This window comes from Drosophila simulans, chromosome X, assembly GCF_016746395.2.
Source record: "Drosophila simulans strain w501 chromosome X, Prin_Dsim_3.1, whole genome shotgun sequence".
Taxonomy (NCBI): domain Eukaryota; kingdom Metazoa; phylum Arthropoda; class Insecta; order Diptera; family Drosophilidae; genus Drosophila; species Drosophila simulans.
Genome location: NC_052525.2, coordinates 330,132 through 843,089, shown reverse-complemented (window position 1 = coordinate 843,089; position 512,958 = coordinate 330,132). Strand labels below are relative to the sequence as shown.

At 46.0% G+C, this 512,958-nt stretch overlaps 66 protein-coding genes and 1 long non-coding RNA gene across 115 annotated transcripts; 32 read left to right on the top strand and 35 right to left on the bottom strand.

Annotated features, from left to right (window-relative positions):
* Nucleotides 1-8,361: 8,361 nt before the first annotated feature.
* LOC6724834 lies at nt 8,362-9,549 on the bottom strand. Its single transcript, XM_002105838.4, has one exon. It carries the CDS (start codon nt 8,987-8,989, stop codon nt 8,624-8,626), a length of 366 nt encoding a protein of 121 aa, XP_002105874.1. The 5' UTR covers nt 8,990-9,549; the 3' UTR covers nt 8,362-8,623.
* Nucleotides 9,550-48,878: 39,329 nt separating this feature from the next.
* On the top strand, nt 48,879-51,881 carry LOC6724830 (synaptic vesicle glycoprotein 2B). Its single transcript, XM_016173157.3, has 8 exons — nt 48,879-49,367; nt 49,431-49,609; nt 49,992-50,173; nt 50,232-50,467; nt 50,581-50,873; nt 50,939-51,098; nt 51,159-51,286; nt 51,345-51,881. Exons 1-8 carry the CDS (start codon nt 48,928-48,930, stop codon nt 51,398-51,400), a joined length of 1,674 nt encoding a protein of 557 aa, XP_016037613.1. The 5' UTR covers nt 48,879-48,927; the 3' UTR covers nt 51,401-51,881.
* A 1,420-nt stretch (nt 51,882-53,301) lies between these two features.
* On the top strand, nt 53,302-54,169 carry LOC6724829 (3-oxoacyl-[acyl-carrier-protein] reductase FabG). Its single transcript, XM_002105834.4, has one exon. It carries the CDS (start codon nt 53,332-53,334, stop codon nt 54,085-54,087), a length of 756 nt encoding a protein of 251 aa, XP_002105870.1. The 5' UTR covers nt 53,302-53,331; the 3' UTR covers nt 54,088-54,169.
* An 889-nt stretch (nt 54,170-55,058) lies between these two features.
* Nucleotides 55,059-58,284, top strand: LOC6724828 (RUN domain-containing protein 1). Its single transcript, XM_016173158.3, has 3 exons — nt 55,059-56,442; nt 56,674-57,468; nt 57,954-58,284. Exons 1-3 carry the CDS (start codon nt 55,292-55,294, stop codon nt 58,141-58,143), a joined length of 2,136 nt encoding a protein of 711 aa, XP_016037612.1. The 5' UTR covers nt 55,059-55,291; the 3' UTR covers nt 58,144-58,284.
* Nucleotides 57,537-59,763, bottom strand: LOC6724826 (crossover junction endonuclease MUS81). The gene has a single exon (XM_002105831.4). It carries the CDS (start codon nt 59,554-59,556, stop codon nt 58,276-58,278), a length of 1,281 nt encoding a protein of 426 aa, XP_002105867.1. The 5' UTR covers nt 59,557-59,763; the 3' UTR covers nt 57,537-58,275.
* Nucleotides 59,764-59,929: 166 nt separating this feature from the next.
* Nucleotides 59,930-61,649, top strand: LOC6724825 (GPN-loop GTPase 1). Its single transcript, XM_016173160.3, has 3 exons — nt 59,930-60,594; nt 60,660-61,013; nt 61,070-61,649. The coding sequence occupies exons 1-3, from the start codon at nt 60,013-60,015 to the stop codon at nt 61,280-61,282; spliced, it is 1,149 nt and encodes a 382-aa protein (XP_016037611.1). The 5' UTR covers nt 59,930-60,012; the 3' UTR covers nt 61,283-61,649.
* Nucleotides 61,650-61,937: 288 nt separating this feature from the next.
* Nucleotides 61,938-67,586, bottom strand: LOC6726143 (mucin-5AC). Its single transcript, XM_016172480.3, has 4 exons — nt 67,366-67,586; nt 66,233-67,279; nt 66,024-66,164; nt 61,938-62,757 (listed from the first exon to the last, which is right to left on the bottom strand). The coding sequence occupies exons 2-4, from the start codon at nt 67,166-67,168 to the stop codon at nt 62,686-62,688; spliced, it is 1,149 nt and encodes a 382-aa protein (XP_016037609.1). The 5' UTR covers nt 67,169-67,279; nt 67,366-67,586; the 3' UTR covers nt 61,938-62,685.
* Nucleotides 62,884-65,250, bottom strand: LOC6724824 (translocating chain-associated membrane protein 1). The gene is made up of 2 exons (XM_016173282.3): nt 64,994-65,250; nt 62,884-64,378 (listed from the first exon to the last, which is right to left on the bottom strand). The coding sequence occupies exon 2, from the start codon at nt 64,357-64,359 to the stop codon at nt 63,256-63,258; it is 1,104 nt and encodes a 367-aa protein (XP_016037610.1). The 5' UTR covers nt 64,360-64,378; nt 64,994-65,250; the 3' UTR covers nt 62,884-63,255.
* A 112-nt stretch (nt 67,587-67,698) lies between the features above and the next one.
* LOC27207894 lies at nt 67,699-69,799 on the top strand. The gene has a single exon (XM_016183528.3). It carries the CDS (start codon nt 68,363-68,365, stop codon nt 69,701-69,703), a length of 1,341 nt encoding a protein of 446 aa, XP_016037608.2. The 5' UTR covers nt 67,699-68,362; the 3' UTR covers nt 69,704-69,799.
* A 795-nt stretch (nt 69,800-70,594) lies between these two features.
* On the top strand, nt 70,595-71,902 carry LOC6740749 (nucleosome assembly protein 1-like 1). The gene has a single exon (XM_002077504.4). It carries the CDS (start codon nt 70,715-70,717, stop codon nt 71,801-71,803), a length of 1,089 nt encoding a protein of 362 aa, XP_002077540.3. The 5' UTR covers nt 70,595-70,714; the 3' UTR covers nt 71,804-71,902.
* Nucleotides 71,844-72,598, bottom strand: LOC6740748 (mediator of RNA polymerase II transcription subunit 22). Its single transcript, XM_016178585.3, has 3 exons — nt 72,378-72,598; nt 72,221-72,322; nt 71,844-72,147 (listed from the first exon to the last, which is right to left on the bottom strand). The coding sequence occupies exons 1-3, from the start codon at nt 72,487-72,489 to the stop codon at nt 71,930-71,932; spliced, it is 432 nt and encodes a 143-aa protein (XP_016037607.1). The 5' UTR covers nt 72,490-72,598; the 3' UTR covers nt 71,844-71,929.
* A 930-nt stretch (nt 72,599-73,528) lies between these two features.
* LOC6724823 (leucine-zipper-like transcriptional regulator 1 homolog) lies at nt 73,529-78,316 on the top strand. The gene is made up of 6 exons (XM_016173161.3): nt 73,529-74,448; nt 74,511-75,926; nt 75,996-76,171; nt 76,228-76,406; nt 76,505-77,538; nt 77,599-78,316. Exons 1-5 carry the CDS (start codon nt 73,700-73,702, stop codon nt 76,907-76,909), a joined length of 2,925 nt encoding a protein of 974 aa, XP_016037606.2. The 5' UTR covers nt 73,529-73,699; the 3' UTR covers nt 76,910-77,538; nt 77,599-78,316.
* Nucleotides 78,317-80,980: 2,664 nt separating this feature from the next.
* Nucleotides 80,981-82,010, bottom strand: LOC6724822 (nucleoplasmin-like protein ANO39). The gene has a single exon (XM_002105827.4). It carries the CDS (start codon nt 81,590-81,592, stop codon nt 81,041-81,043), a length of 552 nt encoding a protein of 183 aa, XP_002105863.1. The 5' UTR covers nt 81,593-82,010; the 3' UTR covers nt 80,981-81,040.
* An 11,559-nt stretch (nt 82,011-93,569) lies between these two features.
* On the top strand, nt 93,570-178,579 carry LOC6724819 (uncharacterized protein CG43867). Its single transcript, XM_016173162.3, is given in 14 exon segments — nt 93,570-94,064; nt 106,683-107,064; nt 107,067-107,528; nt 107,681-107,773; nt 156,886-156,948; nt 170,431-171,895; nt 172,327-172,718; nt 172,778-173,200; nt 173,273-173,555; nt 173,614-173,726; nt 173,791-174,000; nt 175,132-175,227; nt 175,455-175,796; nt 175,866-178,579. Coding segments are annotated over 13 exon segments (5,571 nt in total). The 5' UTR covers nt 93,570-94,064; nt 106,683-106,695; the 3' UTR covers nt 177,126-178,579.
* LOC6740597 lies at nt 105,823-106,541 on the bottom strand. 2 transcript variants are annotated; one of them, XM_016175136.3, is made up of 2 exons: nt 106,456-106,541; nt 105,823-106,375 (listed from the first exon to the last, which is right to left on the bottom strand). In XM_016175136.3, exon 2 carries the CDS (start codon nt 106,370-106,372, stop codon nt 105,944-105,946), a length of 429 nt encoding a protein of 142 aa, XP_016037604.1. In that variant the 5' UTR covers nt 106,373-106,375; nt 106,456-106,541; the 3' UTR covers nt 105,823-105,943. The 2 variants fall into 2 exon arrangements, with proteins under 2 accessions (XP_016037604.1, XP_016037605.1); XM_016175137.3 differs by having other exon boundaries at nt 105,831-106,388; nt 106,456-106,527.
* LOC27208385 (seminase) lies at nt 123,445-124,443 on the bottom strand. The gene is made up of 2 exons (XM_016183968.3): nt 123,674-124,443; nt 123,445-123,605 (listed from the first exon to the last, which is right to left on the bottom strand). Exon 1 carries the CDS (start codon nt 124,441-124,443, stop codon nt 123,679-123,681), a length of 765 nt encoding a protein of 254 aa, XP_016037601.2. The 3' UTR covers nt 123,445-123,605; nt 123,674-123,678.
* Nucleotides 136,827-137,437, bottom strand: LOC27207984. The gene has a single exon (XM_039297132.2). The coding sequence runs from the start codon at nt 137,228-137,230 to the stop codon at nt 136,904-136,906; it is 327 nt and encodes a 108-aa protein (XP_039153066.1). The 5' UTR covers nt 137,231-137,437; the 3' UTR covers nt 136,827-136,903.
* Nucleotides 152,820-153,826, top strand: LOC27206372. Its single transcript, XM_016173163.3, has one exon. It carries the CDS (start codon nt 152,892-152,894, stop codon nt 153,150-153,152), a length of 261 nt encoding a protein of 86 aa, XP_016037599.1. The 5' UTR covers nt 152,820-152,891; the 3' UTR covers nt 153,153-153,826.
* Nucleotides 154,679-155,144, bottom strand: LOC6724817. The gene has a single exon (XM_002105822.4). It carries the CDS (start codon nt 155,132-155,134, stop codon nt 154,775-154,777), a length of 360 nt encoding a protein of 119 aa, XP_002105858.1. The 5' UTR covers nt 155,135-155,144; the 3' UTR covers nt 154,679-154,774.
* Nucleotides 178,580-178,586: 7 nt separating the features above from the next.
* Nucleotides 178,587-180,688, bottom strand: LOC6724815 (vesicle-trafficking protein SEC22b-B). The gene is made up of 4 exons (XM_002105820.4): nt 180,234-180,688; nt 180,046-180,155; nt 179,518-179,819; nt 178,587-179,421 (listed from the first exon to the last, which is right to left on the bottom strand). The coding sequence occupies exons 1-4, from the start codon at nt 180,306-180,308 to the stop codon at nt 179,273-179,275; spliced, it is 636 nt and encodes a 211-aa protein (XP_002105856.1). The 5' UTR covers nt 180,309-180,688; the 3' UTR covers nt 178,587-179,272.
* Nucleotides 180,689-181,867: 1,179 nt separating this feature from the next.
* Nucleotides 181,868-183,069, top strand: LOC27208159 (WAS/WASL-interacting protein family member 3). Its single transcript, XM_016183776.3, has 2 exons — nt 181,868-182,717; nt 182,789-183,069. The coding sequence occupies exons 1-2, from the start codon at nt 181,894-181,896 to the stop codon at nt 182,868-182,870; spliced, it is 906 nt and encodes a 301-aa protein (XP_016037597.1). The 5' UTR covers nt 181,868-181,893; the 3' UTR covers nt 182,871-183,069.
* A 146-nt stretch (nt 183,070-183,215) lies between these two features.
* On the top strand, nt 183,216-185,025 carry LOC6724813. The gene has a single exon (XM_016173164.3). The coding sequence runs from the start codon at nt 183,413-183,415 to the stop codon at nt 184,883-184,885; it is 1,473 nt and encodes a 490-aa protein (XP_016037595.1). The 5' UTR covers nt 183,216-183,412; the 3' UTR covers nt 184,886-185,025.
* A 139-nt stretch (nt 185,026-185,164) lies between these two features.
* LOC6724812 (retinoblastoma family protein) lies at nt 185,165-189,700 on the top strand. The gene is made up of 8 exons (XM_002105817.4): nt 185,165-186,241; nt 186,321-186,460; nt 186,522-186,710; nt 186,773-187,127; nt 187,191-187,522; nt 187,769-188,504; nt 188,660-189,040; nt 189,109-189,700. Exons 1-8 carry the CDS (start codon nt 186,053-186,055, stop codon nt 189,322-189,324), a joined length of 2,538 nt encoding a protein of 845 aa, XP_002105853.1. The 5' UTR covers nt 185,165-186,052; the 3' UTR covers nt 189,325-189,700.
* A 716-nt stretch (nt 189,701-190,416) lies between these two features.
* Nucleotides 190,417-193,729, bottom strand: LOC27208313 (HEAT repeat-containing protein 6). Its single transcript, XM_016183913.3, has one exon. It carries the CDS (start codon nt 193,635-193,637, stop codon nt 190,488-190,490), a length of 3,150 nt encoding a protein of 1,049 aa, XP_016037594.1. The 5' UTR covers nt 193,638-193,729; the 3' UTR covers nt 190,417-190,487.
* Nucleotides 193,730-196,696: 2,967 nt separating this feature from the next.
* Nucleotides 196,697-198,892, top strand: LOC6724811. Its single transcript, XM_016173165.3, has 3 exons — nt 196,697-197,356; nt 197,904-198,215; nt 198,280-198,892. Exons 1-3 carry the CDS (start codon nt 196,814-196,816, stop codon nt 198,688-198,690), a joined length of 1,266 nt encoding a protein of 421 aa, XP_016037593.1. The 5' UTR covers nt 196,697-196,813; the 3' UTR covers nt 198,691-198,892.
* Nucleotides 198,738-202,149, bottom strand: LOC6724810 (protein O-mannosyl-transferase 2). The gene is made up of 10 exons (XM_016173280.3): nt 201,825-202,149; nt 201,674-201,757; nt 201,529-201,613; nt 201,355-201,459; nt 201,192-201,300; nt 200,349-201,130; nt 200,037-200,277; nt 199,820-199,968; nt 199,313-199,751; nt 198,738-199,178 (listed from the first exon to the last, which is right to left on the bottom strand). The coding sequence occupies exons 1-10, from the start codon at nt 201,932-201,934 to the stop codon at nt 198,985-198,987; spliced, it is 2,298 nt and encodes a 765-aa protein (XP_016037591.1). The 5' UTR covers nt 201,935-202,149; the 3' UTR covers nt 198,738-198,984.
* Nucleotides 202,150-203,520: 1,371 nt separating this feature from the next.
* Nucleotides 203,521-216,985, bottom strand: LOC6724809 (frizzled-3). The gene is made up of 2 exons (XM_016173279.3): nt 216,521-216,985; nt 203,521-205,335 (listed from the first exon to the last, which is right to left on the bottom strand). The coding sequence occupies exons 1-2, from the start codon at nt 216,743-216,745 to the stop codon at nt 203,809-203,811; spliced, it is 1,752 nt and encodes a 583-aa protein (XP_016037590.1). The 5' UTR covers nt 216,746-216,985; the 3' UTR covers nt 203,521-203,808.
* Nucleotides 208,300-209,150, bottom strand: LOC6724808. Its single transcript, XM_002105813.4, has one exon. The coding sequence runs from the start codon at nt 209,032-209,034 to the stop codon at nt 208,546-208,548; it is 489 nt and encodes a 162-aa protein (XP_002105849.1). The 5' UTR covers nt 209,035-209,150; the 3' UTR covers nt 208,300-208,545.
* A 5,011-nt stretch (nt 216,986-221,996) lies between the features above and the next one.
* Nucleotides 221,997-224,701, top strand: LOC27206864 (60S ribosomal protein L22). The gene is made up of 3 exons (XM_039297116.2): nt 221,997-222,152; nt 222,317-222,934; nt 224,269-224,701. The coding sequence occupies exons 1-3, from the start codon at nt 222,018-222,020 to the stop codon at nt 224,533-224,535; spliced, it is 1,020 nt and encodes a 339-aa protein (XP_039153050.1). The 5' UTR covers nt 221,997-222,017; the 3' UTR covers nt 224,536-224,701.
* A 631-nt stretch (nt 224,702-225,332) lies between these two features.
* LOC27206378 (nascent polypeptide-associated complex subunit alpha, muscle-specific form) lies at nt 225,333-227,760 on the bottom strand. The gene is made up of 3 exons (XM_016173278.3): nt 227,603-227,760; nt 226,759-227,532; nt 225,333-226,602 (listed from the first exon to the last, which is right to left on the bottom strand). The coding sequence occupies exons 2-3, from the start codon at nt 227,486-227,488 to the stop codon at nt 225,914-225,916; spliced, it is 1,419 nt and encodes a 472-aa protein (XP_016037588.1). The 5' UTR covers nt 227,489-227,532; nt 227,603-227,760; the 3' UTR covers nt 225,333-225,913.
* Nucleotides 227,761-228,544: 784 nt separating this feature from the next.
* On the bottom strand, nt 228,545-236,499 carry LOC6724806 (mitochondrial 2-oxodicarboxylate carrier). Of its 2 annotated transcripts, none has more exons than XM_039297124.2 (2): nt 236,463-236,499; nt 228,545-229,446 (listed from the first exon to the last, which is right to left on the bottom strand). In XM_039297124.2, exon 2 carries the CDS (start codon nt 229,408-229,410, stop codon nt 228,697-228,699), a length of 714 nt encoding a protein of 237 aa, XP_039153058.1. In that variant the 5' UTR covers nt 229,411-229,446; nt 236,463-236,499; the 3' UTR covers nt 228,545-228,696. The 2 variants fall into 2 exon arrangements, with proteins under 2 accessions (XP_039153058.1, XP_039153057.1); XM_039297123.2 differs by lacking the exon at nt 236,463-236,499 and adding an exon at nt 230,779-231,161.
* Nucleotides 231,302-235,550, top strand: LOC6724805. The gene is made up of 2 exons (XM_002105810.4): nt 231,302-235,008; nt 235,085-235,550. Exons 1-2 carry the CDS (start codon nt 233,678-233,680, stop codon nt 235,179-235,181), a joined length of 1,428 nt encoding a protein of 475 aa, XP_002105846.2. The 5' UTR covers nt 231,302-233,677; the 3' UTR covers nt 235,182-235,550.
* Nucleotides 235,992-238,729, top strand: LOC6724804 (uncharacterized protein PB18E9.04c). Its single transcript, XM_002105809.4, has 3 exons — nt 235,992-236,167; nt 236,484-236,545; nt 236,604-238,729. Exons 1-3 carry the CDS (start codon nt 236,150-236,152, stop codon nt 237,487-237,489), a joined length of 966 nt encoding a protein of 321 aa, XP_002105845.1. The 5' UTR covers nt 235,992-236,149; the 3' UTR covers nt 237,490-238,729.
* Nucleotides 237,821-301,117, bottom strand: LOC6724803 (protein sidekick). 12 transcript variants are annotated; one of them, XM_039297088.1, is made up of 18 exons: nt 300,851-301,117; nt 300,072-300,359; nt 264,983-265,117; nt 258,631-258,807; nt 256,352-257,105; nt 256,153-256,280; nt 255,582-255,704; nt 250,102-250,221; nt 249,717-249,872; nt 246,482-246,913; nt 245,466-245,663; nt 244,977-244,994; nt 241,578-244,811; nt 241,230-241,511; nt 241,042-241,065; nt 240,500-240,820; nt 240,099-240,433; nt 237,821-239,938 (listed from the first exon to the last, which is right to left on the bottom strand). In XM_039297088.1, the coding sequence occupies exons 2-18, from the start codon at nt 300,229-300,231 to the stop codon at nt 239,696-239,698; spliced, it is 6,840 nt and encodes a 2,279-aa protein (XP_039153022.1). In that variant the 5' UTR covers nt 300,232-300,359; nt 300,851-301,117; the 3' UTR covers nt 237,821-239,695. The 12 variants fall into 12 exon arrangements, with proteins under 12 accessions (XP_039153022.1, XP_039153024.1, XP_039153023.1 ...); XM_039297090.1 differs by having other exon boundaries at nt 245,466-245,651; XM_039297089.2 differs by lacking the exon at nt 300,851-301,117 and adding an exon at nt 300,804-300,822.
* On the top strand, nt 265,641-266,435 carry LOC120285312. Its single transcript, XM_039297129.2, has 2 exons — nt 265,641-266,130; nt 266,192-266,435. The coding sequence occupies exons 1-2, from the start codon at nt 265,720-265,722 to the stop codon at nt 266,225-266,227; spliced, it is 447 nt and encodes a 148-aa protein (XP_039153063.1). The 5' UTR covers nt 265,641-265,719; the 3' UTR covers nt 266,228-266,435.
* Nucleotides 301,118-306,826: 5,709 nt separating the features above from the next.
* Nucleotides 306,827-307,605, top strand: LOC27206373. Its single transcript, XM_016173166.3, has 2 exons — nt 306,827-306,954; nt 307,012-307,605. Exon 2 carries the CDS (start codon nt 307,013-307,015, stop codon nt 307,451-307,453), a length of 441 nt encoding a protein of 146 aa, XP_016037585.1. The 5' UTR covers nt 306,827-306,954; nt 307,012; the 3' UTR covers nt 307,454-307,605.
* Nucleotides 307,606-314,194: 6,589 nt separating this feature from the next.
* LOC6724800 (RNA-binding protein 28) lies at nt 314,195-315,086 on the top strand. The gene has a single exon (XM_002105806.4). The coding sequence runs from the start codon at nt 314,308-314,310 to the stop codon at nt 314,860-314,862; it is 555 nt and encodes a 184-aa protein (XP_002105842.1). The 5' UTR covers nt 314,195-314,307; the 3' UTR covers nt 314,863-315,086.
* A 16,692-nt stretch (nt 315,087-331,778) lies between these two features.
* Nucleotides 331,779-333,452, bottom strand: LOC6726641 (S-phase kinase-associated protein 1). 3 transcript variants are annotated; one of them, XM_016173271.3, is made up of 2 exons: nt 333,302-333,452; nt 331,779-332,587 (listed from the first exon to the last, which is right to left on the bottom strand). In XM_016173271.3, exon 2 carries the CDS (start codon nt 332,561-332,563, stop codon nt 332,075-332,077), a length of 489 nt encoding a protein of 162 aa, XP_016037584.1. In that variant the 5' UTR covers nt 332,564-332,587; nt 333,302-333,452; the 3' UTR covers nt 331,779-332,074. The 3 variants fall into 3 exon arrangements, with proteins under 3 accessions (XP_016037584.1, XP_016037583.1, XP_016037582.1); XM_016173270.3 differs by having other exon boundaries at nt 333,212-333,362; XM_016173269.3 differs by having other exon boundaries at nt 333,093-333,340.
* A 176-nt stretch (nt 333,453-333,628) lies between these two features.
* Nucleotides 333,629-341,183, top strand: LOC6724798 (histone-lysine N-methyltransferase Suv4-20). 5 transcript variants are annotated; one of them, XM_016173168.3, is made up of 4 exons: nt 333,629-334,324; nt 335,611-336,331; nt 336,452-338,078; nt 340,114-341,183. In XM_016173168.3, the coding sequence occupies exons 2-4, from the start codon at nt 335,624-335,626 to the stop codon at nt 340,308-340,310; spliced, it is 2,532 nt and encodes an 843-aa protein (XP_016037579.1). In that variant the 5' UTR covers nt 333,629-334,324; nt 335,611-335,623; the 3' UTR covers nt 340,311-341,183. The 5 variants fall into 5 exon arrangements, with proteins under 5 accessions (XP_016037579.1, XP_039153039.1, XP_016037580.1 ...); XM_039297105.2 differs by lacking the exon at nt 340,114-341,183 and adding an exon at nt 338,134-338,472; XM_016173169.3 differs by having other exon boundaries at nt 336,452-340,175.
* A 349-nt stretch (nt 341,184-341,532) lies between these two features.
* Nucleotides 341,533-342,495, bottom strand: LOC6724797 (RING-box protein 1A). The gene is made up of 3 exons (XM_002105802.2): nt 342,206-342,495; nt 342,094-342,121; nt 341,533-342,024 (listed from the first exon to the last, which is right to left on the bottom strand). Exons 1-3 carry the CDS (start codon nt 342,281-342,283, stop codon nt 341,804-341,806), a joined length of 327 nt encoding a protein of 108 aa, XP_002105838.1. The 5' UTR covers nt 342,284-342,495; the 3' UTR covers nt 341,533-341,803.
* On the top strand, nt 342,464-342,895 carry LOC120285313. 2 transcript variants are annotated; one of them, XR_005544588.2, is made up of 3 exons: nt 342,464-342,556; nt 342,657-342,671; nt 342,777-342,895. It is a non-coding gene; the product is annotated as an uncharacterized LOC120285313 (long non-coding RNA). The 2 variants fall into 2 exon arrangements; XR_005544587.2 differs by lacking the exon at nt 342,464-342,556 and having other exon boundaries at nt 342,600-342,725.
* Nucleotides 342,896-343,382: 487 nt separating this feature from the next.
* LOC6724796 (GATA zinc finger domain-containing protein 1) lies at nt 343,383-345,038 on the bottom strand. The gene is made up of 2 exons (XM_002105801.4): nt 343,848-345,038; nt 343,383-343,771 (listed from the first exon to the last, which is right to left on the bottom strand). The coding sequence occupies exons 1-2, from the start codon at nt 344,878-344,880 to the stop codon at nt 343,563-343,565; spliced, it is 1,242 nt and encodes a 413-aa protein (XP_002105837.1). The 5' UTR covers nt 344,881-345,038; the 3' UTR covers nt 343,383-343,562.
* Nucleotides 345,039-345,449: 411 nt separating this feature from the next.
* Nucleotides 345,450-353,160, bottom strand: LOC27207378 (protein suppressor of sable). 3 transcript variants are annotated; one of them, XM_016183071.2, is made up of 6 exons: nt 352,710-353,160; nt 350,433-350,812; nt 350,137-350,372; nt 348,182-349,467; nt 347,997-348,121; nt 345,450-347,902 (listed from the first exon to the last, which is right to left on the bottom strand). In XM_016183071.2, exons 2-6 carry the CDS (start codon nt 350,707-350,709, stop codon nt 345,870-345,872), a joined length of 3,957 nt encoding a protein of 1,318 aa, XP_016037576.1. In that variant the 5' UTR covers nt 350,710-350,812; nt 352,710-353,160; the 3' UTR covers nt 345,450-345,869. The 3 variants fall into 3 exon arrangements, with proteins under 3 accessions (XP_016037576.1, XP_016037575.1, XP_039153038.1); XM_016183070.2 differs by having other exon boundaries at nt 352,755-353,160; XM_039297104.2 differs by lacking the exon at nt 352,710-353,160 and adding an exon at nt 352,010-352,155.
* Nucleotides 353,161-353,267: 107 nt separating this feature from the next.
* LOC6724795 (caspase-8) lies at nt 353,268-355,481 on the top strand. 2 transcript variants are annotated; one of them, XM_016173171.3, is made up of 5 exons: nt 353,268-353,623; nt 353,715-354,464; nt 354,522-354,884; nt 354,951-355,105; nt 355,169-355,481. In XM_016173171.3, exons 1-5 carry the CDS (start codon nt 353,534-353,536, stop codon nt 355,299-355,301), a joined length of 1,491 nt encoding a protein of 496 aa, XP_016037573.1. In that variant the 5' UTR covers nt 353,268-353,533; the 3' UTR covers nt 355,302-355,481. The 2 variants fall into 2 exon arrangements, with proteins under 2 accessions (XP_016037573.1, XP_016037574.1); XM_016173172.3 differs by having other exon boundaries at nt 353,282-353,623; nt 353,696-354,464.
* Nucleotides 355,367-359,249, bottom strand: LOC6724794 (myb-binding protein 1A). Its single transcript, XM_016173268.3, has 4 exons — nt 358,784-359,249; nt 358,349-358,720; nt 357,010-358,290; nt 355,367-356,954 (listed from the first exon to the last, which is right to left on the bottom strand). The coding sequence occupies exons 1-4, from the start codon at nt 359,105-359,107 to the stop codon at nt 355,533-355,535; spliced, it is 3,399 nt and encodes a 1,132-aa protein (XP_016037572.1). The 5' UTR covers nt 359,108-359,249; the 3' UTR covers nt 355,367-355,532.
* A 232-nt stretch (nt 359,250-359,481) lies between these two features.
* Nucleotides 359,482-360,756, top strand: LOC6724793 (60S ribosomal protein L36). Its single transcript, XM_016173176.3, has 3 exons — nt 359,482-359,625; nt 360,223-360,350; nt 360,410-360,756. Exons 2-3 carry the CDS (start codon nt 360,228-360,230, stop codon nt 360,632-360,634), a joined length of 348 nt encoding a protein of 115 aa, XP_016037571.1. The 5' UTR covers nt 359,482-359,625; nt 360,223-360,227; the 3' UTR covers nt 360,635-360,756.
* Nucleotides 360,757-361,096: 340 nt separating this feature from the next.
* LOC6724792 (histone H4 transcription factor) lies at nt 361,097-363,530 on the bottom strand. The gene is made up of 3 exons (XM_016173267.3): nt 362,704-363,530; nt 362,258-362,574; nt 361,097-362,194 (listed from the first exon to the last, which is right to left on the bottom strand). Exons 1-3 carry the CDS (start codon nt 363,395-363,397, stop codon nt 361,802-361,804), a joined length of 1,404 nt encoding a protein of 467 aa, XP_016037567.1. The 5' UTR covers nt 363,398-363,530; the 3' UTR covers nt 361,097-361,801.
* Nucleotides 363,531-363,790: 260 nt separating this feature from the next.
* On the top strand, nt 363,791-364,329 carry LOC27206374 (translation machinery-associated protein 7 homolog). The gene is made up of 2 exons (XM_016173177.3): nt 363,791-363,923; nt 363,984-364,329. The coding sequence occupies exon 2, from the start codon at nt 363,999-364,001 to the stop codon at nt 364,191-364,193; it is 195 nt and encodes a 64-aa protein (XP_016037566.1). The 5' UTR covers nt 363,791-363,923; nt 363,984-363,998; the 3' UTR covers nt 364,194-364,329.
* Nucleotides 364,322-365,624, bottom strand: LOC6724790 (ribokinase). The gene is made up of 3 exons (XM_002105796.4): nt 365,349-365,624; nt 364,742-365,290; nt 364,322-364,682 (listed from the first exon to the last, which is right to left on the bottom strand). Exons 1-3 carry the CDS (start codon nt 365,399-365,401, stop codon nt 364,370-364,372), a joined length of 915 nt encoding a protein of 304 aa, XP_002105832.2. The 5' UTR covers nt 365,402-365,624; the 3' UTR covers nt 364,322-364,369.
* A 417-nt stretch (nt 365,625-366,041) lies between these two features.
* On the bottom strand, nt 366,042-367,553 carry LOC6724789 (vacuolar protein sorting-associated protein 37A). 2 transcript variants are annotated; one of them, XM_016173265.3, is made up of 4 exons: nt 367,265-367,553; nt 366,917-367,210; nt 366,705-366,856; nt 366,042-366,636 (listed from the first exon to the last, which is right to left on the bottom strand). In XM_016173265.3, exons 2-4 carry the CDS (start codon nt 367,170-367,172, stop codon nt 366,442-366,444), a joined length of 603 nt encoding a protein of 200 aa, XP_016037564.1. In that variant the 5' UTR covers nt 367,173-367,210; nt 367,265-367,553; the 3' UTR covers nt 366,042-366,441. The 2 variants fall into 2 exon arrangements, with proteins under 2 accessions (XP_016037564.1, XP_016037565.1); XM_016173266.3 differs by having other exon boundaries at nt 366,917-367,221; nt 367,265-367,551.
* A 299-nt stretch (nt 367,554-367,852) lies between these two features.
* On the top strand, nt 367,853-368,542 carry LOC6724788. The gene is made up of 2 exons (XM_016173178.3): nt 367,853-368,348; nt 368,407-368,542. Exon 1 carries the CDS (start codon nt 367,958-367,960, stop codon nt 368,300-368,302), a length of 345 nt encoding a protein of 114 aa, XP_016037563.1. The 5' UTR covers nt 367,853-367,957; the 3' UTR covers nt 368,303-368,348; nt 368,407-368,542.
* A 2,562-nt stretch (nt 368,543-371,104) lies between these two features.
* LOC6724787 (cytospin-A) lies at nt 371,105-380,347 on the top strand. 4 transcript variants are annotated; one of them, XM_039297107.2, is made up of 10 exons: nt 371,105-371,278; nt 372,926-373,994; nt 374,056-374,196; nt 374,741-374,917; nt 374,990-376,268; nt 376,337-376,488; nt 376,548-376,667; nt 376,742-377,024; nt 377,090-377,364; nt 377,434-378,211. In XM_039297107.2, exons 2-10 carry the CDS (start codon nt 373,200-373,202, stop codon nt 377,521-377,523), a joined length of 3,312 nt encoding a protein of 1,103 aa, XP_039153041.1. In that variant the 5' UTR covers nt 371,105-371,278; nt 372,926-373,199; the 3' UTR covers nt 377,524-378,211. The 4 variants fall into 4 exon arrangements, with proteins under 4 accessions (XP_039153041.1, XP_002105829.1, XP_016037562.2 ...); XM_002105793.4 differs by having other exon boundaries at nt 371,105-371,338; XM_016173182.3 differs by lacking the exons at nt 371,105-371,278; nt 377,434-378,211 and adding an exon at nt 380,273-380,347 and having other exon boundaries at nt 372,952-373,994.
* A 10,231-nt stretch (nt 380,348-390,578) lies between these two features.
* On the bottom strand, nt 390,579-406,540 carry LOC6724786 (homeobox protein vnd). 2 transcript variants are annotated; one of them, XM_016173264.3, is made up of 3 exons: nt 405,488-406,540; nt 394,430-395,088; nt 390,579-392,372 (listed from the first exon to the last, which is right to left on the bottom strand). In XM_016173264.3, the coding sequence occupies exons 1-3, from the start codon at nt 405,604-405,606 to the stop codon at nt 391,417-391,419; spliced, it is 1,734 nt and encodes a 577-aa protein (XP_016037558.1). In that variant the 5' UTR covers nt 405,607-406,540; the 3' UTR covers nt 390,579-391,416. The 2 variants fall into 2 exon arrangements, with proteins under 2 accessions (XP_016037558.1, XP_002105828.1); XM_002105792.4 differs by lacking the exon at nt 405,488-406,540 and adding an exon at nt 396,651-397,914.
* A 2,893-nt stretch (nt 406,541-409,433) lies between these two features.
* LOC6724785 (amyloid-beta-like protein) lies at nt 409,434-450,366 on the bottom strand. Of its 13 annotated transcripts, none has more exons than XM_016173252.3 (12): nt 450,146-450,366; nt 448,820-449,060; nt 426,094-426,264; nt 417,493-417,631; nt 417,141-417,362; nt 416,397-417,046; nt 416,178-416,330; nt 414,449-414,598; nt 413,574-414,256; nt 413,363-413,510; nt 413,090-413,284; nt 409,434-412,997 (listed from the first exon to the last, which is right to left on the bottom strand). In XM_016173252.3, exons 1-12 carry the CDS (start codon nt 450,349-450,351, stop codon nt 412,890-412,892), a joined length of 3,066 nt encoding a protein of 1,021 aa, XP_016037545.2. In that variant the 5' UTR covers nt 450,352-450,366; the 3' UTR covers nt 409,434-412,889. The 13 variants fall into 13 exon arrangements, with proteins under 13 accessions (XP_016037545.2, XP_016037553.2, XP_016037547.2 ...); XM_016173260.3 differs by having other exon boundaries at nt 413,102-413,284; XM_016173254.3 differs by having other exon boundaries at nt 413,363-413,507.
* LOC27206943 lies at nt 417,639-424,050 on the bottom strand. Its single transcript, XM_016182715.2, has 2 exons — nt 422,067-424,050; nt 417,639-422,025 (listed from the first exon to the last, which is right to left on the bottom strand). The coding sequence occupies exons 1-2, from the start codon at nt 422,123-422,125 to the stop codon at nt 421,746-421,748; spliced, it is 339 nt and encodes a 112-aa protein (XP_016037557.1). The 5' UTR covers nt 422,126-424,050; the 3' UTR covers nt 417,639-421,745.
* Nucleotides 450,367-450,777: 411 nt separating the features above from the next.
* Nucleotides 450,778-452,734, top strand: LOC6724783 (endoplasmic reticulum-Golgi intermediate compartment protein 2). The gene is made up of 3 exons (XM_002105789.4): nt 450,778-451,260; nt 451,319-452,125; nt 452,187-452,734. Exons 1-3 carry the CDS (start codon nt 451,140-451,142, stop codon nt 452,582-452,584), a joined length of 1,326 nt encoding a protein of 441 aa, XP_002105825.1. The 5' UTR covers nt 450,778-451,139; the 3' UTR covers nt 452,585-452,734.
* On the bottom strand, nt 452,630-471,536 carry LOC6724781 (arginase-1). Of its 2 annotated transcripts, XM_002105787.4 has the most exons (5): nt 471,209-471,536; nt 470,750-470,953; nt 470,502-470,688; nt 454,031-454,130; nt 452,630-453,112 (listed from the first exon to the last, which is right to left on the bottom strand). In XM_002105787.4, exons 1-5 carry the CDS (start codon nt 471,411-471,413, stop codon nt 452,753-452,755), a joined length of 1,056 nt encoding a protein of 351 aa, XP_002105823.1. In that variant the 5' UTR covers nt 471,414-471,536; the 3' UTR covers nt 452,630-452,752. The 2 variants fall into 2 exon arrangements, with proteins under 2 accessions (XP_002105823.1, XP_044779461.1); XM_044923526.1 differs by lacking the exons at nt 470,502-470,688; nt 470,750-470,953; nt 471,209-471,536 and adding an exon at nt 456,427-456,659.
* LOC27206375 (protein elav) lies at nt 457,474-470,256 on the top strand. Of its 5 annotated transcripts, none has more exons than XM_016173184.3 (3): nt 457,474-457,745; nt 459,053-459,314; nt 461,534-470,256. In XM_016173184.3, coding segments are annotated over exons 2-3 (1,452 nt in total). In that variant the 5' UTR covers nt 457,474-457,745; nt 459,053-459,313; the 3' UTR covers nt 462,985-470,256. The 5 variants fall into 5 exon arrangements, with proteins under 5 accessions (XP_016037541.1, XP_016037540.1, XP_016037543.1 ...); XM_016173183.3 differs by having other exon boundaries at nt 461,475-470,256; XM_016173186.3 differs by lacking the exon at nt 459,053-459,314.
* Nucleotides 471,537-471,995: 459 nt separating the features above from the next.
* On the bottom strand, nt 471,996-484,954 carry LOC6724780 (carboxypeptidase D). Of its 2 annotated transcripts, none has more exons than XM_016173250.3 (9): nt 484,004-484,954; nt 478,963-479,198; nt 478,417-478,896; nt 478,247-478,347; nt 476,391-476,508; nt 474,841-476,167; nt 474,553-474,776; nt 473,278-474,485; nt 471,996-473,215 (listed from the first exon to the last, which is right to left on the bottom strand). In XM_016173250.3, exons 1-9 carry the CDS (start codon nt 484,451-484,453, stop codon nt 473,046-473,048), a joined length of 4,314 nt encoding a protein of 1,437 aa, XP_016037539.1. In that variant the 5' UTR covers nt 484,454-484,954; the 3' UTR covers nt 471,996-473,045. The 2 variants fall into 2 exon arrangements, with proteins under 2 accessions (XP_016037539.1, XP_002105822.2); XM_002105786.4 differs by lacking the exon at nt 484,004-484,954 and adding an exon at nt 480,687-481,338.
* Nucleotides 484,955-485,046: 92 nt separating this feature from the next.
* Nucleotides 485,047-487,504, bottom strand: LOC27207973. Its single transcript, XM_016183598.3, has 2 exons — nt 486,310-487,504; nt 485,047-485,936 (listed from the first exon to the last, which is right to left on the bottom strand). The coding sequence occupies exons 1-2, from the start codon at nt 486,355-486,357 to the stop codon at nt 485,601-485,603; spliced, it is 384 nt and encodes a 127-aa protein (XP_016037537.1). The 5' UTR covers nt 486,358-487,504; the 3' UTR covers nt 485,047-485,600.
* Nucleotides 487,505-487,836: 332 nt separating this feature from the next.
* LOC6724779 (probable methylmalonate-semialdehyde dehydrogenase [acylating], mitochondrial) lies at nt 487,837-490,545 on the top strand. Its single transcript, XM_016173187.3, has 2 exons — nt 487,837-487,992; nt 488,796-490,545. The coding sequence occupies exons 1-2, from the start codon at nt 487,867-487,869 to the stop codon at nt 490,326-490,328; spliced, it is 1,659 nt and encodes a 552-aa protein (XP_016037536.2). The 5' UTR covers nt 487,837-487,866; the 3' UTR covers nt 490,329-490,545.
* A 129-nt stretch (nt 490,546-490,674) lies between these two features.
* LOC6724778 (ATP-binding cassette sub-family B member 10, mitochondrial) lies at nt 490,675-493,621 on the bottom strand. The gene is made up of 6 exons (XM_002105784.4): nt 493,008-493,621; nt 492,742-492,948; nt 492,336-492,538; nt 491,988-492,269; nt 491,184-491,927; nt 490,675-491,110 (listed from the first exon to the last, which is right to left on the bottom strand). Exons 1-6 carry the CDS (start codon nt 493,378-493,380, stop codon nt 490,841-490,843), a joined length of 2,079 nt encoding a protein of 692 aa, XP_002105820.2. The 5' UTR covers nt 493,381-493,621; the 3' UTR covers nt 490,675-490,840.
* Nucleotides 493,622-493,746: 125 nt separating this feature from the next.
* On the top strand, nt 493,747-500,443 carry LOC6724776. 2 transcript variants are annotated; one of them, XM_016173188.3, is made up of 6 exons: nt 493,748-493,897; nt 493,962-496,337; nt 496,400-497,043; nt 497,107-497,469; nt 497,525-498,085; nt 498,311-498,556. In XM_016173188.3, exons 1-6 carry the CDS (start codon nt 493,882-493,884, stop codon nt 498,470-498,472), a joined length of 4,122 nt encoding a protein of 1,373 aa, XP_016037533.1. In that variant the 5' UTR covers nt 493,748-493,881; the 3' UTR covers nt 498,473-498,556. The 2 variants fall into 2 exon arrangements, with proteins under 2 accessions (XP_039153036.1, XP_016037533.1); XM_039297102.2 differs by lacking the exons at nt 497,525-498,085; nt 498,311-498,556 and adding an exon at nt 499,894-500,443 and having other exon boundaries at nt 493,747-493,897; nt 497,107-497,190.
* On the bottom strand, nt 498,838-499,721 carry LOC6724773. Its single transcript, XM_016173246.3, has 3 exons — nt 499,567-499,721; nt 499,127-499,445; nt 498,838-499,042 (listed from the first exon to the last, which is right to left on the bottom strand). The coding sequence occupies exons 2-3, from the start codon at nt 499,429-499,431 to the stop codon at nt 498,979-498,981; spliced, it is 369 nt and encodes a 122-aa protein (XP_016037532.1). The 5' UTR covers nt 499,432-499,445; nt 499,567-499,721; the 3' UTR covers nt 498,838-498,978.
* On the bottom strand, nt 500,374-501,531 carry LOC6724771. The gene is made up of 3 exons (XM_002105778.3): nt 501,387-501,531; nt 500,642-500,966; nt 500,374-500,576 (listed from the first exon to the last, which is right to left on the bottom strand). The coding sequence occupies exons 1-3, from the start codon at nt 501,529-501,531 to the stop codon at nt 500,513-500,515; spliced, it is 534 nt and encodes a 177-aa protein (XP_002105814.1). The 3' UTR covers nt 500,374-500,512.
* Nucleotides 501,532-502,154: 623 nt separating this feature from the next.
* LOC27208217 (exportin-6) lies at nt 502,155-507,745 on the top strand. 2 transcript variants are annotated; one of them, XM_016183828.2, is made up of 11 exons: nt 502,155-502,369; nt 502,470-502,993; nt 503,469-503,624; nt 503,707-504,089; nt 504,305-504,501; nt 504,611-505,047; nt 505,106-505,655; nt 505,721-505,890; nt 505,959-506,168; nt 506,250-506,685; nt 506,895-507,745. In XM_016183828.2, exons 1-11 carry the CDS (start codon nt 502,367-502,369, stop codon nt 506,970-506,972), a joined length of 3,144 nt encoding a protein of 1,047 aa, XP_016037531.1. In that variant the 5' UTR covers nt 502,155-502,366; the 3' UTR covers nt 506,973-507,745. The 2 variants fall into 2 exon arrangements, with proteins under 2 accessions (XP_016037531.1, XP_016037530.1); XM_016183827.2 differs by having other exon boundaries at nt 504,593-505,047.
* Nucleotides 507,746-509,416: 1,671 nt separating this feature from the next.
* LOC6739898 (cytochrome P450 4g1) lies at nt 509,417-511,661 on the top strand. Its single transcript, XM_002076751.4, has one exon. It carries the CDS (start codon nt 509,530-509,532, stop codon nt 511,198-511,200), a length of 1,671 nt encoding a protein of 556 aa, XP_002076787.1. The 5' UTR covers nt 509,417-509,529; the 3' UTR covers nt 511,201-511,661.
* Nucleotides 511,662-512,958: the final 1,297 nt, after the last annotated feature.

Below are 512,958 nucleotides of genomic sequence, written 5' to 3'. Positions count from 1 at the left end.
GCCAAGTCGTCAGATGGGCGGGCATAAAACTGGGCTTGACCTCTGACCCCTGACCCCCCTACATGCATGTTAAATGCCTTTCCAAAAGGAGAAAAGGCTCCGTGCAATGGCATGCGAAAATGCGTTCAATTGAAACTGGGTTACGAACTATGGGCTGCGGGATACGGGCAACGGGCAACGGGCTACGGATTTTGGGGTACGGATTGCTGGTTATGGCTTATGGGCTATATGGCTAATGGGGCAGATTGGGTTTTTCGGGGCTGCGAATGCGATGACGATGCGACGATAGCCTGGATTTCGGGCAGAGGTCGCAGTTCGAAATTCAGAGGTCGGAAGACCGGGCTGATTGAAATCGATGAGCATGTCCAAGCAGCATTACATTGAAAGAAATATCACCATTGAAAAGCAATGCAAGGCAAAAAGATGTTGCCTCTTAGAGTTTTAAGTTAAAAATAGTTGCATACTACTTAACGAGATATCTGACACTAGGCTTAATGAACACTTTCTGACTAATATACTTTTTGTTTTGTGAAACGTTTTCGGCTGAGTGCAGCTCCAGCTTTCCTTCGTCCTGCAGTTGATGATGAGGACGCCGTATTTGGTGGAGAGCATGGGGATTGACTAATTGATGCCCATGACATCGAGGGGATCCGGATGAGGAGAAGGATGCAGGCAACTTAAACTAAGGCTGCGATTGGTGACATTTTGATTGATGGCCAAATAATTTTAATTGGCTTTGGTTTCGGCCAGACCGCGCGATTGAGTGAGCCCTTGATTGATTCGATAATTGAATTGTTTATTCGATTGCGAATACAATTGGCCAGCGATGCAAGTTGATGACGACACGGAGCTATGACATGATTCCTATGACGCAATAAAGGGGAACCTTGATAATCGGACATATGTAAGTAGAAAGCACTTAAGGGATTTACATATAAATAAAAAGCAAAGTCCCTAACCACATTTAACAAACGTGGAAACTGATTTGTGCAGTGCTTTGGACTACCAACGGGAAATGTTGGAGACTTACAACATAGAATTCGTAATACAAATTCATACAATGAGTATACGTACGGAATATGCTCCAGTCGACACTGAACATACACAACCTAATCTCTCCTTGAGAGGATATTATCCGCTTTATGGGATCTCCTCTAGGAGATTGATTAATGACGAGGAATGTCTTGCACACATATGAAGAGAGCCGCAGGTGGCAGCCGTAGAGCCATCCTTTCTGGGCGACGGATGATGATGGATCCGTGATTGATTCGCATTCCCCAAATGCCTACAAGCGAACTGGCCACGCAGCCATTATCACTTTCTCCCAGTCCCTGCACTGCGCCCTTTCCGTTTCACATTTCGCACTGATAATTGCCTAATGACTAACTGCGGCCAGGAAAGTGCACATGAAAAGTGCACAGTGACGTAGTCATAGTTTTGAACGACAGAAGGAAATATTGCCATTTCCTAAATTTCCAAGCTCAACATTTCCATTTATTTCACAGTGTTGGAAATACAGTGTATTTCACAAGTAGGGTCATCAGCGGTTGACGCTTTTCGTGGGAGAAAATTCGGGGGAAAACAGCAGCAATCCGTTCGATGCCTGCAACCGACTCGGCTGGATAAACAACATTATCTGCATGCCAACCCACCGCAAAAACTAAACAAAACCGATGCTCTGTTTAATCACAAACAAATGCGTCCGGCGCAAGGCAGTAAAAATAAAGCGGAAAGCCCCAAAAAACCCATGAAAACCGATGAAAAGCCATGAAAACAGCAACAGAAACAACAACAGCTCCCGGGGCGAGAACAATGCAGGGATTTCGATCCCGAACAAACCCACTCAACCCACAAGGAACCCTTTCAATTTACCCGGAGCGCTGCAACCCACGACTCTGGACAATGACAAAACGTTACATACTTTGGCCGCTATTAATTTTCGAAAAATAACCAAAAAACGAATACGAATTAAGGCGCAGTGTTGGAGAGCAAACTTTGAAGTACTTTGGCCTGCGCAATTTTCAGTGAAATAATTTGGCATTGTGGTGTGGAAGGGGGGGTGGCAGGTTTGGTGGAAAATGGCAGCCTAAAATGTGTATCTCGCCCACAAAAATAACGGGTGGATGTGGCTCGTCTGTGTGCTTAGCTGTTGAAGTTTTCAATAAAAAGTTTTCCAGATACAACAATCGAATGTAATGGGATTTTGCCATTCTTTTTTTTTTTTATTTTTAACAAATAATCCAGCGAGCAAGACATTTCTGTCCAGGACCTTTAATTGTTGTTTGGACAAGGCCAAAACGTTGTTCTGTTCCTCAAATCTGGCTAATCTTACATGTCATTTGAATTAATTAGAAAGTGTGGCAAGGTCCTGATTATCATTATAATACCCTTGAAAGGTTGGGAAAAAGGGGTAAAAAGGAATGTAGCATATATGTATGTATTTTCAATGCACATTGTAAGCGGTGGAAAAGCTGCGCACCGCCAGCCAAACAATGGGGCATAACTTTGCGGCTATACAAATATTGGGCGGTGGAGGGCGTGTCAGCGTTGGGGGCGGTGTGCGGTGGGCGTGGCAGAGGTTCTTTTTGCAATTTTGCACACACAAATAATTAGTTGCAACAACGGGCGCACGGCATCACTAACTTACAACACGGTTACCGTTAAACCGAAACCGAGAGTCGCCTTCCATTGGATTTTCCGCCCATCCGCAGAGCATCCGTCCGCCCCTCGATTTTCCACCCGCTGTGGCCACAGGCATTTAACTGATTTGCGCTGCTGCGATGATTTCATTTTCATTTTGCACCGGCACGCTGTTGTTGCTGCTGCTGAAAGCGCATAAAAAGCATAAGCGCGTAAATAAAGTCAACCTCATTTATTTTGAATATAAACTACATTTTTTACGACTGCCAGCCGCAGTAGCAGCGCGTCCCCACTCGAAGAAGAAGCAAAAGTCAAAGCGCTTTTCCAGTGCGGAAAAGTTCAGCAAAGGAAAGGAAAGCCGGGGAAAAGTCAGCAGCTTGGCGACAACAACAGCGTGGCATTCGCTGCGACTCGGCGGAGCACTTAAGCTGGAGCACTGTGAGAAATAGAAATCACTAATGTACATCATTTTTTATGGACTGTTACATAAAATCAAATATTCGAACATTTCGAGCATTCTTTATGCCCAGCTTTTCTAAGCGAGTAGTTTCGAATCGGGGTACCGTTGCCTAAAAGCGGCGTATACTAATTGTTGCAACTGTATTCCAGAATAGGGAATCCTGTCCATTTTGTACGCATAAAATCAGTTACTTTTCCCTTTCGCGAGGAGAAAAGTTTAATGATTTGGGAAGTTTCCGAGTCATCGACGGCGACTGCGGGTGGAACTCTTTGATTGTCCAGACACCATAAAGATGCCCATCGAGGGATAAGAGTCCGCAAAAGCAAATGCAAATCACTTGCCCTGTCGTTTTTTTGGCAGACTTTGAGGTTTTGCTGCTCCTCTGTGCACAAACAGTGCCTATTTCCAAATCCATCCGATGTTTCAGAACCTTGCGCCTTTACTTTTCGTGACACTTTCGTAAAATACAAAATAATTACTTTTCTACCTATTGGTGATCTTGTTTGACAACTATTCCGAGGGCATTTGGTCGTCTGCTTTTGCGATGAAACGAGGAGTCAGAGAAAAGTTATTGTTTCTTGCTTTTTCAAGCATGCTTGTTGGTTTTATTACGCATTGTTGTCATCCCGTTCGCCAATTTCCAACCCACCGTCCTTGCTTCTGCCACTTTATTTATCCTTGCTCCTTTTCGCCTTTCCTCGGCTGTCTCTTCAAAAAGGTAAGCAGTTTTTATTGAGGTCTCGACATTAAAGACAAAAGGTGGCATATGGCCAAAAGCATTCAGTGTGCGGCATGGGCGTGGCAGGCTAGGAAGTTTGGGTTTGGGTCCGGGTTCGGGTTATAGTTCATTGCCGCGTGTCGCTTGTTTGCCTGCGAAATCTGCGACCGAGATAAAATTAACCAGCTGGAGAGAAGAAATAAAGAGAATGCATTTGTCATGACCTCGAAACGGAAACAATTGAAAAAAGCTTTTCCTATCGCGCCAACGACAACGACAACGACAACGAATTCGGTGTGTCGTCCGTTCGGTGGGTTGAAGCGGCGGGTGCGGGGGCGACCCCGGCTTTTCTGGGGGTCGTCGGTGTCATAGAGCACCTCAATCTCCGCCCCGACCTCCGACATGGCCCGCTGCCGCCCGCCCCTCATCACAACTGTAGCACACACCGAAATGCAGCTGACATAGAAAAACGGCTTTTTATGTGCACCCAGCACATATCTGTGTAAAAGTATATAGGTATATACATGTACCGCTGGGTGGACCCATGCAAAAGCAAACCGTTAGGAGTTCTAGAAATATATTGACAATGCCCATCGCAAATTAGTTCCTCTTTTATGGACTATCCTTATGTCCTAGCACCTGTGTACGTCCAACCGAATAGATGTGCTCCCTTGTGAAGGGTATTTCCGAGACTTGAGTTGTGCGGACTCCTGCTGCAGTTGGTCCACCCTAACTCGCCCAGCACATACCGGACACAGTATATAGTCAGACTTTCTCTTAGTTGCTGTATGAAGTCGCCCGGCTCTTCTTTTTTGTGCTCACACAATGCAGTGGACCCCGTCCGGCAGCAAAAACATTCAACTTACTGCCAAGAAAATTCCTTTCCTCTGTGCTTTTCCTCGTTCCTGCTGTTTGTTTGGCATTGAGCAAAGTAAGTCAACTGGTCCAAAAAAGAGTCGAAAGAGGTTGGCAGGGGGCGTCGAAGGGGACTGAGATTTAAACGGGTTATAGCCTCTGTCCGAACAGTTTGACATCCCACACGCACCGTCGAGCCAGGTGAAAAGCACCGGTTACCCCGGAAAAGCGCAGAAAATTGGCCTAATCCGCTTGCCAAAAGTCGGCTTGCTGGGGAAACTTTGCACTCACTGGGCAAATAATCTTGTTTTCATTGGAGCTGTAAAAGTGTTGTTCAAGTTTTGGCAAACCTTTCGACGTTTATTGTTCTTCAAAAATTATATATGAATCCGCTAAATAAAAATATTTCTGCTTTTCTAGATGAGCATAATTGAGTGGTTTTTTTTTTTTTGCAAAAAATTTGGGTTTCGATTAAAAATTCAAAATAAAGATGGTCAAATTTCGGTTACGAAACGAAATGGAATTCCTTGAAATTTATTTCAAGAGCAGTTTGCTGATTCCACAAAGTCAAAGTCAAAAGTTTATAATGTGGCAAGAATGATGCCAAATAAATCAATAATTTGCAGATTTGCAACAAATTTCAACAATCTTATTTATGATGTAGCAGTAACAATTGATACACTTCCCCCTTCACCAATGTGAATTGTGTGAAAATGCATTTATGATCTCATCAATAATGCATATTAAAATTATGAAATTTATGTATATAAAGCCATGTTTAGTGTTCAGTTCTCACCAATTTTGCGCAAAAACGGAGGACCACAATAAATCGCACTGCGTTGCACATAAATCTTGGTTTAATGCGAGCAAGCTAATAAAAACTGAAAACGTTTAATTTAATTGATTGAGCTGACCATCGTCAAATACAACTAATTTGATTGCAAACCGAAATGGGTTTAATTTCGAGCATTAGACAAGTGCAAATAGCTTTAAGCGGTGCGACTATTTGTAAATTCCCTTGCACAGAAGAGGGCTTCACAACTAAGTTATGCATGAAAACTAAATACATCCATGAATTATCCATCTAACGTTGGTCCTGTTTGAAGCCCTTTAGCAGAAGTGCCCCAGGATGTTGGCCTTAAATGTGTGAACCAGTTCCGGGGGGATCTTGAACCCGTTTTGGCCGAGCACAGCACAAGCTGAAAATTAATTACGCTTCAACTTCATTATTTTGCATGCCTGAACATATTTGCTTTGCCGCTGCACCCACTCAAACTTCACTTCAACTCCTCCGGCGAAAGCTTTTCTTTTTAGTTTCAGTTTGGGCCTGGCTGACACCATTTTGCGCATGGTCAATATTTCAAACAGATTAGAGAGGCAACAAAATGCGCCTTAATTGAATGGCTCGGGCTCAGGACCTCGCCAGGCAGCTGCTCCGTACAAGACATCCATATTTAATGAGCCACCAACACGTCGCGACGCACTTCTAGCCGCATCCTTCGAGGCAGCTCCAGCCAGCTCCGCCGCCTGATGTCGGGCCATCAGTGCCTTCCTTTCCATGCCCTTCGCCCATCCTCCGCGGCGCGGCACGCATCTCCCATTTATCGTTTATGCGGCGAAAACTACCGGAACTACCCACGCCGCATCGCTAACGAATTACCGATGTATGAAGTTGCAGTTTGCTACAATCACCTTTCCCAATGACAGATAATTAAACATTTAATTTAATCCGCAGAAAGTAAGCACGCCAAAAATCGAGCAATGAATGAATGAAACTCAAATTCAATTTAAGATTTACGCACATCCTCGCCATACATCATCGCATATGTACATACAAATGTATATATTTGCAGCAGGATATGGTTTCAGGATAAGTCGGCTTCGAGCAATTTAATTGAGGAGTGGCAAGTCGCAGTTGCTGCTAACCCATGAACTCGGCATTCCGCTTGGGGCATCGTTAGCGGCACCTTCGAGGCGTCACGCACTCACTTACACCTACACACTGCCACACTTCCACACACACACGCTCACACACACAAGCACACACTCGGGGACGCCTAGTTATACGTAAGCCGAAACATAAATTTCGTTAATCATTGAACTGGAAATTTAATAGCCAAGCCCAACCACACACATACAATGTATGTGCGCGCACTCATAAAAAAGAGAGTGTTATTTAATTTATTTTTTTATTTTTTTTATTTGTCTAGCCTAATTTATGCAATATTTAAAAGCATCTCGCTATCAAACAGATCAGTCCATTGCGGTCCCAGAATGACCCCTGGTTTGTAGGATCTATGGTCACCATAAGGTAGCACCCCTTTTCGCTCCGTGCAGCTAAGCTTTCATTGAGCGCGAAATAAAGTAATGCGAAATAACGCAGGGAGCAAAACAGAAATATCCATTGCACAGAGCACGTAGCAATCGCTTTGGAGCGGACTTAAGTTATACGGAGCAGGGCTTCCCAGTTTCACTTAAGACTACGTCAAAATATATAATCATCATTTTGCTCGGAGCGGCTTTCCCCATTTTTCCGCATTCCCTCTTCTGTCAATGCAATTGGGCTGTGGGCCACGTAAAATCTCCATAATTATGTGACCGTTATTAAGCGTATAATGCGAGTTGGCCCAAAAGTTGAAAGCCAAATAAAACGGAAAGTCGCCGGCGGGCAATGCGAGTCCAGTCCAATCCAATCCAATCCTCGCCATAGATCAGGGAAGATAGCATCTGGTCCGCGGAGCACAGAGGAGATATCCATCGCCCGTTCGCCATTTTCGAGGGCAGTGGTAATGTCTTAAACAAAAATTCCGACTCGAGGGCAAAGTTTTAAGAATTATTATTATTTGAATTTCTATTACTATGTGAATTTGCCGAAACTATCTTCTAAATGAACTTCAATGATCCCACGACACCTACGCAGGTAAAAAAATAATGGGGAAGAACTGACAGTACATAACTGGGTTACACCAAAGACACTAGAATAACAAGATGCGTAACGGCCATACATTGGTTTGGCACTACGCAGCCACTTTTTTGGTGAATGTGTATTTTGCAAATATTAAAAATCAGTTTAATTAAAAATTTAATTTCCCGAAGTCCGAGGCACGAAGTGCGGACACAAGCACTCAACAATCACTGCCTTATTAATTTTTCTCACTTCGAAAACTGAATACCCTAATGACAAGTATTCTAATATAAAGTCATTTTCGAAATTTATTTTGTGATGTACATAGATTCGGCTATTACTATTTCTAAGCTATATTTGAATAATAATAACGTTAAGGCAATGCAAAACAAGAATTTTTCGCATGGTGCCAATTGGAAAAAAAATAATATAGTTTTAAAGTCAACGAACTTCTAAGGTGAAGGGCATATTTTGTCAAATTCACAATGCATGAGCATACGTGTGCTCACATACAGTTGTCTGCTATCACTGTATGCGTAGAAAAGAGCAGTTTGCTGTAGCGCTCTCCGCTCTTTCTCTCTCGAACAAAAACTCGAGAGAGCCTGGAGCCACCTCTAGAGCCACGGCCCGAAAATCGCGTGCCAAAAAATTGTATGGCGCTACGCATCTTGTTATTCTAGTGTCTTTGGTTAGACTTAATTGAAAAGTGCTCATAGAAATTAGCATGATATAATATTAGCATTTTTCCCTTGTTGCCAACACCCCAAGAAAAACTACTTCGAATATTTTGACCAGGAAATGCTTCCAGTTTATTTCAGAGCATATTTCGGACGTGTATAAGTATAGGAGTTGAAATATGTTGGTGTGTTGTTTCTTCTGTTCTTCTTGTGCTCTTCGTGTAGAGATTCTTCTTCTTCCAGTGTTGTTTGGTTGTTTGGCACGTGTTCGGACTCTTCACCTTTTACTTCGTGTTTTTGCCGTTCGTATGTCTCTTCCTCTTGCGTGTGCACAATTCCTGCATGGTACCCCGGCCGTCATTGTCATCCTAGGAGTCATCCTCATAGTACTCATTCTCGCTCTGCTGTACGTAGTCATCTTCATCCTCATCAGACCCAATTTGCACCTGACTCCTTTCGATGGAACGAAAACTGGCGTTCGAGACCTGGAGAATCTTCGATTTGAAGACAATTTGGTCGAGCGCGTTTATGGCGCGCGTGGCCTCGCTCTCCTTAGAAAACTGGATAAATCCTTGCTTATTGACGATCAGCGAGCCAAGGATTTGGCCAAAGGGCACGCAGAGGTAAGCCAGCTCATGGCGAGTGCAATCTGGTAGGTTTCGCACAATGATCCTGCTCTTCAGGCCAGTCGGTCCGCTGGTGAGTTCGATTCCCGCGATATCGTTTCTAAACATTTTATTTTTTTCTTTTACCTTTGAGCAAAAATCAGCTGAATGATTATCCAGAATTTTCCTTTTTCAAAGTGTTCCTTTTTTCTTGCTTTTGAGGATGACTGTCCAAAACTTGACCTTTGCAAGTGATACCAGATAACACAAAGAAGAAAACTACTCGAATAGTGGGGTAGTCTATGGCTGGTGTCTAATTCTCACAGGCCCCAGGAATAATATTTGGTGACAACTCTAGCCAGTCTTAAATGATGTCCTCCATCTTCGGTTCTATTTGAAATATTTTCAAGACAATTAGAAACAAAACCGTTCAGCTTTCAAGACTTTTACATATTGGGTTTATCCAGAAGGGTAACAATCGAAAAGTATCTGTAGCTTTCGAATCGGCTTGTGCATTCTCACAGAAACTGTTTCTTGACCAGTGCTCTAGATCGGGTTTAAGGGTCAAATCGCCTTACATTCATTTTTGAGAGGTGAATGGGTTCAGGGCACTAGAAGTGCAGCTATTAATAATTGTATACTTAACTGCATCTGACGGCGAGGACTGGGCGAGGAGCGAAGTGCCCGCCGAGAGCCGTTTCAGCTTAAGCATTGCATTTCAGATCCAATCCAATCCGATTCACCATCGCTATCGCCTCGGCGTCTTGGGCCACGGCACTCGCGTTAACTATTGCACTGGGAAATAATTGCAGTGGCATCCGAATCAGGCAGTAACAGGCTTTTCGTAAAAGTATTTTCAGACAAAATATTGTTTTTCGAACTATGGGCATCAGTTGTTGTTAGAGGAGAAAAGCCCGCAGAGGGCGCAGTGATTTAGCTGTGAGTGATTCAAGCCGAAGGAGTTTTAATCTGCACTCGCTTTTTCTCTCCGTGCAGCAGCGACAGCGGATAAGGCAGAAACCTGACTCCGGCAGTCAACTGGCGTGCCATAAAGCGAACTGCGTTAAGTCCGCCAACAATCGCTGGAGCAGCTTGTGCTGCAGTCAAAGTGGCCAGGACTGCGGCAACTCCTTTCGATCCTCGCCCCCAGTTTGCGTACTTGGTCCATTGTTGCACAAAGCTTTTTCCAGAGCAGTCACACCATAAATGCCAAGCACCCATTCAGCGCTGCACTGAGCGAAAATATGGCTGCTAGGCACCTAACGAACTAGGGCTCTGCCCTCCGTTTAGAGTCATTTTTCAAAGTGCTCAGCGAGGCAAGCATTCGATTGCCGCACTGCAGAACAATTTCGCGTTGAAATTAGCAGAAACAATTAACCTAACGGACCTTATTCGTGGAAATATTCTAATCAATTTGAATCCATTTCAGGCCGGATGTTTTATAAAATGGTTCGTTTTAGAGATTTCGCCGCGTGCACTCGGCTTTCAACACTCGACTGGGCGGGCGATGATGTGGACTGTCTTTTTCCTGGACGGCGGATTTCCCTTGGTGTTCCTGGACTTTTCGAGCTGCTTGTGGCAGTTGTGTCTTATTAGTATAACTCAACTCTTCCGCCTGACATCTCCATGATGCAGATCCGCGCTCCGACTCCTCGGGCCTTGTCAAATGGTGGCGATGATGGTGCTGTCTTAGAAAATTGCCAGCATACGTATGGGGAGTAACAAAGCATACGCACACACGCATGTAAACAAGCTTTGTAAACAGGAACCAAAACGGGAAAAGCCAAAAAATGGTAAATATTTCATACTTTCAGAAAACACTGTAACTGGTCCAGCGACCAGTGAGTAAGTAATTGCCTGCGGGAGTATTTGGTTTTGGTTTGTGGTTAGTGCATCAGTTTCTGTTTGGCACTTCATTTTTATTGTCCCAGTGGCGTATCGATTGAAGTACAATACTCCAGAATAAGTTACTCCAGTTATGATAGCTGCCACGATTTTTCGAGTGCAGGGCCGAGGTCCTGCGATGGGCTGGGAGCGAGGAGCCTTAGAACAGAGAGCTCAGCGGCGGAACGAAACAAGAACGCTTAACAGAATGGCTGGCTCCCTTCTTATTTGTGGAGCACTCCACGGACTTGATGTGCGCGGCGGTGTGTGCCTAGCTAGTTAGTTATATACAAATATGTGAACAAGAGGGTCCACAGAGGCTTCGCTTCGGTTAGTTAGTCCCATCCACTAACTCACGCCCGCACAAAGTCGGTCATTCACTTTGGCAGCCAGACAATCAATGGGATGTGATAAAGAGTTGCTTTAACATGGAATGGCCAGCTAAGATCAAAGCACTTTCACCGATACCGTGTGTTTCGGGGCCCACAACTAGATTTTTCGCTGCAAACAGGTCGAGGAAAATCGTACAATCAATCGTATTCTTGAGTTTTTTCTGCCTTATCGAGTGGGCGACTTTTGCGAGGAATCTTTAAGGTGTGACACTTTTCGGAGCTCGTTTGCCGTTTCCTATTTCTGGCCACTCTGGTCTTGTTTAATAATTTCTCAGAGGCCTCCCCATTTTTCCTAGTTTTTCTGCTTTAATTTCTGTGTGTGTGTGTTTTCCATCGCCCACATTTAATTCGATTCCCCTGCTCTGCACACACTGTTTCATTTGCTTTTCAAATTTAACTTCCATTGTGGCATCTCTCCCAGCAGTACGCTTCCTGTGGCTTTTTGACTTTATTAAAACTAATTTTATTTTTATCTCTCCATTTTGTGATACATTTTTTCTATTCAGTTTCGAGTTGTTCATTTTGCGTCCTCCCGCAGCCCCACCATCTGTAAAACGAAGGATCCCTGGTCTAGCTGCCAAGCGATTTTCATTCCGAGTGCCGCTTTTTACGGCCCCACTCGCTTTATAGGCCAGAATGCACGAAATAATTTTCATAAAAGGAGCAAAACAAAGCGGCCGTATAAAAACAAAGCGCAAGATGGAGCAGCGCAGACAAACGGACGGACAGATGGACTTGCGGACACTCGACGGAACCATGGCATTCTTGAAAAAAGGACCCGACGAAGAGGAGAGACTGGAGAATAGCTTCAAAAATAAACATGCTAGATATACGAGTATATTCTTTAATGTTTTAATTAAACCAAAACAGGAAATAATAATTCTGTCATTTTTTGCTGCCGAAAAAGAGGTCTAAAGAGGAACAAAACCCAAAGGGAGTCTCGAATTTCGCGAGTGTTTTAAAGCAACGGCATTCAACCTCCAATGCGAATATGGGAACTGAATTGTTTGCCCTTCTGTCGCCAAAACAAATATGCAGTCGGCGCCATGAGCGGATTTTGGTGGCTTATATGCTGGTCACTCCCATTTTGTGGTACCCTGTAAATGGCCCACAAATGTATTGCGGCATTTTATTTGCATACTTTTGTGGTCGCACACAAAATGATTTAAAATGATAATTCAGGCGAGAGTCTATCCCAGGCTAGTCCGGCATGCATACATATAGAAATTCATAGATATGCCTGCTGGTTTTTGGGGCGGCGCGTAATTTCGCCTTTTCGTAATTTCAATTAAAATTATTCCACGAGCGGGGGATAACGAGGGGCGCCAGAGAAAGCCGGCGAAAGGAAAAAAACGTACATTTCTAGTCCTTGCGGGGAGGGGGGCGAGGGCAAACAATCGAGAGGCAAGTTAACAGGCTACATAAGTAATACGCACTCGCCTAATGGGCTGCTGTTTCTTCCCGTGGAGCTGGGGATGAGGGACGGCGCGATGCCGGGCACAATCCCTCCGTGCCACTCCGCCCCCTTTCCCTACCCCTCCCTTGACAGTCCATCAGTCCAACCGTCGACGTCCCAGAGCGCCATTACCGCAAAAACTTTAACGCCGAGTAGGAGTAGTAGGAGTACGCTCAGCAAAAATGTTCTTAAAATTGCCAGAAAATTGCCAAGCTAACTTGTAGGCTAAAGAGTTTTTCAAAGCGGTTCCGCACCGAATATTCTAACCTAAGGCAGGCAACTTGGGGCATCCATCAGTGGGCAGTGAAGTCTTAGATGTGATGCGAGCGAATATGGAAACCATCTTCGATTGCAATGAGCCTCGAAGTGCTGGTCACTTATAGGATGTCAAAGAGAACTCCGATGCACATTTCGGCCATTTTGTGTTTCAAAGAGGCGCATTTTTGCCTGCGCTGAGGAACTTATGAAAAATGTTGAGCGGTAAAAACTTTTGTGCTAATAATGGAAGGTATTTATCTTCGAGAAGTAAAGGAATTTTCCCTTTTTCTAAGTGCAAAGAAACAGAAGCAGCAGCAAACGAACTTAGAAACACAAACACGCGCCACACAGACACACTCGCTGGCACGCACACAAAGCCACATTTAAACGAACACCCCACACACACACACAGACCCCCCAACCCCCGCACACACACTCACACCCACACAAGACACAAACGCACACACCGCTGCTTACAATTGTCATGTCCGTGTGCCAGTGGGCGACCATTTAAGGGTTAGGGGACAAGGCAAAGACAACTCGGATCATCCCCCGCTGGAGTCCAAATCCGAACCAAAACCAAGTGGAGAAGTCATGCAGACGCAGCTTAAAATATCGAAAACGTAAGGAAATTACAAAGTGTCTAAGAATGGCTGAAATATCTTCAGAAACTGTTGTGGCACCGAAAGTCGCCTACCCGAAAACGATAACTAAGATGACTAACTAAAAGAGCACTGTACTATGAAGGACTTGGTTTTGAAATAAACTGTTCAGCTGGGTTTTTAATTTATTAAAACCATATCGGGAAATATTAATGTTAGTTGCATATCCTAAAGGAACCACTGAACTTGAAAACATGGTTTCAGGTTTGATTGATAGCTGTAATGGCACCGCTTTAGGCCCGGCTTGAAGCTTCGCATCCTTTTCTGGCCAGAGGAACTCACCACAGAGTCCTTGCAGCGAAGCTTTCACTCATTGCTCCTTGCTGCTGCACACTCGCGTTATCCTGGCGATGAGTGGCAGGAAAGCCGAGGACCTTCGGTTGACCGTCGTGTTTGGTCCTCGTCTGCTGGCCTTTATTTCATCTGGTCGTCGGTTCATCTCCTGCTGATGCCTTTGGCTTTGTGTAGCGCAACTCTTCCATTTGATTTCTTTGGGGGCTTCATCCGTCCTTTCTACTGGCGACGTTCTGCCTTAGCCAAAGACCAGAAAGTGGGTCACTTCAACGAGCAGGACTCGAATTCTTTGGCTCCATCTGAGACTGCAACTCAAGCCGACTGAGTCCTGACTTCTGAGTCCTGTTCCTGTTAAGCAAACCATGCTGGGGTCTGTGTCTCAGCACACAGAGGAAAATAATACAAATAATGCGTACTTTTAAATGCTTACACTTCTTTTTTTTTTAAATTTTGAACATTTCATGAATAGGTGACAACTCTGGTTACGCTTAGCCATTTTTCGTGTGTCTTTTCTTTCCTAATCTCTGGTCACACTATAGTTTACATTTGGGAAGCTTAAAAAAAAAACAAAACCATGGTGATTCGCGAATTGCTTGCTTTTTACCAATAAGGGGCCCAATCTATGCGATAATTCCTGGGAAATTTGCCACAATGTATTCCCAAAGAGGTAGCCGAAATTTCAACATCATTTTGGGATCATTGATCAACGGAAACCACGACGTTAGACTCGACAACGTAATCACAATTGCAAACGCCGCTACTATTGATCAACAATGGATTCCAAGCGAGGGCGTGATTTCAGGTAATACGAATTTATATAAATCCAGAGAAACTAACTAAGCGCTTCTTCCAGTGTAGCTGTACGTAGTCTTCAGAGTCCAACTGCACTTGAGGGGTTTTAATTTGCAACTTAAGGAAATGTAATATAATGGCGAACTTTAAATTTTTGATAATGCCAGCAACAGAGTCAACTGCTTGGCAACCACCAAAGGATAAGTTTGAGCAGCAGCCAGAAACAGGCTCATTCGTCCTTCGCGTGACATGCGTGTGCGGGCACATACCTTGGTTCCTTCTCATCCTTTCGGCGCTTCCACACGAAGTGCTGTCTACATCCTAGAATTAACTATCTTGTATTATTTGCTAATGCCACTTTCCCATTTTCCACAGATGACATCGAATAATTGAAGATACATCTCCAACTACAGCCGTGGAATTTCTTCTCTAAGGATCTGGTGATAATTATGAATTTGCCTTGCGAATTCATAAAAACCCTGCTCTGCGTTCCAAATTAGTCAGCTAAAAAGCGAGAATCGCCCCATTTAGCCTAAGAATATGCATTAAAGGTAAGCGCACTGGCATTTCACTTGCTGCAAGTCCTAAAATCTCTCATCTTGCTTCTGTCGTCGTCTTCCAGCTAAACTTCATCCGCATCTCCAACTTTGGCTCCATCTTCAGCTCCATCGTCGTCGCCTTGAATTTTGCGTAGTTGTTTTGGCAAGTGCAAACGAGCAGTTTGAAGTGCTTAAATATTTGATATTGGTTTTTTCCTTGGCTCTGCAGCCCCAAACCACCAACGCCCAGCCTTTTAACCCCTTAATGCCTCCTTTGGCCGCCTTTTACTTGAGTTGTGTGCAACATTTTAATGAAATTGTCGAATCTTCTCGAGCAATGAGTGGAGGTCGGCGAAGAAGTTGCAACTGGCACTGAATTCGATTTGAGGAATCGCTGAAATCTATTACATAAATTTTAGGCAAACGCATTTGCAAATGTACGCATTTGTATAAGTGCAGTTGAATACAAATGTATCTAGTGCACTTAGTTACAGATAAAAATGTCTTGTACATTGTCAAAATAAATGTTCATATACTTCATTTCAAATGCTACCTCTCCCAAAGATTCGATTACTAACATTACAATTGAAAATAACAAGAGGAACGATATTTTTCATTCAAATTCATAAAATTCCTTACATATTCTACTGTACATTACCAAAAATTTTTCTGCATGTGTAATTGGGAAAGAGATGCAAGCGTTTAGCTGTTAATTCAAATGATTTCGAATCGAATATCTGGGCAAATTTTGTAATACCAAAAACAATTAGATAATTGTTTGCACTTGTATGAACACATGTGCGCTTGTCGGAGGACTGCTGGTGCTTAGCATAATTGTTAAACTGTCGAACACGGAATGCTGAAGATTCAATTCCAAGCCAGACGCACCCACCACCGTCCGTTCACTTGAATGGCCTCATGGATGCCTCATGCCCCATTCCGCATGCCCCAATCCTCCTGGACTTCGGTTCGCTCGACTCCTCCCAGGCAGCAGATTAAAGGGGCAATAAATAGGCATTAAGTGGGGCAGACAAGTGCGGCAGGGATCCGGCGCTGGAGGATCTGGAGCACTGGCAACCGACATCAGGCAGCTCGGAGGAGCCTCAAAGAAATGTAAGTAAGTCGCATGGAAATGCTTTTTGCAATTTGTTGTGGTTTGATGCCGATGCGAGCCATTCTTGAGCCACATAGAGCGAAAAAGGCGGCAAGTACTGATGGTCGTTTTAAAAAATACCTTAAAAACGGCAACAATATAAGGTATCCAATTACTAGTAATAATAAATAGTTGCCAAGGACCGAAGGGGTTGGAGGAATTCCCCGTATGTCCTTTTCTGTAAATCGTTGTTTCGAATTAGACGTGATTATATTTGACTGATATTAATATTTAGCTGATAAAGACTCGATGATAATGGTGATGCAAACCATTTTTCGCAGCGACCTGCTGCTGATGTTGTCCCTGATCAGCACCAAGAAGCAGAAGACGAGGACCTCGAGGAGAACCAAGGACAACACAGAGATGCGTACAAGGATGAAGACGCATCATCAGCCCCAGAATCAGCAGGAGCAGACGAAAGATTGTGGCATCCTTCAAGTGGATTGCTGCTAGACAAGCTGAAATGAAATCGAATGAAAGGCCAACGAGGGGGCGGTGCGTGGGTGGAATGTGGGTGGAATGCGAGCGGTGTGAGGCGATCCAGGTGGTGGCGCCACTGGCGAAGGAGGCGGCTCGCCACCGCAAATGGGGCCAGGCCAGATGGAATGGTGGGGGCAGCCTTGGCTTGCGATGGAGATAAGCGCAGGAAAGTTGAAGAAGCAACCGTAAAGAAGTTCATCCAGATACAATGAAAAGCGTGGAGGGAGGCAGGGAAAATCAGCTGCACGGGTGACGGGAATGGGGGATCAGGAGTCGGGGTAACTGGGGGTGGGATTTAAAGTAAGACATTTTATATGAGAAACGAATTAAAATGGAATGAACGAAACTATCAGTGATGAAGGAGCAGATTAAAGACCATCGAAGAGGAAAGCGGCGAAAGGGTAAAAATGCCAAGAAGAACGCGAGCGAAGGCGGGTAATAAATAGAGATAAATGGAATAGATAGGACAGATTACAGATGGAATTTATGTATGAGAGGATGCCAAAAAAAATGAGAAAGCACTGCTCTCGGCAGAAAGAGTGCAAAAGAAAGCAATGGCAATAAGATGATGGGAAATTAAACGGAAAAGAAAGCTAAAGAAATGCTATGGTGTAGTTCGTACTCTTCGTACTCTTTGTACGAATAGATTGAAACTTAAGGAAATGACCCAGAGATATAAAACAGAGGATAAAATGAAGATGACAGTTGGAATGAAGAGAAGAAAGCGGCTCGAGAGGAAATTATGACAGAAAGAAACCAAAGAAATGCAATTAAAGCGGTTAAGAAAAAATCTAGCTTTTAATATGAAACAGTGTGCGCATATTTGTGCCTTTGTAGATACACGGGAAAAAGCAAACAAGTTTTTTCTCTCGAACATATTCCACAGAATTATATTTTCCTTTATAAAACGAAGTGCCAGAATAAAGGAGAATAGAGCTTGCAGAAGGGAAAAGTTGGTTGGCAATAGCTAGGATTGCCAGGGAATTCTTCGCACTCTCTTCTCCTCGCATTCTCCAAGCCTCTCTCTCTTTTCTTTCTCATCTGCAGCCAAACTCGACTCACTTTTGTTGCCCAAAAGAATTTGCTCATTAGAACTTGGCGCAGCTGGCAAACTTTTGCCAAACAGCACACAGCCTATTCCTGCCTGCCACGCCCATTTTGGACCAAGACCGCCCCCCACCCCTTTTTCCGTGCACCCAATGGATTTCCCATGTTCTGTGTTAGTTAGCAAAAGTGAAGAGCATCGCGCAATTGCATGTTGACTACCGTAAAACTCATCGCGATGCATGGCGCACTCTTAAACGCACCAAAGTGTTCGATGTACAGCACCCGTCAACTAACTAGGAGCGCCTGCCTGCATCGGCTTCTGATATACAAGGTATTGACAAGAAATTTAGCTGCATTTCTTGTTTTCATCAGTTAGAGGGACGTGCTTTTTGCAGTTAGAGGAAAAAGGACCTATTTGCTTGAACGCTGCAATGCAGCCACCCTGGAACCCCCCTGCCGCCGCCCCTGCTCGACAAACTATGCGGTCTGAGAAGTGTGCGTCAAGCATGTGGCCCCAAACGCAAAAGTTGAGCAAACTTTTACGGCGATCTCCGAAGGCGGAAGAATGGAGGGGGGCGGAGTGGAATGGAGGCAAATGAAGCGTGTGAAAAGAATGCACACACACACACACACACACACACATACGGTGGATAGAAAACCAATACATTTAATTAAAGTTGAAGATGAGTTGCAGGGTACAAAGAGCAGTGAGCAGTGTGCAGTGTGCAGCTGCAACCTGCAACCTGCAACACGCTGCTCACCACCTCAAACTACTTGAAAAAGTGTTGTCGGTGTTGTTAAGGGGGCGGGCGAGTCCAGGGGGTCTCACTATGGACAGTCAAGGTGACTGAGAGCAAACTCTCGAATTTAATTAAAATTATATTTCCAACAATATCATAGAAATGCAAAACTTTAAAGCGTAAATTATCCCCAACCTTCTCTATCGTCCTCTATCCTCTTTTGCCCTTTCTATCTGATCCCAAAGCGCTGTCTCTGTCGCTCTTGACCAGCAGGTATTTACGGGACTGCTCACTCCCATCGGAGGCCCCATTAAAATGTATCTGTGCGATAAAATACACTCGAAGAAATCACGCATGTGTACGTAGATGCTCATGTCTGGGGATTTTAAGTGCATTTTAAGTGACTTCGACACTATGGTGGGCTCTGGTTAAACGTTTTGTCATAATCTGTTTTCGTTACCAACTCAGTTGTTTCTTTCTCAGTGCATAACTCTTAGCCCAAGAATTGTTGTCGCTTCGTCCTCTTGCGTGCCGGTCTTTCCTCAGCCCTTCTGCCCTGCTCCCCTGACTGTTGTTAAACAACGCTCGACGCTATCAGCTTGATGAATAAAACTTTCTGCGCAGTCACAGTCACGTCACAAGTCCCTGCCACGCCCCCTAACAAGTTGCCAGTTACCAGCCCGCCGACCCCAAATCCCCTCTAAGCCCCATATAGCTGCAGGGCAGACTCCCCCGCCCCCGTTTAGTTGCCCTCTCTCGCCATCGCCCGCGGCATGATTGTCAAGTCATGTTTTAAAATGTTGGCCAACCAAATTGGGCAAACATTTCGAAGTGCATTCGAAATTAGCAAATTGCCACTGCTAGGGCGGGGGCGTGGCCTGTGGGCGTGGTCATGGCCATGGCTGTGGCTAGGGCTATGGCTATGGCATCGGTATTTATATGGCATTGCGGGTCCGGAATCACCCGAAATCATTTGAAATTCAAAGTGCGCCTTGCGTTGATTCCAGTCGCGTCTTGTGCCCATCCTCGGGCCGCAGGACATGGTTTGCAAAAGGGGATTGAGTCCTTTTTGGGGCAACACCTAGTGAGCAGGGGAGTTATGCGTAATGAAAGTGCAGTCGCTGCCGGAGCTGCAGCGGCTGGCGGCAACAGTTCGCAGCGCAAAATGCGATTTCCGACTGCCGGCAGCCGTTTCCTATGCTCACTTCATTGCCAGAGTCGCAAGTCGGGTAGGTAGGGTGGAGAAGCAGAGTTCAGATCGTTTGGGCAGGCTTTAATGAACATATTTCAGCATTAAATTAAGTACTCGGCGAGCCACAGAATCCACCTCGTTCATGCAGCCCAGCCTGCTTCTTTCTCGGGACCAAACTTCCCGGAATATTTGTAGTGCAGGGTAGTTTGCACGTCGGCTTTCGCTGCAGCCATAACTGGAGGTGCAGAAATAATCGAGTTCGTGAATGACCAGCGAAAAGGGAAGCTCGCGAGTGGAGGATGTCGCGCTCGACAACAATAAATGCTAATTTCCTTCGCTGCACGCAAAACATTCTTAATTGAAAACGCTGACGTAAATGGCCGGGCGTCTGCAGGCATCCCGCAGATGGTAAATGGGGAAAACGAGTGAGTGCCGCATCAAAATTGACAGCTGCTTATGTTGGGCCCATGCCAAGCGCCAAGCCTCCCGAGGAGTTAAAACCGCCGAGACAAGCCACGCACAGCAAACAAGCAAATAAACAAATAAACAAACACAAAATGCGACACTAGGACTCACTCACTCTAACACACGGAGGACACACGCCGAAAGACACGCAAGTCAAGAAAACGAGGCAGACAGATAAAGAACAAGGAAACGGTGGCAGTGCAGAGTAGGAACTTCACCAAAAGATTGGCCTTTGAATACCCTAAATATTAATAATAAATGTCAGCTCTTGTATTAAAATATTACGACCTCAAGATAATCAACGAAGGAATTAGTCAAACACACAGCAGTTGCAGTCATTACGACATACAGGTCGTATACTTAATTTTTTCACATAAAATAACGTATACGTCACGTGGGCTTGTAAAATGACATAAAAATGTTCATACGTTATATGAGGATTTCATTTCTTGATTCAAAGGATGACACTCTTCAAAAAGAGTATTAAAACAAATGGAGAAAGTTTGGAAAGGAAGCGGGATCAAGAAAAAGACTAAACGAGGGAAAGGACGAGAGAGACAGCACAATATGAATATAATGAATAAATTGGCATATGTAATGCGTTTGCCGCCTTAGCGGGTGGGAGTAAGCCCGCGGGGTGGGCGTGGCACCTGGAGATTTGCGCTGAATGTGGCACTGATTATATGCCATGAGATTTTCATGAATGTGCGTAGGGCGCGCAGCCGAACACAAATGCTAGCTCACTGGTTGGGGGCCACATTCCCCCCGAGTCCTTATGGAAGGCGGAACGAAGTGCTCGTGACAAGGGGTCGACGACCAGCCTTCAACTTTGACATTTGACATTTATCTCCTTCACTGAATGCTTTACTATATCGCTGATTTTTTGAATTATAGCTATCGATTATAGCTAGCGATAAATGCGACAGCTTATCATTCGATTCATCACAATCTCAGACGTGTTCACATCATACCTTTGATCTGTAAGCTCATCTGTGGGGTTGATGGATTACCATTAGATTAGAATCCAGGTGAGGGAAAGCTTGGACAAATATGTAATTCACAAATTATTAGGCACGGATCCCATTCGATGTGTCACCAATTTACCAATTGCTTTTGGCCCTTCATTACCTGGAAACCGATTTTAAAAGCCTGCGATATCTCAATGGTCTTGGTCTTCAAACAATGTTATATTCTCCCATCTTTATTGGCATTTCCCATCTACCAAAATAAGCATATTCATCTTCCCATTTAAAGAGACTTGCGTTCTTAAAATTACAATCATGTGCCAGAAGATTGCAAATTGGCTTTCCGTCCGTCGATTGCTGATATTGATGAGTAATGTTTTGCGTGCTTTGCCATTAGTTCATGAATTGTTGGCAAATGCTGACGTTGTTTATGCCCTTCTCCAATCGGATGAGTGTGCTCCCCCTACATCATGTCCACATTTTCCATCGATTTCCCCTGCCGATGCAGTTCTTCAAATAATTTTAAGCTCCCGAGCATTTGACTGGTTTATGCGTGTAATTACAGACGGTTCTCTGCAGAACCACCGCCGCTGCAGCGCCCAAAACCACCCAAAGCCACCCAACCACCCACCACTTGGCATACGTCCTCAAATGTGTCCTACCCACCGAGAACCCACCGAGAACCCCCTTTGGATCCCTAATGCCGCTCCTTGTGCACACAAAATTACACGACATTAGCATAATGTGATTTTGTAAGTATCTGATTTGCACACACACACAGATATGATATGCGAATGTGTTTCCCTATGTGTGTGTGAGAGAACGGTCAGAGTGGTCGTGAGCTCAACTTGTTGACTTCATTTCGCCACGAACACTGAGAAAAAGACTCGCCTATCAATTACCATATTACCACATACATATTACCAAATAGCCCGCTATATAGTATGATCAAATTCGGTAGGGTTTTTATTGCGAGACCCGAAATAAATCACACAACGTCAATCTGACATTTAAGTAGACATTTAAAATCATTTAAATTCCCGTAGGTTTCTCTGGCACAACCAATGCGTATCTGTAAACTGAGGCCATAAATTTCGAATGGAGCGTATTTCTCTGTGTGTGCACACACTCCCGCAACGGAGAAGCTCTGCTTCCTGCCACTTTAGTCCTAAACGCTGCAAATGAGCAAGTGTCGCATGTCGGATCGCCTGCCCCCCTCGATTTCCACCACGACTGCATTGATTTCATGTCCTGCATCCTGCATCCATGCATCCGTGCATCCTTGCGTCCTCGCGTCCTCGCCACCTTGCATCCCCGAATCCCCTGGTGCCGCATCCTGCGACTGTCATTGATGCAGTCATTCATTTTTATCAGGCCAACCGAACGCGAATGCAATAAAGGCAAAAAGAAGCAGTGGCACTCGCTGCGAAATCAACTCTCGATGCAATTTCACGCGATTTGAGTGGGGCAGGCGGGCGGGGAAAATCAAGGGGGGGAAACGCGGAAACCGGGTATCGGGTATCGGAGTGAGGTAGTGGAATTGAAGTGTCTGCCACCCCATGCACACCGTTGGTCCGATGTTCATTCCGCCGTAAAACTTTGCAATCGAGGTACCAACTCGTTTTGCTAAACATACCCTTTCCGAAGATGCAATCAGGTGGAGACTGGAAGCTCACCGCCCTTCCATCATGTAAATGCATGCCACAATTGGTACAAATATTGCTGGTATGTTTGGCTGTGTCTCTTGAAACGTTCTTAAGTAACTCGAATCTGTTCCATTCTTAGCGATCGCAGTGATATGCAAGCGTATTTAATGATTGCTCTTGGATGGCTTCCATTGCTCATGCTCCTTCTCCTGCTCCTGCTCTTTTCCTGTTACCCTCGTTGAACCCCTTTAGGACCCCCTTCGAACCCGTTTCACTTGTTTCTACTCCAAATAAACCTCACCAGGAGATTGCAGTTGCTTGGCGAAAACACACATGCCACAAGCTGAGATTCATTTGGCATTTTGAACGGCGTTTTTCGTCAATTTCGATTTCGAATTTGAGGAAACTCGTGCCTCTACCTTTTTCCCCATCACTCCTCGGATGCCCTGTCTTCCGGTTTTCCCCACTTTTCCACCTATACCCATATAACCAGCTTGTTTTGAATGCACATCGGGAGTGGAGTTGAACCAACGTATGTGCAAGCATAGCTAAAGCCTCTTTGGTTACCCCTTTTCATTGCCGGATTGCACACGCCGTTTTTTCTTTTCTTCTGCTTTTCAGTTGTAGGGGGTTGCACCGGAAGAAATGAGATTATTGAAGGGACACAGATCCAATCGAATCTGTTTAAATGCATATTAGGTAATAGACTGATGCACTTGGTGTAACGTGCCGTAACGATGTTTTAAAATCTTAATAAATTAGATTCGAGTTGGTAAACACTTCTCATTATCAGAAGATACTTCCATTCCAAACTATTGAATGGAATCGAGATTTTTCCCGTGTGAATGCAGTACGCTTTGCAATCTATCTCCATCTATGCGATTGTCTATCCGCTTCTCTTCTCGATTTGTCTGCACAACCGTATCGACTCGCTCGTTTTCCGCCCACCCACCGTTTTCCATTTCCACCCACTAGCATTCCAGTTGTTCATCTGCTGCTTTGTTCTGGGTAGACTGCTGCATAATTTACCGTTCGAGTCAATAGTGTTTTCCCAACTTTAATTAAATTTGCGCTCCTCAGGGTGCCCACCCACACGTGCGAGTGTGTCTCCCTGCTCGCTAGCAGGTGGCAACCCTACTGACTGCTGACCACCATGGAGCAAGTGCCTGAAAATGTCTCTCACCCACGGCGTCAAAAAAGCCACCGAGCACAACAAAAGTCAAGTAGCAAATCGAATAAATAAATGCCTGAAGGGGCTCCTCCATCGCATAATTGTCAGGTGGCAAAGTGGATTGAGCGTCTGATGGGGTGATTTGCTATATTTCTAATTAGCGCAATTTCCCCTCTAATCATTGTTAACCGTGTGTGGCTTTATATGCAATTGCTCTTGACATGTTTATGGGATTCGCTCACTGAGCTCAATTCGTTTGAAATGGGCTGGTGAAACATAAATGGGGGGTCAACTGATTTGTTGATGTGCCGCTTGTTGAATCTCGGACTTCCAGCGAAGTGAACTTATTTCCTGTTTTGAACAAGACCTTGCTTCACCTTGCTTCGGACTATGTAATAGTATGCAACACCACTGTGGACACATTTAAATTCGCTCGCTTCGATTCGATTCGATGCCATTGTAAGGCCAAATGGGCGGATGGGCGTTGAGTACTTCGGTTCGGCAGCAAGTTGCTTTAAGCATTACCATCAGCTGCGTGTCGATTTCTATCTATCTACCGCTGGTACATGTGAACTGAACCACGGCCCCCACACGTCCTTCTGCACGCATTCCCCCGCCGTATAGCACTCAATGAATTTGGTATTTGTGTGCGTAGTTCCATCAATCGCATCGAGTTCAATGCGTCGAGTTTACATTCGCCCAGTGCCATTCTACGGAGGGCGAGGCCCACATGCACGACGCACATACAATAACATTCCATGGGGGTTCTGAACCTGGAAGCCTTCTGCTTCGCCTCCTGCAAGTCCTGGCCACATACGGGGCCCGTCCGCCTCCGTGCGGCACACTGATCCCCGCCCCCTGTTTGCCTCTCCTGATTTGCTTGCACATTTAAACGACATTTAATCAATGCTGCCAGCCGTTGCAGAAACCGCACGCAAAAGCCTCCAAACTATTTACCCACACGGAGAGACAAACAGACACACACTCGAAGAAAATAAACCGCCCCAGGGAGTCGTGCCGAGATCGTTTGCCAGCAAATCAATTCAATCAACGCTCTTCAGTTTCAGTTCCTGTTCCGCCCAAATGGATTAGTTAGAAATGAGTGCTTCCTATCGTTTTCAAAAATCACAATTCGCACCGCACTTTCGCAGTGCATTTGCACGCCCACATCCACAGACACGAAGACAATCCAACTGTTGCACAAACGACGGTTGAGCCACAGGAATGGACTAATTGATAACCTCAACGGAAGCGAATCGGCCAGGAATGTTGGCTGCTCAGGTCAGAGCAGCGTCATAATCACTGGAGTAATTTGTCTAACAGTTTTGGCACCGAAATTCGGGCATTGTTTTGGGCCAAACAAAACGTAAATACGTGCCGAGAATGGCTTCTTGTTAAATGGACTAATGGAAATTATTTATTATTGTTGGCAAGGTGGATTTACAAATTGTTGCTGACACAATATTCCCGCAGGTAAACTAACAATTTACACCTTGATTAATTGCATTCTCTTCAAACAAAAAACAATACATCAATTATTCACAAGTTTTCAGCAGTTTGATTTGAGCTATTCAAACAGAGAGTGTGCGAACGCAATTTGAAGTTGAGAAAGACGAATTAATGCGACCTTTTTGCGGTCCTTTGGGCCAGCATTTTGTTGATATTTAGAAGAAGATGCGCAATTCTAAAGATATCGAAACTTTAGAAAGACGCACGAAAAGGGTGTCAATATTTTTCCGTGCATGGAGACGATAATTCAATTGCATAACCCAAAGCACTCGCAAAAGTTGAAAAAGTACCCAGCACTGATGCGGTGGGTGGACCTGGACGTATGTAAACAACCCTCTGCACAATTTGATCCAATAATCACAAGCAGCTCGACTCCCAAAGCACCTCTCGTTTCCCCATCCACCATCCGTTCTCCCATTGCCCATGGGCGGTTTTCAGGCCCCCGCGGTGATTTTGGGGGCACAAGCTGCTGAAAGGTGAATCGGTTGGCAAGGGGGAAGGATGGAAGATGGGGGATTGTGGATAGGGGATGTAGGATGGAGGATGGAGAGCGGAAGGGCAACCCGCAGCTGAGGCCCAGGCAAGCGTAAGCAATGCAATTAATTATAAAAGAAATGAAAACAAAAGCAGGAGCGCCAAATTGATTCATACACACTTGCGCACACACACACACACGCACACAAAGGCAGTCAACGCACACAACTCAAACACACGCTGGGCCACCAAGTGTAAAGAAGTGTTGCATGCTTTTAGGCAGCGCTCACTCATAAATTGGCACAGCTTCGTACACCTCGTACACCGCACCACACACACCGCCGCCCCTCCCATGCGCATTTACCGCCCCTAAGAAGCCCCACATGCCACGCCCTCCGCCTCCCGGTCGCGTCCTGTTGGCTTTACGATCTCTGAAAGGGATTTTTTGTGGTGCAGAGAAAAAAAATGACGAATCCCTTTCTTGTGCCGCGCTGGCGCCTTTATCGTTTTCATTGCCGGAAGTCCTTGACAATGTATATTACACCTCCTATGCAAATCATTTAATCTCATAATTGATTGTATACCTTCCGCAGATCAGCTCGTTTCGTGTTTTGTTCCATTTGCTCCCATCAACGGACCGCATTCACAGAGTCCTAATTACCTAGACAGAGTTTTGCAAACAGAATTTGATTTAGTTAGCTCGTATTTGGATGACGAATGGCTGGCCAAGTCGGTGTGATTTTCTCGCAGTGAGCGGAAAAGCGGCGAAATGTTATGTAATGGGGAGGTGCGTAGGTAGGCACACACATACGCGCATATGTGTGCTTTGAGTGTGTGCGTGCTCGTGTAAGCGTGCTGCCATCATTATGAGAGGTTATGTTTATTTAATGAACTGTTTCCCCTTCAGGGCGAATAAACAGTAGACAAGGTCAGAGTCGCCCATCCACCCACCGTCATAAATAACAATCAGCCACTCGAAAATATAATCAAACATATTTTTACCGAACAGCCAAGCCAGGGCCTTGATGGCATTTTTTCATAAATCAGCTAAACGGAAGCTATAATCGAGCCATTTTAAAGACAGATTTCGGCGCAGAGCGAAACAAAGAGAAATCTCTACGGAAAACAAGGCACTCGCAAAGTTTTTCTTATTGATTGGTCGTTAAAACTGTTAAAAAGGGCAGGAAAACACATAAGAACACCAATTGAATTGAATGCAGGTAAATTTATGGCACTTCGCCATAAGCCAGCCAACGAAACCGAACCGCGTTCATCCCGACTCCTGCCCCAGACTGCCAGTCATTAAAGCCGGTTAACTGCCTCAGCCTTAACCCATTGCAGAGAACAGGTAGTCCGAATTCAACTGGAGTGGAGTACGTCAATCATAAAACTTTTATTGCCCTGCTTCATTCAATAAGTTACTTGAATTTCCCCCGCACAGACATCAATTATTAAGGGCACAAATAACGAGCTACACAATGTTGACACAAGGCACTTTTAAACCTGAGATACATTTGTATTAAACATCCTTCAAGCCTCTTTGCTCTCGAATGCATTCAACAATTACATTACGAGGAATACGTTCACAAGACTCCATTCAAAGCGGATTAAGCCTCTTATTAATTTCAAGAAACATTCCCCAAAGATCAGTTTACCACCGAACCGAAGCTTCGTTTCGTTCCATTCTTTCAATTTGCATTTTTGCGTCGAAATGAGTTTCCCCGCCCTTTCATTTCCTGGTTAAATCTGATCCTGCAACTGTATGCGAGTCTTAGCCGAGTCTCGCACATCATCATTTGGCGGACATCTTCTGTGGCAGTTTAATTAAATTTGTCGCACGCCTCGTCCTGAGCCTCATTAATAATGCAGAGGACATGTTCCGAGGACCCCGCTCCCGCCCATTATCCTTTTTGCTCGATGTGCCACGAGTGTGTTCCACTGGACCGATTCTCCAGACTTTCTCGGGCAGCCTGTGTTTGCCCTTCTGAGGGAACTTGGGAGCTTGGGAACTGGGGAACTGGGGAACTAAGGCGAACTGTTTACTTCCCAAATGGCGCTGTTTGTACGGCTAACTTGCCATGAGATTGCTCGTTTGTAAATACTTTTTGTCATCTGGCCAAGTGGCTGGATTCGCCGCCAGGAGGCGATACGATGTATCGATGTAATTAGCGGGCAAGCGTGGACGAACCGAGTAACGAGAAAAAGCAGCGTTTTCCAGGCTGAATTGGCATGGGGAACTACACGAGAATCGAGAACCTAAGCCCCCCCTGCACAGCGCCACCCACTTAATGGGCTGACTGCAAATGTAATGACATTTATAATCGAAATCTTTCATTAAATTAAGAACATTGTTTGTGGCCGCCACTGGTCGGAGAATGTGGAGCGGGAAAGAGAGAGAGGAGCGGGAAAGGCGATAGAGACGGCGATAGTGCCACTTATACACACATTAACATACATAATTACAAATTAATTAGCGAACATAAATTGCAAGGTCGCAGCGAAAACAAAAGCACACTAAACGACAAAAAGTTTGTCAATGCCTTAAATTTCCGTTGAAAATTCAGGATACTAAAGGGGAGGAACGAATGAGTTCCCAAGTCGTCGAGTCTAAATAAAGTTTTCAGATATGCAAAAAAACTGATTTATTATGCAGGTATGCCGCCAAAGCATTTGCGAAAGGCTTCGGGTCAAACAATTATTTATGCCTCTGTAGCCAATTAACCGGGAATAGAATAGAATCAAAACTGATTAATTGTAAAGCAACAATTTCTAGTGTATAAAAAGTAATCATGTTGTGCTCATAAATACATAAAATGATGTATATATTAAAAATGCTTTGAAACGGAAACCGAGTGTCGTAATTTCCATTCAATTCGAAAAAATCAGTTTTTCCCAGTGCAAAAAAGTGAACCGGACCACAGGACCACAGGACCACGCCTTTTCGAAGCTCATAGGATTCGGAATCCGATTCCGCTTCGCCTTTCCGTTCCAAATGGCGACAATGTCGAGGCGGCTGGCGTTTCCGGCGTAATTCGCAAACTTTTCCCTCATTACGCACACTCACAATCACACTCGCACTCGCACACACAACGCACAACTGCCGTACGTGGCGAACAGATAATATAATGTATGTGAAAACGGGAAGAGCAGGCCGAAGGACTCGACCATAAGTTACCCTGTTGAAATTTCAATGTCTATGCAGTGAATTTATTTTTAAGTTGTGGCAAAAAATGATTATTTGATGAGCGAAATTCGGAAAAACGGCTTTTGCCAAAAGTCTGATACTTATTTTTTTCATAACTTCGGTAAAAATTGTCATATAGAAGAAAGAATAACTGTTTTGAGCAGCTATTTACCAGTGCTAATTATCCCTTTCACTTTTTGAAGGATTTAGGGAAATTAATTTTTGTGTCAATTTTCGCATTTTTTAAAATCATAAAAATTAGCAAAAAATGTCCAAAAAATAGAATTCCAATTTTTGAAAACAATTCGATTGGGAATTTAAATACGAGCTCAGCGAGGTATGGCATTCCATATTTGGACCATTATTTAGAAAGTTCTGAAAAAACGATTTTCACACAAAAGGCACAGGATCGATTTCTTAAAAAAGTCATATAAAGTCCGTGCTTAGTCTGTTACATCCTTTCCATCGGGTCGAGAACATCCTTGGCTTTTGAAGTTACAGCTAGGGAAGCATAAAAAACAGCGGCGAGCGAGGGAGAGGCAAGATAAAAATATTATGTTGTTCAAGTGAAATGTGACACTCTCATGTATTCGCAATTATTTTCGCTATTCAAGCAGGACGCCCGAGGAGTGCCTGAAAACGACATTCAGGCAGGACACTGAGCACAGGACACTCAGGGAGCGGCTGTTGCCGTGACAGAAACGCCCAACGCCCAGCGTCTATGCAACTGGGTTGCCAGGGGACAAACGAAAAGCGACAAGGTTCGCATCTTTGGCAATTCAAGCGGAAAACTGGCCGCTTTTTCTTCGCGTGTAAGCCGGAAATTGGCCCTCCACGCACTCAGTTGTCACCTGGCGAAGGCACTATTCATATCCCCGTCACCGTTCTGACTTTGATGCGTTCATTGATAGGGAGTCACAAACCCACATCACACTGAATTGGATGAAGTGGGATTAACGCTCTTAGGTATTTAAATAAGCACTCATTTGCCTGAGTTTGCGTTTCGAAATGAAGGGAACGATCCCTTTCACTGCCCGCAACTTGTGGCTCCAATTAAAACGAGCAACGGGTGCATGGGTGCACACTTTCATCTGTTGCACACAGGCCTCACTGTACATGCAGTGATGTCATCCGGTGACAGGCGGCTGCCTGCCGCATTTTCGAATTTCGTTCCCTTTTTCGCCTCATTCCTTGCCCCGAAGTGCGAGAAAAATTAATTTTTCTCATTCTGCGAATATTATTTTTGTTCCATTTCGTTTAATTCGAGCAGGAGCAGGCTGCCCTGCTCCACTTGGCCTGGTTATTAAAATATGGAACGGAAAACGAGCGATGAGAATGGCAGGAATCCGCTTAAACAGCAATTTTTCCATTCTCAGTTACGATCTGCTCTTGACATTCCCGCAGACTGCCGAAAAAGTGGCGTAATATTTGTCATAAAACTTTATGATGCACAAAATTAGTTTTACAGCACTGAAACCCCGTTGGCCCCGCATTTCCAGCATTTTTGTTGCCAATCGATTTTGTAGCGACTTTAACTCGATTTATCCGCACTCCCGAGGGCGGGGACTTAGGGACATGGAGACATGGACACATGGAGACGCGGATCCCCGTTTTCGCAAAGGACAACGGCTGGTCGCTCCAGTCCTTGTGTGCACCCCATCTCGCTTGCACTCGGCTCACGCAGCCAAAACCAATATATTTATTTAGAAATTGTATGCCATTTAAGCGCGTAATTGTTTTTGCATGGCAGGCGAATCGCAAAAATTGCATTTATACTCGTATAAAGCGAAAAAGAGTGATGTGGGCAAAGAGAGCGGAAAAGTAGACAACGGAAAATGAGAGCAAGTCGAAATGGGCCATAGGAAGTTGACAGTTTTTGAATGGCGACCGTTGAATATCCTGTTAAGGGAAATGACAAGTCGAATTTGCACATAGCTGACCGAAATATTGAGTAGCTTTGCACATTTCATTTCATACCAAGAAATGTTATCAAATCGGCACAACGAAAAAGTGCCACAGGACATGTGTTCTTCACCAAATACTTGAAATCCTTGCCCCTTCTTAGCGCTGATCCTTAACGATTCACTTTAGACGTCAGACACATGAATGTTGTTTGATTAGGTATTTGGCTAATATTAGCCCCAGAGATCTGTCTTGTATGCCAACAGCCCTTCGTTGCCTGGCATTCCTGCTTCATTTTTCATACCTTCCCCTCCTGCGACGGGGGACTTGGAAGTGGATAGGTTGGCAAAGAAATGTATGGAATTCCCGGCATATTCCGGAGCAACTTAATCAGCAGAAAATTTGCGAGGGATTTATTTATGCATGCTGTTACAACTATTTTAAGCCGGCTTGCAGTTGCAACTTTTCAGACAGCAAAATCTAAGGCGATTAAGAAAAACCGAATTCAATTTGTGCACTCTTCTGCAAAAGAAAAACCCAGAAGAAATCGGACTCAATCGAAATCTCCAGTTGGCTGGTTGGCTGCCTGGTTGACTGGTTTTAAGCCCTATTGATTTCGTTTATTTTTCGGGGGCATAACTAATTAGCGATTTCCTTGCGGCTGCTTTACATAATGGATTTACGTCGACACCTGCGCGGCATGAACAAAAAGCTTAATGCTGGCCAAAGATAACTTGACCCTTAATCCGATCGCCAACTGACCCCCTGTGTCCACATACCCGATAAACTTCCTGTTGGCTCCGTAGAAAGCGAGAGGCGGGAGATGGAGAAGGAGAAGTGACGGAGAGTGGTAATATAAATTATTAAATAAACATTTATAAATGGTTATTATTGATTTCACTGTGCTCTTATTTCGCCGCTGCAGTGCTGTTGTTGATGTTGTTTCAGGCCTCTCCCTTTGTTTTCCCCTTATATTTCCGTATATTCTGTATTCTGCATTCTGCATTCTGCATTCTGTATATTCTGATTTGTGTGTCGCTGAAGGCTTCATTTTGTTTGCATTTTATGGCGTGGAAACTATTGAAAATTATTTGCTGTTGGCCGAGCAGCATGCATTTCATTATGGCATTTTGTTGCCGTTGTATCGAGTGCTATTATTCCGCATTCATTATTGTTATTATATATATATTTCCTTTTTTTTTTTCACTCGCGCAGCGTGTTATGCGTGAGTGTGATTTTGTCTACTTAAGCATATTAAGCGAGTATTGAAAGCAATCTACATAATTCACTGCAATTTCACGGCCTTAGATGTCTTCCGAAAAACAAACAACAAGCCGCAATTAAAATCTCAGCATACATACGAGCTAAAGCCAATGGAAGCAGTGCATCATAGGCGTGGTAATCACGGGACAATGCGTCGTATACGTGATATATGCATTTGAAAAGCCGCTGTTCGTTTGGTCTCATGTCAGCAAATTCCAAGGCGTTGAGCTCACTTATGCTAATAAATGAATTACACGTTTAAGCACCTTCTGTTTGCCCGGAATTGCGGAGCGGAAATAAAAACTACGCTATTCAGGGGATAAAACTAAACCGAGCTGAAGTCGGATGGAAACCGTGAGACACAAATACGAATTCAATTTAACTGAACAATTGTTGACCTCATTGATAAGTCAGTCAGCAGACGTAAAGTAAACCCAACCGCAAGAACAGTGTAAATCTCAATTTCTGCAGGCCGCCTGGAAAACTTTGCTCCCTTTCGGGCCACTCGACAAACTTTGGTGGGATGCTCCATCACCTTTTTGCGAGCTACTTGCGAACGCCATACATTTAACTTGAGCTCTTCTCGAGTTTTCCCCTCAGAACTGAATCCCCTCCCTGCTCGCTTTCCTCTCGTTTTCACATGACAAATCATCGAGGAGTGGAAAATTGAAGGGCTGGCTGCCTTTCAGTTTTCCCACTTTTTGACAAAGACATCGGCGATGAATCTGTGAACCAAAGAATGGCGAATGGAAGTTAACAGTTATTCCATTCCGCACTCTGTCAATACGAATTTATGCAAGCTGTTGTCGCTGTCGCTTTTCCCCGTTCTCCCCGCTATTCCCCGCATTTCCTCGCTTCCTCCCCACTCGTCTCCCCCAAGCGCAAACATATGCGGGCTCCTGCTTTGCTTTTAGCCTTCTTATGCCGTCGGCGAGCACGAAATGCCCTCTAATGCGGCTGGGTATATTGGTTTAGTAGGATAGGAGAGGATAGCACTGCTTCTAGACCTGTTTCTAAATTGAAATGACGTTGATTCCTCTCATTCAATGGATAGTGATGTGAGACTAGGAAATATTTAATACATCACTTCTATAGAACGGCTTCACCTCTTACAGGGTATCCATCGATGGAAGTTGACTCTGAGGATTATCTAGACGCTTGGGCTAAATCGCTCTTTCAGAGCCAGTGCGTTTTGTTTGGGCAAGAAATACTCCCAACATACGCCCTGGTAATATAATCCACACACACACTCGCACACACACAATCCCCACCGTACACCCAAAACCTACATGCTTGGGTAATATCTGGCCATTGTGTAGTTGTATTTCAAGTGTAGTTACATAATTTGCTGCTCGGCTGCTGTTGCTTCTGCTGCTGACACACAAATTACAGCCAAGGCCATAACATTCATGTGCCGGCTCCCAAAAATATGCAATAAAATGAAACTAAACTCCCAGCATCAGCTGCCCCGAAAGCGAGGGATATCCTAGACTTTCCCACCGTTTTCGTGGGCAACGGCTTGGTGTGGAGGGTGTGGCTCGAGGATAATCAGCGCTCCATACAAAACGAAAATGGGAATACACATGGACGTGGGAAGTGGGCGGTGGGAGCTGGGAGCTGGGAGTGGGAGCGTAAGAGTGGAAGAGCGAAAACTGCAAAGCAATCAACAAGCAAATCCAATACTACCCAAGGGATCGCTAACTAACACACACTCACGGGCTTATCCTGGCGCACCCACACACGCACGCCCCTCGCTCATAAAGAATACAAATCGTATTGCCACTTAAACTGAAAATGGCTTACTACATATGTCCCTCGGTGTCCTCGTATGCATATGACCCCATCTATCAGGAGGAATCTGTGCCGCCTTTCCAAAGATGACAACGTGAGTCCGCCGACGGGCCACGTATTGGTTGCCTATTATATCGGAATATCAAATTCTGGCGAGAGTCACTCGACTATGTTTGGTAATACCAGTTCCCCAGGGGCAAGTAACTATCCGTTGCACTTAACAAGAGTCTTCTCTTGTACATTGTTATGCTTTATGTTTTTCCATGTTTAAATTGATAGTGCTCCTCGACAAATCACCGGATTAAGATCGCCCTCAGCTCCCATCCCTAGCGCGATGGTGATGTGCTTTCAATTATGGCTGATACTGAGCTGCCATCCAGTCCGAAACTGAAGTGTTTGAATACATTGCCATTTAGGGAACCCTGGGCGGGATGGTTGGGCGGTTGGGCGGTTGGGTGGGTGGTCGTTTGGGTAGATGGGTTGGTGTCTGGGTCGTCAGGGCGTGGCACCGCATATATATCACTTTGGAGTGCGACAGAAAGCGTAAATCAAATGATATGCGAGTGCAAGTATGACAAGTATGTATTATGTTGGTAACTATGTGTTATCAGCATCAACATTTTGTCCCCTGTGGGGCTCCAAGGTCCTCTCCCCCGCCACCCCGTCTCCCCGCTTCGCCGCCCAAAAGGACCCCCGCCGAGCTGAAAGGCCAGGACAGACATGTTTATCGCCATATTCTCCCAGCCATGACTAAAGATGCACAGGGCATAAATACTCCCTTGAAAAGCAGGCGACAAAGCGGCTCAAAATGGCACCACACTTGGCTCTTGGCTCTTGTATCTGGAGCTTTAGAGAAGAACCCCCACCCGGAACCCCCAAAGCCACCCAGAGCGTAGGCCTCCCCTTGGCGGTCACAAAAGCCCAAGGCAATCGCACTCCTACGATGACGATGACGATGACAATGACAATGGCACAATGCCCCCAATTGCCTCGATAATTGAATGAAAACTCAGCGATTGTCGACTGACATTTATGCTTAGGCCTGGAAAATTGCGCAATTATCGATAAGCGTTATTATTGTCCCAGACAAGTGTCGAGTAATTAGGACCAGAATAATGCAATAGTATTTCGCAATAACTGTCAATTAATGATACTCAAGGTTGCTATTTTTCTTAATTTGAGGCGGTCAGTTGAAGGACCTATAAGCTCATCTTTCGACTGAAGTATCTTGGCCAACCTTTAAATTCGATTATGTAATCTAACTGAAATGCATGAAACACTTTAATACCAACATTTCTATTGGCAACAGAACCAAAGTAAGTACTGCACCCAACTTCCCCACTCATCGATAGCACGCTTAGTGGCGCTCTAGCCAGATCAGCCAGTTCTGCGCAATTTTTCACATTTCCACAGTCTTTCCAGCCCCAAACGAATGATAAACTATCCCACACATTGCGACAGCTGTCCGTCCGAGGGCCATGGCCCTTAGCCCCTATTCCACATCCCCACTTATGGAGAGGCGATAGTGGCCTGGTCCAACACCATCATCCATCTGCATAACATCCATCATCCTAGGACCAGAAAAAAGAACAGCCAGATACAATTATGGCGGGCGAGGCGGGGCTTTTCCAAAGAAAACCCCCATTTGCAAATATACGAACGAGTATGTATACACAGAGTGGAACCGATATTATTGGTTATTTTTCCATCAAATTTTCCTATTTTCACTTTTTTTAGGAGCTCTTGTCATCAGCACATACATACACTCGATTCGCTTCAAGCCAATATCAAAGTCCATTCTACGTTCTCACTTCATTTCGCACATCGAACATTTTCTCGCTGTGTAGTATATCCCTCACCGTGTCACCAAATCGAGGCAGTGACTCTCGATTGGCATTCCCATGGTGCAGTATTGCCTGGGGCAACTCCGGATGGCCGGGAAAAAGAAGGCCGCTCGGGGGGGGTGTAATCCCCCGCTGTCAGGCGTAAAGAAAATAAAAACAAGAAAGTGATGAAGAGCTTTGGGGAAGAGAGCCCCCAAATACCCTTAAGTACCTATAAAGCATTTTATACTTTTCAATTTGAAAATTTTCGGTACGACGCGGTTGTGATGGAGTTTAGGTTTTTTTAAATTAAGGATTGTGTTCCCCACATGATTGTTCCCTTTAGCAATACGAATTCGGGTCAACATAACAGGTATTGCAATACATTAGTATGTCATTGTGAATTTGGCCTCATGCCAAAGTCTTAACTCCCGGCAAAGGCAGCGTATCGACAGAAAAAAGCGTTATAGAGATGTCAGCTGTGAAAATTTGCGTTGCCCAACGACGATCTCGGTTCAGTTCGGTTGGATTCTCTTGGGTCCGGACTACGGACTACGGACTACGGAGTCCCCTACTCCACGACTTTCGAATCCCCTCTCCGTTTGTCACCAATCGAGTGTGCGAGTGTGTGGGTGTGTGGGTGTGTGTGGTGAGCCAATATATATCGTGTTTAAGCCAACACCCAGAAACAAACAGCAGGGAATGTGGAAGGCCAAACACATGGAGATCGAGTGGTGGCAGGCAAATCGAGGGGCACATCTAGGGCCTCCATTGTGTGGCCAACTGTGTGTAACTGTGCGAAGGCGTTGAAGCATAAATAGTTTTTGACATTGTCAGGCCAAGACACATGCTAATGCCACACTGACTGAACGCCGAGGGTGCGGGGCACGATGGCACTATGGCAGTACAGTACTCCTTCCAGCTGGCATACATCCCAAACGAGGGTCAGAGCAGCTTGTACGGAGTACAGGAATCCTCTGATCCTAACCATCATATCGGTTTACAGCCGAATTTCTTTCGAGTGTACGGCTCGGATGTGCGTACTGCTGAGTAAGAGACCAGGAATGGGAATGTGTTTATCGTCGAGCACGCGACGAAACAACTGATCCCAGTTTTGAAACGTCTTTAAACAAAACTAGTTATACCTTAGGTCAGTGTGGATCAATCCATCGGTAAAACTATCTTTCAAATACTGACGTACTTAGAGTCGCAAATTAAACAAGATTCAAACTCGATATAAACTCATTTGACCAAAAGACTTCAATAAGAAAATCTGTCGCTTATCGGCAAACAATATACAATAAATACAGACAGTTAGAAAAACATGAATTCAGGCTAAAATGCCTGCAAACATGAGTAGCCACTCACTATGTGTGAAACAGCCAATAAACACCCAATAAAAGCCTCAATAAATGCCGAATAAAAGGGTAGAAAACAGGCAGAGCCCAGTTTAAATGCCCTCATTGTACCTGTCAAAAATGTTTAGCCACACTTTTCATCTATGCCCTCTGAACCTTGCGGCCATTCGCATTCTCTGCCAGCCTTCCAAGTGGGCATTTTCTGGTAGTGTAGGGCCTTTACTTACATATGTGGTTGTTGCCAAACCCAGTCAGCCGTAAACGTTATCTTTCGCTCCATGCCCCAAACCTGCTCCTCGTTGTCCTGCCTCTTTCAGCAAAATGCAACTTGGTTGTACCTACCTACGTACATGTACATGTACATATACATATGCATATATAAGCCTCATATCTATAGAGCCGCATAACCGTACTATATCTTTTGGCTTTTATAGCTCTCACCGAGATTCACGTTTTTAGGGTCCCGGCCTTTGGACTTTATGGACTCATTTGGTGACTGGACGTGATGTGAAAGTTGTGCCACAAAAACACAAACGCAAACACAAACACACGCACAAACACACTCACTCTCACACACACATACATGTGTTGTGGGTAAACCGATTTGTCATTATTATTGAAGACCATAAAGTTAACCGGACTGCCACGATTCGGAATATGACGGCAAGCAGAAACGTTTACGCAGCGCTTAAAAAGCAAACATCGCAGTTCAAGGACGAATGGATCAGGTATCATGCATCATCGCCGCTATTAAATTGTGGCACAATTGCGCATCCAGCGGCAGCTTAAGACGGGAAAAGTTAAAAAAAAAACCGGACAAAGATTTTGGGCAGACTTGGTCCAAGGTTTGGATAGCTGGATTATAGAACATGGCTTAAGTATCAACTATCAAGTTTCAAGTTAACACAAATGGTGAATGTTTGGGTAATAAAAAAAATAAGAGGAAACTAGCGGATACCACTTTTAAGAGTCTTAAGGATAGCGAAACTAGTTGTTACTGCAAGTGATGGGAATGGAAAAAGTTTCAAGAGCAAACCGTCGGCCAAAAAGCGTACGAAAAGCAATTGACGTGCAATAAATTTCATATTTCACTCTCTAAATTCAATTTTCAAAGCACTGAGTGTTGTTATTAATTCAACAAATTGCAGCAAGCCCCGGGTGTCCCTTTTTTGCTGGACAAGACAGCCAGGACAGCCCAGGACAAAGCAGGAAGGGAAAGGGAAGGCAGTACCGTGGAGATTTCGCTTTGAGAACTCTCTCATTTCTCCACCAAATGAAGGTGTGAAGTGTCGGTGGCAGAGAAAAAAGGGATGAAAAATCCGAGATGCAGTTCCAGATGCTGCTGCTGCTGATGATGCTGATGCTGATGCTGCTGCAGATGCAGATGACCCCGTCTCGCATTTGTGGGACAGCCGGCACTACATTATGGAATTTCCTTTGTACTTCATTCCAATCAGGAAAAGTGAAGTGTCCCCCGAGGAGACGGTGCGGCTGAAAATGGGTGAAATTTTGTTGTGCTGCAACCGAATGCTGCGAATGGGAATGAGAATGGGAATGCAACACTTTGTGGCAACTTTCAGCTTCCTGCGAGGGCCCTTTTCCGTGTCGCCCCCTCTCCCATTTTGGCCCACCAATGTTTGCTTAACCAAATTAAAGTTTTTGGCCAGAGCAGAGCAGAGGAACATGGAACAGAGGAGCGTGTGGCCTCGGTCGGTCGGGTGGTTTTCGTACTGGTTTTTCGCCATTTTCCCCAGCCGAAAAAGCCTTCTGCTTAATTAGTTGTAAGCGAATTTGTATTCAATTTGTTGGCTCTGTCGGTGGTTGGGGCATTTCGGCAGCCCTTCCTGCCCCGCTTCCCTGGTCTGTTTTCCGCTCCTGTTCCGCTTCCTGTTCGTAGAGCAACCGAGTCCAAGTCCACCTCCATCACATAACTTGGTCTGGCAGGCCATAAATTATGTTGCCTACGACTTGGCAATTAAGCCAGCAGAACAAGGAGCATGGAGGAGTATGGATGCACAAAAAAGCGGCTAGTGGCGCGTGCCGAACCGGCAAAAATATAGTTTCGAGCCCCCGAAGTGGGATCTCTTCTCCGCCGAGCCCATCAAATTTACACCTAACAAACTTCATAACAAAGTCATAAAACCCACACACAACCGGGCCCATAAAAATGTTAAGGCCAAGAGCAACGAGGCCAAGAAGAGAGGTCGGTCCAGGCAAGGTGTCGAGCGTAGAGCACACCCTCTACTCCACACCGAAAACAAATATTTACTGAATATCTTCTGGTGCAATGCACACTCTCATTATTAGCATATTTGCCTGATGTGTGAAGGCATCCGGAAGATTGCTCATTAGGCCACACCTCCTTTAAATTGCTCATCCTTTAAAACGAATCCAATTTTTCGCCTGTTCCTCTGCTGTGTTAGTTTTTGATTTAAAAACCATACGAAAATATGTCGGATATATTTTTTGTCGTGTGTAAAACCGCAGGCAAAATTGAAACTGAAACTGCAAAAATTTCAACCAGTAAAAGACGAGAGCTGTGCAAAAGCAACAGTGGAAAAGGGGGAGGGGGAGGGGGAGGGGGAGCGGGAGCGGTGGCGGTGCCGGTGGTTGCCGGGCAAAGGGGCGTGGTAGCAGAACACTTAAAGTGGCTCTTTAAACAGCCTCCTTCTTCACATTTTTCCCCCGCTCAACCAGCCAAGCCAGGGCCAGAAAATTGCTCACTTTTGGGAAGCGCCAGCTGAAAATATGCATATGAATATAAAACCATGCGAGCCTTATGTGTGTTTACGGCTGACTGTGCGTGTGTCTGTCTGTCTGTGTGTGTGTGTGAGTGTGTGCTGAAAGTTTGGCCACCATCCTTGACCCGACCCCCTTTTCGGGCAGACAGACAGTTTGTGTTTGCATGTCACTGAGCCTGTAATGTATTCTAATTGAATGTTGAACTTGACCATCTCCGCATATGCGACTAACTGAAAGCGGAAAGGACCTCACACGCACTCACACACACACACACACTAACACGCTCACAAGCACACAGGAAGCGCACACGTACAGCACACACGGAAAAGCAGAGAGGAAGGAAGGCAACCAGGACAACTGAGGCTCAAAATTCTCTAGAAGAGCAACCGAATTGAAGGAAATACTAGTTAGCCAGTGATATCCGATTCAGGGATTCGGTGTGCAGACTTTCGGACTTTCCTGCACCTTAACGAGCGCAAAAACAAGGACATCCCCGGAAAACGACAGGCGTCAGTTCGTCAGTTTTCCATAATTAATTTGTTCCAGTTGCTTCCCTATATACATTTTGTCGCAGCAAATTCAAATCTGTTCTTCAACGCATTTCTTGTGCGAGATCAGCAAAAAACGCGTGTTCTTCATTATACATTTTAAAAACATGGATGGACAATTGGCCAATATCACATGGTAGTTCAGTAGAATTGAAAGGCAGTGACACCGCTTGGCTGGTAATCGTCAATTATAAATGAACAATTATTTTGTGCAGTTCTTCGGAACTCGGAAACCAGAATGATTGTCATTTATTCCAGCCAATGGAGCAGTTTCATTGAAAAAATACAGATACACACATATAGTACGAGTGTATCTGTTATTTTCTGACCTCAAAATAAATACAACATTTTCGTGGAGGAAGAGCCAGTTTTTTTTCTGATGCACTGCATTGCCGGGCCATAAAGTTAACAACTAACATTTCCAATTGAAATGCGGCAATGATTTGCATGAAATCAAAATTCGAGCTCCCCGAAATGCCAAAATGCACAAATGTTTAACCAAATGGGAACCATGCTCTGTAATTTTATTAAAAATCATTGGCCACGCCCCCACTCCACGCTGATTGCATTTGTTCATGGCAAAAAACATAAAAGGCAACAATCAAACCGAGATACCCCATATCCGATAGATAGAGATAGATATAGCTATGGCTATTTCTATATCTGTAGAGTTGACCAAACAAAAAATTCAACGAATATATCTATATATGTATACGTATATGAATATGTATATTTATATGTATATGCGCGTATGTGTGTTCGCACACATGCCAAATGCAATTTCCATAACAAATCAAATATTTTATGGCCCCAGCCGAATGGCAACCGAAAAATGTTGTTGGCTTTAAAACGAGCAGGGGCACATTCACATCTTCTCCCATTGTTGCAAGGAAAGTGGTTGGGGCAGGTCCCTAAATCACTAGAGCACACACACATACATATCATCTAAATACATATGTGGGTTGCTGGTCTGCGGTTGCTCCGCTGGGGAAGCAGAAAAGGCAACAATTAGTTGGGCATTTGCTTTAAATAATATTTGCCCAATGTCCCAAGCAAAATCGTCATAAACGAAGTTGGATGTACCCTGGATGAAAACTAGAGCTCCACTATTTCCAATTTACAGAATGCCAATCAAAAGGGTTCTTGGCTGCATTGCCAGTACTGGTCACTTCTCTGGAATACTTTTGCAGGTTTCCATTATAGGGCATACTAACTTGTAGCAGACTAAGCTCCCTTTTGGCTTTTAGCTATATATGTACATTTATTAGTGGGACATCAGAAGAATTCCCAACGGAAATGGTCAATGGAAGATAAGGAAAGAAAGTATGTATGAATTTAAGGAGCTGTTGGCCAGGATTAAAGTGCTAGGCTTGCAAACGGCCCACAACAAATGATGATTTATTGGAATTGTATTTTATTTCCGTATACAACAAGAAACAGATGAAATCAGGAAAACCATAAATGTACACAATCTATAAACAAAGGCAAGGCATTTCTTTACAATGATCACAAACCTATGTTCCAGTTCGCTATTTGAATTGTTTCAATGTTTCAATACTTAAATATTTTACACAAAATTCGAAGCATACGTTGGTTTGCATTGCCCAAAAATGTATTATTAAGCTGTATTATTGCACTATCTATCTTGAAGTCTAAAATATAACGTCTTCCTCCCTCCCGTTCGTTAGATTTGTTTTCCATTTGGCAAAGAGCTCTGAAAGCTTCCAGTGCGTTGCAATGCTTAACTTTTAACCCACACAAGTGTCAAGTGCATTATGCTTGTGTGGATGTTTTCGAAAATAAATCAGTTCACTGAAAAAAAATCGCATCTCTCACGGCGAACACTACATTCAAGTGATTCTGGATTTCTACAGCAGCCTATTGTTATTTTGTCATGCCATGGCCATGGCCTTGATAGAACGGCACAGTATGGGCAAAATTATTCAAATTCCAAGCGATTCGATACCCATCTATTTTTCTGTCTGTGTGTGTGCTGTGCGGCAAAATGCGGAAAATGTGGCAAGAACATTTACACAAAGCCCGCCGGCGACAGCAGCACCAAAAACCAAACTAAACTGCAGCAATTAACTGCCAGAGCAGGCAACTCGGCCAGCGGGCAGTAGAGGGTTAAGGGTGGCAGGTGGACGGTAGGTGGCAGGTGGCAGGTGGGTGCTCTCGGGGTTGTGGTGTTTTGGGGGCTTAGGGGCTTAGGGTGCAAAACAAATCAGGCGGGGCTAAAACTTTGATGCACTTGTTTTGAACATCCAAAGAAGCGAAAAATCGTTTAAGTAAGCGGGATTGCAAAAACCACAAATCGCTTCCAGGAAGTGGAAGTGTTCCCGATGCTGCGGCTCCAAATGGTCCCAAAGTTGTTTTAAGCCTACGCAACAACCTCGCCCACGAGGGAACCCATCTCCACAGCCCCTTCTACGATGGTGGCCGGGTGGATGGGTGCATGGGTACATGGCTGGATGTCCAGATGGCCAAATGGATAGCTGGCGGGATGAGGCCGATGAGGCTGATGCGGCATCAGTGGCCGTGCACTGGATGGTCACTTCAACCACCCAGCCAGCCCCGGCAACGGGCCGTTTGGGGAGCGGGGAATGCAACAAAAACAAAACGTTAAACCACCAAACACCAAATGCTGTCGCTGTCAGACGGTCGCATGTGGCGTCGGAGGAGGAGGACTGGGGGTCCGGAAGGAAAACGGGAGCCGTGGGTGTGGGTTTGGGTGGGCGGTAGAATGGCGGAACTGCAGGGCGGAGCAGTCGGTAGCCGTTGGCTGGCAGCTGCTAAGCTTCACACGCACACTCGGAAAATGCAGAGCCCAGTTGCGGTCCATTTTAGGTCCATCTTTTCCATTTTCGGTCCATCTTTTCCACAACTAAAGTGAATATTGTATGACCTTTGCCTTGGTTTTTCTGCCAGTGTTCCGGTGAATGGAGACCAAAGACCCAGTTACCGCCGAGCCCCCGTGACCCCGCAGCCCGCGCCCTGTTCATTTGCGCATCTAATGAAGCTCAGCGCTGCAAATGTGCGTGGGCGGTTAAGGCTGCGGGAAAGCGGAAAAGCGGAAGAGGAGCGTCGTCAGCTGCTGCCATCAACAACGCATTTCGGTGGAAAAAGTTTTCCCGAGCGGGGAGAGCGGCGGCATAACATAACGTTTCATTAGAGATGAGCTGATAAACATGCAGGAGCAGCGGTAACAAGGGTTAAGGTCCCACAAAAGTTTCAGAAGCCCCAAATTTGGATTGAAATGACTGCGAATTTAGAAGTTAGTAAAATGTCTTTTTTTGGCCTTTTTGGTTATGCGCGATTTCCACTCGATCCCATGTGATTTCCATGCACGCAGCTCCTTTTGCAATTCGACGCGTTTGTCGCCTGTTCGTTCTGGCCACACATGGAGCTTTGTTTTTCCGGCTGATGTTTCCATTTTTATTTTGGATATTGTGCTCCCTTACTGTCGTTGTTGTTGTGTTTTTTTTTTTTTTGTTGTTATTGGTTTTGCCCTTTGTTTTCGGTGGCCCTAAAAAATTGCACAGTTTCTTGTTCAGCCGGCCTCGGCGGTGTGGCGGGGGCCACGGGACAAAGGGTCAGAGGGCAGGGTTCTGGTGGAATGTCTCGTGTGGTTGGGGGCACGACAACAACAGCGCTGAAATTTGAGTGACCGCCAGAGGGGGTGGGAGCGAGCGGCCTGGTGGGGAAAAAGAGACGGAGACAGAGGTATTTGGCACGCCAATGCAATAACAAATTAAAGACACAAAGGATTTAGATCCTGCGGTTAACCCCCTCGTTCGCGCTCTATTTTCTGCACTGCAAGAAATCATTGCATACCCCCAGGGATTCGCATCTCCCAAATGCGGAGTATTACATATGGCAGGATTTTACTCGAATCCATGAAATACACATGTAAATATGTATGTATCACTTCGATTACTGATTTGCTGACAAAATTGGACCATCATCGCATCAAGACTCCTTTTTTTCGTCAGTGTGCGAGTGTGCGTGCAAACTGCGTGGGAAAGCGAGAAGAAAACTGAAAATGCAAATGGGGGATGAAAATGAGAATGAAAACGAATGGGGGGGGGGGGGGGGTTGGTTGCAGGGGTGGAGCAAAGGAGCTAAGCCTTGAGCGCACATTACCGGCGATTACCCCGTTAGCGTGCACCGTTACCGTTGCCGTTACCGTTAGTTGCTGCTCGAAACAAGCTTTTGCGAATGCGAATGCGGATGCGGAGGCGGGGATCCTCTTAAGCTCATCAAAGGACCAGAAACAAGAGCAGGAGCAGCTCCAAAACACAACGAAGTGTTGACCGACCGCCCCACTGCGCCTCAGATAAAGGATACACTGGTCGAAAAGCGGCTTAACAAAGCGCCATTTCCGTTTCACTCTCACCACACAAATGAGAGCAATGCGCTAGGATCATGGTCGCTTGGTCGCATTTTCTTGCAGTGCGGCCGAACATGAGAATGGCAATGCCGTGAGCACGGGAGCGTACGGAAATCGGAGGGGGGGGGAGTAAAGTTTGATTATAGGACTTTGATAAAGTTATCACACAATCGAAGGCGAGCTGCCGTTTAAGTGCTTAAGTGGGCAAGTTTTCGCAACCATCCAATTACGCGGCAGTCAACTGGGCGGCTTGATTGCATGATTGATTGATTGACTGCTTGATTGACGCTCTGACACGGCGACAGGTGCGATGAAGGATGGCTTCCAGCCCTCAAGACATCCTGCCGGCAACAGGTGTCGGCAAAGTGGTTCGCTGTAACACGCGACGGCACCTGCATAGAATAGGCTAATAGTCGACACAGTAATTCGCTTCCCCTTTGAAAACCCCACCCCCGTTTTCCCCGATCCACGCCTTCTCCCATTGGCATTGTGTTCTTCCGGGCGCACTACTCAAAATCCCACTCAGCCGCACACCTGGCGGATTGTCGCATGCTGGGGAAAAGCGTTGAATGCAATAACTTGCGTAAAACTGTGCACCTACTTCTAAGGCGCGGCAGCCAGCAGGGATGAGGGCGTGACACGCGATCACGACGAGCGAGCTGTTCCAGGACCTCTTTTCTTTTGGAGAGAGCGAATGAACTGGGCGCAGTATGCTTAGAGCGATGCGCTGGGTGGGTGGTGGGGTCAAGCCCGTGTACTACAACCAGTACAGAGCCAGCACTTACTACTGACCGACTACTCATCCCTAGCGCCCGCCCAATAACCCACTGGCAACAGCGTAACATGCTGAAAATGGGTGGCTATACATAAACTTTAAGCGCCAATGAGGGACATTACATTATTGAGTTGGCGATGGCCGTCGATGGTTTGCGGTAGAATGGTCGGGCCAAAGTCGGTGAGACGGGGCATCGGGGATTTGGGGATTGGGGGAATCGGGCCAGGTGCTGATGGAGATGGAAGTGCAGATGGTGGGTTCGTGGCTTGGCATCCTGGCTCCTGCGGTGCGGAGCTTGGGCATTAGTTTGACATTTACTTGGGCACGTCGTTAGCAGCTGAGTGCCACATGCACCCATGCCTGTGTCTGTGTGTGTGTGTGTGTGTGTGTGAGTGTGATTGTGGGCACTGCAAAAAGTACTCGGTAGTCAGGTCGCAACATCGTTTAAAACTTCTATCGATTATCTGGTATCTAGTAATAAGGTTTAATATACAATTTATCGCATTCCTTGGACATGCCATTATTCTGCGTTTGTATACTATATCTAGAGATTCAGATACCGAACAGGAAACTTCGCTCAGTGTACTTGGGGACCGTGTGTGTGCGTAAACGGCACTCTAATGCTCTTGCCATGGCTCGGCAATTCAAATAGTTGAAATTGTTTGAGCTTGATTTAGGCAGACACACCTCAGCACATACACACATGCACACACCTTGGACACAGCGACAAGTTATGTGAAGCACTTTAGCCATCCCAACACCCACCACCCACCACCCACCAGCCAGCAGCCAGCAGCCATCAATCCCCCGAAAGCCACCCACTGAAAGCAGCCCTCCGCACTCTCTCATAATGTTTCCTCAGCCAGACCGAAAGCACAACAAATTAAGCCTTTTAACAAACACAAACAAAAGTCCAATTTGTTGCCAAGTTGTGACGCTGTCCAACATGCAAAGCCGTTAACTACAGCAGTGCACCAAGAGAAATGAGTCGAGCCCCTTCCGAAAAGCAAATTCAATTAAAGCAATATTGCTGGCAGTATACCTTAGATATCATATCTCATCAGTCTGAAGATGAGGCAGCAAAAAAGCAAGTAGTACAACTACTTTATGTCAAATGCAAAGTTCTTGGAGCTGATTTCTTTCGGTGCACGCCCCACTCCGAGCCCACTTCGCACACCCTTGACACTGTGCCCCGATCGTCGGAGGTGAAAAAGTTTTGGCGCTCACTCGCCTCGCCAGCTTCTGTTTGACTTAGATAATAGCGCAAAGAAATTTGCGTGCCCCCGCAATCCGCAGGCCCCACGAATCCGTTTCGCCTTTTCGCATCCGCAGCTGGAGCTGATGAAATTAAACAAATTGTAGCGTGGAAAAATTTTAAGTCTTGGCAGATTTCGTCATGTCTTTTATGGCCACTGGGCATGGTCATGGAGAGTTCTCCCTCAGTGGAGAACAGTGGGCGGAGTTGCTGAGGAAAGTGCTCAGAAGCAGGCGATGCGGTTAATGGGAAAGGCAAGGGCAAGGGCAAGGGTTTCTTTTGGGACCTTAAACACGGCTCCTGCATGGCAAATTCTTGTTTATCTTAATTAAAATGTACTGAGCACCATGAATGAATGAATCATGTTGTGCAAGTGCAAGATAATCTGGATTTTACAAACGCACTTCAGCCAGAGGTCCCTGGCATGCGAATTTACAATTCCTAATAAAAATGAGGACGCACCAGAACAAAGCATCGACACACACACACACACACACACTTCACGAGGTAAATTGTCGAAAGAAATGGTGTTTTAGGTTCAAACGATGGTCCATCATTACTAAAACATTGCCTTCTTTTGCAAACTCGATTAAATTGTAGTCGAGTGTCGGAAGGTCATGGGCGGGGTTTCTTGGAATTTGTTGCTACCATCTCATCGGCCATTAATTCTCACGACCCAGACCAAAGCCCATTCCTCTCAAGAAACTTTGACGAGGTCCGACACTGGTCGGCACTAAACCGATACCATATCCTTTAAGTTGCCACCTAAGCTCCCGCTGGGGAGTAAGCTCCGCTCTATTGCTTGCTCCTCCGCCCGAAGGCCGCTTAATTAATATCAAATCCTGATCTATGCCACATGAGACCGACGGGCGGGCCCCCACTGTGCCGGCCAGATTCAGATTCTGTGAAAACAAATCGCAGCACACGCCAAACCAGGAGCAGAGCAGCCCCGACCGAACCAGACCACAGCACTAAGCCCCTACATGAGTAATCGTAATCCCGAAAAGTTTTCAGGGAAACCAACTCATAACCCGTAATCATCGCAATTAGTTTAGCCCGATGACGACGCAACGGTTGCCAAGCCGGCAAAACTGGAAAATGGAAATGGAAACGGGGAGCCCACGTAAATCAGCGAGGCGCTGCCGTGTCGTCATAGGAGCCGTAATCAGAACAGGTGCGAAGACGACACCTACGGATGGCGACTGCGGATTACCACTAAAAACTTGTCGATGTTAAAAAAATGTTAATAAACGGAGTCTTTGGCCCGGTATTCCGCCTTTTTGTATCGAAGTTGTACTATCAGTGCTAGGTGCTGAACACTGGTCAGATACTTTCGGTGTTTAATCAACGCTTCTTTTTAGAAAACAAGCTTTCCAACGAAACAATATACCCCTGCGACAAGCGTACATTACAGGGAATCTACAAATCAGTAAACCGAATCACGGTGGCAATAAAGCCTTCCATTCACATGGACAGTCGCAGGCAGAGTGATCACATATACGTGGAGGGGCCAGATACCGTTGATGATGCGGATGATGGGGGCCCATAAACCGCTGAGTAAACAGGGAGGCGTTTAATTGTTTTCATGCCTGTCCGAGAATGGAAGGAAGTTAATGGATTAAAGGGTTAGTTCGCGGGGTCACCACCGCGAAAATTCTTTAGTCAAACAAACGTGGAGCTTGCACACCAGAGCTCATGCTCATGCTCACAGAATCCCACACTACTACCACCTGGAGCACCCCAAGTAGGGTGATCCTTAGTCGCTAGATTAGCGCAATTGGCATAAGCATCGCTTTGTTTTCTCTCGACTATAGGCAAACAAAGATGATTTGAGGCCCCAGCGCCGTCTGGAAGATATAACGTATCCGCCCAACGGCCCAGCTTCAGTTAGCAGAGGCGACCCAAACAATACGCACGATGAGCGAGCCCAGAGAATCCGGCGATCCGAAGCCTCCCAAGACTGCCGAGCACCAAAAAGATCCTCCCCAAAAAGAGGCAGCAGCTGATTTCGAGGCAGCCATCGATGCCGCTGGCTTTGGAATGTTCAACATTCTCCTGCTGGTGGCCGCCGTGCCAGCGGCCATGGGCACCGTCTACGAGACCTCCACGATGTCCTACATCCTGCCCAGCGCCGAGTGTGATCTTAAGCTGAGCCTCCTGGACAAGGGCATCCTGAATGCCATCACCTATGCGGGCATGATCAGCTCGGCGGTGCTGTGGGGCTACTTGGCCGACACCAAGGGCAGAAGGAACCTCCTGATTGTGGGCTATGCCGCCGATACGATATGCGTTTTGGGCGGAGCATTCAGCCAAAGTAGGATCCAGCTGATGGTTTTTAAATACCTTGGAGGCTTTTGGTAAGTAACCAACCTCTCCCAGTAGCAAATAACCCTCCTGCAGCATCTGTGTTAATAATGCAGTATGAGTGGCCCCTTTGCCGTTCTTATGACCTATCTGACGGAACTCCATGGACGGAAGCATCGACAGCGTATCATGATGATTGTGGGCATCATGTTTTCCATTGCAACGCTAACGCTACCGGGACTGGCCATGGTGATATTGCCCGAGACGTGGAACATTCGTATCTGGACTTTGTCGTGTAAGTCCCGAGGGTGTGTTATGTGTTTGGCTGTGTTATTGTCTTATTATCAGTGGTTGTTAGGAGTGATATGAAGATAGCAGATAGCCGGATAAGTAACCGTAGAACAGTTGATAATGCCGGAGGCCCCATCCCCCTTGGGAACAATCATCAAAAAATATATGAACTCCACGCGCCACTAACGCTACCTAAACACGGAGACAGCTTAACAGATTTCATTGAGAGCAAATACGAGTACAGCAGTAGTGTAGCAAATTAATAACAAGAAACCCCTGATAAAAACAAGTGATCTTAAACGATTTAAGATTAAGCTATCAAATCAAGGCCCAATTTAATCGATAGAACAAATAACTTTTCTAATTGCAACATCGAACCCTTTCAGTGACATCCTGGCAGTTTTTCGTCGCCATCACCGCACTTCCCAGTCTTCTGAGCTTTGTGCTTTTCTTTTTCTTCCCGGAGAGTCCCAAGTTTCTCATGTCCAAGGGGCGCAATAGGGAAGCGCTGGATGCCTTCAAGTTCATGTATCACCTGAACTCGAGGAAGCCAAAGGACTCGTTTCCAGTATGTATACTTGACCCTGATGAAATATTTTATCATCAATACATGTATTCTAAAACAGATCAAATTGCTGGCCAATGAAGTTATCGTTCCGGTGAAAAAGCACGCGAAGAAGGAAACAATTCCGACTGAGGTTAAGCTTCCGACGGAGGGTGTCGAAGTTCAGGATCCAGAGAATCAGGATTCGAAAAAGAGCTCTCTGCGTTCGGGTTTCACGCAGCTTCGTCCCCTTTTCACCAAACCCTACTTGGGCCTGTCCCTTTGGGTGTATCTCCTCAACTTCTGCGTGCTCTTGGGGTAAGTCTTCTAAATACAACGAAGATACGTTTATATTGCAGCGATATAGGGCCTTGATCATGAAGTAATACTGCGATATTATCTTGGATTAATATATGTCGTATCGTTATTAGACAAAACACCATGCGATTGTGGCTGCCACAACTGTTTGCATCCATTAACGAGTACGAAAACTTGATGAGCGGAGAATCCCAATCGACGAGCATCTGCAACATCTTGGAGTACAGTGTTAATCGTACCCAAATCCAGCTGGAGGCAGTAAGTCTGAATGATCCCACGGTTGAGTGCCGTGTGAATATAACAGCCTCCACCTACACCAACAATCTGATTGTGGCCGGTGCGGGCTTAGTGGCATACATGCTGGCTGGGTTCCTCGTAAACTTGGTTGGCGTCAAGCTTATTATGAGTAAGTACTTCCAATACCAATCGGTGGAACAAATGAATGGGTTTCTAACTTTCTCTAAACTCTAGCCAGTGGACTCCTTGTAGCGGGCGGCTGTTCCATTGGGATGTACTGGTCCAGCTCAGCAGCATCCACGGTCGCACTTGCTTCGCTTTTTGTGACCATGGGCAGCATATCGGCCACTTCAGTGATCAGCGCCTCAGTCAGCCTCTTTCCCACCTCACTCAGGTGCGCTTTTGAGCACTTCAGAATGTGATTCTGGGAATAACTGATTTACAATCTCTTTAGGACGATGATTGTCTCGCTGGAAATGATGTTCGGCCGTCTGGGATCTCTGTTAGGCAACATTTTCTTCCCGGCTTTGATGGGACTGGGCTGTGTTCCGCCGTTCCTCATGATCAGTGCATTCATGCTGGGTAAGTTGATCGAAGTCTTAGCCAAAATCGGTTCTAATCCCTGTTCCTTGTTGCACAGCTGGGTGCTTTATGGCCGCATTCCTGCCGCTGAAGAACAAGGCTGCTCTCAAGTGAGCTCCTTTGGACTGGACCGCCAGAGGATTCCAGTTCGGTTCCATTCCACCGCTGTACATAGTGTATTTAACTTATTTCTTAGCTTAGTTGATTGCTAACGCGGAATAAGCGTCCTTCGCCAGAAACCTTCATTTTCAACTCAAGTTAATCAATGCAATCTGCAAGGTTATTAAAGTTGAGTTTCGTCTGCTACTATTTTCCATTTTCCTATTTTTTTTTTGTTTTTTTTTCGATTTTGTTTTGTTTGTTGTGTCCTTCTTCTTTGGTTTAATTAAAAGTTAATTTATTTTAGATTGCAAGTTCCTAGGTTTAAGCAATTTGTATGCAATTTCGTTTCACTTGTCAATTACATGAATTCCTCTCCATCAATTTCCATAAACCGCTGTCACTTATCAATGCATCCTTGAGCTGGGACGAGGACTTCTGTTCTCCGTTTCGTTCCATTCCGTTTTCCGAGTCCTGCCACTGGCGTCAAAAGTGACTGCTGGCCAAGAAGTCAAGCAAGTAATTCAGGCGGGGATCGGTGGAATTGGCAGCCAGGACTTACCACGTTTGCCAGTACAACATTGTGGCACTCCACCCAGAACAAATTGAGTTGCGTCGAAGGACTTGAAAGTGCAGAGCAGTGTGGCTGGAGTATCCTTATTTCATCGAAGGCGATGAAGCCTCCGTTCGCATACAAGCCCGTACAATGTTATTGATTAAAATCATTAAAATCGCAAAACAAATCATTTCCATCTTAGCACTTAAAGAAATCTGAATCGAATCCGCCAGTTTAGCTGGCGGAAATGATGAGCGTGGAAACGAGATTGGAGAAATAAAATGCATTTGCTGCCTCCTGCCTACAATGCTCCGCTATTTTAATTAATTAATCCACTCAGTCATAGATTTTGAGTAATTGCCGAGCCAGAGAGAATCGCTTAGCAAGGAAAACGATTAGTGCCAAATACACCATCAAAAGCACAGACCTTTTTGGGCCGAATCGTACACAAGTACAGTGCGACCTTGTCAACGAAACGCCGTCCTGGGTCGGCACGTCGACACGTCTTTAAGTGGATATAAAGGAAGTGAGCAACGGGTCGCTCCTATCTTGACATTCTGTTCATTCATTCCCATTCATCTTGGCCAAATGGCGGTTTGAGATACTGGGCCTCCACTGTACCATAATCGCTCGCAATGTCCTCCAGCTGGAGACCCCTGGCGTCTTATCTACGCGAGGAGGCGTTGATATACGAGTGCGCACTCAAGCCAAATGGAAATGCTAATTATCTGACAACGGAGGCGCTCAACTCGAAGTTCCGCGGCAGCGGGCAGCAGGGGCGTCTTTGGAGGCCCGTCTTCTAGGCGATATGCCTTGATTTCACTAATGCTTGAAATCAGACAAGACCCACGGAAAGTTTTAATTAAAAACTTTCGGCTCTGACTTTTAAAACCCGAGTCGAGGCATCGCGGCTGCTAATGCGATGCTAGAGCATCGATAAAGACCCTCGGAGACCCAAGGTGAACCTCTACAGGTTGTTTTTCCGGAGAGAGCAACGAGCGATTCACGTCACGTCCGCACTGCGAAAAAATGCTTGGAGCTTCCAGCTGATTCCAAAGTTCAGATAAAGCACAACTGGCTTTAAGAGAAGCCACTGATTATAGAACATTGGAAAATCGTAATTCCGATTTTTATGTAATTTACCTTTGCAAGGTCAAAAGCATCCACTTATGTACATATGTATGTATACAATGAATTAACGAAATAGTAGCTAGCTAACAAGCAAATGATGCCATAAATTACAACCACTTTTCGGAAGGCGGAGTTGAGTTGTTTGCCTCTTCTTTTCCCAGATAATTTTTTGTGAAGTGCAGCACTAATCTTATCGGAGGCAGAAGAGAGCACGCCCATAAATTCCGCCGCCAGGCCACTCCGACTCCAGTGTTTCAAGATGAGTCTCAGCAACAAGGTGGTGATCGTGACGGGAGCTAGCAGCGGAATTGGTGCCGCCATCGCCCAAGTTCTGGCTCGCGAAGGTGCCACTTTGGCGCTGGTGGGTCGCAATGTGGCCAATCTGGAGGCCACGAAGAAGAGCCTGAAGGGCACGCAGGCGGAAATCGTGGTGGCCGATGTGACCAAGGATGCGGACGCGATTGTCCAGCAAACGTTGGCCAAGTTCGGACGCATCGACGTGCTTGTCAACAATGCCGGCATTCTGGGCAAGGGTGGCCTCATCGATTTGGACATCGAGGAATTCGACGCGGTGCTCAATACCAATCTGCGTGGTGTCATTCTGTTGACCAAGGCGGTCCTCCCGCACCTCCTGAAGACCAAGGGAGCCGTGGTCAACGTAAGCAGCTGTGCCGGCATTCGTCCCTTTGCCGGAGCACTGAGCTATGGAGTTTCAAAGGCCGCCCTCGATCAGTTCACCAAGATTGTGGCCCTCGAAATGGCGCCTCAGGGTGTGCGCGTGAACTCGGTGAATCCCGGCTTCGTGGTGACCAACATCCATCGGAACATTGGCATCGTCGACGAGGAGTACAACGGAATGCTCCAGCGGGCCATCAATTCGCATCCCATGGGCCGTGTGGGAGACGTCACCGAAGTGGCCGAGGCAGTGGCCTTTTTGGCCAGCTCCAAGGCGAGTTTCACCACCGGCGCCCTCTTCCCCATCGATGGTGGCAAGCACAATCTGACGCCTCGTTAAGCGTGCTCCCCGTAATTACGTTTCCTCCATCATTTTTTCCCATCCTTTTTTTTTTCAATAAATAAGTAGTGACCACAATGAACAAAAAATGTGTTTTTACCACATCGAAATAGGAAAAGTTGGTTAGACAGAACAGAATTAAGCTGAATTAAATCATCTAACGCGGCCAGATTGCATGTAGAATACACATATGTAAGTACAAAACATCATTTCTGGGTATCGTATCATTCATCTTGTTTGCGGGGGTGACCCCAAAACGACCGCCATGGTTGCTGTGTCAGACACTCAACAGACTTATCAGGCCCATCATCAGCCGGTAGTTGATAAGGTGCCTTGTCAGCGTCAGGAGACGTAGACCACAGAACCGATTGCTGCGGTTTAATCTCCGCCAGCTTCTTATCACGAAGCACTCAAAGATAACTGCGGATTTCACTGTTTATTTGCAGGTGGCAGGGGGTAACCGCGTGTTCCCCGATGCGGTCAACGCTTTATGTGCTGGTAATGTAGGTCATAATGGACATTGATTCATGAGTCCACGCCCCTCAAATCCGGTAAACAGTTCGGGAAATTAGGACAACTTTGGGACTATCATCTAGGGGACAATTGAGGTGAGAAGCTCCTCAGCTCAGCCTAAGGATGCAAACCGAAAAGCTTTTACGCCGGACACAGCTTTTGGAAGCATAAGCCTTGGCAGGAATGGTAGCTTTTGGTAAAAACTGTAAATAACCGAATGCAAGCTTGATGAGAGCTTTTTTATTAAGTAAAGTCTTGAATAGAACGAATATCCTGCGGAAACTTTTACCATTTAAAATGTTACTTGGCTAAAAGACCGGATCAGTTTCAATGCTTTCCCAGTTAGCAAAGGCAATAACCTAACGAAATTCGTTAGCGATAGCTTAAAGCTAAACTTTCATCCCCAAACGGCAAGGAAACCCCACTGAGAAAAGCCCACAATGTTCTGGACTTTCGGAGAAATTGTCAGTGCGTCAGAAACCGTGGCCGCGCGCTCGTCGTTTTATCCACACATCCCCCTGGCACACAAACTTCTCGAAAGCCAGCGAAAGAGCAGGAGAGAGCAAGGGAGCTGGGCCAGCTGGCACAGAAAGCGGAACAAGCCACCGATTGATTTTTCTCGAGCGTAGGAAACACAACAACAGTGGAAACAAGCGACGCTGGGTAAGGCAATCCCCTGCAACATTTCCATATGGAAATAAAAATGGCAGAGGCCCAGGAAACCAAGGACTCTTGCTCGACGATCAAAGGCCAGCTGCCAGCTGGACCTGTTCGTGCTGAAGATGAGGAGGAAGAAGTGGAGGTCGAACAGGAGCAGCAGGAGTTGCTAAGCGAACGGTGGTCGCCGTTGGGAGCCAACTACGATGACGCGAATAGCGCCAGTTCTGGCGTGGATTGCGAACTAGAACAAGGACTGGAAAAGTCAGAAGCGCGACGTGGAAGCAGTGGCAGCGAACTGGCCCGTCTGCGAAGCATCGAGGAGGAGCAGGAGCTTCTGACGAGTTCTCTGCTGGCTTTGACCTCCCACTTTGCTCACGTTCAGCTTAGAGTCCGCCAAATTGTTGAGGCGCCAGCGGAGGAGCGGGATCAACTTCTACGCGACCTCGAGGACTTCGCCTTCCAAGGAATTCCAGAGGCAGTCCAGTCCAAGGAATGCCATCCAGATAAGCCCGCAAGCGAGGGCGAAAAGGACCATGGTCCTGATAGCCAGCTCATCGAACAACTGAAGACCCAGCTGACTGAGCTGGAACAAATAGCCTACGAGGCTGGAGAACCTGGCATTCTGCCGCAGCACGTATTGCTCGAGAAACAAAAGTTTATCCTGGACGAGCTGCGCTCCAAGCTCAATCTCCAGGTAGAGCAGCACGAACTGCCGGCCCTCAGCACGGAACAACTGCGCCACCAGGTCGACAATGCCATCGGCGAGTTTGTGGGCCCTCTGAAAATGAAGGAGCAACTGGTGGCCCAACTCAAGACGCAAATAACTGACTTGGAGCGCTTTATTGCCTTCCTTCAGTGCGATGCCGTTGAGGGATCCGTTGGGGATCGACTGAAGCTTCTATCCGGTGCGTACAACAGCTACGCTGCAAAGCAGACAGCACGGAGTTCACAGGCAAGTTACGTTGCCCCAAACGCTCCCGCTACGACAGCTACTACCCCGCCATCCTCTGGATTGGGTCCCCATTCTTCCGGCGAGAGCTTGCACAGCAAGGCACACGGCCTGCTGGACAAGGCTTCGGTCCTCATGCAAATGTTCGCCAGCACGCATCTGGTGAAAACACGAAGTCACGACGAATTCCAGCAGAACTCGCTCAAGAAAACGAACAAGGGCAACCACTGGGGGTAAGATCCATTTGCTCACGGCCCAATCACTAGCTTTCGATATACGTTTTATTCACCTTTGTCCTTTGTACCCCCACTTATTAATCAGCCACAAATCATTACCCAAATGTTTCGGTTCCCGAGAGTATTTTTGTTATTTAAAGATAAACTTATGATTTCAAGTTTAGACATCGTAAGCACCAACACCAAAGTAAAGAACACCAACCTGATTTGATCATTCACCCAATTTAGGGATCTGCGTGCCCAGCTTGAGGTGGACATCCAGGAAGTAGCTGCACTGGCCGCCACTTTGAGCTGCGACCGCGAGAAGTTGGCCAACATCAAGAGGGCTTTGCGCAAACAGCAACAACAGGCGGATTCAACCGCTTTCAGCGACACTGACAATCCGGTTATTAACTCCCAAAACGGAGCACTGACTCTGCCGCCTCGTTGCCGGCGAGCAGTGCCAACTGGTCACGAACTGGCTCCATATGCGTCCGGCGGCGCCATATCCTCCGACTCCGACGAGGACATTAGCTACTCCAACTTTGAGTGGGAAAAGGAGAGCAAGAGCCGGCGGACGACGCATGCACGCGGTGACTCCATTGCCACAATTGGCAGGGAATTGACTACGGTTGTGCGGAAGAACTTTGCCCGCACATTGCAGCAGCTTATACAACATGGACTTCGCATACCAGCGGAATCGGCTGCCTCCAGTTTGATGGTTCCCTTCATGAGGTGCCTGCACCCTGGACCTCCGGTAGTGCCGCCCGCCGTCGGAGGAGACTCGCAGTTCCTCGGCTTGGGCAGGGCCATGCACGCCTGGGAACTAGTACTGGCCTATTATAGGTTGAAGCACGGCGAGGAGTACAACAACACGCCTGCCAGAAAGTTGTCGCAGAGCTTCCAGCTGGACATCGTGGACGCGCAGGCTGTGACCGCCAAGCAAAGTTTGCTTAGTGCCGTGGGCATGATTGTGGCAATGCATCGTCCTTATAAACGCAGCAACAACGCGCACTTTAAGGCCTTCGTCTGCGCCGGACTCAAGTGAGTTATTAACACGGGCTAAACGCTGGGAAATCGAAGGAATGTTAGTTAAGATGAAGCCGCAAAACTTCAGTTTTAGGCCCTAGCCTTATACATCTCTTCAAATCTTCATTTGATAGTTATTTTCCAGGCAAAGAGGAATCTTAAACAAAGCAAGAGACACACAAACTTTTTATAATTACAAGAGTCCAAAATCAAAATATTCTTACTGCAATTATCAGCAATTCTGCGCTAATGTCAATTCTCTACTGTCTTAAACTTATGTATCAATGAAGTGCTTAATCCATTTATTACTTTAACGTGTAAATGAAATATTAACCTATTTAATTAGGTGCAGGCAGCTTTTGACTTTGCAGTCCGCCGAATCAATTCAAGCTAAAATTTACTTACACCTGGCATGCATAAGGCTAACAAGGACGCGGGGATAGACCTTTACCTTTATCACACTTTTTTTAATCGAAAAGCTTTCCTCTTCCTTCAAACAGCTCCCATTTGCTGGTGGAGTGGCTGAACCTGATCCTCAGCTGCCATGAACTGGTAGACACGTACTACTCGACAGACAGCTACGTGGCCCGCACAGGATTCCGCGACTCACTGCGCTCCATCGATGCTCTTTCTCGATTTGACTTCGACTTGCCGGTGGACCTGGCCATCCGGCACTTCCGCAACATCTAAGGGCGGCTGACTTGTAAATTTTTTGGCTTAGACTAGATCACACTATTCAATGTCCAACGTATTCTCTCTCTCACTTATGTAAAAACTCGTGTATATAACCCTAGATATGTCCCATTAAATCAATTGCTAATCCTAACGAAAGTGAGTGCTGTAGAATTCGTGTAGGCACTGGCTGATTTTGTCGCCCAGTGGACGTTCCAGGGGTCCACATGGGATGCTGGCGAGGAGTAGCCTGGCCTGCTTTTGGTCTGCACATTCAGCGTATGCGTCCAGCAGGCAGCGTGGGGTGGGGTATAGTTCCACAATAGCCATGGCTCGTTCGAGGGAGAGGGAATGCAGCTGTAGCAACTGTTGCACGAAAACCTCGCGCACTGTGAGCTGGGCATTCTTGGCGGAATCCTCATAGAGGGCCCGAAACTTGAGCAACCCCAGGTCGGAATTCGTGAGCAGGCAGGTGGATTGGTCGAGGGCCCCGCGATCCACGCTGTGCAACTTCTTGCCGGCGAATATCTGGCCAAGGGAGCGACTCATTCCGGCTAAATAGCTCATGGATCGGTAATGATTCGCCGTGCGCACTACTCGGACACCAGTTTGAACTTTGGCATTGGTCAGAGCCTGCTGCAAAGAATCCAGTGGCAGACCCAGCTGCTCGTTGTCGCCATAATCCTCGACCAGGTAGATGATGTGCTGCAGGCCGCAGTGCTGCAGCCTGTGCTTCTGTTCGTGGAAGCGACCATCCCGTATGCTCGATGCCAGGTCATCCATCCTCTTGCGCTCCACAATGTAGGGTAAAACCAGTTCATTGCCCTCTTGATCCTGGGCCACCCAAAGGAAATCGCCGATTGTTAGGCGACGCACTTCATGACGGGCTTCCAAGGAATCCAAGTAGCTCCTCGTCTGGTCCAAAACTTTCTTGTTTTTGCCACTGGTTTCCTGAGTATCCACCAAAAGGAGCAACTGAAATTGACCCGGTTTCATTTCCACGACGCGCTCCCGCTCTTCGTGGGCTGCCAGCTCCGCCAGATCTTTTTTGGTTGGCTTCCTGGGCCTGTCGCTTTTCTTCTGGCGTTTCTGGTGTTCCAGCTGCTTCTCCTGAACCTTGCGTACGACCGCCTGGACCTGCTGCTCGTAGCGCTCCTGAAACACGGCCTCCTGGGGCAGCAATCGGAGGCCTCTGTGATGGCGAAGTTCCTCGTCGATTAGCTGGCAGAGGGTGCCCCCAAAGCCGCGCAGAATGGAGCAGTCTCGTCCGCTGGCCAATGGCAGCGGGTAGCTTTTTAGGGACTCCAGCGCCTGGCGCAGGCTAAACTGGGACTTCTGTTCTCGGCGCTCCGCTTCGCGCAGCCAGCGCTCCAGCCAACGGGTGAACAATGGATTCGGCTGCCGCAAGCGCACTTCCAGCCGGGTCTCCATTGCTTCACAACTTTAATTAGGTAAAACAATGCCAAAAAACAAAACTAATTCACTGCAAATAAACGCGCTTCAATTGCCGGTTTCTGGTGGTGACACTTTTATAACTGTACAACTAGTTTAAAGCTTATTACAGCTATCGATATGTACGGTATATTCGAAACTCTTCGGTATTTTTTTTTAACGTGTAATGGCGGGCAAACAAAAACTGAACTGGCAAAACTGGAGATTTGTAAATCCACGAAGGCTGCTGCGATTAAGGAGTGTGGTAACTATGTAATGGCCGACATGTTTCCACATAGGGTAAAAAGCAGCCACAACAGCTGATATTTGTTGGTATCTGAAGCGAATTCAGGCGGCGCTAAGAGCACGGTTTCCGCAGGACGGTCACACTACCTCTGCACGTTTGTTTTTGCGCCTCCTGCTTTTGTTTTGATTTGTGGTGAAGCCGTGAGGGAAATGGCCGAGGGAGTGGAGAGCATCAATCTGGAGGCGCTGTCGCTGAGCGAGGGAATCCGGGAGTCGCCCGTGTGCATACTGGTGCTGGGAATGGCCGGCAGCGGTAAGACCACGTTCACACAGAAGCTCATCCAGCACGCCCAGGAGAAGTTCAATCCCTACGTGGTGAATCTGGACCCGGCGTGCAGGGAAGTGCCGTACGCGGCGCACGTGGACATACGGGACACGGTCAACTACCGGGAGGTGATGAAGCAGTACCAACTGGGTCCGAACGGCGGCATTGTGACCGCGCTCAACATGTTCACCACGAAAATGGCGCAGTTTGCGGAGCTAGTGCGTCGCGCCGGCGAGCGCGGACACAAGTGGTGTGTGATCGACACGCCCGGACAGATCGAGGTATTCACCTGGTCGGCTTCCGGGAGCATCATCACCGAGGGACTGGCCACCATGTTTCCCACCATTGTGATCTATGTAATGGATGTGGAGCGCAGTGCTTGCCCTACCACCTTCATGTCCAACATGCTGTACGCCTGCTCCATCCTGTACAAGACCCGCTTGCCCTTCCTTGTGGCGCTGAACAAGGTAACGACTTTCCCGGCAGCCCAGATATCAACATGTATAGCCAACTTCTTTTCCGCTTCAAACAGATCGACCTGAAGGACTGCGGATTTGTGATGGACTGGATGACAGACTTCGAGGCCTTCCAGGAGGCCCAGGAGGAGGAGCACAGCTTCGTGAGCAACCTCACGCGCACCATGTCGCTCACCCTGGACACCTTCTACGAGAATCTAAGAACTTGCGGCGTCTCGGCCAAGACAGGCGTGGGTTTCGCCCAGCTATTGGCGAAGATTCTCGAAAGCGTGGACGAGTACGAGACGGACTTCAAGCCTGTTTACGAAAAGAAGCGTCAAGAGCGACTGGCGCAGAGTGCAACGGGTCCAAAGCCAGTGGATCATGTGGAAGAGGACGGCGTTGCCGTTCCCCTGGGATTGTCGCTTCAGGTAGACACAGTTCTTTGGCTATTTGTGCACCTACTGCAGGGCCCTAACTATTTCAGGACCCACCGCCGCTCACTGGAAACAGCATTTTCTTAATGGCACCTAGTCTGGTGCCCCAGTCGGCGGAGAACGAAGACGAAGAGGAGATGGAGGAGGACGCGAAAGGCACCGCCGAAGACCAGAACTTCCACAGCTTCGTGCAGAACCACCTGACTGCCCAGCAGAGCAAGCGGGACAAGCTGCAGCTGGAACAGGAACAGGCTCAGCAGTAAATGGGCGGAATGGGATCCTCGATGGCGAGGTGGTCGTGATTTCGAGTTTTCATCTTTATTATTTACTTTAACAAGCAAAAACATTCAATATAGTGTGTGTTCGTCACTTGCACCTCCGATATTTGGTTTGTATATATGGACTTAGTTTAGCTTTGCAAATTAGTGATAACATATACATATGGAGGATATATCCCGCTCGTAAATGTAAATGCAAGCCTCATACTTTGCGTAACTTACTCTGTATATATATATATGTATGCAGATATATATATATTTACATTTATGCTGTATGTATCATGTGTGTGTGTACTGCGTTGAGCAAATAAATTGTGTGTCGCGTGTGTTGGCTGCTGCGCCCGATATCTTACGCTTTATAGTTGCTTCTCTGGATTTGGTTGTCTCGTTATTGGCTGTCGCTTTAAATATTACGCTTACAAAAATACAGATCATCTCAAATACTTGTCAATGCCTCACAGTTATACACAGTTTTATAGACGAACAGTAGTCCCCCGCTACGGTTTCTCGTCGCCCTACTGCTCACTGCCCAACTGCCCCATCTGAATCGAATTGAATCGAATCGCCAAGCGTTTTGGGCCAAGACGGACCCGCATCCCCATCCCCATCCCCGCCTGCCTGTGTTGCAAATTAGGTGTAGTCGCTTGCGAAAAAATATTCATATCTCTGGACGTTTCATTTGATTTAAGTGCGATTTCCGAGGGCTGTGCCTCGGTGCTTTTGTGCCCCGGTGCTCCCTATTCCGCGATGCATCCACCAATTGGCTTCAGAGCAGCAGGAGCAGCAGACTCAAAAGGTGGATTGTGTTTAAAAAGCTCACTTAGTTTGGAAAGTACTTTGGATGAGATCGAACATGGTCACATGGAGGGGCTGTTGCCAGCGTGGACACCACCACATCCCTCGCACCTCAAGTTATCAAGCTAGCTTGTGCATTTATGCATATTTATAAGTAAGGGGTATCTTTGGGATCACACACACACACTATCAGCACACACACGCACACAGTTTTGTGAGGATGGGTAAAGGCTAGGGGAGGGGAAGGGCGGTGCGGGGCGAAGACGAGCATTGGAAAAATTTGGGGATAGCTAAACAGTGGTTTTAGAAACAGTCTTCTTCGTGCTTGGATTTCTCTTTGCTCCGCCTACCGCCCGCCTCTTGGCCAGAAGCGGAGGGGAAGATGGGGATCGGGATCGGGATCGGGATTAGCATACTGGATCAGCTGGCGTGGAGGCATCTCCGCAGGTCCGGGTGTCTGGGTAATCGTGTGTGTCTCAAACGGATGGGCGAAGTGGGCGATGGCCCAGCCAGCGACATTGGATCGCTCAAGCAGGCTGAAAATCAAAAGCTTGAACCGAGGGCGAACGGGGAATCATCTGGACTAGCTCCAATTAGTCGTCGTCCGACAGGTTGGTGGTGGTCAGCAGGGTGGCGTTGTCCTCGGCGCCCTGTTCCTCGATGTCCTGCAAGAGAGGGAAGTTACTCAGGCTGCGGATCACCATATGGATCACCTGGAGTATCACCTTGGGGTGATCACCAGGACAATGGGAAGTTGCAGGAGGAGGAGGAGCAATTGAAAACACGCACTGTGGGCTTTGCTTTTCTCTTTTGTTGTATTTGTTTCTTTTTTTCATTTTTTGTGTATGTATAAAAATAAAAAAAATTTGTTTTAAAAATGACGTAAACTTAAATGAAACAAAACATTTAGGCTAAGAAATAGTTCGTTCTTTTGTGTGTCGAGGAAGTAAATGCAGCAGAAATGTTGCAGTGGTAGTTTTGAGCCAACGAGATTACATCAAACAGGGAGCCAAGTAGCCAGTGCTCAGTGGCCAAGTGGCCAGTGGCAAGTGTCCACCATCCAACCTGGGCTCCTGTCCATGGTGCTGCTCTCTCTATCTCTCATTCGTTTTGAATTGGAAGTGTGCGGAAGATTTTGTTGCTCTGCTCGGTCGGGGCGGCCCTCACTTGAGCTTCTGCTTGATGGGACTGGGCGAGGTCTGGTCCGCCTCGGGCAGGTCGCTCTCCTTCTTGCGCTTCACCTTGTCCTTGGGCGTCTTGGCGGGCTTTTTGGTCAGCGCCAGCTTGGCTTCCCGCTTGGCCTCCTTCTTGGCCTCGCGCTTGGCGCGCAGCTGCTCCGTGATGAAGGAGAAGACCAGGTAGCCCTGCAGGGCGATCAGGCCGCCCAAGGCTAGCAGGGATCGCACACCCCCAATGCCGTAGTACAGCGTGAGCACACCGATCACGGACGTAGCGAAGCGGATCAGGAAGAAGACGGCATTGTTCACCACCCGCAGCTTGGCCAGACGCTCCTCGCGGTCGAAGACGCCGATCAGCTGGAAGACGTGCGACAGCAGCTCGCTGAAGTAGTGCAGCGTGAGCAGCACAAGGGCCAGGCGTTGGAAGCTCAGCGTGTAGGCCAGGACGATCAGGGTGAAGCCGCTGATCGAGTGCACGATCTTGGGCTGCTGCTCCTCCTTGGTCTTGATCTTCTGGAAGTAGAGCTCCGGCAGCATGTGCAGGTAGTAGGCCAGCTGCACCACAAAGTAGAACTTGTGCAGGAAGCTCATGGGATGGTCGGGGAAGCCCTCCCACAGCTGGGCCACCTGGCCGAGGTAGCCCTCCTTCAGCAGCACGTGGGCGCCCCAGACAAAGGAAAGCAGGTAGAAGGCCACCAGTTGGCCGGACTCGTTAAAGCGGGCCAGCTTGAACTTGGACAGGTGCAGCTTTTTGCTGATCTTGTCCAGCACGAACTCCTGGATGATCGCGTGCATGATGATGCAGGTCAGCGTGTAGAAGAATATCGCGCAGTAGTCCTTGATGCCGGCGATGTAGGTGTACGCCTTGCCATATGGCTGCTCCCGGCTGGGGTCCTCGCCGCTGACGTTGTGGTGTAGGGATATGAACGCGCTGGCGAACGCCGCCGTCGACTCGTTCATCAGGCCGACCACGAAGACCATGGCCACGCAGGAGATGATGTCCGCGTGGTTCTGGATCACGAACTCGTGGCTCAGGATCGGCGGGTTCTTGTTGCTGGTCTTGCGACCGAGTCCCGGTTTAATGGCCATTGCTCTGGTTCAGGGGGTTCTGAAATGGTTTATGAGTTGGTTATTCAAGTTCTGCTGGCTGTGCGCCCTCCCCTCCGTGACTTCCTGCCCTTGTTGTTTCGGGGGAGCATCTGTAGTAGCCTCGCATATGTGACACGTCGCCCTTTCAGCTTGGACGTCTGTTGCATCGGAGGAAGAGGGGCATTGCTGCCCGGACTGGCTTCTAGCAACGAACACCCATTGAGTAGCAGTGCGCTCCATTGGTGCTACTCCGCATCCCGTCTCCAATCTGCCAGCCACAAGTGCCCACAAGTGCGGTCCGGCACAACTGATAGCTGCGCGCTCGCCTGGCATATTCCGCGTCTCTGCCCACTTTCCATGAATGGAAACCTCTGCACACAGCTCCCGAATGGTGTCGTGCTCGGGCAAATCCCCTTTGAGCGCCTCCTGGCGCTCCGAGGAGTGACTACTATGCTCAAGATGCTCCCCAACAACAAACACATATTTTGCCTTGTTGGCACTGCTCACCGACGCTCGCACACAACCACACACGCACACGGCTGCGCGCTCCCACTCACTCACACGCACGCACACTGGGAGACTCCAAGAGACACGCTGGCAAAACTGTTGTTGCACGCTTGCCATTTTTACTCACAGGATTTTCGCCAATCTTCCGGCCAACTGGTGACTTGCAGCGTGATTTTGCTGACGTAGACGTTGCCTTTCGTTCTGTTCCGTTGCGTTGCGGCTGGCACACACTGGCGGCTCCGATTCGGGTTGTGATCTGGAACTGAATCTGAATCTCAATCGGCACAATCGACGCAAACTGAAGTATCTGCTTTGGGCGCTCTGCCTCTGCCGCTGCCTATGTCGCTGCTGCTGTCGACTGCGCTGCTGGTGCTCACCTGTGTGCCGCCTGCGCGTGTGTGTGTGTGTGTGTGTGCGTGTTTACACCAGGGATGGGACATCGCGCACTTCTCACTTTTTGTTTGCTTACTCTTTTCACTTTCAAGCCGATTTGTTCACCCAACTATTTATTCTCGTCACACTCAGCTTGCAATTTTCGAAGGTTTTTTTTCGCTGGTTCCAATTTGTGTGCTGCCCAGCCCTGGCAATAGTGCCACGCACCTCTCTGTGCGACTGCCGTCTCGCTCGCACCCGCGCCGACGCCGTCTTCGCTGTGGTGGTTTTGGTATTTTTAGGTCCTTGTTGCCATGGCGATCTTCGTGCGATGATTTTCAGCACTGCCATCGCTCACGACCAGGGCTGCAGTTCGATTTGGCGCCAAATATTTTCAATCAGACTTTTTGTTTTTCGCACACTACTATTTAAGATTTTCACTATTTTCACACTTCACCCAACACCTTCAAGGTTAATACAAGAACGCACCACCTCTTTCACCGTTTTAAACGAACAGCGCGCAGCTCGAATCAGTCGGTTAAGTTTGGAGCTCAATGCAGTGCCAGTGCATCACTTTTGGAACACCTAGCCATGCAGACTTAATGCCAGGATTCCGTGACTCAATCGCGATGACGAACAACAACAACAAAAACAACAACTAAGGCTGGAAAACGGGCTCAAGGACGCGCCACCTCCCACGCCACCGCTCACGCGCCGCCCACCAAGCGAACACCCAACCGCCCACTTCCGGTTCGTTGGTCAAGCCAAATGCACAGTGTACTCACATTGCGATTCCGCTTGCGGACGGAGGACACAATAGTGCGCTTGTTGCGTGCCACCAGGCAGACCGTGATGATCAAAATCACTCCAATGAGGGCGAAGCCCAGCAGAGCGGGCAGCAGCACGCTATCCTCGTCCTTGTAGCCCTGCAATGGGAGTGGAGGCGGAGTTAGAGGCGGCCAATGGGGCAGCTAAGTTGTGGCGTGCGACTTACGCTCCATTGGAAGTACGTCGAGGGATCGATGTAGGCCCAGTGCGTCTTTATCCAGGCACCGTTGCTCTTCTGCCCTCCGCCCTCCGATTCCGATGCCAATTTCGATAGCGACTCGTGTTCCGTGCCCGCCTGTGCCTGTGCCTGCAGCCTGGAGTTTTGACCTGCTCCGGTCTGGATTTGCGGCCCCTGGGCCTTGGCAAGCACTGGCGGCATTATGGGCTTCTTGGCGGCGGACTTGAGTAGGGGCACCTGGATGATGCGGGTGGTGATCGTGGTGGCCGGCGGAGGCGGCGGCGGGGCCGGGTACCTCGGAGTGGTCACCGGAGGCGCCTTGGTTGTCGTGGTGGTGGTGCTTGTGCTTGTGGGAGCTGGAACGGTTGTCGTCGTCGTTGTGGTGGAGGTGCTGCTGCTGCTGCTGGAACTGGTGGCCACGGTGCTGGGGCCAGTGGTGGTGCTACTGGTGGTGCTAGCACTCGGATTGGTTTTGTTCACGCGTATCACGAACTGCTCAATGCCATTCCGGTTCACAATCTGCACATTTCGGCCCACGTTCTGCTGCAGCAAGGGCGATCCTGTGGCCAGTGTGGAGGAAGTGCCAATCGAATCTCCACCGCCTGGCTGCGGACTGTGGATCAGGGCGGCCTTGGTCTTCAAGAACCATTCCGCGGGGTTCGGAAGACATTCGGCGGACACCAGGAAGGGTATGAGTACGGCGCCAATGATCACGGTGCACACGAAGATCAAGCCCAAGTAGGCGAAGAAGGATCGCCGGCGTCGCTGGCCCTTGGCCTTGACGGAGGCGGTGGAGGTGGCTCCCCCGCCGGCGGAGCCCGCTCGTCCCGAGCCCGAGAGCTTGCCCTCGATGCGGAAATCGTCGTTCTGGGGCAGAATCGTGTACTGCAGGCTGTTCTCCCCGTGCCTGATGGTCTTGTACATCTTGTCCTGTTCTTCGTATGCGCTTGGGATGCTTCCGCGGCTGCCTCGCTCTGGAGCTCTCTTTCCTGGACCTTACTGGTTCACCTGGCTGCTCAGAGCCTCAGATGGGCCCTGGTCAAAAGAGGTTTGGTTATTCGAGTCACAACCGCCTCCACTTCAGACCCCCCTCCCCCTCTCACACTTTTCCCAGCTCTTACCTTTGCGACAGCAAATCCTCAATGTTCGCTTTTGAGAGCTGCAGACCTGTTAGCTGCGTATCCTTTGTCCTCGATGCTGCTGCCAATCCAATGTGCCCTTCTCGGCCTCAACGGAAGGTGCTGTGCGTTCTGTTGGCGTCCTTCGGGAATATTGTTTTTGTCCTGTTCCTGTTCCTGCTGCTGATGCTGATGCTCCTTGCGCACTAAATTTTATGTTTTTATTGATTAGGCGCTTGTTGTTTTTCGGCGCAGGCGCGATTTCCGAGTGTTGGCAAGTCCTCTACGCGTTCCTTAAGGATACTTTCTAGTGTTGGCAAGGGGAGTCTGGCACTTGAACCACTTAAATCGAATTCTAACGGCTAGGTTTCAGCACTCCAGCTAGTTTTCACATCCTTCGACTTGGAAAATCTCTCTTTTGGCGAGATTTTCAGACAAGCTCAGCTGGAATTATCCGCAGCTCCCGGTACATCCAGTGGGGTCACATCCAAGAACCCACGAACACATTCGCTGAAGCACTCAGTCTATGGAATTTTTTATCTTGGCCAATCGTTGTGGAACTTTGCTTCCACGCAAGCAGACTTTGCACTAGAAGATAACCTGCAACACGGGTATCTGGAGCTGGCTATCGGCCGCTCCTGGCGACGATGACGATGACGAGTCCAGCTAATGGTGATCCATTATCAGAAATCGGGAGCGCAGACAGATCCAGATTTGCGAGCTAGTCATGCACCGCCGCAAAGCCCGTCGATTCCAACCCGATAAGCCCAGTCCGAGGGGGTGGGGCCGAAAGTGGGTTTAAACGGTGGGCGGCTTATCGGGTGGCGATAAGCGGGACACAAGACCCACTTCCCCACACATTGTGCAGTGCAGGCCTCGCAGTCGCGTCCAAATGGCCAAGCGGGTCGGTTAACGAAACGTTTCTGACCAGGATCGACATTTCGCGGAACTCCAAAGGGGATTTAATTTTGAGCAGACTTTGAGCATCTTGGGACACAACATGGTACTCCTCGCAGTGTGTGGGCTGATCTTCGGCATTCTGATGGCCTTGGTGGGCGTGTCACTCAAGCTACTTGGCCTGAAGCCGCCACTAATCTTCGATAAGTACCCACTGAAAGGCATCTTTTACCGGGTGAAGTTCTGGATCGCCCTGCTGGTCCTTCGCCGCCTGAGGTACCGCATCTACCGCCGGAACGAGGAGCTGCTCGGCTCCGAGGAGCACCTGGCCAAGGTCGACAGGCCGCAGCAGCTCAGCAACGACCCGAAGAGCTACGATGTGGTCAGCTTCATGGCGGCCAACAAGGAGGGCCAGAAACTGATGGTCACCTTGGAGCGAAGGAGGCGCGGAGTCCTCAAGGCGGCCCTGTACCTGTGGCTTCCCGAAAGCGGCCTGTTCTGTTCGCCGAATCTGCCCGATATGGTATACTTCACCACCGCGGATGGAGCGGAGAGCAGCGCGTTCCAGGGTGGAGGTTTCCACGTCTATCAGGAGGCATCCATGCGTGTGTGGCGGCTCAAGTACTCCGGAGTGCTGAAGACTCAAGGGTCGGACGTGCAGGACGTAGCCGTGGACTTGGACCTCCGTTTCGAAAGCTCCTCCACCGAGCACTTCGACTATAACAGGGATCTGAGCAGCGCCCTGATAGCCGACTCCATAGCCAGAGAGGCTTGGAACGAAAAGTTTTACAGCCTGCTGCGCAGCGTCAACCACATCGTAGAGAAGCGCACCCACTACGAACAGAACGGAGAACTGGCCGGCCGGGTCACGTTCGATGGCAGGGAACTGACGCTGAAAATGGTGGGCTTCCGGGACCACAGCTTCGGCACCGAGCGATGCCTGAGCTCCATCAACCGGTACGTGTACTTCGCCCTCTTCATGGACGACGGCAGCAGCATGGTGGTGGGCAGCCTCAGCCAGCCGTCCTTCTTCCTGTCCTCCCTGAAGGTTGGCTACGTGTGCAGCTCCGCGGGTCAGTATCAGCCGCTGACCGGGAGCAACTTCGAGCTGTACTCGTACGGCGAGAAGGGAACGCCGCCGCAGCACCAGAACTTCATTGTGCGCACCGAGGAGCGGGAGTACCTTGTGCAGATCCAGGTGGAGGCCTCCGCGCTGCGCTACGTGGGCGGCGACTGGGAGTCGAAGGTGTTCAACCAGTTTGTGGCCTGCACGGTCAACGGAGTTCCCGGCCAGGGCCACGCCGAGTTCCTGTACCGCCACAAGGGCGGCAGGCCGGAGGACATATCGTCCGGGGACCCCGGCTGGTACCAGGACATGAAACGCTTCGAGAGGAGCCTTTCGTTGCTGGAAGAGGAGGGGCAGGACGGAGACTTCATATTCTAGGTGGCCGCCGGAATCGTTTTTGTTTTCAGTTTAAGCTAGCTTGTACAAGTATGGGGGGACCCATCCTATCAAAATAAAGGTATTTTTTTAATGGCATTCGAGATTCTGAAGTGGTTGGCCGGGCTGATGGCATCAGTAAGTCCAAACTAATTCAGTTAACCAACAATCCAGCAGCATTATCAACTGGAGGCCATCGGGTGCAGCTGCAATCTGGTGGACTCGGGACGATAAGGCAGATTACCGAATCGCTGCTGGAGGAGTTGGACCCCCCGTGAGGATTAGTCGCCCATAAATTAGCATGCGGCGGACGAACGGATTAGATTGGACAGCTACTTCGGTTTTTCTCCCAATAAATATTGGCGATTCGGGCCATCGGTTTATGGCACCCAGAAGACAACGGGCCCAACTTATCGCTCCGTCGCGCTAATAAAACCCAAGACCAGGCACCAAGATTGGGCCCAAGTGCCCAGGTGTCGCAGATAGGAGGCGAGCGGCGGGGCAGATAGCTTCAATTGAACACAATAAACCCTGCCCGGGATCTGAATGGAGCATTATGCTGCCGCCCGGTTCCGACCTGCCGCAATGTCAGCTCATGGTGCGCCGATAAGTGCCGGGCATGACCCTCCATATCTAGGCTCATGGGCAGGTAGCTCCGATAAGGCTGCCGCCGACAGATATTGGCCACCGATTTGCCCGGAATTCGGCATATCATGCACTGTTTCTGGAATTCGACTTCATTAGTTATGCACGTAACTCTGAAGTGGTCTTCCTCGTAGCGAAATTATTTGTTAGATTACGCAGTTATTGGAATCGAAAATGCGATTGCTTCTGGGCAAATCCAAGGAGTCATCAGCCGAATTTTCGTGCCCAGTAGTAGGCCAGTTTCTGTGGAATTCAAGGAACAGCTTTGATCTAGCATAGTAGTTTCCTAGTGTCCAGTCGCAGAGCTGGAATATACATGTATTTATATATACAAACCCAAATTTCGAAGTTATTGCACCGAATTGCACAATGATTGGGATGGCTGACAGCGCGGAGGAGGTTACCCAGGGGGACAGCCACCCGGATTCGAGGGCAGACGGCATGAGCGGGTCATTGCGCTCCCTGGGCACCTATGCACCGGAGTCCACAGAGCCGGCTTTGAGTCCGGCGGACCTTCCCGCCCGCAGCCGGAAGGCCTTTCTGCGGCACATGATCGGCCAGCTGGCGGAGCCCGTCCAGAACCGCATACGGGCACTGCGGCACAATCAGCTGCAACAGGTACGCATTTCGGAGCAGTTCTTCCGGGAAGTCTACGAGCTGGAGCGACGTTTCTACGGCCAGAGCTGCGCGCTATTCGATGCGAGGCGGGATATTTTGGAGGGTTCGGTGGAGCCACCGATCCAAACGGAGAAGACCTGGCCTGAGGACCCGCAGGATGCACTGTACCTGGACTTCGGGAACAACGAGGAGCTGCGCCAGCTAAGGCAAAAACTGGCTCCGGTTTCGCCGACTACGCTGGGTGTTCCACGCTTTTGGCTGACCGTTTTCCAGAACGTGCCCCTGCTCTCGGAGCTTGTACAGGATCACGACGAGCCGCTGCTGGAGTGCCTAATGGACGTACGCCTGGCTTACGACCAGGACAGCTACACGGTCATCTTTCAGTTTCGGCCCAACAGCTTTCTGCACGACTCCTCTCTGCTGCTAACGAAGCGCTACTTTCTGCAGCACTCGGCGGACCCGGAGTATCCCTTTCTGTTCGAAGGTCCCGAAATAGTTCGCTGCGAAGGCTGCCACATCTACTGGCGCGATGGCTCCAATCTCACGCTCCAAACGGTGGAGAGCAGGCGAAGGAACAGAGCACACCGAGTCACCAAGGTCATGCCTCGGGAGTCCTTCTTTCGCTTTTTTGCTCCACCACAGGCCTTGGACCTGTCGCTCGCGGATGAAAAGACCAAGCTGATCCTGGGCAACGATTTCGAAGTGGGCTTTCTGCTACGCACCCAAATCGTCCCGAAGGCTGTGCTCTTCTACACAGGCGACCTAGTTGACAGCATGAGCGCGGCCTCTCCGGACAGTCGCTCCTTGTCCTCGGAGGCGGAACAGGAGCAGGCCTTGTGAGTGCCGCGCGACTTGCTGTTTGCGAATCAAAAATTACAAGTGAATGTGGTAGTGTTTTGTTATTAAATTCTACAGTTCGGCCAAAGCCAGTTCATCAGATATAAGGTGAACCTTCCCCACTTAGCGCTACTTAAAAATGCTGGTGTAGTACTCCTCCTCCAGGTCGTACAGGTCCATGGCCATTTCGTCCCTCAGTTTCATGAGCTTCTTGTCGCACTCGCTCTGCGTGTTCCTGAACAGCTGCGAATTGTTCGTGATGGCCTCGTTGACCGAGTGAAAGTCGTTGAGGATTAGGTACTGCTTCAGGTCGGCCACCAGCTTCATCAGGGACTCGCCGGCACGGACTATTAAAAAGGGATACATGGATGCATAAAAGAAATGGCTCGAATCTGGTTTTCAGGGAGTGGATTTACTCACCCATGTTGGCCGCGCGGACCTGCATTTCCAGGGCATCCTGTTCGCACTGCGTGGTCTTCGAAATCTGGCTGTGGCTCTCACGGCGCGCCAGCTTCAGGATTTCTGAGGAGAACACGGTATAACAATCTATTGCCGGTGCTCCACTTGCCGCACTTACCTTCAAAATTCTCCAGCATGCTGCGAACGTCATCCTTGAGGCGCGCATTGTAGGACTTTAGAAGCGCCTCCTTCGACTGGGGCAAAATGGTTGCTCTGGATCCGCTGGCCATTGTCCTAATTCTACCTTAACTTAGTTTAACAATCTACTTTAGACAAACCCGCTTCTAGCCGTTTTTATGTGTGCAGTGTGACCACGTCTTTCCCGACCATAAATACCGCCCGTTCATTTGGCACTTTGGTTCTTGCATATATACAAATGTGCGTCAAGCTAGTGAGTTAGCCGACATGAGGAAGTTTCTTATTATTAATTTTTTTAATTTTTGTGGTAGAATTGTAAAAGATAAAAATGCAAAAATGTTAAGAAAAGAAAATGAAACAAAATGTTGCAGTCTTAATGTCTTATCGAAATATCGATATAATGGTATTTTAAAAATGGAAAATGTTTGCGCTACGTGTAGAAACAGAAAAATGCCATCTCCTCGACAACTGTGGATCAAATTGTAATGAAACTTGTTGCATAAGTTATTAATATAATTACGAAACTTTTAAGATACCGTGCAACGTGAAACACGCTCTGTGAGCTGAGTTATTTATATTTAAAGCACAGAGCTCTTATTGTTAATAAAGCGGTTCACCCCATGGATTGGCTGTGGTACTTGTACTAAAGAAGGCGGCATTTTTAAATGCTTTTAACTCACCGACGCTAACTTGACGCATATTAATTTGACGCAGATTATATACCAAAGACATGCCGCCCGCCAACTGGAAGGCGTTACTAAAAATTCAGTTTTCTGGTTCAATCTAAAATCGTAATAATCGCGTTTGTGCCTATAAATCCTACGTTCGATGGCGTCTTTAAATGCAAGCCAACAAAATGAACTACGAAGTCAGCGACGAAATTCTCGTCGGCCGCCAATGCAATAAGAACGTGGTGAGTCTGCACACTATACAATTTTTGAAAGAATGCGCCAAAAGACGTGCCTGCCCCACATTGAATTCATTCCAAATGGGCGCCACACTGCAATGCTAAGGACCATTTAGTTTTAAGTTAAATTCGAAGTTCTTTATTGAAAAAGTAAAGTTAACGGTTTCTACCTTATAATGGTTTCGGTTCAGTTAAATCTTCAGTGCGAGAGTGTGTGTGTGTGTGAAATATACCAAATACCGTAGCTATACTGTTGCGTTATCGATAGGCGATAACAGGTACGAGTTAAGCTGCAAATGTATACAATTGCATATAATATCTGGAATTTGTGAAAACCGGAGCGCGATTACCCACAACGAGGACGACGGAGGATCCTTCCGGCGTGTGATGAATTAATGCTAAAGTCGATCAGCGGAGGCGTTGGCGTGGCATCCACGGAAAGAGGCGGTGGCGGAGGAGGCGTCGGAGGAGGTGGAGCAGGAGGAAGCGCCTCTGGGAGCAGGAGTACCAGCGGAAGCGGGCGCGCTAGCTGTGGGCTGGGCTCCAGTTCGATATCCAGTGGATTGAGTGCGGTGTGCGGATTTGTGACCGGAGCTAGTGGCGGAGGTGGATTTGAGCGGGATCGCGACAGGGACAGAGGATTAGCCAACAGCAGCGGTGGCAGCACTCCTGCCGGGATCCTCTATTGCCCCGCCTGTATGGCAGCTGCCAATCAGCAGAGTCCCAGCCAGAATTCGAGTCCGCACCACGAGAGTTTCTTCTTACGCAGCTCCTTCAAGTCGAGCAAACGGAACAAGGCCAGGAAAAGCGCCTCCACCGCCGGCTGCTTAGACGCCCAGCACATACGGGCAAATCTCCGAATGTCCATGTCCAGTTCAATGAGAGGCTCTAGAGGGAATAGCGGTGCTGGAGCGGCCTCTTCGCATCCTCCGGGCAGCAGCTGCAGCAGCGGACCAGGAGGATCGGGATGCAGTATGGCATATGACGCGGCAAGCAATGCCAGCAGTGGAAGTGGCAGTGGAAGCGGAAAGGCCACTTCCCCGGGCAGCTACAGCTGCAATGCCCTGAACGTGGACTTCACCTCCTACACGGCCACGCATCAGTGGACCAGGATGCTCGAATGCGCCGAGTTCGTGGGCGCCAAGTGAGTGGTGAAGCCATATAGCTGAAAATATCTATATTCCCTATCCATTTCTTTCCGCTCAGGCGAAGCAAGCACACCGTGGTGGCCTACAAGGATGCGATGTTTGTATTCGGAGGCGACAACGGCAAGAACATGCTGAACGACCTGATTCGCTTCGGCGTTAAGGACAAGTCATGGGGCCGCGCATGTGCAACAGGAACTCCACCTGCTCCGCGATACCACCACTCGGCGGTGGTGGCCGGCAGCTCAATGTTCATCTTTGGGGGCTACACCGGCGACATTCACTCCAACTCAAACTTGACCAACAAGAACGATCTGTTCGAATACAAGTTCCAGAGCGCCATGTGGGTGGAATGGAAGTTCTCCGGACGCCAGCCGGTTCCTCGATCCGCTCACGGAGCAGCCGTATATGACAACAAAATGTGGATCTATGCGGGCTACGATGGCAATGCTCGGCTGAATGACATGTGGACGCTAAACCTCACCGATGAAAATCAGTGGGAGGAGGTGGATCAGCTGGGCGATCGTCCGCCCACCTGCTGCAATTTCCCGGTGGCTGTGGCCAGGGACGCCATGTACGTCTTTTCGGGGCAGAGTGGCTTGCAGATAACGAACTCGCTCTTTGAGTTCCACTTCAAAACGCGCACTTGGCGACGCATTTCCAATGAGCCCGTCTTGCGAGGCGCTACCTCAGCTCCGCCCTCGCGACGCTATGGCCACACGATGGTGCATCACGATCGGTTCCTGTATGTCTTCGGGGGATCGGCGGACTCAACGCTGCCCAACGATCTACACTGCTACGACCTAGACTCGCAGGTCTGGTCCGTCATCTTGCCGGAACAGAATTCGGATGTGCCTTCGGGTAGGGTGTTCCACGCCTCGGCCGTCATCTGCGATGCCATGTATATATTTGGCGGAACCGTGGACAATAGTGTGAGAAGGGGCGACACCTATCGCTTCCAGTTCTCGTCGTACCCGAAGTGCACGCTGCGCGATGACTTCGGAAAATTCTTCCAGGACAAACAGTTCTGCGATATTCAGTTTATTGTCGGAGCGGAGGAGATTCGCATACTAGCACACATCGCCTTTGTGGCGGCACGCTCGAAGTATCTGAGGAACAAAATTTTGGCTGCCCGGGAGGCACGCCAGCAGCAGATGGAGAAGGTCTACGGGGTGGGCCAGGTAGATGCATTGGCTCTGAATGCGGGCGCGGGCGGGGACCGCGGGCCCATGTTGGAGGTGCGACTGGCCAACGCCTCCCCCGAGGCCTTTGAAATCATATTGAATTACATTTACACCGATCGCATTGACTTGAAGGACACGTACAGCAAGAACATCATCATTCTGATCACAGATATTTACCAACTTGCCGGTTTGTTCACCATGCCGCGGCTGGCCCACGGCTGTATCCAGTATTTGGACTACAAGATTAACAAGCTCAACGTGCTGGAGGCGCTCTACAATGCGGATAAGAGCAAGTGAGAGCAGATATAGCCTTTGGATCATATTTAAATGAAATTAATTTATGTAAACACTCCCCAACACAGCATTAAGATCATTAAGGATCACTGCATGCAGTTCATCATCAAGGAGGAGAACTTCACAGACGTGGTCATGTCTAGTGAGTTTAGCGATTTGGACAAGCCTCTGCTGGTCGAGATCATCCGCAAGCGCCTATATCCCAGCAAGCTGGTGATAGATACCAGCTATGAAGGCAATATAGGTACGGTTCGTCGATAGTTGATGGTATAATTAGCTGATGGTATATTTTTTGAGTAGGAACCACTTTGGAGATCGATCTGTGTGCCTTTTTGGAGTCCACTGGTAACGATTTCTGCGACATTAGCCTTGTGCTGGAAGATCACGTGATACCAGCCCACAAATCTGTGTTGTCATCGCGCTGCACCTACTTTCAGGGCATGTTCCGATCCTTTATGCCACCGGACAACACAGTCAATGTAAGAAATCGCTGCTTGATAAGTGATAATAGTATACACATTTAAATTGTTGAAGCCAGCATTGTTCCTGAGTAACATTATATTTCGCTTTCACCCAGATCCAAATTGGCGAGATTTCTCCCTCGCTTGAGGCGTTCCACTCCCTGCTGCGCTACATCTACTACGGCGAGACGAAGATGCCGCCGCAGGATGCACTTTATCTCTTCCAGGCGCCGTGCTTCTATGGTCTTGCCAACAATCGGCTCCACGCATTCTGCAAATACTCTCTTGAGCACAACATTACGTTCGAGAACGTGCTGCAGACGCTGGAGGCTTCGGACATCACAAAGATCTATGATATTAAGGAGTACGCTCTCAAGCTGATCGTCAAGGACTTTGCGAAGGTCGCAAGGCTGCCGAAAATAGCCGGCTTGTCGCGCGAACTGTTGCTGGAGATCATACGCGCTGTGGCCGATTCGCACGGCGAGTTTCTCACGCGGATCAATATCAATACAGATATCTGAAAACTGGTGCTGCTCCAGCCGGCATTGCAGTTGTTGCTCGCCTGGTTGCAAATCGGACGTAGCACGTAATGCGGCAGTAGCGGTTGGCAGCGCCGAATCACATCCATTTATCATTAACCGATCCATCTCCCATCGATCGTCGCACCCATGCATCTGGTCAGATATGCATTGAGATATTGCATCAGAAAGAGAGAGACGAAGCGATCGCGACTCATGCAGAACGGATGTATTGCTATTGTTCTTAAATGGGACGAGCGATGGACGAGCCACTAGCAGGCGCGCTTTGAGTGAATTACTGCAGAGTTTGCATCGCGCATGCTGCCTCATATATATAAACCCCCTATATGCACACAGTATTAACCAAGAATGCACCTCCAATCGGTTCAAATGATATCGCATTGGGCTTCTCTGTCTCGAAACTATAGGTTTTGTTAAAACACTTGATCTTTAAACCTTATAGCTACACTTTACCAATTGGATACCAATTTTCCCTCCTAAGCATCTAGAAGTGAACTTTGCAATCAGACCCAGAACAAACGCGAGCAACAAAACAATATAATTGCAGTCAGGGAGGTACACCGTCTTTGCTCCGAGAGGTTTAAGGGCCGAATGGACCTTAAGTCACGAAGGTGAGTGTGGGAACACTTTGAAAGTACAAAACCTCCACTTATATATATTTTTTTTTTCAGATTGAACACACCCCTGCTTTAACCTGATGAATCCGACTAAGTCCGTACAAAGTTGTATATGTTGCAAATATACAAATTTGAATACCCTTGCGAAACTAGCATGTGCTAAACTGTTTGTAGTCGAAAACCGAATGTCTAAACTCTTTATAATACTAACATTTGGTATGCAGATAACTTATTTTGCAAGGGTCATAGGCTAATAGTCTCCGAAGTCCGAAGGTCTTCCCTTCATGTTATACTAATACCCAAGTACAACTTACTAGTTGATATAGATCTTAATCTACTCGTTTTAATTCGTATTTAACTATATACATATATATATATACATACATATATATATATGAAAGCAGTAAACTGAATGTTATAAGCTAAGGAACCATTAAAGCATCTGACACATCATCCACGTGAAAAATCACCCCTAGAAAGGAACTCAAAGTTAACGTATTTGCCAAATTTGGATACGATTGTTTGAATTTACTATAGCGTTGTGTTTTTACTGATTTGCCGAAAGTTCTTTCGCCTTCGAATATATATTTTAATTCTTATTTCCGAAATTGTGATAAATCAGTTTATTTATGATTGCATTGTGACTATTTTTAAGCAATATTTAAAAATCTTGGGTTCATTTCGAATATTTCCGTTATATTTTCGTCTTTCGTTTTAGTTGCTGTGTTCGCTATATGTCGAGAATTCAGAATAAACAATATTATTATACACATACGCTAGCACTCTTGATCTGTGTTGAATGGCAAATCTTTGTGGGCTTACCACAAAAACGTGGCTAAATAATGGAATTCAAGACAAACAAACTGAGCCAATTGTTTCGGGCTGCGTTTTTCCCAGCTGGTTTGGCATAGATAAATGTATTTCAATGGAATTAAAACAAAACAAAGGCTGCAGTCGCAAGTTGAAGCTGTCGTGCGGGGGTGGCAAGAACCCGGAAAGCCAGCCGAAACTGTAGCCAAGGCCAGGACAATGACAAGGACTTCACTTTGGGGGTTAGTCCTGCTCAGAGCCGCTTATCAAATGCAAATTACAAAATCAAATATGCCAACGGCACCAGGCTGGAAGGATCTTCTCTTCGAGATGGAAATGCCACTTACAGATACAACTGACAGTAAGCCGAATTGAATTGAATTGCCATGGAGTCAGGGAAAATTATTTGGCCAAGTCCTGCCTCTCAGGTGGAGTTCAGCCTGCTTCGTGTTGCATATTTATGAGGCCATTAGTGCCCGACGTCCGACTGCGAGTCCTTCGCATCCATCGCATCCATCGCATCCTTGGCAGCATTGCAATGGTCAAGGTTTTTCTGCAGATTATTGCAGCTCGATGGGGGAATTCGTTGTGAATAATCGATTAGCTTATCCAGCATTAGCATATTTAACATAACTGGGCGTAGTCGATCGCTTTGAATGATTACTTTGAGTATGTACTTTGGGTACTTCTAAGCCTAAACAATACTTATTGGCTGCTTAAAATAACGTTGTTGGTTTGTGTTCGATATATTAATATAATCGTATATGTTCAGAAAACAAAGTCTTAAGCTATCGTTGCCAAAGGCCCCTCAGTGAGCTGTCGCTTACAGTTTTCCAAACAGCATACCAATTATCCGGTCGAGAACAGAGGATTTGCGTCCGGCTGCTTTGGAACCCGTGCCAAGAGTCCAGCTGAAATAAACCCACCTAAGCTAGACAGCCGGACAAACCCAGAGTTTAGAAACGAGGCGCACGAGCTCGAGCATTCCGCTGCCCGCTGCCAATTTATAAGCTCATATTTAGGCCGCCAACACAGATCAGAGTCAATCAGCTACATACATATTACATAGTCAATACGGATGTGGAGGGTTAGGATGGGCTCGTTTCATGCTTTTTAATATCCGTTTCATGTGGATTTATGCGCATCAAGTTCACGCTGAGCGACGGCACATAAATTTCATGGCAATTGAAGCAGTCAAGACGAAAAAATAAAGTAATCTTCCGAAGACCATATGATGGACTTCATGGTACCTATTGCAGACTATATGTGCCAGGTTATTCCTCACTTGATCGGATTATTTAGTTTTCGAGGCGTGAAATGGAAAATTTCCGCCAAACGATTGCTTTCCTATAGCTTTGGATTTTTGGATGGCGTGCGGGCCTAATACATCCTTTTACGCCTGCAAGTGCTGGGAATGAAACCAAGTAAGGAAGGAACAGCCAAAAGAGAAACATGCGCCCTTCGAAAAGGGTTAACTGAAGTGAATGTCGGCCTGGAAAATGGACTGAATTCAGGGTTAGCCCCGAAATGGACTTTTGGAATTTTTCAAAGTTTTTCTGCATTGCTGGTCACTGATGCCGACCGCTTTACGCCAGCTTCAATTAATTTATAGCGATAAGGATTTGTATCCCAGTCATGACAACTTTGCCACGGTCCACGCCGCTGGATCGGGATTCCCGTGCCACGCATAAAGTGTCATTTCAGCGGCTCCGATGCCTAATTAAAACCATCAATTTCGAAGTGAACGGGATTCGTGTGAAGGGCTGGAGGATTGGCGAAGGATTGGGCAGAGTGCAGCTGCAGCAAAGTTTAATTAAAAAATCTGTATCCCTGGAGCAACCGCCTTTGCCCACACCCCTCAGCAATTGAAGTTTAATTGCTGCACAGACTCACAAAGGTGAAATGGGAGTGAGTATGCAAATAACTGGGTACGCGACTTAATGCTGACTTCATTATCCATGCCAACTGGTTCAATCGTAAGAGCTATTTTTTCTATTGCTGCAACATGGTATAAAACAAAGAAGCACAGTGTTTCGACTGCCGGATACAAATATCCTTTACTTCAACTCACTTTACTTTACTAGCGGCCATAGGAAAAAATAAGAGAGAATGCTATAGTCGAGTTCGCCGACTATCAGATACCCGTTGCTTAGATAGTGGAATTGCGAACGCGAAATATCATAATTTTTATGGGAAAGAAGAAGAAAAATCAAATGACATTTTTCAAAAGTATGGGCACAGTTGCAGTTTTGGGCGTTTGAGTGAGCGTTAGAGTGGGCGTGGCAACATGGGCCAACAAACTTGCGGTGCGTCTTTGTCTCTAGAATCTGTATCTGAACCTTCTAGCCTATATATATATATATTCCTGAGATCTCGACGTTCATACTGACGGACAGACTGACGGATTAACGGGTTCATATGAGGAAGAATTGACTATAAAACTGGATTGAACTTAATGGAAAAGTACTCATAGAAAACTAGAATATTTGCGAATATGTTGACCAACAAATGCTTTCAGTTTATTCCAAGAAGAAGTTATATTATGTTAGTGTTTTCTTTTTAGAGAGAGAGTCGAACAGTTCTTCGTGCAGACAGCTTTTGTGCTTTTATTGTATTAAATTGTGCTCATCTTTAAAGAATTGGTGCTTGTGTGTTTTTCTCCTAGAGATTTGCTATTTCGGACGTATTACTTCTTGTTTTTGCCGCTCTGTTTTCTCTTCCTCTTGCGTGAGCGAGATTTCTGGCCTTCATCCTCATCGTCATCGCTTTCGGAGTCATCCTCTACCACATAGTCTTTATCGTTCTTATCGTCCACATCGCCCTCATCGTCCTCACCGTCCTCACCGTCCTTATCGTCCTCGTCGTCCTCATAGTCAATCCGCTCCACGAGGAGAACATCATCCGCATCAGACCACTCGATCCTCCTCCTTTTCTGGGAAGCAGTGTCAGAAAAAGTGGCCCTGAGGGAACTGATACTGGCGTTCGAAACTTGAAGAACCTTCGATTTGAATAAAAAATGGTCGAGCGATTCTATGGCTCTCTTGGCCTCGGTTGAACTTTCAAACTGGATAAACCCGTAGGTATCGATCACCAGCGAGCCAAGGACTTGGCCAAAGGGAAAGCACAGCAAAGACAGCTCCTCGCGGGTGCAAGGCGGTAGGTTTCTCACACAGATCCTGCTCTTCAGACGCGTCGGTCCACTGACAAGTTCAATTCCCGCGATATTACTTACAGACATTTTATCTTTTTATTTTATTTTTACTTAGTTGAATGATTGTCAAAAATTTTCCTTTTTCGAAGTGCTCCTTTTTCTCTAGCTTTTCCGAACGATAGTTCATAATTTGACTTTTGCAAGTGTTACCAGATAAACCGGAATAGTGGGGGTAGTCTATGGCTGTTATCAAAATTTTACAGGTCCTAGGAATAATAATTGGTGACACCCCTAGCCAATTTCAAATTTCTGTCTTGGTCTTTAGTTAAAATGTTTCCAAGACAATAAGAAACAAAACCGTTCAGCTTTCAGGACTTGTACATATTAAGTTCATCGAAAGGGGTAAGAATCTGAAAGTATATGTAATTTTCGAATCGGCCTATGTAGCACCAGTGCTCTAGATCCGGTTTAAGGGTCAAATCGCTGTACTTCCACGATCCCACGCCAAAAACTGTGCTTTTGAAGCAATGCGGAAAGTGCCTTTGTTGCCACCTAAATGAAAAAAAAAAAAAAAAAACAAAAGAGAATGCTATAGTCGAGGTCCCCTTTCGAGAACACTGTGGCTTTAAATTGCAACAAAGCTGGGCCCCTTTGACCTGTAGTAGGCCTGTAACCTTTAACCTCACCCCTTCTGATATAATCGTCGACGCATAAATCTCAAGACCTGCCCGGCGGCTGCAATTTACGGCACGACCGTAAATTTTTATAAATGTCCTTGTAAATAAACTCGCAAATATGCTGATTTAGCATATTTCTGATATATGTGTGCCCGCATACGCTGTGTGGGCGGCGGGGGCGTGGTTCACGCCTGCGGTTTATGCCATGTGCTATGTGTGTGGCAGTTTTATTGCGAGGCTTTTTGTTCCCGCTTCTCCTGGGTATCCATGAGGAGTATGTGGCCCAACCCTTGGTTGGTCTCAATCTTTGAATTGCTTTTGCTTTCTATCAAGCAGGCTGATAATGTTTTTCCAGACGAGAATGCTGCTCTGTTGCTCATCTAGACATGTTTTCTAGGGTGTTCAACCGGTCGAACTTTGCGTTTGTTTTTTGCTTTATTTTATTCTCCTTTGATTTCGTGGGGAAAGTCTCCCTCAAGGGAGCTCGGAAAAAGTCAAAAACAGAGCCGAACAAAAAAGGGCACAGAGATAAATAAAAAATGAAAATTTTATGTTGCATTAACTTGCGCTGGCATTGTTGTGCCGCATAAAAAGCATATGTGTAATAAAATTTATGCATATAAACAACCGATGGCAGCCCACAAAAACCAGCAACAAGCAGCACCGACAGACAATGAAAAGCGAGTTAAATATTTGATAAAGCAGCCGTGAAGTTCGCCCAATGCCAGTTGTTCTGAATTGCTGTCTAAATTTGTTGTACTGCTTGACTGGCAGACTGGGGGTGTCCTCCATCCTGCGAGTTACGCAGGATGCTGAGCTTTGCGAAGGGACATTTTGCGAGGATGGTCACAATGGAGCAATTATGGAAGGGGTTTGCGGTCATCTCTAACTTCGCGATGAGCACTCGAAACTGCGTGTAATGAAACGTGGATTCAAACGGAGCCTCCGCGAATCCGAAGTTCGTGTTTTGCCATGGCGGTTCCCTGCTCTTCCTCCTCGGATATGTGTGCACTTGACATTTTCAATTTGCCGGCAATCAAGCAGCAAAATATGGATTACATTGTTAACGCTTTCGGACTACGCAAAGTTCCATAGTTTCTGCACAGAGAGAATCCTTTGGTTTGTGCTGCGTTTTCATATTAGCTTGAACCAATTCCGAAGGAAGTTACTCTTATCTATATATTGCAGAAAATACAACGAGCTGTTTCTCCGCGTGAGCCTGTGATATGAAGTCGTTCGCCTTTCTCGCCTCCTTTGCACTCGCTCATTTGTCAAAAGCTGCAGCAGGGTGTTATTAATGGATCCTCGACTGACAGGTACTGCCCCTTCTTCGGGCAACGCCTTTCCTCGGTGCTCTGGCCATGCACAATTGAACAAAATCTCGAAAGAATCAGTGTGCGATTAAAAAACAGTAGCTGGGTGCCAAGCCAAGCGTTGCATATTAAGCGGAACTAGCGAACTGCAGCCCCGAATTGGTTTTCGAAACCTTAAGTTCAAGCTGTGCTTGTTTGTTTTGTGAACATGCGAACGGGGCGTATGCGCAATGTTTACTTATTCATTATTTCTATTCCATTGTTTTCTTTTGGAGACACAGGCCGGCGGGCCGGTGAAACTTTTCCTAGCCACAACATGTGGCAGAGTGGCAGGAGTGGCAGGAGTGGCAGGTGGCAGGTGGCAGGCATTTCCCAGTCTTCTGGCCATCTCTTTCCCCTTGGCCCCACGTTTTGGGCACAGAGATTTCGACGTGGCCGATTTGCAGGATAGCTATTGCAGTTACCTACCCCCTGTTTGTACATCGGTTTTTACGCAGAGGAAGCTGCATTTCCATGCTGCCATTGTTGCTGCACCCTTTTTCTGGCTATTGCAGCTTAAAGCGCAAGACGTGCCAGGAGTTTCCTTCACGTTCCCCCTTTCCCGACTCAGGGAATATAATTTCCCATTAGCGCTCCTGACACCCACACACGCGCACTGAGAGAAAGTGTGGAGTCTCTTGTTCGGTGGGTTCCATCCGCAAGATGCACGCTGTTGGCCACATTAGTAGGGGGTTGGTTAACAGGCTCCCTTGATGGTTAAATGGCTCCCTCCGCCATTTCTCTCTGTGCACGCAGAAAGAAAAACATGAAAACATGCCACTCACCACCCGGCTTGCACTCGCTGCTGCAACTTTCCCGTTTGGCTTTTTCCGAATGCTTTGTGGGATAAAGTTGGAGCGAACATATGGCCGACTTCGACTTTGACTATTCATATTTTCACAGTCCCCGCATAGCACCTCCCACCACATCCCCCGCCTCCCCCAGGGTGTGTGTGTGTTTGCATAACAAAACTAACATTTAACAATAACATTTCCAACATTACGATGTCGACGCCAAAACTGAAAGGATAAACATTTCGCAACTCTGTTGGTGTGCTGCGGCGGAGATGTAGTTGGGCTACAGAACATAGGAAGTGCTGGGTGAATTGCATCCTGGTGTAAGCACTCCATTCCATTGATGCGAAGGCCGCGAATACGGCCCTTAATCGAATACAAACATTCGTAGGTGTTCGCAGTTGAGCGTAGTGATTATTTCATTTCGGTTTGATTTGATTTCTGCCCCAAAAATCAATTTCATATAGAGTTCTCTTCTGTTCCCTTGATTATCATATTTCCTTCCGCGCTTCTGAAATGTTCTCTTTCCTGGCCTGCTGTCTGCTGTTCTAGCATTTCCGACGCTTCCGACATTTTCCTCGTTTCCCATTTTCCGGGTTTTGTGCGCATTTCGAAATGCATTTTTATATTTCATTTGCCCTGCGGCTGCGGCTGCCTGTGAATAAAGTTTAGCGCAACATTTTTATGCATTATGATTGGCTGGCTGCGAAGCCAGGCTGCTCATCGCTTTTGCATGACTGTTTCCATCTGGCTACGGTGGCGTATGCGTAATATGCTTTTGATTGGCTTTGAATGGTGTAAAGCATTATTTGGATTGGCATTCCTCGCATCCGTCTGGGGAATATATTTTTGTTTTCCTTCGAGGCACAAACAATCTTCGATGGGAAAATCAACATTGAGCTGAGCCCTTTGAGTTGTTCCGTGCTTTCCCAGTGGCTTCGCCGGGCGGTGGGGAAATTATCACCCTGATTGAAATAAAATAGAAATCAAACAGCACACATAATCATGCAAGGAGAATGTGCCTCTTCTTTACGTTTTTTACGTTGCTGAGCAGCTCTTTTAAAACTAAGTACACTTCATCGTCGGTCGGAGGAATGGGTTCAGGAAATAACCCTTGCCCTTTCTTCGCTTCGCTTCGCTTGGCTTGGCTTTTTGGTCGTTGAATGATGTCCTGCCAAGGCGAATGTAATCAACAAATATTTTCATGGCGAAAGGACGAGTGGAAGGCGCGGATGGGGGAAGATAAAACTGAGGAAAAAGCGGAAAACTCAGCTGAGGGGGACAGTCATAAAGTGCGCCGTCAACTGTCCACTTTTCGTATGTTTGGTAATTTTTCTGCTTCACTTGGAAAAGGGCAAAAGTGGGAGGGGTGCCATGGTTGGGGTCACCAGCTGCAATAACAAAATGGTTGCGATCCACCCAGACCAGTCCCCTGCGACCATCAACCTTCGGTCATTGTTGTTGTCGTTGGTAATTTATGGAGCAACAAACAACACTGTTGACATTATTGACAAGAGACTCTGTTGCTGCATTTGTGGGGGCGGAGAAGCGCAGGGTGGGCGTGGCACTTTGGCACTTGGAGGGGAATGAAACAATTTGGATTCCTTTTTCTGTATATGTATCTGTATATCTGTATATATACGCGCAATGAAAACACACAGGAAATTCCGGAGAATAATGCATTTCGTTAAGAACAATTACTTGCTGAAAAGTTGCTCACGCTCCAAATATGAAATTATCATAAAATATTCTTCTTCTACTTCTACTGCGGAACTACTGACGTCTAGAAGTGGAGGCTTTGAAGATCCTAGACCTACGAAAATGTGGCAGATATTTGCAAATCCGAATGACACCTGCTACCTAAACGCCCGCCGCAGGCACGATTTTTGGCTGGCGAAAGTTTCGATTGGATTGGCTTGCTACACGGCTGGCGAACATAAAATGTTTATGGCCCGTCTTCTAATTAAAAGCACACCAGGCGCCCAAGGACGAAGAGTCCTGGCGGCCTCGTAAAGAACTCGCAGCGAAATGGCCTCGCGACATATTGAATTAAATATTCAATCATAAGAACAAAAGCCGTGCAAAAGTTCCTAGGCGCCCGATGAGGAGATGCGGAGCACAGGACCTGCCCCCCTTATCCTTAACGTCACCCCCCTCCCCGCCCCCATTCACCTCGCAGCAGAAGTGACACTTTATGGCAACGACGTCAGCTGAACTTGATAGACAATTTCGAGTGCGTCATAAACATTTACCGTTCGACGTGAGCCTCCAGCTCGAGCAGCTCCTTCAGAGCCCTGGAATCCCCGGCTCTCCCGAGAGCTCAACATAAATTAACTACTACATGCCGGGCGGCGGAAAGGGGCGTGGCGTCGTCTTGCATCTGACATCGTCTGCAAGCTGATGGAGTGCCCAAATTAAGATGCCGGATAGGCAGTCAAATAGAGTGCCAATCGGCTTGTTGGTCTGCGCAGTACTTCAGAATGTGGCAGGATGCAGGATGCAGGATGCAGGATACAGGACGCAGGTTACAGGATACTCCGTGGCCGTGATAGAACCGGGAATGCAAGCCAGCCAAATTAAGGGGACTTCTGCAGTTGCACGCAGCATGATGATCTCACAATTGACCCGAAACAAATTCATTGAATAACTTATTCCAACTTATTCCAGATGTCACAAGTTGATTGACGTGCTTAATTAAAGGCGTAGCTCGAGCAGCTGACACAAGCCAGATTCCTTGAGATTGCCTAAATAAACACCGGCTGTACGCTCAAACATGCACTCCATGAAAGGCTCTATATCTACAGGCATACATACATATATCATGTCATGGTCAAAAAGCATAAATATTTACTTAAGCCCATTATGCTGCTGATTGATTTGAAATTCATTTTGCAACCATAACAACGTTAGTGGGTAGGGAAAATCCGCCCGGCATGTGCTTGTGCACATGGACGGTGCGTTTTGAGGGAAAGGCTTAAAGCTCCGTAAACTATAATTTGCAATGCATGTAATTATGTGACGGCCAGAGCTCGCATCAAATATCTCTCTCTCTGTGTGTGCCGGCTAATAAGATTACAAATTATTTCGGCTAATTGCCACCGACATAACATAACTAATAACAGCAGCAGCTGGATGCGAAACGGAGGGATTTGCTCAGGATTTCCTCAGTCTCACGTAGCAAGTTGCATGTGGCTCGGGGCATTTGCATTGCGCCTAATTGTATGCCATAAAATATTAAATTACATGCCATGCAATGCACAACGTGAACGCCTGCCCCTTTCGACCGGATTTCCCCGCTTTTCCCGGGCTTTCCCAGCTGCTCTGCCCAACCCCTTGAGTAAGACTTAAGCCTTCGCCTGCCTGCAGCGCAATTCCCTTTGTGGAAAGCCAGGGAAATAGGATTAGTTCTGGGTTCCTAATGGGGAGCAACGTCTATTTATCAGGGATTTAACTTCGCAGTTGCAGGGGGATAACTTGAGGTCCTGATTCCCACACAGAACGCTTGATCTCTTCCCAGAATGTAATTGGAAATTATCCCAGTTTTTCGACTCAAAGGAAACTTTTGAGTTTGAAGACTTACGTGCGATTTGTGAAAGCAGATACATAACATAAAACTCTCATTTAGATATAGTCAGATAAAGGTTGATTTATATGTATGTATAAAATGAATACGAATCAATTAGCATCCAGCATCCCCGCTGCAAACTAAACAATTATTAAATTCCATTAAATATTTGTGACATAAACCTAAAAGCAAGCGTTTTAGGGAATAATAACCGTACAAATTCAGTTTCATTAGTTCAGCGTTTAAGCCATTATACGCTGACTAAAACCGCAACTGACTAAAAAATGCACCTTCATGGCGCTTAGCCATCGACCCCTCAGTCCCTTGACCACGCGAAATGGCCATTAGCCAACCGCAATTGAATGGCAGACAAATTTTCCATTCGAACTAAAAACATTCGAGTGCTGCAAAGTGACCGCAGAAAGCTGTATGTATCGACAAGGTGTGTTAAAAAAATATTTAAATTTCATTAAAAAAATATGTAGCTACTCTCAGCATTTGAGAAAAGTTCCAAAAAAGATTGAGAACTAATCTTTCAAGTCTTTAGAGGAAGTTGCGAGACCGAAAGGAGGTACAAATACCCGGAAGTACAGTCACGCCTATATTGATTATCGATAACTGCGCCAATGCTGATATTTCGTAGTCAGCAATGTTCAGCTTCAGGTAAATTCCGCCCAGGAAGCAGCTAAATTGGCAAATTTATGGTCTCCCACTCTCGCACTCAAGAACATCGCTGCATTTTGTTGCAATTGCGATTTCTGCACACTTACAATGCTAATTCGTGTTAACTTTTCGTGTAATGCGCAAATTTATGGACCTTCCTCTAGTTGAGACACCAAAAGCGAGAAGTGTACGGTATGCATTCGGAGTGGCAACCTGGCAAACTTTATTTAAAACTCGGCTTAAAAATTACTTTCGAATTAGTACCTATGTGTTTCGAGAAATATAAAACCATATATTTGCTTTAATGCTAGTTTAGCAATATATTGGAAATTCAAATTCGCTTTTCCTGCCCCTTTCGAACAATGTGGCCATAACTTACCCGTGTCTGTCTTGTACCACCAATTGACTAAAACTCCCTGGCCTCTTCCACCTGTGTTGTGCGGCAAGTAGTCGTGTGTGCCGAGTGTCCTTGTCCTTTGGCCAAGAGGACAGATTTATGGCCAAAAGCAAACGGCTCAAGAGGTTAATAAAACTTAATAATTCCGTTCGAGTGTTAACTGCAAGCGACCTTAAGTTGGGCTTTAGTTTCGAGCCGATCCGAAAATCAAGGAGTCGTAAAGCAGGTGCTCCAAAGGTCGTAAACTTCGAGGCGGAAGCCCCGGGGCACATCTATCAAAAATGTATTTTTACAACACACAAAAATTAAATTATATAGTCGGTCGCTCAACTTGATGAATAAGTGGCCATAAAAGGGCAGGAGAAATGGAAATGAGGAGGACGCAGGGAGCCTGGATTGGACGTCAGCATAAAAATCAATCTAATTTCATTAAAGTCAGTCAACATAATAAACGGACATCGTTTTTTGCTGCTCCTTCAAGACAATGAGAAGAGCACGGTGGAAAGAGGACACTTGGGACATCGGGCGGAATTTCATTTTCCAGCAAAAAAGAAAACGCGGAGCAACAGTCAGGGCTGAGACTTCTTTAAAAACGTTCGGAACGGCAGATGGGGGTTTCGGAGTATTTGGTTTTTATTTAAAAGGCAAGCAACCGAAATATATTGAGTTTAATATATCTAACTAAAAACGAAGTCCTCACCAGCGGCCCTAATCCTCAAAAAAGTTAATCAATTACGTCAAATCGATCCTTCGGGTTGGGTTAAAAGGCTTTTGGGTGTGGGCGTCTCTTGAGTTCTTAGCAGGAACAGGTACATTCCTCATGGACGTAATGTAAATCCCGTGTTGGAGCTCTCATATAATTCACGGGCCGAAACACGAGGCAATAAAACATTTTCCATTTTCCACCTAATGACACGCCTCCCCTCCGCCCCCTCCTGCCACCCGCTCACATGTGGAGAAGTGAAAATGCGGAAAAGCCGGGGGTTCATAAATTCAATTCGCTTCGACCGGCAGCTGCAGTTGATTTTCAGTCCCAATTCCGAGTGATTTTCTTAATGTAGTTCAAAGGGAAATTGTGAAAATTCCAGGGATGGGGACGTGTGTGCAAAGGGTTTCCCCGCTTTTCTTAAGTGCTGCGAGATCTAATAAATTTCCACTACGCCAAGACGGCAGGTCGCCCATTTTCGGGGGCGTTACGGATTTTTGAATAATATTTCACCTGCAGGTGGGTTATGCATCATGTGTGTGTGTGTAATTGTCTGAAAAATTACCATGTCTACATGACACGCATCCACGCACGCGCCGCCATTAAATCACATTTTCCCGGGCGAATTTTCCAGAAGAGGTGGGCGGCAAAGTGCTGCAAAGTGGGTGATGGCCCTTTCGTCCTAGCGTAAAATTCACAACCGGGCCAGGCACTTAAACTAATCAAAGTACGGCTTATATGGCAGCCTCCTGCATTCATCAACGAATGATGACTAGAACTCTCGCAACTGCGGAAAACCAAACAAGATTTCACTATAATTTTCACATATTTTCCGGCACGATCCAGCAGGCAACTCGCAAACTATGTAAGCATTCCACGCACCCAGGAAAAGCCATTCCATTTACCCGAATTCCCAATATAGCCGGCAGAACTCCCCAAATAGTTCACACATTTTCACAGGTACAACCAAAATACCTGTCCACCGATTTTGTGCAGTTGTCAGGCGAAAGTCAAGGCAAATCTCGGCGTTTATTTTACGTTTGATTGAAACTCTGATTAATTTCAGCAGCCAAGTCCTCAGCGCCCCTTGTCCTCCCCAAAGCTCCGGTTTCAACACCTGGGCACCTTCGCTCTCGGCTTTCATTTGTAATGAGTGCTGGGCACACGTACGGCGCATTGGTTACACGGCAGGAGACACGGCTCCGGATGCGGACGGATACGCCTGTGAATGGAATGGGTAGTTGGGGCGCAGGAGGAGCAGCAGGGGTGGGGCCCTTTGGGCGGGCATGCACCCCATGTGTTGGGGACAATCTGTCATACACAGGGTTAGGGCAAACGCGCCGGGTATGATCTAAAAGTGATGAGAAAGGTGACTTGGTACAATGCTCGCATTGTGCCCCCGAAAAACTGTTCAAAATCGATGGCGGCGGGTGGGTGTCACAGAGATCACAAGAACTGAACAATTACTTATGATGGTGTAGCAATTTGCACTTTAGTTGCGAAGAGGAAGTGCTATTTGCCAGTTTGTTTCTAACCGAAAAATATTCCTTGAATCAACATTACCTTAGGGTGTTGATGGCATCGTGTTGGCCATGTCGGCCATGTCGGTCCCCAGTTGTATTCCATGATTATCACTTTGCACGTCCTTTATGCTTATAGGTACATATATGTGTGCGGTCCTCTAACCCATCTGCTCCTCTTTATACGTTTTGCGTGATCGCATGTGGAGTCCCCCGTGGATTTAGCTGAGTTGGCTCATAATGTTGGCAACTACCTCGCAAGCCCCGTGGACCTGATGGTCGCCAGGAAGTGCCTGGTGCCAAGATCTAATTGCTGAAATCAGTGTACAACCTACACCCGGCTCGTGTCCTCGCATCCGTCTCATCTCCGGCCGCTGCTGCTATTATCCCTAAAATCCAGCAAGACATTGCCAAGACCGTAAGGAAGTTAAAAGCAGCTAAAATAGACACCTGGGACAGGACTGAGGAAGCAGTTCTGCCAGGTGCAGCTGCAGATGTCCCGGCATCCTGGCTAAGTAAGTACAGCTTAGCCGAGCCCAGCCCAGTTCTTTGGCCGGGATCCCAGTTCCCTCGTTCACCTCCTTCGGGGGCCAATCCAGTGCCACAGAATTTATTGACTTTGTCGCTGTCGTGTCCTCAGCATTTTCTCCTGCTTTTCGCTCTGCAATGGTAGTTGAACCTGGGACTATCACCAGCAGTCATCCTGTGCACCGAAAAAAATAGAAGCAACGCTCATATATATGTACATATGTGCTTTAAGTAATCAAAACCATTGGGTTGTCATTCGAACGTACTTTTAAAGCATCTCCTCAGATGAATCCAAACTGTCAATATTCAAGCCCATTCGGAATTCGCTTCAGTGCAAGCAAAAGCTTCCCGAACAAATTAAACCCGTAGTCCAGGCCATAAATTAACCAGCGCTCGTCGTACACACCCAATCACAGCTGATCATGATGATGATGACAAAAACTGGCAAGACTCCATCCTCCATCTCAGGCGGGCATCCTATCCTGCGATGTCCTGATGCCATGTTTTGTCTCCTGTTTGCCCGACTTTAGCAGCCCAGGGGGTTGCTTTGTTGTTTATGAGCACGTGTAATCACTTTTGCCATGGTCCACTTGATGGCCATCAACTGCGACTGCGTTTCCTGCATCCCGAGCTCCCCCAGAAGGGGTGAGGCGTTGACCATCGCAAGGACCATCGCCAGGAGTCAACTTAATGGGTACCGGAATCCGTATGCAGTCTTTAAATACCCCTCACATAAATTTTTGCCCTATGTAGATGGTTTTATATGTAGATCTATGCGTGTTGGAAATGTATTTCCAACAGCTAGAAGTGAAGTATCAGTGTTGCGATTGGCAGCCAGTATTGCCAAACGGTAGTGTACTCATTATATTGGTTTCGCACCATACACATTGTTGTTTTCGAATGTCCCGCATGTGCCTGTCATCTGAACCCATTTCCGTTCGGTGGAAATCTTTAAAGTGGTCCTCTTTAGCTTGGCTGGATGACTCTTTGATTGCTGCAGCTTTTGCACCTGCTGCCGGACACACGGACTGAAAACCAGATAGCAGGTGGGAAAGCGGGAAAACGGGAAAGGTACAACGTGGATGGCAGACTTTTGAATTGACTCGGCCGAGTGGACAGCAAACGCTAGGAGGGCACAGGCACATGTGTGAGCCAGGCGCATTCCTGTGAATTTTTGTGAATTGAAATTTTTGAAATTTCCCGTCACAGTCTGCACTCTGCAGACGGCCAGACACATTGGAATCCTGTTAATTGCTCCGGTAGGGGGTGTTGCAAGGATTGATGGGGTGGGGCTGCCCAGCCACGCCCCTTGTGTTAGTGGTCTTTTCGAAAAGCCTACCGAAGTTAGCAAAGGATGGTTGTTTTGAGATGATGAGGCCAACGCTAAAGCTCCTCGAAGCAGAATCATTTAAATGAGTTTAACTTCACACACCACTTACATTTTGATTGAATGAATGACCATTCGTAGTATGGTAGACTACCTATAACTTTAGAGACGAATTGAAATTATAGAGGTCTTAGAGTAATTGCTTTGTTTTGTGTTGGGATAAAACTTATACTAGTGAATTGGGATATTTTGTGTTTACTCCCAGATCCTGAATGAGTGCTTTAGCACTTAGTACATGCAATTCTATATTCAAATGCAACGGTTCCGCGGCAACAGTTCGGCTAACAGAGAGGCGAGACAACTGTAGAGCTAGGCGCTGTTGAACCGCTGTAAGGCAACAGTTGTTGCGCACTGTTACCGTTCCACTCCAGTTCTTGCGCACGCTAACAGCGCGAAGCCACTCATGTTAGCCAACAGAAGGCAGAAGCACTGCACTCACTCACTCACTCAAGTTCGACCCGAAAGTTCGCCCGATGTTTGCCCAGCTTAACATGCTGCTAACAGTGTTTTTTTTCCAGCGCCCCCATCGAGTTCGTGTTTACTCCGCGCTGCTCTTTTCGGTTAGCTAGTTTAACTAACTGTGTTTTTTTTTGCCGCGGGTGCAACAACAACAAGTGGAAACAGCTGTTCGAGCTCGCTAAACGGCAGTAAAATGAGCATGGCAAGAGGTGAATAACAAAACAAAGGCCAGTGTTAACAAAAGTGAAAAACAAAAGCAAATAGCATAAAGCAACAACTGCGGACGGGCGAGCAAAGGAAGCGAAAAGAAGAAGAGGAAGAGTTTGCGCAGTCACGTGTGCAGTCGACGTCTGCTGCGGCAGCGGCAGCGGCCGAGGAAAATTCCCATGCGGAAAATTCACATTCGCATTTGCGAACGAAAAAAGCACCAAAGGCGAGACGGCGATGATGGAGCTGACGAAGAGGGAGCGAAAGCCACCAACAACCACTAGCAGCTGTTAGAGAGGGACAGGTGAGTTGTTGTGTTTTCTGGCGCCAGATCCTTGATCGCAGCCTCCGTCCCTTTCGCACACGCAGTGCCTTCGATTAGTATTTCACTTGGATTCAAATTAAGAACAAGTGTGTTGCTCCACACAGCACGGGCCACGCCACTAGGTCTCCTGCATATGTACATATGTATGTACAAAAATGTGCCTGCGAACGCAGGTCAGCAACAGCTGGCAACACTGAGGAATTAGCAGGGGCATATATACAGACAGCCTTCGCTTTGGACACCTGAAATCAAACCAAAAACGCAAACTACACATTTGCAAACGTCGGCCCTATTACTTTGACCACAACTGTATACCAAACAATTCCATTGATTTTTCTTGTGGGAATAGTTGGGAATGCGACACTGTAGACATAGGAAACAACGTACTCCTTTGCAAACGGAACCATCCGCACCCTTGGCACTGTTCCTGCCACCGACCCCACCCCTTCCCCCAATCCCTCCTGCGCTGTGCTCCTTGTTTTTTTATTCCTTGTCCTTTCCTTTTGCGTCTGTCTGCTGTCGTTGAACTTTTTGCAACAATCTTCGACTTCTAGTTGGCCCCCCGCTATTTTCCATTTCCCCTCCCGGCGCCTCCCACAACCTCATGAGATATGTAAGTGGCCAGTTTTGTACCTTTTGTTTCCCCCAACGGAATTTATGTTAATTTGGTGCTACATTCCCGCGCCTGCGAGCCCCTCCTACCTTCTTCCCGTACAGTTGGTTTGATTTGTCCTGCTCCAATGCGGTAGGTTAGGATTCCAGACCCACAGATAGGCCAAGGCAGAAGCTTTCGGCGAATTCCGCACCAAATTGAATTGCCTTGTTCCAGATGATTCAATACTGATCCCTTTGCAAATATGTATTAATCTATAATAGTGATAGTTCACTGCAGTGAAGGCTAGTTGATAATCCTTCCGAATCCAGGACTTTTGCCATCGTGGCACTTAAATTATATGCGGTACACGGAGCAACAAGTTGCAGATGTTGCTCCTTCGGTGCGACACAAGGAATGCATAACCAAATGTAAGCGTTTTAAATATTTTAGAGATCTCCTCTATTTAAAAAGTTTAATAATCAATTTCTTCAAATAAGATATAATACATATACATTTAATGACGAAATTCTTGCGGGTAATAGTTATTCATAGCGGAGGGTATATTCCGCAGATTATACAATCGCAATCGCAATCACAATATTCCTTAGCTAAAAACATGTGATTTCCTTTTTCAACGAGTGTCTGCCGTTCCTGGGACATTTTCCACTGCGCTCGGAGTCCTTTTCTTGCATTTTCCTTGTCCCGGGTGACAAGTAAACTTCGCCATTCAAAGTGCATTTACCGCTGGCGCCCCCAGTGGACCCGCCTTTCCGCCTTTCCGCTTTTCCGCCCCCTGTGCTGCCAACACGTGGATACGTGACTGTGTCGGTTTTCCTGCCGTTTTCACCTACAATGTCCCTACATTAGCCCACTTCCTCCGCCGCCTGCAGCTGCTGTTTTTGTCCCCAGGAGTTTTCGGTATTGTTTTGCTCAATGCGCCCGCTGTGCGCTCCTTGCTCCCTGGAAAAACACTTCAACACTTCCTTGTGGATCCTCCTATTTCTCGGTCCCAATTTGCAGCTTTCGCCAGGAAAAGGCCAAATTCGAAATTGGAAATTTGCAGCGAATAATTGGTTTTGTTTCCTATTGTTCTTCGGTTCCTCGGTCTGTCGCTTGTTTTCGTGAAAATAAGTGTGCAAATCCAGCCAGTTTTCTCACGATATGGGTCAAATTTGGGACTCTCGGAGGAGCAGGGAAAATGCGACGGACAGACCAAACCGTATGCACTTGTACCAAAAACTCGGGCTCGAGTGAAAGAACTTTTTGCACTTTTGCGCGGCTCCTGCTGAATGCAAACCTCAAATAGCAATTCCATGGACAGAGCACGCACGCAACATAAACATAACTTGGACACTCACTAGCAAAAGATGCAGAGACTGTGGCAAAAACACAGCAAAAATTTAGAAAATGGCAAAAGTGCAACTAAGGCGGGTAATACGCTTCAAACAAATCGAGGAAACGGAAGTTAATTGGAACTTAAGACTTGCTTCACTAGCGCCATAAAGCAACTTCAGTGTGTTTTCGATTTGGTCATGTTCAATATAACTTTACTCTTTTGAATGCATGTGCCGCCTATTTATGTAACTCAGCTTCTTTAACTCGTTTCATAACTTACGAGAAAGGCAGTAAGTGTTCGATGCGGAAGGGTATCAGGAAGTAGCTCGAGAATATGAATAGTGCGGCAAAAAGCAGCTCAAGACGATTTCATTTTTGTTTTTCGCTGCCCACTTTCCTCGTCCTCTTGGTCTTGCTCTTGCTCTGGCTATATGCCGGGCCAGACGTGGCCGGAAACTTTAATAAAAACATGTCAAGAGCACTTTTCCCCCCACTTTGCCACCGCAAAACACAACAACTGCACACTGCACGCTCCCAAAACTGAACTGAAAATAGAAAGACAACAACACTAGCCACCTACGACCGCAGTTGGCAGTCGTTCAGTGGTTGTTTTTAGACTTGACCAAGTTTATTGCCTGCCATATGCAATTGCCGTAGATTATTTTGGTGCTCTGCCGGGGACATCGCCCCTTTCTGCGCCCATTGAGTGCACAGATTTGCCACGCCCGCCTGCAACCCTGCAACCCTGCAACCCTGCAACCCGCCCCCACAAAAATGGCTAGCCGGCGAAACCGAAACCAAGGCTGTCGCTGCACCTTGCACCGAAAGAAATCACCAAGTAGCTAGCGGACCATTTTCGTAGCCAACATATCGTTCTACGATAAGATATAGAAACCTTGCAGTTCGAGTTTTCTCACCGTGTGCCTGCAGGATGTGACTGCGACTTGAGGGGTGCTTGGCAAACGGGGCGGCTACGTGATGTTGCCTCACTTGGCCAATTTTGGTCAGCTCATACATTCAGCCAGGCCCAAGTGCTCCGCGGCACGGAACTCTTGAGTTTGGAGCAATTTGCAGGGAGCTTCGGGGAGTTCGCAGTGGGGATATATTGTAGATATCGTTGGCAGCAGGGCTACAGTGCTGCAGCCTTATCCTTGTTGGCTTCTAGTGCGCTGCGCTGGTTTTGTGTTTGGAAACCACAAGCGGAATTAAAGCCGCCAGTCCGTGCATTTATTTTCTCCACTTCTGTGTCGTAAGATCACAGCACTAATAAGTTAATGTTGATTAATTTCCAGCCAAACCTCGTCCAAAGCATGTGCGTAGCTACGGATGGTGGTTAAGTGCTCATGAAACTATTGGCTCAAAACCGTTTCTGACCCTCCTCGTAATCAGTCATTCATTGGCATTCCCCCTAATCGAAGTGCTTTGCTAACTGCCCCAATGAGTCCTTAGAGCGCCTAACTGCGATTGCCACTGGCGCACACACGTGGCACGCTCGCCTCACGTCCTCCGGCGAAGCGGAGCCAGTTTTCCAAAAACTGTTGTACATTTAATTAAATATTTATACACGAAAAGGTAAACGTGCCAGCAGGTTCGGGGGATATAGACAGTCACGGATACGATACGGCTACGAATACGGCCGGTACGCTTACGTTTACGGCGCAGACGGAGCAGACTCGTAACCGTGGCAAACATTTTACGATACATCGTCGCTGTCGACGTCGACATCGGTTTTTGCATAATTGATTAAATGACTGGCCGTATAACGCGGGCGGACGGGCGGGCTCCAAAAGCCGGCGGAGTAAATGGGAAGTTACGGCGGAAAGAAATAAAGCAGCTGCCTGAGACACGGAGATGTGAGTGGTGGCGAGGATGTTGATGGCGGGGGGAAAAGGATGTTAGTTATGGTGTTGGTAAATGTTGTGATTATTGGCCAAATGAAAAATGCAGGCAATGGTTCTGCCAATTGGCCACATCGCCTGTGGTATGGCTTTGGGTTTCTCTCTGAAATGAAAGTACCTGTAGTTGGTGACCTTGGCATCGACGCAAACGAATGGAATGGAAAGTGAAATTTCATGAGCTATCCACGAATACATCTTGTGCTTCTTGTGCTTAGATCTTTGCATCGCCGAATCTGGGGTATATATATATATTTTTTCAGCCGAGCTTCGTTCAAATCTACGGAAAATCACCTATAGGTTTGGTTTCATTTGTCTGGGTCGTTTTTCTTGTGGAGCACTTTGTTTGTTTGTTTTCATTAATGGTCTCGATTTGGCATTTGAACTTTGAACCTTTTGTCAAAGGCAAAATCGCCCTCTTGCCGTTTTCCCGCCCCTCCATATTTCCACCCAGCTGGCTGTGCCAACATGCACCCCACTCCATCCGCTTTGCCCCGGTTTCCCCCATTTACCCATTTTCCGGCCATATGCTAATGGCTCGTGCTGGCATGTGTGTGTGTTTTTGTGTGTATTTGTGTGTGTCAAGTGTATATCCTTTCGGCGTAGCGAGTGCATTTTCTTGTCAACGCTGACATTTCCTGCACTTCGGCCTTGTTTTTCCAACCTCTGCCTCCTTTGACACCCCCACCCACTGAACTCCCCCTCCTCGTTTTCTCATGTCGCTTCTCGTTTAATGAGCATTTCCCTTTTGTTTTCCGTGATGATAAAAGCCAGGAATTATGATTGCTCCACATTCGTGGCGTGTCAGTCAGATTTTGTCGCTAACTCCTGACAATGCACGAAAAACCTAAGGCCACATTAGTATTTTGGATAAAAAGATATGTTATATTTAATTTGTAGAAAAAACGAAAGGTACTGATTAGGTAACACCTAAAATGTTATCAGAAATCACCCTTGAAGTAAAGTCGAAATAGATCTTAGTTCTGGCGAAATGAAAAATTTGTTTCAGTGCCTAGCGATATACATACACACATACAAATAAAGTTGCTGTGGAAGTGGGTTGAAAAGGATTCTGAGTGGGTGGGTGGCGTTATAAAATGTAGCTGCAAGTGAGCTCACAGCTGTATTAATGTACATATATGTACGTCCTCATTTCTCCTTCTTTTGCAACAGCTTTACATGGCATTTGCGATTCGAACGTTGAATGAGGAACGGCATTTAGTTGAACAGCAGGAATTAGTGAATTTTCATAAATGATTATCTATGCGATACAAACGATGTCGCTCTCGTCTGGCTAGAACAATTCAAAGTAATCCACAAATAGCAGATATTTCGTGCTGACACCGCAAGAACAACAAGGTCAGGGTCGTCGTTGCCATCCCCACATTTCGACAGTCTTGGCCGACTGTTTTCCCTCTCCTATCGGCAATTAAGATGCCCCGCGCCCACAGTTTAACTGGTACCAACCCCCCCCAAGCTTTTCCAACGCCGGTCTCATTTCTCCCATTTTGTGAGGGACCAGCCGCCAAGCGCAAAGTGATTCCCATTCTTGTTTAATCGATGGCGTCAATTGCACTCCACTTGAGTCGCTGGCGTTTTTATGGCAGCCCCACCCACTGGCACCCCCACCCCTTCATTCTTAAAACAATTGCATGCTATTTTTACATCAACAAAAAGAGTGGCACATTGCGAGAGGAGCGCATATGAAAATGAAAAAATGAAATAAATTTGCAATAATTCCTTATTGATTCGGCCGCAAGTCGTTAAAACATTTCGTACGTTGCCAGGCAGAAGAGTGAGTGCACTACTCAATATCATGAGTCGGCAAAATACAGTAGAACATCGATGTGCTCGCTTTTCTTTGGCCCCTGCTATTAGAATATTTCGCACGATGCTCCTATTGAAAAACACATACAGCTACTGATGCACTGGGCAGGCTTCACTGTAATGGACGGAGTGAAATGTGAGTGAAATGCTGAGCTCTGTTAACTGTTAACAGCTGACGCTCTCCCATAGTGTAACTGCTGAGAGTAACTGAGAGCAAAGAGAGTTACACTTACATTATTCTCACAAAAAACGAGAATTTTGAGCCGATGTTTTGGCTCTGCAGCAGCTGTTGTGGAAATTTTTCTTGCAGTACGTTGACTTTTTCAACTGTTGTTATTTTTCGCATTATTGCCATTATTGTTGTTTCTCCTGTTGTTTGCTATCCGCAGTTGTCGCAGTGTTATTTTATTGTCGTCGTTATTATGGATTTTCAACTTGGCCCCCCCTCCCCCTCTTCCCATCCGTACGTTTTCTTCATATTTGTGTACATTTGTTCATAAGCATATGCCCATGAGACAAAATCACAGCGATGCAAAATCGAGTCCGTCTCTCCATATCTCGTTGTTTATTTATAGTTATTTTGCATAGATATCACTTATTGCTCATGTCTGTTGTTCTTGCTGCATTTTAATTAAGATAACTTCCCTTCATGACACATCATCATTGTGCACCCCCCTTCCAAAGATCCTATGAGCTGTCACTCAATGTATGTTAATATGTATGTAATTGAAGTGGGGTGGGGTGGCGAAGGGAATGTGGGGCTTACGATTAGCACAATCGATTTCAATTGGATGTGGATCTGGAGTTGGGTCTCGGAAATGGTCATGCCGCATAAAGTTGCAGCATTTATACTCCAAAACATTCCGCCCTTAATCGCAACTCCGATCGTTGCCAAACACCTCCAGTCTGCAAGTTCGTCAGGTTCGGTGGTAATTGGCTTTAATTAAATGCAAGTCGTAAAGTCAACTGAGTAAGGCTCTCCCCCCTGACTGCTGCCCCGCCCACCTCCCCCAGCCTTGCGAATTTAATTAAAGCGAATGCGAATCATAAATATTGCACACGGAAACCAGCGCAGCCAATTGTCAAACACTCGTAACTTCGCTGGCAACGCTTTTGGACTGCTGCGAGCAGCGACCCAAGTGAACGGAAACCTAACGGACGCCAAGCTCAACCGAATTCCCGTGAATGTAGGTCAGTGCGGTGTGGAAGGGAACTGCTCTGCTCTGCTGAGCACCTGAGTCGGACTTAGGTCTTAATCCCTCGAAATCGTTTGTCGTTTTTACACCTTTTAGTGGGGTTATGCCCGACACTGGGATGAGCTGGAGCAGTATCTCTTGTAGAAGTGGTAGATCGAAATGGACGTGGACCCTTCTGCCAAAAGCAAGCGAGACGACGACTCACCCAATGACATTTTCTTCAATGATAGAATTCATGTTCTACCCTCGATGTGGGTATAGGGTATAGCTGCATTCGTTCTGGTCAGCTGCTCAGGTATTTGTGGCCATTGCAATTGCGGGTGTCGACAAGCGTCTAGATTGCCAGCGTGTTTCCACCCATTTGGAGCGGCAGAGACAGAGAAAACTGGTCCATGCGAAGGTCGAAGTGGTTCGTTCTGCTGGGCTTTCTGCTTCTGTTTTCGACTCTGATGCTGAGCTGATTCTTATTCTTATTCTGATCGTGATTCTGATTGTGGGTTCTCTAAAACGGCCAACAACGGTCATGCTTCTTAATTAGCTGCTTATTTTTTGACAGTTTTTGTTCGCTGCTGGTTGTTGTAATGGTTGTTTTGTCGGTCTCATTAGAAGCAACATGTTGTTGTTCTTGCTGCTCGCATGAAGTTTTCGGAGTGGCGGGTGGCGAACCGGTTTGTTTTTCTTCTTTTATTTCCATTTTTATTCGGTTTTTTATAGTTGGTGGGATTGTTTTTGTTTCTGTGCCCGTCTGTCTTGACGGTTAGTATGTGGTATAGAGTTTGTCCAACAGCTAACGGTTTGTTTGGGGAGTCGCAATGTTTTAGTTTTGGTGTTACAGCACAAAGTTATAGTTTGGCCCGCTTGAAGCCGCAATTCGGTTGAAATTTTCGGTGAGCTATATAGTATTAACTATATATAGTATTTTTGAAATCGATCGATAGACCCACTCATTCGATACACATATGACACATGAAGTTGGGCAATATTGCCTGATTACAAACATAATGTAGAACTAGAAATGTTCTTGGTATGGATAGAGTGCAAGAAGACCCAACTCAGCGATAGTGCCATTACTACTTCCAGCTCATCTGGGCGTACACCCTCGCACTCGCACAGTTGTAAGGAAGCGTAATGTATGGGCGAAGATATATCTAGTTGATCTAGACCCAAAGTCGTTAGTCGCCAGTCGGTGCTTTGTTGTAAGTCTCTTTGCTTGTCACGTAGGTCATGGAGGTGCAGCCCTGACCCCCCTGACCCTCCGACACCCGACCCCAACCACCGCAGCTCCCCCCCACCCCCTACAAGTGCTTACCAACTAGCATAAACAACAACTGCAGAATGACAACCGTTTTACAAGGAGAAACCGCAGACAACGAGCAACAGAAAGAGGAGGAAAGACGACCGACGCACCCAAGAGTTAAGGCCCTCGACTCACACTTGCCGGCAATATATACGAGTATAGCATATATGCGGCACTTGTGTGTGGACTGGGCCCACAGTTGCACGGTTTGTCTGGGTCCATAGCCCCCACCCCACTAGAGCCCCCTGGAGCCCCTCTCAGTACTCCCTTTCGGAGTTACTGTGGCAGAGACCAATTAAAATGCGCGACATCACATGTGCGCGAGCATTTATTATAAATTTTTCGTTGGAATTGAGTGAAAAATAGTTGAAAGAAAGAGCGAAAAGAAAGCAAAGGGAAAAATGAATGCGGGAGTGGTTATAAAAAGAGAAAATAGCAGGGCCAATGTGTGGAAGTGGGTAATACCCTGGGTTAGGTGCTCGGAAATTATGTGTGGGGAAACGGGGCAAATATTTGCATACTTCACGGAGGAAGCACATGCAGTGTGGCCGAAGCACATATCATTTTCGCAGTGTGACCAACAGCAGCTCGGAATGCAGCGCTGAGCCACCACAGAGCCATTAAATTGCATTCCGGAGCTTGAAACTTGGTTCCCAGCAGTAACTTCCGCTGTTAATGCAGCAAAGTGAAAAACGAAATAATACGAGTAACAAAGAAACAGCAGGGAAGTGTGTCGGAGTAAACTTGTGGAAAGGTGCGGCGTTACTGTGTCTGCTTATCCTGCCACACCAGTTATTAGTTAGCTCACACCATCACTGAGCTTTCCTCGTTACCCACATGCATTGACAATGTTTTTCAAATTGACGACGCATTACACAGTGCATGGGCAAGGGGGCTCAATGGGTGGTGGAGAGGGGTGGTCCTTGGAGGAGGGTTGTAAAATTATTGTCATGCGAACGATGCAGCCGTGTTTATTAAATTTTTCAAGTGCCCCAACAAAGTGCAGTGCAGTGGGGCCCCACGCTACAAAAATGGTCGGCGGTGTGGAGGATGTGTTGTCATGCTGTGAAATTATTTTGGACTCGATGGGTGTCGGTGTGGTACGTTTGAAATTTTATGTTGTATTAATTTTACAACTTTACATGCTGCAGACAGACTGCATTGCGCGGTATATCATAAAAGTTGTTCGATGAAATTGAGCTTAACAGCTCAGCCGAACTATCCACACATTTACCACTCCTAAACGAATCTGCGTAAAGTCCATTATGTAACGCTCGTGTCAACAGGATACAAGTAATGAAACAATTTAAGGCAAAAGGAGATGCGCGCTTGTTTTGCTTAGAAATTTGTTAGAGGCAGCTCAGTTTTGCTTGCAGTGCTGAAAATACATAAATACATTGTCTAATATTTGGCAAAGCTCCGAGTGGCAACTGAAACTGAAACTGGAAAACTACGTACGAACCGGAACTGCAGTACTGGGAAACCCCAAGAAGGGGAGCTTAACTATCGTCTGGGGTTTTTAGAAATTTGTTTTGCTTCGCTCTGTCTTTGTGGCAGCCCCTTTGCCTTCGCCGCTCTGCACTTCATTGGAGCCGTGAACAAGTTTTGCCAACTATTTGAGTGAGTTTTCCATTCCATGTCGCCATTCTTATATTCGGGCTCCCCCGTATTCCTCCATTAGGGAGCTAAGCTAAGAGCAAGCGTAAGACAATGCAGTTGGATTTGCCAGTCTTGCAAACCCAAACACCCAACCCCCAAGAAAATCCTTTCGCCCGGGGGCGAAACAGTGCACTGCTGCACTTAGCCAAGTTAAGTTAACCCAAAGCTGAGGCGGAGTGTCGGTATCCGACAGTTGTTCAACTGTATCTGAGTTGCAGTATCCGCATCCCCAGGCCCTTTCTATTTCCGTTTGCCGTTCATGTGTTGGCCAAGTTCGTAGTAAGCCGAGTGGTAAACAAAGATATATACTAGCATGCTACCAGTTTGTCAGTTTACCAGTTACCATATGTGTATGCAAAACAAGCTTTGCTAAGCCGCTTACGCTTATGACTTTCAGGCCTGCCAATCTGACCGAGCTTCAGTTCCCGGGCTAATGCCGTGTAATGGGTTCGTTAAACCCGCCAAAATGGCAGTTCTATTATGACGTACAGTCACGCACACGCAGTGTTGCTAAACTTTCTTAAAAACTTCTGTTTCGCACATGCAGTTTTCATTCCAAATCTTCGGTTAACCGGTGTGACCATGTGGTTAATCCACCTTGTAAAGTAATAAATCGATGTGCATGCATATATATACATCTTACATACCGAGTTCCGCAACTTGGATTTGCGAAATCCACTTGGATGCACCATGATAATCATGCACTTCGGTTCAACCTGTCGCCCTGTTGTCGCATTTCACTGGCTAATCGGGTGGCTTGTGGACACTTCCGGCTCCCTTGAAGCGTAGGGTTCCGGAGGAGCCTGTAGCAATGTTGCCAATTTTCACAAAGCCTGAGCAAATTAGAAACAATTTGGTACTGAGTGCACTTAAAATCGAGAGCTGCAAGGAGGAATGAAGTGGCCCAAAGTGGAGAGCAGGACACATTTTGTCAAATCAAAAACTGAATTTGAATTTCAATCAACTCGAATTAAATCAAAATTTGCAAAATGAAGTGAGCGCACACACACAGGGAGCTACACATGTACTTCTCGTTCATGCAGAAGAAAGTACGGTGCCCTGCTCAAAATTGGAATATAATTCTTATGAATGTGTCTGGGTTGGGTCGTGGGTTCTGCGTCCTGCTTCCGGCGTCCTGCGTGCGTCCCTTCGACCACAGCCACAGCTCCAGAGATTTGGCAAAGGAGTTGCAGCAATGGAAATGGACTTCGGACCGGAGAGCTTGCAAGCAAAGGCTTTTAGCCACAAAAATTCACAGCAAAGAAAGTGCCCGAATGCTGCAAAGGAGCAGAGGGGAAGACAGAGGGAAAGGAAAAGCTGGAAAAGCCATCAGCCAGCAGTCCACGGACCACAAAAGATGAAAGGGACGGCACTCCTGCTGCAACTCCAGAATGTCAAGTCTGCTGTCTATAATTTAGTGGCATATTCAATTGCCAACTGCCCTTTTCCATGGACCTTTGTCCCGTTGATTAGACATTGCGCACACGTAGTGGCGATTGATGCCCCAGATTCGCGCACCTGTTGGCCAGTTTTCTCCAGTTTCGTGCTCTCCACCGTCAACCGTCCAGTGTCCAGTGTCCAGTGTCCAGTGCCCACTTTCCACTTTTCCGTCTGCCGGTGTCACTCGTTCTCGTTCTGCTCCATCGATTTTCCCTCACTTTTTCATCTGCTCTCGCATTGATTTCCTCGCTTGGGCACGTAGATAGGTGTAAATGTTGACTGGGATCTGGTAATGCCCAAACCGATTGCCAGATTGGCGGGTTGATGGATAGCGCGCCATTGTTTGTGCAATGTTTGGAACGGGCACTAGTATTCGGTTATCAATTTTGTTGCGATCAAAAAGGGAGCTCTGTGTAATTAAATAAGAGGTTTGGCCCCACAAGCGCTGTAATCCGTGTGTTTACTTATTGGTTTTGTAATAATTTAAAATGTGTATAAATTTTTATTTGAATTAAGAATTTTCGATTTCATGGTATTATCGGTTGAAAAATCTAAAGGACTTCGATCAAGTGCACGGTTTGCTGGGGGATTTTGTTGGCGAGAAGGGGAACCCATCACGAGCCCCATCCGAAGAGCCGCTGTAAGATGCCGCGTCTGTTCTCAGAGGCGCCGACTGCCGCCGATGCGGTTCGCGAGGTAGCCAGATTTTCAGCGGCATTGCGGGTCTCCGACGAACTGTTACCGGTCGGGGTCACCACTGTCGGCGTGGTTGTACGGCGATCGGGCAGGGGTCGAGCAAGGGGGGCAGCTGGAATCGAGGCGGCCACGGCTGCGGCCAAGGCCAGAGTGTCCTCCGAAGGATGCGAGGCCAGCGGCGTGGCGGTGGGTGGGTTCAAATTGGTAGCTGCCACCGGTGCAGGTGTTAGCTGGGTTTGCATCTGCGTCTGCTGCGGCTGCTGCTGATGCGAATTTTGCTGCGACTGCCGGTGTTGGTGTCCTTTGCCCTTGGACTTATTGCCACCGCTCGATTTGGGATTTGCCATTGTCTGGGGGATGGTACTTTTTTAGATATCATAATTGAACTTACAAAAATAAGAGAAAATTCGAGAAAAATTGGGAAACTAACGTAGGATTCCAAAGGTTTGTGTAGGAAGGTGTCTGTGGAGCAACTGAACAAAAGGGGGTAGCAATGGATATGACATTCCGACTCCAGGCACACTTGATCTGGAAAATTTCAAACGCATTCGGCATGGGATGGAAGCTAGTGCTATACGTTGGACTTCGTCTATTTATCTATGCAGAATCGAATGCAACACCACTAATAAAACCATAATTTACCATCTGCACTTTCAGCCACACCGCGTCAATGTCTGACGAAGTGCCTTTGGGTCGCCTATCGCAAATCTTCGATACGCTAACCAACCTTCAGCAGCAGCAGCACTTGCGTTCCCAGGAGCAGCTGCACCCGCAGCAGCATCCGCACTCGCAGCTACAGCCGGAGCCGCAGCAGTCGTCTGCGGAGATCCGAAGGAGATCAGCCTCGTCATCGCCATCGCCTTCGGCCAGTGCCTCTGCCTCGACATCAGGGCGGGCCACGCCTTCTCTGGGTGTGGCCAGCCCTCTGAACTCATTGCAATACTACAGCCACGCCCACAACTATTTGCTACGGCCGCAGGAAGTTGGCGGCAGCGGCTACCTGCACACCTTTCCCTCGCACTTTTACCACCACCAAGTCCACAAGTCCACCACCTGCAACAGCACAGCCAGCCGCCCTCGCTGCCGACCCAATTGGGCGTGGCACGTGGATCACAATCACTGCAGGGATCTCCGCTTTTGGCCAAGAGAGCCACCTCCTTCAGTGGCCAAATACCACTGGCTCAGGGACGTTTCACTGCCGGCGGAACTGCAGCAGCAAGTGGAGCCACTGGACTCCCTGCATCCACACCGAATAGTCCCAGGCTCTTGCCCCGTCGAGCACCACGCCCACCGCCTATTCCGGCCAAGCCGAATCAGGTGAAGGCGGACCAGCAGTCGAAGGATGCGCAGGCTCGGAACTCGACTACCACGACGGTTCAGTCCACCGTGAATCCCGTGCTGGCAGCTCTCGATGCGCCGGATGCCCCATGGCCGCACTTTTCTACGCTCACCGAACATCTGGACGTTCACCAGGTGAACAACTATGGCCAGGCGTTGCCGCAGGTGAGTTTGAATAACCAATTGTGCTGATTCCGATTGCGTAAAGTGCTCAAGTTAGCACATTTCAGCATGTGCTCGTCTATGTCGACACCCATTGTTATAGCTCAGCCCTCTGTTGTGGCCTAAATGACATCGCTTCCTTTCCTTCTCAACAGATCAATTGGCAGGAGCGGTGTCTGGAGCTGCAACTGGAGCTGCACAGGTCCAAGAATCAGGCGGGTCGTATACGCGACATGCTGCGAGAAAAGGTGAGTAAACAGAAATGGGGTAGCGCGATTTCGGGATGTCGAGATGTCGAGGGCCAGACAGCCCCCAAAGTGGGTCGCTGGGGATGTCTAATGATTAGCCCAAATGAGTTAATAAGTAAAAAGCAACACAGACACACACGAACATTAATTACCGAGGGGCTGGGGAGGTGACACTCTCACATCTTCTGCTTAATTATGATTTATGAGAGAGCCACGGCTAAAACATTTTTACGACGACCCTCGCAATTACCATCCGCACACACACACATCGGAGCTTTCATCGAGTGGCCAGAACATTTTCCACCCGCTTTCCTAGAGATAGTGCAGCTGTTTTCCCGGCACATGTTGATGCGGAAAACGAGAGGGAAACCCAGCAGCTCGTGGTCCTTGCTCATTATTAGCCTAATTAAGTCATTAGGCATTTGGCCAAGAGCCGTCTGCTCGTCTGATGCGAAAACTATATGAATTATGTATTAGTCAGATGTGAACTAACTCTCCTGGAAATGCGCAGTTGGGGTGAAGTATTGCTTTCCTCTCAGCCCGACATAACCGTTTGCTTGAATGATTGTTGGTCCATGAATAATGCAGGAAACGCTATTCTCGTGACCTCCGCATCTTGCGGTGGCATCATAGGGTTAAATCAGGGTGTTTTGTCTGTCATTAGATTCCTTCTCCATTGACACAAAACCCTCAAGTTCAGCAAAACATTAAGTTTCATCCAATAGCTTAACGGCGATCAATGAACTTCCAATTCAAAACACACAAATTCGAGCATGGGCTATGCACCATTTGGGAGCCAAAATGTATACTCGATTGTTATTATTAAAATAATTCTGTTTGGCTCTTCAATATTTAATTGCCGGACTCCGAGCATTCGAAACGGCAGCAAAAGGTCAACAAAAAAATTTACCAAATATGGCAAAGTATGGCAAAGAGTGCGCTATGAATATTTTATTCCTGTTTTATGCATTTGCCATTTGCCAGTTGCCATTTCCCATTTGAAATTTTGCTTTGTCGCCCGAGCTTCGGCTTCTTTCTTTGTCCTCCTCCCTTTTTGGTTGACTTTTCAACTTTTTGCCAGCTGCAATTCAAGTGCATCATAAATTTTAAATAAGTTGCACTAAACTTGCAATGGTCCGGACACAACTCTCCTGCCTTTCGACTCCTTCCTCGACTTCCGCGCATCAAAAATGCCAAAGCAAGCGCCTTTAAATATGAAATGATAAGTTATGCTCTTTCGCTCCATCTCCCAATTCCAAGTTGACCTTTTTTGGGCCTGAAGAGCGGAAGTATTCCTAAGATCTTCGGTTCTCGAAAAAATCTGGTGTATTCCCAAATAGTTGGCCCACTTCTCAGCCTAAGCGGAGAATAATGATGAGTTAACCAAAAAATATACATAGTAAGCAATGAGTCCGTCTTTTGATAAAAATCATTTGAAACGGGTCATTAAAATGTTTACTGTTCGAGCTTGTAAAATGCAAATTTTCGGTGCGGCAAAGATGAAGTTTTGGCTTCTTGTTCTTTTGGCATCTCCTTGGCTGCGTAATGTAAAGCTCAAAGGCGGCTTCTTCTTCAGGAGCCAGGATGCGGAAAGAAGAGCCAAAAACAAGGACAAGCGCAATCAGAAGAGACGTTAAGCTCAAACCACAAAATTTCAGTTGGACAGGAGAACCAGAACGGGATAGAGAATAGAAGAGAGGAGAGGAGAAGGTCCTCCGACTTTGGCAACAATGTGCAGGACGTTGAAATTATGGCCAAGCATATTGCAACATTCTTGTTGGACAATAAAATTCAAGTTTATTACCAAGCCATCGGAGAACAACAAGCGGCCGAAGTAAACAAATGGCTCGAAGTGAAAGGCCAATAAGGGTCTGGGCCAACCGGCACTGTTGCCAAATTTCAGCTTAACAAATATTGGCAAATAAACTTTGCTCGAAGGGCGGGAGGGGCGTCGTGAGGGACGCCGAGATGGAAAGCGCTCCTTGCCAATTTTCGGGCATGGAAAGTGACGTATATACGTATTGATTTTAGACCTATTTAACAATTTAAAGTTGTAAGTAATACAATAATATCAGAACAATCGTTCCGGTTGCCATTAGCCAAGCAGCGAAAACTTGCTTTGGAAGTGGTTCAAGGCCCTTTCAGTCAGTCACTCGATCGCATTAAGTGGCTATATCCCACTTCCGCATTTGTGGCTTTCTCTGCTCACTTTGCTATGCATTTTTGTTTGCCAATTTCCGGGGCTCCCGAGAAAGGGGTTTGCTCTTCCGCTGGGAAAACGGCCATGGCGGCCATAAATCTGCGTGAGCCGCTGGCCATGATTGCACATTGGATGGCCGTCAAACGGCAAACACGAACACCAAAAGTGCCCACATTAGAGTGCCGCCATAAGCTGCCACTGTTTGCCCGACGTGCCACGCCCCCTAGCCCCCAGCATCCCCCCCCCCCCCTGTCACTGTTTCGGCGTATTTGCGAAGCGCGTTAACGCGTTGAAAGCGGCGCTTAGAGGGAAATGACCGGCCGCCTTGTCATCCATTTCAATTTCGGTTGCCAAATGCAAAATCGCAAAAAGTAGTCAACCCTAAACGCGCAGATCGAAGTTGGCTATACTCTTGTTAAGGAAAATTGTATAAAAACAAACAAAAAAGAAAGCGTTGGTGTTCAGGACCTAATGATTGGTGATCATAAAGTAGAGAGACATTTAGACTACATTTCCTCCGACATAAAATTGTTGGTGGCAAACTGCAAGGGGAAGTCAAGGAACCTGCTCTTTTTTAAAGCTCCCGCAAATGAGAAACGCTGACAAAAGTTGGCTTGTCGATCCATGTGGAACGCACCTCCCACCTCTCACCCACCACGCAGATACAAGCACCGATGCAAATGGACGGCAACTGTCAGGATGGTGGCACTTCCTGGGAACAATGAAACATCCGGCAGATATTTCAGTCTCAGTTTCAGTTGTATCGGAGCTTACACAACGAGAAAATCCGATACAATTGGTACAACGGAAATGAATTTAAGTGGTTCCGTCGTTTTCGCGTCACATGGCACTTGTGTAATTAGCCTACACTGTGTAGATAAAATATATATTATAATATATAGAAATAGTTTGCTCGAAACGTATAAAAAGTACACATGTGTCTTTTTTGTTAAAAAATAATCCGTTTTTTTATCAGAACATTCAAAATAATGGTCCAAATATGGAATGCCATACCTCGATGAGCTCGTATTAAAATTCCCAATGGATCTGTGTTCACAAATTGGAATTTTTTTTTGATAATTTTTTTTTGCAAATTTTCATGATGTTAAAAAAAAGAAGCGAAATATGACCCAAAAATTAATTTCCCCAAATCCTTCAAAAAGTGAAAGTGATTGTTAGCACTGGTAAATAGCTTCTCAAAAAAGGTATTCTTTCATCTATATGACAATTTTTACCGAAGTTATGAAGATAATTCCGCTTGTAAGTATCAGATTTTTGGCAAAAGCCGTTTTTCCGAATTTCGCTCATCAAATAATCATTTTTTGCCACAACTTTCAAAATAATTGCCTAATTTTGGAATGCCATATCACGTTGAGCTCGTAATTAAATTTCCAATTAAACTGTGTTTAAACATGGGAATTTTATTTTTGGTCATTTTTTTTTTGCTAATTTTGATGATGTTACCCCTTAAAAAAAATGTGAAAATTTGGCCAAAAATTAATTTCACAAAATCTGTTAGAAAGTTATAGGGATGGTTAGTATTGGTAATAAGGACCATAAAATGGTAACTGTTTTTACTGTGTGACCATTTTTAGTTAAGTTATACCCATAAGCCATCCAAAATATTGAATTTTTGAATAGAATCTTTTTCCAAAGTAATACAATAGATAGAACATGTTGTTGAACGTGCTTTTGTGGTGCTCTTGGAATTTAGTAAATTCCTTAAATTATAGAACTTTTTGAGTCGTTGACAAGGGGACACCCCGCCCTTATCCTTTTTATCCCTTTTATCCACACCCCAGAGGAGGATGCCAAATGCTTTGCCTTCGTGTTTAATTAAAATTTTTGACAACTTCGTGCCTCGGCATAAATTGGGCATCGATGCGATGCGATAGAGAACTGCCCAAAGGCTCAAAGACGGGGGTCCAACTTGGTCCAACTATTTGAGCAATTAGAAGAGGAATCCCAACCCTTTTGGGCCACGTCAATTAGTGAAGAAAAAATGAGATGCGTCTGTGGGTGGGTGTGAGTGTGGGTGTGGGTGGTAGGCTTCGTCCAGTTTTTCCTGCGCTGGACTGGAGATTCAAATTGTGTTCTAGTCATGTGCATAGGGCCGAATGGAAACGCACATCGACTGTGGTCCTCAAAACGAATGGCCACCATTCGCCTAATAAATGAGGCATTCCCCTCCAGAACGACTCTTCTGTCCTGGCCACGCCCATTACTTGAATGGGGCGGACCACCATGGACGCCGACGAGGACAAGGCACAAGAAATCGCTTTCTAAAAAGTTTTTCTGTTTGGGGCAATTTCTTTTCGCTCTTTTTTTGGCGGGGGGAGAAGGAAAGGCTGTCGCGACAAACTCATTTTGTGTATGCAGCACACATGTTGGCTACGCTCGTTTATTCATTTGAATTATTCCCAAAAGCGCATTTAATTTTAATTATGCGTGACAATGCCTCATACGCTCTCATTGCCGCCAAGATTACAGGCTGCTGACGGCGAGGACTATAGTTGGGTTCCTTTTCGCCACGTTTTAACGTTCCTGGGCTTAAATATGCAGAAAAATATGCTGCCAGATGAGGAAAGGCACTGCACGAGTGGCGGACCTAAAATGTATCCTTCTAATGTCGCTGCCGTTTGTTCTAAACTCTGTGGTGAAATTCCATTTTTGCACTCTTACTTTTCGGGCTCCGTTTAAAGTCAGCCCAAAAGTAGCGATCCAGGTCTAATCTGAGCTATAAACGTGATAACAACGACTTCTTCAACGAATTTTGATTCGTATTTTGAGTAGTTATGGAACTTGAATTTATTTCCGGCTTTAAAGACTTTCATAAACAACATGCAAAAGGCAAAATATGTGCCACCCTCGACAACAATGAAATCAACGAGCAAAACAAGGCAAAAGCTGAAACAATGCGAAAAAACAGGCCGGAAAGTGAAGGGACTAGGCAGTCAGGATGCGATTTGGGGCAGGCACAAAAAATCAAATAAATATTTTAGCTTTGAAACATTTTCCAGCATTTTCCCCACTCTTCGCTTCTGATATGTATATACATATGAACAATAAATATATGTACATATGTATTTTACAAGCTTCAAATGCCGAGCAACTAAAAGCGAGTGGGAATAGAGGCACAATTTGAATGTGGGACATGCTCGGCGGGCAGTGTGCAAGGATGAATCGAAATGGATGAGCCACTAGGATAGTGACATCCGTGGTAATGGGCATCGAAATGCCGGAGAGGTCAATGCAATACAAAACAACATAGTTGAGTGTATAAAAAGAGAATTATGAATTTTTTCTTCAATGTCCTGAAGTAGTAAATAATTGTACGAGTATATGGAAACTATTTATGCTTGCTCGCTTTTCTGTTTGTTGCTCTGTATTTTTGAAATTCCTTTTATTCAGCTCTCATTCTCTTCCTTTGGCTAAAATACTGGGCTAAGCTCTGGTCATATATTGTTTGTAAGTCTGTTATCGTGCAACGCATAACTCTGGCTTAAGTACATATATGCACACGGTTGCACAACAAATGAAATGGAACCCTCAAAGTAATGCCAAATAATTATTTTAAGCGGATTGCAAGACGGTCAAAAGAGGGGGGATTGTTCACGGGATAATTTATGACAAGAGTGCAAAGTGCGGGCTGACAATGAAGCAATAGAGATGCCAAAAACTAAAAAATGTCAAAGGCAGCTTGATCTCGAACTATTTACAAATGGATAAATAAATCGAAATTTGAAACTCTATTTCTATGGTATAGTATTATCTATTTTCCGATAACTTCATGTTTGTTTTACGATATCTCGGATACTTCGATACTCCGCTCATCCACATTAGGAGCCGTATCCAGGGGAATCGGATGTAGTGAAATGTTTGTGGAGAGCGCAAAAGCAGGGGTAAGAGGGCAATAAAATATATGTATGTGTGCATGGGATTAAAAAGGGTTTTAGCCAGTGGTTCCCTCTGTTTTTCCTGCTGTGCACTGTTGTTGGGCTTTGGCCAAGAATAACAGGAGTTTGTCCTTCCCATCGCCTCCCGAAAACAGGCGACAAACATTCACTTAACAAGGCCAGCACGGGTGTGGATTTTGGGGTTCCAAGGCATACTGCCTGCGGGGTATGTTCAGTATGTGATGAAAGCCAAACAATCGCCGCCAACTGAGGGGGTAATTCAAAAGTGTCGCGAGATGTCATTCCGCACTCACTCATCGTATTAGTCTGCGATGTGTGTGTTTTTTGGGCACCTTTGTTGGACTTCCGCCCCCATAATTCACCTTCTCCGAAATCCAAGATTGTTCCAAGATTCATCTGCAATGCTTTCATTAAGCATTGCCTCCAAAGTAAAGAAAGCACTGAGTGGGGAATCATCCATTGCCTTTTCGTAACATTCACACATAAATATTTATTTGCCAAGTCGTCTGTGCGCAGCTTGAATCCTTAGCCTTTGGATGTCGTACCCTTACCGAATTCAGTTTACACAAATCTATCGAGCTTGTGGGCCTGACATGTTAAGCGTTCGGGCTTAATTGCTCAACAAGTTGGCTTCCTGCTGAGTTGAAGCCACAAATGTTGTAAGGAAACGATTTTAAGCGAAGGGCATTTTTGCATTCCATTTGGTTGCTGTTCTGTACTTCTCTGCGTGTGATTGCGTTTTTGCTACCTGGCAGGATATTTCCCAAATTGACAGCAGTTAAGGAGCAGACTTTGGTCCTGACTTAAAGCTAGCATTATGCTTCTAAATCTATAGAATTATAAGCCTTCATTAAGTCCAGCACATTTGCATTGTGGCTCGGCATCGGCGATCCCAAATCCCACATCCCACGATCCTGGCGGGATTCATTTCCTTCTGCCATTCCGCTTTTGCGGAAAAAAGGTCAGCCGAAAATCAATAGCGACAACTAATGCCCCCTGCCACAAACGCCGCCCGTGGTGGTGAGAGGCTTTCTTTGGTTTGATGTTGACATGTTGTCGTCATCATCATCGCTCGCTGACGACGACGACGTTTAATTTAAAATTCAAATGCAAACATGTTTGGCAACGCGAACCGTGAACGAGGAGCGTAGGCGCGCAGGGCGGGCAAAATCCGGAGGGTCGCGGAAGTGGAGCAGCCGAGCAGTTCCCCTCGACCGGAGTCATTAAAATTCGCAGGCGGCCAAAACATGTGGCCAACTTGGTTTCTTGGCCGCTTTAAGCGAACGAGAGTGCCGCCTCGTTTTTGCTCCATCTTCCTTTTCTTGTGTGTGTGTGTTTTTGTTGGCTTTAATGTACACAATCAGAGCAGGAAAGTATGCTACAGGATGGCGGGCAGCTCCTGACGACGCGGAGTATTTCCTGAGCGGCGGGAGCAGTCAGCAGGCCCGAAGCGCCGAACCCACCATGACAGCAAGAGGGAAAGTCCTCGCGCCGAGAAATACTGGGAAATTCTGCCCCGACTGTTTTGGCGCTCGAAATTAAGTTGGTTTGTGGTCCACAGAAAGCATTACATACTATGTAGCATTCAACTACGTTGCAAACTTATGCTGGTACTAAGTGGACTCCCAATGATAAATCGGGCTTAATTCGTCGTATATTTGTACAGCCCCAATGATACTGTTCCTTCGCTCGAATGTTTGCCCAAGAACGCACGCTCATCGTTCGAAAAAGTCCCACCTGAAGGACCTTGGTCCTTCGAACCGATTTTCCCACTCGGGAAATTGGCGAAAGTCACCACTCGCAAGCGAACGAACTCCCCGCGCGGACACACACACATGCGCATTCCCCGCCAGCTGTTCGGCAGAGCGCGAGTGTGTGTGTGTGCGGCTGTGGCTGTGTAGGTCGGTAAATCACATCCATACATCCGTGGCATGGCACACGGCAATCAGTTTGTCTTTGGCTGCGTAACGCGTTGCGTGGTCCGTGCCGCAGGTCCTGCACTTTCGCTTCCGCTTTCCGGGTTCCGTCGTCCGCTGTGCGTGGAAAAGTTAAATCGGTTGCGCTGCGATTTTTTGTTTTTTTTTTTTCCAGTCAAATTAGCTGGTCAGTGAATCAAACGCCTGCAAAATTGTTGCATTCTCTCTAGTTTGGTTCATACAAATCTAAAATGTTGACGGAAAGAATAACAGAATAACATCAAATGGTCTCTTATTTCGACATCACCCTTGTTTGTGTTTATTTTGAATTATTTTTATCTTATATTATGTTCGGCCTGTCTGTGACAGAATTTCCCCTTTTGAAGCTGTGAAATTGGAACTCAGATTGGGTTTTGTTACTCGTGGTTGGAGCCATTGGATTTTACCCGTAAATATGCTGAGATCTGCTTTCAGTTGCTGTCCCAAGTTACTCCCGTTCAGTGTTCTATTCGCTTGTGAAATCTGAGTGAAATGTAAATCTAATTGTAATTGAACCTAATCAAATTTGTTCACTGCTTTCAAACGCTTTATGCAAATACTTTTCGCTACGAGCGTATCTTTCATGCTGATGTGCTGATTTGAAATATAATTTCGTGTTTATATTATACTATTTGAACAATAGTCCAGATTGCTTAAATAGAAAAATCAGAAAATGAAATTCGAACTTGAACCGAAATTCAATCAAATGGCTGGCCAGTACTACCAGAGCCCCTTTTGCCACCTGACTTGGGCGCCTGGAGGACCTTTTCTGTTGCACAGGCTTTAAATTTCAAGCTCGTGTCATTATTATATGCCTAGGTGTTCTGGTGTGCGTGTGCCGGGGCAATTGCAAGCCTCCTGTCTGCCACCCACTTATACAAGCGCACGGGCCAGGACTCGGCGCACACTTGCACACAGAGGGCATATGTATATTATCTCCAGTGAATTATGGCCTGGCCATATAGATTCCAAAACGGCTTGTCCTTACAAGAACTGCCACATGTCTGGAAGCAGAGCGGAGGAGCGACTGGCCCATATGAGCCGCCCACTGGGGGTCGCCTCCGGCCCCCTCTGCTCCCTAGTATTATACCCCCTTTTCGACCAGTGTATGTATCATCATCATCGTGCAGCGTGTGTGTGTGTGTGTGTGGCACACATTGTTAAATGGACGATACAAAACTTCAGACACCAGTAGTCCGGCAACAAGAGCCCACACACATACACACTTGTGCACTGAGGACATGTCCTGGCCAGGACACCCTGCCAAAACCCCTTGAAAACCAGCGCTCCCTTCATCCCAAATCGCCCTTACATGGCGACTCTTTTGCTGCTGTTGCTTCTGATGCTGTTGCATCGCATTTCTCCGGCAAACTTCACTTAAAATCTGATCTCTGCTGCCAGATACACAAAGAAAAATTTCGAAACCGTCAAAGTTAATAGTTTGCATAGTACTTCTGGCTGGCTTACATTTTTCTTCAGCATATAGCACAAAATGTCTGACAGCTCCCAATAAAGTTAATGCAAATAAACTTCATGGCCAAAATCTTTTTCTGACCGTTTGTCCGCCCTGGGACCCCTTAAACCAGCTTTAAATCATGGCAAAGTCTGGCGCATAATCGAAATAGGTTTAGCCACTAATTAGCTTCAGATGGACCCTCCCCCCATCAACTTCCCTTCGCCGCGCCCCTCTTAATTCGAACTTCACAATCTGTCTCTGCTCCATCTGCCCCTTTCCCGATGGGGGAGACCCCCCATCCATCTCCATCGCTCCCCCTTCACGGAAAATTTATCGATGGCCGGACAGCATTAGCCCCATCGATGGGGTGGGGGCGTTGGAAATTGAGTTATTTATGCTCTGGAATTGATTGCTGCTTGTTGTAAATTGCCAACGCGTCCAACGTCTGGCTCAAGTCAAGCGTGTGTGAAGTCCTGCTCCGCTTCCGAGTCCACTTGCTTGCCGTTGGTCCACCGATTTTGTTTTGAGGAAATTCTAAATGCCCCATCATTTATTTATCAGCGCAAACATACACAAGTACTTGTGCAGATGAGCTGGTTTTAATAACAGTTGGTGTTCTGATATTTTGTTTTTTGTTATCGTTGCTTTTGTGTGTTTTCTTTTGTTATCTTATTTCAAAATGTTTTCATTTAATTAGAGCCTAAATGCAAGGAAGCTACTGCTTGGCCGATACTTTCATGTGGAACTCACCAGGGATCCAATTGCGAAATCGATTTGGCCGTACAAAGTACCAACTCTGGCTCTTTTTTATTCGTCTGGTGGTGTCTGGTGCCGGGAATCAGATTTAATTTATTTATACTTTTGATGGCGATTTCCGTTCGATTCGGATTTCGATTTAGTCCCATCAAATGGCAAATGACAACAATCTGTTTCTGCGGTTAATGTCCGCCCGCGCCTTAACCCTTTCCCGCCCGCCACTGACCAACTCTTAACCCCTGGGGGCCATTAATCATGTGGGGACGCCTACGAGTATGCAGCCTGCAATTAAAAAACAAACAATTGCCAATGGCAACATAAATTTGCATGCCAGACGCGACGAGAGAGAGTGCAACTGCAGCAATTCTTTTGCCACTTGCAGCAGCAGGTTAAAGTGCGATTATCGAGTGTTTAATGTGTGGCACAAACTATGCAATGGACGGCTGCCTCGTGTGACCAGCATGACCAGCATGACCCGCCAGCGGTGAATAGGAATATTCATATGAATATAGAACAACGAACTCCAGCTGATAATTGCGAAGTGGACCCGATGGATGCCACTGGGTCCACCAAACTTCCACACTTGCACAAGCAACGAGAGGCGGCAGATCGTCCCGTTTCCGGATCGGGCGGAGGATCCTCCTCGTTGACTTTGTCTGGTGCTGTCACCACGAGCATGGAGGTCACCGTTAGCACCACTACCACCACCACCATTATCGAATCCTCCAGTTCGACGAACACCACCCTCGAGAAGAACTCCCCCAGTCCAGCAGGGGGCTCATGTTCGTCGGGCAGCGGATCCTTATCGCCGGCCTACTTGCAGCACCACCTGCAGCACCATGGATCACCGCTGCACCACCTGCAGCTGCACCACCACACCGCGCCACCTTCGCCCTTGGCAGCGGTACGCAGTGCCCAAATGGGTTCGTCGGTGGCCAATGGAGCGGGTCCGGCGGCCTCCTGTCTGGCAGTTTGTTGCTCCCCCGGCAGTTCACATCATCATTTGGGCCACGTGGGACACTTGGCCACTGGCCACCCGCTGCCCCACCAATTGCCCCATCCATCGCTCTACCCGCTAATGGCCGCCGCCCAGCTGGGCTATGCCGGCTCCAGCGGACCCAGTTCGCTGGTCAACTCGCCCGCCTTGGGCAGACGGAAGCGGTACACCAGCAACTCTTCCAACTGCTCCAGTCAATTCAACAACAACTACGCCGGCCTGGACGTGGATTCGCTGGACGACATGTTGAGAAAGGTGAGCTGAGGAGTTTAAATCTGCATACTCCTTTAAGATGTGGTAATGAAAAAGATGAATGATTAGAGGATTAATCTTGGGGTTTTAACATACAATACTTCTGTGCCGACTTTAAGTTGGGAGTGGTTTTAGTTGCTTTAGGAATGGACAGGCCTACCCATTGGGTAAATAGGCTTGGACCATGAACTCCTTCCACAGCCGCAAAATCAACGCTCCGCTTTTTTTTGGGTGGAGAGAGTGTTTAGGCTCCTAGTTCCCCGTCGCTTAACTTTGTGGTTTTCTTGAAGTTTCATTGTTCCGGGCAGTTCTTCAAGGGTTTCCCGCCCCTTTTCCAACTTCCTTACTCCGTTTTTCCGGCTGTCTGTCTTCGTTTTCTTTGGCTTTTTGTTTGCCCTTGTCTGCTTCGGCTGTCCGTCCGACTGTCTACTGTCCCTCCGGTTCGTTTGTTCGTTTGTTGGTCTGTCTGCTCCGCCTGTCGCAAAGCCATAAATCTTGAGCCTAGTCCGCAAACACAGCGTGCGGTCTTCCTTTTCGGATCCTGTATTCTGCGCCCCTGCTCCTGCCCCGAAATGTATGCAAAGCTTTTTGCTTTATGGGGCTTCCCCCATAAATAAAATAAATAATATGCGACAAGTTTGGCCGGCCGCATGCGAACAATTTAAATTGTAATGTGCCCCCAAAACCGAGAAAGAAAATGGCAATAGAAAATGCCAATGCAAATGCTCCATATACATAGTTCCACACGGTTCCAAATGGCGTGTGTGTTTTGTAGAGGCGATAATGAACTCGACACACGTGCCAAAGGGGAAAAGCGGAAAAATGCAGTGCTCGATGCGGTTGCGGTTACCTCTTTGCGCTACCTCCCTCTCGCTACCCCTCTCTACGTCTCTCTTTTGCTCTCGCTCACTCGCTGTCTCTGTCTCACTTGCTATTGTCGCATTGCCGTTTGAAAAACTGTGGGGGAAAACTCCACTGCATCGCATTTGTGGCCGCCATAATGGTGGCAAATCGGGGAACGGGCCCCGCGATTACTGGTTGGCTCAATTCGAGGCGAAGGCGAAGCGCGTGCATAATGGCAATTTGAGTAATGGTGCCAAATATGCGGACATTTCATTGTTTGCCAAACCAGCGGGTCGTTGAATTGGGATCATAGGTTAGGTGCGTCAATTTAAGCAAGGTGTCAATTAAGAAGCGGCCATATTGCTTGAAATACAACAAAAATTAGATAAAAATGCAAGCGAAGAACAGAAAGTCCAAGTAATCCTGCAATAGGCAAGAGCGGAACTTTAATCGAATGGATCCCAATCAGAACGGCAAACAAAAACTCCTCTTGTGGTCGTCCAACCAAACTTCTTCGGTTCAAAAACTTTCAAGTGGAACCAGGCAAAAGATTGCCAAAGGTCTCTCAAGGGTACAGTCATGGCTGAAAAATAAGGACGATGTCCTTTCGGCTGAGAGCCAGCACTCGAGCGATCGATTTGGTCGGTTTTCAAGTGGAGTGTCGTACAAAATCGTCATAAGTTAAATTTACCATCACAGTGGTTTTGAAACCCCAAGTCCAGAGTGACCAGAGTGTGACCAGCTAATGCCTGTGTGACCAATGCTGATTTTATTCTGCCTAGCCAAATGTTTGAAAATAATGAAACATGCCCGCATACCAAAAGTTGTCTCCGTGTGGGTTTTAATATGGCCTTCTCTTTTGGACAAGCAGCGTCGGAATAAGATCATTGTATGCCCAAAGTGCTCGTTAGCCAACGTGAAATGCCTGCGTGGCAACAAATAAGCTCAGCCCGCATGGCTTTCCTTCGAGAATTTCCCCCAATTTGCCCTCTTTTCTGCCATTTGCCTCTCCCTTGTGTGCGTGTGAAATAATGTTTTTATAAGTCACCTTTATGTAATGACAATGGGGAATCATTAAATGTCTATTTGAGCATTTTGTGCTCCCTTTCCTCATCCTCCACTTCTACTTTACCGCCATTTCTGGCAGGACATCCTGTGACAGTGTAATTATAAGATAGGGGCCAAGGCCAGAATGTATGCCACGGTTTTTTGATTGAAGGCAAGGCACATGTAGGGGATGTGGAAAGCTGAGAGGAAGGTCGGCCAGAATTTATCTATTCATGCTGGCCCCCCACACTTGCTCTCTCGAGAGATATCCTTAAGTCCCCAGTTCACTTTTTAGCTCCAGCTACGAAAGTGAAACCAAAACTACACAGAAAAGCGACGTAAAGTAGCCAAGAACAGAGAAGACTATTTCCAAACAACAACAGAGAGAGAGAAAAAGGGTTGCCACCCTCACCCCAAGAAAAGTGCGTGTCCGTCAGGGAATTTCCCTTCAATTAGGATTAATACACAAGATACGAAAAGAACGAAAAATACGAGTGGAATAGGGAAAAGCCAGTCAAAAAAAGTAACTAGGGTAATGTGTTTCATATGTGTGGGTGTGTGGCTTTTTATGGTATAGTATGGTATGGTATGGTATGGGAAAGAGTGAACAATCCTTTTTATCCCCGTACCCGGGAATGTAGCACAATTGAGGCATTATTAGTGAAAAAGTTTTACATTTCGGACAGCTAGGGAAATGGGAAAACTCAGAATGGAAGTCTTGGCCAGAAAAGTCAAACCTTTTCGGCCCTTTCCCTTGATTATGATGAGGGGCTGACGCGATCCAGAATTCTCTGTCAGCTTCTGTTTTCCTCGGGCTTAAATTGCTAAAAAGTACAATTTATCACAATCGCCAATTGGATGACTTCTCTCGGGCTTTTTCCGTTTCTCCGACAATAACTTGACCGACTTTCGGACCTCCTACGCCAGTTTTCGCAAATTGCCTCACCTCTGTCGGTCGTCAGGATGACTCTTTCTGTTTATTTTTAGAGATTGGGTCACTGGAAGTGCTCTTTTCGACAGTTTTGTGGTCGAGAATTTTTCGAAAACTTTTGTGCCTGTGTATGTGAGGTCTGTTTGTTTAGTGGGAGTAAGTTGGGCACAATGATGGTTTGGTCGTCCTAGTTACTCTTGTAGCCTGGTTGGTACGTGTTGAGTGCCCATGAATAATCCATCGATGATGGACATAAATAATCGAAAGACATCTTTCAGGGCGTTTTTAGATTTCCTATTTCGACCCTTGTCTATTTTATTTGGCTAGCACATATTTTACAGCTCGCTTTAATTCCTCCAAAACTAAATACATACTGAGCACTTTCGAATGTTAATTCTTGGCACTTTTGCATTTAAAGTGCCGCCTGGCTCCCACTGAGATTGTGAATTTTGAGTGGGTGCTTCCAAATGGGTGTTTCCGCCAGACGTGGTCTGTTATGCAACACCTGTCGCTATCCCGATAACCGATAGCAATGACTCGCACACTTTGTTCCGACACTTGCGAAATATGCAAATTTAATATGATTTTAATTTGGACGAGAAGCTCAGAGTCCTGCGCTTGTCCCTTGATTCTCGAGACTCGAGAACCTTAGAGAACCCAGGCGACAGGACGTCAACATGTCGTCATCGTCATTGTCATCGTCAAACTATTCAAAAAGAAACTGCTATTCCATCCGCTGCCATGGCTCCCCCCTCGGCATCGCCCACGTTCTTTCCCATTTGCGTTGCACACTTTTGTGCTGCGGAACTACCAGGATTCGTGGGACTCGGGTTGTCCTTTTGTGCGGCACCATTTCCTTTCCGCCGCCACGCTGTATATTCATGTTCACGCGTAGATTTTATTAAACATATGAATTCATTAAATGTTCCTGAACAGGCAGGCTTACAGAAAAAGCGAGGGAAAAACGCCGGGAGAATTGTATGTAAATCGTCATCGCCGACCTCCTCGTTTGCCTCACCTGCATTGCTGGAGCGGCGGGTTAATGGGTTATGTGCCGTGATTTTCGAGCGACCAGAAGCAGCCAACCCGCCTTCCAATTCCTCTGCCAAACCTACTCAGACTTGGGACCTTTTGTTGATTTTTTATGTAGAGCGCAAATTGATTTGCCTTCGAAGGCAAACAGTTGTTTGGACCAAGAAGAATACGACAGTCGATAGAATTTATCAATAAGTGTGAGCTGCTGTACTCTGTAAGTTCGATGAAGACTTCAATTTTCTTTTTTGCACAAACAAAGGGTGCCTTAAATGGCAAAAAATATTCAGATGCGTATTGTATATATTGTAAGAGCTCTCTTGCGATACTACACCAAAAAGAAAATTTATTCTGCTCTTGTTCCCTTTCTTTTTCTCGGTTATAATTGAATTTTTCCTCTGTTCTCTTGCAGGTGAGTCTTTTAACCACAAACACACTTTGTTCAGCTGCAATTGGGTATGTTTTACGTGATCTTTTTGGCGTAGTTTTAAGTACAAGTATAATATTAGCTCACCCGTCTCAGCTCCGTGACCTGCTCAGCATTTCCCTGTCCAAGGTTAGCACGGCTTTTGCGATAAAGGCGCGATGGTAGTGAACCTCCGTGAAGAGAGCGGGATACCGCTTATCTCCGCATTTTCGAAAGGCTATTGCCAGACCGCATACTTCTCCTTCGCTGATCAGGGGATCCCCGGAGTCCCCATAGCACAGCCCCTCTCCCTTCGTGGCTGAGGCGCAGGTCACGCCGCCCGAGATCTGGGGAAACCATTGACGACAGTTTTTCTCGGGTTCCACTTGAACACTCATAGATTTAAGGGGCTGGGTGATATGCATCAAATTCCAGCCCACAAGCTCTTGCGGCGGTGCGAACGTATTAAGAGGGGTCAATGGCCGCGAGCACAGGCCGATGTAGTTGATCTTGTGGGAATGCGAAACGGCCGCCTTGACCCTCAGCACGGCGATGTCGTTTCGCAGGGATAGGGGCGAAAACTTCGGGTGGCGCAGGAGTCCCGCCACTGGCTTGCCCCTGAACTCCCAGGCTATCCACCTGTAGCCCGCGCGCACTGACAGCTCCTCCGGCTTGGTATTCTTCTTGAAACAGTGAGCCACCGTTAAGACGTAACGGGCACTGAACAGCGATCCGGCCGCCAGGAACTGTGGACCGTAGATCTGCATCACATAGCCGTAGTTTTGCTGCTGCACCGGGATTCCCCGATGAAGGGCATCACCCCATCTGACTGCGATGGCAAGGAGGATAAGCTGCAGCGACTCCACTACAGCTGCCATCGTACATGAACTGGCCCAGAAGCTGAGCGGATGCGATCGGATATGGGGTAGAAGCGTAGCGATTTCCATTCGATGCGGCTGCTCAAGTTCACTGTGCGAGGCTAATGCTATGCATATAATACGGGGAAAGTTGTGACTGGGTGGCATGAGTCGATACAGCGTGCTTTGGCAGAACTGTCACTATAGTCTGCCGAAATCCTAGTGCGGAATATTCGTACTCGGTGGCAAGGGTCCTTCAACGAGATAACATAATCCTGTCGTGCCTCTTGAACCACAGATCCTGTTAGGCATAAAAAACACAAGTTAATATCGCAGGAGCAACCTTAAGCATGCCATGCTCCAATCACGCCGGCCTGTCAGTCCTCTCTAGCTTCCAGCCACCAGGATCCGCCATTCAGCCTTCAATCACGCCTCGCCCACCACCTCACCTCCTTTCAATCGCAATCCCAGTGCCACACCACTGCCCATGCCCTCTGTTATTGTTGTTCGCACACAATTAACACTCGAAATGTTTAACAGGCTTACTGTGAAGGGCTCAAGTGGCAGGCAGACGACGTCTGTTTGAGTGCGGTGGTTCTGTTTTGGGTGCCTTGGGTGGTAGGGTGGTTGCAAGTTGGTCATGCGTGGCCACATTCCCACATCCTCCCACGCCGAGGCGAACGAGCAACAACATGCCACTTAATTTCATTTCTTTTCATTTGAGCCACACAGTGAGGCGCACAGTGAGGCAAAGCAGCCATCGATGGGTGTATACTCGTCGTGCCTCCTCGACTTTCTTTGCAATCCTGCATCCTGCATTTTGACACAGCTGATTGATGTGGGGCAGGAACTTCACTGCCTTACCAGCTTTTTCTTAGCCAACTTATCGAATGCGTCAATGTCAGGAATGGTTTGAATTCAAACTAAACCTGATTAAAGTTCGATCTAAAGTATTCCTAGATATGCTTTATCTTTGATTTCATCACTTTAAGAACTCGCTTCACTGTGCTTTTCCCTACCTTCGTTGTTTTTGTTTCCCGCCATGTGTTTTCCCTCTTCCGCCGTCTCATTTTTTCCGCTTGTCATAAAGCGGCGTGAATGTAATCAAGGCGGCTATTATTCTTAGATTTAAAGCGCAAATGAAAACGCCCCAGTCGAGAGCTCGCTTGCCTTTCTCTGCTCGGCTTTCTGGGTGCCCCTTGCCCCGCCCTTGCCACCATCGCATCCCTTTGCTCCTTGGGTTCAATACAAACAATGGACCACGTATGTGGCATATGCGTGTCTTCCTCTGTGAGGGCAGCAGGAATAAAAAAGCAAGCGCGTTGTGGCATACAAAAGCCTCATTGTTCGACTCGCCGCCGAAATGCTGCCGAAAAGCTGGCGGAGACGGAGAACGGAGCTGGAACATATATGTATGTAAGTGTCGTGCTTAAATATGCAAGTCTATTGTGTGAAGACCCCCTCGTTTCTCCTTCTTTGGAGCCGCACACATTTTTAAGTAACTTTCAGGCCCGCATTCTACATTCCACAGTCCAGACCCCCCGTTCATATGCGCACTCACAATTCGTTATTCATTCGAGTGAGTGCCCTGATTTGTCATGCAAATTCAATTAGCAGGCCGCCGCTCACAAAGGAAAACCGCAGGCCCGAAAATTATGCAACAGTTAATCAGAAAAAGTGCAGTGCCACGGCTGCACCATCGCTTCCTTTTAAACCATCGCTCCCTTCTACACAGAGCGAAAAAAGTACTTGACACAAAGTACAAAAGTACAATGTCACAGGGGTAAATTATTTCATAGGGTTATCTTTTTCTCCTTTCCAAGTGAATCCCATTGAGTTATGAAACTGGTGAAAACATTTTGACTGCGCTCTTCGCTCAGTGTATGCGTACAGTTCACCTGACCTCCTGCTGTACGCCACGCTACCGAACTTTTTTAATCGATAATGGCCGCGCCACTTGAAAATGACGACGACGATGACGATGACGACGCCAGGCAGTCTGCGAGTCCTGTGCGGCTCTTCGCTCCTCTTTTTGCCACTTCCGGTTGGCGTTCCATCCCATTTCGGTTCGCTTCCTTGCCACATTTGCTTGGCTTCGGTTTGACTTTTGGCCTGTGTGGGTGTTGTTAGGTGGTGGATGTTGGGCAGTGGGCGCTGGTCAGTTGGCGGGACTGAACTGAAACGGAATGGGGCTGCCAAAGGCAAACAATTGCATGGTAATTCGCATGGGCCGTGAATGGTCGGTTGGTTCTCGTGCCGTGGTCACTGCGAAAAGCAGGAGCACGGTTCGTGAAATTGGCGTAATTCGGCTTCTTGGCCTCACATTTGGAAATCGCACCTCGAGTACGGATAATAGGAGTCGCAGGTCAGGGTCCCCAAAAATATTTTAGATACTGGGTATCCCATCCCATACGTTAGCAGCAGCTTTTGTTGCCATGGAAGTGTTACTTTTCTGTCTGTGTCTCCGCCTTAATGCCGCAAAAGCCACTCGAAACATGCTTGCACCGACCGCAGCCCGCGTGCGGCGGTTCCGCGACCCTCTCTTCCCGTGCCCATGGCCCCGGCCAGCTCTTTTTTCGACCACGCACTATTCCCCTCCTGCGCTGCCTGGTTGCCATGTGGGCAAACAGAATTATTGAGGCGCGTCGACCAAAATGTTGCGCCAATGCCGAGCTGAGCTGCTGCGGTTCTGAGTCTTGCATTTCCGGCTTTTTGGTCCTTCCGGTCCGTGCTACTTCATCCCATTTTGTTATTAAAATGGGTATACTATATTCGTTTAAAAGAGTGCAACAGAAAGAAAGAGTTCATCAACCGATTCTAGGGATCTAGTGGGGCTCTTCTGCAACATCGAGTTTCTCTCATTATCTTTTCATCTCAGTAACGGGTATCTAGTAGTCGAGACACTCGACGAAAGCGTGCTCCTGCTGTCAGCTGTTTATATACTATACGGTATACTGCTGTTAAGAAAAACATGTAGTCCTAAGGATTATAATAATGGGAGTAGTCACCTCTCCTTGTAGCACAATCGATAATTTCAAAATTAATTCAATAATTTCCATTGTCATTGCAAGTGAGCCGAAATATCCTTCACTATATGCCAGCTTTTTAAACTTGTTAAAATCTGGATTTTGGCGCTCCTTTGATGGCCATTCGATCTCTATTCGTTGCCTTGGGCGATTTTAGCAGAATGAGCAACTACCAATTTGCCATCCTGCCACTGTCAACAGCCGCATATTGCTTCTGCTGTAGACCGAATTTTTGCCTTTTGCCGCTTTTTCATCGCTGTGAGCAAACTTTTGACTGCTCAAGCAGCAAATCATATTGCTCAACAGCCGTCCCTCACACGCAGACAGGGGAAACTTTGTCAACAATGTTGAATAATTAAAATGCTCCCTCGGCATCAAGTCTGTGCAAAGAACCAGGAGCTTCAGCTCCGGTTTATGCACACGAAGAAAAACTCGGCTAAAGTCTGCTGTAGCTTTTCAATTTGCATTGTTTTTGATCGGCTTAACACAATATGTAGTACGGAATTTGCTAAGCTACTTAGCACACTAAAAGTGATTTCATTTTATAACTTTCCTAGAAGCCAAACTCTATTTCTAGTCTTTCTGAATTTTTAAAATGGATTCATTTCAGGAACAGCCTAGTTTCACCCAGTGCACATCGTTGTGAGCTGACAGCTCGCCGAAAAGCCGAAGCGACCCAGAGTCGTCGAGTCCTCAGCCTGGTGGCAGGGCTCATCAGCAATTCTCAATTGCTATTATAATATTTTTCCCTATGTTCCCGGCCCGCCGTCTTGGCGTTCCCCCACCCTTTGTGTGCGAGCGAGCGAGCCTGGCGAACACCTGATACAATGATAAAAGGGCCAAGAGTCATTGCCCACACTCCCCAGGTCCGCGTCCCAGCCCCTATCCCCTGTCCCCTTATCCTGGCCGAGACTCGGGACTCGCTTAATGCGCAGTCCCCGTGCACCGCTGAAGTTTGTCGGGCTCAAAATTCATCAACTTTGTTGCATAATATTTCAATAAAGAGCATTGGGGCTGGAGGAGGCTGTTGTGCTGGTGTCATAAAATTAAAGCATACTTTGCAGCGCCGCCAGACTGCAAGCTCTTCCAGATCCGAATAGTGCACTGGGGAGTGTTTTAGGTGGCAGGCCAGGCCGGGACGGGCCAAAAAGTGCTCCATAGAAAACATATTGTGGAATTTGTCAACATTCCTGAGGCGAAAGCGCCCCTCTGCTCCACAGGCGGCAAATTGGCTCGTAAATTAAATGAAGCGTTCTTTCGTCCTAATAGAATTTTCCATTTGCATTATAAAGCAGTGCAGCTGGGAGTGGTGGGCCTGTCACGACTGTTGATTAGGAAACTTTTTGGTGCCCTGCCGGAGCGATGGAACGTCAGTTTTAGCGTCCCCGAGGCAACTGTACATTGTGGGGATTGCGATTTTTTCAGGTCGCCCTAGGAGGTCAACTTGTGTAGTACCGGTGTAGTTGTTTAGTAGCCTGGCCGGCTTGACTATGTTTTTATTTCATATGTATATTCAGCTTTAACGAGTTTGATGCAACTTTAATTTTATGTCCTATCGATATCCCGCCATCTCGATCCTGTGGTCCTGCAGCCTGTGCTTTATGGAGATTTCGCGGGCCGTGTCCAGCCAGAGGGAGCTTCTGTATAATTTTGTATAATTTTAATCCAATTAAACTTAATTAACTTGTGTGCAGCTGAACGTAACTGTAAACCAGCCGGCCATTTTGGTGGCGCCCACTGTTATGCCGGGTCGTGGGCCTCGTATCCGGAGTCGTAATTATTACCACTTACGGCTAAATACTCAAGTTTCCTTCTTTTTGCCCCAGCTCATGGGCGAGAAAGTTCAAGGAGTGTGTGTGGCGGCCACACAAATTCCCGTATCATGCAACCGCAGCAACAACGAGAACAACAGGAGTGAAAAGTTTTAGCCAAATTCCGAGGGGTGGATGGATAAACTTTTCGCCTTTATATCACCACCCACCTTGCCTTGCCACTTTGCCTAGCGTTGTTGTTTAGCTTTCGCCGCTTTTGCTTCTGGCTGCGCTGGCTACTTATAGACGCATCAAACTTATGTTTACCTTCTGCCGGGGCATAAATCTTTGTTATGAGCCAAAAAATCGCGCACGGCGGTTCAAAAGAGCTACAAAATCTCATTCGCTTATGCCGCGGCCGCGTAATTATTTCCGACCTTTTTTCCACAACTCGCTCTCTCAACTTCCGCTTTTCTTTTACACTTTTTTAATTTTTTTGGGTTTTCGAAAAGTTGGCCAGGCCTGTGATGTGCATTTCATTTGCTGCTTTTAATTAAGGCCGGTTCCGGACGGAAAGGCCGCCCCTACGTACACTGAAAAAAGGCACCGAGGCACTTGAGTTTGCTTACACGTTTGCCACTCACTTTCCAATCAGTTTACTATTTATGACCCTTGCATGGGCTGTGATTAATCAGGGACTGAGAATAGGGACCGTGTTGTACCAGTTGTATTCCAAGTATATCAATGATTTACCCCTCTTTCGCATCAATCAAACAGCGGCAATTGCCTTGACATTAGCCATAAATTACGTAAATAAAGCGTTCCGGGAATACGAAATCAGAACCTCGGTCTGCAGCCAATGAACCGCATAACAAACTGTAAACGGTTTCCGGTTGCCTCCCCTGCAAATTAAATAATACCGTATCCCGGATCGCAAAAAGGAGTAAAGGATCGGGGCCGGCATGGTAAGGAAATCTAAGCCAAATGCGGTTGTTTTTGCCTTTGGCGGTGTCAGACAGTGAAATATTTGTCGATAACTATTAGCAAGTGGTGCATGAAATGCGATAACATTAATTAGCCGGGCCAACGAACCACAAGTGGTGACCCCGATCCCCCAGTTCCGTCCATTCAACGTGGTTGAATACACGGCATATGAATAGCAATAGAGTCTCGCTTCGGGTATTTAATTGCCAGCCATGGCTTTAGTAATAATAATAACAACGATAGATTCCCGGCCTCCTAATTAATGGCGGGAATATAAGCCTTATAATGTTCCATCCCGATAGGGATAGATGGTGAACATTTCAAGGAAATAAATCCCAAACCCCACATACGTACATACGTATGGATGTTGGGATTTTCATGCAATGCGTAAATGCAGAACAAGCTGGATAGCATATTCAAGTTGGCATAGTCAAAAATCTTCTTTGAGCTTTTCCTTTTTCTCGGGCTTAATATAAAAGCAACAAAATCTTAGGAAAATGCGACTTACGCATACCCACACACACATCTACACACACAAATGTGCGCGAGTGTGAGTGAGTGACACAAATACGAGACGACAGATGCCACTTAGAGGAGCAGAAGCGAGGAAAGGAAGTAAAGTGAGGAGGCGAATAAGAGGACGGCCATGTTGGCAACCATGTCAACACTTATCTTTATGAGTTTCCGCTTTCTGTAAAGTCATTGACATGTATTTTTCCTTTCTTCTCCCGCCTTTTGATACTAAGCAGCCGTTTGGCACTTTGGGCGTACCGCATACAATAATCTGCAGATTCAGATTTGATACCACTTACTCAGCTGCCCAAAAGTACATTTGATACGGAGTCCGCTAAATAAATAGCCATTGTCCTTGTTTCGCCTTCCGATACAAAATCCTAGGCATTCGAGGGTCCCAAATAACGTTTACATTCTGTAGTGAGTATTTCGTAGTCGGTTTACTCGACCAAACCTTATTTTGGATATTTTTTGCTGCGCCTATTTCAACATAAGTAAACTCAAAACTTGAGTACAGCGGGAACGAGGATGAAAGTCATGCCTGAGTGTTTATGTGCTTGCCGTGCTTCTGCGACTCTTGCGCAGTTTTCTACGAGTATCTGGGTCCTCGAAATCATTGGCATCTCTTAGGGCTCAGACTCGCCCCCAAACAAATTGCTGAAATCGCAAGTGTGCTTTTAGGCGTTAAATGCTATAAATTACTTTTCGAACGGCATAAATAAGAGTAAAGTCATTGGAATTGGCCAACTCCCACACACCCACGCCAGATGGCGTCTTCGTCGTATCGTAATCAGCATATTTCGCTGTATGTGAGTGTCTGCGTGTGCATGTGTGCGTGGCTCCATTGCCATGTGTGCGTTTGATCCTGCCCTCGGGAGCCACTAAGTGATGATTTGCTTTGGGGCGTAACCTGAACACAGCACCTAGGGGCGGAATTCGTGGCGGATAAACTTTCATTTTATAGATGGACAACCAACTATACGTTTGCCAGTCGCAGAAGACGTTTCTAAGCTTTTCACTCAGTCTGGACCCTATAGATCTGTGGCCATGTATGCGCAAACTTCCATCTAATCGTAGGTCACCTTTTTTAATGTCCCATTCGTCAATTGTAATTGGTAGTTTAGTTGGCGCAAACCTAACCTTGCCTAGACACTTGAGTCTCAACATGCCACAACAGTTCGCTGAACAGAACGGCATCAACACGATTCAGAGGGGCAGAACTTTCTTTAGCAGCTTTTTGGCGCCCAACGTGGGGCTCTGAATGTATGAATACTCGTAAATATATTTATTTTTATTATTTCGAAAACTCTGGGCGCAGCTGGTGCCCCTGCTTTCGCCTGCCGTTTTTATAGGGTCTGACAGCCTCTCACGCTTTTCACTTTTATTATCCTTCATGTGCGATTTCACACCTTCAATTGCAGAGAAGGCGGCGAGTGCAAGGAAGAACAGCTTGCCACACGTAGCAGCAAATCAAAATCTTGAATTTATTCCACATACGAAGCGCATGAATTTCAAATTACTGTGGGAACACCCACCTACGTCTACAGGAACACTGAGCCAGCTAACGCATACCTCTGACTTTAACCTCCTGCCTCTTTCGTGGACGTGTGCAACACGTTGTGTGGCAGCCACATCGCACAGGGTGCTGCTTCTACTGCTGCCACTCGTTTTCCATTCCATCTTGGCCAGGATAATGACTGCACTGTGGTCGTGCCTCAAAATGTTTAAAGCCCTCCACCTTTTGGTCTTATTTTTCACGAGTCTGAGCCTGAGTCTTAGTATAAGTGTAAAGCAGGAGTTATGGGACTCTTTCAGGGGCAAGAAGTCCAGAACCAAAGTGTGGTATCGAACATGAAAAAAACAAAGATAGCGAGAGAACGGGCCAATGAACGACTCATTTGAAATTCATGCGGCCACTCACTGGGTGCATAAAGCAATCAAATCAACCACATAACACCAACAGCACAAACTCACTCGCACATATACTTGGGGATTTTCATGCTCTCCTCGGAGGATTTTCCCTCTTGCCCGTTTCGACTTTTCCTGCTTTTTTCTTCGCCTTGTAGCATTTTTGTCGGTTTCATACACGTTTCATTCGTGTAAATAATAAATAAGCTAAGCTGACTTTTGTGGCGTGCAAAACGTTTTGCTCTTCCTTCGCGCACCTCCAGAACCCGGAGGATGTAGTGGCCTAAAGAGACGTGGCGAGGCTATCGATTCCAAATCTCAACCGAAGTCAAATACGACAAGCCTAAACAAAAGCGAAAGTTGCCACTTGCTCAACCCTTTGCCAGTTGTTCACCCCCGGCTCTGCCTTCATTTGGAACCCTCCATCCATGATTTATGCATGACCCGGAGGCGCTCGACCCAAGTTGGGGTGTTGTGCCGTGGGGGTGCGGGGATAAAATGGACAAGGGCTGGGGGTTGATCGAAGCTGATTCATGCTTGCATGCGAATTGTCCATGCTGGATTCAATGGGGATGACCTGGAAGTGGGTTAACCAGCATTGCTTTGCATGGATTTCTTTTTTAGCCGTAACAAGTTCAACGTAATTTCTCCTTGTGATGTATCTGCAGTTGATGCTATACCAATTAGCAAACTTGCCACTTTTTACGGGGACCGTGGCGAATATAATCAGTTGCATGTCCAAATTCTCACGAATCCTTTGTCCGTGTCAAACCAATTAGTAAGTGCAACTAATGAAATAAAAACTAAAGAGAGCAGGATTCTGCTTTGGTCAGCTGGGTGGAGAATTGAGTAAAGTGGGGTGGAAAGGGCAGCAGAACCTGCACACAGCAATTTGACTTTTCCATCAATTATTTAGACACAGCAGCGAAAATAATAATGATGACGGAGGAGGGGAAGGCAATGGTCCTGATGGCGATGCAGATGCACGTTGGAGGAGCCGGCTTGGAGGGAAAAACGTGGTGGGTGAAACAACCGCTTCAACTATTGGCAGCTAATTAATTGAATTCTGTTCAATAACGTGTTGCAACTTTTCCCCGCCGAAAAGAAGGGCGAAAATGTGGGGTCAAGTTGCGTAACAAGTTTGGCGCATAAAGTCATTAAAGTTTTCTGATTCGATTTGGCGTCTTATCCCTCTCATCCGTTTCCCATTTTTTAATTCCTGCGCGCAAAACTTTCTAAGCTCCCGAATTAATGACGCCCCAACCAAACGATGTTATCGAAAAGGGGTTGCAAAACTTTGGCCATAATAATATTAATAACCTCGTTATATCTGGAATAGGACGAGCTCCGTAGGCGTTTCGATTCGATTCCTCCGATTGGTTGCAGAAACCACTTGGAAATCGAATACTCAGCGGAAAACATTAAAAACACTGGCCTATTTCCCGAATTTCCCCCAAATGTGTGCTGAGCCAGCGAAAATTCCTCGCATAAGGGGATTGGCAAAGGGTTTGTTTTACGGATGTGGGCTTGTGCCACTCTTATCAGTCAAAAACCAGGAACACTTACACTTACACCGTTAACTCCCACTTAAGGCGAGCAAAAGAAAATGCATAAATCCCGGCCTAGAACTGTTGAACTGAGGGAAAGCGCCATAAACATGTAGGAAATGCACTCTTTATTACTAGATAATTGTGTTGCTTTCAAAGGAACTATACATCTACGCACTTACGTGCGTTTTTGAAATTGTCCATTTTACTGATGTAAGCCAAGTAAATTGGTTTTGAGTTATGTTTGATAGCATTAAAGGGGCAGGGGGTGGAGATACGTGGCGCTGTCACTACAGCTTAAGTTCGCCCCTGCTTCCTCCTGCGCTCCATTAATTTAGCAACAGAAAGAGAAAACCAACGCACACAATCCCGCTTCATCCCCTTTTGATCCCCTTTTCAGTCAGTCCCTGCCACGCCCATTTGATTGGTCACGTGCCTTGCACGCCCCTGCCCCTCTCTCCTTCCGGCTTTTGGCTTCAATTCGTTGTGATTGCTTTGTATCGATTACAAAATGCATTACAACATTTGCCACATGATAAATAACACTCTGCAAACGGGTAGCACTGTTTCGGAAGGCGGTGGTTGGGGTGGGCGTGGTCGCACCTGAAATTAATGCTCTCAATACAGCAAGAGCGTTGTCAAAGGAGCGGTTCTTTAAGCAATAACCATCTAGTAATGCCTTATTTCAATAAGGTGTGGTGGTCACTCCATCCAGAATGTCTCTAGATTAGCTATTTCTGGGTTTCGTATGATTTGCAGTTCTGAGAGATGCGAGCCATGAGTTGCTGTCTGTCTACCCCAGCTGGCTATTCTTCCTTTTGACTTTATGCACTGCAGGTCCAATTACTTTTAATGGCTCTTCCTTGCTTTGATATGCGCAGATCTGGTTCAGTGCGACCATGCGACATTTATAAAATGTGAAACGCAAAAACGCAACTACCCCACCGAGGAGCCCGCTTAACCCCAAGGGGACGTTGCAAGGACATTTCCTCGCACTTGCCTGGCTCGCCCCCTCAATTGCTGTTCCTCGAAGGAAATAAAATGCAATTGCGTGATTATTGAACGATTTGTATCAATTCACAAAGGCAACGGTTTGGGGCCGGCGAAAAACTGCCGTTTCCCTCAAATGTTTATTTATGCATTTCACTTGCTTATGTTATTACAAGTCTTCCCGGGGTTTTGCGGACTAGGGGAATGATTGTTGATATCAGTATCCGTCCATATGTACGAGTATGCGCGTGTATCTATGCGTGTCCCCGTGTTCACCCCCGTCAACTTGCTTTCCCGAATTCGAAGTTGAACTTGTGGGAAGTACAAACCTCACGGGACGATTGCAGCTCAAGACATTTGTCGCAACGTGCGAAAACTTTTGCCGTACAAGTGTCGTTTCCCCCTTTCATAAGCTTGTTAGCTTCTGAAGTTTATTAAAGTGGCATAAAAGTGTCATTGGCGTCTAATGGCCAACGATTAGCTGGAAAGGAACCCAATCCCAAATGCCCCGGAATTACTCGAAAACTGAGCTCAATCCGCACCGAACGGACCCATCTCAATATCTCTTTCGAAAATGTCTTAATTGAAAGAAGGCAACAACTTAAAGAGTCGAATGCCATTACTCGAGCATTTGAGCAATTCTGCTGTTTCAATTTCTGAACACTGTAATCGAGCTCACGCTTTTGTGCAAATGGCATAGGGTCTAGATGCTTTTGTAAAACTGCAGAGCTGCGTTGGGGTTAGAATATCTTATTATGGAAATTGTTTTGCATTAACTTGAATTCCTACAAGCTCTAGCACATGCTCTCCTCCACACTGCAACTTATCGATACTAAACATGCCTTCTTTAATGGGTCGAGAAGAAAAGTTTTCCCGCTCGTCTTGGGGGAAAACTTATTGAAAAGTCATAAAAAGCATAAAATACAAAAATGGCTTGTGGTGTGGAGCAGCCAAGAGTCTAAACCACCGACATGAACTGGAAGAGCCACGAAATTGTTTTTCCCCATTCGCTCCACCGCCCTTTTTGTAAATCATTTAACACGCTCTCGATTTTTATTTTAATGACATCTTGGCAAAGTTACCCCTAATGGCTTAGGTTGAAGCACTTTGCCAAGGACATAATGGAGCCTGCAGACATATTCGGGTCCTTAAACTCCCACCCGAATCGCGCCCGAAGGCTGTGCAAATTTGTTCGCAGGCGTCACATGCTGCTCCTGGACTGCATATCCTGGAAGCTAGCTCTTCTACTGTGTATCCTGTGTGTTAATGATCATCATGAATATTCCGGCATTTGTTTGTTTGCTTCCGCCAGTTTGCTTAGCCAAAATGTTAATGTACGCCCAGCCCAAACGGAATTTAACCCTGCGGCACTCGTACGGGAAAACAGCAAAGAGGTCCTGCTAAATATTTGATTAACTTTCCTATGTTCAGTGTGTGTGCGAAATCAACTTAATTAAAGTTAAACAAGCAGCTAATCAAATTTTTATTACACAGTCTTAACCACAAGAATGCTTTACCTCTGGCTCCCGCAAAACGTGGAGTAATTTCATTTTAAAAATGCATACTCCAAAAGGGGCCACGTGCGACTCGCAGAGGCGGAAAAGGATTGTCTTCTTGTGCTTTTGGTTTGTGTGGCCAGAGAAATCAAATAATATCAATCTTTGTGAGAACTAAAAACAGAGTCGGTAGTTTCATTAAATATGAGAGCTCTTAACGAACATCTTTCTAAGTCGTACATTAATGTAGTGGATCGATACAAAAATCAATTCCTCTGAGATACTATGGATAGGTAATCCTCGATGGAGGCCCTTTTGAGCCACCAGGCTTCCATATCGTACAGATCCACCTCGCCGGCCAAGGAGCTCAAGGTGCTGGACGTGTCAATCTGGTGAGGCAGTGACACTGCACTGGGGCTCATGCTGGGTAGCGATTGCTGGCTGGTGGTCACCTGGTTGAAGTAGCCTGGCTCCTGGGAAATCACGTTCGCCAGGACGTCCGGCTGGTGCTGCACCTGCTGCTGCTTTCCTTTCTTTTGGCAAGGCTTCGATGAGGAGCAGCCGCAGCAGGCAAGTGGGCAGAGAAAGCACATATTTCTGTGGCTAAAAGTGCCGAAGATGCGGAAATGTGCCAGGCTGATTTCATCAGCAGTCAATGCAAGAATTTCCAGGCCTAGGTCAAGTTACCCATCACCTGATGGTTTAGTTCCCACCTGATAGTGCCCTTTTATTTATGTTGTGCCGCCCGCAGCTTTTTGCTGAAAGGAGAGCCTCCCACTGAGGCAGTGCAGCCCAGAGCTTTCTGCTTTTATAGCCGGCGGGTTTGTTGGGGGTACAGTTGTGTTCCTTGGAATTGGGCTAGACTGGCGGCCCCCGAACAATATTTTTCGGAGACCCCCATTATGCAAAATGGTGTCACTTATGTTAATTTCACAAATGCCCCGCACTCTGACCAGTATATAGTGGACGCTATCAGGACTATCGGGTTCCGGCGGTTGGAGGGGGAAAAACGGCAGCCGACGACTACCTATTGTATTACCAATTTGCGAATGCAAATCAGACGCAGAGCGCGAGTTTCACACCAGTTTCGTATTGAATTTAAAGAGTGAGCCATGCGACACAAACATCAAAGCCGATGATGGTGGCTGTGAAACAGGAGATGGACGTGTGACGCGGACATCTTCGAGCACATCTTCGATGGCAATGCCAGCACAATGCCATAAGCCATCCAGCAGCTGGTCCGCCTGAAGGTGTTCATTTGCACGGATGCTGGATCCCATGGTCTGCACCTAGACAAAAATTGGCTGATCCTCATGGCACTGCGCTTGGGTTAGAAGACCAACATCTGCCCAAAGAAAGCATGTTCTACGGTCTCCAGAAGTCCAGGGAACCTTCTATATACGGCCAGCTCCACAGATGAGAGGTTGAGTTTTCGAGGGTCTGCTGGGGCTGCTAGCTTATCCGAGTTTACGACTTTGCAAAAATGCTGCGACCAGCCCACTCCGTCTTTAACAACTTCAATTTCAATTAGCAGTGCATACTTTCCAAGGGTCGACGACCAAAAAGTTTCTGCACTAATGAGTTTTGTAATTATACGAAAGTTGAAACTGAATACAAAAGCCGAAAAGAACAACCCCATCCCCTTTACATTGCTTTACATTTATACTTTTATGAATGATTTACGCGGGCAAAGTATTTGTACGGCGATAACATCCTACGGGGTGCGGGGTAAGTGGTGAAATTGGTGAAAGTGCCGAAAGGGAAAGCAGTTGCCATGATGTCACACAAGTCACTGCGGATTTCCCATTTCACTCACTTCATTCTAAGTGAAGCGATACACATGTTTTTCTAGATTTAAGCCAAATAAATTTAATTTACAGAAAATCCGGTGAAAAAAGTTGCGAATCTCGAATATTAAGGGTACAGCATTTCCAATCTAAATGTTTACTCTACTCACTTCTCCATTTCCCCGAATTCGCGAATATGGCAAACTGGAAAAATATCAATGTCATTTGCAGGCCCATAACCGAAAAACGCAGAATCGGGCTAAAATGGGAAAATAAAGCAGGAGAAAAAAAGCTGGGTGGGGGGAAGTGGGTGTGGAGTCACTGACTGGCATTGTTACCCGTGTAACGCTAAAAGTGATGTGTCTGTTCTGGTGGGAGTTTCGTTTCCATGGTCCTGGGTTTCTAGGACTGTGCATTTGGGCTCGTCCTTCTCACATGGTCAGTCCCATCATTGCGGTTTCAGAACTGCATATTTCGAAGTTCCCATTTGCAGTGTTTGTTTATCTGCGTATGTGTGTGTGTGTTTGGGGAGCTTATGGAGCTGGGACTTCTTCCCACTTGAGATGAACGAAAAAACGTGATCTTTTCCCGAAGCTCGGAAAGAGTTTGCCCAGCTTAAAACTTGAATAGATGGTGGGAGCAAATTCGTTATAGCGAAGAAAGCAGGACCCGGTTAAATCTTTGCTAGAATTTCTTATGAGCAGGGTATCTGCTTGTTCCATAATCTCCTTCCTACCCCCTTTTTTATGTTGCCAACTTTTTTGCATGTTTCGTATGTAGTTGGCTCTGGTTTCATGGTTCGTGACAAGCCAAGCGCATAACCACAAAATAGACGCGTGCAATAGTGGGTGGTGGGTGGATGGCCAGATAGACAGATAGCCAGATAGACAGATAGCCACCCCTGCCCACTCACGCTGTTCCATTTTCATTTTCAATTTGCAGAGCATACTTTGCGGGGCTTTTCGGTTTCTATGCCAATCTGCGATTCTCACTCGCCGCTTCAATCTCCTTTTTTGTGCGGCCTGCTACCCACTTACCACCCACCAGCCCTCCCCCCTTTTTTTTGGTAAGCACCCTGACAACAAGAATCCACCCCCTTTTTGGCCGCCGCCCCTGTATTTTGCTTTGTGGTCATGCCCACTTGATGCGTATTTAATTAACGTTAATTGAAATTGATTTATGTATGCAGCATGCGCACAGCCCCAACCCCATTCACCTCCCCACTGACCACGTTCTCCCTTAAAAATATGCTGCTTGAAATTTAGATGGAATTGGTGGAGGCGGAGAGTGGGGAAATCGAGGGTGGGCTCAATTGACAAATTTTCGGCATATTGAAGCGTGAAAAATTCTGTGTTTTGGGTTCATTAAATTGATTTAACGAAATGCAAACAGACATTTTGCGGACTGTTTGCGCACAGGGAATAAAGTGGTGTGTAGGTGGCAAAAAAATTGAATAATGATTTGGAGTAAATGTTTTCTTCACCGTTAAATTATTTTGTATTCTACTGTTAGTGCAGAAGTTATGCTAGTTCCTTCCTTCGTTGCCATCAAAACATTTCCACAGACACCAAAAGCTATCCAATTAACCAAAGGAAAAGGAATTAAGTATCCGTGAATACACACAAAAACAAAAAACAATGCGAGTATGAGCGAACAACAGACATTCGATGCGTGTTTGCCCAATTTCCACGTCATTAATTTTGTTCCTGCTTTCCAAAGAGCGAATCTACATCTGGTGCTTTTATGTTCATCTAATTAGAGGGAAATCTTTCGTGGCTTTCTTTTCTATGGCTTTTCCGGCTCCTTCGCCCACGGCTTTTATTGCATAATTTTTGGTGTGCAGTGCAAATCGAAAGTGGAGTAGATTGAGTGGGGTGCGGGGCTGCAATCAGCAACACAGCAACACAGCAAACAGCAAACAAAGAACCATAACAATAAAGCAAAAGAAAATAACGAAAATTCATCATAAACAGCCCGGGAAAGCCCCGACCCGTCCCATCCCATCGAAGATCGTAAATTAGAAATGGCATTTTATGCGTGCGCAAATAAAAATGCTGTGTGTGCGGCGCACATTTGGTATTTGGAGGATATCTTTGGGGCTCGGCATAAAAAGTTTCTTTTCGGCCCTCGTAAAATTACTCATACGACTTGTTAACCGTTTCAGCAGCCCACAAAGATACACATTGATTTTCCTGCCTTTGCTCGTCTGCTATTCTGCCATTTTGTGTTTCAGGTGGGTCCTGGGGATCTTTTTGGTACGTTGGTCCGCAAGTCCTCGGAAATGTGAGACGAATGGTATTGGATTCTGTTGATTGGAAACAGGGCTTTCGCCGATATTAAATGTTCGCTTTGATTCAATGGGAGTGTAAACAAATGAGGTTTTCGCTGCAAGACTTAGACTCGCTCAGCGAAAACTTGTTTGTCCATGCACTGCGAAAAAAAAGGTTTAGGTCAGGATATTTTAATACGATTTGGAGTGCAAATACGGCGATTTATCTCCAGTGAACGTGGCCGCCCTTTCCCGTCGGATTTCGCAGCCCCCAATCCAAACAACAAAGGAATTTTCCTAATTATGCGTTCACCTGCACGTACGCAAAAAGCAGTTGGGGCAGCGAAACGATGATGATGGGGGGGTGGCAAAAGCAGTGCAAGTTATTTGCTACCCAACTCATCGCCGTTAGAAGCCACAAGCAAATCGACCGTGAAAACAAAAATCGCACAGCGGCATTTGGAACAACGCGGGTGCAAAAACAAAACAGCAGATGGTGGGCGGGGGATGTTAAACTTTCTGTGATTAACAATTACAAAAGCCAGCTAAAAATCCAATATACCCATGAAAGACGCAGCCTCAACCGAGGCAGAAGCTGAAACGGAGTTCACTCCGCCCACGCCCACCAACCCTCCTCACTTTTGCGCGTTTGTGGGCGGTGGGGTCATGACAGCATTCGCTACGTGAGTTTGCCATAAGCAATTTAGCTAATTTAGCTACACAACGGCAAGGACTCCGAGGTCTAAAGCAAAACAATCGAGGCGGAAGAATGACAACACCGAGGGGATAGGGGAAACCTAGGAATGAAGTAGAAATAGGTCTGTGGATATGGAGTTCAAATAATAGTAAGATTGAAGCGGCAAAAAGAATACAGGATTAACTAAATCTTGCATTTTACTAAAGGTATCTGCTGGGAAGAGAACTCTTTCGGTCAAAGAATCTGTAGATTCGACCACGTCAACTTCTCCACACTGCTGCAGTTGCCGGAAAGGGAAACAAAGGAAGTGCATGAAAATAACAATAAATGTTATACAGTGCCAGCAGAAAGAGCTGCACACTGGCTGTAATAGTAGTAATAGCAATAATAATAATAATCTTCCTAAGGAGGGTGCTTCAGCCCCTGCTCCCTGCTCCCTGCTCCTTGGGCACGGACAGGTCGCCCTAATAACTATTTCTTTTTATGGCCACAACAATGGCTGGGAGGGTGGGGCATGGAGGGCAAATCAAATTTGTCTGATCGGCTATTGTGAGCTCGGCACCCAGCCGCCCCTCCCGCAGTCCTCCGCTCCTTTCAAGAAGAAAAATGCATTTCATTGAATTTTGAATAGTCAACGAAGGCGAAGCAACTGCGGCTGTCCGCAAGTCTGTTCGAAGGACACATAGTAGCAGCACTCCGAATCCGTTCCCTGATTTCCTTTTAGCTTTCCAGCTGTCCAGCTTTCCGTCTACGAATTTGGCCACCTTGAAAATCCAAGTGGAAATGAAATGTAATCTGCATCGGCGAATTCGAGAAGAACCAGATTCGGCAGGAAGACGGCTGCAGCGCCAAGTGACTTGGGACGCAAGCAGCGCCAAAAATTGGCAAAGAGACTCGGTCTTTAAAACATTTTTTTATGGCCAAAATGAGAAACAAAGGTAGAAAATGGCCGAAAGATGCCCGTTTCCCCTCGTCTTGTGTGTGCCTTTGCTGGATTTATCTGTTGCCAGTTTATGGAAATCGTCGCTTTATTCACCGCCGGCAATCACGCGCACTGCCAGCCACGCCCCCCGGTCCGATGGTGGCGTCTTGGCACGCCCACTGCCGTCGCCGGGGGTTGGTATCTCATAATTGCGTAGGCGAGTTTAGTACTCATTAAAAGCGTTAATCGTTTGCCTGCCTTTGTCGATTTCGCTTCGTCTCTCCGCCGGGTTTATCACTGAGGAAAAAGAAGATGTGCATGTTGCTAAGAAAAAACTACTTCACTTCACTTATTTAATTAGACAGTTTCGAAAGTTCTAAATGCCGCAGAATGTATTAACATCAAGTCCTTCCTGCTACCACTTGAACATTTCTCTCAGTGCATCTGCCCGTGAGTGGTGCGTGCTAGCCAGTGTTTCTGCAGTTGGAAACACTTCAATTTTAATTCAGTGGCGGGAGGTGACGGCGGACAAAAAGCGATTTGCATAAATTTCCAACAATGATAGCCGGGATCCGTACCCGTGTCCATGTCCAGAGCTGATGGCAATAGAGTGGCGGATTCTTCGTGTGCCGGAGCGCCTGTCCTGTCATCAGAGCGGCCGAAAAAAGCGAGGAATACGCTTAATTAAAATTTTTATTACACAAATTTTGCTTTTGTGTCGATAATTTTATGCTGATCATCAGCAGGAGCCGCCGAAGCGGGCGGAGCGGGCACTAATTTGCAGCATCAGCTTGGAGTTCCTGCCTCCAGACAGGTGTGTACTGCATAGGTGTGGGCACTCCATCCCCCACTCCTTCGCCTTGGGGCAAACGCATGCAAACGGAAATTAAAAAGGAAGCCAACGCAGCAGAGTCCCTTCATTTCGCCCTTTTCTGGAGTCCTGGAATGGAATGGAATGGTCGTCGTTCGCTTCCGCTTTTGTTTTGTCCCTCGCTTCTCTGCGTCCTTTTGCTGGCTTCTTGCGCTGCGCATCGCGTTTCTCGCGGAAGTTTCAGCTTAATGTGCAGGAAATTTCATTAAAGTCGGCACAACAGCCACCTTCCCCTCACTTTGCCCGCTGAAGATGTCGCCTGATAGTTGGCTTTCATCAATCTCGTCAATTTTTCAACCTCATTTTCTGAAGTTCTTATTCAGCATTTCTGGACACCGCTCTTTACGTTCGGCGATTACGCAATGCATCAAACTGTTTTGAAGCAGGTAAAGTGCCCCTTGGATTGTCATACATACATATTAAACACTACATACGTACGTAGTGCGGAAGATTGTTGCGCTAATCTTCAGGCAGGCCCCGAACCGCAACCAAAACTAATGAGCCCATCGCCGTCCGTTTGAATCCGAAATCGAGAGCAATAGTGCCCCGGATGGGTCGACGTGCCCGTCCTTCCTGCGCCTCCAAACACCTGTCCTCCAATCAATTTAACTGGCTGAGAAGGCCAAATAAGTTTCAATCATGAGAACGACACAATACTACTCGCTCGTCCACCGAGGATGGCAGGGTGGCAGGCGTGAGCTATAAAAAATTTAAGCAATGCGGCATTTGACACCTTTGCCGGATAGCAAGGCCGCAGGAGGAGCACCTTTCGGCGGTCTGGGGTCCTAGCAGCTGAAGGCGAAGGCGATGCCGAAGCTGAAGCTGAGGCCATCAGAATGGCAATCAAAAGCAATGATTGTTGCTCATAAAACGGAACGGTTATGTTTATCTGGCTGGTGCCCAGAAGCGGTTATTCGTACTCGTGTACATACATATACCGCTTACAGCGGGACTACGGCGAAGTTTGCTAATGGAATGCGATGGCAGCGCAGATCTCGACGAGCCTTTGCCTAAGTAAAAGGGAGCACCGAGTAAATATTTAATGACAGAGCCCGCTTCCCGTCTCGCTCACTCCAGAGCAGCTAATGGACAGCGCCACGCCCACTCCGCCCCATGGCCACTCAACGAGCGATTCTGTTGTGCTTACTTTTTGAACAAGTGCAAATGTTTTTCATGACTTTTCATTTTATTTAATTTCACTTTTATTATGATTATATTTCCAGCCGCTTTTGGGCTGCCTCGCTCCGTTCGTTCCCTTGGTTTTGTTTTCCTTCTTCTCTTTTTGGCTAACGATGAAATGACTTAATAAAGAAGTTGTTTTAGACTTTTTGTTAATAGGGTGGGAGTGAGCTCAGCGGAAAATCGGAAATCAGTGCAGTTGAATGAAGTCGGTCACACTGCCCAATTGGCAAATAGTAGGTATGCCACACTGGCACGCAAAATCTCTACTAGTTTTAAAAGAAACTCAGTTTACTGCGTTCCTCATTAAAGGATGCCACAACCGCACCTGAAATCTTCCGCCCCTGGCAGACCGAAAGGAACCCAAAACAAACAAAGCCAAATGCCACGAAAATTGAAAATGAAACGTAACACGCCGGAATCCAAGAAACAAATGGATGCTGATGGCAGGGTTTGGAGTTTTCGGAATGGGTCTTTTAGTTCGGGGTGGGGGCCGGGTGCCTTGCTGATGAGGCTGGGGAACTGGCGTTGTCGGAAAAATGCTTCAGCTCAATGCAATTTGCAGCGGTGGAAAAAGCAGCGAAAACCCGAGAAAAAACGGTTGAAACACAAAAAGCGTAGAAGAAATGAACGTGCAGACATGTGCGGCGCCAGTAAGCGATAGTCAGTTAGTGCTCTCCCACGGGTTGCAACAGGGTTGGATGGGGATAGATGCTGCTCGGGTTTAACTTTGGCAAGCGCTTACGCAACGTTTTGTTTGAGCCAACAGTGGACCACTGTTGGGCGAGAAGCGGGAGGTACTGAGACAAATGGCTGCGCCCGGGTGGCAACTGGCTGACAGGTGAGGAACGTGGCTCAAGCTCCAGCTACAGCTCCTGTTTCTGCTGCTCCTGCTCCTGCTCCAAAGGGGGAGGTCTGTAAAAGCAATGGGAAATAACACTGAAAGCTTGCCGCGGTCCAGAGTGGGGGCACAAATTTACATAAAGCAAATGAAGCCGAAATGGAGAAGTGGGGATGGGCAGCGGCAGCGTGGCATCCTGGCAAAACCCTGACTGCATTGCCTTGACCAAAAGGTAAATACTTAAATTTGCGCAAAATGTTTCCCCACTGAAGCGAAAGATATAAATGGATGTGTGTGCTGAAAAATGTAAGATAAATACACTGGGCCGGGGCCTCGAATATACATACACCCACCACAAATTACAATGTAGGATGGAGAATTGCAGGAGAAAATTTAACCGTTTGGAAAGCATGCAGTGGGTTCGGTGGGCTGCCCTGTTCCCTTGACGAAGCCACCTCGCCTCCATTTTCTCGGCATGATTTAGACCCGTTTGGCCCCGAGTCTGTGGTCCAATGGTGTCTTGTTTGCTTAGTATCCTGCCACACTGTTGCACATCCTTTTCTCTTTGCCTGCCACACGTCAGAGCTCATTGACAGGCCATATGTCAGAAATTGATTCGTTGCAGCCACCTTAGCATCCCAGAATTCAGGCAACCGAACACTCGAGTGCCTTGAGAGTAGAAATTGAGATACCAAAACCAAATTACGTGCGACAATTGTGCGGCAGGACGAAGGATCTGGCAGGATGGGAACGAAACAGAACGGAGAGCAGGGAGGGAGGTTACGGCACCCTGTGATGAAGCACTTCCTCTTCCGCCTGTCCAGCTTTCAAAAGCGATTTGTTTTGGGGTCCCAACTGCATCCGCAAGTTGTTTGTGCTCTCGTGTTTTGACCAATGCATCAGCAGCTAACACATGAAAGGGCTCACCGTCGCATTGCCGAAATGTTTGGGAAATGGTACTCAGAATTGGGTTTTGTCTACTAAAGGTATAACATTTTAAATTAATAAGATAAACGCTTCTAAACGTTTCTCTATAAAATACATATTTGATATTTCTTGAGGTATTTGTGATGGATTTCCCGTTGGTCTCGTATGGCAAAGAACAGAGCCCTGTACTCCCAAAAATGAAGCATCCAATACCCTCCAGCGCTTCATCCACATGGCCACCAACCTTGTCACCTTTCCCGTGGAAACTTCACCTACCTTTCACCTCGCAAATTCTCTTTTATGTACCGCTCAGGCTTTCATTTTTGTGTGGGTCTCATCCAAGTGCTTAAAGTAAATATCCTTTCAAGTTGTATATTGACAGCTGTCACCGGATCCCATCAGATTCCAGTGCCAAGAAAACGAAATTAAGCGAAGCACAAGAGGAATAATAAGAATGAAAGGAACGAAGGAAGAAGCATTTTAATGTGCTTTATTTTTGATATTTTGTTTGCTGTTTTTTTAATTAAAAGAAATTAAAATGTAAATTTCGCCCCATCATTTCCTCGCAGTTTCCCTGCTTATATAAAACTGTTATTAAGAAACACGTAGTGCAGAAGAGGAGGCTGGAAGGGAGGGACTACAAAGTGCTGCAAAATAAACCAAAAGACAAATGTAAACAACAATTAAATGTTCACTAAGCTAACAATAAACAAGAGGAAGAATCCAGGGGAGGAAAATAACCATAGGGAGACATCCTCTTGTGTGGAACGTGGGTTTGCTGGAGGTGCTGGGTTATTAGTAAAAAGGTATTAGAATGGAAGAGCGTCCTCACTGTTCTGCTCGTTCGCCATTTGTTACCAGCACCAGAACAAAGGACTGAAAACTCCATAAGTTTACAAGCCAACATTACCCGTTGGTAAGCACACATTTACTTACATATAAATCGACCCAAATATCGGTAATCTTAAACAAGGAATGGACTGGTTCAAATGCATACGAACGAATCATTTTGTTAACAAGATAGCAAACCATTCCATTAGAATGTTTCCGGGAACTTCTTATCTTGGCATTAGCCAAAACAACTGTCACAACCGATATACGCAACGGCTGAGATCGCAGAGGCGCCTCGAAGCTAAAATGTAGGCAATTAGTAATTACTCGTTGACAGTTTTGGTTAAAAACTGGTCCCTTGCGGCAACAAAAGAAGTTCAACTAAGAAACAGAATCTGGAAAAGTCGAAGGCGAACGGGTGCCAAACTTGAAAATGGGATTGATGCTGACAGCACTTCGAGCCTGTTGTACCTTTAGTGAAGCCGAGTCCTGTCCTGCACCGGCTATTTCGAGCCTCGAAATAAGTCGGCCGCACAGCTTCTCCTCTTCGGAAGAGTCCTCATGTAAACAGCCCATCGAACACAATGGGAGCATTCAGATGAATCCATCGCCATTTGTCTCGCAAATGAGTCTGGACTTTGATCCCTACGACGAGTGCTTTTATTTTGGCGAGAGCTATTAAAATGTGATTACGATTTCCAGCAAACTTAGCTTGAGCAAAGCATTTTCTGTACTCATTTAGCACATTTGGAACTACACCAAATTCGACACGCATTTAACAATATTTTGACTAAGGTCACACTTTGTGTTGCAATTTCACTGCAACAATTGCCCTCGCCTGGTCACACTGGCAATTTGTCCTCGATTGCAGCACGTAGCAAACACAGCAAACGTGGCCGCATCACTGCACAAATCCAATCAGGGGCGTAATTTCGTTGTAACACCGGGAAGACCCGTTTCCTTCGCTTGCGTGTGGGGTTCTTAACTTATTTTGTGGTATCATTAACCTTTAAACTTGGACGCTGGCAAGCAAGCGAACTGTGTGCAGAAATTGTAAACTTTTACACTCGCCAAAGTTTCCCGCAGCCACAAACTTTTGTAGACCGACACGCGGGATAGGAGGATGAAGGCCAGATACACCCAAGTAAAACGTAAAATTTTTAACTTTATTTTCGATTTTCGTTTGCCGCAAAAATCGTATTTGCAGCCCAAAAACTTAATTTGCGCCAACAACCAAAAACGGACGAAGGGAGCGCGCTGCAATGGAAAAGAAAAGGAAAACTTTTGCCGCGCTTCACCCCCACCTTCCTCCGACTATTTCTTTTTAAATGCAATCAAGCGGAAATTGATACGTCACCGCCAGCCAAAGCTGCGCCACCCGCTCCGCTCGCCGCCACACAAAAGTGGTGCCAAATTGTTGCAAATAAAATTGCTGATATGGAAATTTTATGCGAAAGTTCTTCTTGCTTTTTCCAGCCGCGAGACCTCGCAAACAAAGCGAAGACAGAAAGTTCGGTGTTTGCGCAGAGAATGGAAAATAGTCTTTGTTTCCAGTTCCGTTTCCTCGAAAATCTGCCTTGTACTAGGAAACGCCGACAGATCAGAGGTCACAGGTGAATCCCTTGGGCAAGGACGACAAGTCCTTCTGTTTGAGTGCTCCATTTTTAGCTGCATGTCCAAATAATGAATTCCTCATTTGATGGGATATATTTTCTGCTGCATGGAAAGGTCGCAGTTAACTGACGATTTCATGTTGTTACTGCAAACTCGCGCACACTGTTTTCATCTCCAGAGCCTCGGAAGGTCCACCAATCACCTCAGATTAGCTGCCCCATTTCTGCGTGCAACTGCCGAGATTTTGAGCCATAAAAGCTAGCTTATCGGCTTCAGCTGGAAATGGAGTGAAGGCAAAGAAAGGAATGATCAAATTAAAGTTTGGCCATCAATGCGGCTTACTGGCCCGGAGTTCCATCTCATCAGCGCCGGAAAACTATGACCCCCATTTCCGTTTCCGTTGCCTGGCCCACTCAAAACGCACATCAATTTGAAACTTAATCTGGCCGCACAAATAAGCCGCACCAAAAGTTAAGACCCAAAACAAATGGCTGGGCCTTTCAACTAGGCCCCTGCTCCATGCCCCTCCGCTGTCGCCGTATTGTATGCAAACAATTTACGGCGCAAATAGGCGGCAAGCGCACAAGAAGAAGATGAAGTGAAAAGCGAGAAAAATTAGATGGGGATGGAAATGAACAGAGGGGGGGGGGGTCTCGCCTCTTGGGGAAGGAAGGAGGTGGGGGCGCACGGACTGTGAGTGAAAAACTAGGCGGCGTCCCATGCCTAAAACCAAAACTGAAATGCAAGGGATGTCTGGAAATGAGAAAGGGAATGAAAATGCATGCAATAGTTGCTCCAACAAGGATAATTGAAATTCACCACGGAACTGCCGACTAGGACCACTTCGTCTTCTGGAATGGAATGCGTTGGAAACACACACAGTGCTCAGCCGAAAAGAAACGAACCTGAATGCTGAAATTGAAACAAATATTCTGCCAGGAGTGGACCCGCAATGATTCCTCGTTAATCCGCATTTGATAATTTCAAACACAAGAAAAGGTCGATACATTAAATCGGAGTATTCCCATTGCGATCCTGCTCCAGGATGTTTATTCCTTCGGCAGCAATCCAAATATTGTTTTGAAGAAGCATCAATCCTTTGGGGAAAACCGGTTGCCTGCCAGATTGGGCCGTGAACGCATTGAACTTTTGAGTGGCAATTACTTGGAGCGCGGAGTGGAGCCGCAATTAAGTTAATTAGTATGAAGAAGGTAGTCGCAGTCTTTTGTTGTGCTATCTCGAGTCGCTGCCAGCGCAATAAAGTTGATTGCGCCTATAAATATGCAGCACTTGGCTGTGATTATTGCGCGGACTCCTGCTTTTCTCTGCTCTCTTCCTTGTGTACTTTTTTCTTCTGCCAAATGTATGCACTAATTGTTATTCGTCGCCCGGCTTTGTTGTCCTTATCTTGAGTCGCCTGTGAGGCAGACGGAGTTTGGGCTTCGGCTTGGTCCTGATCTAGCCGGAGTCCTTGAGACGCTATCAACTGCTAATAGCTTTGGGATATCTCGCCATTTCTGCTTTTTATGACAATGCTTTGCGGTCATCACACTCCCTTTGCACTCAACTTGAGAGGCGTTTATTTCAAAGCCCGTTGATCAGGGAATTCACTTAGATGGGGGAAAGGAAGATGTTTTTAATGTCTCTATTATGACTCTGAACCAAGCTAGGTATACTTGCCAGCGCCAGCAGCCAACCTGTTCCTCGCATAACGTTAACTAATATCCACGGATACCGCTTCCCCTCAAGTCAGTCTCCTCCAGACTAATCTGGTTTCTGCTACATCTTCGGTGCACTTGCTGTTCGCAATCGGCTTATCTTATCGTACGTTTTCTTCCACTCCATGCTCGCATCCAAGCCAAGCGGATCCAATCCAATCCATTCCATTCATCAGGAGCGTTCTAACTAATAGTGGGCGTGACGTGAGCAAACCTCCATTGCCTGACAGCCGAGGAACCCGCCTTGTCTGTCGCTCTTGTTTGGCATTGTTAATCTTTAACCTGAGTTCTAATCCGTGCGTCATGATTGAAAGCAGCTGCAAAATCGCTGCGTGGCTCCTGTGGCTTCTCCTCAGCTTTTACCTACGGAGCGAAAAAACGAAGTTGTCGGCGAAGGGGAGAGGGCTGGAAAATAAGGTGCACCGGGAAAACACATCGCACATGACGTGATGACGACGACATCGTCTAATCTGATTGCCCTGATGTACTCGCCCTGTGCCAATTTGTGTCAATTTCGATGGCGCCCAGGAACTTTGCCGCTCTAAGCTGAGCTGCCTTCGACTTTGCCTAGCTGCTAATTAGTTCAGCCAGGTGGGGATGCTGCAGGTGCAGGCGCAGGTGCAGCAGTCGCCCTTGGCACATTAGCCGTAATGAGAAGTCGTCGGCAGCAGTGGTAAAACGCCCCTCTAATGACTCCGCAGGCAAAACACTTGCAACGGACGCTAAAAACTGTATTATTATTACTTTCGCGTGCAACCTTGAAACCTTGAAAACAGGCGTGGTGCTACTTGTACTCCCTTTTGGCCTTAAGCTGAGTAATGGGTATCTGATAGTCGGGGAACTCGACTCCAGCATTCTCTCTTGTTCCCTCTTGGAAAATGGGCCTTTTGCTAAGATATTAAGCATACGCCGCAGAGTAACAAAAACATGTAGTCCTTGCCAGACCTGATTTTTCTCAGTGCATGCGTGTGGGGGATAGGTTAAACAGAAAATGGAAATTGCGGGGATGGGAATGGTGAATTGGAGTGGGGAGAGGGGAAACGTGCAGTGCAGTGCCGTGGGGCAAACTCAATGCCGGCCCAGGCCTCCCATGTGTGTTTGTGGCAAGTTAATGACACACCTTAACCCATGTTAACCTAGTTTTTCATGTTGTGGTTATTCTTGTCGTGCTTGTTCTTCTTTCCACTTGACCCAAAGCCCAAAAAAAGTAGAGTGGCGTGGAGAGGACGTCGGTGCGTATGGGCCTGGCCTTCATGCGGTTGACATGAATTTGGCTGTGGCATGATTGGCCTACTTTCTGTCTTTTGCTTGCTCTCTAGGTATTTTTATTTGTGACAAATTTGCATTTTCCGCGCTATATTTCTTAACTGGCACAATAAAAAGTTCGAAAGGCGAATGACGGCAGAATAGGGAGAGTTAAGGCAAAACCCAACATATAAACAAACAATGCTCGAAGGGCAGCATAGATCTATGGAAATATAAGAAAAAAATGAAAAAATGGACCGAGTGCGTTTAATTAGTCACATTCCGACATAATAATACCTTTAATAATGCAAGCAACTTAATATAAACAAATGGGGACCATAAACTGTGAAATGTCGAGCGGGAGTCCTCAAAGGACCTGCGGATGGCGAGCAATGGCCTTCATTTATTTTCCTCAGCCGCAGCTGCTGCTTCTTTCCCAGCTTGTTAAGCATAATTAAAATCACAGAGCGGGATGGAGAGAGGCGCGGAGAGCAGGGAGGAGAGGGACAGAGCTAGTGAGTGAGTGTGATTAAAAGATTGCAAATTTCTCACTCTTATTCATTTTTTCATAAGCTCTTCTTCCTGGCCAAATTGAATTTTTCGTTGCAGTAGACAGCGAGTGAGTGAGTGAGAGTAGGACGGAAATGTGGCGAGAGCGAGACAGAGCAGAAATGCATTGAACTGATCAGCGTAGTAGCAGCACCAAGTAGAATCGAAACTTTTTTCACGTTAGTCCCCAATTATGTTGGTCTAAATAATGCTTAGTATTAAATAGTAGTATTCCCTGCAGAGGGCTCAAAAGTGCTTTTGGAACGGAAGCCACCTCGAATCTCGACTTTAACGAGTGAACAGGGCGTGCGGACGTTATGCAAATGCTTTAGCCCCATTGAATTTGATGGCCGCGCATAAATGTAATTATAATGTGCATTCTATACAGCAACAAACATAAATGCATAAGTGCATAAATGCGCGCGCGTGTGTGTGGACAGTGGATTACGTAATGCCGATGCAGTGAATACGATATAATGTGCTATGCATAATGCATGATCGCACTCCTTAATCAACGCCAAACGAGGGACATTTAATTTTAATTTTAATTAATTTTGTCATTTGCTTTTTACACCGATGACGATGGGTTTACTGGAAAACGAGCGAGTCTGTAATCCATCCATTTGCGAATTCTGCTGTGGACGCAGCTGTGTTGTGGGTTGTGGGGCTTGGGGCGTGGATTTGTGGACGCGTGGATGCCTGGGGCTGTAGAAGTAGGTGGGTAGTATAGTAGTAGGTGGCTCCCCGATATCGTCAGTGCTGCGAAATCAGCTGTCGGGCGAGCACGCATAATCAGAGGTGGGGATGTTTCTGGGCTTCTTGGTGGATCTGCTGTACTGCCGACGCTGCGGGGACGACTGTATGATGGAATTCCCATCGACTCCCGCGAATGAAGAAACAGCGTCGAAAGTGGTAAAGGTCGAACTACCCCCGCAGCCGCCACTGCCGCCACTGACCTTTGAACTCATCCGCAATCCATTGGCTGCCGGGCAGGAGTGCGATAATAGCTTCGAAGGCTTCGTCGATGGTTACGATGATCCCAGGCTGCCGGAAACCATCATCTGATTCAAAAAGAGCTTGCCACTCACTGCCCGCACTCCGCTTCATTTGGTTTAATTAAAACTCTTTTTGCCATAATCCAATTAAGACCAAAGGCAAAAACCAAATGACAACAAATGGCATAATGGCCAGACAACAAAACAGCCGGCAAAAAATAGAAAAACTCGACAAAACTCAAACAAAGTTCCGCACAAAGCAAAAAAACCTGAACAAAACAAAATGCAAACAAACAATGCAATAAAATTCAATTACAACAAAATTTTAATTAACTTTTTGCAATCAAAACACAAACCAAATGAGGAGACAACTGGCATACGAATTGAAAGCCAATAAAAATGGGCGTAATAACCTAACCAATCTACAGGTCATCGATGTACAGGAGAGGGTTAAACGAATCTAACAAAGGCTGTGTACGATAGCTTCAAATGGGATAGGATTACTTGAGTGTATCATGTTATGTGTTTTAAAAATGTATATGCACATATGGTAAATGTTTGGATTCGATTGTGAGCACCAAAGAACCAGGCACAGTTTCCTAAACAATACAAAGAGAGAACACTACTCCTATTCGAGTGTCAACTATCGGATACCTTATAGTCTGTATAAAAGTTTGTTGTTGACTTATTTACTCTACGAGTACCGATGGAATTGAGTATAAATATGAAAATATTGTTGGTAAACTGTTAAAATGTTTTATTTAGCTTTGTGGGGTGGTAGGTCGCATTACGTATACGACGCAGACCACAGAATAATGCGTTTCTAAAGCAAGTTTGCTGTTGCACTGTTCCATTGTTGACCTATCAATTGGGCGCCTTCCGGTCGTAGCATACATCAGTGTGAACTCGTTTTATCCAAAGCAATTCCCAGTCGGATGAAGACTACTGCAGCCCATCAAGATCTCCACCCCTCCTCCTTGCAGCATTGACCACCCACCCTATAAGACCCCCTATATATTCACAACTGTATCGCAATCGCGAGAAAGACAACTTTTAGTGCGACATTCGCTGGAAACTTTCAGCAGAACGGCAAACGACACCTAAACCGACTAATGGGCAAAGTCACCTCCTTTGGCAGTAGGGGCTTCGGGGTTTACTTCACCCATTGTGAGCCATTTGTTTGCTGGAATTGCATTCGTGGCTGCGAAATAACATTTTCCGTTTCCGTTCTTGTTGCGACTGCGTGGCACATTTGTAAACCTTATGTGTGTTTAAGTCTGAAGTGTCTGAAGGAAAGTGGACCCCTCCCCCCCTCCCCCTTTGCCACACCTCCAGCAATTAATGCCAAATGTTTTCTGCTTAATGCCGCCGACTGCTTCATTTCCTTCCAATTAAGTCGCCAATTGGCAGGCCAGAACGCCCTGATTAAACAGGTGTGCGGATGAGGACGGCCAAATCCGGTAAAACCTCGGCAATCTTTCACGCACGCAAGTCGAGCCGAACTTTCTGCCTTTTCAGCTTTATGTTTAATCCAATGCTTTGGGCAAGTTTTGTCGCTGCGCCGAACACACCAGCCAGCCATCGCATGCAAGGAAATTGTCTATATAGTCAATGTATTTATTGTGTTCGGCTTTTAGCGGAATATGGGGATCACATTTTCATATCAATGCCGAAATCCCAAAAAAATTCCGCCTAGAACTGGTCGGGTATATTTCGGACTGAACCAGATGACCTGGCGTCTTGGATAGATCTGCCAAAAATCCGATCGTAGCGCTCCAAGGCTTCGTAGGAGACCCTTGCTGACCGCAAAGAGGGACGAAGGCATCCCGTCAATGGAGATGCAACTGGAGGGGGAAGAACTGGGTACGAATCGTGTCGCTGTGGCACGGAAAGATCGTTCCACTTGCGGGTCGGCACCTGTTGGAGCTGCAGATCGGGCGCCTCATCGTCCAGGTCAGCGATATTCCGCCGATGGGTGGTGCTGGTGGAATCCGCGTCGGAATTTCCCTGGGCCCTAATGCAGGCAAACAAGTCGCCTAAACTAGAGCACATATTTGCTGCTTCTGGGCGAATTTGTCGGTGGTTCCACCCTATTTATAATCGTGCAGCTATGCAGCTGTTTTTGGCAAAGGGAATGGCTCAGCCAATTAGTCCTCTACTTAGTCATTACATGACCAATCGGACTCTTTTTATAGTATTAAAGTGCAGACTAAGCAGCAAGCAAAGAAATAAAAACACTTCCTAACAATGTTGGAGATTTTAGACGGTACTTGTACTTCAAATTCGATTGGATATGCAGTTAGATTCTCCTTTGAGTAGAGAAGTACGAGTATACTCCTTAAACAGCCTAGCAAAGGTTAACTCCGAAGGAAGCGGAGATGTATGAAAGCTTACCATCAAGTCAAGCTGACGCTTCCTGCCACTTCCGCTCCGCCATTCATCATCGGTAGAGGAGGCTCCTTCATATTTCGCACAGCAATTTGACATCCATCAATCAATAGGCTCCACACCCCCCGCCTGCCCCCTTGACTGGGTGGCCACTTGAATGGCATAAAAAGCGGAAATTAATGCACTTAAGACATTCAAAATAGACGGCAGTCAATCTCTTGCGCGATTCAAGTGGAACCCTTAGCGGCGTTTAACCACCTTCCTCTACGTCCTTCCTCCTTTTGGACTCTTGGGTTCCGTAGGCCACTTGGGTGATTAATTGGAAGGGAATTCCTCGAGGGCCATTTCCGCGGCTGGCTTTTCACCTATCTTAAATGGCAAGCCATTGAGTGCTAAACGCGCGAAGCAGGCGACCAAGGGCGAATGTGCGCCGTTTTCCAAAATTATCTTAATACCAGGTAAAAAAAAACAGATCCCAGCTACATGAATTGTATTAGCTAGAGAGCATTATCCCTATTAGCCGCAAATTGTGTGTCATTTCCCATGATTGATTCATTGATGGATAGACCATCCATCGGGTGGGTGGATAGATGATGTGAAAAACTTCCATGCTAAAAAGAACACCCAAAAGCATAAGATGCCGCAAAATAGCCATTCTTCAAGTGCTTAAACTAAATTCACCACATCGAAAAATACTGGGAACTTTTTCTTATTAGGGTAGGTGTCTGCACTAAGGTGAATAATGTGTTCGAGAGTGTATCAGATAAATGCTTACATCGGGTTGTGGAATCAACTATGAAATTACACTGTAAATTTATTTATAGATCCATTGAAAACACGGAGGCTTCGGAATAATTTATTGAAAATATAACCAATTCCCAACTAATCAAGTTAATTAAGTTAATTATTATTAATTAATTAACTTAATTTATCTATGGATTATGGAATAAAACCAAGAAGAAACTATGTGGTCAGATACCTTTTTACTTGGGCAATACATTTTCAGACAAGCCTTCAGATATAGATGGCGCCACGTAATATTTTACATACAGATCTACAAAAGTATTTATCAATTGTATTTTTTCAAAACTTTTACAATATTAGTTTGGTTTTAATAGTTTTCGGCAGAAAAATTTAAATATATATTATATTAATAAGTGCTCCTGCGTCCTGGTAAAAACTCCTGAAAATCTGAAGAGACGATGTATAAATTACAAATATGAAAATGTAAATATATATAAAAAACAAAAACTGCAGGATAAGACATCAATTTTATCCCACAATTGTTAATGCTTAGTCATGTTTAGATCCTGTAATTAACGCCTTTCTCTCAAGATAATAAGATGTTCCTGCTTTGGTTACTGCAACATTAACAATGATGAGTTTTAACCAAGTCCCTTTCTTTCTACTTGCAGCTAACGGAGCTCGAACAGCGCGTCATTGAAGCGGAAGAACGCGCCGAGGAAGCCGAAGATAAGGTAAGCCATTAAATGACTGGCAGCCCCCGCTTCTAATCCTTATCGCTTGGGTGGCAAAATTAAAACGATGGCAAGGGGATATCCTGCACAGAGCCCCCACATTGGAGGACAGCTTAAAGGTGGAGGGTTCCCAGATTTTCATGACAATGCTGTTCTATACAGGGATGGAGAAACTGTAGCTAAAGGGGGTGTTCGTCGAGCAGGGGTCACTAACAGCTGTGGCTAACAACAAAACTGGCCCGCCAACCTAAAAGTTGTCACCAACACATGCGGCAAACAGACCCTGCGCGAAATGAGCGCATAGCACTGTAAAAATTCTAAAATCGCAAGTCTATCTTTATAAGATTCAATGAAAAGAAAGTGGTATGGTAGTCGTACGACTACCTGTGCCTTCTTTTAAATTTATTCGCAGAGGTTTATTACCACCTTTTATTTTGTTGAGTGCCTCTACTTCTGTTAAGGGAGGGGTAACGGGCTCCACAGCGTGGGCTCGGTACACAAGCCTACATCGAATTCCCTTGTCACCCAGAGCTCCCCGGAAATACGCGTTAATGCAGGCCTGCGTTGGAGTTCGTGCTGCTGCAAGCGAAGAGAAGCTTTCCTCCGTGGCACAAAACTACCCCAAAAGGACGAAATACACAGGCTGTATTTGCCCCCTTCCTCGTACTTGTGCTTTCAATATTAAATGCGCATTGTTTACATTAACAAGTCCCCGGAGCCTTTTGGCTTTGCCTAACGCAACACCCCAAAAAACAAGCGAAATGCAAATATTTACACCACCTCCCTCGCGACATTTAGTTCCGCCTCTCCACTGCCCGAAAAAAAGGCAAGCACTGGGAATTTGAGAATTGCCTCTATTGGTGGAAGAAGCGTTGAATACTCTATGCACCCTCAAATCAAACAGGAAATATTCTCTGTTTAAGACAACAACCCATTTCTCTCTGTGCATTACATGCTCCCCCTCCCACATCCAGATCATGGGTAGCTCAGAGAGATAGAGCCACCGTTGCCCGGCGATGTTGCCCGGATCCTTGGCCACCTTCGAATCCCCGGCTTCACCGGCTCTGTGTGCCATTCCCGGAGAGAGCAAGGGAACCCAGTCCCGTCGGACAAACCCCGGATACTCAACAAAGCGGGGCTAACCACTGTGACAAATTGAATTCTTGTTACTTTGTTTGCCCCGAGATTAAATTCATGTACAAGCACGTGGATGCTAACTAGCTAACAGGATGGGCCAGAATACCATAGCCACCCCGATTTCCCAGTTTTCCTCTGATCTTTACTCCCCTTTAAATTGCCGGCAACCCTTCGGTTTTTTGGAGGCCAAACCGTTAACAGCCTCGTTACTTATGCATCAATTAGTCGTGACTATTATGAGGGGAAGTGGAAGTTGGTGGAAAGCATTACGTCCGTTTCCGATTATAGGTGTATAAAAATATGAAATCCCCAGGTATTTAAGGATTAATCGTAAAGTATGAATATAGCTAATCAAATTTTAGAATATGTAAGCTTAGGAAAATTTAAAATGCCTGAACTCGGTCAATTAGGATTTTCTGAGAAAGCTGGGAATCTGTGGGTGCAAGTGGACCGCCATAAAAAAGTGAGGTGACATGAGGCAAGCACATGGCACTTGGCAGTGTTGGAAAGTGTGGAAATCGCATGAAAGTCGGCAAGGAAGACCAAGCAAAACAAACAACAAGAACAACTAGCGGGCTAAACCACTTTCAAACTGTATTTCCAAGAAATGGTGCTCAAACTGTGGTTCTGAGGGGTTGCAAAGCTTGACTAGACAGGCCGCTGAGAGCGGAGGCGAAGCTGAGAGAGAGAGTCGAAAAGAGAAAGCCACCCCTAAAAAAAAAACACCACGGGCGAATAAACCCAAAACCTGAATGGAACACAGAGAACAAAAAGAAACAGCGTAACAAAGCGCAGAGCGTAAAAGTTGTGCAAAAGAAGACTTGTAGCTGCGCGGATCTGTCGAGTTTGTTTTTCAATTGTTGGCCAAAATAAATACTGCCATTTTAGCAAAAATTAATCCAACTTACACTGCGAGTAGTTAACGGTAAACCCGTGGTGAAAAAGGAGGTGAAGTCACCGCAGGGCAAGAGAATTATCGGCACAAAACGCGCGCCCAATGCCCCACATAGCCACACAAAAGAGGGAAAAGTGATTCGCAGTGCGAAGTTAAACGAATGTTTGCTAGGAAATATTCACAACATGAAGGTGGAAACAAGCATTGCAATCCCGAGATTTCGGTTAGTGTGTGCTGACAGAGCAAATTAATGAACGTCCTAGGTTATAAGACATTATAATATCGCATTGTACAACACCAGCGCAAAGAGTTTGCGCACAGAGAAAGAAATAACAGTCTTCTCTCGAATTGCCTCTCGCTCAACGACAGCTGACTGGCGAAGAAGAAGGAGAGCGAAAGCAGAAGGGAAAGCGAAATGGGGAAGAAGCAGCAGCAGCCCAAAAGGACAGACAAAATACAATAAGAGCACGAAGTTAAGTAAACTAAGCTCTCACTTTAAATAAATAACCAACAACTACGAGGAACGATACCAGAACAAACGAGGATTAAAAACACAACAAACACACATATCGAAATTAAGCCAAACAACAACAAAACGTCCATTTACAAAACAGCAACAACCAGGAAAAGAAGATAAGAGGAGGAAACCCAGAAAATCAAAAGAAAGGAACCGAAATTGTTAAATTGAAAGAAATCAGGAAATCGGAAAAGCATAAACCACACGCTGAACATCTAATGCAACAACAGTGGAATGCTGCAACAAAGAAGTTATAGAATAACGCACGAAATATAGAATAACGCGGAGCAGGAATTAAGAGATATCAAAATTCCTAAGCGAAATTCGCTGGTGCCCCCCAAACATGTTGGAAAAGCGTCCTGTAGGAAAGCGTCGTCGCTATTGCGTCTGCTTTCCTCAGAAACAAAGAAAATACCAACAGCAACGACTGCATTAACAGCTGAAGGACTATAACTAACAGTAACAGCATCTTTAGCTGGAGTAACGGTTTAAGTACGAGCAGGAGGCAGGACCATCCAAAAAACGCAACGAATCTCATCAAACAACGAACAAACCCCCTTCTATGAATGGATAACTATAGGAAAAAGGTAAGCTTACGAAATGCAATATATAAGTACGTACTCAAATCCGTACCATGCCAGAATTTATGGCTACTAAAACGCGATGGAAATGCTGCATCAATGACCTCTTGGGCAAAACATTAAGCCAACATACATATATAATTCTAAATTTCATTTGTGAAGAGAAGTGACGACCTCAAGAAAAGATCTTTATGAGTCTGAACTAATTTTAACCCACATGAATTATGACTTTTTAACATATTGAAGATGTCTTGCTTCCGTTTGGGTTTTTCTTGCACCGCCCACCTGGAGTTATCTGAAATATTTCCTTTTAACTGAAATACAGTGGCTATTATTAGAGCGCAGCCCCCAATCATTACACTTTGGAGGGAGAATATGGCTGTATTATTGTGCACATGTCACATGACCCCTTCAACCCACTGCTGGTTGCCGGTAATGCAATTAAACAATTCGCGTTTGAACTTTCAACCTTTTGGTGTGCTGGCGAAATGAAATCGAGAAATGGGTCAGCCTGTTGATTGAATATCTTTTTGTATAAATGTACTTATCACCGAACCCGTCCGTCGTCATCTCTTTGATTGTTGCTTGATGAATGATGCCCCTGCCCATTCCTATTCCTATTCCCATTTCGATTTCTGTTCGTATTCCCACTTTGTGTAGGAGCTGCAGATTCAATTAACTTTCCTGCATCCGTGAGATACATTCGCATCCACTACGATGATGCAGCACGAGAGTAGTTGATTGATTGCCTCGAGACGCCAGGAGATGGAGCTTGGGGCTCTGGCATCTGGGTTCTGAGTTCTGGGCACGTGGATCAGCTGTTAAGCCTTCCACACTGACTATCCATTCATCTCCGGGTGAACATTGATTGGATGCGCCAGCCCCAGTGCCAAGTGGAGACATACGTGGATGCACTTACTCCGCTGGACTGTATGTGGGCCACTCTGTTAATTATATTCGCCAATAATGGCAGACTTGCAACCCAACCGCATCCAGAATTACCCTACCTACCTACATACTGCATTAAGTTTAGTGTTAGTAGTATCCTGATCTAAACATTTTAAAGTCACGTTTACAAATGCTGCAACGGGCCTTCATATCTATCCCCAACATAAAGATCTTTTCGTGTAGGGTATTTGCGGTGCCGTTCTCTCTTCTTCAGTCTTTTCGAGAGGGCACTTTGATTGGGGGAGATGTAAAGCGTTGGCGGACCCCAGTCGCCACCTTCCCCTTCATGCCCCTTGCCCGACAGTTGTTGCTATTTAGTTGTTGAACATTGTTTCAGTTGTATTAATGATGCATGCATCCGTCATCGGAGTGCAGGCTAGCCGCCATCGTCTTGTCTTGGTGGTTGTCTTGGTCTCCGACGATTGCCACTTTCGCTCGAAGCCTCCGCACTTCGCCCACACTGCACACTCCACACCCCACACCCCATACCCCATACCCCATACCCCATACCCCATTCCCCATACTCATATAGCCACATAGCCGTAGTAGACATAGCCGGTGCCTTTCCTGATCCAATGTGCCATCGCCCCAGTCCGCATCTTGCCCTGCTGATGTGCATTTGAAAAATGTAATGCGTTTATGCCTCGCCTCGAGTTCGCTCTCCCTCTTTTATTATCCGTTTTTCGTACCCATTAAAAGCTGATTACACGGAGCATACCGAGTTGACATGCAGTGCATACGCACTATTCCTTTTAAGACCTACGATTTTACATATGGAGAAATTACTGTGCACTACTGTTTAACCAGGTAATATATTTTATTTAAAGTTCAATCTAATTGAAAAGGGCTATGTTGGATTCTTAACCCAAAACGCTCTGTTCCTAAGGCCGTTTCTCGGATTTTTTCCTGCTGGTCTAAGTGGTTTCAACGTTTTGTAGCCACCGAAGGCTGCTTTCTTTATTTTAATCTCGTCTGCAAGTCGACGACATCATTTGGCGGACTGTGGCTTTTGCCGCTAACACACAGCAACTTCTTGGGCAGCCAATGGAGCCACGCACGAGTCAAAAGACATGAGACGAGGGGCCGCATAAATATTTATAAAAATAGCGCGCAGAAGTCGCGACTCCGCCGGCAACTCGAGGCTGTGAATGATGTGATAGATATCCGCAAGATGCTTTTGTATCCATCGAGCGTCTCACGGCTCCATTGGGTCATCAAACTCACGGCACGAGGTGTTACGAAATCAGGGAACCGGGTTAATTTTTTTGGGAAGATGCAGCTTGGTATATTTAGTTCATGTTCTGATTCATCTTTTCTCTCAGTTTCTCATCCTTATTGGTAACAAACATCTCGAATTTTAGTCTTCTTTTTGTTAAGTTATTCTGTTCAGATTCTGACTACTCCCATCCAAATCCAAAGTGTTAGCTTAAATGCCAATTTTGTGGAAAGTACCCAACTGCGCCGCTTCGAGAGGAAAAGTCTTGGAGTGGAAAGTGTCTCCATCGGTTGGCCGCCATCCAGTCTGGAGGTTCTACATATATAACCATATAGCCCGGTTGCTTCGTCTGGCTGGCTGCTGGTTTCTGGCACTCTGATGGATGGCAGCGCCACTGACTCATCAGTATCCCCTTTGTGTGCGATGGCTGTTATAGCCGGCCTTTAATCAGGCAAATTGTTAACACCCACCGCAAACAATCATCCAAAGAGCCAACGCAACATGTTACATTTATTATGTGCAAAAAGAAGCAACAAAGCATATTTGGGCAATGGAAAACTGGCGGAACAGAGATAAATTGCCTGGTGCGACTGCTCCTATTCAACATCAGTTGCGAAGCACTGCGGTATATACACATATAATCTGACAAGTAACGAGCACCTGCCCTCAGCCCCAGTTTCCACTTACGAGGATTCTCCTTAGGGCTGGACCCCACATGGGACGCACTTTCACCCGACTGACATCCCTCTCCAGCTGGATCGCTACTTTCCCGTTGTGGCGGCTGACAGGAGGGTCTTGTCCATACTAGCCTTAGATTTCAAAATCAAATTGAATGGGTTTTTGAACAATATCATATCCTCGTATTTCTAAGTGATCAGTATTTAAAGTTCAGTGATGCAGTATCACTTTACATCCAAATAATTGCTCCAAAAGCCACTAAGCACCAAATGCAAACATATACACATTCAGCGTGGGAAGACGAGGGCTCTATGCTGGCCAGGCCAGGAGTTGAGCATCCGTCGAATACGGGATAGGACATGCGGTGGGATGCAAGAAGTGGTGTATGTGCTTCTGTTCGATGCCACCCCAAAAATAAAACACGCACGCATCGCTAAAACTTCCCTCAGCGAATTTCCCTCTGCCAGCGCTGGCAGCACAATTTCCCCGAGCATTTCCCGCAGTCTTTTCGCTTCACTCGAGTTCAGTTTCGGTTTTAGTTCTTGTTGGCAGCTCGAGTCGTTCACTTCGCTGTTTGGTCTCCGATTACGTGAACAACCACACCGGTTAATTCATAATCTATGTTTTTTTTTTGCCGTGTCAAACCAAAACGTTTTTGCATATTTCTGGTGGAGTGTTTGAAAGTGCTTTAAAACTACGCGCGAAAGGACCAACTACCGATTTCGACTCTCCCTCTCTCCCGGGTTTCAACCATCCAACCATCGCTCGCGATCAGCGGATCCCAAACCGGTTTTCCTCTGCATATCCAACCGACTTCCCCCTCCCTGATGCTTTCGAATGTTTTTGATTCAGAGGGCTCTGTGCCGAAATCAACCCCGAACCCCTAGACCGAAACTTAACCCCTGTGCGCGCGACACTGCCGAGGCGAAGGACCTTTGTACGATCTTATAAGAATAACTGAGTGGACCGCTTGAATCGCAATGAAAATGGCGAAAATTGCACAGTCAGCGGAAAAGGGCCGGCGCACACAATGTCCTCGATGTATGTACTATGTGTAATTTACTATTTTTTTCTTATTCTAAAACTAGTATCCTATTTGATTCCTGCTCCATGTTCTTGACCGGGCGGTCCGCCCAACATTTTATATAAATCCCCGCACGTCAGTGCGAGTGAAGATTAAAAAAACTGGTGAACAATACACTCGTCTTCTTTATGATAAGTATCCCTGCCCTTGTTCGCCCCCCTCGTTGAGTTTTTCCCCTGCATTTTTTCACCGCCGAATGTCTTTGGCTGCTTTTTACGTGTTGGGCCCCAGCTGTGAGCAATCGTAGCGAATGCTTCATAAAAATCTAATATTTATGATTTGTGAAAAAGTGAGAGAATGCGCTGAAAAGTTGTCAAGACCTGAAGGAAAAAACCATTTTATTCCAGAGCAGAAAAGAAAAGTAAACGGAAAATGGGGGAAGCTGGAAAATTTCTTAATTGCTTACAAGTTTCGCTGTTTTTCGCGAGGAGACATTGTTGTCTGTGCTCCCAAATGCTTCACGGTTAATTGGTATGACGACGGGACAGAGAAAAGGTCACTTTATCGAGTTTTGATCGAGGACCAAAGTTTCCCAACATTTTCATTGATTGCATGCCAGAAAAACAAAGATGAAGCACTGCATCCCCCATTTCGCTAGCTATTACACTTGAGTGCCTTATTTGTCATTGACCCGGCAGCGTTTTTTCGCCCACTGTTCCTGCAACAAAGGGATTTTTTCAAAATTTACAAACTGAAAATGGAGTGGGTTAATATAGGGATTTCAATACACTTTTTCAATACCCTCTAACTGGTCATATCGATTGCACAAAATCACCAAATAAATGATACAGCGTGATCCTCAATGAATCCTATATTATGATTTTAGCTCTCGTTTGAATTGTGTTGTATTATAGGGTATGTAAAAAGCCCAGCGACCGCAGTAACCATTTCAACTTTGTGGGCTTCTCCATAATTAAAGCTATCTTTCTTTTTTGGCCCCGGGCAGTCGGTAGTTGCCTAATGAGTTGAGTGGGCCTAAATGAAAGGGAAGGTACATGCATTGTTGCTTGGCTCGATCGGAATGGGAACTGCTAATCCAGTGATGCGGAAAAGGCAGAACTTACACCCCCGAAACAGAAACAGAAAACTCTGAAGGCGCAGGCCGTCGAATAGAATAAAGAATACGTATAATATGAGCCCATTACTTGCTCCGCGACACAAACAGTTGTCGTTGGGGGAATCAAGACTGTGACTGGCTTTTAATTCTTTTTTGGGTTGGGCTCGGGCACGGCACAAATAAAATTGAGCAAAGTTATTGAGAGGCGGTGAAATATAGCAGCGCATTTCCATTATTTTCATTCGGAGCCAGACTTGGCCAGTGCTGCTCCTCCCAGAACCCGCCGCCCTCCTGTTCCTGCAGCGGATGCTTCTCCTGAACGTTGTTTGCCTTTTCGCATGGCTCGAGTGCAGCTCTTGACAATGTCGCAGCCCAGTCGAGCTGAAGAATCGGAGAGAAAGCAGCTGTGAAGCTGGAAAATATTCCTGGAGTTTGGTAGCCTTAGCGACAACTAACACTGCCAGTGGCAGACGACGAGTTTGGCGGGGAGTTTCGGAAGGCAGCTTTGAAGTGCTGCCCAAGTGCTCTTTAAAAGGGGAGCAAGCAAACAGGGCTATGGGCTGTCCAACTGGCTGCTGTACTTTGAAGAACCTTAAAAAACCGTCTGAACGTGTGAGCAGAACGCAGGTTTCTGCGTTAGTTTTGATGCTTCAGTTCAAAATGCCCGACGAAAGGTTTAAAGCTGCAGAGCGCAGCAGCTTCCATAAGTTTCGCTATATTACGGAGACCCCATCAAACGGAGGAAAATGTAAGGGAAAACAGAGCCTGGCTGCAAGTCTCGTCAAAGTTTTATCAGAAGCGCGAAACTTTTGTCTTGCTTTATTGTCTGGCAGATGGCGTGGCAAACTTTGCGTACTTCTTTTTTCAAAACTGATTAGGTTAAGCCGATCTGGAAAAGGGGTGTTCATGGATTCCCCGGGAATGCATCAAACGGTGTCTGCATTATAAATCAGTGTCAGCGGTGAGACGGACGACCTCCTTCCGAATTGACCGCATGTATAATGGGAATAATGCAAGAATAATGCGCTGTTATAATGGATAACCTGGATGGCAGATACATATTTCTTCTGTCGGCCCCCGAGAGGATGTTTCCCTTCTAGGAAGACGCACCAAAGTATGCAGCACATGATTTGTGGAGGAGGGGAGCTAAGAGTGGCTCTTTTAATTAAAACAATGCACAGGCATCGTCATTCGCGGAGCACTTTATGTTTTCGCAAGTCATCATAAGGAGCTTCGGGGTATATGCACGATGTAGCGTTTATGCCTCTGACACAACAGCAATTTCTCTTAATTGCTTTATTGCTTTATTTGGGCATAACAGACACATGTTCAGATTCTTATGTGTTAAGATCATAATGTGAAACTACCGACCACATAGAGCAATGGGTATCTGCACGTCGAGATCACGTACTGAACTGTTCTGAAATTTCTGCTGCATGACGGAGCAGTTGAGAGGTGCTAGATAGAAGGAGCAGGGGCATAAACGTAGCAGCTCCAGAAGGATGCCGGGCTGCATGGAGTTCTCATGTAACTACGTTCCGGGATGTTGTGAATCCTGCGCATTTTTAATTTCAAAGCTGCCAAAACATGACGCAAATATTGACATTGACTGTAATGGAAAAATCATCCGCAGCAGACTTGTCCCCTTTCCAAAGGCAGCCTTACGGGGGAAGGTGGAGCGATTTCCAGCGGCAACGGAGAATTGATCCCCGATGAAGAGACTAACCGTTTGGGGATCAACGCAACGAAGCAGGTTTTGGAGACTAGTTAAAGGGCGTACAGCTTTGCTCAAAGGTTGGGGCACTTAGTTCCGATCAGGTTCACAAGAAAATGGAATCTGGATCTCCATCTTAGCGGCGATGACGAAGAGCGTATTCCCAAAATAGCTCAGTAAAATCGAATCAATTTGTCGTTCGGTTTTTTCGTTTCTCTGTCGGAAATGCCGCCCTGTAGGGCGGGCACTCCATGGCCAAAGTCGATGGCTGGAAGTAAAGATATGGGGAAGCGCTGCAGCTAACGATATCCAGCATATTTTGGGGGAGCTCTTGGAGTGGGTAATACCAGATAGCAGATAGCAGATAAGTGTCAGTTCTGCCAGACTGTGAGACGACTGCAGGAGAAGATGGCGCGTGCCGGGGAAGGGGATGCGAGATGGGTATTTCCATTTTTTCGGGGAACGGGGGCGGCAACAATGTTTTATGAATGTTTTCCTCAAGCGGCTGCCGCTTTGTTGACTATAAATAACAATGGAATCATGACTCCAAATTAAACGTTGCAGGAGGAAAAGGGAGCGGGCCACTGCGATAAGGCCAGGGAGCAGGAGGCTGTTTGCCCAAGAAGTTGAAGTTGAAACGTTAGGAACGGAAAAATAAATGGACATATGTATATACACGAAAAAAAAATGGGATAAAGCAGTAGAGGAAGTGGCCGAAATCCCATAGAAGATGGACTTTGTTTAATCTGTGCCACAATTTTGAGGTGTATTAAGAATTTGAGCGAGAAGGGACTAATGCGATGCCCTGTCGGGGAACGATGGGAACACTTTTGGTCTTCACAAGTCACCGAATTTGCCTGCGTTAGTATATATTAGAATGAGCTCCTGTCCTATACGCATCATATTCAGGACATTATATCTTCATCAGCTAGAGCCTTTCAACAGCAACAGCTTCTTCAGTATAGTCAGATTAATCATCATTACACTATGGGGCTGATAGAGGACACCCCCCACTGGAATGACCCTTTCAGCCAACAAAGTGACTCACTGCCCCCGTACGGTTCGGTCTGGCCATAATGGCGGAGTGTCGTTAGTCATCTGCTGTGTAGCGGCGCAGAAGCCCAGGAAACCCCACTTCGGTCGCCCAGCCAGCCCCACTTAATTGCGTCTGCTCATTTAGTCATAAAACCCGGATGCAAGCTTGGTCAGAGAACAGGGCGATTTGGTTGTTGGGGGAACAGCTGCAATCTGGCCACGGGATGAAGGGAGACTCTCCGCCAGTTTAGCCTGCCCAGCAAATTCAATTCAAATTTTATTCAAATGCTCGCTTTTTCATTCATCTTTTTATCGTCTTCAGCTCAGCTTTCGGAATTTATTTTATTGAGCACATTTTTCTGGCAGCTTCCACGGAACGTATCCGCCATCCACCCTCTCCTAGGCCATTTCGAAGCTCCTTCTCGAAGTCTTCTCCGTTCGGCGTAATCCGATTGTGCGTTGGGGCAAATTATTGTCGGGGATTTCTCTTCTTCTCCTTCATATTATTGCCTTAGAAGGGAACTTACGGCAATATGTGCGATTTATGTTAAGTGGCAGACACTGCACTCACTATTTGTTGGGGGCCATGCTCGGTGCAGCGGGCAATAAAAATGTCATTCTGCAATAGTAAAGAGCCGTTAAATTTGCTTTTGTGACAGCTGCGAGCTTGCCTTTTCAAAATCAGTTGCCTGAATGTCGTTGAGCATGTAAAAGGAACCAATAAACAAGCAATTATTTCAAATAACCTACAGGACCAAAAAACATAAGGAGAAATAAAATATGTATTTCATTTTAAATCAAACTGTGTGGGGTGAAGGTGCTCCACCGCTTTCTGCATTACATAAAACAATCCCAGGCGCCATCCCGCTGCAGATCGCAAATCCTACAACAAAAATGGCCAGGATTTGGCTGTCTGACAGGACACAGATACCCATAGAACCATCGAAAGCAGCTGTGTCTGCGAATCTAGAAAACGCATGTAGATAAAGTCAACTTACTGTCTCAGTGCCCTCGTCCTCGCACTCCCATTTTAGCGACTTCGATTTGTTCTTTGTTTGTTTTTGGGGCTCAAAGTTTCACACGCCTAAATGCAGGCAATTCATTCGATTCATTTTATGGCGAGAAGACGACAAGAAGAGACGAAGGAGCCGAGGAGCAGCCAAGTTTTCCGTGTCTGAACTTTGCTGTTTGGGCCATTAAACAAGGCATTGCCAGCGGTCTTTTGGCCTCGAGATTTCGTCTTAGCGGTTTAGGCGCAGCCCGATTTCATGGCTCAAGTTTCATGAAACTTTCTCGCTTCTCTGTGATTTTCCCCTTTTTATGCGTTTAAGATTTCAGCGCTTTACGAAGTTCAACTTGAGGCGCGGGCGATAGTTTCCTTCCAAGTTTCAGGCCAGGCAGGATTATATTCAGCTTTTTTTTCCGCCACCCGAACTGCCATATACTTTTTCCAGCAGTTCCACTTTGCATGTGCTTAGCTCTTGTCTATTGTACTCTGCTCGAGCTGCTGCACATGGCGTATCCCATTACCAATAAGCAATCTCCTCCCAGATGCTCGCTCGGCTCCCTTCCTGTGAATCCGTCTCGTGGCATGACAGGCATAAACTTTGGCATTATAGATAGACCACAAAAGTTGGGGTTGAGCAAGGGTGCGGAACAGTTTCAGGCGGAGGACTCGCAGGGCTTCGGCCGTTTTTAGAAGCACCCTATTTTTGGCAGTCCATTTACTTTTAACCAAATGGCCACCTAGTGACATGTATCACCGGCTTTTTGTTGCTCATAAGCCCTTAGCCCTCATATTCCAATGAAACAATTGACCCATTTGGGATGCACAAGCTCAACTGGCAACTAAAAATGCATTTGGAGTCGCCACTGAAGTAGTAGGGGGTAACCCTTCTATTAAGGAAGGGAATACATTGTGGATCCTTCCGCTTCAATTGCCTCTGCCCGTGCGCCTTCTGCACATCCTCCTTTCGTATCCCTCATCCGTTGTCCCACTTCTTAGCCCTGTGACCCTTTCCACCCAACCACCTTCTAACCTTATATGCTTTCCGGCTTTGTTTAGTTGTCAGTTTGGTTTCCTGGCGTGCCAAATGAAGTTATTTCTTTCCTGTCTTCCTCTTCTTCTTTCTCGTGTTCTCCGTGGCAGTTGCATTACTTGCAAATTGTTGTGTAACCATAAAAATACTTATTTCCTGGGGCGATGGCATGTGCCGAGCTCATTCCTTGGCCATTTCCACAAATAGTGCCACTGCCACTGCCTCTGCTATTTTCTGTGAAACTGCAGTCGGGTGTTAAATGGTCTCCACCATCTGCCTCTTAATTACGCAAGTTCCTGCCAGAACAAGAGCCCAGCTCAAAGGTGGAATGCAGGATAATCGAACACCCTTTGCAGGTGTCCTAATGGTTTAATGCTGTATATAATATAAGCGTAGAATATCTGTCTTTTTCACTAGCAGCAGCTAATCCCCTGGGCTGCTGCGTATATGTGTAGCTATTAGACTCTGCCCTGAACTTTGTCGAGACTTGGTGTGAATTTAATTTAATTTGGAAAAGTTTGCTCTGTGAGCAGTTTGCAACTCAAGTAACCTTTTGCTTTCTTTCCCTTACCTGTTTATAGGTGCGTGCCATGGAGCAGCGGCTGAGTGAGTGGCCCAAGCCACCGCCCCAGCAAGCTCATCATCCGCACTCACACTCGCATCCGCACCAGCCAATCCCCAGTCATCCGCAGGAACAGCAGGCCAAGAACCATTGTTCTCCCAGCCATCAGGCAGGTGGAGGTTCGGCAGCAGGAGCAGCAGGATCGGGCTTACCGCCCACCCAGGAAACTGAGAAAACCATCACGTCTCTGGAGATCCAAGTGGAGGAACAGCGACAACTGCGACTGCACGACGCGCGACAAATCGAAGCCAAGGCTGCCAAGATCAAGGAGTGGGTAAACAACAAGCTCCGCGATCTCGAGGAGCAGAACCAGCTGCTGCGGGAGCAAAACGTCAAGTGCAATCAACAGTTGGAGTTGCTCAAGAATCACATAGCCAATCAATCCCAGCGGCATAGCATTGTAGGACCAGTGCGGAACAGCCTAAGCCTAGACGTCCAGGATTTCACCGGGTCCGGGTCGAATCCTGAACATCGGAGGAGAAGCGAAAGTCTAGATCCCCAGGAGATCATTGGCCGGCCGTTAACCAGCTCATATCCGCATCACCAGCACAGGAGAAACCTTTCGATGGAGCCCCAGGAACTGGAACGAAATCTGGTGGCAGCGGTAGATGGGTTAACCCTGGCTCCCCTGTCCAGCATCTCCAGCAAAGCACCCGGAGGGGCCCCCACTGAATCTAGGATAGTTACCAGGCCAGACAGCTCAGATACAGATACTGCCCATGATTATGCTGAAATTTACACACCATCCTGCGAAAAGCTTCCCGCCTGGATGAAGAACAACCCGGCTCTCATGGCCAGTGGTGGAAATTCCAGTACTACCACAACCACCACCAGTGAGCTGGGTGTCCCACGGCCTCCGACACCACCTCTGCATCGGTTCCCCAGCTGGGAGGCAAAGATCTACCAGGTGGCGAACGATGGACTGGCAGGAGCTGGAACAGGAACAAGTACCGCGGAAAGCACAGCCAGCCAGGAGCCAGATATCCAAGACGGGATGGGAACCAATCTCTCTAATGGTCGGCGACATGGCCACGGTCATGGATCAGGAACTGGAACCGGAACCGGGGATGGACACGGTACCCTGGGTAGCACGCCGGGAACTCCGCTGCCACCGTCGAGGCAACAACAAACCGCCAGCGGCGGCTTCTGTGATATATCCGTGCCCGTCTACGCAACGGTTAAGGGTAGAGCCTCGCAAATCCGCTCGATGCCATTTACGGGCGATTCGAGCGACGACTCCAGTGACGGGGAGGACCATGCGGTTATGCTCACCCACCACTCGCACAACTCCTCAAGCACGGACAATACGGAGACCTCAACCTCCGGTAGCGCATCGAGCCCCTCAAAGAGCCTGAAGACTTCGTCAAGTTTGAGTCCGGCTAAGCGAAGTGGTTCGGAGAGTCCGAAAAACGCGAAGGCGCGTGGTATGTTCCATTACTATTTATTTCCCTGTCCAACCCTCGTGGGCGATACCCCAGCATAGTGTTGCTCTATTAGAACGTTGCCCTTCATTGGTTTGCGTAAATATTGAACTAACACCAACTCGACGCACCAACACTAACTAACACATACATACCTAATTTATTGACTCGTAACCTCCAAGCTCCTTGCTTCCGAATCCCAAGTACCCTTTGAAGTTTTAGTATAATACAGTTTTCCGTCCCCTTTTGATCTCCCGTATCCCTATCCAGTCTACAACTTGCCTGCTTTCTAGCTATTCCCTAGAAGACATCCCGAAATAATTGAAAAATTGTAATTATGTGTTCTAACAACTTGCGATTCTAACCACTTTTGCCATCAATCAACCATTGCCAACCGAATAACCAAATGACCGCCATTAACCCATCCACCGCAGTCCACATCCATTCACGCACATCCACCACGCCCTCCAGCCACATTAACCAGCATCTCCAACCATCGCAACACCAATACCAACACCACACACTGTCCAACCAAAATCATGGCCAACAGCTGGGGGCCTACACGGTGACGCCTTCGAGTCGACAGTTGAGTCTACCACGTTATCACGCCAATGCCCTTCAGCCCGGCAGCCTTCCCTCCCCTCTCCAGCACATGCGAGGCACAGTAATTTCAGATCTCTCCTTTGAATCAGGCCTCTCGGATGACTATGCTTTGCCCCCCGACGCCGTATCAGAGTCCACATGCATGGATGCCTCGATGCCATCGCTGCTTATGCGACAGTCCTACGTGGATTCGCCCAGCAAGAAGATCGAGTCGCTGGAGAAGGTGAGTGTACTGCTGATCATCTTCAATGTGACATTGTTTGACCGCTGACCGTTTTGTAGATGGGTCACTTGGCGAAGCTAGGTGGCAAGTTGAAGACTTGGCGCAAGCGCTGGTTCGTTTTGAAAAACGGCTCCCTCAACTACTGGAAGAGTCAGCACGACGTGCAGCGAAAGCCACAGGGTCAAATCCAACTAGATGAGGTATGTCGAATCAATCGTGCGGAGGGAGCCTCCACCTTCGAGATAGACACGGGCAAAAAAGTCTACTACCTCACCGCGGACTCGCACGCCACTATGGACGATTGGATCCGGGTGCTCCAGAACGTGCAGCGAAGGAATGCCACTAAGCTGCTGCTCAGTCGCGACGACCAAAAGCCCACAGTGCAGGGCTGGGTGACCAAGGTGAAAAACGGTCATCCCAAGAAGTGTTGGTGTGTGCTGCTGGGCAAGATGTTTCTCTACTTCAAGGCTCCGGCAGAGACGGTAAGTAAACATTCGATAGATATGTACATATGTAAAAAGGTTTAATAACCTTTTTTTACCTACCCCTGACAGAATCCCCTTGGCCAGATTAATATGCGAGATGCCCGAGTTGAGGAGGTTGAACACGTTTCTGACTCTGATTCCGAGGAGCGAGAGGACGCCGCCCAGGATCAGGCTAGACTCACAGTTGCCATCTATCCAGCGCACCAGGGACCAACTTACCTGATACTTTCCGGCAAACCGGAGCGAGATAACTGGCTCTATCACCTAACTGTCGTTTCTGGTGGCGGCCCAAGTGCTGGCACACAGTACGAACAGCTTGTCCAGAAGCTCATGGAGACCGACGGTGATCCTAGTAAGTCTTGAATGCAAAGATGCCAGTCACAAAACATTTAAACCCTCCATATTTGTAGACTGTGTTCTGTGGCGCCATCCCATACTGCTGCACACCAAAGATACCATCACAGCCCCGCTTTCCTCTATGCACACGGAAACCATGCAGCCTGAGGCCATCAAGCTCTTCAAGGTGAGTGCGTCCATCGTAAAGTGAAGCCTTTCTTATCCAATGAATGTTTCCAATACCGGAACAGAGCATTCAGCTGTTTATGTCGGTGGCGGTCAACCAGCCGGGCATCGACTACCATGTGGTGCTCGCCCAGAATGCCCTGCAACATGCGTTGGATATGCCCGAGCTACAGACGGAAATGATCTGCATCCTGATCAAGCAGACCTCCCGCCACTTGGGCCAGAAGCTCAGTGTCGGCGTCCAGGTAAACAAGAAGCTGGGCAAGCAAACGCGCGTAAGTTTTTCAGTTGCAAAGCTTCTTATGTCCTTCAAAACTCTTCCTTACCCGCTCCTGCATCCCCTTGGATATGTTTAGTTGAATGTCCTTGTTTTTTGGTGTAGATATTCCTTCCTAATTCCTCATTAACAACTTGCAATAACAGCCCAAGAGAGTTTCGCACAAGGTGGGAACTGTACCACGGGTACAGTCACCACTAATGCCTCAAATAGGTATATTTTTAACCTAAAGTAGGTATTGCCAGCCAAAAAAGCTTTGCTTCAAGAAACCAGCTTACGAACGGTTTATTCACAATATCATACCTAAGCATACTTAACAATATATCAACATACATAGCAAACACTATCAGCTAACAGTACTTTCTGGATGTGCATGTTAAACTAAACTAAACTAAACTAAACTTAACTAACCTAATCTAACCTCTTACTTTTCAGTAACTCGTTTGGTTTTGAGTTTTCCTTTAGTACCTCAGACAACAAATTTCCCCCATAACTGTCAGAAATGTCTTTGTATGTACATATATATAGCTTTCAGTGCGTTACTGTATAACTTTCTTTATCATCAAGTGCGAAAGAGAACCAAACAGCTCTTTGTATAAAGTATTTGCTGTAAATTTTACAAAATCAAAATATGAATACATGAACCACAAAACTCTTAAACTACTGATCAGGCACAACCACATTAGGCAGCCGCCGTTGAATGCCCTTTATGTTTGCCGGTGTTGGCAATTTAATCTCTGCCTGCTTTTGTGTTTTCCAAACGTTTATAAAGCTGACATCATTATCCTGCTTCTTTCAACCTTCATACTTAGCTTTGAATGTGCTATATGTCTGTGCTTAGTCTCGTTATCCTTCGCATTAAGCTTATTAGAGCAACACCGTTACACAACACTATCAACAGAAAACAACATCAACCACAGAACAAATCAAAATCACACCACCATTTTATGATGAGTAAAAAAAAATTGATCAGAAATGTTCTCTGGCTTCTTCTTTTCTCCATCTTTTTGTTGCCTTGCGTTGCGTTTCGAACGTTGCGTTTCCGTTGAATGTGTTTCGCGTGTAACCGAACCGAATCGAACAAAATGTTTTTCAACACTGTACGAACGACCGACCCCGAAATTTACAGCAACTACTGTTGTGCGCCACCCAAAGCCTATTCACCTGTGATACCCAACAGGCGGGCCATGCTCAAGCCAACGGCAGTTCACCCACCTCCATACAGGTATGCGGGGAAATTTATGGTCTTTCTAACCACTTTACAATACCACCTATCGGTCTACTTGCTGTACTGTAACATTCTTTGTTGTGCGAGTACAGTTGCGTTCAATTTCCGTAGACAATTAGTTATAACTTTCCTAATAACCTCACTTCTACTAACTTCTACGAACTCTAATCGAAACCCTAAAGCTTAATCGTATCCGAACTTATTTCTTAATGATACCCTTTTAGGCCCCTTCCGCCACGCCCATAATCGACTGCAAGAGCAACCCGCCCGTATACAGCTTTGTCCAGGGCTGGCAGCTCCTAGCCCTGGCCGTTTCCCTATTCGTTCCGCGTTCGAGCCGCCTTTTGTGGTACCTCAAGCTTCATCTGTCCCGGAATGCCGATACCAAAACTGAGACGGGCAAGTATGCCGCCTACTGCGAGCGTGCTTTAGAAAGGACCTTAAAGAATGTAGGCCGCGAGACGAAGCCTTCGCGGATGGAAGTGCTGTCGATTCTGCTAAAAAATCCGTATCACCACTCCTTGCCGCACGCTATTCCAGTGCATATGATGAACAGCACGTACCAGGTAAGCTGTTGGTTATTTGAGTATCCAAACAACATCAGTTTCTCACTTTTTTCTATGATAAACACACAGGTTGTCTCCTTCGATGGATCCACCACCATCGAGGAGTTCCAGGCCACTTTGGCTCACGAACTGGGCACAAGGGATGCGACCAATGGGTTTTGCCTGTTCAGCGACGATCCTATCGAGAAGGATTTGGAGCACTACCTGGAACCGCTGGCCAAGCTGTGCGACGTGATCAGCAAGTGGGAGACGGCGCTGCGGGAAAAGGGATCAGGCAAGTTCGAGAACTCTCGGGTGATTCAACTTAGCTACAAGAACCGTCTGTACTGGAAGCATACCATCAAGTGCGAGACAGATAAAGAGCGCTTGCTCCTCTGCTATCAGACCAATTCCCAGATTGTCCAGGGCAGATTCCCTCTATCCAGAGAGCTGGCTTTGGAGCTGGCCTCGCTTATGTCTCAGATCGACATGGGCGATTATTCGCTCGAGAAGTCAAGGGATGTGGGTGTGGGCCTTAAGGGTCTGGACAAGTTCTACCCGTACCGCTATAGAGACGCCCTAGGTGCCGAGCAGCTGAAAGATGTGCAAGAGCTTCTGGTCTCAAAGTGGATGCTCCTTAAGGGCCGCTCGACCTTGGATTGTGTGCGCATTTATCTCACCTGCTGCCGGAAGTGGCCATATTTCGGAGCTTGCTTGTTCCAGGCGAAGCCCAGACAGAGTCCAGAATCCAACACCGCCTCGGGAGCTACCCCGGTAGCTTGGTTGGCTGTCGCAGAAGATGCTCTCAATGTCCTCGAGCTGTCCACAATGGCTCCGGTGGCCAGGTATCCGTATAGCTCCGTTATGACCTTTGGTGGCTGCCAGGACGACTTCATGCTAGTGGTTTCCCACGATGACGGCGGAGGCTGTGAGCAAAAGCTTCTCTTCGCAATGAGCAAGCCGAAAATATTGGAAATCACACTGCTGATAGCAGACTACATGAATGCGCTGGGACACACGGTGCCCGGGACTCCGCAGATGAACTCCCTGACCAGGAATGGGTCGCATCGCTCGCTGAGAACCTCCCAACGGCCGACCTTGGGTGGTGGCTCAGCGGTGGCTACTGGGTTCTCTACAAATGCCACCACAACGGCCCACAATACGCTCAATTCGCATGCGACACACACGCTTAACTCCAACCATTCGCACACGCTGAGCAGCTCCCATCACGCCGGCGGGGGAAGTCAACCGGGCACTCTGAGCTCGGGTCATCATCAGCACCACCATATCCAGCAGCATCACCAGCCTGATATCCTAAAGAGCACGCCGGATCACCAGAGGATTAAATAGAGAAAAGTAGGATTGGAGGATCTCAAGTAGAACGATGGTTCCCTGCACCTTGTGGATTACGGAAAAGATAATCAAAAAAAAAGGGAAATTAGAGAGGATCGAAGAAAGATTAAAGAGGAGCTAAAGGATCACACATTGTACATAAACGGGGAAAATCCCAGCTAAACAGACATATACAACTAACAGATACATATGCACCGGCCTAGTGGCTACAAATATGAAACTAAAGATAGAAAGATATAAAGATAGGCGGATGGATAGCGATAGCGGTAGAAATACGACTTAGCCTAATCGGCCTGGGATGGACCTTCTTCTCCTTGCGCACCACTCACTAAAGTTATTTTCTAAGCTAACGACGGTACCCGTACTCTAAACTTTGTAAACCGCAGCAGCAGGCATATATATATAAATATATACTATATATTATTTTTTTGAGTAGTCCTAAGCCCAGCGTACCCGAAAGTGCATGAGGGTATGCGAAGAAACGAAAACAGAACAAGAATCTCAATATTTAGATTGTTCCTGTCTTATTTATTTACTTTTGTTTTTCTTAGTTTAAACCAACATATAAGCAAAGGCAATGCAAAACACACCTATAGAAATGATTTGTTTGAGTGTTATTGCTCTTCGATGCTTTTTAATGAATCTCAATTTGTAATTGTCCCTCCATGCGCAAAACTGCCTTCTGAATTTGTAGATGTCGGAGCCAAGAACGAGAAAAATATAGTTATACAAAACGAAGCCAAAAAACAAAACAAGCGAACTATAGTAGCATTAGCAGAACCCAATCGAGAAAAGCTAATATTTTTTAAAGAATTTTGAGCCTAGTGCAGGCTATCAACCAAGCATCCCCATCTATATCTAAATAGTTATAGACGCCCCGACCCGCCCCGCCACGCCGGTTTCCGCTTAAACTGGAACTTCGATTTTATAGACCACGTAATTCATTTTCGATCCCACTCACCACCAGAGCTTCAGCAGAACCACAGCCTAGTACACGGAAGCCAGAGGAGACAACAAAATTCGGTAGATCATTGATCTTCTACCCAGTTAATTAATTATTGCAGACCACTTCACACATCCCCACAAAGCATATGCATATGTAGTTATATAGAGAGCGTATATATGTATTCGGATTCGATATTTCACAAAATTATACACACCAAATTACGATATTGCAGTGTATATGGCAACAGCTCATTTTTTTCCTAATTGTAAAGATTTGATATTACAAATTTATATGCGCCGAGACGCAACGAAAACGGACATTTAGCGGGACGAGATGAGACCGGATGGGATCGGGATCGGATCAGATCGAGAAATTCATTGAGAAGAATCGTAAATCGAAGGCTTGCAAGTGGATATAAACTATAAAGGCGAATGTATCACATCACACTCAGTGAATCGAAATATATATAAAGGGAAATTATCGATTAAAACTAAATCAAAAACCAGATGCAGTTGCTATCTTTCGGGCTTGGGTGGTGCATCGAACACAGTTTTTCCTTCTCTTTATTAAACAATGTAAATTTATTTATTTGCCTTAATTGTACACATATAAATTGCCTAAAACTTTTATTGTTTATTTCCCTTTCTTTTCTTTTCCTTTCTTTTCGCTTATCTTTTCTTTTTCTTTGTTTTTTTGCGGTGTTTTTGCAGCTTGTATCAAGCACCCCGCCGGATTTGGATTCGCTATGCAGCGATCCATCTACAATCTAGACATTTATACACACACACACGGAACGACGCTCATAATTTACAGATTTGGGTCGTAGTCAACCGACTTGGCTCAAAGGTCGTCTAAACTAAACCCGATTCGTAATTAAATATTCAGAAAACCTGCGCAACGGGAGCGCACGGCGAAATGAAATGGGAGTTAATAATAAATGGAATCCCAGACCGTAAATAACGCAAAGGTAAGTTAATATTAGAAGTGAAACAAGCCTCGGGAGCGATGCGTATGCTGGTAGGGGTTTCGCTATTCACTTCTCGCCTGTCTATGATTCATAGATATGAATGAATATGGTGTGGTTGGTGGCGTGGAGTACAGGTGCACGCGTAATCTAAATGTCTTTTGGTCTTGCGTCCTTGACGCTTGACGCCAACAAAGAACGCACCGCTCCGAGTGGCCAAGGAACTGCTTGATATTACAGAACCCAGAAATACATGATGAACACTAGAAGTATCATGCCCACGGCCATCGCCTTCACGTACATGGATTTTCGGTTGAGCAGCTTGGCGTCCTTCTTGTACTTCTGTGACATCATCGATAAGTTCTGGGTCTTGGTGTCAAGTTCTGGAAGGGAAAACGGGGTGAACGTCAGTTGGACACTGCTGCGGAGTTCCACAATCAAGCGTAGATAGTCGCGTAGATAGTAGTAGTAGTAGTTACCCGCCAGCACTGTGCCACGTTGGAGCACGTCGTCAATGTTCTGCACCATGATGCGCTGCACATCCTGCAGCTGTGTGTTGATGTTGCTGATGTTGCGTCTGCGGTCCGTCAACTGTTTTTTCGCCTTCTGTATGTACACGTCAAACTCGATGAATGCGTATGGGCGCGTCACAGAGTTTACCCGCCGGCCGTAGTTAGCGTGGAACTCCTGAGCCAGGTCCTCCAGGTAATTGAAGGCCAGTCGCTTTGAGTACATCTTGTCCACCATCACCAGGTAGCAGACGTCGTTCTCGATTAGGTAGCTGCAGGGATAGTGTGGAATCTTTTAACTGGGGCGCCCATTGCATCATCTGGCTTTCGCGAGCAGTGAGCGTTCAATTTAACTTCGTATCATATTACGTGTATACTCTTTGTTCCGGAACTAAATCAACTGGCACTGACTACCCGCGGAGCCGAGAAACCTTTGTACATGGTGTGATTTTAATGGTCTATGCCCTGGCAAAGGTGCCACGATGTGGGGCTACTCACTGAAATAGGTAGGGTCCGGTCTCGATACTGCAACGAGCCGGTGAGTGGGTGCCCAGCTTGCGGAAGAGCATCTTGGCCTGGTTTTGGTAGTCCAGTATGCTTCGTCCGCTCTGAAAGAGAAAGCGACTTAGTTGCGGGAGCGGAACGGAACCTAACTCAACGTATTAGAAAGTGATGCACACGGGTACCTGTTCGTCATCCTGCATGGTCCCCACCAGAGGAAGGCCATCGATGACCCTGGCTATCATGGTCAGCAGTGCCATGGCTTGTGCTGGTCCTGGTTACGATTGCTCGCGGAACTGCGTCTCAAGACTTCTTGGCCACGGCTGCACTCTGCCGCCGCCTCCTCCTCCGCTGGCTGCAATTTATTCCGATGTGGCTCCGCTGTAGTTTGGGTCAGGGCGTCCTAGTCCACTTCTTGGATTTCACAACTCAGCCGATCGGTCGGTGCTTGCCGCAGTGATCCTCCGATGCCCGGGACTTCCAAATGGACTCTGCCTCGAATCGGGAACGTTCGCTGCTACCATGAAAACTGTGTTGCAACGTCGCGGCGGGCGGGTGTCTGGGTTTGGAGTGGATTGGGGGTTTCTGTGGATGTTTGTTGCAATGTAACCACGTCACCGGTATGTCCGTGTAAATATACCGAATGGTGCGAGGCATACCGAATACCGCAGAGTATCTCAGAGTACCCACCAACGGTCACATTAACGGAAGTCCATTATATATACCATTCGTTTCTTCGTTTTTTTTTTAAATGCACGTACATGGAAACATGCTTTCAACTCGTTTTCAAGCCAGCATGCCCCTGAAAATAACGTTTTCGAGTTTCCGGGGTTTCCCGCAAGCTATTTTCCCAAGTCTACAGCTTTCACAGCTTGCGCTCTTGTGTAATGTGTAATGTGCTTGCTTTTTGTATGCGTGTGTTGTACACAGGATGCGGATTAAGGACCCCCAGAAGTTAAGATAGAAGTACAATACTTCGATTCACCCATGAACCTGGCGCCCAGATGCATTGTTCTATAGCTGTTTTTAGTCCCATCCCGACCAAGATGGTCTTTGGTATTTTTATTTTTTATATTTGCAATCGAGTTGCGAATATATTATTACAAACATTTAAGGCGAGCCCATTCCTGTTTGCCATTAAATTATTAACCAACATAAATCGCCGCTTTCGGAGCCTCGCCTGCTCCAGACGGTTACGAAATCCGCTCCAAATCCGATGGCACAGATGCCGGAAGTGGGTTGGAACGCCCAACAGTCGGTGACCAAGCCCAACCGGTTCGCCCGCAAAGACCATCTGCTGCATGGACATCCACATCCATCCCCAGAAGGAAAAGTGGTTCGCCCGCGAAACCGGACTTGGACTAGGGGCAGGGACCCAACTATATGGACTACCTGTGGTACTTGGCGATGGAGGTGCGTGCGCATGTGCGTTTCAAGTGACCACCGAACAAATCTTTGCACTGGGAAAATAATTCACATTGAATGCGACTTATTCATCTATGTATATTATGAATTGAAGCCCTGCAAGCGAATGCGAAGAACCATCCGCATTTCTGCACATACCGAAAAATGCTAATATACACAAGTTTGTAAGCAAAAGGCGAACGCATAACGGATTATTTGAAATGCTTTTACTGTGATCTTAAATCGAATGCATTGCGATTAACTCTGAGCCCCTCGAGGACTGTGGTCAACCTATTTTCTCATCGTGTGGTCGGATCACCCGCCGCAAAATGCGTGCGCTTCCGTTTTGCTCGACTTGGCCTCCTTCCTCGTTCCGTTGAAGGCAGGTATGTATATATAAGCTACTGCTCCACCTAGAGGCTTCACAATACAAAGTCAGTCATGGCCGGGTCAGTTCGTGCGACGCTCCTGGGTCTCCTCATACAGATCCTGTGCAATGGGCTGGCTGGTCAGCAGCTGCTCCTCACACGTCCCCAAAGGAGCCTGTTCGAGGATCCGCTGGGTCACGTAGAGCAAGTGACACAAGTGGAGCACCTGCCCTCTTTGGGCTGGAGTGGTGTTGGCGGTGGACTCGGAGTGGGCGAGTGGCCCTATAGCCCCGTTGGTCTTGGCCACATGAGTAAGGATGAGCTGCTGACCCTGCTGGAAGCCTGGAAGGAGGTGGAGGAGGAATCGGCTACGACAACGACTGCGCCGCCAGCGGATGCCACCACACGTAGACCTCCTCCGCCTCCACTGCCACCACCACCACCTCCTCCCCCCCGACCCATACCCGTCTCGGTTGCAATGCCTGCACCTGCTCTTCCGCCCTCCGGCACTCCCATTACAGTGCGACTCCCAGCCTTTGTGCCTGTGCGTCTGGCTGCCGTGTTTACTCCGCCTGCCAGTGGACAAGCTGGTAGTGCTGCTTCGTCTGCCAACGAAGTCGGAGAGGCTGGAGGAGATGATTTGGCCACCGAGGAAGTGCCAGATGACGGCGTCACTACCCGGCTCTTTCGCTTTTTACCCATGCCAGGAGCTCGAACCAGACCGCAATCCAATTCACAGCCCAGGCAGCAGTTTGTGGTGAGGAACACCCTGGACAGCGTGGATGCAGGCACTGCCCCTGTCAGGCAGCAGGTTAAACCAGAAGTCCAGCCCAAGGCGATTGCTCCGCCTTCCACTCCCAAGTTCCCTGGCTACCCAACTCCCTCCTTTCGTCCCAGGTAAGCAGAAACGAGAGCGCGAGAGGCGGTCATCTGGGCAGCCTGCTCATTCCCCTCCATTTTTGCTCTAGATTTGGTGTGCCACCGAGTCTGGCCAACGCTCGATTCGAGCTGGTGCCCTCTTCCCAAATCATCGGCGACTGGCGGGTGTGAGCCTGTGCAGCACCCGACTGATCACGATTGCACTGACCAAAACGGAGTACCTTCCGGGGAACCAACCAGGATCGAGGTTTCGAAGGAGGCTGTCTGGCTAGGGATCCCACTAACCCTTATGTATTTTATTTTATTGTATAATATTATTTTTTTGTGCCCAAATACAATATGCAATCAGTCATAGATTAGCGACATATAAGACAGACATGTTGAACTGCTTCCGAATTGAAGTAGGCAAGTTTTCTGCTCCAATGGCCATAAGCCATATATGTATGTATGTACATATATTTGATGTCCTCTAAAATGGGCCAGCTTTTAAAGGAAAGAGCAGTCCGAAGAGTACATATATAAATATCTATATAATATATATATAAATATCTATATAAATATCTATCTATATCTATATAAAAATCTATGGTGTTTTTCGAATCCTAAGATCGGAAGATTTAGTTTAATCACATATGTATGTACTTTCCCTTTACACAGTTTTATAAGTTGGCCTAAAGTTTTTGTACAAAAGCAAACAAAATTTATATTTATAAATGAACTGCTCTGCATCTTGTAATGCCCTCTGTGGCGTGGGAACGCCGCGTCCGAACTTGCAGCGGTTAGTTCCCTATGTCGAGCCGCAAGAGGACGACGAGGAGGATATGGTAGTGTGGTGCCGGGCAAATCTGGATTTCGCCTGCTCGCTCAGCGAGATGCGCATACGCTGTGGAGAGGCCGCCACTTATCACCGAACACTGGGGAATGTGGACCTGGCGCCTCACCCGTTGCTTGGCCGGCGAGACAAGCTCATGGACATTTGCCAGAAGGTCTGCTCAGCGTCAGAAGGGAAACCCATCCCCGCTGACCTGGAGGTCGCCTGGCAGAGTCATAGCAGCATTGACTGCCTTGATCTCCGCAAAGTGCGTGCTGAGATGAATTTGGCTGATCAGAAGGCGGCCAAAAATCTTGTGGATCGCGTTGAGGTGCACCACAAGCCTTTGCAGACGGAGGAGGCGGAGCGAATGAAATTGACTATTGTCAAAGCAAACTCCGCAAGAAACTTGACTATTGAAAAGAAAACCTTAGCGGGGAAATGTACTATTGACAAGGCAACCTCCGCGAGGAACTTGACCATTGACAAGGCAACCTCCGCGAGGAAATTGACCTTTGACAAGGAAAACTCCGCGAAGATCTTGATCATTGACAAGGCAACCTCCGCGAGGAATTTGAGCTTTGACAAGGCAAACTCCGCGAGGAACTTGACCATTGACAAGGCAACCTCCGCAAGGAAATTGACTATTGACAAGGCAACCTCCGCCAGGAAATTGACTAATGACAATGCAACCTCCGCGAGGCGTTTCTATATCCCAAAAAGGTATGTCAGCGGGTATATTTCCAAAAGAAAATCGGTCGGGAAAACGGAGTCCTTGTCGCGCGGTGCATACATGCCCGATCTTGAGCTCAACCGCGCGATAGGTCTGTCTGCAAGTCAACCATTCAGAGGACAGCATTGCCTTGTGTTGGAGAAGCTTCCCGACATCAAGATGGAGGAGGACAGAACCCAGATCCCGAACTCCAGAATCAGCGCCAGTGGCCGCAAGTATGACGGCTCTTTAATACCCACTTGGAGAAGTGCTGGAACTGGTGCGGATCAGAATTCGGAGACAAAAAGTTCCGACACCTTCAATTCCTCCAATTCCTTTGAGAGATCCAGTCTGGTCAGCGATTCCCAAGAAAAGGACAGAACTCAGATGCCGAACTTCAGAACCAGCACCAGTGGCCGCAAGTCCGACGGCACATCAACACCCAGTTGGAGAATTGCTAGAACTGGTGCGAATCAGAATACGGAGGCAGAGAGTTCCGACTCCTTCGATTCCTCCAATTCCTTTGAGAGCTCCAGTCTGGTCAGCGATTCCCAAGAAAACCACGAGCTTTCCACGGCGGCAGGTCTGACGGCGGCCTTCATCCGGCGACATATGCTGTTCCACCTCCTGGCCAGTAGGTTCGGAAGACGGTATCTGCGCTAGCTACGTCGTAGCTGGGGTCGTATGTGCTGCCACCTGCGACAACAAATTCTGTAAATTGTATAGTGTATATGTATGTATGATAGTAGCCAAACCGCGAAGAATTCCTGCGATTTTCCATAAAGTTCAAAGCAGTATTTAAATTTGCGACTATCGATTACAACTAGCACTGTCGCCGATGTGCAATGCTCTTGAACGCTAACCAACACTATCAGTTTAGAGCACACATGCAAATGGCATTGTATTGTGCATTTAAAAACAATTTTTATGTGTACGTTTTCACAATTATTTCGTCTTAATTCTTTTTAGAGTCCGCCAATTCAGGTATGTATGCAACACGTCATACTGCTTGCAGTCACTGCATAACTCGCCAAGCACTTTAGTAATACCACCCCACCACGTTTAAACGGACCGAATGCGCGCGTCGGTGTGACCGCATGGCTTAGCTGGCGAAATACCGGCCGCCCAACTAAAAATCCATCAACTTGTATTAACGTGTCAGACTCTGGCTATGCAATCGTAATTGCAAAATCTTAAAGTAGTGGCAATAAATTAGTTTTCCTCCTGCACAAGTCCATCCATACGGCCGCATCGTCCGCGCAGCGCTAGAAGTGGATAGTTCGAACGCGGAGTGGATCACACGCACCTGCCCGCCGCGACCAGTCAAGTTTCCCGCGTTTTCCATGGCGATTAAGTCGGGAAATAGTTATTTTGTTAATGTGTTTTAACCAACAACCGTGGCCGTGGTGTGGTCCTGGCTAATCGCAGCATCCCAGCGCTGTTTGTTTTGTACCCTCGCCTGCTCTTTTGTTGTGTTCCTCAGAAAAGGGTGTATCGCGAACACACACACACGCGACAAACTCTCGCACACAAACACACACGCCCAAGACATTTCGGCGGGAAACTTCATTATTTATGTAATTAAGTGTAAGCTCTCGCAGTTACATGTCCGCGAGGAGCGCAGCGGCAAGCGCAGCATACACCGGCAGCTACTAGGCGCCAGGCCACTAGACGTAAACAGCGGCGCCAGGCCCGAAACGTCCCGGTTAGCCGGCTAGCTCCAATTCAGCCGCCTCTGTCTCCGATTTCCGACTTCAGGCTGTCGCCAGAAGCAGCGACCGCCGCTCCAAGCATTCGCAATCAGCCGGGACAGAGACATCATTCGCAGACATGAGCGAGCCTGACCCGCAGGAACTGGGCGCAGAGGTGGTCAGCGGATTGGTGGCGACCAATGACGACCGCCTGGAGATGATCAACGCCGAGTACACGAACCTGTGCCGGGATCTTAATATGGACCGACAGACTGAGCTGCAGGGCTACGAGACGTACTTAGAGGTGTCCCAGAGGTGCTCCATGGAGGTAAGCTTCGAAGTGGCAGCAGTGGCGTCCAACCTAACGCCCTTTCTTTCATTCTTTCTGTGCATTGCCTGCCTAACAGGGCACAGCCAGCCACTGGATGTGCTGCGCCATTTACACGGCCTGCCGAAGAACCAGCACACCCACGGTGACTGGCCAGAATGCAGTGGTCAAGGGTAATTGTGTGTCCTTGAACAATTTGCTGCGCTGCTGCAAAATGAGGTGGGTTGCCGTTTATGCCTGCAGTTTTACACCTAATCATTTCCACAATCCCCATCCACAGCATTTACGAGTTCAAGACCAAAATTAAGCAGTGGTGCGACATGGCCAACCTGCCGCAGGAGTTTGTCAACGAGATTGAGGATCTGGACCGCAAGTTCAGCATCACATTTATGCTTCACAAACGTTTCCGCATTATTATGGACATGATCTTCTCGTGCCCGCCCAACGAGAAGAAGCACTCCAAGTACATGTGCGTATATCATCATGTCAGCCTGACCCCGTGTATAAATAAAGCTTCCCTCTTTGAAACAGCTCTCTGCATGGCAACCACGCCCACGGAAAGTGCTCGTACATCAAGCTGGACGACATCTGCTGGCGCCTGTTCCTCTGCGCCAAGAACCAGAAGCCGAGCAACACCGTAGACCTGGTGACATCTTTCAATCTGATGATTTGCTGCATAGACCTAATATACAATAATGTGCTGGCCGAGAAGCGCACCGATCTCATCAACCCCAAGTTCGAGGGCCTGCCGAGCAACTGGACGGAGCTGGACTTTCGCCACAATCCGCACTGCATTTTGTCCAACTTCTGTGACATGACCGAGGAGGCTAAAGCCATGAAGGCCACCACCTTCCGCCAGATCATGTCGAGCTTCTTTCAGGCTTCGGTAGGAGTGCCGTTACGCATTTCCATTAAAACAACTAATTTGTTATATTTTCATTCCGATCAGACTATCTACGGAAACAAGGACACTATGCTGGGCCTATTGGCTAACGAAAATTTCGAGCGCAACCTGAAGTCCCTCAACATCAGCTACGAGCAGTACGTCCTGAGCGTGGGCGAATTCGACGAACGCATTCTCAGTGCCTACGATGCTGGGGAACACACTGCCCTCAACGACCAGTCCCTGCGTCCCCCGGTTACTCCGCTTACCCGCAAGCAAGATCTGCCTGCGCAGCCCGCGATGGCCGGCGATAAATTTGAACCCGTCCACAACGCCACCACCAACGTGAAGCAGCTGAGCGCCTTCGGACGGATCACGGAACCTACGGACTTTGTCAAGTGAGTTGCCGGGTGGCCTTGTATCTGTATTGTATTCGAAACCTGTGTATGTAATGGCTGAAAGTAGTTGGCGTCGTGTAAACAAAGCTCTTTTTTATTTGATCGCTGTATAAATCGTAGGAATTCGATAATTTGTTAGCCCAAGCACACATCCATAGAAATTTCTGTTGATTTAAGAATCGATTGGATTGAATCCCAGATTGATTTATGTAGCTCATGTTTTGATATCGCCATGTCTTTATCCAGGCAAGCTGGCGAAGAGGTAATCGCCAAACTGCTAAGCATCATCGAGGAGATCGAGCAGAAATTCCTCGCCAAGTACCCGTCAACGGAGGCGAAGAGTCGCTTCCAACTAGCGAAGTCCTTCTTCTTTTACCTGCTCGACCAGATCCTGCAGGCGGAAATTCGGAACAAGCCCGACATCGATCTCAAGCGACTGCTGGTGCAGAAGGTCTCCCTGGTCATCTTTAACATCACGCTGATGGCCTGCTGCGTGGAGCTGGTGCTGGAGGCCTACAAAACGGAGCTCAAGTTCCCGTGGGTGCTCGACTGTTTCAGTATTAGCGCGTTCGAGTTCCAAAAGATCATCGAGATCGTGGTGCGGCACGGCTCGCACGAGGGCTGTTTGAACCGGTCGCTGATAAAGCACCTTAACTCAATCGAGGAGACGTGTCTGGAGCGGCTGGCCTGGGCGAGGAACTCGACTGTCTGGGATATGATCGCCTCCGCCCAACTGCCGTTGCCCACGTGGCTCATGGTTAACCTCGACCGCGCCGCCGGCGCCCTGCAGATATTCCTGCGCAAGGTGTACCTGCTTGGCTGGCTGCGCATCCAGAAGCTGTGCTCGGAGCTGTCCCTGTGCGAGAAGACGCCTGAGAGCATCTGGCACATCTTTGAGCACTCGATCACCCACGAGACGGACTTGATGAAGGACCGCCACCTCGATCAAAATATTATGTGTGCAATATATATCTACATAAGAGTAAGTAGCAAAACCATGTTCTTCTATCTCTGTCCGATTCGCTAGCATACATTATGAAATGCACATAATCAAATGCATTTGAAACAGCCGACCTCCGCCCGTGTGCAGCTAAAGACCCACTTATAACATCCATGCAACACCATTACAATCCGCAGGTAAAGCGAATGGAGGACCCCAAGTTCAGTGACATTATGCGGGCATATCGCAACCAGCCGCAGGCGGTGAACAGCGTCTACCGCGAGGTGTTCATGGACATCAACGAGGACGGCGAGCCAAAGGTTAATGACATCATTCACTTTTACAACCACGCTTACGTGCCGCTGATGCGGCAGTTCGTCATCGACTACCTGAACGTAACTCCGGACGCGAGTGGCCGGGCTTCGGACCTACAGCTCTCCCCGCATCCGAAGGAACGCGCCGCCCAGCCCAAGAAGGTGACCCAGAGCCACTCGCTGTTCGTGTCGCAGATGTCCAAGAACGAGATACAGCAGTCGCCCAACCAGATGGTCTACAGTTTCTGCCGCAGCCCCGCCAAGGTAAACATTTCGGAGTTGCGTTCACCTCCTCAGCTTTGGCATCGATTATCCACTTGCTATTCCCGCAGGACCTCCAAGCTATGAACGAAAAGGTACGCGGCGGCAAGCGCATGCTGAGCTTTGGTGACGAGCCTGGACTAGGTGGCGTTGTGGAGGCGAAGCGCCAGCTCATCAGCCAGGTCAAGGCCGTCATGGACGACCCGGATCTGCAGTCAGCCGAGCAGCAGCCTGCTGTTACCACGGAGGGTGGCGTAGGGGGCGAAGGAGGAGAACAAGAGACATAGACACGGGGCTTATGGGGGCAGACTAGACTTAAGGTTTAAAATCCGGCGCCGAAGGCCACACACTGGCCCCTCCGGCGCACGTTCGACTATTTTATGATTGTTTTTTTTTAAATATTAACACTTAAATTGACATTTTAACTTAAATTCAACAAACTATTTTAGTGCATCTTTTAATTTTGCTTAACGCCAGCCAACCATTTAATTCATATGCTAACCCAATACTTGGAAATAGTTGTAGTATATACTTGATCACCATACACATCCATCGGTCGCGGCTTCCCGCGATCTAAAAATCACTAACAAAAAAACAAATCAAATTAATGCAATCCACATTATATATAAAAGCTTATATACAAATATACTTTATACAAATTGATATCAATTGTATTTATTTAAGCATTTTCGTAGTCGATCGTCCTACGAAGATGGGAAATGTTCAAAATCGTAGTTTCTCTGGTCGAAATTGCCACCTTTACACGTTTCAGGCACCAGGCGAACAGAAACGGTAACAGGCGCCAGTTCAAATGAACTAAAACAGCTGATCCTTTTCAAGATGGCTGCGTCTTACGCTTTTCCAGTCACCCCATTCGACCAATGGGAAGCCAAAGATGGGGAGAAACCGTTAGTTACTTTGTCATGACCGCCTTATGTGGCAATTTTTGTTTGCCTGGTGTTCAGCCACTGAGAATTCACAAATTTCTGCCAAATTTGACGACGGGCAACATTTTTCCCAGTCAAAATGACAACTTTCGGGTCCCAGACAACTAGGCCAACAGAATCCCTAGCAAACTGAAGCTGCCAGCCCTTTCGATCTTTCCAGTTACCAATTGACCAATAGGAGAGCAGCACAACCGTTACTTCGGAGCAGAGCGCACACCAGTGATGAGCAGCCTAGTTGTTCTTGATGTTCGTGTCACGAATTAGCACGATAGGCACGAAAGTCCCTTGTATTACATGGGTGGGTGCCGAAATTCAGAGGCACGCGGGCATCACTATGGAAGCGCTTATTAGACTGATCAGCTGACTGTTTGGCATGCGGTTATCTTTTTGCGCGCCTGGTTTCTAAGATCGAGAAATGATGCAATAATGTTGTTGCGCTAGATTAAAATGAATTTATTTTTGTGGCTCGTGGGTTATGTAGGTGAGGCTTATGTAGGAGACTTCTATGGGTCCAGGCGGAGTGTGCTCGTGATGAACGCCAAGGCGCAGCGCTGCAGATTGTTGACCTCCCCCTGGAGACGCTGCTCCAGCAGAGGACTGCAGGTGAAGAGCGGATCCGACTGCTCCGGAACAATGCGGAATGCGACGCGCCGCCACGTGGCCCGCACCTCTTCTAGGCGATCCTCCTCTAGGGACTCTCGCATCATCGGCAGATCCGAGCTCCTGGCCAGCAACAGTAGGTGGGCAATGGCCAGGCACAACTGTTGCTGGAGTGCATCCCGGTGGTTGTACTCTTCGAAGCTTTCCAGTAAATTAGAGCGCACCAGAGCGTCCAGGAGCGAACGCCATAGCAGAGGGAAGTGGGCACTGAAGTCCTGACGCTGCTCGACCTGCAGCAGAACTCCGACAGCATTGGTGCGCACCTTGAAGTTGGCGTGCTGCACCACCAACTGACACAGGGTGGGAAATAAGATACCAGCCAGGCGGTTGGTGGCAAAGAAAGCCCTGTGCTTCACTAGGTTTCCGATGGCATAGCATGCATTCCACTTCACCTTTGCGTTGCCTGGCGATGTTACACAGTCCAGCAGCTTAGACATGGCCACTTGCATCAGTTCACCGTTTCCAAATGGCTGGACCTGCAGGATCTGCAAAAGATTTCCCAGGGCACGCACCGCGTTGGCCCTGACCTTGTCGTTATCGGCACAGCTCTTGGTGGCCGCCTGGATGAGGCGTTCCAAAAGTTCGGCGGAAATTCGTTCGGTCTGGTTGGGAATACCGGCCACCAGTGCGTCACTGATGTTCCCCAGGGCCCAGGCGGCCTTGATTCTCGCCAAGAGCTGGGAATCACCTAAGATGCGCAATGTCAGCTCCGCTGCATTCTCCACAAATCCAAGATCCGTCTTCAGCGAGGGATGCAGCACGTAGACGGCCATAGCCCGCAAAGCGGCTACCCTGACCAGTGTTTCCTCATGATCGTCGCTGGCGCAGCCGCTTAGGAAGGCCAACAGCGCGGTCCTTTGACCATCCGGGAGTCTCTCAAAGCTAATAGCTCCCATGTTGGACAGGGCGTCGCAGAGCGCGCACTTCAAGGAGAACCCGGCGGAATCGTAGGCTTGATAGGTGGCCGGCAGCAGGGTAAGCCAAAAGGATATCTGCAGCTCCCGTTCTGCAGGTTCCGGCAACAGTCTGCCTAACTGGTAGCCAACTGAGTCCAAGCAGCGTGCGGCGTACAGCTTTACTTCTCTAGCGGGATCAGTCAGCCCAGCGGATATCACCCTTGACAAACGCACCTGATGTCCTCGCAGCAGGCCTATGTGTGTGGCCATGGCCTGGAGCACCTGGAAACACTCCAAGCGCACGGCGGATGGAATTCTCATGTCCTCCAGAAAGCGGAGTACCTGCCTTAGCAGCCATGAATTGCGCGGAATAGATGGAGACACTGTGTGGACGGGATTCGCCGCATTGTTCTGCAATGGCTGCTGCTGCTGCTGCTCCTCCTCCTCCTCCTCCTCGAGTTCCATCTCCGCATCCGAGTCGCACATCTCCTGGTATGTTTCCGCCGTGCTCGCGTGTTCCATTTGAAGGTTTCTCTGACTAGGAGCCAGTCCTATTGAACTGGCAATCTCCGGTGTAAGATTGGATGTGCCCACCAGCATTTCCATGACCAGTAATGCAGACACGGCGACCGGAGGGTCCCTACTCTTTATCAGTTTTTTTACGTGGCCCACAAACTCGTAGACAAAGCCCATTTCCAACTGATGAAAGGGCGTGGCTTGCACCAAAACGGCCAAACACTTGAGGCACTGGGTCAGGACAGGCGGAGTATACTCTCGCTCGAGGATGGCAATCAAGATGCGATAAGCGGTCAATACAGAGCTGGCCAAGCTGACGGCAAACGGCGTAAAGTTGCTGGGTCCAAGCGAGCATGCTTGGCTGAGGAATGCCTTTGAACCGTACAACAGCTGCGCTCCCACCTGCAGGGCCAGAGCTCGACAACGGAAATTGGTGTCTTTCAGACCAAGGAGCAGTAGGTGGGGAGAACCACCCGCGTCTCCGTCAGGGAACAGGACGTGCCAGTAGCCGTAAAACGAGCGGCGGGGCAGTTGGTTGGTCAAGGTGCTGAGCAAATGTAATGCGGAGATCCTCACCTTGGCCTCTTGCTGCCGATGGTGCTTGCTTTCTGTCTGCTGCTGATCCGAATCGGAGGGCAGCCCGTTCTCGCCCGAGTCTCCAGTTAAGCAGCCGTAGTCCTGGTTACCCATCAGCACCAGACGCTCTCGCGGATTGGGCTCATGGTGTTCATTGACCGCCTGGTTCCGCTGTTTGGCGAGCGAACGCATCTTGCGCACTTTGTTCTTGCGACCGCAAGGGCGGGACATCTGGGCCAGCAACTGGTCTTCCTCTTCCTTCTCCTGCCCATAGGCAGCCGACTGGTGTGCGGGCGGCAACTTCCGGGGCTTTAGGTGGGTTTCTCCTTCAGCTCCATACTGCAGATAGCATTGGACTAGCCCCATCAGTTCGGGGACTCTCTGCGCGGCAAAGTCGGGCAGCATGGTCACCAGCTTCTGTATCAGTTGCAGGCTCTGCGCCAACAGCAGGGGCAACTGCTCCTTGGCGACCAGCCAGTGTCCTTCAAAGTGCATGTCGATGAGGGAGTTGACCAGATCTTGGTTGTGCCCGGCCACCTCCGGCGATTCCTCCAGCTCGGCCAGCACACGGTCTTGGCACTGCAGCAGCAACAGAGCGACGTCCATATCTTTGGCATGAGTTAATGCGCTCAATCTGGGCCAAAACCCAGCCAGGTTCTCCGTCGGGGTCGATTTTAGCACAGTAAGCATCAAGTTGACAGTTTCGGCGGACGGCTTCAACTCTGTTCCTGCCATTAGCTCCTCTATTAGTAGGTGAGACCGTGCCAGAATTATCCTCTTGGCCAAGATTAGCTCGTTGAGCCACAGCTGCCAAAGACGCAACAAGTCGTGATGGCCTCTCGCTCGCACACCCGCGATTAGTTGCTGCAGACGATTTGCCGCCACGCCCACGGGCACGCCAACATTGTGGTCCAATTCTCGGACGAGCTGCAAGTGCGAGTGACGCTCCGCCTCGTCCTGATCCGCTCTAGACTCCGCCTCCAGAAGCTCCCGGCGCAGATCCATTTCTTCTCTATCGAATGTTTACTTCAAGCGATAACGATTACCCGAAAAGTCACTGCGAAAAGTGTGACCAGGCGTCACTAAGTGCATCGATAAAGGCGCCAATCGCATGTATGCCTGTTACTTTTAAACTAAAAGGCTTCTTTGTATTTGTTGGAAAGTAGGGAATCACAGGGAAAGTTCCTCGCAGAGAAGTAAAATGTTGTAGTAAAAGACAGCTCGCGTAAAGCACACTACTCCTGATCAGCTAACTACTTAGATCCGACAGATTTGCCGTGGGAGCCTTTGCCGGTATCCCGATATCTAACGACACAACTAGATGCGGAATCCAGGACATCTGTGCTTTAAATCGTTTTTTTTTTTAGAAAAATGGAAGTATTGTGGTTGTGTTTGATGCAACTTTTTGCGCAGCAGAAAATTTTCGAATAGCCGGACGGACTATCTCATCAGTATTTCTATCGCAATCGCTGACTTTGGTGGCGTGCCGCCATCGCGCCCTCTCTTTCCGACCCCTTACCCTTCCCGCTCTGGCTCTGGCACTGGCTCTGGAACAGAAGCAGATATGGCATGAAAAGCCAAGTAAACACTTTGTTGCTACTTGAGTTTTGACACAATTCGAGGACTGCAAGTGGTTCCGCTCAAGGCGATCGCAAAACTCCCTACGTCTGCTGCGTCAAAGGACTGAGCACTTAAGTCGTAACCATGTCGCATGTCTGTATAGTAAAACCTTTTGCTTTTTAAACACTCTCTAGTCTGTACCGAGTGGGCGGTACCAAATGAGAGCCAACAACTTCTTTGCACGGCTTGTGTTCCTCATGAACGGTGTACACATAGGGAAACAGGCCCAATTATCAAGTTATCAAGCCTCGTAGTGAATGCACCGGTAATCGCAACGTTTATCTATCGAGGTATGTCGAGTTTCGATCTTCAGATAGGATCGGCTGGGAATGGAATCAATGTTTACACAGATTGCTCCTATTGTTTCCACTACATCGTCGTGGTCAGCGAGTTATGCGAGCAGTGGAAGTGTGTGAAGGTTTTGTATTTGCCTGTTTAGGGCTTTGCAAATAAAAGACAGCAGATTGCGATCGCAGCGCCGTAGGTCATACTGTCTGCCATGATTCTTCCAGAAGCTACTCCGGGCGAAGATTGCCTTATGTGTATGCTTGCTGACTTGATAATATCAATGCCTTGGAAGATCTGATGTGTCCGGTTTTTTTTTAAATACTAGTTAATACCAACGCAAATCGAGTGCAGGTTTGTTGGGGATCAAACTACAAGATTGCGATTTAGTCTCCGATCCTAAAGGTCCAATTCCCACAGCTAGCTCAAACGGAATACGTACATATGTACGTACATATATGTACATTCTGGAATATCGATTGAGGATTCCGACTTCCGACGGACGGCAGTCGATGTCCAATTTGATAGCCTGCCGACCCCAATTATTTGGACCGTCGCCGTACGCTCCTCGGAAACCAAATCTGCTATGCAGATAGCGTGGCTTCTGATGCTACACCTCACCATTGTCATGGCCACTTTGTAGCGGAGTGCCTTTAATTTTAGATCGCTCACTCTGTAGTTCAATACGTCATTTGAGATTAGTTCCGAGACGTGGGCACATATACATGCATGTATATGTATGTACAATCGGAAGAGCAAGCGAATTCTGGGGTCAAGGGCGATGTCCAAGTAGTTCGAGCAGACACATGGTGAACTAAATAGACGGCGCCCAGACGCGATTAAAGGCGATATGTGAGTATATCAGTTCCATTGTTGTCAAGTTCAATCCTCTTTCGCACGTATAGTTTCGATCCCTGACTCACCCGACGGCTTGTGCTGATGGCTTCTAGAGCTCGGATCGCATATACCTGGATCTAGATTTGCCCTACATGCGCCTCAAGACCCATATTCAGCCACTTGGCCATGGCTCAAGCCCCGAACATGACGCAATGTCTATATGTATTGCTGATGAGCAAATCAGAACAAAGACATTGCTCTCCACGTTTGTTTTCAAGAATGTGCCATCTAACGATAAATCACATTCGAGGGCGAATGGTCAAGCTTTTTCGACAGAATCCGCTTTCTGGACTTCCACAGATTTAGTGGGAACTTCCCATATGATTCCCGGAATTCGGGATCTGCGTTGGTCTGCGTATGATAGTACGCCCAGTTAAACATACTAGGAGTTGCATACTTTTTGGATTGCTGGCGCTACAAATATGGCCGCACCTGGTAATTAATTGCAATTACAATCGATTAGCACTCCCCGACTAGATTAATATTCAACCACGTGCTGAGCACTGTAATCTGGGTAGTTAGTATTCCACGGATGCCCCAAGCCAGGTGCACCGATCATCAACCGTCCCCTACAATTGTGGCGTACACTTAGAACTCTCTCGAAGTCAGGTTTCGAGATGAGCATTTTACACATCTTGGAGTTTGGTGAAGTACGAGTACCCAAGTCCCTAGATCTGTCTTATCTCAATCTGCTTTGTCGTTATGTGGTATGTGCAATACGGCCGTGGTTATTGTTGGCTAGGTGTCCAGATGTAGGTGTGCGTCCGCTATATATATTGTGTGCGAAGGCATTCGAGGTATGCCGACCACGTCGCTCGCCTAGGTGTGTACAGCATTTTAGAAATGAGAGTCCGAGAGGTTTTCGGATCGGAATGGGATCTAGTCGAGCGACAAGTCCAGAGGCTGTGTGGCCAAAGGGATTGATCAGCCGACAAAAATACTAGGGGGCGCCTAGGATTATAATTCAAGCCAGCACACAGTCATTGAAAGCCGGTGGAATAACCCTGGGAATACAGTTGTGGCCTCACTTTAACTAAAACCAGGTTCTGGAGCTCTATATTGGGTGCTCTTTATTTTACTTCTCGTTACCTGGGAGTGAGCCTGAAGCCTCCCACCCCACTGGAATTGCATCTGTGGAGCACTTGGTCTGGTCTATACTATGTAGTCGTCGATAGAGATATGGTGCGGCGACAAATATCGGTGCGGTCGAAGCCGACTGCGCCGCGGACAGCACCTGTTGCTGATAAGGGCTTAATATATATAAGTGCGCCGGCGGGGCGGCAGTTTCCCAGTCGAAGAAACCGCCGAAGCAGGTGACCCTCCCCCTGAAAACCAGAGATCGTGGTATTATTTCGTAGCCAGAAAGGACAGCTGGATAGATGAAGCTGGACGACAAGCAGAAGCGACTGGGCCACGAGCCTCCCAAGTACCTCAACGAGGACTTCTTCAAGGCGGCGCTTGAAGACGGACTTCGAGACATGCGGGTGGACATCAAGAAGATCATCTTTTCCGAGTCGAGCGGTGGCGGCGGTGAGAACTACTGCAGCAAAATCTATAGGGCCAAGGCCCTCTACCGCAGCAGCAAGAGGCAGCTGGACGAGGAGCTGGCCCTGATTGTCAAGAGTATTGCCATCACGCCGGCCACTCAGTTCCTCGAGGAGCTGGCCGTGTATCTGCGCGAGAAGATCTTCTACTTCGACGTCCTCGGCAAACTGGAGGTCTTGATCGGCGACGGGTCCAAGTTCGGAGCCAAGTGCCTGTACACAACCCGCGAGCCCATCCAAACGATCGTCTTTGACGACCTCACCCAGTACGGCTACAAGCTGGCCAGCAGGCAGAGCGGGCTCAACGAGGAGCACTGCGTGGTCATCCTCAAGAAGCTGGGAAAGTTCCATGCCAGCTCAATGGTGCTGGCCGAGAAGGTGAGTGCCAAGTTGAGAGCTTTAATTGCTTACTTCTATCAATCATATCAAATTGAACAGCCACCGATTGAGAAAAGAAATTAAGAGTAGAACAATTTCGATAAAATCCTTTAGCAACATGAAGATCAAGAGATTATCTCAAGTCCTAGTAACATGGATGTTCCCTCGCCATTGCTATGTTATTCATCCGCAATTAATGCGATTTTCATTTCATTATAGAATTATTAATGGGCATTACCTAATAAAAAAAATCAATGCTCCCTCCCTATCAATGGGATTTTTGCTGATCAAGTGATTACGTCAAATGCAGTCAAATACATTTACAGTGAACCTTTTGTACGTGCATCACATAGTAGAACATGGTTAATAACTATACTTATTTTGCACTTTTCATTTTATAATAGCACATTTAACAATCACACATTTTCACTCTCTCTTTGCCATTTTAAAGCAAATATCAAATCAAAATCAGAAATGGGTAAAAATGGCAGGAATTTCTTAGTTTTTTGATTTCATGTTTATTTTATTGGCTTGGACTCTCTTGCAGGAACCCAGTGTTCGCGAGCACTTCACCACCGGAATGCTGGACGAGAACTACATCAGAACCAACGAGCGATTCATCAACTTCATGACCCTCCAGTGCCGGACTTTGGCCAACGTCGTCTCCAAGTGGGCCGGCTACGAGTTGCTGGCAGAGAAGCTGCACCACCACTGCGACAACATCAAGGAGAACCTCGTGACCACCGGGCGGCCGTTGCCCGGAGAGATCACTGTGCTGAATCATGGCGACCTGTGGGTGAACAACTTCATGTATAAATACGACGACGAGCAGCCCACGAAGCCCATCGATGCCATATTCGTGAGTGTCTTGACTCCATTAATTGTAATTCTGAACACTATCTGTGGGCTCTTTGCAATTCCAGGTGGATTTCCAAAACAGCTTCTTCGGCAGCCCAGGCTGCGACATCAACTTCTTCCTAAACAGCAGCGTCCAACTGGACGTGCTGATCCACCGGCGCGAGTTCCTCATCCAGACGTACTACGCCTCCCTAAGGGACAGCCTGGAGCGGATGCACTCGGCTTTTGTGCCCAGCTACGCGGATATTCAACAGGAGATCCGGGCCAGAGAGCTGTACGGCTTCTTCTCGTCCTACGCCTTTCTGCCGATGGTGACCATGAAGAAGGAGGACTCATACGACATCAGCATCGAGGCGCTGTCGGACCAGGACTTCGCCAAGAAGAAGGTTCAGCTGATGTTCTCTTCCAATCCCCGCACCACGGACACCTTGCGCTACACCCTGCGTCGCTTTGATGAGCTGGGCATATTCGATTGATGGGTAGCGCAGGATCGTGGGACACGGATCCCCAGATCCTTTAACCCTTAGGCTTATCGCGAATTTTGCTACTTTACCAATGTTTTTTTTTTTGTTTTTGTTTGTAAACAGTACGTAGAGTTAAGCGTATTCTATAAATTAATCATTATATCTACTCATAAATAATAAATAATTGCCTATTTGGAGTTTTCATTTTCACAAAGATGCATACGAGTTATGTTCTGGAGCTTTCAAGGATTATTAAAATTAATTATAAAATATTATTTAACCCCAAAATGCTTAAGATTATATTAACTAGAACTCCCAGGTAGAAAGCCACTTGAGATTATGCATTGTAGAGTTGGGCTCGTTGGCTAGAGGACCACTCATTCCGTAAGCAAGTGGCGAGAAGGCGGCAAAACTATAGACCAGGATCGAGAGAACCAGTCCCAGGATAGCGTGGTGAATCCATTTGGGCAGAACTCTCATAATGTAGTTGAACATAACGCCTGTGCGAAATTATTTAAAATCAGTTCAAAATGGCAAACGGTAAAAGGTGTAGTATTGGCAGTATTAGGCACATATATATTATTAATTAGCTTTTAAACAATGTTAAAGTTTGCCACAGCTTCTATCTGCTTACCCGTCAGCAAGGAGTTGAAGATCAAGGCCGGAAAATAGTGGTGGAAGTAGAGCACCCGTCCCATCGCCCAGAAGGGCAGATAGTGGAGCATCCAGCCCAGAAAAAGCCAGGCGGCCGCCCGTAAAGACTGCGCCGGGTTGGGTGCCTCCGGGGACCCACTAGGAACTGCCTTTGGGACTTTCTCCTTCACCGGAGTACAGCAACTGCAGATGTCCATGGTGGAGTGCTCACTCTCCTCTCCCTGGGCCACTGTCTCCGAATCGGGACTTTGGGCTTGATTTTGGGCCGTCGATCGGGCGAAGCCAGCTCTTCTTTGCTGAACGACTGCGTTCCACAGGAAAACAGTGACGAAAAGGGCCAGGAAAACCAGATTGCTCCACCAAATCAACGGGTTTCCCAGCAAGTAGATGCGGTAACTGCTGCCGGAGAAGAACTGGCCCTTGAAAGGAAAGGAAAGGAAAGTGTTACTTCTTCTGACCGAAAATTGTTTTTTTCTGCTATGCACACCCTGTAGTTGATCGGCCACTGCCAGGGTCTGCTGGTGACCTCGCCCTCTTTGGGCTTGAGTCCTGCGTTTCCCTGAAGCATAACGGCGTGGGATTCGAGGAAGCGGGCAAAGAAGCCGGGCGCATACACGCTAAAGCTCACACTGGGCACTGAACGGACGGAAGTAAATTGAAAGTAATTTAATATTAGCCAAAGTATTTTAGTAGTATTTACTTACTCAACTTGTGCTCGTTGTCCTCGACGTTCCACTGCGAGTTCTTGTCGCGCACGTTGGGATTGCAGGACACCTCTTGCTGCTCGAACCCCCATTTCGGTAACTGCTTCCCACTGGAGGTCAGGGCGCAGTTCTGTAGCAGGTGGATGAACTTGAGACGGGTGGTGACCGTGTGTACCGTTTCGTTGACCTTGCCGCCCACAATCAACACGCGCCATGCGTCGTTGGCATCGCCTACGCCCAACTAAAGTTCGTCAGAGGTGTACCACATGAGCTTTCCCAGCCAATTAAAACGTAAAATATGTTGGTGCTCACCTCGCCATAGCCAGTGACCTGTAAATGCTTCTTGGTCATGGGCGCAGGTTCGTTGTGGGAGTGCAGATTTCTCCTGGTCGCCATGTGAGTCAGGCGGACAAGGTCCCCGTGCCGGAGGATCTGGGGCTTGCCCTTTGGTAGACCCTTCTTGTTGTGCGGCCTGATTAGCCACCTATTGTTCTCGTCCTTGTGGGTGTAAGTGGTGACCTGCTGCTGCCTGGCGCCCAATCCCTTGGGATACAGGTGATGATGCGAATGCAGGTAGCCTCCGCCCGTCTTGTGGTTCTTAATGGTCACCAGAGATCCGTAGGCCACATCTCTGGGCATGCTGGCATTATATAGGGAGTTGCCGATCAGCCTGGACTGAAAGGCCGAACTATAGAACCCATCTCCGTTGCCGCTGCGGTTAAGGACACAGAGGTGAATGTAGAAGAACAGGATATAAAGGAGAATGGGCCAGACAATCAGGGTGATGGCCCGGCAGGCCAACTGCTTAACAGTCTCCAGAATGGGCTGCCCCAAATCGCCGAGGATGAGCCACAGTTCAGTGGCTGTATGCAGACCGACCAACAGCACCACAAACAGACCCACGAACTTAACGCTAATCGTGCAGGACAACATGGTCCCGGTGAGGAAGAGCCAGAACCACCAGCGCAGACCGTACGATCCTCCGGAGGCCGTGGACTTCGATACCTTGACCATGCCCCAGACGGAGGCCATCATGAAGAATAGTAAGATAGGGTCCAGCAGGATGTACTGGTTGAGGGTCAAGAGCCCCACATCTAAACGTAGGAAATAGCCGGCAAATAAGAGGGTTAACTTAGCACACGTCTTTACACTAACCGAAAATAAGATAGGCAGCCGCAAGCAAAGCAGCTTCATGGGAACGGGTCAAATCGTAGACAGTATCGAATCCCATGGGCATGATCAGAGCTCCCAGTGTGGTGCAGAACTGTGGGTGAGATCAATTAATAGGACGCAGTTCACAGGGATTGTAATCACGTACATATCGCATGCCCTGGTACCGCGTTTCGTTGTACTTGTCGCCTGGCTTCTCAAACGGAAACGTTCCATTGTAGCCCGTCAAGTAGCCAGAGAGGCCAATGAGCATCTATTTTTTTTAAAACATTTGAAATTGGTTAGCCTGACTTGCTTGAGTATTGTATCATCAGTATCCAACCTTTCCCAGCGGTGGATGGACATCGAAAAAAAAAGTTCTGTTGATGTACCAACTGCCCATCTTGCCAAAATGCGTCTCATCCCAACTGTAAAACAGATAAGTATCTATTAGTCCGGCGAGTCACTTTTAAAAGTGGTTCAGTTACCATATGTGATCCGGTTCGGTGACCTTATAGAAGCGTGTGGCGAAGGTCACCAGGAAGACGGTGGCCAGGAGAAGCCACCAGTTCCTGTTTTTGGGGTTTTTGGGAGGAATTTCAGTAAAATTCTCTTTTGTTTTGATCTCGCCGCGCTTACCAATTGGCCTCTTTGCTAGATGTGGGCCCTGATCTATGTGCGCTTTGGGCCACATCTTTGACAGATCCTCGTCTGGGGCACTTGGGGGTTTTAACAACACTTGCTGCCATTATATAGTTTTGGCCGCTTAAATTGAAACACTTCTTAGAGTGGTGCACACGTCAACAACAACTAACCGATCATGCTTTCTCTTTGGTCGACCGACTCGATCTTTCTTCGTTCTTCTTTCTTGGCCAAAACCGGTCTGCAACTTGGCTTTGGCTGTGCTTTGACCAAACAAATCGGGCTTACAATATCGGGGACCTGCTTTCCCCCGGGCTATCGATAAATCTGGGCCAAGACTGGTCTTTAACCAGTTTGTTACCAGTCTTTCTGTAAAATCTACAGCGAATCTGGTGAATACTGGGGGTACTAAGCAGTAGCATTGCACTTAAAAGTATGCAATATTTTCAAAAGCGAAATGGTAAAAATATATTTGAAGATATCTACATCGCAAAAATGCTGTAAAATATTTCAGATATTACCTACGTATTTTTCGTGGCCTGGATAACAACACTGGCTAAGCTTACCTCTTGAACGTCTGGCTTAAAGGCCTATTAGATGTTTAGGTCCCTTCATTCAGGATTAGGACCCTAAAACTTATTCGTACAATATCTTTTTGTTTTGCCCAGAAAGACGAGAATGGAAAAGACGATACAGCGCCATACCAGGCTTGGAATACCTTTCCCCCATCCAGTCCCGCATCATCTCGTCTGGGTCTTCGTTTCCGTCCCCTGCGCTGCGCTGCTCCAAGTGCCCTGGCCTCCGTCCATTCGTCTGGGAACTTGGAGCCGCATTAATCGCTTTGATCTTGGCGCACAAGAGTTAATTGCACGCTTGCTGCACAGTTGCTGTTGCTATTGTGCCGATGTTGCCGCAGTGTTTCGGCTTGTTGCCTGCCACGACGCCCGGCAATTTGTAGGATGGATTCGTTGTTCGTTGGCGCGGCATGCGGTGTGGCAGATTCAATCAAATTAATTGTCCCTCGGTTGAAACGAATTACCCGTGTTCCGGAGAAGCCCAAACATCCAGAAGGCAGGGAAAGTGGCTGCGCTAAAAAGTCGGGTGTTAGGATCCCATCTAAGTGAAACAATAATCTTAGTTTTTAAGGTAATTTAATCATTTATAAGCATTACCACCATCATGTTTGATAATTTTAGGTCACTATATTTCGCCTATAGTATAATTGGTCCGAATGCAGGTACTTGAATCGCATACAGAAGACCTATACCGTGGAGTGTCCACAAAATGTACAAACCTAAACAGGGGAGAGAACACGCAGAGCGACAGGTGGAGGATTGGGTACAGGTGGTGCGGCGGAGCATATCCAGTCGCCAACGGATGGCAACCACCGTCGAGATCTGTCATTAGGCATTTTCCTTCTACTTGCCACGGCTCGGAGCGCAGACAATAGCATAACTAAATTGGCCATTTTGTTGCAATTAAGCGATCCGTCCGAATTCCTCCCCACCATCCCTTGGATCTTTGCAGCGACAACTTTTGCATCATTAACCCACATATAGTAGACGGGGCTTGCGAAGTGATGAGCCTTTTGGCTGACGGAGATGCCGTGAGAACGCGCAGTGGTTATCTTGCTTATCTTGAAGTCCTAATGCATTTGGAGTCCACTTCGAACGCCATTCATTTTTGATTCATATAATTTATTTACAATTTATTCTACTATGAATAAAACGTTTTACTATTTACAGACTTAGGACTAGCTAGAGAACTATTAATAAAAACTTAAGGTGATGGGTATTTGGGGGAGCGCGATCTATAAAGCTATTAACACATTTCACTTTCTCATTTTCGAGCTTAAAAACTAAGCGTATGTTCATGTTCTCTGACCGGGGCTCATAGCCTTCTATGATGTATGTATATGTTATATGTACAATTGTAGGGTTCGAGATTTTTCTAGAGCCCCTCATGCGGGATCCTTTATCGCCTAAACTCTCGATTGGTTGGGGTTGTAGACGGGCACATTGTGAAAACTAATAGCAGCATATAATGGAGTGATTCCCCCCGTGGGCAGCATGGATTTCCCACTCGTATACAAATGCTTTTTGGGCAGAGCCCCGGCCGCCTTGCTTTGATTCATCAGGGATGAGGTGGGTGTTCCGCTGGCCCCCAGCCGATTTCTGTAGCTCTCGCAGGTCTTGCGCGACCACACCCACAACCCTGTCAACGTTCCCCCCACTAGCTGGAAGAAGATCCGAACCAACGCTGGCCAGGCACTGAGCGGAGTGGGTGAGAGGCAGTCATCGGGAGTGGAGCAGCTGGGCACTGAATCCGCGTACCGCTCGCAAAGAGCCGCCACGACGCCGGCGGTCGTGGGCACGAAGTACAGCAGGGAGAAGAGCACGAAGCGCTTCCGGATCTGCCCGAATCGGTGGTGGGCCAGGGTGGGCTGCAACTGCAGCTGCAGGAAGAGCAGGGACCTGGAGGCTCTCAGGGTGAAGTACAGCCCAAGCAGGAGGAGGACCAGTGCTGGCAGCTCCACGAATCCCGGTGCGTAGCACATTCCCGTCAGCTCACTCGGACGCACCTTCTCCAGCAGCAGGGCGGCAATGGGGGGCGCCAGCGGTGGCACCCAGGCCAGGACGTGGAACAGCCCGGACCTCTTCTCCAGCGCCTCGCTGGACCACTTTTTGTGCGAGGACAGGTAGAAGCACAGGGCGAATATCAGCCACCAGCTGGCCGCACACAGGCTTAAATAGGAGGTGGTTATGTAGGAGGCCAGGCAAGGGGGCGTCAGCAAGCAGCCCGGTCGCATCAGCCGCCCTTGCAGCTCGACGTCATGCATCCTTGCTTGGTTGTGGAACACGATTCGCTCCAGATAGCACACGCTAAAGAGGTTGTAGCACAGGCACAGGAAGAGTACTGGTCTCTCGGGGTAGCCAAACCTGGTGGGCTCCGCCCAGAAGGTCACCAAGGCGAACAGTGTCAGGACGAAGCAGACGGCCGAGAGGCCCAGGATGAGGGTTTCAGACGTCTTCTTCTGAGAGCTCGTGTGGAAGGCGTCCCGCTGACACTGGGGCACGCACTCCTCCGGATTAAAGGGACTGCCGCTAAAGTTCTGCGGGCACAGGACGCCACCCAAGTCAGAGGCGGGCGGTGCTCCGCTCTTCCAAAAGCGGTACGTCTGCGGGTGATCCTCGACGCCGGGTAAACCAGTGGTGGGCGGACCACTTGGACTCCCGCCTGGAACAACCACCTCCTGTGGAATCTGCATGCACAACTCGTGCTTCTCCGGCTGCGGCAGTCCGTCGCAGTTAAGGAACGAAGGCCACAGCTCCATCAGTTCCGGCGGAGCGTTTTCCATACACTCGCCCCTAACGGTCTCGCACAGCAATTTGCAGGCGGCAACGGGGCGTGGCACATCCGGCGTGCACAGCGGAAACAGAGACGAGCAAAGCAAAAAGCGGGCGCGACGCGAGCAACCGGATTCTATTAGTGGCACCAGCTTGGCAATCTGCAAAAAATGGAATGAGATATAATAATGAGTAATGTGATTCTGAAAAATAAATGAAAAAATATTCTGAAGAACTCTTAGCTATTCCCTTAAATACAAAAAAAATTGTCTGTAAACAGAAGATAAGTTCGATTCTAAACAATTCTATTATCTATAAGTTTATCTAATAAAAATCCAATAAAAACCCAGCCTTCCATTGATGTTTGCCGACACACCATTCTAACGTTCTAACAAATGTTTGCTATTAGCAAAATTACACAATTGCAGTTTGCCTACACTGGCTAATGTATAGTATTAAATTAGCTAAAATTGCCAAATTAGATTGTGTAATGGTAATGATTCTGGATTAACTGCTTTGTTGTCCGATCTGGAAAACAAGTTGGTGGTGGGAATTATTTTGCTAATTATGTTAGCAAAGTATTTGGAAAAAAAAGTTCTCTATGCCTGGAAAAATTCGATGATTTGTTTTATCACACAAACTTTAAGGTGTAATTTTTGTATGCGGATGATATTTAAATCATTTCTTGTTTATTTTCCATTACTAATCTCACAAGTTGCTTTGTTGGGTGTGAAAACTTGCGTCAGACTTCACACATGGCTTGTGAGTTGCGAGCTCATTCCATTTCCATTTGCAGCTGTCGATGGCAATTAATTGTCAATTACCAGCCATTCAATCTAATAACTTCATAGGAAGCCACGTTTCCTCCTCTTGACTTGACTCCAACTAATCCGAAAACTTTCCAGCCGAACCACTCTAAAGTGTGTTTATTGTTATTTGCACGCGAAAACTCTTACGCCGTAACTAAAATGTTCCTTTTAATTTAAGTAGATCATTGCGTCGCATTTGTGCGATGAACGAGTTTATGCAATGTTAAATGTCAACGACGGGTATCAGGTAGTCGAGGCCCTTGACACAGCGCTCCTTCGTCTTCTTTCTTCGTCCATTGTCTATCAGGGAGAAATGCCGACTTTGATGACGATGACGAACCAGACGGATCAACATTTATGAATTTGTGGAATTTTAGACAAGTCAGCGCGGCAGGAAAAAACGAGAACCAGTTCCCCAAGACAAATGGGGCAGACGGAAAAGAAAAAACTCAGGAAATCTGGAGAGAAAAAGGTGCATTAAATTATCGAGCTGCGTTTTCTCAAGAAAGAGACTCAGAGCCGGTGAACCGATCACCGATCACCGACCACCGATCATGGGGGACTGGGACTCTTGACAAGGATTTGATGGCCCGTTCGCCGAGCTCTTTGTTTGCTGCCAAGCATTAACCATATTGTTGTTGTATAATTAAGCCACATTAGGCCAAAAAACTAAGAAGAGGTAGGAAGGAAGGATGGAAAGATGGACAGAAAGAAACAGACCGGCGTCCAAGAACCGGCGGGCATCTCGAATGGAGCATTAGACACGCGATTTACAATTTTTTAGGCTTTTGCAGCTCTCTGGAAAATGGCTGCCCGCAATAATAATTTAATGATGCAGCCGGCTAGTGAACCACATCATCGCCTTCGCCATAATCATCTTCTTGCCCGAAAGCCAGTCGAACCAACAAAAAACGAAGCGGCAATCAGCCTAATAGACCTGCTCAGCTACACGAGTGGGAGTGAGAGAGCAGGACTCGGAGCGAGAGAGACGCGCAGACCATGTAATGATGGCAAGACAGGTGAGGAACGAACAGTGGTCTCGAATTCGAAATAAGTGCAACTAATAGTATTCATCAAGATATGGGTAAGACAAGTTTTAACTGAACTGGAAAACATATAAGCTGTCTGTTCTTATGCATGTTAAAACAAATTTGAAGATTATCCAATTCATGTATTATTAGGTAGGTAAGTGCAAATATGTATACTGGTTAGTATAAGCTGGACACTATGAGCAATCTTCGGAAATAGTTTTTACCTCACGTTCCTAAAACATCGTCTCCCCAACCAATGTGTCTAAAAGCTGGCCAAGTGTCTAAAATGTATTATTAATGCGAAAGGGCACTGCCTGCCTCTTCACCCCCCTCGGTCATGATGCTCCCCACATCTCCTCCGACTCTCCAGTCTGCGAAGCGAATGCAATCTGCAACGCTTTGGGCATTTTTGCCTCTTTTTCGGAGCTGTTCGGTATTCTGTTTTCTTTTCGGCGACGCTAAAGTCATCGAAATGTTGGCGATTCGCAGCGGTTCTCGTCCGTCCACCCGACGAAAATTACAAATTACAAACTTAGGCTTAAGAGAGACTTTGAAAACCGGACTTTGAATAATGTAATTTTTGTCGGCTGTATAGGATCCACAAATATAATTTTGTTAATTCACTTAAAAAACTTAAAATTTGGGGTTTTCTTTCGCTCCCCCTTAAGTTTCTTACTGCCTTTCGATTCGCGGCTATTTCCTTTCATTTTGGTTTCTTCTTTTTATCTCTTTTGGCTTTGTTCGCAGCGTGCTTCACACTTTTTCAGTGAAGTCTGTCAGTCCCAAAAACAATTCGATATCCCCTGATACCGCCCCCTTTTCAAAATTCAATTACAAGGCACAGAACAGCAACAACAATGGTGAGGTTGACACCTCACAACCTAAACGCAAACGTAATGATTGTTTGATTTTGATTAATGATTGCGTTGCAAAAAAATAAAAGCAGACCAAAATGGCTCAGCGGCTCTTTGACTTGAATACGTGCTTTTTTGTAGGGAATTGCCGGCATTAGGAGGTATAGAAACATTTATAAAAACATTTTATATTGAAAGGCAAAAGAAACGACAAACATCTGTATTACTAGTAGGTACACATATATACAATTGGAAACAAGAGAGAATGCAAAAGTCGAGTTCCCCGATTTCATAATTTTTTGGGATATCGATAGATATGCGAAAATATTTAAAAATTGTTCAAAAAGGTGGCGTTTTGTAGGTTTAGAGAGAGGCGTGGCAAAAGTTTTTTTTGGGTATACCAGTAGAAAGTGGCTAGACAAACAAAAATATGAAGGATGAATGCTTCCATTTTATTTCAGAGCGAATTTCGGACGAATATAGGAGATGAATTATGTTGATGTGCCCGTGCAGGACACAGTTGGTGCTTTCTTCTTGTAGAGGTTCGAACTGTTCTTCTTGAAGGCAGCTTTTGTGCTCTTGTAGAAAGTTTGTGCGCTGTTTTTTACAAGAGTTGGTGTATGTGTGTTCTTTTTCTACAGATTTGCCTCTTCGGACGCACTCTGACTATTCTTCTTTTACTTCGTGTTTTTGAGGTTCGTATATCGTTTCCTCTTGTGTGTGCACGATTCGTGCTTGTCACCCTGGCCTTTTTCGTTATCGCTTTCGTAGTCATCCTCGTCTTCATCGTCCTCATCTTCGTTCCGCTCCACGACGACAACGTCATCGGCATCAGACCACTCGACCATCCTCTTCTTTTTCTGGGGAGCATAGACACAGCAACTGGCTTTGACGGAACGGAAGCTGGCGTTCGAGACAAGGATAACTTTCGATTTGAAGGTAGAATGGTCGAGCTCCTCAATGGCGCGGGTGGCCTCGCTCTCCGTAGCAAACTGGATAAACCCGTGGTTATCGATCACCAGCGAGCCAAGGATTGTGCCGAGGGAATAGCAGAGGAAAGACAGCTCCTCACGGGTGCAAGGGGGTAGGTTTCTCACAAGGATCCTGCTCCTCAGACTCGTCGGTCCACTGGTAAGTTTAATTCCCGCGATATCGCTTCCAGACATTTTACTTTTTTACTTTATTTTTACTCTGTTGCATGATTGTCTAAAATTTTCCTATTTCAAAGTGTTCCTTTTTCTCTAGCTTTTCCGGATGATTGTACCAAATTTGACAAATTGTTCCAAACCCTAGGAATAAGATGTATGATCAATCTCAATCTTTTAGCTTTTATAGTTCCCGCTATTTCGAGGTTCATACTGACGGACCGATTAAGAATATATACAAATACTTTATATGGTCGGAAACGCTTCTTTCTGCCTGTTACATACTTTTCAACGATTCTAGAATACCCTTTTGCTCTACGAGTAACGGGTATAAAAATAGAGAGCAGTAAAGATTCGGATTTCTTTCATTCCATCTTTAGCCCCCCCTGCAGCCAACCCCTTTTAATGACCGCCGCCACTTGGGGAACCCCCCTCCCGGATGAGTGAGCGATATCTGTATCTGCCAGATGCATCTAGTTTTGGCTTTCGACTTGCCAGCGGATTGGAGGCCTCAAACAATTTGCCGGCTGTCAGTGTGACAAGTGTTGCGAAATGCCGCTGAAAAGGCCGCACACACGACAAAGACTCATGGATAGTTGAACAGACAGTGAGATCTCCCCTTGACGCACCTCTTGACGTCTTAAATTCAAGTTTGGTCAGTTCATTCGCTGCGGATATACCACATCTTAGAGATAAGTCGCTGAATTAAAAGGGGTGTATCTTTCGACCGAATGTAGTTTAATACGTAAATAGGTGTCCAAAGCGCTCGGTTATCTTAAGTTTTTTTGGATTGCTTATTTGGTTTGGGCTATATTTTATTTAGATGCCGTTTGGCTGCTCGTTGGCGGACTTGAGCGGTTTGATGCGAATTGACAGCTGTTTGCCAGATGCCTGAGGTTGGTGGGGCGTTCAGAGGTGACTGTCAGCCAGACTCACTGGCGGCACAACTTCAAAGTCGACTGATTTAATACGCTACGAAAGCGTTTGCAATTAGCGAACGGTGATCACAGCTAGCGACTTAATTTCATGACTGGGCGTTCAAAAAACGCAGAAAAGTTGGCAGGGGACTGTGAATTGTATAAAGTAGTATGCTGCTAAGTAGATTCATAACTCCAGATCGGTGACTTCATTTGCGGTGCTTATTTGCCAACGATGCAAAGTTCGGTAAAACACCCCAAACTATTGATGTTCTCCTGAGCCATCAGGACCGGCATATGCAGATAGGCATACTATGGATCTGTCATTCTTCATTAGCCCTAGCTTAGATTGTCCTTACTCCAAAGATACGGATCGATTGTTTTGTAGCTAGTCGTGTTAGCCGACTTTTTCGTTCCCCTCGCAACGTGATCGCTGCCAGAACTGTCAAGAGATGCCGACGACGTACGGCTGTCGTCTCACAATTAATTGACATTTTGACTGCAGTGGATTGTCATTCAAAGGCAGACTTCGTCGAGCGGAATGCACCAAAGGAGCTCCTCGCCAATTGCCTGAAGATATTGAGGCATCCGCCGAACACCGAAAGGCACACCATTAACTACTTTTTTTTGACTTAGGAATTGAATGTTTGGTTTGAAATGTGAATTGTCCGAAAAATGTAACAGACTCTTTTAAATGCATCACAGATTTCATTTGCCGTAACATATTTTTAGATACTATTCCGAATACTTTTTATCATTGACCGAACATATTTTTCAAAGATATTTTGAGGGGGTAAGAATACTATACTTAATTTATTCCGTGCTGTATTCACCGCACATAATGCTTTTAAGTCGCTGACTATGGCTGTTTCGTTCCGTTGCCAAGCTAGATAATCTGCGGCAGCAATCTGCGGGCCGGGGGCTCTTTAAGGCCCAAAGGCACTTCAGCTGTCCCAGATCTCTGGGGCTCAGTGAGGTTCTGCGGCTACGTAGGCAATACAATTGGCACATGTTTGACCAGTCCTGTCCTCGTCTAAAGATACTTCGACGGTCTCTGGAGGGATTTAGAGCTTGGCGATCGGGAACCGGGAACAGGGAGACCTGACAGGCCGTGGAATTGTATTGGCTTTGCGGAAGGTAATGTATACGCTGCCGTCTGCTGATCTGACATTTTGTCAGGCGGCATTACCGAAATAAGCTGCACTTTGCCGACTCTACATGCAACGTGCCGTCTGTTTTTACTTATTTCCCTTTCTTTTTTATTGTTTAGATTCGAAGAAAGAGATCACAGAGTTGGACGGCGAGAGAAGGAAGCGTTCGGGTCAATTCACACGAGCGCAGGGGCGCAGTTCCATTAAGTTAATTGCCATGTAATTACGAGGAACAACAAGAACAGCAACAGTGCGTAATACCACGCCAGAAACAACCACATCCCAACGTCATCTCCAACATCCTGCTGCGCTGCATAAAAGCGAAACAAAAGACTTAGGACACAAACCTGCCTTTGAGGTTCGTCGCTTAGTGGACGCTTTTTCTATTGGCACCTTTTAGATACCCTTTCGAATTTAATGGCTCAAATATTAGTTTGTATCAATTTAAGTGAGTATTTAGCTAAAGTTAAATACTAAACTAAAGTTAAGTTTGGCTTTTTTATATTCAGCAGGACAGTGTGTATTCGATAGATAGCATATTCTCCACTAATCTTCCACTTCCCCAGTGACTCTGACATTCCAGTTGGCTAGCCTGCTGCTTTTTCTTCTTTCGTTCCTCGCCATCAACTCACTCCTTCTCCTCCTGCTTCCCACTTTCGCTTCTCATTCGCTGAGTGGCTGGGAAGGCATTTGAAAAACGTTGCCGCATTTTTTGCGTGTGCCAGCAGCCGAAGCAGCAGAAAATAAAAAATAACGCATAAGCCGCCACTGCTGGAATGAACTAATTGTTTTTGGGTTTTTTTTTCATGTATATATTTTCTGTGTGTTTATCTGGGCTTCGTCTGATTTTCAGCCCTGTCAAATTGTTTTCGCCAACATTGCAACTGCCCTACCCATCATTATGGGAATGGAATAAGGACAGGTCCCAAGTTCCAGCGAAAAGATCAATTCGCATGAACAACAATCACTTCAAAAACTATTTGGATATATGTTTACATCATCCGTCCATCAATTTTAAAGTATTCTTTATGTTTATATGTCTTGATAGCGCGCAAGCCTTTGGTTGAGTGTTGTGTGTATTCTCGCCAAGCGCCGGACTTCAAAGTCACTGAGCGCTGAGCAGGAACAACAAAAGTAATGGCAGCAGCTTTCTGCATTTAGTTTGACACTATCAGCGTTAAGTCGTTTTCAATACCGCCCTGATGGATTCCTCACGCCTCTGCACCCCTTGCCATAATTACAATGCAAACAAAGCAGAGCGGTCTACCGTCCCGCTCTCACTGCGTGCTATCTCGCTTTAGGGGACGGACGTAAGCCAGGTAGCTGAAATAGCAACAACAACAACCTGGCGCTTGACGTTTGCAGACTGTGTTCCGATAAGAACGTTCGCTAGGTTGCTTTTCTTATCAGAAACGTCCGGCGGATTAACTCTGTGGATTCCATATTTTCTTCGAGCACATTTTTATGATTTTTCCAGCCGATAGAAAAAGCTGATAGCCAGACAAATGCAAACATATTAGTTGTGGTTTCTATTTATCGGAAGAACAGCGAAGAAACGGGAATTTATAATGCTAGCTATTATGACAGTTGCGAGATAAACGCTAGATGACACGTAAGCCGCCTTTTCGGATTTAGAAGCAGTCACTGCGGCCCATTTAACTGGCAAGGCGGTGGGAAATACGTAGGAAGATCTATGAACTAAGCCTGGAGTCTCATTTTCCGGTAGGTAAGTTCTTGGGGTGGGATGGATGCTTACGAAATGGCCTTTTTACTTAATTTCTTTAATCAAATTAATATCGGTTAGATATTGATAGTGTGGTATCGGCTTAATATGTGTACTTTGCCCTGCTAAGGTTAAGTCATACGGCCTAAATATATGCGGCTGATACGGGCCTTTAGCGAGCGATAAGCCATAGGCAATTCTCATAAAAGGTAAGGTTTACGGCATTCTTGTGGGCACCGCACTGTTCTCGATATCAAAAGCCCCCTTTGAAACCCCGTTTCACCTGGGATTGGTGGCTGAGCATTCTTAATGGGTTTTGATTTTCAAAATCAAACAATTTTATTGTCGCCATCGTCGGTGTTGCTGTTGTTGCTTTATAGCTGCCATGTATTTGGTTGCGGCCTTGTTGAAGTTTTGTTTTCGCTTTGTTTTTCCACAGGGAACTCTCGCTCGTCAGATAATTCCTTGCTCAAATATTTACAATTACTTTACATAAAATGCTGTTTTGTTCAGTGGGAAGTGGGTTACCACGGCACAAATTTCATTGGGCTTTATGAATGTAGTAGCGAAGAATGCGACGTACTCTTCGCAGGTGTTCAACGCTATGAAAGTTGTTTTATATTATTGGAAATTTTATTAATTAACATTATGAAACCCACGAGATTGGTGAGCTTTTTTTCCCCGTTCATAGTTGAGGCAACGCTGGCAGCCGCAAGATGGTTATCTATGGAACCAACTCAGTGCGAAGACGCACCTTCAATTAATTCACTTGTAATTAACGCTCGACAAGCACTTTGTTGGCACTTGATTGCAACGCCCACTCGCAAACAGGCACACAGACAGACAAACAAACAAACTCACCGCCCAACTAACAAAAGATAAACTGAAAAACTGGCAAAGGAGAAGTACACTCTTGGTCTTGGACACGGACGGAAAAATTGGAATTACAACCGACCTTCTCGGTCTGCTCTCCATTTGCACCCAAAATACCATTATTCGAATTTCATTTCACGTGGCATGCCGCCGTCTTACGGTGAATATGTGTGTTTTTCCAATTGCCGACTGATAAGAATCATATTTGTGTATGTATTGCAGTTCCACTTCAGCTTTCCTTAACACCTCACCAAGTCGAAACATTGAACAGGGATCTCGGGATCTACGCATATGTAAACTTCCATATCCAAATTCGTCTCACCTTTGCCTCTCATTTCGTCCATGCGATCTGCAGTACTTTGTTATTGAGTCCGAGCATTTGTGTAAATACGCCCCTGTATGTACAAACGTATCCTCTGAAGCTTTTGATGATTTTTATTGCCGCTTGGTGGGGTGGCCGTAGGAATCTCTTTGATTTCTGTGTTTTATATGGCTTCCAGATGCTTCGATCAGTTTAACATGGTTCCCATTCAAATCATTCGGTGTGTTTGTAATTTCTTCAGATCCAGGATGGCTGCTTAATTGCCCCTTGAGATTTGGCCGCGATTCGTTCACTGCCCTCTCTCGTCTGGACAACAAAGAAGAAGCCAAAGAAAACCGAGAAAACCACGAAAACCATGGAAGCCCACTCCCAGATCGGACAATGCCTTTTACTTTCCTCTTTTCAGCGCCACGATGAAACAAAGTAGGCGGCAACGCGCACCACTGAGCCCCTTAAAAATACAAAAAAAAAAAAACAAAGAGGAAATATTCAGACCTGCAGCCAGATAGAAATCAGTGAAGAGCGAATGACCAGCAAGCAGCTTCTGTAGCCTGGAGAAGCATCTCGCACTGACCCACAGTTAAAAATAGTTGAATTGATTTAATGTATACATATATTTGAGAACTGAAGTATAGCCACTCAGCCCCCAAAAGAATCGAGATTGGTCTGCTTCATGCACCTTGCATCGACATCGGAGCCAGAGCAAAAGTGGCAGCACGACGTAACCGATATCGACATTTGACTTTCTTCGTCCAAAAGAGGGCATGGGCATAAAGTGCTAGATACGCTCAAAGAAACCGAAGTCCGGATTAAAGGTGTTAATGGATCTGACTGCGCACACATAGATACATAGATACAGCCGCTATCCGAGCTAAGCCCAAAAGGAGCCGATGCCGAACCGATGATAATGCGCTAGTGTACACGGCGAAAAAAAGGGATAGTATCGCGTTAGCACCGGCAGGTCAGTACTAATATTGTTCAACTACTAATGTATGTGATTTGTTAATGATTGGTGAATAGGCATAGTCGTGTGAGAGTTGTTTTCAAAATTGATAAAGCGAGTCCCGAGCTCTCGAAGCAATAGTGATTGAAATATATTCGATAATCATTTCTTTCAGTGCTGGCGTGCAGCACAGTTTTCCTCAGCGGCAGCTCTTTGTTCGTGTCCATTTGTAATGTCGGCACAATCGCTCAGGTCTCCCCAATCCACTAGCGTGTTCTGTGCCTGTTCTTCGAGATTTCCACCAAATGGCCTGCCGATTCTGCCGGCTTTTCCTCCGCCGCTCATTCCACGCACTCTGCAAAGCGGCAATTTTCATGGGCCATTTTCACGGTTAATTACGAAGCGAGAGCGAGATGATCTCAAACCTTGGGTCGCAATTGACTTGGACATGCAGTAGCAGAGAATTATTCCAGAACTACAAAGGCTTTTCCCAAAAGCCAGATCACTCACTTTGATGGTTTATTGCACCATTTACTCAAAGACGACATTATTGAACGTCAATTAGGGGTCGCCCTTTGACTTGTTTTAGTGATAATGGCTCTTTTGCGTCTGCTTGGGGTCTCTTTTCCACTAGTATCTAAACAACTTTCGAGTCGAAGAACCTTCTCCTTGTTTTTGCCGCTTTGTCTTGTTCCCCAGAGCGTTGCTAATGGAAATGAAACCCCGAAAGATACAGATACAGAAAATACAATCAGAGCAGCGGGGGGCGTACGATGACGGGACACCACGGTTTCTATGGGCGTTTCGGATCTGTGGCTTATGAATGCGAACTATATATTAAAATGGTCTCATGCAGACCCCCAAAAACCCGCAAAATGACTTCTATCTTCCATATTGGTGTGCCTTTCAAAATTTTTGTTTATTATTTACTCTACCTCCACGGCAGTGCGTTTTTCCAACATCTCTGCTGCGACAGTAAAACTAGTGATACTGAAAAGCCAAAAAACAGTGGGAGTGTGGGCTGTCTGTCGGTTCCTCTTTGATGCGCTGCCGCCCTCCACAAGCCCGTCACTCACAATTCCGAATGTTTGGCAAAGAGTTTGGACTCTTAAACAACATTGTATCATTTGCTGCGATTGCTGTCCTTACTTTTATAGGGTATTCTACACAAGTATTTAGTTTTGGCCAAAAGCTGTCTGCCTAGACTACAAGCAACTATAGACCTCAGTATAACTAATTATGCTAACTAAGTATGCTAATATAGTATGTGTTCCGCTACAGTTTATCAGCAGTTTGGTTCAAATGCTTATAGTGCTCCTTAAAGTATGGGATCTAGAAGGACTTTCATTGCTTTCTGCCTGATGTTTTGAGACTGGAGTTTGCTAACAATTTACCTGCCTGGCATAAGGCTTATTGGCCATTGCTTATTTTATTTTTAGACGCTGTTTAAGCTTTTGTTTTCGCACGTAAGCGACGGAATCACTTTCAGGGGCCACACCACAGCCGACCTATCAAGAACGTGGGATCGCGAGGGTCCGGGACGTGCCTGCCTTCAGCCACGGTCGTGGCTCTTCTTACCTGGAGCTCAGCCTCCAGCTGATTGGTGTGACCTGCCAGGTTGGGCAGTGCGGTCATGTTGTAGCCGAGGCCTTGGCAGGCGGACACGGCGATGGGCTGGCACTGCAATCCGTTAGGCCCTGCTCCGGCTGCCACCGGGCCATTCTGGCCGGCACTGCTGGCCGCCATCGTGGCCACGGCCCAAGTCAGGTGCAGGAGTAGGATCAGGATCGGGGCGGCGTACATTGCGATGCTAAGTGGGTTTCAGGAGGTCATGTTTGCCACTCCAGGGCTTTCTGTTCAAACGTCACTCGCGGCACGTCAAAAAAAATGTTTGTGTTTATATTTCTGTGCGACTCTCAGTGGTTTACGTATTTCTCCGGTTTGTAAAGTCTCCACTTCAAGAACTGCGAAACGCAACCACCACTCTTCACTGTTTCCAACAAACTGAACCACCGACGACACTCAACGAACGCTATGCTATGCGGTGGCCGATAGGTGGATCGGCAGCTTATCGATAGAGCAGCCAGGTATCGATATACATGCATGGGCGGGCAGTAACACAATTACATTTAGATCTTTTTAATTCGAGAGTTCAAGTTTTGCGACTTGTTCGCATAATATTTGCGCATTTCAAAGCTGCGCATTTCAAAGTGTTACCTGCCAACTTCGACACTTTGAGGTCTAATTTAGCCATGGCCTTTTCTTCGAGTGTAAGGCGAGGAAACTCGATCGGTCGGTAGTCGACCAACCGCATCAGCAACATCAAACAAAACTGAGTGACTGCGGGAGTGTGGCTGTGGGCTGGAGGCTGTGGACGGAGGGGTGGAGGGCTGCCAGCGTAAGGCAGGGCAGGAAGGATAAGGGGGGTGATGGCGGCTGCGAGGGGACGGTGGATGCAATTGAACACCGGGACCTCCACACGTTGCAAACGGCGGCGTCGGCGCTCTTTGATGTGTGCTTTGATTTCCGGCAGCCAGATAAGATTTTTGCCCCTCCTGAGTGCCGCGCCTTTTGGCCCTCTTTTGTTGCTTTTCCCGTGTGCCGCTTAGAAAATCGCAGATCGAAACGGGTTTTGCAAATATTGTTGTTTGCTGCGGATCCTTGATCTTGTGGAGCCAGGGCCCTATCTGTGGCATTAGATCGGATAGGTAACCACCACCTGTTCGGATTCACTTCTTCAAATTCGAACAAACCGCTTTTGCATTATAATGATCAAAACACGGTTTAAATGTGTTCTTATGTAAGTGGGACGTCTTGGGAACCACTAATGAGTGATATCGATATCCTTTGCTAACATATGCGATGCCAGAGACAAGCTTTTGCACGTTGAGATGTTGCCTTTTAGAGTCTGGAGCTAATATTCCAGGGTACACCACACACAAGAACACTATCACTACAACCACTTAGCGTTTAGTGCCGGCCCGATCCCCCTCTCCGATCCCCGATCCCAGATCTTCAGATCTCTCAATTGTCATCGCAGCTAATCCCCGATGTAAGTACCCCCGAATCGAGGAACAAAACCGGAGACGAGCAGGTCGCTTTGTTTGTTTGTTTTTGTGCGGCTGGTGCTCGAGATCCGCCAGTTGTTTGAACTTGGATGCGCACGTTAAAGCATCATCAAAGAAATCGATCTGAACGCGGAATGGGAGTGGGAATCGAGCGGACTGGATGGCGCATAATAGCTAATGTAAGCACTTGCACTTGGTCTTCCGCCGCCGCTCTCGAAGAAGAGGCAGCCTCTTTTGTTTACCCACTCATTCCACATTGGGTTCTATGTTTTTGTTTGCTGCTCGAGCGGGTCTCTGTTAAGTGCCTGATCCCCTCTGCTGTAGATTGGTCCAGTGGTGGTGATAGGGTGCTCTTTGTTGGCGGCAAATAGTCCGTCATCCATCCATTCGGGCCATTTGGCCGGATATCGGAAGTCGTGGTGATCAAGTGTCTAGGCCCAACCGAATAGGTCCAGTGCAATGAGGGGTAAATGTCCTATTATTCCTTCCATGGTTAGGCCTTTATAGCCATTTGCTTTCGTGTCACCACATGAGTCACCTCCCACTTCCACTCCCCATCCACCCCACCCAACTCCCAGCAGGCACATGCGTATCCGACATTTACGCGAGTATGTGGCTCTCTTTCGGCTTGAAGAGCATTCCATTAACTAGTTTTCTGGTCGGCCGAGTTCAAAAGCGCTTATTAATCTGCGGTACTTGTGTTTAGTACTTTTAAATAAGTTTTGAGTACTTTATTCAGTTCGCTTGATGTTTCGCCGCCGCTCCAAGTCACGATGTTTGCTCTGCTCGTTTCCCTTTCCGCTCCTCCGCTCCTCCCATGCTGTTTGCCGTTGCTTTTGGCTTTCCTCTTGCGAATTGGACGCGCGTCAATATTTATTTTATTTATCTCCTTGCTCGCTCAGCTTGCGGATACTCGAGGGCGGACGGGGGGCCAGACACAAACAAATCGAAAGATGGCCATGGAGGTACTGATTTCTTCCCGTGGATCAAAATACCAGGAGAAGGGGGGCCTGGCGCCCGCCTGCAACTCAATCCGCGCGGCGTCACCCAGCGGACTTCTCTTGGCCAACTCTTTCGCTCTTTCTTTGCAGAAGCCATACGAGTAATGCGATAATTACAATGCCAGGAATCATTCGTCAGTTGGCCACTCCGTGTGAATTACCGCGGCTCAGACTAAAGCAATCTAAAGTTACTCCCCGCTCGAAGGGAGGGGAGAAGCCTGCACTGCCTGCCAAGAGCGTTACATGGGATTATCCCCTGTCTCCTGTTACACCAGCCAAATAAATCTTCAGCTGGCGGGTACGTAAGCACCTGATTCCCAGCTCATTCAGCACATTTGCCTAGGCTCCCGGGCAAAACACACAAACACAAAGGCATTCGCGGATCTCTTAATCCAATTAGGTCTCGTTTATATGCACAAATCGTTCATCAGGCCCAATCGAAGGAGCTGCAAGCCCGAATTCAGCCATGGGAAGTTCAGCCGATGCGAAGCCAAGCAACCATAGGGAAGAGCCCGCACAACAAAAACCCCAAACCCAAAGACTTAAAATAATCTAACAATCTGTGGCACTCCACAGTGACAAAGCCCTCGATCTGCCCTCTGCGAGGGCGTGCCCTACAGCGAACTGTTCGCGGCGGAGGGCGCTTCAGATATAATTTGCCATATCCTGGTGGAAGGAGGGGGAGATAGGCCCGCGCGGAGTCGGCGAAGATGTGAGCCGCGCCGGTTGCTAATAAAGTTGCCCGCCAAGAAATTAAGAGCTTGGGGGGAGCTCAATAGGCACTTCCCCTGGCCATTTTCTGCGGCCCGTCTAGGTGCTAATTTCGCGACCTGACAGAGATACAAATCCGCTTGCGAACGCGAGGGGTTCCACAGAATTTCCATTTTCAACCGAAGCGAACCGCAGATAAGGGACTAAATGTCAAAATTATCTGCACACTCGCTCCTCACATTAACCCATGGCGTACGCACTGTCGTGCAACTGACCAAACCCAAGGTGGAGGAAGGCAATCCTCAAGGTCGTGGAAGAAACGTATTTCAAGTGCCTAAGTTATGATAGAGCATTCATTAGCGTTTGCTCTTTTGGCACCCACATCTGCGAAGGAGTAGTTCATTTTTTCTATATAATATTTCGCATTGTATGCTGGAGTTCCCATGGGTTAAGCTTCGGGCATGTCCACTGAAGACTGTGGAGCGAGCGAGGATGGGCAGGCAGAGGAGCCGCGGACAAGAAGCGAAGCACATGGGAGGGACAAAGTGCAAATATATGTTGTCAGACCACAAAGCCGGTCCCAAATTCAAAAGCCGAAGGAGGCGGCAGAACCACAGGAAAAATGGCAAAAAACGATGAGCCTTCCCTCGATATGCCAAAGTGCATCAGGCACTAAAATGCAGAAAATTGAAACGGGCTTTTAATGAAACGAAAGCGCCGCCAGAGATGAGATGCGCGACTGGCTCGGATGACTGGCTATCTAGCTGGAAGCGGATATCTGGCTCAGACGTCCACTCAAATGGAGATGGAGGCAGCCTGGGCAAGTGAGCGCTCACAGGCGAAAAAAGGCGAACACAAAGAGTCAATTAATTAGTAGATGGATTCACGATTGGCGCTGCATATATTGACACTGCGCTGCAGTCGAAGGCGCAGTTGGGATCACTGTGAAAAATACTTTCGGTTTTCTAGGTCTTTGAAATTCCCTTCCTGCTCTTGCAGGGCGCCCGGCGCACCTTTCTGCAACATGTTGCCCGTCTTCAGGTAGGAGACTGCAGATGCAATCTGTAGTTTCTCCCAGTGTCGAAACTATGGCCGAGAGTGGACCTCCTTTTACTCGAGATAAGAACGGGGATTGGGAATAGAAGCTGGGCGTTCATTAAATGATAAGCGAGCGACGGACGGGTCCGCGTGATAAGGGCCTCTGACCCATCAGGATGGGCAAGGTAAGAAGACTCCATCTCCGACTCCATCACATCGGAGTGAAGGGCGCACAGAGATCAGGGCTCGGGTGCCCAGCCAAACTGGGCAGTTAGAGAGAGGCAACCACGGGTCGGAAACAGAAGCTGCAGCGAAAAAGATGACTTGAATGCACGCAATCCCCAGGGCGCCACAAGGATCAAAATGAATTGTTAATACGAAATGGGGAATTCATGATTACTGGAAATAGAAGATGGCCCATCCACGAGCAGCTTCTGCCTCGCAATAAGTCCTAAAAATAAAGCCAATTAAGGTAGTGCAGATTATTCGTAAGTGCTAGCCGAAAACGGGGCGTGGTGGGGGAACTGGATTGAGATTGGAAGTGGTAGAGGGGAGGAAGAGGGGGCAACACGTGGATGGGCGCAGGACGCAACCAATCGGTTTCCTCTTCAGCAGAATGCTCATTACCACCAATTTGTGGGGGCCACCGAGGTGCGGTGGAAAATCAGATCTGCACTGAGAACAATACGATGTCGATCTCCGTGATTCGGGATTGGTTACTAAATCAAGGCAAGCCAGTTGGCCAGCCCGCACGGATTTCATGCCGTGCAAATGACGCTGTGATCATGGTTCCAGCTAAAAATTAAATGCACGTCCCGCGGCTCCTTCTTCTCATCATTCTCTTCCTCTCCTCTTCATCGTCTTTGCTCCTTCTCTTTCGCTGCTCATCCTCGTCTTGCCCCTCGCCATAGTTTTATGATATATGGTCACAGGGGCGGGCCAATTTCGAGGCACTTACAACGTTCGGGGTGTTGGTAATTATAGGACTTTATGTCTGGAAGTTTCTTTATGATGGCTTTTACTTTCAAGCGCATTTCAAGGCACGTTAGCGTTGCTGCGGCATCGCAAGGCGGCCGGACAGGTAGACATCTTGTTCGCATATTGACCATAGGTTTTAGTATTCGCTGTACGAAAGGCTGTCTGAATAATGAGAAATCATCATTTTTTAAGCAGAGTATTCCTCTTAAGGAATCTGTTTTTTTTCTGAACGCTGGGATTGGAACGCGACTACGGGGCAGCGGAGTCCCAAACCCAGGGATGCATTTGCAGCGTGGCTTTTCGGAATACGGCGTTGACGCGCTGCGGCCACACCAGCCATCTCTTCTTCTTGCCGTCGCTTCCGCTTTCTGTTCTTTTTCCTCGTGGTTTTCAACTGACAAGATGGCTCCTACCGTAAGTGCTCCGAAATATGAGTTTCGCGACTGGCTACCGGCGCCCGGGAGCTCCAAGTTGTGTAACTCTGCAGCGCAATGCCCTGGGCGGTGGCCAGCAGCGAAATATTTCATTTGTCGAATGCGTGTGTGATTTTTGTTGCTTTTTTTTCGGTGGGCGTGCAGGCCAAGACCAACAAGGGTGATACCAAGACCGCTGCTGCCAAGCCAGCGGAGAAGAAGGCCGCTCCCGCAGCCGCCGCCGCCAAGGGCAAGGTGGAGAAGCCGAAGGCTGAGGCCGCCAAGCCCGCGGCCGCCGCGGCCAAGAACGTGAAGAAGGCGCCCGAGGCGGCCAAGGATGTGAAGGCAGCCGCCGCTGCTGCCAAGCCCGCGGCAGCTAAGCCCGCAGCTGCCAAGCCCACCGCCGCTGCCAAAGATGCCGGAAAGAAGGCTCCCGTTGCTGCTCCCAAGAAGGACGCCAAGGCTGCCGCTGCTCCGGCTGCCGCCAAGGCTGCTCCGGCCAAGAAGGCTGCCTCTACTCCTGCTGCCGCTCCCCCAGCAAAGAAGGCTGCTCCCGCTAAGGCCGCAGCCCCGGCTGCTGCTGCTCCCGCTCCGGCTGCAGCTGCTCCTGCTGTCGCTAAGCCTGCGCCTAAGCCGAAGGCCAAGGCTGCCCCAGCTCCCAGCAAGGTAGTCAAGAAGAACGTGCTGCGTGGCAAGGGACAGAAGAAGAAGAAGGTCTCGCTGCGCTTCACCATCGACTGCACCAACATTGCTGAGGATAGCATCATGGATGTGGCCGACTTCGTAAGTACCTGGGGTACACAGATGATCACAAATCTCACCGCTCAGTATCAAGCACTGGTTACAATCTGTCGTTGCTTTCAAGATGTTATGGGGGATGTATTGCCCATTAGTATTGTTCACTTTCTATGGTAAAAGTGGATCTCCACCATTTGAAAACATCCAAGACACGTCTGTGCCGTCCATAAGAACAATTTATTTCTCCCAAAACATCTGAACGCATTAACCAGATGACCATCGAAATCAGTATAGTCTTACCGCACCAAGCTTTCCACTGCCCTCCAAGTTAACCAGGGGCTCTGGATAAAAAGTGTGGTTATAGTGAATTGACTCCATTTGGCGATAAACTGCCAGCGGACTTTCCCGTGCCGCCGGCGGTTAACAACTTCTGGAACAACGCTAGTCATAGAAAGGGTAGGTAGGTGTCCGTTCCGTTTTAAACCAAGTCGAATTTTTCGCTGCCTCATGCGGGCACACGCGTTTCTTCGCAGCGCCTCCCAATCGCGCTTGTAGTCAAGGGGCTCTGGGCACTGCACAACGGGGTAGCCACTGACCGCCAGTGACCTGGCACTGGCCAGTGGTGCAACCGTCTGTGAACAGCGTCAAGCCGTGCTATGTGTACCGCCACGTGGTGGGCCCTGGGTTGAGTGCGACCACATCCGTGGCGCCTCAGGCCAAAATTCATAGTGCGCCCTGCTCACAGTGCCCGCTTTTTCGTGGCACTGCAGGTTTTCCCTACTAGTAGCAGTTAGCATTAGGTGTTTCTTTCATATGCCAAGTGATAAGCCAACCGACTAAGTACCCGCTAGTGGGCAAAACGAGTGCGCTAAACGCGCGTCTCAGCAGGGCGCTGACTAGTTCAAGTGTCGCCTACGTCACAGGATCAGGTAACTACAATCTAATGCTGCATTCACAAACGGGTAAAGGAACCACTGGGGGAAAGGTACATGGTCGCATGCTTTCGACTGAGTCATTTGACTGGAAAACCCCTTAAGGAGATTCCTTTACTGGCACGCCGTTCGATCAGTACCGCACCTATTGGTTCCATGACCCCCTTCATTGGTCATCTATCACCTAGATAAATCTATTTTACAGGCCACGCCGATTTGCCGTCAGAGAGTGAGCTTTATGCGTCGCTCTGATGGCAGTGTACTCAGTGGCAGAGCAAAAAATTGGTCACTCTTCTTTATTTGGGCTCTCTGTTCTACACACTCGACTCTTAGCCTTAACAAAGAAAGAGACATTTAGCCCAGCTTACCGCTAGCAGGAGCTGCCCCAAAGATCCAGCCCAGTCCAAGCTGAACTAACCAGGAATACCCTCTCTATTCCGCCCGCAGGAGAAGTACATCAAGGCCCGCCTTAAGGTCAACGGCAAGGTGAACAACCTGGGCAACAACGTCACCTTCGAGCGCTCCAAGCTGAAGCTCATTGTCAGCTCCGACGTGCACTTCTCCAAGGCATACCTTAAGTACTTGACCAAGAAGTACCTGAAGAAGAACAGCCTGCGCGACTGGATCCGCGTGGTGGCCAACGAAAAGGACTCGTACGAGCTGCGCTACTTCAGAATCAGCTCCAACGACGATGAGGACGACGATGCCGAGTAAAGATGTAGCCGATCCATTCAGTGGAATCACTAGGTTTACATTGGTTTTTATTATACATTTCACGTCCTCAAGCGGCGTGTTTTTATAAGCTAACAGCAAGATGTGAACTCATGAAAAAAAGAAAACTTCGGGCTAGCCTCAATAAAACAATTGTGTGTGAACCTTACGACCCCAAGTCATTTTTATTGGTAGTACAAATCCATCTGGGAGAAAGAGCCTATTCAATGGCGATTTATTTCGCTTGAAAAGATTCGGCTAAAATCATTGAAAAAGCTTTGCCTTTAAAGACATTTAGTTGTGGGCATGTAATGTAGTCATATATTTAGACATGTCGCCAACAAATGCGATATCCCCGTCTCGCTTTTTTCCGTGATCGGTTGCTGCTCTTTGTTGAAAGAGTGATGAATACTATGTGCATCATTTAATTGTTTATAGTATCTTGTCATGCACTTAGTGAACACTACTTAGAAAGACGGACAGTATATTTATGTAAAGCCAGTCAGGTAGATTGTATCCAATCGAATTAGAAGTCTATAGACCATTAATAAAGATGTGTGGATGGGTGCTCTTGTCAGCTGCCTACTTTCAGGGCATCCGAGAGTTTACAAATTTAACTAGCTGCAAAGCGCAGTACGTTAGTCCGTCTGTGGTTACGAAAGCATGGGGTCTAGAATAGTCCGGACCACTGGTGTGCTCATCGTTATGCAAGCGAACCATTAACTAGTCAGCTTCCCATTCCGTTTAGGCGTGTGCATCGTGGGCACCGGCCAGGCGAAATGAAACTCATACGTGGCGGGTGCTGTGGGTGTAGGCGAAAGCTTTTATTTTATTCAACAATTGGGGAGTGCAACAAATACGTTTGCTCACAGCAATACAAAAACAAGCAACAATTACGCTAACAAGTCTAGAAAAATACACACTTTTAGTGGGAACTTACATTCAGGTTGTCTTTCTTCAGAAGGCTTTTGAGTTGGGTTTGCACATAGGGCTATATAAATATGTATATATATGTATGTATGTAGTTGCCGAGATATTCGAGCGTTTGCTTTGATTTCGATTACACTGGGATGGGTCCGGGATCGGTTACGGGAGCCCATGCACACAGCAATAACAATCACAATTGAAGGCCAAATTGGAAAAGGGGGACTATTTATGGGGAAGCCGAGCTGGGAACCCAGCTTGTTTATGCACGAATACTGTAGTCGGAGATGGTACGGCATAATTCAAGAGTTTTCGTCCAATTAGCGCCTGGAATTATCGGTGTCGGCCAGCGCAAATAAACCATGCGCGCCAAGGCCACAACAGCTGGGGAGGAAGGTACAGTAGGTAGTAGGGTAATTGAGTTGGTGCACAGTGGAACGTTCCAGAAGCATGGTCTCTAGAAGCCAGCGAGCCGCTTGGCCACCATTCCGCTCATAAGCACGAGCAGAATGCTCCGCATGGTCAATCCTCCCAAGGCCCGAGCTCCGCCGGTGTGGGAGCGAACGGATGCCTGGATTGGAGCAGCGACATCCTGCGCCTGCTGCACTTGCTGCACCTGCTGCGATCCTGGTTGATCAGCGGCCATGGGCGCCAGTGGTGCTGGACCCTCGCCGGCGGAAGCAGCTGGTGGCGGGGGTGCCGGGTAGCAGGCAATCTTTTCCACCTCTATCATCTTGGTGGTGTCAGCCGGATCCGTTTCGTTTACCTTTGTGGGCACACAAATAATGCCGCCAGGCGGTGGGGGTGCAGCTGCGTCCGGTGCGGTCATGTTGGAGGTCTCTGGATTAAAGGGCATTGCGGGAATTGGTGCCATGGGTACGGATGGCTGTTGGGCATCTTGGGTCGCGTTGGAAGGGGGAACTGGGGCCGCTGGAACTGCTCCCGGAGCAGCAGCCACACCTGCTGCGTTTATCACAGTGGTGCCATCGCTGGCATTCACTGGCACGCCGTTGTTAATGATGATTATGCGATCCTGACCAGCAGCTGGAGCTGCGGCAACCGGCTGCGAGGAGGAACTGCCTCCCGAGGGCGTGAGGGCGTGACCCAGCAGAGCACCGCCCAAGCCGCCAGCAAGCAGTCCAGTTCCTGCGAAGAAATTAAACATTGAAGCTCAAAAACAGGTATGTGACTAAAACATCAAGCGTGTACACGATTTAGGTGAACACCTAAAGCAAACATGACTCAGCATGGAGCAGGGGATCGTGATACACTGCGTGTTAGACGTCTGTTTAGTTATCTTACCGAAGCCCAAGCCAGAGGAGGACTGTTGTGGTGGTGCAGAATAATAGGTGGCTCCGGGCGGCAAAGCAGATCCCGCCTGGTAGTAGGTGGCCCCCGGAGGCGGAGCAGCAGCTGGGTGATAGCCACCGCCCATGGGGACATGGCCGGCGGACGGGTAGTACGTAGCTCCAGCGGGGATATTGGGGGAATAGCCACTGCCGTGTCCTGCAGCCGGGTAGTAGGTGGCTCCAGCTGGCACTCCCGAATACTGCGGCTGATGGACATTCGATCCGGTGGCGGCTCCATAGTTGGGAGGAGCTGCTCCGTAGTTGGGGGCATGGTAGGCTGGCGGCGGCTCGTGCATGTTAGGTCGGGCTCCTCCGGCGGGGTTGGAAGCGGAGTAGGCGGGCGGCGGACCCTGCGGCACATTCCAACCTGGCTGAGGGGCGGAGGCTGGGGACCCTGATGATCCCGCGGCCATTGGTCGATTCGGCTGCGAGTTGTAGTTGGGGTAACTCAGTTTGGCGACATCTGCATGAGAGTTTCCGGCGGCGTGGCCATTTGTGTTGTAGCTGGGCTGCGTCACGTGACCGTAGTTGGAGGAGCTGGACGAGGAGGAGGTCTTCCGCTGGTTGCCCTGGTTACGCCGGGCGTCCACAACATTGTCGCCGCCGTGCGTCAATAACAAGGCAAACACCGCCCAGGCCACAAAGGCGAAATGGGAACAGGCGCCACCGCTGGAGGCCATCATGTGATCCGGATTAGTGCTTCACCCTTAGACGAGTGGAGACGAGACTGCAGAAATGTCAAACACGGCAAATACGTCAAGCGCAGATCATCGGTCACTGATGTGCATGCTAATTACCGAAACCCGTTTTGGATGCTTCTGCTCGTTTTCAGCTGCTTGCGTAGCTTGTCCGCAAAACAAGTTTTTTAATTGGTAAAAACTGTTATTTGATTTCACTTTTTGTTGTGTGACCAGGCTGGGGAAGGTGCAAAATACTAGCCGGTATGTGTCTTCACTAGACATTTAGCGAATACATGCACCGTCCACGGCATTTTCGGGCTGCAAAGTGACAGCATTTTTCAGTGTCCAATTGCCAAGTTTCCTGGTTTCAGACACCAGGCGAATAGAAACCGTAGCAAGTGCCAGATGGCCGGTCAAATTTAAGTAACGACATACGTTTTCCAGTCACCCCATTCCACCAATAGGAAGCCAGCGATGGGGAAAAACCGTTAGATCTTTCATGATGACTGCCCTATGCGCCTTTCCAGTCAGCAGCAACACCATGTCAGCCTGCCACGTACGGAAATTTTTGTTCGCCTGGTGTTTAGCCACTGAGAATTCACAAATTTCTGATGAGGCCAGGCAACATTTTTCCCAGTCAAGTGACAACTTTCGGTTCCCAGCCACTAGGCCAACAGAATCCCTAGCAAGCTGGCAGCCCTTTGGATCTTTCCAGCTACCAATTACTCAATAGGAAAACAGCACAACCGTTACTTCGGAACGGAGCGCACACCAGTGATGAGCAGCCTAGTTGTTCTTAATGTTCGTGTCACGATAGGCACGAAAGTCCCCTGTATTACATGGGTGGGGGTGCCGAAATTAAGAGGCACGCGGGCATCACTATGAAAGCGCTTATTAGACTGATCAGCTGACTGTTTGGCATGCGGTAATCTTTTTGCGCGCCTGGTGCCGTAAATCAAAAACTTTTGCAATTTGATTGCACGGGAAAGATCGTCATTCCGTCTGCTGCAGCATAAATATACATTTTAAGTTTATATAAATTAAAATAATTTCTAAAAATATCATTGATTATTTATTTTTAACACAAAGTAAAAATAGCATTAAAAGTTTTTACATTTACATTGCTTCTTTGATCGCGACTAATCGACTAACTAAATAGTATATTATAAAAAAAAAACAAATTAGGCGCTTGCCACTTGAGGATTTAAGGACTAGGAGTAGTTGTGCAGCAGGTAATCGTAGGAGTACTCGAAGACCAGCAGAAGAATAGCTCCACCTGGGCCCAAACGCATAATCTTGGGAACGAGTCCTTTGTACAGCGCCCGGAATCCTTCCTCGCGGTAGACGATGCCCATAGAGCTGAAGGTTCCTCGGTATTTTATCTGTCCGGGGACTGGTTGCGGTCCCTGGATGCGTGACTTGGCCACGTCGAAGGGGATGTTGACGAAGCAGGCCAGAGTGCCGGCCAGGAAGCCGATGGCCACCTTGCGCAGAAACTCCAAATGGCTCTCCTTGTACTCGGGCACCACGTTCTTCACGCTATGGTAGAACCCGAAGTACACCATGTTGAAGACTCCATTGCGTCCCATGGTGGCGGTGATGCCCTTGTTGAGGCCGCTGAAGCCCAATCCGTCCCGCTGTATGATACCCTTGGCTACGGCGAATGTGCTGAGCATCTTTTTCTGGCGATCAGCCTGCTGCGCCACCTTGACCACCTCGAAGGGATTCACGGCGATGGCCTCCAGTGTGCCGGCTGTCAGTCCAGCCAGAGAAAAGGTTAGCGGCGTGGGAGTAGGCGAGCCGAATTGAAAGAGCGGCTTCGTCTGCTCAAACACCAGGAACTTGATGGCCCGCTTGGGCGTCTCGGCCAGGATTGGCGGCATAATGCCCTTCCAGTAGGAGGAGATGCCCTCGTGGCGGTACATCTTGGCGAAGCAATCGAAGACGCCATTGTAGTGCAGCTAGAAATTGGGAATATATGCAGAAGATAAATATAAGTGGAATATGAAAACGGGACTGCAAACAGCTTGACCGTCATAAGTTATTTACTACTAATATTAAAAACACTGATTGGCACAACACCTACTCGAAACCACTCAAGTCTCCACTGGACTGCAAGTATTTATTTGTGTTCGTTCGCAAAACTGGAAGTGTGTTAACTGTGTGCTTTGTTCCACTTTGTGCTATTTTCCCTCTTGTCGCCAGCTAGTCCCCCCATCCCCCACCACCCCCTTCCCACACTTTCTTCGACTATTTGCTTTCATTTGCACTCGTAAATTTGCTAAATCATCATGTCTCGACGACCAGAAGATGCAGAAGAAAATGAAAATGTTTTGTGATATTATTTTGCTGGGGTCTTCACACCAAATGTTTTTAGGAATCGTGTATCGTCCCACAACTGGGCAGCACTAGATCTTTCCTTCTTTCCTCTTGTTTGGTAATTTCTTTGAGCCACCATATACATTTTCCCAAAAATGATTCTTTGTCTTATCTTAAGGTGTTCTAAGCACAAGCCCAAAGATCTCCGAAAGCAGCAGCCAACACCCGAAATCCAGATTAGATAGGTTGTGGAGCTGGTCTAGCTTAGCAGCTAAAACCACCGAAATGAAGTTGTAACTAGGCTCCCTGCAGCTAGCCCCACGTTAGTATCCCTCACACGTGCCGAGTGTCTGCTATCGGCGCATAATTTTGATGGCGATTGGGGATGTATGTATGGCCTGTCATGTATTTATACATATATATATGTACGTAAATATGTTCTTCACTCGACTGATAAGCTTATTACGAGAGAGCGGCGATTTGCTTCGACTGCTGATAAATGTGGATGGTGGTTCGCCCCTTTCCTTCGCAAGAGAAATGTAAACACAGAGGGAGCCAGTGGAAACAATAGAGAAATTGGAGAGAGCTTGTCTGTGACCTTGCTTTGCCCTTATCCAAAAAGAAGGCCCCAGCGCAAAAGAAAACAAAAACAAGCCACAGCTGATGGACGAAGAAATAGATATCATTTGTCTATATCTTTGTGGTAACCGCTTAAGATCTTGTTGTGAGTAGCAGCTATAGAGGAACCCACCTCACTTAGATTGTGTGATGTGTCATTTGATGCAAGGCAATAAGATTTAAAATAATTCCATGAGGCTTAGAAATACGACCATGTGTGAATAGAACACACATATGTACATACATAAGCTAATTGAGCCTAATTTATAATTTCGGGCATGTCAGTTTTGGTTTGTTTTTAACTTCATAGCATTCGCAACTATCTGGCAAACTTATTTGCCTCTCTGAACACTCACCTCACCAAGAGCCGCGGCATTCGGCGCCGGAGTGGCCTGGATCTGGATGCGGGTCTTGACTACATCGAGTGGTTGCATGATGCAGACCTCGAGGAATCCGGCCGAGCCGCCGGCTAAAACCTGAAAGGCGGCGCGCTTGGCGTGCGAAATATCGTTCTGCTGTCCGGCCATCCTTGCGACGCTACTGCTACTACTGGATCCAAGCACCCCACCCACACTGGAAAACTGCTGCCCAGAACAATCGAGTGCTGGAACTTCAGTCAGAGCCTATTGCGACGGGTAAAAAAGGCGTAAAAAAATTGGGCACAGCTAGAACACTACGGGTCAACAACCGCCACCGCTCGCTTCGAGAACGCAATTCGCACTGAGCTCGAGGTTGAGGCAGCTGCTTGTGTTCCAGAAGAAAAAGCCACACTGAAAAAAGCATGTACATCATTTCGATGTTAGGAAAAAGTTCTTTCTTTCTCGTTGATTATAAAATCTGTAAGCAGTATTGGCGGTGTAGGAGTGGTGTTGAGTAAAGTCAGTCACTCTATAGTACTATTTATTTCCAGTGCAGTGAGGGAGGGGCCGAACCAGGGGACGCGGCTAAGCTTTCGCTGGTTATGTATTGAATGGGATTACGAGTCCCAGAGAGCCACGCGTGCTGGAAAGACTCCATAGCTGAGTTTGCTCGTTCAGATCATGAGATCGCTTAGGAGCTTTACGTCGTGCGTGCTCGCCTTCGCAGATTTGCGATCTCAGCCAGCAGAAAGCTCAAAAAATCGGATACAATAAACAAAGCTCTTTTCAGCCTATGTAGAATAAAGATGAGCGATATAAGATTCAATCGAGTTCTCTATCGTTCAATATTCATCAGAGAAATTGTACTTGCATTTGGCACTAGAATTGAAAACGGTTTCTAGACGCTACGAATCGGAAGCGCCGGAAAATACATACATATATTGCTGAAAGATTCAATTACTTAACATTGTGGCTAAATAGTATTTCTCAGTGTCCACTTGTGCCAAGTAGAACATGTACTATTTAATTGCAGCTGTTCTAAGCCCATGTTTGCAGACTCAGAGAAGGGATTTTATGCTTTAAATAGAAACGAACTTACATAGCTACGGTAAAACCAAACTAGAGACTCTAGCACAACCATTAGGTTGTTACCTGTGCATCACATTAATGATGTCCCTCGCCCATGTTAAATGCGCTCCAAAGAGAAGGAGCCTCACAATGGACAAACAAATCGTTTGACATCTTGTGCCTCTTGATTGGTTTATTGTTCATAGCTCACGGCACACCGTACATCAATCAGAGATACAAGATACGACCTCCAGATTGAGGACAACTTTCATTTACATAAAATGCATTCTATGCCGAAACTGATAGAACAAATTGCCGGTGTCAAAAATAATTCTCCCGTCTCCAAATCTTTGTGATTTAGATGGTTTTCCTCTGCGTCTGTGGCTTTGTCTGTCTGCTTTTTTATGATTGTCCAAATATTTCTGACTGTTAATTATGGGCACGAGTTGGCGTGATGTACAGCCTGGGTGGATAGACCGGGGATGTGTGGAATTTATAACATACGAGAAAAAATTTCAAAATTTTAGAGGCCATTAAAAGCGAATTAATCCGGGCCAGAAATCGTACTGGAAACTGCCCCAATTCTGACCCAATAATGCTTTCAAGTCACGCAAGCAGGATCATCATGAATGGATCGATCGAAAAACTATTTTCGATTCACTACGCCCGGAAAACTTCTCGCCTTTCCACCCGGCTGGAGATCACACACAGTTCTTATAGGGTACCCTTACCGCCTCGAAAACAAAGCTTCTCTCCGACCGCAATTAGTACTAGTTTTACAGGCGCAACATGTAGAATGCCACATGCAAGCGCCGATTGATCGATCAAAGCCGCGATATACGCGGCTAATCAATCATTTTTCCATTTCCCATTTTCATTTTAAGACGGCTGCAGCTCCAAAGTGAGAACTCACGACCGCCTGCAGCTGTCCGTTCGGCAAAGGCTATTAACCCCGTTTCTTACTCAGAATGTTCCACTTGTTGCACACTTGTGGCCCTTGAGAAACAAGAACAAGTTGGCCCAGAATAGGCAACGGTCAAAACAAAACCTGAGCTCTGCACGGGAAAAAAATTGATATGATATTATCAAAATGAATTTCGATATTCGGGAAATTTGTGTTTTTCGTAACACCGAAAGCTTTCAGATATCTCCAATATAATTTCACTTGATCCTTAGCATTTTTATCCGTGTGGAGCCCCGCGAAGGCAAGGTCTTCTCTGCTAGCCCAGAAGAATACCCGAAAAAGCACTTCCACTGCGATGCTCTTTCCGAGACCCGGAGCATGCAGGCCGCCACAACAATGGGAATCGGCTAAGAGTGTTTTGATTAATGCCAGTTTTGACAGCTGATAGGACATGATGGTGGAGATGGAAAATAGCTGGCTCCATTGATGCTGAAGCCCAGCTGGCAGCTGTCTAACCAGACTCTCAAGGGCTTGACAAGTGATCAGACTATTGAGAAAGTCTGTTCCTCCTAGAGTAAAAGCGTGTTCCTTTCGACTAACGCCCACAAACACCTAGAATGCTAAAAACTATCTGACGCCATAATGCTTAAAGATTTTGTAAATATTATTATATTATATTATGTTAGTATGTTATTATATTATTATGTACATAGTACTTGATTATATTTTGGGCCTACATTAAGTGACCCACAACATGCTCGGCTTACTTAGTGGCCCACTCAGAACGAGTTGTGCGATTTTCGCCCAAAACGAAAGTTAGTTACACAATCGGCGCAACCCGATTCCAAGAGCCCAACATCAACACTATAAAGTGACGGATTTGGAGTGGCTAGCTGACCATTTCACAGTCACATTTCGTACTAAATGGAGGTGCCTTGGATTATTGTTTCTCTTTGGACTAGAGCTGTCTGGGGACAAAATTATTTGGCGGGCGAGCATCGTCCACTTTGGATCCTGGAGGATGGGCTAGCCAAAAGGCACAGACAGAATCGCCCAGAAGCCGACTATGAAACCACCACTAGGATTCCTGCTGCGCTGATGGTCAGAAGGCAGGGAAGAGGTGGTGGTCAGGAGGAATCCGGCTCCATTACTTTTCTTGTTAGACATGACGATCGGGATGCTCCTTCTGCGCCGCCCCCAATACTGCCCTCCTTACCTAAGCGACGCTTTATGATGCCCCACCGTCTCCAGCTGCCCCATCGGTACGTACAACCCGTTCAAAAAACCAGAAGCCAGCGGCGGGGAGAACGTCGCCAGCTGCCCGTTTTCGATAATGGGCCCGGGGAGAATTCCCTGCAACTGGGTATGGGCAACTACCCCGTTTTCGTGTACAATGGAACCAGGGGAGAACTGATTCTCAACACCATGCTAAGCAGAAGGCGTTATCCCATGCAGGAACCAGTTCCAGGCCAAGTTCTCTATCCACCATCGACCCCCATGTTTCGTCCAAAACCGATTGTAGAGCGATTCCGCTTCCCAGGACAACGGGAGATCAAGAACCTGACTTTAATTCCCTTTTATGCGCAAGAGGCCATCAGTGATCCAACCCTAACTAGCACATCCACTCAAGCACCCACCACCTCCACCACGCCCATGCCATCACCCTACGAGACACAGCTGCCCAGAATCGAGGGAATGCTAACGCTGGGAAAGCGAAAGAGAAAGAAGGCCAAGCAATATGAGGCCTTTCATTCCCCTCAAGATGTGATGCAATGGCAGACAGTCCTGCGACGATCCACTGGTCACAACGACAATCATCGGCATCACTCCAGTCAGGAAGTGGAGCCGGAGGAGCAGAAGGAGTTGGGAGATCTAAGCGATGGTGTGGAAGAGGAGCTCGATGAACAAGACTGGCTAACATCACAGGAAGCCGAACCAGAGGTGGAACTACCTCCCGAGCCAACAGAAACGTCTACCGCCAGCAGCAGTGAGCCCTTCCAGATCGTCTACATCGATGAGAGTCTGGAACGACCAACCGTCGAAACTCTGAGTCCCACTACGCCGCCAACGCCATTGCGACATAGCTCTCGATATGCCCTCAAAAATAAGTACTATGCATTTCCAGTATATACCCTAGGTAAACTGCTCCAGCCACAAACACAGAATCCATCCAAGAATCTACTAGAGAAAAGCGATCGCTCGGCAAGAAGCTCCTTGGAAAGAGAGCCTAGTACCTGGTTTATACTGAATTCACGGTTAGTTGAGACTCGCTGCTTCCTCTTAAATATTCAATTTATATTTTTTACTTATTTTATCCCTCTTGAATTTCAGCTACAAGGGACCATACCATCGATCACATGGAACAGACAATCAGACCAAATACTACACATCCAAGTACATAGAGAACGGCTTTAGACCTCGCAGATAGTACAAATAATTAGATGTTAATAACTGATAACTATCAAGAATAGTTTTTGGGGTGACAAAGAAGACACCCCAGAGATTACAGAACACAGTGCTCCGAAATGATCATTAACGCCTCTATCCATAAATAAAGCCTTCAGAAAAAGCCATGAGACAATTTAGATTGTAATGCCTAGATTGTTGCCTGGTGGAACCGTTTTACGACCGATAAAGGGCAGTCATTCATGTTTGGGGTCAAAAGAGATCCCGAGCTCTGAAAAGGCGGTCGTAAATTGGAAAGTGAATAATAGGGACCACTTTATTGAGCGACCTATAGTTGCATAACCCAACGTGCGAATCGGACGGGTGAGCTAAAGCCATTGCCTGACCCAAATTCCAGAATCCAATACACGGAAAATAAGAAAGGAAAACAAAATTTGAATGTGTTAAAAAGCAAGGCAGGCAAAGAAGAAAAGTCATCAACAAATGTTTATGGCCAATGGAATAGATGCGGCTCTTTCAAAAACGCAGCCCTCCTTTCCACTTCGGTGGATCCATCATTCATTCAATCACTTTATCAATGATGTACCTCTCCAGGTTGTTCGCCCCGTCATTATTATTATAGATTTCCCAGCTTAGTTTTCGCTTTGCAGACTGCAATTAATTTTCTCGTTGTTCTACAAGGGGTCCCCACTTCTCACTCCGAACTCAGAGCTCCCCATCCCCCCGTTTTCTTGACTGGGGAAAAACCTGCTCGATGTCGGCGTTTCTGTTCTGACCAGCATTGCCATGGGCCACACAATCGATCCCAACCGATTCTCCAATCTGTTTTGGGCTATAAAAGCTCGGACCGTCACTCTTTTTGGGCTTAGAACAAAGGCGACTGCGCACGCGAGTGGTTTATATAAGTTTGCTCAATCCTTCATAAATTTGTTCATTCCTTCCCAAGGATAAAGGGAAATTTCCTCATAAAATCGTATTTTGCACATAGCTATGAGGCTAAGTTTTGTGGTATGTGAAAAAAGGATTTACTTGCCTACATCGAAATTTTAATACAAGATTAAATGTTTAATCTCAAAAATTATTTTAAAATTTTTTTTATATACAAGTGAATGTTATCGGTGATAAATGCAATAAAATATTATATGGTCAATTTTGAAAAAATAATTTTATGGACGAAGATAGTACAATATATGAACATATGAATCTCAACAACTTGAGTAAATCTAACTTTGACTTTGAAACAAATATTATTTGAATTGTAATACCTAGCCAATGGCATTTAATAAGGAATTAAAAAACTCACCCATTCTCCTTTTCCCGTTAGATTACTCTTATCCTGGCAGGTTCCCGACTGTCCAACGCTTTCTGGTGGCCAAAGACAACAACGTAAGTAAATTAAGCTGTCGAATTGCCCAATTAAATCTCACCTGCATCGTATCCATAGGGAAACCAGGGAACCGAGTGGCGGCCAAATTCTCCAGCAAATTCCGCTTACCTATTTCCGCACATACACTTATCAGCCATTGGCTCCTGGGTTCTATGGATTTGGAGCTGCTCAGACGCCTTTGCTGCCTGGTGCTCAGTATGATCCATATGGGATGACCAGTTACGCTGCTGCCAGACGACATGACTCTGTTTCCAGGCAAGAAGTGACTGCTCCGGTGGAGTTGAACAACGCGCCGAGTAGCTCTCGGACCACCAGCACCACACCCGCGCCAACGACCACAACTACGACCACCACCACAACCACCACTCCGGCACCAACAACAAAAGCTAGTACTACTACCACCAGCACAACCCCACCACCAGTACCACCTCCGCCCCAGTCCACCAGTAGTAGTTTCTCCGAAGGATCCACTTCCAGCTTGCTGCGCTTCGGTGAATATCCCGCGTACAATCGCCGGGTAAGCAACCTCTACAACGCCAGGCCCCAATATCCATATCCGGACTACTTCAACTATCAGCCGCAGCAGCAGACCGTAGTATCGGAGCAAGGGGTCTCCAGTAACAGTCGCATCCAATTTGTTCCCTGCATGTGCCCCGTCAGTATGCCCAGTTTCGTGGCATCCTCGACAGCGTCCACATTGCCTCCGCAGCTGTCCACTTCCTCCACATCGTTCGTGTCCCAGCCGGCGGCTCGTCACATCGAGGGACAGGAATTGGAAGCGGAAGCTGATGGCGAGACAGATAATGAGGGAGAGGAAGAGGACGAGGATGATGAACAGGGGCAGGAACAGGAGCAGGGCCAGAGCCAGAGTCACGGTCTGGAAGACGGTGCCACCAAGGCGCAGACAGAAGGACAGGATATAACTTCAGACAGTCCTATCTAGTTCAATTGGATGGTGCAGCAACAGCCTTCCTTGTACAAAGGCTAATTTACGACTGACTTGTCACTAAAGGGGTGCCCTAGAGATCTTAAAACAAATATTAAAAACAAATGAAAAAACGATTAAAAATAATATTTAGAAAGAATGCCAATTCAGGGATACTACAGCACATAAAAGTAAGCGTCTGCTGAAAATATTTTTTTTTTCAATATTTAATAAATATAATAATAAAGAAAATATTAAATAAATGTAGCAATAAATATCGAGAGCTTGTAAGAAAGTAAGTAATCTTAATTAGAGTAAGGTATTGCAAAAAATAACGCCGATAATGGGATTCCATGGATTTCATGTTCTTTTATTGATTCATATTCGGATGCTCGATCAATTAAATTTACACATTTAAATTGTATTTATCAATATTTTAATACTTTGCGCTTGCTGCACGAATTTCAACTAGCAACGAGCGAAGATCCCTAAGCTCCACCTTTTTCATCTCCAAAGCTCCTCCACATCAAACGTGCCTCTCAATTAGTGGAGAACTATCCTTTAATCATCAATTCAACAATTACAAATACATTTACTTAACTAGATGAACTTGTGCTTCGAGTCTTTGAAGTTGAAATTAGCTTGCGATTTGGGGAAAACGTTTTCCACTCCGTTTTCATTTCAACGGGCGCCAAAGTGCAAAAGTGGTCTTAGCGTAGTTAATGCGTAGGTTTACAAAAAAGGAGTTAAGTATACAATTAATCAGGGGAAAATATATAATCAGTCGTTTAAGTTTTTAGATATACATGTATACATCGATATATAAATATAGTCATAAATATAAACCGCGTTCAAATACAAACACGAGTACAATTACCTCTAAGCGTCGGGGATTAAACAATCGAAAATTACGAGCTAGAGTATCAGGGCGAAGTCTCTCCGTAGAGACTGGCCCCCAACTAACAAAAAAAATGCATCTTACCTCTAGAAGATCGTACTTAATGCTAAATCTGCTACGCATGCGCTCTGACCGAATCGATTCTTCGATTCTTTGTGTGCTATGCAGCTTTTGAATGCTTGCATGTTTGCTCGTTTGTTTGTTTGTTGTTTGTTTCTTTGCTTTGTGTTACTTTTGCTTGCGTTTGTGGACTTATGTGGTAGGGAAATTGCAATAATATGGCCTATCAATATATCCAAAGCCATCTTCCTCAGATATTCTTCTCATGATCATGGCTATAGCCTTTCTCCGATGCCTTTCCAAAAAAATACACTTATCTTTTCTTATAAGAGAAAGATTTTCGTTTACTGCGTATTATTTTTTTCGCGTGTTTCATGAACTCGTTTTCTTCGAATCTTAGCCCACCGATTGCATCGGTGTTTTGTCCTTGTCTTCATACTTGTAGATTTTCTAGGTTTTCTCGCACAAAAAAATAAACATAAAACATAACCTTTTGTCATTTTATATATAATGAGATTGCGCAGACGAAGCGCGTACGTCACTCACACTCACAGTCACTTAAAAGACCAGACTACCTGCCACGCGCTGAACACACTTGGAAATCATTTGAAAAACTTATTAGGGCACGAGGAAATCGTTTTATCACAGGATTTGGATTCGATTTTTCGCGCCCTATTCCATAAATGCCACCTCTGGAGGCGTGGCAGGCAGCATCGCACTCACACTGTACATCCAAAAATAAATACTATAAAATAGGAGCAGTCATGCTGGGAAACTGGCGCTGAAAATAATGTGCTTCTTACACTAGGTTATGCATATTCAAAAATATTACTTCAATTAATGCTTGCGATACTTGGCCTGTTGGTCATATTTATACGTTTCACGAGTATAGGGAGTACTGGGCATAAAACATTTTTAGTTAAACGGAAAACATTAAGACGCGCAAGTGCACAACCCAACGTAAAAAGCACATATTTAAGAACTCAAACTAAAAGCATACAAGATAATCTTACTGAATGTCTGGTATTAAGTAATATGTATATCCCTGTAGCAGCGTATCGTCGTGGAGCTGGAGGGGCTGAGGGCAGGAGGGCCTGTCTGATATGTGGGTGTGGGTGTCGTCCTCCAACGGGTTCGAGTGGCCCCAGCCAACCCCCCAGCTCCGGGTTCCTTCTCCAGACCCTCCTCGTTCTCAGCCTAGACGAAGGTCTCGCGGATGACGGTGCCGTTGCTACTGGTGCTTAGATCTTAGAACTCAGTTGATTGTCAGACGAATGACGAGAAGCCGGGCAGTGGTGCCCTCGACCTGGCCATATTATTGACGATAATCTGGCCACCATTGAGGCTCATCACTGCACTGCCCTCCGGCTCCGAATCGGTGTAGCTGGAGTAGTTTCGCACCGGCTTGGTCTTCTTCCACGACTGTCGCAGTGAGTCATTCACGTTGGCATAGTGATTCACAAAGGAGTGGGGGTCGCTGCGCACGCTCTCATTTTCGCTCTCCGAATGCTAGAAAATGAAATCATACTTTTCAAATTGCCCTTATAGAAACATAAATGCATGAGGGGAACACATGTATTCATCATGTTTTCTCTCCAATAATGAACTTGAACATAAACATTGGTCAACCCAAATACGCCCCTTGGCGACTGTTTTTCCGCCAACTCACCTGCGATGCCTCCGAGCTGCTCACCTCCGAGGGCTTCTCGGTCACGCTGCTGTCGTCCGGATTTTCGTCGTAGCACTTCAAGCTCTCCTCGTCGCTGTGATACGCCACCGAGGCGGGCGATGGGCGTGGCGGACTCTTGCCGAGATGGACACCCGGCGGCGGTCGACTTGTAGACTTTCTGCCCAGAGTCCCCAAGGTGCCGCTTCGCAGAGTGCCTACACTGTTCAGGGTACCAGTTCCAACTCCGTGGCGAGAGCGATACAGCTCCAGAGCCAACTCTTGTCGCTCGTCAATTGACATGGCCATAGATTCCTCGAGAGTCTTTTGTGCCTCTTCTGCAAGTGAAAACGTTTTAGCTAACTAAGCCGAATTTAATTTGAAATAAAATACTGAATAATTACGTTTATATTTGTAGCTCTTGCTCTTGACACACAACACAGCAATAACCATCACGATGATCACAATCGAAGTTGCCGCCAGCGAAACCATAAACCAGGTTTGCCGATAAAAGGGCTTGTGCTGCAGGTAACCATACTCGAGATGGAGTTTGGAAGGCGTCAGGATCGAGTCCTTGGAGTACACGGGGAACGAAATGCCGTAACGGTTATACGCAATCACACGGAATGTGTACGCAGTGGAGGGCATCAGTATGTGATAGCTGACCGTAAAATCCTGCATCATGCCCTTTCTGGTCTGCTCGATTTTTGTCCACCGCGAGTCGTCTATAGTTTACAGAAGATAAAAGTTATGTTAAGAGCTCAAAATACAAAAATACATATAGCATATATTGTTACGGGTCTCAAAAGATGAAAATAAATAGTTAATCTTTGAAAGAAATATGCATTTTTTTAAATGAGACAAAATGAGACTACTTTGAAAATATTGAGACATACGAGATGTACATTAGCTTACATTCTAATTTCTACGGGACAGATATACTTACAAACAAATGACGGCTCTCCTTTTTCTACGTAAGTATTTCAAAAGAGTATTTGGGAAAGAATTTGTCATTTAGAACCAAGACACCAAAGAGGCATTGAATGCAAAATAGGAGAGATATGCGGAGAGATCATTTAGTAAGTGCAAGTCCAAAACCAGTCCTACAATTCCAAGCAGAAAACCCCGACTTACCTCGCTTCTTCGCCTCGATAAGATAGCCCAGAATGGGTCCCCTCCCGGAAGGACCATTTATCCAATGCATTTCTACGCTGGATAGCGTCTTGGTCAGGATGAGATCACGCGGCGCAACTGGGGACCCATCTTGAGGCCCTGTTGTCACATTCTCACTTATACCCGGCCCGTAATCGACGGACGTTTGAGCACGGACAGTGAATGTATAGGTGACCTCTTCCTCGAGATTTTGAACACGCAGTGTTGTATTAGATACCTTTTGTTTCACTTGCTTGCTGAACTCTGTGGGATTAAAAAGAAAGAGAGTAAGACAAATGATGACAGTCAGATATGAATATTGCAACCTACTTTCATTCTCCTCGGTGGTTTCGTAGGTAACCAAGTACCCCAAGATCTCACCGTTGAGGAACTTCGGTGGATCCCAGGTAACCTCCAAGCTCTGCATGGTGATATCTGAAAATCTAAGGTGAAGTGGAGCACTTGGTACTCCTGGCAGTGTTTTCACGGTAATTGGGGCGGATCGTGGTCCATCTCCCGCCGGATTGAAGGCCAGCAGTTGGATTCGATACTCGGTGAACTTATCAAGGAACACGAGACTGTGGGAAGTTGCCGTGGCCGAAACAACCTCGATTTCCTCCTCCCATTTGCGACCTGGTTCCAACGCTTGCGGTGAATAAGTGACCAGGTAGTAGATCTTATATCCTAAAATATCTCCATTCTGCATGCTCTGCTTTGGTGGCTTCCACAGTAATCGCACTTCCGTGCTGGAAATGGGTGCTGCATCTACGGCTCTCGGTTCCCCAGTCGGCACCGCTTCGCCAACATAGACCGCTGCGGGGGGTGTGGCTGGCCCAGGGCCCTGGGAATTAAATGGTAGCACCACAATTTCATAGTTGCGATCCTGTTGAAGATCCGACAGAACCACACTGTTCTCATTGATGCCGTGCACATCCGTTTTGGGTGTAGACTGCAGGGCGGTGGGGAAATCGGAGAGTTGTTGATATAAAATCCTGTAGCCACCAGTTGAGGCATCACCATTCCACAATGCAGTCTCCAGAGCACTCCACTGCACCCTCACCGAAGTTGTGGTTATGGGAACTACCTTGAGACCTCCAACTCCCACTGCCGGAGCAGCGGGTAAGGTTCTCACGATAACACTTTCTCGACTAAAAGCGGACGGTCCCAGGTCATTGGTGGCCTGTATGCGGAATTGATATGTCATATAGGGTCTCAGACCAACTGCTGTAAAGGAACTAAGAGATGGATCCACCCTTTCTGGAAGTGGTTGCCACCTGCCCTCGTTTTCACGCATTTCCACTGTGTAGTAGCGAAGTGGCGCAAAGCCATCTCTTCCTGGTGTCCAACTGAAGGTGATTTGATGGGCCTGAATCTGACTGCGTGATATTTGCGGAACCGAAGGTGCCTGAGGTCTCTCCCTGTTGTTGGTAGTGTACACGAGAGCAGTAGCTATTTTTCCCCATCCCAGTCGCGTTTGAGCCGTACAACTAAAGCTGTAATACTTTCCGGGAAGTAATTCTGTCGCCCGGAATGTTCGATCGGAAGGCGGAAACTCTCGGCTGTAGTTCAGCATGGCACTACCATTTAATGTGTACGTGACCTGATAAGCCAAGATCTTGCCATTAGGATCCACAGGCACATCCCAAATTATGCGAGCCATGGTCAAGGAGACATCGGGAAAACTAACGTTCGATGGCACTCCAGGGGTATCCTCAAAGGTCTGAACTCTAATGGGTGGAGTGCTTAGAGCACCATTACCCAATCTGGTGTAGGCCAGAACCTGAACATGGTAAACCACGTATTTTTTCAGTTCTGTCAAGGTAGTGGTAAATGTGGCATTATTGGGTATCGTCTTGTGCAGCACCTGTTGTCCCCGATCTGCGGCGGCATAAAACACCTTGTAGCCATCTATCTGACCATTCCTGTGTTGTCGGGGAACCTCACCCCATTGCACAACCACTGTGGTGGATGATGTGGCATTCGCCTGGACATCCAGGGGTCCATAGCTAGGAACAGCTTCGCGAGTTCTCTCCACGGCAGTGTCACTCTCTTTTGAACATCCCACATCGTTGCAGGCATTCATTTTCACCTCATACAGTGTCCACTCCTCCAGACTATCTAACACGTGGGAGTTGGCTGTGTGATCTTCGATCACCACTGACCGGGGTACGTATTTAATGGTCCCGGGAGTTTTGACCAGCTGCTTGTAGGATATATTATAGCCCCGGGGATTTCCATACCATTCGGTTTGTTGCAGTGGAATCCAGCGAACCCGCAGTTGTTGAGCACTCATTGCCCGCACGGTTACGTTGAACGGTGGATGTTTGGGCCTGGCTTGAATCGTCTGGAAATCCTTGGTTGCCTCCGAGGGCTTCGAGCTGCCAACCACATTGCTAGCACTCAATCTCAGCCTGTACTGGGTAAACGGCACCAAGCCAGTGACGGTCAAGGTCTCTGCATCGGGATCATTTATCTCGCAAATGGTAAACCAAGTCATATTTCTGGCCGTTTGTCCCTCCACTTTCCATTTGGTAATGCTGGAGTTGCCATCAAAGCCCGGAGTGAACTGCAGAACAACAGAGAATGCTTCGATATTGGATAATGCCAGAGCAGTGGGTGCATGTGGGAGAACTGGTTCTACGCCGGACTGAATGGTGGCTGTTTTCGGAATTCCACTGCCCACACGCGTCCACGCGAAAATCTCAAACCAATAGTGCGTGGTGGCCTGCAATTGGTTCACCGTCAACTCTGTATCATCCGCTGTCAGATTAAAGGATTTCAGGGTATCCGGGCGATCCTTGACTTGGTAGCGAACCGTATAGCCCGTTAGGATACCGTTCGAAGCGCGCGGTGGCGCCCAGAGAACTTTAACGGATCTATCGGAGACGTCATCGAAATGCAATCCGGTCACCTCGTCGGGTACGTCATCCATGGTCATCACTGCCACTTGAATACTGGCCACACCATCGCCAGGGTCCGTGAAGCATAGCACACTGATATTGTACTCGGTAAACTTTTCAAGTCCTCCGAGGATAGCTGTCTGTTCCGCCAGTGGATCAATCAGACTAGGGGGCACTGTTTTCATGCGTCGTTCAATGTCCCTCCACTCGCCATCTATCAACCGACGTTGCCATGCCTGGATCTTATAGCCCTGGTTGATGCCATTAATCTGCTGCGGATTGGGTGGAGTCCACCGGCACCTGGCTGCCGTCGAGTTGATAGCTTCTACTTTTACATTCGTGGGGGGTGCTTCTGGGACTCCTTCCTTGGTTTTTATTTTGGAGCCCTCGGTGTAGACACCCACGCCCATGTTGTTGTATGCTGCGATCTGCACGATGTAATCCTTCCAGGTGATCAGTTCTTGAATCAGGAAGTTGCGCTGCGCTTCGTTGGTAATATTCTGGTAGGACCAAGGCACATTGTTGTAACCGAATAGGCGGTACCGGAGAATGTATCCCAGGATCTGGCCATTGCGATGCTCCTCCAACGGTGGCTGCCATTGCGTGATGATCTCTGACATCGAGCGGGCGGATCCAACAAATCCCACCGGTGGACCCGAAGGAGCTAGAGTTGGGGTATTGAAATATTCATGTATTAGAGCAAAATTCTTCAAAGCGCTTTGGTCCACTTAACGGAGAGTCTGTAGTTCTCTCTGTGTTTTTAATTGTTTGTTTAGCTGTGTATGTGATTTGTGTGAGGGGCTTAAAGGGGCGTGAATTTTGTATATACCTCGGTGAAGCGGAAACTCTACGCGCAGGCGGGCGACCAACGGCGATTTGAAATTTCATTTTCGTGATGACAACGATAGCAGGTAAAAGTACAATACGTATACAGGGTATTCAGCATTAGTTTTGTACACTATACATGGTTTATACGGGCACTAAATATGTATATATAACCATTTCAAATAAAATCAAATTTTATGAAACGAAATTGAAAACACAACACTTGTTAAGGAGAACTTTACCTCCTGCAGTTTTACAAACTAACCAATTTTTACAGGGATGCTAAAACGAAAACTTTTGAATGCATAGATTCAATTTAAAAATTATATAATAATATACATTTTTCATAGTCACAACATTCACAAACAAAATCAACTCAGGGAAAGCAACACAGCAAACGGATAAAAACGTTACGACACTAGTACGAGATGCACAAAATGCGGATCGAAATCCTTGAACCTGGGATCACGTGGGGGAACTGTGTGGTACTCACCTTCCTGGGGCAGCTCGACGACGTTACTGGGTTCCGATGGCGAACCCTCGCCCACCCGATTGACAGCACTAACCCTAAACTGATAAACGGTGGCCGCTTTGAGGTTCTCGAGCAGGATCCAACGTTGGTCCGCCGAGACATTGCTCAGCTCGGTAATCCAGTTGAGCAGAGGGTCTGGAACTGGACCTACGAATTTTTCTGTGATGTTAATGTGTTTGGAAAACAGCAGGCGAGGATTATGGTGCAGCGGGTAAGTTGTGAGTGTGAATGGTATAAGTGCGATTGGTGTTATGGCATCATTGGTGGGCAATTTAGTGGGTGTATTACAAGTGGCATATATGTTTGGTTAAAAGTGAGTAGATTACAGCGAGATCCATGTGGTGATGTTGTTGTTGATGTTGATGTGAACGCGGTCAAAACAAGGTGCAAATCAACAAAATTATACAACGATTATTTGCAAAAGTTTTCATAGATAAACACAGTATAAAATACATGTGAAATCAATTTACAGTTCATAAAGTTTCGGTTGTTCCAGTTATGGTGGTGTTCAAAACAAAGTCAATGGAAGAAAAGAGAGAACAGAAATAAACAGATGAAAATCTTGGCTTCCTTTGTGTTGTCTGTAATGAGTTCCTAAATCAGGTTTGTGGCTTGTGGTTCCTCATGAGATTAAGCTTAATAAGCGGTTGCCACTTATTAGTCTATACAGGTTGTAAGTAACTTGAATGTTTTCAGTCTTGTCTTGTGCTCTGTATAACTTGCATTTCTAAACATTAACTGTTTCGAAATAGTGGATGTAATTTTTTTAAAAATTGTTACAAACTTTGAGACTTCTTTCCTATAAAATGACGTGGATACCTTTTTTGTCAAAGGCTTGGTTTATAAATGGCAACCGTGTGTACTACCTCAACCTCTCCGCCTTATAAATCATAAATCCAATACTAACCACAACCAACGCAACCAACAAACGCTACGCTACCGAAAAAATAAAGATAAAAGTATCCAACGAAACTTACCTAATTCGGAGACCTCACGTCGCTGGATAATAAATTTGGATATTGGACTGTTGCCATCGAATCCCGGAGTCCAGGACACGTTGATGCTGCGCTGTTGCGGTTCCGGTAGTCGTTCCACCTTCACATTGCTGGGTGGGAACGGGAGTTCGATGACGCTGAGGCGGGCGGCCCGCGTCTCGTTTCCCCCGGGAGAAGTGACCACACAGGCATAACTCCCGACGTCGCTCGCCCGCACCGCCTGGATCTCCAGTTGACCGTCCGCCTGGACACCAATGCGCTGCGAATTACTGATGGGCGTCGACGACTGACCCTCGCGATACCAGTCGATGTTGTACGGGACACTGGGATCACTGGACACCTTGCACTGCAAGGTGGCCGTTAAGCCAAGTAGCACCGTTGTGTCCACAGGCGGTTGGATGATTTGCGTCCGCACTGCGGAAAAAGAGGAAAGCGGGAAAAAAGTAAGTGCAAGTCCTGGCCAGCAAGAGGGATGGAACACATTAACAACACGGCAATGCAGATTAAACGACCGCAAGTTGTGTGGCAAATGACACGTCGCGACAGCCCCGCCCACTTTTATTGACCTCCCACCGGCACCGACCTCTTCTTCGTTATTCAACTGACCCCCCCCCCCCCCCCCCCCCTTCTTTGGCTTATCCCTGAACCCGGAGAGAATCCTGGATCCCAAAAGATGGGGAAAATTAAGTTTAAAGACCACACAACTTCCACGCGATGACCGAATGGCCAATGCCCCGCATTTTGCCTACTATTGGGTGCACCTACTGGCTTTAAAAATCTTTTAACAACAGCTGAGATATTGGTATTAGTTTAGTATTGGTGAGTTATTATTTGCCCTGAATAGAAACGAGTAAATAATTATTTATTTAGTGAACAGTGGTTCCGCCAGATTGTATCCCCAACTCATTCGTATTAGAGGGTATCGCGTTGTTTCGAGCTCACAATTGCAGGCCTTGCCCCGACTTTCGTTGCCTTTTTGTAGGTTTCTCTCCTTTGATTTTATTTATTTTATGTTTTTTGTTCCCCTCTCTTTGCTCTCGCCGAGTATTTCTTTTTTAGCCCTTTTCAGTCACTTGCTGGCCCGCATGCATCAAAAGTTCAACGCGCCCCGTGGCCCAGGCATTGTTGGTTCTACTGGCACTGCTGCTAGACTGCAGCTGGTACTGTATGGTGGTTCCGTCGATGGTGTTATAGTTGTTGGGCTCGTTCTGTTTGCCCCCCATATGGGACGAGATAAACTGCTCTGAATGTCAGGAGCAGAGAGCCCCATACGAACCTGGGTCTATACCCTAAACGCCGTGTATTATGCCATATGTCCAAAGCCATTGGAGCCATTGGCTTTCGAATAATGATTTTCCAAAATAATTAGAGCAATTTCTAAATTCCGTATGTCTCAGTCGATTAAATTAACATTTGCCCCACCCGTGGGCGCCACAAGGTGGTAATCACACATTTCTCTTCTGGAGAGTGTATTCATTTTAAACCTATGACGGACTTCTCCATGTCTTTTATTCTTGTTTCCTTGTCCGAATTGGGAGCCCTGCTTTATGCAACAAATAAAGCCAGATGGCGACTCTTGGGTGGTTAACGGGGTGATAGAAATCTGCCATCAGCGCGGTGGCCACAGTCCACGGAGTCCGCTGGCCGCATTCCGGCATTCCGCCAATTAGCCGCACATTGATGCTGCCTTTTAGGACCACACACACACACGCACACGGGCCCAAAACACACAAAATACGCACAACACACTTGGTGGCGCGGGACCCAAAATATTGCATGTGCAAATCAACTTTAATTACACAAACAACACAATGGACAGAGGGCAGGCAGTGGCGGAAAGCAGAAGGCAGCACAAACGCTCAAAAAATCATTCCAAGCTTTTGGCCATTCTGGCTTGGCTGGTGCTCCAGCGCAAAGGCAAAGCCATAGGCCCAGTTAGCACAGGAACATGTGTGGAAGTGAAGGGCTGGGCTTCGCCGTATTATCCAAAAGCATTTGGCGCTGTCCAGGAGGGAGCAGTTAATTGGGACCAGCCCATCGCTGTAGCTGCATTGCTGTAGGCATCGCTTTGGTTGTTGGCATTATTATTATTCCTTGTTATTGCTGTGGCTGCTGCGGCTTTGATGACATACATTATTATTATTGGACCGAACATTTTAGTTGATTTGATGCGATGCTAGCTTCATTTCAACACATACTCGTACACGGTAAAAAAAAAGCCGCGGGAGCGGACAAAACATAGAAAAAAAATAACAGAGAAATGAGTTGTATCATTTAATAGCCTTGTAACAGCCAACGAAAAACAATCGATTCGGATAGCATCAGCAAAGACAAAATATATTTTTCAACTTTTATGACTACTTTACGAAATGAACGAGTTTTTAGCTGTGTCTAACCATTTCAAATTGAAATATTTCTGTGTTCCACCACAATGTCATTGGCAACCCCACGGTGATGGTGGGAGGGTGGGCAATATGTATATTTACATACACATAAAGAGTGAGAGGAGCCAAACGGGTGCTCATCCTGTTTGTTTAATGGAGAACATTTTGGCGAGTAAACTCGATTTGAATCTCTTTTGTGGTTACAAAAGTGTTTTGCTGAGCGGATAACAGGTTTTCGAAAACACTCGCAGGATATTCCCACCTCAAAGCAAAGCCATTACACAATCGAAACTGATGGGAAAGTAGCAGGAAGCACGGGATTATTTTGCTTAAGATAGACGCCCAAGCAAGCAGTGCCGAAAATTGAATTCTATTGAACGGGTTTCAATGCGTTAATACTACATAAAAAGCTATTCTGGCCATGAAAATCCTCTAAGTACGGATTTATTTAAGCTAACGCAGTTTCAACTGCATAATGCATACAACTTCAACAACATCTAGAGTAACATTTGATTGAGAATGTTATTTAGACATTAATTCGATACAGGTAACGTCTTAGTTTAATATATATATAAGCGCTTTGCATGCAGTTGGACAAGCGTATATATCTGAAGTGCGTTTACTAACTAAAGGTTCAATATCTGATCCTGGGTTGGTCCTATCAAGGATTCAAGCCCCGACAGTTCCGCTAGCTAAATCGCTAAAAGCCAAAAGCACCCGACTAGACAGATGCACTTCAAAATAACAGGCGGACTGAGGCGCGGCAGGCAATTAAATTTGCGGGGCAGCGGATCCCGGATGCTGGCAAATGGGGACCAGGGACAGGAACTCACCCAAAACACTCAAATAGGCCTCGCCCTTGACGCTGCCCGCCTCGTTGGCTCGTACGCAGATATAGAGGCCGGCGTCCACAGATCGGATGTTCGAGATGAGCAGGTCACCCGACTCGAGTATCTGCACCCGGCTGGATATATCTACCAGTTGGGTCTCTGGAGTTCAGGCATTGTTTCGGGCAGGTTACATTGCAGGTTGGTAGGTTGGCACGATGCGAGTTCGGTTACGGGTTCCGCAGCAAGCAGTTAAGTTAGCAATACAATTGGTTGATTGGTTGGTTAGCGGGCAAACGGGTAAAAAATAAAGAGAACGACAGCACAATTAGCATCATCATCATTAGTGGGACTTAGGCCATGCTCTAGAGACTACATTCGCCAAACTCACCATTGTATATCCAGGTTATGTTGGGATTGGGCGATCCAACTGCCCGGCAGGAAATAGTTGCGTCCTTGCCATCCAAGGCGGTCACATTTTGGGGCGGCAGCTCCATAATTGGAGCCGATGCTGCGGAAATACAAACAGACTCGGTTACAATTGATCCTTAACTAGTTTGAACGGTGGGTTTAAGGCTAATAACAACGCATTTAGTGGCTAAGTAGGGGGTGTATAGTATGTGGTGTGGTTTTTCAGCTTGTACGAAAACTTTGCGACGCTGAAACAAAAATTAATTGAATTAAAGGTTAAATACAGGCGATATTTAATACAATACATAATACGATACATAATACAATGCACAAAAACAGTATAATTGCATAGCAAATGAAGGTATGTGCATGACAAAAAAAGGCTTGTCCAAAAATTAATATAAAATATTAATCCTATTAATAGTATTAAATATTAACATTACATGTTCTTGCAGTCGATCTATTAATTATAGAATAATATTAAAGTGCAGTACATAAATTTTTTTTAGTTTTTTGCCACCTTTTTTCCATTGATTGGCAAAAAGGGATATTTTCCGTTTCATCACAAAGAAACTAGTAGTCATCAAGACCTACATCCGCTTAGCCCTCTTCCCTATTGATTGTAATTGATTCTCTCCCCTTGATTAACTGCTCCAATGATGTTAATCCACCTTCCACTCGCTCCAAATTATAGGCTGCTGGCCAATTAATCATGCTGCCATCTCGGCGGCATCTGGTGAAAGGATGCCCTATGTGTACATATACATATAGACTCGTATTCCCGCCTTTTTTGCATTCCCCAGAACGTTTGGTTCCATTTGCCGCCCTTTAACTTTCTGTTGGTTAATGTAAATTATTTATTGGATTTTGAGTGGCACGATGGCTGGCTGTTTCTGAGCTTTTGCTGTTTTCATTGTTTCGGCCAGATGCCTTGCGCTTGAAGGGCGAAACTGAGGCTGCTTTTAACGGCTTTGCAACTGGTAGTCGGCGAGCGAAAATGTAATAATATTCGTAATAATTTCGCATGATGAAGCATTCCCGTTAACTACGCTTATGTAAATAGGTGCATAAAAATACAATAAAAGCACCCAGGCTCCTTTCAACATTAAGATATTAAGTGCTCGCTCTTGCAGTTGCAATTGCAATTGTTGGCGAAATCATAAAGATATCAACTCTGCTTAATACCACTGGCACAACAAGAATCACAGAAATCACAGAAAAATAAACAAATTTAAGGAAATAAAGCCCAGGTGTGGCGAAATTCAGGCAGACCAACCAAATGCGGGCTCAAAATAATTAAGCAGGTTTTCGTGGTCCAGATATGGACAACGGACAACTAAGATGCCCTGGATATATTATGTCGCATCGAAACTAATTTTGACACGAGAAAATTAGAGGCGTAATTTATAAAATATAACTCCTTCGGCCGGGCCACGTGTTAAGTGTGATTAAGCTGCGGCGACCGTCAGAAGCCAGTCCTTTTTTATTTTCCAGGTCTTTGGCCCGCTTTTTATGAGTCTCATAAGCCGCATATCTAAGGCACGGAAAGGACCGTCTAAGAGGAGAAACAATTTGTGGCAGGACTCGCCAAAGAGACCTTTAAGAAACGTGCATAAAGCGACAACGTGGCGTATACGCAATGCATCTGAGCACACAAAGGAAAATGAATTCATGGTTGATCTTAGAATTTAATAATTCATTAGCTTAAAGTGAATCTACGATGCCAATCGTACATTTCGGGATATTTCGCCTTATGTACGGGCATCAGGCCACTTCCCTCCGAACCTCGTCCGAAGAGTAAGCTGTAATTAATTTCGAGTTGACCCACTAAAGAGGCCGCGCCATCAACTTGAAGTCGTAATAAAACGCTACTCAGCCGGACAAGTGGGAAAAGTAGGTGGTGGTGCGGAAAACTGTGGGGCAGTGGCGTGCGATGGTAATAATTGGAATTACTTGGCTATTCCAGCGACCACCCGTTCCAGAGTCCACTATTAGCATACGAATTGTTTCTGGCCGTCGTGCCGTCTACAGGCGGAGGGTTTCAGGCTTTTAAAGTTTCGCCCACCCCATTTGGCACCGCTTAAATGCTTTTTCCACTAAGTCTTCCTTTAGGCAGCGCCATTTTCTTATACAAATAAGTAAATCAAAGTTGTAAATTTTGTATGCATATTTTCCGACTCATCGAAAATCACTCTTTAACAGCCAATTGTAGACCTTTCCGAACTGGGTGATTGTGTATAAATGACAATTAAGCCATTTTGTACATATATGTTCGAATTATTGTTGGCTCCAATTGCGACTGTGCCATTAATACTGTGCTTAACTTGGAGCTAAAATGGCTATAAAAAACCCCCCAATTTGTGTGGTCCTAGCATGTTGGAGGCCAATCAACTCAATTCTTTAACTCCCACGGCAATCAATCACTGGGCGGTATGGGCTTAAGCAGCGCTGACCTCTGACCTCCAACCTACCTACCTGTTGGCGGGCCATAAAAACCAGAAAGAAAACTGTCGACTGAGCAATCAAAAGGAATTCCTACAAATTCGCACAGTGGCGATCGCAGTGAGCCATCAGCCGAAAGAAAGGAAAACAGGCACGCCCCCAAAGACGCCTAATTACTCCTGCACACATCTACAAACAAACAAACAAATAATGGGGTTGGGCGGTGGTTGTTAGGTGCAGGAACTTTGGAAATGGCAGGAAGCAGCGATTAAAATCACTTTTGCGTTTCGGGAAATTACGAAATTATGTTACTCGAGAGTTGAGGCAGCCGGGAAAAGCTCAGGCAGCCGGAAAATGCGATGTGGAAAGCTCTGACTGTGGCAGGTGCAGGGCGAGTGGTTGTTGGATTGTTGGGTTCTTGGGTTCTTGGGCCACGAATGCCGACTAGCGCCAACTTAACAAAAATGAAGTGAAGAGGGCGCGCTGCTCTAGAGAAGAGGGCAACACAGAAAGATGCAAAACTTTGACAAACACTGGGCGGCGGCAGGAGGTGCAATTAAAATGCAGCCAGGTCTTAGGATCCAAGAACATCCGAGATATCTCCCTGTACGCGAAAGGCTGGAAAATAATTTCCCAACTCATCCTCTTCGCACATCTTTGTGAAAAGTGCTCCAGCATTGCACTCCTCAGTGGCCTTCCAAGCGGAGATTAGCGGAGGCTGCTGGCTTGTGGGCAAACTGAGGGAAATCAGCAACCCAAATGCCAAACACTTGTTGCCATTGCGAGGAGCTGCGGTGTGAGAGGGGGAAGTCGGCGGAAACGGAGGATCATCCTTACCAGCAGCAGATAAACGAGCGCACAAACAATAAACGAAAGGAATTGCAAAATGAAATCAAGCGAGTCTCAAGAGAGGCTCCTCGCAAAGCGCGGGATTAATATGCAGTACTGGAGAGAAGTGAAGTTAAAAGCACACCGAGTGGACTTGGATAGCAATCTCAAGCGGTTAGCGGATGGCTGTCATAATATCATTCCAATCGATGTTACTCTCATAATCCCTTATTTCGCGTTGCTGAGTGAATTTGCTCAGTGTAGCTGTTGGACCGGACCCAGTAGCAAGTGGCCAAAGGTGTTCATAATCGGATCCTGATCCTGATCTGGATTATCTTAGCATAGACCCATTACGCGCCTGCTCAATGCTGTGCAAAAGGTCAGGCATGGCATGGCACATACTCCCATCTCTCGTCTCTGATTTCCCATCCAGAAACAAAGCCGATTAGGCCGGCAGCCCCTTCATCATGTTGGCCAGGACGAAATGCAGTGAGACAGCAGTAACAGGCAATAAAACGAATCCCCGAGACAGGGAGCTTGCCCAGACGAGTAGAGTGCTGGAGGGACTAAATGATTGCCCTTTCCCTGAATCGTAAAATTCCTTGGCGCAGACAAACAAATTGGCTCGAATTAGTCTAGGCAAATAAAATTAAATGAGCCGCAACGATTGGTTACCATTCAGTCATGCTGGGCAATCCTGGCCGGGGCGAAGGAGCAAAATATTTCACAAACTTGCTTTACTCATCTATAAAAGCTGAAAAGTTTTTCAATAAACCGCTGACGACAAAATCGCTTAACTAGTTGAAACCAAATACAATGCAGCAGGACTGCAAAAAAAGATGACAAAAATGGATGGAATGGAGAAGTAAAGGAGGGCGACATGCTGCAACGTAAGAATAACTCAGCAAAATATGCATGCAAATTTCAATTTACATGAAAATCCCAGCTTTGGCCATAAAAATTTAAGAGATGGAGGGCAGCACAAACTTTGTTTAAAGTCCCATCAAGAAAGGCACAGGGAAGAATCTTGGCAAAAGACCATCGAAACAATATGTCCTTCGCCCCGTGAAAAGACTCGAGCCTCAACTCTATCTGTCAAATATCTAAAGCGCCAGCGAAGTCATCCGGTTTCTTTTGGGCCGGAGTTGGGCTCATGAATGAGGAATTTTCTCTGGCCAGTCAGGAACTTCAAACTCGCAGCTCAAACAAAAGGAGCAAAACCAAAAAGGAGGAAACCCTACGATGCCATGTCAGCATGACAATACTCCCTGGCCCCCAGAACGACTTGTGCGACTTGTGTGTCAGTCTTAATTTTCGCATTATGAAATTCATTAAAATGCAAAATTTCCCCATACCAGCTCATATTCCAGTGGGTGTGTTTTTGGGTGGCTGGCAACCCTAAGGCAGCCATTTGACCCGGCCCTTAACGGTACTTTGGAGCGCTGGAAGGTGAAGTCCTAACTTCTCTACATACATACACATATTACCCGTCACTCAATGTCAAATTCATATTATCGCTTTCAAGGGTTGTATTAAATGGTGTACCAACATAATATTTTAGTAAGAGATAAAGCTATCTGCCCACCCCATCCATCCTTAGAACTCGATTGTGCAAAAACAAATATTCAATATTATTTTAACTAAATGGCTTAAAAAAGTATTTTAGGGTGATGTTTTCATCCAACGTTAGGTTCACCACCTTTGTCGAGACTAATCAACTTGAACGGAAAATTCTTCTGCTTTTGACAAATTTGATAACCAAGGCAATACAGAATAGAACAGATGAAATTCCTGCTGCTTCTGTTGGCCAAAGGCGCTTGGCTAAGAATGCAAAAGGAAGCTGCTCTAGAGCCGCAGGCAGAAAAACAAAAAAGGAATGGTCCGCGGCACAAAAAGAAGATGAAACACAAATCCAGGGAGTCACAGAATACTTGCACATAATATTTAAGCCCAGAATTAGTACGCCAAAGGCTGTAAATAACAGCAAGCCAAGCCAATAAAATAACAAACTAAGAAAACAATCAAAAGAGCTACATTCTACGGGGTATGATATCATAAAGGGTTCAAAAGGGTGCTTATTTCTCAGGTGATTTTCTTTTGTAAGTGCAACCCTAGGGGTGCAAGAAGGTGTGCGTGCTGTGGGTGTAAGTGGGTGTTGTTTTTGTGTGGCATTTAGCTGTATGCCCATACCAAAGCGAAACTCCTTGCGTCTATCAGAGGAACCAGATTCCGATCCCAAGCCAGCATGCGAAGCTCTTACCCTCAGGATTCGCGGCTGGGCCAAGCGCTTCACGCGGTTCTTGGCCGTTTTTGCTATTAATTCGTTTGTTAATAATGGGTTAAAAGGTCAAAATGCGAAAATCGTTAGGGGTATATTTCAGAGGGTAGAGATGTATAGATGGATGTTGGTTTGGCGCGGAGGCATAGGTAGATGCACGTATAATTTAGCGATGTAACAGGCATTCAGGCATTTCCTTGGACTGATATCATTTGATCTTACACTGTGTGACACTGGTTAACGGATCAATCGAAGAAAAGTTCTGATTTACTTTTACAATTTACAATTTGAAGTTTTCATAAGCTCTTTCAGTTGAATATATATCAGCTAAACAATTAACCAACGTTTCGCTTGAATTAAAAGTGTTCATTTGCTACTTTAAGCGTTGCTTGACCGAAATTCAATAAAGACTATGAACATTGCAGCTCCTACATTTACAACCATTGTCACACAGGCACCGAAATAAACCAGCTCTTGACTTACTTTTTACGCGCAGCCAGGTGCTCGCCGAATTCTCCCCCGCTTCGTTGATGGCCAAACACTGAAACATGGCAGCATCATCCAGGATTAGTTTCTTAATTACCAGCGTATTATCCGTGTTCAACGTGTATCTGCGATGCGATTTTAAAATAGGAGAAAACTGAGCGTTAACAGAAAATCGATTTGGCCTATAACCACCCACCTTCCACTCTCAATGTGTGCATCCACCGATTCTGCGTTCCTGAACCACTTGACCTGGGGCGTGGGTTCGCCGACCACATCGCAGGTTAGCTGCACCTGTCCCCCGAATTCGCCAAAGGTTTCCGCCCGCATGGGTGTGAAAAAGAGTGGCGGCTCGAGGATTTGGAGGCGAGCCGAAGCACTGACGGCCGGGTAGCCACCACTGCGCAATCGCACCTGGCAGGTGTATTCCCCGGAATGTGAGCTGTTCGCCTGCAGCAGGGCCAACGTTCGATTCCATGGATCGTTGAGAGTGTGCCTCACTCCGGCAGTTTCTACGGCGAGACCGTCTTTCAGCCAAAGCGTCTCCAGTTCGTGCAAGGGCCTGGCATTCGCAATGCACTGCAGCTCAACCACTCCGGTACCCACTTTGACCTTCACGTCCTGCGGGCGCACTATGATTTCGGGCGCCACCTCTATGTACGGATCTCCACTGACGTTCAGGTGCACAAAGGCGCTGCTCTCCTCTTTGCCCAACTGCGTGTTGATGGCCTTAGCCCGGTATCCCTTGCGATCGTTTTCATCAGCACTTAAAATAATCAACTGGTTGGCGTGAGTGAAGGCGTACTTGATGTCGTAATTCAGAGGTCCATCCTCCGATTGCCACATAACCGACGGCACGGGCACAGATTCAATGGGGGGCATATCGAATATAGCAGGGTGACCACTGACCACCGTCAGACGACCCTCTGTGGTGTTCTCAAAGATGCCCATGTCTGCAGAGAAAAGGAAAAGAGAATGGTTTTTAATATCTACTGTAATAAATGAACAAGAATATAGTTTGGCTATCTTGTAGCTCATCCAGGAACTAACTTATTCTATCAGTATTCATGTGAGCAAATGTTTCCATCTTTGAACATACGCCAGATTAACTATTATATTTTGTCCTACCATCTACTAAGAGTAACCGGTAGTCTTTGTCTTTTCCAAAGGAATCCCCATTTAGCTCACACACAAATCAAATAAGCCCCAATTCCATGGAAACCCAAGAGAAGGGCTTTATACCTTCCTGTGGTGTCATTCACTAATTGAAGGCAACGCGCGGGCTGGCTGCGTGCAAGGCTATTTAACCTCTGACCCCGCTCTTAAGCATGTCCCCACCCCGCCAAAGCACTCAGATGGGCTTTAAAGGTTATTAGTTCAGTTTAAGCTCGCCCTCCTCGCCTCTCGACTCGGTCCCACAATTAATTAAGTGCTCAAGACGGCGCTGCTGCTCCACGTCAACCAGTCGCCTATTCATTGATTCAGTCACGAAAAGAAGGTCACGGGAGAGGAGGCCTGTTGCCAGTGGTGCGGAGTACCAAGATAATTGTGCCAAATACGGCGAGTTCCTACTGTTTCGAATTACCCGAGGAAGATGTGAGCACTGGGTATGTGTGCGTCCCTACTCTTTTGCAACAAATGACATCAGATAGGGTACTTTTGCCGTTAGCCCCAGCTTGGTTCGCAAATGGAGTACCTATCCCATCACTACGTTTAGGCGTCGGCATAATGGAGGTCGTTCTCATGTCGAGAGCTCGATTTATTAGGTTCAAGTAGTGGCACACACTCACGCATTCAGAGTGCAGGGCTTAAGTGTCACTCACACTTACTTGTCTAATTGTTCGTTGCATCCACACCTAACCCGGCGACCTTAACTCCCAACCCTCCTCCGTCTCCTCATTACGTTGCTGTTGTAATTAAGTTCGCATTAAATAAAAATTAGCAGCTAAATGATTATCACCACCAGGCGTGACAGCCGTTTGATTTGTGCTCCACCTCCACCTAGGAATCCACTTCCACACCAGTGGGTCCTTCTCCTTCTTACTCGTAAGTAAGGTAAGATGGTTCTGAAAGAACGTGAAATAAATTGACTTTCCGATCAAATATAAATAGCTTCCATTAACCGGATGACCAGGGCTCATAGCTTGACATGATTAGGTACGACTTCGACCATAATAATAAGCCAGTTAATACGGAATAAAGATCTTCAATAAGCCAGCATTGAATTTCGTTAATTTCTCGTTTAATTGGTAACTCAATCCCTTCAAATGCCTAACCCACTTAATAAACAACGGCATCATTCGGGATTATCTCAAATTTCCAAACCTCCAACTCGTCTTTTTTCCAATTTTTCACTTCTGTTGATGATGTGCCGTAATTGACGTATGGGGATGTAAGAATGTGCCCCACAGGATTCCGAACCCCCCCCCCCCCACCCCCCCCCCCCCACACCACCATTTCGGTGGAGTATGAACTTACAGGCCACGACAACGTCGCTCTTTTCGCTGAATATGGATCCGGCATCATTTCTGGCAATGCACTGATAGCTGCCCGCATCCTCCCGCCGTGTGCTGTGGAATCGGTAGAACTGGCTGGATGAGAAGTCGCCCACGGGGACGCCGTCCTTTAGCCATCGGTATGTGGGCTGCGGGTATCCTGGAGATGCACGAAATGTGGAAAGAGAAGAGGGAGAAGCTTTAATAAATATTATTCTCAAGGGTATACCATATGTATGTATCACTAAGCCGTAGCTTTATATCCTTTCCGCTGACTGAAGCACCGCCCATTTGTCGGCATAATGAATATGTATGTATTGAATAATATTTAAAGCCAGTCAATAAAAACGAAGTATGTGCATATTGCATATTACCCACCCATACATATATGTATAATTGTGTTTGTTCAGAGTGTCTAATTGTTTGTTTATTATTAGTTTTCTGCGGCCGTTATTTGCAAGCTCAGGAGAGATCCCACACACTGTTTTAAATTGCATATACTTGTGAAGATTTTCTGTCATGATGGCAGCTGGAGTGCAAAGAAAATAAAGGGAAATATAAAGGCCAAGACGCCAAAGCTGCAGAAATGGAGCGATGCATACAGGAGTACATATGTATAGAGGGCCAGCCACTCTGATTTCAGTGCTGCAGCAGGGCATTTAAATTAAAGTTGATTTATATGGCCTGCCTCCTGACCCCTTAGTCCACCCAAACTCCCTTTGCGAAATGGAATTGCAATTGGAATGGCTAAACAAAAATTACATGTGACCGACCCAAGGGGCGGGGATGAGGGGCCGGCTGAACTAAATGAAAGTCTGAATAAAATATGCGATTCGCCTAACTGACCAGGATGCAACACATCACAGGATGGAGGCAACCGAACGGGAGCAGACGGATTGGATTGGATTGCCGGAGGCCGAAATCCTAGAACGAGAAGTCACCCCAGCCTCAGCCATCCCCCCCATCCACAGACCAAAATCCTGGCGGGGCCATCAACGCCTTTGCAAAGAGTTTATGTTGGGGACCTGGACTCATGAAGGAATTGGGATGAATGGATGGATGTAATACCGCATACCCTGTGCTGAAAGCTCTCTGAATCGGAAAAATTCGGATAAATCCTTAGCACCCTTCTTTTTCAGTGCATTTGGTTGGCAATCTTGACTTATTTGTAATTTACTTCGACTACTGGGATTTCAGAATATTTGACATTTTAAAGAACTTTCTGGCATGATGACTGCGTCATACCAAGATACCCCGGCTATTTATGGCTACTAACAGGGTAGCCAAACGTGGCCAATGGCAATGCAATTCACTTCATTCAGTTTGCAGACAAAATCGAATTGAGCCGAGTTAGAAGCGAAACTGGAAACTACCAGTTGAGAACGGGAATCAACTTGAGAATAGGGCATATAAGGGTGGAAGAAAGCCGAGAGTGCGGAGAAGGCTAGAAAAGAAGGGAGAAGACAGTGGAAAGTTTCCCAAGTGTTGGCCAAAAAAATAGGGGAAATTCCAAAGCGTAAGAAAGCTTACGAACGAAAGAGGGAAGAAAAAAGTTACATGGACGGACAAAAAGGCAAAAGTCTGTTTGAGCATTTTGGGCAATGACGCTGCTATAAAATTACAATTTGGGGAATTGTAAACCAAATGCACACATATGGTCGCAAGGACGAACACTCATACACATATACTCGCACACACTCACACACATCCGAGTGAAGTTGATCAACATTAAAAAAGCCAAGGAAACGAAATGTGTCAGCGCTAAGTCGAAGGGAAGGGCCAAAAGACGGTGGCAAGGGGGGATTGGTCATTGAGCGGCGTTGCTTCACATGTGTGTGTAATGAGTTTTAAATAACTAAACTAACACAAATCCTTTAAGCCCAAGCTATTTCCAGCTTCTGTCACCACCAAAAAATCGCCATAAAGCACAAGGAAAGCAAATACTCTACGCAGATCAAAGAAACAGGCAAAGGAAAAAGGAAGCCAAAGATGAAGAAATTTACATTCTCTTGGGATAGTCAGACAGTCAAATTGGAAAAAGGCTCTTGTAAACCGAATGGGAAATGGAATTGACAGACCGCAAATTCATTAAAAAGAATGCAAATTTCATTTGCTAGCCGCAGAAACACAGACTAGGCCAAGTTTGTCAAAGGAGTAGAAGAAATTATTGGAAAAGGGATGCCTACATCCAATCGCTTAAACGAAGCATTTTTTTATCGTTTTACTTCGTATTTCCATAAAATAGCTATTTTCTTTGCAACCCATAAAAGTGTCGTGCACTTTATTTTACCCTCGGAAAAAATGTCAACAAGTCATCAGCATATTTCCGTGGCTTTTCCTCGTGGTTGCAACACACCAGCCGAATGCCATTCACTCAGTCGGCCAACCAACCAGCCAGTCAGTCAATCAGTTAGGCAATCAATCAATCAGTCAGTTAGTGTGTCTAAGCGAGCCCAACTGCATACAAATAAATTTAATAAACAGGCAACGCAATGAAACAAATTGCATTTGTATGTGAAAAGGGGAATTCCCGTTCCGCAAAGCGGAAATTGTTTGATTTGTGGCCAGGGCAAATCCGTCGAAAGGCCCACGAAATCAATTTCGTTTAAGAATAGTGCACTGGCAGTTGTTCTGGGTGGAGGATTCAGGGTGCAGGATGCAGAGTGCAGGATGCAGGATGCAGGATATAGGAAAGCGGAAGAGCAGCCCAGTCCAGTGGCACGGGCAATCATAACTCCAGTTTCAGAGCCCGGACCATCGGCATTTGCCTAGCGCACTCCTTGCTGGGCGGTCAAAAGTCAATTCGCCAAACCATCGAGCTAAACTCTCGGCCCCAGGGACCTCGAATCGGCTCATCCTGGCCTAAACTCCAAAAACACAAAAAACCCAAGCTCCATGTGGATCTTTTTGTATTTCAGCCAATATCCACTGGATTTTATTTCGCATTGAACCAGACATTTATCTTTAAAGAGTGATTCTAACAAAAATGTATTGACGTATGATCAATAACGAAATATTTGGAAATTAATTACATTACGTTTGTTTTTTCTGAGTGCTGCTAAGGTCTTGAGAATGTGTAGAAGTTTCCAAAGTTATTGTTGTGGCACTTGAAGCAAACAAAGTAAACATAAAGTGTCTAAAAGGTTTTTTACCTTTAGCTTGCCTGTCGCTGCTGCACTTTTCCCTTTGATACATTTTTTACCCTTGCTCACATATTTCGTCAGACATTTTTGTTTACTGCTCACACCGCAAAAGAACAAGAATAACACACGACCAAATTGGTTGATTAAAGAAATTTATCTTGCGTGCTCCTATTTTAGTAGTTAATCCTTTACTTTGACCCTGTTCCAAATACAAGTAGTTACGCCACTTTTCATTATCTGATTACAGCAATTTTGCGCTGCTTTTCGTCTTTAAGCATACACTATTGTGTATTCTTGATGTTTCCTATCAGTTCGCGTCAATTTTTTCTCGACTTTTTCCTGGTCCTCGATTCCAGGAATATTTTATGTGCGGATGCCTGTTTTACATATGTACATATGTACATGCATGGCATTCCTGCAGCACAACACATTAGGCAAAGCCATCCACTTCAGCCTAAATGACGACACGAGTTGCATATCGCTCATTCTTTCTCTAGGCCCCAAGCTTCTGCTTCTTCTTCTCCTGGGAGGGAGTAAACAACGGGGCTTACGGAGAAATGAGGTATAAATAAAAATTGCGACAAAAAGCTGCTAGCAAAAACAATAGTTTGCAATTTTTCAGTTTACATCCTTCTTCTGCATCTCAAGTTTTTTCTCTCACTTTCCTTTGCACAAAAGAAGAGTGAAGATGTTGGGGAGAAGTGCACCGAAAGAAATGCATATATTCTTTATTATATTATATTATATGTATTCGAGTTTCGAGCGTGATTCCGTCACGGATTCGGATCAGTTTCTCTGACGAAAGATCGCGCCTAGGAAGACTAATCAGAAATCTTGTCTGGTTTTCCCTGTACAGGAATTAAAGGGAAACCCTTGGCCACGCACGTTTTGGCCGAGTGTTTCTTTGAAATGCTCTTCAATCCCTCTCCTCTCCTGTGCTTTGCTTTCTTCTACAAATGCGTTTCTTTTTGTCTCTTTCCTTTTCGCTGTTTCTCCTTGTTCAACACATGTTGGACCTGCAGCACTGCCACTAAAAACAACTTTGGCGGCTTTTGTTGTTGCTGGGGAAGTCTTTGTTGCAAGTGAATGCGCTACATTTGCGAGGCAGCCAGAGAAGACGAGAAGAAGCCGAAGAAGAAGCCACATTCTCCATTCTCCATTCAACTCGATGTTTATTTTTCTAGCCAGCTCTCTCGCTCTACCCAGTGCCTCATCGCATTTCATTTTGTTGGCCAGAAACAATTCCACACACATTTAGCTTAGCTCTTACACTACCATTATACCCTGAACTGCTTTCAATTGGGGTATATTAGTTGGGTACGAAATATACGTAAGCGATATGGGCGTTTTTAAATCCCTAGTTTCTGCTGTAGCCCCCCTTGTCATTCATGATGTTCCGACTCTACTCTCCTCCTTTACAGGGTATTCGTGGGGTTTCAATTCAAGGGACCTAGTTCCTGGCTCCTGGTCTATTCTTGTGTTGTTTTCACGATTGCCGCCGCACAAAACGCGAACAAACGTAAGACTTAGCCAAGATGAGATGGCAACGGGGACAACGACGGATGCAGGACGACGGGGGGAACGGAGAAGAAAGGAGATGGAGAACTTGTTTTGCTCGAGGGTCCCTCCATGGCTACGAAAAAACATGCAACCAAAACACTGAAAAGGTGGGAGGCAAACTTCTTCATAGGCATAATACAACCAAAACCCCAACCCCCCTCCCACCCTATTATATATATCACCGCATAAACTATCACGGGGAGTGGTGTGTTGTGTGTTGAGGGGGGAGGGAGGAGTGTGCCACAGGGATAGAGTCAGGGACTGAGATGACAGCTAAAACCGCCAAAGTGACTGAAAGCGCGAACGTTGCGGCATGTGTGACAACGCCAAGGAGCAGCTAAAGTGATTTGCATTTGTTTTTATGCTCCTTCTTTTTTTTTATCCTTTTTTTGGGTGCCCACTTGCAGCTTATGCAAAGTGCACGGCTCTCGGGAGTCGCTGCATACATAGATCCCCATAAATGCGCACAACAACACAGACGCTGTAGCATGCGTCTGTTTGTGTGTTGTGTGTTTTCCGCTCAAATGTGCATCAAAATGCTGACGACAGCTCAGAGCATTCGGGAGCCCTCTCAAAAGGCCAAAAAAGCAACTACGATTGTCTCCGTCTTCACCGCACTTCCACAAGCAGAGTAACAGTAACAGCGGGGTATCCGATAGTCGAGGCACTCGGATGTAGCGTTTGTCAATTTTCGTACAACAAACTATCATTCCCCGCGGGTTTTCTGACTATTCCGATTAATTTTAAGCATATACCCACTATTATACAAAGCAAGTTAGGTATAGTGTGGTATAGCACATCATAAAAATAAATAAAAAATAAAAAAAATAATAATAAAAAAAAGACAGCTCTCACGTGGTCAGACATTCAGCAAGAGCATTAAACACAAGAACGAGGAAGTTAGACTAGGCAGGCTATTCTGGCGGTCAGCCTAATGTGAGGCCATAACACATTTTTCCGCTCATATTCGGGGAGGAGCAATGTGAAACCGATACTCCTACCTGTCAAATGCAGGAGGCGTTACGGGAGGAAGCATTACGTGAGCCTGGGAGCTTGGGACCCTGGACTTTGGGCACGTCCCAAAGCGCTCAAAGGATTACACGACGGCCGCCTGGGAACGAGAGTGGGTGTGGCACCTGGGTTGGGACTGACTGCGAGTTTCGCGCAAAAGAAAAAGAGCCTCAGTGGGGAGGAAACCTGATAAAAGTTATTGTTTTTCTACTTCATTATCTTTGAAAAGCGCGTGCGAGAGCAGGACACAAGAAATGTTTTCGTTTATGGTTTCGTTTTACACTTTCTTGGCTTTTAGCTTAGCTGTCAGGCGATTCGAGGCACAAGTGTTGTGTGTTGCCGGCCGAAGGAGCAACGAAAGCGGGTGATAGTGTGGGGTATTTGGGGTATTATCATTCCGCTTACATTGGGCATTTTGTTTGGCACGCCTAGACGATGACACCCCGCCAACTGCGACTCTATTCATGTGTATCATAGTTTGTTCAATAAACAATTAGCTGATTTTCGTTTATCCACGCTCATAATCGCTCAGTTAAAAATATTAGGTTTCTGGTTACTTCCCTTCTCGACTGGTATAACACTTCTTCATTAATATTATATATATTATGGTTCTTTACTTACCCAGCGCATGGCACTGAAGTATCTTGGTGCTGCCCTCGCTGACAATCGATCCCGAAGACGATGGATGCGTGGTGAACCGAGGAGCCTGGAGTTGCTGCTGCTGGACGATTGAATTCTGCTGCTGTAGATTGGCATCTGCAATTGGGGAAATGCGAAAGGTAGAGTCTTTAGCATTGATGTTTTCAAAAGTAGAAGTTATGAAATAAATATTTAACCGGGTTTTTTTTTAAAGCATCACAGCCCAAAACATTTTACGGGTCCAACTTTTAGGGCTTTAGGATCCAACCGAAAGGCTTCAAGTTCCCCAACGCGAACGCGTAATTTCATCATTTTTCTGGGATATCGATAGATATTAGGGAATAAAATGAGACAAAATTTAAAAAATATCAACACATTTTTCAAAAGTGTGCGCCTGGCAGTTTTGTGCGTTAGAGTGGGCGTGGCAATATGGGTCAACAAACTTGCGCTGCTAGCTTTTATAGTTCCTGAGATCTCGACGTTCATACGGAAGGACAAACAGACGGATTAACGCGTATCATGGGGGGTATCAATGGGGAAGGATTGAATATATAGCTGGATTACACGTAATTGAAAAGTACTCATAGAAAACTAGAATATAATATTTGCATTTTTCCCTTCTGGCCAACACCCCAAGTTATTCATAAGGAACACTACTCCGAATATTTTGACTTCCAGTTTATTTCACACCAAATTTCAGACGAAGTTGAATTTGAATTATGTTTCTGGTCTTCATCGTCATCGTCATCGCTTTCGTAGTCATCCTCTACCACATAGTTCTCACCGTTCTCATACTAAATTCGCTCCACGACATGAACTTCATCCGCATCAGACCATTGGACCCTCCTCCTTTTCGGGTTTATGGCGTTAGTTTTTCTCTTCCGCTTGCGTGTGCGAGATTTCTGGCCTTCATCGTCATCGCTTTCGGAGTCATTCTCTACCTCATCGCTATCATCGTCATCATCGTTTTCATCGTCTTCATACCTAATCCGGTCCACGAGGATAACTTCATCCGCATCAGAAAACTCGATCCTCCTCCTATTCGGGCGAGCAATGCCAGAAAAATTGGCCTTGAGGGAACTGATGCTGGCGTTCGAGACTCGGAGAGCCTTCGATTTGAATATAAAAAGGTTGAGCGATTCTATGGCTCTCTTGGCCTCGGTTGAACTATTAAACTGGATATATCCGTAGGTATCGATCACCAGCGAGCCAACGATTCGGCCATAGGGCGCGCAGAGCAAAGACAGCTCCTGGCGGGTGCAAGGCGGTAGGTTTCTCACTAGGATCCTGCTCTTCAGATGAGTCGGTCCACAGGTAAGTTCAATTCCCGCGATATCAATTCCAGACATTTTATCTTTTTATTTTATTTTTACTTAGTTGAATAATTTTCAAAAATTTCCCAATTTCTTTCTCTAGCTTTTCCGGATGTAAAATTTCCAATTTTGACAGTAATAATAAGTTTGCTTAATCTCAATCTTTTAGCTTTTATAGTTCCTGCGATCTCGGGTAACGGGTATAAAAATGTTTTATTTATGGTGGCGAGTCAAAAAATCTGAGCGGAAAATACGGACCAACCTGAACCCGGATAACCTGAAAATAAGCAATGTATGGGCAAGTTCGATTGCACTTGAATGAATATATTTTGAGTTGGGTTTCGACAAAACTAAGGTTGCAGCAGAAGCAATATGGCAAGGCCAAAACAACAATATATGGCATATTTAATAAATAAACGCATTTAAATATATATATTTTTTGCATATAAGGTATCAAAACACGTTTCCCATAAACTCTGTTTTTATTTAATTTGCCCACATAATCGAACCCAAAACTAAAATCGAGAAGCTTAGTCCATGAAAGTTAAACAAAACAAAAGAACTGGAATATATGGATTTATCGAATGGCTGACCGCCTTCAGCCAGAAATTTTAATATGTTCTCCTAAAACAACAGAAATTAATAGTTCATCACTGTTTGCTCCGAAGCCCTCCACTTCCGTTCATCTTGCAATATTTATATAATCACCGATTGAAGTTATAGAAGCTATTATATATGGGGTAAAAGTGACATAAAAGTCGGTATCAAACCTGCACTCATCGAGGCCCAAGACGATGAAAGGAAAACTCTGATTGGTGGTGGTACATTTTTCTGGATATAGAATGACACATGCATGAGTAACTGTCTTCATTCGATTTCAGCTGCCAATAAACAATGTAAATTGCATGCGTTCACATTCCACAGACAAAACATCAAAGCACTGTTCCACTTTATGGCCACTGTTCCCCTTTGGGTATTCACATACACACTGTTTGCACTGCCGAAATTGTTAAAAACCTGGGTAATTAGTGACAATCGAATGAAATTGATGGTTTAATAAAGCTTTATGTACATCAAATCCAGAGAAACGTGCACTATTACCATAACTTTGAGAAGTAAATATTGAAGTAAAGATTGTTCAGTACAAATAGAGCCAATTTACAAGAGGCATATGTGATACAAACATATTGTCAGCATGAGGACATGGACATACCCGTACTCCTACACACATTCTGATTCACTTGATTGTGTTCTCAAGCAAAGCTGTTCTCCTAATTCTACTGAAAACACGCTGACAGCGCCTGAAGAACCATCTCTAAACCGCTAAGGATACCAATCAATTGGTCAGTTTCAGCTTTTTGCACCCGCAAAGCTTCTTGATCTTTGTCGTTGATTTCTATGGCGATGATGACGATGGTGATGATTTGTCCGTCGTTTGCAACTGGGTACTGGTGGTGTGTGTGTGTTTTGCCACTTCACTGTTTACTGTTGCCCTGTTGTTCTTATCGTGGAGCCCTTGTTTGGTTTCAGACCGAGTCAATGACGCTCTTGCCACAGGCCGCAGATGCCCCATTGGCGTTGACGTGATGACCAACCTTCTAGGGAACACTGAGCCGAATTGAGGATCGAATCAGAATCAGATCAAAATGCACTCGGTACATACCCATTGGACATTGGACTATTGGATTACAAATACATTTTTGCACACTTTTATAGAACTCTTTTAAGTGATTATATTTTTGTGCATATTTGTTAATCCGTAAAGTGAATATCCTTGGTGCTAGTGTGTGCATGTGTGTAATGTTATAAGCGTTTTTATGTCAATATTAATACCAAATGCATACAAATTGCCAACTGTTTACTTGCAACCGCAACGTTCTCTCGGTGCTTCAATGGCAGTTGCCCCAATGTAAGTTGGCCAGCTATCAAACTAAGCAGGCGTTAAATTGCCATCATCCAGGGGGCGGTGGTTGGTGGACATGCACATCGAAATGGAAATGACAAAGGTGTTTGGGTGGGAGAGGGTCGGTTGATGATTTGCAGAAGCAGGTGGTAGGTGGTAGGTGGCAGGTGGCAGGTGGGGAACAAAGCGAGGTACATTGGCGGCTGTGGAATCTGCACGTGGCTGTCTCATGCACGCCCTTTGCTGAATGGGTTTCCTTTGCCTCGGTCACAATTGGGGTATATGGATATTACCTGCCCCAAACATTCCCCCTTCCCTTTGCCTTTTGCGGTTTTCTGCGCCTGCGCAGCCCACAGGGAATTCCATTTTGCATGGCTTCTTCGCATATCGGACATTTGATATGCTGGCGTGCAGTCGGGCAGCCTTCCTCGTGCTGCAGCTTCTTATGTACATAATCCCTGCTGCTATAACTATAGGTGCACAAAAGAAATTATCAAGATGCAAGGACCGTTCCTTTTAATCAATACACAACTAGATTCAATTGATTTGTAAACGCCTTGAACACATGTGTCGTATTTATATCGAAAGTAAGGTCGCAAATAATTTGCGTTGCTTATTGCAGTTTTTGTTTCGCTTTCCTGTCAGCTGGCTCTTATTAGTGATTCGTTTAATTTGCAACACGCACTAAAGTGCTGCAGGTTGGCAGGAAACTGTGTCAGTCCCCGACTCACATCAACACGCAGCTTGCAACACATGCTGCATACAGCAATGGCAGCCACTAAAGCGAACCCGCAGCAGCAGCCTCGGCTTTTGTTGCTGCAATTGTGTGCCCAATGATGCAAAACACACACTTTCACACAGCCAAGCGACTGGAATCCGGCCCAACCCTCACAGGACACCCAAGTAACTTCCTCATGCGGCAACTCAAGTTAATGATAAAACAGACACATGCTGCTTATGCTATGCTGGCTATAGCTATCGGGTTCAAGAGGGCGCGTTTCTGGGTGGTCTCCTCGGGGTCAGGTCACCTCTTCAGAGGCGAAAAAGACCCTAAAACACATGCACACACCGAACTTAAATCTGATATCATTTCTGCTCAAGCATACAAGCGACGTAGGAAAAGCGTAATATTTTAAGAAGTTTTCGGGGGAACGTTCACATGCACAGCTCTGTGTTCATTGAATTTCTTTTGGATATGGATAGATATTGATATGGAGGGATATTGATATCTTTTAGCTTTTATAGTTCCTTACATTTCCAGATCGACTCGGCTATTGATCCTGATCAATAATATATAAAAATACCTTATATGGTCGGAACAGCTTCCTTCTGTCTGTTACATACATTTCAACGAATCGAGTATACCCCTTTACTCTACGTGTAACGAGTAAGTAATCCAAACTGAAACAACTCCACTTTCTACTTCAAAGGGATTAATTTCAAGTGTAGCCGTAGCTAGTCCAAAATATCGATATTGATCAAGTTACAAAGCAGTTTGTTTCAGCTTCAGTTTATAAATATGCTTTTCGTTGTTTGTTCCTTAAATCGTGATCGGAATGCCCAGCTCGTTTTCCCTACCGTCAATCATTCCGCTCCTTCTATTTGACCAGGGAATTTATCCAAATTCCTATTTCAGTCTGCATTCAACTTCCAGAGTCTCTCACCTAATTTTGATGTTGTCTACACGCGGGGCACGGCACATCAATCAAACTTTAGCCCGCACAAACAATTCAACTTGAGTTCGCTGCATGAGCGTTAAACATCCCCCACACCCCCCTTCTTTCTGACACCTTTTTAACCACATACCAGAAAAATGTTTGTAAAAAGGTAAACTTACGAGTATAAATGAATTTAGCAAGGCGGATTCTTTTGCTAAACACTTGGCGGCTTTCGTACCGGAAAATCTGTATAAATATGTGAGACTTCATGTTACGAAATTTGCATTTCCCTACAGTATAAAATAATACCAACTTATGTTAAATAAAACATAAACTTAAGTATTGTCACATTCCACTTCTCGGAAACTATAAAGCCCTTATTTGTGGCATGCCACGCATGTATGTACATGGTAACAATCTCATAACAAATTAACGAAGGGGCAGAGGATTACTGGTCCCCAGATAAATGGGCAACAAATTTTCAATAATAATAGAAACCATCACCCCAAAATAGTTTCAAGAGATGGGAACATTTTCGGTAATTATTGACTTCAACTAAAGTGCGGGTGTGGTCGTAGTCAAGAAGCGAATAATTTATTCAAAAAGTATTCTGTTGGGAATTCCAGAGAACCACCCGGCTAAAACCACATGTGACTTTAAATTACTATAAGGCGTATTGTGGGAAAGAACGAGAGGATATATACAGAGGTATTTTTTATATATGTATTCCCGGAGTGGAATATATATACATAAAATTGGGAAAATACTAAGATTTGATGAGCTTCTTTCTTTGAAAGTGAAAGTGACTCCAGTGATATCTTACTCATGCCGTTTTAAAATCATCCTTACATTGAACAGCTGGCTGCAATTAAACTCTCATACTGTTTTCATCTAATTTTAAGGTATTTTGTTCTGTCCAGCTGACGTTTTAGTCGTTTATCAAAAGGAGTCACTCCAAACACCCCACAAATAGTTCCCTATTCCACGCAATAGTTCTATCTTTGCCATAGTTCTCCCCGTTTTCATCGTATTTTCCCAACATACCCTTAGTTCCTGTAGCCAGCAGACGTCGTTGACACGTCTCATAAATTTCATTGCTGTCGCTGGTCCGCCATCTAATCCGCGTTATCTCTCTCTCTTTCACTCTCTCTCATTCGCCTACGACGAGTCGTCCCTTTCTTCCGTGTCACGTGGAAAATTGCACTTATCACTTGTTGTCCGGTGCTGTTTGGTCCCGTTTTTCGCCTTCTCATTCCCGAATGAATTCCTTAAATTCACTCCGTGATTTTCCCTTTAATCCTTAGCGAGCGCGTTTACGCACGTAACACCGTACAAGGGCTTAAAAGTGGCTAGGGGAGCGGCAGGGGTTAATAGGGATGCAAGGGTTAAGTGGTAGCAGTCCCAGGGAATTAAGACAAAACCTAAACACTAATTCTCCAATCTAACTGACTTTGCACTGGTGTCTGGATGAAAAAACCATTCAGAAATCAATGAAGCCTGCAACCAAAAGACGATCAACTTTGAAGCTCCCCGGGGGCGTCGGCGGTTGAAAATTGGGAGCGGACTTATCTGTGCAAAAGTTTGGAGTGCGACAAATGGGCCAACTGAAAAGGCCTAAACAACAACGGTCGTCGTGAAGGGAGTGTGGCAGCAAAACTATTAAACTGACATCCTGGCAAACTCTTGGCACTTCAAGGGAGAGTCCGAGGCGAAAAGAAAGGAAAGAGAAAGAAAGAAGGGGTTTCTGGCTGCACATATATGTAAGTCCAAATGTTTGCCAAAAGTTGTTGCACTCGACTAAAAAAGCATAAACTCAATGGAATTCGTACATTAAAAAGCTGAGAGAATTATTGCACTTAATTGTTTAACTTCAATCTGATTAAGTCATTACTATTAGTTTATTATTATACTATTACTGAAATGTAATGATTTGATCCCAAATACTTGCCACACAGCTCGCACGATCTATGTATATCTATGTCCATATATCTCCGCTGCAAGACATACATACATAGTTATTTGCTTGTGTGCCGCTGAACTGCCCGAACACTTGAGTAAGAGAGTTCAAAAAACTTAAGTTCAAAGATTATTGATTTTCACGATGTTTTCCCTATTTTTTATTATTACTAGTGTGCGCCCTTTCTATACTTATTCCCCTTGACTGCGATGCTGGAATTTAGTTTGTCATCGGACAGGAAAGTTTGGAGAAAGGAAACTCCGGGGTCACAGTTGGAAAAACATTTTTTGCGCTCTGGCATTGTTGCTGACCAAACGCCAAATGACCAATGGCCATCGATATAGTCGTTGGGTTTTCTTGAGCAAAAGTGCCTTTTAAAAGATGTTTATTTGCTGTCTTGATTCATAATAAGTTCGAGTCAAGTTCACATCTAATGTTCGATGACGATTATATTCCGACCCATTACATATCTATACTCTTTTCTGTCCGTATGAAACTACATATGCAGTGCTTATATATCTCAACCAGGTAATCATTATTTTCCCATGTGCTTCAGATTTTTCACTCAATGCGACCACGATGCGCCTCTTTCGCCACCGTATATGCATGTTGCACTTTGAGGCAGCTTGGTGCCGTGCCGCCATCCTTCCTCTCACAGATTTGCATTCAAGCGATAATCACTTGTGAGATGCAATTAAAACAAAAGTGAACTTTCCCAAGCTGCCGGTACATTTAGACAAGATATATTTTGTGCACCGAACCAGTTCGGTCATATGCAACTCCGCCCCGCCGTAATTTCTCATCTCTGGCTGAATTTTCACACAGGAAAACCCGTTTTCGGTTGGCTCTTTTCCCCTTTATGGTCTGTGCAGAGAAAGAAAAACATTTGCTATGACGGTCAATTGACTGCATTTCCAAATAATCGGCTATCCCGTCACACAAAGCACATTGGTTTCGTAGTGTATTAATTCACTCTCGAAATAGTTTCCAAATAGTATCGAAACAGCAAGGTAGATTCTTTAAGTCCAGTGTCTGTGCTCCACGAAAAATAGGATGCCATGCAATATTCTCTTAGTAGACTTTAGCACACGGCCACTCTGCTCGAGCTTAGCTGCCTCGGCTGTCAAGCTGCTTTATCAGCGGCCGCTGCAGCTTCTGTAGCTTCAGTAGTGGCTCCTCCTCGGCCCCTTTCCCTACTCCCCAGCCCCTTCTCCATCCTGTGCTTTAAACTTTTTCTGGCAAAGACTCTCACTGCCGGGCTCATTATGACCCACGGTGGCGGTGGCGGTGGCAACAATGCACCTGCCTGCTGGAAAGAAATATAAAGAAAAATATGTGGAACAGCACTGAAAATCCGCTAAGGAAAAGCAGCACAATTTGTGCCAAGCAACAACGGTGGCAACAACGGAAATCATTTGAGCGTGAAGGACACACTCTGTATATGGATCGTATCTTCAAATTGCGCTAGGAAGCTCTTTCAGTTCACATTTTTCGGTACATTTCACTAATTTGAGGCCCCCGGAATATGCCGGCCTCATCCTTTCTAAATAGGAGCTTAGAAAATGTGCGATTTATAAACTGATTTAAAATCTTTCCCACATTTCCCTATTGAAAGTTTATTCACTGCGGCATGTAGTTACTAAGACTCATCCAGGTGAACCTCACAAAATTTATGGGTACTTTGATGCGACTTAATAAACCCAGACCCAGCGGTGAATCGTTCGGGATTTCGGAGGAAACAATGAAGGGAAGGAGTGGGTGGTGCGTGTCAAGAATAGAGGCAACTTTCCAAGAAAAGGAAGTTGCTCCTGTTCTTGTTTTTTATGCTGCTGTGTTGTTTATTGCGCTTTTATTTTAATGTGATTTCCCAGCAATTGTCATTGTCTGTTCGCTGTTGTTTGCCAGTGTTTTCACTCCCTGCTTCCCCACTTGTCCCTGTATTTCCTCTTGCTTTTCCCAGACCCAGACCCAGACAACCTCTCAAAAAGCTGTCAGTGTTTCTTCGCTGGCAACACATGGAGCAACCTTTGCCATATTATTGGGAGTTACTCGGACTTGGACACGGCATCTTGGCAACACGACACAGGGCCGGTGGAGGCGACTCATTTGGACGCTTGGAGTCTTTCCGAGCTTGTACCTTAAGTAGTTCACTTTGAGTCGGTAGCTTCTCGGAATTATATGTTAGATAAAAATAAGTTTTTACTTCATTGCCGTTTGCTGTCTACTGTCTCTTCGTTTTTTTTTTTCAGTTTTTTTTTCAGTCTGTAGTATCATTAATCAGGTTGGCAATTCTGGACCCTTTTCAGCTGGTCTACCATGTGTTGCTTCTCACGTTACGCAGCATACAGCAAAAGTCATATCAGTTGGGATTGTAATATTCATAATAAAATGGTTGACTTAACCTTTCCCAATTTGCTATCATTATTTAAATGGATTTTATTTGGATTCCACTCGCTGGCACTCCACACTCTCATTGAACTCCACACCGCTTTTATATGTGACAATAATTATCAGGAAAACTTTTGTTTCTCATTTTGTTGCACTTGTTCGCTTCCCGTTGACATTTTTATATTTTCACAACCTCGAAACTTTGCTCACTCATTGTTCTGCCGAGCACCTTCTTCTCGGCTTCCGCAATCGCAATCAAGGTCGCAGAAGGGGTTACAAGAGGATCCAAATGCAATGCGAGAGAGCGCCCGACCAACAACAGTGGCAAGAACAACATAATTAGCGCATTTCCTTGCTCTGTCAGCGACAGCTGCTGCATAGGAAGGGGACAATGAGGGGCTCCTCATCCGTGACTGAGGAGCGTGCATCCACCCCCAGTCCCCACCATGCAATAAAGCCCCTGACTCTGCCCTGGTCCATACCCTTTCGGCACTTGAGAATGTCTGGCGCTTCAAACACGCACTCGTTTAAAGTGGAGAAACTTCCGCGGGAAGAAGAGAGATAGCCAGACCATCCGAAGCACTAAAGTATTGGTAATGGCATCGTGAGGTTACAGCAGTTATAGTATCGATATCGATAGTTTAGTTTAGGAGTCAGCGAGCAGAATTCTAAGAATGATGTGACTAAAGTGTATTATTATACGCTATACGAATTATTTTCCGATTTTATGATTTGGCACATCTCTAGCTAAACGACCCGATTATTGCCTCACTGAACTACAATCGTACGGATACCCGCATGAAATTTATGTAAATCCATCCTCTTTTTATTTTATGGCGCCTTTTCGTGTGTAAAGTTGTTCTCTTGGTGCCTGACTATTATAATTAGGTTCGCTGTCACCGCTGAAGCGTAACACACACACCCAAGGGGTGGGGGGTGGTGGCAAAGCTGATAGCTGTTGGCTGACTGACAATTTAGAGCTCGATTAAACCCCACAATTTGAGACGCTCTCGTTCGACTCAGATTTCGCAGCCAAGATGGAAGCCCAAATTAGGGGAGGTGGGGTGCTGTTGGGTTGTGGGGCTGTGGGGTCACCTGGCTAATCAAACAAATTGAAGTGAGCGAGAGGCAACTAGGCACACACAAGCATACATATACAACCAATGGCCCATCGCCATCAAGCCGCAGCAGGGCTCCAATCCGACCCCGAGCCCCGGAAAATGAGTGCCCCTAAATTGAAAAGAATTCAGCTTGGAGAGTCTCTCCTTAAGGCAATTGAGAAATGCAATAATGGTCAAGAGGGTTAGATAAATGAACGGGGGAAAACCGCTAATTGAGCAAAGCAATTTATTTTTACAAAACCCCCGAAGCAATCTTCTTGCTCACGCCCCTATTGACATCATCCCCCATTCCACTTGCTCACGAAACTTGAGGATTAGCGAAGGGGGGAAATGTCTAGTTTGGCAAATATTTATTTAAGTAATTGATTTAGGGCAATACTCGTAATGTTTGATTTCAAATGTTGGCACATTTCTAAAACATTACACATGAATATATTTCCCAACTTTTTCAGTCACTTGGTTGTCGAATTCAAATCATTTCGCTATCGCATTAGCCCATTTTGCGAAATGCATCGTTTTTAAGACCACAATTTTTTTTACTCTTTTGCTCTGCAATCGACATTAAGCACGATGGCGATTGCTCTGGATTTACAAAAAGTTTTTTTAATTGCATTATTGAAAACGCCAAGTCAAGCAAAGTTTATCAGTTCTATGGGGGATATGGGTAATATTGGGACTGAGGGAGGTGGTGTTGCATCCGTTAATTTCATTCTCCTCACTTCTCACCTCCCTCCACAGCCTTCTTTTGATGCTTGCAGCCTGCTTCTGCTGATGATGATGAAATCGTCTAAAAATGTTTTTGTTTATTCCTCTATTTTGGTTGCAACGAGGTTTTTTATTGGGCGTGGGGAATTTGGATGAAGATGATGCCACAACTGCAGCAGCGGACTTCACAAGTACAACAAGAAAGAAAGGTATAGTCCAGTGAGGCTCGACTCTCGGATACCCGATGCCTGATCAAACTCTTTTCAAAAGAACGACATCTGTTGGTAATTTGCATTACAAACGTAAAGGCGGCGTAATTAAAACCAAACACATATAGTGTACCTGTTACAAACTTCGCCATGAATCTAGCATGCCATTCCATCCTACGATCAAGGAGTATAAAAGACTCAAAAGAAAAAGAATCCAAGGAGAAAAGAGCCAAACGTGGAGAACGAGTAAATCAGGTTTTCCAGCCGTCAAAGTATTAACCTTTTGTTGGAGCAACCGTCATAGCTGCTGCTGAAATATTTCAGGCATTTTAAAAGTATATATAAATATGTATATATATATATGTATCCCACAAAAGAGCGAATCGAAGGAAAGTCAAAAGGAAGGAGACCAGCTGGAGTCCTTTAGCTGCAGAAACAGAACAAAACCTGCACCAGCCTGGCCCATAGCCCAGGTGTGTCAAAATGTGCAGTGTGGCAGCAGTGGCAAGTGGCGCGCACGATTACTCACATGTTCGAACCCCCCCACCGCTCAGACCCCACGCAACTGGCTTTTGAGGTCACTTCAAGTGGCTTATTTCCGCCTTTATGCATGCTGCTTTTGGCTGAGAAGTTCCCCCGATTGCCTTCTTTCTGAAAAGGCCCCCTACCCCTAGTGTATGGGTCAGTTCTGCAATATGCTGCAGTTAACATCAGAGACACAAATGGTAAAGTAAAGCAAAAAAAACTAAGTGATCGCTGTTCCAAAGAAATTATAAATAAAGGAAAACGTACGGTTTTTTGTGCAACGTGGAACAAACACGAGATGAACACAAGTTTTCAGGTCCTGACTAACTAACCAATCATTTTGAATCAACGAAACTTTGCTAGATTTAATTACTTCAATAGGACATATACATATATGCATATAATATACATATACATATATGCAAATAACTCCCCAAAATTTAAAAAAAAAAGTAATATTCATTGTATGGTAAGCAGATTAAGTTTGAAACAGCAACATTTTCGTATGTGGCAACATGAGTAAACAAACATGCGCTGCGTCTATGACTCTACAATCTGTAGGCTTAACCTCAACCTTCTAGCATTTAAAGTTCCTGCGATCTCGTCGTTCATACCGACAGACGGACAGGCGGACTCGGCTATAGATCCTGATCAAGAATATATACAAATACTTTATATGGTCGGAAACGCTTCCTTCTGCCGGTTACATACTTTTCAACGAATCTAAATATTGAATATCAACTACATTCAGCCAGCACTGAAAAATGTAAAAGTAAATCAGTAATGAACGCTGCTGATTTTATGGCACACGATATTCAGTCGCAAAAGGAATATATTTCATACCCTCTCACTCTTGGTTTACAGGGTATCGCTGGCTCTCCGGGCGGAAAAGTGGAACACGCTTGCACACAAAGGCAATCAAAAGCCAATAGTGGACGCTGCAACAAATCGCCAAGTGTCGATAGCACAAAAAAAATGAAATGTGGTTGCAGAGCACACTTAACAAATGCATATGCACACATATGTACATACATACTCGTATGTGGCTGAAAAGGTGAAGGAAGCACAGTGAAGGCAGTGAACTGCATTTTGTTCAATTTGGCTTTTTGTTTTGCTTTTTTATTTCGCTTCTTTTGTTGCTGCGCCATTGACTTTTTCCTTTTTAGGCCTCTTTTGCTGTGGCTTTTGTGCTTTGTTACCCCGCTCGCCAATCATTTTAACCCAAATGGCGGCTCTTTTTGTTGGTTGCGCAGCTCTAGAATTGCAACAGCTCCAAAAGCGTAGCATGCAACGCAAAAAGAAGCACACACCCCGAAGAAAGTGAAAAGCTGCAACGGAAGGTAACTCAGTTTCGTTTATTTGTTAATTTAAATTTTAATATTCCAGTTGAGCGGCTCGTGCAGGAGGAAGGAAGGAGAGGATCGAACTGGAGGGGGTCTACTAGTTAGTACCCGGTACAATTAAAACAGAAACAGGAAGCCATGTTTGGGTGCTTCGGGGGTAGGTGGTTCCACTTCAGTGGCATTTAAAGGGAGTGTTTGAACTGTACGTGGACGGCAGATGTTGCAAGAGATGTTCGGGCGATAACAAATATTAAAAGTAGTACCTACTAGAGTACGTAGTAGAATTAGCAGTGGTAGCAGAATCAGTAGTAGTAGAATTAGCAGCCGTAATAGTAGTAAAGGTAGTAGAAATAGTATGAAAAATGGTTCATTGATGAATCAGTCGCGTAACTTTTTCGTTCTAATTCATTTAAGCCAACTTGTCAACGCACCAGAAACTCAAACGTAATCTCCCAGAAAAAAATGTTTACGTTCCACTTTTATCGCTGCGCTCACAGATAACAAAAGTAAACTGACGACAAGTAGGTCACAAATTGTGTTCCAAAATATTCGGAAATAACTACAGATCTTGGTCATGTAAATTGATACAGTGCAGTGCAGATAAGGTGTGTAGATTAACGGGATGATAAAATCCCGTGAGCTTAATACTCTTGTTGTCATTTACAACACTCAAAACAATTATGCTGTCATACAGCAATACAGCCCCAATAGTTAATATGACATTGGACACTCAATGCCCCCGCGTTATCATCTCTTTTGGAAGTGTTCCAGCTACTCAACCACTCTGTTCACTTGCAACTTGTGCAACCTCACCCCGCCCCTTCGCATCACTTTCTCTGTCTGCTAAATTGATGATGTTGATGACGTCTGGCAGCGACAATCAGAGCAATCAGGCAATTCAATCAGTCGAGACTAGCTTTCTATATTAGCTCCATCGTTCATCGTTCCACATCGAATACATACATCCCCGTGCTCCTTTATAACCAGAATTAGGCACTTCCAAGGCACACAAAAAAAAAAAAAAAAAAAAAACACGAAAACGAAAACTAAAACTAAAATATTCCAATACAAATTGAAGGGAAATAGCTTCTGTGAGGCCAATCGTTCGAAAAGATACACAATTTCGTCCGTGCACACTAAATTGATGATAAATTTAAGCACTTTTTTTCTGTGTTCTAAGCTATAGTTTCGCTTAAAACATGAACCAAAACTTTTACCGGGAAACAAGTTGTTGACAACGAGAGTAGAATGAATCACGAGCTGCAGAGATGGCACAAAATGCGACTGAAGGACGCACAAAGACCAAGTTCCGCATAATTTCTAAATAAGTGCAGTCGAAACCTTCCTCCCCAAGCCCATGGAAAACAGAGACACTCCAAGAGGGCAGTCAACTTGTGTTGTTATCGCCTGTCAGACAGCAGTCAAGAATAAGAAGTTTTATTTTCGGGAAGCCCCCGCTTGGCCCCGCTCCAGAATATTTATAGTCTAGCGTTCCTTAGCCATTTCCTTGTTGGCGGCTCCAACGATAAGGAGCTCCCAGCTGCCTTTTCCAGTTTAATCTATTTTCCTCTTTTTTCCTATTTAATTTTAATTAACGCTCAAAATGAAACGTCTGGGGTCACAGAGATTGAGGAGGCCAAAAAGAAAGAGGGGCGGATTTGTATTCAAGGAGGGAGGAGTGTGTGCGCATAGAGAAATTGTTCATCCAGCTTGGAAGCAATCTTGTCTGCAGACTCGGATCAGTTGACGGTTGCACTACATTTAAATACAGTGCTTGAGTTAAGAGTTTTGATCGTCTAATTTCTGTCATCGCATTGTCATTAATACGCATTCGATTACGAGCGTCATTATATCCCCACCATATCCCCACGTGACTAGCAAAAGCAACTAGCAAGCAAGTTCACAAATGTGAATAATAATGCGGAAGATGATAAAAATGAATCACTAGTCCGGAATTTAATTGAATAATTGAAGTCGAGAAGAACCATATAAATGGCGAGAGAAGCGCAGTGTAAAGATTACAGAACATGATATGGGGCTGTTTTAAGCTTTTCTTTCACTCAATTACTTACTCGTCTGTAGAAAATCGCTGCTGCAGGCATCTACTTAGCGCTGTTGATATGAGAATAAGGAGGTGAGAGCATTGTAAACACGTGGAGAAATGTAATCACGCACACAAATAATTAAATTGGACGCTTGAGCCACATTATTGATTGACAAAAATGCGTTCATGCTCGTATTATATGCATGGGCTTAGCTCGGCTTATTTGCTGTCTGCCAAAGTCGAGGAGCCAATGAGGAATTCCTGTGAATTGCCGTTTAACTCCTAGGAACCCCTCTTTGCATACGAAGTCCAAAGCCATTGGGCAAATAATGGTCGGATAGGTTGGCCTGGGGCAAAACTGGCAGATTACATGAATTTTTGTTGTTGGGCAATCTTAGGAAGATAATCAAATCTGCTCTTTGTAGTTCTGTTTCACCAGCAAAAACCCATAATTATCTCTAATGCTATGGGAATGCCAAAAACCCTTCTTCTTTGGATATAAAAGGGTTGAACATAGTTGTACGTAGGTTTTACATTTTTGATTTGTGCAAAAGAAATGCAAATGTTTTTGCTATCTGCATCATCTGCATACTAAGTATAAACCATTATGTACAATACTGGTCTGAAAATCAAATAATTTAATTTTCTATTATATTTAAAAGATGGCATGTGGGCTTGTCTCCAACAAGTTGTCAGCGAAATCAACTCATGCCGGAAAATATTGGCACATTGGATGTGGAAAGCTCGGAGAATGAAAAGAAAAAACACAAGCCGCAAGGAACAAAGAAGCTAAAACAATTGACTTGTGCAATGGGGAACTTTTCCTCATGCAATGCAAATGCAAATGAAAATCAGAATGAAAATGATTTCAGCAAATCAACACGTTTTTGTTAGGCCGCCGTACTTCCCATGTGCCTGTGTGTGTACTCTCGTAACAACACTCAGCAAAACTAGCCAGTTACATATATCCCTTTTAAAGCACATTTAAACCTCCATGCAACATTTATGATTCTTAAGCTGGTTTCAATCGTCCAAATTTTCATATTGAAATTTTCAACTATTTCGATATTGTTCCCTCTGCAAGTTTTATACATTTTCTCTTTTCTTTCGCTGCCCAAATGTTGCAAACTTTTAAACGAGCATCTAATGGTATGTGTGTGAAGAAGCTGTACGTACGGAATTATAATGAAAACTTCTCACGCACTCACACACAAATTTGAAGGTGCTAGTGGTTTTCCCCAGGACTCGAGGCAGAATGGGCCCATTGAAATACCACATGGAAAAGGGGTAAGCCAGATGGGCGGAGAACTAGGGAAAACTGAGGAAAAGTGAAAGGTGGTCCACGTAGCGTCATTGACTTTGAAAATTAGTTTATGCCATGTTGTTCTTGGCATTGCCACCTCCAAAGCAAAACCTAATTAGTCGCGGACACTCAGTGCTGGCAGATGAAATGTAACTTGGCCCACTGGCCAAATGTGTTTACACACATTTGTTGAAATTTGTACCGAAAATAGTGGCCTAAATAAATGATTTACGAATAACGCAATAACATGTAATCGAGCTTTGATTATCAGCAGAGTTATCCAACTTAAATGGGTTGAAACCAAATAAAAGTATATTTAATCTGCTTGTAATTATTCCATGTAAACAAATCCGCTTCACATGAAACACGAACGTGAGCACCCAGCCTTTTGTGACTTTACTTCCGATTTCCTGCTTCCCCTGCTCGTTACCTCCCCACCCTTTTTTTTCAGGAGCCAGACGCCAATAAGTAGACAAGACAAAAGGCCAACAAACAAGCCATTCCACCCATTATGTGTGTAGTAAATTCTGTATGATATTTAAGCGGTGGGCTGGCTGGCTACACATAATTTTGCGCTCGCGGCTGACATCTTGACGATACCAACGAGACGAAAAGGACGAAAAGGTTGGAAATAAACGAGGCGGCGAAGCTCCTTTCGTGACCTCCAGTCCGCCAACTCTTAACCCATTTTCGACTGCAGGGAAGTTTGTTTATGGACAAGAAAACGGAAAATATTTAATTAAATTCCATCGATTTTGGCCCCCCAAAAACGTACCAGATGGGGCGGCCTTTTTGGAATCTATCAATTACTTAATTAAAAATAGACAAAAAATAAATAAATTATGGTTTATTAAAATGGAATAATTTCCTGGGCGGCAGAGAAACGAAATGTATTCGAGTGAATTATGAACGACGACGAGAACGAGTGAAAGAGAGCAAAAGGGACTGGAAGCAGGGCACAAATTGTCAACCATAAAATTTGAATGCGATTTATATACATTTTTTAATTGTGAATGTGCGTGTGCATGTGCATGTGCAGCATGCACAAAACGTCTGACAAGAGAGCAAGTGCAATAAAATACAATCTGAGAAGAAGCCAGCCAGCGGCAACTGGAAGTTATTCTCCGCAAGCCCAAATGAACTCTGAGCTGCGGACTTAAAAACGCCCTTAAAGTGGATATATAAATTTGATTTTACTTTTACTCTACGAGTAACGGGTGTAAAAATACCCTAGGAAATAAAAGGATAAAGAATGTTGGTTTTTATTCTGCTCGTGTAAATCACATCGTAAGGTACGTACGTGGAGTCTATTGTATTTCGATTCCAACTCAAATTGAGTAAAACTGGAATGCAATTACCACTAGTCTCTATTCTATCGTTTATCTGTCATAGTTGAGTTTCGCATTGTTTTAAGTAGATTACCAGCCAAATGTTTACTTTAAGGATATTTCCATGTCCATCTGACATGCTGAAATGAATTATCTTCAATGAGACGAGAGACTCACCTGAAACGAAAGAAAGCGAAAAAGAACCAATTAATATTCGTAAAGTTAAAACTATGGAATTGGGTAATGTGTTGCTTGCGATGGGGGTTTGGAGTTGGATTAAGATTCTGAATTGCAATGGGAATGGGGTCGCTCAAAGCCGCATACGAAAGGGCAAAAGACGCAGCTGCCATGTGGCCATCCTGACAGTTGATTTGGGCAAATTTAAAGGCCTTCATCTGCCTGATTCCATCTCCTGCCCACTGGCGTATGCCTTTCTCTGTTTCGGTGTCCCAGTTATGTGCGACATAAACAATAACAAGGTCTTCTGGCTTGGATGAACTCGTGGCGCGTTATCTGCCCAATTAAATGCCGATGAGAAGCGACCAAGCAAACATGGAAAGGAGGTGGAGTGAAGTGGAGTGGAGCTAAGACAGTGGGATGGATGGATGGACTCTTGGAGGAGCTGTTCTTTAGCTCCAACGACAAATTGACCATCGGCATACTATATTCAAGAGAAGAATGGAAGGGAAATGTCGGGTGTTAGGAAGGGGTTAGGGACGGATTACACTTCACTGCTGACGAGGGTATTACCGCCTAGGCATGGCACGGAAATTATGAAACAACGAGCAAAACTGGGTCTCTTTGTAGGCTAGGCCCTTGTCCAAGCCTCCAAGCAAAAGGATCATAATGCAACTTAAGACTGAGGCAATGAAACAGTATGGCTGACAATGCTGTCAATGGGACTTCAAAATAAAAACCATGCCAGTTCGATACGTGATATTGTCCTTTGCAAATACACACAAATCAGTTAGTACTGTATTTCACTGCATCGCAGTTAGCTGAACTCACACACTTGTTGTGCCCTGTATGTTTACCGCTCAACTCGAGTGTGTGCCAAAAAGCCAAACACGACACACAACAAAAACAATAAACTGCAATTTTGTTAGGATGAGTGAAAAGCCATGAACAACATTCGGTGGCAGGAATAAATAAATAAATAAATAAATAAATAAATAAATCAAATCAAATCAAATTCGAGGGAACGGCAGAGCAACAACAAGCGTCTAGCTCACAAACGTCTGTGAGAAAAGCATTTTGGCAACATTGGCGCAATGGGGATTCCCCCAGTTCCCCTCTCTTCTTCATCGGAAGAATATTCGGAAATTGAAAGAAGAATTTCAGAAACCTGGGAAGAACACACCTCGAGGAACTCAAAAGGATAGTTAATACAATATTTTCCTCCGAATAATTTCCATATTTAATTATCTGCTAAAAATGCTCTTCAAAATATCTATCTTCTCTATGTAATCTTTTGCCTATGTAACGTACATTTTAAACAGGCAAAAACGCGTAGCAAGCCACTCGATTCGACCATAGTTCGCCTTTATTCGTTATTATTCAGCGTTCCACCTTTTATATCGTTGAGCTTGGCGCATGTTCGTTTGTTTGTGGCTGCGTGAGTTGCACACATTTGTTTGAAGTTTCTGGCGACCAGAGGAGGACCAGAAGTGCCACGGCATTCAGACAAACGGCCTGTACTCCGGACTTCGAGACGGGCTCAGAATTTAAAACTGCTTCTGGCCTCTTGTGCCTGCAACTACGACGCGGCACGCTAATGGACATAATTACGCCGACAGGCAATGAGTGACGGGTGGGGGGCGGACTTGGGGATGTGGAAATGTGGGGAAGCCATAAACCAAGGACTTAACTAATGACAGTGAACGATAGATATAGAGCCCGGAGGAGGAGAACTTGGCCAACTGATCACACCAAAACAGGAGCGGAGAATCACCAAGGGTATTAAATAAAGCAAAAACAGAATAGAGCCACTGAGTGGAGGAGAGCGAGAATGCTATGGGGGAACTTCTTCTGGATATGGCTGCAAAATGTGGATGGAAGCCTGCAACTAATGACTTTTAAATGCGTTTAAACCACAACCCCAGCAAACCTAGCGGAAAGCGACAAACAACAAATCAAGAACAAGAACATAAACGTATACGTAAAACGAAAGAAAGGATCTAAGAACAAAAATTCACGGTGATCATAAAAATGTTAGGAATGTTTCATTATATCAACAACTTTGTATAGATACTCCTAAATATATACCGATCTTCAATCCTAAAGTTGGCCAGTCCATCTCAGTAATACCTTCGTTCTTCGGTGACACGTAAGATGTCAGATGTCAGTTAAATTCATATTAATGTCGCGAATGAAAAGCAAATATAAAGTAGGAAAATGGACGAAGTCAAAGGTCATGATGCTAATTGACTAAATATTCTGGCCTGTGCGTCCATCTCCACCGACGAGTTTTCCTCTTATTTTTAATTTTGTTTGTCTTGTGTGTTGTGCGTGACTGACTGTCTCTCGTCTCCGGTTTTTTATTTTAAATACGAACTTCCTGCTGGAACAGACAAACTGTTTGTGCGCGTTCTTTTTTGGTTGGGTTTCGAGGGATCATCATCGGCTAGTCCGAGCAGAGAGTTCCGATGAATTATGATCTCAATTAAAGAGCTGAGTCGCAGCTTCTGTTTCCCGGCTCTCGACTCCCCTACATGTTTCTGTGTTTCTGTTTCTGTTTCTGTTTGGGCTCCCGCCACATACACTGCTTCCCATTTCCAGCTGCTCTATTTATGGACATTTACCATTTTAATTACTACAGCAAACAGCATAAAAACCAAAGTTTAACTCCGGGTCGGATAGTCGGCTAGTCTGAGGAGATGCGGGAAAACACAAACAGTTTGAAAACACGTTCCGAAATGGGCGCGGAACACTTGAAAACGGCTTAGAAGCAATGCAACAAGAAGTCCAGTTCACATTCTGCAATGTGGCACAGAGCAGCAGAAGCAGAATGGGAAATATATGAGCCCGAGCCCAAGCCCAAGTAAAGGCAACAAATAATTTGACAAGCGGAAAGTGCGGAAAAATTTCTGCAAAATAGTTGCAGAAAGCCAGCCAACAGCAACAGCAAATATGATGGAAAATGATCGGGGTCTCAGGGGGAGGGATGGCTGGAAAAATATCTGCCACGTCCCAAGCAAACAAACATTGTGGAGCGATGATGAGATGGGAAGACATGAGATGGAATATAATACAATGGTTTGGAACACGATCGAATGGGATTAATTGATTGAAAATCGTTGATTCTGGTACATCATTTAAAATACCATATACAACTATTGATAACTAACCAACTTTAAAAACCACAAGGTATGTATGTAACAATTTTTGTCGCTATACTTAATATGCACGGTATTCACTGGCTGGTGCCATTTCCATACTCGCTTCTTGGTCGCTTTTCTTCGTTCTTTTCATTAACAAACAGAGGCAGGCACAAAAGCTACACCACTAGGAGGGGGATTTAGATAGAAATTGGGTTTGAGGTGAAAAGGGGGTGGGCGTGCAAGAAAGCAACGTGCGCCCATTCAGGAAGTGCGCCACATGGCACACACACACACACGAGTAGATGGAGAGGCAGACAGGACGCTCGCGGGCATAGCATTCCCTCACTTTTTGAGGTTGGGATGCGCTTCGGATCTGCGGGATACAACACCGAGAGATGAAAGAAGATAGCTAGATACAAACATCAGATCTGCCGAGACTCAGGCGACCTGTGTATTTCGCAAAAGGCCACATACCTCGTCAACTTTGCCCCCAAAAGCTTGACTTTACCATTTTTTCTTGTCGCCATGCCTGTCACCCATTGCTCATGAAACCATTTTAAGAAAATGGTAGTTAGATGCTTACCTAAGGTTATTAAAAATTTGACTTTCCCCATTTAGTTATCAATTACCACACCTCACCTCTTAACACCCAACTACAGCATATCAATTTCTTTCCACACTGCGCTGTAGATTTAGCAGCTTCAAATTACGAGCTCCAGCTGAGTAATTCCTGCCCTTCCGCTAAGCTTTTCCTCTTCATTGCATTTCACGGGCTTTTCGCATCTGTGTCATACATGTGTTGCTCATAGAGCCCAGAACCAGCCCAGAACCCTCAGTGACAGCATCGTACACCCTGAAAACCCTGCTCCCGCTGTTTTCTGGATGGTGTACATCCTTTAATTACAAGCGGAGCTCGAAAAAAGGGGTGGAGTGAAAAAGATTTGATTTATATGCACGGACTTGGCATTAATGTTCGCTGGAATTATTTTAATTTGGCCATGGCAGGGGCAGAAATAAAGAGAGAGCAAGTCGAAAAACTCTTTAATCTAATTACAGAGTCCGCAGAGTCCCACAGGCGACCAAAGGTTGTAGGTCAACCAAAAAACTCCATTCCGGAAAACTTGACTCCATGTGTAATTTGTTTGTGTCGCTGTCAATCAGCAAACATAATTTCAATATAGTCTCGTAAATCGATAAAGGTTCTTTTGACTTTAACTGCTTTTCAGCAGATGTTCTTTTAGGTAGATAATACTGATTGTTTAATTTGAAGTTCACTGCTACGCTATTCTGCATTATTGAAATGCAAAAACTTGAGGAGTATCCAAGTCCCACATACATATGGAGAAGTGACAAATTGGGTTGAAAGATGAAGTCAAACTGGAGATCCACTCTTATCAGAAAATATGAAGAAAAGCAGTGCGACAAACATACTTTCATTGCTGGTTCTGCGCTTTATCTGTTTTCCTTTGGTATTACTTTGTTCCTCTTCTGTTTCATATCTTCTTTCACTGGTTTTATTTTTCTTAAACGTATATTTAATGAGGCGAGACATTTTTAATTGATGCTCAATTAAGCAGCAGCGACAGAGACGCCTGGGTCTGCTGACCGAAGTCGGGGAGAGATGGTGAAGGAGGGCACAGTGTCAACAGTTGTATCAGAGAGCGATTTAAATCGCTACTGAATATAGGACAGCTAGTAATTCCAAACTAAATTTGTAAATTTGTATTTCCTCATACGTAACAGATATGCATGTTACGTATATACATATTTATATGGAAGAGATTTCACGCCTACGCTTTCTCCACTGCACTACGCCCACAAAACCCGTGTGTCGTCACAGTTGATATTTGTTTTAAGTAAAACCAAATTAAATGAAGCGTAGACCACTGAAAACGAAGAAAATTGACAAAGGCAACACAGAAATGTGGCCAACTTGTTATACCCGTTGCTTATTGAGTAAAATGATATTATAGTTTCGGCATAAAACAGCTGGGAAAATGCTCTCCGAGCTCAAAAGTTCCATGCCCATGTCCGTCCGTCTCCCTGTCCGTATAAACTTAGGTTCAATTTATTTATATTATATTAAATATACCGAAATTGTATTGATCCTTAATGTGCTATATCGGCTAAGTACACAAATACGCCAAAACAGAGTAGAGGGTATCGGACAGACGAGGCACTCGACATAGCGTTCCTCCTTTCTTCTGCCCACATACGAGTGGGTGGTTAGAGGGCGTGACATGTGGTTAGACTGGCCTGTCAAACTGTTAAAGTTGCTCCAATCAAAAGAGCTTTTTTACGAATTTTTTAAACGATGAGGCAGGAAAATTATTTCACAATCGGGTAGGAATTTTTTTTTTAGGAATCCAATAGCCACTTAGCATCAAGTGTAAGAATTAGAAGTCCAAAAGAGGCATAACGCAGACTTATTAATAAATATAATGGAGTAAAACAAATTTAAAATATATGAGGCGAAAGTCATTAGGCAAGTATGTACGAGTATGTGCGGAAAACGAGTGGTAAATCAAAACCGAATAGAAATTAAATTCTGTAGCAGAAAGCAAGAAACAGAAACAACAAACGAATTCTGAGCCAAGCAAAAGCAAACAAACAAAACAATTATAATAAGCGACCGCGGGGCAAAAAACAAGGCGTGACAGCCAAAAGGAGAAGTTCTGAGCAACAGCTGGTATCAAATTTTGCGACTTTTAAGTATTTTTCGCCACTCGCAGTGCAGGGGAAATTAAATTCGCATAGCACTCATAAAACCTCCACACCTTTTTGCTGCAGAACGACCAATGGCCCCGATACAATGAGATGAACTTTATTTATTAACCAAGTGGTAGGTAATGCAACCCACATTTATATTGTTTCACTTGTAAACCCCCCCCCCCCCCTCGCGACACCACTGCCTTTTGGCTTTCCAATTCATTAACTTAATTTTCTTTGCCAGCAGCTGAAAAAAATCACATTGGGCCAGGGCCATAAAGCAATTTTCAATTTCAGCTTTTAATAGGCAAAATATTTACTTTTTGCTTCTTGCCTCCTATAAGAGACAAACCTCCCCCTTTTTCGCTTTCGGACGCCGAAATTAAAAATTGAAATCGGCAGAAGAAAAAGGCGGAAGGCAAATAAAAAAAAGGGAACATTTAGTGAAGTTTGTTTTGGTCTCTGGTCTTCTATTACGATTAATGACTAAGAGAAATAAGCGAAAGTTGTGGCAAGAAAATTAAGAAAAGTACAGGGATAAGCTTTCAAAATCGAGAAGACTCCACTGAGTCATCCACTTCATCTCGTTGACCCTATGAATACATAAGTTTCACAATATACATATGTGGAAAGTGCAAAAACAAATAAGCTTCTGCCAGGGAAATCACAAGCATCAGTGCACATACATGTATGTATAATAACAAGTATAGGTCTATAATGGATTGTTATTTTTCTGGTAATCTACAGCCATTAAAATTACGAGCACAACTGCTACTTTGCATATTCAAAACTAATTATTTTCTAATGGATTTATCACTATATCGCGTCTCCAAAACTTATCCATTCATTCGCTCGAGCGAATAGAGTAAAACTTTGACCATAATTTGGGACTGGTAATGAGGCTGAGGCTTCGACCCATAAGATGACCAATTAAGTACAGAGTACAGTGGGTAATACAAGATATGCGCATGTGATATAGATGTTCGACGCAAAGTGAATGCAATTAAAAGTTTACTTGCCCAATCGTCCTTTTCAGACCCCCACACAAGCACACGTACTTACATACATACGAGCAAACAAAGAAGCATACAAGCATACATACATACATATGTGCAGGCAGACAAAAGGGCTTAAGCAAACAAATTTGTCGAGCGCCAACTTTTGCTACAGACTGTGTGCAACTGGTTGGCAAGAGAGAAGAAATTCAAAGGGGCCACACACAACGCAACACACAACACACATGAATGTGCCCCCTCTTTGCGTTTTAGTTCGCTTGCAATTTATGTCAAATTAATTAAGATGATGCGCAATCAACAACAGCGAAGCAGAAACAAGCACAAAAACCGTGGTGTAACTTCACCCTCCCGTAACATCAAATTTGAAATACTCTTTTTTCTTTGGCGACATTACAAGTTACTGTTCCAGTATTTGGCAATATTGGAAGCTACCAATTGCGAAAGTGGGAAAATACTTATTTCACCCAAGAATGTTCGAAGTACTTTCCAATCATTGGCCACATTGACATGGTATAATACGAGTATGAAATCTGATATAACGAGTAGCCAAAGCAGCGAACGAAGTCGGGATAGCCGCTCAAAAGCTGAGAACTAAGGAAACATATCTGTACGTACGAGATGTATTTCCCCAGGCCCTGCCCTTCTCGTTGCGCGAGAGACCACTTAAACTTCGATTTAAAAGAGCTTGGCTTATTATTTTTTCCATCCTTTTTTCTGTTTGACAATTGTCAACTTACAATGTGCCGTTCTGGTAGTTGTGCCTGTGACGGGCATGGAGAGAGACCACAAACAACAAGTGGAACAAAGAGTTAAACAACATAATTACCACGTAATTATATAAGTACCGCACCCAAACCGCCCTTCATTAATATCTTGAGCCAACAAAAGAAATCATCGCAACAAAAGTTTAGCTTTCCTTTTGAAAATGAAGCACTGTTCATATTGTTTTACGCTTCTTTTTCAGGGACTGTCAATAGGATCGACGGATCCTACGACTTAACCCCCTGCAAACAGGAAAAATCTCGGCGATTATAGTGATTTGAGGACGGCCCCGCCGGAAAATTCCCCGAGGGAATATGAGAAATGCCCTGCATGCACGCAAGCTTCAAATAACTCAAATAGTGGGGCAAAGAACAGGCTAATTCGGAGGCTTCTTGTGGGAGTGGGTGGCGGTAATGGAAACCTACGAGTATTCCACTCGCTTCATTGGAGGAAGCGACTGTACGAGTACCGTTGCTTCCATCTCGAATTTAAAGTGATTGCTTTGTATTTTTTATTTTGGCAGAGACCAGCAACTTAGGTTTTGATGTTACCTTTGAAACCATTTGTGAATCCCAAATGACTCTAATTGTCTGCAAGATTATGATTACAATTCCACGCGCATTCTATTTCAATTAACAATTGGAAACTGTTGAGCCATTTTGATTGATGCACTCGTAATGACATGGCATTCACCAAGATATTAAAGGTCGCCAATCGGTGTCATCAATTGTGTCAAGCAAGCAAAAATGTACACATATAGTAAATGATGAAATTCCAAATTTTCATTCAAAACAGTTCTTTTGCCCTCTATTTATGGCGAACTTCAATTCTCCCTTCTTATGAATTTTGCAAAGAATTTCATTGCACTGTCAATTAGGTCACTACATTAAGACTTAATGAGCGATTTCTAATTTCAATTAAAGCCTTTTTGCATCAGAACAAAGAACTGTGAAAACTATTTTATCCGAAGTATCGCGCCTGCAGATAGTTCTCTGGTTGTCCGCCAGGCGTCGCCACAATTTTCCCCAAAAGAGATGCATACGACATGAAAATGATGATGACAATTCATTTCGAGGAGTTTGGAATACCTTTTTCTGCTCGTACACATAAAAAAAGTTTGATTCATATCATAAAATTCATTAATAATTTCCTTTCCTTAAAGCCTTTCTCCATTATCCAACGTGGTTAGTATTGGCGTATTTTAAATGTGTATTGAACTTGTCAAAATCCTGCTTATATTAATATACTTTTTTTTCTGTGTACTACTTCTGTTGACCATTTCCGCTTCTTGCTTATGTCGCCCGCTCTCCACTCTCTTCGCCAAAAAGCAGTTGGCAACAGGCAACAAAAGCGAGGAGGAGGCAACACAACCAAAGGCTAAAACTGAACTGAGTCACAACACCAAGACCCATTCAAAAGAGAGAGATCAATATTCATGATTCATGCCATTGGCATGCATCTGGTTACCAATGAGTTTTGGGGTTGGGGTTGGTGATGGGGGTGGGGGTTAGGGTTAGCATACAGGTATGTGTATGGGCTGTTCCACCGGCTTTATGAGTTAAGCACAATTCTTCCATACTTGACAAAGCCAAAAACCTGAAGCGGCACCAATCGTTGGCAGCATTTTCTGTCTCATTTCCCAGTTAGAACTCATTCCACATTTTCCCCTGTTTTTTGGGAGCCAGGTTGAATAACCTTACCGTTTTACGCAGCCAGGTTAATGGCTAATCGCACGGCTAACATCTATCATCGATACTAAATTGAACATGGCATGCTAGCAACGCAACATGTATTGATAACCAATGAACTAATGAACCAATGAGAATGAACACAAATAAGACTCTGGTAGTGGGGACGAAGTTTTATTTTTATTTTTGCCTAACTAATAATCATTTCGCACATGTATGCAAAATATTGATAACGGAAAAATCGGAAAAACCATATTTTTGTAATTTTCCTCAACGAATACCATTCCAAAGAACCCAAAATAAATAATGGTAACGCAAACCAGAGATAGCCATAGAATGACTGAGTTGCAACAATAGAAAAATAAATGTTGAAACATTTAAGCCAACACATGGGGCTCATTAGAGTGGGCTGGGTGAAAATCCCACTCTATCGCCATTCTTTCTATGCCCTGTTTTCATGGTTCCACCTTCGTTTGTCAACAATCGGGTGCGATAAGATTTTTCTTTTTGTCTGCCCGATTGTTTTTCTGAATTTTGGATTGTGTGTGAGTGCGCCCATTATAACAAATTACGAATGGCTCCAGTTTTTGACTTCATTATCAAGCTCCTTTATACTTGCTATTATTGCATGCTATTATGATTATCTGCAAGTGTTAGGAGTGGAGAAATTATTTGCCACCTGCAGCGAGGCGGAAATTAAATGGAAGGCAATGAGCCACGCTTATGTCTAGTGTCTCGACTATCAGATACTCAGCTGTAAAATAATTCAAATAATCAATTGGAACACCGAAGAACAAAGTAATGCTTCTCAGGAAGCTGCATAGAGGGACATAAAATATTTGACGAGAGAAAGGGCTCTGGTCAATAGTCAAAGGAAAAGGTACCGCAGCGCAGAGAGGAAACCCCTCCCCAGTAAGTAAATCTCAAAAAAAAAAGTAGATCAAAACGCAAACAGACAGCAAACCAGGATGATTTCTGTAAATAAAGCGGTGGGGCAGGTTCAAAACCTAGTGGTAAGTCGTTAAGTGAGGAGATTGCGGTACTGACATCGTGCACAAGCACCGAAAAATATATCACCTCATATTTTTCCCTATGCTACTGCTTGTTTTACCTCTGTTGTTCTCTTGCTCTTTATACATTTTTAAAAGAGTCAACAATCAAGAGTGCCGAAGCGGGGTACGGGGGGTTTTTGTACATTTTATGTAACCAGATTCGAGTCTAAAAGAAGGCGATAAAGCAGAGCACCGACTGTAATATAAAAACGAGTTCCCGACTATCAGATATGCGAACGCGAAATTTCATAATTTTTCCTGGGATATCGATAGATATTGGGGAATAAAATGCGAAAAAAATTAAAAAATATCAACACATTTTAGAGTTAGAGTGGGCGTGACAACAAGGGTCAACAAACTTGCGCTACGTCTATGTCTCTACAATCTGTAGGCTTAATCTCAATATTCTAGCTTTTATAGTTCCTCCGACTATGGATCCTAATTATTAGGATATTACATTTATATTTATTTACATACTTTTCAACGAATATAGTAGACCCTTTTACTCTACGAGTAACGGGTTTAACAAAAAAAACTCCATAGACGAGTACCTTGACTATCAGATACCCGTTACTCTTACTCCTTGCAAGGAAGCAGTTTTCTAGAGTGCACATCAGCTCCACTTCAAGACAAATAAGCGTTTTAGCGGCACAAAATGGGGTAAAAGATTCCAAAAGGTGAGCAACGAGGAGTACAAATTTCACATAAATACGTTACGAAAGTTTTTAACATTAGGATACACATAAGACTGGCTTAAAATTCACAAAATTCACGTCCGTTGGAGATTTAGTACTATAGAATATGATTCCGTCTTAAGAAAATAAGTTAAAAACATATAAATTCAATGTCCACGCAGAACCTCTTAAGGTTTCAAACCCCAGATTAGTAGTGCCTCTCTTTCACACCCATTGGTGGGATTTTCGACATGGGGCATACTTTTGGTATGTCGTTCGAAACGTACTATTTTTACTTTCGGCTACCTGCCTATGCAACTCCCAGGCCACTCGTTGTGCCGCATCGTCCCGTCTCCTCACTCCACGTAACTCGAAACGTGTGCAACACATGTGAGTGTGTGTGCCTTGTATCTGTGATTTTGGGAACCCAAAAAGGTAACTCACAGAAGGCGCATGTGTGAGTGGGGTCTGTATGAGTGCAGTCAAAGACCGGAAATCTCTAATGATAGCAGTTTTCTTCTTTTAGAATGTGTCCTCTCTTTCTTCTTCTTATTTTTCTTCGTATTGACGTCTTTTTCTGTAGTCTTCTAAATTTGTTTGTCTTCAATTTGCACCTGGCTTCGACCTGCAGCTTCTCCTGGCGCCTCTTCATTTCGATACCCTAGGAACTGTGGCCGAGCATGCCAAATACATTTTGGAATGCAGCTCCATGGAGAAAGAGGTTTATATCTATGCATTGTAATAGATTTAAACAACTTGTGTAGTCGAAAAAGCATTGTGAGTTTCACTATGCCCCCATGCTCCCGGTACAAAATAGGGTAGCACAAATGTCGACCTGCTAAATGGGTCTGCCCCATCCCAACCGCTTTTTCAGTATGCAAGTCACATCAAAATGTCTCGACTGCTGCTGTGGTTAGTTTCCAGCTTATGCAAATGTGCCCAGCGGAGGTAAGCACACATGCAATGACCTACACCGCTCCCAGAACCCCCCTCTACACCCCTGGGCTTCCTACCATGCGATCAGCTTCGTAACCTGGCCTTGATCGTGGTATTTTTTGCGTGCAGGAAACTCTATTCGCTCAATCACTCGCAGCTTGGTCTTCACCCTTTCACGATGCCCCTTTGCCACACCTCTGCCGCTCTGCAGTGGCTCGAAGCTTCTAGCCCTCTCGAATATTAATTAGGAAAGAAATCATTGTGAGCTGACGAGTGAGGAGAATGCAACAGAACTCTTCATGATTCAGGGTAACAATTAAAAAATGGCACTAGATATTGGTAATCAAGATTCAAAGGTAGTGCCTTAGGATTGTGGCTTCATTAATCAGCGACCACTAGAGTGCTTCATTAGAAGCCACAAAAATATTTCATAAAAAGTGTATAAATAAATAATTCATTATTGACCGTTTGGAGAAACCGAAGAGGAGGAGCCATGCACTTATTGAAATGCATGGCAAGCAGATGGAAAACGTGGGTCAGAAAACAATAGAAATATAAACTCAAGAAATATTCAAAAAGTGTGCTTTACGAATATTAGCTATATCTAGAATCGTCAGATACGATTAAGCACAATGAAACACACAGGAACTCGACGAAACAGAAAGCATCATGAAACACAAGTATCTTTAATATCCAATTACACTAAAAGTTCATACTGAAGGCATTTTCGTTGTAAGCTAATATTAATTAGAGTTCCCAAACCCTTGAAACAGTCTCACTAGGATTAATTGGCCATATTTTGTGCCAGCTGTGAAACAAATACTTTCAAAAGTGCCGGTTGCAACTAACTCATATTTAACAGTCCCCTTTTGCAAGTTTAACTTCCGAATCGTAATTGCTCATTTTGCAGTTTTTGATTTTAAACACTTCAGCAAGTTTAGCAACTATCGCAAAACTTGCTAAAACCGTTTTAAGGCCACTCAAAACGAACCATCTTCTCATGTTTAATTTGCTTCATTTTGGGATCGTCCAAATCTTGCCTTATTTGTCGCCATTTGCCAGTTAAAACTTCAAACTGTGCGAGACACATTTGACTTTTGGACAATCAATCTATCGGTCCACGGGGGAGATTCCGCAAGGAGGAAAATCAGCGGGAAAGCGGGAAAAACTGCAATGCGGGAACGGGTGTCGATTTTGGGAGTTTTTGGGAGCAGGGTGGCTCGTACGGAGAGATGAATGCTCTACATATGCTGGTCAAACATTGTCCCGCTGGTTGGAAGGTTGGTAGTGTAAAGGCTGTTGACCTTATTGGCTTTTCCAGCTTTCCCCCATCGCTTTTCCCATAAATCAACACTACTCATTTTCCGATAGATCAAGAATAATAGTTATTGTTGTTATTTATGCACCATTTTTTTTTTTTTTTTGCAGCCAATGATTTTTGGTTGTAAGTGTTTACTTTTCTGCGTTCCCCAATCCTTATCACAGCTCGTAATGACCTAATTTTTCGTGTTTTTTTGTACTATTGCTAATTTGTATTCAACAGTGCGCCCTTTTTAACAGAGGAGGAGAGAAAGCCAGGACAAACAAAGCCCTCATTCGGGGACCGGCTTCGATGGTCATTTTGTGGTTCAATCAATCTTTGACGCATTCAAACAATGGAACGGATAAATGCTATTTATGAAATGCGGTGGGGGTTCATTTCTTGTTAAATTAGGCGTGTTCTGCAATGCAATGTGGACGTGTATCATGGCAATTAAATGGTTAAGACTCTTATGGAAGCCACTCCACTATTGGTCATCATTAGCTAGGGAATCAAAAATCGATCCCTTAGTTTTAGACTTGTTTCCCCCTGTCGAATTTCCATTTTTCTTATATTGGAGAGAAATTTGTTAGCCAAAGGCGCTTACTGGCTTATGAAATGCCAATCCAGAAAGCAAGCTTGTTAACGGAAAATGTGCAGTGGCAAACGAAAGGAGATTTTCAGTTCGTTTCCGAGATTGTGGATTGTGTGGCAGGAGCAGCTTGACAGGAGCAGGACATCGAGAATGTGTCCCCCAAAGGGAGTCGGTCAGTCGACATGCGAAATGGAAACACTTTTTCAGCCATAGACACAGGAATAACAGTATAATATCACGTCGCAATGTTGATGAATATGACCACCCACCCAAACCTTTTCCAACAAAAATATGTGAGGGAAAGAACAGCAAATGTAGAACGCACAAACCGAAAAGGAGATGCAGCGGAGCACTAATCGAATTTCCATAGGTGGATGTGCCTCATTTCCTCGGGCCCATAGCCCACTGGATTATTATGGACAGATTCATACACCTAAGAAAAAATTGTATATATGTACATATATGGAAAACATTGTGGAAAACAGTAAGCAACCAATTAATACGCCTATTCAACCGGTGGTCGCTTTACGATCACCGTTGCCTATTGGATATCAGACTTTCGCTTTTGATGGTGGTTTTTGGTTTATTTTTCCGATCCGCTCTGTTTACAGCACTCGAGTTAAATTGACTAGCTGTTATGAAACGCAATGTGCATCTTTGTTTACGTTATCGAACCGAAACCCCTGGCATCACCATTCGCTCTATATTGTTTAAATTACATATTTATCTCTTTCACAGTCAATTCCCTTGAACAATCTTCGTAAATTATTACGCTGTGCTCCCATTGCTAAGTTATTTTTTTACAGTTTTTTCGCGCCTTAACCTTCCCCATTCGCAACTTAAAAACAACAATGAGCGAGACAAAGAGCTTGAAAAGTCATTTCATCTTCGTCTCTCGGTCGTTTTCAAAACTTTTGGCGTTTTTTGTTTGTCTTTTTGGCTTGAAAAACGATTTCGTTGCACTGTTAACTGTTAAACTAATGTCACAAGTTAATGAATAGAGAGTGGGAGATATGGAAAAAAAATATATTTGGGAACAGGACGGGTCCTAAGGCGCGACCCAGCCCCAAGTTAAAGCCAATTATAAAACTGCCCAGGCCTTTGCTTTTTGGCTCCGTGTGTTTGCTGTGTAAGCCGAGATGATGGCAGAAAATGTCTGTGGGAACCTTAAACCAACCAAAGAAAATGCAAACAAAAACCAAAACCTGGCCATAGTGTTTTTGCACCGAAACAAGTGTTGTTTATAGCGAGGTACATAAATAAATACCTTAAAAATCAAAAACTACGCAAATATTAAACACAAATTCTGAACCCTTGCAAAAACACTGTTTGAACATATCTAGTTGGTTAAGAAAATGATTCAAAATGATTAGGAAAAATGATCTTCTGTGTACGACTTGAAGAAGGAAGGGAAGGGAGGCGGAAAACAAGTGCGGAAAGACAAGGCGAAAGAAAGCAGCTGGTCAAACAATTTGCATATTCATTTTCCAGATTTCTTCGCCATATTTTTTCGTTTCCTAGTCAGACAGACAGTTTGACATTAACTGGAAAGTGGGCGGAAGGCGGTGGAGCACCTGCAATGGGCGGGACGAATCGAATGGCCGAACAGAAACACAAATATATAAAAGAACCGCCAGACACACAGAAAAGCAAAGCATACGGCGGACGATAAAGCTCACAGAATATTTAGCTAGTTCAGCATTTTCCACGCTCGGTTGCAGTGGATACCCCACACTTTCAGACCAACTTCCAAGGTCATCGGATTGCACTGAGTGGAAACCCAATTATCGCAAAAGTATTTATGCACCTGATCAGTGTGGTTTCCATTTCATTACTCGATAAACTTGAGACTCCTCATTAGCGGTACGTTATCAAAGTGGCAAAAGTGTATTTGGTCTGTGGAGCAACGCAATTATACTCCACACTCTTGATTACTGCACTTCATAAAAAGATGTACTTTACTTATGTGCGCTTGCAGTTCCCTATCTGCAGAGTTCTGTTTGCACAATCCATGGAAATATGGAACGCCCCCGCAAAACCGAAGGCCCCCAAATACAAACAGCAACACAAACAGAGCCTAAGGGTCTCTTTGCGGTGACTCCATCCTCTCCAAAATGCCTGGAACTCTGCGCCATAAACTATTTAGACTCCCCATGCTGGAAACCCCAGTGCAAATGTGAGGTTATGGGCGTAAGCCCCTCGCGAGCTGCGAATCTGAAATTTGTTGATTTTGTATTTAATATTTAGTTTGGCGATACGTAATACAATGCGCAATATATTGTTTGGATCCGCAGCCTGGGGGCAAGGATTTACTGTGTAAACAAATCGCCGCCTAAATGAACAAATGCACAAGGCTTTAGAGAAACAATTGTTTTAATTAATAACTGATCGATGACAAACACGGGCTTATGCTCTCTGTAAGAATGGGTTAAAGAATGGTGCTCGACATGGTTACAATATAATTCCATGTACCGAGAGCTGAACTCAAATTAGAATTATATCGCACTCTTCTTACGTGCCGTTGCAGCTCAACTTAATTATCGTTAATCTGGAACATCTTAAAAATATGCATGTGAATGTGAAAAAGATACGCGCAAGAAAGAAATATTTCACAGGGCAAGAAAAAAAATCAAGAAATACAGTAATAAAAAGAATTTTTAAACTTCCTTGGAAGGTAATTCAATGCTTTTTGGGCATTTATGAAAAACGGAATTCTGAAACCGAAGCTTCGGTGAGAACTTAGTGCCAACATTTTAATTAGCGAACTTATTATAAAATATGATTCCGAGTAAAAAGCTAAGCTCATAATATTCACACGCTAACCACATATTGTTTCCATTGTTTTTAGAAGCAACATTCCGCATATATGGAATCAATTTCTAATTTTCATACTCCAATTTATTTACAGAAAACTGTGAGTAACCGTTGTTTATTGTGAATTCAGTGTAGTAAGAATGCGAGTTTGCCCACCCTACTCTTGATTAACGGACAGAAGGGAGCAGCAAAACAAAAAGTGGCGTAAGTGCAGCCGATCGATCGTTCGAATTCAAATTCGATTTCGAACGCGAGGGTTTTTCGTGTTGCCTTCTGTGCGGCTCTTCTTGTTTCGAAATTCCCACGGCTGTTTGTCTTGTACTTGTTTTCGTCAAAAAAAAAAAAAAGAAGAACCAAAACTAAAGGGAATGCAAAAGAACAAGAAGCATAGAGAAGACGAAAACTTACCCGCGTAACAAAAAAAGCAGCTGTCGCAGTAGCAGAGCAAAACCAGCACTGCAAGCAGCGACGCCAACTGCGGCTGCGACGGCATCTCGATGGCTGTTGTTGCTGTTATTGTTGTTTTTGGACGACGTCGACGCAGCGACGACGCCGCAGATTTGAGCATTTGTTGTTGCCTTTTGGTATTTGTATTTCTGGGATTTCGCTTTATGTTTTCTCAGCGGCCTTCCTTCGGTCTTCTAGTTTTTAGTGAAAAGTCTTGTTTTAATTACACATCTCTCACATCTTTTTTGGCTAAAACGTAAAATATACAAGAGCGAATGAAATTTTAAACGTCACTTTTTCAGTTTTCTTTGTGCCAGCTATTCGCGCACACACAACACTCACACAGGCACACCTGCCACAGGTTAAAGAGCGAGTCAGCGAGCGAGAGGGAGCGATCAAAAACGAATCGAGGGAGAGAAAATAAGAATGCAAAAGCAAAAACCAAAAAAAAAACCACCTCTCTCTTTCGCTCTCACTGTTTTGAACCCTTTTTTCATTTGGGGCTTTAAGACCGGTTTTCAAACTTGTTTTCACATGCAATTCTTGCACACAAACACAAACTGGCATATATTCGTGGCTAAGAAACAATTGATCAAATTTTTGAAACAAAAAAATTCTTATTTCACATTGCCTTGCTCTTTGGCGGCATTGCTTCACACAAAACAACAGTAATGAAACAGAACAAAAACCAACAAAAAACGCGATCGGTGCGAAAGAAACGCGAGAGGTGCGCCGCTTACTGCTTTTCCTCCTTCCTTCTGGACACAAGTTTGTTCTCCTTTCTGCCACCAGGGTTACCATAAACCCATAAACCGTTCGGCCAACGCTTAGCACCACAGCGATTAACAATTAACAATTAACTCCAGGGTCCGGCAGGCACAAGTCGCCATTTGTAGTCGCTGAATTCGCAACTCCCCGACGAGCAACCGAAAGACAACCGTTCACTACGCGCGCACAAAACGAACTGCGCTGCCCCGTCGCAGTCGCTGCTGCGCTGCGCTGCTTCTTCTTTCTCGTCTCCGCTGCTTCGGCCTTTGCCGACGACTGGCACAGTGGGCCGCGTTGGCTGGAAAACCGAAGTGAGAGGCGCAACCGCGGAGCGTGCCGTCAGTGGGTTGTAGCTGAAAAGGAAACTTCACGTGCAAATGGCACAAAATGATAATAAAGTAACTAAGCGCAAGCAAAGAACGTAACAGAGTTTGAGTAAAATTACTAATGGTAGGTAGCATAAAGGTAAAAAGTCCATATTTCTTTTACAAGCCAAGATAAGAGTCTCAAACATATTTCCGGCTCCAACTCACCATGCCACGGACTCAAACCGCAAACATGCCAGCTTCGCCTCACTGTGCAGTTTCCTCTCACAACCAGCGCACAGTCACTCGAAATGGCCAACTTCACTCAACTTTGAGCGGGCTATTCTGAGTGGCATCCAATTGCCGTTTGATTGGCTAAGTTGGAAAAGAAAGCGCGCTAATTGTGTTTTGCATTACGATGAAATAATACTTAAAACCGAAAAAAATTTTACTGGTATGGGCGGAAAGTATCGGATCGTCTTGAGGGTAGCTTTGATTAATAAACAGCAGAAATAATATATAAATAATTAGTTAACATTAAGTGCAACGCCAGCGGACTTGGGGCCCCTGGCAATCCAAAATTGCAGGAGTGTTTAATGGAAAATGCATGTACGTACTACGTATATGCAAATATGTAAATAAATTCTGATTACGCCACCCCAATTTTGCTCCTCCAGCGCCTTATATTTTGGCGCAAGCATTTTTTAAGTGTGTTAACAGCACATTTTGGCTAACAAACTTGGCGTTTTCTCCGCATTAAAATTAAGCACACACAAAATGTATGCAAAATGTAATGCAATTGTAAGTTATGTGCGTGTTTTCCCATTTTCCACACAAGTCGAAGAAGAAGCAGCCATCACGCAGAGAAGGATGCGAAATAAAATGTGCATTTCAAAATGCACTTAAAAATTCTTGTCGCGCCGTTCTGTGTGTGAGTGTTTTTGGCGAGTGTGCGGCGTGTGTGTCCCGCCAGAGGTCACAGGTCAACTTCGTCGCCTGCCAATTAAAACTTTTTATGCGCTGCGGCGACTCCACTCACAAAACGAGCAGTAGGAACTGGCATCCCAGAGATGACAGTTCTCCCTCCGTGTGGTGGTAATACTACTGTTTAATGGCAGAAGCTGGCAATATTTTAAATCGAGTCCCCCTAACGCGTTGGCTTTGAACTCCAGCCCTCGAATTGGGCACATGCTTAAATGGGTTTTAAAATGAGTTTCCATAATTACATATGTTGCTTTTATCGACATCAAACTGACGAGAATTGGGTGTTTTCCGAACCTTCCTTGCACCACCCTGTCACGCACCCATCGCCAGTGGCCACACACACACAAGATGGCAGCGCAATTATGAATGCGATTTCAGTTAATTAAGAACACAACAATTACGCGGCCAATGGGTGAGGGGCGTGGCATGGCGGGGCTAGGGATTTCCAAAAGAATCGCTTTTAACTTTAAATGGAGTCCGCATTATATCGGTATGCTCTTTAAAGGGTAAGTAAACTGCACTAGAGCTCATAAAACCGATCCTCACATGGCGGCCGGCGAGGAACAAATGTGGGGCAAATGTGCAAAACTAACTCGGAAAATGCACTCAACTTCAGCCACGCCCCCCTTTGCCCACGCATGTGTCGTATTGTTTTGAGTTGGAAATTTTGTCGTTTGCGCAACAAGTTGGCAAATTCAACCGACGACCAGAGTCTCGGTGACTGTGTGGGTGCACAAATGTATTGGTGTTTGAGCAGCGCTTTCGCCACTTTCACTCCTTTGTTTGCCCGCCTCACACACACACACACACACTCAGGGAGTGCAGGACACACGCAAATCGGAAATCCAGGCAAAGTTTCCCTCGCTCATCAAATGGCAAAAAGTGTAGCCTACCTTTGAAGGCTGAAATTTCAGCAGCCCTGAAAATCTCGAAAGGCGGGGAAATTCCCAGGAACAGATTTATAAAACTAACGTGGTCGTAATACGCTAAATAAGGAGTGGGCGTGGCAACATGGGTCAACAAACTTGAGCTGCGTCTTTGTCTTTACAATCTGTAGGCTAAATCTCAACAGATCGAATCGGCTATTGATCGAATGATCGAACGAATCTAGTATACCCACTTACGCTACGAAATTGATTTAAATAAAGCTCTAGGTCTACAATTGGACATTTCAGCTAATGATTTTATGTAAAAAGGCAATGCTCTGCTCCGGATACCCATCTTCGTTCCGTTGCTTACTCCTCCATTTCGTGTCATTGCAATTTGACTCTTCATTACAAATTTCCCAACCCAGCGGCGAATAAATAAAACTTAATTATGCCTAATTGAGTTAAATGATTAACGGGGCATTTCACTCCCCATTTCCATGTGACCTGTGATCCATTCAATTTCCACATGGCCAGTCGATTGGTCAGTCGGACATGGCTTAACACTCAAATTGATTTGAAATGTGCTTAAAAAATTATGCTACACACGGACACACGGGGCAACAACAAAACGAAAACAAAATCAGGTAGGTCGGTGTGTGGGTGAATTGAAAAACGGGAAATAGGAAATGGCTGCACCGAAAGAAATAGTAGGTGACTAAGAATAATCAGAGATTTCTGGGGCGGCTAAGAATTCTATGTATCGACGCCTGTAAGCTGGCATGCACACAACGAATATAAATACTACTTATACATATATACTAATAGTACACATACGAACCAACCATTTGTTTCTGTGTGGTCTTGTGCAAGCGAAATCAAATGCATCCGAAAAAACAAATCACAATCGGTCGTCACCGGGACCCCCGTTTTGACCCCATCCGAATCTCCGTGCGGCCCGGCCCTCCCACATTATTTGAGCCACAGCCCCACGGGGCTTTGGTGTTGACAAGCTCGTTGGCAAATCACACAAAGTATGCAACAAAAACGAACGACAGCAAAAAAGTCGGGAAAAGAACAGGGAATTTGGGGTTTGCAATGATAACCGCCTTTGTATGCCCTTTTCAATAGGAAAAGGGAAATGTAGTGGCTTCCATTCCTTTCATTACCAGCGTGTCGCTTTTGGTTGTGTCAATAAGAGTAGGAAAAAATTTCATTTTAATTATGTGTATCTACGCTGAGACCTTTAAGCAAAACCAGCGCAAGTTATTGGATTGATAACACCCAAAATCGAAGTATCCGAATCTAACCGGAGAGGAGGAAGGGCAATGTTTTTATCCGGACAAGCAGCTGTCAAATTTATTTGCGCACGTAAAATCCATCCGGTTGGACCACGGACCGCAACTGCTGCCACGTACCGACCGCCCGCCCCCCCGAAAAATCGCCCGCGGGAGCCCAGGAAATCTGGGGGCTGGCGCAACGGAAGCGCAACAAGTTCCAGCAGTAGTCATTCCAATCCAATTCCCGCCATTGTTGTTCCTGTTTGTTCTCCGGCATTTGCAAGTTTTGAAAACCTTCCACCCTGAAGTTCGTGTTGCCAATCAACACCTTTCGCCTCTGGCCCGTCGCCCATGGTCATGCCATTTTGACAGCGATATAAGCCAGGACTTTGCGTTATTGGCATTCGCCGTCGTCGATGTGGACGAGGACTGCAGGATGCAGGACGCAGAATGCAGATGGAGACGACTGCAGATGCAGACTGCTGATGCGGATGGTGGCGGTGACTTGTGGACACGGACTGTTAAAGCGGCCGCGAACATTTCGTCTAGTGGCATTCAAATTTCTGCGGAATGAAGCGCATCCGCGAATGCATTTCTGCAGATGCACCAAAACTGGCATAACTCGACCGATTTAAAGGGCACCAGTGGCCAGATGCCAGTGGTCGATGACTTCACCCTCCTATTAATTTAATTCCAATTTGTTTCAATGACAGCCTTTTTCGACGGACGCAAAGTAGGAGACCCAGGCGGTGACCTGGTGGGCTTGGTCCCAAGGGCGGGATTGCCGAAAACTGATGTCGATGACGAATTGCGGATGTCGAGAATTGTTAACCTGGCACTCAATCGATTAACGAAATTACAACACGACTTGCTCCAGGGACCTGGCAGCCATTACTCCGGCAAGTAACTCCATTCAACGCTTGAGTCGCACAAAGCTGCTCCACAGCAGCCCAGTTAGTTGGGGCAATGTCGTTTTTATTAGTAACAATTATTATCCCGATTCAATGGGGAAAAGAAGGCGGAGTCCAAATGCTTTATCAATGTGCGTTAGTCTAGACATAATAAATACCTTTACTTACAGACAAAGCTGGTTTAAAATATGTACATATGTATAATCCATATTTTCAAGTTTCGGATTTCAGTTCAAGGATCGTTCATTAAATCCTTTACTAGTTTCCTACGCTGCCCATCGGAAACTTGTTATTCATTCAGATTAACTCTCGCTCGGGCTTTTCCTCGTCAAGAATTTCCCGTCTATGGCGGAAAGGCGGCGGAGCTGTTTGCGGTTCGACCAGGCGCCTGCTGCATTGCGACAAGTTGGAGCTTCTATCAACTGGTGTCCAATTTGTTATGGACAGGTAAAAATGGCAAAGCGCGGCGATGTAAATCAGGAGTGCCGGTGGCCTCCTGCCGGGGATCCCAAAGGACTCGTTCTGGTCGGGGGGTAGGACTCGTTTGGCCACCAGCAAATAGCAACAGCTAAAGCAGCGGCATTGCTGCGGACTGTGGCATTGTCTTGCGACATGCAACGCGCACAGTGGTGTGTTGCAAAGACATTTCGAATAGGTGTGCGAAAAAGAATGGAAAGAATATTCCCCAACAAGGCATTTTCATTGAGAGCTACCTTCAGCTTGAATACTGAATACCCAAATGTCTGAGAGTTTATCTCGAATTTATATCGAATTTTTCAAATATTGCGATTCTCCAGCGACTTGGTTCCAGAGTTCGCCCTCCGCTGGCGATTGTCATTGCCACCGTTTGTCAATTATGTTTCGCATGCAGTGGAGAACGTTGCATTTCCGACGCCGCCGCTGTTGCTACCGGCCAATGTCGAATGGCGACGTGGCCGAGAACAAAAGACGTTCAAAACAAATGGCCCGGGGGGAGGACGGTGAAGGGGGTGTTGCTGTGTGTGTGTGCGAGATCTACCCTTTTTGAGGGGCAGGTGGATAGGGCAGCCTTTAGCCGGACCGGACCGGGCCCGGTCTGGTCTTCGGTCTGAGCCCAGGCATCCGGAAGTTTGCGCTGACATTCATTACCATAATTCACAGCAGCTTAAAACATTTATGTGGCTGCCGCGCCGAGCTCTCACAGACAGCCCAAAGCCCAAAGCCCCAGTCCCCCAATCCCCGAGCCACCCAAAGCCCCCTCTTGGGGTGGGGGCGCCTATGCTGCAGTCTGTTGTTTGCGTTTGGATTATATGCGGAGCATGCAATAAGGGATAACAAGAGGAGCTCGAAAATTTGTTGCACTTATTTTAACTGCTGGGAAATTGGCGTCACCCCTTCTGCACTCTACCACCTCTTTTTGGGGCCACTATCCTAATGTGGTCCACGTGCCAAGACAACGGATAGCCGGGGACTCAAGGGGACTTCTTTTGGGTAGTGGGTGGTGGGTGGTGGATAGGCTCGCATAGGGGCTGCCCATGCGTGGACTGCAAGAATGGAAAACGGGGGAAAGCTTGTCCTTGTATGACTAAGATTTCCCACGTTTAATTATATATGTTTTACAATTTACATAAGATTCTACAATTGCAAACAATTACACATAGAAATAGATGTCGTTTTTAATGTTACTTCACTTTGTTACGGCGTCAAGGAAACAACTTGATTTTTTCTTACAAAAACCAAAACAAAACCAGGTAAGACTGTTGGCAACGAATTGAACGCGATTTAATATCGTTATACACCGCACATAGAATGGCCAATATTTTAAACACTGAGGAAGTTACAAACACTAAAGTGGTTGATAAATTGGTTGAACCAAATTCCAGACGCATTGCCAACAATGATGAGCCCATTGATATGCCAAACTTTCCCCGGCAAATCTTCATGAACTGCCCGGAATTGTGTGGCAGGAAGGACAGTTTCCACCATAAGCCGTTGGTCCCTCAAGCCGGATCAGCACGCACTTACGGCATTGCTCAACTGTTGACCATCGGGCGCCAAGTGGCCTATCGCTTGCTGGATCGGCGTTTTGAGCATGAGCAGTTGTGGAGCCGCTATCTATTGGTCGAACGCCTTCGAGCCGCCGGAATCTATCACAACCGCCTGGGCAAGCCTTGCGACAATTTTTGCGAAACAGAGAGGAGGGCACGTGGTGACACCGATCCCGGCAAGCCCAACTCACCCATGGGATAGAGGGCTTGAGGGCCCGAAAAAAACTACTTGTAACATTTTAGCTGAAAAATTGACTTTGTCCGTAAAGAAAAAATATCTTAGTGAATGTATTCCTTGTCTGTATAGAGGGACACCCTCCGCTCTTAAGGAATAAATCGCTTTTAGTATGGATAGATCTTGATTATGTTAAGCGAGGATGACCCACAGCCACCTGGTCATTAGTCATTAGACAAAAAACTAATTGGAACCCGAAATTCATTACAAAAGAAGGTGTCCCGCGTACGTGACTGGATACTGTTAATTATGGTTGTGGAAATGCAGTGTGGATCTTGGCTAAATGGAAACTAAGCCAATGACAGATGCTGTCGCTCTGGCTGTCTCAACTGTCTCTCCATTTTCATTCCGGAACCCCCCGGAATTGCCTCCGGCGAGTATCTCGTGTCCGTGTTTTTATGGCCACGGATTTATGAGCAGCCAACTTAGTAAGCTAATTTGTTGAAATTTAAATACACTTGCAGCTGCCGGAGGCTGTGACAGCCATCTAGTGACACTCTTCAGAGTGAAATGTGGACGTGGACGTGGGTGGTGGTCTCGCCGGCCCCCACTTTGCCAGTTTGCCACTTTAGCCTGTCGCTTTTGTTGGCGTTACTTCTCACGCACCACACAATTCCATATGCAAATGCTCGGAATGGGGTAACCACCTGCACAGCTTATCGCCGGTCCGAGTCGACCAGCTACACCGCAAAAAATCATCGACTAACCATTTGCAATGGCGCTTAAATTGTGTGCAACAATTGTATAAAACATAGACAGCTTATTAAATAAAATCTTCAAAAAACCGATTAGCTGATAAGCTCCTAGCACCTGCAACGGCACAGTTTTCATTTTGTTTCACCCATGCATATGTAAAACAATCTTGCCGATCGATTTAGAAGCACGCTCCATGTCCATGTCCATGGGCATAATGAAAATGTTTGCGAATCGCACAAGAACACCAGTCGAGGGCTTGATGTGTCCATACATGGGGCATGTGGCATGTGGCACGGGCCATGGGGCATGGGGCATGGGGCCCAGAGCAGTTAAAGGGCGAACAATGGTTACACGCTCTCATTTCAAGAGTTCTACGCGTGGATCTACACACAGAAAAATTGAGTCCTAGCATTGGCACTTGTACCTAAAAGCAATTACCAAAAGTCAAGCTAAGGGATAAGGGATAAGGCCGCGCGCAAGGCGCTCACAACTAGCAGTAGTTGCCAGTTAAACACTTAACTCGCTCCATTTGGGCAGAGGGCTTCTCCGCGGGGTGGCTTCTGTTTTCTAACTGCGTATCATATCCACTGACCCCAGCCGCATTCGGCCTGACACATTTTTGCCAGCTCGGCCCGTGCCATCCATCCCATTGCTCCCCATTTTCACAGACTTCGCCGTACTGCTCAACTGGCTGCCGTGGCGTGCCTGTGCGCTGACAGTAAATGCTGAAAATTGAGTGCAACTTGTCGTAACTTTATTTTCAAATATATGCGGAAAGGACTAACCAATGCACAGACAATGCACAGCAACACACTCACTCGTGCCAAGCACTCGTACTCCGCATAGCCGCACTCAATGAGAAATGTGTGGCGGCGCGCATACAACATGTAAGGGGCAGGCGACCAAAGTCAGACATTCCAGCTACTGACGGATGCCGACTCCCAATTCCCGTAAAGCCGTAAAATCGGTAACAAAGCTCTTGCCTTAAGAGCATTTGTAACTTATTTGGATTCCACATGCGCACTAGCCACTCTACTTTTGAAACCTTTGTCGCCTGTCGCACATTCATTTGTGTGGGCTAAGTGTTTTGCAACAAAGTTTTTGCGTGCTTTTGTCTGCCGACTAGCGACTGCCACCTCCTGGTCCCTGGTCCTGCTCCCCCAGCCATCCTGAACCCTTCCGGGATCTCCTTTCGTTGCGATTCCTGGGTAGGAATACGGGCTTCATTGCCATCACCACACAGGCAGAAAAATTGATGTACTGCGATGTGGTGGTCAATTTCATGATTTTACGCCCACGCCACTTTAAAGCAGTAATGGCTGCCAAATCAACATTTTCTTCGCTCCCAACTTGGTGGCTTGTTATCTAAATAAAGTGCTAGTTCCGATAAAGCGGAGAACAGTTTCTTTAGCCGTGCACCTCGGTTAGCGGCCCTATAGAACAGTTCTCGAGCTCGGTCTCGTCTGCATAAGCTGTGCGGTTGTCTCCTTTCAGGCTCAGGACCTCCTCCGTCTCGCTTTCTGTGGTGGGTTTAACGAATGGGCCGGTCCTGGACAGCTCCTCTTGCTCTTTCCGGAGCGCAAGCTCGCAGGGAAACGGTTTAACCCACCAGGGATCTCCAGTTACTTAATATATAACATATTATATATATAATATATATATATATATATAAATTGATTTGAAGTTATAAGAAGCGTAAAACGCAGTCTTACAAAATATGTTTTTTTTTTTTCAATATTGCCCTTTTCGACGTTAGAATGAGCTAGCTTTTTCTAGAAGATGGGTTAAATTAAAGGCTGGAGGGCTTAGACACTCAACCAAAACCGACGATCAAGTTTGACTTCTGTGCTTTGACTTGGTCTCACTAGTTCTCCGCCCCTGCCACGCCCACGCCACGCCCACGTCCTCGATGAATCAATTGGCAATCAATGGTTGCGGTAAACTGCACCCATAAACTGCAAGAAGAAGCACCTCTTCTTCTTTGTCGACGGGCAGTTTTACATTTGAGCGGCAATTGGCCACAGGAGCAAGCACCAGTTTTTCCCGAAATTCGAAGGATATGGGCGATTTGTGTTTATTTCTTATTTCAATTTAAGCTCAAACAAAATAGTTTCTAGTGCAATTATGGCGTTATTCCCTGCGGGTGAGTGTCAAATGGAGCAATAAATGGTTGTTCCGACGCTCTCTGGGCACATTTCGTTACCTTACCTTTGAGAGTATTTCGCAAGAATGTTGAAAGTGTCGGAAGCAGTGCTGCAAAACCATCTCGTCCCGAAGGTAGGAGCAAAAAAATGGGCATCCAGTTAAGGTAGAAAGCACTTCTTTGAGTTTGCATTTCTTTGCCCGTCCAACCAATTTGAATATTATGCCAACAAAGAAAAAACCCGAAAACGGCAGGGGGAACCCTTGTTCCAACGGCAAATATGCCCTATAACGAAGTCTGATGCTCTTTCAAGGGTTTTTGACAAAGGAAAAGTATTGAATTTTCAAAGACATGCATATATAACATCGGCTATAATCTTTGATATTGTATATAAATATACATATTGACAAGGGCGTTTCGCAAGGAATGTGGCCCACTTGAGGAATTTAAGACAAGATTCAATCGCAAGGTCCCACAGATTTTGATGGCCCAGAATACCCTTTCGTACACACACTGGCCTAGTTGCCCACACAGATGCACGCATTGTGTGTACGGACGGACAGCCGACAGCTCAATTCTCAGCTTGAAAATGCAGAAAGGACCAAATGGGGCAAAACACATCTCTTTTGTAACCCAATGCCCCTTTGGCCTTTGATAGTTCAAACCTGAGTGGGAAAAAATTGAGCCAAAATTGTAATAGAAATTTTTCTGCTGCACACACTGGCAAATATGGACAAGCAATGGCAGTTTCCCCTTTGGAAAGCCCTGCAGCCAAATGGAGTTTCCTAACTATTGTCCAATGTGGATGGATGGGTGCGGGAATATCTTGAATCGCCGTTAAGGCTGCAACATCACAAATTCAGCAAACTGAAACCGATAAATCCCTACGCCTCTCATCCAAATGCGGGATTCTGCCCTCGCCGGCGAACGAAGCTGTTAAAAAGGTTCGCCGCTTGCTGTTTAACCCGCACCACACGTAGCGAAAACGATTGAGCTAATGCAACACTTTACAGCATTTGACGACCATGCATGCCACCATGGCCATGCAACGCACAGCAACGCGAGCTGGATGCTTATCCTGCGGAACTAATTAAGAATTAATTTAACGCAAATAAAACAGCGGCGATCGGGGCCAACTGTTGCAGCAAGTGTTGGCCATTGCCGGTGTAAAAACAACAGCAGACACTGCAGCACGTTTGTGCTAATGGCAATGCAATTAATTTGCATTAATAATTGAGTCAACGCTTCAAATTAAAATGTATTCCGATCGGAGGCGGACGACAATGGCTTGATTTGAATTTGCATGCGATGTGCAAATATTGAACTCAATTATTAGCCCAATGAGCACTGATAACTCTGATTTAATTGTTTAGCCAACAAATTCAAAACTCCATTCTTTATTGTCGGCCAGAGCCATGAGTTTATAGAGCAGTATTTTTTGTTTAGCTGTTACCAGGACACTGGACTACGAGTGTGTGTGTGTGCGTGTGACGACGCCTGCAAGTCTCAACATGTCTGGTTTGCCTTGGCTTTTTTGCTGCAAATTGCTATTATGGTTAGAACTCACACTTGATTTGCTTGTGCATTCTGCGGCGGCATATTACTCAAATTAATTTCAATTTGCCGTAAATTATTTGGCGCATTCTCCCAGCCATGTAGTTTGCACAGCAATTAACTGCAAAACTTTAACCGCAAACTAAGCGTAAGGTAAACAAGTAATCGAATTCGCATTTTCCATGTCTGTGATCAGGAATGTTTTCTGTTGCGAGTTAGCAGTTGCTGCATGGCTCGGTTCTATCCATCCATACAGACTTTAAAACGGTAATGCACTGTAGCATTTCGAATTTCCCAATCCCAAAGCTCCGGTGGCCTTCCGCAGATGTTCGTAGTTATTTGATTGGATTGCCTCCTCGAAGCACATTGTCCGCTGACGAGGATGTCCGAATAGACAATATATTCGGTGGTTACAGACTGAACTGAATATCTGAAAAAAACTAAACCATCCACCGTCCACCGTCTGAAAATGAAAAGCCAGATGTGGAAAAGGGAGTAGTGGAATACACTACTGCACTAAGGATATGCGATACTGTGCCGAAGGATTCTCAGGCACAATGGCATATGCTTGCCACTTGATTTGCGAACTTGTCTTTGATGTCTGATGCTGGAGAGTTTTGAGGCCTACCTCTGAAAACGCTTTCGGCATTAATTGAATTAATTTCGCATCCGCCATGTGCACCTGGAAAAACGAGCCTGGTTGGTCTGCCAATACATGAATTTACATTTCAGTTCAATAGTAAATTTCTATTTCAGTCACGACAAGTTGCAATAGTTTATAAATTATATATTTATAGATTTTGCCATAGTAAAAAAACATAACATGATTCTCGAAGGGCTCCATAGTTTCGCCTGCGGTCATGGAACTTACTCAAGGCTCTGTTTCAACATTTCAGGAAGCCAATAATGACAGGTGCCTGCGCACATGGTCTAAATTCAATTATGTAATTAAGAGGTCAGGGGTCGGAATGTCACTAGGAGAGGTCCCGGCGATTAGACCACAAAGTCCTGCTGCTCCGCAAATCCCCCGATTCCCAAAGACTCTACAAGAAGTTCCTGCTATTTTGTTTAGTCGATCCATCGAACAATCGTTGCAGGAGTAATACCTTTCAACTTGAGCACATTTAAGCGCAATCCTCGAATAAACGGAAGGACGAACACCCAGGATGGCGTTTTCATTCGTATGCCACGATAAAAAGTTGGTGATGTTCTTTGACAATAATACGTTTTAATTCGAGATTGTGAAAATCTCGAACTTTCGCGCACACAGTTGCATTTTAAAGAGCTGCATCGGGGCTTAATTTGCATGTGCGTGCATGTGGTGCTGCACCTGAGCAGCTGTCATTTTATTGGTGTAATTTTTAATTGCATATCAGCAATTTATAAATATTTACATCGCAGCTGCACACGCACACTCTCTTCTATCGGGCCAAATAAATCAATAACTGTCAGAAGCAATCAAGGCCCATAAAATGTGTGATTGCCACACCGTTTTGGTCCTTCAAAGTGTGGAGTGGGATATTGATGACCATTTATACCAACAGAAAGCCGTTTACTTGTGTTTTATAGCTATTGACAGGCGATGCCAATAAGAATATCATTCTGATCCTTTGATGAACGCACACTGCAAAATCACATTGCGAAATCGCGGTTGGATTTTCAGAAAACTATACAAATCGTGAATACCCATGGTTGTAAAGCCTGAGCATTTTATGCATATATATACCCCGTCATTTAATTAATGATGCCCTAATGTTTGTGTATTATTATTATTTTGATTGGTCGACATTGTTTGCTTATTCTATGTAATGAGCTTTGGCAAATGAAACGGCGGGTGAACTCTTTATTGATTGGAAGAATCGGATGTGATGCCCACTTCTTTCTGCTCCTTTGCCCGGACAGAATAAAGAACAACTTACCGATTCATGTCCTTGACAGCTCCACGTGCTTATAAAAACAGAAACGTGTCCATTTGTTTGCACAAATACATCCGTTGAAGTTTGCGTTGTCATTACCATCTTGTTGCTTTTCAATTAAGCAGGAAATATGCACAAAGCAAAACATTTTTCCAAGGCATTTCAGTTGCAATGTGCACTGATCGCCAGCGGCGGTAATCATTGAAGCTGTTGGTATTGATGAATTTAAGAAACCATCGTGTTTTCACCTGCAACGAAATACTTTGTTTTAGAGAAAATTTTCAATAATACTTTTTATACCCGTTACTCGTAGAGAAAAAGGCAAAAGGAAGCGTTTCCGACTATATTAAATATATATTTTCTAAAAGATTGAGATTAAGCAAAACATATTATTGCTAGAGCCAGGAACAATTTGTCAAAATTGGAAATTTTACATCCGGAAAAGCTAGAGAAAGAAATTGGGAAATTTTTGAAAATTATTCAACTAAGTAAAAATAAAATAAAAAGATAAAATGTCTGGAATTGATATCGCGGGAATTGAACTTACCTGTGGACCGACTCATCTGAAGAGCAGGATCCTAGTGAGAAACCTACCGCCTTGCACCCGCCAGGAGCTGTCTTTGCTCTGCGCGCCCTATGGCCGAATCGTTGGCTCGCTGGTGATCGATACCTACGGATATATCCAGTTTAATAGTTCAACCGAGGCCAAGAGAGCCATAGAATCGCTCAACCTTTTTATATTCAAATCGAAGGCTCTCCGAGTCTCGAACGCCAGCATCAGTTCCCTCAAGGCCAATTTTTCTGGCATTGCTCGCCCGAATAGGAGGAGGATCGAGTTTTCTGATGCGGATGAAGTTATCCTCGTGGACCGGATTAGGTATGAAGACGATGAAAACGATGATGACGATGATAGCGATGAGGTAGAGAATGACTCCGAAAGCGATGACGATGAAGGCCAGAAATCTCGCACACGCAAGCGGAAGAGAAAAACTAACGCCATAAACCCGAAAAGGAGGAGGGTCCAATGGTCTGATGCGGATGAAGTTCATGTCGTGGAGCGAATTTAGTATGAAAGCGGTGAGAACTATGTGGTAGAGGATGACTACGAAAGCGATGACGATGACGATGAAGACCAGAAACATAATTCAAATTCAACTTCGTCTGAAATTTGGTGTGAAATTAACTGGAAGTCAAAATATTCGGAGTAGTGTTCCTTATGAATAACTTGGGGTGTTGGCCAGAAGGGAAAAATGCAAATATTATATTCTAGTTTTCTATGAGTACTTTTAAATTACGTGTAATCCAGTAATTCAGTCCCCAATATCTATCGATATCCCAGAAAAATGTGAACTTTCGCATTCACACTAGCTGAGTAACGGGTATCTGATAGTCGGGGAACTATAGCATTATCTCTAGCTTTTTACTCATTTCCATGCGCATTGAGTGCAAACGTAAGAACCAAAAACATATTGCAACCCTTTTATGTTTCGGTCATCGTAAAACTTGGCAACTAAATTTTGTAGTTTCGCCCCCTTTAAAAATTGTCTCTAGGTAATGCACTGTTTGTGGACTGATGTGGGCTTTTCGAAGGCTCCTTTTACTGCATGAAATCCGCAAAATACTCATCCCCACCCAAACATAACCGAAAACACGAAGAACTTACTCCCAAATGTGCCACTAATTTGTGGGCATGTGAAAATGTTTCCTTGGCCCGCCTTTTTATGGCCATCTTCCTTCGAAAAGAGAGGGTTAAAAGGGGTTGTATGGAGGTGTTGGGGTGGTAAATGATGCCATGTTAGGTGCAGGTAAACCTGCCAGACGCCAGTTATTAACTATTTTGTTGGCCTGGCACAATGTTGTCCAACACAAGTACGGTACAGTTGCGTTTGGCGATTTTAGCTTTTGCTGTCCAGGACTGAGCAGCTGCACATGCTTGTCGGAACGGATTGCAACACTGCACAAGTTCACCTGACACAACCTAATTGAGGATTGACAATCATATGGATGTTGTTATGGCCAAAGATGCATCTGAGGATATACAAGGTATATGCAACAATGAGCGGTGATGGGATTGTCTCAACGTTGTGAGACAACTACTAGTTTCTCTTTAAGTGACGCAAATTAAAGGCTCAAATCCAACGAATGTATTAAGCCATAATTAGCCTGAAATGCTTCCAATTATATTCGTCAATTTTATAAATAATATTAACTGATTTCGTCTCGATGCTCATTTAACTTGACGTATAATGCTGGCTTTCACCAACCCCTGCCAACACCGCGCACACAAAATTGTATTACATCTTGCCCATTTGAACAGTCAAAAATCCCGTGGAAAGTGGGTGATAGTAATATTCATAATGTAAGTAGTTACACGGGTAAGTAACTATGTGTATATGGGTTGCCCTGGGGCTGTTGCTGTTGCTACTGGTAGGTCGGTTGTATAAGTACCTTTAATAACTTTACTTACACGATGCTCGTTTATTGAAATTTCCACCCATGGGATGCCTCGCGCGTCGTCGTTCTTGACTTGACTTTTCCTCAACTCATCTTGAATGGATTTTGCTTAGTGCGGTTTTATCCAGAGGTGGTTGCGTGTTTTGCGCAGCACTGAGGTCAGAGTCTGAAAGTGAGAGCGTAGGTTGAGATGCAGTTATGAGTTTCAGTTCGATACAATCCAAAACAAAGAAGACAATGTATCTGAACGCAACATCAAATAAGATCCCCATGAAATTGCCCCACGTTGGGCGCCAACTAAATAATACCTGGCTGCCTCATACCTTATCATCTCCAGTTCGTGACACGCTGCCATCGCTAGGCAGACAACGTGCTTCGTGTCCGTGCTCGGTGAGTGCCTGTTGGGTATTTGCACATTTTAACGGATTTAATATGAAAATTAACAGCAGCACACATGCAAACCACCACCCTCACACACGCATTACTTAATTGTGCATGAGTGTGGGCGGCTGAGTAATTTGTGCTCGTAATAATGAATCCTTGTGCCTGTTGACGCAAGTAGCTGGCGAAATGAGGGCCATGCAGGGGCTCCAGAGGGAGCGTACAGGCAGTAACAGCTGCAGTTAGCTGAAAAAGTTCTTAAAATAGCAATAGCAACCCCTCCCGCACCCCTATACATGTGTGTGCCACCCCTTCGGCACACACAAGTTAAACAATTATTTAAGACGTGACTTTTTGGCATTTAAATATTTATACGCACACGTTTCAACAAAATTCGCCGAGCAACATGAAGCAGAAGAGCAGTAATTCCGCCGCTCCTTCCCCACACTCCGTTTGGCGCATATTCAAATTATGGATTTTTCCTTAGCTGCACAATTGGATGGTGGAAATGGTCATTAAGGTACTAGTAAACCAGTGAACTGTTCCCGCATGCGCCGTGATCTGCTGACTCGAAAAACTTCGGGGAGTTGTTTAAAGTACTATTCGCACTGGGAGCTTTTCTAAGAATAGGAATTGGATCTCATGATGGGCCCTACTTCTCATCGGCATCGGTCTTCCTCTACACTCCCGTCGTTTTCCGCATGTTGAGTTATGCAAATTGCTGCACTTCATTTGCTCGTCAACTGCTGCACTTTGCCCCTTGTGCGTCTACCGACGATTTGCCATTTGCAGTTTGGTTTGGTTCCCATGCAGTCAAGTACATCGAACGTCGCCGTCGTCGCCTAAGCAACATAATTTAGGCAAAACAAAGATTTTTATCAAGGCTTCCGGCAGCGTAAGAAAGGGGATGCGAATGGTAAAGGAATGCTATACAGTAAATGGTAAATGATAAATGCTTTAGACGGCTTTTGGGACTTTTGTGGGTGGCAAAAGTCGCACGCAGCCGCAGATTTATGCGTCAGTGGGAGGAAGCGTTGGAAGCAGTTAAACAAGAGGAACGAACCAAAGGGCTCACGAAAAATGTACTTGCTCTGTAACTTATTAGTCGGTCGTATTAAATTCTCACCGGATTCAGTAAACTTAGCAATATAATTGGACCCAGCTCTGATTTCATTAAGCCCAGAGATAAATACAAATAATGATTGAGTGCCTTTACGTAGCAACCCCCCTAATGGTTTGTATCTGTCCAGCGGCCATCAAGGGGTTAATCATTAGCCCATATCCGCTGGGACTCTGGCGTTGCTCCGTTGCGCTGCTTGGGTCTTTCGTTTGGCCATTTGGCCCAAAATCGCCAGTTCACTGCACTGGGGCATGTGCAAGTGGGACAGAACTGTTTACCTGGAATTATTGGCCCTGATGCGGTCACTTTTGACGGCGGTGGAGGAGGGCATTCACGCGAAACGCGCGTTAAATGCTTTCTGGTTTTCCTCGGTCACCCACCCGTTCACTTACCCCTCCCCGCCCGTTAATGTGAGTGTGAAAGTAAAAGCGACACACTCAAACATGCAAATCCCGATGGTCGCTAATGGCGCCCAGTGTGCTGGGCATCTTGGCCCATATAGGCGCAAAAACCGACACGAATGTCCCTTTACTTGTCGAACATGAGCGGAATATGCATAACGAATACAACAGCAACCATCGTGCGACACTGCCAGCGAGTCCAGTACAACAGGTGGAAAAAGCGCTAAAAGCACAGTGTCCCCATATCATAGTGTGTGTATGTCGGTCGGATATTGGCAGATTGGGCGGCTTTGGCTGGATGGGTCGATGTGTGCAGTAAAACAACGTTCCTTGGAACAAAGTCATCGTAATTTGGACTTTAATTGAATTGAATTTGTTATCGAAAGTCCCTGTGATTATATGTATGTATACCCTTATGTATTTTTGTTGACAATACTGACCTCTTATCCACTGTGTTTCGCTTACATCCGGGTCAGGCAATCCACGTCCGCCATCCGCAAAAAAACAAAAAAAAAAATATATATATATAGTAAAAAAGCTATTTGCAACAAGTACAGGACGAACAGGAACAACTCGAACTGCTCCCAAATGTGCTGCGTGTGCATGCATATTATGTACGCCACACTCGCATATGGCGAATGTGGCGAGGGGGATACCGAAGGATATAGCCGCTGTTCCTGTCCATACTGAAAGGCGATATAACCCCGATTTTCAAAAGCCCCCCCGCCGCCCCCTGTGGCGAGTTCTGCATAATTAAATTGCACTGGGCAAGCGGATAAGCGGTGAAAAAGAGAGGAAAAACTGGGCGCAAAACTAGGGGGCTGAAATCACAGGATAAGGGGCCGCAAGCGATATAGCCACAATATGGGGCACTGAAGAGGGAGACAGAGAGCACGGAATATAGGTAATTTGGTTTATTATTAATGAATATGGACGTCGAACGTCGAGCGCCTAAAAACATGCAACACAGCACAAAATGTCACACTGTGTGCCCCCTTCTGACCCCGCCCACGTACCGTCGGCAATCCGTTGTTGAACATTCGCCATATGCAAATCTGAACAATATGCATAAATAATCGCCATGGGAAAGCATCTTTGTCAGCCATTCACATTTTGTTGCACATTTTTGTTAATGCGCTTACATAGACAAAGGAAATCGGGGGAAAACATCACGTTAGTTAATACGGCAAACAATTAAAATGGAAATCGTGTGTTGAATTAAATATGGTAAAGATGATGAGTGGGTGCTTGGGACTAAGCTCTAGAAACAGGATTTTACTATAAGCGCCCAAAAAGCGCAGTGGCTTGCGTCTAGAAAATAATCTTTAAACATCTAGTTCAAAGTTTTCAGTTTAACAATTCTTTTTTTTTTAATATTTAAATTAAAAAAACCGATATGTATCGCAGGAATAGGGATACGTTTTGCCTCCGAAGTTTGCTGCGCACCCGATGTGCAATTTGACATTTCTCTCCTGAATTGAGCAGCCCATCGCAGTGCAGTTTCGTAATTTATTTTAATTGATTTTCACATCATTTATCAGCCGGGAAGCAGCAACAAACAGCATAACAACATTACAACAACGCAACAACAAGCGATGAACACAGCGCACTCATCCAATTTGAAAATATTTAATGCGAATCGTTCTTAATCAATTTGTACAATTTTTAATGCGCACTGATGTGCATAAATGCTACATTTAATTTATGCAAACAGCAACAGCAGCAACAACACTTGGTGTCGATTTATTAAATATAAAAAAATATTTATTTATAGCGGCCAAAAAAATGAGTCCGAAAAATGACAAGAAAATGTTCATAAAATTAAATTACGGGCCCACCTGTCGTATGAGTTATATTTCAGTGAAGTCGCTCTGCACTGCTCATATTGCATACACAAATATGCATAAAAACGCAGAGAACCGAATTAACCGACTTAAGCCCCATTGAAAGTTACCTAAAATGCGAAACAAAGTCCGAAGGCATTTTTAAATCTATCGAAATACAACTGAAATCAACCCGAATTTAATCGAACGCAACGAAAAACGAGCGATTGCGTGGCAATATCGATAAGGCATATCGATATCTTCTGAATTCATTGGAGGGATAGTGTTTGCTTTTACTTAAGAACAGTATTTTGGTTTTGTGGCTTTCTACCACCGTTTGTTACTCTAGCGCTTCAGGGATTTTAGTTTTTTTGTGAATCGGTTTTGTATTTAGGGAAAAGTTCTTCATGTTTAGATTCCAGGCAATTTGTTTTGTTTCTTCGGCTGAGGAATTCGCCTGAAGACCGTTTCCATCCATTTGTCCGGGTGCCACTAACAAAATTCCATGTTTCCAAACTGGAGCCCTGTCCTCGGTCCATGTTGCCCGGCGGTTCGCCTACTTTGGTTGAAAACCGCGCGCCAACCGAAAAATTTGTTTGCAGTTTTGGCTTGGCAGCGTGGAAATGGAAATGCATTTGACCACGTCAGAAAACGTGAAAGAAGCTAACAAGGATAACCGGGGCAGAGGTTGAAAGGATGGCCCTGTGACATACGTAAAGTTAGCTGCAGTTGCCCTGCATCCAAACGAAGAGTTTTATTTATGCGGCGGGCATATTCCACTATTTTTTTCCCCATTCCAGCAATATATCTGTGTGTTGGTCGGAGTCATGTCGCGTCATATAATTTAAGTAAAAATTTATGTCATCACAGCCAACCAGGCTTTAAGGACGGACACACACACGGAGTGACTTTATCAGGGTGTCCCCATTTTTTGGCTTATATAACAGTGAACAGTGATGCACTCAGCGCGCCAGCCAACCCCTTTGAATTCTATTGGCAGAAGGTGTCTGAATACTCGCATGTCCCTGCATCCTTTTTGGTTTCCCTTTTGAAGTTCTAGCTTGGCGACCCATTTTGCAGCTCCATGAATTGCCGTGCGGCCCAGCCCACACACTACACACCACACACCACGCACCATCACATATTCAACTCAACTCCTTCTTCTCGCCAGGACAAGGACTCAGGACTCCCCTTCAGCTGTCCCCTCGCCGCTTTCTTTAAACATTTTCGGTCGCACATTGTAGCTGCCTAATGAACACATGAATAAAATATGCGATTTGCTTAACTTTTGCCCGACTCCTGCATAAAGAGGGGGGAGGGGGGGGGTTGCAGTACCAGAACGATCATCCCCTTCGCCACCCAATTCCAATCCTTATACCAGGCCTGAGCCCGCATAAGCAATCTGAAAACACTGGCCTACAACATGAGTTCCAGAAAGTTTAAAACACTGCAAGACACCATTGACACATGGTGATCCTCATACATTCATATATGGAATATCTGCTTGTAAAACAAATACGAAAAAATTTCAAAAGGTTATATTTACACAGATATTTTTTTGAATCATGGGAAGAGTTAATAGTGAATAAGCAGTGATCGATCGATCACGTTTAGCTTGCAGTTCGTATGATAATTGATTTCATATTTGTTATACTTCAAGTCCCAATTTTTACCACCGTAGTTTGCTGCAGTGCAGCAGCAACAGTCTCATCAAGCAAAGTTGTTCGAGATATCCAAGGTGGTGCAGGTGGGAGCCCAACTCCTGCACAATGGGGAATCCCACACACGCCGCCTGCAGCACATCGAGGGGCATCAAAGGGGATTCCTCGGAAAAGGGGCCATGAAGCGGAGGTTGGGCAGACGCAGATGGCTTCCTGGTTTATCTTGGGCGAGCAGACGGCAGCTTCCGTCACTGCGATGCATCCAAAAATCGTTGAAAGTCACTCAACGGTTTAACAGGCATGGTGTGAAGAGGGGGCCGTAGTGATTTAAGTCGCAGGGGGTTAAGGGTGTTAGTCGGTATGGTCGGGTGGAGAAACTGTGGCACGCAGATGCCGTTTTACAGTGGAGGTGTGACGGCAAGATGGATAGACAGACGGATTGTTAGCTGCATGATAGAAACAGGAATATGGGATATACAAAGAACGTATGTGTGTGCAGCCTAGCATCCTCGATTGTTCCTCGCTTCCTTTGCTCATTTTTTGCGTAACCGGAATGTTTGACGAATATCTATCGACTGCCAAACGAGGGTCAACCTAAAAAAAACTAAATTGAGAGTGACTCCCAAATGTCAAGCAAAGATTGTGAAAGAGGGGAACGTGTTGTCCTTTACTTTGTAATGTGTACTTTCCTGAGCGAATTAAATTCTGTGACCACCGCAATTGGACTGCCACGAATATATTTCAATCCGCTTTCAATCCGCCCAGTGTTGCTAAATGCCCAACTGTTTCGTTGTTAATGGCGCCCAACGAGTGGCGCGTCCAATTGAATGCAAGTGCAGCCATTGGAGCAAGTGCCATACAAACAGGCGAAAAACAATGAAATCGCAAGGAGGAAGCTGCTTTGAAGCAATCGAGGATAAGAAGGAGAGCAGGACGAAGAGCCACGGTGGTTGCAAAAAGTCTGGCGCCAAGCATTTGACGGCTACTAGAAAGCGATTCAATGGGCACGTTTGTGCTGGGAATGGATTTCCCATAGAATTAATATCACACCAAGAAAAAAGCGCGCCAAAAAAGCGTATTCCGATATGGGGATGAGGGGCTACTGGGGTAATACAGAGGCGTAGGGAATGTAGAACGGAAAACAGATACCCAGGCAGTCTACTTTTTCATGCGATTGAATTGCCAAGTGAAAATTCGAGAACATCTAGAAGCTCTGAAATGTGAGCACTAAAATGCACTCCAAGGAATTGTCATTTTTAAACCACTACTTTACTTTGCCTTCAAAGTAACATTCATCTTTATCAATTGTATTGTTGGATGAGCTGCCATTCTCAAAGTAAATCCGTAATAATTTCGACCCAGGGTCACAATTCCCTACTGCATCTAACAACGATTAGCTATCTCAAGCGCTTAGGAACAAGATTTAAGTTCGAAAATGTACACCAAACAAAAAACCAATTAAAGGAGTATTTGTCCTGAAGTAGTTTTTCTTTCAGTGACGCCCCATGTTGGGGCGATAATCTGCGAAGTCGGGTGGTGGGACAGGGGGCAACAAGTAGAAGGAAACGACTACAGCGCGGGGATGACAAGAGGACAAGGCCGAGACAAGCCAAAAACCAAAGCCAAGCCCGAGCCATGGCCTTAGCCAAGCGAAAAAGGTTAAGTGGAAAGCTGAGCCAAGGCTAAGTCGCTCCCCCGGAAAAGTGGGCGACTGGGGGCCGGGTGTAAGCCAGCCAGAGATTGACATAGAATATATTTTGGGATTTGCCACATGGCGCACAGGACCCCCTCAATTACAACTATTTGAAATGGCAAACTGAGCGAGCGCGCAGGGCTGCGTGCCACTTGCTCCTCCTTCCACTGGCAACCCTTTGCCTTTCAAACAGGCCCTCAGTTCGTATGAGTGATTATACCCGTAACTCGTAGAGCAAAAGGGTATACTTGATTCGTTGAAAAGTAAGTAAGATCCTTTTGAGAAACCTACCGCCTTGCACCCGCCAGGAGCTGTCTTTGCTCTGCTTTCCCTATGGCCGAATCCCTGGCTCGCTGGTGATCGATACCTACGGATATATCCAGTTTAATAGTTTAACCGAGGCCAAGAGAGCCATAGAATCGCTCAACCTTTTTATATTCAAATCGAAGGCTCTCCGAGTCTCGAACGTCAGCATTAGCTCCCTCAAGGCCACTTTTTCTGGCATTGCTCGCCCGAATAGGAGGAGGATCGAGTGGTCTGATGCGGATGAAGTTATCCTCGTGGAGCGGATTAAGTATGACGACGATGAGAACAATGATGACGATGATAACGATGAAAGCGATGACGACTTTCTCCCTAAAAAGGAAACACCAACATAATTCAACTTCGTCCGAAATTTGGTCTGAAATAAACTGGAAGCATTGGATTAACCACACTTTTAAACCAATTTTCGAAATTTTTTTATAATTTCATTGGTCTTATAATAATTTTCCATCGATTGCCGAAGATGCTGGAAATTCTGTTTACTTAATATTTTCTTATTATAAGTAGCAGTAGTCCGCCTAATTAGGCGGACCTTAGGCTAAAATCTCCGTTCATCCATGTTTGGCCGAATTTCGTACATTTCCTATTCAACCAGGATATGCGGTCCTTCGACCCCGATCCTTTCCCACTCCATTGCCAGCCTTTTGTTTTACGGCCAGTCATCAAAATGCAGACGAGGCGTGACGACACGCAAACTCGTTGACGAACTGTTCGGAACTCGAGCTCCAGTCAGCTGGTGGTGGAGAAGTGGTCTCGGTCCCAGTGACTACCGATGCACTTGCTCTAATTGTGGCCGCTGCCACGCCAAGCGCCAAAAGTGGGCGGCCGGCCCAGGAGGAGGCCGTTGTAATTGGCTTTGTATGCGGGCCAAATCGGAGGAGATTTTCCATTGTGCCACGCCCAGGAGAAGCAGTGCTTGGCATTAAATGGAATTGATTAAATGCCTTTAAAGTAGATCGGAAATCCAGCTCAATTTAATTTAATTCTTGCCTCTGGATCTTGAATGCATATGTACGCCAACCGAAAGTTGTTGAACATATTATTTGCCTGTATGTTAATATGAAATCAACACCTGCGCATTTCTGTTTGGCTCATGATACTGCAGCTTGATAAAGCTTACTGCGAACGGGTTAACAAAGGATTTTTAATTTTATTCCTCATCTAAATGGTTCATTTCGACGAAATTATTACCCTAGCAACGCCGCACGAAGAGCAAAGCCTTCGCAGATGCAGATCCCTGCTGACTACATTCACAGATTTTTTAATTGGGTTCAGGACATTTCCGGTCCGATGGCCAGAGTTGACAACTTTCGCTGCTTTTCGGAAAATGGAAAGCTGGCACTGTGTCATATCTCAAGAGGAAAATGGAAAAGCGGGGGACGCAGTGGAAAAACATTGAAAATTGTTTGCAAATAAAATGCGAGTGAAATCTAGCGCACTCATTTGCAACAAAAGCAAGGCAAACAAATGCTAAACTATCGCACTTCACTGCCACTTCCACTTGAGAGCAAAAAGAGAAAACTGGGGAAATAGCGAGGTGAAAGGAGCTTTCCTTGGTGTTGTCCTTTATGGAGCAGCAGGATATCCTTGCAGGAGTGTCGAGCGGCAAACATCGAAATGCCGAGCGAAAAAATAAAATAAATTGTTCATTTAGCAAACAAGCGAACACACGGCAAATGGCAGGTGAGTGAGCCAAGGTGGCTGCTGGGTTTATGGGGGAAAAGGAGCAAGGAGCCAGGAGCCGGGAGCCATGCAGCTCTTTTTTTAGTGCCAGGCAAACGAATGACTTTGGATTGCATAACCCTGGCAGGCAGCCCCCAGCGTTCCGCCTCTGCGCCACTGCCAATAGTACACAGAGAAAAACAGGTCAAAAATATTAAGTAAAAGAGCAGCGCTTGCGAACCTATTTCGAACGGACAAGACAAATGAACTATCTATTCAACTATCTATATATTAGCTATATTAGCTAACTATATTATTTGATTTGAACACATCCACACTTTTTATTTATATCTGTGTACTCCATCGACCGTTGACCATTTCCACTCAGTTTGGGTAATTGCATCGATGGGAATGTCTCAAACTTATTTCAATTTAGCAGAAATTGCACTCCATTCAAGGCTCTTGATATCTGATGAATTGTGTTATAAATTGATATCGACACAAATTCAATCCCAGGAGCAACGCAGCACTCAGGTTGCCATCGGAACATCTAAGCTCACGGCTGTATGTGGATGACTCTGACCTATAGCTGCCGTATGTGTTATTGATATAGATGGTTAGGCTCGAAACTTCATTTTTTCGATGTACTGATTACGTTTGCTTACGCAGGTGCTTGAGTCGAGCTTTATAAGCCAGCCGGATGAGGAGCCTTGAGTCAGAATCGCACGGGAATCGCTAATAGCTCTTCTTAGATAATGAATTGTTGAGCACCCACGCTGCCGGGGATCGGGGGATGGCTCCTCATCCCTTAATACCACCCACCTCCCATCATCTACCCGAAACCGCAGAAAATCTCGACACTCGCCAGATGACTTGAGGTTGCCGTGAGGTGACAGCCCAGTGCCAACCGAAGAGTCTGTCATTAATTTATGCACCAGCAACGTGTCATAATCCGGCCACCCCGTAGAAATTGCTCCTGCTCCTGCTCCTGCTCCTGCTTTCTCCTCTCTTTTCAGCTGGCTGTTCCGACATCAATTTCACTTTTATGGTTTTTGCACCCGGCCAAGTAACTTTGTGTGTGGTTTGCCAGGGCTGCGTGCTAATTTTGAATACTTTGTGGTGAGAGTTGCGGTTGGGTTTCTCCATGGGCAAGGGGTTGGGTGAAGGCTCAAAATATCCGAGTTGCTGTCAAAAAGTTCGCATAACTCACGTCTAGTTGCAGGGTGGGGAACGGAACTGGCAGATACAATATGCACGCAGTCCCAGCAATGGATTGTTGGTCTAAATAGAACGAGTGGATAGGGTAACGACTCATTAGCCGAGTCCTAAGCCGCTTATCACTTTTCACTTTTGTCTGTGCAAGCCCGGCAGGAACTCAAACGGTCACGAAGTTTCCTGCCGGGTTTCCGGCTTGTCCATCATCCTGCACCCTCGGACCCCCGCGGCATTTACCGCCCTTTCCTCCTGCTTTTTAATTCATATTTTATGCCACACTTTTATGCGACCTTCTGGCTGCCCGCATCTTTCGAAGCTCCTGCCCCTGCACCCGCTCCTGTTGCTGCCTTTGGAACCTTCCCTTCCTGCGTCGTTCAGGCAGCAGATGGCATAGTATTCATCTAAGGCAAACGTTTGCAGAGCCACCCGACTCCTTGGCCGCCCTTATATACATACATTGCACAACGAACCGAAGCTCTCTTGGCCAGTCAATCCAATCCTTAGCTGCAATTGCTTAAGTGATAGCAGCCCACTGGAGGTGGTAGACACTGGAGATGTAATTGCTCGAGCAGGTCCGAACAGCTGCTGCCAATCTTGGCAGGGCAGGGCAGCACTTCGTGCCGTGGAGTCCAAAGATGGGATGTGTGATCCCACAAATGATGGCACATAGGGAGGAAGTTCCGAAACTACATTTTTTACCTTTTCAACTTGAAACCTCGTGATGAGTATTTCCTGCCTACGGCATGCCCAACTTGACGCACTATCGAAGCTAGTGTTCACCATTGGAAACTTGATAGTCATTTTTTCTTACTCTGTACTCTTATGTAAATTTCGTGCACAACTGCTATTCCCTTGCCCGTTTTACACCCTTTCCGGTGCAAGTGTGTTTTTGAGTGTATGATTTCAAGAATTTGCATGGACGCTTTGCCGGTTCCGTTTCATCTTGCTCCACACACATTGCCTGCATAAATAGTCAGTGACCCCCCTTGAACCCTGTATAGCCCCTCCTCCAATTCAGAGCCCCGATTCGATTTTGCTATTCTGCTATTACTCGATTGGGAATTCCGTGCAACAGCTGTCAGCTGAACTCTGCTGCTAATTGCAGCACAATATTCAGTGAAACGGATATTATATGTATATCACACCCAAGCAAACATGGAGACAGTATGCAGATAGGAGCACAAAATTAGCCGCGGCTCAGAGTCTTCTAAATAGAATAGAAAATTTGAATGGGCCTGTGGACTTGGATACTTCATAGCCTGACAGCTCATTGTACATTTTCTTCCGTAAATTTCCCCTATGCATTATGGCTTGGTGAAATCTTTTCTTTATGGCCGAAAAGCGCTGCAATGAAACAGAGTAGTTTATGACGCCACAAACCGTGTGCAGCGCGCTCTGTTTGTGAGTGTTCCACATGGAGTCACCATCTGCTGGGCCACACGGCAGTGGACCAAAGCTTGCAATTGCTCTGCAAGATAATGTATAAGTATCGGGGAACGACGAACTGTCGATCTCGTATTAGCTTTAGTATTTCACTATCTCCATCTCAAAATGCAATATGTTCTGAAAACGCACTGTTTATCTGACCTACAAGAACTGGCAGCAGATGGTGTCCGAAATAACACTAGGAAATTCTTTCGCAAGTCATTGGCCGCCGGAGTAAATAAAATTTTCGAAAGGCATGGCGAAGATTTCGGAGGAGCATGGGGCGAGAGTGGATACAGAATCATGATACGCCATGAACATTTCCATTTCATGTTCAAGTGCCAATGAAGATTCCAAAACTGCAGAAGCGGCAACAATAGCAATAAAAGTGTGCAGCCCCATCTGCACCATAAGAAGTACATGCTTACCCAAGATCCGAGTACATAGGGATACTCTGGAGCGAGTGCATATAAATAGAATTACAAACTAAAGAGTTTGGAGGTGGGAGTAGGAACTACTTCAGTGGGATACCCAGTGATACCCAGCGATGGCTGTGCTCTAGCCTACAATAAATACGATCCAGTGCCAGTCGTGAGCAACTAATGATTCCTCCATGAATTATCCGAATTTCCCAAACCCAACAAGTCGGTTGGGATCGAATCATCGTAACTACGCACATGAATTAAAGGCCGAGGGAAACAGTTGGCCAACAAAGTCGTCCCAATAATAAACAAAACGTTTCAGCAGAATCTCCACCGAGAGCCCCATCCCCATCACCCTATTGAAAACCCCAGCCCTCAAGACTTTGATAGATGGGCCGACCGAAAGTTGCATTATTTACATATCCACTGGCGAGGCGAGGGAATTTTCGAAGGGAGATGATGCTTACACTGGCACACTTGCACACTTGCACACTTGCACGCCCATGTATTTATACACTTACATATGTACTGGCTCACCCACATATCCAAATGTGTGGACACAGCATCCGCCGATGTGTGGGCCGCAGTCCAAGTCCTACTATAGCATCCCACGCATTCCCAGTGGAAGCCATAAATCTCGGGTTTTTTGCCGGGAGGGGCAATCCAGCACTCTGGTATTAATAGAGTCGAGTAGTGGAGTCCAAGTCGAAGTCTCCGGCAGATCCAAAGTTTGCTTGTGTCATCACAAATCAGGAAGCGACACTAGGTGGCCTGCTAAACGGGCGTCGCTCCTTATTAGTGGACCAATTTGTGTCACTTGCACTATAAAGATAAAGATTTCTTATTAGTATCGATATAAATTAACGAAATATCCAAATAAAATTGAAGCGGTGCTGTACGACTTTCCTTCACTTTAATGACTATGGTGTAGGCTTTTCCCCTTGCCATTGTTATATTTAGAAGAAGCGAGCTCTCTATGCAATCTTAATTACCCGGCTTGGCCCTTTGTTAGCCCCATCGACTGACTGTTGCATTCCTGCGAAAAGCTTAGCCAACTCGTAAGTCAAGTGGAAGTAAATAGAAATCGCATTTAGGCCAGCCAATTTCACCCCCTGTGATCCCCTGACGAGTTGATCCTGAGCATGAAATCCAAGCCTTTTATCACCCCGCCTACATTATGCCCCTAAAAAATTGTCTCGAGGCGAGGAGACTATTCCATTAGGGATGTAAGGGATGCGTTGGATGCACGACAATCAAACTGGGAGTGGGAAAAACAACATGCAATTAAAGGCAATTCAAATGTGCCTCCCATTTATTCGCCCACGCCACTGAAGCAAGGACGAAAAAGAGCAGGACCTGGAAACTTCCCAAGATAGGCAAACTGAGCGGAAAGCAACTGCCTGAATGAGTGACAGTCTTAATTACAGAGAGATTAGCATTGGCCTGGCCTGGCCAGGAGCTGAGAAGTGGAAGAAATCGGGCGAGCGGACTGGGAGCGGGGCCAGCAGCTGCTGAAGGAGCGGAAGAATCCACCAGGATGCAGACGTATTCAATGTCACGTTCCGGCGGAGGACGACGACTTAGACGATAAGAGGGCGCAGCCAGGTGAGTGTGGAGTGGCGATGGCACATGGCAGATGTGCCGGCAGATGCACTGAAGGCAAATACATTTTCAATTACCTAATCATTTATAGCATACTTTCAGAGGCTACACATGATGATTGGCTAGATGCTATAAGTATCATTTTGCTTGGAGGACTTGAGGTGTGAAGCCAGTTGCATTCCCTGTGCCCCTGTTCAATTGAGAAATGCCAAAGCAGCATACACTTTTTTCCCAGTGTATTTCTGCCTCCGATCTTCCGCTGTATCCTCTTCCTTGCACTTCCCCATCTCAGCTTTGTTTTCCCACTTTTTTGTGCAACCTTTTTTCGCTCCTTTGTTACATTTGATTGTCGCAAACGAAGTGGAAAAGCAAATGTTGCACAAACACACGCAGCAAGGGGATGGTGGGAGGGGGCTCTGTGTCCAAGGAAATGCACACTAATTACTCCTTGGCACTGCCAAGTTGGCTGGGGGAGTGGAAAGTCCTTTCTTCTTTTCCGCTCCTCTGCTCGGGCCGCTTTACAATTTTTTGGCTCCGCCGTGCGTTCCTTTCTTTGCCTTGCCTGCCTTTCACCTCAGTCTTTGACTCAAGAGCACAGCCCCTTTCTCCCCGTGGTAATTGAAATGGCGAGCCCCCTGGCCCCAAGTCGAACACAATAGCCACGCCCCTTGGCGCGCTGAGCCACCATAACTCACGAGGCAATTGGCGCTGCCCTGCTGCTTCGATTAAACTTCAATTGGCGCTTGTTTGCAATAAACAGGTGAAATAGCAGCCTTTGTATGCAATTAAATTAATATCAGTTACCTTCCGCACTCAGAAACTGTAAGAGGACCCTTAATACTCAAGCTCTTGCCCAGCACAATCAAAAATTGCTGTTTCCGAACAATTTGAGGACATAAGTTTGAGAGCTGGACAACGCTCTACACCAACTGTGCGGCACTATTCTTCGTTTTTTTCCATTTCTGGCTAGGGCCAGCGATCAATTCCAAAGAAAGTTTGGCACGGGCATCTAGCCAAGCCAAGTGCACACTCAAAGCAATTGTCCCCGAATATATTTTCCGCTCTGAAAGCTCCAAGTGAAGGTCCTTTGGCTACTTTGTTCAGCATTGGCAAACGAGACAACAAGAAAAACTAAAAAAAATTATCCTGTTTATATATCAGCGGATACCCAAAAAATTATATTTCAAATCAAATTATTTTGTTTCATTTTTAACTCATGAATACTATGTTGGAATTTTCTTAATGAGTAATCTGAAAATAAAGAGTATTGTCTTTCGAAGTCTTCATAATTTCAAAAGCACACAAAGACAAAGTTAATATTATAATAATAAATATCCCCCCGTTCTTCGATTCTTACAAAAGTAACAGCTTTCTTCCGAAATCCTAAAACCATGCTGTACCCCAGACGATATAAACAAAAGATATAGCGTCACAAATCTGATTTTCACACCCGTCGTAGCTTTTTAAAAGCAAAATGAAAAGCTTTTTAAGTGCTGCGAAACGCACCGCATATGAGAAAATGCGTTGGCGCGCATTTCAATTGTACCAAGTGGCAGCCACAGTATTACTTGCTATTCGCCGCCGAAAGCGTGATCTTAAAAATGTAGTTTCTATAGATAAGATAATCTAAGGTACCTTCTTTGGAACGCGCACAAGTGTACCGACTGGTTTATAAATGGCATGCGTCAATTTCAAACGCTTGCAAACGTTTCTTAACACAAGATACAAAATAAAGAGCACTTCTCAATCTGAGAAGTCCTTGGACCCTTACCCCTCCGCGAAAGCCCGCAAAATAGGCTGTTTGTGTTGGGTAGTTATATTTATTAAAGTGAAATCAAGTGTAGGTTAAAGAGAGTGTTACAATCTCGCATATGTATGTATATGAGATATATTTACGACAAAAGATTAACCCCGCGAATCACATCAGCAGCAGATCATTTATACACAATTCAAAATGAGTCTCTGCTGGGGTTAAAAAAAATAAAATAAAATAATAAAAGTAGCAACTAAGTAAAGTTGCATTGCTGCAAATCCAACTCGTTCCCGCATCCCCTAGCTGTTTTCAACTTAATGTTGGTCCCGCGAAATGCCGCGCCTTACTTCTCCTCGCACCACTCGTTCTCCTTGCGCACCTGCTCCTCCTCGGCGGGCGAGAAGTCCTTTTTAATGTTGAAGGTCTTGCGTATTTCCTCGGGAGTCTTTCCCTTAATCATGTTTGCAACAGTCTTGCAGGTGAGCTCCAGGAGGCCCTTGATGTCCAGATAGTTCGCTGCCAATATAAGCTCAAACAATGTGCCCTGGTCGACTTTTAGGAAATCAGCATCCCATGAGATAATGTCGTCTGTCCGCTTCTCCTTGCTCTCATCATCCTCCGTTGGCTGGGGGTCGTCCTTGTGGTAGTGCGCCCAGGTAAGCACCTTGCGAAGGATCGTCGAATTCACATTGGGCAACGGAACAATGGCATTCTCATCGTCCTCCATTCCGCAGTCCTCCAGCATGGTCTTGATGGTGCCGGAGCACTTGGCGATCTGGATATCCGTGTCAAAGATCTCCTCATCCGAAGATTGCAACTTGATGCTGGGCATTTTGGGCTTGTTTGGTTAACTTTCCTGCAGTTAGGTTCAGTACAAAATATTAGGTTCTGGTTGAGAAATGTGTTGCAGTGCAATCAGTGGGTTTTTTTACAGTGTGTGGATCCAAAAAATCATTTTAATGCGAAGCAAACATGCACCAAGTCGTCAATTATTGATAACAGATTTAAGCATATAGACATGTGTGTAAATAATATATATAATATATATATATATATATTGTGAATTTTGTATGTTCATATCCCTGCAGTTTGCAGTCGCTCTCTTCAAAATTTAAACTGACTAAAATTAGGTGATAGCTGATTAAAATTTTTATTGCATTAACTTGCAGGTTATGCCTGTGTTCAAATCACCGTTATTTTCGTACGAAGATAACAGACGATCGAGCACTTTCGAGGTTTCTTTCGTGGTGATTCAACGATGATATGTTAAGAAAGGATAATGTAATGTGCAGGGATAATGATGACTCGAAATATAGAGAACGGCACTTTCCAGAAATGCTCACACAGACACATCCACTCACCCCCACACAAGCCGATTCTCCCACAGATGAATGCGTGCGTATTTTCGTTTTTCTTGTGGTTGCGAAAGCGTTCTTGCCTGCTATTTGTAGATTTTTTTCTTTTTTTTTTTCTAACTAACCTTACGATGATGCCTTTAAACTTAGTTAAACTATTTCCACGCAGTCTTCAACTGGGATATAAACCAACACACCAAATTGACAATACTCACGTAAAAAAAACGAAACTGCTTAAGTGACCAGATGGCGAAACTCTAAAAACACCACTAAACGTCTTTATCGATGGCACGAACACAATGAACGAAAACTGGCGGGAACTAGGTCCACCTGGTAATGGTAACTTGCAGCAATGGTTGGTGGCGAAGTCGAAAGCGGAATACGCGTACGCATTGATAAATCCGAACACTTTCACTTTATTGCACAGTAAACGGAAATTAATTTCTCTGCAGAGGAATTACACCGATCCTTTCAAGTGGGGAATGGAGAATGGTAAGTGTATCCGCTAACTGCAGTGGCACTTTTAATCGTAGCAATCGATGGTATTCAATTATCGATATATATCGCACTGACTTCAGTGGTCGAAGCATCAACGTCTTTTTACATCACTAATCCGAGTATCGCGGAAAAAAAAGCAGCCGCATTTTGTAAACTAAGTCCGAATTAGAGCCAATACAAGTCCCGACTTATTCGTCAAGAGGATCGGCGGTAGCAAATAGCAACAGCGACACTTGGTGCAAAATACGCCGAGGAGAAAGAAGTGAAAAAAGCATACATACATACGCACGTACACACGTCTCGCTCGTAGAGGGAATATATGTATATGCATACGGCTGGGTGTGCGTGTGCTTGTGTGTGCTACAGCAGCTTCTAGGCGTGAAAGAGCGAGGGATACATTCTCTTCCCATACTCTCGACTTTTGGAGCGTCGCGCGAGCGGGCGAGCGAAAGAGAGAGCACGAGACATGGACGGCGGTTGGAAGTTTTTGGGGAACAAAGGCGTCAAGAACTAAAATGATTTGGCACTGCAAGCGCGATTTATTTTGGGTACGCAGCCAAAGCCAAGCCATCCAAAACGGAGTCCAGCTCCCATCCAGTGTGTCGCCGTTTGTATTTGTGAGTCTCGACGAAAAGCCGTGGAAAAAGACGGACACACGCACAGTGAAGCAGCAGACAAAGCATCGTTTTGCGAGTTCGAGCGAGAGGCACAATAGCGCCTTAGTGAATAATTCATTTAAGGTAAATGCAGACAACAAATCGAAAAAGTGCAAAAAAAAATCGGAACAGCATGAAGTGCATAAACACAGCAGACTGTGCGTGCATGTGTGTGAGTGTGTGTAATAGGCGCCGCCATTTTTCGTTACCATGCAACCAGCCAGCGTCTAGGGTTGGCAACCGCTTTGAAATGCTGTTAACAACAAAAAATTGGCGAACTCAAATTACAAAGCTACTTCCCCCCCATTGAAATTTATTGTAAACACCCGTTTTTCGGTTAAACCGCACACAAGTGTACTCAATTTGCAAGCCTTTGCGCACTTGGCAACCCTTCATCTACCATTCTCACTGCGCATATGCCTCCCTCTCGCTCTCACCTGCGTTATGTGGCTATGCGTGTGTATGCGTTTGTAAACAGCTGAGAGAGCAATTTGCAAGCGACATTCGTTTCCATTCAGAACAAATCGACCAACAACAAATATTCAATTCCAGCCATGTTTCCCAGCACCACTCTCTTGTGTTTATGTTAGCTTATGTCCAGAAAGGTATTTCAGTTGTTGCACAGACTCAAGGAAATACAAGATTTTCAATTACTGTCTGCTGCGCATGCAAATCGATAAGACATTTTTGTTATGCTCGCGTTTTGTTCACCAGCATATACTTATACGCGTACCCATCAATGTTAAATATTTTCGGCAGTGGGTGCATTCCAGGATTACCGAAGTGCCTTTTGTTTTTAGTGGATCAATACTTTTTTACATGTGCTTTCAAGTTAATTGATTTTTGTTAAACGTGTGTGTGCATGGGCTAAAAGGGCTCGGTATAAGTGCGAGCGAGAGGGATTGCTGTCGACGACATCAGTTACAAGCCCCCTCTCTCTATCTCTTTCAAACGCGAAGCCGTACGAATAAAAACTAAATTAGGGCCATTTTCAACGGAGCAAATTAAGCGAATATATTGCCAAATGCCAGAACAGATGTTTTGCGGATTGAGGATTATTGCAAGTCATCCAATCCTGTGAAAGAGAGTGTATGTATGGGTGCAGGACCTTTGCCTTTGTCCTAGTCTAGTCCTGGAAACATATGTCCATCTCGCTCTTTGTCGTGTTAGCAGACACAGCGGCGTTGCCAGATGTAATAAAAGAGCTTGTCTGTCAGTGATTCAAATTCCAAAACAGCTGACAATTGCCGGGTTGATTGGGTTTGTTGGAATTGGTATATCTAAGATCGTATTAGCTGAGTATTCGAGTGAAAAATTGTGCAGTTTGTTTTGTATATACTTGTAATGTTGTTCGTCCCTTATCCTTGCAGACTGTCCTGCAGAATGGTCGTCGGCTCTAATCACACGCGGCGCGGTGAAACTGGCAGCAGATTTACAAACAGCAGCAGCTCTAGCAGCTCAAACGGTGGCCCCACCGCTTCGGCCAGCAGCACCACCAGCGTAACGTCTTCACTAGCCACCAATTCCACGTCAACATCGACGGCTGCGGCTCTGTTGTCGTCCATGTCCCAGAAGAGCCATGGCCCTCCGCCATCCGCACCTCCATCGAACCAGACGAACCAGCAGCATCATCAGGTGGCCCACAGCCAGCCACATGCCACCCATTACCAACAGACAAACCAGCACCCTAGCCACCATCACCAGTCCCATCAGTCTTCGAACGGCAGTGGCGGAGGATCTGCTGGATCAGGATCCGGATCTGGATCGGTGGTTAGTGGACTCAATGGTTGCAACGGCAGCGCCGTCAGTCGCCTATCGCAATCCACTGGGATGTCGCCGCGGGAACTGTCCGAGAACGATGACCTGGCCACATCGCTGATTCTCGATCCCCATCTTGGTTTCCAGACCCACAAGATGAACATACGCTTTCGGCCCCTTAAGGTGGACACGCAGCAACTAAAGGCGATCGTGGACGATTTTATCCACACGCAGAATTACGATATAGCCATCCAGCGCATCTACGAAGGGCCGTGGATACCGCGCCATCTCAAGAACAAGAACAAGATTGCCACCAAGCGGCTCCACGATCATGTAAGTCGAAACTTCCCGTTTTAACAATTTATATTTTTTTTTAAAGCATGGCTACTCGTCTCTGTGGTGCATGGTACAATTCATATTAATCGAGATACCCATTTGCCCAATGCTTTCCAGATCGTCCGATACTTGCGCGTCTTTGACAAGGACAGCGGGTTTGCAATCGAGGCCTGCTACAGATACACACTGGAAGAGCAACGTGGCGCCAAGATTAGCTCGACGAAGCGGTGGTCGAAGAACGACAAGATCGAATGCCTGGTGGGTTGCATCGCCGAGCTGACGGAGGCGGAGGAGGCTGCTCTGCTGCACTCTGGCAAAAATGACTTCTCAGTAATGTATAGTTGTCGCAAGAATTGCGCCCAATTGTGGCTGGGACCGGCTGCCTATATCAACCACGATTGTCGCGCCAACTGCAAGTTTTTAGCCACCGGCAGGGACACAGCGTGTGTAAAGGTCCTGCGCGACATTGAGGTTGGGGAGGAGATAACCTGCTTCTACGGCGAGGACTTCTTTGGGGATTCTAATCGCTATTGTGAGTGCGAAACGTGCGAACGCCGTGGGACTGGAGCCTTCGCCGGGAAGGATGATGGCCTGATGCTGGGACTCAGTATGGGACTCGGCTTGGCTAGCAGTGGACCTGGTAATAATGGTGGCTATCGTCTGAGGGAGACTGACAATCGGATTAACCGCATCAAGAGCCGAGCCAACTCCACAAACAGCACCTCAAACAGCAACAGTAATACAAATGATTCCACTGGCCCCAGCGAGACTAGCAGCACAAATGGATTGGTGGCTTCTGGCGGAGCAGCTGGAGCAGGAGGAGGCACTGGTGGCGCGATGCTGTCCATACCTTCGCAACAATCAACTGTCGGCAAAGAGGCCACAGCCGCCGTCTCTTTGCTCGAAAAGAAACTTCCGAATGTTGTTGTTTCACCGCTGACCATGAAGGAGCTCCGACAAAAGGGAATGACTAAGTACGATGCCGAGATGATCATGGCCAACGCAGCTTATCAGCAGCAGCACCATCATCAGCATCATTTCCATCACCACCATCATCATCTTCACCATCACCACAATCATGGCCAGCATGCAAGTACTGGAGCCGAGGCCACAGCGGCTGTACAGCAAATGGCAGCCATGCAGAAACCAGGAGTTGGTGGAACAGGAGCTGCAGGAAATGCTGGAGCAACAACAGTGAGCAGCGTGGCCGCCGGAGCGGGCTCCGAGGTTAATGGTGGTCGTTCCACCAGTCTGCGCAAGTCTATACGAGTTAACAGCACCAGCAGCAGCATTTCCACCGCCTCCGCGGACGAGGTGATCGCGCCCGTGGTCGCGGCGAGCATTCCGCTACCAACCAAGGCACCGGTGGTTCTTATGCCGCGTTGCAAGCCCGCCCAGATGGCCATTGCCGCGCTGCACCAGAGCCAGCAGCGCCAGCTTAGACGTAGCGAACGCCAGAAGGAAAAGCTGACGGACGGTGAGAGCAGCGACACCAGCAGCGAGCAGCAAAAGAAAGAGCAGAAGGAGCAGGATCACCAACTGCCGCAAAAAATGTTCAGCCTGGCGGAGGAACCACAACCAGAGAAGCCGGAGGAGAAGCAACAGGAGCAGCAGAAGCGTGTGACGCGAAATAGTGCGGGAAGAGTAGGATTGGTAGCAAGATTAGCCACTGCCCATAACAATAACATTGCAACCACAACAAATAGCAGCAGCAGCAGCAACAAAGCAACAACGATTACAAATTGTAATAATCATAATAGTAATAATAGCAGTAGAATTAATCATAATTCAAATCTTAGCGGTAGACTTAGTGTTAAATCGAGGAAGCCAACACCAAGTGAGGCCTCGTCCATACCCTCATCCACATCATCAGAAAATCAGCAGCAGCAGGCAACGCGTCGCAGCTGCAGCCCGACTCCCGCCTACAAGAAGAACCTTTTGGCCAGCTTCGATCCCGATCCTCCCTCCACCCAAGGAATCAAGGAGCAGCTAAAGGACGAATCAGTTACTTATTCGCCGGTCAAGCAGAAACGTAGCAGAAGGGCCGCTGCTCTGGCGGCAGCGCAAAGTATCCACTGCGAAGCGTTGGGCGGATTCCCTACCGGTTCTACTGGTGGCCACCGCAAGAGGGCCCAGGCCGGAGAACCTGCCATCTCATGCTCCTCAACAACCATTAGCAATGTTCAGCCCCTACTGAAGACTCCAGAGCGCAGGCTGAAGCTAACGTTGCGCATGAAACGCTCACCAATCCTAGACGAAGTAATTGAGCTCGGAACGAGTCTGAGCAACGGAGCAGCTGGTCGAGGTGCAGCTGGCTCCCATCGGGAAGGGACAGCAGGAGAGGGGTCAGCTAGAGGTGCGCTAAACCTAACCGCCGGCAGCTCAAATGGTATTGAATACGAGATACTGCGCATGGAGGGTATTTCAGAGCACGGCAACGATGACGATGAGGACGAGGAAGAAGAGGATGAAGAGCCAGCTGCCGAAGAAGAGGAGCCGCCGCCGAAGGAGGAGCTGCAGCTGGTCACCAAGAAGCAGAGAAAGAAACAGCGCAGCCGGAGCAGGAGCAGCCAACGCAGATCGCCGGCGCCAAGCAGTGTATATGGAACACCGCAGAAGAAGCGACTCCGCTTGATCTTTGGTAACGAATCCCACACCATAGACATTCCACCAGCAGCAGCAGAGGGATCGGGCAGCGGCTTGGATGACCTAAACAGCAGTGGAGGCGGTGGCGACGAGTCCTTTAATGCCTCCTACGCCAGCAGCACCAGTTTGACGGTTAATACATCCTCAAGCAGTACCAACTCATCCGGTGGAGTGGGAGGAGCTACCTCCACCTCTGCAGAGCCAGTGGATTCTTCCACAGTGGGACCGCCCATTGCTGCCCAATCACCCTCATCGACGACCAGCAGCTCCTTTCAATCAGCCTGCACATCGACCACCAACAGCAACAGCTACTTTCCCAATGGCAAGCAACGAGCTGCTGGCGAGGACTCCTATGCGATGCACTACTACCAGCTGGGCAAATTTACTGGAACCCCAAGTCCGGGACAGGGTCAGGCCATCGTGAGCAGCAGCAGTGGTTCGTCAGGAGGAGGAGGATCTGGAGCTGGCTTCCTGAGCATGCCCAAACACACATTCGGCACCTGTGCTTTGCTGGCCCCCACCAGTTTCGCCTGCCTGCAGAATCAGCCGCAGATTTGCCAGCAGAAGACCAGCAGCGGCGGAGGAGCAGGAGTGGTGCCCACCTCCACTTCAACGGGCGCAGTCACATCTTACCATCATACAAACAATCATCACGGCCAGAAATAACCAACGACTGATCTCCAAGCAAATTTACTAAGCACAGTTGCCATTGCCATGGGAAGAGGAGGAGCGCGTAGGGGGAAAGTACACGGCGAGGACATGGTGGAGCACCAGGTGCAGAGAAGCAGGAATAACAAGGGATGGAGACTGAGAATGGCTGCGCTGCTGGCGTCGTTGCCTTTGCTGCTGCTGATTCCTAGCACCTTATAGAAACCGTAGGCTTAGATCTTAGTCCAAGTAGATGATCCCTGATATACCCGCCATGGGTTTTCATATTCGGGAAGCAAAGCAACAGGCTGACCAATTTGTTAATGCGAATCCGGATATATACCAGATTGTAACTTGTTTTGTTTTTGCTTTCTTTTCCATTTCTCTCTTTCTCTTTGTGATTACTCCCCGTTTCTCCCAACCCTTTTACTTTGTGTCCGCGTTGCATGTGGCGCGTGTGTGTGTGGTGTGCTTTTATTTTGCAGGTGGCAGTCTGAATCGTAGAAGTAGGAAAAGGTCGCAGCAAAGAGCAGCGTGTTGCAAACACGATAGAAGCATCAGCGGGAGCAACAGGAGCAGCGGCAACATCGGCAGCAGCAACAGCAGCAGCACCACCACCAACAATTTGATAGTTAAACGGCTAAGAATAGAGTTAAATCGCATTGAAATCATGTACAGTTGAGAACTAACCGACCTAAACAGCGGACGAGCAGCCCAGGAGAACCTGTGAGTCAGAATGGGAGGATTTAGGACGCAATTAGCAGAGGATTTAGACGCCTTGCATCCCAAACCCAACCCAACTTTACACCAAGCATGCCCCTCTGTTTGTTGCAAGATAACGAAACAACCACATAGTCGAGGATACTTGGGACTCCCACCCCACAATAGCCAAACAAGAAAACAATAGCGCAGCAGCGGCAACCAGAACAGCAATATATAAACAATAACATATATGCATGGTGTATATACAAGATATACAAGACAAACTTAATGTTAATTACTACAAAGCGAGCTGGTTGAAGAGGCCGAAAGGAGGAGGAGCTTACACTTTCACATACATATAACAATAACAATGTATATAAACCAAAAAGCGGGAAATTTAATTATAAAGCAAGCGAAAACGATTGAACAGAAGATTCAAATAAAACGCTTAATACAACTCGATACAAGTGGTGGTTCAAGGGGTTCGACGGACCATGCAATCTGGTTTAATTCACGTGAATCCAAAACAACTCGCACTCCCTGCCCTTCGTTTCATTGCCAGCTTATTGTTTATTTTGTTCTCTGTAAAGTTTAGTTTTTAAAAGGCGACAGACTAAAACTACACCTATACCATCACAACCACACACACACGAAGTAAATTCGATGATTTTTTAACGACATAATTATTTTTTGTTTACCTATAAGTTTAGTTTGTAGCGTATGCAATTAAACATTAATCATATTTGATATATACCATATACTTTAATCATATCTGTAACTAATGTGTATTATTTTCTAAGCTGCCGCGGCCGCAAAACATTCATAATAAACTAAAAAGAACATTTAGTTTTTACATACGCAGCTCTTTCTTTGCATCGACTGATTTTGATTTGTTTGTACGAAACTACTTTCATATATCTAAACAGCCTGATCTGGGAATGGAGGTGGTCACGAAGCATACAGTTAAGCAAAACTAGCCTATTTTCAACTTTATCCTGCTTCTAGCCAGATTTATGTATACTCCTCAATTGCCACCCAAGGATAACTGAACAGAGCTACATTTATGGAACCCAATGACTAAGCATATTTTTTGCCAGACATGAGTTATATACTCTGAAAATTTAGGCACGGCCTAAATCGCGGTGAGATGCCATCGTCGCAGTGAATACCGAATCCAAGCGGGAAAGGTAGAAACATCCGTCTGGTCTTCTCCATCATCTACAGCTTTTATTTAACGCGTTACAAAAACGTGCGCTTCCTGGGGAGTCTCGGGAATCGGTAACTGTGCTTGTGAAGGCCAGCAGTTCACGAGACTCGCCCCACTAGCTTAAGATCTAAAAAGGTATTTAAATGAATTAATGTCCAGATGAAGCAGGCCGCCATCATCTAGCTTGCGGGATGGTAAGGCTACTCGGGAGTAGTTGATCTGAAGTGCTGCTCCCTCCATCTGGTGTCTAGGGTGTTTTGTAGATTTTAGTGGCCGTACTTCTGGAAATCCCACTCGCGGTTGTCCAGTGGGCACACCTGGCGCGTCTTTAGCCAGCGAGAGATGCAGTGGAAATGGAAGGCGTGGTTGCAGACGCCCCAGGCCACGGTGCACTCCTCGCTAGTAGCGGACGCCTGGTTCGCCTGGCACTCAATGCACAAGTCCATGATGTGGTTTCGGCAGATGGCGCAGTTGTCCACTACGATGTCTGTACGAAAGAAAATGGAATGCGTTTAATTCCCCGAGTCGGAGCACTACAATCCGCATTACTACTTACCCCAGGCCCACAATGCCACGGCGTTCCACTATTTTCGGCGAAGCGGAAAGGAGGAGAGTGTTACCATCAGTACATTTAATGCCAATGACACGCTTTTTTGCTGACCACTCACCTTCTTCACCTCAAAGCGCTTCTTATCGCCCTTGCTGCTGCTGGAGGGAACCTCGTATCCATCCTCGTCGACTTCCATGGTGGAAATATACTATTTGTCCTGACAAACCGCTCGCAACGCAAATGCAATATTGCAATCTTCACAACTAACGCAGTTTCGGCTTTTCTGTTCCGATTCGTTTCGTTTTCGCAATTGATGCTCAAGCAGTGTGACCGCCGCTTTTTCTCGTAGAAATGGCAAAACATCGACGTCTTCGATGTTATCAAAAAATCACAATCATCGATGTTTTTCGAGGAATTATTGAAGTTTTTACATTTCTACTGCGCATCAAAGTAGAAAAGTGCATAAATTGTAAGTATAAATTAATTTTTCATATTTTTTAATAGAATTATTAATAGCATATTGCAAATTTATTGTGACTTGCTGTTGGTGTTGGCTGGCGTTGTGGAAGACGTGGATCTGAAATGTAAGTCTTGAACTCCCCAATAAGGCTTGCACGGTTGCACGTGTATATATGCATGTATGCATACTGATTTACTTCTCCATTAAATTGCATAAATATGTTTTATAGGAGCAATTATTGGACCAGCGGCGGATGAAAACATAGACGACAATAAGTTTGTTATGTCTTAGTTTAAATACTGCTTTTTTATTTAAGCAATATAAAAAAAAAATAATTTTTAAGTTAAACAGATACATTTTTTTGCTTATATTTAAAACGTCGGTGTTTAAAACAACATGTTCAAGCAATATGTTCATAGCATCGATATTTTTCGCCAAAAACATCGGAAACATCGTTTGTCGGCCAACATCGATGTTTCTCCACCAATATTTTCTTGTCCTATTCGATAACGATCCCGATTCGTGTCGATAACCTATTGGGATTTTAATCCAAATTTTGAATGTTGTGCATATGGTATACCGATCAAATTACAAAAAAGTAAAATCGAAGAAATATCAAAACATTTTTCAAAAGTGTGGGCGTGGCACTTTTGGGCGGCATTAGAGTAGGCCCTGCGACTATGTGTCTGGAAGCTGCATGCTTAATCTCAACAGTCTTGCTTTTATAGTTCCATGTCAGACGGACATGGACAGTTCGACTCCGATATTGATCCTGATCAAGACTACATACATACATACTTTTAAACGTTTTACTCTAAAAGTAAAAACTATCAACTTTATCCATAATTACAAAATTGTATTTTATTCATTAATTGTTGGTACTACAGTACACCAAGTACTTTTTGAATTATGTTCTGTTCGGCAATTAGCCCGTTTACGAAGAGTAAAAGTTGCAATAAATTAGATTGTTCAAATTCAGGGCTCCGGCCTTCCTGCACTTGAGCCACCTCTTCTGCTAGGAGGCGCCGCCCGCTTTGTGGCCATTGCCCTTTTCCCGCTTGACTATCGGCAGCCGCGTCCAGATGTAGCCGCCCGATCTCTGGGCAGTGTACTCATCCACGTCCGGCAGGGGAAACGGGGTGCTTCGGTCGAAGTAGTAGTTGCTGGGAGCATGCATCACGAACTCCAGGTAGCAGAGCTTCCGGGACAGCTCCTCATCGGGTCCTGCAGGCACCGGATTTAAGCAAAAATACAATTTAAATAACTTTGGGTAGCAGGCAGGAAGACAGGACGTGCATACCGATCAGGTAGGTAGGGGGATCGAAGCCCTCCTGGGGATCCGGACTGTCCTGCGTGGGAATAAGCCAGGTGAGGAAGGCGGACTTCTCGCAATAGGCGTCTACAAGCAGACCGCGTATCTGGGCGTAGTACAGATTCTGATCGCTGTCCACAATGCTGACGATATCCCCTATTTGTATATAGCTGCCCTTATGGAAAAGGCTCCTCACGAACCTGGTGCTCGCCTGCACCTTGGGAGTCTTCTGTGCTGGTTTCTTGAAAAGAGCGCGGCGATTACGGGCTCCAGTGGTCCCGCCTGTGCCCGCTGGACCGGACTTCCCATGCTTGTTGGTATTACTAGGATGGGCGCCAGCGCCCGCGAGGTGCACTGAGCTGCCGGTGGAACCATTCGCCCCGCTATTGTGGCCATTTGACTGGCTACTGCCGCTTCCGGGAGCGCCCTTGCCCGTTTGCTTGGCCTTGAAGCGCGTGCTCTTCCGCAGACGCTTTATTATCGTTGGGGAGCGTGTGGGCGCCTGGTTGGCTGTGCCATTTAGACTGCTACGGGTGATCTTGCCCGCAGTTCTCTGGCTGGTATTCGTAGCTGTCTCCGGTGAACTGGGCGCGACTTCCTCCTGAGTCTGAGCCTGTGGCTGCGACGGCGGCTTCACTGGCTTGTCCTCCTCCTCGATTTTGATGGCTGTCGGAGTGCTGGGCGGTTGCAGGAAACTGTCTTCCAATGGCTTCTGGTCCTGCGCGTCCTCCTGCTCCTCCTCCTCCTTTACATCCTTTTTCCCCGGTTTCGTTTTGGAATCAATCGGCTGCTCCAGCTCGTCCACCGTTGGCATCCGTTCGCTAGTGGTAAGATCGTTGTCTATCTCCATGTCCACGTCCATGTCGGTGGAGTCCTTCTGTGGCTCGCAGGAGTAGGAGGAAGCTGCGACAATGGAGGCCACCGCCAGCTCTCCGGCGGCTTCTGCTTGGAGGCCGTCGTCCGCGATTGACACCTGGTACGTGGGACTGACGCACTTGCTTAGGTCAGCGTCGGTTGACATGGCTAATCCATGAAACGATCGGTTAGCCCTTATTCAGGTTGTAGTGATTTTCAAAACATTAAATGTGCTTGTGCTCCTATGTAAAACAACGTAGTGTGTGTAGTATGTTTTTGTTACACCAGTGTTGCCAGACCGGATCGGCGAGGCTGCCAAGTGGCCAACTGTGCTCTGACCAATGCAGCCCTGGTTTTTTTTAGGATTCAAAAACGTTGTCAACGCTCTTTCACCAACGAAGTTTATAGGGAAATTTAACAAAACGCCACTAGCGGGAAATTGAATATAGATACCGTTTATATTATTATTACATTAGATTCGATGGCAAGTGTATCAGGTAGAATTGCGCTATACTGCGAGTTGAAGTTCAAATCCGCAGGAGTCATAAATTAAACGTAAACGTATAAATAAACCTAGTAGGAACTAAATTAAAAATGGTTGAATTCAGAATTTAGCATTGATTAAAATACGCAAAAGATTTCAAAAGATTTTAGGTGTAGAGTCTCGCACACTTTCAAAATCTATTCATTTCCTTCTGCTCATCCGGGGCGGCCCAGCAACCTACGCATGGCACATTACTTAAAAGTTGTCATTTATTTTGAGTTCGTACGTCTAGTTAATCAATGTAGTACTCGGGCTATTGAACAGATTATCCTACATAATTTAAAAAAGTTTGTTAAAAAGGGCTGCGTACACCGGTTCTGCTTCACTTTCCGTTCTTACTCCGGATTGTTTTGTTATTTACTCTTTACTATTCGTATAGCTAATAAGATCCTTACACCTAGCGAAAAAAATAGTGACAATAATGGGTATTCGGGAATAAAATACATTTACAAGGAGTCATGCCTGGATTTTCGGGGAAGGTCCGCGGAAAACCACAAGTTTTCCACGACGTATGGTATGGTTGGGGGGAAGGGTCATGGGGCATAGCATCGCTTTAAGATCATTGGGGCAAAGGAGCTCCTTTTGCGTTCCTTTTCGCAACGCATTGGCCTTTAAATGTTGCGGTTCCGGTGGTTGCCGCCTCGCTGGTTGCGATTGTTTCCGTTGCCGTTTCCGCCTGATCCTCCGCCCGGAAAGTGCCCTCCTCTGCCGCCATTATTGTTGAAGCTATTGAAGCCCATGCCCATGTTGCCCATTGAATTCATGTTGTTCATGACGCCAGCTCCTCCCCCATTGTTCCCACCAAATGGGTTGAAGGGATTGCCATTGGGCACAGGTCCTCCTCCTTGGTTTATCCCCAACTGGCCAAGTCCTCCCATATTGCCAACGCCCTGGTTTAATCCATTGCCATTCGGAGGCATTCCCATCAGTCCTCCTCGTGGCGGTGGCTGATTAAAAGGGGGTCCCACGTTGCCCATTTGCATCATCATTCCCGACATGCGAAGCATTCGTATGTTCGGTGGCGGTAGCCTTAACATTTGGCTCAGATTTGGTGGGGGTTGCGATAGATTGGGAAGCACTACTCCTCCTCCTCCTACTCCTCCTCCTCCGCCTCCAGAATCTCCGCCGCCACCAAGAGCAGCACCATTACCGTTGGGCTCCTCGGGAATCTGCACCACCTCGCCATTGTCATCTACAAAGATAAAAAGCTTGGCGAAGATCTGCTGCAACGTTGTGTTGTTAACTATAAAGCTGACATCGAAAATTTTCGGAGCATCATTTGGCAGCTGATGGAACTTCTTGAGCTCGGTAAAGACCAGGGCGAGCTGTTGGTTCACCATAATCTTATTGTTGGTGCCGAGGTTGTTGTACCAGCTGGAAACCTGCAGCAGGCTTCGGATTTCGGAGATTTGCTTGTTGCCACCAGAGGCATTGGGTGCTGTGGTGTTTGCCGTATTAGCAGCTTTAGTTTGAGCCTGCAGAACGGCTCTCCTGGGATCGCGACGTGGATCTGTCCGCACAGCTGGCTTTTCTACCTGTATGTTCGGAGGCGGTACCCTCATCGACGGCGGTGGCACACTCATCGACGGTAGGGTAACCAAGGACGGGGGCGGTGAACTGGGGGTGGAATCACGAACCGGAGTCTCCCAATCCGGGGAAGCGATGGTCGTGGCGCAACGCGCACTGTTGTCGCCCGAAAAGGAGCTTGGGGCCATAATGGGCACGGAGCCCAAGGGTGCACTGTTATCAGGCGTTTCCGGAAGGCCGAGAATCCGACGCATTCGGGGATCGCGTAGATCCCGCTGCTCCTTGTGTAGAGCACTGGCCCTAATCTGTGTATAACTGCTATCCTCTATGATTACTTCCTGCAGCTGCCAGCGGATCGGAGTGTGCGAGAAGATCGCCGCGTCGATCTCGGTGGCAGGCATATAGTGTTTCATAGGCACGAACGGCAGTCGCATGTCCGTATCACGTTCCTTCTCCTCCGTAAGGAGCTCCTGTCGCCCGTGCTCTTGCTCTTTGACGGGATCGAAGTCATACATGGAACGACGTACATAGAGCGAAGGAGTTGTCGGCGGCAACGCTGGTGTAATGACAGGCAGTTCTGGCATCTCCTGATCGTGGTCCTCCGGCTTGGGGGATTGGGATCCCGGTTCTGGCGTGGGAGTTGGCGTCAGCGAATGTGAATTGGAATTGGAGTTCTCATTGCTGGAGTCCACGTCGCCATCGCCACTGTGAGCCTTGAAGGGATTTCGTATGATGTCGCGATAGAAAGCTGCTCTAGCCTCCGGGTCAGATTGTTTGTCGCCGAACAGAATCCGGCCGAGCACGTTGGTTGGGGTGCCTCCGCCGATGGGCGCTGATTTATGTGTCGATTGATCTCCTCCAGGCAAATGCGCATTCTCCTGATTGGGCGACGTGGCACTGGCGGGCAGCAACAGCCTTGCTGAGGATCCCTGACCCAGCATGTTGTTCATGAAACTCGGCAAGTCGAAAACAGAAGGCAAGGGTGCCTCCTCTGTGCCTGATTCATGGGTGGCGGCTGGCGGTGCCTTGGCTGGCTTAGGTTGCTGCTCCTCTTCGGCGGTGGAATCGTTGCCATCGTCTATGATCAGTTGTTCGTCGTCATCCCGATCGTCGTCCACTGGAATGAAATTCGCAAGTTAATCAAATTATTCATAACGCCGTGACCAGAATGAAAGCAAATAGATTAAATTCAAAAGGTGCCATCTACTCACGCGGATCGCTACCCGAAAAGTTGACATGTGCATCCTTGAGGTACTGCGTGTAGTCCACCATGATAAGTCCGTTGCTGTTCGAGTTACTATTGTTGGCCTCCGTTTCCCGCTTTGTAGGAGAAGTGCTAGTGAACATATATATTCTAATAAGTAAATTGTATTCAGTTTTGCAGTGATTAGCTCACCTGTTTTCCACTTCGGCTTGGGTTTGCAGCTTGGCGTCCTCGGCCTTGCGCTGAATCTCACCGATCTCGACCAGAGTTAGGCCAGCCTCGGTCAACTGGCCAAACGGCACTTGAAGCATCTGCTCCAGATTCGTAATGCCCAACTTATTCAGCTTGGCCATGTTTTCAGCACTTAAGACGTGACTGAGATTAGCTAAGTCCAAGTGTGGTGGTAGTGGCTTGTCGTCCGGCGATGTGCTATCCCTTTCTAAAGAAGCTGCTGCTCCAGCTGTTGCCTTGGCCCCCATCTTTTCGGTCCAGCGGGACTTGCGCTTATTTTCTGAAAGTGGTGGATTGATGACCATGTCCAAAAGAGAGGGAATGCAGCCGCCGCCATCCGCAGCCGCCTGCTGTTGCTCCTGCTGCTGCTGTTGCTGTTGATAGTGAAGCTGTTGCTGCTGTTGCTGCATTTGCTGGTCCTGCCGCCTGCTTATTAAGCCGCAGCCAATCGAATTCCACGTGTTCTCCCGATTCAATTGCTCGCACAGCTGTTCGTGCCGCCGTGTCATCTGCACCAGGGCATTGTCTCTGGATATTCGCTTGAAATCACCAAGGATCTCCTTCGGAGCCGTCTCCATGTGTTTCAGCAGAACGTTGCGGAGCTGCTCGGACAGCGGTTCGCCGTGGTAGAAGAGGCAGTCGTCGCCAGCATAGCAATCCATCCCCAAGTAGTAGTACTTGCAGGGGAACTCCTTGTGCATGTAGGAGCACTTGTCCCGCTTGGCACAGCAGTCCATTAGATAGAACTTGCACAGCTCCAGCTTGCGGGGCTCAACGCGATTGCTGCCGCCCATCTTTTCCTGTCCACCGCCGCCTCCTTCGCCAGAATCGCGGCGATTTCGCTTGGAGCCGCTTCCAGCTAAGCCGCCGTCAAGGCGATCGCGATCCCTGCGCTTGCGATTATTCACGCCACGCTGGTGCTCCCTTTCCTTATCTCCTCGAGTCCGGCGGCGTTGATTCATTAGCCCGGGCCCATTTGGCTCCTCATCGGAGTATGAATCATAGCTGCTGTGTGAGTTGTAACCCCCTCCGCCGCCCGTTCCAAGACCAGCTGCTCCGGTTGCGGCTGACCCGTCGTCCATGTCCCAATCGGCACCACCAAACCGCTGACCGCAGCTGGACAGTGGTGGTGCCGCTGCTCCTGATGGCGGGCTGCCGCCACGTACGTTCATCATCTCATATTCGTCCATGTCCTCAACGCCGCCCGGCACTACAGACACGTCGTTCTCGTCACGTCGGGAACGGTTCTGGAAAGGATTAAGATAAAGTCAATAGGATTTTCAATAAGAAAACATTTTTGTGCTCATATAACCTTTTTAACTATTACTAAAATCCCTCAATGAAACTTTCTGCGGGGATAACAAAACGACGTACATATTTAAACAACAAAATATAATTCTAGAATTCCTGTGATGGACATCCTGGCAAGAAACCCCTGCAAAGTCTCGGTATCCCCTATATGAACAGCAGACGTGTTACATTCGACATGGATATTTGCTGCGTTCGCCGTACTGATATAAGGAATGCTGTACTGTAATGTCATGTCAGCTTTAGTTTGCTGCTCCTTTTCTAAGATCCCTATACTTGGCCCTGCCTTGTCCACCGACCCAATGAGTTGAAACAAGCTGAACGAGCCATGTAATACTAATCCCGATCGCTAATGATGAATTAAGTGCAGGAGGGTCAGGGAGTTGGGTCGGAACAGAAAACAATTGGTCGTGGAACTTGGTCACGCTGGCTGGGTTAGCCGCTTCCATGTAGCACCGAAGAACCATGTTCTATTTACAAACGTTAATATTGTAAAAATCATTTCGTAAGTGCCAATCCAAGAATAGCTACAACTATATAAACCTTGCTCCTGGAGCAGAAGGGTATACCGCATTTGTCAGCATTTGGACATAATGTGATGGTCTCACCTGGTGCTCCTTGTCTTTCTTCTGCTCGCGCTCACGTTCTTTCTTGCGTTTCCTTCGTCTGCTGCTGCGAGTTGACTGCAGAAGGGGATTGGCGGTAGCCAGTCCCTCCCCGCATCCCTCCAAAGACTGATCGCTCGTATCCTGGTTAGACGAACGCATGCGGGGCATTGGGGGCTCTATGCCCTTCTTCTTGAGGGCATTGGCAATGGCCAACTCAATGCTGCTAGCATGGTCATCTAGGGAATACGTCCGTATTAAACAAGAAGCATCAACGAAACAACTGAATGAGCTTTCACCTTCCAATGGGCGAGGCTTCTTTGACTTGCTGCTGTTGCTGTTTTGGGGGCCACCGGCATCTGTCGATGGTCCCACGTAGACGACATCTTCGTCTACGGCATTTTGGTTCTTAGCCTCGACACCCACAAACTGCACATCGTCGTCCCCTACGGAAGTCTTCTTTTGGGCTTGGATTTTTGAAGATTGCTGCTCGTCTTCCTCATCGTCGTCGATCTCGCCATCCTCTAAATCCTCTTCCAAGTCAATTAAGGGTTCATCCGCTATAGCGACTGACATTATCAATTTGGCAGCTAATCTCTTACAGGATGAGATTGGAATAGTTGGTCCCCTTAAAAAAAGTGGCCTTCCTCTTTGTTGCTGCACTCACAAGCTGGAAAAGCTGTTAAGGGATCGGATTTTGAATACCATATATGGATGCATAAATCTGTTTTAAGGTAAAATCCCTATCTAATCATATATAAGGACGTCTTGTAATCTGCCTTCAACGTCCAATTACAATATAAAATGGTATCTTAAAATGAAGCAACCGCCAGCAACACTAAAGAGGTGAAAATTAGACCATACTTCGCTTCTCAGTAAATAACAACGAATTACGAATGTAGTTTGATGCCCCTTATTCTTTTTTTCCAAACTCATTCGGGGATTATTTGAATCGCCCCATTGATCAAAATTTTGAACAGAATGAAAGGAATTGGTTTACACTAAAATCAAGCGTTGCTATATAAAATGCTACATGAATGCTTTTGAGGTAAATACAATATAAAATGGCTGGTATAACAAAGGACTACTCGGATTTCCGTGATTTTGAAAGTTAATGAACACTTTTCGCTGACAATGGTTGGGATTGCTCTTTGTTGATTGGTTAAAGTGGGATCGGATCGCTCAGGCTTAGCCTGGCAATGGCTAGTTCCAAAGTGCAGCAACAAAATAATAAGCAAATCAGTTTGACGACTTAAAGGGTATGGGTCCTGGCATGCTAGCACTATAAAATAAAAGTGATCAACAAAGTTGCTCCAGCACATTTGTTGTGTGTAGAGAACGAGAAGCGAAAATTCACTTTTTACAATTTTCTTAAATCATATTTGACAAACAAAGATTCAGTTATACGTAGTTTTGGACAGCGAAACAAATTCCAGAATCCGAAAAGCGAAAGTCGAAAGCAACGATGTGGCTTTCCATTGAGCCTGGGAACAATGGGAAAGTCGTAGTCGTTTGCCTCTATTATTGTGCGTAAGCGAAGTGAACCGTTATAGGCCACACGCGCATATGTACATATGAATGTAAATGCTCGTAGCAATGTACATATGGCGCGGATGCGTGTATACATTTGGATGTAGCTGATGCACGTAGTCATTGCGATTGATGAAAATCACAAAATCCAATGTGTCTAAGGACACTCACACACGTGCATATAGAGCGCGTGTTTAGTTCTTACACGCGATTGCCATGCATGTCGACTCGCTCGCACACCCATGATCTAAGCAGGGCACACACACACACAGCCGAGGCGTGCAGTGCGAGTGCGCGTGTGTGTGTGTGTACTGCGAGGCAAAATGTTTTTGTCGTTTATACATACATATATTTTACAGCGACTTCAAAGCGAATTCGAATATAATTGTTACACTTGAGGTGAAAGTTTTTGTTTTGTTTTCGGTGCGAATTTGTTTGAATGCTCTGTAAATGGAAGGCGTGCATGCGTGTGGCTGCCCTGCTGCGCAGTTTGCACTAGCATATGTACATATGTACGTACATACAAGCAGCAAAAGAAAAGCACGCAATTTATCTTTTTGTTTGGCTGGCGTTCCAAAATCAAGTGTATGCAATTTTAAAAATTGGCACCATCTGTCCCTTTCTAGCACCCGCGTACGTGGGCGTGGGAAGACATGGCCCCCAGAAACATACATACATACATGCATACGCACACATGCATATGCATTGAGGTACATACAATAATCTGGGAACTACTTATGCCATACAAACATTTCATTTGTTCGATCTTACTCTCTTAGCGTGATTTTACGACTGCTTTATGCTTTTTTTTGTGGAACATTTACAACTTTTCGGTATTTGTTATAACATTGCTGTTCGTTTTTCGGTTTATAGATGGGATTTTGTTGGTTCGTTGTTTTGCATTTCGCATTTTGCTTTTCGGATTTCCTGCATTAGTGTTTTGTTTGCGTCGCTGCTTACATAATGTGGAAGTGGTACAGTAGGTGGATAAGTATATACATATATATATAGAGGCATACATGTATGGGATATAGCAGTGGCCTTACATAGATGTGTATATACATGCATATGTATATATATGTTTGACATACATCTGACTTATACGTATTTGATGACGAAGTGGTTGTGAGGTACATAGATAGGTACGAGACAAATCGTCGAAGTTTTCGCCAGTTTTCGTTATTCGAATAGCGGCTTTAGTCTTTTTTCTGATACTATATGTATGTACAGATTTATATATATATGCGTGAGGCAAGCGCGCGCTCTCGCTCGCACCCGCTTGTAGCTTGCTTTCGCCCTTTCTCTGCCTGAGGGCCCCGTATCTCAGTATCTGTCCCTTTCTCTCTGTCTGTCTCTGTTACGCTCATGGACAGAATACAATATACAAAAACATTAAATTAATAAAACTTTTCGTCCAAAACATAATATTCAGGAGTTGTGTTGTTAACAGTTCAACAGATCGACTTAAACGAACTAGAGGTGTGAAAACATAAAAATACCAGTACATCGATATCTTTCGGAGAGAACATATCGTCGTGTTGGATGATATCAGTTAATCGATGTTTTTACCTAGTATATTTGGTATTTCCTTAAAAACCGTGAACGCAAGCTTTCTTTTAAAGCTAAAGGCTCGCTGACTGCGACATTCTTAAATATTAACCGTTTGTGCGGTTGTTAAACTTCCATATAAAAATACTACATAATCTGTTTCTTAAGCATAATTAAAAGGTAGCACTCCGATCTTTCGCTATTGCAGAAAACATATAAATTTATCGATATCGAGCGGTTGAAGCTCTCCAGGCCACGGCTATCTGATGTCAGCGGATGCAAGTTATCAGCCATTCAATAAAGTGAAACATTCCCGATCGCCATGGCCGGTTCGAACCTGTTGATTCATCTGGACACCATCGATCAGAACGATCTGATCTACGCGGAACGTGACATGAACTTCGCCCAAAAGGTATGGCACATCCCTGCGTGGACTTTTTGAATACGACCTATCGGTTAGCGCAAAGTGTTATTTAAACAGTAGAACCTTCGTTTTCTTTTAGGTCGGCCTTTGCTTTCTGCTTTATGGCGACGACCACTCGGATGCCACCTACATTCTGCAGAAACTATTGGTCATGGCACGATCAGACTTATCGCAAAGTGATCTACTCATAAAGTTCGCCAAGTCCCGGCCAGAAACTTGGAGAAGACATCTCGTGGAGGCCCTGTGCATCATTGGGGCCCGCAAGGTGCTCCGCAGACTGGGTTTCTGCTGGCAGGAGCTTCGAATGCACTACTTACCGCATATCGCTGGGATCACGCTGCATGTTCATCCTCTGTTGAAGAGTCTCTACAGGATGTGTGAGGAGTTGTCGTTGGCGCAGAGTGGTCGCTTGTTCCTAGATGTTGGCGAAAAGGTGGCGAGCCAGCAGGCAGGAGACCCACTTCGCTTCTACGATCCCGCGTACCTGGAGATCTTTTTGCTGGATTGGCTGACCAAAAGAAGCATAAAGTTGGGGGACATAAATGCCGCAGGCAGCAATGTTGACCTGCTGGTCGAGCATTTAAAGTTCAACGATCTGCATGCGCAAGCCAAGTTGCTTACAGACACCATCATTAGTAACGCTCCGGAGCCAGATGCGGCTGGCACTGCTGCGATGGCAATCAAGCAAGAGATCGAATCGGACAACCAGCAGTCGAAGGCTCCTGCTATAAAACGAATAGGTGCTCTTAAGTTGACCCGGGAGAACGCAGGAATCGCCTTGATTATCAACCAGCAGGAGTTTCACCGGAATGTTAACAAGGATATTAAGGTTGCATCTCTGCAATATTGAGTAACAAAAAAAAGTACACCATTGCCCTCTCCACAGAAACTTCTGTCGCCCGACCCACTGCATAGACGCGATGGCACGGATGTGGATAAGGAACGACTAATCAAGGTGTTTTCCTCGATGGGGTACAATGTGGAGGCGTACGACAACGTGGATCACCTGGGCATCATAGAGCGCATTCGCAGTGCGTGCGAGAGATCGCTCCTGCGCGATTCCCTAGTGGTCTTCATCCTGAGCCACGGCTTCGAGGAGGCCGTCTACGGAGCGAACAGCATCGCCCTGAAGATCTCGGATATCGAGAACATGCTCTGCAGCTACGGGACCCTGTCCAACAAACCCAAGTTGCTAATCATACAAGCCTGCCAGGAGAAGCCTGCCCAGAAAAAGGAGCAAAATGAGCCCGTAAGTACACCAAGGGGATGAAGTCGTCGCATAAAAAGCTTATACATTTTCGTTATCCTCTTTCAGTTTAATCTAGACGTGACCACCCGGTCGCCGGGCCAGCACATCAACATGCTGCGGGCCATGTCCACGGTGAATGGATATGCTGCTCTGCGCCACACCCAAAAAGGCAGCTGGTTCATCGGGAGCCTGTGCGATGCCATCGATTCCCATTCCTCCAGGTATAAAGCTGTCAAAGCAAGCTAGCCCCGAATTAATGCATAAGTTGTTCTTTGTGACTTCAGTGAACACATAGCCGATATCCTGACGATTGTCACCAACGAGGTGTCTAAAAAGCGAGGCAGTAACGACGAGTCCATGGTGCCGAATGTTAAAAGCACATTTCGCCAGCACGTGTACTTCCCACCTCGCCAGTGATTCTAGTTTTTAACGTGTGCGCAGTTGAACGGCCACTCGAATTGCTTTATAATTTTTTAGTTTAGTTTACTGTACTGGCTTTTGCTATTTATTCATTGACTTCAATACTAATTTAGTACTTTTCGTCAGACATTTTAAAAAGAACAAAAAAATTAATAGTATCCTATATTATGCAAGATATTTATACATCTTATTGTAAGGTTTCTTATTGGGGTGTTTCCTCCTTTTATTTTATGTGGACTCTTCATCATCCACGACCATAGGTTTGGCGGCTGCCTGCTTCTGCTTCGCCGCCTTCTTGTTGGGTTGAAGGTTTTTGGCGACGAGCTGAATCTGTTCACGCAGTTTCTGACGCTTCTCGCCTCCTTGGGCGAGGATCTTAAGCAGCAGATTGAGTTCCTTGGGACTACTAGTCTCCGTTTCTAGCTGATTTACGTATCTGGCTATCTTCTTCTCAAATTTGTTGGAAGACGAGCAGTTGTCCTTGAAAGCGGCTTCGAGCCGGCGACCTTGCTCGCTGAGCAGCTTCAGTATCTGTGCCCGCCGAAAACTGCGCGTTTTCTGTACGTCCAAGTGGGAGGCCAGGACAACAGCCAGTGGAGCAACGCCCTGCCATTGACCAGACTGAAAGAGGGCTTCGAAACTGGCCAGAGAGAGGCGACTACGTCGCTTGGCTACCCACAGCTCCAGAAATTCGACTAGAAGGGGCCAGACAGCACTTTCCTTGGGCTTGCCATCTGCTGATGCCTGGCTGACCAGGTAGGCGAAGCACTTGTCCCGCCAAATAATGATGTCTCCTTTGGCCTGTCGGCTGGCGGGCTGCTTGCCGTTCTCTTGGTCCTCTTCTGAATGCTCCTCGCCAGACGACATCAGCTGCTCAATAGCTTCCAGAATGGGTGCGGTGCTCTGATTTTCCTTGAGTTCGATATTCCTGGCAAGTATCTTTTTGAGCAACTTCAAACTGGCTTCTCGCAAGGATTGTAGTTTGCTGTCTGTGGCGCAATGGCGGTACACCTGGAAGACGCAATGCAGCACGTCCAGGATTACCGATTGAGTTGGTTTCTTGTTTATGAAGAGCTCCAACAAATCCAAGGCACGAATGCGGAAGTGCAGCAGGTTGGTGTTATCAATGCGTTCCGATTTGGTGGGACGCTCCTTCTCCTGGGCTTTGCGCGACTTGGGTCGGAACATTTGAAAAGACTGCTCCAAAGCAGCATTCAAGCGTTTGCCCTGCTCCTCGTCCACATCGTTCCAATCCACGCTGCTGGCGCCATCGTCATCAGCGTCGCCATCGTTGACCAAAGCCTGGCGAACGCTCTCTCGAATTTGGGCCAAATGGGACTCTTCATCGTCCTCGTCTTCGTCCTCCTCTTCATCTTCATCTTCATCGTCTGAATCATCGCTCGAATCCTTCAACGATTCTTCCTCGTCGACTTCGTCTTCGCTCTCCTCCTCGCCATCGTCCTTCTTGCTCAAGGGATTTTTGTTCATGTTGAACACTTCGAGGACCTGTTCTAGGTTACCGTGCTCAAGGTGCGGAATCAAAGCGGTGGCCACCAGTTGAACAAACTCCCGCCAGTAGTGACCTGTTTGCAAAAGTAACTGGAGTAGGGCATCTGTGAGCACGTCCTGCCATTTGAGCTCTTCGTTAACCTAGAGCAAACCAGTTATTTTAGATTTAGGTAGACATTGAAGGTTCTCCACTTACTTGATCCTTGCTCTTTTGCAGTGCATTCTTACGGCAGATAATCAGATCCTCCAACACGGTGACGGATGGGGGAATCTTTGTGCACAAAGCCAAAGAAACAAACAGGATTAGAGCCTCGAATGTTTGGCCAACGACATCCGTTTCCTTGCTGGGCCGCGCCAGCAGTTTCTCGACCTGCTTCCATGCCTTTTGCAGTGATTCGTCTCTCGGCGAACGCAATTTGCTCTCTGCATCCGGTTCCCCCAACTTTTTGTTAAGGTAACTCAATGTCTTCTGCAGCAAGTGGCAAAGTCCTGGCAGACCCGAGCACTTGTGCAGCAGGGAGCCCAGGAATATCTCCTCACAACGCGCCGCGCACTGGCGACTAAAAGCGCTGGCTTGGGCAGCTTCACACGGCTTCCTACTGGCATCTAAGTGGAAAAGGCCAGCGAGCAGCAAGTAGTTCAACTGCTTCTGTCGCCATTGTGTTGCCTGGCTCAGCTTTGAGTGGTTCAGTATCAATTGCATCTGGTTAAGGCAATGCACTCGGCTGACTCTGTCCTCGTCCTCCAATGAGTACAGCTTGTTGTTGTAGTAGTCGTACAGCTTGTAAAGGCTCTCGACGCTAAGTTGATTTATCAGTTTCTGGCAGAAACGCGGCAAGGATATCATCGAGTCCAGCTGCAGTGTGTGCTCCAGCAGTTTGAGCAGCAGCTGAAGTTTGTTATCATCGTTTTGGAACTGCTTTTCGTAACACGAAACCAAGGATCCCTCGAACTTGAAGCAAATCTCCTTCAGCTTCTTTTGCGACGGTTTCTTGCCCTCACCTTTGTCCCATTTCACAGATGAACATTCCTGCAGCAGGAACTGTACACAGGTCGGTGTAAAGATATCCAGGATAAGTTGTTCTTCCCTTGGCTTAAAGTTGCGGAGCACGTTGCTCAGTACTTGGATGGCACACGCCTTGGCTGCATTCAATTTGAGTGGCTGCTTGGAATCAATATACTGCTGCCAGGCGGCGAGCATTTCCTTTCCGCCATTCATAAGAAAACTAGCCAATCTGGCGTATACGTCATCGCTGTGAATGGTGGAGCCGGAGAAATACAAATCGAAAAGCTGTGAGTACACTGGTTTCTTGGGCCACAAGCTGGCTAGAATGTTCTCTCGTCCCAGTACGGACGAATAGGTCAGATGCACGGCGAGCAAGACATCGCAAGTGTTTACTTTCAAGCCACTCAACGGCTTGTTTAGCTCGGGTTGCAGAAGTGGCCACACGTACTCCTCGAAGATCGCAGCGGGTAGCTACGTAAAATCATAAGAAACTGTAGTCAATCCCCTTCGGAATAACTTAAGGACTAACCTGTTTAAAGGAGACCGCCAGGATATCACCACACAGAGACACCAAGTACTCCCTGCCCTTTAGCTGGGCTGCCAGAATCTGGAAGACTGCCGTAACCAGCTTGGGCTCGGCCTTGGCGAACTGCGGGCTCTGCAAAATGCCGAAGGCTGTAACCACTTGACCGACGGCCGCTAGTGAGTCCTCCTTGCCCCTCTGCTGGCTGCCAACGGCCAGGTCTCGCTTCAGAGTCTCCAGAACCTCAAAAGCGTCGATGGCGGGCACGGCGGTTAGGATGCAGTGTATGTAACTGGCGGCCAGGCTCACCGTCTTCATGTCATCTGCTCCTGTGGAGCGGATCAGGCGCTTGAGCACGTAGCCGGTGGTCGCAGCGCGCTGAGGAAGAAGAATTGTAACAATTGGTTAGCGGAACTACTTAGACAGCTGGTAGGCACCCACCTGCTCAGCATTTGTGTCATCGCGCAGCAGTGTTATGAGCGAATTGATCATCTTCTTGGTCAGTTGACTGCCCTGCATCTTTTTGAAGACCACAAAAACGGCCTTGTTGATCTGCGACACCTTCAGGTTGCCGTTGCTCGCGATATTTTCCTTTTCCTCGGTCTCCGCCGGCTTCACCTTCTTGGACTTCTTCAAAATCTTGGCCGGTATCTGCGTGTCCGCGTCGGATTTCTGAGTTTTTGCCCGCTTGCGGTCCTCCTTGGCCTTTGTCTTGGTTGCACTTGGTGCACCAGTGGTTATGGGTTTATCCACCTTGCTTTTCATTTCTGTTCTGTTTTTGGGGATCACTTAATTTACCTTTAAATTATTTCAGAAAGAACGTCCTATTTCTATTTTATATGCACGTGCGCAAAGTTGAGTTATCGACAGCCGGAGGGTGCTATCAGAGCATATTGTTATTTGAAATCGGAAGGCGGTATTTCGCCTATCGAAAACTTTCCTCTGAACATTTGAAATTGCATTTGGAAATGTTTAATTGTTTATTGATATAAGTTGTTCAAGGGGTCAGTCTCTATTTTCAAGTTTAGCCATAATATTTTGCACATATGTGCACATAATATTAGCTTGCCAGTGTCAGCTTCTTGCTAGTTTACCACTAAATGCTAAAATGTTGAAATTTTACATTTTCCGCACGCGCAAAGTGGATTCGATTGGCAAATTGGACAGTCTGGCAACGCCCGCCCGCCTATCGATATCAAGGCACGACTATCGCCCATCTCCAGCTGCCATACTGTTTCCTGTCCAACTTTTTTCGCTCTTTCTTTCTATTAACAGCGTCTGAGGTAGAGTGTTATTCCGCGAAAATAAGTCTAAATTCTAGTGCAATCGCTTGCGAAGTGTGTTAAATCAAGCGCTAAAGCGCTTTCGATCCCAGTGCGCTTGGTCCGCACCGCATTTGCTGTTTTTTTTTTATTATTTATTTTGAGTGTTCATCTTTTTATTTTGCGCCCGCGTGCTCGCGGCAGTCGCCTTTCCAGCAAAGATTGATGCCTGTGTGCGAGTTTGTGTTTCATGTGTGCGTGCCTTTCGAAAGACCAGTGAACAAGGTCGCCACCCGACTCGCAGTGCAGTTGGGACGCGTGCCCTGGGCATTCCTCGCCAGAATTCGCCAGGGGCAGGGACCTCGTGGCGCAGAGCATGGCAATTTCAGACACACGCACAAGTGGGAAAGAGCTGCCTGGCAATTTCCGCGAGCACGCGTCTTTGGAAATCGTGAAGTTGTGCAATTTTTTTTTTTTTTTTATTATCGCTGTGTATTTGTTTAACACTGTCCTTCGCGGACAATCATTGAATTTGTTGACTTAACAATAGATATTTTATTGATTGCATTGATTTGTGCTAGGTGAAGCCGACTAATAGTCTCTCGTTTGCATCCTCAGTTAAAATGGCAGTGCGCTACGAGCTGGCAATTGGCCTGAACAAGGGCCACAAGACCTCGAAGATCAGGAATGTAAAGTACACCGGCGACAAGAAGGTCAAGGGTCTGCGCGGATCGCGCTTGAAGAACGTAAGTTTGCACGCCCGTTTAGGCTTTGTTTACGCGACTCTACTCAAAATGCCTTGCAGATCCAAACCCGCCACACCAAGTTCATGCGCGACTTGGTCCGCGAGGTCGTTGGCCACGCTCCCTACGAGAAGCGCACCATGGAGTTGCTGAAGGTGTCCAAGGATAAGAGGGCCCTGAAGTTCCTCAAGCGCCGCCTGGGCACCCACATCCGTGCCAAGAGGAAGCGCGAGGAGCTGTCCAACATCCTCACCCAGCTGAGGAAGGCCCAGACCCACGCCAAGTAAACGGACGGAATCTGATTCGGCATCTCGGCATCGGAAAACAACCTGGAGCGCCGTGTTATGTTCTTATATCTTTCCGATGACGTTACTTGAGAATTAAACAACTAAAAATCGTTAAAACCCAATCACCAAAAGTGTATTAATTTTTTTCGAGTGCAGAGGAAGCTAACCTCACAAATGGCCGCAAAAATGCGTGAAGAGTCGGGATGTGATAGGCCGTCACCTACATACATCTTCCCAAGAGGAGGATTACACATCCATTTAAGCTCAGTTTGATGATAGCCGCCCCTCAAAGCAACACTTCCCTGAAAAACCGAAGTGTGGCTTTACGGCAGCGATTAAAGTGATAGTTATCCAAGGTCCCCAAATTTCAAAGATTCAAGCGTAGCAACCATTTTTTACCGAAGCTAGAAATACTTTCGTGTAAATAAAGCACATTCAATACTGATCTAGATCGCATCATCGTTTAAGTTTGTATATATCATCTGTATATTTCGCTTTTCTCTACTTTTTCGCTACACAACTTCAGAAATAAAGTCAAGTCACTTATTAGCTACTTATAGAAATTCAGCGCGAAGAGAAGCAGGCACGCACGTACGACTTAAGGTAAAAACTGATTGTGGATATGATAATTTAATATAATCAATGCACTTTTCGGTGCGAACCTACAAAAACTAGGTTGAAGGATTCGATTGAATGTTAAATGGAGGCGAATTAAAATATATGGCCCGCGAACAAGTGAAGGCAGTTTTTCAATTTACACGCTATTAAAGTAGGAACCGAATACAAACGTGCGAAACGTAAATAAAAACTGATATTGAACATTGATATACTAATTAGTGAAATTCAAAATGTGAGGCACAATTAAAATACAAATAAGTTCACAAAGATTCAAAGGAAGCAATACAAGCAATGAGAAATGGCCTTATCCTATAAGTACTGCAGAATTATACCCTTAAGCTGCTAGTCTTTTTTTATCCGATTCCCAGAGTGGCTGACTCCTTGATTTCCTTACACACTACGATCAGTTTTGTTTGTGCAGTGGGCAGGGCGTTGCGTCCCCGGGTGCTACCTAATCCAATCGCACTAGGTTATACGTAGGGCTAAACGCTTAATGTAATGTAAAGGGCACACGAGATCAAAGTGTTGGCTGCCGGTCGGCTCTATTCCTCACAGCTCCTCCGCTAGGCTGGGCAGGGAGATTACCACTTCACCCATCAGCTGCGCCTCGTTTGGATCATTCGAGACGATGATGCGCTCGAACTCGGTGTTTGTGGGATCCACGATCTCGTAGCAGGATCCGGTGTCCGGTTCCGCCAGCGAGACGTTCACCTGCGGCGACAGTATTTGTTGGGTCACCTCCAAGCTCTCGATGCGCGTCGTCTCAAGGCGGTAGAACCCGTTCTCGTCCACCCGGTAGGTGAATCTCTTGTGGCCCGAAGGCAGGCGGAAGCCGTGCTTCTTCATGAGGTGAGCGGAGAGCGACTTGCCGCTCTTGAAGAAGCGCTCGCAGCAGTGGCAGGCGTACAGGATGGGATTGTTGCCGTGCACCTCCAGGAAGTGCTGTAAGAGAAACAGGAGGTTCACTTGCGGCCGAGCGAATGGCAGAAAGGAATGGTGGCTTACCCGTCGCATCTGCGTGTAGGTGCGCACAGAATAATGGCAGTCGGGATGCTCGCACTGGTGCACCGTCTTCGAGTGCACAATCTGGACGTGCTTGGCCAGATCTGACTCCCGAACGCAGCGTGTGTCGCACTCACTACACTTCAGCGGTTTGTCCTTGAGGTGGCGGTACCGTATGTGGGTGGTCAGCGAGCTGGCCGAGCTGCATGTCATGTCGCACATGGTGCACTTGTAGCAGTTAACGTGTCGCACCACGTGGCTCTTCAGCAGCTTCTTGGTGGCAAAGAACTTGAAGCATTGGGCGCACTGGAAGCTGTTCGCTGCAACAGATTAGAGGGTGGACAAGTAGTTAAGTAAGCTAAGTTAAATAAGTGCGGGAATAACGTATGGCTATAGATATGGCAGAAAGAGTTTTTTGAGTGTTTTCAAAGAGCATATCTCGCACTCACTGTTGTTTTCCGGCTGGCGTCTAAGGTGGTCAAAGAGCGTGGTCTTGGTGCGGAACAGTTCGCCGCAGTGAAAGCAGGCCACCTGCTTCTTGTTGGAGTGGGTACTGATGTGTTCGATGAGGCGGTACTTGTTGCCCATGTGCTTGTGGCACATGGCCCAGTTGCACATCGTCTTGGGCCGCTCGTCCTCGGGCGTCTTCTGTATGTCGTACTCGAACAGGGCGTGCTTAACGATGTGGTCCTGGAACTCCACGATCGAAATGAACTCCCTCTCACAGTCGGTCCAACCACATCGGAAGTTCTGGCCCAGAGCGGGCAGCTTCTCCATGAGGCGGGCCGGCGCGGTGCAGGCGGGGATTTCCGGATGCAGATCGCACTCCAGCTTCCCCTGCAGGAGCAGGTTCAAGTAGTAGCCGTGGTAGTACGAATGCCGTTCGAACTCCACCCGGTTTGCGGTCCGGAAATCGCAGGAGTTCCATGTGCACTGATGCTCCATGTGCTCCGCATGCGCCCCCCGATCGTCCTGGGCCCTCGCATAGTGCTCCAGATGATCCCCAATATGCCCGTTCAGGCTCCACTCGCCAGTGCAAATCTCCTGGCAGCCGCGCCATCCGCAGGTCAGTTCCAGTTCCGCGGGTTTCTTTCGCTTGCCAGGCGGCTGAGGCGCAGGCACTGATGACTGGGGCCTTAGCATGCTTTTTCTGACAGGATTTACACTCTTAATCCCGGAAATTAGTTGAATTTGAAATTAAAAGTAAACCTAGAACAAACAACAACTTTATCGACGAGCTGGGAAAATCGATTTTTCATCGATACATCGCTTTTACAAAGGTCGCTCAAGTAATCGATGGTAAATTCCTCTTCCTTTTGAATAAGTTGAATAGTTAGTGGCCTAATATTCTTCAACTTCTTTCTATGTCTCAATGTTTTTTTTTGTACGAAAAGTCATTAAAATTCCATCGACAAAATCCAAATTTTTTTATTTTGGCTGGTACACATTCCTGTTGAGCATGACTTTAAGATCGCTTCGAGAAACGATTTGTAGAAACAACAAAGTCTTATAATGTCTTATACTATTTTTTTTTATAATTTCATCAATTAATAGGAATATTTGGCGCACTTTCCAGTTCCGATAACACACACAGCTAATCGAAAGCGCGAAGCTATCGATTGTTCTCATGGTTATTGTGCAGCGGAGATCGGAAAAACGTGTGAAAAAGGTTCGTGACTTTTTGTTGTGGAATCCAACCCGATTTTCATAGATTTTTCCTCCCACGCAGCATTAACGAGCAAGTATGTCTGGACGCGAGGGCGGTAAGAAGAAGCCTCTGAAGGCGCCGAAGAAGGACTCCAAGGACCTGGACGAGGACGACATGGCCTTCAAGCAAAAGCAGAAGGAGCAGCAGAAGGCTCTGGAGGCGGCAAAGGCAAACGCCTCCAAGAAGGGTCCCCTCGTCGGCGGCGGCATCAAGAAGTCGGGAAAGAAGTGAAGCTGCCACGCCTCCATCTGTAGTCCGCAACCCACTGGATGCTGGACGCTGAATTGCCAGCCGAAGCACACCCATGTGGACCATAATCTTTTTATACTTACGATTACCATTAAATAGATCATTGTACGTCAGGATAGAGATTTATTGTTGCGACACATTCTCTCGGGGATTTCCCTCTAAGCGCGTGGGAAGCTCGACTGCGTCCCAGGTAGCTGGACGGATTGCGAGGCCACGGCACAGGCGGCAGCTATGTGCTCCTCCAGTTTCCCTTTTGGATGACGGGCCAAGTGGTGGGCCAAGGCCCCAATGAAGGCGTCGCCAGCCCCCGTCGTGTCCACCACTTTTTCGGGCGCCACACTTGGCGCAGCCACATGCTGGCACACGCCCTTGGAGTCGGCGGAGCCGAATACAGCTCCTAGTTTGCCCAGAGTTATGATCACCGTGTTGGCACCTGCCGCTATCAGCTTTCCAACCGCATCTTCGGCTTGCCTGGCAAGAGTGGGACCCGATTTAGTTGGCAGTACCACTGGTTTACGCATCGCACTTACTCTACGTTGCAAATGTCGGGCATCTGAGTCATCAAAGCCGCCTCGCTTTCGTTCACACAGAAGATGCTGGCCAACTGGAGCAGTTCGGGGGGTGTGTCGGTCATGGCCGGAGCCGCGTTGACAATGGACACGCCCCGGAAGGTTCTCAGAGCGGTCAGGGTGGCCTCAACCGGCGTCTCCAGCTGGCACACCAGAACTTTGGCTTCCTGGAAGAGCGCCTCCGCCGAGGAAACGTCACACGAGCTCAGCTGATTGTTGGCGCCCACCACAATGATGATGTTGTTCTCGCCGCCATCTGACACGGCTATCTGGGCCACGCCAGTCGTCTGCTCCGCCAGCTGCTCGACGTGGTTGACATTGACGTGCTCCTCGCGCAGATGCCGCAGATAGTCGCTTCCGAAGGTGTCTGCGCCCAGTTTGGCCACCAGAGCTGTGCGGGATCCTTGGCGCGCGGCAGCCACACACTGATTGGCGCCCTTGCCGCCGTAGCCAGTCTGGAAGCGATGCCCATGGAGCGTTTCTCCGGCTTTCGGCAGACGGGTCGTATAGCTGGAAAAGGTGTTGTCGTCAGATTCTCCTTTGGATAGAGCCTTCTCTGCCCACCTACCTTATAAAGTCAATGATGGCCGAGCCGAATACCAGCACTTCCGTTTCGGCCATTGCTGCAATTGCACTAGTCTCTTGTGGATAGTCTCTTGTGGATAGTCTCTTGTGGAATGGAGGAGCAGAGACGAGAGCTCACTGCCTCTTATCACTCGAGATTACTTGACCTCGGCGGAGGAGGGGCAAGGGCGACAGCGGGGCAGTCGAAAGAGCACTATCAGCCAACTGGCCCAGTCCGCTTCTGGCCGAGATCGGGGCAGAGGTACGGCGATAAATCGACGAACTATAGCTAAAATACCAAAAAATACCATGCTAACCGGATCATTTTTATTTCGAACGAATGTTGCAGCACGAAACTTTCGATTGTTTTCGATTATAACAATTGAAATGCTTAGTAATAATATATGTACATATGAATAATAATGGCGAAATCGTAGATATGATTGTTTAATTGGCTTTTGTTTATGCAAACTAAATTAAGACCAGCCACTGTTGAAATACATAAGCAATTTCTTATTTCTGTTATTAAGAACGTTGTTTCTTAACTATTCCTTTTCCAATATAATATAATTAGTTCTAAATAATACAGGTAGTGTTATCTTTTGCGGTTCAATTTAATTCAAATCAAAACCGAAATCATTCCAAAAACCATTGTTTTGAAAGATTCCCTCTTTCCCTCAAATAGAAAGAGAAGCTATCATTTAAAGCATAGTTTTTTAATATATATGTATATATGGAGAGAATATAGGGATATAGGGATGGGTCTCACGATTAACCAAATGAAAAAAAAAGTAAATGGGTAATACATGCGATTCCGAACTGAGTTCTGTCTCGTTTCGGGGCACGGATAGAAAAACAAGACCCGCTGCCCAAGTAAACGATCTTGGGAGACGAACGACTAGTGCACCTTCTTGCTACTTCTCCAAGGTTTTGCTTTCTGTTCTGGGAATGCGTGGCCGTGTGTGCCATGATTATGTCGCCCCATCTCTGGCTTAACTTCTCAATTTACTAACATTGCTATTCTCTACTCGACTCGTGGCTGTAGGAGTGGGAGGACCGTGCTCTGGATGGCACGGCCAGGAAGTGCCAAGGCAATCCTAGATACCAGCCCGCTCCAGAGCACTCAGCTGGGTGCCCAGGCGCTCCTCTTTGGCCTTGCGCTCCGTACTGATCTTCTTCGACCACTGGTACGTGTTGAGGAACGTCTGCACGTCGGTCTTTCCGTTCAGGAAGTGCTCCACGTGACGATCGCAGTCGCCATCGGCATTGGAAGCTGCAATCTGAAGAAGCTCCTTCAGGGGAAATTGAATGCATGTTACGGTTGGGCATCCCATGCTATTGGCTTCTCAAGAGAACTCACCCTGATATGCTGAGGAGCGTACTCATCCGACTTCTTGAAGTACTTCTTGTTTAGCCGGTCGCATTTCTCGCCCAGGTTTTTTAAAGCTGTAAAATCGTCGCTGAGTCGTCGTTTCAGCTCCACCAGATGAATGCCCTTGCACTCGTTCTCTCCTGGATTAGAATACAGAAGGCTTAGATAGATTTGCCAGCCTCGGGCCGTGACCTACTAACTTGATATGATCTCCACCTGGTCCATCATTGAATCGAGCTCCTCGTTCAGGTACTGCACCACGGACATCTCCTCGATGAAGTCTTCGAAGAACTCGGGATCCCTATCCAGCTGCTTCAGTTCGTCCAGCGACAAAGTGCACAGGTTGGGCAGGTTGTTCGATTGGCCGGCCTCCTGCTCCTTGGCCTCACTGCTTTCGGCCGGAGGTCTTTGGGCAAGAGAGTGGGCAAGGGCAAAATCCTGTGGTGTGGTCGGCATCTTCAGTTTTCAATCCAAATTTTCGAATGTCAATGTGTCTGCGTTAGATCTATTTTAAATTTAGAATTGTGAACTGTATAAACTAAGTTTACCGGTTTACTGAGTTTTACGAATGCCGAGGATAGTTGTGTCGAACTGGAGCACTCACTGAACTCCAAAGGAAGTTGGCGAGCCCGGTTGCAAGACTACCAACGTTTCAAGGGACTTGCCCGCTTTGCGTGGTACTCAGCCAATCTTCGGCTACTAATATTCTGATCTTTTACGCTTTGCCTTCGGATTGGAAGCACTGGTTTTATATGCCCCGATCGAAGTTGCATTTTCGTTCTCTGTCCATCTCAGTGCTGCCACCTTGGCTAGCTTGCCGCCAAATTCGGTTAGCGTCTGGGGCGGTCAGCGGGAATCCAAGTCGCTCCCGCTTTCTTCAAATATTTGGCTACAATAATAATTCTTATACATGTCTGGGTTTTCATTTAACTTCGTGAACTTTTCGTTAATTAAAAACGTGTAAACTAGGCACTGGCACTATCGCATCTGCAAAACACATTTCCTAGCAACAGCCAAATCTCACAAGTGACTTCGCTGCCATCTGAGTGCTGAATGCAGCTTTGGCTTGTAAATTTAGCCTAACTTTATTTTGTTTTCATATAATTAATTTTTTGCATCCTTGGTTCGAGCCAGTTGGTGGATTTGGACAGTGTGGCAACCCTGGTTGCCAGCTGCAGACGCTTGTTTACATTTTGCATCTTTACATAACGAACTCAGTAACTCCAGTACATAAGCACACTATGGCACTTTTCGAGATGAAGTGGCTGCGCCGCTGGGTGAGGCGCAACACGAATCCCATACCGGAGCACCGGGCGGAGCTGTGGAAGCGGCGCTTGAGTATCGGGTACGCCGTTCTGGCCTGGCAGGCATTCGGCCTCGTTTGCTACATGGTCTACACCGGACGCAACGACTGGGCCAAGTACTACGGCTACAAGACGGAGGAGGAGCTGGCCCTGTCGCCGGCCCAACAGTTCGCCAAACACCTGAAGGTCGAGGGCAGCGGCAAAATCATCAGGTTCTCCGGATTCCACAAGGTGGAGGAGGTGCCCTTCGACGCCAGCGAGGTGGAGCGGGTCAAGGAGTAGCTGTAGTTCCCACCAGCTCAGTGAACCATCATTTTTTTTAGCCATCGTATGTTTATTGCCATTAAAGCTTACAATCGGACTTAACTATGTTGTGGCCTCAATAGGAAACCGTTGTGGATCCAAAATAGTTTCGCGTCCCCGAGCATCAGATACATCTTGATGGGATAGAAGGACACTCTTAAATTTCTTGTAGTGTTCTACATTTAAATTTCGTAAGAGATTAAAATGATTTCAAATTTATTGTACGGCAGTTTTAGTCTTTGGTATGCGTCGCTGTGGTATTTGCAGACACTCAAGCGACAGCCACACTAATGCAGCGCAAAAGTGAAACTAATCGGAGATCTCCCATCGCCAGCAACAACAACAATAACAAAACGCAACAACAATAAGCAGCGACGCGACGTTGACCGCGGACAAATCGTATCGTTAAGCGATAACAAGCGACCACAATAACAAAAGCAAAAGCGTAACATATTGGCAGGCTGCAACCGGACTAATCACGGCTATTGGCTTTGGCCAACTAACCAAGTAACGACTCCGGTAGTCCGGTAATCGGTGTCCCCGCGAGCGGCTGTGATTCCAATGGGCTATTGGCATTCGGTGACTTCTATTAATAAAGCAACAAATCGAAGAGCAGCAAGCAGCATCCTCCTGTGCGGAGTCATCTGTTCCATTGCGCACAAAACAAAACAAGAAGAATTCATGTAAATGAATATTAATAGCCCGTCATCAAGGGGAGGTCATTGGCTATTTCTTTCGCTCGTCCGCTCCCTCAGTTTCGCCTATAACTGCACTTGCTCTGTCTGCGAAATAACGGGACTCAACAACAAATGGCATTTGCAGATGGCTGCCGCCGCATCGTCTAATTGGAATTTGTGCAAAGAAGAGGCGTAAAGAAAACAAAAAAATCTGCAAATAATTGCTAATTAGTTGCATTTCTGCCATTGTTCGAAGGCTTCCTTGCGAATTTTTAATGTAATTAACGCGCCAGCTGTTTTTTCGAGTGTGTTCCGTGTGTGTGTGTAGCGGTATCCGAAGCCCCCGATCTATTTTGTTTTTACTTTTTGTTTTTTCGGTGTCCAGAAACAACGAAAAGCCAAAGGTGCAAGTGCGTACAAATAGTAGTGCATGCAAAAACGGCACATTAAGCCCTACAGAAAATACAGTTAAAAGGAAGGGGCGAATCTAGGAAAAGTACCGTTTGAATTCGATTGTCTCTGCGCCTTCTCCTCTCCACACCATATTTCTCCGGCACTTCGTCGTTTTCTACATTCGCCGCGGGAAGCAGGGTGAGTAAAATAAAAAACAAAAACGCAAAGAAATGTAAAGCAGATCGTTGTTGTTGCTGGTGGTTTTGATACGAAAACCATCAAAGAGCATTATATCAATTTCGGGAAAGTGAAATTTTGAAACTTCCACTTTCTGCTTCTGCACCAGCAACAAAAACGTAAGCAGCGCAGCAAAACGTAAACCATCAACAAAGCAACTTTACAACTCCGAGCCACGCATAAATGTATATATTAGCGAAAACGAAACTATTTTCTAAAAATAATTTATTGTGACCGCCGCTCATACAACAACACACAATGTACGTAAAACAAGCGGAGCAAACAAAGGTCGATAAACACGAACAGAAATACATATAAATATCAAAAAAGAGCCGCGTCTAATTCAAGTGGTAACGGTGAACGAGCAGTGCGCCGCGACTGCGCAGTCCACTGTAGCCGCTTCAAATCGCTATTGCTTGCCCCTTAAGGTTTTCCAACTAAGTTCCACCTCGGACCCAAGCTGCACATGACCAGTTGATTCTTTAACCTGCCTTTTCATGGGCAACTGCCTGGCGTTCTGGGGACGCTGTTTGGAGGAATGGTCACCTCGTAAATTTATGTCTCTGCTGAAAAGATCTGTCACCTGATCTCCGTAATTTCCTTAGTGTGGGAAAAGCGCCGATATAGCCAACAGTTTGGAGCGTAGCGCACATTTCTTTGGCGCGCCAAAGCGGAACGTTTGTAAACGCGGGTGTTACAAAAACCGTTTCTATTTTCTAATTGCTGTGCTTTAGAACTTCACCAACTGTAGCTGGAAAATGTTTGGAACCCGCCGGACAAAACTAAATCTCACAGATCTTTTGCCTTTTAGACGCCAGTGAATGGCCGGGGGGCTTTGAACCCCCCTCATGTAACCCAACTGAAAAAACCTTCAGCCTCTTTTATTCATTATCATTTTCCTTAATATTTTGGGGGACGGGCGGTAAGCTTTGTTTCGGCCTGGCCTTTGGTCATAGACCTCTAATGTACGTAGCTTGCAAGCAATACGAATCATAAAAGAGCCATGCGGTGGGGAAAGAAAGAAGAGCAAAGAAACGTGTAACTGGCAGAAATGCTGAAAGCCGCGAATGAACCCCTTCTCCTACGAACGGCAGACACGCTTTCCTGCTTCTTGCGGTTTCTTTTGCAGCTTTGCTGCCCTGCTGGCTTTGATAAGGCCCACGCTTGAGAAGAGGCAGCACAGGAAAAGCTCAGAAGAACGGGTGGCAGACTTATTCAACTACTACAAGGTGGCCAAGTATACTTAGCCACGCATTCTTGGGACACAAGATATGTACATTTAATATTTACATACAATTACTCAAAAGTTCTTGCTCTCCTAGCAATTATGGCCCTCGACAGAAGTTTTATTATTGTTTATTATTATGACAACATTTCGAATAATAAGTCCAACTATTTGAAAGTACCCGTTATTCGCGCCCAACCAGTGTTGGACATCGTGTCACGCATGCGCCGTGCCCGGAGCTCCCCGGTGTTGAGTGTTATCGGGTATATCGATAGGCGTCGTCGACTAGACACTTGTTGTTGTCGGGAAGCAGCAGAAAAACCGAAACGCGCGTCGCTTTGTCACCAGTTATTCGCTTATTTGGTGTCGTGCGTAGCTCGCCTCGTTTTGCGTAATTTACCTTTGTTTCTGTTTGCCACCGTAGTATGTTCTGCAGTTAAGGTTTATGACAAATTAGCAATGAGCAACAAAGTTCTTCGCTCGGTACGTACGCGTACGTGTAAAAGTGTGCGGGTATTGTTTGAGCATCGTATTGGTGTGCGTGTGAAGTTGGCCTTTCGTTTTGTTGGCGTATTGCAGTTTTTTTACGAAAGAGTGTGTGAAAAGAGAATGAAATTCCTTTTATAGCTATCTGGTGTACATAGTTAAACAGCATTGCCTATGTTTGATTGTTGATGCGTTGATTCATTATCCACCTTTCTCTCACTCTCTCTGATTTTCATTCAATTACTGTTCCCTTTCTGGCAACTCCATTGTTGTTGGTGCCTCTCGTTGAAGGGCAAGCAGATCTCCCCTCTCATCCCCTCTTCCACCCAACATCCTGATTTGCCCGCTCTCCCAGCTCCGCAGTTGCATTTTAAGTATTGCATAGTTCCCGAATTTGGGCGCGCATTCAAACTGCATCTGGAAATAAGAATTCCAATGCCAAGTCGGATGCCGTGCTTGTATTCTGCCCACTTATCCAACTTATCGCTGTGCAAACATGATAAAGATAAACCCCCGCCAGGTGATAAGAAAAAACTCTCGTGTCCATCGGCAATTAGGCAAAAAGTGTTTCTCTGAATACATGAATTTAATTTCATGTTTCGCTCGTGCTCAGCATGATGTCACTCCACTGTTTGCCTTTAAATTTTTAGCCCAAAGTGAAATACAAAATTTGTATGTTTCGCGTGGGTCGCTGTCACAAAAAAGAAATCCGAATGAAAATCATTCGAGGCCATACATGGCAAACTAGCTAAATCCTAAGATCTGACTGTTTTGCAACACTTCTGTTCGGCGTGTTGCAACATGCAAGTGCAACTCCGCTGCGGTCAGCTGGCAATGCCATTTGCTCAGTTGCACTTCATTTGTTCTCCTGTTGTCTTTTCGCTCCGTCGTGACATGACTAATCCGGCTTGCATGTGAAAGCACACACGCATACTGCCCTGGGTGGTGGAGAGCGGAGAGGTTGGGGTGGTCTCTGTGGACAATGGGTGAAGAGAAAGAGTCCTCTCTTTCGCACAGAACCCCAACGCCTACAGCAGTGGCTGACGTGAATTATTCGTGGGAAATGCGATCAATTTGTACGCCACCGGTCCTCACAAGCCTACATGTTTATTTTATTTGATTTAACTTCTGATGCTGGTGGCTTGGCCCCGTTTGTCCAGCAGCGAACGTGTGACTTTCAGTGTGTCCAACTGCGGCTGTCGAATTGTTGACGTTGTAGCAGGGCCCGGGCCAGAATACAGTGCGCCTTCAATTTAACCGTTCCAGAGCTGAATCCGAGCTGGTAGAAGTGGACTGAGCTTCAGTTTTGACAATCAGAAATCACGGAGTGCCTTTAATTGATAATCGGGTGTGAATGCAAACGCGATTGTGCGTTTGTTTTGGTTTCTCTCTTTATCTCCCTCTTAGCCGCTCTCCCAATGACAATAACAATGCAGTGTGATTGTTCGTCGCCGCAAGCGGGTTATATTGTTGTGCACTTTGCCTGATGTTGCATGCAACACGATCATCTGTTGCTTGTGAAATCCAATTTCAAGCCCGCTTTTCTCTATTCATCAATTGACTCATTCGTCGCCCGTTTTGCAGTACACGTTCCCAACGAAATAAGTTTATAACAAGAATCTAAAAAATAAAAGAAGTTATATTGAACGACAAATGAAAAAAGACGAACATGTAAACTAAATTTCTACAATTACACAATAGAAAACATTAAAAGCGCAACGAACGATAAAAGATCAAATTAATCAAGTTTAACTGCAAGACACAATAAATGATGGTTGATATTAAATAAGTTTAAAAGCAACAAGTATATGGTTGATGGTTCACGTTTTGCAACGAGCAAGGCAAGACTGGCAGCAAGATGATCAAACTGAAATCCTTGTTCCGCAGAGGACAGGGCACCTCCAGCTCCCATTCCTCCAACTCGTCACACAAGCAGCAGCAGAACTCCTCAAACAACAATCGGCAGAAGTCGCAATCGAGCACTTCATTGAATACCGCCCACGAGCAGCAGCAGCAGCAGCAGCAGCACAGCATCACCGCAGCAACTACAAAGTTCTACGCCCACCAGGAGACGGCCAGTTACGAAAGGGGCGTGGATGTGGGTGACGAGGGGGCGCTACTGCTGACCAACCAGCAGCAGGAACAGAGGCGCCAGCAGCAACAGCTACAGCAGCAGCAGCATCAGAAGCCCCAAAGCAACACCTTGCCTCAAAAGAAGTCCAAGCTCAAGGGACAAAAGCAGCCCAAGCTGTTGCCAGTGCAGCAGCCACACAGCAATGCACCTGAACCACATGATCCACAGCAACCACTGATGACTTCCCTGGCAGCAGTGCCGCAGGCTTCAGCGACTGGGAGCTCCAGCAACAGCAACATCAATAACAACAACGCATTGGCCGCACTACAAGATGGTGGCGCTGCTGCCGCCGCTGCTGCAGATTTCTACCAGCAACTAGCAGCAGCAGCAACGGCAACTGCAACAGCAACCTCGGCGAACGGCAGCAACACCAGTGCTGATAGTCCGGTCAGCTCTTTTCCCGCAGCAGCAGCCGCCGTTGCGGTTGCCGCTGTGGCAGCAAGCAGCTACCAACAACAGCAGCAGCAGCAGCAACAGCAACTCCTAAACAACGAACAGCAACAACAGCAACTCCTAGAGGTAAGTTAAGTCCCCATTTGTTGCCCAGTTTTCACATAGTAATCAAAACTCAACCACACAGGCTAACAATAAAATGCAGGAGCTGCACAAACAGATGGATAGATTCAGAAGCGAGCAAATGCAACTGGAGACACGCATCACGGAGCTGTTGCCATACCAAAGCGAGGTGGCCAAGCTGAAGGGCGATCTGGTTAAGATGCAGGTGCGCAAAAGCTCGCCAGGGGTGTAAATGGTGAAAGATGTTTAAGTTGGCTTACGGGGGGTAGTAAGCGAAAACGGGGACGTTGGCTAACCACAAGTTGCTGCTGTGTTGTCACGGCTGATTGATGTTTTTGTTGCCTCTCCCGCATTGATGAATTCATCATATACACTTGCACAAAGGGGGTGGGTTAGATTTTTTAGTAAGAAAATAAGCTATTTTAATTTACTAGCTAAAATATAAGCATACGTTCAGAGTTATCTTTTATTATTTGAATAAGTCCGTTAAGAATTAAATGTTAGTAAGCAAGCCTTTGAGTTATACCGGCGTTAAAAAGCTTTAGTAAAGGGTATTACAGGCAAAGCCGAGTTCTTGGACGCTGCGCTTCGCTACCCTCACTTATCCGCGCATGTTAAATACGATATAGCGATATAGCGCTCCTTTAATTGGGTGTAGTAGTCTGCTTTTGCGTCGTAATGCAACAGCAGCCACATTAACGCAGCCCAGAGAGAAGAAAAACTGATCAGTCTGATACTTGTGCTTCCAGAGTCTACAGGAAAAGTCCCAGATGGAAATCGGCAATTTGAAATACGAGAATGAATCTCTGCGCAATCGGCTACGGGACGTAGTAAACTCACCGCTATCGGATGCGGAGAAGCACCAGATCATTCAAGACTCGCAGCGGCTGCACAGTTCAGCGCCCGCTTCAATAGCCCTGCCCAGTGTAAGTACTTTCAGACGATTTCTAGTGATGCAAAAGACCCTAACATTATCCCTATTTCCTTTCCATATTCAGACACATGATGCGCATGATGGTACACCCTGCCTCACTCCCGACTGGGATAAACAATCATCCTCCAGCGAGATCTCTGTAGCCTGCCTGCAAGACAAGATCATTCAAATGGAGGAGACACACTACTCCACTAACGAGGAGCTACAGGCTACGTTGCAGGAGCTGGCAGACTTGCAAACCCAGCTGACGGATACGCAGACGGAGAACGAGCGTCTGGCCGAGGAGAAGGATGTGCTCTTCCAGTCGCTATGCCGACAGACGGAGAAGCTAAATGAATCGCGTACGCAAATCAGCACGCTGCAAGAGCTTTTACTTCGGGATACCAAACAGCCTGCACCCGAAGTAAGTGCTTCGGAGAGAGAGCAAAAGCTTCTGGACCTGATCAAGACATCACAGGAGGAGCGCGAGGCAGTTTTGCTCAAGCGGGAGGAACTGGGAGCTGAGTTGGCGGAAATGAAACAGGCCCGGGAAGCTGGCCAACTGGAACTGCAGCGCCAGAGGGAACGAATTGCCCTGCTGGATTCTCAGTTGGATGCAGCAAACGCAGAGCGGCGGCAAGGAGAGGCTCAGTTTTCTCAGGCCATGGAAGAGATATCGCAGAGGGCCATCGAAATCAGTCGACTGAGCACTCTTCTGGAGAATGCGCGCTCAAAGATAGAGGAGCTAGAAGCAGATTTGTCCAGAGGAGACAAGACAGACCTGAGCGAAGTGCTGGATGTGGCCAGAAAGGAGAAGGATGCCCTAGAAGAGCGTGTGGCTGAGCTACAAGATCAGTGCTCTCGCAGCCAAGCTGAGCTGAGAAGGCTACGTGATCAGCTATCCGGGCTAACTGAGGAATGCAAAGTGGTCAAGAATAACGCCAAGTGTGCGGTCTCCCACCTTGAATACCGCTTAGAGCAGCTCCAACGTGACAAGGACAAAATAGCTGGCGAATGGCAGGCTCTGGAGGAACGCGTGGCCGAACTGCAGGTTCAGTGCAAATGCCATCAGGAAGACAAAGCCCAGTTGCAATCTCTGCTAGCTGAAACTCAGCGCCATCTGGGCGACGTTCAACTGAAGCTGGGTGAGGCAGAGTGTAGACTCGAGCAGGAGACACAGCTGCGGCGCAAGGAGGCCGAGGAGTGGCAGCAGTTCCAGGCCGACCTTCTCATGACTGTGCGAGTGGCCAACGACTTTAAGACTGAGGCGCTCAGCGCCCGGGAGCAGCTAGTTCTCGACAACAAGACGCAGAAAGAAAAGATCAGACTGTTGGAGCAGCAGCTTGAAAAACTTTCCAACCAGCGTAAGCCCAATTGCCGTCTGTCTATGTCGTCAATCGGTAATCTTTAATGCTTTTCTTAACCCTTGCAGAAATGCAACAGTCGGAGACTCCGCAATCCGTGCTGTCCACAGTTCAGCGTGAGATGGAGATGGCCACGCGACGCAGCAAGCTTAGCTTCAGCCGACAGGACTCGCGGCTCTCCGTCAAAACGCTCATTGAGAGTATTGAGAATAACAAAGCGGTAAGGCCTGTGAAGCATTAATCTTCCCCAAACCATTCCAAACTATTTTGATCCTACAGCAGGGCAAAACCGACGAGTCGGAATCCCACTACAGCTCGACGTCCAGCCTAAACAGCGGGACTCCTGACCTGGGCACCACGCCCATCATCTTTCCTCCCTCCAGTGACTGGCATGAGAGCGTGAGTATTCAATCGAAGATGAATTTGAGTGCTCGTGCTGTATTTCTGAACTAATGGCCTTGAATTCTCCACAGATTCGGTTGCCTGTGCTGCAGAGCAGCAACTTGCACGTAAACGTCGGCAATCAAGCTGGTGCCGGACAGGGCACCAATACTTCATCTGGCAGCGGAGGAGATTTAGCTAGCACTACCAAAGCAACTTTGCCGCTGCGCGATCAACAACAGCTTGCAATAACATCTACCCAAAGCCAGATACAGAACGTCTCCCAACCTTCTACGCCAGCCACGCCCAGCAGCGCGGGCAGCACCAGTAGCGGCGGGTTGCCGTTTGGTAACGTCTCAAAGTCATTTATCAGCGGTAGGCAGTTTTAATCGGCGTAGATGTATTCGTGATCCTAAAGTCGACTTTTCCGTGCTTCTCAGGCGAACGCAAGGACCCGCTAAACATGCTGGCCAAGAACGGGGGTTCGAAGCGCAACGCCCTGTTGAAGTGGTGCCAAAACAAAACAGTGGGCTACCGCAACATCGACATCACCAACTTCAGCTCGTCGTGGAACGATGGGTTGGCCTTCTGTGCTATCTTACACTCGTATTTGCCGGATCGCATTCCGTACGATCAGCTGACTCCCGCCAACAAGCGTCGCAACTTTTCGCTGGCATTTGCGGCTGCCGAGTCCGTGGGAATTGGCACAACACTGGTGAGTTTCCATGGCCAACAGAAGCTCAACTTGTTTGTTCTTATTCTTATCTGAAAATTTCGCTACCAGAATATCAATGATATGTGTCAGATCGAACGACCCGACTGGATGCAGGTGATGTCCTATGTGACGGCAGTCTACAAATACTTTGAGACCTAGAGGAGGGAACTTAAGGACCATCTGCTGCCCTCCACTTGAGCTCTTTTGTGCAGTATTCGTGGGGTTCCCTTTGCTTTCAATATATATGTTTGTTCTTTCGCATTCATATTTGTTTGGTGTTGTGTATATTCAGTTCGCGAAGGAGAGCAATCTAATGTTTTCTCCAATTCCTCTAGCTTGTACGCTTTTTCCTGTAAAGCCTCTTCTGTTTTAGTGCGTCTGATTCCCTTGCCCATGTACAATGGTCGTCCGATGCAGCGCCCCATATTCAGACATCGCTACTTTTAAATACCTTTGTTTTTGGGTTTTAAAGACAAACCCTAGTAATAAGTATAAGCAAGAGTTACATTTTTTTTTATGAAGCTTCAAAGTTTGTTGGAACGATCGTACCAAGGACAACGATGACTATCCCAGCCTGTTCCCACTGCACATGGGTGTTTATATAGGTATTTTTTTATTGCGTGGTACAGAGTTTATTTTAATGCGTAAATCGACGATTGAGCTGGACGATTATTAGCTTGACGACGAAACATTACTATACAGATAATAAGGAGATGGACTAGCTTTAGCGTATATATAACTATTTATTTCAACTAATTCAAAACACTAATTTAAACATAAACAAAATGTATTTTTAAACGATCTATCATAAAGAACAATATGCTGCAAAAGGCAGTAAGTCAAGTAACCCCCGGTTGTTTTCTTTAGTTTGAATGCCTTCATTAAACTAGGATAAGCTGCGGGAAGCAAATTAAAATTGCTATAAAATCTTCTGCGTCCGAAATTTGCATTTTTCCTTGTAAAAATTTCTGAGCCGCCGCTTATTAAAATAAATCAATCTTGGCAGGCGCACAAAAAGTAAAACTGGAGCCCTTGGAAAATGGGGGAGTCTCATGTAAGGCGTGGTGGAAAAACTTTCAAAATGGCGCTCCTTCAGGCGCAAATTTCCCTCGAGAGGGAAATTTCCCTTGGAGCAGGAAAGAGATGGCGTCTGTACGTTGGCTCAATCATTTTGAGGGCGGGATTCCGGATGTGGTTGGTCGGATTTCTGGGGATGACGGGCGGCTGGGGTGTGGCATGATTCAGAGGATTTAGGTAAGGGTCCAAACCACACCGCAGGGGGTGGGCAATTTCTTTAAAATTAAAACAAGCCGATGATTGATGTACTCGAGGCTAATGAAAAGAGACAGGCAAAGCTGGCAAGGATAAGGACAGGCCCATCGCTATTGTTCAACGAACATGGTTTTTGATCATATAATCTTCTATATTTAGATAACAATATCTTTCAAAATTTTAAACGATCAAATATGTTTTGTGTTGTTTTGCGAACATCTACAACAAGACTGTACAAAGTTCGGCTTACAAAAATTTCTCTGCGAATCATCCGATCAGTAGTCAGTCTCACATATATAGTCTATAATACGTACTACCAGTAACAAAAAGCACAAAGGACAAATTAGCTTGCAATGCAAATGGACCTATATGAATGACAATATATCAATAATGATGAATTCGAGAAAAGCTAGTATTACTTTCTAATAACAAATTTTCTCACACGTTCATCAAATTAAGGAAAAATCACACATTAAATTCCTGGTCGGTAAAGGTGGTCATTCGGTCATTCGGCAGTAATGAACAAACCTGCAGCTGCTTGGACCGGACTATTATCAAACGCTTTCGTGTCTTTTAACTTGGTCCGTGCGTTTGGGCAAAGGTCACGTAGTTCGAAAAGCCTTTAAACATCCATCTACCCTTTTGTTCGCCGCGCGGTGCAGGGGAGAAGCAAATAGTATCTGTCAATTAGGCGGCTCCTTGTTGTGGTGAAACTGTCCTTTTCTCGGCACATGTCGAAAATGAAATTAAACGCTGACGCATCTTTTGCTGACCAGTGGCCAGTCACCGAAACTTGTGCGTATATTTGACGGGAGATGGCGGCCTTTGGCTTAGGAGTCTTGGGGAAATGGAGAAAAATGCTTGGTCATAAATCAAGAAATTGGCAAAAATAAATTTCAATTCGGGCAACATTTTAATATAAGAAACAGACTGGGCACAGGCAGGCAGCCACGAGTGCGGGGACACGTACATATTCACACACTTAATGGGTCGGTGGCAGTGCAACTATAAAAATATTATCTATAGTTTCCACTCAAATGCACAGCGGCACTTACCGGACGCCGCTCGTCCTTGTCCGCCCAACCACCCATGTGGATAAATCATAATGGTTAATGTGACTGCGCGAATGGATGAGCCAGGCGGTATGGTACACGGAAATAAATTACTATTGACTATTCTCATTCATTGTTGTCGCGCTTGCAGTACTGAATTTTGCATGTTAAATAAAATGTCGACTTACACGCCAATCTAGTAAAAACGTATGTAGTTTTCGTATTCAAAATTGTATTTATATTTTATTATTGCACTCTCTCTTATTGCAACTAGTTCGAAATGCATATTAACAACATATTTTCGCAGTTTTAACGAAATTTTCTTTAACAAAACGAAAAAAACACACAATGCTAACTTGAAAATTGACAAAAGTAAATCTGGAGGAAGGACTATTTATTTTTTAATATTTATATTCGACTTTCGACTTTTGTATTAATTATTGTATTGCTTTTCAAAAGCCAAACTATTTTTTAAATTGTCTATGCTAAGAGTGTAGAAATACCACATTTTGTTCATAATCATTTCTCCTTATTCTAATGACTTTCAATAAATTTCTAAAATCCGTTTTATTTTCTCTGTGCAGGTACACATATGCACGTATATGCTCCAACCGAAAAAAAACCAGACACGTTGGCGAATGTGGAAGTGAATATGAGTGGTGAGTAAGAGTGGGTGTGGCTGGGATCCAGATATATATCTGGCTATATAGATAGTGAGGGGTGGACATTGCTCATCCAGGTCAGGTCATGTCAATTCAGGCGTCGGAAAATCGTTTTGTGTGCGTGTCATTTCTGGGTCATTTGCCATATGTATATCCGTAAAAGACCTGATCCCACCAACAACAAGTACCCCAACCCGGTCGGGAAATGCGGGCGGACATGGGAGATATAGATCGACTCGATATATACAACACGAAAACATTGAATAATCGGTGTTTGGCAAGCCAATTGTACACTGCCTTATACCCCCAACCTATGATCAAATTCCCATAGAAAAGGAAAGATTTATTTTTGGGCGATTTTATGGGAACTGGAAGAACTAGATGAACTAGATAGAACCTGTTGTCACCTCTTGCCAATGTGCCCCACATTTCTGGAAGAGAAGAAGAAAGCCACCCAGACAGACGCTTAGCCACATATTCGGAAAAGTTCGCTTCCTGTCAGAGATGGTTGGATGCTAATTTAGAATCTAACTTTGACTCCTTAACATTCCGCTTCTTCTGACACTTCCGATGTGCACAGGCAAATCCTGTTTACTGCCTGTCAACTTAGAAACAATTTTCCATGATAATGACGCCGACGATCGGAGCAACTTTGCGGCGGAAGCAAAGGCTTTTCAGAAACGGAGGAACGCGAAAAATGGAAAATGAGGAAGGATTATAATAGGGAAATGGAAAATCGAAGAGCGGACAGAGATTAAATACACTGGGCAACATTTCCGGTCTCGAAGAGATGGTCCAGTTGCATGACGAGGCCGCTACGATTTGATTTCCTCTCGGCAACAAAGAGCTTTATGATTTTCCGGTCAATACAATTCCAGCGGCAGCACTGCATCCTTACAAATCAACAAGCATGACACATTGCTGCCCAGCCATTGTTGTCAGCTCGGGCTTCTTTGCTCGAGGAAGTACTAAAAAACACAATGGAACAGGCCAAGGGCTCTGCATGTGACTTTTTGGCTATTGGGCTATTCGGCTTTTCCGACAGCTCGGCTGCAATGCCAGTCACAATGGATCCACAAAGAGCCATTGAGTGCCCCGCGGACCTCCTTAACCGTCTACCTAATGCCATCCTGCTCACGGACTGAATCTGAAGTCGTTGGGTCATCGAGGCTGAGGGTCAATAAACAACGTATTATTGACCTGGTTTTACATAATGGGAATCGTTGGTAAAAAAAGTAACAAGGCAGATAGATTAATTAACTATTGCATGATTTTAAGATGTCGAAAAGGGATACAATTAGATTATTGTTTTAACAAAATAATTAGTTACTCCGGTTAGAGCTCTTTTGTGGTTATGCCTGCCAAATATTTATCCCAATCTGTCTTTCGACATTGTGCACCCCCACAACTGGCCCAACTGGTCGAACTGGCTTGTCAGCTTTGGTTTATTCGACTAAACATGTCTAAATGACTTGCACGACCTTCCTGCTAAACGATCCCCATAACGATTCCATAAAAATTCAATAAAGATTCAATAAGGAACTCCGCTGTGCCAGAAACCCCTATTCGTCAGCAAGGGCATAACAAGACTCATGAATCCTGTCCCACGGGCGGAGTCCCACGTGGTCAGCTAATACGCATCAGGGCTTACGCCGAGCCAATAAATTTGTTTGTGCTCCACCCACTTTCCCGTGCTGAAGAACCCCTCCGATCTGGCATGTCCATCCCTGACTTCTTGCCCTATATCCTTGGGTCGCACTTGGCTGCTGGCTCACTCTGATTTGCACGCATGAGCTCCGTTTCCTGTGCACAGAGAGAAATAAATACCACTAAAGTGTTAACATTTCTACGCACAATTTCAATTTTCAACTTTCAACTACAAGAGTGTTTCTGTGACTGTTTCTGTTACGCAGCCTTAAACCTACGTAAAACAGCACTTGCATGATTTACCTCGAATTTTTTGCACTTTGCGACCTATTGGCCTTTGAAATCTCAGCCTCCTGCCTGAAGGGCGTGTCAATGTTTGTTTGGCACCCCTCCTTGCCAGCCCGCTAACCAGATTTCAATTTGTGCCGAGCGAGGTGTTTATGAGATTTCGAGCTGCCGCTTTTAAATGGCCAAAATTCTTGTGTCCGGGGAGAAATCGTGTGGCTCGACGCCCCCGCTGAACCCAAAGGATTCGTCTGGGAACTGCGTGTGCGTCCAACGAATCGTTTGTGTGCTTAGTTTTATTCTGTCTTTTGTTTGACTTTGTTTTGCTCTGTTTGGTTTGGTTTGATGTAATGTGATGTAATGTGACATGATGGTTTCATCAAAAGTGCATTAAAAACAAAGCACAGCCGGGGAGAAGTCAACAAAAGAAGGCGGAATCGAGCAGTGTGCTGCGTGATGGGCGGCATCCTGCATCGTGAATTTATCTATGTGTTCTCGGGATAAGCCGGCTTAGACTTGTCACTGGGTATAGTCTTCCTTTTGTTAGATACTTAACATTTTAAGGGTTCCCAAGCACCCTGGAATCACACTTGTTTCAATTAGATCGGGTTTAATACCCGTTTCTCGAAGACCAAAAGACTGTATTAGATTCACTGAAAACGATCTGTGTTGTCAACTCTGCGGTACCCGCACTTCGATAATGGTAATGTTCCTAGACTCGGAAGAGTCTTCAGGTCGCCACTGTGGGAGGGCTCTACCGGATCATAAGTTCGTTCTGATTGCGGAATTACAAAAGATCGAATCAGCTATGTGAATGATTTTGGAAAGCTGCCAGGAATTGCCTTGCAGGATCTCACTGACAACTAAATTTCGTCTTTAATAGAGCTGTGGCAAGTGGGCCTGGAGTCAAATCAAGGCAGCCAAAGGATTCAGACCATTAAGTTCCGGAAGTGAGTTGATAACCAGACAACAAGTACACAATTCCAGTCGACCACTGGCACGAGACAGGTCGCAGGATTCCGGCATTACGGAGCTGTCCTGGCCAGAGATATTTATGCGTTTGTGTGTTTGTTCGTTGCAGTAATTGGCTGGCGGGTCCAACAAATAACGCTTGTGCATATGCAAACCGCCAAAAGAAAAAGACAAGCCAAGTAGAAAAATGAACTAAAGCGATCAACTTTTTGGGTCGCTGAAAACGGTTCCTCGCCACCTTCGTGGTTAAGGGGATATCTGCGAGAAGGAATTCGATGGAGCCAGAGACATCCATGCTTAATAGCTACTTCACAATCTTCAGAGAGTGTAGTAGACGAGGCTTTTATATGTTAACCTTGGCCGAAACATGTATTAGATTGAAAAATTTCAAGAGCACTCGGAATATTGCATTTAGTATTCATAACCGGAGTCCTATATACCTCTTGAAAACCTGCTATCCAGCATTGCGGTCCCTGGGTGGAGTTTATGTTTATGCGAGTTACTTTCGGCTTGTGTCCAGGCTGGACGAGTAAATAAATAAAAGAGCCGTCAGTGGAAATTAAGCAACCCTTCCGTTGCGAATAAATCAGCATATTAATCGCATAGCCGAGTGCAGACCGCAGTGACTGTGCCGCCACCCCGTTTTCCACATTTTCTCCGCCTCCCGGAAACGGAAACGCACACACAGTTAGCCACACATCAAAACTGAATTTCAGTCCCGAACCCAATCCAAAAATCGAGATAGCTTCGCCGCTCAAGTGGATTTAAATTGGTTTTTCGAAACCGCATTCGAGATTGGGTTTTAAAATATTTAGTTATTTAATGCTCCTTGTTGCTCTGTTTGGTTCTGTCTGCCACTGAACGGCGACACATTTCCGCTTCCGCTGGCGAGAAGCAACTCTGGCTGGTTTTCATTTGATTTGACTTTCACGTTTCATTTAGCAAACGATTTCATTAGTTAAAAAGCGCAGTTTCTTTCCCTTCTTCGCTCGCCAAAGGGGGTGACCTGAACATATTGTCCATGCTGGACTCCCTTTCATTTTTCTCCCTTTCAATCGGGCGGGCGGAGTAGAATCTTTTTGTGTGCTCTGTTCCTTTTTTATGCCATTCAAGTTTGTTTTTCCGCTTAAAGTGCTTTTATTGAATCTTCTTATCGTTTTTTATGGCCACTCACCCAGTGGTCCATCGAGCAACGACACCCAACCCCCCGATTAATGCTAATCTAAACAAATTCTGTCGTGAAGGGTCCTTGGATCCCTCGTTCCCGGAAATGTTTTGCTGCTGGCCTCTGGTTTCATATAAAATATTGTCAATCAATTCAATTACAAGTCGACATCATTGTTACTTATTGTTGACGTCAATTGTCCGGCTGTAACCCCTCCGGACCCCCTGATTTATTGAGTTCCTCGAAATTCACTACACTGACCACTCCACGACCGTCCCTAGTCCAAGAACCCAAACGAGCACCCCTTGTTTTCTCAGTTTCCATGCTCGTATTCTTGTTATAAATATATGGACTCTTATTATACGGACAGGCGGACATGGCTAGAACGGCTAGGGACGTGATTTCGATCAAGAACATACACTATACAATTTAACACATTACTTTACCTATGTTCATATTATATGTCTACATGTAACGGGTTTAAATATCCATGTTTGGATACTCTGCCACCCAGGTCCTTATGAAGATTTAAGTCTTGGCGGGGCATTCCCAAACTTAGCATATTCAGATTCCTCTGATTTGCGGGAGGGTGTCTACTCTGATTTCCGATGAAACCCTCAGTTGCGCCCACCACTTTCAGTCGCGGGCAATTAGGCGGCACACACGCCCGCGGGCGGTCAGTGGTAAGGGGGTGGGGCAGAGGACACGTTTCGAGGCAACCCTTTCAATGACTTCCGTTCACTCACTTATCTATCGCCACCAGATTGCCGCTGTCGCTAATTGCCACCGAAGAGCCTTTCCAGTTTTATTTTCATTTGCATTTCCATTGATTGATTTCCCCTGCGATCGTGTTTGCTTTGTGTTTGTTTATTTACCAATAATAATGCAATAAAAGGCCAAAAAGGTCGAACTTACAGAAGGAGTGGGTTCGCCGTCGACGTTCCACACAGAGAAAATGTTTACAAGTTTAATGCGCCGATTCCATATACTTCCCAGGTATTTCACATTCGATCATCTCCGACAATGCGGATGGTTGTATTCATGCTTAATAGCTATTTTATCATTGCACTTACAAATTAGCTAACATCTTTTCTCCCAGTGTCCGTATACAGGTGCCTCGCGAGCTGTTCTTTTGTCTGCTAATGGCTAGGATCGTATCGCATAGGATAGTATCGTATCGTATCGTATCGATGTCGTGGGAAGGTGGTGCTAGGAACACCGGCGCTTGGCGCATTTATATTCAAATTAGTCGATCGACACTACAGCAACCACCAGGATACACAAACAGAATACGAAAGGGACACTCGCCGAGGTCATGAGAGAGTGCAAATTTATATTGGTTTAATGGGGTTTCTCTTTGTTTTGTCCGTGATTTCGCGGCTGAGGGGGAGTATATGCATTTATTATGAGATATGCGTGTGCCCTTTATGCAAATCATGGTAACGCAATATATAAATTGATGTTCGTGGCCTTTAATGGCGCACGCTCCGCGAATCCACATGCAACTCCCCTCGATCTGTCCTTAATGCTTTCATTAGGGGTAAAATCATTTCTGGTTGCTTTTCGACTTATTGACATGCTAATTAGGCATGTGAACATCGAGTCGATGGGAAACGCGCAAAAACGGTGCTGACTAAGCTAGAGGGCCAAGTAAGATAGATACTTCCTTCTTTATGAAATGTTGTAATAGCAGTGAACTCCGTTGACTTACTTTGTTTAAAGTTATACGTACGTATACGTCTGTAATGTAAGACTTACCAATCAAGTCCTGATACTATATTACATTTTCAATTACCTTACATTCTCTATTAATTATTTCTCGGCCTAATCTCCCCCGATTAATTACGCATTTCAGATCCCACAGAAACCTGCTGATCCTTGTTATCCCGCCGTATCCGCCGTGTTTTCCGATTGCCCACCCCCGGCTTTTCACACCCCATTAGAAAGTCAATCTGTGAATGCAGAAAACCTCATTCACACCCATAAAGTATACTTTTGGTATTACTGGGTCAGCAAATCGTCAGCATATTGGCCGCATCTTCATAAATAAGAAAGTGTGACCGCGGCGCACCCCAAACTTCGAGGGGGTACCTTTCGAAAACACACAAGAAAAACACAATGCGGCACGTGCGGGCGGAAAAACAAGGGGGTGTTGCAAAACCCACACACAGAAATACAGAAACAATTGACTCTGGACAAGATTACATGACAGGAAATTCAATTTTAAAAGCAGCTGCCACGTGTCGTTTTAGTGCTTGAAATTGTTACAGTTATTGCCTTGAGGGTGGGTGTATATTTTTCCGAGCCCGCCGAATCCATCCAGTCATCCTCCATCGCTCATCGATGAGTCCGTTGATTGTGTATGAATACCTAATGCCCTTTTCTCTTTTCAAAATTGAGCAATAAACGCGCGGCGCGGCGCGGCGCGGCGCGGCGCGGCGCTTTTAAATTGCGTTACAAATAAACAAAAGGTGTGGAAAGCGGAAACGGAAACACGCCACCGCCAACGTGTTAACAGGGGTGGCTTTCCATGCTATGGGCTGGCCTTCACTATTCAGTATTCAGTATTCAGTGTTCGGTTTTCAGTTTTCAGCTTTCAGCTCTGAAAGGCCTTGCGGTGGCCAAAAGGGCGAGTGATTGACTTAATTGACTATGAAAATGAGAAATTACATGCTGATAATGACGCTGGTCGCGAAATGAGCAACAACATTATTAAAATCGTCAGATTCCATCCGCCACCCCGAAAAGGCAGGACTGTAAAATGCGCCATCAACTTGCGCCTTAATTTGATTTGCCTCCCCCACCAGTCTGCCATCGCCTCCCACCCACCGCTTTCCCAACCCCGCCGCCGATTTATGACCCCGCATTGGCTAATTAGAGCTGCGCCCCGCAACTTTGTAAACCCCATTTTTCACGGCGGGATCAGGACATTGTGTTCGCCGGAGAGTTTGGTCATTAACATTGCATTTGGCCTGTGGGCACGATTCCTGCCAGGAGGTGGAAGCCCACCGGACAGTTGTGGGAAAATGCCTTCCCTTCTGTATCCAACTCTTCTCATATTAGGAATTCAAAGACCATTCCATACATTCTCCATTTGATTAGGATTTCTAAACTATCTACATTTACAGTGCGCGTGAACAACGTTATAAAACTTCACAGGCTTAGCCTATGAGTCATGATTAGCCCTGTTAAAGTGAATATTATTTTTGATAAAAATCCGTATTCTGTAGGAATTTCCCAGCTAGCGAAAATGGTAATTTACTTGGGCCCAGAACTTCAGCATACACATTTATGTAGCTGCTGAATGGCCACTTATCGACTATTTTATTAATTGCAATCTTATTTATTTGTTCAGTTCGGAATTGTGGTTCCTGGCCTGATTCGGTTTCGTTTGGTCTGTTTTGTTTTGTATTTAATTTCCACGTTTATTTTGTGATAAATTTATGGTTTGATCGGACCGTCTGCGCTTGTGTATACGTTTGTATATAGGGTATGGCTGCCTTAATCAATTTTTCATTACAAACTGGAACCGCGATTCAGTATCCGTATCTCGACTATATCTGTGTCGCCGATGTCCACCCGTCCACAGCTTTATCAATGCCAAATTCAAGGAGTTCCAGTTTAAGGCCCGACCATTCAAAAATCACCTCCGATCAGTGTTGTAAGCAATGCCCCTTCTCCTTCTCGTTTGGCTCTATCTCTATCTATCTATCTGTGCAGTGGCACCGTTCTTGGGGTACAAGTGTCTGGAGGGGCCCCTCGATCATTTCAATTCCGATTCGGAGCCGGCTTTTTCCATTGCCCAATTGGCATTAAAAGATATGGGTAAATGAAAGGGTTCTTACAAAAAACAGCGTTTAGCTGGGAAATTCGCTGTGAAACCGTTTCCCCTCCTCTGAAAATATAAGAGAGAACGCAATAGACGGCTCTCTCGGATTTTCGATACCCTGGAGCATACGCTAACTTGCTCAGAACTTTCTTAATGAGAAACTAGCTCGTATTGTTGTACTGACGGCTCGAAGGAAATTATGGACTCGAGTCGCGATGCTTACCAAGAATATACGTATATGGGTTCGGTTCGAAAAATAAATAAAGTCAGTAAATACGCGTAGCTGGAATAAGTTCGAATTCGAAGCAAGCCGGGAGTCGTCGTAATGAAAAGTACCAAGCAAAAACTGACAGATTAAACGCCACTGAATCCACCAGGAAACCCCGTCCCCTCAGAAAAACTCAGTTGTAGTTAACACTGCGATAAGCTGCACATTTGTACTTGACATGACGGTCATGCATGCTTGACCAGGTGGGGCATCGCAGACGCGGAGGTGGCGGGCGAACCGAACCGAATCGGATCGGATCGGGCCGATCGGCCAAATAACTGTCCAAGCAGTTGTGAGACATATCGCTGATATCGTCGGAGGAGTGGTACGGCGTCTGGGGATTCCGGGGAGAGGGCAATCAGCTTGGCGCAGCGTGTAAACGTCGCGGGTTGTCCAACAGTCAAACAGCCCAACAGGCAGTGGAAATCGGGCTTATCGGCGGACTTTTTGGGTGGGGAGTTCGGGGGCGAGAGAAAATATTATTAGTTTATTTCACGATTGTGCTCCTGCCTTTCAGCCCAGGGCTATATCACTGGCCCACTCTAATCTAGATCATTGAATTGTATTGAAATGTACTCACTGGGGCCATATACTCGTTTACGTAGTATACTATATATACTGGCACAATCAACATCCTGTCCGCTCCGATTTGCGCGATATAGGTATGCAAATGATTAGGCCACGATTAGGGGCTGTACTTGGATCTTTGCCACTCCTACTCGTATTCCACACATGTAACAACCAGATAAGGGAAATCGATGGCTTTATGGCCACATATATACTCCAACGTTGGCTTCTGCCCGGGCCATTCAAATGGGTTATGGGCCCCATAAAAGGGTGCTACAATTATGTACTCACTTCTGCTAATTCGTTCGCGACTCCCGCTGTACAAATTTGGTTGGGTGGGTGGGGTTAGATCGGGTGCATACGTTGGTCGCCAAATAGCCACTTGTGCTGCTCAGAGATCGAATGACATGCCCCACGCGCATGAGGGCATGTTCCACAGCTTTCGCTGCTGTGGTCAGTGCTACCCATTGGTACATTCAGACATTCAGATGGATCCCGAAAAACAAGTCGTTAAAGTCTAATTAACTGAGTGGAGAGCAAGTATGGACCGTGGCATATGGAGGGGCAATATTTATGGTACTTCAGCTAAAGTTGTTGTGTTTATGGCCCGTGTAAAACGGTTTCGATTTCGTATACCCCTCTTCGCTATTGTCGGGTCGCCCCAATATACACATGTATATGATTGGGCCCCATTTTATGATTATTAATACACCGCAAATATTATTTTCGTTGCTGATCGAAAGTAGGTGGATGGACGAGCATGTGGGTCCACTTATCCCAAGTGCCAGTAGTCCATTGATGAGTAATTTAATTTGCCGTTTATTAGAATAGCACTCGGTGTATTTTATGAGATACTCCAGCGCCTCTACTTGACTTTGAGTTCTTTATGTGCCAACTGTGTCAAGCGGTGCAGAGCGAGATATCTGTGCCGCAGTCCATATCTTCCCAACTGATTTGCCATCGGCTATAGGGGTGTACGGGTAGTTAATTGCTTCCAAATCGGAGCCCCCAGACAAGGTGCTCCGCCTGCCCGGCCAAGAGTCGATGATTACCCTGCATTTCCAGCCGGGTCCGGGCTCCCGTTATCGGCCCCACTGGCTTTATGGCCATTACCCTCATTCCCGATTCGCCGATTCCCGATCCATCGAGAACTGTTCTGGTGCCGTAATCAAGCGAACTGGACGGATTACGGTGCCAATCGCAGAACGGTAGCTAACAACCATAATCAAGACCATATTTATTGTTTGTCCAACATGTTTATAAGCCCGGCGATACGTAGGCCACCACCACCCCACGGAATGCGGGAGAGGGTGCCATTTACGATTCCATAAAGTGCATGGGGCAATAACTCTTATAACATAACAGGTTGGTTTAGTGCATTGATCAATAAATTGGTCTTTCGGTTCTCATGGGATCTTGGTCTTGTCTGCCTATCTTGTTATTAAATCGGGCCCATATCCTAGTTTAAGTTTTGGCAGTAAAAGGAAATCGTTCATTTTGTAATGTATTTAATTGGTTTTTATTAAATCTCTGACATGTACTTTGCAGTTTGTAGTGTTGATTTGCTTTGTTGTCCAATTTGGATTACATCCGCAGCGTACTGTCTTTGTTGTTTGTTACAATTTATGAACTCATTACTTGCTATAAATTCAAAGACCGTTTACTCTCTATACACGCACACACTCACGAAAAAAATATGTGTTAGGACTAAGTGCCTATATTATATATGTATTCATAGAAAAAAAAGGCCAATAAGTTTTGTCTAAAAAATGTGAACACTTATTACGCTTGAATTGATTATATGGTATATAGTACAGAATTAGGTGCATATTGCCTATTATTAATTTCTCTCTTGAAATAATCTATTTTTCAGATTTACCTCATTTTTATATTATATTTACACATTTTATCTTTGGGATTAAACTTAGGGCTAAAAAAAAAATAAAAAAAAAATGGGTCTACTTCTAAATTTTATGCGACTTAAATGCGCTTGACAAGAGACACTAGTATTATGCAAATTGATTTTTATTCAGAAGGAAATGTAGCTTTCTTTTGTCATGGGCATTGGTCTGATATCCAGGAATGGATAAATATATGTCATTTAAGTATATATATGATTATATATATATAAACTATGTACAGAAGCGACTCAAGGATAAATCCGGGAGACTAAACGCTAGGGATTTGTATGTGTTTCAATTATTTTTGTATATTCTTTTACTTGGCTTCACTGGGGATCTGGCGGCGTGGTCTTCTGGCTCATCGCTCCACGGGCCTGACTGTCTCACCTATTGAAGTGCCCCCAGTCCCGTGAATGCCAGTTCCTAGCAATATTAGGGCCACCAGGCAGCCCTCTGGGCGTGGGCGTGAGGATGGCCGTGTCCATGGGCGTGGGCGTGAGCATGGGCGTGGGCGTGAAGGCCGGCAGCCGCTGCAGCGGCATGTTGATAGGCGGCCGCTCCATTTAGGGCAACCAAGTGATGGGCGGCGGCATTCTGCATGGCGGTGGCGGTGGCTGATGACACGGAGACGCAGTCGGCTCCCAGTTTGGAACTGTCGCCCAAGCAGGGCTTTCCGTTCCTTACCAGAACTGGAACGGCTACCCGACGAGGCGAGGGCAGGGCACTGGGGTGATGCGGATGGGTGGCATGGCCGTGCAGTAGGCCAGGATGACCCTCGTAGCCCTTCTCGTTTTGCGCCCGCTTCGTCTTGTAGCGATGGTTTTGAAACCAGATCTTCACCTGTGTCGGCGTCAGGCGGATCAAACTGGCCAGGTGCTCGCGTTCCGGGGCACTCAAGTAACGTTGCTGTCGAAACCGACGTTCCAGCTCATATGTTTGCGCCTTGGTGAACAGGACTCGTCGCTTACGTTTCTTATTTGGAAGACCGTCGGAGCCATTTGCATCCCCACCGCCACTCCCGTCGGCGTCATCCACGTCGTCGATGTCCTCCTCGATGCCATCTTCGTTCAGACTGTCGTCGTGGCCACTGCCTGCACCGTTGATCCCCTCGGCCTTCAGGCTGTGGTTATTGTTGTTTGTCGTATTATTATTGTTGTTGTGTAGGGCATGGGCCGTCGGAGCGCCTCCGGCACCCCCATTACCAGAGGATCCGTGGAGGGTGTGCAGGGCGTCGCCCACGGACAGTGCATCGCTATCGGCCGACCGGCTGTAGCTTTTGTAATCGCCGGAAAGAGCAGGCGATGTCTGGCAATTGGAACCTATGTAGGTGTACGACACTTCCGAGGTAACTGGGGAGGTGCTATCCGGACTGGCGGGCTGCTGGGTTCCTGAAACCAAAGAGGAAATCAAGGTTTTGGTTAATGTGCTAATTCTTCGTAGTAGATATATGGCTAAAACCGGGAGAAAACTCCCTTCTTAATATGCTGTTAAGTGAGGAATAAATTGCTTGGGATAGCCATTAATTTATTTGGATTTTTCACAATGGCCCCCTACCGAATAGCAAGACAACGGCAGGGTGCGAGCCCTGGGTGGGAATTTGTCAGCAATTGAGAAGCCTCTTTAGCCGTAAATTAATGTAGCGACACACCCCTCCACATTGTCCAAGTGATCATGCAGAATTCGGGACAAAAGGGGGAAGTCAGGATCGCAACTACGGCAATTGGATTAGGCGCAACATGAAGCTGTGGTCGGAAACGATCCAAATGTCAAATGCCAGATGTATGCACTCCTTATGGTCCGCAGCGTCAAATCAACCCCTGCCCATCCCCTACGAGCTTCACCCTAACAACGCCAATTAGGCGGAGACAAACAGCGCACACAAATACATATACAAATCCATGTCTAGGTGGGTATTCCCTCGTCGTCTACCTGAAACGATCGCTTCGATCTCTCGCTGAATGACTGCTGATCCTGGGCCTGTACTAAAAACCAGCAACCAGGATCCTAATGGAACAACGACACAAAAGCCAGACCTCAAACACATCAATGGTAGCCGGGGCTCTTCCGGTTCGCCCTCTTTCACAAGAGTTCCGAACTTCCAACAGATAGTGATTTAGTGATTTATCGCCGGGTGTGGCTATTTCTGATATTCTAAGGCGGGATCTGCGGTTGCAGGGGCATTACAGTGGGCTTATGCCAGTATTGAGGCAACTTCAAACTAGGCATGCAACTATACAAAGTCAAAAAGAGCCCTTTAGTCCTTCGTAGCTCTCGAACTTTTGGAGATAGTGCTGCGAAGGCAGCATTCCGAAGAATCGGAACACGTCCTAGCTGCCTTTCTATTCCTATTGCCATGTATTTCAAATAATGTCTTCTAATGTGTTTATTCACCTGCCCGGGGATTCCCTCGTGGGACATTGATAAAACAACAAATCCAATGGTCGTAGGAGCTCCTAATGCTCGCATATCAGCTCCCACCGAGCTAGCCGCATTTGCCCTGCCAGGGAAGCCATGCGCTCACCATGACAACTCAACAAATTAATAACTTAATATAATCAAAATGACTCCTCCTCGACTCCTTCACAGCTGTGGAAACTCCCAAAAAAGAGCAGACAAGAGAAAATAAAAAAACGGCAAGTGGGCAGCAGCTATAATTTGTAGCTAAACAATAAAGGAATAATAACAGAGGTGGGAAGGGATGAGGCGGAAGTGCGTGCCATAAATTTCCAGGATGAGAAATGTTTGGGCCGCAACAACAAGAAGCGATCGAGCGGGCAGCGATTGAATGTCCTGGCCGAAGGACACGAAGGACGTCAACTGCCAGAAAAACAACAGGGCTAATCCTGAAGTGTGAAGCGCATACAAACTATTAGTCATGATTAAAGGGGAAGCCCAACCCCTGCTCCTTGATTCCCAGTTATATACCCATTTCGATCCGCAGTTAACTGCTAACGAAAATAAAACACAACAGGGCCAGTATCAAACAAAGCTTGTCACACCCTGAAGCACGTGAATCCGTCGAGTCCACAGGGTATGCAAATACAGCTGCCTCATCGCTCGACTGCTTAAACTCTCTGGCTCTCTGGAGCAGTGAGTGGTTACGGAACAGTATCATTAGTCGGCCAGTTAATCGGGGGTTAAATGCAGTCGAAAATTGGAAATTTCCTCAAGTGGGCTTCCGCGGACCTCATTGATAATTCTATTTTGAAAACTATTTAATTCGTTGCTCTTTGGCCTACCCACGATTCATAAGGATATTTGTTTGGGATCCAAAGACTTGCTTCATATCCCACCCTTACCACCTACAAGTTGCCATTTAAATGTTGATTCTTCAAAAAGCCAACTCTAACTTGGTTATTGGTATGGCCAGGGGCTATCTCCTGGAAATGGAGCAAATGAAAATGGATACATGCGTATCCATTTATGAGTAGAAACATTCGCTTACCGTATAGCTCGTTCTCCTTGATCCACGCACTCCTGCCCGAGTGCTGCAGCATGGTTTGGGCCATGTGGTGGTACGAGGACATCTCGTCGCCGAAGCTCCCCGGGAAGTTCTTGGGCAGGTTGGGCAGGTATTGGCCGGCGGCCACAGCAGCCGCAGCCGCTGCATTGTGGCTGGCCAGCAGATGGGCGGCGGCTGCGTTGGCGTGGGCGTGGCTTTGGGCTTCGCCGCTCTGGTGGTGCGCCAAAGGGAGTGGGGCCACCGCCTGCTGATGGTGCTGCTGCTGGAGGAGGAGGTGAGGGTGGTGGTGCTGCTGGTGGTGCGGGTGCTGTTGCTGTGGATGGCTCGGAGGGGCGTGATGCTCGGTGGTGCTGTGGTGATCCGCTTCTCCCGCTCCTCCCCCAGTCCCGCTGCTATTGTGGTGCTCGTCCACGGAAACGCCCGCTGGCGTGGGCGAGAGCGCCGAAGGCGAGGTGTGAGATCCCTGGCCGCGATGTCCACTGGTGGATTCACTGCCCGAGTGGTGACTCAAATCGCTGCCGTGGTGGGCGGCGGCGGCGGCGGCAGCTGCTGCATTCTTCAGCTCGGAGCCCTCCAAGTTCAGGATGTCCGATATATGGAAGCCAGAGCGTTGGGACGACGGGACCTTTGCATCAAATAAGCTGCAAGGGGATTAATATATTAATTCTAAATGTTAAATGTTTATTTCTCATTTCAATTGAACACTCAATCGCCTTCAGTTTTAAAGAAAAATGACAGAAGGCATACCAAAGATGAGTTGTAGGAGTTTTTTGAGATTCTGTGTAGTTTCTTAATTGTCCCGACAAATTGCCATATAATCGAGTGATTAATGACTCCCCGAGTATAAAGATGGCTCCTTAGAGGACGTGGAACTATTTTTTCCCTGTTTCATGCTTATTGCAGCGACATCCTGTGTCAATCGTATGAATGGCCGGAAGGTTTAACAAAGGGAGGTCCCTTTGGTCGGGATATGCAAAGGAAACTACCTGCACTACCTGTAGCGCTCTGACTTTCACAGATTTTTGCACTTGCCGTCGTTAAGAAGACAAGGAGGTGGGGGTGTGCATCCTGCGAGCATGCTGCGGAACCGAAATCGCACATATTTCCCCCGGAATTAACTTTGAATAAGTGCACCCAAATCGCTGGATTATTGACACCTAGTCCCGGTCAGACCCCGAGTTTTGATTTGCCTAATACCATCAACAATTAAACGCAAATCCTCCTCGTACGGATCGCAGCTACCTGCTCGGGTCAGTGCAGGTCAGCACAGGTCAGCAGGGACTCTACGGGTCGAAACAGGTCGTGCCACATGTTGGCGCAAGTTTGCTTGCTTCCGGTTTTCCCATTTCGAGTTTTCCCGAAGACCCCGACTCGCGAATTTCCCACGCTATGGACAGGCTACACGGGCATTCCCCGTCCTCCTGAGCGGAAATCCCATTGCCAGACAGTGTGACGCCAGTATCTCGAAGGCATCTGAGTCCCGTGTCTGCCGTACACATGTCGTTCCCGATTGGGGTTTCCCTGGCTCTCACCTACGGGAATTTCTAAGCCAGGCTCGAACAACAAGCCAGAATTTCCCAACCGCCATTCGCCAGGACCTTGAGTACTTGCCAGATCAAAGAGGCGGGGGAATTATGCCCTGTGTCCTGTACTTGCGCGCTTTGCGCGCTTGGCTAATTTAAGGAGCTACCAGGATTAGCCGGAAAAGTCCATCAGCTATATGGGATCTAAACACTAATACGGAGGCAGAGGCTCGCAGGGTGTGATTTTGAGTCGGAGCTTAGGCGAAGGCGATTGCAAAATATGGCTGGTCTTGCGCATTCTACAGATTCTGCTTTCAATACCCAATCTTCCCAATCATTAGATTAGGAGAATTAATAGGAAGATATATATCATTAATCGGGAACTCAAAACCTTGAAAACCATATCTGTTTTTTACAAAGTGGTCAGCCATGAAAGGCAAACGTATTGTCGGTCGTCAGTAATTTTGTTTCAATCTGAGACATGTCCTTTTTATGCATATCTTGGCCAGATCCATGCCATCAAAGTGTTAATTAGAAGAACCAGAATGAACTTGTGTCAACGTATCACCAAAATATGCTTTTCGTAACCGAAACATTTAAATCATTTGTTTCATAGGTTTGTGTCCACCAATCCAGAGGTATCAATATTCTAATTATTCCATTGGAATCCTTGTGCTTACCCGGGCAAAGCGTTTCGCAGGGCCGCCGGATAGAAGGCGGCTGGTAGGAGGGCGTGGTTCCACGGCGGCAGCAGGATGGGCGACCAGGGCAGAAAGGGGGCAGCTGCTGCGGCGGCCACAGCCGCCGACGATGGAAGCATGAGGCTACTCATGCTGTGGAGCCCCGGGAATCCGCTGAAGGCGGCTGCGCCCGTCGGAATGCGGAGCTGTTCCGGCGCCAATCCGGAACTGGAACTTGTGTTCGTGGGCACGGTGGTGCTGGCGGTGCTGAAGACTGTGGCGAATCTCTCGTGATCTCTGTCTCGCTCGTGCCGTTCCTGCCGCTCCTTGCGATCCTCCAGGTCCTCCCGATCCTCACGCTCCCTCTTCCGCTCCAGCGAGGGCGTTGAGGTGCGCAGCGGGCGCTTCGGCGTGGCTGGGGAGGACGGACTCACCGTGATCGCGCTTTGGGGCGATGCGGGCAAGCTGCCGGCGCTGCCCAGACCGCTGCTGTTGTCCCGCTCGCGATCTCGATCCCGCTTTGAGGGGGTCCTCTCCAAGGACGCTGACGTGGTCATATCGCTTTGCGATATCGGGGAACCACTGTTCGATTTGCTACGCTGCGACGCGGGTGGCGGCGTGGGCGGACTTTTGCGTTTCTCCGCCACTTTGGAGCTGTTACGGTGATCGGAGCACGGAAAAAAATATGTGTATTTACTGGGTAGCACTGCGATGATTTAGGCGGGTATCCTGGTTCGGCAACTTAAATTCCAGACATAGTTCAATTTAGGCTTAAGTTTAAGTTAATCACCGGGAAAGTTCGATAGTTCAAGGGTCGCGAGTCGTTTCTCGATTTCTCAGTTGCACGGTTCCGCGGAGCAGCGCACTCTAAACATTCCAAACTGAAGTGTCATCAACAACTAACGAGGCATCAAGAACTCAACACGAGTCCAAGTCGCTTCAGAACAGCCAATAACCAAAACCCAACAACCAACGGCAGAAAAGTACCAGGTCGTATGCTCGGGGTGTCTTTGGGTATCACTATGTATGTGGTGCATATCTGTATCTGCATCCCTCTGCCATTGGGCACATAACGCAGATACTCGGATAGTCGCACACACACACACAAACACACACACGCACACAGCCAGACTGGAGAGACTCTCGGCTTTGTTGGGCGCGCTAAGTGGCTTCTTATGTCCTTTTCAACAAGGATACGGCAACAATGTGAGTGGCCTATTCAACCACCGAGAGAACCAACCACCATTCGTCGCCAGAGCGAGACGGACGATGTGAACCGAGTCCTTATGCCGCACGTCATCCCGCTCTAACTCTTTCCTGTTGCTTTCTCTGCCGCTCTCAAGAGTGCCACTTGAGTGAGAGTGTGTGTGTGCTGCAGCCTCTGCGTGTGTTTGCTTGTGTGTGTGTGCGAGAGTGAGTGTGTATGCGAGGCCATTGTAGCGCCTCACGAACCTCCTCAGGCACGTCGGATTGACGTTCCCAGATTGGGATTCTGGGATTGGGCCGCTCTCTTCCAGCAGTGCTCTGCACTTGATGTTGTCAGCATTCGCCGCGTCATTTAATTGTATTTATCATTATTAGCTCTCTGCAACTCTGGACTTCCACTTCCGGAGCGGGAACTTCTGGCCCGACTTTTGGCGCCTATGCAATGGGTCCAAGGACAGGACAGGGCGGGACATGTGATTGTGACCGGCATTTAGCACGATAATATCAGATGGTGATATCAGCCATTATCCTCCTGAGGAACGTGAGCGATAAGAAAGATTTGCTGGGATTACACTCGCACCTTTTCTATATGTAGTTGGCTATTTAAGAATCAGATCAATTCATCATTGAAAATCTCAGTCGGGTTGCAATGCTTTGAGATTTTGAGTACCAACCATGATTAGATCTCGGGAGGATTGGTCACATGTGTAATTTTATATTAGTTAGAAACGAAATCTTATTTTGAACCACGACAATTAATTTCAATACTTAAAATGCGCACTGCGAAAACCCTATTTAAATGTATTCTCACTTTATCATACCAGTGTAGGAAAGTTATTTGTGCGAAGGCCTCTTATTCTCTGCCGTGTTAGTGGTATGCTTCTATACTTGGACATTTAGTTTACTTCACGGTACGTTCTTTGGGAATCAAATTTCTTGCGTGCAACGGAACTGTTATAGACCACTTGGGCACTGAAATAGGTGCCTTATGTACGAGGAGTGTCGCTGTTCGTGCAATTCGAATTTCGATTTCATACTCGTAAGCCAACTCGTGATTAGTGCAGATCCTTCAAACGCCAATACATGGCGCCGTTCCTTGAGAGGTGGCTTCGGGACATACCCCGGACACTCACAGCTAGGGAGAGTGCGAGCGAGGGGGTCCAAAGTAAAGTATGGGAATATACATAATCAGCACGAGCAGTAACAGACAGGACAGACTGAGTTGGGGGTGTCCACCCGAGGCAATTGAAAACATGGCAAGAGTCCGTTGGCGCTGGCCCCATTTACATATGGGCTGGGGGCTATATACATATATCCATCAGTACATGCATAAACATATATATATATGGTATGTATACGAAGGAAGCTCCATGATCCCTACGAGCATCCGCCCTCCAAAAGTAGGCACCCCACTGTCGCTCATGACTTCGCACCATTATTCTTCCCCATGAGGGAATGGAGATGGTGTGTGGAGGGCGTAGAATTTTATCTTGTAATAACCTCTGCCGACGACGACGTCGCCGTCAAGTGGGCGCGTCATGGCCGCCTGGCCAATCGGAAGAGCGTGCGAGCAGGAGAGTTATATGCACCGTGCGCTGACGCGCATGTTTGGGAAATTTTGAATACGCCAAAGGACTTTTCGGGGAAATTTCTCCCATTGTGCACACGCCCATCTTCCCGGGCGTTCGTTGTTGGCCATTGTTATTGGGCTTAATGATGATGTTGCATTTAATATCAAAGTAAAACCTTTGTGTGCGTCGACGTTGTTGTTATGGCTTAGCTTCCGCAGGAAGTTTTAGTATCTCATGGATTTATCTGTGTTTGTGTGGAGCGCTGGCATTCGAATTACACACGAATTCAATTCGATTCTCGCAAAAACTCGTTTGTTTTTTATTGGCCTCTGCTCCTTTATTTGTGTATTTATTTATTTTTGTATGCATGCTTCTGTATTTTCCGCACTTCAAACTACTTTGTTTGTGCTTATTTCTAAGTACAAACAACTTCAATTGCAGCTCTCGTCCTTGTCGTCCTCCTGCTCGGCCTTTACGGATTTCGGCATTGCCTAGTTTATTTTGATTTTGTGAATACATTTTCAATATATTTTCGTTGCAAAGGGTGGAGGTCCACCGACAGCAGAGGGCTATTTGCGGCTTAGAAAAGACAGCAAGATGTTTTCATCAACTTAAAAGTGACTCTAATATTCCATAACTTTTCATCGTCGAATGGTTTACATTAGCTTGCACTTTGTGGTGCCAATTAGTCGCTGTTTCCATAGATTGTGTAAGTAGAACTTTAAAATGAAATGCTCATTCAAAAAAGTCCATCTGCTGGGATCTTTGGCGTCCGCATTAGGATCTTCCTACTCAGTTAGGGCCAGCTGTCCTTTGGCAGTGCGATTTCAAGTGTGACAGCGTGCTGGCCCAATCGCATTCGCATCCGACAGATACACAATGCACCAAACCACTCGCATTCGAATGCAATAAAGTATGTTGGGTGTCACAAATCGACGTTGTTAATCGCAGGCAAACCGAGCAAAAGACCCGGCATGCTTTGGGCCATACATTTGAGTATATGTGAGCGGGAACTCCGAACATAACAACCCCAATTAAACGCCTCGCCAGGCGTAAAAATCGAGGTATTTGGCAAAAGGTGTTTGCTTAACGCGGATACAATTAGGCGGCCATGTTGCAGCAGCCTCGAGCAGCGTGCCACGAACGCACAGTCACACACACACACACGCTCATGTGAGCACTCGGAGCCATTCACAGACATACTCACACTACCACTGACACTTATTCACACTTATTCATTCAGTAATTCATTTAATGCTCGTTTGGCTGCAGCCCCTCCCCCCTCCCTCGCTCATCCCATTGTCATCCATTTTAATTTACCTTCCGGATCTGCCTATGCTCTCCCTTTTGACCTGACCCTCTACTCTATAGCCCTAGAGCTCTGCAGCCCCCCTCCCGCCTTCTCGCCCCTGGTTTTGGCCGACTCCTGTTGTCAATTGACGTCCATGACAATTTCGGGTCTCCAATTCGTTGCGCGGAAGTGATTTACAAAAACCAAAAAAATGGAAACGAGTTTTGCCAAAGGGATTGTGTATTGTTCTCTCGCCGGAAATGCATCATTCACCTATGTGTGTGCACACGAAAAAAAGGTCTTTGAAATAAGTATATGTACTTAACCATAAGTTTTTCAGCTTTTAAAAAATACGAGTTTTTACTTTTACCCATTTTTATTATACCTTGGCCAGAATGATTCGTTACTGCCAGCCCGCAATACAGTCTTAATTTTAATAAGTACATTCGTATCGTATGTTAATCACGAGAATTGCAGCTAGTGTGATACAGTTATGCGAAACGTCTTATGCTTAGCATATATAACATTTAAATTTGGAAATATGTATTTTAACAGTGTATCTCCCCATCCGAATGCTCTCTCATTGATCCGCAGAGGTTGTGTCCTCTGGTCAGTTGTGCTGGCGTGATCCTGTAGCCGTCTATTACTCTATTGATTCCTGCTAATTTGTTTGCCCAGATGAGAAATGTGTTATGTAAGGGGATGGGTCCTAACAAGAAGGCGTTGCCCGTGCTGCATAAAAGTCAAAAAGGACCTTTAAGATGCGAATGTACTGGTTGGTATCTGAGCAAATACAGCTGGTTATCTGTTTGGGTTTCTTCGGGCTGATCAGTCGGCTCGTCGTTTAGATGTTTCTTCCGCCTTTGGGGTGGCTTTTGATCCCAAACGGCCGAGAGTAGAAGATTTCCATTCTCGAGTCAATCCGAAGTCAATTTTAGTCAATCCATCAGGGGTTTAAGTCAACTTAGGGACAATAGAAACATTCAGCTGGTCTACTTGATCAGAATTTTACTTTTGAAGTTTTATCTGATAATTAAAAGCCATTTTATTGCTTGCGACAAAAAACGATTCTACATGCTGCAAAAGAAATACAATTATTTTGCAGCTTCCTGTTGTGGCTAATAAAAAGTTGATATGGCAACCCGTGCGTTGGCTTCAAAAGAGGTTGGATCATTCACCGGATCAATGGCTAATCGAAGAGGATGATGGGCAAGGATGTGTCCCGCCATTGTATTTGCGTTCGCATCTGTGCTGGTATGAGTACATGTATCTCTTGTGCAGCTGTAGGATCTCGGTGAGGAGCGCCCCGGAACTTGACAAATGGGTTTTCCGACTGCCTGTCCTGGTCTTTCCATGTCGTTTTTTGTGCTGCACTTCCCACTGTGTCAGTGTGCCAGAGTTTGGGAGTTTAGGGGTTTAGGAGTCTACGAGTTGTCGGGTCAGTTGGTCAACTGAGTTTAGTGCGACCAACTTCCTTTGCGCACTTCCTACTTCCTTCACAGCTGGGCGCCCCAGGTCGACCAGGAAAACCTGGAAAACAGTCCTGTCGCCAGCTCGGTCGATTCATTCGCAATTTATTCCAAATGCCAAGGCGATTCCCGCTAGCATAAATGGTATATTTTGTTTGAATGGCTCAGCATGCGAAATGACCAGTGCATCGCTTTGTTTGCCTTTGTGTTGTTCCCTAATTTGATTTTTTCGAACATCACCTTGGCCTTTGTGGTGGTAGATGCGGGATCGAATCCATAACTGCATTCAAGTTGGAATGCGTGGGCTCGGGCTCTGATCTCCTTTCAGTTTCGATTTTCAAATGAGCCATACGGTTGGTTGTCCATTCGATTCAATGGAATAATCCTTGCTTCATGCGTACCGCTTTAAATTGGCTGATTGTGTTTTTCCGCTGTACGAGTACGAAGACGAAGTGGCCCCGCTTCCTTCCTGCCCACTTGTAGGTAGCACTTCACCACATCACATGCTTCGTTAAAGGCCTATCAAACGGAGACTTGAATTCAAAATGCCTGTCGCGGGTGCAAATTTCATTGTGTTATTTTCGTATCCGCCTAGCCCATATAGCGCATGCGATGCCGTCGACAAAGCCAGCTGACAAACTGGCATTAAATGTCACAAAGTCACGCGTCCCGGCGGACTGAAATGCAACTGCAAGTAAATTGTATGAAATGTATCAATTTCTAGCCGTTGTTTTTCGCCTATATGCATGCATTTCTTTTTCCCTGCTCTTGGTTTGCTCCTCTTTTATTACTTCCCCAACTCCCACTTTATGCATGGCCACCCATTCCATTTTCCTGGCAAGTGGCCCTTTTTTTTTGACAGCGCCGTTTAAGCGAAAAAAAGCTGAATTTTCCTCTTATTTGGCGGGTAACAGTTTCCTGAACGAGGACATGCGAACAGAGTAGTGGTCGGAAAAGTATTGGAGCATTTGAAGAAATCGGATTACTGCTCAGAGTTTTCTTTTAATTTTATTAAAATTAATTATTTTTATATTTTTGATTATTTACTCATTTAATTGTGCACTTAAAGGTCGTTACCCGGCCTATGCTCGTCGTTGATGTTGGGGAAACAGAAAGAAAAAGAATTAGAAGGAATGTATCCACCAGTTGCTCCAAAGTGGAGTTCGCCGTTAGATCGCATTTGAGACAATTCTTAAGGATACAGCAGAAAACTTTCAGGTAATTGCACATATACATTACACATTATCACACATAAGAGATTTATAGCGACTTCCGACCGAATAGCTCATAATAATGCCAATCGAAAGCGGCGAAGACAGGTGATTCGAAGGTCGGATATGTGCCCGCGATTGCTCTGAATTTTTTCTTGTGGGTTTGGGCTTTGTTTACTTCCTGGCTCATCGGTCGTCACCATCGTCGCGGACATGTGCACACATTCCCAGGCATTTGAAGCTGACAACCTTTTATTGCCATGCTCTTTTCGTAGTTTTTATGCGGCGCTGTTTTTTATTTTTTTTGTTTCTTTTGAAGTACGTCAAACTTGAATGACTTGCTTTGGGGACTCTGCGTTAAAATGAAATTATTTTTTCGAACTTCATATTTCAGGGAGACAAGAGTAGCGCGTCCGCTTTCAGTTGTCCTTCAGGCTGCGCCCTTTCTGCAAAGGGGGTTCCGTAACGAAAGGAAAACCCAACCTGCCGTTCGAAGCTACGACGGCCGTCGCAGGGAATTCCGAGATTGAAAGCGGGACTAAGCGCTGGGTATTCGGTATATGAGTTGTACATACGTACACACGTACATACGTACGGAGATCCTGCGGTTCATCAATGAACGCGGGTAGCGATCCGGCTCACATATGACATAAAGCACAAATAAATGGAATTGGTTTTATTTGGCAAACAGCATTATCCCGGATTATCCGAGGGTTCGATGCAACGATTATGGACAAACCCAATTAAACCCAAATTTTGCCTGTCGCCTCGTTCTCTCCTGTTTGTGTGATTTTCCAGGTGATTTCACTAAACATGTGTTTTGGTTTTTCAAAAACCCCGCCGTCGGAAAAGGTGACAAAGTGAATATAATGCGCATTGTTGCACTCGGGTTTTGGTTTTTGGCTTGGCTGGACTGGGCTGTGCTGCTCTGTGCTGGGTGTTACCATAAACGATACGTATGCCAGCACCTTTCTGCCTGGGCTTACCAACCAGTCAGTCGGTCCGCCGGTGGATGACTATGAGTCCCATCGCCAGACCATTCACAACGCTGTAACATTGGCTTACGATTGTGCGAAAATGAGGGACTGAGCCGAGAACGGACCTCGTTTCGATCCGGCTCGGTGGTGGCCAATTCAAATTCATTATGTTATATTAAATGTTAATGCGACGTGCCCTGATCCTGCTCCTGTCCCGTTCTGTTTCCGACCGGTGTTTTCTTAGCCCGGCTTGTGTGTTGTGTGTTTTCTTAGCTCATTTCAAATTAAATTGTTTTTAATTGCCTCATCGATTTCTAGGAAATATTGTGACACTTGATGCAGGTGCGTACGAGTATATGTACGTACATACATACATACATGTATGTACGGAAGCAAGTATCTTCAATCCCACGAACGATCAATGGAAAAAGGACAAGAGCATTCAGTAGTAATAGTAATAGGTTTCTGTTCGGTTCCACAGTTTTAATATTACCAACTGATTTCACTCGTCTTGCAGGTCTGTCTTTTATCAATAACTTAATCCGTTCCTTGAAGATAACTGGGCGTCATTACTGCAGATTTAATGTTGCTATACCAAAATATAATCATATCTTCTCAATGCCCTATACTTGCAATCTCATGTGACCGACCATTCAGGTCCGAGACTTGTGAATGGGAGATTGTGAACTGTGAACGACAGATGTCTTGACTGGATGACAACGAAAAATGCTTTATGTTCGATTGACTGATAACGGGGTAATGAATGAATTTGAGTGATGGCAGAGGAGTGGACAATTAAACGCTTGTCAAGTGTTGTCCCCAAAGAGTAACTTCCAATAAAACTCCAAATATAGTTGCGCCTTAATCCGGCAGTGTAGATTAAGCTTATTCAGATTTTCCCAAATCGTAAGTAACCAATTACCAGAAGAAGAAGAAGAAGACACCCCCATTGGCTTGCTTTAGAAGCCATATTCATTCTCCAACATTAGAATATTTTTAATTATTTAACGAGTTACGAACTGTGTGTGCCGATTCGCCGTCGGCCCATTTTCGATTCGTGATTTCGAGTTCAGAATTTCTGAATCCGGGCCGAGACTTTCGGCTGTACTTACTCGTAGACATGCTTGTTGTACTCGTAATCCGTCTGCATGCAATAATCCTGTTGAAACACGTTGTTCGTGTAGTAGCTGCAATCCTCGAAGTAACCGCAATTCGGATTATAATTGCTCATAATTAAGGCTCTCGCGTGCGGAAAATCGGAACCGTCGGGAAAATCGCAAGGAATACAGCGAGCGAAACAGTAACAGTAAAAGAAATTGAACAGAAAAAAAAGCTCATACAAATTGAACGTGGGTGGTGGATAGTTGAACTGAATTGCTGGTGGTTCACATTAAATGAATTATTTTATTTAATACACTATTTGTCGACGAATTATATTTTGTGATGGGTTTTTAATGCGCGATCACTTTTTAATTGATGTGTGTGTAATTAGGCGACGAAGGCGTGATATATTTGATTATTATAAGTCAGCTGCACTTGATCGAGAGTTACATTTTCCGATATGCAGCGGAAGATATGTATATATATAGCAGATATAGAATTCGGATCGAACCCGGCAGTTGTGGCAGGCGTAGCGCGCGCTTTTTGACTGCCGCTGGCCAAATTCAATAAGCCATAAAAACGTCGTCGGTTGAAAAACAACAATCTGTCCGCCAAAAGAGAGCGTCCGTTTGCGGCCCTATCTCGCTTGCTCCTTCACTGCCTGGCTGGCTATCTCTCTCGCTCTAGAAGCGCCGATACGAGTATCACTGCGATCCAGTGCTTTTAGCGCACTGGCAATGGAATAACCCGGGAAGCCTGGACCCACCGCCATAAGACTTCGCGGCCCGATGATCCGCTGAGAATCGGAGAACCGGAGAACCGGGCAACTGGGCAACTGGAGAAACGGAATCAGGCAACCGGATAGCTGTAGAATTTGAGTGGCGCAACGGGGGACTCTTTAAACGGCACAACAATCACTTATTAAAGTCAAATAGGTATTAAGCAAAGCACACGCAGTGAACAGGAGAGCGTCGAAGGCAGCCGAGTTGAACAAATATCAATAGTGTACACAGAGTATCGATAAAGCTATCCCTGTAGGTGTGAGCTGCAGTTATCGCTGCCCCCCGAATACATACGTACATATATTTGTATATGTACATATATGCATACATAGGGGTACTATATGTACACACATGCACTTAACTGGGCCGCAGTGATATATTCCAGCCGGGAGATACTCACAACGCCCCAAATCGGGCTTTTCGCTTATATTTGTTCTTGTACCTCTCATTTTTACTGGGTCTTCAGCTGCAGTGCACAGTGGTGCCAAGTGATCGGAATCAGAATTCGTTATTCAGCCAATCCCTTAGCAGCTATATAATACATATAGAATGTCTCGCCTATGAGCAAATTCGATATCTGACATCCTGTCCTGGAGCAGTCATATCGCTTCCACCCACCCCACCCAATTTTGCAATTTAGAAAGTGAGCTATCCCCCAGGGAAATGTGTACTAAATCAGCACCTAATCCCGCGGTATCTAACCGCAACCTGTCTGCCCGTCCACCGGGCTGTCCGTTGGAGTCAGCACTGACGCTTTGACGAAAGACACCGCGGAGCAGGCGATCCAATCCAATCCAATCCATTAGTGAGTGCGGGTGAATAAATTTGTCGAGTGGCTGTCGATAAATATCATAATGGGCGCTCATAAGACCACCACTTGATGTTTGGGCAGCCCCTAACCAAGGTGGGCGGGGAGGGGCAGCAGTGCCAGGTTTAACTCCCGAGTTAAATGCGAGTTCAAGCCGAATCATAAATTAATAAAAATAAGACCCGAGCCATAGTTTATTATTATGGGTGAATTGTGGGGCGTACGTTTATTGACAAATAATATCGCTGCTCGATCAGGAGTTGTTGTGGGGCTCCATAAAACTCCTGTTCGGTTCGTTTTCTGTTTTCTGTTTACTGTGTTATTTTATTTTATTTTCGTTTTGTTTTTGTTTGCAATCGTGTCGAGGCGATATCGATATTGGTGATAATGCCGCAGACACCAGGGAACGCAGCACGACCCGCAACATTTGTATGAGCTAGGAAAGACCAGGCCACACGCTACAGATTGATATGCTGGCTAATCAGCTCAATTTAAATGCGGACTGCCTGTTCCAATGTTGTAGCAACATGCTTGGCTTCGTCCCGCCTCGTCTCGTTCGGCCGCTCGATTCTTATCGGGCGCGAGAACGGGCTACGGCTACCGTTTGCACCACCGTATCAGGGGGCCAGCTCCATCGCACTACTACTGAGAGCACCACCCAGGTGGGGTGGACTGCCCTCTCTAGCCACTCTAGCCACTCTATTCGTCCCTGTCGCACCCGCTCGGTGGTTGGATCGCGAGCTATTTGTTTATGCCCGTATCTCTCGACTCGAAGCCAGCCCCATCGACCGCCCCTTATTTGTAAGCGATCTCAGGAGCTGTGCCAGCAGCTATCTGTTCCCCATACTGACATCTTGTCGCTCTGGGGGGCCGGACACAGTGGCAATCGCGGTGGGAGTGCTGGTGAAGATCTCGGAGCGATATGAGCCCTTTGGGGATCACTTCTTAAAAGCACTCAATGGGCGTTTTTCCAAAAATGAAGCTCAAAGGAAGACCGTGTTGGCGCTTATGGAGATTTAGATATTGTATTGATAGTTGATGAAGATGTGAATAAAAACCCATTATAGAACGATAAATGGATTCTGTCAAAAGCTTCTTCCTTCCTCTTAAAGAACTCCCGATGAGTCCTTGCTTGGTCAAGCGGCGCAAGTGCAGAGCAGGAACCTAAAGTGGTTTTTGCAAGTGCATCCAGCTCGAAACGCACACGCTCTCGAGTTCCCAATACCCTCAAGTGCATTTCAAAATTGTCTGACCCTCTAACTGCACTCTAGCTGTGGCCCAAAGGGGAACATTGTTCCGATATAGAAACTGCACGCCCGCCAAGTGTGTTGTTTGTCATTTGTCATGTAGCGGACAAATCGGACAGGGGACAGTGCCACTTGAGTGGGGGGCACTCTTGGGAATGCAGAATGCACTTTGGAAAGTTTCCCAACTCAGGCGGGGAAACAAGCAAAGCAAAGCTTCGAGCACCCCAGCCATTCCGAACGGATCGCTATCTACACGCCGTGTCCGCTGCTTCATCCGTGCTCCACATTCACGGCGTTCCACGTCGATCAAGAAAGGCGGCAAAAGGCGACTAGAAACGCGGAGCGAACTGAAGGCACGCCCGTGCGGCAGAAAGCCACGCTGAATCGAGTCGGAAACTGAATAAGCTCTCCCGCCCATATATCAAAATGTACGTCAATTTTCATGCTTGGACACTTGATAGACTGAAGTGCTTTACATTGATTTCACATATACCTTTTCAAGTGATTTATTGTAAAGGCTTGTTGGCGCACTCGAAGTTTAAACTCATAATGAGCGCGCACACATGTATGCGCAGTGTAATTCAGTCCGGCACTCCTAGATGTTGAATGCCTCTGTTCCTGGACTGGTTGGCGACCCAGACCCTGTTCCACCCGGCACTATTTAGGTGTATCATGTTGCTTCGAAATACTAATCTTCGGGAGCATCCAAACTTTTATACGTTCATGTTCCTTAAAGGTTTCTTGCCGCTTCACTTTCTTGTCGCGTAAAGGAATTGAACTCATGACGATGGCCAACCTCTGAATCATTTTTTTTTTTTTTTTTGGGTGCAAAATATGCATTCAGCGCATATTGTTTAATACTTACTCTATTTATCAAATGGTGTCTTAATTAGTGCTTGTAAACCGACAAAAGCGACGAGCTCAATTCCGTAATTTAATTTAATATTCTTTCATCTGACCCCGTGCTATCGATGCTAATCCAAAATAGGAGCAGGAAAATTGATAAGGCTTGATGGTTATCGGGTAAATATATGGCCGATCGCGGGAAATAAATAATGGATAATCTTGAGGCTATCTGGATCTGGATCGGTGGCTAGCATAATGAACAGGGTTCATGCGATTGATTGTTTGTTTTTCCTGTTATTTTATTTTATTTATGCAAAATATTTCGAAAAAGAACACAAAAAGTCAAAATCAAATTATATGATTATACATTGAGAATTGTTTTGGTTTTCTTTTCTTTGTTGTTCTGTATTTCATCCGCATTCTTACGTTTTATATTTGGTTTTCCATCATTGGATTTTGTGTGAAACATTATACAATTTTCCTGGCTTTTCCTGGGTTTCTTGCGCCCCGGCTATAGTGTAATAATGCCCAACATATCCAACCGGATAGATTGACAAGAATCGAAGATCAAAGATCGTCGATCGTCGATCGTCGATCGCCGATCGAAGATCAAATATCGGGGCTTAATCGCCAGGACAGAATGCTGAAATATTTCCACATTAATAATAGTATATGTAGCGTACAATTATTGTTGCAATTACAATTGTCTTCGAGTACATTTAATATTTAAATTTTTATATACTTTTCTCCAACTTAGTTTTCTGCTCGTTCAAAAATCATAGTTCGACTAAAAGAATTACACAAATTGTTGCTCTTATTTGCTGTTTCTTCTCATTACAATTAACTTGTTTTTTTTTGTTTTATTATTATTTTATTTACTTCCACTTGGTTTTCAATGATGAGACTACGACAAAAACACATGCGATTTCATTATAATTTTGTTGTTCTTGCTTTCTCGTATTTTGTTTGTTTGTTTTGCATTTAATTTTCGTGTAAATCTTCTTTACTTTATGATATTCTATACGTTTCCATTTATTTTATTCTTTTATTTAATTTTATTTATGCAGGACGGGGTTTATTTCTTACACATTTGCATCATTTTTGTTTTTTTGTTCCTTTCTTCGCTTATACTTTTCGCTTTTTTTGTTTTTTGGTTTTGCTTTTTGCTTCACTAAGTGTAAATATCAATTGTTTTTTCTTTTTTTGTTTTTTTTTTTTTTTTATATATGTATACTTTTTTCATTTTTGTTGTTGTTCTTGTTGCATTAATGAATAAATTAAAAAATATTCAAGCTTTGACTAGTAAGATTTCTTCTTATTTGCTTTTTGTGTAGTTGATTTGCCATTTGGTTTTTCCTCTTGAAATATATATATGTTTGTAATACATTATATAACGCGTCTGTTTATGTCTGTGTCGCGGAGCGCCGTAGATTTGCCTTGATTGCCATGCTTTTAAAACGTGGTAACAATGTTTGCCCGGATCTTCTCAATAGAGCCAAGTGTTCTAAACAATCCCAAGATTCATGCCGTTCAAATTGCCAATACAATTTAGTTTATTTCGAATGAGAACTTAAGCTGAAAATAGGGCTACGAATAATGCCTAAACTAAAACTGATCAAAAGCTTGATAGTGAACTTAAACACAACCACAAATCAATGTATGAAACTGAAAATATATGTATGTATTCTGAGGTACAGCAAATATTTTGGTTTGAATTGTCTCAGTTTCCAGTTTTGTTTTCTGTACATTTGAAAAATATCGGCTTAAATCGAAGCTTTCTTCTTGATGATTTCGGTAACATCAACATTTTGATTTAGTAACATCTCAGCATTGATCTGAGTTTGAATTGCAGCTTTGATGGGTCAGTGTGTGCTTTCACTTAATCTCAGCCAAAGTGAGTCACACAATGAAAATGGCCAATTTGGCAATGGAAACGGAAATTAAACGTAAATCGTAAATGGAAAACGAACTGAGAAGGGCAGCCACTTGTCGGCTTTCAGCGGGGAAAGCATTTCGATTATTGGGCTTGATTGAGTAACAGTATCTCGCTGCTCGAACAAAACAGGCCAAATATTTGCCAAGCAATCGAGCCATGAAATGAACTAGCCGTTTCGAATTGGTTTATCTCTGGGCCTCGGGTTCTTTGGAGCGTCCACTCCAGGTGGTGCCGTCTCCGAGCTGCGAGCTCCCTGGATTTTGCGATTCGCCGAGCCCGCTTATCTGATTTCTGCCGCAGTTGGCTCTAAGGCAATTATGCAACACTTGCGAAGCGTTCGATATGAAATGCATCAAATCAACTCTACTTGGCTCCGTTCAGTGTGTGTGTGTGTGTGCTGTATGGGTGTGAGCTGTGAGTTGTGACTGCTGTCTTGTTTTGTGCTGTCTTTTCGGTGAAAATGTACGTAAAAAAGAGAGAAATCCTTTTTGTTCTTCTTGTTGTTTTTGTTCGACCATCGACTTACACACAAAATATGCAGAAAAAGTTCTAAAATTTGTTCGCTTTCGTTTTAATATTTGGTTTTCCTTCTTTTGTTTCTGTCTGCAATTAGCTTAGCGTTTTGCATTGTTTCTGTTACATAGCTGATTCGTATATTATATTCAAAGCCCGCCAAGCGTCGTGATTCTTCCCTAGCTGGCTGGCTTTCTACCTTTGCTTTGTGTGGCTCGTGTATAGATACATAAATACATTTATGGACATTTCTTCTGGCTTTGCTGTAAATATTTTGTATATATTTTGCGTGTATGCGTGTGTGGCTTGTGTGTGGTTTGTGTGTTCTGTTCCCTTCTCTGGTGAGTGTGTGTGGCTTACAGAGAGAGAAAGTTTGACATATGCACAAGAAGCGCATATGCACGATCGTATAGGGATTAGTACGCGTAGGTAGCTCTTGGGTTCACAAGTGTCTCAGTGTGCGAGATTCCGTGTCAGTGTGTGGGTGTTTCTGCCTCCTGCTTTCCTCTTCTAGCTCGCGCTCCCGCTCTAATTAATGACGTAGGTTTTTGCTTATAATTGCGATCGGCTTGCAAGCGTTCTAACGCCACGAAACGCTCAAAAATATGCTACGAAGCAGGCATGAATGCGTTTGTGTCTTCGTCCGCGGGTTCCTGGCACTGTATGTGTGAGTGGGGTGTGACTGTTCTGCGGGTGAGTCGGTGTTTGAATGTGGATGTGTGTGTGTTGACAATTTATTTACTAGGAATATCTTTTGTTTTGCTCTTTCGCTCTTCTCCATCCTCTCCTCCCCCGCTCCACGTGATCTTCACTTGCGCGTTTCTACTCTCTTTGCGTAGCTGGCGCTCAAGAAGAATCACAAAGTTGGAGGTGAGTGTGTGCCATCTGTTGATGTGTGTGTTTGGTGATGGGACAGAGACAGGGGAAGAGAAAGAGAGAGCTAGAAAGGATGTTTACGGCGTTTTGTTAAACATTCAAATACTTAAATTTAATTGCTTGCTTTATATTGTTGCCTTTCTGCTTGCTTGCTTTAATTTAATATATAGATATATTACCATTTATTGAATTTATCTTTCTCCTACCCTTTCATTCTTCCTTATTGAAACTGCGCTCATTTGACGAAAAAAAAAAATCATTTCTCTTCCCATCTGCTTTAATATTACGCTTAATTTTTTCCATTTTGAAATCGCAGTGGCTGCAGTTGCGTTTACTGTTGTTGTTGATGTGTGCCACTCGCTCGCTCTTGCCAGCCGCGTCAATGCTGCCATCTCGCCATCTCGCTTACTCTTTCACTTCGAAATACTTGTAGGTCGGATTCTCGTACCCATTGATCTGCATGTTGGGCACGATCTTCTCCTCGCGCACAATGGGATGGTGTGTTGTGACGTTCTGGTGGGAATAAGAGGTAAATCCGTGAGTTATGTTAGCCAACAGCATCTCGCCACTTCCGTACTGCAGTAACTTACTGCCCACTGACCCACCTGACAACCCACCTGGTCGACCTCGATGAAGCCCTGGGCGTGCGGCGAGCGCGATGTTCGCCACTTGGCCACGGCCACGCCCACGAAAACGGCCGCCATCAGGGCGATCCCGGCAAAGGAGAGCGTGAAGTAGACGTTGCGGCCCTCTTTGGCCGCGTGTGCATGTTGCGCGAACTCGCGGCGCAGCGAGAAGCTCTGCAACGAGAGGGGAGAGAGAGAGAGGGGATAGGCTTTAGGCAAATGCGGCACGAGTTGGCGCCGCAGCTCAAATACCGATTCGCGGTGGCCCAGATCGTGGGTCATGAAGTGCTGCACCTGCGGCTCGGCCTCCTGGTGGGCGACGGCGGCGGCTACATCCTCCACCGCCCGCTGGACGGCATCGTCGTCGACCGTTGGTAGCACGGTCTGCACCTTGGTGCTGCTGCAAAACGAAGTAGAGTCGTTAGTCCTGGAATGGGGTGTGCACAAGCTCGAGGGGACCTACCTCACTGTTGCCTCGCCATACTCAGTGTCCGACAGCTCCTTCTCGCTTTTGGTGGTCTCTAGGTTGGGATTGGCCGCTGTGACCAGAGCTGCGTCGGGACCCAGCTCCTTGCCGGGTAGGCTCTTTTCTTGCTGCTGCTGCTGCGCCTGAGATTGGGTTGACGACTGAGTCGGCTGGGACTGCTGCTCGGCCACCTGTGACTTGAGCATGTCGTCCACCTTCTTGGCCTCCAGGCGCAACTTCTCCTCGCGCAGTTTTTCCCGCTCAGCGGCACGCTGCTCCTTGCGCTGCTTCTCCGCCAGCCGCAGTCGCTCCTTCTCGGCCACCTTGCGCTCGATCTCGACGCGGTACTTGTCCAGAATGCCGGCCTCCGCCTCCTCGCTCATTCCCAGCGAGGAACCGGGAATGTCATCCTTGCTGCGCAGTGCCAGAATATAGTCATTCATTAGCTGGGCAATCTTGGCGGAGAGCTCTGGGTAGCGCTTGAGCATGGTCATCGACTGGTTTACGGCTCGATCGATGTCGATTAGGCGCTCCAGAGTGCGTGGACGCTCCGAAGCAGCTGCTTCTAGTCCACCAGGTCCTCCAGAGTTCAAAAGGTGCCGGTAGTGGGCCAGGGCGTGGGCCCGGTCCTTGTGCAGGGCGCGCAGCAGCTTCTGTAGACACTTCTCAACGTGGTGGGCCTAGAGGATATCACAGGAGTTAGCACAGATTTCATTTCCGCCATTCTAATGGAGGGGGGCTAATGGCAATGCCTCTATCTATCTAATCGGGTCCTTGACAATAAATATTTGTGGGCACACTCTGTCGGCCAATACTGAAGCAATTAGCCCACCTCGTGACAGCGATAATTCCATGGCGGAGCATCTACTCACATTAGGGGGCTGCTCAGTCAGGGCCTGGGTGTAGCAGGTCATGGCCTCGCGCTTCCGCTGGTTGATGTGGGCCAAAACGCGCTGCTGGTGCATGGCGGCCAGCTGGTGCTTCTCGGCGTTGCCTTCTTCCTCGAGTGCCTGAACAGAAGTCTAAAATTACATTCCCATATAAAGACGTATTGCACACCAAGAGAGAAAGATTATCAGCATGGGGAATTTGCGTCGATCGATAACAATTTGCAGCTGTCGATCAGTCTATTGGTACTTTGGTTATTCTCGCTTAAGTTTTCGAAAAAATTGCCTCGACTCTTAACCGTCTCGTGGAAGGATTGTGGCCAAAGTGTTGGGAAAGCGTTGGGAAAGCGTAGCGCGTCTTGTCGGGTGTTTACTTTTAATAGGTAGTTAACTTTTAGTGCTGCCATGAGGGAGCGAAAAGGTCCTGATCGGGTTGTGAGTGGGTTCCGGTTTCAGGGTCTATGATATTTGGCATATATGATATATGATATGATATTATATAGTATATGGTAGATATGGTATATGTACATGTACATGTATTTGCGGTAATAGCAATGCTTGCGGATGCGCAGCGATTACGTAAACAGCACCCATCGATAAGGACCAAATTGAAATCGTCGCTTTGTCGATTTGTCGTTCGTTCATGTCCGTTTTAGGTGATCGATCTTTGGAGATCCGAAAACAAAATGTAAAACTAAGAATACGTTTAGGTTCTCTTGTGGGCTAGGTGTAGGCGAGTTATAGTTAGTTTATATGCCAATCAGCGTGACTACAAAGCACTTGCAATGTTAGTAATATGAGTATTGGATCTATTAATTCGTTGATGTTGTGGTAGTTTGTTAACTGGTTAGATTTCGAGCAGCATTATCGTTATTGTTACTGGTATTCCTAATGCTGTTGTGATTACAATCTGATGCCTCTTTCGCTCCCATTTGCCATACATATGGATACACAAATGCACAAAACACTGCCCAACGATGTCCAGAGGTATGGGAAGCTCCACCTTATCAACGGTATTACTTAACCCATTTCTGGATCTCGCAGCGCAGCAAACAGAAGCAGATAATATAATGAGCACTACTTGATGCATGAAAAATATGAATATAATGAGCTACGATAATGTGAAGGTTATAAGCAATTACGATTACGATATACAGGGTGCGCGATAATGAGTTTAAAAGCAAAACAGAAAACAAACCCAAATGAAAGATTAAGTGGGCTTTATACTACATATGGATTATATACATCTTATACTTCTTATGAGGTCTTTAACTAAAGAGACTTCAGGTGGCAAAGGTAATTTCCAATTCCATTAATTATTATCACAGATGTAGTGATCTTCGGTCGTTAGTAAATAATTTCGCTAATCTCATAAAGTAAAGAGGGCTGTTTTCTTTAAAAATTAATGTGGATTAACTGAAATTAATTTCAAATCAAGTAGTTAGTTACTGAAAGAGCAGAAAGGCTCTTCTTTTTATCAATCCCATGCCAAGTGAAGCTCTTCGTACACATACACACACATTCAGATGCAGAGACATAGCTTTGAAATGTATCAAACATTCAACAGGATGGAGCAGGTGGTCAACGGGAGACAGAGAGGGGTTTCGGTGCGAGACAGAGACAGAGATATAGTGATGAGTAGAGACAGTGAGAGTAAGAGGGGTGTGGGAATTGGGAGACTGGAGATGAGTGCGTCACACGGAGGATGACTGACCTGGAAGCGAGCCGTCATCCGCTGCTTAAAGGACTGGGCTGCCTTGGGGTCCGCTAGGCGCATGTCCTGGTACTTCTCCTCGAGATCGGACCAGTCCTTCATAACGCGCGTGACCTTCTCGCGGTGCGATTCCTCAAGGCGCTGTTGGGCTTCCTTTGTTTAGAATACGTTTTGTGTTGCATCGATAAATAAACCTGCGCCCTCAACGTAAACACTTACTTTCTGACTTACTTTGTAGCTCTGGTGCTCGTAGTGCGGGTCAAAGTGGGTGAAGTAGGGGTCCGAAGTGGGTTGTGCAGTGGATGGTGGTGCTCCGATTCCGGCTCCGGCTCCCGAGTTTCCAGAATTGGCAGCTACAAAAGCAGCGGCAGAGGCAGACAGCTGAGGAGTGCTCGTGACCGATTCGGACTTCACAGGTGCCTTCTCGGGGGCGGGAGCAACCGGAGCGCTCGACGGGGATGAGGCATCGTTTTTTAGGGACACAACCTTGGCCCCTCCGCTCTGATCCCAGGAGGCCTCAACCTCAGCCTCGCTCTCGGAACCAGCACCGTCCTCCTCGTAGTTGTCACCCTCCTCTCCGCTATCGTACTCAGCATTTATGTCATCCAAAGATCCGCTATTCGAGTCACCTGAGGATCCGGTGTTGGGGCTTCCGCCTGCGGTAGCTGCCTCATCCGCCACCATATCGTCCTCCTCATCATCACCGATCAAATCATCCTCATCGTCCAGATCGTCTTCATTGGCATCCTTCGAGTAGTTCGAGTCGTTGCTGTCGTCTTCGTCATTCATCACCAGTTCGTCATTGGCGCTATTGATCTGTGCTGCCGGCATCACCGGCAAGTCGGTCTTCTTTACATGAATTTCATCGGCTAAGAGGGGGTGATGAGTAAAGGTAGCGATTAGTTCGAATTCTATGAAACTCCCATCCTCATTTTAAAATAAGTTTATGTAGTCTGTACTCACTCTTGAAGTGCTTGGGACAGCAAACGAACTCCACTCCGGAGAAGACCGAGATCCCGCAGGGCAGAAGCATGGCGAAGCTGCGCATCTGCATTCCGCGCTCCTGGCAAGCGGCTGCTCCGGTTTGGTTCCACCTCACAAATGGCCAGCATCGAGAGGCGTTGTGGATGTGGTCGAACAGACAGCCCTCGGGAACTAGCAGGGCATCAGATTGGAATGGTCCTTCTAAGGCCAAACGTCATCGAGTGGTAGGTGATGCATGGAGGATGGGAGAGGCGAGGCAGAGGAAAGTGGATCAGTTCAGATCTGGGTGGTACTTTTCAATTGGGTCAATAACCTTTTTTGGTATACTTACCGAGACAGCGGAATGGCTTGATCCATCGGTGGGATCCCTTGCACTTAGCCGCATTCAATGCCCCCTGGCGACACCAGCCACCGATCTTCTGGTAGTGGGACGACTCCACAATGTTGGTTATGTCTCGGTTGGGATAGGCCTGAAAATAAAGCGAATAGGTGTAAAACAGATAGCTTAAGAAACCAATTAATTTCGGTTCCCTTCACCAGTTGGTGGCAGAGATTTTAAATTCCACGCGCGGTTCAATTTATTATTAATCCAGTTTCAATTTTTCTGATGAATTCATCTATATGAAAGGATTTCCCCCCGTTCGTGCCATTCTCAGTCCTACGTCCTCCCTTCATCGAGTATCCTGCAAACCGATACCTTCTTGAACCCAGCGCTTGTTTGCCAGGCTGTTTGCCATTTGATGTGTTTATTTCCCCCGCTTGGCAGCCGCCCTGGCTGGCTGTTCTTGTTACCTTTGGCTTCCGACGGCGGCAGTGAAAGTTTAATTGCCTGCCCAGCTTGATTGACTGACTAAATGACTGACTAACTGAATGGCCTAATAAAATATCCCAGATTTGTCTGTGTGGGTGCACGAGCACGAGCAGGAGCACCGGAGCACATGAGTGTGTGCTGCTGCTGCCGCTGTGAGTGTGTGCACTACATTTGTTTCAAACAATTATGTGCCGAGTGGCACACACTCTGTCAGGATCCCCACTCCCTCCTTCATCGTTCCCGCCACATTCGTCCTGCACACACACAGACACACGCCCATAACAGCTCGTGAAAATGAGGCCTTTTTAACTGCTGTTTGAGTGCTCCGTTGCAAATGGCTCCCTTCCTGTGGGAGGGAAAGCGGCGGACTCTTGGAACTGTTGGAAAACGAGGCATGAGAAAGAGGGAGCTAAGGAGAAGAGAGTGGCGAGAGTTCAGTGCAAACGGCACGTAGGCAACGCTCGCAGGCGGTCAGACAGCGCCCACCCACTTACAGGTATTACCAGACCCCATTCTCCATACCCATACCCATTCCCATTCCCATATCCACACTCAGACCCCTGAAACACCCGCACCCATCTGCGCCACCACTCTCTTTGCCCGCACTGCGATGGCTGTCGGCAACCGGGCTAAATAAAACATTAAAAGCACAAAATAATGATGCTGATGCATGTCAAGCCAAAATGAAAACCGTAAGCCAAGGCCCCAGTCCCTCGTGATTCTCGACTGCCGGACTCCTGGGCTTGCGTTTCTTGGGCACCAGGCCTTGTGATGTGCTGGTCACTCCGTCTGCCACCGATATCCAATCCGTAATTACACGGCAGTTAAATTGAAAAGACTTTGAGTGGGAAATAGGGAATTTAAGGATTATTCAAATTATTGGAAATTAGGAAAGTTTGCGTTCGCTTAAGAAAAAACTTTCTCATGAACCAGCCGACAGAATGGCTTCTGTAAAGGATGCCGCTGATGATATCGATTGAAGTGCTGGCAGTCCACGGCAGAAGATCGGAACACCCCAAGTATGAGACATAAGGCCACCACAAGAGTCCCCGTGTGGATTCATTGTGCGCCCAGTTGTGTTTTCATTTCGTTTCGGAGGTTGCGTGCGTGCCAGCGACACGACTGAAGCCAAGGCAACTCCAAGGACCCTCCCGCACTAGAAAGTGGGGGCACGCACATCATCGGAGGCGGGTGTGGCTATGGGATTGGAGATCTCCCACGACAGCATGTCACTCTCATGGACCAATGCCTGACCAGACCGTTCGATGGAGTACATAAACGAGCCCTAGGCCGATGGATACACACACCCGCTCGTCCACCCGCCCACACCTATAGGCACCCAGCCACCCACCCACCCAGAAGGCAGTTGGCTGGGGAAAGTGAGACTCACTTTCGCAGGACTCATTCCGCTCGTCGTCCTGCCTGAAATGTGTTCGTTATACTTGGCTTAATCAAAACATATTCAGCCGAGCGTGAGGCTGTTTAAGTGGCTCGCTTGAGAGAGTTTGCCGCAAATAAGCGCGGCGCAAGTTATTGTAACAGCATTTGATTCTTTTGTTTCGGCAAGCCCCAAGCCGCCCAGTCAGCTCCCCATCCCCAAACCCACACACAGCTAACCTAATTGTATGAAAAAACAGAGAGCGAAAAATCCATGCATCGCTGCACCGCCCCAGTGGGTGTGTGAATGCGTCCATGTGGGTGAATGTTCGCTAATGACAGACAAACAATTAAACTTGACATTTCGCCATTGTTTAGTTCCGCACACACACATACACGCACGGCATTATTATGGAATTACAGGACACGACGACATTGCTGCCCTCCCCACGCTTCGCGAGTATCCTTGAGCAAGGCAACTAGACGGGCCTGGATGCGCGGACATAAATGGTTCTATTGTCATCGCCATCGATGTCCTTCAGATTCGTTTATACATCGTTGGCTACATTTCCATAAGTTCTTTTTGCTCTAAGCAAGTGGTAGAAACAGGCTATTGAATTCGTTTAGTCAAGACATGCGTATATATGTTATGGCAAAGCCGATCGTATTCCACCAGCACTTTGTCGCGTCTACCATATTTAATAACTTTTTTACTTCTCAAAACTCCCCAGCATTTGGAATGCGCTTACTTAAAAAATGTAACTGTATTACCAACTGCAAAAGCGGCTTGACAAAACTGCTGAAAAAACCCCTTTTAATTGCGGCGTAATTGCATGGATTATTGAACAAATTATGGACTGCAACGGTCACTGAAAAAGTTGCTCGCTCTTTTAATTGTTAAAACGATTGGATACGCTGCGCAGCCCTTTCGAGCATATATTGTTATCCAATTTGCTGTGCGAATTGGATTTCCCACCATTGGTTTATTGGCTTGCTTTGCTGCGAAAGTTTCGTGGCCCGCAGACATTTGGTTTATTTATCGCAAATCCAATTTGCACAGCACGTAAAGTGGCATGCACTGTGTGCCACACATATTATTGTTACAATATTCGCACGATCATTTGTTGAGTTTCTGTATTGTTTTTTAATTCTCTCATGATTGTTGTTTTTTTTCCTTCCGGGACAAGTTGGGGCCTACAACCAATCAAGGTTAAGAAAAGACGCGAGCCAAACAAATCCAGATAAGAGGACAAAGCCGGAGTGGAAAATAAGCGTTTGATATTAAACATTTCCATCCGGTAGCTGATGGTCGGCAGTCTGCCTCGAATGCACTAGGTGCAAGCAGTTGAGTCTCCAGCAGGAAGCAGGTTGGGTGAACCGGCACACCTGGCAGACTGGAGAACTTTATTGAAAATGATTTTTTAATGTTGGACTGACGTGGTGCTTCATGCACCCCCGGCCGACCCGGTTCTACTGCGGGTTCGGGTTCGGGAAATCCCTGCGTGGCTCTGTACGTGTCGTGGCAAATCATTTTGTGGCAACTTTCTATTTGCATTCTCGTTTCCCTGCTTCATTCGCATTGTTTTTATTTAAGTTGGACACGCCTCCAGTTCCTTTCTTTTCCCGCTGCGCAAAAGTCATCTGGAGCATGGCCACGCGGCGTATACGCAATTTTTTCTTCTTATTTAGCCTCACGTATTTTTCGCTTATTTTTCTACCCTCATTTGACCGTATTTTTTGGTTAACCCAAGAACGCAGCCTTTTAGTGACTGTGCTCCGACACTCGGCCTTCGCCTATCATGTTGACATTGAAATTGTAAAAATAATTTCCCATACGCCCCGTTGAACGGCAGAGGACTGAAACACAAACACCAACGGTGGCATCAGGGCCAAAGAGGCCAAGAGCTGTGTTATTGTTCCCCGGACTATTTTTGCGGCTTTTTCGTTTTCGCAGGCTTTTTCTCAAACTTTTGTGTCGCCGGGTCCTTTGAGTCGTTTTGCCAGGAGCCAACCGGATTCAGAACTTATGGTATATAGATGCACATACGTATGCATGGTGCTAGGTTCTTGGTTCTTCCGCGCCGGCCTGCCAGGGATCTCTGATCCGTCTCTGTTCCACTGTGGCCACTATGCCTCCGCTGGTCCTAGCAGATACCCACTGAACGGTGAGGCCTTGTCCTTACGTATGCTCTTTGACAACGTCTCGTGGCTTGATTTCTCGATTCGCCAATCGAATTCAGTTAGCTTTATGTGCGCTGCTCATTTGATTTCGAACTTCTCGAACGGCACAATATGCTTCATTTCAGATGCCCTTGACTACAGAAGCACAATTATTATTGGTTGTGTTCCCAAGGCTGCAGGATACCTAAGACAAACTAAGCTGTTACTGGAGCAGCTCAGCAGGGTTGATGATAATCTAAATAGTGAAGACAGTACTTAAAGTATTGTAATACACAGAACAGTTGGGAAAACTTTATATATTGTACAATGGTATGAAGCTTTCTAATCAAAAGCATTAATGCAGAAGCCCCATTTCGAATAGAGCAGATGCTGATCCTATGCTGATGGAGACTTGGTTTCAGCTGTACAAGCTCTGCTCTGCTGTTATACATGCCCATTTCGGGTGGGCCACAAAATGGAACGGCCACTTGCGCAGCACCATAATCCGGCAAGCTTCGCATACCAACCAACCGTACGCCCATCTCCCGAAATTGCCCACGCCCACCTCCCCGAATCCACTGGCCTGGGGCTCAGAACTCCCAGACTGGGCGCACATACATCACCTTTAATGGGTAATTATTGTACTTTAATGGGTATTATGTGTAAGCAAGCATTTAACTCTAAATGTCCAGGAACATTACAAACAATTGAATTAGGGACTCGCACCATCCATTCGACCTCTCCAGGTCCCAGCCCGCTCTTGCCAGTGCAATTTGCAGGCACTTAAGCGAGCGGCCTAGCTGCAAACCGGTCCCATTTGTTGTCTTTTTTAGTGGCAGGATGTGCGGCTGTGTGGGCCGTTGGGCCGAGTGGGCCGGGCCAACTATATTTAGCCATATGACTGATAATGTTGGTGAGGTAGACTGATGCGGGGTAAACTATTTAGCGACTAAACTACTTTTTGCCAGCTCAGTGGGTTTCAATGCGGCCATTATAAGGCGTCTCGTAAATATAGTTCGGTTCGTGTCCTTTAACGGTGAGTGGCCAACCTGTTCAGCTGTTCAGTTGTTCATCTGTTCACCTGTCAGCGGTATTATCTCGGGATTAGAGCACAGATGAGGAGGCAGGTGAGGGTGCGGATACGGATGAAGATGGGTTGGTAATTACATGGGGTACTTCTGAAGCTCACTTGATGCGCAAACTATTTCAGTCGGCGCCATGGTGCACAAACAACAGCCGCTGTGTAATTGACTCGATGCGGTGTATATTTAAACATCCAACCTACGACACTTGAAACAACTGGGTTTAAACTGAGCACAGATGACAGACATTTCGTTTCTTATCCGTATCAATTATAAATTAGTTGATGTAAATCCAAAAGTAGTTTAATGGACAGCAGTTCTTAACGAAGCATGAAGTTACTGAAGTCATCCTAACTTTTTGTTGGCAATGATGGTCATTCAGGTCAGAGTTCAATTCAATATTCGAATATGTAGCCAGGTGAACGTCCTTCTGCCCGATGAGTCCCTCTCAAGTTGAAAGCAACTGAGAAACTGACAGCGCATGGTTGGCGCAAGACTAAGTTGGCCTGCAATCGGCTGAGTTGAAACTTAGGAGGGCAACGTGAGAAGTGCAGAGAGAGGCGCTCAACACTTCCCTTAATTGGACGATCAGCGAAGGATGAACAGGCGAAATTAATACGAGCAAAGGGCATAGGAACGCTTTCTTGGGCAGCGAGCTAGGAACTCTTTGCCCACACAATGGCACTTCCACTCACAATTGGTACAGAGGGAAATTGGCGGGAAACGCTTTTGGCGATATTCAATTACAAGCCGTTCTAATCAACATTCTGTTCCGTGGTCTAGTCACTTTATGAGACCTCTAGCAGATGAGCTTACTGTTCCCCCGAAAGCAGACACAAGTAGTTAATTGAATTTAGTTGCGATTTATGTTTGCAAGTCGCAACTTTTAGCCACTCGCCAAACAGTCGCACTTATCATTATTACCCCAGAGCTTTGACGACTTCTGCCACTGGTTTTGCCACGATGCCAACTGGAAGCGGATGTAATTTAACTCATTAGCCCGGGCAAACACCGCGGGTATCGGATTATTTTCTTTTTGGAAACGACTCCGGGCTTAGTGGTGAATGGGTCAACATTTTTAAGCATGACACCGCAAGCAAACACAGCTTGAATTAATTTCTGTTTAAACTGCAGAGCGAGAAAAGCGGAGGAGGCGGGGCTAATTGAAACGAAACCAAAACAAGGAACCATCGCTGCCACAAATTGGTACAAAATTATATGAGTAAATACAAACACGCTGGCCAGGGCAGTTGGGCAGTTGGGCAGCCGGACAAAAGGACAACAAAAAGCTTTTAATTAATTTCTTCCTGGCAGCGGCAAGGTGAAACCAAATTACAGGGCCGATTGAAAAAGTGCTGGCGTGATTTATTTGCGAAGCGAGAGCAGCGGAATCAAGCGAGTGCAAAAACCACCTGCAAACAGCCAAAATGGCCGAGCCGAAAATATTTAAGGTGCAACTTCCGGAGGCAAACCAACCCCCCCCCCCCCCCCCCCCCACTGGAGGGCAGTAGGGACACTAATGGGGAGTACGGGCTCAGCCCCGTGATTCCACTCCCTGGCTGCGGCCTGCGAGGGTCCTTTCCCAGTAGTGGCTGGCTCTGAAGGTCTGCAGGTTTGAAGGCCTTTCATGCCATCGGCAGTGGCGAAAAGCAGGACAGGGGCGGATTGTGTGCAGCTGAAGTACAAGGTGGGTTTTTGGCCACTCGCCACTCTGTGCTCGTGCTCCCCATTTTGCAGCACTACGCACTCGACTTGCGGTCGCCAGTCCCCGAGTTCCCATACAAAGGGGTTCGACATCAAGACCTAAGTTAACCTTCTTGAATCGGCGAAACCAGAGAAAATAGTTATTAAAAAGCACACACTGGGCATTAGAACCTGAGCCCATATTAAAGCCATCAAGCGGCCTTCCAGGTATACACACATTCGTTTCAATGGCTGCGGGCTCTCCAGCTTAATTGCGATTTTATTCGATTTTATACCCAGAGAAGCCTGCGGCGTGAACGGGGGCAGAAACATGGCAAAACATTGCCACCGACGTAAATTAAGCATGATAAATAAATTATCACAATTATAAAATATGCGAGCGGCAGCACGGATAACAGATAGCGGCAACATTGGATAAATGCGCCGTCGAGAATTACAAAAAATATCAACGCGACCAAGGACAACAAAAGCCAGCCAAAGAAAAACCGAATGCATTGGAATGGAACGAGCTCCAAATGAAAAACCAATACAATATTTGTCATTTACATGCATTATACACGGGTATGCGTGTTATTTCGATTTACGTTGTGGCAACTCAGCAACACAGCAACTGCAGGCGACAGCCGAGGACTCAAATCGGAATCCTGGCGCCTGCACGGAGTGGGGGAGAAATTTGCATGTCAGAATCAAATGCGACAGTTTTGACAGCATGCCGCGCTCATTATTTGCATACAGATGATCGTAATGACGCCGGCGATGAGTGGGAATGGATGAATGAATGACGCCCTGGGGACTGGGTCCCGACCAGACCTGGCCTGACCTCACCCGACCTGCCCTTAAACCACATCCCGAACACGTGTTCTCGTCCGACGAAGCCCAGCATTGATCTGCGACTGAGAGGTCCACCAGAACACATGTGGCATCTTGTTCTGGACGCAGCCCAACAAAATAGCCATGGGCATGTAATCCGTACCCAGAAGGACGGACATATGGAGCGCTGGTGGCTTTGTGGTGCTGTGATTTCATTTGCCCGATACACATTCACTCAACTATCATATTCCATATTTATCAATTATTATGAAGCATTTGACGAAGCTGATGATGGTGTAACAACAATATCCCGAGGGAGCATGAGTTCAAGAGAGTGGGAGGTGGGTGGAGTCTGAGCTTACATTAGCCATCGTCTGCGCAAAGAAAAATTTAATTAAAAAGTTCAGGAAATGGAACGGAGGACAAAATGTTGACTGCGGAATGCCAATTTATGACAGCGATGACGCGGAGGCCACGGCTTCGATGCAGGATACACACACACATGCGACTTGGGAAATGGGAGATGGGAAACGGAAAACGGGAAGAAGAAGTCCCGCAAAATGCAAAAACGAAAATTAATGGAAAATTAATTAAGTGTCGTTTAATGTTGTGTCAATGTAAACGCTTTCAACGCAGCGCAAATTAAATTGTTGATGCCACATAGTAGGAGCACTCAGTGCTCGCCTCCCTCCCTCCCTTTTCCACGATTGGTGGCTGCTTTTGATTTATTGGTTTTCATTCCCTGTGCTTTTTAAGCCACCCAGCATTTCCCCTGCTCCATCCTGGAGTTTCTGTAGCGTTAGCCAGGCCATTAAATTACATATTGCCGTCGCACCCATACTTGACCACATGGCGTATGCGCAATCCGCACGAGGCAAGCAGCAACTGAGAGGTTTTCCATATGCGAAGTGCAATGGAAATAGTAATTTTCATGCGGCTTCTCTTTGGCTTTTCCTGCAGCCAACACGATAAAGGGGCAAAAACTTACCTTCTTGCAGTAATCAAGCAAATCCATTTTATCACGCAAACATGTGGGACCGGTTGTCTTCTTGCTAAGGTCCGTCACCCAGCGTCCCTCCTCGGAAAGATACTGCGGCTGGTAGATTTGTCCGGCCTCACAGAGAACAGCAATCTGGGGCTCCCATCGCGGCGAGGCGGCCTGAAAATAAAATATTGGGAGGACGGGATCAAATAAAGGTTTAACGAGATATTTCGAAACTTTCTATTTGGAAATGCCAGCAGTGCGTATGCGTAATGTGTGATTAGCGTGTACACACTGATGTGTTTTGGTGCAAGTGTGTCTTCAACTTGAAGCTTTTCTCGTTTTTACATAAGTACGATTATGATGCTGGAAAAAGCCAACGACAGCAAACAACAGACAAAGACCGGCCCAGGCACATTAATCATGCGCCACATTGTACAGGCACAACCCATATTTTCCAGCGCCCCGTTCGTGACAAAGCGATACAAAATAATGCCACATCGTTTGGTGAATCAGAAGTCACTGATACTGGTGATCCTAGAAGCCCGGCAGCCAAAGACAATTAGTGGCCTTCATTAGAGGGCGTAGTGGGGGCGGATTCGTGGCCAGTTAAGCGCCCAAAAACAGTCCGAAAGAGCGATGATGAATGCCCTCGGAAAACTATGCATAACGCCATTGATTGATACATTGATTGATTAGCGCCATTGTGGCCAATTTGCGAGGAACGACAATCACAACGCAAAAACGAGCTATGCCGCGAAAACGGGAAGATACTCTTAACTTCAGTCAAAAAGACTTTGCCGAAAGGAGCCCGAAAGTTCTCTTGTGGTAGATACAGCTTCGTTTTCTGGTCCCGTCTCCGTTTTTAGGGATATCAAAGAATTTAATTTTGTATCTATTTTCAAAAGGACATTCCTAGAGACAATTCCCGACGATAGGAAGCAGAATAAATGGTGTCCTGCAGCGAGTTTGCCGACAATGCCGACGCCGATTGCACTCAACGAGAGAGATTTTCACTCTCTAATTATAAACAGACAACAATGAACTTTTCTCAGACCTGGGCTTTTCCTTTGAGATAGCTATAATCGGCGCTTTATTTTAAGTTTTTTCGCGTTCACATTCAAACTGGAGAAAACTTATCTGTCCGCTGTTCCACACAGCCGGCAGCCTACTTTTTGCCAAATGCCAGAGATGCCCGGAGTCCAGTAAATTTAGAATTTAAATTGGCGAAAGTTATTGGGTCTCATGGTAGTTATAAACCAAAAGCAATTCATCAATCGGACAATTCGATTGCTAGAAAAAAAGCTGTTTTGCAAATAAATATTGATCTGAAGCCCCTCAAATGTGCCATCCCACGGAGCGGGGTAAAAAACAGAGCCTTGAAAACTTCATTAATAAAACCGTCTGCCTCTGGGCTTGTATCGAGAAAAGGAAATCCTACTTCCGGTTGCCAGGGCAACTGAAATATGCAATACTCTCCCACTCGCTTCTCACCTTCGTTAGCTGGATTTTCCTTGTCCTTCGCTTGACGGTCGAGCAAAGTGATGAGATGTGCTGTGTTTGCGTGCGCTCAACTATTTCAAAAGTAATTAAGTTGGCAAGAAGGCGCCAACGGAGCTTGGGATCAGCTTTTGTTTGCCCGTTTTGGAAGTGAAAGAATGTAGCTGGAGGAGGAAGGGGAACACGCCGGGAAAGCCGGAGCCAGAGGTCGGAGGTGGGCCATCTAGTTTTGCAGGCAATCTAATAATTCAGCCATACACCCATACACACACACGCACGCACAGATTTCGGTTGTCCAATGCCCCTCGAAGAGTGTGAGTGTGTTTGTTTATGCAGATTATGTTTGGCTTGTGCCCAACTCGGAGCTGCACTTGTTGTTGCTGCCCTGCTGTGGTGTTGTGCTTGCACTAACACCAACAATGGCAGAGCCTGGCAGGGGGTGTGGGGTTTTCCTCGGGTCAGGGAGGGTCAGGGGAGGGGCGCACTAATAATGTCGCTAGCCATGGCAACGCAGTGTGCAAGCATAGAGACACATTTGTAGCACCGATAGAGTTTTCGGGCTAAAACGGAATCCCCCGGTGGGAAAATATCCATAAAAGTAGCGCATGTCCTGTGCCAATTATGCGGAATATCCTCTTGCCTCTATCCTCAAATCGGAGCTGAACCACGTATTCCTGGGTCAAGGACCGGAATTACCGGCTTTAAATGCACGTTTATATCAAGTAGGAGCTGAGTAGGGGTATGATATATTTGAAAGTGGGGGAGCTTGTACAGGAGCCGATACACATCTTATCTTAACTTGCATAATTTGCTTTAAAAGCCAAATATGTATAACCCGGGATAGATTGAGGCTTCACAACGTGCCGTTTTTGCAGCGTGACCCTGAAATCTATTCTACTCGAATATTGATTTCGACACGCAAATTCCAATCGCATCTACATGAATCGAGAATGCTCCTAATAGTGTCCAAAGTGCGCCTTCTGAACGACATAGACAATATCGACGGAGCATGCGGTTGCCCACTGGTCATACTGGGGGAAGAAAGTAATCCGGAGTTGTGGGAAATCAGAGGCTGCGAAAGTGTCTGGCGAGAAAGGGAAATTGCAGCAGCACCCGGATTTTAATTGGGAGGTGCTAAAAGGGCCATCCTGCGACCAAGTGCAACAGACAAAACGCTGCGCCCACGGACCAAATCCGTCGCAGCTTCCGTCTGCTGCCGTCGTTTCACTTCCTCCACTCGCGAATGGCAATCTGGTGAAAGGCAATCAGGATGGAAGCCCCCTTCAGATCTGTCCTGTTTTGTGAATAAGCTGAAAGGGCGACAAATTGTAATCAAATGCACGCATGAGTGTGTGTGCGCGTTCGTCTCCCCTCCCCAAAACGAGTGGGTAGGAATGGGAATATGTGCGATGGGTTTCGCTTGTTTCTTTCCCGGCCATAGGGAGCGGAAAATCACGCCTAATCGGGCACAGAGCAGGAGATGGAGTCGGTAAATGTGGAAAATAGTGAATAGCCATGATTACCTGGCGCGAAGTCAAACGGTTCACCCCTTTATCGAGCCTCGGGCTCAAAAACTTGCAAAGTAATTGGAGTTTACCGCAGGAAATAAGGGACCGGAAATAGCAGCAAGCACCGTTTCAATACAGGATCGGAAGATCTTCGATTGCACACAGTTGATTGTACTGAAACGGTACTTGGTTACAATATAGTTACAATATATGATAAATTACCAAGTTAACTTCCAGCACGTTCTCACTTTGATGCTACGATCAAAAGTGTAGGGAACGGAATGCGGCGGAAAGTAAAAGATACAAAGCCAAGAGCAAAGCAAACGACCAATAACTAAATAGCTCAGGGGATTCTTATAATGGCAACAGAGGAGGAAGAGCCGACCGAAGACGGAACACAATAATGCAAATGTTTACTCGACCGTAATTAACTCAAATTTATGACATTTTAATTTGCCCGAGCGGGTCACTTGAGAGCGGGCGCGGGCAAGGTTGGACAAGAAAATGAGGAAGAAAAGCAAGGGGGAAGACGTCGGAGAAGCGGCTGCAAAGCAAAAAGAAAATTGCGCTGTTGTGACTAATGCCACTTGGAGACAAATATCATTTTAATGCAAAATTAAACGCACAATTTGTATCCCGCTTGTACCATTCCGTCCATTTTCGTTTTTTTTTTCGCCTGTGTCGTTCTGGCAATCGGCGACAGGCGATGGAGGTCCAAATGGCCTTTTTCTAATCTATAATATGATTACATTGCGTTTTGTTTTGACCGAAGGACATGTTATGTGTCGAAGACAAGTCTTTGGGGCAGATTTAATCCTTAGTTCCGATTTGTTATTCTACAAGCAACGTGACGTAAAATTGAATAATCGAAACAAAATACATCTCCCATACACGTACAAGCAACCCTTTTAAATTATCGTGTTTGCACTTTGTCATTCGGTATTCGGCCTTACAGTAATGGGCCGTAGTGTAGGCAGTAAGGTGAGTGAGCGGGATGCAGGCTATTCAAATTATGCTTTGCATGCTAAATTTGCGGACCCCCACACTAGTCCAGAAGAAGAACTGAGCATGGCTGGTGCAGGGGATTGGGGTGTGTTTGTGATGCCAACCAAACACGTTGCCAGTGCAGATGAAAAAGCGGAGAAAACAAGAGCAAATTGTGAAAAATAGCCACAAGTCAGTGCCTTTGGCATCCAGAGTGGGGGTTTTCGTATCCGTGGGTGGCGGGGAGTGTTTTGGGGGCCACCTAAGTAGCGTGTTGCTTGAAGTAAGTCAAAGTTGGGAAAATGGAATCGCTTTTCTTTCGTGGCCATCTTTCTTCTTCTAAACCATTGGAGAGCACACACACACACAGACACAGAAGCTATTATTTATGGCTTTTCTACGTTCTCTGCTGTCTTTGTGCATTTTCGCTTTTTGCCATTTACCTTTCTTCATGCTTTTTATCATCTTGCCCCCTTGTTTGTGTGTGTTTTTCAGCTTTCGTTTGTTTGTGGCTCAATTATGAGTGTCAAAAAAACTTGTTGTTGCTGTATAGTGACTCAGACCAGTGGGACAAGGGTGGGCTTTTCCAGAACGGGATGGAGCCCTTTCTGTATTTGCCGCTTGAAGCCTGAAACGTGCCCAAGTGAGTAGATGTGCCCAGGCATACGTGTGCGTGTGCCTCTAGACTCTCGCACACATATACACAAACGAATGCAGATCGAAAACGGAAAGGACAGAAACTCGAAACCTTTTGGCCAAAACTTTGTGCAGCCTGCAAAACGCAAAAAACATTTGTTCATTTCACTTCATCCTGACTCTATCACTTCTTTCCCTATCACTCTCTATATCTCTCTCTCTCTGCATCAGGTAAATCGGAAGCTTTGACAGCACTCAGTCACCCGCACTTACACACACACACTCGCAACACACTCACACACTTGCGCAGGCAAAGTGAAATTAATTTTGTGAATAGTGCCAGCAAGTATGCAACACAATTTTTGAAAGACAACTTTTCCTTTTTCTCAGCGGTGCACGTGTGTGTGTGCACTGTACTTTCTAATTGATGCTGCTGAAAGCAATTTTAATTACAAAAGTGGGTGCTACGATGCGCCTACGATGCGAACACGTAGCGGGAAGGAGCCGAACTTAGGCTCAACTCAACTCAACTCAACTTTATTTGAGTGCCGGCAATTGCTCATCGACGTCATCAACTCTATATGAACGTCTGGTTGGCACAGTTAGCAAAGTAGCAATACATTTCGACGTGCACAATGCGGAAGCTAATGTGTTTGCAATTTGTTTAAATATGCAGATACCCAAGTGCTAAAAATCAAAAAATCTTCTGCAAGCGTTAAACAAGTCTATCCAACTATCTATCCAGCAACGGGGAAGCCGCATCATTGAGAAGCAGAAACTAAAGTGGACACCCTTGATACTCATCATTCCAGCAATGGCGTTTTCAATTTAAATTGTTGCGCTTTTATCGGCAACTGCATCTGGTCACTTCCCTTCAATTCCCAGCCCTCCCTAATTGATTTAGCATTGCTTTCTCCTGCAGCACCACTTCGCTCATAAAACATTTGGCCCGGAATGAAATTACTCAAGTTTCTCCCCCCTCCGATGTGATTCGTTTTGCGTCTGCATATCCTTTGCATAATGTTTGAGTCTCTTGAAACAACGAAAGCGATTCCCTTTTTCTACTCCTCGCTCTCGTGCACCCACATAATTTAGGTCACTTTGGCAGTGTTTTTAGAAAGATCTGGTTGCTTCTACCTACATATAGCCATAGGAGTATATGGGCTTATACCATATCTGGTTAATCAATTTGACGACCGCAAAGCATTTCCATTCACTGCACAATGCTCCGGCCACTAAAAATGTCTTACTTGTGACGTACTTTATTTGTCGATTTTCTGCAGGTGATTCAGCCCACTTCATCTCATTTCGATAAGGAAGGAAAGTTACGATGCATAAGGAAAATTACGGTGCATTAAGTGTCAATAAATACATTTTAATACTCATTTACGATAATGTACCTAAGTTGATAGCTACGCTGTTTTGTATATACAATTTTACAAATACTATCACTTTTGCGACATTATAGTTTAAGAATGAAGTATTCACTTTGTGGATTGAATTTCCAGAAGTTCATCCCCAATGCACTTCTAGCCCTAACCGCAAAATTTTCGCACAGCGAAAAATCCAAAACCATAAATCTCAATAAGGGAAATGGAAAATCAATGCGCAACAGAGTTAACTGAAAATTTTTCGATGAATCAGCAAAACAGTCAACAAAAATTACGCAACAATAATGAGCTTACAAGCCGGTACCAGCTGGCCAGTAATAAAACGCAATTTAATCCCGACAACAAATTGAGGAGGCATTAAATGTTCGTTCAAAAAATATTTAATTAAAGTTTTATATAATGCGGAATGGCTCGCTCCTCCAGTTACCGGAAAAAGTAGGATTATATAGTTTAATTGATTTCTTTACAGAATTAAATTGATTAAAACTTGTAATTCCACAAAAATATTAATTCTACGTTTTTTTTTTACAGAAACAAGATGCCTGCCTCTTTTGAAGATGAAAAGAAAACGTTCTATATATATCGGCATTATTTATGTTTTTAAGAAAAGTACTCTAAGAAACTGTACGGTTAGCTCTGTAGTTTTTAAGGAATAAAATTATAGTTCACCAATCAAAAAAAGTTTACCAATTTTGTCTAGCATACTTTCGGGTGGAAAAAAAAATTAATATTACCTTCTACATTTTACATTTTACGATGCCGCAACATTTTTGTCAGCTAAACTGCCGCAAAGTTTTCAGGTTTCAGACACCAGGGGAACAGAAGACGTAGCAAGTGCCAGCTGGCCGCTCAAATTTAACAAAAACAGCTGATCCTTTTTCAAGATGGCTGCGGCTTACGTTTTTCCAGTCGCCCTTTTCGACCAATAGGAAGTCAGCGATGGAGGGAAAGCGTTAGTTCAGCTTATAGGTCAGCAAAAACAGATGTTTTTTTCATGATGGCTGCCCTATGCGTCTTTCCAGTCAGCAAGCAACGAACACGTTAGTCCGATGCGGCAACATTATTCGGATCCCACCCGGTTAACAGAGTCCGTAGCAGGCTGCAGCTGTAAGCTCGAAATAAATAGAAATAGCTGATTGTTTTCTATGATGGCTGCCCTTCGATCTCTCCAGTTACCATTTGACCAATAGGAGAGCAGCATAACCGTTACTTCGCACCATAGTCCCATATAATGCCGAAATTAAGGGGCAGTAGTATGTAAGCACTTATTAGACTGATCGATCAGCTGATTATTTTACACCTGCTTATCGCTTCTGTTCGCCAGATGCTTTTTTCATGATGGCTGCCCTATGCGTCTTTCCAGTCAGCAAGCAACGAACACGTTAGTCCGATGCGGCAACATTATTCGGATCCCACCCGGTTAACAGAGTCCGTAGCAGGCTGCAGCTGTAAGCTCGAAATAAATAGAAATAGCTGATTGTTTTCTATGATGGCTGCCCTTCGATCTCTCCAGTTACCATTTGACCAATAGGAGAGCAGCATAACCGTTACTTCGCACCATAGTCCCATATAATGCTTAAATTAAGGGGCAGTAGTATGTAAGCACTTATTAGACTGATCAGCTGATTATTTTACACCTGCTTATCGCTTCTGTTCGCCTGGTATGTGAAATCCAAAATAATCTTGAAGCTTGGTTGTGAAAAAAAGATTTTCTGTGATCTTTTTAGCTAGCTACTCCTGTACTTTTTACTCTCAGCGACGAGTCAAACTTGGCAGCCACGCCCGACCGCCCCGCGCCATCGTTTTAAGCTCCTTCTCCTTTCTTGGAATTATTATAATCGCAAGAGCATAAGCCAAGCAAAAAGTCCAGCTCAAGAGCCTGCAGGCAGACGGTAAGAATGTTCATAGCCGAAAATATACATAATCTTCGGAAGACGTCCTGCAGGGGAACCGTTGAGTAAGCATTTCAATATATTCTAAAAAAATAATATTATATAACGTTAATAATAGTATTTAAAATAAAATGAATGCATCCACCCTTATAAGCGCAGATTTAAGTCGTCGTAACAAAATTATGTATAATATACAGGAAACGGTTCATTACGTCATTCGCCGTAGCTCACCGTTTGCCTCCACCTCCACCTTACTTACTGCTTGCCACCTTACTTCTTTGTTGAAGACGTATTGCGAAATTCACTGCCTTGCTTTGCTTCCTTGCAACGCTTTTTTCATTATCTAGATCTGCTCTTTTTCTTTTATATTTTTTGCAGGCGTAAAGTCAATGAATGTGTTCATTCGAAACTGCAGTGGAAAAATGAGCGAAGAGCGCACAGGAAGGGCGAAACGGCGGTGCATAAATTACGTACAGAAGCGAGCGCATACGTGAAACACGGGGCGTATGCGCAATTTGGCTTGAAAAGGACGACGAGGTGTTGGCGACGCACACATAAGGGCATACACACATTGATAGACATGTTGTTAAAAATTTGAACAAGCAACAGTATCTCCCTTAGCCTGTTTTCCACAGAATTAGCGACAATAAACGGAAAGCATAATATATCGATTCCCACCAGGATGCGTATGCGTGATGCGCGATTAATAGGCTTGCCATGGCCCTGCATTGAGTGTATCAGGGAGGAAAAAGCTGGTTAATGAGGACACAAGAACTGGCCGCTTGATGGACTCCACCTGGAGGGGAATAAGCCGATTTATCAATGTATAAATATTTCAGTCAGTCATTTTAGTTCACACCGATAATTTGATCATTGAGAATACAAACGGGCCAAATACCAATTTTAACCAAGCACTGTCGCCTCCTGTACTTCAATGATTATCGAAAATTGTAACTTACATTTTCCTCGTGCTTCTTCATGAAGCAATGCCATTATGAAACTAGTGGCATGTTCCAAATGGATTCTGGAGCAATGCAAGATTTACTTAGCCCTTCATGAAGGGTCAGAGATGCATGCCTCCAGATATTTGTTCACCTGAGAGTGGATCTTTTGCTGACTTATCTTCAAATGCATTTCAGTTTCCATATGTAGGATTGGACGCTTCACCTTTTCGCTGACTTGTTTTCCTTTCGGCACCTTTGTGTACAGAAAACAAATTAAAATTGGTCGCTTTTATCAGCATTCACGCCTTTGAATGGACCTCCACTGTCACTAAGCCCCCACTTTTAAACATTTTCCAGCCACTGCCGGTAATGTTTAGTCCAGGCCCAGATCTTTCCTCCCCGAAACACCTCCATTTTCCCATTTTGCACGACCCCTCATTTTGTGCACAATCAACAACGGAGAGAGAGTAGCAAAAACAAACTTCATTTTGATGAAGCAAACGAGCTTCATTTTCGAGCAGAGAAAAAACTAAACAGAAACTTTTCCAGCCGCGTTTGCCACCTTCCCCTTACAGTGTCCTTTTGTGCTTTTGCCACCTTGACGCCATTTTGTTTTCCCACTAAAACAACGACTCCTGTTCCCCAAATATTTCTGCATATTCTGCAGAAAAACGAACGGCAAAGTAAACCAGAATGGAAAAAGCGGGCAACTGAGAACGGGGAAATGCTCAAAATTAGTGCAATTAACTTTAATTGATAGAATTTTTAGTGACGCCAACCAAAGGTCGGAGGTGCGAAGTTCGGGCAGCACAGTTAATTGCGGCAAGTTAGTGGACGGTAGATGGGTTGGGCGGAGCGGTAATGAGCTCATAATAACATAAAGCTTCTATCATAAAAAGATACGTAGCATATCGATGTCTCTAGCAACATAAAACTGCAAAACACCTACTTTCACGGCGCTCAGGCTTCCGGCCTTCAATCGCCATTTATTTCCTGCCGCAGTATGATCTTAATATCAAAGCAACGGAAATCGCCAATTCTGCGATTGCATTTTGTTGGCAAGATGGCAGGGTTGCCTATGCGTCTGAATAATGCCTCCCGTTCTCATCCCTTGCCCTTTGTGCACATTTGCTTGTCTTCTGGGCATTGTTGTTGCCTCTTTTGGCTGTGAATCCATTGTAGCAATACCCATTACTCGTAGAGTAAGAGATCACGCTTCCGACCTGGTCCGCCTGTCCGTCCGTATGAACGTCTAGATCTTTCGAACTAGAATGTTGAGATTGTGACGACCATGCTGTTCAAGTTTCAGAATTATACTCTCCAGATTATACTCTTCAGAATACTCTTATCTGAATTTTCAAAGTTCACGAGTATCAGATAGTAAAGGGTATCCGATAGTCGAGGCACTCGACTATGTCCCTCCCTCCTTTTTTGTACCAGGACTCTGCTCATTCATTAAGCATCTCGAAAGGCTTTCTTTGGATTTTCTATTGTTGTTCGCCTGTATCTCGTCATAATGCTGCCTCGTAGTCCATTGTTCTTGTTGTAATCCGTAAAGTCTGCATTACTTCAAATCCACAAATAACGCAAAAATAGCATAAAAACCCGCCTGAGAACAGCAACTCAAAATCATTCTAAAAAGTATATATAGAAAGAACCAAAAACGAGAGAATCCAGCACGTAATTTTCCTTCTTCTCCTCCAGCTCTCTCCTTGTTGTTTTTCATTTCTGGGTGGCGCAGGGTGGCTGATGGGTGGAAGTGGATGGCAATGGGGCGGAATGTGGGAAGTTTACTTTGTCGCAGTGTCATTTATTTTGGCATTTTATCACTTTCCTTTAGCCCTCAGCCTGTCTTCAGGTCTAACTTCTTCCATTAAAGCTGAACACATCTTAGAATTTGAAAGAGAGCTAATCAGTCTTTTTTACACAATAGAGAGGAACGGTTAGCATCGCCCAAGACTGATTTGTTTTGAGTGCTTTCACTTGTCTAATGAAAGACGTTGCTCGTATTTCTACAAAAAGAATTCCTTCATATATCGTTCTAGACCACGTTCAATTGTTTTGAAACTATATCAAACAAATTTAGCATTGTGATGAGCTTTTCCGCGCTCATTTCCAAGGGTATGTGCCGTTGATGCTTTGTCCTCATTATCATAGTCGTTAGTGTCTTCTCTACTCCACCTTCTCTCCCGTGCCCCTTTGTTCAGTTAAGCACCCACCAGTGTGCGTTTTTCTGACATGAGTTCCACACATCCTGCGCTGCGCCACATCCTTCGCATTCCGGCTTCTTCGCTTGAGTTTTCCACTTCTGCAATGCATATTTCAAGGCGCCATGTTTCGTGTCGATAAGGTAAAATCGATATTCCACTCTGCTCCATATTTTCGTTAGCTTCCTCGCTGCTTTTTTTTTGAACTTGTATCAGACATCCCGAATCGAGTCGATGCCTATCCTATCTACCCCGCTCCGAGCTTAAGTTTTTTTTTCACTTAAAGAGTATCCACATACACACCTCTAATTCCAACCCATCCCCCTCATATATATCCCACGTTTCTGACACGATGAAAACCTTAGCAAACAATGTTCCAATTAATTCAGCGAAACCCTGCTAACCTACAAGGCGACGGTTGAAGGGGGTCGGTTGGGTGGCCCGGAATGAGAAAAGTTCACTGTTCCATTCATCATCGACTAACGGTGGGTGAAGGGGGAGGGGGAAAGTTGAAGAGGCTGTGAAACTGATGGGAGGACAACAAATTAAAAGGATATCAAAGTTAATATGGAGCGTATTTCAAAGTCGTGCGGCGAATGTTAGTGCTTTTAAGGGAGTTCGGCTGCTGTCGTCACAATGCAAAAGAGCCAGAGGCAAGCTAAACAGCTAACCACCCAACCACACAGCCACCCAACCACCCAACCACCCATTTGCCCAACTACCCACCGCACTCAAACACCCTTTAGCCATCTCTCTCGCTCAGTTGCGTCTTGAATGAAAGCTTCAAATTGGTTTCTGCTGCTTCTTGAACCTTTTCTGTGGCACAGAAAAGTATACTACACACAAAAGCAGGTGGAGGGGGGCGGTTGGCGCGGGGAGGGGCGTGGTCTGGGGGAGTGGTGCGGGGACAGGTAAACCGAAATAAATTCAAAATAATTTGTGTAAAATAGACGAGCAGCAAACGATGTTGTCCTCGCTCCTCGCTGCACTCCCCGCCTCTCCGCATCCTAGCCAACAGGCTAGCCCCCACCCACCCCTGCTATCGGCCGGAGGCAGCTCGACACATGCGAAAAGCGTGGTGAAATCTGCCGCCGGCATCGAGAACCTACCACAAAACGGGGGCTATGGTGGCAAAGCCCCCGCCACAGCTGCTGCTGCGCTAAAAGGCTGCCAAAAATGTGTTTTCCCCAACAAGGCCAAAAGTTTAACAAACATTGCGGAGCGGAGCGGAACGCAGCACAGAGAAACGAGAGCAACAGCGAGCGAGAGGGGGATGCTAGGAAGGGGCTAGAAGTGGGCGTTGGAGGGGAGCTGGCAGAGAGCTAGCGAGAAAGAGAGCCCGCGAGACCGAGAACAGAGAGCGAGAGAGAGATGCCCATACGGCGAGCGCAGTTTAAGCTCAAGCATTTGGAGCTCTTGAGAAAGTTGCGCTGTGCCCAAGGCGCTCCCGCTTTTATTTCCACACCCGCCCACGCAGGAACAGACAATAGTTTTGTTGCACCACGGCACAATGGCCACATATCGACCAGCACCACCAACACCAACCGCCACTGTATTTCGCTGGCCAACGCAAGGTCGAGCATTTATTTCCATTCGCAGTCATTCGCAGATTTAGTTTTAGCTCGCCGTTTTTCGAGACCATTGGACGCAGAATCTTTTAGCTGAAACCCGGATTCAGATTGCGAAAGAGAACTCATTTCAATTATGAATTCAAAGTTGGCAGCAGCTCAGGCCGCAATCTTCAATCCCAGGTGGAATGCCCACCAGATCGGCGCTGAAAGTATGGGGAATATCTCTATAAATAGGTTTTATTTATTTGAGCCACTTCTTCAGCACCGCGAACAGTGGGAAAAAACTAGACAACTGATCAGAATGGCAGCAACAAAATGTCGATTCAAGCGAATCGAGGCAGGACAAAAATTTAAATTAAAAACACACTACACTGCACACTCATGCACATGCATCGCGCACAAGGGTTTCTGGTATCGGACTGTTGGGTTTCATTTCGGATTTTGTATCGGTTTTACAGCTCTAGCTTTGCTTTTTTCCTTCGGCCTTCCATACGGGGTCAGATCGATTGCCACTCAAAGGTTATTGATGTCCGCCTTCAGTTTTCAGTATTGCGTTTACTCGGATGTCTCTATGTACGTTTTCGCTTGAGAATCACTTGATATTGATACGTTTCGAAGATGCTGGCCAGATCCGAAGCTCTGGACTACGGATGGTTCATAATCAGAAACAAAACGAGCGCTTTACTCATACGAGTCCCTGCCCCTCATCACACTCATCAAACGGGTACAGTTGGCAACAAAAGCTGCCGAAGATGAGGCCAGACCTTTGCCCGGCATTCAGGCCTAACCACTTAATTTTCCGTATCATTGAGAAGAGTTATTTAAGTGCGATTGACGCCCTTCTTCCCGATAGATATGCAAATATAGGTGGACAGGATGGGATGACGGGGAAGAGGTGAGGGGCGGCAAATTAACTCGACTGTCAACCGCAAAATCACAACACATGCAGTCGCCACTCAATCACGGTGTTCATGAGCGCGCTTCGAGGGTCCTATTTCACTTTCAGCTCCAACACAAGTTTCCTGTCGGCTGTGTGAAAACTAAGCTCACGCTCCCACACTCGGTCTCCCCTACCCATACACATGCACAAGTGTGGGTGAAGGGCTTGCCTGCGATAAAATATTTTTTGCCGCCGCAATGTGACATCGGTGGGGGGGGGGGGGGGTAATTGGAGCAAAGGGTGGCTCAATATCAATACAGTTTTATTTGCGTTTGGATGATTTGCATCCTTCCGCACTAGCCCGAACCACTCTCGCATTAACTATTTTGTAGCACAGTTTTGTGCGCAGCTCCCACTCCCCCTCCCCTTCCCCTTACGCGACCGATTTATTTACGACACGAACGTTTTTCTGGCAGCTGCCAGAGGCATGTACATTTGAATCGCCCGACTTTCGAACGGCTTCAGAACACAATCGAAAACGAATGCGACCTCTCGAGTCACCCACAGACGCAGGAAACGTCCGTAATATTGGTCCCCTTTATAAATTTATAATTCCCAACCTTTAACCACAACTCACTCCCCCCACTAGATGTCTTTTCCACTCAGTTTACTCGTTTGCTGCTTGGCTGGTCACACGCGTTTCAGACCATAAGCTCCGCTCCACACACTGAAACGTAATAACAAAAGTGAGTCAGCGAACCACTCTGTGGGTCAAGTGTGGTACATCATCAAATTAAGCGCTCCAACAGTTCATAAAGTGGTGCGACGGGGCATCGATGAAGACATTAGACTTCATACGGGTGCGCCAGCCATCGATAGACTGCCAAGTCGTGTATTGCCGCTGGCCGCAGTTTGTGTTCCTGCGCCGGGCGGCATTAATCAATAAATCGGACATATCAGCGCTCCAACCGTATACCCCGGTCGAGTCACTGCTCGACCGTCTTTGTCCTAGGAGCTCTCAGCCCCGGTGAGGACTGCGACTGGAGCACCTCAAAGCTCGGATCTGGCTCGATCCCAGCCCTCTTTCGCGGAGGCACTCGAAATATTTAAGCGGCACATGCCACGGCACAAGCCATTAGCTGCTGACGCCATTTGGGGCGCATATGAATTTAATATAGACGCCAACGCCAGTGCAACTGTGTGTGTGGCGGCATTATGCGCCGCAGCACATACAATATTATTTTATTAAGTGAGGCGAGGAATGGGGCCAACGGAGAGCGCTGAAACAATGTGCGTTATCTCACCCTCCCAAAACGCCCTGGTCTACGACGAACATTCCTCCGGATCCATTCCGAGTCCTCCGTTTTCCATTCCACTCTGGAACGTGCCAGACGGAGGAGGCGCCAGAGGCACGGGGGAGAGGAAGAGGCTGGGAAGGGCGGATCGCATTCTGTGGCTGCATGCCACTGCGCTGGCATGCACTATGTTCCCTGGGACCCCAGCCGTATAATTCGTGGACCAGCAACCACCATTCTGCTGGAGCGGGGAACAGATGGAAGCACCGTAAACATCGATTTGTTTAGGTCCGCTGCTAAGCCTGCTTTCAACTAAGCTGCTCTTTAGAGTGGAAAGGAAAACCCGTCTGAAATGACTTCAGATTTGTCCGTGCAACTGACATTTGAGCTTGAACCATCTGGTTGCAAAAGAATGCGCCACTCCTACTCCAAGTCAAATTGTACGTGTTCAATTGGACTTGGAGTGGGTGCTTTGTTCTGGCTCTCCACGATGGCGCGAATGGTGCGAATGGTCCTGCCATAAACAAGAGTATTTATCTGAATTATCATTTCTCAACCGGATCCGAACTGGCACACGGATCCTCCTCCTGCCCCATCTGTCCCATCTATGCTGTCCGCACGTACTACCACCGGATGACTGAGTGAATGATTTGGCGATTGATTATCGGCCACCCATCTGCCCCACCGTTCGGTTCTTCCATTACCACCCCACCCCCCCCCCCCCCCCCCCTGTTCGTTCATCCTGCTGGGGCTGTCGCGGCAGATAAATTTCATTATCTGCAAACGCAGTCATAAAATCTGACATCCTATCCAGTTTGCAACAAACGGCGGAGGGCTCTGGCTTCATTTGCCATTTCCCCCCAACACTTAGCGTGGGCCAAAATGTTCCTGTTTATTTATTTGAATGTGCGAATAAAATTAAATTTAAAATCATATTTTACGTCGCACATATTGCGGGGTGAGCCTCGACCATTTTACATCGTAGACACTGTGTTGTGGGATGGCCGGGTGTCGGTTGACAACAGGCGACAAGCCACCTACGCTTCCAAAAACAACGAACACCCCGTCATCCATCTGTAACTGCCAGCGTGCTGATAGCCAAAAGGGATTTGGGGAATTTGCGAGGACACGAAGCAGGCACAGTCCCACCAACCAAGGACTACAGGACTAGAGGAGGAATGGGAGAAGGAGCGGATGCATTACAGTGTCAAACGAAGTTGCCGACGGGTGACTTTTCGAGGTCTATCCTTTGATTTGCATTCAATGTTTGCTTCTCCATTTCAGCGCCCATCGCAGTTGGCCAACATTCTCCCGAAAAGCACCGACTGACAATGGAACTGGGAATGACTGGGATGGGACTGGTTGAATGAATAGCAATAAAGGGCCACCAACGGTGATGGCGGAAAGTGGAGACCGTGTGAGGGCTTCGCAGGGTACGCTCGCCAAGCTCGCACATAATAAATAAAATACAGGAAGAATCTCGAAGAATAATGCATCGAAAACTCTCAGTAGAAAGTAAGAAAAGGCGCACAATTTGATTAAACATTGGCGGATCTATGCAAAATGAATCGTTAATACGTTACCGCATAAAAACTTATCAATCTGAAAGCGCATCACCCTCAGTCTAGCTGCGTATTTAAAAACTTGGCCATACTTGACCACAATTTTCACATTCTTCGCTTTGGCCGGTTTTAGCTTGAAATCCGGTCAAAAGCAATTTCGCCCAGGGCAGCGTGATTAAATGATTCAAACTGGGTATGCTCCAAGTAAGCGAAAGCTCTGCTGCCAATTGAAAAATAATCCAATCGAGGAGTCGGACAGAAAGGAGGAAAACGGAACGTGAGGTGCAGCCCGGCAGGTGGTTTTAAGTTCTTTAGGCGGGCAAAAACGAAGCGGCCTGAATGGAAAGTGGAGGCAGTGGGAAAAGCACAGCCGAAAATGCAATATTGCGATTTTATAACACAAATTGCTTATAATCACCCAGGACGAACAAGGGCAGCCGGGGATGAGGGGGCGCTGGGAGTGGGAGGCAGGAGCAGGAGCAGAAGGCCAGAAAACGGAAATGCACACTGTAATGGCTTGGAAGTGGGCGTTGGCCCAGGCGGAAAAAGGGCGTGGCAGGGGCAAGTGGAATGGTAGCTTTTCTGCGCGCGCCATCATGGCAATGGCATAAAAATCATATTTCCGTTTTATTATTTGCTGTTAATGAAAATGCAAATAAAATTGGATTTTCCGTGCCGCACAAAAAGGCAGCAAAATTAAATGTTGTTGCTGGCATGGGGCAGTGAAAAAGAGAGCAGACTCTGCTGCAAATGTATTTCCTGGCGCATATTTCAAATAAACATTTGGGTTTCGGTTTTCGCATTTCAGTATTTCTGTATTTTTATGTCGACGGCAGGCGAGTCGACAAATGAAAAGCATCAAAAGAGGAAAAATACGAGCAGTGGGTCAGAAGAACGCGGTGAAAAATCATTTGAAAAGCCAGCACAAATATGTGACCCGCCTTGCACCTGATGTGGGTTTAGAATTAATTGGGTCATAACTATACGCTACATGTATAAGCGGGTTGCGGGATTTATCGACGCATGCTAATTTTATCCAAGAAAGAGACCTGGCCTTTTTGGCATTCATGCGGTGGCCGCAATTGATCGGAACGCATCGGAACAAAGCTGACTCAAAAGCACTCTAAATCCACAGGGTGGGCGACGCCGAAGGGGCTACTCGTACGCTCACCCGGCAAAATGCAATCGCCAGCTCAAGGAAGCCACTCGGTGCTTATTGCTAATCACACCATCTTGTTGGTTTCCAGGAACCTGCCTCCTGCTCAAGCTTGGCCCGAAAGGAGCTTTGCCCAAGCCACTCGAGTGGAACGAGTCAAGTCAAGTCAAGTCAACCCAAGCCGAGTCGGGCTTCATTCCCTTCGTATGGTAGCGAATCAGGATTGCAGACCTAACCCAATTCCGCTCGAGAGGCGCAAGCCGGAGGGGCCTGGGGTTCGGGCAGCTAGCTATTCGATTTGGAAAGTGCCATTTGTGCTATTCAAATGAAATCAGCAGCGAACTATTGAGCAGGTGGCGGGCGACACCTTCCATCCACCCACTAACCATCCTCCACCACCAGCTAGAACCAGCTAGAAGCAGCACAATAGCAGTAGAACAAGCAGACATGAAACGAAAAGAAACGAAAAGAAAAGAAAGGAAAGAAAGAAAATCCCAAATTCAAGCACCTGCCACACTTTGCGCCCGCCACGTTGGAGCTGCCACACCCCTGCGCCCCTGGGATCCACACTTGCGAAGTTCTTCCCCCTCGTAAATGTTTGCAATACAAATGTATAAAACATTACCTCACGGCTGTGCCAAAGACGTGCTCCACAAATGGCGGAGAAATGGGGCAAAGGACCTCCTCCGATTCTCACTGGCTACGTTTTCCTGATGGTTTTCACTCTTTTTTTTTGCTGGGACATCAGCTTATGAAAAACTAAACTATAGTTTTGGCTTTGTTTGCAGTGTAAATAAGAAGGCCAAGAAGGACTTAACGCCTAGGTCTGTGATGTATTTTAGAGCTAAGATCCCATATATCAAAAAGAAATATTTTTGGTTGGTTTTTAGTGAAGAAGGGGTAAATGAAGAAAGCTGTGGCAGCATAAGAAAAGGAATAAATTTTGTTGAATTTCCACTTAATGCCACTTTTCTCGACATATTGTACATATATGCAGGTGTGTAAAATATGTAATACGCATATATGACGTACGAAAATTTTAACTATGTCTAGCTAATAAAACCAAATATAAGAAGGGCCCTTTTCCTTCTTTCTTCGATATTTTATGCCTGTTGGCCATTTCTATTTATTTGGGTTTCTTCAATTTTCGTTTCTTTGATGCTGTCATTCGTTCTAGATCATTTGCGCTATTGTGAGTCATCGTCGTCATCATCTTCATCAGCATTATCAGCGAAGGGTTATCGTATCAGGCTTATCAGCAATTATGGAAAGTCGTCACCTTGCTGGATAATAGTTGTTGACCCACGTTTACCCAAGTTGAACTAGCATTAAATGGCACCGCCCAACTCACAACCCATTTCTGTTTGCCACTCGAAGGTGAACTGCGATTTTAAGAGCCCCAGAGGCAGTCACAGAACAGCACTGCTGGGCAGGAGCACTTAACCCTAATTCCTGCAACTCTGACACACCAACTGGGCCTCAGACAATGAACACATTAGCCAAAGTCCTGGCTGCCTAGTTGCTTAGCTGCCAAGCTGCTTGGACAGTGCCTTTGTCAATGGTGAAATGAAAATGAGCAAAATGCATAATCGAAAAAAACCATTGAAGCGTAAATGCTTTGTAACAGGATTCAGGAATGGGCTAGTGCTTAAAGGGGGAGGACTATTACTGCCAGGACGAAACGAACAGAAACACGACTACGTAAACCTAAACCTTCGATCCGAGCCAAAATAAAAGCCGAACCAAGCCAAGCCAAGGCAACCAAACGGAAAGAAACGAAACGAAACAAAACCAAGCGAGTGGCGAAGGACGACAAAAAGAAGGAGGGCTCTGGCGGGGAATATCAGGGATGTTGGGGTCACTGCACAGTTACAACCACTCATTTACGTATCAACCCACCGCCCCATCCCTGCAGCAAAGCATACATGTGTGTGACATCGATACCACAACTAATGAACGATGAACAGGACGTGGACAACTCTTAGACTGACAAATGACAATGGAATCGGGTCGCACTGGGCACAGAACACTGGGCACCCTGGCTGGCAGTACGGATCCGACGAGTCAGTGGATAAAGGATGCGGCTGTTCAAATGACTTACTATGGCTGACCAGCTACAAACCCAATTGAATCCTAAACTTAACCCAATCACGAACTGCGGTCTCTGCAACTGAACCCAATGTGGCGAGCCCCGAAGGCTGATACTTTTGCTGCACTCCCACGGAATGAGTGTGGTATCTGAGGAAATAGCGCTTTAAGTGGGACACAGGCGCAGACAGTATCCACTTTGGCCAGCTTATCGATAAGGTGCTGCCTGCACATGTTGCACCTTCTAGTTGGCGAGCCATTTGTTTTCAAAACGATAAACTCAAATACTTGATGTTTCACTTTTGCTTGTGCATGCCGCATTTAAAAAGAGTAGTAGATGGATGCATTTTCGAAGCGAAGCCCGGAATTTCTGAAAAGTTTTGCGGCTGTGGGAAATTCCGTTGCGGCGACTGCATTGCATTCCCGAATGAATCATTCCACTCCCAGTGGGTGACTCATGTGGGGGGAGAACTGAACTGCGCCGCTGCCTTCCATCAGTCAGCAAGCAGCGAACTGACTAATTCAGTTGACTCCAGTGAAATTGGGGGGAGTTGGGGGGAGTGCCAAAGAAGGGTGTGCAACTAAAGTTGGCCGACGGTTCGCAGTTCCTACCCGACAATCAAATGGCCAACGACTCCCAGCCACCCTCCTCCACCCTCCTGTCACCCCCTTTGAAAGCCCCAGGCCTCTGTAGAAAGGGACTTTGTATGGGCTGTTTGGCAGCAACGATTGCGTGTTCCGTTTGCCAGGGGCGGCTGGTTTGAGGGAGACACGTCGTTGGCATCGAGTGTTTGGGGAGATTCTCGGGCATATTGCACATTGCATATTGTGGGCCAGTCCTGCCATCCTGCAGTCCTGCAAATCCCTCCCTGCTGTTTTGTTTTCTGGATGATTCAGACATGTCCTTATAAAAAAAGAGTGGAAAAGCGCAGAAAAAATACGAGCAGAAAGAAGATAGCCACAAAACGGGTGAGCAACTGGGAAGGGCAGGGTACACAAACAGAAATTCTTATAAAAAAAAGTCCCCAGTTGGTAAAGCATTACTACAAGTTTGGAGGAAACCACTAGATCTTTGAAAAATTTTTACTGAAAATGTGGGCTATTTTGCAACCAACTGCTAGCATTTTTCACAAAGAAAAATGATCCAATATTAAAGTTACACGAAGCAAAAGGTATTAAATCGCTTTCGCAGTAGTTGTCCTAAGCAGGGTGGGAATGGTGGGTGCAAGCGACATAAGTAATCAACGACCACCACAAAAATGACGTCGGCGATGCGTGCCCCTGATAACAACGAAGCTGAAGGGTGGACCTGTGGGTGGGTGGCTGACCAGGTCCCAGGCTAGTCCTGCCATGAATTGCAGGCAGCGACGGTCTAGCATGAATTGCCGAATTAAGGGTAAGAGGGGTGGAGAGTGAATGAACCAATGGAGAGCAAAGCAAATTGCAGGCTGCATACAAAGCAGACATAAAAGAAGTGCAGTGCGCTATAAAGCAGCTTAACTGCTCCCCTGTCCGGGATTGGGCCGGAGTCCTGGCTCCTGGGTCCTTAGAGGTGCTGCACCTCGGTTTTTCTCTTTCAATTGGTCCGTCTCCACATGAATATGGATTTTATTAGGTTTTTGTTCCGCCACAGAAGACTGTTCGCTCTGCGTTGCCAAGGGAGAATTGCTGCGATTTATTTAAGAGACAAGAAAGTAAAGCAAAACTGTTAAGGTCAGGCACGTCGGCGATTGTGGGTCGGCCCCAAAGAACGGAAGCTGTCGCCTGGCAAAAACTGTTTGTAAATGATTTAAAAACACTTTAGCTTAAGCCAACAATATCCTAGCAACGCATTTCTTCCGTTTTGTGGTTTGTCGGTAGGTGTGTGCGTGCATGTATGCCAGTGGATGAATGGACCTGAACAAGAGGATTCCTGGTGAATGCAGGTCCAGCCCCAGACCAATTTGGGGATTATGCTCAGACAGAGCCGGATAGTTTTTAGCCGGATTGAAACCCCAACCGAAGGACGCATAACCCGGCCTCGCACTCCATTTCTACGATAATTGCCAGTCGCTGCGGGTAGCGAATCAAAATCAAAATGTCTGCACGCCCTGTTTGGTTTCGGTAACACCTCCGCTACATTTCCAAGCAAATTGCTAGTCGAAGCTAGCTGCTGCTACCCTCTAGCCTCAAGTTTTCGGTTTTCGGCTTTCAGTTGGCCAGTAGCCAGCGACAAGAAAACGGTTCAATTAAGCCAATACTTGCGCACACTCGCGCCTTGTGTTGGTTAGTTTGGCAGCCCTTCCCCCCCCCCCCCCCCCCCCCCCCCCCCCCCCCCCATCCCCAAACACCATCCACATCCCCAATCTCCAATTCCCAACCCTTTCCCGCCTTCAAGCCCTCGAGCCTTTACTGCCGCTGCTAAGCGATGGCACATTTTTCGTAGCATACTTTGCGGGGCTGCTTAGCCCACGGCCACCACAGCACACAGAAACCCGCTCAAGTGCTTGTGTATCTGGCTCTCTGTGCGTGTGCGTGAGTGTGTGCGGGAGTGTGTACGAGAGTGTGGGTGCCTGTGTGTGTGGGCTGTGATTGCGATTGGTATTGCTGTTGCATGCAGAAAGAACAGAGCCACACTGCGATTTTGTCAGCTGTACTCAAGTTATACATAAGTTTGGTATGTGTCTGTAAGCCAGATGGGGCAATAGCGCAACAACACAAGTCCCTAATTGCTGGAGACCTACAGAAGGCACCACTTGTCTTTCCCGGAGACTGAATTAATATTGTTTTGACTTCCATCAGCTTGAATGCGTGGCTAACTTCGACTTCGTCTGCGTCGAGTTGCCTTTTTAAATCAATTTGTCATCCCGATTAAAGCCCGATTAAACGAAACAATGTTTTAGGGTGCAGTTTTGCCAGTTTTGCAGTGTTCTCTGTCAATTTCAGTTTCGGTTTGTGTTTCTGTTCTGAGTTTCGGCTCTTTCGGCTTACTCCTTCGTTCCATCGAGTATTGTTTCGAAAGTGGAGTGAAATGGTCTGGTGTGCTGTGGTGTGTTGTGGTGTGCTGTAGTGTGGTGTGTTGTTATGTCGTGTGGTGTGGTGTAGTGTGGTGTGGTGTGGTGGGGATTCGGTGACTCACCTGAACCTGAGCGGTGCCAATGGCCAGGACGACCCAGAGGCTCCTCAGCAACAAATTACGACGCAGCGCGGCGCACATTGTTCGCACTCTTTTCTGCTCCTTTGCTACTTGTCTGGTTGGCTCTGTTCCTGTCTCCTGGCTGGAAAACTCCAAGTTTGGTCTGCACTTAGCTGCTTTTGTGGACGTGCTTCCAGTTCTGGTTAATTGTATTTGCTTTGTTGGCTTTTCGTTTAACACTTTGCTGCACAGGCGGACGACGGTAGCAGCAGCAAGAAATCGAAAACACAAAAGAATTTCATTAGCAAGCGATTCGGAATTGTGGCCTTTCGTTTCAGCCTTTAACTTTCTGGGTTCTGGGTTATAATTTCTGTTTTCTGATTTCTGCGCTCTTAGGTTCGTATTCCGATTTCGTTCGATTTGCGGTGCCCAAGTTAGCTGCCCACAGCGCAGCGCTTTTCCTTTCGCCGATGCCCAGAAACCTATGCACGGAAAATGTCAACTCTGAAAACTCTGTGCGTGTGTTTGTATGTGAGTGGCCGTAGTATTCGATTGTGGAACGTAGTAGAAGAGAGTCCGCGATGGGCGGGGGCGGAGAAGGGAATTGAAGGGGAAAAGAAGAAAAGAAAAATAAGGCAAAGCTACGAGAGAACTCGCTGTTATCTGTCCTCTCGTACCCACTCGCTGGTTCTCGAGGTCCAGAGATGGTACTTCCCCGAAACGGAATATATGAGTGGCGCTATGGCCGCTGTTCTGCGCCTGGAAAAATTGTCAGCTGCAGTCGTCGGGTTCTACGTCCCATGTCACTTGTCCATGTCTCCTGCTCTTGGCAGTTCCCACGCAAATCCACCCACCCGCTAACCCCTTCCCGCCCTCTTCGAACGTCTTCGTCGGGCTTCTGCGCACTTTCCCAGCCCCTTTCTCACTGATTCTGCGCAGGTGCGCTGCTTATTGTCCCCCAGCTAAGTTGGCATCACAAATCCACTATTGGCATCGGCTTCGCTTTTTCTTTTCGAACTTGAATCACTTTGTTGTGGATGTTTCTCTATGGTTTTTGTTGTTGGGTTTCTATTTTAGCACTCGCACTTGAACAGCAAAAAAAAGTATTCAGCTTGTTTTGGTTAAATGATTTGACGGTCTCTCAATGTGTGTCTCTGGTTTTTTGCTCGTGGCTTCTCGGCCCCCAACCTTTCCGCCCGAGCGGGAGAACGACAAGAGCCACTGGCCAGCAGCCCCTGGCCTTCCCCGGCTGTCGAGGAGCAGTCAGATGGGGTGGCCGAAGAAGCCCCTGAAGCGCTGAGTTTTTGGAGCTCTGGCTGTACGCTATACCTGGCGCTGCGAACGCTCACAAACGACTGCGAGTGGTCTCGTTGCCTGCAATCCTGCGAGTTCACGTCCGAAAGTGCGAACTGCGAAAGTCGAACTCGGGCGCAGAGTGCAGAGCGCGTGCCCGGGATCGATATTAAGGGCGAATCGAACAACTGGCCTTCCGCTTTCCGCGGGGGTGACAACGCTTTTGGCTGTCCGGGCTGCATCGGTGGTACTTCCAGTGGTAGTGGTATTGGCGGCACAAGCGAGAAAAAAGTGACTAGGGAGGACTGGTTCCGCGGGCGAACCAACAGTGTCTCGCTCACTTCTAGCGGAGTGTTTGTTAGTTAGTTTACATTCCCACCGCTAGGTGGAAACTCCGAAGGAAACTTCGCACAGGCCACTGTCTTCAAAAGGCAGTCCAATGCACGAGTTTTTATAAAACCTCTAAACTTAATTCAAACTTGTTTTCCTAGATGGATTCAAGAGTTTATATACTTTTTCTAATGGCGAAACCAAACCACTAGATGGCGTCGCAATTCCATTGTGAGATCTGAACAGATCCAAGTTTCCCACCACCAACCATCCAATTTCCTCCTATCCACATCACCGGGTGATTATTGCTTGGCTAGCCAAGTTGCACACCACTTTCGACATTATTTAACATGGTAACTTTTTCCTCCCCTGCGACTGGCAACTCTGTGACGCACAGCTGATCTACTCACCGGCTACAAATTAGATTTCTTACATTTGTTTATTTACGCCGCCGCCTACTTGCTAGGCCTCAGGAAAGCGTATACCTAGGAACAGGGCCTGGTACAGACCCGGAGCCACACACCTACACCAACGCACATTCCGCCTAATTGCGCAACGCACTTAGCCGGCTGGCGTGGCAGTGCACGGTAAACTGCAACGTACGTGGCAATGAATCTGAAATCGAGCTTGCAGGAACTTTAAACCATCGAGCGTGTAGCACTAGACCCTAATTCCCATACCAACTCCTCCCTCCGCCAAGATGACGGCCACGTTGCGTTACCGCGGCGACAAAAGCAATCTCTTGGAGTTCGCTAAAAACTTGGACGCGTTCAAGAAGGTGCCAGAGAAGTACACGGAGACGTCGGAAATCGGAGGCACCCGTAAGTATTGCAGAGCACTTGGTACTGCCAGGATAATCCCACTCTATCCACACCACAGTATCCCTGTTGAGCCGCCTGTTGATCGTTTACCTGGTTTACACGGAACTGCACTACTACTGGCACGAGACGGAAATTGTTTACCAGTTCGAGCCGGACATCGCCCTGGACGAGCAGGTGCAGATGCACGTCGACATCACTGTGGCCATGCCCTGCGCCTCACTGTCCGGCGTAGATCTCATGGACGAGACGCAGCAGGACGTGTTCGCCTATGGGACTCTGCAGCGGGAGGGCGTCTGGTGGGAGATGTCCGAACACGACCGGCTGCAGTTTCAGGCCATCCAGATTCAGAACCACTACCTGCGAGAGGAGTTTCACTCGGTGGCCGATGTGCTGTTCAAGGACATAATGCGGGATCCCCATCCGGCGCGGGAGAGTGCCTCGAAGACGCATGCTGCCCCGCCGCCAGGAGCGTTGCCCCTGTCTGTGGACCTGCATGGCCAGCACAACGTTCAGCCGGAGAGCAAATTCGATGCGTGTCGTCTGCACGGAACATTGGGAATCAACAAAGTGGCCGGTGTGCTCCACCTCGTGGGGGGAGCTCAGCCCGTTGTGGGACTCTTCGAGGACCACTGGATGATCGAACTGCGGCGCATGCCTGCGAACTTTACGCATCGCATTAACCGGCTCAGCTTTGGACAGTACTCGGGAAGGATTGTCCAGCCATTGGAGGGCGACGAGATTGTCATTCACGAGGAGGCTACCACAGTACAATACTTCCTGAAGGTTGTGCCCACAGAGATCCACCAGACATTCACCACCATAAACGCTTTTCAGTATGCCGTCACCGAAAACGTGCGAAAACTAGGTGAGAAGGGCAAAGAGATTATATTAATTGACAATAATTAATTATTTTAATCTGTGGATAGATTCCGAGCGCAATTCGTACGGCTCCCCTGGCATTTACTTTAAGTACGACTGGTCGGCTCTGAAAATTATGGTGCGTAACGATCGCGATCACCTAGTAACCTTTGCCATCCGCCTGTGCTCAATTATATCAGGAATCATTGTCATCTCGGGGGCGATTAATGCCCTGCTTCTGGGGATTAGAAGCCGTCTGCTCCGCACCTTCGCCCCGGTTTTGTACAACCGATTGACCAGAGCCAAGGCTGCTGCTCCGGATGCTGCTTCTCTATCCTCGCATTCCGCAAAGGCCGGGACAGCTCCGCCTGTCAACGATCTTCTGCACACAGCCAACCTGATGGCCAGCGTGGACATCTCGGCCTATTTGCCCACGACGCCGCCAAAGCTCAAAGCCGGCCTTTAGCCGGCTTTTCTGTGCAACAGGGAATCTCAGTCTGCAAACTACTAATCCAACTTTTTTACGCAAATATTGTATTCTCTCATTAAGATACGAAAAAAAAAGCACAAAATAATATGTCACGAATTCTGTACATAAATATGAATAAGTTCAAAACCGGGGGTGCTGCGTTCTTTAATCGCTGCCAAGGATTCCAGTATCGATGTTGCTCCAGCGCCCGGAACGCCGGTAACCGAACATGCTCTTCAGTATCTCCAGGCCGGACTCCACAGTGGTGCGCACGTCGCGCTCGCTGCCTAGCTTTGGGTTGATCTCCACCAGATCGACGCCCTGCACCCGCTCAGTGTCCCGGAGTGCCTCCACGATGCTGATTCCCTCGCGGAGCGTGAGGCCACCGCGTACCGCGGTGCCCGTGCTAGGCGCCACATTGCTGTCCAAGGCGTCGATGTCAAAGCTGACGTGGATCTTGTTCTGCGGATTAAGGGCGTCCAGCGTCATCTCGATAATCTTGGGCACGCCCACCCGGTCGATGGTCTGTTGAAGGACGGGACAATTAAAGGGAGTTGGGTAGGGAAGGGCGGAAGAATTTCGTATGGCATGCTCAAAATCATTTTCAGAATGTCCCTCACTGCTCTCAAAGCAAAAAGTTGGACTTATTCTTCCTTATCGCGACTGTACAATACCAGCGATGGCCCGACCCACTTTTCCGTCTCATTTTCGCATATCTGCTGTAACATATTCCAATTCCGATTGAATTAATGATTGATAATAAATTTGCAGCTTGGGCAAAGCCAAATCGGGAGCGATGGCATTAAACCATTTTTCAACAAATGTCGATTTTGCACGAGCCATAAATAATGGGCAACGAGCCGTTCTGACAAGGATGCGGATGTGGCTAGGCACGTAATTTTGTGTGAGTCACCACCACCGTTTCTTATTTTCCTTTTCGTATTCGGGATCGCGTCGGATCGGAAGTCCTTTTACAGGGGGTAATAGTAGGGTCTGCGACAACCCCTATAAATGCCGAGCTTACATCGGTGGACGCAGGACGAGTGATCTCTATGTAATTCGCTCGCCAGTCCTGCTTTAAAACAGGAATAGGGGAAGAAACCGGAATTTTAAAGTGTTTACAACTGGCGGCGAGCGAAGGGATCGGTTCGGATCGGGTTGGTAGGGCCGAGAAACCAAACTGGAATGCAACGAAGTGAAATGCAATTTGGGAAACGGACGGCACATGCTCTCTACCTAGGTGCAGATGCCTTTCTCTAGTTTCTACACAGCAAAAAAATATTTTCTAGTTTGGACCAAACTTAGTAATGTGCTATGGTAGAGCAAGGACCTAAATACGCAATGCCTCCATCGCAAAATTTCGTTCCGAATGTCTTGTGATAATGTTATGTGTTTAAATAAAATTGAGTTGATGATAAGCGGCTTTTCGCTCAGTGCACTCACATCCATTGCATAGTAGCGTATTCCGACTTTGTTTAGGATGAAAGCCTCGTAGGGGTCAATGTCCCGGAGTCCGATGTAAACCAGCTGATCCTTGGGCAAGCTGAAATGGCAAGCAGAACGGAGGTAGATCAGAAAAAGCATGGAAAACATATTTGCCAGCTACTGGAATGCGTGATGGAAGTCTTTGAGACTTTTCCTATACAGAATAGAGATAGTTCGAGGATCGGGTGGGCTGCAAGCAGCTGACACGTAAGCAAATAGTCGTGGGATCACTGAACTGAAAAGTAAAGAGAGGAGAAACAGGGGAAGCCCTTAAAGTGCGAGTTCGCTGGAGTGCTCAATGATCCTTGAGGCGCTCGATCCTTTTACTATTGTCAGGATCATTTTAGACCCCATACTTAAAAATATCAGTATCAGTTTGTTCCCTATTTTGTTTAGTCAAACTGAAGACCATTTTGGCCTAACATAAAATATGTAAAATATTTGTTTATCATTTTAAATTCTCAGGGATTAAGCCAATGTTTGAAAACTTCTAGCTGACTTACGATCCACTACCACTCGGCATGCGTCTCCCTGATTAGTAGGCCAGGTGGTGGGCCTGTGGCACGATCGCAACCCTAAGGACTGCAACCGAATAGCATTGAGAAGGAGAGCAGGCTTTCTGCACTGCTCAAATGTGAAATTGTCTGAGCAGGGAACACAGAAAAACGGCAACAAAAACATGGCAGACAACGGAAAACAATGCCGCCAGCGGCATGGAGGGAGAGTGGAAACACATGCCACGATTCAGTGTCGAATGTCCTCCGATCCTACGTTCATATGCTTCGTTATAATGTGCCTGCATCCGTCGCCTGCTTTCAATTCCTGCATCGATCGTTCTTTGCTCCTGGTCTACGAACCCAATGTCTTATGGTAATGTTATGATTATTACGATTAGATTCGGGGGGAACTGCATCTGCCGCCGGCTGCAGATCGGATTCATTTGGATTCCGTCTGCCCAATCCGGATCCATGATGGGATCATGACCATTTGGGCATTGGTACATGGAAAGTTAAAAGCGCCGTAGGCGTTTTATTCAAACTCCTCTCAAGAGAAACGGGTGAATGCATGGAACGCTGGCTTAGGGTATGGGTCTGGAAGATCCGCCTCAGTCAACAAGAATATGTATCCTAGCCATTATAGCTTTACTTTGGAAGCCGAAAATACATCGAGAAGTTCGATTGCACGTTTCAGGTTCCTATGGCTCCTAGCTTTCGGTGCAGCATAACAAATATTTGGGTTGGTTCGTTTTTCCGCCACGATTTTAAAACGCTAAGGGTGGCTTTTTCGGAGTCCCTCTCATTTGAGCCGGGAAAAGACCAGACCCTCCCTTTCCCTCCCCAGGCACTTTCCAGCTTTGTTGTAACCTCGTGTTGTGCCTGCTTTTTAATCCCGCTTTGTTGTAACGCAGGCCATTTGCTGTTTTTGTTTTGTTTCTGGCGTGGCTAAAACGGATTAGGTGACCCAACCCTTTCGATTTCGAGTCTCATTGTACTACTTCCTTTTCTCAAAAATTACTAAAACAGCGTATTGCCTATTTTTGGGGTGGACAGAATGAAACGGGGACAGCACGTCAACTGCGCCAATTGAAATACCATTATGGATCCAATAGGACTGTCTATAAGGAGTTATGTATCTGTGAATCATTATGAACAAACGATTCCCTTAATTTAAATTGGCCAATTTCTTAATTTTACCCCCACTCAAGCATCGCATTTGCATATTTGTATGCTAACCAAACACTCTGCGACGTCGATCTGTCTGAATCTGAATCCGCATATCTTTTGAGGGCAGCAATAGCGCCACTCCACCCCATTTCCGTTGCCACTAGCAGCGCACCACCCTTTGAAAGGACATCAAAAACCACCCCCGGCCCAAAGTTGCGTTACAATTCCCGAAGTGCAGTGCAGCGTACATAAAACATACAATGAAATCTGATAAAATTTTCTATGTGCATTATGTCCTCGTAACATCGCACGACATAAACCCTAAGGAAATGCCCAACTAAAAACCGAACCAAATTCTTCTCGCAAAAAAGTTGCACACAACACGATTTCACTGTACCTCACACATCGTTCTGTAAACTGGAACAGAGCGTCCGACTGGAAGAGGCGAAGAAAAAATCAGCACATGAAACAGGAAGTTTACAAGGATTGGGGGAGTCCGAGGGTGGCTACATATATATGGCGATATATGGCATACAGTATGTGCATACATACACATATGTACCTACATACATATATGTACCATACTATGTGGCGTGTCTAGTGGCGAATATCGAATACAGGAGCAATGAAGCACACAACCGAAGCGAATCGAAACGAAGGGAAATATTGAAAACGCCAGAATTGCATTACTTCGAAACTAAACCGGCTCGTGGATATGGGTCCTGGGCCCCGGGTCCTTGCTTCTGGCTTTCGGTTCGTAGGGGGTGTACGAGCAATGCTGCCCGGAGAAACCACCCTAACCTTTGGCGTTGGTGGTTGATAGTGCAAAAAGAATAATAACGGAAACGGAACCATAAACCCAAAACAGCCCTTACAACGCGACTGATTTGTAAGGATAATGTTGGCATGCATCATAAAACGGTTGACGACCTCGTCGGAAAGAGCCAACATTTTGCAATGATTTCCAATTGCTCCTGCTATATAGGCCCAATGGGCCGCAACATATTCGAAATCGCAGCATAGATGATTTCGCAAAATATGTACATATGAGGCATACATTGGTTAAACTATGAAATCTATGGGTTCTAGCTGAGTTTGTTAGTTTTACAAAGTAAGTTAAGGCTGCTCCAGTGGATTCAAGTTGCTTAACTGGACAAGAGAGCTTGGCTCTCTCCCAATCTATCTCTTGGCTTCCATTTTGTCTCTCAGTGTAGCTTAGGCCGCCACTGCATTACCACTCAAATCCCATGTACTGCACTACGCATCTCTTAACTAAGCTTTACCTTTATTTTTTGGGATCTGTTTTTGCGTGTTATAAAACAAAAGCATTGCTGATCGGTTGAATTTGTATCAAAAAGCATGAAAAACTTTGAATACAGCATAAACCACTGAGAGAGCAGCCGAACGCCAGGGGTGTATCAAAGGGGGTTCTTAGGAATATTCCAGTTTGCAGTGATTCTTGACTCGTTTCTTATTAGACAAAACTTTTATCACTTCTACGTGGTATTTATAGAAACAAAGCTTAAGGTAAGGTTTGGAGCTATGTGTTAGATGGCTATATATTAGAGCCGAAGTGTCCGGAATACTCCCCCTATCACGGCGCGCAGATACGCCCATGTCGCCACTCTTTCGCTCTCTACCTTCCACTCTCGCTCCGAACACCATTGCAACCCCGAGAGAGCTGCTCGAGAGGCAACTATGAGAATGAGAGGTTGCTCTATGTGGAAATGGAAACCGAAACCGTCAATGCCTCAATTTCGCATTTCATTATTTCATTTCCACGCCAACCATCGTGCGCCGCGGTTTAAACGCTCCTGCCACAGGAAAAGGAAATAAAAGCAAGGAAAATCCTAATCGAATACCAAATATCGTGCTTGTGTGCTCTTTCCGCAATTGATTTTTTTTAAGTAGTGCATGACAATAACCGTTGAGTTGACTCCATCCGAAGTAACTACAACTGGAAGCTGACAACAGCCATTGGCCGAATCTCATCTCACACCAAGCGAAATGTAAGAATATCCCCAGGATATCCACGATTTGTGCAACTGAATGAAAGGCAATGATAACAATATCAATCAACAACTTTGAAACTGAGTACTTTTTTTTTGCTAATGATCGCGTCGCGCTGCATAATTGTGCAATTTACTCACTTATAATCCGCGTGTCTGCATATATCCATATGTACCTATATCTATTTTTTTGCTAGTGGGTGTGTGATGTGTGTAAGTTGTATACATTCAAACGAATATTAATAGGCAAAACAACAATATGCAATTCGATGGAGGAAAAAGCGAACCTCCCAAAGAGAGCAGCGGAGAGATGGGCGGCAGTTGGTCATAGTGAGAGGGGGCGGCCAGTGCGGAGATAGTAGATGTGTTCAGATCTACGCCTCTGTGAGCTGTGTATCTGTAAATACTTGCTGCTCAAATTTAAATCTGTGTGTGTATGTGTGTGTGTGTGCTTGCGTGTGCGGGAGAGAAGAGCGCTGAGTGTTAGAGCGAGAGCCAGTTCCGAAGAGGGCGCAGCTAGCATATCGATTTTATGATTTCATGTGCAAGGAGCATTGTACGCAACAACAAACGGAGGAACACGACCAACTAACCGTTAGAAGTAGACATTTTTTGAGCGAGAGGGTGGGCGAGTGTGTGTGGGTGGCAGAGAGTACTTGCAGTCAACAAAACGCCGGTTGCCATAAATGCAAATGCACGCGTGCATGAATCAGACCCATGTAGTAGTAGCAATATTCAATTTCGAGGATTCCGCGATTCACCACAGGAAAGGAGTTTTTGTCCAAAAACAAGAACAACAATGAGTTTTTTCCCCAGTGTGCGTATTTATGTTTGTGTGGGAGAGAGCTCGAAATAGGTAGATACCTATATACACACGCATTTATTTATTATGTGTACATATGTGCCTGTAAAAACAATATCAGCCATACAAAGTCTAAGTCCCCTCCGCCCACCTCCCAACAACGACATACATATCTAAATCAGTACAGGTAAAGAGCTGTTGCTACACGCCCAAATAAGCTCTCCACAGTAGAATTGTACCAAAATCTCAAAGTATTCTCGCTACGCAATATGTATGCGTATCTGCACGCAGATATATTTTTTGTATCGCTTGTGAAATATGAAATCAATGCTTTGGATCGGAAAAAATCGATAATATCGATTGGCGATAACAATCGCACGCACACACACAGGCCCGCCAACACAAACAACACCCCTACTAAACCAAACAGCTAAAACTACAACCACCAAACACATCGAATTTACCGCTTATAGTTTTGTTTTATTTTTGTTTTTGTCCACATCAGACGTCAGCGACGGCGACGCCAGCGTTTATTTATTAAAAACGATTACATTACAACAAACACCAAAGTCCTGGACAACCGAAGAGAGTGTGGGAGAAAATCGAAGCAGAGAGCAAGGAGGAGCGCCGTGAGAGCGCGCGCGCAAGGATTTCAGATTGCAGAGAGAACTTAGCAATTAGTTCGCTTTGTTTGCCCAGCCAAACAACAACAACAACCAGCTCCCCAAAACCAACAACACACATACTCGCTCTCTAAACTGAAACAAGTGAGTATTGACGACGGGCCGAGCTGACGAGATCGCAGGACGAAAGAGAGAAAACTTTTGAAGGGTGCGGTGTCGTGTCAAGGCAACACAGTCAAACCCCTAATGCGGAATATTTTTAAAATAAAATTAATTTAAATCATAAGAGCTTAGCTATATTTGATATATGTGTGTGTCCCTGTACACATGTCTATGTCTAAACAAGTAGCTCTTTCTTGCCGTTCGGGTTATCGGTACCCGACTTTAATTGGCTTGCCATGGCGAAAGTGGGTAGTACGGGACGACGACGTGCGTGCGCGTGACCTTTTGACTCTTCCGTAAGCGCCTCTGAAAAAGGTGCGAGTCGTTTCGCTTATTGCATTTTACAATGGGTATACCTGCATATGTATGAGAATAGAGGATATTAAAATAGCTCAAAACTCTAGAAAAAGCATCCACAAAAGTAAAAGCAGTAGCAACTAAAAACTTTCCAGTCTCAGCTAACCAGTCCAAATCAGCTATGTAGTTTTTAGCACGGCTTTGGGAGTGTCGAATGCGTTAACTGAAGCTGAAACATACTGTGCACTATCGAGACCCACTGTAGTGGCCATATGCAAATCAAATTGCTACCATTTCCACAGCGATCGCTTTTCGTGACAGCCTCCTCTCTCTATCGCACTTAGTTCAGTGAACCGACACATTCCCTGGTTTCGTTCCGAGCAGCATCCTCTGTCTCTCTTGCGCAGCCTCTCTGGCCGCCCCCTCTGCCTAAGCCTCTGTTTCTGCTGTCCACACCCCTTACCAAGGTGCCATGTAAATGGCGGAGCCGGCTTAGGGGGTGGCAATGCCGTGCTTTTAACCCTTATTGGTGGCAAATTGCGCTCGTACATTTAGAGAAACTTCCGTTCTACGTTTCGTTTTGCTTCGTTTCGCCAAGCGAAGTATTACAACTTGTTTGGCTAAGGGTGGGTCTACCGTCTATTGCTCATTTATGGTGTTTTGATGCATTCTCAAGGGGTGCGGGCTGCTTTCTCGCATGTCCTGACCCCTCAACCCTCTTTTCTCCGCATTACGTAACTGGGCGGGGTGCACAGCGCCACAAACTCTTATGGAGAGAGCGGTGTAACAATTTGCCGAAAGGAGAGGAGGGGACGCAAGAGCGGCTACAACGCACAGCCGTGCCAGAAATCCTGCGCTCGCCCCAGAAGCATCCTGTTCCTGTGACGCAGCGGATCTGGTCTCGCGTTCGCTCCACTACCTCCACTTCCTACACCTACAGTACACATATCACATGAACTTAAAACTAGTGAACGGATTAATTAAGAACGAATCACAAAACAAAAGCTCGCTAATCGCGCCGACACAGCAGAAGCGTAAATTCAGAAAAGTTTAGTTCTTCAGTGCCGAAGGTGTGTTTGCTTCACAGTGTGTGTTTTCGTGTCTGCAGAGCTTTGATTTCTAGTGCGCGGGTGTGGGGAGAGAGGACTAAATAGAGACAGAGAGAGCGGCCGGATGAGAAAGTGGGGCGCTGGGCGGCGCTTGTGAGCAAAGCTTCTTTGACCAACCTTTATTTCCTAAACAAAGGAATAACATACATACTCAGCAACGGTTCATCCATGTTTTTTAAATCCACAGAATTATAATTTAGCGTATGATTTAAGATTTGAGAATTGATGAATTGTGCGGTCCCAGGATAACCTCTGCCTCTAATGTCTATTAAATAAGAGTTCGGAAAACTAAAGAGTCTGGTAAGGATAACAGCATATTTATGCTGTAATATCCTTTAATTGTCCAAGTCCCGGGTCACATTTTTCCGTATCCTCACGCCTTAAAGCATTTTCGTATTTATTAATTAATCAATTAAAGGTGTAGGCATATATTATGTTATACAGTCCGCCCTCGCAAGCATTTTAACAAATATTTTACTTGTCTGTTCACGAATTAGCTAGAAAATATACGATTTAAATAATTGCGCCCTGGGCAGATGTAAGTAAAGAAATATAAATTTAAAAACATCTTTAGAATAATCCAACAAATTTACCTATCAAACCCTAGCTGATTGATAATCCATTAGCCCATTATAATTACTAAAACCCATAATAATACAAAAAACTACTAACACATCTTGCAAATGTTTTAATCTTGACATTTAACTATTCTTTCCATGCGCCCACCCCTGCGTTGGTCGTGACAACCAACAATAAACTTCTCGACTCTGCCCGATCCTCTCACCCATCACTCAGTGGACTTTATCATGGCAAATACCGGAGCTGGCGGCGGAGTGGACACACAGGCACAGCTAATGCAGAGTGCAGCGGCAGCCGCAGCAGTGGCGGCAACAAACGCGGCCGCCGCTCCCGTACAGAATGCAGCCGCCGTGGCGGCCGCCGCCCAGCTGCAGCAGCAACAGGTGCAGCAGGCAATCCTGCAGGTGCAGCAGCAGCAGACACAGCAAGCGGTGGCCGCGGCCGCTGCCGCAGTGACCCAGCAGCTCCAACAGCAGCAGCAGGCTGTCGTGGCCCAACAGGCTGTAGTGCAGCAGCAACAACAGCAAGCGGCGGCGGTGGTGCAACAGGCGGCGGTCCAACAGGCTGTGGTGCCCCAGCCGCAGCAGGCGCAGCCCAATACGAATGGCAATGCAGGATCGGGATCGCAAAATGGCAGCAACGGCAGCACGGAGACGCGCACAAATCTCATTGTCAACTACTTGCCGCAAACGATGACCGAAGACGAGATCCGTTCGCTCTTTTCCAGCGTCGGCGAGATTGAGTCGGTGAAGCTGATACGCGACAAGTCGCAGGTCTACATCGATCCACTCAATCCGCAGGCGCCCAGCAAGGGCCAAAGTCTGGGCTACGGCTTTGTTAACTATGTCCGGCCGCAAGATGCCGAGCAGGCTGTTAATGTTCTAAACGGCCTGCGACTGCAGAACAAGACCATAAAGGTGTCGTTTGCACGCCCGTCGTCCGATGCCATTAAAGGCGCCAACCTTTATGTGTCGGGGCTGCCGAAGACCATGACCCAGCAGGAACTGGAGGCCATCTTCGCACCATTCGGAGCCATAATCACATCACGCATTCTGCAGAACGCCGGCAACGATACGCAGACGAAGGGCGTAGGCTTTATTCGATTCGATAAGCGGGAGGAGGCCACAAGGGCTATCATTGCCTTGAACGGCACTACACCATCCAGCTGCACAGACCCGATAGTGGTAAAGTTCTCCAATACGCCCGGCAGCACCAGTAAGATCATTCAGCCGCAGCTGCCCGCTTTCCTCAATCCGCAACTGGTGCGACGCATCGGGGGCGCCATGCACACGCCAGTTAACAAGGGCCTGGCCCGGTTTTCACCAATGGCCGGCGACATGCTGGACGTAATGCTGCCCAATGGATTGGGAGCGGCGGCGGCGGCGGCCACAACGCTGGCCAGTGGGCCTGGCGGAGCGTATCCCATTTTCATCTACAACTTGGCGCCGGAAACGGAGGAGGCTGCGCTGTGGCAGCTGTTTGGCCCATTTGGAGCTGTGCAATCGGTAAAGATTGTAAAGGATCCCACAACGAATCAGTGCAAGGGCTACGGCTTTGTTTCGATGACCAACTACGATGAGGCGGCTATGGCCATTCGGGCGCTCAACGGCTACACCATGGGCAATCGGGTGCTGCAGGTCAGCTTCAAGACCAACAAAGCCAAGTAGAGCGGCCCAAATGGAAGTGGAAAAAGACGCAGCGGGAGCACCAGCATCCACAACCCATTATCTTGAATCTAAACAACCTGACCACACAACACACATATATAAATATGCATGGTATAACGGTAACTAAGCGCAACAAAACAGTATGTGTACAACACACAAGAAAAAACAAGAAATTAGCAGGCAGGAGAAAATACTCTTTCCACTAAACGACAACGAAACGGCGGAAATCCCCCCCAAAAAACACAAATCTCCTCCCACAATCCTCCCCAAAACCGCCGGCCAGAAGCGTTGCAATAGAAAAATTCTTCTTGTTTAGCATTTAAGTAAAAAACATTAACTAAACGAAGCGAGCAGAAGAAGTTATAAGATCGGGAGAAGCGAATAAGGTAGGGGGTTGAGAATGAACAATGAGATTTTAAGAAATAATATTGCAAAATGAAAACACACTGTGGCAGTGGCAGCTGTGAAAGGTCAAAGGTTGGCACAGTCAAGCAAGCTAGTCACAAAGCAAAACAAAGAAATCAACCAAACAAACACAAAACACACAAAACGAAAACAAATTTAACTTTATTAGCAAAAAAAGAAAATGAGAAATTTTAAAAATTTATTAACTTTAAGTAAAACGCAGCAATGAAATCTTCCAAACAAAAGAAAGCAAAACAACAAATCTGTTTGTTACACTTTAACTTTTTCTACCATAAAAACTTTGAATCTTGATACTAAACCCAAAGCAGAATTAAGAAAATAGAGGAATTCAGTGTCTACACTTTATACATATACGGTGCTTACAGGACACCAGTTTGGCTTGATCAAAAAGCGCAGGATAAAAAGTATTTGAGGGACAATTAGGAGGATCGCGCATATAATAGATATATATGCATAACATGGAGGCTGCTACAGTATTACAAGAAACATAAACATAAAAACTACATACTTAATAAACGAGCACGTTTAATAATTCTAAAAATATATGTATATCCATATGTATATGCGATAATTCTATGTCTGCCTAGATATACAACTAAATATAGAAATTTAAAGTGTTTTTTTTATGTTTTGTATTTGTTTTCTACACTAAGAAAACGAAACGAATTCCGATTGAATCAAGCCAAACTCATGTCCTATAAGCACAACCAAACTCAGTGAAAACTGAAGAAAAACATAGAAACCATAAAGAATGATTGACAGAAAGCTAGCGACGTGAAAACAAAAGTAATACAATAATTTATGCGCAAATTTAAAATGTTTTACTAAAGTAAATAATTGTTAGTGAATATTGATACAGCAAATGTGCGCGTGTGCACACAGGTGCCTGCAGATATATAGTCCGCTATGTAACGACGCATGCTGGCGTAGGCACACCTTATATACTTTATATAATGTATAGTTCAAGGAGCAAGTAAGCATAAACAAACAAAAAAAAACACTTGCTAAACCAAAACAATTTTAGCGTTATAAAACCAAGCGTAGCACAAAAAATTACTAAAAACCAAACAGTAGAGCAGCAGCAACCATTTTTTATATAACAAAAAAAATGAAAAGAAAACAAGTGAATAGGAAAATATTCACGAAGGATGCAAACAAAAGTATAGCAAAGAGGTTTTTCTAGCTAAGTGAGGTGCTAAAGGGCAATGAAACCGGCTACGTATTGACAAGGATTAATCCGAATCCTTCTTATATAAGACCCTACAAACCCGTGTCCAAACCTACAACTTTTGTGGATCTTTTGCGTTACATTATCAGTTGAACTTATGTATATTTCGTTGCTTCTATGGATAGTTGAAGCGAGAGAGCAAGACACAGCACACACACACAAACATCAGCATATATAATTTCGATTCTTGACTATATATTCCGTATTTGAATTTGGTTTTGTTTGATTTCTTTGTTTGCTTTGTACACGAATTGAATTTAATAATAAGCTTTTGCATCCAGCCCATAAAACCAGTCAGACCCAACCATGCATATTTATACAAATGATTTGTGTTTGATTTCTTTATAGAGTTCACCTTAGGAAACCCGACCCAACCCTTTTTGAGTTCACTCTCCAAATAGCATAAATTCTTGACCTAAGTTTGAACAAACATTGAACAGAATCCAAAAAGAAAAATAGGAATTTATTTTACTTTTATTATTATTACGTCACCTAGCGCTATGTGTAATCAGACGTATGTATATTACCATATATATATATATATTTTTTTTATAATTATAGGGTAAAAAATATTTTTTGTTTGAACAAAATTCGCAACAAGAACTCTAGTCAGAAGATGGAAAACAAGAATATTATTATAATGAGGCAGCCGCATATAGGGAGGAAAAGTAGATCAAAACCAAAAGAACTATGGCAATTCCTAGCTAATAAAATGATTGAATGATTGATAGAAGCCGCCTGCTCTTCCCTTTCCAAAGATTTACCCACTTGAAACCTTTAAGCAAAAGAGAAGCAAGGCGAACGGAAAGCGTCAAAGGAGATTTCCAGATGAAAATGCAATACATTATACACAATCAACTAGTTTATTTATATAACATACCCACTTAAGAACACACTGTGGGACAGGAGAACAGAATAAAATCTTGTGGAAGCCAGGAATGTACTTGATTTTGTTTAGTTCGTATTTCTGTCATCACATATTTTTACACGCAACACAGACACAATTCTTAATTTAATTTAATTAATGAATCCTTATTTGCATACATATATATGTATACTTATTTTTTTGTCACTGATGATCAAAGTAATTGTATTAATTATAATTATTGTGCAATAGTTTTAAAATGCAACTGAAGGCAAAACACAGCAACAAATTTTCAAGTATCTCAAATTATAATTTCATTAGGCGAGGAAAACGAGAAATGAAATATTTGATCTTATGTAACATAATTGTATGATTATTCTATACACCGCAAAACAAGAAAGAAATGCAAGCTCAGCAACAAGAACAAAAATTTAAGAAAATATATACAACAATTATTTTTTAAGCGCAATTGTATATGTATCACATGCATATACATATTAATATCTCATATTTTTTCTTTACCAATTTACCTATTAAGTAAGCAAAGAGCCAAGAAAACAAACGAAAACGAAACAAAAAAGATTATTTATTGTACTTTATAATTACGTAATTTTATTTAATTCAATTTGAATTATATATTCCCTTGATTTGAACAAAGCTACAAGAAACAAGAAGATAATGATATGATAAAGAATTAGTCTAATTATACACACAACACAAGAACAGAGACCCAGGAAGGTAGATAGAGAGAGATAGAGAGAGAGAGAGAGATAGAACGAGCTACAGAAGTCTATTATAAAATCTATAACTTCCAAACTCTCTCTCCTCCCATTCTCCCCTTTTCTTAATATGTCTCTTTTTACTCTAATGTGCGGTTTTTATATTTAATTTTGTACGTTGTATTATTTCGTTCTTCATTTCGATTTTGTTTTACCAGAAACCTTTTTGTGTTTCAGCTTTAGTTTAAAATTATGATTTTATGCTAAACCTACTTGAATTGTCACAGCAACAATAACACAACACAGCTATTTAGTTGATATTATAGCTATATACGATCTGTGCGTATGTTACTGCAAACTCCTGTGAATCCTATCGAATGAATATTTATATTTTGATTATTATTATTTAGTATGACCTATTTTTTTTTTTTTTTGGTTTGTGTATTTTGCTTTTTGTCTAATTTCGCAACGAACATGTTTACTCTTATGATTTTCTTTGATTTCCGCACCAAAAAAAGTAAAAAAAAAACCCAAGAAAAATTTTCTTTCAATAAAAAGAAATCTTGACGAAAATTTTAGCATCATTTTTATTTGTTATTTTTTGGTTTTGTTTGTTTTTAAAACTGTACGATTTCCGATTAACAACCACTTCTTTCCCGAATCCTATATTTATTTCCCTATCTGTCTATCTTTCTCTATCTCTCTCTCTCTCTATTTTAAAAACCTCAAATCCTCTGACAGTCAGTCACATGAAGATGAAGGAATCGATCTAGTCAAGGCCCATCTAACAAGAGGTGCCATCGGAATCCGTTGATCTCAGCTAAAAAGACATCCCCAGACATTCCCAGTCGTGTTTGGCTTAGTCCTCGTAACTCCACGATCTAAGGGGTATCCCCCGTGTAAAAACAGCCCAAAGACATGCATTCCAGTTTTTGTTGCTTGGTGTAGACTCTGCCAGTTGCGATATTATTTGTGTGCAAACAAGAATACTTTTAATTTGTGTAATGCCATTATGTTTAGCGCTTATGATAAATGAATCTCATAGTTTAGTTTAGCGGAGGAAGTACGGTCACCTCTCCCTTAATTTATATATTTGTGGGGATATATTGCAACAATTTCTGTGTATGATTTTGTCCCGCATTTCTGTATTGCTTAATTCTGTGTAATTTTTGTAATTCTTAGAGCACAGTTTATCTATCATTTCGATGGGCAGAGAACTGGAGATGCTTAGCGATAGCATTAACGAAACACAAAGGATACCTTTACCAATCATTAACAAGTATATAAATATACCTTTCTATATATTATTATGATTAAAATAATGACGACGTCGACGGCGGGAAAGAGGAAACTATTTAATTTATTTTATTAACATATTTATATCGATTAATTAATTAATAATATTTATCAAATTTCAAATGATATTTCAAAATGGAAAACACTAAAAAAACGAATACAAGCAAATGAGAAAAAGATATTAATATTATAAATGTATTTAAAAATATACGATTATGAGTTTTTCTTGCTTTTTGCATATATATGTATTTCTCTCTATATAGTACATATCAGACACACCAAACTTTTTTTTCAAGATTAAGTTCGTCTATTGGTTTATTTCAGTTTAAGTTCAGACTATTTTGGATATTCTTTCAAAGTTATAATTGAGTTCAAATTTTGAGATTGTCTTTGGTATACTATAGGTTGGGTGTTCTTTGCGTCTTCAATTTTAATCACATTTTCATCTCAGACAGGTTTTGGTTGATTTACGGTTCCTTTCTACCAACTATATTTTGTACAGTGTATGTCATACTAACACACACCCACATTACACACCCAATTCCCAAATATGCCTAAGTTTGTTGTGTGTTCTCTCTCGAAAAGAGTATGCCCTTTGTTTGCTCTTATGATTTCGCTCAGAGTATTTTCACGTACGCTTTTTTGCTCCCAGTGTATTGAGCCAGCTGAGAAGGAAGATAAAACTATGATGATGATGATATGGCATTGCCTTATAAGGAAGACGAACTGATCCGATTTTGGTATTTAAGTTGTTCCCCTTTTGTTCCGTTCCTTCTGTTGTGCATATGTATGCAAGTATACACATGTATTTATAAATATATTAATATTTATTAATGGATATGTTTAAGGGCATACATACACATATATTACCGATCGATATGTAGCCGATTTTGGTTTCCGGAGTTCCGGTTTTAAGTTTGTTGTTGCCGTTGTTAAACATTGTATTGTACGTATCCTCACTTACTATTTTTGTTTCGTGTGATTTTCGGTAAGTAATCGGAGAAGATAGCGCATCGAAGATCGGAATAAGTCTATCGCCAATCTCAACTAATTTTGGCACACATTTTTTCCTAATAAACATTTGGCAGCAAAACTGATGATTTCTCTAAATGTTTTCATTCTCGTTTTATTGATCTGTTTGTAGCAAAATAAAAACAGTAAAGCTAACACATGCATATCCAGCAGCAAAAAGTATAATAATTTATAAAGAATTTTCTAATTTATTTCTTTCTCTTGATTTATTTCCAGGTGTGTGTTATTGTTGTTCGTTCGATTTTGAATTGAATTTATGAAAAAAGAAACAACCAAAAAACATTTTCAAACACATTTCTTCAAGTTGAATTTCAATTGAATTAATTGATTACTTGGTTAAAGCGATAATGATTGTGTATATATATTGATTGATTAACACTTAATATTAACTGTACTTATTTGAAGCATAAACCACAGATGTCCACAGATCCCAGTCCTTTATTCCAAATCCCGGAACTCCCCCCAATCGATGCACATACATGATTTGTATTCCTCGTACACACACGTACACATACAGGAATCACTTACGTTTCGGATTGTATTTTCCATAACAAAATCTAAGCGAGCAACAGAATATTTTGAATTTCAAGGAATTGGAACTTAAAGGCTTTTTCTAGTAAATAGATTTAATTTTTAACCAGCCAAGCACAATCCACCGTCTTCACAATCACTCCTTATCAGTATTTAGGGTAGTCAGACAAATATACAGCGAACTTATAAAACCTTGCTAACGTTGAGTCAAAACTTTTTTTTACATAGATCCAGATGCCCTTTATTTTTTTAAACATTCAACATAAGATATATTGATCGGTATTATTTAAAGGATTTAATATTTTTCAAATACAATCGTAGTACGCGTGAATGTATTTATCCTGTGTAAGAAATATTATTTGGAGTTATACTCGATTGAGTAAGCAAATTAATATATTTCTTGAGTTAATTAGGAATCTCCGACTGATGTAAATAAATCTGATTTCGATTTTCATTCTTATTTCGGTTTTCATCTTGTGCCAGTCATTCGTCCGTACAATGTGATTATTTGTGATTTGTCATATATACATACTCGTATAGGAATGAATATTCCTAGTAATAAACCTTTGTTGTACATTTTGAGTTCGAGCCAAGAAGAATTTAAGTTTTATCCCAATGCCAATAAGCCGAACAGCAAAGGCTCCGACCACGCCAACCCCCCACCCCGTGGTCTTATATGTAATGTCTAGTTATAGAGCGCTATATAGATACGATTTTACATCGTGAAAACGTAGAGCTGAAATCTTTGTTTAATTTCCGGGATACCCCGCAGCTTCCTTATTTACATTGTGATCTCTGATTTAATCTTTCTTCAGTTGACATTTGAAACACCCTTTCGACTGACTTTCCAAAACCGAAAGAAAAACCGAACTGCCCAAGGCAAAAAGCAATGTGTAAATTGAATAATCTAAATAAATAAGCAAATTAAAGGTTGATAGCAACTACACGCAAAGACTGAGGCAAGCACAAAAAATAAAAATGAAACCAGAGAAAAATCGAAAAACAGGAGTCAAAGCAGAGTCAATAAAGCGAAATAAGTCATAGTACGTTAAGGCAACTGTGATAAGGCGAACAAACCCCCCGCCAAGAACCCCCCTTCAGCAAACCACCACCCAAAAACAAAATATATATATATTAAGTACAATACAATGGAATAAATGACACTATGACCGAGAGACTTAAGTGCGACTTGTCTAGCCGTAAGACGATCTCTGAATAATGTACTTTTTGCGCTGCGTTGTGTATTGTTGTTTTCGGGTAAACTCACTCAAACATGATGTAGTTCTAATACCAAGTTTGATCTGAGGCATTGATAAATAATGTTTTTGCCCTCACCTTTGACTCACGAGACATTTTGTTGAGGAAAATCGGACTCAGACATTCAAATCCAGTGTAAAAAGCGCATTATTCGTACACTTACCAGTTGGGCGCGATTTCCTGGAGGCCAGCGTGCTGCCAGGTGTTACGGAGCTGCTCCAACAGAAATGATACGGGCATCCCATGGATGTTGCCCGACTGCGAGGTGCTATGCAGATTGATGTCCGCATGTGCGTCGATCCACACCAGGGACAAATTCGGCGTATGTTGCAGGTGCCCGGCCACGGATCCTGCAACGCGATTCCGTTATGGATTCTATCATTGGACGTGGGATCGAGATTGGGCACTCACCGAAGCCGATCGCATGATCCCCACCAATGGCCAAAAACTGCGTGTTTTCCACGAGCATGAGTTTCACCTGTTCAATCAGTGCCCGATTGCAGGCCATGAAGTCCGCGTAGTTTCTGATGTGGTGATAGTGCACACGCTGCTGCTGGAGAAGGGGCTCGTCTACGGCGTACTGCAGATTTCCGTAGTCCCGTATCACCAGGTCATCTGGTCAATAAAAACATATATAAGCTCCAAACTGAAATGGTTGTTTTAATTATGAAGGAAATATTCTGCAATTGACCAGTTGTTCGCTTCTACTGCACAAGAGCGTTTATCGATTATTTATTCCCCAAATCAATACTATCCAACTTGTATCAAAATGTGGCTTTTCTAAAACCAGATTTTCAAAAACCAGCAATCGCTTTTCCGTAGTCAAACCCTTTCGTAAGTTCGAAAGCTGAAGGGAGGTAGCTGACTCACCATGACTGCTCTGAAGCACCTGACGCAGACTGCTCTGCCGGAGAAGATCTGGCGCCAGTTCCACGCCCTGCTTGCCCTGCCCCTTTGCGAAGGGCACTCCAATGATGCCTAGAGATTGCTCCGGTTTCCTGGGCGCAGTGCTTCTGGTGCTCTTGAGCCGGTGGAGGCGGAGAGACCTTGAGACAAATTTACGGCTCCACCACATTTTGCATGTGATCTAGGATCTCTTAGATTGGATCTGCTCGCAATGCTGTAAAATCCACGACTGCGATGCCGGAATGGATGAGACAAAAACGGCGGCGACACAACGACAATGAGCACGAAGCAACTATCTATTGGGTTCTGGACCCCCTGATAAAGCTTGAGCGACAGTTCAGCTGGGATCGGCGGACATTGTAGTTGCTGTATGAGTAAAGTGAGAGCCACTGGATGGGCGATAAGGCGGCTATCGCCAGATGACCTTGATCCTGGCTCGGACGACAACAGTGGCGGAGGCAACAGCCCAACTGGGTCATACAATTCAACTTCTGTAACTCAGAGTTCTCTATATTAGGCCTTACGCAGTTTCTTATCAGTCAACGTGTTCAAGGTGTTACCAATCTAAAATTCTAATGGACCAAAAAGGGAATGCATATACATTTCGGTGTAAATATTGTTTTAGGCAAAACAAATTGCCAACTGTATACAATACAAAATGATGTTATGAAAATAACGATGGGGAATGCAGCCTTTTTTCATCTGATCAGGAAGCTTGAGATGGATTAACTCCATAGTTGTCTTCTCCCGATTTGTGTAACATAGTTTTTTTATTTAGATTCAGTTGCTTACTTAGTTTAAATTGCCATATATTAGGATATGTATACGATATATGTTTATGTATATGATATATATATTATTTTACTTTCACGTTATTTTCTACCGCTTTGTCTTTTTGTGCTCTATTTAGATAAAATCGTGCAATACACGTTTATATGTATTCATTGTTTATGTAAATCGATTTGATTTTACGTTTGAATTTTATATGTTAGGCATATTCAAAAAATTACAAAAGCTGTTAACTGATTTTGTTATGATTCTCTCTTGCACAATTTTTTCCAGCATTTAAAATCATTTTTTAGATACAGAGGGTTAGAGTTCATGTGAGTAGCCATTCAATTTTTGATAAAAGCTACTTAATATGGTTTAATAAATTGTAAAACAGTAAGCTCAAAATTAATCGTTAAGAATAAATTTTCTGTACAATGAGCTGCCAAGTAATTAAACGTTCTGAAGACAATGCTTAGTAAATAAGTATAATTTAATATTGACATTGAATATTTGATTCATTGGTAGTTAATTTTTTTATTAAAACAAACTCAACCCGTTCTTCTGCTGCTGTTGGCTGTGATTTAAGGTTTCTTTTTACCTAGATTTAATTTAATATTTTTTCACAAATTGTTATGGTTTTTTTGCTAGAATTATGAGGCTCTCAGTCTTTAGTTTAAGTTACATTTACGCATACAGTTCTCTTGGCTGAACATAAAAATGTATATCTCTATATAAACGATCATGAAAGAGAGATTCGCCGAGTGGGTAGAAGGATTTTCTATTTAAAGCTGACGGTTGTGATGCATTCTGGGTGCAAGCTCAGTAACACTAAAACTCAAAAAAAAAAGTGTTTCACTTTTTAAGAGTAGATATTACACAAAAATAACAAAAAGGGAGAGCGTTGGTTTCTCTTGAAAACGTTTTGAATCACAGTTATGTTGTGTGTGGTTAAAGTGGATCGGGGATAAGGTGATCCCTGGTGGTTGTGTCACTTGAGATTGGGTTTGATTGGGATCATCCATCAGGGCATCTAGTGCCGTCTTTTGTTCCCGTTGTTATGCAACATCACTATGTCGTCTTCGCTATCGTCAGCCACATCAAGTTCTGGCTCCATGTGCGGCCCGTCGTCGTCATCGTCATCCGTGTGCAGAATGCGCTCCAGCTGTTCCTCGTCAAAGTACGGCTGTATGGTCATGCCGCCTGAATAATGAAGGAATAATTAGCTTGATTGATTACTAAGTCTGCCCTTTGGCTCAACTCACGTTTGATGGGAGATCGAAAGAGCTCCGTTTCCCCATCATCACCGGCATCATCGTCCTCAAGGCCAAACTGCTCCTTACCCCTCTGCGGCAGCAGTGAGAAGTTATAGTAAGGCTTGTCCCCCCGATGGCGTCGGTAGAACCAAAACTGGGCACATAGCACACAGACGATCACACCAACAATGATCAGAACGCTGGCGCACAAAATGAACAAAAAGCGAGGCAGTCCAAAGACATGCTCGTTAACTTTTAGGTGGAAGACCACGTTCTCCGTGGCCAAGCCGCCCTGAATCAGGTGCATTTGTCGGGTGGCCTCCAGATGGCGCGGTGCCTCTACTTTTAAAATGATGGTGCCTAGGGGTACCGCCGATATACGATACTGTCCCATGCTGCCTGTAAAGTTCCTCAATTGAGTCTGCCCCACCACCGAGACCTTGGCGTTCCGCACTGGGTGGTTGCTCTCATCCAATACCACTCCTGCAATGGTAGTAGTGGCTTTGTTATCGTTATTTGGCAGCTCCAGAACAACGCCACGAATCAACGTGAATGGATGCATGCGTATAATGCCCAATTCCGTGACTCGACCATCTTCTACGTCCACCTTAATCATTTGCGACTCGTAGTTGGGAGCGGTTACCTCCAATCCATAAAGACCATGGGGCAGCATCAACTGGAATCTCGCCACATTCTTGGTAACATTAATGATTCTATCGTGCTCCAACAATCGGACATAGGCCTCCCTCAATGGTTGTCCTTTATCGTTCTGCACCAAGCCACTTACTCCGGTTTTCACCAGAGCCAAAAAGTTCTTAATCTTATCGATGTTTTTGCGCCAAACGGAAGCGATTTTCTTTTGTTGCGGCATGCGGCAGCAGGAAATGCCCAAGGTGTAAACGGGTAAATTGTATATGCGGTACATCATATTGGTCAATCTCTCGGTGGTCTCCTGGTGGAGCTGTCTCGTGGCGGATGGAGGGCACTGCAGGGGCGAGTAGTTAAACTCCGTTCGCTGCATTCTGTGGGCAAACTTCTCTAGCACCGAGTCCCCTTTGGGATAGTTCAAGTCGGAATTGCCTGCTCCAAAGGTAAGCATCAAATCAAAGCGTTCGCTACGCAAAAATTGCAAAAATACGTCCTTGGCCTGGTCTGTCTCCGGGCCAAGAATGCGCTCTGCTAACTCATCCCCCAGGACTGGGTCGCAAATGGAGGTGCTGTTGTGGATTAACAGAGAACAAATAAGATTCTAAGCACTAAAGTTTCGAGTCCACCCAAACTCACTTGCTGTTGTACATGTCAAAGACATTTTGAAACTTGCTAGTCTGCGGCAGAAAGTAGATAACACTTCGTTTCAGCAACTCGACCACAGACGCGTCCTGCAGCTTAAATCCTTCGACCAAGTGTCGTATCAGGTTGAGCAGAATTTCCCTGCCCAGAGGAGCCGTTGTATCATATAGGGAACTAACCACCAACAGCTTGTACTTGTGTTCCTCGGGCTCGCCAATCTGCAAGAGAATAAAATGAGTGGGAGCTAAGCGATACGAGTTCCCGACATAATCACACACTCACATCAGATGTCATTTTGAGGTAATTGAAGAGTGTGCCAAATTCAGAATCGGCATATCCAAAGCTGGCGATCTGTCCATTTTGGTTCTCCAGCTCCGCAAGGCGTGCGCGAACTTGCGAGTTAGTGTGATACCTTGTGTTGACCACGTTTTCAATAATCCTAAAGTCATTGGCGGATGCCCAATGCTGGGGATCGTCTGGCATGAGGGTGATGTCCATCCGCATTTCGAAGGGTTCGGCGTTGGGGACTTCAACTTCCATTCGTAGTGGTGCATAGTTGTCCCCCAGCACAGTGAGATTATGTCGACCAGGCAGTGCTAGCTTCCAATAGTCCCCGAAGACTTGACTGTAGGTCGAATGATTGGCTCCATCTAAACGAACAACAGCTCCCGCAATCGGCGTGCCAATGGTGCTATGCACAAATCCATGAATGCCGCGATGCACTTGCTCAATAAACTGTAGCAGAGGCTCGCGATGATCCTGCCAGTATCGCGAAAGCTCGGCGGCCATGGGAAACTTATCGCAACCCATTTCGATGGTTAGCTCCAGGCATCCAGCCCGCACATAGTTCCAGTCCTGCATTCCCCCAGTAACACTATACCATTGAGCACCATTGGTGATGCCATCAGCGAAGAATTCATTCTGGAAGAGCTCACATGGCTGGCCCAGGTGCATAGTGGGGTGTGCGTTTGAATAAATCCCGGCGAGGTGTTTGAAAAGAGCATTATCCTCGGTGGGATTTGGCTTGCGGCCATTGATACTAGAATTGCGGAGTCTCATAAACGGATCATTAAAATCATTTTCGTTATCGTCGAAGGGGTAGTTCGCAACCAAGGAGCCGCCATGGAGATTGGCGGACAAAACAAATGGCACCGACAGTGTCCAGTTCATGACGGCAGCCACCTCGGGTTCCGTCACCTTATTGAACCGGTCCGTGCCATATTGATCGGGGAAGTTTCTGTTCAAATCAATTCCATGGGCATTCGCTCTTCCAACTCCGCCGGTTCTGTCGCCCTCGATGGAGATCTCATACCCATCGGGGTTCATGCTGTACAAAAAATGCATACGGGTGCCATTCACCAGCTTGGTAATCCTGTCATCATTGCCATAGCGTTCCAGCATATATTTGGTGAGGAGTAGGAGCAATTCCTTGCCCACCACCTCGTTGCCATGCATGTTGGCCACATATTTGAACTCTGGAACCCCCGGGACATGAGAACCCGGCGTGGCAAAAATCTCAAGCACCCAAAGATCACGACCCTGGACGCTCTTACCGATGCTGTAGAGGCGTGTAAGAGAAGGATAGCTGCTGCTAATCGCCCTCAGGTAGCTGGAAATGAAAAAGAATTTAGGAATAAAAGTGTTTTTACTTGGGAAAAAATGAAAACTTCTGAAGATCATGATTTCCTCAAACGTTTTCTTTGCAAATACACTTGTATGGTACAGATATGGGTAAAGATAGAACGATGGATAAGTTGAATAAGTGACACATTCCGTAGATGAACAATTTGATCCGTTGAAATATATTTGGACATTTTAGGAAAAACTCTCACCTCTCCATAGCCGTAAAGTTGTGGTGTTCAAATTTAGTCGGGGTCAAGAATCCATTGAACTGCTCCTTGAGCTTCTGTGGAGGCTCAGAGCGCTCGACCTTTACCTTCCGGAAGTTGCCTGCGGGATAGGAAGAGCGGAAACGGAAATGGGTAAGGTTGTTTTTAGTGCAATGGCAGTTTTTGTAATGGAGTGCCTCATGCTGGTTCCGGTGAGAATATGGTGCAGTGCGTCTAAGTTTCAGCAACGGGAGCAGCTAGAGTTAGCAACAGAATCAGAAGCACAAGCAAATGCATAATTTTGTTCGTTTATTTTGCCATAATTTCATAGTTCACAATTATTTAAGATAAAATACCAAAGAAACTGCTTGACTTTTGTATGCTGGTCATACATACATATATAAACAAATCCATTCCGAAATCTTCACATTTGGCACAGACGCTTTAAATTGTTGTTTTCTTTTTTAGGTACTTAGTGAAAGATACATTTTAAATTTCATTTAGATGTGACTGGGCATTTCTTGAACGCCCCTAACCATGACTCGATCGTAAGGCTACATATAAGGCATTGGAAACAAAAGGAAAATGGAAAAACTAAGTCGTACTGCGAAAACCAAAAGAAAGTAAAGAAAGTGCTACAGATCAGAATAAATAAAGAATATGTCTTGAATTCGATGATTAATGAATTGAAATTAATCTCAAATTAAATCTCAGTTAATTCTAAAATAAGTGATTAATAAAACACTCCACAAGATTTTGAAAACACCAATAATGTGCTCGAAAACAAAAAATTAATTTTGACACCGAATTAAAGAGCAATGAATGAAAATAAAACGCAGCAAGCGAACATTAATATTTTATTTATCCTTCGCAAGGTTCTCGCCATTGCAATATTCTTCATTTGATTGTAACCTGTTCTCGTCTTTAGTTTATATCAAAAGCCATGTGTGAGTATGCGTCGGACCGGAATTGATAATAACTTCACCTCACTATCAAATGTAGGGTTATTTTGTTTTTGGATAAATGCTCAACAATCATTTCTGATAGGATTAACCATGAGTGCGAATACAGTCGCATACAATATCGATAGTGACAGTAAATTTAGCAGTAGGTTCATGTAGTGGGCTTTGGATTTATCATAGTTTTTTCGCATTGTTCCTTATATGTATGTTTTTGGGTGTGCGGAAGATAAGGGGGAATAATGATAAAGCTATAACCGATTCATATTGGGAATGTGTCATTCGATGACCGTAAGTGGGCCAATTTCTGCATAAGTGCCTAAGTACAATTCGCTTATTTCCTTAATTTATTTCGTTTCGTTTTTTGGTTTGCTATTTCTTCGTGTTTGTTCTTAATACGTTCTCTATATACAAATCAAGCATCCACTAAATATGTGCGCGTCTGAAGTAATAGTGTGGAAGGAACATAGGCTGGCATATAAGCGTATGAAAATGCGAAAAAAAAAACATAGAAATGCAAAAGAAGTGTTTAAAAGATAAATTACAAAATTGTATGTACAAAAGATTCGAGACAAAACCAAACCAATTCATCCACACGACAGCCAACATTGTTTATTTTCTGCTAGCTCTCGCGGTAAACAAATAAAGGTTCTAAATGAGGGGGAACAAATGAACATGCCAAATGGTTCTATATCTGGATTCGGGAATGGCGGAGATAACATATATAGTACAAGGAAAGTGAGGAGAGGGCAGGAGAGCAGGGCAACTATGCATCGCTAAATGTGGATATATGTATAGCTTTTTGGAACTGCCCACTATAATATATATATGCGCATATATATAGGTATTTCCGTTGCATCCCTCTCTAGAAATAATAGGGACTGTAAAAACTGCTAATACCATCAAAGTTCGTCTCGACGGGAGCAAGCTTGAAGTCCAGGCGCAAGGCCTCCTGGTTATCGTTGGTCACCCGGACTTGTTGCGGGGCACTGGTCTGGTAACTGCATTGGGGTATAGAACAATTACAACATTAGCAAGCATGCCTGGATAGAAATAAGCAGATGACCAACCCAAAAGCAGAGGCGTGCACGCTGTAGAGTCCCGGGGTCAAGAGCCTCCAGTATTCTCCTCGTTTCGAAGTGCGCATGGGTTTCTCCTCTAGTCCAGCCACGTAGACATTGGCATCGGCTATTGGAAAGCCACTGACATCGGTCACCAGGCCCTTGATGCCGATATGCGCCTGGCGCAGCAGCTGCAGCAGCGATGCCTTGTTCCGCTGCCATTCCTGGGGCAAAGTGCTAGCTGCCGGATACTTGCAGCAGGACAACTCGATGGTCAGCTCGAAACAGTTGCTAAACGCATAGTTAAAGTCCTGCATTCCGCCGGACAACTCATACCAGTGGGCTCCGTTGGTGATACCTCCCGAGAAACTATCGTTGCAATTGTTGCCCTTTCTCATAATCGGATGGTTGTCGGAATAGGTGTGGGCCAGCTGCTTGAAGACCCGATCATCCGGGGTCAAACTCTCCTCGCAGCACTCATTGTGAGCCCTGCAAAGTTGAAAAGTTGTTAGTTTTTCTCCAAGTCAGGGATAAACACCCCTTTGCAGAACTTACAAGGAGTTGTCGTAGGGATAGCTGGCCACAACAGCTCCGCCATGAAAATTGGCGGAGAGTACAAACGGTTTGCTAACGATCCAATTTACCAAGGCTGCTGTTTCCGGCTGACGAGACTGGGCGCGCAACTGGTGGACATGGCTCTGCTCCAGGCGATCGGGGAAATCGCGATTCAAGTCGATGTTGGCCGCATTGCCACGACCCACATAGTTGGGCAGCGACTCGCAGTTGCCTTCCTGCACAAAAAATAATATAATACCTTTAATGTCCAGGAAGCTTTAAAAGATTTAATATACGTTTAGATCATTAGCTTACTGATACTCAAAGGCAGCTATATGCACATATTTGGATCATCATTTCATTTTTAGCAGAAAGCGTTTGCTGATGATTTTGATCAATGACGATTTTACGCTAAACATAAAAGTTTCTCTTTCACTCTGTTATGGGCTGATTGATATGCAGGTCAGTTCTGACCGGAATTGACCATTTAGCATGGCAGTCAGGTGTCAACAGAGTGATTACAACACGACAATCGACAATCGCGGTGAAGAAAAGGGTTCGTCGAAGTTCGGTAAAAAATGTTGTGCAATGGTTTCCCCCAATTTCTCCCTAAAGAACAACGTAACAATCAACCAAAGAAAATCCACACACTACAGGCTTCGATGACTAGAAAACAGAAGAATGTTGTTGTATTGAAGGATTTATAGATTACTCCAACAAAGAAGCAACTTATTTAAATCATTTAATCAATGCGGGCACAATGATCACGCCATCGAACGAATCTTCAAATGGAAAAACAAATATAGAAAATAGGCGTGGGATAAAGCAGATAAAAAGTACAATCCGGGCAGAAATGGAAACCAAGGTACCACAAAGAAATTGCCATTTGCATTAGGACTTTAAACGGAATGAATAATGGGAATTTTTGAATTCTACCGAATACAGATTACTGGTACTACAGATAAAGTTGGACGTTTTTCGTTTCTTTATGAAATATGATTTAAAACTATATAATTATTCATAAGAATGACTAAAGTTATTCAAGTGTAAGAAAATAGAGCGCCTTTTTAGAAATCCTTCACAACATACTCTTAGTTTTTTTTCTTGCCTTTTCGGTCATTTCTGGACAGATAAATATGCCATGACAACTCGAATAAGGAAGTACGTATGATTACTGCTCGATATTCATCGTTGAAGATGTTAATAATAAACAAACAAAGCGCAGAAAGTTTAAAAAAGGTGTGTTTGTGTGCAATATGCAAACATTCGGGGAGCAGAGTTTGCTTTGGAGTAACGAAACTGCTTGAAAAGTGCAAAGTTTGGTGTAATATGTATTATTTGGTCATTTATGCGACTTCCCAAACAATGTTCATTTGAGCATTCTTTTTTAATTATTTCCCAACATTTTACCAACCTTAGATAGCCTCGTTTTCATGTATAAAGTTTCAAAAGGGGTTGGAGGTGTGAACGGTTTTGGGTATAGATAACACTTTTGAACTCTTACGTTTGATATGCATGAGCTTAGATATCGGGTTTCTGCAATGGCTGGGAATGAAGCAAACTAGAACTGCTTTCCACTCTCATCTGCTGCAATATTGTCTCTTCTCAGGTTTTTAGCCTCGTTCCCATCCACTGGCCTTCCCACTTCGGCTCCCCCACTTATTGATTTTACCCGAAAGTTGGACAAAACAACACAACAGGTGAAGCGACGGTGGGTTCTTTACCTGGGACAACGCATAGCCATCCGGATTCATCGTGGGCACCAAGTAGATGTCGGTGCTGTTGACCAGCTGGCCCAGATCGCTGATTCTTTCGTGATTACCGAGCAGATATTGTGCCAAATAAACTAGGAGCTGCCTGCCCACCGTTTCGTCTCCATGCATATTGGCTATGTACTTTACTGGAGGTGTAAGGAGATTCCGCGACCGGGTGTTCCGCGAGATTTGCAGGGCGAGCAGACTGCGTCCTTCCAGAGATCGACCCAGGAAGTGTACTTTGGCCTGGTCGGGGTACGCCTTCTCCAGGCCAGCAAACAAGTCCTCCAGCTGCTCTTGGCTAGCATAGTGCGGTTGCTGCAGGAAGGATTCATCCTCCTTGATGGTGTAGCCCCTGCAATGCGGCACACCCATCGCCAGCACGGCGATGCCGACGGAGGCGAACAGGAGACCCAGAGTTGGCATCTTGCGATTTGCAATCTTGTCGAGATTGTGTTGTTTTTATCACTGGCGTGCGAATTGAGCGAGATACAGTTATTTTTCCTCCGCTACTTCTCAGCGCTCTCCCGCACGCAACTCGCTCTCTTCCTATTTGTCCGTCGGGCCTCCGTTCGTCGTGGGTCGTCGTTGCAGCTCAGGCTCGAAAAGTCAACTGTTTGAAAATTTGCTGCGTTGATTGGCCTTAAGCGCCCATTCGCCCGCCTCTGCCGCCGCTGCTGCCGCTGCCTCGGTCGCCGCGCACAGTGGGGGGATTGATTGAATGAAGTGTAGCGACCCAAAAATATGGCGATGACTAACTAAGAAACGTCATTTACGTTTCAAGCCTAAATTTTTTCAGCCACTGTTTACAATAAAATATCAATGGGATTTCTCATGGTATATGCCTGTTTATTTAATGATTTACACAGCACTTCATAGGAAATACAATAAAAACCACTACTATTTAGTACGTAGGCTAGTTTTGATCAGCATATGGGTGCTTCATCCCACTGTTCTCTCTAAAAACGGCTCCAAACGACAAAAGAGAGGCGCTAATTGTAGGGAAATTACACGAAGCAGCGAGCGCGAAATCCATTAAAGCCCGCTCATGGAGTAACTTTACTTAACCACTGCTTTCGACAGACACGAGTTAATAGATTATAGTTTATTCAGGCCCTTTTAATTGTATTATTGTTACCGGAGAGGGAAGTTGCCAGACTCAAAAAGTGTGGCGCCTGCGCCTGTGCGGGTGAGTCAGAAACAGGAGAGAGCGGAGAGAGCTGAAAGAACGGACGTAAACAGGATATATTTACGCAAAAATCGATGGCTTCACTCCCACGCCGTGACGTCAGAAGCAACCCGTCCGGACTCCGACACAAACATACACATAGGGCTTATCGACAAACGAACGAATTGGCACATTCAACCAATTGAGAGCGTCAAATCGCTCTTATCAGTGCTATTCCAGAATGCGAGCATATGGTCGACATCTTCCAGCAAAACTCTCCTCCCCCTTTCCCCCTCTCAATCCACACCCACATTTAAATTGAGCTAACCACTTTTCTTGATAAGCGACGGGTGCAACTACATAAAAACAAAATGATAAGCTTCGATCCGAAGATGATCAGTGGGCCAAAGTTTGGAATTGGGATGGAACTCAGGAGGCGACGAGGCGGCCACGAATTGTATGTACCCTCCAAAGAACAATGGTTATTAAAATGTCTAAAGAAAACTTTAAGCTTAACCTCCTTGCCATTCATTTTATTTGTGATTGGCATTCGAGAACGCAAGTGTAATTCACGTGTATTTAGCAGATACACGATGCTCAAAGAATATGTCTTAAATGTACACGTCTTTTGCAGATACTTGATTCATACAATCTAAACCACGCTACTTATTGCCAAGTGCACTCGGGCATTCAAAAAAGACTGCAAACGCGCGTTCGCAGCGGATATTAGCTATCTTTATAGCACACTTAACTCACAGCAGCAAACCCCATCAACTACAACCACAAACTGGTTGCGAACAAATCCACATTGCAGGAAAATAAGGGGTGTAAATCAAACACGAACCTCAAAGGCGGGCAATTTTGCTTGCTCCTACTGTTTTTGTTGTGACATCTAACCAGTTTCTTGTAAAGCAAAGCAAACGCCGTTCGCACCCCTGACGCCTGTAACTCTTTCTCAGTTGTTGTTGGGGCCGCCGTTGCAGTTGCGAAATCATAACGTCAGCGGACCGAATACAAACTTTGTTTACTTTATCAGCACAGTTTTGGGAGGCCATAAAACCGTCACCAAGATACGCACGCCCGCACTCAGCGAAAAATGGCAAAGGATGTGAAGTCAGCATCGCCACATCATGGAGCATCAAGTACCAAGGCCTTAATATATACTATTAGCAGGCCTAACTAGAATTAAACAGATCATTATATTGTGTCAGTTAGCCGCTGGGGCACAAGTGAAATGTTCAGATGCCATTGGGGCACATAAAAACCAGACAAGAGCCACAATGAAAAACAATTCCTAGGCTGAAAAACAATGGCCGTTTAATTGTCATTACCTATACAAATTTATAGCCTCATTGCATGAATCTAAAAATAAAATTATGAAAACTATACAACCGTGCAATTCAAAACAAAATAATTAATTAAAATGGACTCAAACCATTATGGAACAGGCAATCACCGCGAAATGCAGGGGGAATTTCCCATTTGACAGCGAAGCAGATAAACAGTATGAGGCACAAAATTTCATAGAACTGTGCTGAAATTTATTTTAAAGATAGTAGACTTATTGAAATATTCCAAAATTAGCGACACGTTGAAAGCGATGAGTTGAGATGCAGTTCTTGCCTGCTAATTGAGAGATCACAAACGCAGAGGCCGAAAGTGGGTCAAAACCTTTCGTTCACACATTCCTTTTGGATTGGGAAAGGTATTTTTTCAGATTTCTGATTAATCTCGATGCTTTTTTCTTTGCGGCAATCAAAAAAGACTAGCTCATTCACACAAAAGCTCGAAACAGGGAATAAAGAAAAATGAGATGGAGAGAGAGAAAGACATCTACACAGAAACAAAAACCCAAAGAGCAATTCTGCTTTTCAAAAATGTAAGCTGGTTTTTGCAACAGTAAACAGTGAAAACGTGTAAAAATTCGTTCAAGTGTATAACCAATGACTGAATATAATGTAAAAGCTGGGGAAAAAACGCAAAGCGTATTTTTCTCTCGGCCTGGTGTGTTGTATAAACAGTTGGCGGGGCAAATCGGCAGTCACTTTACAATCACTTTTCCGTTCCAAAAGTGGCTTTCCGTGGATTCTTGATAAGCTAGAAACAGGAGGTGACTCACCTTGGCTTTGGCGAATCCATCGGGATTACAGGTGGGCAGAAAGTGGATTTCGGTGAGATTTAGTAGCGCCTGGACCATCGGGTCCCCATCGTAGTGGGTGGCCAGGTATTCGGCCATATAGAGAACCATCTGACGACCCACGGCTTCATCGCCTTGTATGTTGGCCACCAGCTTAACCATTGGCCTTAGGAGATCTCCATTCCTGGACTCCCCGGTGGGTGCACTTAAGGCTAGGGCGTAGATCGGTCGATCCTCCAGGGATTTGCCTATTGTATAGGTCTGTGCCAAGTCGGGGTAATCCTTGGCCAGCTGGCTGAAGAGTTCTCCTATTTCCTCGTTTTTAAGGTAGTGGGGACTCTCCAGGAAGTTGTCCACTTCCTGGACGACCCGGACTTCGCTGTATTCTCCGGCTGCGCAGCCGAGGATCAAGGCCAGGCAGAAAAACCACATTTTGGGGATTCTCGGGGACTCTCTCGGAGCTCTCGCGATTTCTGTACACGTAGGCAGGCAGCGCAGCAATGCGATGATTAAGACACAAAACGCAGGCGCGCCACTGTCAACAGAAAGTGGATGCCTATGCCTAATGAATGAACTATTTTCCCCAGAACCACTTTCTTGCACTTTCTTAGTGCCAATTTTTAAACTTGTGCCACAAATGTGGGCACGCCACGCACACAAACGTAAAAAAAAACACCGACACACCGACGCGGAGATCTACGCACACACAGATGCGCGCAATAGAGCTGCAGTTATTGCACTTTCTTTTCGCACACCTTTTTTTTGCAATGATCTTCTCGCTAGCCTATGAATCAGGGTATATCCGCTTCTTAAACGAGTGCCAAGATATATCCATTTTATTCGCAACACGGAGAATATAAATAAAAGCGCAAATGAAGTCACGAAAGTACGCGAACGCAACAGCGACCACTGTTGCCACTCGGCCGCGATCAGATGACATTGCCAGATGCGACTTAAAGGAGTTGCCAGAAGGTTGTTGATTGACAACCGGATGGCGCCAGATTTAAATATAAGCCTTCCTCGTCTCTCGAGGTTTAACTAACTTTTATTTTCTCTAGAGCTCAACAAATAAATCTCCAAAAATGAAACTAACACAAGAATAATCATTGTGTGTGGCCTAAATATGTACGGTCTGCTACATATTATCTTTTAAAACGTGTCGTATCAAAAACTACCTCAAAATACTATTATGTTAAGGCAAAATTTGGAAAAGTGCATTCAGACATTCCGGTTCGCCCTAAAGAACCCTATTCATCGTACATGGTTTTAACCTATGTTAAGCATTGTGTTTTTGTGTTCTTAGAGCAGTAAGTTTTCGTTATTCCTGTCTATCACTGGAATAAAACACCAAAAAAAAAAAGCTTAATGAGCATACAATGGTTGTGGCTTTCTTAAAGTGTATACATGTATATAAAGTATAGGATTTGCTTCCGAGTCTAAATGCTTGGAGTGGGCTTGCGATATATAGTTACACAGTTGATTGCTTCAGATTGGTGTAAATTTAGTCCCTACATTTGCGTCCCCATTGACACATTTACCGCACCTATTCGCCAGGGGGGCCAATCAATAGGGTCATTGATTATTCATGAATCCCAACCCCTGCTCCATCGAGCCCTTTCTTGGGCTTTTTGCGACCCTTCTGGGAGCTAGCTATCCGCTGTTTTAGAGTGTGAAAAGTCTGCTGCATGCTGCGCATTTGGAACCGTATGGAGCTGCTGACGTCACGCTGCAACTGCTGCACCTCGCGAATGTCCTTGCGCAGATTCTGATACTCGTTGGTCACCTCGCTCATCGACTCGAGCAACTCGAGGACCTCCATCTCGTCCATCTGCTCCATCGTCGTCTGTTCGAGGCTGCGCTCCACCGCGTGCAGTTTGTGGGCCATCGTGTACAGCTGCGATCCTGCATTGGCCACCTTGAAGCAGAGGGAAATGTAGGTTACTTATGGATTAAGTAATTGAATTTTAGCCGCTTCCGTCCTCTCTTCAGCTTAGGGAAGCATTGGGAAGATATTCCCAGGAGAACTTTTAATCAAATCCTGATAACAACATCTTAAATTAAGTTCGAACCTTACGTTCGATTTGGAAGAATTTGGATTAACAGCCTACATTTAGGTACTTTGGACAAAGATCTTATATATTCATATTTCGGCACCAACTAACACAATGTGGCTTATGATTGTAATAGACCGCCGTGGAGTGCCCCTAATTTCTCTCACTACACTCTGAGTGCCTATAACTTCTGAATGGATAAGTGGCTATTTCTGTTTGCCTGGTCGATAAGCTCACCGATTTTTCCAGAGCGCTGATGTCCTGGTAGCCCGGCGTGGCCTCCATCTTTTCCAGATCCCAAGCTGCCTTTCGACCTCAGTCTCTTGGCATGACAGTAAGTAGTAAGTCAGCGTAGCAAGTCCATACTGCGCCAAATAACCAAATTGTTCTTGCCTAATTTAAGGCGCGTCGTCCGGAGCGCTGGCAGTCCACTCCAAGCTCTCCGAGCAGAGTGAGCGAGTCCTGCGATTGGTCCCACTATTTATATGCTCCTGCACACAAGTTGACTTCCGCATTCCGCAGCAAGAGAGGGAGCGAGAGAATGCGAGAGAAAGAGCGAGTGACAGTGCTGGTACTTCTATAGCTTGCTTAAAAACAATGTACAAAAATATGCTATACTTAATCCAATTCTTTTTAGTATATGCTGACACTTTTCGAAGCCATTGGATTTTTGTGTTATGGATTTCAAATGAAATAACTTTTTCTGATGTATATAATTCCTTGATTCATCTACCGGTGGGCATCACTGAAGAGCAGAAAGGAGCTACTATTGTCCCATTGAGAGACAAAGCAAACACTTTCTTCAAAAAAGAGAAAGTCTTCCATTTGTGTTGCATCTATGTCCATGGATTCTGTTTTCCCGGTGGAGGCTAGTCCTTTTGATTATGTTGACCAGGAAGCGCGGCTGCGAGCAAAAACTTTGCCCGCCCGATGATGAAAGCGAAATTGCTATTTCAATAGACCAAAAGCCTAAAAGCAGGCAGCACCATTTTCATTCAAAAAGTCACAAATGCGCCAGGCTGCTTTTGTCCACGCTGCGCTTCAGGAAACACTTTTCGGATTTAATTATTCAGCTAGGAAACACTTATCACCTAATTGATTATTTTTTCCATCTTCGGGTAAGCACTGGTATCAATATTTGATTAGATTCCGTTTAAGTTTGACACGTGTCGTGGTGTATATGTTCATATGTACATGTGTCCATACGTACATACGTATCTACGTTGATGGAAAAACACAAAAATACTACATTGGATCTGCCGGTGTTTATAAATACCCTATGCCAGTTTAGCATATCCACCATCAAAGATCGAATACACTTCCACTGTTGTACGTTTAAACAAGTTTTTACAATCTAACTGCAACACATTGATACCATAAAATCGCACTGCCGTCACCATAGCTAACATACCCTTCCAGCAGGGAATTGACGAGAACGCAAACACCGCGAAGCAAACACTACACTGACACACACATACTCACAACGAGCCCCCAAAGAACAGCAACAGCAACAATTGCGAAAACAGAGCAACACAAAAACAACAGCTGTGCCCCAGGTTCCTAACGGTGTGTGCGCTAGCAAGTTAGGTGCTTGTGCACGTGTGTGTGAGCATCAGACTATAGCCACTTGCTAATGTTAAGCACTTTTGACGTGGTCTTCGCCTTCGTATATCAACAATCACCCCACCATGCCAATACCACACCACACCATACATCACCTCAAACCTACACAAATATATATACTTCCATTCATGTGTATGTGCGGAGAACATTGGAGAATAACTGGCATCGGAAATGGGCGGCTGCGCTGCGTTCAGTTTCAGTGTAGCCACCGTTCGGAGAGCACGCGATCCGATCCCCGCACCAAATTCTCATCTCCGTATCCCCAAGATGTCCCTAGTGCGATTGATCGGAGCAGAGGTGAGTTTCCCGATGCCAATTGTTGGGTGGGAGTCCTATAGGCATGCCAGGCTGCCATCCTCATCCTGACATACATACACATACATACATAAATATGTACGTGCATGCATCCATCAGCATTTGGATCGGTATGGTGCTCTCTCTCGCTCTCTCTGACACTTGTGTGGCCGTGAATTCGGTAATTGGCGATGTAATTGGCCTTGGGCATGTAATGTATGCACTTTGGGCGCCCATCTCACACTCCACCCACTAGTGTTTGGAATGGCCCACGAGTGTGAGCGGCGAACGGGCAGTTGAAAACAACACATGTTACGCAATACGTCGCTACGAAGCGGAAGAAGAAGAACTAGAACCAGAATGTTAAGCAGATAAAGCGCACAGGGCGAATTCGCGGGGGATTTAGCGGTACAATGTTTGAGTTGACGTGAAATCCAATAAAACGCGATAAGCGGTACCTTTCCACGCCAGGCGCGCCATGAAAATCTCAAATTTGCCAGATGGACACTGATAAGAGTTAGCGGGTGACCCCCCCCCCCCCCCCCCCCCCCTCACGCGCAATTCCAATCAAGTTATCAAAACCCAAAAAAATAGACCTCACCCCACATTAAACGGAATTGTCCGGCCGTTGAGGTTAGGATTGCGAGCACTAGGCAATTTGCAAAGCAAATAAAAGTCAGGTGGACTAATAGTACATTTTTGGTTTAGTATACATGGAAGTAGGGAAATTGAAGTACGCTTAGCGATCGAAGTTCATACCCATTGCACTGGCTGTTTACCGACTCATGTCCCTCCTTTATCACCAGGCCCGCCATCTGGCAAAGAGGTCCTACTCCTCAGCCGCTCCCACCACCAAGCTCTTCATCGACGGCAAGTTCGTTGAGTCGAAGACGAACGAATGGGTTGATGTGCACGATCCAGCCACCAACCAAGTGGTCACCCGCGTGCCCAAGGCCACACAGGCGGAGATGCAGGCGGCCCTTGAGTCGAACAAGAAGGCTTTCCGCTCGTGGAGCAACCAGTCGGTCCTCACCCGCCAGCAGGTGATGTTCAAGCTACAGGCTCTCATCAAGGAGAACATGGGCGAGCTGGCCAAGAACATTACCAAGGAGCAGGGCAAAACCTTGGCCGACGCAGAGGGCGACGTGCTCCGCGGCCTTCAGGTGGTGGAACATTGCTGCAGCATCCCATCTCTGCAGATGGGCGAAACAGTAGCCAACGTGGCCAGGGACATGGATACGTACTCACTGGTGCTGCCCCTCGGAGTAACCGCTGGAGTTGCGCCGTTCAATTTCCCGGCCATGATACCGCTGTGGATGTTCCCGGTGGCCATCACCACCGGTAACACTATGCTGCTGAAGCCATCGGAACGTGTGCCTGGTGCAACCATGTTGCTGATGGAGCTTCTTAACGAAGCTGGCTGTCCGCCGGGTGTCGTCAACGTAATCCATGGCCAACATGACGCTGTGAACTTCATCTGCGATGCTCCCGAAATTAAGGCAGTGTCCTTTGTGGGCTCAGACCAGGCAGGCAAGTACATTTACGAGCGGGCTGGCAAGAATGGCAAGCGGGTGCAATCCAATATGGGCGCAAAGAACCACGGCATCATCTTGGGCGATGCCAACAAGGAGAATACTTTGAACCAGTTGGCAGGTGCCGCCTTTGGAGCTGCTGGTCAGCGTTGCATGGCCTTGTCCACGGCTGTCTTTGTCGGCGACGCCCAGGCATGGATTCCCGATCTGGTGGAGCGTGCCCAGAAGCTGAAGGTAAATGCCGGCCATGTGCCTGGAACTGACGTGGGACCCGTAATCAGTGCCGCCTCACGCCAACGCATTAATGACCTGATTGAGTCTGGGGTCAAAGAGGGAGCTAAGCTCATCCTGGACGGCAGGAAGATAACCGTGCCCGGCTACGAGGATGGATACTTTGTGGGACCAACCATCCTAAGCGATGTTACGCCCAGCATGAAGTGCTACACTGAGGAGATCTTTGGCCCTGTGTTGGTCATCCTGAAGGCTGACACCTTGGACGATGCCATTGGCATTGTAAATGCCAATCCTTATGGAAATGGTACCGCCGTCTTCACTACCAATGGAGCGGCAGCCCGCAAGTTTGTCAACGAAATCGATGCCGGTCAGGTTGGCGTGAACGTGCCAATTCCCGTGCCCCTGCCCATGTTCTCCTTTACCGGGACTCGTGGCTCTTTCCGCGGCGACCATCACTTCTATGGCAAACAGGGTATCAAATTCTACACCCAGACGAAGACGGTAACTCAGTTGTGGCGCGAAACGGATGTGACCCACACCCAAGCGGCTGTGGCCATGCCCACAATGAAATAGGCAGAACCTGAAAAGATTCTGGAGAAGATTCAGATGAAATGTTCCACGTATTGAATTTCTGGATGCTTGCACACAGGACGTATTTAGAAGTTAGATACAAAGAAATTATTGCATTTATTTTTGTGCCTGTTTATTAGATTTAAGACGATTAGATTCAAGTGTAGCTTGAAAATAATGATTGTAAATGATAAAAATAAAACGATTATTATGTAAAGTACCGTTTGAATATTTTTATTGAAAAGTGATAAGTTTCCGAAGAATAAACCCACTTGTGTTTGTATTCACTGAAAGCAACAAAAGATACCATAGAAATGTTTTTTTTTTTTTTTTAAGAAAAGACAATGGCTTCCTTATGGTCAACGGTGTATATTTTACAAAGAGTTAAAAACATTTGATTTATGAACACATATCCCGGTAACAATAGCACTAGCTGGTCCACCACATCGCAGCGGTGTTCCCACTTCTAACTTAAAGTCGTACAGTCCACCTTATCTTAAATTCCGCACCATCTTTTAGTTTTTGCTGCCGAATGCTTGGCTGGCCACCAGTTCCCGGAAGACGCCCTCCTGGATGCCCATAAGCTCGTTGTAGCTGCCCTGCTCTACAATCTTTCCGTCGCTTAAGACGGCGATTTGATCCGCATTCCGAATTGTGCTGAGTCGATGGGCAATTGTCAGCACGGTGCGTCCCTGGATAAGATTGTCTAAGGCATTCTGCACCAGGTTTTCCGAAACGGCGTCCAACGCACTGGTGGCTTCATCTAAAATCAGGATAGCGGGGTTCTGTAGGGGTATGAATAAGTTTACACTTAGGAAATTGTAAATTGAGTAACTAAGAATTGAATATAGACTCCACCTTAATTAGAGCCCTGGCAATGGCCACTCTTTGCTTTTGCCCGCCACTGAGCATCATTCCCCGTTGGCCGACGAGCGTGTCTAGTCCATCCGGCAGTTGGTCGGTGAACTGGCTGACATTTGCATCTTCAACAACCTGCTGCAGTCGCTCCGGGCTCGGTGTTTCGCCAGGATTAGCGCCATACAGAATATTCTCTCGAATGGAGCACGAGAAGAGCACCGGCTCCTGACTGACAGCACCAATGTTATTTCGCAACCACTGTGGATTCACTGTTCGCAAATCAATGCCATCCAAATGAACCTTGCCCCCTTGGGGGTCATATAGTCGGAGCATTAGCAGAGCTATCGTCGTCTTTCCAGATCCTGAGCGACCCACTACCGCCGTTGTTGTTCCCGGAATTAAATTTAGCGAAAAGTCGGTGAGGACGGCCGATTCAGGTCTAGTTGGAAACGAAAAGAATACATTCTGGAATCCAACTTCGCCCACCGGTTTGTCCATCGGCACGACACCTTTGTCAATGGGTATCGAGCACTCCCTGTCCAGGATCTCCCAAATACGCTCCGAGGCCCCTATGCCTTTGTTCAGTTGGCTATAGAAGTTGGACAACCCATTCATTGAGATGGCCACATAACCGGCGTACAGCATGAAGGCTGTGAGGGCTCCAATCGTCAGCGAGTCTTGTAATACCAAGGTGCCTCCATAATACAGCACTGAAATAATGATGAAGTTGCCACAGAAGCCAGTCTGAAAGAAGGGATAACAGATGTTTATGATTTTCCTAAGTACCCTTCTTTTAGGTCTTACCAATCCAAAGAAAATTGCTCTGGCACGTGTCTCTTTGTAGCCAATCTGTAGAGCTTCATCCAGTTTGCCATCGAACGCTGCTACTTCCTGTTGTTCTCGGCAGAAGGTCTTAACCGTTTTAACATTACCAAATCGCTCCTCCGCAAACTTCATTATCTCGGCGTACTTGTCTAGTTCTACTTTGGTGATCCGCCTTACGTAACGTCCGTACACGATGGCCATGCCCGCCATCGCGGGAACCACCAAGGCACTCACGGCAGCCAACTGGGGGGAGGTGTAGATCTGCAATGGAAGAACTGGATAAAAGGAGGTTTTGGGCAGTGCAAAGCACTTTTTGTTATATCGTACCATCATGCCCGTGCCGACGCCGATCATGGCTACAGATCGCAGACCATCCGATACGTTCTGGCTCAACGAGGTGCCCACCATTAAGGTATCGTTGCTCAGCCGATTTATCAGTTCCCCAGAGCCCTTGGTATCGAACCAACCCACCTCCTGCATAAGCATAGATCTGTATAGCCTGGATCTAAGACTGCGCACTATGCGGAGAGCTGAAACGAGGAACAGGTAGACATAAGACCTATATGAATTGGATCTTTTAACTTGTGGTTTGAATAAAGCGAATATTTTGTCAAATTAAACGCATTCTACTTCACAATGTAAAACAGTTCCATATCCATATCCATATTTTATGAGGTCGATTGACTTTCCAGGGCTAGCATGTGTTAATATGTGTTTTATACATCCCACTCACCCGCATTCCCAAACAGATGGACGCGGGCAAAGTTTGCGAATCCGCCCAGCACGAAGATCCCGAAGAGCAGCATCGAGTACTCGCCCAATTTGCCCATGGCTGCGCTATCCATGCCCGATTTATTAAAGACCACATCAATGACTTTGCCCAGGAACAGAGGAACCGACATGGTGATAGCTGACGAGACTACCAGACAACCAATGCCCGCTGAGAAATACAGAACATAAGGATTTGGGAAATTTCAAAATGTGTTGTATGCTAGTAACCTGTCAGCACCCATTTCTCCGATTTAGTCAGGCTGAGCAGGCGACCGTACTGGGATCTGCCCATTTTTACGGGTGCGGGCACGATTCCGGCTCCAACTGAAGTTGGTGCGTCCGCCTTTGCATTCCTGGCTAACCACTTGCTGCTCTGTGCGAATCCACGTCGCATGCACCACCACGGCATGCGGAGCGTTGGGTGCAGGTAGCTATGGTGACGGTTCGGCGGTGGAAGGCTGTGTTGAAGCGACCGGGCGGTTCGTTGGTGGAGGCACCTGCCCAAATGGTGATTATATGATGTGGACAACCTTATTTGACTGCTTTTCCTGACCCGGAGAGTCGTGCAGAGGTGTGTGAGCCTCGTACAATTTAACAGCATTGTGATTCTTGTCTCATTCAGAAATGTAAAAAATAAACAGTAGATTTTTTAAAATGATTCGAATTATAAAAACAACACGAATCTACAACGCTGCTCTGCTTCTTCCTCGGTGGTGGACGATCAGCTGTTCGAGCAGAGTCTCTGACAAAAAAGCTAAAAATGTCCAGATATGCAGCAAAAAATCTAGCAACGCTCACCACTGGTCAAATCTGTCGGTATTTTATTTCAAAGCTACCGAAGTATTCTGGCTACCTATTGACCATATTAATATCCAATTGGGCCGAGAACTCAAAATAAAATGTGTTCCTGTAGCGGCAATAAAATAGCCAGATTTACCGTAGGTACAGCAGCCGTTTAACAACAGCGCCTACGCATATCGCAAATCGATATCGAAATCGCATCGGTGTATCGATACATTTTTTGTTTATTTCGCACGTGCCGCAGTGAAGTAAATTCGGATTTGAGATTGCATTTTCTTAGTACTTCACTGGACGAAGCAACATGGACACAGGCGAGGGTAAGTGCCTTATAATACCGTTCCGATGGACCAGGTCAGTGAGTTCCCGCACGTCTATTCGAAGCGCTGAAGTCCTGGCTGACGAAAACGAACAAGCCGTTCGCGGCACGTGTTGAGTTCGCTCTGAAGGTATGGCAGTCCGTGGAGTTCCCCTACCTCAATAAGTACGAGATCATCGCCGGCTGGCTGGCGAAATCATTGGGTGGGTGCAAGGATGTACCCTTCCAGCAACTCAAGGATTTCCTGAGCCTGAGGGCGCAGCCTGGCTGGGTTACTCAGACGACGAAATGCCAGCTGATCCACGCTCTGTACGAGATTGTCTCCCGGGAGGAGAACGCAAACGAGTCGGCACTGGAAGTCCTGCCCATGGTTCTCAGTTCTGAGCTGCTCCAGGATGCCCTGCGGTCCAGCAACAAGCTTCTATTCGAATGCTATGGCAGCCTGTTCAGATGCCATCAAAAGTGCGTCGAACTTCGCAAGGATAACAATGATCGGAATGAGAGCCAAGACCACTGGGATGCAGAGTTTGTAGTTCCTGTGATCAAGCAGCTGGCAGAGATGGTTCGCCGCTCTCAGGAGCCTGAAAAGCTGTTAGAAGAGTACAATTCTAAAACTGTTCGTCCTCTTGTAGAGCTGCATCTGACCTTAAAAACTCCATGCCTAGACGAACTGGCCGAGCTGGAAAAGCAAATCAAGGCGGAGTTTGGCATCACACGGATTAAGGACTTTCCGCTGCATGTCAGCTTGATCCTTTTGGAGGCTAGTGTCCTGAACAATCGCTTCCAAACAGCTAATATCAGCACCATTTTACCGTGTATATTTAACACAGAGGCATTATCGCAGTCATCGCTTCAACTGGCCGCCCATTTCCTAATGTCACTGCGTAAATACAATGTATCCCTGCAGTTTGAAATGGAAAATTTGTCGATCACCGCGTTTGCATATGTTTCTGATCAGCTGCTCCGCTTGGTGCGAGAGTACAAGAAGTCCAATTTAAAAGAGGTTTTAATACTTCTCTGCTCTGCGTTGCGGTATAATCCTCTTCTGCTGGAGCAGAGTGTTTACCAGATAACCGTTTGGATGCTCACGACACCCAAGGAGAATGCCCAGGTGGAGGAGCTGTATTCGGAGTACCTTATCCTACTGCTGGACATGTTTCGCCGCCTTAGTCGCGCAGAGCGGTTTGTCATCAATCTCCTCAAGGTCCTAGGAGCATGGTTGGGAAAGTACACTTTGGATGTTCCCCCTAACGAAGCTAAGAAGCGACGCACCCAAGACTCTAAAATGATTGAAGCTAAAGGCCATCAGTTGGAGGAGCGCTTTTTAGGAAAAATTTTTAATAGAATCCCTTTAGCCACAGCTCCTTCGGCCAATGACGCTTTCAAGCAGCTGTGCCAAACGTGGCCAAGTCACTCAGCCGGTGTGGCTTTCACTCGTTTGATTAGCAACCTGATGAGCAAATCCTCTCTGGTGATTTGGAAAACCCTGTTGCATTCCTTCGCGGAACTGCTTGAGGAGGATCAGCCGAAAGAAGTCCTGCCCGAAAACCTGGACTTTGCTCGCGAACTGCATGCCGCGCTGCTTTGCCAATATTTAAACGGCACTCGGCTGGCTGAGCAAGTGCAACTTTATCATCTGCAAGTGGAGCAACAACTACAGCACACTTGCCAGGTCCTGGAGCAGTTTGGACGGCTTTTACTACGCCAGGAGCACAACCGCCGGCTTATGAATGCCTTTCTGGAGTGCACTGAGCGAGCCAGCGGCTTAGAGCTTCTGTTGGCGTACTACTGGCCAGATGGTTTCCCCGCCAGCCAGCGGCCAGTGCAGCTAAGGGGTTTCCTGCCCACCGCCGAGTGGACATTGATCCAGCAAAGGGTGTACAACTTCGGCAAGAGCTGCTGCCGGCAGAGATTGCAGCGTTTGGAGCTGCAGCTTGTTGAGAGTGGTTGGTTGTTGAAGGACCAAAGGGTAGCCAATTGTTCGGATGCCCTGGCTGAGTTAGTCCCACCGCATCAACTCTTTCGCCTATCCAGACCCCAGAAGCTGCTCCGTTTGCATCAAAGGAAACATAATCAAAGCTTGGAAGCCCATCAAAATGATTCGGAGAGCATTGAGGTGCTTACATTGCAGTTGCTTAAAGAATATGGAGCAGAGGCCAAAGAAGCCAAGGCAAAGGGGTCACTATTGGTCAAACTGAATCTGGAAGGGCAGGTGGAGGAGAACTCGCTGACGCAATTCCTAAGGGATAACGCGTCGGTGGAAATTGACTTGCATTTGCCCCCGGCCCAGGTCCTGGTCGAGACTCTGCATGGCCTGCCATTGGCTCAGATGCCCCGTAACATTCGATCGCGCCTTTGGCTGGTGATCTTTGTTCTATACAGGGATCTCAGTCTTAGCCATCAGGAGGAGAATGCCAATCAGATTCTGGAGCTACTAATAGGTAAATAGTTAAATCGAAACTATACTTCAAACTAATTTGTTGGATAAACTACTTGCTTGCAGATCTTATGCATTTTGGCCATCCGCTTCCCATATGCAGCTACTTCCCGCAGCTTAGCGAACTGCTTCACCTTATCCCCACCAGCACGAAGACGGGTTGGAGCTTCTACGAAACACTTTTTGCCCGTTGCATTCGCCGGCAGGGTGCCGGTAGTGAAGCATTTCTTGCAAGTTGCACGGGCTTCTTTAAGGATCAACTGGCTGTGCTAAACAAATTGCCAGCGGAAGAGCGTCGTCTTTTGTTGCTGGCCATCGAAACACTTAGCAGTGTAACTGGAGCTCAGGGCAGACGATTGCAAAGCCAGCTACAGCCACTTATTGAGATCTATGGCGAAATGGTGACTCACAAGTTTCGCTCCAAGAACAAGGAGGCATCTGCTTACAAGGAGTTCGTGGATAGCACGCTATCAGGTTATGCAACTTACGTGAGCAATTGCATCAATAGCGTGGTCAGGCAGGAGCGGGAAGAACAGCAAAAGAAAAAGGAGTCGGAGAGTTCAGAGATAACGAAGGCCGAGCCAAAAAAGAAAAATAAGGATCCAGATACAGCGAAGGTTCAGGGGGAGGAGGACAATGGAAAGCGGAAGCACCTGCAACCCATAGATGAAAACTTCCGACGTATCTGTAAGATATACATTGGTCACTCGGTGGGTGCTTTTCGTGGTTAGAAGTATTAAACAAACCAAACAATAATATTGCTATATTTTTAGTTGAACTATCGCGATGCTAATGCGATACGCCTGCTGAATGTGGCGCTCACCCATCGTCAGCGTTTGCATTTGGATCCGGACGAGATAGAGTTCGTGTTAAGCAGCTATTGGAGGCAATTGAATACAGACATTGAGGTGGGCGACACTTTCTCCAGTTCAGCACTGGATTGTCTGGAGCCGGCCATTAAGCTGATCATTGGCTATAAGACTAACGAGGATTTCCTACTGCTCCTCCGCCGTCTTTCCTCACAAGTGGAGCAAATGGCACGCCCTGCGTCGCAAACGCAGCACACGGCGCTCCAGAATGTGCTAACCCTTTTGGCTCTCTTTGCCAAATGCTCCTTAAGCAGCGTGAAGGGAGCGGTGAGTCTTCCCCAGCACATTGTCTTTGTTCCCTAGTTAATAATGTTCTCTTTAGATGCTTAATGAGCATTTCGAGGTGATCAGTGTGAGTGTTGCACTGCGCCTACCGGAACCCAAAGACTTGGCATATTCTGGTCATGCCCTTCGACTCCTGGAGGCCCAGCGCAATCTGGCCGGAAATCGTACGGTCCCTCTCACAGGAGAGTCCCTGGATTGCCTTCTCGGCAGCATGTTGGATGTAGACATCAAGCACTTGATCAGACACGGCGGCAGTTGGCAGCACTTTGTGGATCTGTATAGTGCACTCACAGACAACCTGATTGTGCTGTTAAAACAACACAGTAACCTGATGTCAGACCGAGCAGCCCAGCTCAGTGCCCTGTGCCAGGATCTCATCCAGGCCATCGTTGGCTATCGGGCGGAAAGAAAGCAGACACAGGACATAAGTGAAACGGAGCTGGATGGTTTGGCGGACTTGGGTCTGAAACTGGCTACTGTGATGGCCACAGTGAGCGCCACGCAGGCACTGGCCGTGAAGAGAGTCGCGCCCTTCCTGCTTATCTTCACCATTCGCCAAATGGTGGCAACCGAAAGGCCCACGACGCTGTTCGAAAAGGTTGGTTTTACGTTAAGGGAACGACATTGGCCAATTCAAAGTCAAAATTCAAGATTCCCAGCATTCCGAAGAATAGATCAAAGATTTTTGTTTCGTGTTAAGAAGTATATAGTTTTATATTCTTTCAAGAGTAATACATTAATTTTTTTTTTATTCTACGAACACGTTCACGTAGTAGATATATTTTTATAGTAGGCCTTGACTAATAATACGATTTTCCCCCAGATCAAAGTCCACATAGTGCGCGTGTGCCATGAACTGATAGGGATTTGCGATCACCGTGCCGGACACTTCATCCTACGCTCCAGCAATGAGGCCGGGGCCAGGATGTACGAAGGATTGGTGAAGGATCACGAGAAGTACCACAAATTCAGGGGCAAGGTGTAGGTAGAGACAAGGAACGGGGAGTACACCTGTACATTTTTTTAAAATTCCAAATCTTAAAAAAAATATATAAAAATGATTGCCCTATGTGCATTGAGTTGTCCCAAATTTGACATTGTTGGCTATCGGGTGGAAAGAAAGCAAACACACGACATAAGTGAAACGGAGCTGGATGGTTTGGCGGACTTGGGTCTGAAACTGGCTAATGTGATGGCCACAGTGAGCGCCACGCAGGCACTGGCCGTGAAGAGAGTCGCGCCCTTCCTGCTTATCTTCACCATTCGCCAAATGGTGGCAACCGAAAGGCCCACGACGCTGTTCAAAATTCAAGGTTCCCAGCATTCCGAAGAATAGATCAAAGATTTTTGTTTCGTGTTAAGAAGTATATGGCTCTATATTATTTAAGGAGTAATACATTTGACTTTGAGTCGTCCCAAATTTGTAGACCGCTTCAGAACTTAATATTTAACAAGCACCGCGAGCTTATGAGTGCTTGATTGTGTGAAGCCCTAGCTGAAGAACATCTGGCAGTGCTCGCACAGCGGATCGTCCTCTTCTTCAACTCGATTGCCACTGGAAATAAGATGATGATTTTCGATTGATTTTCAAACAAAAGGGGTTCCCAAGGGGGATGCTTCTTTTTAAAACTTAACTCACAATAAAGTCACGCAGTTGCGGCAAATGAACCTAGAGCACTCGCCGCAGGAGTAGCCACACTCCTCGCAGAGATCCATCAGGCAGTTGACGCATATGTCGTGGATGAGCGTTGGGAGCTGGCAGCAACGCGATTTCAGGGGCGGATTGGACAAGTTGATGGAATGGTTGCGCAGACCGATGGAACCATCGCCAAGTAGATAGTACTGTTCGAATAGAGCGGCCTCCTCCTGGCCTAGTCCCAATTGATTCAGGGCATTCTGGCCCTGACCCTGCTGCCCATTGCCGGTTGCGCCATTGAAAAGCATTTTTGTAGTTTTCTCTGCAAAATAAATAGAAAATTGGAGTTCAGGAGCAAAGCCAGTTCGAGGTTAGTCACTTCAAGGACGCCCCCATCAGCTTCGATGGGACGTGCAAAAGAACAGCAACCAAAGAATATTTACTTAATTTGTTTGAGGTCAGCGAAAAGTGCAATCAGAACGCTTAAGATTTCCAAATTGCAATGGCAATAAAATAGCGAGACCGATTACGGGCAACAAGCTCAGGACCTTATACAAAAGGCCAAAAATCGATTAGTTTCCTATCGATAAGCACTGCCAATTGCGAGTTTATGAACACTATAGGAGTTTCTTGCCAATCTCTTCGTGGGGTTATCCCCATAAATTAGTGGCCGCTGCTTTGCTCCATTTTTTGTTCTCGTGTCTAACGGCTTAAACTGAACTGGACTGAACTCTGCGCGCCACGGATCTTTGCATTTGGATCCGGATGAGATAGAGTTCGTGTTAAGCAGCTATTGGAGGCAATTGAATACAGACATTGAGGTGGGCGACACTTTTTCCAGTTCAGCACTGGATAGGAGAGTCCATGGATTGCCTTCTCGGCAGCATGTTGGATGTAGACATCAAGCACTCGATCAGACACGGCGGCAGTTGGCAGCTGTTAAAACAACACAGTAACCTGATGTCAGACCGAGCAGCCCAGCTCAGTGTCCTGTGCCCTGTTGGCTATCGGGCGGAAAGAAAGCAGACACAGGACATAAGTGAAACGGAGCTGGATGGTTTGGTGGACTTGGGTTTGAAACTGGCTACTGTGATGGCCACAGTGAGCGCCACGCAGGCACTGGCCGTGAAGAGAGTCGCGCCCTTCCTGCTTATCTTCACCATTCGCCAAATGGTGGCAACTGAAAGGCCCACGACGCTGTTCAAAATTCAAGGTTCCCAGCATTCCGAAGAATAGATCAAAGATTTTTGTTTAGTGTTAAGAAGTATATGGCTCTATATTATTTAAGGAGTAATACATTTGACATTGAGTCGTCCCAAATTTGTACTGCTTCAGAACTTAATATTTAACACGCACCGCGAGCTTATGAGTGCTTGATTGTGTGAAGCCCTAGCTGAAGAACATCTGGCAGTGCTCGCACAGCGGATCGTCCTCTTTTTCAACTCGATTGCCACTGGAAATAAGATGATGATTTTCGATTGATTTTCAAACAAAAGGGGATGCTAGGACTTAACTTACAATAAAGTCACGCAGCTGCGGCAAATGAACCTAGAGCACTCGCCGCAGGAGTAGCCGCACTCCTCGCAGAGATCCATCACGCAGTTGACGCATATGTCGTGGATGAGCGTTTGGCGCTGGCAGCAGCGCGACTTATGGCACTCCATGCGCGGATTGGACAAGTCGGTGCGAAGGTTGCGCAGAACGATGGAACCATCGCCAAGTAGATAGTACTGTTCGCACAGGGCGCGCTCCTCCTGGCCTTGTCCCAATGGGTTCAGGGCATTCTGGCCCGTACCCTGGCTATTGCCGGCTGCGCCATCGAAAAGCATTTTGATTGTTTTCTCTGCGAAATAAATAGCAAATTGGAGTTCAGAAGCAAATCCAGTTCGGAGTTAGACACTTCAAGGACGCCGCTCTCCCATCAGCTTCGATGGGACGTGCAAAAGAACAGCAACAAATGAATATTTACTTGATTTGTTTGAGATCAGCGATACCGAACGCAGGCAACTAGCTGGCAAAATTCAAAAAAACATATTTCGCTTAGTTTCCTATCGATTCTCACGTCCAATTGGAATTTTCCTATTATAGCAATTTTTTTTCTCGCATCTAACTGTGCAAACTGTTGAAACTAAACTGAACTGGACATTGAGCAACAACAAGTCCAGCATAACTGCACTCTGAACGGTAAGTTCTCTCTCCACTCTCCTCCTCGAATACAGGAAGGCGAGCTGGTAAGTTGGTGCAAGTGGAGCAATTTACATACCATGGACCTCCTTCATCTTCCGAGGATCGCGGGAGTCACTCATTTTCTGGTTCACAAATACCTTCCGCTGCGTGAGATTGTTGTTGGCGTCGCCATCCGCTGATCGCGATCGTTTTGCCGCCTTTTTGCGGACCTGGTTCTCCATGATGAGATACTGGCAGATTGCTCGGCAGATCGGATAGGAACGTCCTGAAATACCAATTGAAAATACTTTACTTTCAGGTTTCCTAATTTTCAGGCTAACAGTTATTAAGAGTCCCGTTTCTATAACAATATTGCCTTATTAGAATAGTGCTACCATATTAAAAAATACCCACAAAAGACTGCGATCAATTTTATTATCGTCTATCGATCGAATTTAAGGTTAGGCGGAAAAATCAAAATATATAAAAGGCACCAGCATCCCTATTAAATGGCATCGGAATAGCATTATTTGCGAATGGGGTTTGCCCTTTGTAATATTTGATGTGATTTCGAATAAATTCTAGAGAGATTATTAATTTAAAAGTGAGGCATTTTAGATTTATTAGATTGCTTTTAAAGTTTCATTGTATAAATTGTTAAATTTTATTACACATGTATAATATTCAATTTGCCTAATAATGGATTTGAATTGGACCCGCTCGCTCGTAATTTTAGCTAAAATATTTATATGGCTAACATTGTTTTAAAAACATTTTTTTTTAAATAAGGAAGGCTGAATTTTTTTATGTGAAAATACCTATAGCCAGCACTACTATCTATATAAATAACTATCGATATTTATAGACTATCGGCCAGGGTTGCCAGCCGAGCGGAATTTGTTCAGTTTCCCGAAGTAGATTTTGGCCACCTTTTGTGTAAAGACACAAAGAAAACCATGCAATTAATGGACGCCGACTGCTGATGCGATCGGAATTAGAACCGCGAGCAAGCGGAGCTCACAGTGACCCCTACATCCAGATCACAGATACTCGGAAGGATCGCACAGGACACGGAAAATGGTGAGGCGGGGGCTCCGGGCCAAACCCACTACTTTGCGAGTGATTCAGAGTGATTCCACCTAACCGGGAATTGGTTTCCACCCACCCACTGTCTGTGCAGCACGCCGCATCTTTGACGACGGTGGAGGGTCTGCTGCAGGAGTTTTATCAGCCCAGCACCTCCAATGCCCGGAAACGAGAAATCGAGACAAACCTCTTGGCCTTCAAGTCGCAGCCAGAGGCGTGGCAACTTTGCCTCCGTGTGGCCACCGCTTCCGACATCACGGAGAATCAGTTCCTCTGGTTCTTCAGCACCTCAACCTTGGAGCACACAATCACGCGGAGATGGACGCAGTTGACGTCCACGGACAAGACTTTGCTGCGGGAGACCCTTTGGAACTCGTATGCCCAACTGGGAGCCACTCCAAATGTGGCCAAACGGCACAGGGACACACTGGCCCAGTTGATAGCCCTGCTCGGAAAGAGGGAGTTCCCTGAACAGGACCCCAATTACATGCAACACTGCATGGAACTGACAAAAACACGGTTTCAGCTTGGCATCAACCTGCTTAAGATCACCTCCGAGGAGGTGGTAAGCAACCGGGGCGACCTGACCACCGAATGGAAGCAGTACTTCTACTCCTGGTGGGTAAATAGAGCGAAGAGAGTGAAATCGTATGTTTTTTAAAAAAGGTTTTGTAGCCCCATACTTATAATGTCCGTTTAAGACTGTTCTTGGATTTTTAACAGAGTAACGCGTATCAGATGGTCGATGTTCTCGACCATAGCGTATTTGTATTATTATATCATTTGTTTAAATACACCCTCTATGTTATACTCCATACGATTGCGTTGCACATCATAGAATAACACAATCCGTGCCCTTGTCAGTCCGTTCTTGTTTCTGGTATATAAATAAGTGTTAAAATGAAGTGAGATATATATGTATATGGCCTAACAACTAAAGTCTGCTGACCTTTTAAATGTGAATTAATTGAAACGTTAACCTAGTTATCATATTATATTGCTTTGTTGAGAGAAAGCACTATAATTACTAGTCAGTTGCCACAGCACTTTTCCTAACCCATTTTGTGCTCCCTTTTGCCCTGTGTTTCTGTAGCATCTCCATGTGTGTACCCGATGTTCTGGACCTGGTAACCAAGTATCTGCTAATCGCTGTATGCCACATCAATGGCAAAGACATCCAAACAACCATACCAAACACCCTCATGGACTTTAGTCTAACCTCAGCGCTGCCAAATGACAATCAATTAAGGTGGGTCATCTTAAGATTCAAAAGAGCATATGTTCATTACAACATTTTGTTATAACATCTCTTTGGGCTGTCTACTCCGCAGTTCCTCAATTTTGGACCTGCTTGGATGTGTGCAGCACCTGGTCTCCTGGATACGCACTGAACTGATCTCGGAGTACTTCCTTATGAGTATACTTGACCTCTCCCAGTGGCGACAAGCCCACGAGCCCATCTCCTTGGCGGCTCTCTCTGTGTTGAATGAGCTCCTCTACCTCCAGAAGCCACTGCCCTTCCCAGGACCCTTGATGGGCGGCGTTACCAGCCTCCTGGAGCAGCACAATAACAATCGGCGGCAGAGCGAGATGTACAGCGACAAGTTTCGGGAGCTGCTGCGCCTCTACACTACCAAGTATGCCGGCAAACTGATGCAGGAGCCAGACCTGCTTGAGACCTTTCTCAATCTTCTATACAGCTGCACCACTGAATGTGAGTCGCATGGTAAAAATATTGCCTTTTGAGATGTAAATGCTAACTTATTTTTTATTTTGAGATGCTCTTTTTGCTGTGTAGCCATAAATATAAAATAGCCATAAAAATAAAATGGGTTACGTGCAAATGTTAACTATTTCATCATCGAGATTTCGAAATGTCGTTGACTAAGATATATAACAGAAGGTATTAATTTTGTATTTTCCAAACAGTACACGGCGCCTTGGACTTCACCGAAAAGCTTGAGATCTGGACACCCATCATCAAAGGCATTGCCCAGCAGCCCGCCAAAATCACGCGGTATAACAATGTCCTCACCCAGCTGGTAGATGAGATCATGAGGCGCACTCAGTTTGAGGCCAACAAACCCGAGCTAGAAGTGCTGGACAACGAGCTCATGGAGGACGATGTAAGTAGCTCTGATTTAAAGTGTTTTTTGGTGACAAATTTCAAAAACAAAGAAATAGACCTTGCATTAGAACGATCTTCATTTTATCTAGACACTCATCCAATTTCAGACCACCGCCACAGAGTGGCAGCAGTTTCTCGACCAATGCTTCGAGTCCCTGGCCCTATTGGCCAACACCAGAGGTGCACACATTGTTTTCGCACAGGTCTATAACCACTGGTCACGGCCTCAGATGTATTTACTGTCCTTGGAGCACGCATTGGACCACGGAAGCGCTCGAAGCTACGAGGCGGCACGTAAACTGAAGGGCGCCAATGTGGGCGAGATTTTGCGCGACTTTGCCACCGTCTGCCAGGCGGTCGTGCGTTTGGCCCCATTGATGGACTCATCAGCAGCAGCACCCGGGGTTGCTGACGAGATGGAGTGCCAGCTGCAGATGCTGTCCGACAGTTTGCTGCAGACTCTACAGCTCCTCGCAAGCAATCGTTTGTATAGCGGCGGCAGCGAAATGGACAAAGCTACTTTCCAGACGGATTTGGATAACCTGTAAGTGGGGCATTCCTTTGCATGATGTATGTGATACTACGCTTTCTTGATTCTTCAGATACGCTCAAGTTCTACTGGCCATGAGGAGCATCTTTCCGCTAACGAAAGCCATGAGCGGCGAGGAGCTGCTGCACCGCCTGTTTGCTATTCTGGGCAGCATTTTCGCTTGCAATGGATCCTTAACGGCTGCCTCCCCTATAGTGCAGCAGGCGGCAAGCGAGCTGCTACTTTTCATATCGACTGTGATACGGCCCAAGTGCCTGCTGGATATACCACAAATCCAAAGCCTGCTGCAGGCAGGCTGTCGCCTGGGCGCCCAATTGCCGCGCCAGGTGTGCATCAATGTACACATCAGTCTGGTCAGCTACATGGTGCTGCCGTGGAAAAGCGTTCCGGAGCAGCAGCAGGAGTATCCGAGGCGTCTCTGGATGCTGCGTGAATATGTCCAGGGGCTGGCACAGAACTTTCTGGATCTGGACTTAGCCCAGGCCAATGAGAGCAAGGTGGCGGCCACCACGCTCAGCTTGCTGGGTACTTTCACTGCTCTCATTGAGTATTTTAAGGCTACAGGAGGCAATGCCAAGGATATGCTGGCAAGCACTTTCAAGGTGCCTTATTTTTTAAGTAAATTTAAACATCCGATCCTAATCTATTAACGTTTTCTGTTTTGCAGCCTATTTTGACAAAGGCCCTAATGATTTTTAACAACTTTGGACAGAGCAGCATCGCCATGGCCATCACGGTGGCCGAGTTTAGCCTGAGCATGCTCCGAACATTGCCCACCCATTTGGGGGCCCAGTTCATTAAGGAAATGATCACCTTGTTCATAAGTGTCAGCAGTAGGTGGGTCTCCCATCTCTTTCTTTACGGTGTGAGTGCTTGCTAATGATGCCGTCTCTTTCTGTCTCCAGGGAGCAACTGACTCTGAGCCGACTGGCTGTGATGGAAAAAATACTGCAGATGTTCAAGTTGATCGTGGAGCAGCCAGGGAGCGCCTCCTTGGGGCTGCTTCCCTCCATTTTGGATTTTAGCACTCAGCAGATTCTGCCCTTGTTGCAGCAGCAAAATGCGGCAACCGATAACAGCGAGATCACCAGTCTGTTGTACGCTTTGTTTGATAGGTGAGAGGATGCTGCATAAATTGAAATAGATTGTACTTGTGCCTTGTGTCGTCATGAATTTACGCCCTTTCTCTATTTTAGTGTGCTCACCTGCAAGTGGCAGTTCTTCTACAAAAATCAGCTCTCCAATGGTCACAGCGGTGGTGGCTCCGGCAACTTCAACTGCAGCGACAACCTGCATCCAGCCCACTTCATGGCCATCCTGAATGCGTATGGCCAGATGCTGGTCAGCGGGACTGATCCGAGTAATGTGCGCAGCGTTCTCTTCTCAATGCAAAATGTGAATGAGAGGAGTCGGTTGTATCAACGCGCCTTGTTCAAGGAGCAACTGCTGGCTTCCTTTCAGCGGGCCTTGCTCAATCTGCTGTTGAGTGGAGAGGGCTCCCTCCACTTCGACATGATTGCGCAGGCGTTGTATGCTATGGGCCAAGTGGACCGACGCCAGTTGCTCGAGAGCTTCGTTCACGCCTCTTTGCCAGTAGCTCAGACGTCGCTGGAGGAGATCTGCCAGACAAATGTGAGTCAAACACTGAATATAAAGGGATCGACACCACTTGCAAGGCAAATAAAGAAACTATCTTCCGTTTTTGATTTAAACTTTCTGCAACAAACTCACTGTCCATGTCGACTTGTTTCAATTGTTTCAACATAACACAAAATTGCAAGTGGTGATGATTCTTTAATGACTGACTTTGCGCTTAATGGGTACCACTTTTTATTGTCCAGGACATTCCAACGTTTACGCAGAAACTCACGCAGCTCATGCAGGACGCCCACTGCGTGCACCTCAATGAGACGGCGTAGGCCTCCCTTTCCTCACGCGCGGGTCTTCAACAGCTCCCCATTCTCGTTCCGTAGACCACGGCCGCATACGATTAGGTTCTTGCATGTATATAAAATACTGTATTGTTTTATTTTTGAAACTTTTAAATTTAATTTGCTGTCGCATTTTGCAAGCCATATTTCCCGATACTGTCCGTCATCTACTTCAGGTCCTTTGTCTTGTGAGCCGTATCCCCAAAGCCCTATGTTTAACACCATCCCACCAGATTGCGTTTGGTTCTTCCTTGTGCGATGTTGTGTTTCTGTTTAGAAAGCTCAGCATTCGTCCCGATTGAAAAAAGACATTAAATGTTAACTTAAAACAAGCTTCGTACATAGGTTTAAGTGGATTATTATCTTTAGTTTTATGTCTACCACGTAACGAACATACGATTACTCTGCTTTCTGTGCTGTCACCGCAACTCGATAAAAGTCATACTACATATACATACCTACATATATCTTAGTAGCATATACATATATATCCATAAATTAATTAGCATATCTCAACATGTAAATCAGTTACGTTGTAAGCAAGTAAAAAGTATCAAGTAAGAAAATAACTGGAAGGGGCGAAAAACCCAGGCACGAATTCATGAATGTAATTTATTTTGGGAAAACCTAACACCCCCACCAACCCACAAGTAAATTCAAGGCGTTTTAAGTCCGTTGTAATGATTTGAACTATGTATGTATGTGTATAATTACTTAAGTCCTGCAATCAAAAGTCCAATAAAACTATTTTTACCATTTTATTCGCCAGTTGTTTGCAATCACATATTTGATTACGCGGCTTTATGGATGAAAATGCAATTTTTGCTCTCTCCCCATAATATAGGCACACATGTACAGAAAAGAGATCGAATTACGAAACAGTATCACTCTCTTTTGTTTCCTTTCCTTTTCCACTACATAAACTATCGACTGTTCGAGCTTTTAGTCCCGTTACTTTGGTCTAAAGTTGCCTGAAATGAAACTTTATTTTGACTGTACTCTGTGATTTCAGTGATTTCGGTTAATTTGGTGAGTGCAGTTGGATGGATATTGGAGGCGGAGATTTGTTTGGAATACGATTAGTGATTAGACGGCAAAATTAGTTCAAATCATTGTTAATGAGTTTTCATAGTGTTTCGGTGTCGCTTACGGTTGTTGTTACCTTGGTTTCAGTAAATGCTAAAATATCTGACGCAAATTTTCGGTGTAGCTTGCGGTTACTGTTATATATAATGTACATACATACATATGTATGTAAATGGCGGTAGTGTCATTGTAAGAAACCTTATTAAATCAAGCAAGAGAGACAATTTTATAAATATATAAGAATCACAGGTAAGTTAGATGCAAAATATTTTAAATAAATTGCTTATCATTTGAACATCCATAACCTTAACTCATTATATGAGTTCCTATAAACATGGGCCTATGAGTATGTATGTATGTATGTATGTATGAATGTATGGGAAAGTACATATATAAAAGGTTCGATCCCAATTTTATTTACTATGCCTTGCACACGCGCTCAAATAATCAAAGTGCTATAAAAACATATAGTAATAAGGATCACGTATAAAAACAATCGCATAACGATGGAGGAGCTGGAGGATGTTGCAGACGAGGTCCACAAAAGAGACAGCTTCCTTTTCTTTGTCTCTGGCTTACATACTCTCTTGTTTACTCACTCGATATTTCCTTTTGCATACTTTTGCTCAGGTGTCGAGGACAAAAGCGCCGAAACCAAATTTAATAAAAAGCGAAAGCAAGACAAAGGAATAGCATTAAAATGTCAGGAAGCGAGCCAAGAATCACCCACTTCCGCTCACCAGCAGGTAAATGCCGTCAAATACAGGTAGCCAAACAGCCAATGGCTGGTTTGCATATTCCAGATCCTGGCATCCAGCTTCCTGGCTTCCGCAGGAAGTAGGGTTGCTTGAAAAGACAGTAGACACATTCACTTTTCATTCAAATGTTTCGGAAATTTCGCAAAAATAGCTATTTTTAGAACTACGGAAAGTTAATAAAAAGTTCGTTAAAAGGATTTTACGCTGTTTAGATCTTTAAACGAAACGACGTCCAATGGAGGAACGAACCTAGTTTTATAAATGTTTTATTTTTAAGTGTAAATAAGTTCCTAATACTAGGATTCATTGTTCTTAAAATGGAACAACGAAAGGGTTTTAATTAATATACTATACCAAACGTGAAATCAAAGACATAACCACGGACTTCGAAATGCAGTCATGACTGCTTATACGGATCTACAATGACGCAGTGCAGCCATTGGTTCCAAAGGTAACACCGCAAGCGAGTACGTGACTTTGATTTGCTTTGCTAATTAGTGGGACTGGAAATCGAAGTGGCATATGCTTGACTTTAACCAATGGCCCCCAGAACTCTTGGAACTATATAAAATGTTGCATGTGGTCAATGGCGATTCACAGTTGAGCGCTGGCGGCTGATATAGCAACAGTGCCATCTTCAGAAAACAAAAAGGATTTGCACCAGAGGACCAGGGATCAGGAGCAAAAAAGCAACAGCAACCATGGCAGTGGAAGTAGTGCAGGAGACGCTGCAACAAGCGGCGGCCAGTTCGTCGACGACGGTCCTGGGATTCAGTCCTATGTTAACTACCTTAGTAGGAACCCTGGTGGCCATGGCATTGTACGAGTATTGGCGCAGGAATAGCCGGGAATACCGCATGGTTGCCAATATACCATCCCCCCCGGAGTTGCCTATTTTGGGACAGGCTCATGTGGCCGCAGGCTTGAGCAATGCCGAGATCCTGGCCGTTGGCTTAGGTTACCTCAACAAGTACGGAGAGACCATGAAGGCTTGGCTGGGCAACGTCCTGTTGGTGTTCCTAACCAATCCCAGTGACATCGAGTTGATTCTGAGTGGGCACCAGCATTTGACCAAGGCGGAGGAGTATCGCTATTTCAAGCCCTGGTTCGGTGATGGTCTACTGATCAGCAATGGACATCATTGGCGTCATCATCGTAAGATGATTGCCCCCACCTTCCACCAGAGCATCTTGAAGAGCTTCGTGCCCACATTTGTGGATCACTCAAAGGCGGTAGTTGCCAGGATGGGCTTAGAAGCGGGCAAATCCTTTGATGTTCATGACTATATGTCGCAGACCACCGTTGACATCCTGTTGTCTACCGCCATGGGTGTGAAGAAGCTACCGGAGGGTAACAAGAGTTTCGAATACGCCCAAGCCGTCGTCGACATGTGCGATATCATACATAAGAGGCAGGTGAAACTACTGTACCGACTGGATTCCATCTACAAGTTTACTAAGCTTCGCGAGAAGGGCGATCGTATGATGAACATCATCTTGGGTATGACCAGCAAGGTGGTCAAGGATCGTAAGGAGAACTTCCAAGAGGAGTCACGTGCGATTGTTGAGGAGATCTCTACACCTGTTGCCAGCACTCCCGCTTCCAAGAAGGAGGGTCTTCGCGATGATCTGGATGATATCGATGAAAATGATGTGGGTGCCAAGAGGCGATTGGCTCTTCTAGATGCCATGGTGGAAATGGCTAAGAACCCCGATATCGAGTGGAACGAGAAGGACATCATGGATGAGGTGAATACAATTATGTTTGAGGGCCACGATACCACCTCGGCGGGATCTAGTTTCGCCCTCTGCATGATGGGCATTCACAAGGACATCCAGGCTAAAGTCTTCGCCGAACAGAAGGCCATCTTCGGGGATAATATGCTGAGGGATTGCACATTTGCCGATACCATGGAGATGAAATACTTGGAGCGCGTTATTTTGGAGACTTTGCGGTTGTACCCACCAGTACCGCTTATCGCCAGGCGTCTGGACTACGACCTGAAGTTGGCCAGTGGTCCGTACACGGTTCCCAAGGGCACTACGGTCATCGTGCTGCAGTACTGCGTGCACAGACGTCCAGACATCTACCCCAATCCCACCAAATTCGATCCGGACAACTTCCTACCCGAGAGGATGGCCAACAGGCACTACTACTCCTTCATTCCCTTCAGCGCTGGACCCAGAAGCTGTGTGGGCCGCAAGTACGCCATGCTGAAGCTAAAGGTCCTGCTATCCACCATCGTGAGGAACTATATTGTCCACTCCACCGACACGGAGGCAGATTTCAAGCTGCAGGCTGACATCATCCTTAAGCTTGAGAATGGATTTAATGTCTCGTTGGAGAAGCGTCAGTACGCCACGGTGGCCTAGAATCCAGAAATCTAGGACCCCGACTACACACACGCAACACGGAACCCCGAATCCAGCCCTGTATATAGATGATGAATACCGATGAATAACCCAAACCGAAAAATAACCCAACGCACACGCCAGCCAGAGAGTCAATTAATTTTTCTTTCGTTTTTTAACTCGTTACTTTTATATTTTATGAATATCTTTTTGTTTGTTGGTCTTTAGCGAGTGGTGCCCCTATATAATGTATACGTATATACTATATATCCTTTTAACCAACTATTCAACGCAACTGTTTGTGCTCTTCACCTTTTTAGTACTCCTATTTTTATCACTATCTATACTTTTTTTTCGTAGCCATGTAGTGTGATTTTTTTTCTTTATTCTAGTATTTATTAAGTCAAATGGTTTAAACGAAACCCAAAAAATATGAAAAATACACGTATGCGAGGCACGTAGCCGATAGAGCTGCAAAACAATTGTGATTGCACATCTTGTAATGTTCTCCTTCTGGGCGGTGGTAGTTTCTACGGACTTGGCTAGCTTGCCAAACTATAAGAAATTTGAATGCCGATGGACAGACCAAGCGAACAGGTCGACTTGGCTTGTGATTCTGCGGTTTTCCAATCAACAAGTTAATGCGCTAATGCGAGGCAATCGACGGCTTGCAAACTGCTGGCAATGTCAAAATATTGATTCAGACCGGTGTCCTTGGCGAGGTATTTTCTGCTTTACTTTGTTTCGCTCGTATTTTGGGTACCCGTTCGTATTTGTTAGCATTATACTGATCTTAAGTCGACACCTCATTTGTAACGCGATTAATCGGATGCAGATTGCGATGCTGACAAATGCGAATGCTATTGTGTCGGAATCGGTAGCAGTTTATCGCGGGTTTCGCGGTCAATGAGAAGGAGGTGCATCGGAAATTCGTTAGCCTTCTCTTCTTGTGATTAGCTGAATTCCGCCGTTAGAAGCCGGCTTTCTCTTTTTTAGGCAATCGATTGCCGAATATCAATTTACAAAAAGGAACGAACCGAAACGGAAATCCTTTCGGTTTCTTCCGTATTTCCTGCCTTGCTGCATTTGAATTATGAACCCTTCTTTAGCATCTTCGGCAGACATAAAAAGAGGCATGAAGCAGGTCCCGAAAACCAAAATTCTGTTTGGTCATTGTCCTTTTTGCGCTAGGCAAATAGCGGCAGTACCTGGGGGTCTGCAATCCAATCCAATGTCTTTGGGCATCCGGAAGTTTGTGCACATTCGTTTTATTTTTTATGGCGGAATTCCTCAAACACGCTAACTGGATATCAGATTGTGGGCTATGTCCTTCATGCGTGACACTCCAGGATTTACTTTGATGACCGCCGGCTTTAAACTCGCACGTGTACTTTAAAGTTTTGATATTTTACCTTTTGAGACTGACACAGCTTGATTTTGCCTTGCCATTTCTTGCGATTTTCAGTGTATTACATTGCTTGTTGATAGTTTCAACGGTATATATATTGTGAGTATATTATAAAAAGGATTTTTTATAGTCTATTTGGAAATTCCGTAATGATTGCAATGACCACAATCAACCGAAGTTAAGTACTGATAGCCATTTTCTAAAGGGATATGCTTGGGATGGAATGTGTGGCCTTGTATTGCTGCTATAGTCAAGAGAAGAAAAGGCCAAACAAAGAGCTGGGGAAACTATTAAACGATGAGCTGCATACCAGGACATCTCAATCAATGCAAAACTGACAAAATAACGCTCCCTGCAGTGAGCGGGAGTAA

Coding starts and splice junctions, on each gene's coding strand:
- LOC6724834 (XM_002105838.4), bottom strand. CDS start 8,989: ATGTTTAGAAACGATATCGCGGGAATCGAACTCACCAGCGGACCGACT.
- LOC6724830 (XM_016173157.3), top strand. CDS start 48,928: ATGAGCGAGCCCAGAGAATCCGGCGATCCGAAGCCTCCCAAGACTGCC. Junction 49,610..49,991: donor TCGTATCTGGACTTTGTCGT/GTAAGTCCCGAG, acceptor GAACCCTTTCAG/TGACATCCTGGCAGTTTTTC. Junction 51,287..51,344: donor GATCAGTGCATTCATGCTGG/GTAAGTTGATCG, acceptor CTTGTTGCACAG/CTGGGTGCTTTATGGCCGCA.
- LOC6724829 (XM_002105834.4), top strand. CDS start 53,332: ATGAGTCTCAGCAACAAGGTGGTGATCGTGACGGGAGCTAGCAGCGGA.
- LOC6724828 (XM_016173158.3), top strand. CDS start 55,292: ATGGAAATAAAAATGGCAGAGGCCCAGGAAACCAAGGACTCTTGCTCG. Junction 56,443..56,673: donor AACAAGGGCAACCACTGGGG/GTAAGATCCATT, acceptor CACCCAATTTAG/GGATCTGCGTGCCCAGCTTG. Junction 57,469..57,953: donor TTCGTCTGCGCCGGACTCAA/GTGAGTTATTAA, acceptor TCCTTCAAACAG/CTCCCATTTGCTGGTGGAGT.
- LOC6724826 (XM_002105831.4), bottom strand. CDS start 59,556: ATGGAGACCCGGCTGGAAGTGCGCTTGCGGCAGCCGAATCCATTGTTC.
- LOC6724825 (XM_016173160.3), top strand. CDS start 60,013: ATGGCCGAGGGAGTGGAGAGCATCAATCTGGAGGCGCTGTCGCTGAGC. Junction 60,595..60,659: donor TCCTTGTGGCGCTGAACAAG/GTAACGACTTTC, acceptor CGCTTCAAACAG/ATCGACCTGAAGGACTGCGG. Junction 61,014..61,069: donor CCCTGGGATTGTCGCTTCAG/GTAGACACAGTT, acceptor TAACTATTTCAG/GACCCACCGCCGCTCACTGG.
- LOC6724824 (XM_016173282.3), bottom strand. CDS start 64,359: ATGGCCATTAAACCGGGACTCGGTCGCAAGACCAGCAACAAGAACCCG.
- LOC6726143 (XM_016172480.3), bottom strand. CDS start 67,168: ATGTACAAGACCATCAGGCACGGGGAGAACAGCCTGCAGTACACGATT. Junction 66,165..66,232: donor CGACGTACTTCCAATGGAGC/GTAAGTCGCACG, acceptor CTCCCATTGCAG/GGCTACAAGGACGAGGATAG. Junction 62,758..66,023: donor TCCGCAAGCGGAATCGCAAT/GTGAGTACACTG, acceptor CCTCTCTTGCAG/GACATCGAGGAACAGGGCGC.
- LOC27207894 (XM_016183528.3), top strand. CDS start 68,363: ATGGTACTCCTCGCAGTGTGTGGGCTGATCTTCGGCATTCTGATGGCC.
- LOC6740749 (XM_002077504.4), top strand. CDS start 70,715: ATGATTGGGATGGCTGACAGCGCGGAGGAGGTTACCCAGGGGGACAGC.
- LOC6740748 (XM_016178585.3), bottom strand. CDS start 72,489: ATGGCCAGCGGATCCAGAGCAACCATTTTGCCCCAGTCGAAGGAGGCG. Junction 72,323..72,377: donor CATGCTGGAGAATTTTGAAG/GTAAGTGCGGCA, acceptor TGTTCTCCTCAG/AAATCCTGAAGCTGGCGCGC. Junction 72,148..72,220: donor GGTCCGCGCGGCCAACATGG/GTGAGTAAATCC, acceptor CCTTTTTAATAG/TCCGTGCCGGCGAGTCCCTG.
- LOC6724823 (XM_016173161.3), top strand. CDS start 73,700: ATGCTAAAGTCGATCAGCGGAGGCGTTGGCGTGGCATCCACGGAAAGA. Junction 74,449..74,510: donor GCCGAGTTCGTGGGCGCCAA/GTGAGTGGTGAA, acceptor CTTTCCGCTCAG/GCGAAGCAAGCACACCGTGG. Junction 75,927..75,995: donor TACAATGCGGATAAGAGCAA/GTGAGAGCAGAT, acceptor TCCCCAACACAG/CATTAAGATCATTAAGGATC.
- LOC6724822 (XM_002105827.4), bottom strand. CDS start 81,592: ATGTCTGTAAGTAATATCGCGGGAATTGAACTTGTCAGTGGACCGACG.
- LOC6740597 (XM_016175136.3), bottom strand. CDS start 106,372: ATGGCAAATCCCAAATCGAGCGGTGGCAATAAGTCCAAGGGCAAAGGA.
- LOC27208385 (XM_016183968.3), bottom strand. CDS start 124,443: ATGGCAGCTGTAGTGGAGTCGCTGCAGCTTATCCTCCTTGCCATCGCA.
- LOC27207984 (XM_039297132.2), bottom strand. CDS start 137,230: ATGTGCTTTCTCTGCCCACTTGCCTGCTGCGGCTGCTCCTCATCGAAG.
- LOC27206372 (XM_016173163.3), top strand. CDS start 152,892: ATGTTTCTGGGCTTCTTGGTGGATCTGCTGTACTGCCGACGCTGCGGG.
- LOC6724817 (XM_002105822.4), bottom strand. CDS start 155,134: ATGTGCTCTAGTTTAGGCGACTTGTTTGCCTGCATTAGGGCCCAGGGA.
- LOC6724815 (XM_002105820.4), bottom strand. CDS start 180,308: ATGGCACTGCTGACCATGATAGCCAGGGTCATCGATGGCCTTCCTCTG. Junction 180,156..180,233: donor CCATGCAGGATGACGAACAG/GTACCCGTGTGC, acceptor TTTCTCTTTCAG/AGCGGACGAAGCATACTGGA. Junction 179,820..180,045: donor ACCGGACCCTACCTATTTCA/GTGAGTAGCCCC, acceptor CTATCCCTGCAG/CTACCTAATCGAGAACGACG.
- LOC27208159 (XM_016183776.3), top strand. CDS start 181,894: ATGGCCGGGTCAGTTCGTGCGACGCTCCTGGGTCTCCTCATACAGATC. Junction 182,718..182,788: donor ACTCCCTCCTTTCGTCCCAG/GTAAGCAGAAAC, acceptor TTTTTGCTCTAG/ATTTGGTGTGCCACCGAGTC.
- LOC6724813 (XM_016173164.3), top strand. CDS start 183,413: ATGAACTGCTCTGCATCTTGTAATGCCCTCTGTGGCGTGGGAACGCCG.
- LOC6724812 (XM_002105817.4), top strand. CDS start 186,053: ATGAGCGAGCCTGACCCGCAGGAACTGGGCGCAGAGGTGGTCAGCGGA. Junction 187,128..187,190: donor CGAGCTTCTTTCAGGCTTCG/GTAGGAGTGCCG, acceptor CATTCCGATCAG/ACTATCTACGGAAACAAGGA. Junction 187,523..187,768: donor GAACCTACGGACTTTGTCAA/GTGAGTTGCCGG, acceptor GTCTTTATCCAG/GCAAGCTGGCGAAGAGGTAA.
- LOC27208313 (XM_016183913.3), bottom strand. CDS start 193,637: ATGGATCTGCGCCGGGAGCTTCTGGAGGCGGAGTCTAGAGCGGATCAG.
- LOC6724811 (XM_016173165.3), top strand. CDS start 196,814: ATGAAGCTGGACGACAAGCAGAAGCGACTGGGCCACGAGCCTCCCAAG. Junction 197,357..197,903: donor CAATGGTGCTGGCCGAGAAG/GTGAGTGCCAAG, acceptor ACTCTCTTGCAG/GAACCCAGTGTTCGCGAGCA. Junction 198,216..198,279: donor AGCCCATCGATGCCATATTC/GTGAGTGTCTTG, acceptor TTGCAATTCCAG/GTGGATTTCCAAAACAGCTT.
- LOC6724810 (XM_016173280.3), bottom strand. CDS start 201,934: ATGGCAGCAAGTGTTGTTAAAACCCCCAAGTGCCCCAGACGAGGATCT. Junction 201,460..201,528: donor TCCATCCACCGCTGGGAAAG/GTTGGATACTGA, acceptor TAAAAAAAATAG/ATGCTCATTGGCCTCTCTGG. Junction 199,969..200,036: donor GGACAACGAGCACAAGTTGA/GTAAGTAAATAC, acceptor CCGTCCGTTCAG/TGCCCAGTGTGAGCTTTAGC.
- LOC6724808 (XM_002105813.4), bottom strand. CDS start 209,034: ATGTCTGGAAGCGATATCGCGGGAATTAAACTTACCAGTGGACCGACG.
- LOC6724809 (XM_016173279.3), bottom strand. CDS start 216,745: ATGTACGCCGCCCCGATCCTGATCCTACTCCTGCACCTGACTTGGGCC. Junction 205,336..216,520: donor AGCTGGAGGCTGAGCTCCAG/GTAAGAAGAGCC, acceptor CATTTTTTGCAG/ATTGCCAAGCTGGTGCCACT.
- LOC27206864 (XM_039297116.2), top strand. CDS start 222,018: ATGCATTTGCAGCGTGGCTTTTCGGAATACGGCGTTGACGCGCTGCGG. Junction 222,153..222,316: donor CTGACAAGATGGCTCCTACC/GTAAGTGCTCCG, acceptor GTGGGCGTGCAG/GCCAAGACCAACAAGGGTGA. Junction 222,935..224,268: donor TCATGGATGTGGCCGACTTC/GTAAGTACCTGG, acceptor TTCCGCCCGCAG/GAGAAGTACATCAAGGCCCG.
- LOC27206378 (XM_016173278.3), bottom strand. CDS start 227,488: ATGATGGCCTCCAGCGGTGGCGCCTGTTCCCATTTCGCCTTTGTGGCC. Junction 226,603..226,758: donor CTCCTCTGGCTTGGGCTTCG/GTAAGATAACTA, acceptor ATTTCTTCGCAG/GAACTGGACTGCTTGCTGGC.
- LOC6724806 (XM_039297123.2), bottom strand. CDS start 230,949: ATGGCCGGACAGCAGAACGATATTTCGCACGCCAAGCGCGCCGCCTTT. Junction 229,447..230,778: donor ATGCCGCGGCTCTTGGTGAG/GTGAGTGTTCAG, acceptor CCCAATTTCTAG/CTGCACTACAATGGCGTCTT.
- LOC6724805 (XM_002105810.4), top strand. CDS start 233,678: ATGGAGGTGCCTTGGATTATTGTTTCTCTTTGGACTAGAGCTGTCTGG. Junction 235,009..235,084: donor TGGTTTATACTGAATTCACG/GTTAGTTGAGAC, acceptor CTTGAATTTCAG/CTACAAGGGACCATACCATC.
- LOC6724804 (XM_002105809.4), top strand. Junction 236,546..236,603: donor TGGTGGCCAAAGACAACAAC/GTAAGTAAATTA, acceptor TCGTATCCATAG/GGAAACCAGGGAACCGAGTG.
- LOC120285312 (XM_039297129.2), top strand. CDS start 265,720: ATGTTTCTGGTCTTCATCGTCATCGTCATCGCTTTCGTAGTCATCCTC. Junction 266,131..266,191: donor TTCGATTTGAATATAAAAAG/GTTGAGCGATTC, acceptor ATATATCCGTAG/GTATCGATCACCAGCGAGCC.
- LOC6724803 (XM_039297088.1), bottom strand. CDS start 300,231: ATGCTCAAATCTGCGGCGTCGTCGCTGCGTCGACGTCGTCCAAAAACA. Junction 241,512..241,577: donor AACCACCGAGGAGAATGAAA/GTAGGTTGCAAT, acceptor TTAATCCCACAG/AGTTCAGCAAGCAAGTGAAA. Junction 240,434..240,499: donor CAAGAGCTACAAATATAAAC/GTAATTATTCAG, acceptor TTTCACTTGCAG/AAGAGGCACAAAAGACTCTC.
- LOC27206373 (XM_016173166.3), top strand. CDS start 307,013: ATGGCCAATATTTTAAACACTGAGGAAGTTACAAACACTAAAGTGGTT.
- LOC6724800 (XM_002105806.4), top strand. CDS start 314,308: ATGTCTGGAATTGATATCGCGGGAATTGAACTTACCTGTGGACCGACT.
- LOC6726641 (XM_016173271.3), bottom strand. CDS start 332,563: ATGCCCAGCATCAAGTTGCAATCTTCGGATGAGGAGATCTTTGACACG.
- LOC6724798 (XM_016173169.3), top strand. CDS start 335,624: ATGGTCGTCGGCTCTAATCACACGCGGCGCGGTGAAACTGGCAGCAGA. Junction 336,332..336,451: donor CCAAGCGGCTCCACGATCAT/GTAAGTCGAAAC, acceptor AATGCTTTCCAG/ATCGTCCGATACTTGCGCGT.
- LOC6724797 (XM_002105802.2), bottom strand. CDS start 342,283: ATGGAAGTCGACGAGGATGGATACGAGGTTCCCTCCAGCAGCAGCAAG. Junction 342,122..342,205: donor AGCGCTTTGAGGTGAAGAAG/GTGAGTGGTCAG, acceptor CGCCGAAAATAG/TGGAACGCCGTGGCATTGTG. Junction 342,025..342,093: donor CGTGGCATTGTGGGCCTGGG/GTAAGTAGTAAT, acceptor TCTTTCGTACAG/ACATCGTAGTGGACAACTGC.
- LOC6724796 (XM_002105801.4), bottom strand. CDS start 344,880: ATGTCAACCGACGCTGACCTAAGCAAGTGCGTCAGTCCCACGTACCAG. Junction 343,772..343,847: donor TCCCCCTACCTACCTGATCG/GTATGCACGTCC, acceptor CGGTGCCTGCAG/GACCCGATGAGGAGCTGTCC.
- LOC27207378 (XM_016183071.2), bottom strand. CDS start 350,709: ATGTCAGTCGCTATAGCGGATGAACCCTTAATTGACTTGGAAGAGGAT. Junction 348,122..348,181: donor CAAGCCGAAGTGGAAAACAG/GTGAGCTAATCA, acceptor TATGTTCACTAG/CACTTCTCCTACAAAGCGGG. Junction 347,903..347,996: donor CTTTTCGGGTAGCGATCCGC/GTGAGTAGATGG, acceptor ATTTCATTCCAG/TGGACGACGATCGGGATGAC.
- LOC6724795 (XM_016173171.3), top strand. CDS start 353,534: ATGGCCGGTTCGAACCTGTTGATTCATCTGGACACCATCGATCAGAAC. Junction 354,465..354,521: donor ATGTTAACAAGGATATTAAG/GTTGCATCTCTG, acceptor CCCTCTCCACAG/AAACTTCTGTCGCCCGACCC. Junction 354,885..354,950: donor AAAAGGAGCAAAATGAGCCC/GTAAGTACACCA, acceptor ATCCTCTTTCAG/TTTAATCTAGACGTGACCAC.
- LOC6724794 (XM_016173268.3), bottom strand. CDS start 359,107: ATGAAAAGCAAGGTGGATAAACCCATAACCACTGGTGCACCAAGTGCA. Junction 358,721..358,783: donor ATGACACAAATGCTGAGCAG/GTGGGTGCCTAC, acceptor CTTCTTCCTCAG/CGCGCTGCGACCACCGGCTA. Junction 356,955..357,009: donor TGCAAAAGAGCAAGGATCAA/GTAAGTGGAGAA, acceptor GGTTTGCTCTAG/GTTAACGAAGAGCTCAAATG.
- LOC6724793 (XM_016173176.3), top strand. CDS start 360,228: ATGGCAGTGCGCTACGAGCTGGCAATTGGCCTGAACAAGGGCCACAAG. Junction 360,351..360,409: donor GCGGATCGCGCTTGAAGAAC/GTAAGTTTGCAC, acceptor AATGCCTTGCAG/ATCCAAACCCGCCACACCAA.
- LOC6724792 (XM_016173267.3), bottom strand. CDS start 363,397: ATGCTAAGGCCCCAGTCATCAGTGCCTGCGCCTCAGCCGCCTGGCAAG. Junction 362,575..362,703: donor ACGCCAGCCGGAAAACAACA/GTGAGTGCGAGA, acceptor AATCTGTTGCAG/CGAACAGCTTCCAGTGCGCC. Junction 362,195..362,257: donor CCTACACGCAGATGCGACGG/GTAAGCCACCAT, acceptor TTTCTCTTACAG/CACTTCCTGGAGGTGCACGG.
- LOC27206374 (XM_016173177.3), top strand. CDS start 363,999: ATGTCTGGACGCGAGGGCGGTAAGAAGAAGCCTCTGAAGGCGCCGAAG.
- LOC6724790 (XM_002105796.4), bottom strand. CDS start 365,401: ATGGCCGAAACGGAAGTGCTGGTATTCGGCTCGGCCATCATTGACTTT. Junction 365,291..365,348: donor GCCATCATTGACTTTATAAG/GTAGGTGGGCAG, acceptor CACCTTTTCCAG/CTATACGACCCGTCTGCCGA. Junction 364,683..364,741: donor CCCGACATTTGCAACGTAGA/GTAAGTGCGATG, acceptor CACTCTTGCCAG/GCAAGCCGAAGATGCGGTTG.
- LOC6724789 (XM_016173265.3), bottom strand. CDS start 367,172: ATGCCGACCACACCACAGGATTTTGCCCTTGCCCACTCTCTTGCCCAA. Junction 366,857..366,916: donor CCAGGTGGAGATCATATCAA/GTTAGTAGGTCA, acceptor ATTCTAATCCAG/GAGAGAACGAGTGCAAGGGC. Junction 366,637..366,704: donor ACGCTCCTCAGCATATCAGG/GTGAGTTCTCTT, acceptor TTTCCCCTGAAG/GAGCTTCTTCAGATTGCAGC.
- LOC6724788 (XM_016173178.3), top strand. CDS start 367,958: ATGGCACTTTTCGAGATGAAGTGGCTGCGCCGCTGGGTGAGGCGCAAC.
- LOC6724787 (XM_039297107.2), top strand. CDS start 373,200: ATGATCAAACTGAAATCCTTGTTCCGCAGAGGACAGGGCACCTCCAGC. Junction 376,668..376,741: donor CCAGTGACTGGCATGAGAGC/GTGAGTATTCAA, acceptor AATTCTCCACAG/ATTCGGTTGCCTGTGCTGCA. Junction 377,365..377,433: donor TGGGAATTGGCACAACACTG/GTGAGTTTCCAT, acceptor TTTCGCTACCAG/AATATCAATGATATGTGTCA.
- LOC6724786 (XM_002105792.4), bottom strand. CDS start 397,207: ATGACCACGTCAGCGTCCTTGGAGAGGACCCCCTCAAAGCGGGATCGA. Junction 395,089..396,650: donor CTGCGAAACGCTTTGCCCGG/GTAAGCACAAGG, acceptor ATCCCCTTGCAG/CTTATTTGATGCAAAGGTCC. Junction 392,373..394,429: donor CAAGGAGAACGAGCTATACG/GTAAGCGAATGT, acceptor CTTTGGTTTCAG/GAACCCAGCAGCCCGCCAGT.
- LOC27206943 (XM_016182715.2), bottom strand. CDS start 422,125: ATGTGCGCCCAGTCTGGGAGTTCTGAGCCCCAGGCCAGTGGATTCGGG. Junction 422,026..422,066: donor GGATTCGGGGAGGTGGGCGT/GGGCAATTTCGG, acceptor GGTTGGTATGCG/AAGCTTGCCGGATTATGGTG.
- LOC6724785 (XM_016173252.3), bottom strand. CDS start 450,351: ATGCAGCCCGGACAGCCAAAAGCGTTGTCACCCCCGCGGAAAGCGGAA. Junction 426,265..448,819: donor TTGGCACCGCTCAGGTTCAG/GTGAGTCACCGA, acceptor TTTTATTTTCAG/GCCGCCTCGCCGCGATGGGA. Junction 417,047..417,140: donor CTGTCCCAAGCACTTCAAGA/GTGAGTACAGAC, acceptor ACCCCCTCTTAG/CCGATGAAATTCATGTAAAG.
- LOC6724783 (XM_002105789.4), top strand. CDS start 451,140: ATGACGGCCACGTTGCGTTACCGCGGCGACAAAAGCAATCTCTTGGAG. Junction 451,261..451,318: donor GTCGGAAATCGGAGGCACCC/GTAAGTATTGCA, acceptor TCCACACCACAG/TATCCCTGTTGAGCCGCCTG. Junction 452,126..452,186: donor CGAAAACGTGCGAAAACTAG/GTGAGAAGGGCA, acceptor ATCTGTGGATAG/ATTCCGAGCGCAATTCGTAC.
- LOC6724781 (XM_002105787.4), bottom strand. CDS start 471,413: ATGTGGTGGAGCCGTAAATTTGTCTCAAGGTCTCTCCGCCTCCACCGG. Junction 470,689..470,749: donor GGATCATGCGATCGGCTTCG/GTGAGTGCCCAA, acceptor ATCGCGTTGCAG/GATCCGTGGCCGGGCACCTG. Junction 454,131..470,501: donor CAGGAAATCGCGCCCAACTG/GTAAGTGTACGA, acceptor TTGCCATTTCAG/CTTGCCCAAGGATCAGCTGG.
- LOC6724780 (XM_002105786.4), bottom strand. CDS start 481,142: ATGCCAACTCTGGGTCTCCTGTTCGCCTCCGTCGGCATCGCCGTGCTG. Junction 478,348..478,416: donor GTGCACGCCTCTGCTTTTGG/GTTGGTCATCTG, acceptor ACCCCAATGCAG/TTACCAGACCAGTGCCCCGC. Junction 476,509..478,246: donor CGTCGAGACGAACTTTGATG/GTATTAGCAGTT, acceptor CCTATCCCGCAG/GCAACTTCCGGAAGGTAAAG.
- LOC27207973 (XM_016183598.3), bottom strand. CDS start 486,357: ATGGAGGCCACGCCGGGCTACCAGGACATCAGCGCTCTGGAAAAATCG. Junction 485,937..486,309: donor TCAGCGCTCTGGAAAAATCG/GTGAGCTTATCG, acceptor CTCTGCTTCAAG/GTGGCCAATGCAGGATCGCA.
- LOC6724779 (XM_016173187.3), top strand. CDS start 487,867: ATGGGCGGCTGCGCTGCGTTCAGTTTCAGTGTAGCCACCGTTCGGAGA. Junction 487,993..488,795: donor TGCGATTGATCGGAGCAGAG/GTGAGTTTCCCG, acceptor CTTTATCACCAG/GCCCGCCATCTGGCAAAGAG.
- LOC6724778 (XM_002105784.4), bottom strand. CDS start 493,380: ATGCTGTTAAATTGTACGAGGCTCACACACCTCTGCACGACTCTCCGG. Junction 492,949..493,007: donor GGAGAAATGGGTGCTGACAG/GTTACTAGCATA, acceptor TGTATTTCTCAG/CGGGCATTGGTTGTCTGGTA. Junction 491,111..491,183: donor TTGCCAGGGCTCTAATTAAG/GTGGAGTCTATA, acceptor ATACCCCTACAG/AACCCCGCTATCCTGATTTT.
- LOC6724776 (XM_016173188.3), top strand. Junction 497,044..497,106: donor AGATATACATTGGTCACTCG/GTGGGTGCTTTT, acceptor CTATATTTTTAG/TTGAACTATCGCGATGCTAA. Junction 498,086..498,310: donor CCACGACGCTGTTCGAAAAG/GTTGGTTTTACG, acceptor ATTTTCCCCCAG/ATCAAAGTCCACATAGTGCG.
- LOC6724773 (XM_016173246.3), bottom strand. CDS start 499,431: ATGCTTTTCAATGGCGCAACCGGCAATGGGCAGCAGGGTCAGGGCCAG. Junction 499,043..499,126: donor CGCAACTGCGTGACTTTATT/GTGAGTTAAGTT, acceptor TCTTATTTCCAG/TGGCAATCGAGTTGAAGAAG.
- LOC6724771 (XM_002105778.3), bottom strand. CDS start 501,531: ATGGAGAACCAGGTCCGCAAAAAGGCGGCAAAACGATCGCGATCAGCG. Junction 500,967..501,386: donor GAAGATGAAGGAGGTCCATG/GTATGTAAATTG, acceptor TTTATTTCGCAG/AGAAAACAATCAAAATGCTT. Junction 500,577..500,641: donor CGCAGCTGCGTGACTTTATT/GTAAGTTAAGTC, acceptor TCTTATTTCCAG/TGGCAATCGAGTTGAAAAAG.
- LOC27208217 (XM_016183827.2), top strand. Junction 504,090..504,304: donor ATACAGCTGCACCACTGAAT/GTGAGTCGCATG, acceptor TTTTCCAAACAG/TACACGGCGCCTTGGACTTC. Junction 505,891..505,958: donor TTCATAAGTGTCAGCAGTAG/GTGGGTCTCCCA, acceptor TTCTGTCTCCAG/GGAGCAACTGACTCTGAGCC.
- LOC6739898 (XM_002076751.4), top strand. CDS start 509,530: ATGGCAGTGGAAGTAGTGCAGGAGACGCTGCAACAAGCGGCGGCCAGT.